This window comes from Rhinatrema bivittatum, chromosome 1 (assembly GCF_901001135.1).
Source record: "Rhinatrema bivittatum chromosome 1, aRhiBiv1.1, whole genome shotgun sequence".
Taxonomy (NCBI): domain Eukaryota; kingdom Metazoa; phylum Chordata; class Amphibia; order Gymnophiona; family Rhinatrematidae; genus Rhinatrema; species Rhinatrema bivittatum.
In genome coordinates this window covers 335,529,774-336,017,839 of record NC_042615.1, presented here as the reverse complement: position 1 = coordinate 336,017,839, position 488,066 = coordinate 335,529,774, and the positions used below count along the sequence as shown (strand labels likewise).

The window sequence follows — 488,066 nt, the reverse complement described above, 5'->3', positions numbered from 1 at the left end:
ATTCTATCATATCTCCCCTCAGCTGTCTCTACTCCAAGCTGAAGAGTCTTAACCTCTTTAGCCTTTCCTCAAAGGGAAATCATTCCAACCCCTTTATCAATTTGGTTGCTCTTCTCTGTACCTTTTCTAATTCTGCTATACTTTTTTTGAGATGCGGTGACTAGTACTGCACACAATACTCAAGATGAGGTTGCACCATGAAGTGATATAGAGCAATGGCATAGCCAAAACTGAATTTTGGGGGGGGGGGCCCAAGGTTAACATGGGTGGACACTATTTGTACTCTTATTGATAAATAATGCCTTAGCATGCACCCTACAATGAATTTATCCTTATAGTTTTTGCTACTTTATTTTTACCATATCTTGTTTATTGTTTACTTATTTATTACACCTATTAACGATGTTCAATGATTCATTTATCCCTATATAATATAATATAATAATATAAGTTCTATAGTTCTGACATCTTGTTTAATGTAACGCCTCAACCGCGACTGTTTTTGTTATATTGGAAACCGACCTGATTTGATATTGTATCAAGAATGTCGGTATATAAAAATTCTAAATAAATAAATAGTTTACAACAGCCATCATGCATGAGTGATATTTTAAAATATTTTAATTCTATTACTTCAAGGACTTACCAACCTTAAAAATGTCTTATTTGTTATGTTATGAGTAAAGTCAATAGTGGACCCTTGGGCCGGCTGAGGTGGACAGCGTCCACAAGAGTTAATAAGCCGGGAGGCGGCACTCAGCTGGAGCGGACTGATGGCGTCTTCACCCTGGAAACCCAAGACCCCCCCAGGAGGAGCCCGTAGGGGTCCGAGTCGCTGGGACTTAGGAGAATCGTGAATGAGTCCAAGGTCTGTGGCTGGCTGAGGACGAGGAGAATCGTGAGGAAGTCCGAGGATCGTGGCTGGCTGAAGACAAAGGAGAATCGTGAAGAAGACCAAGGTTCGTGGCTGGCTGAAGACAAAGGAGAATCGTGAAGAAGACCAAGGTTCGTGGCTGGCTGAAGACAAGGAGAATCAGGAACCGGAGCTGGAGTCAGGATATGTAGACAGCAAGTAGAGCCCAGAGCTGGAGCCAAGGCACAGCAGGACCAAACAGAACCTGACCTGGAAGCAAGGCACGGCTGAGACAAGCTGGAACCGGAGCTGGAAGCAAGGCACGGCTGGAACAAGCAGGAACCAGGGCTGGAAGCAAGGCACGGCTGGAACAAGCTGGAACCGGAGCTGGAAGCAAGGCACGGCTGGAACAAGCAGGAACCGGAGCTGGAAGCAAGGCACGGCTGGAACAAGCAGGAACCAAGGCTGAAAGCAACGCTGGGAAGCAACTAAGCACACAGTAGAGTGACCTCGTTGCAAAGGCAAAGCAAGGAAGTCAGACGCTGGTTTAAATAGCCGGCCAGCGTCTGACGTCAGGAACGGGGCGGTTCAGCACTTCCGGGTGCTGGACCTTTAAGAGCCCCCTGCTCGCGCGCGCGCGTTGCCTGGCAGTGGGAGGAGTCTGAGTCGTCCCTCGGCAGCGTCTCCACGTGGAGAGAGACGCTGCCATGCGGCCCTGCAGGCCCCAGGAGCAACGGAACGCGGCAAGACCGGGAGAGGCAGCAGAAAGGTAAGGACCCGGTCGCTAGCCTAGCGACCGGGACCGCAACAGTACCCCCCCTTTTACGCCCCCTCTTCAGAGGACTAGGCCTGTCAGGATGGTCCAGATGATATTGCTGTAGGAGAGTCTTGTCCAAGATGTTGCGGGCAGGCTCCCACATATTGTCTTCGTCTCCACAACCTTCCCAGGCCAGCAAATACTCCCAACGTCTGTTGGCGAAACGAGCATCCAGGACCTCTCGTACCTGGAACGTAGGATCCCCATCCGTGGTGGTGGAAGCGTCGTCAAGAGGCCTGGGGTGGAATCTGGAAAGAATTACTGGTTTTAAGAGAGAGACGTGAAAGACATCATGAATGCGTAAAGTGGTTGGGAGTCGTAGACGGTAAGAGACCAACCCTACTCTTTCTGCTACGCGGAAGGGACCACAGAACTTGGGAGAGAGTTTCTTGGAAGGTTGCCTCAAATGAATGTTCTTTGTACTAAGCCACACTCGATCGCCTGGGAGGAAGGTGAATGCAGGTTTTCGGTGTCGATCATAGTAGCGTTTAGCAGTGCGTGCGACTTTCTGAAGATGGTGTTGAGTTGAGGACCACAATTTACTCAATTGGTCCGCGGACAATTGAGCAGCGGGTGAGGAGGTTGGTACAGGTAGAGGTAACGGTGGTTTGAGCTGTTTACCGTACACAATTTGAAAAGGGGATTTCCCCGTTGCCGTATGTATCTGATTATTATAGGCGAATTCAGCCCAAGGCAAAAGCTCCACCCAATTATCTTGTTTGTGGTTAATGAACGCTCGTAGGAACAACTTTAAAGAACGATTCATGCGTTCAGTTTGCCCATTACTTTGCGGGTGAAAAGCGGAAGAGAAACTCAACTGGATCTTAAATTTTTTGCATAAGGCCTTCCAATACCTGGCTGTGAATTGAGGACCTCTGTCTGAAACAATGTCCTGAGGCAGACCATGAATACGGAATACATGGTGTGTGAACAGAGAAGCCAGTTCAGTGGCGGAAGGTAATTTGGGTAAAGGCACAAAGTGAGCCATTTTAGAGAAGCGGTCCACCGTGACCCATACAACAGTCTTGCCTTGCGAAGGCGGGAGTTCCACCATAAAGTCAGTGGCAATATGTGTCCAGGGTTCCGTGGGTATAGGTAACGGTTGTAGTAATCCTCTCGGGGGGCCATTAAGCGGTTTCTGCAGAGCGCAAGTGGGACAAGAACTCACGTAAAGGGAAACATCACGTCGAAGACCTGGCCACCAATAGAAACGATTTATAAGATCCAAAGTTCTTAGTCTACCAGCGTGCCCCCCGGTCAAGGAGTCGTGGCCCCAAGACAGGACTTCCCTCCGAAGCCTTTTAGGAACCGTAGTCTTACTTGAGGAACAAATGGAAGTAGTAGTTAGTTGAACACAGGCAGGATCCAGGATGGTTCGTGGAGAGTCGTCCTCTTCTTCCGGCTGACAGGTACGAGATAGAGCATCGGCTCGAACGTTCTTCTCAGCTGGTCGAAACTTGAGGATGAAATTGAAACGACTGAAGAAGAGTGACCATCTTGCTTGCCGCGAGTTTAGTCGTTGAGCTCGGGCCAAGTACAATAAATTTTTGTGGTCAGTGTACACTGTCACCGGATGATTAGCCCCCTCCAGCCATTGCCTCCACTCCTCGAAGGCTAACTTAATGGCTAGGAGTTCCTTGTCTCCGATGCCATAGTTACATTCAGCAGGCGAAAACTTTTTAGAGAAGTAAGAACATGGCATCAATTTGCCCGAAGTATCGTGTTGACTGAGCACTGCTCCAACAGCCAGATTCGAGGCATCGACCTCCAAGATGAAGGGTCGTTGTGGATCTGGGTGTCGTAGGCAGGAAGCGGCTAGGAATGCTTGTTTTAAGTCTTCAAAGGCAGCCGAGGCGGTAGTGGACCAATCGTGAGCGTTAACCCCTTTGCGAGTAAGCGCCGTGAGAGGAGCTACCTTCTGGGAGTAATGTGGTATAAAATGCCTGTAAAAATTGGCGAATCCAAGGAATCGCTGTAGCGCCTTCAGGCCAGACGGGCGAGGCCAATTGACAATGGCCGCCACCTTCTCTGGGTCCATCTGGAAACCGGACGAGGAAACAATATATCCTAAGAACGGAAGCGACTCGCGCTCAAACTGACATTTTTCAAATTTAGCGTATAGATGATTGTCCCTTAGAGCCTGTAAGACTTGTTTGACGTGTTGTGCGATGGGAAGAGAGATCTTGGGAATAGATCAGGACATCATCAAGGTACACTATGACGAAAGAATGAAGCATCTCCCGGAGTACCTCATTCATCAGATTCTGGAAGACAGCAGGGGCATTACATAAGCCGAAAGGCATTACTAAGTATTCGTAATGTCCATCTCGCGTGTTGAACGCTGTCTTCCACTCGTCACCGGGACGAATACGAACCAAATTGTATGCTCCACGTAAATCCAATTTTGTAAAGATCTTGGCCCCCTGAAGTCTATCGAGCAGTTCTGGGATCAGAGGCAAGGGATAGCGATCTTTCTTAGTGATGGAGTTCAGACCTCGATAGTCTATGCACGGCCGGAGGGAGCCATCTTTTTTGGACACAAAAAAGAATCCTGCTCCTGCAGGGGAGTGCGAAGGACGAATGAACCCTTTGGCAAGATTCTCCGTAATGTAGTCTGACATTGCATGGGTTTCTGGCAGAGAAAGAGGGTATACCCTACCCCGCGGGGGAGTGGAACCAGGTAGTAAATCAATGGCACAGTCGAAGGGCCGATGGCATGGAAGCAATTCAGCTTTTTGTTTGGAGAACACGTCAGCGTAATTCTGGTACGGCAAAGGAAGGTCCAGGGCAGAGTGAGAGAGTAATATCTCCGGTCTAGGAACGGGATCCAGGCAATTCTGGAAACAGGAAGGACTCCATTGCGCAATTTGGAGAGAGTCCCAATGGATCACCGGAGCATGTTGTTGCAACCAAGGGAGTCCCAGGACCACAGGGTGCACCGATTTATCAAGTAGCAAAAAGGAGATTGTCTCAGTGTGAAGCACTCCCGTCCGTAAAGTGAGAGGCATCGTAGTTTCAGAAATGGATCCAGGTAGAGGGGTTCCCTGGATAGAGGTAACCCGTAATGGAGGTATCCGGCGCTTAGTAGGTAGTCCTAATTGGTGTACCAGTTCTCTCCAGATAAAGTTCCCTCCGGCTCCGGAATCAATGAAAGCTAGAGTCTGAAAAGAGCCACCTGGATACTCCAACGTTATAGGAGTAGCATTAACATAGCCTAGGGGAACCTCCTCATCTCTCCCTAGACCTGAGCTTTTCCCGGTCTCGCAGGACACTGACCCAGGAAATGACCCTTAGTGCCGCAGTATAAGCACAGGCCTTGAGTGCGGCGACGTGTCTTCTCCTCCTCGGTTAGGGGCGCCCGACCAAGCTGCATAGGTTCCTCAGAGGGGCTGTGGGAGGCTGATGGTGTCTTGTGAGGTAAAGTCAGAGACCTGGAGAAGGAGGGTGCCAAAGAGACAGGCCGACGAGGAACTCGACCCTCCTTAGCTCGTTGCTGCAATCGCCGGTCAATCCTCCCGGCCAAGTCTATCACCCCGTTCAGAGTGAAGGGCAGGTCGCGAGCCATCAGCTCGTCCTTGATACGGCCTGCAAGGCCTTCCAGGAAAATACCCCGCAAACAGTCATCCTGCCAGCCGAGTTCCATCGCCAGAGTACGAAATTCAATAGCGTACTCCGCCAGAGAACGGGATCCTTGTCATAGCTGTAGAATTTCAGTGGTAGCGGTGGTAGCACGAGCTGGCTCGTCAAAAGTCTGTTTGAAGTGAGTCACGAAATCCTCTAAATTGTGCAGCATGGCGTCCTGTTTCTCCCACATGGGAGAGGCCCATAGCATAGCTCTCCCATCGAGCAGAGACAAAATATATGCTACCTTGACGGCATCAGACGGGAACTGCCCTGGTAGCAAAGTGAAGCGGATGAAACACTGATTCAAAAACGCCCTGCACGATCTGGCATCCCCGGAGTATCGAGTAGGCGCTGGAAGCTGAGTCTGCGCGGGAGCTAGAACCGCCGGTGGAGGCGGGGGTTGTGCCACCGGAGGAGGATTGGCGTCCAAGCGACTGGCTAGGCGATCCACCGTAGCAGCCAAGACTTCCAGACATTGCTGTTGCTGCTGGATTCTTTGGGCCATGCCAGGGATGGCCTGCATAGGAGCGGAGTCCGCCGAGTCCATGGCCTTTGCAAACTGTTATGTTATGAGTAAAGTCAATAGTGGACCCTTGGGCCGGCTGAGGTGGACAGCGTCCACAGGAGTTAATAAGCCAGGAGGCGGCACTCAGCTGGAGCGGACTGATGGCGTCTTCACCCTGGAAACCCAAGACCCCCCCAGGAGGAGCCCGTAGGGGTCCGAGTCACTGGGACTTAGGAGAATCGTGAATGAGTCCAAGGTCTGTGGCTGGCTGAGGACGAGGAGAATCGTGAGGAAGTCCGAGGATCGTGGCTGGCTGAAGACAAAGGAGAATCGTGAAGAAGACCAAGGTTCGTGGCTGGCTGAAGACAAAGGAGAATCGTGAAGAAGACCAAGGTTCGTGGCTGGCTGAAGACAAGGAGAATCAGGAACCGGAGCTGGAGTCAGGATATGTAGACAGCAAGTAGAGCCCAGAGCTGGAGCCAAGGCACAGCAGGACCAAACAGAACCTGACCTGGAAGCAAGGCACGGCTGGGACAAGCTGGAACCGGAGCTGGAAGCAAGGCACGGCTGGAACAAGCAGGAACCAGGGCTGGAAGCAAGGCACGGCTGGAACAAGCTGGAACCGGAGCTGGAAGCAAGGCACGGCTGGAACAAGCTGGAACCGGAGCTGGAAGCAAGGCACGGCTGGAACAAGCAGGAACCGGAGCTGGAAGCAAGGCACGGCTGGAACAAGCAGGAACCAAGGCTGAAAGCAACGCTGGGAAGCAACTAAGCACACAGTAGAGTGACCTCGTTGCAAAGGCAAAGCAAGGAAGTCAGACGCTGGTTTAAATAGCCGGCCAGCGTCTGACGTCAGGAACGGGGCGGTTCAGCACTTCCGGGTGCTGGACCTTTAAGAGCCCCCTGCTCGCGCGCGCGCGTTGCCTGGCAGTGGGAGGAGTCTGAGTCGTCCCTCGGCAGCGTCTCCACGTGGAGAGAGACGCTGCCATGCGGCCCTGCAGGCCCCAGGAGCAACGGAACGCGGCAAGACCGGGAGAGGCAGCAGAAAGGTAAGGACCCGGTCGCTAGCCTAGCGACCGGGACCGCAACATTATTAATCTATATTAATTTATTTTATATTCATTGCAGTTTATAAATACACAATATCATGTAAAAAGTAAACAAAGAACACTTCAGAAACATCAGATCCAATCATGTAATAAAACATATAAATATATTCTTTTATGAATCTTCTTTCCAAAAATGCATAAAACTACAATAAAACAGCAATAATCATAATAATCATCATAAAAAGATTTGTAACAGGTACAGAACAGAACTAGGACATGCAAGTGACAGCAAAAAAATTCCTGTTGCACTCGCTGCTCACGAGCCCTGACCACAAGCAGCCTCATTCACCATCCAGGCCGATGCCGCCTCGGACCACCGCCACTTGCCGCTCCCACACAGCCCGACGCCACTGTGCGTGGCAGATGGGGCTGCCGCAGTCTTTACTCTTCATGGCATGGAAGCTGCTCTGTCCACCTTTTGTCGTGGCAGGAAGCCGCCGCCGACCCTGCCTCCCCATGCAGCAGGGAAGCTGCTGCTGATCCTCTTCTTCTCACGGCAGGGCCGCCGCCAGCGCTCCTGCTGCTTCCACCTATCCTTGGGCTCCTGCATAGGTGCGCGCGTGCACGCCTCTTCTCAACATTTAAAGGACCAGCAGTGGGAAAAGCCCCATGGCCCCAACAGATGATGTCATCAGTCTGTGGCATCTCCAGCCCTGTAAAAGGGCTCTGCTTGTTCTCTTCGGGGCCTTTGCATCAGATCTTTACAGTTGCCTGTGGTCTCTCTCCGGTCAAGGTCCTCTGAGGTCTTCTCATGTCTAGCTGGCTCTTCGTTGGATGTTCTTTGGTTGTTCCTGATCTTGTTCCTCGTCTGAGCTCCTTCGTCGCCTGTCCTGTGTTCCTGATGTTCCATGTTCCTGGTGTTCGTCGGTCCTGATGTTCCAGCTTCCAGCTCTTTGTCCTGCTTCCATGTTTCCCTCTCGTTCACCTTTCCTGGCATGCCATTGTCGTGGTCCATGACCAGCCCATGGGGGGCTGTGTAGAGCGCTTCATGGCACAAGGCCTGTCTTAATGTCTGCAGTGCAAGTCTACAGAAAGCCCTTTTAATGCCGAAGTCTGTTCCTGAATCCCGAGTATTGAATCCTGAGTCTTGAATCCTGAATCTTGTTCCCGGTCTTCGGAGTTCCTTGTTCCTGCTTCCGTCCATGCCCTAGTCTCAAGCCAGAGCCTGCTCCGCTTCAGCTTGGTCCACGACCAACCACAGGCGGCTGTGTAGGGCACGCCTCGGTGCAGGACTCTCCTGAATCTTTGTCATGTTTCCAGCTTCAAGGCTTCATCTTCTCTGCTTCGCTTCCGGCGTGGTCTGCGACCAGCCAAGGGCAGCTGTGTAGGGTGTGCTGTGGTGCAGTTCTCACCCCATACTAGTGCCTGAATCCTGAATCAAGGTCTGAGTCTCCTAAGTTCCTCAGTTCCATGTCTCGTCATGTTCTTGCCCTCAACCTCTGTCTGGCCTCACGCACTCGTTCCCAAGCGGCGGTTCCAGAAAGGCTACCAAGTGGCCGGAGGGCTACTCTTGAGACCAGCTTTGCGTTGCTGGGTCTCACCTGTGCGTGCAGGTCCAGTGGAGGTCTGAGCCTGCCTCGTTCCAGTGCCTACGATGTTCCACGTCTTGTTCCAGGTCCCGCCTTGTTCCAGCTCCAGCCTGTGCTTGGACACTCTCACCTTCCCCGGTGTGTGTCTTGGGGTTCCTCCCTGAGCCGTGCCGTGGCCCAAGGGCTCACATCCCTCTAGAGCAAGCGGCCGCACCTCCGCGATCGCAACAATTCCCTTCACTGCCAAACACTTTGTGAAATAATGCAAACCCTGCAAAATAAATAAACAAGTAAATAAATAAATAAATAGAAATTTATCATACCATAACTGCAGAACTCTCAGGACTCAAACAGCAGCAATCTTATCTATAAAAAGGCAGCAAGGCAAACCTTACACCAGGCCCTAAAATACTAATACACTACCTAATGGGCAAACAGAACAAACCAGACTGCTACAAATCCCTACCGAGAAACCAGATACTAGCCAAAATACTGCATCCCTGTCACACATGCGCAACACTGACAGACACTTACCTAAGACAGAATAAGGAACTACAAATTTGAAACAAACATGCAAACAAAACTGAAAAGGAAAGGCTGAGAAACCAGACTCTGTGAACACTGGAATACTAAAGAAAAATCAAACTTCAAATATATAAGAAATATACATTCCCAAAAATGGCATATTCCAGTTGCTGAAAGGCAAAACTTTTTTTTTTTTACCTTTGTTGTCTGATCTTATTTTTCTAATCAATCAATCCAAGTCTCTTTTTCCCCCTTGTCTGTCTTTTCCTTGTTCCTTTTTAGGGTCCCTTTTATTCTGTTTTCGTTCCTTCCTCCTTCATACACATACACACAGACTCTCTCTCACATGTTCTCTCATACACTGTTAGGAATTGTGGACCCTTGCCCCGAGATGGGGTTGGCGCTACCTGCGGGGTTGAGCCCAGCGGGTCCCCACCATCAGGAGGCGAGGCTGGTCAGCGGCAGAGGCAACAGGAACTTTGCCAGTGCCAGCCCTCGTTCCCCACAAGTTGAGCCCTTGGGTGCCGGAATCGGCTGGTCTTAGGTGGGCCTCTGTAAAGCTGGTTCTGGAGGAAGCAGGTGGCTGGAAGCAAGGAGTATCAGAGAGATCAGGTATAGTCCGAAGTTGAGGTACCTCGAGGATAGAGAGAGAGAGAGAGAGAGAGAGGACCTCAAGGGATGAGATGCCACAGCATTCCGGAGAGAGTAGAGCAGGACCACGTGGAGCAGACCCCGTGGCAAGGAGATGCCGGAGTAGAGGCTTGTATAATAGTATGTTGAAGCAGAGCCTGAGCAGAGAACCCGCTGTGACAGGTCCTACTGGAGTAGAAATGTTGAGGCACTGCCAGATGAGCAGCAGCGTAGAAGCAGGGACCAGTATAGTAGATATGCTGAGAGTCACAGTCCTGTAATGTAAAGACAGGTCCTGAGCGGGAGCATAGAAACAGCGTCTCGTGACATAGAAGCTCTGACCCTGGCCTCGAGAGGCGGAAGCGCTGTGGCAGGGTCTCGTGATGTAGCAGCGCTGGGCCAGGTCCCGAGGAGCGGAACTTCAAGGCAGGGTCCCCGATGTAGAAGTGCTGAAGCAGGACCCGAGGAGCGGGAGCGCTGAGACTGGGTCCCGGATGTAGAAGCGCTGAACCAGGCCCCGAGGAGCAGGGCGCCAAGACAGGGTCCTGGAGTAGAAGCGCTGAAGCAGGCCCTGAGGAGCGGGAGCGCAGAGGCAGGTGTTGTGTTTGTGTCATCGTGGACCCTTGGTTGCAATGGAGATGACTCCGCCCATGGGGAGGAGCCCCGTGGGGAACCACTGCGATAGGCTGACACAGATAGCAGACACAGTATGGATAGAGTCTTTATTATACTGCTGTAGATAGATGGTGAAAGCAGGAAGGTAAGGCACTGATCCACGAAGTGCCAGTACGATCAACAGGCTCAGAAGTGTAGTCTCACCCAGATATTCATGATAGGCGGGAGCCAGCAGTGCGGGTTTGAGAATGCCGAGGCACTCGGCACCGGAGGCAGCCATCTTGACCAAAGAGAGTGAAAGTGGAGAAAAAGAGGTAAGGCAGATGAGTCGCAGCTGTCTGCGACCGACGGACGCAACAACAGAGTCCCAGATGTAGAGTCGCTGAGCCAGACCCCGTGGAGCGGGAGCGCAGAGGCAGGGTGCCAGATGTAGAAGCACTGAGCCAGACCCCAAGGAGCGGGAGCGCAGAGACAGGATTCCGATGAGCAAAGCAGGGATCCGTAGAACAGGAACAACAGGTCCGGAATACTGGAGCAAGCTCCAGCTAGGAACCATGGAACTCATTGTCAAGTCAGTTAGTGGTGGAAAGAGGTAGTCCTTAAGAATCCCGGGCCGGTGACGAGCCTGAAGTTCCCGCCATTGGCCCTTTAAAGGGAGAACAGATGTCGCACGGGCCTAGGGAGGCCCGGGGTCGGAACGCTGGTCAGCGGCGTCCCAGCCACCATGTGGAGCTCAGAAAGCCAGAGGGAACACAGCGGCAGTGACTGGCTGCGGCTGTGAGAGTACCAGGAGGAAAGGGCCAAGTATGACATGAGGTGAGCTGACCGCAGTTGGCCGTGGCCAGTGGACATAACACACACACATGCTTTCTCTCACACAGGATCCCCCTCCCCAAGGAAAGAGGCCACTTTCCTGCACCATTCCTCTGGGGGAGGCCATGGGACTGGCATTCAGCCCCTGGGGAGAGGAAATCCGAGTTATAGCATGATAGCAATCTCTTTGAGTAGTCTGCTGTGTACAGCCATCTACTTTAAGATTTAATGCATATAAATTACACAGATAGATAACAATTTACAATAAGATGCGGTAAAAATTCAGGCAAGTCCTACACACCTGCTATTAGAGAGCATCAGGGTTTTAATGTAAATGGAGGACATAGCTCACCAAATTAGTCTTTCACTTCTTGCACCCAAAGTTAGATTGGATGAAATTTGGGCACAATTTTATCACATGGATTAAAACATTTTATGAAGGACCGGAAGTTTGCATCAAAGTTAATGGGGGGTATTCAGGAAATGTTACGGTGAGGCAGGGTACTCGACAAGGATGCCCCCTATTCCCACTGCTATTCACCATTTTTTGGAGCTTTTTGCGATTAAGATTCACAGTAATAATGCTATATAGGGGGTACAAGTAGGAACAGGAAACTTTAAATTATCATTATTTGTTGATGATATAATGTTCACATTAGCAGTTCCGGAGCGCTCACGCTGAGAAGTAGCAGACAAAATGAATACTTTTGGCCAAGTCTCAGGCTTTAAGTTAACATTGACAAGTCTGAGATTTTTAATATTTCCATACCTAACTCCCACATTACTTATTTGAAGGGTCAGTTCCCCTTTAAGTGGGATAAGTCCAAGGTGAAATATCTGGGGATTTTATTTGGGTACATTCAGAACAGCTGTTTTCTTTGAACTGCTTCCCGCTGTTGGAAACTATCACTCAGAACTTGAGTAGGTGGGAGGGCTGTAATCTGTCATGGCTGGGTAGGATTGCAGCAGTTAAGCTTAATATTCTGCTCTGCTTTTTCTTTCTTTTCCAGACATAATCTATTCATGTCTCACGTGCTTTGCTGAAAGTATGGCAAAAAAAGGATTTTTTTTACTTTTTCTGGCATCGTAGACCATCCCACATGTCGAGGGCAGTGATGTTCCAACCTAAAATATGGGTGGGCTGGGTGTTCCTTTTTTTATAATTGAAATTTTATTGAGTTTTATCCAAATAAACACCTTATAATAAATCAAAATACAAGCTGATCGTTATACAGTGATGGAATCAGAAAAAAGTTATCTTTCTCAATATAGAAGTTAGATCCAACATCACTAACACTGAGTACCCCAGATGATAATGATAAAGTTAACATATATATTTAAAGGTACATAAAACATTAAACAAATGTTAGCCAAGTAGTATAAACAACTCAATACCCACCCCCCACCCCTTTCCATACTCGCATCCACTTGCCATTGGAAAGAATAATAAAAACCCTAATCCCAAGAGGTCCTGCTCAAAAGAGATACCCAACAAGTTGTTTAATTATAGGATAGACATTCCTAGTTTCTTCTTGTCCTTATAAATAGACCAAACTCTTTAAAAAATATACATTGTCTTATTTTTATGGGCTGAAATCTTAGTGAGAATATATATATTCTGTCTACCTTATTCTGAATGCCCTTAAGACCAGTTATCAGCAGAGGCTGCCACCGCCTAGCTATTTCGCATATGGATTCAATAAATACATATTGAGCCAGGCAACCCTCGGGAAAGGTTCCCTGTGAGAGCGGAGCATTGAGGAGCACATGTTGAGGAAGCATAGATAGCATAATGGAGGATCCTCTTGAGCCACTTAAACACTTCCTCCCATAAAGCCTTAATCAAGGGGCAATCCCACCACATGTGGAGATATGAACCAAAAATAGGATAACCCCTCCAGCACCTATCTGAACATATGGGAGACATTTTATGAAGTTTAAATGGTGTCATATATCAACAATATAGTGCTTTGTATCCATTTTCCATGAGAGCCGCTGATATTAGCCCTCTACCGATAAACTGAAAGATCTCCTCCCAATCCTCAGGAGAGAGGGCTACTTGCAGATCCAATTCCCAAGCCTTGATATGAGATGCTTTCATTGAGGGTTCGCTGTTCAAAATAGCATATAACTTAGATAATGTCCCTTTAATCTTGTCTTCATTTCTACAAATGGATTCAAAGTATGAGACACCTTGCTGTAAATTAACCCCTACCTGAGAATTAAGCACAAAATAGCGTAGTTGTAAGGGAAAATGGTATTTCCTGGAAGTTCGTACCAGGATTGTAAATCAAGAAAACTGGGGAAGCCAGAAAGCCCCCAGACGTGCTCCCAGCATAGTATCCCTTGAGACCGCTATTCTTGATATGCTGGCTTTGTAAAGCCCAGTGAGAACGAAAAATTATAGTACAAAGAGGTACTATAATGTAATCTCTTGTCCCCACAAAAAAAAATGCTTCCACTTATTCCATATTGTTAGAGAGATGGAGATGGATGGCGATAACGTGGCAGTCAATGGTCACACCTTTTTGGGTTGACATATTAATATTTCAATGGGAATAGAACTCAGTATCTCTTGGTCGAATTTTATCCAGGGTGTCAGTGAAAGTCGGCAATGCCAGTCCACAATAGCCTGGAAATGAGCTGCTGCATGAAACCATTCTAAATTGGGGACATTTAAGTCACCCCTCATTCTAGACTGGAAAGGACTCTCTTTGCTATCCTGGGGAGTTTACCTAACCAAATAAAATTCAATAACCTTCTCTGCCATGCTTTCAATAAATAATCCGGCACTATCACTGATAAAGTCTGAAAAATATATAGAAGCTTCAGAAGGATATTCATCTTAATAGCTGCTATCCACCCCACCCATGAAATGTGGTAACGACTCCATTCTTCCAGATCTTTGCAAATCTTGGACCACAAAGGGATATAGTTTAAATCAATTAAATCCTCTGAGGCACTGATATATACCCCCAGGTATTTGATTTTATGGCTCGCCCATTTAAAGGGGAATCTACTCCCAAGCGATCACTCCTCGACGGTAAGCATATTAATATTCAGAATTTCAGATTTCTCCCAGTTTATCTTGAAACCGGAGATCAGGCTGAATTGCTCCATTTCCCAAACAGTTGCGGGGAGAGAGGAACTTGGTTCTGTCAGGGTAAAAAAAACATCATCAGCGAAGAGAGAGAGCTTCGTGGAAAACTCCCCTAGGGATATACCTCTAATGAGAAGATTACATCAGATCCACGCTGCAAAGGGCTCTAAGAATAGCGCAAAAAGTAGTGAAGAGAGGGGGCATCCCTGCCTCATTCCCCTGCCCACAGAAAAGCTAGAAGAATAGCCTTAATGCAAGCTTTGGGTGAGTTATATACTTGCTTGAGCCACTGGAGGAAGAATGGACCAAATTTCATGTTTTCTAACGTCTTGAATAGGAAAGGCCAATGAACCAAATCGAACGCTTTTTCTGCATCAACAGAGAGGGCCAAAGCAGGGACATTTTGTTGTTTAACCCAGCAAAGAATGTTGATTATCTTGTGGACGTTATCTGCTGCCATATGCCCTGGGATAAAACCGGCCTGAACTGGGTGGACTATCTGAGCTATAAAACTATTCAGCCTTGTGGCTAAAATTTTAGCTAATAACTTAAAATCTATCTTAAGCAGTGATATCGGATGATAGGATCCGCATAGAGTTGGATCCTGGCCTGGTTTAGCCAGGACCATTATACCAGCTACATTCAAAGAGGGAAGTAAAGTTCCACCATTACGTAAATAGTTAAAGAATTTGCCCAATGTGGGGATTAAATATGTAGCAAAAACTTGATAGAATTGAGAAGTAAAGCCATCAAGTCCTGGTGACTTCCCTCGCTTGAGAGATTTTATTGCAGAGAGTATTTCAAGCTCTGTAATTTCCTTATCCATTTGAAGCTGATGTGAATCAGAAATAGTGGGAAGGGAAACATCAGCTAGATAATTGTCAATGTCTCCAGGAGTAATATCTGTGGCAGAACTATATAAATTTGAATAAAATTGCAAAAAACATTCACAGATTGATTTATTATCAGTCAAAATGTTCCCAGAGTGATCCTTGATCTTAACCACTGTGGCTTGTGCCCACCGTTTTTTCAATGTATTAGCCAGTATTTTCCTGGCATTATTACCCACCCTCCTCAAAAAAAGAATGTTGAGCCAGTTCAAGCTGATGTGCTATAGAGGCTGCCTCCAAAGAAGCTAATTTATTACATAGTGAACTTAGTGGACTATAAACGCTGGGGGACCCAGAAGATTCATGCTAGGTTTCTAAGTGTCCTATTTGTGTCACTCATGTTCCCTCTCTTTTTTCATACAGGTCGCCCTGGAAATCAATTTTCCCCGTATCATGGCTTTCAGGCAGTCCCACACCACAGTTGGGGTAACAGACCCATCATCATTAAAGGCTAAATATTCCTGGATAGCATCACCTATCTGGTAGACAAAAGATTTATCATCCAAAATGGAGTCGTTTAATCTCCAGAATCTCTGCCCTTTATCATAATTATGAAAGGACAGCATGAACCACACCGGGGAGTGGTCAGACCATAGCATAGGTTCAATATTAGTTTTGGATACTTGATTTACAATCCCTTTATCGACCAAAAACATATCAACACGAGAATAAGTATAATGAGAATTTGAGGAAAAGGTGAACATAAGAACATAAGAAATTGCCATGCTGGGTCAGACCAAGGGTCCATCAAGCCCAACATCCTGTTTCCAACAGAGGCCAAACCAGGCCACAAGAACCTGGTAATTGCCCAAACACTAAGAAGATCCCATGCTACTGATGCAATTAATAGCAGTGGCTTTTCCCTAAGTAATATTGATTAATAGCAGTTAATGGACTTCTTCTCCAAGAATTTATCCATGACAGGGTATCTCAGCCACCATATATCTAGTACGTTCTCCTCTGACATCAATCGTTTGAGAGCCTCCTTGGTAGATGTAGAATCTGAGTTTCGTCCCATGGAATTATCAATTACAGGGTTTATAGTCAAATTAAAGTCAACTCCAATGATTAAATTCCCTCCCACTTTACCCTGCAATATGCCCCTCAGGGAATTAAAAAAAAAAAACCCCTTCTGAGAATTCGGGGCATATAGATTAAGTAATGTGTAGGTATTCCCCCCCCCCCCCCCCCCCCCCCCACACTCTAATAACCATCATTAGATAGCAACCCTCCGGATCAGAATAGCATGATTGAAACTCATAATGAAAATCTTTTTTAAAATAGATGCCTACCCCAGCATATTTCCCTACATGTGAGCACGCTGCCCAATACTGGTGTGGGAATTGAACAGAACGCATTAGGGTCTCATATCTTCTCTTCAAGTGTGTTTCCTGTAGAAACACAATATCTGCTTGCAGTCTCTCTAATTCTTTATAAAGCAATCGTCGCTTCCTGAAGGAGTTGAGACCCTTCACATTTAAAGAAATAAACTTAAATTCGGCCATATCACAAAATTAGAGCAAAATCTCCCGAATAGCATTTGAACATAGAATTCTCCCAAACACAGTATAGCCCCATAACTTCCCCCCACCACCACATAGTAAAAAAATCTGAAAGCAATATTTACTTGGCGAGTGACCCAATTCCTAAAAATCCCCTTAATCTTTCCGCACATCAAGATAAACCTCAAAAAACATTTGCTTGGAACAATGAGAAAACCTCCACCCCCATCTCCCCTTCCCCTGAAGAATGGGAAACCAACCATATTTCCCTGGTCACCAGAGAAGGAAGTACAAAACAAGTCCATTTAGAGCTTCCCCCACAAGCGGGCTCTCCATGAGCACACGTAAATATAAATGCACAGTCAATAAATCATCATACAACTGGCATCCAGCAAACTAGTATGGCTATTTAGTATCAATAACCAAAACCATATACACAGATCTTGCATAAAAGATGAAAAGTAACAAGTATAAAGTGAAGAATGAACAATGAATAGTGAATCGCAGCCCCAGCATTACCTAGAAAAATACTCAGTTTCTCCCTCTAGTCCTTCACCTTCCTCCTCATGAGGAAACAGTCACTGTCTTCATGCAAAATGGAGAGAGCAACAAGACTGAAAAAAAAAGGGAAAAAATCAGAACTCAAGTAGTGTTCGTTGATTGTGTTGAGCCTTCAGAGTTGCGGCGTAATCTCCAGACTCTCTTCATAACCCGCTGCTATTGGGGGGCGGTTTCCTCCCAAGTGGGAATTGTGGCCTTGGATTTAGGCCTCAGCGACGGAGCAGCAAAACCGGCTTCCCTCAGGATTTCCGCTGCCTCTTCCACGGATTTTACTCGATATGATGTGCCACAAATTGAGAACCAGAGTCCAAAAGGGTAGAGCCATTTATAATGTACATTTTCAGTACGCAGCACACTGGTGACTTCCCGAAAGTCCTGTCTTTTCTGAAGTGTGGTGGCAGAAATATCTGCAAAAATGGCAACTTCAATCCCCTCCCACTTCCAAGATCTCTGTTTCCTGGCGATATTAAAAAAATTTTCCTTGAGAACGTAGGAATGGAAACATGTCACAATGTCCTGGGGTCTGTTAGTGATCTTCGTCCCCAATGATCTGTGCGCTCTCTCCAACTTAATAGTCGGCATGGGAGGTATCGTGGTATTTTCACCCTCTGATAAAAGATGTAGGCAGATCTTTTTGACTACTGACCCACAATATGAGAAATCAGAGGACTCGGGAATGCCTCGAAATCGAAAATTACACCTGCGGTTTCTATTTTCAAGGTCTTCAATTGTTTTTGCCAATAAGGTGCATTTAGACTGCACGGCAGCGTGGTCTTTCTCTAGGCATTACCAGGCCTCCGCTTGAGAATCTAACCGCACCTCTAATTCGTCAATCCTGCACCCCATTTCCAATACTTCTTCTCGGATCTCCAAGATTAATGTCATAATCTCTTGTTTATATGATTTTATGTCTTGCCGCAAATCTCCAAACCAGGTGCGCATCTCGGCTCTCGTCAGGAAGTCAGTCTCCCCGCTCTGGATTCCGGTGACAGAGTCTGTAGGGGGGTCGGAAGAATCATCTCCCATCATCTTCTCTATATCTGTCTCAGGGCTCTCATCCGATTTCGCATAAGAAAATTTGTGAAAATCCACGGGTTTCTTTTTGACCGACATTAGCTCACTGCCCAGAGTCCAAAGCAATCTTGAGGGCTGCAATTTAGGCTCAGATGCCTTAGAAAAAGCCAGATTAGCCTGCTATGTTGAGGAGCGAGATTTCAAACTGCTGCCATGAACAGTGACGTCACTTCCTCCCCGGGCTGGGTGTTCCTAACCTCCAGCTTTGTGTGGTGGGCTGGCATAGGACAACGGAGGTCAACTAGTGAGTACTGGTGGAGTAGCATTGTACTGGCCCAATGCCGTTGGGTGACATATGTTTTCCTAAGCATTATTGAGGGACCTGCTATCATATTATCGACATTTACTTTAAACACCTTTAAGGTCTGGTTTAAGTGGAAAGAATGAATAGTGAGGAAAAGAGATGATTTCTATTGCTCACCTATATTTCATAATAAGGATTTTCAGCCAGTCCTAACCTGGAGCATGGGGGGCAGGGCGGGCAATCTTTACGTTCCTTTGAATCTTTACAAGAAAAATACCATCTAACAATTAGAGACCAGTTGCTTTATGCTCATATTAAACAGTTTGTAGAACAAAACCACATCATGAATTATTTCATGAAGGGCAAATCCCTTTTTGAAGTTCTATATGAATCAGCCAATAGAGCCAGAGGATATATCTCTAGATTTTATGCTTTACTAAATCAAGATTTACAGGAAAAACATAACTACATTAAGACATGGGAGGATGATTTTGGTGGTCCCTTAAGTGAAAATGAATGGGATTTATCCTTTATGAATACTGGGAAATGCTTAGTTTCCTATATGCAGAAATGGGAACTTTAAAACGAGTGCATGGGTGCCCATATACGTGCATATGTTCACTTGTACGCACATAAGCAAGAATTTAAAATTGTACATGCAATTGTATGCGTATGATTTAAAATGCACCCATTGCACACATGTGTGTTCCTAATTTTAAGTGGTTACATAAGTGAACGTAGTTTGCGTATCTTCCTTAGGACTTTGTTGGCTTTAACGCATGCACGTAAGCGGATATTAAAACATGCGCGTGTGAAGGACAACATCCAGTTTTACCAATTAGTCCACCAGTCTGTCCAGTCTATCTCAAGGTCATCCAGAACCCTCTGATTCTTCAGCCTGCACTCCCCCCAGTTTACCCAGACCCCTCACCCAGTTATTTTAGGTCTAAAAAGAGATTTCTACAGACTTACACCTCATCAAGAACAGAAGTAAATATACATGGTCAACAGCCCGCCGTGTGCTGCAGCCACTGGATTTAAAATAGGGATTTATGTGTGTGACTAGTGGGCCAGTCCAGGTATGCCCTGACACCCCCTAACTCTGCCTCATTTTCCCATGCATTTAGTTGCTTGCGTGCATGCATATACGTACATAATTGGGCCATTTTAAAATATGAGTTGCTCGCACTTGACCCAGATATTTGCATATATGAGCCTTTTAGCATGAGCAACTCTTTTAAAATTCACCCTTAAGGGAAAAAATGGTTATAAGATACTTTTATGATGGTATCTTATCCCAGACAATGCTGTAAAATGTACACACACCTAGATGATCTGTGCTGGAGGGGGTGTGGGTAGAAAGGTACTTTTTTCCATATCTAGTGAGAATGTTAATCATATGAGGTTTATGGGCTGAGGTTATGCCTTGGATAGGCTCTATTACTGGGGCAGTGTGGGACTGCTCCCTTAAATATGTACTGTTGGGTCTACCAGTATCAGAGACCTCTATACTGTTACTATCACGATTCTGCCTGCTACGCTGCTCCCCCTGCCAGTAGAGGTCATCTGGTAGCCTCACTCACAGCTGCTCTAGCCACCTCCCTGCTGAACACATGACGCAGCAGTTCCAGGCCTATTTAGCCCAGCCTCTCCATACACTCCTTCCCTCTTCATCGACCCTCCTCGGCTCCTTGACCTGACCATCCTTGTCTTGCTTTCCTGCCATGTGGCCTTCTCAGCCTCCTGCCTTGCCTTGTGGTCTACCTTGGCCTCTTTCCTTACCTTGTGGCTTGCCTTGGCCTCCTGCTTTGCCTTGTGACCTTCCAGGCCTCCTTGCCTTGCACTGTGGCCTTCCAGTTCCTTGTTCAGTGACCTCCTGGGCCTTCCTGTTCCAACTTGTGGTGCCCTGTTTGGGCCTTCTTGTTTCTTGTTTGCTTGTTCAAGTCCTGTCCTTGTCCAAAAACATAAGAACAAAAGACTTGGGTCAGACCAAATGCCCATCAAGCCCAGTATCCTGTTTCAAACAGTGGTCAAACCAGGTCACAAGCACCTGGCAGGACCCCAAGGGGTAGATAGATCTAAGCTGCATATCCCAAGAATAAGCAGTGGATTTCTGTAACTCTGACTTAATAATGGTTAATTCATTTTTCCTCCAGGAACTTGTCCAAACAGTTTTTAAACACAGTTACACTAATAGTTTTCACCACATCTTCTGGCAACAAATTCCAGACCTTAATTATCCAATGAGTAAGGCCGTGTGGCCTTCTCAGCCTCCTGCCTTGCCTTGTGGTCTACCTTGGCCTCCTGCTTTGCCTTGTGACCTTCCCTCGCATACACCACCCCTCCCGTAGAACACCCCGCCCCACCCCTCACTACTTTCCCGCCCACCATAAGTCACTTCTCCCCATCCTCATCTCCCCACTTACTCAATTCATAAGACTCACAACCTTATCCATAATTCTCTTCAATGCCCAATCCCTCCCCCCAAAAAAACATAATCCTTAATGATCTCCTATCTGACTCTAAGCCAAACGTCTGCTCAAGGACTCAGACATTGTCCTCCTCAATCAGCTCCCCAACCATACTTATGATATCTTCAACACCCCGAGACCTAAGAAACGAGGTGGAGGTCTACTCCTAGCAGTCAAAAAGCATATAAAGCTCAAACCTGTTAACATCAACCCCCCCCCCCCCCCCCGATTAGAGATCGGGCTCTACAAATCACATGAACTACAGGTCTACCTGGTCTATGCCGCCCCCCCCCCCCCCCCCCCCCCCCGCCCGGCCTCCTAGAATACAACCCATCCCCTCTCATCGAATTCATCACCGATAACATCAACATTGAAGCCCCTGCCATCATTCTAGGAGATTTCAATCTCCACGTTGATGTATCTCCCCTCTCTTCTTCCTGCGAAGCCTTCCTCAATTCCCTAGACGCCATGGGATACAAACAAATAATCGCCTCCCCTACTCATAAAGCTGGTCACACCCTGGACCTATTATTCATCAACGCCAGCATCATCTCCCCTAACACACCCTCATGCACCCCTGTTCCCTGGTCAGACCACTCCATTATCAAAACATCTCTCTCCATCAAGACATCCTTATTTAATCATCCCACCTCCAACACCTCTATTGCATTCAGAAAACCCTGCACCACTGAAGAGCTCATAGCAGCCCTCACCAATTCCTTGTCCAACCTTAATTGCACAGATCCCGAGGCTGCGATCAAGTCTTGGAACATCATTACCCTCGACATTGCAAATAAGTTATGCCTTATCACCAGACGTGAGTTGAACCCTTCTGCCAAAAATCAAAAACCGTGGTACACGACTGATCTAAAACACATAAAAACAATCTTAGACAAAAGGAAAGAGGCTGGCGTAAAGACCCGTCTCCCCAAAAAACCTCCTCCTTCAAATCTGCACTTCACTGCTACAGAATCACTACCTTTAATGCCAAACGCGATTTCTATGCCAAGAAAATTCACGATTACATCTATAACCCAAAAGTCCTCTTATCTTACATCACTAATCTTACGAAACCAGCCCCCCCCCCAGTCATCCCCAACAATGAAGCAAGTAGTAAATGCGAAGAACTGGCACTCTACTTTCATAACAAAATAGCCAACATACTCCTCAGATTTACCCCCGACCCCATCCCCCCACCTGTGGGCCCACGTTTAACTACTGCTACCCTCAACTCCTTTGACCTCACCTCCTCCATTGAAATAGCCTCGATCCTCAAAAAGATCAAACCGGCCACCCACCCCTCTGACACTGTCCCCACCAAAGCCCTCCTTACTGAAGAACTGGACTGGATTACATTGATCTAAGTTTCCACGTCATTACGTTTATTATACGTCTGAATAATGATAGGTTGGTCTTTAAATATAAGGACATGGAGTTTAAATCCCATTAAGCCCGCGACAGCATTGAGCGTTGACAGAGAGCGTCTAACCGGTTTTACCATGGCATAAAAATGAAGCGTTTCAGCTCGCGGTAATCTTCGAATGAACATTTGCAGTGAAGGAAGGAGGTTCCTCTACAATCGTTTCACATTCTTGAGGATTGTATAGCCTTTGCAGAGGCACGAACATCTTGAAGAACACGGAGTTTCAGATAAGTAAATCCGACTATTGAATAGCATTTGTTGATTTCCCCTGAAGACAGACCCTGTTGGGTCAGAAACAAGGCCTTGTTGGGTGGACTACAAACTTTCAGACAGAGTCGGTATTACCAGTGAATGGTTAATGATTTTCCAGACACATAACGTGTTATAAACATAAAACGGGACTCTAACTGATCACTGCCATTAAGAACATTTTTGATATGTTTTTAAAGCACTTTGCAATTCACAAAAAAATTCTAAAAAACTCACAAGGTAGGAGGTGGAATGTTTATGATTAAAACCCATACAAAGCATTACAAATTAGTAGTGCATTGAAGTTCTATGAAACTATCCACTTCCTTCTTAAAAAATTTTTTTGCAATGAATGTTTAATAAAAAGAAATTAAAGTGACAGAGAATTTTCCAGTTTACATTCTGAAAAGTATTATTGAAAATTTGATATGGGACACTTTCCATTTGTGTGGTGATTTCTTGGTTCATGTAACAAGTGTACCCTTAAATCATTGATGCATAGTATTTTGGTTTGTCACGCCCAAGAAGAATGGCACACTTGGCTGGAGGGCACCCAGCACCACTTTACGATATTTAAAGATCATAAAAACCTGGAGCACCTCTGACACGCCCAGCATCTGAATTCCTGCCAGGACTGCTGAGCGTTGATCTTCATCCGGTTTAATTTGGATCTATGTACCGTCCTGCAGAAAAGAATTTACGTGCTGATGCCTTATCTTGTTCCTTTGAGCCCGAAGATTCCCAGGAAGAGCCTCAGCATATTATTGACCCGGCTTGTATCTACCTGTCTGCTGCCATGACCGTGCCTGCGGGAAAGATGGTGGTGCCCTGCAGCCTTTGTGAAAAGGTACTACAGTGGGCACACAACTCGAGTCGCTGGACACCCTGGACACACACGGACGTTGTCCCTCCTTCAACGTTACTATTGGTGGCCAACCATGTCCTTGGATGCTCCAGCCTATGTTTCTATCTTCCCGCCTGCTAAGACTAGCCCAGAGAGGTACCCTACAGGCTCAACCTATTAAAACCTCTTTAAGAAAGAGAGCTCTTTCCGCGGCCCGCCCCAAACAGTGGAATTCGCTCCCACCGGACCTCAGGCTGGAACAATGTCCAAACACGTTTAAAAAAAGATTAAAGATTTTTCTGTTCTGCCAAGCTTTCCCATAACATCACGGACCCTCCACAGACTCTCGGACTTCCCTCACCCAGGGCCTTCCCCTAACTATACTTCCCTTTTATTAATAAATCGATAGTTTCACCTTTCCCTCATCCCCCCCTTCAGCCATCCCTCCCCTACCTGCAGGCTTGATACCCCACAAGTCCAGCTACTACTACTCTTTATTTCTCTGGTTCTTCCAAGTTATTCTTCCAAGTTGTTCGATTCCCTGTTCACTGTAAGACAATTCAATTCCCTGTTCAATCCAATTCAATTCTCTGTTCAATGTAAGACAATTGTTGTCATTGTTCGCATGCTTGTTGAATGTAAACCGAACTGATAAGTAACCCTGTTACTTGAACTTCGGTGTCTAAAAGCTATAAATAAATAAATTAAAAATAAATAAATAAATATGTGCATTCCTCCCCCACGTGTGCACAACAAAAGACACCTGTTGGCCGAACCTATCCAAGATGGCTCACTTTATCCCGCTTCCTAGCTTGCCCTCTGCACCTGAACTAGCACACCTGTTCTTGCACATATTCCGTCTCCACGGATTACCTGAACACATCGCCTCAGACAGAGGACCTCAATTTGTTGCCCGTTATTGGTGTTCCTTGTGCAAGAAATTTGGGATATCGGTTGGATTGACTACAGCCTACCATCCTCAGGCCAATGGCCAAGCTAAGCGTATGAACCGCTCTCGCAAATTGTTTCTGCGCTCATACTCCAACGACCAGCAAGACAATTGGGCCCAACTGCTTCCGTGGGCTGAACTTTCCCATAACTCTCACATCGCCGCAGCTACGGGAGCCTCCCCTTTCTCCTTAGTATATGAGAGACAACCACAGCCTCCTCTGCTGATACCCCTCACAGTACCTTCTCCAGCAGCCCAAGCGACTGCAGATGTTCTTCAGGCCTTGTGGATCTGCACAAATCAAAGGCTACAACAAGTGGCTGCGCATGCCAAAATATCCTTAGATGCTCTCCGAAGGCCAGCCCCAGAGTTCCAGCCTGGTAACAAGGTATGGCTGAGTACGCGCCATATTCGTTTGAAACTTCCTTCTCAGCATTTTGCTCCCAGATATATTGGCCTATTTCCAGTCATTCGACATATCGGCCGTGTAACCTACCAGCTCCGTCTTCCGCCCACGCTGAGGATACACAACTTGTTCCATGTATTCCTGCTTAAACCCTTGGTGCTTTCATGGCCATCTCGTAGAACTCCTGAACCCTCACAACTTGTTTCTGAAACTGACACCCTATACAGGGTGCAAGAAGTCTTAGACGTCCGCAAGAGAGGCCGCCGTTGGAAGTATCTCCTCTCTTAGGAGGGGTACGGACCCGAAGAAAACTCCTTGAAACCTGCTACCAACATCCTTGATAAAGGTCTCCTCCGGCAATTCCATTTGACTCATCTGGGTAAGCCCAGACCTCCAGGAGTGGGGCGTAAGGGAGTGTACTGTTGCACTCCCCGGCCGTGACAAGCCCGCGGCCGGGCTCACTCACCCCTGATGCTGGGTCCCCGCAGCTGGCCCGACCTCCTTGGCGGCAGTGGGCAGCCGCCTGTGTGACCACGTTCTCTCCATGTTCCCGGAGTCCTCCTGTGCCACTGCGGCCTCCCCTGGGACTGACTGGGTCTCCCCACGTGTACCCCGGGGAGACACTGCCACTTCCTCCTCCCTGGCCTGTCAGCTTTAGGCATGCGCGTGCCTCTCTGGACTTTAAAAGGGCTCAGACGTTCAGAGCCTGCCTTGGCAACAGGTCTCCACGCTTCCTTGTCGTGCGCTTTGTTGCTACTCCTGTTCTTTTCCAGTATCTGCTCCAATTCCAGTTCCTGTTCCAGTACCTGTTCCAGCTCCAATTCCTGCTCCAGCTCCTGTCCTCGTTCCTGCTTACCCTCTGACGGACCTCCTTGGCTTTGACCCTTTGCTCAGACTTGTCCTCGCCTCTAGCTGCCTTCCTCATCCCTCTGCTTGGACCCTTCATCTCCACTGTCTGTACCTCTGACCACTGACCAAAGGATTGTCACGGCAATACGGGGGAGAGGAATTAAAAATGGGGTAAAAGATGCCTCGTGGTAGCTGTGAATTAAAGCGTAGGATGCCATGGACCCTGCAGCTGGGAGGCCAAAAGAGCAAGAAGAGAATGCTGTGCCAACAAAAGAAATAACAATAAACAAATAAACCTAAATACTCACAACTTTTCTGAAAATGATCCCCAGCTCTCCAGCGACCTAGCATGAGGCCTATCTATTCTAGTTGTTTCATTCTTTGACTAAACACGTGAAAGATGTGGTGGAGGGGAGATGTATGTGGAGGAGGAGGGGGTGATATACCCCAGCATTTTGTTGATTTTACAAGAAGTAGCTTAAGTGTCTCCAGGTGGCAGCCTGGGGGATGTCCCCAGTCTATTGCTGATGTCTCTTCTCTCCCTGTGCAAATGTTCTGTCTGCTGAAACACTACCAACTTCTTAGGCTACTATTTATAACATCACAGAAACAACATAATTGTCTTTTCCTGTAATTAAAATGTAACAGGCCTGCTTCATGGAATGCTGTCTCTCATGGGAGGGCCTTTGCCTTGTTGTAGGGTTTTGTTTGTTTTTTCCCTGCTGCTTCTCATTTCTGGCAGAACATTTTATATAATAATAGCATCATCCCCACCCCCCACCCCCCAAACGCTCTCTCAGAAGTGATCCCTTTTTTTGCCTGTCTTCTCAGTTACCTCCCAACTGGCAAGCTAACATGATCAACCATTTTGTCGCTGGAGCTGGACTCGAGCACATGGACCTGTTTCCTCCGGGCATGTACGGCGAGAGAGCAACATGCACTATAAATGCAGAGGCAGCGCCATGGCTTCTGGTCATGAAATCAAGGTCTGATTTAATTAAAGGAAGCAGCTAGGGAATGGGACAAAACCCCCAAACTACCTCAGCCTCTCGTTCATGACCTGACTCTAGTAGGCAGTGTGTTTCTGCTCTTCCATGTCACGTCCAAGAGCTCCAAGGACTGGGAGGCCTGCTAGTGTTGAATAACAGCTAGAAGGAGAGCTTGTTGGGAAGTGACTTAGGGCCTGATCCATCAAGGTCATCTCCCATAGACATAAAAAAAAGGAAGAAAACCCAGAGTAAATTAAGATCTAAAGAATGGCATAGCCAGAACTGAATTTTTTTTTGGGGGGGCAGACCAAGGTTAAAATGGGTGGGCAGTAGGCATACAGGTCTGAACCCTACCAGTTGTACTCTTATCAATAAATAACGCCTTAGCATGCACCCAACAATAGATTTCTAAGTAGTCTGCAACAGGGGGGAGATTCTGGAGGCTAAATGTAGGCTCTTAGATAGGAAACTGAAATCCAGAACTTCCAGGGTTGCATTCTCAGAAGTGCTCCCCGTTCCACACATAGGGACCCCAGAAACAGGCTGAACTCCAGAGTCTCAATACGTGGATGAGACGATAGTGCAGGGAAGAGGATTTTAGATTTGTTAGGAACTGGGGAACATACTGTGGAAGGGGAGTCTATTCCAGCGGGATGTGGATTCAGGCTGCTGGCACTAATCTTTAAAAAGGAGAGAAAGCAGCTTTTAAATTAGATGATGGGGGAAGCCGACAGAATGATCTATCTTTGAAGGATACTAACAAATCAAGGAAGTTAGGGCATGGATCATTCCGTATCGAGTGGACCAGGGGTCCATGCTCAACCTCTTCCAAAGCAAACAAACTTTTGCACAGATGTTCTCTAGAATCTCAAACAAAAACATACTAAATTTTTCACCTGGATCTCCATTGGTTGGACAGCTAGAGGCAGTTGAATTGAGGTCACTTCTGGGTACCATGCTCCATGCAACCTAAAATGGCCATTTTATCCAGGTGCTGCAGCCCGACAACAGCTCTCAGGAACCTGAAATTAGTACAATCACTGGTGGTAAGTCCCAGTGCAAAGTCTGGAACATAACTTGAGCTTGCCTTCCTTATTATGTGCCAGCAAAGTATGTGAAAAATTTTACAAAAGAAATATAAGGCCTAGTTTGACTCCTCATTGCTCCTGACTTATACTTTGATTCAGGCCCTGACTGGACCAGTAGTCATGGCCCATGGCATATACGTATAAGATTTGAACTAAAAGGCTTTACAGGCAACTGGAAGCAAAGATATAATTACATAAAGACACAGTCACTTTTTTATGCAAATGTTTGCCAATTTTCAGGTGCAAATATCTCTACTGTGTAGTTTTTAAATCTTCTCTTTTTTATGTCATTTGAAAGAGCATCTTTTATCTTAAAAAAATCACTGTTTCATTTTGGACAAGATCTTGCTTTGGTCAGAATTATGGCCCCCAACGATATGCATTATTTGCATGCATGGCTGCATTATGTTAAAAAGAGGTATCTTTGGCGCCCAACTGTGTAACACGCAAATGAATTAGAGATGTGAAATTCTACAGTGCGGTGAAGCTTGTTGTGCTTACAATGCTTGTAGCTTATGTCACATCTTGCTTTGACATACTTTTATAAATGACCCCTCAAAATGGACATTTTATTGTGCTGTGTTATTTACTGCATGCAAGCCTGAACATGCAGAAGTATCACCTTCACAAGGAACTATGGTAGTGTCATGTTAGCAGTGTGTTATGGCAGAGATTTTGGGAACATGCCCTGGCCTGTGACACCATTGTGCTCTTTGTGGTATCAAATTTTTCTTTGTCCCAAATTGAGAAGTTTAGCAAAGGTCATACAGTTGCTGGCACAAGTGAAAATCATCAATTCAAGCCCATTGATGCAACTAAAATTTGAATTAGCAAAATTTTGAATAACATCACCTCATTTATTTCAAGTATTCTAGAACATGAATGTGAATATTTTCCTGCCTTTCAAGGTATCCAGCTTCCAACCTGGTCAGTATTTAGCTTTCATCTATGACAATTCCTGGTGGATTGGCCATATATGCGAAATCTCAATTGAGAAACATGATGCCTTGGTCAATTTCTTCCACCCCCAAGATCCTACCAGGTCATTTTACTGGCCACCCCATAAAGAAACCTTTTGGGTTCCAGAAGAGAACATTATTGCTACCCTTGATGCACCCATAACAACTTCATCAGGCAAGCAGTCACTTATTCACAAGCCACTTTGTCACGCATTGATGGGACATTCAAAAGTATGTGCAAGGTAGGAAAAAAGACCAAGTGCATTTTTGTGAAATCTGCATTTTAAGCAAGTCTCGTATGTAGTATCTTGCCTTTTCATATCTTGTGCTTAAATAAAAGCTTCGAAACCTGTGTTTGGTACCTTGTCTGGCTGTCTGGAATGGCTCCTAGGTGATGGGATTGTCAATTTTGCTGAATTGGCAGTGGCTCAGCCACCACTGACAACTGCGAAGTAACTAATCAGCATATAAAGTTTTGCACTGACTTTGATGACTAATATATGAAAATATGTCTAAACAAATATGTGTCAAAAGCTAAAAGTGTGGTAAGCACAGCAAACTGAGCTGCATTGTAAAATTTCACAAACTTGCTGATGATACAAAATTATTCAAAGTTATTGTTAGAGATGTGGTCCTTTCTGCGGTGGTGCGGTTGATGCAGCCGGGCAAGCAAGCCAGTACGGCCCACACCAACCACTGGCAGACATATCCCGGACAGGACTGACTAGAGCTTTGCCTATACCAACCGTCGTTTCCGCAGGTTAAGCCCTTGGTTCAAATGGCCGGCTGAACTTAGGAGGGTTCCTGAGGTAAAGGCCGAAGAGAAAGTCCAAGTCTAGGCAGCAGACAGCGGAATCCAGTAGACGAACCAAGATTGGAGCTCTGGGTTTGCAGTACACTCGTACCGCAATTTCATCAGCTTCCAGTATTGTTCTGACAGTATTGCTGTCAGTGCAGTGCTGGAAGCTGCTAGCATGCCATGAGTTCGGATCCAGATTGGCCTTTGTAAAGATACTTGATGGGGATGGAGAGGAAAAAGAGGGGACATTAGAGTGATTTTGCATAAACCAGGGGTGGGGAGAGGCTGCCGAGAGGACCCTTGAAATGTTTTTTTATTTTGGAGGGGTTTTGGGAATAGGGACTCAGCCCTAGGCCCTTTTTTTTGTCAGTTTTGGTGGTGTTAGAAACGGTATTGCACCTTCTTAGAAAATGATATAGTGAACACAAAAGTTTGGTGAAACAATTATGATTTATTGTTACGAACTTGCAAGCCCGGGTGACCACTGACCGTAGGCACAAATTACATACCCTTCTTCAATCCCTGCAGTCAGCATTTTAGCTCTATCCTATTTCTTGCCAGGTGGGGCAGGCTGCTCTAATTTGCTGTTTCTGCACAAACATTTAAGCAAGCAAAGGGGGTTCACAGAGGGGTTGCTTCTTCAGCATTTTACACTTTATTCCTCAATACTCAGCAAGACTAAGAGAAGATTTCTTAATTTGACATTTTGACCTCTAATGGCTCCTGCAGAAAAGGGGAAGTGCGTCACAGGCTGGGCAGTTTTTGGTTCTACACCTCTTGTTACGGAGAGGCCTGTATTTCTTTGCTTTTGGGGGTCCAACAAGTCTAGACAATGGTTTCAAGCATCACAAAAGAGTTTATGCAGGTATTCAATACCAAGCCAAGGAAAAGGGGGAGGGGGTGGGGGGCTAATCTTGTGTCTTCCACTAGTGCTTCTGCCAGGAAGAGATCTGCCCCCCTTCCTCTTTAGCTCTAGCTGTCTGCTCTTAGCAGATGCATTCTGTGGTTTACTAAAGGAAAAAGGGAAGGGGAGGGAATGTTTCAATTTGTCAGTGTTTTATACTGTGTTTAGCAGCAGTATAATGGAATTGCAGCATGTCTAAAATCATTAAGATTATATTTTAATCTCCTGCCATATTATTGAAATAGCAAGACCTGGAGTCATTTCTCACAGTGGGGGGTGCTGTAATCCAGAATAACAGCTCCATGTGGGACTTCTCTCTCTCTCTTTTTTTTTTTAGCGTTATGTCCACGTAACTGACTGTATTCTTTTGAATATAGCTACTAATCTAAAAGTTATCCGGCCATACCAGACCCCGATCCAGTCCTTGAGTGCTCCGAATTTAAATCCCGCTGGATGACGGTGGCAGCAGTGGTCGTCAGAGCATAGCCAACCTTGGAGCGGTGAGGGGACAGTATGTTATCCTTAATGGCTATTGTGCGCCCATCCCTTAGACTTGTCTCAAACGGTGGGTATTACACGAATGAAAGCGCCAAATGGGAACCAGAGCGGTACCTGGCTCTGGATGCAGCAGGACGTCTGCGGGTTGCAACATTTATTGTGGAAAAAAACCCAGAAACCGTGCTCCTTTGGGCAGAAACTGGGGTGCCCCTGCCAGGCAGTGCGACGAGCGCAGTACCCGGCAGACGCAGGCCCCCCCCGCTTTCCTTTGACGCCGCGATTTACAAAGCCAGCGATGGAAGTCGCAGCCTCTGCCTTTCGCTGCGGTGGGAGGGGGGAGCGCGGGGTCCTCCCGGGCTCTGGGCGGCGCTATTTCACGCGCACTCCCAGCCCGGCTTCCTTCCCGCATGGCCGTCCGGGGCTGTCCGCTGCTGATCGCCGCTCTCCTGTGGCGGGGCGCCGGCGGGACTCGCTTTCCCCTCTTCTCCCTCTGCCCCCACCGAGCCCCGCCGCCGCCGCCGTCGTGGCTGCTGCCCCGACCCGTCCGGAGCTACAGCCAGGTACCGATCCGCCGCCGCTGGGGGACGGGAGGGGGGAAGGGAGAACCCCAGCAGCGCGCAGCAAGTTCCTGTAGGAGAGGATCCGGGGCTGCAACCCCGGCACCCACTGCCTTCGCCCCACCGGGTCACCCCACTCCCATGGAGAGGGTCATGCAGGTAACTTTATTGGCAAAGAGTAAGAAAAGAAATGACAAAAACATTAACTTGAAAAGGCCTGCTGAAAGCTTCCCTTACCTACCGGCTCACATGGGTGCGCTGATACCACCAGACTGCCACCTGCTTCCCGATGCTATAGACCAGGGGTACAATCTTCTGTGGAACTCTTTTCACACTTCAGAAATGTCATGGACCGTCGCATGGAGTCTCTAATTTTTACATGCTAAGTGCCATAGGGAAAACTGATTTATGCAATAACAATAATATGCACTCCAGAATTTGTAATGTGTAAAACTTAGAATCTGTTCTCTCCCTTTATGACCTTTTTCATGAGTGCTACTCCCTATCTCTGCTATGGCCCCCTTCCCTCCTAGCTTGCTTGCTTCCTTCCATCTATAGACCCTTCCTGAGTGCTCACCCTTTTCCCCTTCTCCTCCTCTCCATGCCCCCTTACCTTCTGTCCTCTCCCTCCTGAATCCCCATCCCTGGTCCTCACCCTCAAAGCCCATCCCATTCGGTTTTTAGTTTATTTGTGTTTATTACCCACCTTTTTTAATAAGAACATAAGAAATTGCCATGCTAGGTCAGACCAAGGGTCCATCAACCCCAGCATCCTGTTTCCAACAGAGGCCAAACCAGGCCACAAGAATCTCGCAAATACCCAAACACCAAGAAGCTCCCATGCTACTGATGCCAGTAATAGCAGAGGCTATTCCCTAAGGGGCAGATTTTCAAAGGGTTACGAGCATAACCCCCGAAAAGCTGCCCCAACCTGCCCCTGCACGCAACAAGCCTATCTTGCATAGGCTTGGCGGCACGCACAAGTCCCGGGAATCGTGTATATGCCGGGGCTTCAAAAAGGGGCGTGGTGGGGGCTGAGGCCTCTGGAACAGCTGCCGTGACGAGGGACTGTGTGCTGGCAGCTGGCCGGCAGGCGTAAATTCTCAAAGGTAGGGGGGGGGGGATTTAGATAGGGCTGGGGGGTGGGTTAGATAGGGGAAGGGAGGGGAAGGTGGGGGGAGGCGGTAGGAAAGTTCCCTCCGATGCCGCTCCGATTTCGGAGTGGCCTCAGAGGGAACAGAGGCTCAGTGAGCGCAAGTCGCACAATTGTGCACATCCTTGTGCGCGCCGACACTGGACTTTATAACATGTGCGTGGCAGCGCACGCATGTTATAAAATCGGGCATAGATTTGTTCGCGCCGGGTTGCGTGAACAAATCTACGCCCGCGTGTAGATTGTAAAATCTACCCCAAAGTAAACTTGATTAATAGCAGTTAATGGACTTCTGCAAGAACTTATCCAAACCTTTTTTGAACCCAGCTACACTAACTGCACTAACCACATCCTCCCACCATATGCCTTCTACCCAATCCAACTCCCCCCCACTTCACCCAAGGCTCTGAATAACTAAATTTAAATCTAGGGCAGGAAAACAGGGGTTACAAATCTTCAGTAAGGCACTGATGAGTGCTTTATACTGAACCATTGCACATAGAGATTCCCAGTAAATCCAAAGTTTGAAGTGGCTTACATAAAACATCCATAATGATATACAACAAATACATAAAAATAATAACATGGAAATAGGGATAGAATAAAAAATGACTAAAAGAATACTAATCAATACTGTGCTAAAATATAATACAAAATAAATCATACCAATATACTAAAGGCCTCTGCAAAGAGAAAAGTTTTAAGCTGTTTCCTAAAAGTTTTAATAGAAGTTTATTTTCTTAAAAACACTGGATATTATTCCAAAGAGTTGGAGCCATGGTAGAGAACATCCTTTCTTAAGATTAATGAAGTCTTGTTAATCATGGATTTAGAATGTCTAAAAGCGTCTTGCCATCGGAGCATAATGTTCTTGTGGGATGATAAACCTTTAGTTATCTTTAGTAAATAAAACTTTCTCAAAGCGAGAATGCACTAAGAAAAGAGAGCTTGCAAATGTTCTCATCCACCAAAATGCAAATTCACTATGGGCAACTATAATTATTTGTAAGCACAAAGCCTGAACAGGGGCAGCTACATTAGGCGCCAGAAAGCCTAGAAGAAAAATGTTGGGATCCTTCTGACAAGAAGCTCCACTGATCTCGGCAATCAAGCCCTGAACCTCCTCCCAAACCATAGGATTTATCATTCCACTATAAATATAGCGGAATGATGAGCCGCGGCCAGAAAAGGGGCAGGAGGGCGATAGTGTGTAGCCGGCTGCATCGCCGCAGCTGTGCTGCACATTATCACCGCCATAGCGCCACTGCAAAAGATGCTATTTCTGGTGCTACTGCTGGCAATAATGTCCAGAACTTTATCGTCCGTAGCGGTTCTGGCATAAAAGCCTTTTTTTACCCCGCCCCTTTCTCTCATTTAAATGTTGGTCATCATGCAGTTGTCATCGCATGCATTAAGGTGTTATTGCAAGCAATAATGCCCTAACGCACGCGATAACAGCCCATCGCGATTTGAAAAATGACCCTCAAAATTTGCAGATCTCGGGGCATCTCTTTCAAATAAGGAGAGAGACCCCCATTTCCCCACACCCACGCCAGCACCAGCCATCCACACATGCGTACATTTTTATGTAGATGTTCAGGGATCAGGTGCCAGTGAAAAAGCACCTTGTACCTATTCTCTAACAAAAGCAAAGAAACAAAACACCTACTTATCAATCATAAAACAGTAATCCCAGGATGTCTCATCTTTTTTTTTTTTTTTTTAAACTCTTTATAGAATAATTGTATAAACATAAACAATAGCAATGTACTGTACTGTATGTACAAAAATTGAATAAGAATGCAGAGCACACTATCAATAAACTGTTTAACTCAGATATTGTGTGTGCATTTCCATCATAGCAGCTAACTTACGATCGGACATCCGTAGTAGGATTCTCATCTTTGACCTCATCTACATCTCTTTCCCGAGTAAGAATATAATTAGGTTTAACTTTCAGCACCTCATTCAACATAGGATAGAGTTTGTAAATGGGCCTAGTGGTGTTATCCACCTTATCACAAAAGATCTCAGATAGTCTCTTACCTTTTGAAAGGTTGGATTTAACCCCCTCACAGCTTAAGAAGTGCGCAACTTGGATGTATGGGAATCTATGCTTCTAGTACCTCATAGGTATGCTTCAGTACCTCGTAGGAAATCATACCTCTCTCCTCCCAGAAATGCTCTGTTAGTGATATCCCGAACCTTCCAACGCCTGAATAATACTCAAGGGGAACTCTTTGCTGTAAGGAAATGGTGAGCGATGATGATAATCTCTACTAACTATAGCATTTATCTGCTTACCCTGCAAACCCAAAAAGAGATCGGTGTAAGGGGACTTGAAAGAAGAAGTCCATTACGCCCTCTTAGGGAGCCAGACAAAGGAGGAAAGTGGGTTCATTCCCACAAAATCCTGCTCAGTTTGTACCCATTGCTTAAAGTCCCTTGTTCTGTGCCAATCGATAATAGCTCTCAACTGCAAAGCTATATAGTACCATTGAATATTAGGAACCCCCACTCCGTCTCAGTTCTTAGGCTGATATAACTTGAACCACGCAACTTGTGGAGGTCTGTCCTTCCAAATCAAACTGAATATCTTTTTCTGCCACAGTTTTAAAACCGTATCCAAAATGAGAACTGGGAGCATTTGAAAAAAGTAACACAGTCTGGGTAGAAGATTCATCTAGATTGCAGCTGTTCTTCCTAAGGGAGACCATAGCTGTCCCATTTTTCCAAATCTTTGGAGGGCTCCTTTATTAAACCATCATAATTTAACCAGAACAAATGGTCAGGTACCGCCCCAGTTCTAACTCCCAAATATTTCGCCCACTCTTTTTAGCCCACTTAAAAGGTGATTTCCCCCCTCAGCTTTTCAGCCCGTTCTCTCGCCCTGGTAAATTTCAAGATTTCTGATCTGTCTTAATTTGCCTTGAATCCCGAGATGCTGCCAGATCTCCTTAATTCACCTAGCAAAGCATCCAAAGAGGATTCGGGCTCTGTTAAAGTGAATATCAAGTTATCTGCAAATAGAGATATCTTAGGATCAGTCACTCCCACTGTAATCCCCTTGTATCTCCTTAGAACACCCAACTCTTTCAGTGGAGGCCTTCAGTGCCAGCGCAGAGAGGAGCGGGGAGAGAGGACACTCCCTGCCTAGTCCCCTGACCCACCAAAAAATCACTAGCGTATTGACCTTAAGACAGGCGAAAGCGTCCTCATACAATTTCCTATCCCATGCAAGGAAATTGGAGCTCAGCTACACTTTCTCTAGGGTTTCAAAGAGGAACTGCCAACGAACCCTGCCAAAGGCCTTCTCTGTGTCCGTCGTAAGTAACTCAGATGGAATATTTCTTTTTCCTGCCTGCCAAATCAAATTTTAAGATCTTGCGCACATTATCAGAGTTAGTTACCCCGGGATAAAACCCGACTGATCTCTGGATCAAGATAAATCTTGAGAATTTTGATTTTTTTTTTTCTGGATGGATTTGACTCTGACCGATAACCGCTTCTTTTGAGTTCAACATTGCATATCCCCTAACCAGCAGTAAAGATCCTGCGATGAGAATGTGAGCAGAGAAGGGTTTTCTTCAATCAGGCTAGCTCAGAAGTGTCTGAGGCTCACAAAAGTATGTTTTTATAACTGTATTCATTTTTTCCAGCTAAGAAACTCTCCTGTTACTCTTTTAAAGCCTTAGACCAATGGTTCCCAAATCTGACCTGGAGGATCGTCAGCCGGTCGGGTTTTCAGGATATCTAGAATGAATATGCATGAGAGAAAATTTGCAGGCATCCTGAAGACCCGACTGGCTGAGGGTCCCCCAGCCTGAGCGCACCGTTTAGCCTCTGTTTCGCCGCGCGTTTTAGACGAGCTATTATTACCCCTTGTACTGAAAGGGGTAATAGCATGTGGAAAACGCGCAGCCAACCACCCCGAAACTAATAGCGCTCATCACATGCAAATGCATGTTGATGAGCCTATTAGTTATTACCCCGGAATACTGAAAGTAAAATGTGCAGCCAAGGGCAGGCATTAACCTTTAGAAAGCACCGGGAAAGTGTACAGAAAAGCAGAAAAAACTGCTTTTCTGGGAGTCACGTGATGTGGTGGACTCGGTGAGCTGTGCGTGCACCGAGCTCCGGCTACCACCCCTCAAAATCTGCCTCTCCTGCGCGCAAAACGTGGACAATGTGCCTCCAAACGAAGGAAAGCTGATTAACTCTGGCATGGGTAAACAAGTGAGGAGATCTCCCTTCTGATGGCGACGAAATTGCTTAAAAAAGACAAGGACAAGCTAAAGGCTGCCGAGACCAAAATGGCCGCTGCTCCTCCAGACCTCCCCGATACTGCAGGGGAGGACACGCTGGAAGGAAAGATCTTTCAAGCGGTGATTGTCTCCAATCTCTGAACAAATAGCAGAGGTAAAATCCTCGCTTAATGAATATGACTCGCGAATTGAGAGAGTGGAGGGTTGTGTAGCACTAGTGGTGGACGATGTGGGGGCCATGGAACGGCGGATTGCTCAATTGGATAAGGAAGCACAGAGCAGAGACGCAAAAATAGACGACCTGGAGAATCGCTCCGGGAGAAACAATTTAAGATTCATTGGCATCCCGGAGTCTGTGCGTGAGGTGGACCTTCTGCGTGTTTTAGAAGCCTGGCTCACCTCAGTGGTCCCCACCCTGCCATCTTCCTCAGGGGGTCTGATTGTTCGGGCCCACAGAATTGGTGCAAAGGCTGTGAACGACACGAGTCAAAGGCCATGAGTTGCAATTGCAAGGTTTTTGAACTACGCACATACAGCGCTAATTCTCCAGCAATATCGGAAGGCCAGATAACTTCACTTTGAAAATAAAAAGATGCTGATATTCCAAGATTTTTCTGTTCGTGTTTGCAGCCAAAGGAGAGAATTCTCGGCAATTTGTACAACTTTATTTACCAGGAATATATGCTTCTCCTTAATGTATCCCGCTAAACTGAAAGAATGGCATCGAGGAAACACACGTGTATTTGAAAATCCTGGCGCAGCTACAGAATTTGTGAACTTGTTGCCAGTTGAAAATAATCAAAAGGGCTGAAAATGCACAGCCCAAAGTTACATCAGGTCTTATGCTATATTAGTTGTGCCAAGCAAATTTGAGGGGCGTGACAAGAGCTTCTAAAATATTCCTCTAGTTCGTTGCTATTTTGCAGGAGGGTGTTTGTGGATCCTTGGGTGCTGTGGAGGTGATCACGCCCATGGGGAGGAGCCCCGTGAGGTGCCACAGCACTGGGCTAGACTTGTACTACACCAACACAAGAGTTCTTTTATTGCACAGCTTGAAGATCTCCAGCAGAGGTGGCAGTAGTGAGGCAGTCTCGTAATTGCAGTCTCAGGGACCTCGACAGAGGGAGCCCTACTCTCCTAGATGACGTCAGGAGGTTCCGCAGCAGGTCTCCCAGCGAGGAGATACTGTGGATGTGAGAGACTGAGAGTTAGAGTACTCACTAAGTGTTTGCTGTTGATATGCGATTCCACCAGGTCTGTTGTAGAAGGTACAGGCACCGAGGCAGGGAGAGCAGGCCCTCGAGGAGCGAGTACCTGTTCCCTGTAAGGCACCTGAAATAAAGCAGAGGGCCCCAGAGGAGCGGGTACCCAGGTTAGCATATACCCAGAAGGGCAGAGAGAGAGAGAGAGAGCTTCCTGCGGCAGCATGGAAGCGGCAGAGTAGCGTAGACAGGAAGGGATTCAAGTCCTTGCTAACTCGCAGGTAGCAAGTAGAAGGCAGCCTAAATACCCTCACCAAAGTGAGGAACTTTCGGGGCTGGGCCCGGGTTTTCCCCGCGCTGGCCCCTTTAAAAGGAAAGGCTGACGTCGCCGCGGCTTCGGCAGCGTCAGTAATCCTGCCTCAGAGGAAGGTCTCTCGGCATCTCCGCACTGCTGAGAAGGCGGGTGAGTGCGGTCGGCCACGGCCTCCATGGTCGAACATCGAAACCTGAGGGTTTGTATCCTGGTCTTTTTTTTCTGTTCTCCTGGCAACTCCCTTATACAAATGTTTTGGAGAATACTGGGCTCTTTTCTGCTGGGAGTTATTTGTATTTATCCATGCAATTTGTTATGCTTATCATAGGTATGGGGAGGTAGAGAGCACCTCTGACATCAGATGACTTCAGGTCCCCTTTGTAGGGACGATCTGATTACTCAGTCAGGGGTGGGAGGTTTGAGGGAGCGAGGGAACAAAAAATGGAGAAGACACATGTTTGTTTTAAGTATTTTTTTTGGGGGGGGAAAGAGACCGATGTGCTCGGACAAAGCGTAACATACTTACAGTTCCATGGGTCAGAAGGTTTAAGAATTTAACAATTTCCCCCCCCTTGTTTTGGGGAACAACTCAGCTACTGGGCAGAAAGGGCATAATGGGGACAATACTCCTGGCTCAGTGTACTGGGAGACGGGTTATAGGGCAATAGCCCTAACAGTTGATCCACTCAATTACATTAACAATGGTATTTGAGGAATGTCGCGGGCCTGGGGATCCCAGTGAAAAGAGAAAAAGTTCTATCTCGCCTTAATAAGCTCAAATTTAAGGTAGCATTTCTTCAGGAAACCCATTTTACTCTTGCAGAGTCTCTCAAACTACAGAAGCGGGGGGGGGGGGGGTGTCTCGCAAGTACAAACCGCAGTGAGGTCTACCAAAAGCTGCGGAGTAGCCATACTTATACTTAAGGCAGTGTCATTCCAATTAATTAAATCTGTCGCAGACCCTAAGGGACGCTACATAATTCTCTTGGGAAAAATGATGGGGTACAAAATTATTTTGGTCTCAGCATATGCCCCCAATAGTTATGATCACCTTTTTTTTTTTTTCTGGCCTACTTTCTCAGATATCCCAGCTTGGGGACTACCCTATTTTTCTGGGAGGGAACCTTAATTGTGTTATAGATCCTCAACTAGACCGTTACCCTCCTAGGAGGGGACACCCTTAAAGTGAAACAAAGGGCCCACATTTCCTGTGTAATAATCTTTGCATGTTGGATTTATGGCAAACTTTGCACCCTGGAAAGTGTGACTTTACCCATCCAGCCCAGGCTCACCCCTCTAGAATCCGGATTGATTATCTATTAATCTCTGAATCCCTGTTCCACAGATTTATCACAGTATCTATTGGGGATCTGATTATATCAGACCATTGCCCGTTGATTGGGAGTATGACTTTGGGTGAATCGCGAGGAAAGGGGCAATGGAAGATGCCTGCTAATTTGGCCACAGACCCTGAGTTTCCAGGCTATTTGCAACATAAATGGATCGACTTTTGTCTATTTCAGTGGGCAGCACCTCAATCAGCCTACTTTATTCTGGGAAACAGCAGAAATAGTGCTCCGAGGTGATATTACTAGTTATATATCCCACAAACGGAAAGTAATGCAGGCAGAGATAATACGCCTGGAATCACGCTTGAGAACTAAGAAGCGTTCCCTGGTATTGCGCTCTTCCTTTAAAGATCTGGAGGAGTTTAAGGCCACACAGAAGGCACTTAACTCTATACTTCATGAAAGGGCACAGGGATCGCTCTGTAATTTGAAATATCAATTGTTCCGATTTGGAAATAAATCTGGACGTTTAATGGCATGGCTGTTTAAAAAGCCAAGAATCCTCCAAATTTATTCCAATTATTAAGGACACAAACTGGCATCTCAAAACATCTTCTTCAGAGATAGCATAAGTGTTTTCTGATTATTATCAGAAATTGTACTCTGCGGACCAAGTTAATCTAGATGGTGTTAATAGGTTCTTACAAAATATCGCTTGTTCAACCTTGTCAGAGGGGGCATTGCAGAAATTAAACCAGGACATAACCCCAGAAGAAGTCTCTGAGGCTATAAAATCTCTGCCTGCATTAAAAGCCCCGGGTCCCGATGGCCTGGATTCTCTTTTTTACAAATCTCTATTCCTTGATATTTCCGAAAAGCTTTGTGCTTTATATGAGGATATCTCTGCGCAGGATAGTATGCCTGCAACCATGAGAGAAGCCACAATTGTGGTTTTACCAAACATTTGCATGCATTCTGAAAACCCGACTCTCTAAGGGTTCCCCAGGACAGGTTTAGGAACCTCTGCCTTAGACAATTTTACTTCCTAGCAGGCCGATACAGAACGGTGCACTCGCCTGAGCGCACTATTACCCCGGAAAGCACCGGGAAAGTGTACAGAAAAGCAGAAAAAACTGCTTTTCTGGGAGTCACGTGATGTGGTGGACTCTGTGAGCTGTGCGTGCACCGAGCTCCGGCTACCACCCTTCAAAATCTGGGGGTAGCCACCTCTCCTCTTCGTACAGACCGATCTCTCTTCTAAATATAGACATTAAAACTTATGCTACGATCTTGGCAAACAAGTTGAAATAAGTCATGCCTGTACTTATTTCACCTGACCCAAGCGGGCTTTGTCCATGGGAGGCGCTGGACCATTAACCTTCACAAGGTGCAGGCAGCCTTGGAGAGAGGTGTGACTCAACAGCTATCCCAGACCCTCTACTGGTCAGCTGTGATGCAGAAAAGGCATTTGACCGTGTGGCGTGGCCTTTTTTACGAAGTGCGCTAGATACATTTTGGTTTTGTGGGTAAGATTTATCAAAATATACAGGTACTTCATTCCAATCCCACAGCCTGTATTCTGGTCAGTGGCCCTACTATCGGAGGAATTTTCCCTCTGCAGGGGAAGTTGTCAGGGTTGCCCCCTGACCCCACTGTTATTTATTCTAACAGTGGAACCCTTAGTTATTCAATTAAGGAAACCGCCTGAGGTCTCAGGAATAGCGGTGGGGCCCCTCCAATACAAAACCTTATTATTCGCTAATGACATTTTGCTCCTCCTCTCCAATGCTAAGAGCGCTCTCCCAGTGGCCTTGCACAGTTTTTCGGAATACCAGGGCTATCTGGTTTTAAACTTAATCTAGACAAGACCGAAGCACTGGATATTTCCGGGCACCTGCAACAAGAGTGGCTGGATTTCCCGGTGAAATGGGCGGGGGACTCTTTTTTTTATTAAATATTTGGGAATTTATCTCCACAAACGTCCCACTCCATGGTATAACATCAATATTCCCCCGTTGGTAGAAAAAATGTGCCTAAAGTTAGTCAGCTGGCCGAATCTTCCTCTGTCCTTGCAGGGTCGCATTGCAGCAATAAAAATGGTTCTCGCCCCAAAACTTATAGACCTTTTTTTTGGTTCTCCTGGTAGTATTGCGGTCCAGGGAGCAACATATGTTACAGAAAAGTATGGGATCTTTTATTTGGTACTCCTGGGGAAATTCTGCGCACAAAAACTTAAATTCTGCAAAATTCTGCAAACGTTATATTGGTCAAAATAACACAATTTACGTGACAGTCTTTAATTACATTTTAAATTAATGCAGAATAAAGTTTTACTTAAAGATGCACAATTTTAAATATTTTGAGCAGTATTTCCCTAGAAATTCACTGTAAGAGTGTCCCTTCCACTTGCTCTCCCTACTCCCCTGGCCACTTTGCCCTCTCAGGCCCCATCTCCTCCACCTGCCAGTATCTCTCCCCTCCACCTCTAGGCTCAATCCCTTCCCCTCTATCGCCACTCCCAGAGTTTGACCCCGTTCTCAGTACTGCCCCTCACACAGGCTCCCTCTGACCCTCCCTCTCACACACACATGCTCCCTCTCTCTAATACACATACACAAACCCTCATACAGGCTCCCTCACTCTCACATACACACACACACACACACATTCCCTTTTTCATACACACGAGCTCCCAATCTCTCACACACATACACACTCCTTCACAATCTCCTCATATAGGCTCCCTCTCTCTAATACCCACACTCAAGCATCCCCGCCCTTACTTCCCATTCTCTCTCATACCCTCCTGCTCTCTCTCATGCTCCCCTCCCCCACTCCCCCTTACCTCCCATGCTCTCTCTCACCCTCCCCTCTCCCCCTCACACATACACACACACACACATTCTCTCTCACCGGGGTCTTCCTTCTTCGCTGTGAGTGGAGCACACTCCGCGGCACACGGGGGCCTTCCATTTTCACCGCGAACGGTGCACCGGGGCTTTCATCTTCGCTGCGAACAGAGCACGTCCTGCGGCACACGCCACATGCCACATGCCAGGGTCTTCTCTGCTATTTTCTGCGCAGAAAATGGAAATTCTGTGCGGGGGGGGGGGGGATTCTGCGCAAATTCTTCGCTCTGCAGTAGCACAGAATTCCCCCAGGACTAATTTGGAGAGGGAAGCGGGCAAGGATATCATTTCAGTCACTATCTGCTCCGCGGGCTCAAGGTGGGTTCAGTGTCCCTGATTTCAGGGCCTATTCAGGGGCTGCCAACCTCCATTTTTTAGGAGACTGGTTAAATAATACTTCTGAGTACACAGACACTGACCTGATATCAGCCATTACCGACCCTGTAAACCCTAAATTTGCCTTCCATGCTTCCGGCCATGAGCTTCAAGAGGCTGGGATTCATTCTGGGTTGGTGAGTACAATGAGGAAAGCCTGGGTTGAGACACATACACTTCTGCAGCTATCTCCCCACGTATCCCCAGAGCTCCCCGTTAAAGGAGACCCGCGCTTTACACCACATAGTCTGCCCAAGCGACAGTGTTTCTCAATTTCCCCTGCCTATTTCAGGAGCTTATGAACCCTGTTTCGTGTCAGTTTTACTCATTTGAAACCTGCCAGGAGAAATTAGGTACTAAGCCCACATAATTTCTATTATATGGCCAACTGAAAGCTTTTTTTTTTGCCCACCAGATGAGAAACAATTTGGGGTTAAAGACAAATTCAGCCTATGAATTTTAACCAAGATTATTCGTAGCAAAACAAGGCTCTTTATCGAACCTATATACCTTTTATCATGGCTCGAAATCCCGAACTATTTTTTCTGCTGCTCTTGAGAAGTGGCAACCAGCCTTCCCAGAAGAGCTGGATGATATCATGCTTCGAGACTGTTATCTTTTTATTAGTAAACTAACTGTTAATGTCAGTCTGAGGGAAATGCAAATTAGGATTTTTCACAGAGCAATATTTTCCCCCGTCCGTGCCCACAAAGCCCACCTAATTGCTTCTGGTGAATGTCTCAAATGTGGCTGTTCTTGTGCTACACTGATTCACTGTCTCTGGTCATGGGAACCAGTTCAAAAATTCTGGGAACGTGTGCGCCAGCTCGTTTCCGATTGTATTAGTGTGGACTTCCGGTGGTCTCGCTCTTTTTGTATTTTCCACAGTGACTGTGGAGAGGATTCCTTGAACATTTGATAATATAATATTTATTTCTAAAGCCTGTTTGATTGCAAAAAAATGCATTTTACTTCACTGGACTAAACCTTCACCCCCACCTGCAGAGACATGGAAATCACTAATGCTAGAGCTATTTCAACTGGAACATGGTTCACAATACTCCCGCTTCTCGCGAAAGAAGAAGTTGTTCTTCAAGGACATTTGGGGGGATTTCCATCGGACATTATCAGCAAATATTCAGTCCCTTTTTCCTCTGGACACCTCAGTTTGAGTTGGAAATTCCCCTATAACAGAGAGTATTCTCCTTTTCTTTCCTTTCCTTATTGGTTCCTTTTGTTCCAGCTCCCAGGGGGGAGGGATGGGATGGGGGGAAGGTGGGGCATGAAGGGTAAAAAATGATTAGGAACACTGCCTTATTGTACATATACAAATATATATGTAGTTAGTTCATGTTTGTTGCAGTATTCCTAATGAATAATGTTTGAAAAAAAACTGCTTTTCTGTACACCCTCCAACTTAATACCTTAGCGATATTTATTAAGTCGGAGGCACCAAAAATAAAACAAAATCTGCCTGCTGGTCGGCAGGTTCGAAAACAGACGCTCAATTTTGCTGGCATTCGTTTTCTGAACCCGTGGCTGTCAGCGGATTCGAGAACAGACACCAGTAAAATTAAGCGTCAGTTGTCGGACCTGCTGACAGCCGCCGCTTCCACTAATAAGGAGGCGCTAGGAAGGCGCTATTGTCCCTGGCACCTCCTTATTAGTGCAACACCTAATTTAAATAGAGAATCGCGTACCCAGGAGAATGGGCGCTCAACTCAGAGGGCTGGCTCTCCTGCATGTTTTACTGAATCGGCCTTTTGGTGTCTGGTTCCCATCCCATGTTCCCAGTTATTTATTTATTTATTTATTTATTTCAAATTTTTATATACTGGCATTCGAGACAGCAGTCACATCATGCTAGTTCACATAAAACAGGGGTGCAAAGTAAACATAACTATAACAATGGTGCTGAAAAGGCAGTTACATATAACAGGGTGATAAGAACTTGGCTGAGAAGGAAGAGAAAGGACAGGATTAATTCACACAGGTAAACGATGATCAAGGTGTAGTTGGAGATTAGTTGACCATGTTGGTCAACTAATCTCCAACTACACCTTTATTTATGGAGTATCATCTTATTCTTTAAATTTTAACCTAGACCTACTTCTGAAATACAATATATCCTCACAAGTTATTGATATAGAGGTTAAGGAAAAAATATAAAAATAAAATACATTATGATTAAATTGCCTATAGCTGGAATAAAAGTTGTTTTTGTCCTTTATTCTTTATTCATTATTATTTATTAGTTATATCATAGGACGTTGGCTATTAGCTTATGCCCTTGAGCCAAGTTAGGCTCAAGTGCATAAGCTTCCTCCTCCTCCGCTGCATGTCCACAAAAGGTACTTTTGGGGAAATTTTAAACATAAAAATTTTAAATTCTGCATAATTTATATTGGTCAGAATAATACAATATACATGACAGTCTTTAAGTAATTAATTTAAAATGTAATACAGAAAAAGGTTATTACTTAAAGATGCAAAGTTTTTAAAAAATATTTGAACAGAATTTCCCTAGAAGTATATTGTAAGAGTGTCTATTCCACCCTCTCTTCCTACTCCCCTGTACAGTCTTATTTCACTTTGCCCTCTCAGGCCGCAACTCCTCCACCATCCACACTCTCCCCCCTCCCCCACTAGGCTCAACCCCCCTTCCACTCTCTCTACTTCCAAAGTTTGACCCCTCTCTCAGTATTGCCCCTCACTCAGGTTCCCTTTGTCCCTCTCTCTCACAAACACACACCCTCACTTAGGCTCCCCCTCTCTCAAACCCCCCCATACATGCTCCCTCTGTCCCTTTCTCTCACACACACAGGCTTCCTCTCTCTTGTGCACATACATACTCCTTCATATAGGCTCCTTCTCTCTTGCACCCCCCTCCTCCCATACAGACTCCTCCTCTCTCTCGCACCCACACACACACCTTCACATAGGCTGCCTCCCTCTCTCTTGCACACACCACCACACAGGCTCCCTTTCTCTCATATTCCTGGCACACTGGCTCCCTCCCTCTCACACATACAACCCTTCACACAGGCTCTCTCTCTCTCACAAACAAGCATCCTCGCTTCCTCACATACAATCCATTTTTCACAGATGCCCAGCTCCCAGTCTCTTACAGATATACATACTCCCTCACAATCTCCTCACCACCAGGGTCGGCTCCATCCTCACCACGAGCAGGATGGGCTCTGCTCGCAGCCGCTGGGACCTGCACCATCTTCTCTGCAAGTGGGATGGGCTCTGCTCGTGGCTGCTGGGGCCTGCTCCAAATTCTGCACAGAGAATGGAAATTCTGTAAAGGTGGGGAATTCCGCACTCTGCAGTAGTGCAGAATTCCCCCAGGCGTAGAAAGGGCGGATTACTGCCATGGCTGCTTGCTCAGGAAGCATTTGAGACCCAGACCCTGTGAGTGAAAGTAAGGGCTGCTTAGCAGGGTTCATCTGACTTTTGCCTTCACAATCTGAACGCGTGTGTGGTGGTGGGTGGAACGGAGTATCCATGCTGGGGAAAGAAGTCCACACAGGGGATATATCCCTTCTGGTTCTTACTACAAAAATGTAATGGGCCTACCCTGTTTAATATATCACCAGTTGCCTCTATTTGACACCGTCCTGCCCCCATCAAGATTGGCATCTCAGTAGTGACTGCAGCCTGATCAGTAGGTGTTCTGTTCTGTGGTGGCTTGGATTCCATCCCTTACCCTATGGACTGTGGTTGCTGTAGCATCTCTAACCCTGGCTAACCTGGGGAACAGAATCGGACCCCGTTCTCCTGTGTAGTAGTGTGCAGCGCTACTGAGGAGCCATCAGATAAGCCCCCAAAAGATGCACTTCCTCTAAAATACAATATGCTGGAATCAGTAGATGGAAGAATAAGATTAGTAACATTTGTCAGTTATCAGATGTGCCCCCCCAGTGACAGCGCAGATGGCGAAGAAGCAGCAGATTCTGCAGCCTGCTGTGGGCGCCCACAGATTGCTGAGGCTGTAGGTGGAGGGAAATCTGTTGATGTTGGCTCTTCCTCTTTCTTTCCAAAGGAAACAAGTATTCCATACAGAGGGGAAGATTACCCTCCGCTTCCAGAGTATGACGCTGCTGCTGCCGCTACGACCACCACCACATCGTGTGCAAAGGAGATGGGCGAGCTGTTTCTCGTCCGCGTCCGAGGACTCCCATGGTCCTGCACAGTGGAAGACATCCTTGGCTTTTTCTCCGGTACGCTGTTCTCCCTGATGCAAAGTCGTGACTGTGGCACTGATGTGAGTGGGTATGGGATATGCACTAGGGTAGGCTCTGGTCCTTCGGGCTCTCAGTCAGGAGCTGTGTACGCACTTTACCTCTATGTGTATTTACAGTATTTTTAAATGTCCAGCTGTAAAGCATTCTGTGTTGGCAAATCGGACAGTATATAAAAAAATCAAATAAATACAGTTTTCCTAGCGTGTAGCCAGATGGACTCAGTGCCAGTGGGTTATATGCTCCCCTGCTAGCAGATGCAGATGGAGTCAGGTTTCAAAGCTGTCGTCACCCTAGATAGAACCCTGTAGTGACCTCTGCCCTTCAGTATCTCTCCGTCTCCTAGTAGATGCAGACATGCTTTCCCTATGGGGATCGCCTTACCCTTTAGAAGAAGAAATTCTACTTTTAAATTGGAGAAAGACTGAGCCCCACACTCCTGCGGTGATACCTAAAAGTCCTTCCCCCAGTTGAGAATTCCTGATGTGATTTCCAAGATCTCTCAGAGGTGCGCCTTGGTTCGGTAACCGGTTCTCGGCATGGACTTTGCTGCTGAAGCAGCTAAAAGGCAGTGGGTACAGAAAGCCGAGCGTGGCGGTGATGGCCAATGCCCTCTTCCCCCACAGATGGCGACCATCTCTGTACTCAGCCAGTAAGCACTAAGCCCAGGTAAGTTTAAAAAAAAAAAAAGAAAAGAGGATTCCTCCCAATTCAGAGACTGAGAGGTTTCGGTAAGACTTCCTCCAGTCTCTACTCGGCACGCCATACCGACATCGTTCCCGATCTCATTGGGATAAGGGGAAGTGGGCTTCCGAGTGGGTTGAGTGGCCTCCCTTGGGCTGGGCACTGCTTTAGGCTTGGTAGGCATACCATGTGGTAGGCCATGGCGGCGCCATCTTGCATGCGTTTTTGTTCGTCTTCTATTGCCCACCATAGAGCATCGGTACGCACAGTGTGTGCCGGCTCTGCGCACATGCTGTACGCATGACATCACATGCATATGTGCATGCACACCTTCACGCATCCGTACACGCACAACTCGCGGCACAGAAATTTGGAAAAGCCGAACGCACAGGCTGTGCGTGCACCTTGCTGCGGTTCGTGTAGGCGCCCAAATTTTTAAGTGTGAGCCGGCTGAACACGCAGTTACCGTCCTTACTCCAGCAGCAAAGAAACACAAGCGCTATTCTCTCTGTGTTGCTTGTCATATTAGGGCTACACAGTCTGACCTTGATTCTTACTTATGTCTGCACTGTGTGGAGGCCCAGGGAGATTTGGCCTCCCCAGACTTTACTAAGCCTGGCTTCTCCCAATCTGAGGATGTCATCCATAACCTTAACCATAAGTACCTCAGATCTGAGTAATCCTGGGGCTGGGTCTTCCATGGGAGAGGGAAATCCAGCGGCACCTACCTCAGTACTTCCTAGGTTAGATATGGACCCGGCTGCCTTCTCTTGGGTGGAATTTTTTCAAGGCCTTCAAGCCTTCGTACAGGCGCACTCTGCCTCCTTTGCCCCCATCTGGATGGAAACCCAGCCAGTAAGGCCTCCCTCTCCCAGCCCTGTCGGCAGGCCTCAAGACATGCCTTGCCTCACCAAGGACCCGGACAGCATGGACGAACAAGGGGACCCAAATTCCTTGGAAGATGAGGAAGTCCCACCAGGTTTAGAGCCATATTGGACCATGTTATGTTTTTTCCATAAAGATGAATTGCCAGCCCTGGTTTCCCAGACCCTGAAGAAGCTGGGAGTTCCTGGGGCGGACTCTATGACAGAACCAAAGAAGAATCCCATTCTGGTTTCTCTCGGAAAGCCTCTTCCTATTTTCCAGTGCTGGAAGCCATCCAGGAGTTGATTGACCTGGAATTGGGACGCTGCTGATGTGAGTTCTAATGCTCAACTACTTCTAAAAGCTCTATACCCTCTGGATCCGGCAGCAAGAGAACATATATGTTTCCCTAAAGTGGATGTGCTGGTCTGCGCCATTTTGAAGCAAACTACTATCCCAGTGGAGGGAGGAATGACCTTGAAGGATGTGCACAATAGGCAGATGGAATCCATCCTTAAACAAGCCTTTGACGCAATAGCAATGAGCTTCCATTTGCTTCTTCTTGTGCCCTGGTAGCTTGTTCGTGCCTGCTCCTCTCTCGGGTGGTGGATGACTCGGGGGCGAATTCCAGAGAGGTTATGGAACCCACCGCTGCCTTTTTAGCTGACACGAGCTCTGACCTAGTCTATCTCAGCCAGAGTAATGGCCTCAGTTGTAACGGCCAGAAGACAGCTATGGCTGCGAAATTGGTCAGCAGACGCAACCTCTAAGGCAAACCTCACAAAGATGCCCTTTAAGGGATCACTCCTCTTCGTTAGCAAATTGGAAAAGCTGGCCAGTAAATGGGGTGAATCTCGAGTGGCCCAGCTATCAGAAGATAAGAGAAAGCAGTTACAGTGCCCCTCGCCCATGAGGGGTCAATCCAGGGCTCCCAACGCTTTTGACCCTACAGGAACTCGACATTCCAGAGGTCTTGTTCCTTTGGGATGTCTCAGTCCTTTTGGAATCGCATCCCAAGAGAGGGGCAGGTTTGGGATCAGGTTTGTCGCGAACCCCCCCCCCCCCCCCCCCCCCAATGAAGTTTTAACCGACCCACCCTTGGAATGAGGAGAGAGGGAGTTGACTGTCCCTCTTTTACCAGCAGTGGGTCGAGATCACTTCTGATAAATGGGTACTGGATGTCATATGAGAAGGATACGGGTTGGAATTTCACAGCACTCCTCTGGACTCCGAGCACAAGAAGAGGCAGTGGAGTCCACCTTGGCAAGCTCCTCAGGTTGAGGGCTATAATTCCAGTACCTGCACCCCAAGAAAATACAGGGCGTTATTCCATCATACCCAAGAAGGAGAGTTCCTCTTGCCCTATCCTAGACCTCGAGTTATCCACGCATCACTGAAGTAAACCCGCTCCGTTTCGTATTTATTCGTATGTTTGTTTTCATCCAAAAAAACATAAATTATGGACACCAGCTTTATGAATAAGGGACATCATGTAAGTGCGGTGTTTACAGAACACCATTGGTGTCCATAATTTGTTTTTTTTGGATGAAAACAAACGTACGAATAAACACGAAACTGAGCGGGTTTACTTCAGTGATGTGTGGATATCTTATCGGCGTCGTTTTTAAGCGCACAAGCAGGATTTCAACACACTGATGCGAAGATTTTTAAATTAAACACACAGCCAAGCTCCTATTGGAAGTCCTTGTGTTGCCACAAGCTGAATCAAATTCAAGTGAAAATACATACACCACAAAACCCACCAGCAGATACCTAAATTTTAAACCATTAGACGACTACAAGTGTACACTGAACACGCATACAGCCCCTGAGGCAGCCACATTGTGGCGAAACTCGGCTGGAGTCAGGCGACTTTTATATGATTATTTATCAATAAAATTGCTAATACATTTGGACATCTGGCATCTATTATATCTTAACCTCCCTGGACCATTCCGAGACCTACCTCCATATTTCAGTCTGGCAAGAACATTGTTTCCTATGCTTTGCGGTACTGGGTCGTCGTCATCAGTTCTGGGCACTGCCCTATTGGCCTGGCCACCGCCCCAGAACATTTTCTAAGATTATGATGGTCATAGTGGCTGCACTGAGAAAAGAGGGAATCCTGGTGCACCCATACTTGGATGACTGGTTTGATTTGGGCAAAGTCCATGGAAGAGAGTCTCCAGGTGACCAGCAGGGTGACCTCCTTGCTTCAGGTACTTGGTTGGGTCTTAAACATGGACAAAAGCTGTCTCAAACCCTCCAGGTCCTTGGAATATCTGGGAGTCTGGTCCACACGGATAAGGAAGTTGATGTCCCAAATACTTCGGTTGACAAACATGATATGCCAGACGGTGTAGAGTTGTCTTCAGGTCCTCGGTTTGATGGCATCAACCCTGGTGGTAGTACCGTGGATGAGGGCACACATGCGACCACTTCAACGCTCTCTGCTGTCACGTTGGAACCTGCTGTTTCAAGGCTACTCGATTCACCTCCACCTACCGATGGAAGTATGTTCTCTGCTCCAATGGTGGCTGTGGGAAGCTCACCTGGGCAAGGGTGTAACCCTGTCCACACCGAACTGGCTGATCCTCATGACAGATGTGAGCCTCCGGGGGTGGGGAACTCACTCTTAGGAACTGACGGCCCAGGGGTGTTGGACCAAGGAAGAGGTACTCTGGAACATAAACCGCCTGGTGCACGGGCAGTCAGATTGGCATGTCTACAGTTCAGCCACATAATCCAGGATCAAGCGGTCCATATAATGTCGGACAACGCAACAGTAGTCTGCATCAACCGCAAGGGGGGGAACCAAGAGCCAGCAAGGAGATAGACCTTATGGAATGGGCAGAAACACATCTACAGATGATCTCTGCCTCGCACATCACAGGAAGAGACGTCAGAGCAAACTTTCTAAGCAGGGAGAGTCTGGATCCAGGAGAATGGGCATTATCGGCCAAAGCCTTTCAGCTGGTGGTAGATCTCTGGGGCTTCCCATCCATCGACCTACTGGCTACATTTCACAATGCAAATGTTCCCAGATTCTTCAGTCGCAGAAGAGATCAGTGGTCTCTGGGGATCGACACTGTCGTTCAGACCTGGTCGGAAGTGGACTTGCTTATACGCCTTCCCTCTGTGGCCCCTGCTGGGCAGGGTCATTCGCAGAATTGAGCACCACAGAGGAATAGTCCTACTAGTAGCTTCAGATTGGCTCAGGTGTCTGTGGTATGTGGAGACTCCTGGTGGAAACCCCCCCCCCCCCTGTGCCTCCCACAGCACAGGGGGGGTTCTCATGAAGGACTAGTCCTTCATGAGGATCCGACTCGATTCTGTCTTACGATTTGGCTCTAGAGAGGGCTCGCCTGATGAAGCGAGGATATTCGGTGGCAGTAATTGCCACCTTACTCCGTGCGTGGAAGTTCTCTACATCCTTAGCATATGTGCGGGTGTGGAGAGTATTTGAGGCCTGATGTGAGGAACGCAGTGTTTCCCATCGGACGGTCAAAATCCCACTAATTCTGAAATTTTTACAAGACAGCTTGAATGAAGGTTTGACCCTTAACTCCTAGAAGATCCAGGAAGCGGCGCTCTCCTGTTTCAGGGGTGAGGTGAACAGAACTCACCTGTCGGCTCATCTGGACATGGCCCGTTTTCTGAAAGGGGTAAAGAACCTCAGGCCACCCCTATGGTTGCTGATTCCCTTGCGGAATTTGAAGTTTCTATCAGGGCCCACCTTTCGGCCGCTGTGCAGTCTTTCCTTGTGCTTGTTAACCCTGAAAACAGTATTCCTGGTGGCTTTATGCTTGGCATGTCGCATCTCTGATGTACTGGCATTGTTGTGTCTGGAATCATTCCTCCGCATGACTCCAGGAGCATTACAGTTTCATACCATTCCATCCTTCTTGCCCAAGGTAATCTCAGAATTTCATTGGAATCAGTCCGTTTTGTTGCCATTCCTAGATAGGCACAAGGACGCGGAAGAATACCACCTCCACCATTTAAACGTCAGTAGGCTTTTGGTGTGGTATCTGGAAGTTTCAGAACCGGTCCGCAAGATGGACAGTCTATTTGTTTGTTCATGGTGGAAGGAGGTATGGTGAACCAGTGTCACGGGCTACCATAGTTCACTGGATCAAGGAGGTGGTCATGGGAGCCTATGTGGAGGCAGGAAACCCATTACCCTTCCAGGTTAAGGCTGATTCCACTAGTGGAAACTAGACTGCTATCTTCTGTTGACATCTGCCGAGCGGTGATGTGGTCCTCCTTACACACCACCTCCAGGTTCTATCACCTGGGCGTTCAGGCCCAAGAGGACGCAGCCTTTGCAAGGGCAGTGTTAACCGGACCGCAGGCCGCCTCCTGCCCCAATCGGGAGTAGCTTTTGTACATCCCATTGGTCCTGAGTCCATCTGGCTACACGCTAGAAATGGAGAAATTACTTACCTGATAATTTCGTTTTCCTTAGTGTAGACAGATGGACTCAGCATCCCACCCACAGCTGCCCAAGAATGGTGCCAAGGAATCGCCCATGAAATGAATATCTATTCAAAGAGATTTTGGATAAGCTGTCACCCAATCCCTAGATAAGGGCATTTATAATCTTGCTGGGATTCAGCATTTGTTTGGATGAGTACAGTTACAGTTATCTGGTTTTAATCAGGTTTTAATAGAGTTTTTTTCGATAGTATGTCCACAATGGCTTTTGAAGAGAATACTGAAGGGCTGAGGTCACTGCAGGGGTGTATCTAGGGTGATGTCTGCTTTGAAACCAGACTCTGTCTCCATTTGCTAGCAGGAGAGCTTATAACCCATTGGGCCTGAGTCTATCTGTCAACACTAAGGAAAACGAAATTATCAAGTAAGTAATTTCTCCATTAGACATTTTTGTGCATAATCCTGAAAATCAGGCCCAGTTGTAACTCCTGTGGACTGGGGTTTGCCCTCCCTGCTCTAGCACAGCCTGCTTTCTAACTGCTCTGGTTTCCAGGATATCCCCAATGAATATTCCTAAGGGGTATTTGCATACACTGGGAGTAGTGTAGTGCTTCTCACTCTGTCTTACTCAGAGTCTGCACTGATCCCAATCCACCCTCAAATATGAAGAAAATGACTCCATGCCTGGGCCATGCTGGGCAAGGTTTGAAAATCTGCAGTTTTTGCGGAGAGCTGAAACTGTTCTACCCAGACCTCTTCCTCCCGGGGATTTCTCTTGACTCGTGTCTTGTGATGGGCGCTCTTCTAGATTGCAGGATCCGGAACGGGGCACAGGGGGTGCATATCATCTTCAACAACGATGGCAGACCACGGGGAGATGCCGTGGTGGAGCTGGAGACCGAGCAGGATGTGCGGAAGGCCATAGAGAAGCACCGCGACTACCTGGGCGAGCGATACGTGGAAGGTACATCCAGCCCGGGGGGGGGGGGGGGGGGTTGTGTTCCCCTCTCTTGTTGATTTATTATTGATAAAGAACGTTCCCATGAAGAAAGTGGTGACCCTTATTCCCTTTATGTCTATAGTTTAAAAATAGTTCTGTATGTTTGGCTCAATGTAGCCTGGTCCCCACAGACTGCTGTTGCCACCAGCACCTGAAGGCCGATGTTAATGTCTAAGAAAGCTGCAGCCCCATCATCCAGTTGTTAAGCACCCTTCTTTTATTTGTTTGTTTATTTTTGAACAAGATAGTTTCTCCTGTTCCTTTGTACTTCCAATTCAGTCTGCGCCAGGGCTAGGATTTGGTGCCTCGAACCTTCATTCACAACTACTTGGGGATTTATTTTCCTATTGTTGTATTTCTCCCACCCATACCACCACTACCCTTCCAAAATACCTAGTCTGGTCACTGCAGTGAAGATTTTGGGCTAAGGGCTGTCTCCTGTAATCCTGGATCCTAAATCCAGCCCCTGGATGTCCCCCGGGGCCTGTGAAAGCCGTCTCTGCAGCACCCCCAGCCAACCTGGGGGATCGAATTGGGGACCTTTGGCAAGACGGAGCACGGCCCAGGCCACACGCTTCTTAATGCCGGCTGAAAGGTCGCTGCAGAGAGCACGAGTGCGGCTCGGAAAAGCAGCATCAGTTATTTCTTGTCAAATGGGGAGGTAGTGACGTGTTGAATTTTAAAGCCAAAGAGCATTTACTATTTTTTTTTAAATTCTTTTTCTTGGTTTAAAGATTTAGTTGATTAAAATTAAATGCAATGTACACCTGAAATTAGTCAGAGGCAGGCAAGTAGTGTGGCCAGTGCTTTAGCTTTTTATTTATCAATAATGCACATAAATACATTAACCTGTGTGTCAAAGCTATTTAAACATTCCCAAACAAGGCTATTAAAACAGTACATTTATGGTGCTTTATCAATGATTTCACACCCCTGCTTGATTAGTAAAGGGCAAACAACTGCCAAAGGGGGTTTACACGAAATTCTGAACACGTGTGTTCATAGCAGTGGGGAGAGGGTGCGAGCCAGCAATAGGAGCCGAATTTAAGATGATGGCGCCAACAGGCAGAGGACTTAAGGGCAAGGAGTTCCTCCTTCAGCTCGCCCCTGGAAAGCAGAGAGCATGGGGAGAGTCCCAGATTTTGGGCACCTTCAGAATTTGACGCCCAAGGCACGCGCCTATGTTGCTTTTGCCGACATCCAGCCCTGGCCAGCAGCTGCGGTGCAGACCTTTATCTGTTTGCCAGAACTCTTGGTGGAGGGGAGCTTACGTGCCCATTGAGGCCAGCGCCCTGTGTCTGGGGCCCAAATGCTGTCCGGTGACCTTTCTCTCTCTCTTTTGCAGTGTATGAGATGGATGACTGGTCTGCCCAGGCTCTGCTGAAGAGTCTGCAGCCTGGTTTGTCAGGATCGGCACCCAGCGACGGAGTGGTCCGACTCCGAGGCCTCCCTTACAGCTGCACCGAACTGGACATTGCCAAGTTTTTCACAGGTGCTTGATTTCTGCCGTGTTGAATATTCCACAAAGACTATACGCTGAGATAAGAAATGAACTTGAAAAAGGGCAGTGCGGCATATGGCTGACAGGCTGATGTTGGTATTCTGCACTGACAGGGAGGATTATAGACCAGGTTCTCACTGCTGTCTGGAAGTACTTTCTGACATCTTGGTCACTCTCACGGGGGCTACCGGTGCCATTGGTCGGCCCCTGTCACATGGTAGGAGCAATGGACGGCCGGCGCCATCTTGTGTTTCTACCATGTGACAGGGGCTGACCAATGGCACCGGTAGCCCCCGTGACATAGTAAGGGCAAAGACTATCGGCACCGTTTTCAATACTGGCAGCCGACGGCCTGAGTGCAGGAGATCGCTCCCGTACCCCCGCTGGATCACCAGGGATTTCTGGCAAGTCTTGGGGGGGTCAGGAGGATGGGGGGTTGTAGTTAATTAAATTTAAAGGTTGGAATGGGGACAAAAAAACCCCAACATTTTATGCCCTACTCTAATTTGCTCCATAAGACGCACAGACGCCCGGGAACAGAGCCGGTTTAGCACACCATTTTTTTTTTTTAATTTTCCCGCTCTGAATCCTAGGTGCGTCTTATGGAGCGAAAAATATGGTAAATAATTATAAAAAAAATAGCCGCATTCACTCCGTGTTGTTCACGCGTTAAATAGGCACTAATCCCCCTATTGCATTAGAGGGTGGATTAGTGCCTATTTAACCTGCATCCGAGTGCGGGTGATACGGTGCGCCCGGCTGAGCGCACTTTATTGCATCGGTCCCTCTGGAGGCATGCGTTATTGAGGTATCCAGAGTTCACTTATGATTTCTATAGATTGCATCACCTCTTTGTACTGTGGAGTGGTCCAAAGAAGGGGAAATAAGTCATCTAAGGCTACAGTTGTGTGGTGGCTGAAGGAAGTGGTCAACTTGACTTACATTTCTAAAGGGCGCCGCTGCCCAGGGGTTTAGGGGTGCACTTGACACCTTCTCAGGCCACTTCCTGCACTGATTCACAGCAGGTGTCTCCACATGAAATTTTCTGGACGGCTACTGGGAAGTCGTTGCCACTTTTGCTAGGCATTATCGCTTGGATGTCGGGGCTCTGGCTTCCATGTGCTTTAGTGAGAGTGTTCTACAAGCAGAACTCTCCACATGCCACCTGAGTTAAGTGGAACTTGCAATCCCATGCATCAATGACGGGGGATGGCAGGAAATTTGAATCAAACAGTTACCAACAAGGGCCCTGAACTTGCTGGTAGATGAAACAGATAAGTATGGGAAAATAAGTGTGTGGGAGCTTGCTGGGCAGACTGGAATGGCCGATTGGTCTTTTTCTCCCGTCATTTCTATGTATGTTTCTATGGGTATGTACAGCGAAAGGAAAATTTGGTTCTTAACCTGCTAATTTTCATTCCTGTAGTACCACAGATCAGTCCAGAGACCCACCCATTTACTGGGGGAGAGAGTCCGCAGCTCTTACTGTTGCTTTTTATATAGTGCGGAGTTGTTGGAAGTTTTCAATGCTGATTACTTATGTTAAATTTGGGCAACTTCACCTTCTTCTGGCTCATTGGAGAGGAAGGAGTTTGCTTAGAATTTTATGGTTGTTGCTGTCATCTTGGCTTGGGGTACAGGTCAATACTGAGGGACTGCAGGTGGCACACTGGGTTATGTACAGTGACAGTGAAACTTTGTCTCCATCTGCTGGCAGAGAGGCAAAACCCAGGAGTCTGGGCTGATCCTGTGGTACTACAGGAATGAAAATTAGCAGGTAAGAACCAGTTTTCCTTTCTGTGTCTTTTGCTGTATGAGAGAGTTGTCGTCTGCAGTTTGACTGTACACTTCATACTGCATACATTATACATTGAGAAGAACAATGGTGGGCAAAACTGGAAAGTAACTAGTAATATGGGGAAATTCTATAAAGTGTAGAAAATGTGAAACTGAGATGTGTGGTAGTAGAGAGTGCAGTCTGAGCTTGGGTGTACTGTGTGGTGGGAGAGAGGGGATTGGACAATTCAGAGAGAGAGAGAGAAAGGCATAGAGTTGGAGAATATGGGCAGAGTGCAGTTTCCCTATGTGGTAGTAGAGAGTGAAATGGACAATAAAGAGTGCGATGGAGCTCAGTTTCTGTACAGAGAGAGAGGAGTGTAACTGACGAGAATAGGGAGGGAGAGGTGTGGCACTTGGTTTGCATACCGGTGCTGCAGGTGTGAGGCAACTTTCCTGTTTAATTTAGTTAGTTTCTGAACATGCAAAGCAGGTGCACTTTTTATATCCAGCTCCCTTGCCCAAGTAAGCATGTATAGACACGCTGTGCTTTGATGCTTGGCAGCCATTGGAGCCACGCATGGTCAGAGGCTAGAAATTATGGCCTTTGAAATTTGAAGGTCAGATCGTTTTGTTGATCAGTCAGTAATCCTTGTGAACTCTGTGCTGCTGCTACTGTCCGAAACCGAGCTGATGGCTTTAGTGAAAAGTAACCTAAAAGGGGGCAAGATATGGTGGCTGTAAAACTGTGAGTGGTCTTTGGCTTGCCTGAGGACAGATTCAGTCTGACTCTGGCTATTCTTTTGCAGTTTTTATTAATTACAATCAAATTAACAAAACGCACGCCTGCTTATCTCAGCAGTACTGGAAACAGAAAATCAGCAGCGTACACACATAAATCATTTAGCAAAGTTCCTACTTTCTCCTGGTCTCCTCTGGGCCTCCTATCCTCTCTAGGACCTGCTTTCTTAACCCTCTCCCCAGGAGAAATGCCTTGCAACCAGATTACTTTGTGGGCAGTCTTAAGGTGGACAAGGCTAAATGCCTGCTTCTGGACTTTTAAGGAGGGCCTAAACATAGCCTCCTTAAACAGTGGCATTCACCTGTCATTTCAAGTGACTGCATAGGCACATAGGAACAGCAGGAAATGAGCAAAACCTTTTGAGATGGAAGTGCCAGGGACTGCCTGGAATTCAGAGCTCTTAGCCGGTGGCCTTGGTGAAGAGCGGGGGAGACCAAGGACCAACCAATCAGTTGTGTTTCTTCCTAAAACGGGGTAAGTGCTATAGAAGAGACTTCCCGAGTGGTTAATTGTCTCACTCACAGGGAAATGTCATTTTGCTGTGTGGTGGAGTTGGCTCTGTGTGGCAACGAGCGGAACCTGCAGCCACGTGGGATGAGAGTGCGTGCAGAGCATAGAAACATAGAGTGTGTGTGTGCATAGAAACAGAACTGACGGCAGAAGAAGACCAAACAGCCCATCCAGTCTGCCCAGCAAGCTTTCACACTTATTTTTCTCATACTTAACTGTTATTCTGACCGCTGAGGTCAGGGCCCTTATTGGTAACTTTTTGGTTCTAATTTCCTTTCACCCCCGCCATTGATGTAGAAGGCAGTGCTGGAGCTGCATCAAAATGAAGTATCAAGCCTAATTGGTTAGGGGTAGTAACAGCCGCAATAAGCAAGCTACTTCCATGCTTATTTGTTTACCCAGCCTGTGCAATTTAGTCCTTGTTGGTTGTTGTCTGAATATAAATCCTCTTTTCTTCATTCCCCCTGCCGTTGAAGCAGTGAGCTACGCTGTATATGTATTCAAAGTGAAGTATCAGGCTTAATTGGTTCGGGATAGTAACCGCCGCAACAAGCAAGCTACTCCCACGCTTATTTGTGAATGCAAATCCTTTTTCCCATATTTCCTCTTTCTGTTGAAGCATAGAGCAATGTTGGAGTCACATTAACCGTGTGTATGTTTATTGAATATGGGCATTAATCACCAGGTAGTAGCCGACATTCCCGCAAGCCATGCTTCTTCTCTTCATTCACATCTCAAGCTTTATGGATGCACGCCCCTTTAAAAGCAGACAAAATAGCTCACTTTCAGGTTTCAATATCAATATGGGATGCAGAGTGAAGCGAACTCGCTTTTACAGGCGGAGAGCCCTCCAGAAGCAGCCAGATAATGCCAACAATACTGTCACGCTTCTATTTCAGCAGAGTGTTCCTCTGGAAAATAAAGAACTCCAGTTTTTGAAAAGGAAACGTGAAAGGTTTTTAATATTAGGCTTTCCTTTGAACTTTAAGGGGGCAGTTTTCTGTAGCCTGCTTTGCTGCAAACATATGCAAGTACTTTGCAGCAAATTTTCCAAGGAAACCATGTGTGTAGTTTGCCTTTTGAAAACTGCTGACAGCGTATCCGCTATCTGCATTCATTGGCATCTGCTTTTTTGTGTGAATGGCAGACCAGGGGCAAAAGAATTCTCATAGATTTGCATATTCAACCTGTGTAGGCTGTCTTCCTCCCCAGGCTCTAAACACGCCCTCCTCCTCCCTCCCACCCAGCAGTGCCTCTTTTCAATCCAGCTAAATGATCGTGCATTGTGAGAGCTCATGTTCTAGCTAACTTCAGCAGGGCAATTTTCAGCCAGGCCGGTGTAGCCAGGTTAACCAGTTATTTGCCCCGATAAATGGCTTTGAATGACTAATTTACTATTCAGACTAGGTCGTTGTTAGTCTTGAATACTACAGAGCTAACCAGTCTGGGGAAGATCAGTCTGGGTTTTCCCTCATTGTCCATTATCGAGGAGAATCCATATCCAAATTTATTTGTAGTCTGCTCTTCCAAGTTACCCAAAGTGGTGATGGCATCAATTAGAAAAGAATAAGAAGAGAGATTTAGATCCCATTTATTTATTTATTATTAGAGAGACCTGATGGTGTATGATGAAGATGGCATTTGACTTGGTTCTCCTCAAAGCGGTCTGATCTGCAGAAATGGAGTCCTTCAAAAACTTGGTTTGCCGGAGCACTGAGCAGGCACTCCTGTATTGTCCAGAGTGTTGTATTTTGCTAGATGGATGCTTTACTGATCCGTAGATAATGATGGGGGGAGTTGGCATAGGACCGTCTATTGTTTGTTTTTCATTCCTAAATTATTTTGTGAATTCTCTCTCCTTCCTGAAGGGTTGGATATTACTGATAATGGGATTACGTTTCTCATGGACTACCGAGGAAGAAAAACAGGAGATGCTTTTGTGCAGTTTGCATCAATGGAGATGGCAGCCAAGGCACTTTTGAAGCACAGGGAAGAAATGGGGCGGAGGTATGTATTCTACCAGCCAGATATATCACGTACTGAGTCTGGAGTCTCTCCTGTAATGTAGCCTCATCCATAACTGCATTCCTTTATGCCTTCAGCTCTAATGCCTTCTCCAGTGTTGACTGAAAACAGTAATTAGGTGCATATATGTAATAGATGTGTGTGTAAACAGTCTTTTTGTATATATCTCTAGTGAGAGATGTATAGCCACGCACTCATAAAATCATCCTGTAATGTAGCCTCATCCATAACTGCATTCCTTTATGCCTTCAGCTCTAATGCCTTCTCCAGTGTTGACTGAAAACAGTAATTAGGTGCATATATGTAATAGATGTGTGTGTAAACAGTCTTTTTGTATATATCTCTAGTGAGAGATGTATAGCCACGCACTCATAAAATCATCCTGCGTCACAGCTGTGCTGTTTGTACTGATTGTCATTTTAAATGTTGCCCAAGGGATACAAGCCTATGAGGGTACACAGGCTGTGCATGGGAAATAGGAGAAAAAGCAGGCCCAGGGAGAAATGTCAGGAAGGAAGGAAGGATCAGACCTCCTTAACTAAGTGCAGAGCATGGACCTAGAACGCTGGGAAGCTGGGGACTGTCCGCAAGCACTGATACAGCTAAATAATCTCTGGTAGCTTGTTCCCAGACTGCTAACAGAACTGAAATGATTTGTGTCTAAAGACTGTGCTGGAAGTGAAGGCTGAGAACCTTCAGGGAGCAGAGTCAGGAAGTGGAACTGCATTCATGCTGCACCTTACAGAAGGGCAGCAGGATCCCAGTGCACTTTCTCATAAATATGTATGCTACCTGGCACATTTAAATCTACCACTGCTGCAAACATCTCATTTGTCGGTTTTCTGACTGAGCGCTATTTGCAAAACAGTGTGCTGCTCCCGGATCCTGTTAGCGCAATCTGTGATCTCAGTGCAATAAACCCCACTGGTGGGAAAATCCCTGGTTTGCCAGTTTGGGTTGGGTTTTTTTTTTTTTTTTTGTCTCATCTCTCTTTGCCATGCTTTGCCTTAAAGGGATCGCTGTGAAATAAGTGTTAAAAGGCATGGAGGCTCCCCAGAGAATGCAGGCATCTCAGCAGTGCATCTAGTTTGCTTTTTCTCTTGGAGAGATTTCTTTGAGGGTTGTGGTAAATCTGCATAAGAATGAACAGGCAGTTGGACTAAGCGCAGGAAAGTACCCCCAAAGGATCCGCAAAAGATTTACAATGCTGGCAGCCTCTTCAGGGCTGACCTTTTTCTTTTATGAGATGAAAGCATAGGTCTTTGGCATGTTGGCTTCTGAGTCCCAGGCAGCAGTGTCGTCATATGAACCAATAGCTATGACATGAATTCATTTCATAGAAGTCTTGTTAAAATAAACATATATCTCCACATATGTATTATCACAACCACAGAAGCAAACTCCTCTCCATTTTGAACAGCAAAATTATTGAACGCCGGATTGTATGAGCTAAGTATTTTGTTGTTTTTTTTAGTGTGGATATATGAGTAGTCTATGGAATAAAGTATCAATCTTTTTATAAAATGTTTCTAAAGGTAAAAAATAAAATAATATTGTATGAGTGTGACGGTATATGATTACAATTTACAGTGCCGCTAAGGCTGATACTGCCTGGGGCCCACAGTGGATTAAAACCGAGGCACTTTAGTTATGATACCGTGTCTGCTCATTTGAAGTTTTTTCTGTGAAATAAGATTGTTCTTTTTGAATAAATAACTGTTTGGGAGATTTATATTTCCCTCTCCTTTTTTGTTTTGTTTTGCATACACGTATTATAACATGACAGGTATATATATTTGCTGGAATGAGTGAGCTGAGATGAAGCAGATCTCTTGAGATATGTAAAATGAATTCTTTGTTTCTGTGTTTACTAATGAGGATTTTGGAGAGATACTGGTTCTGGAGATGGTTTTCAAGGGTGATGAGTCAAATGACCTGAATCAAATCACTATGAAACTGGAAGATGTAGTAGGCCAGATTGACAAACTAATGAGTAGCAAATCATCTGGACCAGATGGTATGCACCCCAGGGTTCTGAAGGAATTAAAAAATGAAATTTCAGATCTGTTAGTTAGAACTTGTAAGCCTATCATTAAAATCATCCATTTCCTAGCATGTAGCCAGATGGACTCGGGTCCAATGGGTTTATGCTCCCCTGCCAGCAGATGGAGCTGCCAGAGATGGATACAGAATCAGGTTTCAAAGCTGATGTCACTCTAGATAAACTCCTGCAGTGACCTCAGCCCTTCAGTATTTCTCCGTCTCTGGCAGATGCAGACATGCATTCCCAATGGGGATCACTGTACTTTTTGGAAAAAGAAATTCTACTTTTAAATTGGAGAAAGGATTGAGCTTCACTCTCCTGCAGTGATACCTAACAGTCCCTCCCCCAGTTGAGAATTCCTGAGTTGATTTCCGAGATCCATCAGAGGTGTGCCTTGGTCCGGTAGCCGGTTCCTGGTGTAGACTTTGCTGCTGAAGCAGCTGAAAGGTAGCGGGTGCAGGGAGCTGAGCACGGCAGTGACGGCTAAAGCCCTCTTTCCCTGCAGCCAGAGACCTTCTCTGTTCTCAACCAGTAAGCACTGAGCCCAGGTAAATTAAAAAAAAAAAAAAGGATTTCCTCCTGATTCAGAGACGTTGGAGGGGTTTCAATAAGACTTCCTCTGGTCTCTGCTCGGCGTGCCATACTGACGTCATTCCCAATCCTGTTGGGGTAAGGGGAAGTGGGCTTCCGAGCGGGTTGAGCTGCCCCCCGGTGGGCAAGGCCCCACTTTAGGCTCGATTGGCACACCGCGTGATAGGCCGCGGCGGCACCATCTTGCGTGCGTTTTTGTGCCTTTATTGCCCATCATAGAGCTTTGGTATGCACAGTGCATGTCTGCTCTGCACGTGCGTTGTGCGCATAACACCGCACTCATACATACGCACACAACTTACTAGGCACAGAATATAAGTAAAGCCAGGTGCACGGGCTGTGTGTGCGCCTCGCTGCGGCCCACGTAGGTGTCCAAAATCTGTGCACATAAAAATTTTAAGCACAAGCCGTCTGAACATGAAGTTACTATTGCCAATGACTCTGGCAGAAAAGAAACAAACATAAGCGCCTTTCGCTCTGCGCTGCTTGTCATATTAGGGCTGCACAGTCTGACCTGAATTCTTGCTTATGTCAGCACTATGAGGAAGCCCATGGAGAGTTTGCCTCCCTGGACTTTGCTAAGCCCGGCTCCTCCCATTCAGAGGACGGGTTAGCCACAGCCTTAACTAGAAGTACCCCGGATCTGAGTAATCCTGGGACTGGGTCATCCATGGGAAAGGGAAATTTAGCGGCAACTACCCCAGTACCTCCTGGATAGGCATGGACCCGGTCGCCTTCTCAGGGGTGGAATTCTTTCAAGGCCTTCATTACAGGCACAGTCTGCTACCTCACTTGCCCCTGTCCAGATGGAACCTCAGCCGGTGAGCCCGCCCTCTCCCAGTCCTATCGGCAGACCTTGAGGCAAGGGTATCCCTGGCAGGGACACGGATGGCACGGACAAAGAAGAGGATCCAGATTCCTTGGAAGAAGGGGAAATCCCCCCCCCCCCCCCCCCCCCCCCGATTTAGAACCATATCTGACCATATTACAGTTTTTTCATAAAGACGAATTGCCAGTCTTTGTTTCCCAGACCCTGAAGATGCTGGGAGTTCCTGAGGCAAACTCTATGATGGAACCAAAGAAGAATCCCATTCTGATTTCCCTACAGAAACCCTCTCGCTATTTTCCAGTACTGGAAGCCATCCAAGAGTTGATTGACCTGGAATTGGATGCCCCAGAAGCAAATTTTAAAGGTGGACGAGCACTATACCCACTGGATCTGGCAATGAGAGAACATTTGTGTTACCCTAAAGTGGATGCGCTGGTCTGTGCTGTCTCTAAGCGAACAGCTATCCCAGTGGAGGGAGGAGCAGCCTTAAAGGATGTGTACTATAGGCGGATGGAGACTATCAGGCCTTTGATGCAATAGCAATGCCCTTACAGATTGCTTCTTGTTGTGCCCTGGTAGCTTGTTCATGCCTGCTCCTCTCTCAGGAGGTGGATGACTTGAGGGCAAATTCCAGAGCGGTTATGGAACCGGCAGCCACCTTTTTAGCCGACGCGGGCTTGGACCTAGTCCGTACCTTGGCCAGAGGAGTGGCTTCAGTGGTGGTGGCCAGAAGACAGCTATGGCTGCGGAATTGGTCAGCAGACGCAACCTCCAAGGCAAATCTCACATAGATGCCCTTTAAAGGATCACTCCTCTTCGGAAGCGAATTGGAAAAGCTGGCCAGTAAATGGGGATAATCTCGAGTATCCCGGCTACCAGAAGATAAGAGAAAGCAGTTACAGCTTCCCTCACCCATGAGGGGTCGATCCAGGGGCTCCCAATGCTTTCACTCCTCCTACAGAAACTTGACATTTCAGAGAGAGGGTCAGGCTTGGGTTCCAGTTCATCCTGAACTCCCCAATGAAGTTTTGCAGACCCACCCTCGGAATGAGGAGATAGAGGGTCGACTGTCCCTCTTCTACCAACAGCGGGCTGAGATCACTTCGAAGAAATGGGGACTGGAGGTCACACAAGAAGGATATGCACTGGAATTTTGCAGCATTCCTCGGGGCATATTCATGATATCTCCTTGCCACTCCCAGCACAAGAAGCAGGCAATGGAGACTACCCTGTTAAAGCTCCTCAGGATGAGGGCTATAATCCCAGTAACTGCGCCCCAGGAAAATATGGGGCGTTATTCCATCTATTTCATCATACCCAAGAAGGAAGGTTTCTTTCGCCCTATCTTGGACCTCAAGAGCATCAACCGACATCTACGAGTGATTCATTTCTGCATGGAAACCCTATGCTTCGTGATAATGGCTGTACAATCAGGAGAATTTTTAACCTCACTGGATCTATCCAAGGCTTACCTACATATTCCACTCCAACAACATAGTTTCCTACGCTTTGCAGTACTGGGTCGCCATTATCAGTTCCGGGCACTGCCCTTTGGACTGGCCACTGCCCCCAGAACACTTTCCAAGATTATGGTGGTCGTAGCAGTGGCGTTGAGAAAAGAAGGCATTCTGGTGCACCCGTACTTGGATGACTGGTTGATCCGGGCAAAGTCCATGGAAGAGAATCTCCGGGTGACCTTCTTGCTTGAGGAACTTGGTTGGGTTGTAAACCAGGACAAAAGCAGTCTCAAACCCTCCCAGTCCTTGGAATATCTGGGAGTCCAGTTTGACACCAAGCAGGGCAAGGTCTTCCGACCATGCAGATAAGGAAGTTGATGTCCCAAGTGAGTCTGTTGATGAACACTTTTATGCCCGATGATGTGGAGCTATCTTCAAGTCCCCAGTTTGATGGCGGCAACCCTGAAAGTAGTGCTGTGGGTGAGGGCACACATGTGACCACATTTAAGGCTCCCTGCTGTCACATAGGAACCCACTGTCTCAAGGCTATTCGATTCACCTCCACTTACTGATGGAAATATGCTCTCGGCTCCAGTGGTGGCTCCAAGAATCTTATCTGGGAAGAGGTGTACCCCGGTCCCCTCTGAACTGGCTGGTCCTCACAACAGACACGAGCCTCCGGGGCTGGGGAGCTCACTGTCAGGAACTGATGACCATGGGGCGTTTGGACCAAGGAAGGGGCTCTCTGGATCATAAACCGCCTGGATGCCCGGGCAGTCAGATTGGCAGATCTACAATTCAGCCACATACTCCAGGGTCAAGCGGTCCGTGTATTGTTGGATAATGCAACGATAGCCTACATCAAACGCCAGGATGGAACCAAAAGCCAGCAAGTGTTACAGGAGATAGATCTCCTTAAGTAATGGGCAGAAATACATCTACAGATGATCTCAGTCTCCTACATCGCAGGAAAAGACAATGTCGGAGCAGACTTTCAAAGCAGGAAGAGTCTAGATCCAGGAGAGTGGGCGTTGTCGGCCAAAGCCTTTCAGCTGATAGTAGATTGCCGGTCTCCTGTCCATCGACCTGCTGGCCGCATCTCACAATGCGAAGGTTCTCCGATTCTTCAGTCACAGAAGAGATCAGTTAACCCTAGGGATCGACGCTCTCATTCAGATCTGGCCGGAAGAGGAGCTGCTATATGCCTTGCCTCCATGGCTCCTCCTGGGCAGTGTCATTCGCAGAATTGAACGCCACTGGGGATTAGTCCTACTAGCAGCTCCGAATTGGCCTAATTGTCCGTGGTATGCGGACATACGGAGACTCCTGGTGGAGACCCCCCTGTGCCTCCCACTGCACAGGGACCTGCTACAGCAGGAACTGGTCCTTCATGAGGATCCGACTCGATTCTGTCTTACAGTCTGGCCCTTTGGCCCTTGAGAGGGCTTGCCTGATAAAGCGAGGATATTCAGCAGAAGTAATTGCCACCTTACTCCACGCGCGGAGGTTCTTTGCGTCCCTATCGTATGTGCGGGTCTGGAGAGTATTTGAGACCTGGTGCGAGGAACATGGTGTTTCTCCGCAGACAGTCAAAATCCCACTAATTCTGGAATTTTTGCAGGATGACTTGAATAAAGGTTTAACCCTTAACTCCTTGAAGGGCCAGGTAGTGCAGGTCTTCCTGCAATTTATCACAATCTGCTTGTGATTTAACTACTCTGAACAATTTTGTATCATCTGCAAATCTGATTACCTCACTTGTCGTATTTCTTTCCAGATCATTTATAAATATATTGAAAAGTACGGGTCCCAATACAGATCCCTGAGGCACTCCACTGTCCACTCCCTTTGACTGAGAAAATTGTTCATTTAATCCTACTCTCTGTTTCCTGTCTTTTAGCCAGTTTGCAATCCACGAAAGGACATCGCCACCTATCCCATGACTTTTTACTTTTCCTAGAAGCCTCTCATTAGGAACTTTGTCAAATGCCTTCTGAAAAAGGAGGGGGGTGGGCAGTGGAGTGCCTCAAGGATCTGTACTGGAACCAGTGCTTTTCAATATATATATAAATGATCGGGAAAGGAATACGAGTGAGGTAATCATTTGCAGATGATATAAAATTATTCAGAATAGTTAAATCACAAGCAGATTGTGATAAATTGCAGGAGGACCTTGTGAGACCAGAAAATTGGGCATCCAAATGGCAGATGAAATTTAATGTGGATAAGTGCAAGGTGATGCATATAGGGAAAAATAACCCATGCTATAGTTACACAATGTTAGGTTCCATATTAGGAGCTACCACTCAAGAAAAAGAGATCTAGGCGTCATAGTGGATACCACATTGAAGTTGTCGGCTCAGTGTGCTGCGGCAGTCAAAAAAGCAAATGGAATGTTAGGAATTATTAGCAAGGGAATGGTGAATAAAACAGAAAATGTCATAATTCCTCTCTATCGCTCCATGGTGAGACTGCACCTTGAATACTGTGTATAATTCTGGTCGCCGCATCTCAAAAAAAGATATAGTTGCAATGGAGAAGCTACAGAGAAGGGCAACCAAAATAATAAAGGGAATGGAACAGCTCCCCTATGAGGAAAGACTGAAGAGGTTAGGACTTTTCAGCTTAGAGAGAGGACGACTGAGGGGGGATATAATAGAGGTTTTTAAAATCATGAGAGGTCTAAAACAGGTAAATGTGAATTGGTTATTTACTTTTTCGGATAATAGAAGGACTGTGAGGCACTCCATGAAGTTAGCATGTGGCACATTTAAAACTAATCGGAGAAAGTTTTTTTTCATTCAACGCACAATTAAACTCTAGAATTTGTTGCCAGAGGATATGGTTAGTGCAGTTAGTGTAGCTGGGTTTAAAAAAGATTTGGATTAGTTCTTGGAGGAGAAGTCCATTACCTGCTATTAATCAGTTTGACTTAGAAAATAACCACTGCTATTACTAGCATCCGTGGCATGAGAGATACTTAGTTTTTGGGTACTTGCCAGGTTCTTATGGCCTGGATTGGCCACTGTTGGAAACAGGATGCTGGGCTTGATGGACCCGTGGTCTGACCCAGTATGGCATGTTCTTATGATCTTATATTTACGGTGAAAGGAAGCAGGGCGAACCAGCTTCGCAGGCTACCATAGCTCACTGGATTAAGAGGGTGGTCACAAGAGCCTATGTGGAGGCAGGAAAGCCATTACCCCTTCAGGTTAAAGTTTATTCCACTAAGGTTCAGGCAGTCTCATGGGCGGATGCTAGACTGCTGTCTCCCGTCGACATCTGCCCAGCAGCGATATGGTCCTCCTTGCACACCTTCTCCAGGTTCCTTCGCTTAGATGTTGAGGACCGGGGGGACGCGACCTTTGCAAGGGCGGTGTTAACTGGACCGCAGGCAGGCTCCCGCCCCTATCAGGCGAAGCTTTTGTACATCCTATTGGTCCTGAGTTCATCTGCTACACGCTAGGAAATGGAGAAATTACTTGCCTGATAATTTTGTTTTCCTTAGTGTAGACAGATTGGCTCAGCATCCCACCCATGGCTGCCCAAGAATGGTGCCAAGAATTCGCCTGTGGAGTGGATATTGAATCCAAGAGATTATGGGTAAACTGACATCCGGTCCCTAGATCAGTATTTCTTTGGTTGAGTACAGTTTTACAGTTACCCATTTTTAATCAAGTTTTTTCGATAGTATGTCCACAGTAGCTTTTGAAGAGAATACTGACGGGTTGAGCTCACTGCAGGGGTTGTATCAAGGGTGATGTCAGCTTTGAAACCCGACTCTGTCTCCATCTGCTGGTTAGGGGAGCATAAATCCATTTCTCCTGAGTCCATCTGTCTACACTAAGGAAAACAAAATTATCAGATAAGTAATTTCTCCATTGTACCTGAATACGGGAAGGTGGCCAATGTAACCCCAATATTTTAAAAGGGCTCCAGGGGCGATCTGGAAAACTATAGACCAGTGAGCCTGACTTCAGTGTTGGGAAAAATAGTGGAAACTATTCTAAAGATCAAAATCACAGAGCATATAGAAAGACATGGTTTAATGCAACACAGTCAGCATTGATTTACCCAAGGGAAGTCTTGCCTCACAAATCTGCTTCATTATTTTGAAGGGGTTAATAAACATGTGGATAAAGGTGAACCGGTAGATGTATTGTATTTTGATTTTCAGAAGGCATTTGACAAAGTCCCTCATGAGAGGCTTCTAAGAAAACTAAAAGCCAAGGGATTAGAAGCCATGTCCTTTCATGGATTACAAAGTGGTTAAAAGTCAGGAAATGGAGAGTAGGGTTAAATGATCAATTTTCTCAGTGGAAAAGGGTAAACAGTGGAGTGCCTCAGGGATCTGTACTTGGACTGGTGCTTTTTAATGTATTTATAAGTGATCTGGAAGGAATATGGCTAGTGAGGTAATCAAATTTGTAGTGCATATAAAATTATTCAGAGTAGTTAAATCACAAGTGGATTGTGATACATTACAGGAGGAACCTTGTGAGACTGGAAGATTGGGCATCCAAATGGCAGATGAAATTTAATGTGGACAAGTGCAAGGTGATGCATATAAGGAAAAATAACCATTGCTGTAGTTACACGATGTTAGGTTCCATATTAGGAGCTACCTCCCAGGAAAAAGATTTAGGCGTCATAATGGATAATACATTAAAATCGTCAACTCAGAGTGCTGCGGCAGTCAAAAAAGCAAACAGAATGTTAGGAATTATTAGGAAGGGAAGGGTGAATGAAATGGAAAATGTCATAATGCCTCTGTATCGCTCCATGGTGAGATCACACCTTGAGTACTGTGCACAATTCTGGTTGCCGAATCTCAAAAAAGATATAGTTGCCCTGGAGAAGGTTCAGAGAAGGGCGACCAAAATGATAAAAGGGGTGGAACAGCTCCCCTGTGAGGAAAAGCTAAAGAAGTTAGGACTGTTGAGCCTGGAGAAGAGACGGCTGAGGGTGGATATGATAGAGATGTTTAAAATCATGAGAGGTCTAGAACAGGTAAATGTGAATCGGTTATTTACTCTTTCGGATAATAGAAGGACTAGGGGGCACTCCATGAAGTTAGCAAGTAGCACGTTTAAAACTAAACTGAGAACATTCTTTTTCACTCAACACACAATTAAGCTCTGGAATTTGTTGCCAGAGGATATGGTTAGTACAGTTATTGTAGCTGGATTTAAAAAAGGTTTGGATTAGTTTTTGGAGGAGAAGTCCATTAACAACTGCTATTAATCAAGTTGACTTAGGGAATAACCACTTTGTTTGGGTACTTACCAGATACTTGTAGCCTGGATTGGCCACTGTTGGAAACAGGATGCTGGGCTCAATGAATCCTTGATCTGACCCAGTATGGCAATGTCTTATGTTCTCATATGTTCTAAAGGGATCTCTGTCCAGTATTCTTGGTGACTATGCTTGCTGATGTGTGATCCTTTACTATTGTAAATTGCATGTGTGGGTGTGTATGTGTTTGTATATGTTATTCAGACCCACTGTTTATAGTGACGACACTAGCTGTGAGGTCCCAAGGCACCAAATCACCCTCAATGGAAAGGGACAGGAAGATTAATGAGCAGTCACAGATAAGGCATCAGAGCGCCCTGAGGGAAGCAGCAGTATTGGGAGTTAGTGTGGCGTCTTTTTTTGCTGAAACACGCTTCATATATAACCTTGACAGTTCATCTTTATATTTGTCCTTTAGCAGCTTTGTTGATCATCACAGCTCGCTCCTGGGTAAGGGGAGAGGGTTTCTGTATCTAAGCTGAGGCCCATCTTCAACAAGCAACACTTCTCCCTTCTTTCCCACTTATTTTGGATGCCTTTGACCAGATATCTGTCCAACTCAGACAGAAAAGCGCTCGATGTGATCTGCTTGGATTTCAGCAAAGCTTTTGATAAGGTCCCGCATAGGAGGCTCATGAATAAAATGAGAAGCTTGGGACTTGGTGACAAGGTTGTGGAGTGAACTATAAACTGGTAAATGGAACCTACTCTGAAGAGAAAACGATGTTAAGCGGAATGCCACAAGGATCTTTTTTGGGATTGGTTCGGTCAATATCTTTGTGAGCGACATGGCAGAAGGGATAGAAGATAAAGTTTGTCTGTTTGTGGATGATACTAAGATCTGCAACAGAGTGGACATGCCTGCAGGAGAGGAGAGAATGAAAAGTGATTTTAAGAAAGCTTGAAGAGGGGTCGAAGATTTGGCAGCTGGGATTCAATGCCAAGAAGTGCAGTCATGCATCTGGAGTGCAGTAATCCAAAAGAGCCGTATGCGATGGGGTTAAAGATTAATGTGCACTGGAGAGGAACCTTGAGGTGTTAATGTCTGGCGATCTGAAGGTGGTGAAGCAATGTGACAAGGAGTTAGCTAAAGCCTGAAGAATGCTGGGCTGCATAGAGAGAGGAATAACCAGTAAAAAAAATAAATAAATAAATGGTGGCGATTAATGTCCTTTACAGGTCTTTGGTGAGGCCTCACCTGGACTATTATGTTCAGTTCTGGAGACCTTATCCTCAAAAGGATGGAGGCAGTCCAGAAAAGGGTGACCAAAATGGTGTGGGGTCTATATTGGAAGATTTATGAGGAGAGGCTGAAGGATCTGAATATGTATTCCGTGGAAGAGAGGAGGTGCAGGAGAGATGTGATGCAGACCTTCAGATACTTGATTGGTTTTAATGAGATGTGGTGAAGACAGAAACAGTAAACAAATTCAAAAAGGCATGGGATAAACACTGTGGATCCTTAAAGGCTAGAGTTGGAAATTAAGGAAAGGGTGCATGGGGTAACCAGCATGAAGTGGCAGCTGCTACATCTATCAGAAGACCATAGGGATTACTACCCTTAACCAATTAGCTTACATGATTTTGATGGAACTACAGCATCACTCTCTGAATTAAAGGCAGGGGGGAGGGGAATTGGATTCAGATGACAACCAACTCTGTGCTCTGACTTTTACAGTCCAGGGTACTGATATGCAGACAGGGGTACAGCATGTTCAAGCAGCAGCATTGCATGAATTATCAGGAAGTCTGCTCACCCTGTAAAAATGTTGCCAGCAGTAACTTTTGGTTTGACAGTTACTTGGTTTGGATTTTTAATATTACTACCCTTAACATAAGACTTGGGGATTGCCTGCACAGAGTGACAGTTATCACCATATGAAACTTGCTGGGCAAACTGGATGGACCATTTGGTCTTTTTCTGCCATCATTACTGTGTTACTATGGACAGCCTCCCTTCACTTCTGACTTTAATCTGAAGGAGCCGCCACTTGCATGCCTTCTCTGGTCATTGTGCCGATGGTGCACACCAGGGACTCCTAAGTATAGCAGAAGATACACTGATGACGTGTGGCATAACAGTAAAATGATAACAGCACATCTGTTTTTCAAATACAGGTATATAGAGATATTTCCAAGCAGGAGAAGTGAAATTCCAATCTCGAAGAAAAAGAAGGAGCTGCATCTTGGTGTATCTGCTCAAATCACATACCCAGCAGATGGTGCAGGAGAATCTGAGAGAGATCCAGTGCCCGTCACACCTACAGAGAAAGAGAGAAAGCATGGTGAGCAGCTGGGTTCTGTCTTCCAGTAGCTTGTTTCCGGGGCCTTCCCTTCTAGTTTCCCTGCTTGTATGCTGAAACCTGTACAATGTCCATACCTGAAACATTGTTCCTTGCCTTCCTGTATCCACCTTGCTTTGTATAGTTACACAGTCATGTGCCCTCCCCAAGCCCCCCTCTCCAAATAGAAAAAATGACTTGAATGGTCATATCTGCTTAAAACTTTTTTTTTCTGTAAATTTAGAGGGATGGTGAGGAAAAAGAGAAGCAAAGAGGGTAGTAATCACAACTGGGAGAGCGGACTGGACTCCCTTCACCCTGGGACCCTTTGTGTGGCCAACTGGCTGACATAGTTACTATCCCCTGGTTGAGCCTTGGGCGAGTTGAAAGCTGTTGGGTGCTGGCTGCCGTGTAATTAGGAAGGGAGAGATGCTTGCTGGCCTTGCCTATGAGCCCCAGAAGGGAGGAGAGAAAGGAGTGAGTTCAGATAGAAAAATGTGTAATTAAAACTGAGGGCATGGAAAAAAAGGTTCTAATGCTTTACCATGTTTTTACATTTTGTGCAATTTACAGAGTTTGCTGAGGACACATCTTCCAAGCCCCTGAGTGTTCCAGCATGTGGGCATAGCTCGTCTGTGCATAGTGTCCATATGAGAGGTCTGCCTTTCCAAATCACTGGTCAAGACATTGCCAATGTACGTTCTCTCAAGAAAACCAGAGTGCAGCAAAAGGAGCTCTTACAGGGAATCTCCAGTTTCCTGTAACTTTTGTTAAGGTGCAAGGGAGGCTCTGGTATTATGCTGTGAGCTGCCGTGTGGCACAACTGGGTGGTGACTCCAGGCTTGCGGTGTATCTGGCAAAGTACAGGAGCACTGCAACAGTCCTGAACTCTGGCCCTCATGGGTTGGGAAAGTTGATTGCAGTGTGCTGCAGGAATGACCTTGCTGGCAGAAAGAGGGCTTTAAAGATGTATCTTCCCTTCTCCCACTCAGCCTAAAGGAGATGTTGGGTTGTTTGGTGTGATTGCCATAGAAGGTGACAGATGACTTCCAGTGTTGACTCTTTCCCTTAGGTTGGCCATTGCTGGCAATGTGGCTAAAATAGCATTCTCAGCTTTTGGGGGTGGGGTGGAAGGGAGAGATGAGCCAAGAGTGACATCAGTTAGATAGCCAGACAGCTGTACTGCAAATTGTTTCTGGGCGAGTGGTGTACTGTGTCCTTGGTCACAGGTTGCGCAGTGTACGGGAGGCATTGCCGCTGGGTACAGGAGATAAAAGGAAGGCACACGGAAAACCAGAAAAGTTCTGTGCTGATCCGCTTCACATCTGCCTCTTGTGAAACCAAACATGTAGCGCATACTGCATATTCAGAAATCTATTTATGGCTTTTCACCATCTTAATTTTGTTTCGAACATTTTCAGTGTCATCTTAAAAATAAAAGACTTAGACTAGCTGTGAAGATCTGGAGGGTCAGAACAGAAAGGGCTTGTCTGGAACTTTTTCAGGAGAATTGTAACCTTAATTTGTTCTTATTGGTTGCTTGTAGTTTTTCCATCCACTGACTCCTGTGAAGATCAAGATTGTGTATGGCTCTGATGGAAAGGCTATAGGGGAAGCGGAGGTGGAGTTTGCAACTCACGAGGATGCTGTCATTGCTATGTGGAAAGACAAATCCAACATCCGTAAGTACATTTGGATCTCTGTGGATAAGAACATAAGAAGTTGCCGTACTGGGTCAGACCGAGGGTTCATGAAACCCAGTTTCTTGTTTCCAACAGTGACCAATCCAGGATACAAGTACCCGGCAAGTACCCAAACATTAAATAGATCTCATGCTACTAATGCTGGTAAAAAGCAATGGCTATTAAGTCAACTTGCTAATTGTGCGTTGAGTGAGAGAGAATTTTCTTCGACTTGTTTTAAATGTGCTAGTTGCTAATTCATGGAGTGCCCCCTAGTCCTTGTATTATCTGAAAGAATAAACAGTCGATTCACATACACCCATTCTGGTCTTCTCATGATTTTGTACACCTCCATCATATCCCCCCTCAGCTGTCTCTTCTCCAAGCTGAACAGCCCTAACCTCTTAAGCCTTTCCTCACAGGGGAACTGGTCCAGCCCATTTATCATTTTGGTTGCCCTTCTCTGTACCTTCTCCAGTGCATCTATATCTTTTTTGAGATGCGGTGACCAGAATTGTACACAGTACTCAAGGTGCGGTCTCACCATGGAGTGATACAGAGGCATTATGACATTCCTGAGCATACCCAGATCAGTCCAGACAAGTGGGTTTTATTCATCCCTACCAGCAGATGGAGGCAGAGGACAAAACTTTGGGCACTGCTACATATCCGAGAGTGCCACCTGCTGTCCCTCAATATTTCTCTGCCTCCAGCAGATGGTAGAGGTGTTTACCTGCAGTCTTGACTGATCTTTGGTCTGGAAGTTGTGTTTTGTTTTTTTTTTTGCTCCCCGAGGTGTCATGTTCCTGTCAAGGGGCACCCCTTGGGTTGAGCCGGGCAAATGGGGGGTTTGGATACCCCTGTCTGGTTTTAGCCCACAACCCCGGGACCACTGAAAGCCAGGGGAACTGGTTCCCTCAGTGGGGCCTGAAGGTCTCCCCTCCGATCCTTGGGACTCGGGGAAGAATCCACTTTTGGGGGCTCTTTTACTAGCTCCTTGGGTGTTTGGCTGCTAGGGGCTCCATTTGAAAAAACAAAGAGAAGCAGCAGTGGTGGCTCAGGCCGTGTGTCTGAGCTGCCTAACAGTCAGCCTTCTCGGCGAGATCGTCAGGGGTCGGCCCAGGAGGAGAAGCAGCTCTGCCACGGTGGGAGAGTGTCTCCAGGAGGGGGAAATTGCCTCTCTGTTGCCTTCTTCAGTCCTGACCGTGCATGTTTTCCCATGGCGTCAGCACTTTTTTCTTTCGTTCCGGCGGGAACTTGTGTGGCGGTGCGCTCTTTCCTGCTTCAGGGGCTGCGTGGTGAGCCTCTCCCCCTGCCGCGATTTCAGCGCGCGGTGATCCTTTTACAGGCCCGATGACTGACAGGCCGCTGGTGGAGGCCAGTCGGGTCTGCGGCATGTGGTCTACTTATCTCAATCCCCTCTCCCTTTGCATGGAGTGTGCAGGGGGGAAGAGGGTGTTTCTGCCAGACCTGCAAAATCATGGAGTTCCTCAAGGTTGGCGGTGAAGGGGGGAGGGCCTTGGACCAGCGGCCCTTCCTTGGGGGAGGGGACCTGGGTAAGGAGGTTCAACCCCGGGGCTCCGGGGATTCCTCTCCTCCTCTGTCCCCTGCGGTACAGCAGTGTGCAGAGGCACAGTCTGAATCGGGGCCCGATAGTCCAGAATTTGTCCTCCTGCTTCATGAGGCTTTCCTGGCTAGGGAAGCTGGGAAGAGGCATTCTAAGGATAGCCTGGTCGACACTGCTAAGAGGCTGAGGGGGTCCCTGGCGAGGTCCGCAACATCGCGGGAGCAGCCTCTCAGGGCATGCCCAGCGCGCCTGTCTGCAGATGACAGGGATTCGGAGGATTCTCCATTCCGAAGAAGATCCAGAAGCTGATCAGCCGGGAAAGGGATTCCCCGGATTCTGGTGGGGAAAGCAATGGTGAAGCTGTATCAAGTGCTGCAGGATCATTTGGATGCCCTTAAAATCCCGAAGGTGAATGCCGCCATGTCCGTGGATCACCAGGAAAACCACCATTCCAGTCGCCGGAGTGGCTGCTCTGAAGGATGTTCAGGATCGTAAGCTAGAAGTACAGTTTAAGCTAGCTTTTGAGGTGTCCGCTTTGGGGCCTCCGATCTGTGGTCTGTGCTAGTTTGATGCAAAGCGCCTGTTTCTGTTGGATCCAGAAGCCCCAGGAACAGGCTTCCTCTGGGACACTCTCCACTCCAGGCAGCCCATCTTGAGGCGGGGTTGCATATGTGGCAGATGCTTTATATGATCTTGTGCGCACCATGGCACGAAGTATGGTTTCAGTGGTGGCAGCCAAACGGCTATTGTGGCTGTGCAATTGATCGGCGGACCTTTCGTCCAAGTCACAGTTGTGTAACCTTCCCTTTAAAGGCAAGCTTCTGTTCAGGGAGGACCTCAACCAGCTCATGAAGACTTTGGGGGAGACCAAAGGTAACAGACTGCCAGAGGATAAGAAGTCGGTGCGAAAACCTTTCTCCTCTCGTCCCCGGTTCTGGGAAGTGTGGCGTTTCCGTTCTGGCAGACCTGCTAGATCCTCAGCAATGCGCCAGCCCTAGAGTAGGCAGCAGTCCTTTCGAGGTTCCGGAAAATCTTCTAGAAGTGGGTTCGCCCCCTGAGCGGGTGGCATCAAATCTTCCCAATGAAATCAGGCCGGTCCACTCTTCGCCCTTGGTGATAGGGGGCAGGGTGCCTTTTTTACGAGGAGTGGACCAAGCTCACCTCCGATCAGTGGGTACTATAGGTTGTCAGGGAGGGTTACGCCTTAGAGTTTTCTCACCCTCTCAAGTCAGTCTTTCTGGAGTCACACTGTTTTTCCCAAAGCAAGTGGGGGACCATTGAGGAGATCCTTCAAAGGTTATTAAGTCTGGAAGCCGTGATCCCTGTCCCGGTTTCGAATCAGGGGGAGGGGAGGTATTCCATGTATTTCGTGGTCCTTCCTTTCAGCCTTGCCATGGCTCCTCATACTTTCACAAAGGTGACGGTCGTCTTCGCGGCAGCTCTGAGGCAGGACGGGGTTCTGGTACACCATATTTGGACAATTGGTTCATCAGGGTGAAGTCGCTGAAGGAGTGCTCGTGCACCGAACCTGGATGAGCCTCTATCCGCCTGAGCGTGACCGGGCTCTTCAGGAGTCGCTGGATTGGATCATCAATTTTCCAGAGTCACTCAATGCCTTCTCAGATCCTGGAGTACTTGGGTGCCCGATTTGACACACAACAGGAAAAGGTGTTTCTCACTGCCGACAGGATGGTCAAGCTCCAAGCTCAGGTAGCTCAGTTACTTCGCCTTCCTGTTCCCAAAGTCTGGGACTATTTGCAGGTCCTGGGGTCGATTGCCTCAACGTTGGAGCTGGTTCCTTGGGCGTTTGCTCATATGCGCCCCCTGCAAAAGGCTTTGTTATCCTGCTGGAGTCTGCTCTTGGAGCAGTATTTTCTTTCTCTCCCCTTCCAAGGGAAGCCAGGTCCAGTCTGATGTGGTGGATGACATGGAACAATCTGGAGAAGGGAATGCCCCTCGAAGTCCCGGATTGGTTGGTAGTGACCATGGATGCCAATCTCCAGGGCTGGGGCATGGTATGCTTGGGCAGGACAGCGCAGGGTCTCTGGTCGGTTTGGAGCAGTCGTGGTCCATTAACTGGTTGGAGATGTGAGCAATGCGAAGTGCCCTTCAGGAGTTTCTTCCGTTGGTCCACAGTCGAATGGTGAGAGTGTTTTCAGACAATGCAACGACTGTGGCCTACATCACCGCCAAGGGGGAACCAGGAATCCCGCCGTGGCTTGGGAGGCTCAGCTATTGTTTGTGTGGGCAGAACTCCATCTCGAGGGTATTGCTGCCTCTCACGTTGCAGGAGTGGACAACATCCAAGCGGACTATCTCAGCCAACAGCAATTGGTTCTGGGGGAGTGGGACTGACCCGGAAGCCTAGAATCACATCTGTGCCCATTGGGGGACCCCCTTATAAGAACATAGTAACATGCCATACTGGGTCAGACCAAGGGTCCATCAAGCCCAGCATTCTGTTTCTAACAGTGGCCAATCTAGGCTAAAAGAAGCTGGCAAGTACCCAAAAACTAAGTCTATTCCATGTTACCGTTGCTAGTAATAGCAGTGGCTATTTTCTAAGTCAATTTAATTAATAGCAGGTAATGGACTTCTCCTCCAAGAACTTATCCAATCCTTTTTTAAACACCTATACTAACTGCACTAACCACATCCTCTGGCAACAAATTCCAGAGTTTAATTGTGCGTTGAGTAAAAAAGAACTTTCTCCGATTAGTTTTAAATGTGCCACATGCTAACTTCATGGAGTGCCCCCTAGTTTTCTATTATCCAAAAGAGTAAATAACCGATTCACATTTACCCGTTCTAGACCTCTCATGATTTTAAATACCTCTATCATATCCCCCCTCAGCTGTCTCTTCTCCAAGCTGAAAGTCCTAACCTCTTTAGTCTTTCCTCATAGGGGAGCTGTTCCATTCCCCTTATCATTTTGGTTGCCCTTCTCTGTACCTTCTCCATCGCAATTATATCTTTTTTGAGATGCACAACCAGAATTGTACACAGTATTCAAGGTGCGGTCTCACCATGGAGCGATACAGAGGCATTATGACATTTTCCATTTTATTCACCATTCCCTTTCTAATAATTCCCAACATTCTGTTTGCTTTTTTGACTGCCGTAGCACACTGAACCGACAATTTCAATGTGTTATCCACTATGACGCCTAGATCTCTTTCTTGGGTTGTAGCACCTAACATGGAACCTAACATTGTGTAACTATAGCATGGGTTATTTTTCCCTATATGCATCACTTTGCACTTATCCACATTAAATTTCATCTGCCATTTTGATGCCCAATTTTCCAGTCTCACAAGGTCTTCCTGCAATTTATCACAATCTGCTTGTGATTTAACTACTCTGAACAATTTTGTATCATCTGCAAATTTGATTAATCTCACTCGTCGTATTTCTTTCCAGATCATTTATAAATCTATTGAAAAGTAAGGGTCCCAATACAGATCCCTGAGGCACACCACTGCCCACTCCCTTCCACTGAGAAAATTGTCCATTTAATCCTACTCTCTGTTTCCTGTCTTTTAGCCAGTTTGTAATCCACAAAAGGACATCACCACCTATCCCATGACTTTTTACTTTTCTTAGAAGCCTCTCATGAGGAACTTTGTCAAACGCCTTCTGAAGATCCAAGTTTACTACATCACTTGGACTGCTTGGTATATACCCTCGAAGTCCCGGATTGGGAAAGAAATGTGGAAGAAAATTGCCTGTTGCAACCCTTGGATGTTAAGAGACATAATGTGAGGCATCTGGAGGTTTATAAATCTCTCTTGAAGATGAATCGCCTGTTTGTCCTCCACAGTGCCGGCTTTGTGGGTTACAGTAGCTCACTGGATTAAGGAGGTAGTCACAGCCGCGTAGATGGATGCTGAACAGCCATTGCCTAGTCAGGTTAGGGTTCATTCCTCTAGGGCTCAGGCAGTGTCATGGGCAGAAATTAGATTCTCTTGTTGACATTTGCCGAGCTGCAATGTGGTCCTCCTTACACACCTTTTCCAGGTATAATCGTCTGGATGTGCAGTCCCGAGAGGACGCAGCCTTTGCATGTGTGGTTTTGACTGGACCACGTGCAGCCTCCCACCCTGTCCAGGAATAGCTTGGGTACGCCTCACTGGTTCTGGATTCATCTGACTAGACGCTAAGAAATGAGAAATCACTACTTACCTGATAATTTCCTTTTCTTTAGGATACTCAGTTGAAAACAGCTTCCCACCCTTGGCTGCCAAATGTTTGGGCTATGGTACTCCTGCGTGGCTACGTGTTCTAGAGGTTACTGATAAGTCTTAGTCCAGTCCCTAGACTAGTGTTGATGCATTCCTTGTCTGAGCTCTGTTTCCTGTTGGCTGAGTATTGAAATGGTTATCTGTTATTAATCAAGATTTTGCTAGTCTGTCCACAGTTGTGTTTTGAAGAGATTACTGGCAGGCTGATGTCACTGCAGGGGTATATATATACTGTGATGTCAGCTTTGCTTCATCTCCATCTGCTGCTAGAGGTGCATAACCCACAGGTTCTGGATTCATCTGACTGGCCTAAAGAAAAGGAAATTATCAGGTAAGTACTGATTTCTCATTATGTAGATCAGTGACACCAGAAGAAATAAGTGTCAGAGGGACAATGTGCTACTAAGATATGGAAAAAACCCTTCCATAAACTAATTTGTGACCAGTCATAATAGGAAGTTCCTGCGTTATATCACCTTCAATGCCTTATGATTAATTACTTGTCACTCGAAATAAAGCAATCACTATTTTATAGATATAAAATTCTCCTGCTTTGTCCTCAGTGTTACTCCTGGGGGAATTGTGCACAAAAAAATTTTAAAATTCTACATACGCCATGTTAAAATTCTACATACTTTATTTCTTAAAATAATCCAAGATAAATCACGAGCTATGAATAATTTAATTTAAAAATACAATGCAGAAAAGTAAGTACTCAAAGATGCAAAATTGCAAATATTTTTATACAGAATTCCCCTAGGAGTAACACAAAGCTGTCCATTCAACCCTCACTCTCCACTTCCTTGGCCCAAACCCTTTCCACGATCTCTTAACCACATTACCCCGACTTGCTGCTTCCACGCTGATCCACCCCCACTCTATTTTCTCTTTCATTACCACCCTCAGGTCTAACCTCCTCCATTCTTTCTCTCTCCCCCCTTCCACCCAGCAACCTGTGCCTGACCTCTGCTTTCTCTCCTACCTCCTAAATCTGATCCCTTCCCTTTTCTCTCTCTCCTCTTCCTTCCCCAAGGCCTGACATCACCCCCCTCTTTGTTCTCCCTCCACCCCCTTCCTCTAGCTCCCTACCTCTGTCTCTCCTGGAATAACCCTTACCAGCTTTCCTCCCACTAGCGTGGGCTGAAGTTCTTCTGCTGGTCCACCTGCCTCCTGCTCACATGGTCAGTACTGATGCCGTTTGCCTCTTTCTCAGTCGTCTGGTGGATGCCAATGCTATCTGCCTCCTTCCAGGCCCTGGTGGCAGAGGCAAAGATCACCTCCCTGTGGCGCATGGGCCAGTGGTTCCTCCTTTCACCTGTTCACTGACCTGCAGCCAAACTCCGTGCTAAATATTAAATTTATGTGCAGGAGGGGAATGCTGTGCTAGTTCTGTGCTGCGCTGCGCAGTGCAGAATTCCTTCAAGCGTACAGTGTTGGTTGGATGGCAGGACGTTAACTCCCTCGTATTGTATTTACTTATTGTACAGGTTCTCAGTCCCGATTAACAGGCCAAGAAGAGATCGTCCTCTGCGCTATAGCCTATAAGTACAGCTGGCCGATTTTTTTCCATCATTTGTCAATCTTTGAGTAAAAAATAATCCCTTCATTTGAAGGTGGTAAAATATATTACCCTGTAACCTTCGAGGATGCCCCCTTGTTTCATTTGCTGTTATTGCTCCAGTAAAGAGATCACCTGAGAGACTCCTGTAGGATCCTTTGTTATAAAAGTATAATGTAACTGGATCTCTTAGGCTTGTCCCAGTTTGCCCAGTGTTTCAGCATATTCCCCACATCTTCTTTAGGCTGTTCACTGTACAGCGGACCCAGAGCTCACCCTTTTTTACCTTATCTTGCTTGTCATTCATGTTTCCACACTCTCTCTTTTTCACCTCATGCTTTGTTTGCTTAGCAGGCCTGCTTGATTAAGGTCTCTCTCCCCTCCAGGTTCTTTAAAATTCGTCAGCCTGGTGCTCCCACCAATTGCTCCCGCTTTGTCACGCGTTTCACCTTCCTTTGCTGCTTTACACTGGCTCCCAGTAAAATATTGCTGCTGTTTTAAGATCTTTGCGCTTGTGTATAAATGTATCCATGATCTACTTCTCGCTGTACGACTGCCTTAATTTGTTCTCCATTTTACATTTATCGCCTGCCATAGAAACTTCTCTCTCCCTTGTGATGAGCCAGCATTTTCTTGATTTCATGCTATTTCTGTGGACCTAGCCCCGCTCCATATATCCAGGATTCAGCCAAGCTAACTGCACAACTGAACTTAAAACTTACTGCTTCAGTTTTATTTTCATTGAATTCAGTGGGTTTTTGGGTTTTTTTCCCCACTATTCCTATTTTCTATGTATCACTGTTTGCCAGCTTTGGAGCTTACCCTGTTCATGAGGCACCCTAGCTGAGGGTGCCAGGTAAGTACAGAAAGAAAGGGGACGCATGATAAACAGATTCCCCTCCCAGGCTGCTGAAGAGCTTCACAAAAGCTGTTCTGCTGTCGTTTGTATCCTGTGGGTCTTGGCAGCCATCTTTGAGTAGTATTTGCAGCTACAGTCAAAGAATTAACTGTATGGTATTTGAATCAATACTGCTCTCTTTGATAGTTCTGAGAATTTAAAAAGCACCTAAATTTTATGTATTTATTGTTATACTTTGTGATAAGCACAAAAGATCCTTAGTGAAGCAAAAGGCAGGGATCAGCTGGGGTCTCTGATGCTGTAACAGGACCAGATGGGCCTTACAGTCATTATCTGCTGTCATATTCTAGGTTTCTAAGAAAGCATAATTACATTTCATCCCATCTGTTAGCCTTTCTTGATGTTTTTTCTTTTGTTGCTGACACTCACTGATTCCATTACATTGTTTTATTTCAGCCTTATTCCTTCTGGGTTTTTTTTTCTCTCTGCAGAGAATAGGTATATTGAATTGTTCCTGATTTCATCTCCAAACTGAATGGGTGATGCCACTAGCGGTCACAACAATGGTAATAAGAGAAGTTACCTAACATTGGTTATATTAGATGAGTGCTAAGTTTGAAATGGTGTTTTTCTGTTATGCTAATTACATACTTGGCCTGTAAATGTACATTAGGAATGTGCTTTCATTTTTAATGACATCATTTTATTTCTAAATTGCAATGATAAAAAAATTCACGAAATACAGTATTTTTTTTTTGTTTAGTGTGCACTATGTTGATTTCGTGTGCACTATTACAACTCAAATAGTGCACATGAAATCGGCATAGTGCACACTAAAAGAAAAATGAAAAAACAAAACAAAATAACAAGGGGGAAAAATGAAATGAAACCAAACTTGAAGTTTTATTGATGCTCACCCTTCATTTACATAGAGATGTTAGGATGTACATGTGTGCAAGAGATGAGGGGAGGAAGGGGGAAGTCTCAGGGTTCCCATGGTCCTGGAGAATTTGTGAAACTCAGTGAAATTAAATCAGTTTGGTTTTGATCAGGAAACATTGGGGAAATTAAGATTATTTTAAACATGATCATGGAACACCCTGGTCATTTTACACATGGTGATGGAACATCCCTGCAGTCTCTTTGACATGTCAAGTTATTTTTTTTGCCGTAGGAGACATTAAGGCTTATGGTTCTCTTGTGTTCCATCAGAGAGATCCTTTTCCTGTCTGTAATGACTATCATTAGATGACAGCAGAGAGAGACTCCATGCACTGGTCTGGATTGCATTTGGGCTCCGTCTATTCTCCTTGTTGGTACAGAAAAAGGAGCTGCCACAGCGCTGTAGAAAAAGAGGCTTCATTTGGTTATATCAAGCCTCTTAAGCAGTGATTCGTTTTAGGTTATCCTACCTTCAAATATCTCTCTGAAAAGTTCACCAAGAGACTCTTTAGCCTTCCTGGAGTTTAAATTAACTTTTTATTGTATCATTGGCGAACCAAATGTTAACATTGAGTTTTCTTAAGAAACCAGAAGAATGAATGGAATCCAGTTCTTCTGATGGCAAAAGTTGGATTAGTTTTGAACCATGTGGATTGCATACAAGCACATGGAGCTGCAAAGATTGGCCTTCACTCTTTGAATTGGGCTCTTCCTTCAGTTCTGAGACACTCCTATTACTCATTTACAGTCTCAGTTGTTCAGAGGGTACAGCACACTCACGTCATAGGTGTTACATCAGATTTAAAGAAGTGTTAAGTGTTGGTTAGAGAAGGCAGAATGCTTGGAGAAAGTATTGAACATTCTCGATGACATGAAGAAGCATTTAAGTGTTACTCTTTCTTTAAAAGAGACCATGAATGACCCATTCCTGAAATGCAAATTGGCTTTCTTTAAATCTTTGGTTTCTTAGTGTGAACCATTTTTTAGAATATTTTGGAGTTCCTAGTCTCATGTGCCTTGTGTAAAGGTGAAGCTCTGTCATTTCCTGACTGGAATTTTGAAGAAAATTAACAAGAGGGACACATCTTGCAATACTATCAGTTTCCAAAATTGATTCCTTGGATTCATGTCCTATATGGAAAATTTCATGGAACTGAAAAACCTGATATTGAATTTGTCATTAGAAAGCATCTTCAGTTGGCCTGGTGACAAAAGAGCAAAGAATTCTGAAAGCTGTTACCAAAAAGCTACTTGGAATAGGCCCATTGGGATGTACTCATTTGTTAGTGGCCTGTGCAGTTTGGATCCTGGCATTTATTTGGGCAGCTGGATCCATCCTATAACCCCCTCTCAAATAGTGACTAGCTGTTTGGGAATAAAGACCTTTAGAGTTAATACTTTGGAAAGTAAGCGGATGCAACTTTAATAAATTACAAAAAAAATTGACCTTTTACAAAACAGGTGTGCAAGGTAGCCATACATTGGGGGACAGCATGAGATTCAAATTGTAGATAGATATGTATTACTATGACTGTGTAATGTGCAAGGGTTCGAAGATCCCCCAGTTTTTGCCTAATTCAGTATCTGTGCTGAGGGATTCCAGTGTGAGCACCTCTGGTCACTAACGTTTTGGCTTATAAGAACTGATCACACATTCATCTTCCCCCCTTTCCTCTTCTATGGTAGTACATTTCTATATGAATAACAATAATACTCAGAGTAATGACCTAGAAAGAGTAATTCTATTTCCTCTTAGCAATAATATCACAGATTACAAAAGAGCATTTATATGAATATAGATAGAAATAGCATATAAAAGCTAAGCTAAATAAACATATATGTACAAATCAGTGGCAGTGTACTTTCCTGAATTGACTGTCTGATCAGACAGGCACAGTGATCACCACCCAAGGTGGGTATCATGGGCAGCACTGGGAAGGCTTTCACGCACAAGCCTGTGTGCGGGTTAGTGGCTTGCTAGCTCTTCAATTTTCTGGTATTTGTTATGAATAGTGACTGTGTGTACTAAGTGTAGTCCATTTCTACCAGCCTTAGCAAACTTGGTTTATCTTGGACTTAGCTTATAAGAGCACTGGTGGAGAAACTAGAGTAACTCTTTGAATGACCTGCATCCTCGCCTAGCAAGGATGGAGATGCCCTCTGCTGTAAAACTTAACACTAATGTTTGCAAAGCATGTAATCCCACCCTCACTTGTCCTGAGTTCCCTCACCTTATAGCAGCCCTCTGTACCTCAAGGCAACATGCTTTTTTTGCCTCTTGCAAAGTAATATTGAAAACATCTTCCTCTATGTTGGACAAAATACTCCATCTAGGTATATAAAGCTTTTATATATTTAAGTTCAATTAACTTATGTCATAGACAGTGTGCCCTCTAAGGATCAGGTTGCTATGAACACTATGCAAAAGCCTATCAATTTTATGCTTACATTTTATGCTCATTTTATTCCTTAGAGGAAACATTGGCGTAGTATGCGCACAAACTTTCTCACACACTAACACACTTGCCTATTTACTCTCATACTCTTTCACACACATGCTCATTCTCACAAACACACACACACACTTGCTCTTATTCCTCTCATTCACTCCCCAGACTTTCATGCGCATGCACACTTGCTCAGTTCTCCTCTTCTACATCCACTCATCTCAGTAACTGCAAACCCTTCACTGCCAAACACTTTGAGAAGTAATACAAACCTCTCAGGACTCAAGCGGCAGCAATGCAAATATTATACCATGCCCTAGAACATGAATACACTACCTATTGAGGTTAACAGAACAAAATACTTCAGAAAAACTACATGCCAGTAAATATACTGCACCTCCATTACCCCTGCAAAATACAGAGAGACCCTTACCTAATACAGAATAAAGAGCTATAAATTAGAAACAGAAACATTCAGACAAAAATAAAATGGAAAACCTAAAAGAACAAAATACAAATATGTAATGCACATTCCCAAAGACAACATATGTCAATCACTAAAAATTCAAAATTATTATTATTTTTTTTTTACTTTTGTTGTCTGATCTTATTTTTTCTAATTCCTTATCCCAGGCTTTTTTTTTCTATGTTCTTGGTCTTTTCCCAATTCCTTTTACAGGATCTCTTTTTCTTTTTTCTCTCCACCTGTTTTCTTCCCTTCCTCCTCAGTCCACATGCTGGTAGTCATACTCAAACACACACCCAGGCTCTCACCCACACCCACAGGCTGTTATCCCCACCCACACACACAGGGTTGGTGGTGTCCCCAGGTAGGACATTACCAATCGGTTGCCATCTGCCCCCATGTCTGGTTATGTCTCTCATATGTCTCACCTCGAGTTACTAGATGACCCTCCTTTAGTAGAGGGAAGACCAGACTAATCGATGCTGTTTCTTCAGGGCTTAACAAGAAAAATGAAGCCTTGGCTAACACTGGCGAGAGCCATAGGACCCAAAGTAGCAGAGCTCCAAAATTCTGTTTTCCCACTTGGATCCAGTGCAGCCAGGGCTGGTGCAAGGGGTTTAGGTGTTATAGGTAAAACTTACGGCCTTGAACCCCCTCCCCCCCCCCCCCCCCCCCCCCCCCCCCCCCCCAGCCCCTCGCTTCTCACCCACAATAAAAAGTATGCATTTCTAATAGCTTTTCCATTTAAAAAAGCCATTCAAAGTATAGTCTTATAATGTAAAAGTATCACTATAGCATGTACACTATATTTACATGCAGTGCTGTAGTGCCAACCAGAAAACCCTATAAAATAAAAAATAGACACTTGGATCCCATATTGCACTAAGCCTACTGAAACACACGTTGGGTGTGGGTTCGGCTCTCAGAAAGCCTTGGGTAAATTAAATTACAATTAAAATAGAGTAAAGCTCCAATACCAAAACAGCCCCTAAAACACCAGTTTAGAAACCAGAATAAGCTAAGCTGCTATAGATCCCTACCCAGAAACTACATGCTAGCAGAATACCTTACCTCTGTGACACACGCAGAACACAGATCGACCCTCCACCAAATACAGATTAAAGAGACCATAAAGTATAAATAAAAGTGTGCAGATAAAAACTGAATTGGAAACCGCACAAGTTAGATCCTGTATGTATGCAGTGCAACAATGGGAAAAGAAACATTACCATTCCTCATAAAATATCAAAAAATTAAATCAAGAAATATGTCAGCAATAGTAAAGCCATACAAATAAAAAGGATAAATATTACAAAACAGCTGGAACATCTATGAATTAAATTAATATAAAACTTTTTAAAAATTTCCCAAAAAACAATAAAATATTTTGACACATCAGATAACACCTAGTAATTAAAAACAATAAGAATTTAAAAATCCCCCAGTTTCTATACTTTCCAGTCATGCTAAGATTGTTCTGATTACTGGGGGTGAGGGAATGCACAGACTATCCACACACACACACACACACACACACACACACACACACACACACACACACACACACACACACACACACACACACACACACACACACACACACACACACACACACACACACACACTCACTCACACTCACTCACACTCACACTCACACTCACACACTCACTCACTCACTCACTCACTCACTCACTCACTCACTCACTCACTCACTCACTCACTCACTCACTCACTCACTCACTCACTCACTCACTTTTCTTTGAAACCGCTGGCACCTACACATCTATGCATGCTCCCTCGAATGCTCCCACAATTATTTTTATAATCCCTTGCTATCGCTACTGTTTTCTGTTCATAAAGGTTCCTCCTGGTTTTGTGTTTCTGCAGGAGCTGTAGAAGTGGGTGAAGGTCTCCCTGCCCCTCTGCTCTGTCATCTGCTGGCTCCCAGGGGCATCAGTTATGCCCTTAAGACAGTGCTTCGGCTTGAGTACCAGATCTGCTCTACTTGGACTGTGACTTCATGACACTATTGACTGTCACAGCCTGAGCCGTGACCCTGGAAACTGATTCCTGTTTGGCCTGCTATTGTTTAATCTCTCTTCCAGTGTGGTTAATTCAATAACTACTGCTGCTGTTTGTTTATTTTTCTTTTCACAATTCATATCCTTTAACTTTTGGGCCTGCCACTTTTTGGCTGAGACTAGAAGGAGTGTGCCTGATGGAAGCCCCTTACAGCTCTTATGTATGAACAGTGCAATCTCTCCCCTTACCTAGAGCCTCTTGGTCCTGCTTGGGTCCTCTCCCACTGGTAAGGTAACTGCTTAGGCTTGGGGGTACTGAGAGATTATCCTTGCCCAGGGCTGCAGCAGCACATTCACTCCCCTCTTACAACCATCTATTATCACTGCTGCACTAAGGAATGGACTGAAGCTTAGGATTCTGATGTGAAGTATATTCTTTAATTCTAATATAAAGTACAGAAAAATCCATTGGTTGTGCTGTAACCAGGAGCTGATCCTATTTTTTTTTTCATTCTGTATATAGTGTGTAGTATATAATATCTATGACTTTCTCTCTGTATATAAAATATATCTGTACAAGATGTGTATATAACTCTGGGTGTATATGCTGCATTTCACTGTCCAGACAAGCTTGAGCAGCTGCTTCTTCCGTCCTTGCACTAGTGAAGCAGTCCGCTGGATTATGAAGTTTACCTGTGTCAACAGCGCTTTGAATGAAAAATTATTTCTGAAACCCTTGCAGGCTGTTTTAAAAAGCACACACTCTGTTAATGGCATGGGTAGCATGGCCAGGCAGTGTCCAGGCTTTAGTATCAGATAAGCTTGGGCTTTGGTGGCCAGCCGGACTCCCCAATCTTTCTCTGTCCTCAGAGGTGAGAGGGAGGTGTGGTTTCTGCCTCTGCTATGCAGAGGTGCCTCTCTAAGGCAAGCCCATGTAGAGGTGTCATTCAGTCTTCAAGGATATACAGGGTCAGAGGGGCTGAAGATCAGTGCTTTAAATGTGCTCTACCTGGTTCTGGGAGTTCACACTGTGATCAAGAGTTGAATTAAAATAAAAATTCTTTCATAATGTTTGGCACAGATGAAGAGGCTAGTGCTAAGGGGGGGGGGGGGTGAGGGATGTGGTAATAAAAGAGTTGAAGGAGAGAGTGTTTGCTCAGTCATATTAAACGTTGGAGGGCCAATGAGGGATAAGAGAAGCCAGTGGGCAAACAGTGGCAGTACAACTGTACCAGGCTGCGTTACAACCCTAATAGCATGGGCCTATTCCTCACGAGGCACTAGTTGCATTCCTAACACCATCAGTACGACGGCAGCAGGCTTCCAAGGAGGCTGCGGTAGCTTGCATGTAATAACCATGCTTAAAATCCAAATAGCAACCTCAGTGTTTGGTGGCTTTTACACTGTGTCCAGCAAGCTGCCAAACACTTAAAAGCTATTTATCTGTCTATCTCTACACAACAGTAAGTACTGCTGCTACACTGGCATTTGGTAGCTAAACAAGCTGTTGCATTTTCTGCTGTGTCTCAGTGCCTGCCTCTAGCGATTATAGAGAAATGCAATGTGCTGGATGGTTCTGAACAATAAATAGAGAATCTTTGACCTATTTTAAAAAATAGTTGAGCTACACCAGCAAAATAAATGCATTTCCTGACATGGCTCACAAGAGTGGTGCATCTGCTATCTTCACCTGGGAATGGTTTGTGTCCTATAAGACAGTGGTGTAGTGGGAGCTGTAACAAATCCTTGCAGTAGGGGGCTGCAGATTTAGTTCCATCTATGCATCACCCTGTCCCCCTTTTATTTTTTTTCACTTTTTTTTTTTCAATAAAGCACTGCAATGCATAATGAATTAAATGAATCGCTGGATGCAAAAAAATTTGCTTTATTCAAAAAATGTATATTAAAAAATAGACAGTATGAAATGCCTCAGTACTACCTCTAACACCCACACAGGGTAATCCTGTGGCCATTTGGAGGGTCCTGCAAGCACTGCCCAGGTCGACCTGCACATGTGTCCATGACCCTACACTGGAAATTTCCCACTCCTCAACTGGGTTTCTGCTTGCCTCTGGCAAATACCCTGCCCCCACGCTATCTGCTGGTGGTTTCTAAGGACCCCACACTATCCAAGGGTCACACAATTCCTAGACAAACACCCAAAGACCAAATATAAAGAATATTGGGATTGTTAATCAGGCCAAGATAGGCAGAACTAACAAATTAGTTTCTGTTAATAAACATATTAAGAACAGTGAATGAAAAAAATTTAATCCGCAGACAGAAACAGGTAAACAAGGATTAACAGTAAATGGTAACTAAATGCTTTTCACTACTTATTTAGTGACTGGGGAGATCAGGAACAAAGGCTTTCCATAGAAGCTGAATAGGGCCTCAGCACAGAAATGTGCTCCTTCCACACTCCCAGCAGAGTCTAGAGAGTTCCAGAACCTTCAGGGCTGGTGTTTTGGCTGCAGGGACAATCAGTGTACAAAATACTGACATCTTTCTCACCAATGTCCTTATGATTTGTAGTAGATTTTTGGCCAATGCTATTGCAGGGTGTTTAAGTTTTACATGTCCACAGGAATGCTGGGATGTGTATGCAGTTCAAGCTTCCTGCTGAATCAAGGCAGCATCAAAGCCTCTGTTTGAACTATAGTGCAGAGGTCGAACACCACCTGCAGGCCAGCACAGAGGAAATGAGCCCTCTGAGGAAAACTGTCACAGGGCAAAACAATAAATCATAAAGCATGCAAATCTTTGTTTCACCATACTGGGACACATGGGTAAGACAAAATTTATGGCCCCTACTACATGGAGTTGAGCAACAACTCCTACTATATACTGATATCTGAGTCCAGCCACAGCTAGTCCCTACACCCATACAGGCATGATACCCAGGTGGTCATGTTAGTTTGGTGAAATGGTTAGCTGGGGGCACATTTGGTACCATGACGCAGTCCTGCAAATTTGGTGTGGATTCTCTCAAAAAAAAAAAAAAAAAAGGGGTTAACCTCAAGGGCTCAAGGTGTTTAGATGGTATGATACCAAGGAGGCACTTGACATGGGTATGATGTTCCCAAATTGACGTTTTTACTAAAAGATAACTGAAGTTGATACAAGTGGCAATTTACAAAGTTTGGCATGAGAAATCCAAAACTAAGTAGGGAGATAAGGGGGTTATTGATCCTTGCTGGTGTACCCTTGTGGGATCTCTTCACTCATTTTCTCTGGGGTTTAAGGATTCTTATTCTTATGCTGGGCTTCCTGACTGCCAAGGATATTGATGAACCTGAATCTCGCTCTGCTTAAATCTGTCCTCCCAGATCACTGGAACAGATCATGGACTGGGCAGCTCACTCCTTTCACACTAATGCTTACCTCCAGAAAGGCACCAGAAACTTTTCACTGTTCCTGTGTAGATTTTTGTTCATCATGAACTTAGATTAGGATTTCCTTTCCTCATAGAAAGGCAAAGCCCATGGTGAGAGAGCGTTATTCCCTCAGATCTCCATGCCATGGATGGAAATCTGTAGCTAGGGATCACTCCAGGGAACCGTCTGTCTGGCCCTCTTTACTTACTAGAGCACTAAGGAGCAACTGTGACAAAGACAGATTTTACCCCTTCCAAATGCCACACTATCACAAGAGACAAGGGACTGGCTCTTCTCCATCTCCTGACTTCTAACCCTTCTGAACAGAAATTCTTGGGCTGCTTTAACCCAACCCAGGATTGCACCACTGCCACACCTAGAGAAGAATTCCAAAGCAAAATAGCTTACTCCTAGACGCTACTTTGGCACGCTTAATGGGGCAGATTTTATAAAAACTACACGCGAGCGTACTTTTGTTCACGCACCAGGCGCAAACAAGAGTACGCCGGATTTCACTAGATATGCGTGTAGCTGCACGTGTCTGTTAAAATTTGCGGTCGGCGCATGCAAGGCTGCCCAAAATCTGCAGCCTGTGCGCGCCGAGCCGCGCAGCCTGCCTCCGTTCCCTCAGAGGCCGCTCCGAAATCGGAGCGACCTTGGAGAGAACTTTCCTTCCACCCCCCCCGCACCTTCCCCTCCCTAACCCCCTCCTACCTTTGTTGCACAAGTTACGCCTCCCTGAGGCAAGTGTGACTTGCGTGTGCTGGGCCGGCCGCCGGCGTGCCATGGTCCGGTCCAGTCCGGGGGCTGCAGCCATGCCCCCGGAATGCCCCCAATGACACGCCAGCCGCGACACGCCCCCGATGATGCGCCGGCTGCGACACGCCCCCGCCCCCCCCCCAGGAAAGCCTTGGGACTTATGCGCGTCCCGGGACTTTGTGTGCGCCGGCAGCCTATGCAAGATAGGCTTGGCGCGCGCAGGGGGGGCTTGGAGTAGGTTTTCGGGGGCTACGCCCGTAACTCTGAAAATCTACCCCAATATGTCCACTAGGAAGAGCATAGACCTAGTAAAGAAACCATAGACCCCCCCCCTTTGCATCTCTATATATATTTATATCTATATATATATATATATATATTCTTCTCTCCTCCCAGTTCTATTACCTTGTTATTTGTAACTGCTTCCTTCTACACAAATAGGTTATTGAATTGTTTACTGTACACCCCTGTTATATGTAAACCGGCATGATGTGTTTGCAACATGAATGCCGGTATATAAAAATTTTAAATAAATAAATAAAATAAATATATATATTTTAATAAGCATTATTGGTGGCTTTCTGACCACATTAAGAGCCACCAAACGATAATGCTTATTTTAAAAATGAAAGGTATATTGGATTTGGAGGCAGGCACTCCAAGTTTTAATTATTGGGTATTATGTGATGTCTGCTGTTTTGAAATATTTTATTGATATTTGGACAATGTTTAATAATTTATTAGTTTTTAATTATTGGATGTTACGCTGTTCATCAGCTGTTTTGTAATATTTATTAGTATAGTTTTACAGTTCTTTCTGTGTGGGGATCTATAGCAGCTTGGCTTATTCTGTTTTCCTAATAGGAGGTGTATTAGTGTTTAGGGCCTGGTTTAATATTTGTAATGTTGCCTTTTCATACAGGCCGATACAGAAAAATGCGCGGGAGAGCCAGCGAGTGCCTGCTCTCCCGGTGCGCGCACAGGCCACTCTCCTGGGCACGCGATTCAGGAGGGTGGCCTATGCAAATTAGGGCCCACAGTAAAAAGAGGCACTAGGGACACTAGCACATCCCTAGTGCCTCCATTTTGACAGGAGCGGCGGCTGGCAGCAAGTTTGACAGCTGATGCTCAATTTTGCCGGGGTCGGTTATCAAACCCGCTGACAGTCACGGGTTTGGAAAACGGTCGCTAGCATAATTGAGTGTCCGTCTTCCGACCTGCGGGCCGATTTAAAATTTTTTTTTTTATTTGATTTTTTTTTATTTTTGGGGCCTCCAACTTAATATCGCTATGATATTAAGTCAGAGGGTGTACAGAAAAGCAGTTTTTTCTGCTTTTCTGTACACTTCCCTGGCGCCGGCAGGCATTAATTTTTTAAAGTAAAATGTGCAGCTTCACTGCATATTTTGCTTTCTGGATCGCACGGGAATAACTAATAGGGCCATCAACATGCATTTGCATGTTGCAGGCGCTATTAGTTTTGGGGGAGATTGGCCGCACGTTTGACGCGCTATTACCCCTTACTGAATAAGGGGTAAAGCTAGCGCGTGGCCAAACCCCGGCTAAAAGTGCTCTCCACCAGAGCACACTGTACTCGGCCTGATAGATAGGGTTGTTACTGTTTGAGTGTGTTCCATAATGCAGGTGTAACTTTGTGCAGATTAGTTTCTGTGCATTATTGCAAATCCTGAAAGTCTGTTAGGTGCTATATTTCTCTTTCCATTTCTCCAGGTTCACACTGCATGCAGAGTGGCTTTTTTTTGTTTTCCTTTCCAGTTTCTGTCTCCATATTTATAATTTGTGGTCTTTCTGTCCTTGGTGAAGGTCAGTCCTGGGTGTGTGACCGAGGTGAGGTATTTTACTAGCATGTAGGCATTTGTATCAATCTTATTTGTTGTGTTTTCTCAATAGGACATGTATTAGTGGTAAATTACTGTCTTTTCATAAGGAGGGCTATTGTGCCTGGAAGTAAAGGAAGGTTGTTTTGCTTTTACTGAGATGTCATCAGAACCAGAATATCTTTTTTGTATGGTGAGTTATATGGGGTAATGCCCTAGTTCTGCTCTGCACCCATTGTTGGGGATGCAAGGTGTATGTTTACATTTAGCCCCGTGATGGTCACATGTTCAGTGTGTCACGTATGTGAGAACCATCTGTCAGGTGAGTCCCGGCCAAAAAATAGGTTAAGAACCACTGATCTAGACCATTCCTTCTCATGTTTTCCACACCTTCCTGGCTACCCTGTTGCAGATTTTGGCATCATCCGCAAAAAGACAAACCTGTCCTTTCCCAACAACCTTTCTGCAATGTCACTTATAAAAATATTGAAGGAAAAAAACCAAAAATTGTCCAAGGACCAAATCCTACATCTCACCCCAACTAACACCCCTCTTCTCGGCGTGAACTCCATTACCACTATCCTTTGTCACCTCTCACTCAACCAGTCACTTTGGAGCCCATATCGAGGTTACTCAATTTATTGATGCTTCCTGTATGGAACCATGTCAAAGGCCTTACTGAAATCCAAATACGCTATATCTAGTGCTCTCCTCTGATCCAACTCACTGATCACCTAATCAAAGAAACTGATTAGACACATCTGACAAGATTTTTCACTGATAAAACCATGCTACCTCAGATATTAAGCCATTAGATTCCAGAAAGTGCACTATCCTCTGTTTTAGCAGCAATTCCATTAATTTACTCACTACAGAGGTCAGACTAACCAGCCTGTAGTTCCCAGCTTCCGCCTTATTTCCATTTTTGTAAAGAGGAACCACATGCACCTGTTACTAGTCCTCCAGGCCTATTCCCGACTCTAAAGAAGCATTGAAAAGGTCAACCAGCAGAGCTGCCAGCACTTCTCTAAGATCCCTTAATATCCAGGGCCGATGCTTCTATTACGCAAACTAGGCAGTCATCTAGTGTGCCAAAATCATTCCAGCAGAAGGCCTAGCTGGGTGCTGTGGCAGAGCCAGCTCTGCCAAAGAAGGGAGGGTTATGCTGGAGCCACTGCCGCTGGTAGGAGGGAGACCTGTGCTGGAGCTGCTGCCAATAAGTAAATTGAAGGACTGAGGATTTGCATAGGGCACCAGATACTCTTCACCGGCCCTGTTAATACCCTCAGATGTGTCCGATCTGGCCCATTTGCTTTATCTACTTTTTGATAGCTCCTCATGGACAGAGTTTTCTGAAATTCTGGAATAACCCTGCCTCTTTATCACCTGTTTCCTTCCTCTGATTAGGATCCCTAGTTTTTATTCTCCACAGCAGAGATAGCTGCCCTCCTCCTCAGTCTCTTCCCCCTGTTCTCTCTCCCTTACTTATTTTCTCCTCTGTCTCTCCCATGAACCTGTGTATATCACAACACTGGCACTAAGAACAGTAGCTCTGGCAGGGGCAGGCAGGAATCTATCCTATGACTTTTCTTCCTCCTGGGGCCAGCCAGTTCTGGTCACTCACTCTAAAACCAGTTAACTGTGGGACTAGTAGAGCAAAGAAATGTTTTCTGCGGCCCTGTAGCTATTTGCTTAGCGCACGAGGGACTAGACAACCATCTTTGGGTGAACAGGGTGGCACCAGCATACCCCATCCTGATGCTCTCTCTGGCCCTTTTGTTCACCTCTTTGAACATTTCTGCTCTGCCCCATTGCTTTTTGCAGATTTCATCCCACTTTTATGTTTGCCCTTTGCTAGAGTTTCATAGATTTGGTCATTTAGTGGCATGAGGCATAGAAGGGTTTTCATGTCTTAAGTCTCTCATCATATTTTTGCATGTTAAAAAACAATTGTTTATTTGCTTTTGATAGATTTTGGCCAGAACAAGAAAAGAACCTCACTGTTCCATCTTCCAGTTTTACCATGGCCTCAGTCAGAATGAGACTACAGGGGATGTGTTACATTGCTGAGCACCTGTACAACTCTTGATGCCCGCCCACGCTCCCCAGTGCAGACAGGGAAAAGGAAAATGTGTTAATTTACAGTACAAGGTAGCTGGTTGGAATATAAAACAGCTGCAGAAAATAGAAATCTTTCGACAGCTGAGATACAAAACTTTGTATGTTGCAACCTCTTAAAAAAAAAACCCAAAACCCCACAAGCTCAACCAGGAAAAAGAAGTTATTTTCTCTTTTTCCCCCCCCCCCCCCCCCTCTCCATCAGGCTTTGATAACTATGTCTCTGCAGTGTCATAAGGAACCCAGTGAACTGGTTTGAGGGGGCAGAAGATTTTATATTGGCCTTCTCTCTCTAACAAAGCACTGGTCAAATCACACTGAGCTGCACAAGCCAATATATATTGGAATTAAATTTTTTTTTTTATTTATTAAGTTTCAACATAATACTTCAAGAAGTAATCTCAAGAAGAAAATCAGTACATGCATGAAGAATAATTAAAAGAAAAATATACACACCATTCATAAATTATATGCATTGTACTGACCAAAAGTGGATCACCATCCAAGGAAAAACGAAACAATTCTATATATAAAAGCTGTGGAAACCAAATCCTAAGAGAAGCACACAAATTAGAGAGCATGAGCATGCAAACTAATCCCTATATCCTGCCCATCGTGTATTGTCTCATCCCTCCAAAGTAAAGTCGGTTGACGCCAAAATCATAGGAAACATTGTGATATCTAAATAAACATTTACATAGAAACTTTAGAGAAAAAAAAAAGAGGCACCCAGCTGAAGAACATGCAGCCTTAAAAATAAAAATTGTCTATCATGCTTTTGTGACATCAGGAAATTCCCTGATCTTAATTTTCAGAAATAAATCCTTCCTATGCTTAAAAAAAAGCATTAAGTAGCCAGTCCCTGTCCAGGTCTAATGCTAATGATACAACCAAAGTCTCTAGTACTGTTATCTTATAATCAATGCTTCCAAAAAGTTGTCAAATTTAAACTGTCATCAGATATTAATTGCAGACAAAACAGCCAGGGGTTCCTCTGTTTTCCTCTTTGTAAATGGGTGAAGATAGTAAATAAGTGAGACAAGCAGAACAATTTATTCAGACATTTTTAACATCTCAGTCAAATATCTCTTGAACATCACCAAAGGAAGTATTGTATTACTGCTAAGCTAATGCTCTTAATTCTTGCATGGTACCAAAATGAGATTCCTTCTGGAGTTCTTAAGGTGTTATACACACATGACTAGATGTGCCTGGAAGTTAATCAGGTCCGTGAAACACGATACAATTGGCTCTATTTCTGTATTTTTCTGCCACATTTTCTTGGTCTCTGATTGCAATATTTGATACTTCAAGATCTTCTCTTTCTCTACAATTCTCTCAGGGTCATGATCCATACCACCTTCAGCTTTGGCATGTACAATCTTGCCCAATGCTAATTCTTATAGATTACTTGCTGTGCATGAAGTTTTCTTCTGCTTATAGCCAACTGTTTAAGAACTTTCAGGTCGATACTGTAAGACCGCGGGAGAGCGGACGAACGCCCGCTCTCCCAGCGCGCGCACCAGCCCTTCGCCGGTGCGGGTGATTCAGTATTTAAATGAGGTGACGCGGGAAAAACGGGGAAAAGGAGGCGCTAGGGACACTAGCGCGTCCCTAGCGCCTCCTTTTTGTCAGGAGCGGCGGCTGTCAGCGGGTTTGACAGCCGACGCTCAATTTTGCCGGCGTCGGTTCTCGAGCCCGCTGACAGCCACGCTCGGAAACCGGACGCCGGCAAAATTGAGCGTCCGGTTTTCGGCCCGACAGCCGCGGGCCGAATTCAAATTTTTTTTTTTTTTTTACTTTTTTTTACTTTTGGGGACCTCCGACTTAATATTGCTATGATATTAAGTCGGAGGGTGCACAGTTTTTACTGCTTTTCTGTGCACTTTCCTGGCGCCGGAAGAAATTAGCGCCGATCTTTGGGTCGGCGCTAATTTCTTAGAGTAAAATGTGCGGCTTGGCTGCACATTTTACTTACTGGATCCCGCGCGCATACCTAATAGGGCCCTCAACATGCATTTGCATGTTGAGGGCGCTATTAGGTGCCGCGGGTGGGCCGCGTGTTTTCCTCCCCTTACTGAATAAGGGGTAAGGGAAAACACGCGTCCAGAGCAGGCTGACAGTGCGCTCCGACGGAGCACACTTTACTGTATCGACCTGTTTATCGGCCAGTCTACTATTCCAAAGTATAGAACAGTGCAGGAACTAAACACTGACCTTTGTGATGAAACAGGTTTTTCACACAGGCAAAAGCAGCCTCAAGAAACAGGACATTAAGATTGTCTACAAACAGAAGGAGCTCTAAAGGGTGTTCCAGGGGCAGCACTGCCTTAAGATGGCAAGAACAATAGTTGGCTGGGGAATGTAAAACCTGAGGAAACAGGAAACCCGGGGCTACTGGGAAATGTAGTTTGGAGATTCATAGCAGAGAATCATTAGGATGATGATAGCAGCCAAGAAGGGTCTCATAATAATTGGGAGACACAGATGAGGCTAATTATAGAGTTACTGCATGGAGTTAGCATGTCTCAAACACAAGAGAACACTGCCTTTCACGACAGATGGGTGGGGAGGTAGGAGAGAGGGCTCACCCCAACAGCTTTTGGTTAGGGATTTTGAAACTTAAGGTACAGTTGGAGAGTAGGTTCTATATGTTGATGGGGAACTGGACCACATGTGGGTGACTACCGATGTATCTTACTAGGATGGTCCTGGTGTTTCAGTACAGGAACTGAAAGCTTTAAGAGTGAACACTGAGGCATGGAATAAAATTGCTGTTTACTGCAAGTGGCTGGCTCTGAGCTGTGTTTCAGAGAAATGACAGTAAGTCATAAGGGGCATAGATACAATAACTTAACATGGGCAGTAGGTATCCATGTTCTACAAAACTGAAGTAACATTAGGGAATTTGCCCACTTCTCTCATTAGGATGTGTGGCATACTATAGGCTTGATGAGATAAGCTGAGAACTGCGTACAGCAGCCTAGCCTTCTCCAGACAGAAGTTGCTGCCAAGACTGGTACAGGAGCACGCATTAGGGATGTGCAGACAAAACGTTTATGTTCATAAGTCCATAAGTCGAAAAGGGGGGTCAATTTCGGTCAATATGGACATATGGAGAATTCCATAAGTTGAGTCTATGTCCATACGTGCACCGGTTCCCTAAATAAAAATTTAAACCCCTCACCCTCCTTAATCCCCCCCCAAGACTTACCAAAATTCTCTGGTGGTCCAGCGGGGAGTCAGGAAGCCATTCCTCTATTCCTTTGCGAGGAGCACGTGACGTCCGCGTCACGTCGGAGTGACGCGGCCGTCACGTGGTCCACCGCGGTTCCGCTCCCGGACCCCTCGTTGGACACAAATGGAACTTTTGGCCAGCTTGGGGGGGCCTCCTGACCCCCCCAAGCTGGCCTCCTGACCCCCCCAAGCTGGCCAAAAGTTCCGTTTGTGTCCAACGAGGGGTCCAGGAGCGGAACCAGCTTGGGGGGGGGGGGGGGTCAGGAGCACGTGACGGCCGCGTCACGAGTGACGCAGCCGTCACGTGGTCCACCGCAGTTGGGGAGGTCAGGAGGCCAGCTTGGGGAGGTCAGGAGGCCCCCCCAAGCTGGCCAAAAGTTCCGTTTGTGTCCAACGAGGGGTCCGGGAGCGGAACCACGGTGGACCACTTGACGGCCGCGTCACTCCGACGTGACGCGGACGTCACATGCTCCTCGCAAAGGAATAGAGGAATGGCTTCCTGACTCCCCGCTGGACCACCAGGGAGTTTTGGTAAGTCTTGGGGGGGATTAAGGAGGGTGAGGGGTTTAAATTTTTATTTAGGATCAACGATCGCGATTTCCAACGTATTCAACATAGCTATGTTGAATAAGTTGGAAATCTGATCGTTTTCGCCTCATCACTTTAAGTTAAAAAAAAAAAGTAGCGTTTTACATATAAGTTCAAAACGAATGCACACCCCTAGCACGCATTGGGAGTCACTTCTCAAGCTCATTCTAGTGTGTAGAGAATTGAGTGGAACAGTCCTCACCCAGGGAACAGATCAGTTGAGATGCTTCCCTCCTTATCCCATAATATATATCAGTTGTATTAAGTGAATAGAGCAGTTGAAGAAATTTTGAAGTGGTGGAAAATAAAGCAGAGTTGATTACTTGTAAAAGGTGTTTTCCAAGGACAGCAAGATGTTAATCCTTACATATGGGTAACATCATCAGAAGGAGCCCCATGCAAAAATTTATATCAAAGTTTCTAGAAACGTTGACTAGGCATGCCCAATACCACACATCCACACGGGGTCCCTCTTCAGTCTTGTAACATAGAATTATGATGAAAAATAATAATAGGTCTGCCCTTAGAATAGGTCTGCCCTTAGAAACCCATCTGCCACCAACTCCGCGTGGTGGCAGATGGGTTTCGTGAGGACCAACATCCTGCGGTCCTTGGAGAACACCTGTTACAGGTATGCAACTCTGCTTTCTCCAAGCAGGATGGAAGTCCTCAAACATGGGTGAATCCCTGGCTACTCCCCAACAAAAAAAGGGGACCAACAGACACCTAACCAGGTGCCAATGGGCACAACACTGCTGCTGTTGGTAATAGAGGGGGAGACAGCTTATCATGGTTACCCATTGTTTGGGTTCAAGCTGTCTCCCCCTCTATCGTTGGATGACATTGGGATCGCGGCTAGAAGAATATAAGTATTGAATGTAGCTATTGAACTCTTCTTACTGGTTATTTTGTCACAGAAAAATTATGGAAATGTTTGTCCCCTGAAGCAGGACCTTAAGAGAGGGGGTCCGAAACGCGATCGTGTTGGGTTATGCAGATAAGTACTCTTGCTGAATATAATGTTTTCTGGAATAAGCAAAAGTGACGATTTCCATACATGACTGTGTTTGAAGGTTTCATCAGCTTTTGAAAAAAAGAAAAAAAGTTTTAATATATATAAAAAATGTGGAATTGGTGAAAACATGGAAAAAATCTTAAAAAATCCAAAAAAATATAAAGTAAAATGGACCAAGTACCATAAGATAGAGTCTGGTAAAAATACCATGACCCTGTGAGGAGAGGTCCCACAAATATATAATAGCTAGTCTTCAATTAATTTAAAGAGAAGACCAGGTGTACCGATTTTTTGATATACCATCCTATATAAGGCAGAGTTGTGTTTTGAAAACTTCTCTGTCTCTATCTCAAAATCCAGGAGTCTGGACTGATCCAGGTACGTACAGGGAATTACAATTTTTTTTTTTAATTGCTACTGGATTGAGGTAGTTCTGGACAGGAGGGTTAGGATACAGGCTCTTAGAATGATCAGAATGCTATCCGGTAGTTCTTAGGAACATGAGGGAAAGATTTTGGGTTCTGATTTCCGAGCTTCCAAATCACCATAGTGGCATTCACCAATACCTTAAAAATAGTTATTCATCTGCGACACCTGTAAAATTACAGGTAAACCTAAGCTCTGTGTTATTTCGAGATTCCTTTTGAATCCCTGGTCCCATCACCGTACCCCAGGGCAGATGGGTCATGTTTTTTTTGCTTCTCCCAATTGAACCAGCTTTACCCTCACTCAGGTGGCCAAGGGCACATCACATGGCTGCTAACCGCTGTGGGTTAAGGAACATTAAGCATTACCTCTGGAGGGCTGGGAGCCAATTTTCTTTGCTTGGGCAGGTAATATTACTGGGCCTACTGGTTAGTGTAGTGATATAGCCTTTAGTTATAGTGACCTTGGTACAAGTAAATATAAAGACAGAATAACTAACCATGGCTAATGTTCTAAGGGCAGATTATTACTATGAAACTGATTAACCTTTTATGCACAGCTTCTTAATGCATCTTGCAACAATAAAAACTTCTGTGTTTGTTGATTCACAAAGACAGTTTCCCCCTCAGAAGTGTATTCGGAGGGGATTAATATATCACTACATAACCCACACTCCTGGGTGGCTACATTTGAAAAATGGAAATTTTTAGAAAAACTGAAACAAATGCTTGTCATATAACTTTTACTGTTTTCAAAGATACAATCTGAACCATGTACAACAGCATATCATTTTCTTTTTTTAAAATATAAAACTAAGGCATTTTTACTTTTAAATTTCATAAATATACTGAAGTTATTACAGATATATCCAGTGCTAAAGACTGACCTAACATGAGGTTGCTACCAGAAGATCTGTACAGGTCTGATTTGCCACTTGAAAATTAGGCAGTGGAGTTGAAAATAAGAACCATCACCACTCTAGTAAATATAAACTAACTTATCTGAAATTAGAAAGTCTTCCTGCAGTCAGCATTTCTCTAGATTAAAAAAATATATATTTTCTGAGCTCTCTCTCTTATCAGGGTAGCAATTCCCCTTTCAAACTGCCTTCAATGCTCCGAGAAAAAAATTCTGATAATCAGCCTAGCAAAAGTCACAGCACTAAGAGTAAATGTTAATATTCAATTAAACTTCCTAACATAGAACAATAGTGTCAACTTCTAACTGAAGACAATTAGTCACATAAAACATGTAAATTTACCCAATAACCTTGCTTAAAATACCAGGATCTCTAGTTTCCGTCTCAGTGTCCAAAAGACAAATAATCTCAGATTCTGAACTGTCATTTTTATTTTTGTGGATATCAATAAACTGAAGATTTGCATGAACTGAAACCAGTTTCTCTACTCCTTTGCATGTGAGTCTGTTTCTTGATGGGGTATTTGTAATTCTAAACACAGACCGTTTCCTCTCTCATGCTGCGAAAGATACAGAATCTGGAGTAGGGCGCAGAGGTGGTTGTAGGAAGAGTGTGCTTGGCAGACTCCCAGTCTGTACTCCTGGACCAAAATACCTGCCGCTGTTCTGCAGTCTGCCACACTGGAAAGTACTTTACCAACATCAAGTGCTAAGACTGCTGCTTGCTTAGTAATCCAGTCAACGGCAGGGGCAAGGCCAGACATTATCGCTTACATTTTTACCTTTGCATTTTGGATCTTCCAGAAATGCGAATTCGTTGGTGTCAGATAACACGTAACAGAGAAGTAGTAAGTGTTACCCTCAGAGCAGATGAACATTTCTGAAAGGAAGATCTCTCCCTTAACAACCTCACAATTAGGGCTCAAAGGAAATTTTGAAAATACACAACACAAAACATTTGAAATTAACATGATCGAACACACTGAAACAAAACCCAGAAGGAATTAAGAACTTTGGCTCTCACCCCCTATCAGAGTTAGACCATCTAACGTGTAACATTTTACCTTCACAGTCACTTGTGTCATCCAACCCTCCCTTTACTGAGTTGTAATGGCACATGCAGACAACCTATAGCCTAATTCTGTACTAGTTAAAGCCAACATAAGCTCACTTCATCAGGTCAGTGAAGAAATGGTTATGTCATGAAAGGTCATCACAGATGAAATGTAGCAGTCCACTAAAAAGGGATCACCTACAGCTTAAACATGACAGCCACAATACTTTGCTCCAGACTGGAATAGTAATTCTCTTAATATTTTTCATGGTCTTACATCTACAGTTATTAGCAAGCATTCTGACAAGCGTAATGGGCAGTTCCTGTTCATACGCTGGATCAGTCCAGCAGATGGAGGCAGAGAACAAAACTTTGAAGCACTGCTACATAACTGAGAGTACCACCTGCAGTTCCTCAGTATTTCTGTCTCCAGCAGATGGTAGAGGTGCAAACCTGCAGTCTGGAATTTTCAAGAAATTTCAAGGATAAGAATAGAGAAGATTTTGGCTCGCCGAGGTATTAGGATCCTTTGTGGCCTATCCCTCGGGTAGAGCAGGGTGAGCAGGGGGTTGGTGATCTCTGGGGTAGTTCTGCCCTTGTCTTCAAGAGGGGTGATAGCCAGTGGTTCCAGTACGCTCATCACCTTTGGGTCCCTGTTGCCTGTCTGTGCTCAGCCTTCTTCACGAGAAGCAGGGAAGTATTTCAGTTTTCTTTCCAGTCTGTGTCCCTTTAAGTTGTTTAAAAAAAAAAAAAAAAAGGAGAAGGTATGGAGGAGCTTTAGCTTGTGCTCCAGTGGCTGAGTTCAGCTTTCACTGCAGGGAGAAAGCTCGAGGTGAGTGGGACCAAATCGCCATGCATCAGGGCCAGTTCAGCCGCCTGCAGAGCTAGCAGGCAAGGTTTATTTTTAGGCCTGCTAGTCGGCATGGTGCCTCCAGCGCTGTGCGGGAAAGTTTGCCGTGGCTGCGGCTCAAAATGCTCTCTTTGATGCGGCCACGTTTTGCGGAGAATGTGCCACCGGAGGGGCTGGGACCTCTGCGGGTGCCCCAGTAGCCCAAATTTGTCAGGGCAAGGGATGGAGGCTCCATTGGGATCTCAGGTACCGGTGGTCATTTTATGCACACATGCTGGGAGCCAGGATGCTGTTTCAGGGCCGCGGAATTCCCCTCCCATGCTTTTTTTTTCCTGCAGAACAAGACCCTGCTGGTGGCAGGGCGGGGGAATAGATGCAGGGGGACGTGGAACCGGACCTCTCCTTCAGATCCGGAAACTGACTCTCCAGATTTTGTCCTTTTGATGCATAAGGTCTATTTGGCCAGGAAGGGAGCTGGGACCAAGAGGTTTTTGCCTAGGAAGTCCTAGGCGGCAAAGAAGCATAAGTCAACAAAGGCCGGAGGTTTCCTGAGGCTTTTGGGCTTCAAGAGGTCCGTGGTGGAGGAAGACACGACTGATGAGACAGATGATCCGGGATCAGGTACAGGGAGGTCCGGTGGATTCCTGTTGGTACGTTGCTGGATCTGGGTCAGGATCTTATCAGTGCTGTAGGGAGATCCTATGCAGGATCCAGACGAGATTCTGGCTGTGGACTGGGGGGGGGGGGGGGGGGGAGGAATCCTCAGATGGTCTGTTTGTTCCGCAGGAAGGAGTTGGGCCCGTTGATGCCCCAGGTTCTGAAAGAGCTGGGGATTAAGGTCACTCAGAAGGAGTTGGACAATGAAAGAGGATTAACCCGGTCCTGGAGGTTATTGCCGGGACCCCCTAAGGCTTTCCTGTTACCTAAACTGGTGAAGAAGTTAGTGGATCTGGAGTGGGAATCTCCTGAAGCAGGCTTGAAGGTAGCCAGGGCTCTGGCCAAATTAGATCCCTTACAGAGCAGACCCTGGAGTCATGGAAGATTCCCAAGGTGGATGCGGTGGTATCCGCAGTTACCAAGAAGACTACCATTCCAGTGGCAAGGGCAGCGGCTTTGAAGGATATTCAGGATCGGAAACTGGAAATCCTCCTTAAAAGGCAGTTTGAAGTTTCAGCTCTGAGCCTGCGTGTGGCAGGTTGCAGCAGTTTGATGCAGAGAGCCTGTTTGTGCTGGGTTCAGAAGCACAATAAGAAGTCGGGAACAACCATGGGGACAGCGCAAGTGGCCTGCTTAGAAGGGGGAGCAGCCAATGTGGCGAATGACCTCTTTGACATGATTTGGACTTCTGCCAGAAGCATCATTTTGGCGGTAGCTGTGAGGAGGCTCCTGTGGTTACAAAATTGGTCAGCAGTGGTGTGGTCTAAAGACCAGCTGTCTAACCTGCTCTTTTTTAAGGGGAATCTGCTGTTTGGAGAGGATCTGGAGCAGCTCATGAGTCGAAGGGTAACAAGTCCCTGAGGACAAGAAGAACCCCCAAGAAGTTTTTTCCTCTGCGTTCCCGATTTCAGAAGGCAAGGAGATTTCACGCTAGCAGTAGTCAGGTGCTGGCTGACAGCAGTCTTTCGAACCCAGCGCAGGCCCCTGAGGGACAGTGGGTCTCAAGGTCGGGGCAGAAACAAAATTGAGCAATGAAGATGTGCAGGTCCACTCCTCTCCAGAGTCTATTGGAGGGAGGCTAGCCCTCTTTTACGAGGAGTGGACCAAACTCAAGTCCAACCAGTGGGTCCTGCAGGTGGTAAGTGAAGGCTAAAGCTTTAGAATTTTCTTGGCCACTCAAGGACGCCTTTGTAATCTCCCACTGCGTCTCCTAGAGCAAGCAGGAGGCGATGCAGGAGCCGTTGCAGCGTCTGCAAGCTTCTGTGAGCTACTGTTTCAGTGCCTCCCCTGGAGAGGGGACAGGATCACTACTCAGTGTACTTCGTGGTGCACAAAAAGGAAGGGACTTTTTGGCCCATTCTCTATCTGCAGATGGTCAATGCTGCCCTACGAGTGCCGGGCTTTCAGATGGAGACATTGTGCACGGTGATAGCAGCGATTCACAAAAAGTAGTTCCTGGTGTCATTGGACTTGGCAGAAGCCTGTTTGCATATCCCCATTCGGAACAACCACCAGAATTTTCTTAGGTTCATGGTATTGGGGAACACTTCCAGCTTTGAGCGCTTTCCTTTGGGTTGGTGACAGCGCCGGGCACTTTTACAAAGGTGATGGTGGGTAGTGGCAGCGGCTCTCAGGAAGGAAGGTATCCTGGTGCACCCGTACCTGGACGATTGGCTGTACAAGCAACATCGGAGGTTGAGTGTGTTCACTCGGTCCAGTGGGTACTGCAGCATCTGGAATTGCTGAGCTGAGTAACGGGAGTTGCTGGATTGGGTCATCGGGAGTTGACTCAATTCCTGGAATATCTAGGAGCTCCCTTCGATACCCAGCTGGGTATGGTGTTTCTGACTACAGAGAGAGTTGTCAAGATAGAGTCAGGTTTTTTGGTTACTGAACCTGTCTGTGCCCAGAATCTGGGATTACCTACAGATACTGGGTTCCATGGTGTCTACGCTGGATTTAGTGCCGTGGGCCTTTGCTCATATGTGCCCTTTGCAGGGGGCTCTGCTATCCTGTTGGAATCCGCTGTCGGAAGAATTTCAGCTTCCTTTGCTATTACTGGAAGATGCCAGATCCAGAATCTTTTGTGGTGACTGCCTCCACAATCTGGAGAAAGGTATGGATCTAGAAATGCCCGACTGGGTGTTAGTGACCACAGATGCCAGCCTCTTGGGCTGAGGAGTGATTTTCCGGGGGAAATTAGCCCAAGGTCAGTGGTTGCCAGAAGAGGTGACTTGGTCTATCAATTGGCTGGAAACCCTGGTGGCACGCAAGGCCTTGAAGAGCTTCTTCTGCTCATCCGGGACAAATCATTGTGCATGTTCTCCGACAATGCAACGACAGTGGCATATATCAACCGGCAGGATGGCACGAGAAGTAGTCTGGTGGTGCTGGAGGCATAAGAATTGTTCGAATGGCCGGAGAAACATCTGGGCAGATACCTGCTTCTCATGTGGCTGGAATGGACAATGTGCAGATTGAATTCCTCAGCAGACAGCATCTGGATCCGGGGGAGTGGGAGTTGCTGCAGGCAAGGTGGAGCAGACCAGTGGTTGACCTCATGGCAACTCCAGCAAATGCCAAAGCGGTTTGGTTTTTCAGTCACAGAAGGGAGGTTGGATCAGAGGGCATCAATGCTCTCGTTCAACTGTGGCTGGTGCCCCTGTTGCTGTACGTGTTTCCCCCCTGGCCTCTTGTAGTTCGGGTGCTGCAGCGCATTGAACTTCATCTGGGCAGGGTGATTCTGGTATTGCCCGAGTGGCCACATTTGCCGTGGTTTGATGATCTTCTGCGTTTGGTGGTAGATGATCCCATTCGCTTGTCTCACCTCTTGGGGTTGCTGTGGCAGGAACCCATATTTTCAGACTGGGAGGATCGATTCTCTCTAGCGGCTTGGCTTTTGAGAGGCGGCAACTCTGTTTGAATGACTATTCAGAGCCATGATTGCAACTTTACTGCAGGCAAGAAGACCTTCCACTTCGATTGCTTATGTCAGAAGTGTGGAGAGTCTTCAAATCGTGGTGTTTGCAGAACAGGATGCAGCCTTTAAAGGTGGACATTCCTCAGGTTCTGGCTTTTTTGCAGAGTGGCTTAGTGAAGAGCTTGGCCTATAATTCCCTTTGGGTCCAGTTAGCAGCCTTGGATTCCCTTCTTGGCAGGGTTCAGGGTAGGCCATTAGTGTCTCATCCAGATGTGGTTCATGTTCTGAAAGAAGCAAAAAATCTGCGTCCTCTGGTGCTCAAGAGCTGTCTGGATTGGATTCTGAATTTGGTTCTTCACGTTCTGTGTGGTCCTCCCTTCGAATCAATGTGGAAGGTGTCTTTGAAGGATTTAACCCTGAAAACTGTTTTCCTGGTAGCCATCGGTTCGGCTAGGCGAATATCAGAGCTGAAAGCATTATTGCGCAGGGACCCCTTCCTCTGCTTTTTGGAGGATTGAGTTTCCTTACGTATTCCTTTTTGCTGAAGGTGGTATCCTCCTTTCACTTCAATCAGGTAGTCGAGCTTCCGGCTTTTCCGAACTTGATGGCAGATACTCCTATGACTATGGAGCTTCACTTATTGGAAGTATGTCAAATTCATTTCTGATATCTCAAGGTGACAAATGCCTTTTGGAGATCGTATCATCTGTTTGCCCTGTTCAGTGGAGCAAAGAAAGGAAATAAGGCTTCCAAGGGCACTATTGCTCACTGGTTAAGAGAGATAGCATTGGCTTACATCTGTAAGGGCTGGTCGCTGCTAGAGGGGTTGAGAGTGCTTTCCTCTAGGGTGCAGGCAACCTCATGGACGGAATGTCAGCTGCTCTTTCCGCATGGATTCAGAGGCAGAGGGAACCAGAAGCCTCTGGTTATCAGGCCCTCTGGCAGGGTATGGGCAAAACAGTCAGGGGTATCTAGCCCTCCGGATGCCCGGCTCCACTGGAGGGATGACCCACAACAGTGCCCAAACACCTCAGGGAGCAAAATCTCAGCTCAGCTAATTGAAACTTTTTTTTTCCTTAACTAAACCCCAGACTGCAGGATTGCATCTCTACCATCTGCTGGAGTCAGAGATACTGAGGGACTGCAGGTGGCACTCTCTCTTACGTAATAGTGTCCAAATGTTTTGTTCTTTGACTCCATCTGCTGATAGGGATACACAACCCACTGGTCTGGAATGATCTGAGTATGTACAGGAATGTCAGCTGCTCTTTCCACAGAAGATCTGTCATGCGGCAACATAGTCTTCTCTTCACACTTTTACTGCTTGGATGTGCAAGCCCCTGAGGAGGCAACGTTTGGGGTGAGTGTTTTGCACACAGGTCTTTCGAGTTCCCACCCAGAATAGAAGGGCTTGGGTACATTCCACTTGTCTGGATTGATCCGGGGTATGAACAGGAAAGGAAAATTGGATCTTACCTAATTTTCATTCCTGAAGTACCATGGATCAGTCCAGAGACCCATCCCCATTGGTCAAAATATTTCCTCACCTCTGGATATGGCTGAATTGGCAGAGCTGGCATGAGATACACAGATTATTAAGCAGTGTACATAGTTTGGTATATGTTTTCTGTTGAATCAAGTGTTTGGGTAATTGCCAGGTTCTTGTGGCTTGGTTTGGCCTCTCTTGGAAACAGGATGCTGGGCTTGATGGACCCTTGGTCTGACCCAGCATGGCAATTTCTTATGTTCTTAAGGGGGCTTAGTTTGCAGGGAAGTCCAACGTAAGTCTCTGTTTGCCCAAAGTCTATTGGGGTTTGTTAAGGTAGTCATCTTGGCTTGGGTACAGGTCAATACTGAGAGACTGCAGGAGGCACTCTCGGTTACCTAGCAGTGCCTCAAAGTTTTGTTCTCTGCCTCCATCTGCTGGTAGGGATGCATAAACCCAGTTGTCTGGACTGATCCATGGTACTTCAGGAATGAAAATTAGCAAGTAATAACCAATTTTCCTGTAGTGACAATATTTTAAAACCATGTCTTGAAAAACATTTCACATATCCTTCTAAGAGAAAATATTTCAAAAGAAGTTTTTCCAATTTTTCCACTTCTGGCCTTTAGGAAAAAACCTCATGTCCCCCCCCCCCCCAGGCCTTCACATCTCTCTGAGGACACTGCCATAAGCCAGTATTTGAGGATTTCCCAGTGTGGGACATAAAAGCAAGCAAGCCAGTTCTTCCAGCTTCAATGTCCTCCTCTATCACACCCACAACCTTCCAAATAAAGGTGAGACCTCTGAAAAGGTCAATTTCTAGAATACTTTTATACTGTGAGTTCTTATTCACCGAAACTGCATATGCATTCATCCGGATCATCTTCCCAAGGGCATTCCCAACCCTTTTGTTCTTATGGCACAGGCACAACACTCGCCATACCTATGTGCTCACAGAAGGTACCAAAGTTACATTTAATGTTTTAAAAATGTTACTGAATGCTTTAAAACAATAATGAAAATGCCACACCTGCACCCCCTACCCCTCTCTTCAGTACAGACATGGAATTGGCTCAGATTATGTTACTGATATTCTGACTGGTTAATGAGTTGACCGTGGGCAGCTCAAAACCAAGGGAAGCAACCAATTTCTATTCCAGACCCACGAGTGCTGCTCACCGGCTGGGAGAACGCTGTAGGGTTGGCAACTAATTCCTACTTCCAGCCGGCAGATCTGTTTTCACATGAATCGACTCATTCTGCCTTTCTGAGGATCAGATCTGTAAGTCCATATATCTAATAGGGAAGATTGCCATCTTATCCAGGTCAACCTGAAGGAGCTGATCCATTCCTGGCTTTGCATGGAGATGCAGTCCTAACTTTTCTCAGGGGAAATCAGAACTACAATTCCATGCATGGGGGAAAACCCCAGACTGGGCCAGCCTCATAAGACACACTGCTTAACCTAGCATCTCGCTAATAACTGATCAGCACACATGGATATGTTGAGAAATCCTAGTCTGATGGCATTTAGGGTTGGCGCTAGGCATTTTAGGGATCCCCAGCTGACAGCCTCCCCCCAAATCCCTTAATTTGGCCTTTGTTCTTATGCTAATGAAGCTCCCTTTCAGCCAAGACCTGATTTCCCCAAAGGGGGGAAGAGTTGTCAAGAGACAAAGGGCCGGATTCACTAAGGCCTTTCTCCTAATTTGTGTGAACAGGAAAAAAAAGTTTAGAGTGAATCTGGCCCTAAGTGTATCCAGCAATATAGTAACAGCCAGCGAGGGTGCTTCTCGTTAGCAACAGCAATCTTTGCATTTCAGGATTCATACAAATAGCTATTAGAGCATTTCCCCATAGCCAAACACCATAGTAAAATAAGGGCAAAAAGACAAATGCTTCCAGAGAAAAAGAATAAAGATGGTGACAAGGACAGAGACCTGAGATGAGGAGAAATAAAGCCCAATAAAATGTTAAGAAATTATCTTATTTTAAAACTTGCTACATGATTTTGACTTGCTGCTAGCCAAAAGGTTTTTTGTGCAGCAGTGAACATGGTGCACATTTAAAAAAAAAAAAAAAAAAATAGCCCCTTGGCACCGAATGTCCTTGGTCAAAGCCACAGCATACAGCATCCTGCGGAGCCCGATCTATGAGCACCCCGGGTCTGATCAGGTGTTCCTGTGGTGCACTGCCTGGACAGAGAAGCATTAGCCAGGCTCGGGCATCAAAGCCGGATCCTACTGCATGGCAACATGCAGCACTACAAACCCCCCCAGAAAAAAAACACAAACAAAACCTTACCTCAAAAACCCCAAGCAAATAAGTTAAAAAAATAAATTCCTACCCTTAGTATCTTCCTGTGTAAAACTGGATCAAATGTGTAGAATATTTGTCATTAATGAGTTAATTCTTTGGAATGTGTGAAAAAAAAGAAAAATTTTGAAATTCAGTTCCGAGGTACAGTTTGTGTCATCATAAGGAAAAGAACATTTTCATAAATTTAGTATCAAAAGAGGCACTGCAAATGCAAACCCATTCAGAATCTTTCTTGATAAATCTGTTTTGTACAGACAGAGGGAGAGAGAGCAAAAAGCCTGTCTAATACATTTATAGGCAGAGGAGGACTCTGGGCACAACAGAAAAAGAGTGAAAATTTGCATAGCCAGAAGTGGATGTCCAATAATAAAGACCATCTAGCCCACGCAGTCTGCCCAGTTCTTCCTATGGATATCCCTCAGCTGTCATCTATACATCCTTGACCACTTACACACTGCTCTAGCTCTGGTCATTACTTCTTGAGAGGTGATGAGGCCATTTCCCAGCTATCAGCCACAAAAGATACTCTGCCAACAGTCAAGCTATTGCCTCCTTATTCAAGACAATTTTGTTGCCTCTCCTCTTCTAGTACATGAACATGAGTTTCCATGTCTAACCAACACCACATCCCTCCATGGCTTTTATCCAAGCTCAACCTTTTTCTTACCACCTCCCTCTGTAACTGTCCCAAGCACGATTATATTCTGTCAGAACGGTGGTTTTCACCATCTTTTCTGGTAAACCATTCCAGATATCTTAACATCTTTCAGTAAAAGCAGCACTTCCTCTCAGGCTCCCTCCCTTCCAGCTTCTTATCGTGACCCCTAGTCCTTAAATTTCTTTGTCTAACCGGAAACTGCACCTTCCTCTACTTTATTGAAGCCTCCCAAATGTTTGAATGCTTCTGTTGTATCTCCCCTTTTCGTTCCTCCAGCGCGAACATCTTCTGCTCCTACAAAAGAACAAATCTGACTGGCTAGTCTGTGACTGAAATGAGCTGCATAACCTCATAGGTCAAAAGAGATTCACAAGACAAGACTAGTGGAAACTGTACAGAACAAACGTACCCATGAGCAGCCTGCTAGGAAGTTTCTATGTTTTCTGCCCCGCATAATTCAATCCAGTTGCTCAGTCTATGCGCAAACTGCCTTACAAGAAATTAAGTAAATTATATACAGTCATGTACACACAAATTATTTCTATAGCAAAGAGAGAGTGAGAGAGAGAGAGAGAGAGAGTGTGTGTGTGTAAACGTTTGTGCACATCTCTCTCTACACAAACATAAGTTCACCCTGATAAGAGTCTAGGCCAGGGCTCTTTCATACCATTTCTCTAGGAGCAGATTACCTGCGTGTTCAGCTCATGCATCAACACAGAAGTTTATCACGCCTTGCATCACAAATGAAAAACACAACGCGCTCGATGCTTCTAAGATTAACAATACATATATCAATATTTTCCTACAAATTACGATACATTCCTTGGTCTTTAAGAAATGGATATATCAGCTTATCCACATTGCAGGTCAATTAACTAGGTCTGTGCTTCACAAAAAACAAAACAAAAACAAATTTGAAATCATCCATGGAAGCAGATTATGGCATTGTACTTTGTACCACCATAATATACCCCGAAGAAGCAGAAAAGATTAATTTCAGGAATACTGTGCTCTGGGAAGCCTGCATATGCCCTGTTACTGACCACAGTCGACTTTATTCCACCGCACAGTCAAGAAAACATGGCCAGGTCCTAATGGACACAAAGGACACCACTTACATATTTTTCCTTCCTCATTCAAACTACCTGCAGCTGCCTATTAAAGATGCCCCTGCTCCCCAAATAATTCAAATTTAACTGACCGCCAAGGCGGACGCTTTCCTGGAGTAACAGAAATTGTTCACAGTGTAGCAAGGCCTTAGAAGTCAAACATTTTCCTAACAGTTTTTACAAGACTTTTCCAGGTTTGCTGTCATTTTCTTTTGCCTTGATTGTAGTACTGATCTCAGAACAGATTAAGTTAGTTGCAATAAAGTGACATCTGTCCCCAAATTTATTTAAAAAACTATCTGCTGGGTAAATCTGGCCTACGAGGCCCTCCAAATCCTCCAGCGGAGACTAGGAAGCTCGGATCTCCTGCCGTGCGAGCTCTAAGCTTCATTCTAAGCCTTGGAACTCAAGAAGGGCTCGCCGAGTACTGCTCTATCAACTGCTTGTGACACAGGTTGCACACACGCTCCGGGTTGATGGATGATGGCAGCGGTAGCTTGTTGGCTGAGCAGGCCGCACAGAAGAGCCCGCCGCAGTTCTTACACCGGTTCTAGATAGGGAAAGAGAGAGAAAAAGCATGAGAATCTGGCTGGTTACTAACCTGCGCTGCACTCAGTCACCATCTGCAGCACTCACACAAAACGGTGGAGAAAGAGCAGGCATTACAATCAGCCTTGGTTAAAGGCACTAACCCAGGGGATAGTGACCTCCGGTCCCTGAGGTACTACAAAGCGGTCTGGCTTACGGGATTTCCCCAAATACAGCATTCAAGAAATAGACTCGTGTACATGTGATCCAAGAACCAGCTTCCTTTGAACATTATGGCTATCCTGATAAAAGTACATCTGTTTGTGGCATTAGGAGGACTATATTTGCCATCTTTCTATACAAATGCAGTACATAAACACAAAGCCAGTCATGCAAGCCTGTCTTACAATCCTTTCATATGCAATCAGCGCACTGCTGAGGCAAGCTCAAGTTTCACTGAAATTTAAACTCACTTCAATACAGAACACAAAGAAAAAGGGAGTACGTTTTTTTTCCTCTGGATATTCTAAGTTCAGTAATGTCTATGTGGTATGTTATGATAAACAGAAATAAGCAGAGCTGTGGAGTATAGTAGATCCAATTTGCATTTGTAAATGTTACAATAAAAGGCATCTCTATATTGTACAAGAGTTCCAAAATACATGCAATATTTACTTTTGCAGCAGGGACAAATATTAGGGGCAAGTCATTAATACTGGGGCAATCTCTGTTTCCTTGCAACACCCCGAGGTGCAGCACAGTTGGAGAGGGGCACAAATGAGCTCACGCTCGCTGGATCTGATTGGTCTGTGCTGGCTATGTCACAAATGATATATATGCTGCATGAACCAATCAGACCCTATTCCATCTGGGGTTCAATGTAACCCTTTTCTGACAGTCTGCATACAGGAATTAAGGGGCAAACACACAGGCCGATACAGAAAAACATGCGGGAGAGCTGGTGAGCGCCCGCTCTCCCGACGCACGCACAGGTCACTCTTCTGGGCGTGCGATACAGAAAGCCCAGGTATGTAAATTAGGGCTCGCGGTAAAAGGAGGCGCTAGGGACATTAGCACGTTCTTAGCGCCTCCTTTTTGACAGAAGCGGTGGCCGTCAGCAGGTTTGACAGCTGACGCTCAATTTTACCTGCATCGGTTCTCGAACCCGCTGACAGCCACGGGTTCGGAAAATGGACGCCGGCTAAATTGAGCATCAGTCTTCCGACCCGTGGGCAGATTTTTTATTTTGGGGCCTCTGACTTAATATCGCTATGATATTTTTTTTTCTGCTTTTCTGTACACTTCCCTGGTGCTGGCCGAAATTAACGCCTGCCTTTGGCAAGCGTTAATTTCTGAGAGTAAAATGTGCAGCTTGGCTGCACATTTTACTTTCCGAATCGCATAGGAATAACTAATAGGGCCTGCAACATACATTTGTATGTTGGGGCGCCATTAGTTTCGGGGGAGGTGTGGGTGGGTGGTTGGCCTTGCGTTTTCGACATGCTATTACCCCTAAGGGGTAAAAATAGCGTGTCAAAAACGCGTGACCAAATGCGGGCTAATAGTGCGCTCCATTGGAGCGCATTTTACTGTATTGGCCTGATAGAGAGGTTGTGGAAAGAACTGAAAAAGAGGAGCATGGTAGTAAACATTCTAGTCCCTAATGTGTGAGTATCATTTGCTGTGTGAATGTCTATAGCGGGTTGAGTGATGGCGCCATACCCAACTTCTTTTTAACACTGCATTTTCTGTTTCCTGTTTCCTTTTACACATACCATGTTTGCAAAAGAAAAAAAAGTGTTACCACCCTGAACACGAATGAAAGGATCATTTTAAGACAGTTCCCTGGGAAGACCATGCAAAGAAATCTGACATTTTATACTGGATGAGAAATCTCAGACATGGACCTTGCAATAAGCACTCTCCTTTTGCATTTATTATCTGCAAATGTCATTATTCAAATAAACAAAATGCTGGAGTGTGAAACAGATGCAACGGTACAGACATAGATGGCCCCCAGGCCCCCCATGTATGCCTCCTCTTTCATCATTTCCCGAGGAGAATTAGAACAGAATGATTTCAGCTTATAACAAAGGAGTCTGCAGTCAGCACAATCAATGAAGAAAGAAGAGGAGGGACCCTCCCTCAGGGTAAACTTGCACCTGCATTTCACCGCCAGGCTCTTGCGGTACTGCAGGAAGGAAGAGGCACAAAGTTCAGAGATGCCACACTGAACAGCTTTTCCAGTTTTAAGCAGTAGTCTCCCCTGTACAGGGCACCACCATTTGATGGGTATAAAAAAAAAAAAAAAAAGAGACAGCGGAAGCCATGCTGGATGACAGCTTTTCAATGAAAAAGAATCTCTCGCTACCGCCACATTCCTCCTCCCCTCCAGCATGCTTGCTACAGAAAAGGCACTTCGTGTTTATGGGTAAAACCAACACCCCTTTAACAAATATTAGACTCCTGTTGAGGGATGCTTTATCAGCTGTAGCTCTCTACAGCAGGGCACAGAAATATAGAACAGGCGTAGGCTTCAACCAGATACTTTTACAAGAAATTACCCGAGAACTGTAAGCTACAGTCGCTACATTTTGAATGTACGGTTAACTTTTCAAAAATGTCAATTTTTTTTTATTGCCATCTACTTCACAATATTATGGGCTTGCTAAAATTCGTCCTATGAAAATTTAAATATTAATATTTTTGTCTTGCAATATATATATATATATATATATATATATATATATATATATGTGAATTTGGTGCTAGATTAAATGTTCTGTAGGATATGGTACATTGCTTATAGCATGAACTTCACAGAAATTAAGTGAAAATAAAATGATACTATAGAAGACAAAAAAAAAAAGAATGAGCACAGCCTGGTGCCGGTGAAAGATCCATCCTGTCACATCTCCTGCTCGTTTCCCTCTGGCACTTGGGACTCTTGATGCCTGAAGAAACATGCCAATGCACACCGCTCCAACTCCCAATATGTCTAGCCTTGTAAATGCAAAAGGAGTGGAGGGTATGCCGAGAGGAAGGCTCTGAAAGCACACACCATGCTCAGGGAGGCTCACGTTTATTAGAACCTCAAAACGGGCAGCAGATGGTGTTAGAAAATTGCTAAATCTATGGTGGGCCCAAAGAGATCAGTTATCTTATCGTGGATGCAGAAAAGGCCTTTGAAAGAGTTCATTGGCAGTTTTGGTTTCAAACCCTAAAGGTGGTAAAAAAAAAAAAATTGGATCCAATTTTATTAAATGGATCCATAAATCATATGAGAATCCTGTAGCTTGCATCAAGATTAATGGCGGTTATTCTAAGATTTTCCGAGTGAGCCATGGAGCTAGACAGGGGTGCTCTCTCTCCCCTCTTCTTTTTGCTCTTACAATCAAACTATTTGCAGTAAAGATTAGAGTTACTGAGAGAATTAAGGGCTTTTTTTGTAGGTAAGAATGATAATAAGATTGCTCTTTTTGACCATGTTTTAATATTCTGAAACTTCGTTGCCAGCCTTAGTTTCTGAGATAGAAAACTATGGGGGGAGTCTCAGGTTTTAAGATAAATCAGAAATACTGAGTACTGCTACATGCCTTTGGACCTTATTCTTTGCCTCAAAGTGTTGTTCCCTTTTAAATGGGCTAAGAATATGTGAAATATCTGAGAGTTCATATTAGTAGAAATTTTGACCAAGTGCTTCAAACTTAATTATAAAACTTTGACAGCAACTTTTTTAACAAATCAGGTATTTGGGAAAAATGTAATCTTCCCTGGCCTGGTAGAATAGCTGCAGTCAAAATAAATATATAACCTAGATTTTGCTATCTTTTTCGGATGTTGCCTAAAATGCTGCCAGATTCTCTTCTGAAAATTTGCCAGAGGAAAATCTTCAGCTTAATTTGGAGACGTAGACCTCCCAGAGTTTCCAATACAGTTCTGTTCCAATCCAAATCTGGCCTCTCAATTAAAAGCAATAGTGAACTAGCACAGAATTAAGGAACCGAAACAATGGATACTGATAGAACAAGCCTTGATTTAATCTACTCTCCTTAAATGTCTAGTCTGGCTACCTAGGAAGTTGAGATTTTCAGCTATAACAGGTTCTCTTTTACTCATTTAACATTGCGGTTATGGGTACAAAGACTATTATGGGGACAGACTATTTTTTTATGCACCCTGAATAGATTTAATACTCAATTTAGTCTGGGGATGATATTGGTTGATTTTAGAAGATGGAAAGAATTAGGAATCAGTAAATTATGCCAGGTGTGGGCAAAACAAGGACTGTGTTCCCTTCAATCTCTCTTTTCCTTGTCTGAAAGAGATACATTTCCCTATCTCCTACTGAAACATTTTTTTAAATGTCACTAAGGTACACACTGATTTATTAAAGGGAAAGACCTTACCCGCAGGTTTTTGTGATACAGCAGACAGAAAAAAAGGGACAATATCTAAACTTTATGTTTTTGGGTGATCTTGCCACAGTTCCTACTCATATTAGGGCATGGGAGAGAAATTTGGGAGGGCTGTTGGGCGGGAAACGTTTGGTTTCTTCAGGGCTGGTGTTGGCATGGATATAGAGGGGTGAGCACTTTTTTTCTTTTAATACATATGGTGGTGGGATTGACCTCTTATTCCTAAATTCTGGGAGGAAGTGCTAATACTGATTAAAGAGAACCAAGCTTGATATCTTGGTAAGTTATTTCTTTTAGGGATGCTGTTCCCGAAACTTCTTTTACATTTACAATCCTTGATTTCTCAGATAATTTCGGCAGCACATTGTGAAGTGGATGCTGGATGGAATACACCAGACATAGCAACTTTGAATATGTTGAACCCAAGACTTCGGTGGGTATATGCTGTGGGGAGATTGACGGCAGTTAAAAATGGGACACTATGTAAATTTGAAAAGCTCTGGAAACCTTAAGAACAATGCTTCTCTGTTTAGGCACTGCTCCTTTTCTGAGCACCTGCGTTTTTAAAAATTTCATTACAGCTGTCAAGAGGGGGTTGGTGGGATGAGGGTGAAATATTGGGTTGGGTGAGGGTGATGCACAATATTCAGTGCTGGTTCATTTGTTTACCATATTACTGTTAAGTGTGAGTTCTCCCATAATTTTTTCTTCTTTGTAGTTATTTAATTTAATAACATTTAAATAATAATAAAAAAGCAGCTCAGAATGGTTGCTTTAGTGAGTTATGTTCAGACTCTTTTTCATGGCACTTTAAAAATGAAAAACCAGAAGAGAGACATTGCAGCAACAGCGCGGTTCTACAGGGTAACATATCCTGGGAACTCACTTCTCCACCTCCAACCAATCAAAATTCTTTAAATCAAAAGAAAACGTTATAATAGACATAATTTATTGTGTAACCTAGACAGGACCAAGGACTCTGAATGGCTATGTACAGACATATTTACAACATCACAATTTGGAATCCAGTTTTAAATTCATGGCAATTTCCTCACGCCCATGCATCAGGACTGAAAAAAATCCTGTTAGTCATATGTTATTCACTACTTAAAGGGGAATCAGTTGAATAAGTGAGGGATATGGATTCTAAAGTTACTTACCTTTCTTAGCAATAAGCTGCCTTCGGCTTGGCACAGCTGGCACATTTGGGGCACTCCAATCCCTGACAGCTGATTCTGTTTCATTGAAAGAGAAACAGTTACTCTACCAGCAGATGTTCCTTCACAGAGACATCAGTAATTTACCAGGCTGTGCTCCAAGCAATAATATTACCCCTTTTCTAAATAATTCTGACCACGAAAAATCTGCCTTGTACCAGCAGACAGAGATAATAGAACGAAAATCCCCCATCCAGCAGATTTTGTGTTAACAGAAGAAGAAAGGGATAGCACTCTCGGAGAAACATTGCTCTTTCAGTTTCTGGATAAGGTTAAAGATTTAGGGGCAATCCTTAGATTCTGCTATCTAGCAGCCCCGAGGAAGCTGCTATTCCCTTCCCTAACCCTGGACAGATGTGCTATAGCACCAGGGAGGGAGGTGGCATGAGAAACCCTCAAGTGTCCCCCGTTTGTGTGCTGCATGCAGCACACAACTTCCCTTTCCCTGCCAGGCCCAGGACTTGGCAGATCTCCACTATGGCCTGAGATGAGAAGCCTTAACTTGCAGCTAAACTCCAGGCTCTCCCCCATACTGGCAGCTAAACCCCTCTCTATTGTACTGAATCCAAATCCATACACTTTGGCTCAGCAGTGGCAAGTTAGGTTGGGCTGTGAAAACATTCACTTCCAGTCCGTGACAGTGGGGCATGGCACCTACATTACATTAACGTCCCAACATTACAGATGCCTTTACTAACCTGTCCCTCTCCTGTGCATGAGGTTGCCCTGTAGGAACACAAACATATAAACATGTGGTGTTATTAGATGTCCAGAAGGTGGTCGGCAATGCTGCAGTCTTAAGAGAATTCCTACAGAACACATACATGCACACAACACCAAAACTACAAAAAATGGATATTTCTTCCATGCCTGTATCATACTCTAAGAAGACGACTGATAAGTAGAAACTATAATCACTGCTAAAAACTCTGAAATATACTGGAAAATCTCCTGTTTGCATGGAGGATTCCTGGAATTACACGTCTCACCGTGACTGTAACAGATAAGGACAGAAGGAGAGTGGTGGATACAGTGGTGATGCTCAAGGTTTTACCGATACCAGACAATTAATGGGTTTCTTTTCTGTGTCCATATTTGGAAGAACAGTTATACTCGTATTTGTTTAGAAATTTAAAAAACCCCACAAAAAACACAAAGGTAATCTGATATAAACTTCTCCTTCTCTTTAAAATATTTTTAGATGTTAACGTGACAAGGGAAAATAGCCTGAAACCCAATCTAGTACTTATGGACATGCTGACCATGCTCTGCTGTGGGATCAGTACTGCCTCAGAGTTGATTAAACAGCAGAGAATGGCCAGCATCTCCATAAGTACTGGTTTCAGGCGTCCAAGACACTCTGAGCAGAGACAACACCATCAGACGTGTTGAAACTGTCAAACCCGACTTCCCTATCACTAACCTGCCACCCCACTAATATCTCATGTCACAATCTCTGCTCTCGTCCACTACAGATGGAAAGACAAAATAGTTTTCTTTCATTTTTACATGCCCTTGACTCGTAAGAAAAAGAAAGGCTGGAGGCTAATGTTGAGAAATAAAAGATTGTACGCAATAAGGCAGGGCCTCCCACACCTGTTTGGTTAACAACCCACAGAGAGTCAGATTTTCAGGATATTCACAACAAACATGCAGGAGATACATTTGCACAATCATGCTGTCCCAATCTCCGCCTTACATAAGAACATATGTTCTTATGTAAGGCGGAGATTGGGTAGATCCTATTACCAACTATAGAGTAAAACAAAAATTTTGCACAGATTGCACTTCTACATTTGTAGTATATGTGTTAATATGCACTTGCCCAAAGATTTATGTTGGACGTACCACAAGCTCAATACATATCCGACTAAGTGAACATAAATCACGTTTAAAGAATAGGCCTCTTTCAGCCCCAATTATACAACTCTGCATACATCATGCTCATAGTTTTATGCAGTTAAAATGGACAATAATTGATCAAGTGAGCACCTCTATCAGAGGTGGAGATAATTCAGTTTGGCCAATCTATCGGGAGGCATTTTGGATTTTTACTTTAAGAACGCAAACATAGGGGGTTTAAACGAGGAATTAGACTGGTTCACCTTGGTTTAGTGAAATTGAGGACCTACGTCAGCTGCTTGTTTTGATTGGCCAGTTTGTATTCTCCCTTGCAGTATATATTGGTCAGCTTTAAAGACAATATGGCATCTGGACTAGTTAAGAAATGAAGCTCGCGGAATAGCGTAACTCTTTTAGTCATCAATTCTTGAAGAACCATGGAAGAAGGAATAGACAGATTTAAGAGGAATATTCCCTGAAGAAAGACCGTGGATGTTTGAAACGTGGCCTTGCTGGGAGAGCGGTATATTGTTTGGTTCACGTCGAATTGAACTTTTAGAATTTATAAATTGAGACACTATTGAGAGCACATTGTGCTACTAGCATGAACATATACAGCTTATGGAATTGTAAGGTTAAATGTTTAATATTTGGAATTGAGGTGCACATTCTTTAGTTTTTAAAAAAAAATTCTAAATAATTTTTGAAAAAACAGTTTTTGTATTAATACACTTTAAATTGATTGAATTATCACGCTCAGAAACATAAAAAATGGATGGAGGTTGGAGAGTTTATGATTAAAAAGTGATCACGTCATTACTGGATAGTAATATTTAAATTGTATGAAACCTTCCACTCCCCTCTTAAATCACCACTATAGAAAAAATTATGTAACTAATACAGCATAGTTGTGTTTAAAAAATTTTTTTTTTATTTAACAAGAATAGTTTTTGAGGTGTTATATATTGAGTTGATTATAGTAATTTAATTCCTCATACAGGGAAAATTTTGATGTGTTTTAATATATAAATTGCAGCAAATGCTTCCTTAATTTATCTAGCAAACATAGCCTTAGAAACTTTCTCCCTTTACTTGTGACCACTGAAGAGCATGAAGAGAAGACTGACCTGCGAAAAGCAATAGTCACCTTAAAATACCTTTAAGGAACTCTTCACACCTTTAAAGCATGAAGGGAACTACCACCCAATTTTGATCTTCTGAAAGACGGCAACAACCCTGACAACTCTAAACATTAGGATGATATCTCGTTAATCAAGAATGAATGCACAGTATGAGAAGGAACCCCTTCCGAAGGAAATCTCAAATTCCCTCCTGGACAAGGCTTGAAATCCAAGATACACTGTGCAGAAGAAATTACTACCAGAAATACCACTATATGATGAGCCTAAAGGGAGCTCCATATAATGACCTCAAAACCAAGTTGAGGTTTCAAAAAGGAAACAAGTTTCTGATTGAAGACAGAAGGTATTTAAATCTCTTAACCCATCTGGTTGTGCTGCTTAAGGATAGCCTTTGAATCTGTCTTCTGTAACAAGACAGTGCAGTCACTTGCACCTTCAGTGAATTCAGAGACAAGTCCTTCTGTCACCTCTCCTGCCCATAGGAAAGAACTTTCGGAACAGATACCTCTAACAGAGGGACTCCTGCCCCTGAAATCAAGATTCAAAAGCCTTGAAATCTACACATACGCCAAAGAGGTCAATGCTCCCTCCGGACCGCAGTAGGGTAGAGACTACGTCAGTGGATCACCCACTGCTCTGCCACCATAGCTTCTCAAATGCCAGGCTGCAAGACAGAAGCGAACCTACTGATCCAAGACTACTGTCCTCTGATGCAGCAGATCCTTTCTGTGATTCAACTACAACCGTATTTGTACTCTGTGAACCAAGGCCACTTGGACCTTTCCGGAGCCATGAGGAGTACTCTGGATTACTCAACCGAATGAAAGTCAAAGCAGGAAGTAAACAGCAGAACCCCTTGCGGCCATGCCTGCACCCAAGCATCTAGATGCATAGACCCCAGCTCTCTTCTGCTATTGAAAACACTGAAGGCTCTTGGCCATTCTGCTGGATGTCAAAGTCATCTGAAGCTCCACCCATTTATGCAGAAACATGGAGTACTCTGCGCTGGAGAACTTCAATTCTCCTGGATCAGGGCAAGCTTGCTGAAACCATCTGCCTGTACCTTCTGCACTCCTGCAATACGTGAAGCGGATATCACTTTGAGATGAACTTTGGCTCACTTGAAAAAGAAACTCACTTCCAAGGAAACTGCAGCATTCCTGGTCCTGTCCTGTTGACCTATGTGAGCCACCGCTGTTGCGTCGACCGACAACATTTTCACCTCTCTGAACCAGAGAGAGGGACACTCTTGCAAGGCTAGCCTGATTGCTCACTTCCAACCGACTTATGAACCATGCTGCTGCTGTCATAACCTAGCATCCTTGAGCTACCTGCCACTAGACAGGAATGCCCCAGCCACTGACACTCATATCTGTGGTCACCACTGTCGAAGTCTAGAGTGTCCAGTTCCATTCCTTTGAACAAGAACCTATCAGACAGCCAGCACTCCTCTCAAAGCGGCTATCTGACCTTGTAGCTCTGAGGATTCCAAAGTGAAAGCAGAGAGCTACCTATCGATTAAAACCAGCTTCCATTTCACTGAACCTCATATTTGAAGATAATCCCAGACCCTGGGACTCTGCATTTTATAGAAGGGAACCAGATTCTGGAGCTTTTACTATCCATTCCATCATAAGAAACACCTTCAAGGCATCTAATTGAGCCCACCTAGTATTCCAAAACTTGAAAGGGAAGCAGATTGCTTTTGGGAAAACTGCATACCCAGTCCAGCATTCCTCTTCCAATTCCACCCAAATCAAACAAAACTGAGATAAGGATGAACCAAGACCCCTTCTCTGTGAAATGATGCCGCAAGCACCATCATGAACTTGGTAAGGTCCTGAGCGTCAATGAAAGACCAAAACGAATAGCCTGAAATTGGTAATGATAGTACAGAAATGGTAAAACAGGAACCTTGGATGGTCTTTTCCAAACAAAATATGTAGATACCTCACCATTAGACCCAGGAAGGGTAGAACTCTCCCCTTCAAATACAGAGTCTACATCCAGGAATAAAAAATTCTTCAAGGATGCATACCTTTTTTGCAAGATTAGAATGGGCCTGAAAGAACTTTTTTGTTTTTTTGGGACCTTTGAAATAAATCAAATACCGTCCTCAGCCCCATTCATCCTTTGGCACCATGTCTACTGCCACCCATTGGAAAAAGCAAACCAGAGACTCCTGTACAGCTGCATTCTTGGTTACCAACCAACATGAGGACAGGATGAACGCATCTCCCACCAGATGAGTAAATTCTAGAATGTAGATTTTTCTTACTATGGAGAGAACCCACTGGTTTGTAAAACTGTGGGTCTGATCTCCATGAAACTGGGACAACCAACCACCTAATTGTTGAGGTTGAAAGGGAACTCTTACTGAGAATTTTCAGCACTTTCCATGTCATCAGTGACACTGTCCCTAAGAACTCTTCAACTTACATGGAAGGACTAAGCTTTGTTTCCATAACTGCTGCTTCAGCCAAAGGACAATGAATTTGAAGCCTTTCCTGGCCGATAGCACTTTGCTTCTTTAAATTTTGCACACTGAGAAACCCTTTATGAGTCCCCTTGGATCTTAACCTCAGGCAACTTATGGAATCTTGACCCCAATATTGGACTGCAGCCAAAGCAAATTTCTGGCCAGAACCAAGGTCACTATATCTCTAACCAGGATTTAAATAGACCATAGACTGCATCTGCTATAAAGGCAAAATCAGCTTCCAGCCTCTCTGCCTCCTTAGCACATTGCCAGACTTCAGCAAGACCTCCTAGAAGCTGCTGAGCCCAATGTCAGTATGCCCAGGACATGTATATACCACAGAGTGCTGTTTGAAGTGCCAAACTGGCACCTCAACACCTGCTTAAGTTAAGCCTCTTACATCCTGTCTTGACCATGTATTTATTTATTTATTAAAATCCAGCATCCCTTCTACCAGAATCTCTGCCTTCTTAGAAACTACAGACAAATTCTCTACCTTGGGAAGTCAACAGTTCAAGCCTCGTCCAAAAGTGGGTATAGCACATAGCTCTTCCCACCCTTAGCTCAGTCTCCAGAAGATCCCCTCCACCAAAAACAAGATCTTTTCTGCCCTATGAATAGGGAATGTCTTAGATGGGCTCTAGAGACCTTTCAGAATAGAAATTTGTCCACAGTTCCCTCTATGCTGCTCCTTAAAGCCTAACTCCACCAGAGCATATGAAAAATAATTACCAGATTCGCCAAATAACTTGGGGATTGTCTTTCCGCCACTAGGATTTCCTCCTCTTCTAAGGGATTCTGCTCTGGTTCACTAATCAGTCATTTGCTCATTAAAAGGCCTTCAGACTGCCTTCTGCTGAGGATACTGATGCAACATCCAATTTCAGGACTTAGATTCACTAGGGTCAAAAAGGAATTAATGGAAAGGCACCTAAGAGACCCCCCCCCGATGGTCAGTAAATTACCTGCACCAGTGCAGTTTCAACCAGACAGCACAGTGCTTCCAGACCACAAAACGGAAACAGAGGGAGAAGGATTTCGGTCAGCTTTCAACCTTGAGCCCTTTTCCCACGAGACTGAACAGAACCTTGCAGAAATCTGCCCTAGAGGCTCAGCACACATTGCCATGAACCCCAGCACTGCCAGAGGCCCATACTAAAATGACTACTGCTCCTGTTAAGCTTCGGTCTCACTCAGCCTTACTGACATATGAAGCAGACTTTTTTTTTTTCTACTTTGAAGGACCACCTGTTAGCTCTACCAGAGGTTCCCCCAATGGTCCTCTCCTCCCCTAGTGCTGACCAGGCAAGGGACCGAAGAAAGAATGCTGTCATGTCAGCCTGCATAGGCTGCACATATTCTCCCACGTCTGTAGTGGCTATCTTGTCAGCAAAGCATGTCTGTTAAAAGAAAATGCAGGCCCAATGATCTTCTCTCTCACCTCCAAGCCTCTCAACAAAACTCCTGCCATAATTTCCTGCACCATGGCAGACTGCTCTCCAGGCTGAAGCCTCTTGCCGCTGCCTTGCCTGCTTCGCTTTTTTTTTTTTTTTTTTAATAAAACAACTTTACCAAGGAAAACAGACAACACAACAAAAGTATTTTCCTGAATGCAGAAACCCTGAAGAATCTTCTTCTTCCCGCTTCACAGCCCAGCAAGCCAGGAGACAGGTGGAGGAGAGGAAATAAAAAAGCCAGTCCCACGTCAGTAACCAGGATCAAGCTAGCTAGCGGTCCCCAACCAACTCCCCTACTCATCTCTATTCAACCAGGGAGAGATCCAGTCCAGCTAAACCTCCTGGGAGTCCTTCAATCCACCAATCTTCAGACTGCATGTTTGGCCCCTCTTCCATTTGCTACAGAGAAATACTGAGAGACTGCATGTGGCAAAGTTCCTTATGTAGACTGAGTCCCAGGAAAAGCTTTCCTCTCTGCCTCCAACCTTGCATTTGGATTGGTCTGGTGGGACGATGAGGAAATATGTGTTTCAAAGGCAGCTCAAACTTCCTTTCCTGAGGATCCTTTACTAGTATCATGGTCTGCCTAGTAACGTCTGTGACAAGAGTGCCCATCTGAGGCACTGGGAATGAGCGCTGAACCGATTTCTGAGAAAGGAAATTCATCTTATTAAAATTCTTCAGTCCCTTGAGGCTGCTCTCTGGGGGACTCCCATTCAATCAACACCATGTCTTCCACCTCAGGGTAAAGAGGAAAAGCTTTAGTGGAATTGCTGACTCCTTTAATAATGGGGTCCCCAGGTAGAAGCCTCCTCAATCTTTGAATCCATTCTACGTAACAAAGAAACCATCTGATTAACAAGTACCACAATTTCGTCCTCGTGAAACAAACAAATAATGGAGTCATCTTCTCCATAAGAAGGGAGCTCACCTTCCTCCATCAAGGCATAAGTAGCAGAATTTAGCAGATCCTCTAGTTCTCCTTACACCTCCTCTGGGACGAATAAAGGCAATTCTGTTGCCCCCTGGAACTTTTACTGGGGATCTGGCCACTAGGCTGACTTAGAACTAAGCCCTAAGCCCAATGAAAGCCTCCTACAGATTTCAGGCTTCTGAACTGTTCAGAAGGCTTGATGCAGGAATCTGAAAATTTCAGGTAAAAATTCTTCTATATCCTGAGCTTGATCTAAAGTAGTCTTCTTAAGCACATCTCCCACAGGCTCTAAAACCAGGCTTCCCCAAAGTCCACTGTGGTATCTATCATAAGGCAGTCAAAGAGAAGATGAGGCATCTGCAGGGAAGGAATCTAACATGGCGGCCGCTCCTGACAAACCGCTGCATTGGCTAACTCCTCTGAAGTGCAATCCAATTGTGAGGCAGGGAATGAATTCTCTTTCACAACAAGAGAAACCACAGCTGATCTTCCTGAGGCCTTAGATGCTCCCTGGGAACTTCTCCCATCCAAACACAAGCTGTACAGAGCAGCTCTGCAGTAGAAGTGGAGTGTCTGCCGCTGCAGGCTCCACAGTGGCAGCTGTACTCAATTTTGTCCATGAGCAAGCCCAGCATTTCCCTCCAAGGCTGCACAGAATGAGAACCTCCAAGATGTCTCAAAACACATCCTCCTAAAGCACTTACCCACCAAAAAGAAGAACCTATCAGCCTCTCGACTTTCCTCTGTCCTAGATAACTCTGCACGGTAATGGAGAAATTACTTATCTGATAATTTTGTTATCCTTAGTGTAGACAGATGGACTCAGGACCAGTGGGTTTAAGCTCTCCTGCCAGCAGATGAAGACTGAGCAAGCTGACGTCACAGTATATATAACCTTGCAGTGACCCCAGCCTACCAGTATTTTCTTCAAAAGCAACTATGGACAGACTACCTAAAAACTTGATTAAAAACTTGATTAAAAACAGACAGCCAGAACTGTAATCAATCAACTATAAACACTGAACTCACAAAATATTCTAGGTACCCCAAGCTAGGGACTGGATGAACGTTTATCAGTAACCCCTTGGGACCTAGAGCCCCACAGGAGGACTACAGACATGCTCATGTGGCAGCCGAGAGCAGGAAGCAGAGTACATCTGTCTAAACTAAGGAAAACAAAATTATCAGGTAAGTAATTTCTCCATTTCCTAGCCTGTAGACAGATGGATTCAGGACCAGTGGGATGTACGAAAGCTACTCCCCAACAGGATGGGAGGCTGCCCGCAGTCCAGTCAACACCGCATATGCAAAGGTGGAATCCTCCTGGGCCTGCACATCCAGACAATAAAACCTGGAAAAAGTGTGTAAGAAGGACAACGTCGCAGCTCGGCAGATATCGATGGGAGACAACAGACTAACTTCTGCACGACACTGCCTGAGCACTAGTGGAATGAGCCCTAAACTAAGTAGGTAACTGCTTTCCAGCATCCACATATGCAGCTGTGACCACCTCCTTAAACCAGCAAGCTATAGTAGCCCACGAAGCAGGAGCGCCCCTACTTACTCCCACCATGGAGAACAAACAGGTTATCTGTCTTTCGAAAAGACTCAAGAGACCTCCAAATACCACATGACAAGATGCTTAACAGTCAAGCAGCACAAAAAGCTAAACTCCTCGCATCCCTGACATTATCCAAGGAATGCAAGGAGATAGACCGATTCAAATGAAAGTCTGAGACTACCCTGAGTAAGAAGGATGGAACAGTATACAGCCGTAACACTCCTGGAGTCACCCGAAGGAACAGCTGCTGGCAAGACAACACCTGCAGTTCAGAAATCAGACACATAGAACATATAGCCACCAGGAACACAGTCTTCAAAGTCAACAACTGTAAGGAAAGGCTTCACAGTGGTTGGAATGCAGGGCCTGCCAAAAAGTCCAGCACCAAATTAAGACTCCACAATGGAACCAATAACCTCAAAGGAGGCCTAAGGTGCTTCACTCCCTTCAAAAAACAGGCCACATCATGATAAGACAAGGAAACACCATTCACCAGGCCTCTGAAACAGGCAAGAGCTGCAACCTGCACCTTCAAGGAATTAAGGGCAAGCCTTTATTCAATCCATCCTGCAAAAAATACAGAATGAGAGGGATTTTAAATGAACAAGGAAGAACACCCCGCTCCTCACACCAGACCTCAAAAACTCTCGAAACCTGCACATAAGCCAAGGAAGTGGAGAACTTGCAAGCAGGAGTAAAGTGGCAATCAACACAGAGGAATAACCACACTTTAACAGGCAAGTTCTCTCAAGGGCCAAACCGTAAGACAGAATAGAGTTGGATCCTCGTGAAGAACCAGTCCCCACTGAAGCAGATCCATGTGCAGCGAAAGATGAAGAAGGGCCTCCACCAGGGGTCATCGCAAATCCGCATACCACGGATGCCTGGGCCAGTCTGGCACCACCATTAGTACTAGACCCTGTTGCCGTCAATCTTGTGAATTATCCTGCCGAGCAAGAGTCACGGAGGAAAGGCATAAAGCAATATGTCTTCCGGCCAGACCTGCACGAGAAAGTCTATTCCCAGGAACCACAGATCTCTCCTGCGACTGTAGAAATGAGGAACCTCCGCATTTCAAGAAGTCGCCAGCAGGTCTAGGAACAGAAGGCTCCAGTGATCAACAATCAGCTGAAAATGCCCCAGCTGACAACATCCACTCTCCTGGGTCCAGACTCTCCCTGCTGAGAAAGTCCGCTATTACGTTGTCTTTTCCTGCATTGTGAGAGGTCACGCAAACCGCTTGATTCCACAGCTTGTGGCTGAACTACAAGTATGCCAGCCATACTGCCGGGCCTACAGGCAATTGATGTTCCAGAGGAACTCTTCGGCATTCCAGCGCCCCTGGGCCATTAACTCGACAGTGAGCCCCCCCAACCATGAAGACTGTATCAGTCATGAGTACCAACCAGGCTGGAGAGGACAAGGGAACTCCTTTTATCAGATGATCCTCCTGCAACCATCACTGGAGGCGGGAGCAGATTTCCATTGGCAAGTGGAGACAAACCGCATAATCCTGAGACTGCAGAGAGCGCTGACAAGGACGCATATGTGCCCTTGCCCACAGCACTACTTCCAGGGTAGCTGCCATCAAACCGAGTACCTGTAGGCAGGACCACACCATCAACGTATGGTGTTCATCAACTGATGCACTTGAGACATCAAACTCTGGATCCGAACTTCCGGTAGGAAAACTCTGTCCTGTCCCATGTCGAACTGGACTCCCAGATACTCCAATGACTGGGATGGTTGAAGATTGCTCTTGGTCAGATTCAACATCCAACTGAGCTCTTGCAATAAGGAGATCATCTTGTGTGTCACCAGGAGGCTCTCTTCCTGAGACATGGCTCGAATCATTTGTCCAAATATGGGTGCACCAGGATTCCTTCTTTTTGCAAGGCTTCGCTACCACCACCATAATCTTGGAAAATATTCTGGGCGTGGTGGCAAGATCAAAAGGCAGCGTCCAAAACTGATAATGGCACCCCAACACCGCAAAGCATAGAAAGCATTGGTGTTCCAATCGGATGGGAATATGAAGGTAAGCCTCTGACAGATCCAAGGTAACGCATAAGTTCCTGCAAATTTTGTTTAAATGTAAACCGATGTGATATGTAAAATCGAACACCGGTATATAAAAGTAAATAAATAAAAAATAAATAAGGTGGTCAGAAATTCCCCCAACTGCACTGCCATTTTTACAGAATGTAATGTTTTCATTCGAAAATGAGTCACCTTCAAGTGACGATGGACCTTCTTGAGATCCAAGATGGGATGAAAGAAGCCCTCCTTCTTGGGCGCAACAAAATTCATCACCCCATATTTTCTTGAGACGTGGGCACCAGAACCACAGCCCTCAGTCTGAGAAGCCTTTGAAGCATGAACTCCACTGCCTGCTTCTTTCTGCAGGGAGTGGCAATGGGATAACATGAACACGTCTCGAATACTGTGAAATTCCAGTGCTGGTCCGGCATGATCTTGACCCACCTCCGATAAAAGAGAGAGATGTTCCCCTATTTCCTGTTCTGAAAGGTGGGACAGCCAACCTTCATTGGGAAGCTTGGGAAGGTTCACCACCTGAGCCCGCTCCTCTCTTGGGCTGCCGGGGATGAAAGGACTGAGACCAACCGAAAGGCAAAATCTGTTGAAAGATCATTCCTCTGTAGGGACAAAAATGCCTGGAACCCCGGAACGACCCCAAAGGGGCACTGTAACTGTTTCTTATCCTCTGGCAATTGAGGCACCAGAGACTCGCCCCACTTACTGGCCAGTTTCTCCAATTCGCTCCCAAACAAGAGTGAGCCTTTAAAGGGCATCTTGGTAAGAATGGTTTTGGAAGCTGTATTAGCTGACCAATTTCGCAACCAGAGTTGACTCCTGGCTGCTATCACCGAAGCCACTCCTTGGCCAAGGTTTGGACCAAATCACAGCCTGCATCTGCTAAATAGGTGGCAGAAGGTTCCATAACCGCTCTGGAATTCCCTCCAGACTCAACCACTTCTGAGAGAAAAGCAGACAAGATCTCACCACTAGGGCGCAACAAGAGGCAAGCTGTAAATTCATTGCCTCTGCCTCAATGGCTTGCTTAACAATAGCCTCAATCCTTCTATCATATACATCCTTCAAGGCCACTCCTCCCTCTACGGGGACAGTCATTCACTTAGACACGGCACATACCAGAGCATCCACTTTGGGAAAACGCAAACACTCTCACAGCCGGATCCAGGGGGTATAGGCCTTCCAATGTCTAACCCCCTTTAAAATTTGCCTCTGGGGCATCCCATTCCAGATCAATCAATTCTTGTATGGTATCCATAACCGGGAAAAAACAAGAAGCTTTATGTAAGGAAACCAAAATGGGATTCTTCCTCGGCTCTGACATAGCATCCGAACCAGGAACATCCAGCTGTTTCAAGGTCTGGGAAATCAGGGCCGGCAGTTCATTTCTATGAAAGAACTGCAACATTGCTCGATACAGTTACAGCCCTGGAGAAATTTCCCCATCTTCCAGGGAATCAGGATCAACCTCATCAACAGTGCCATCCGAATTCCTGTTGGGAACACCCACAGGGAGAGGTGAGCCCTGGTGCTTAAGCATAATACTTGGAAGAGGAAGGAGCCACCAGCTGAGCCACCAGAAATGGGGAAAGCTGAGGACTGTGCCTGAAGAAAGGCTTATGAGGCTTGAAAAAATTCCACCCAAGAAAAACCAGCCGGGTCCAGACCAAGTCCAGAAGGAACTGTAGCTGTTTCCACAGAACTGCCCTTGCCAGCAGAGGAACTGATCAAGGGAGAACCAAGATCTGGAGTCCCCCCAGTAAAGGCCATGACCAACCCATCATCAGAATGGGAAAAGCCAGGCTTAGCAAAATCCAAGGAAGACAACTCTCCCTGAGCGTCTGAGCAGAGCTGACATAGGTTAGAAGCCAGGTCAGGCTGAGAAGCCCTAATATGACAGGTGACACAAATAGGAAGATGCTTAGGCTTCTTTCTTACTGGCACCATTGCTGCAGTAAACATGCATCGGAATGGCTTGCACTCAAAAATGCAATGCGCCCAAAAAATAAGCGCCTAGAAGAATACATGGCAAGGCGCATGCACAACCTGTGCGCCAATTTAATTGCATAAAAATGTTTGTGCGCATAAAAAGTGCGCCCAAAAAACGAGTGCACAATGTGTGCACAGAGCCAATACACAGCACAGCAACAGCCTATAGAGGGCAGCAGAACACGAACAAGAACATGTGAAAACAGCTGCTGCTGCCTACCACACGGTGTGCAAGAAAAAAAACTTAAGGCTGGGGCATAGCCCATCGGGGGTTGCTCAACCTGCCAGGGTGCCCAACCCCATCAGGAACAAACATCGGTATGGTATGCCGAGAATGGAGACCGGAGGATGTCCTGAAACCCCTCTGTTTCTGATTCAGGTAAAACTTTCTCCTTTTTTTTTTTTTAAACCTTACCTGAGCTCAGCGCTTACCGGCTGAGTACAGAAACTGTCCCTGCTGCGAGGAGAGAGGACATCTGCCTTCACTGCCGCACTCTGCCTCTTGCACCTGCTGCCTCAGTTGAACTAGCATTTGAGTCCATACTGGGAAACCCAGCTACTGGACCAAGGCACACCTCTGAGGAACCATGGAAATCGCCTCAGGAATTCTCAACTGGGGATGGGACCTTTAGTTACCACAGCAGGAGAGCGGGGCTTTCTTTTCCTGAATTTAGAATTTCAGATTTCTCCTTTCAAAAAGCTCAAAGCAATTCCCAAAGGGAGATGCACATCCACCATCTGCTGGAGACGGAGAATATTGGCAGGCTGGAGTCACTGCAGGAGTATGTATACTGCGACATCAGCTTGCTCCGTCTCCATCTGCTGGCAGGGGAGCATAAACCCACTGCTCCTGAGTCCATCTGTCTATAGGCTACGAAAGATTGTTTTATTCATTTTTTCCCCAATCATCAGCTCTGGAGCAGAGGAGGGAGGGTGGAGTGGGGGGGGGGGCACCGCTTAGCAGAATCTCCAACACTGCATCTCTTTTTTTTTTTTTTTTTTTTTTTAAATACTGCCAAAGAAGAACAAATCCCTCCTCACCCTGGGCTCTGGGACTGAGAATCATCTCAGCAAACTCACCCTCCTGTGTGTACCAGGGCTTGGCCCTGTGACCATCAGTGCCTGAAGAAAGATTCTGCTGCACTTCCAGGGAATCCTACCATCTGCTGGAGAATATGGAGCTGTTCCTGTGCTGCACTAACTCTAAGTACTGGTGATGATGTAACCAAGGAAAACGGTGTAACCTCCCCTCATCTGCTTGTAAAGGTCATGAACAACTTGTCTCAACTGGTCTGGTGAAGCAGGATGAAATGGAATGTTTTGTTTAAAGCAGTTTCCTTTGATACCACTGTTCACAGAGAATAATTTGCATGCTCTGGAGAGAGCCATCGAGGGAAACGTATCCTATGCCTATTAACGGTGGATATCCTGAAAACCCAAGTGGTGTGGGGTCCCCCATGAGTGGCCTGGAAAGCCCTGCAGTAAGGAATATTTTTGGTTAGAATCCATACTTGGATTGTAATAAAGCATTCTGGTCTTCCACTGCTTTTTTCATGTTAGCACTTCCTTCAGTGTTTTGTGGCCTGTCCTGTCAAAACATATAACAATATGTAAATTAATATTTCAGAATTACTCAAAGTCAACAGCAGCAAGACAAATAGAATTTTCAAACCAATTTACAGCTTTTTCATATAAAAAAATATATCACAGCGATTTACACACAACATCCAGTTTTAATGCATAAATGGCTATATAGGGAGTGGAGGAGTAGCCTAGTGCAGCAGGCTACGAACCAGAGAAACTGGGATTCACATCTCACTGCTGCTCCTTGTGACCTTGGGTAAGTCACTTCACCCTCTCAGGTACAAAACAGAGATTGTGAGCCCTCTGGGAATATGGAAATACCTGCAGTACCTGAATGTAATCTGCTTTGAAGTGCAAAAAAGTGGAATAGAAATAAAATTACTAAAATAACTCATGGTTGAGTGCATGTAAAAGCACAGGCATAATCCCATTTACAGACATACTTTTATGCAAACAGAGATATTCCAGGGGGGTGGAGTCGGCACTTACATGCATATATTTTTTTTAATTTTAAAAAGCATATTTGTAAGCATACACGTGCAAGTCACACCCAATGAAGAGGTGACAATGTGCCCACATACTCTATCAATTATCTAAATATTTTCAAAATGAACATGCACACATGCATTTGCTTTCAAAATATTCATACATAAGAAATTGCCATGCTGGGTCAGACCAAGGGTCCATCAAGCCCAGCATCCTGTTTCCAACAGAGGCCAAACCAGGCCACAAGAACCTGTCAAGTACCCAAACACTAAGAAGATCCCATGCTACTGATGCTAGTAATAGCAGACTTGATCGATGTAGACACACACACACACTTTACCAAGTGGAATGTTTTAAAATGACTCTTAAAAATGAGCACTGATAAAATTGATGGAGATTCATATTCAGATGCTTGCTGGTTAGCGATGTTACCTAGATAAAACTTTTTGGATAACTTTACAGGGATATTCAGCAGTGTGGGCACACTGCTGAATACCCCTAGTTATCTCAGTTAGCTGGATACGTTTATCCAGTTAAGTTTAGGGATAGCTTTTTAGCTGTCCTAAAGTTATCCAGCTATGAGGGTCATTTATCACATCACGTTAGGGTGTTATCGCGGGCTTTAGAACCCTAACACTCGTGATAACGCCATAACACCCGTGATAAATAATGCATCGCGAGATGTGTATGCAAATTTAAAAATTTTTCCCAAATAGGAAAAGTTTGGGCGGAGTACATTAAAATAAGGGGTGGTTAGTGTTGCGTGCAATAAGTTTGACGGCGGAAATAACTACACCTTTTTCCCTGGCATTATGCTGTGCGATCTACCCGAAACAAGTTTGCGGGGAAAAAAACAAAATCGCAAATCCCGTTTCTGGGAGGAGAGGGATGCAAACATATTAGTAAACTTTTTATACCACTATAAAAGGGGCAACTAGTAACTCGGGCTGAGGTTTTGGGGGTGGGCTAGGTTTTGGGGGCAGTTTTACATGCACAGTCAGAGATACGAACAGCAAGGCACACATCAGTGAAGATTTGATGTGAATTGGAGTGATGACATGTATACACAGATGAGATTTGCACATTGTACTCTTGTCTTAGTTTGATGTACTCTCTACCTAGCTGCTATCAAGCTGGGTTGAGAGTACAATGTACAAATCTCATCTTTGTGTACCTGTTATCACTCCAAATCACATCAAATCTTTACTGATGTCTGCTGTGCTGTTTGTACCTCTGACTGTGCATATAAAACCTCACCCTGAGTTACTAGTTGCCTCTCTTACAGTGGTATAAAAAGTTTACTAATATGTTTGAGAGCCTTAGAGTCAGTCACTCTCTCTATCTAGCCAGCGGCTGCCCAAGAAAGTGGGAAAAGCCTGTCTGGGAACTTCTCGGCTTGTGATATGAAAATATCGTGGGTACGATAAATTTAACACCCGTTGCACTAAAATACCTATGCAATGCGGTAAAAAAGCACACATTGCAGTATCTTGAAAATTACCCTAACCACGCCCCCCCCCCCTTTTTTAAAATCACGGATGCTATTTTTGCTGTATTTATAGCAAAATGGTAAATCTAGGTCTATGTTAACTGCGTAACGCTGAATATAAGCATTTATCTGACTAACAAATGGATAACCACCTCCACCTCAGAACACCCCCATCTCATCCCCAGTTAGCCAGATAAAAAGTTACTTGGCTAATCTGGGGCTGGTTAGCATGGCAGGATTTTCAATTCCTACCATATGTCTGGCTAAGTTCAAACTTAACTGGACCAATGGCGTCAAATATAGGAAAACTGGATTTTACCTGCTATTTTTCATTCCTGGAATACCACAGATCAGTCCAGATTCCCGGGTTTTGTCTCCCTGCTAGTAGATGGAGACAAGAGAAGTAAAGCTTTACCAACACTGCGCCTCTTAACCTAAAGTGCCACCCGCAGTCCCTCAGTATGACTTGTACCTAAGCCAAGAATAACTATAACAATAACCGAGATCCACCATGACAAGCGGGCTTTCCTGAATGGGAGGGGGTTCTGGACAGATCTGTGGTATTCCAGGAATGAAAATTAGCAGTTAAGAGCCAATTTTCCTTTCCTATTCATACTCCAGATCAATCCAGACTTCTGGGATGTACCAAGCTCTCCTATGCTGAACGGGAATGTGATAGCCCCATTCACAGTATACGCTCTCCAAACCCTGTGGAGCCTGGTGCCAGGACATCCAACCGGTAATATCTGGGTAAAACGTGTAATGATTTTAAGGTAGCTGTCCGACAGATTTCTTGTGGAGACACCAGTAGACACTCGGCCCATGAGATTGCCTGCACCCAAGCTGAATGAACCTTTAGACTCTCTGGCATCGGTCGACCTTTGTAAATTCATGCTGAGTCAATTGCGTCCGTCAGCTACCGCGCAATAGTAGTCTTGGATGCCTTGCACACCCTTCCTTGGCACATTCCAAAGCACAAAGAGATGATCCGATCTCCAGAAACTATTAGTCACCTTGAGATACCTCAACAATGCCCATCATACATCCAACACATGAAGATTTCGCTTGTGTGGCACAGACAAATCGAAATTTGGAAAAGCGGGAAGTTCCACTGTTTGACTACGATGAAAAACAGAATCAACTTTTGACATAAAGGAGGGCACTGTCTGCAACGACACCCTAGTTTCTGTAAACTGAAAAAAGGGTTTTCTACCAGACAATGCCTGAAGCTCTGAAATTCTGGCCGAACAAAATGCCATCTAAATAAAAAGAATTTTAAAAACCCCACCTTCAAGGTTAAACCCTTACAGTCGTTCTCTTCAATGCTTCAAAGTCTCACACATCACTTCATTGGATGTCGTAAATGCTTCACCGCTGGAGGAAAACAGACAACATCTTGATACTAAGCCAGGGTTAGTCAGTGCACCTTACCTCAGAAAAAACTTCAAGGCTGCTCCCTGGACTTGTGAAAGGGACTGGCTTTCAATTTCCCTAGATCGTTCTGCAAATAAAAGCCAGAACGTGAGACATCAATGTCTGAAATGGCGCAACCCTCTCTCCAAGGCACCATATCTCAAGTACCTTCTACACCCAAACATAGGCCAGAGAAGAGAAAAGTCTCCTAGTCTTCAGTAGGGTGGTGGTAATGACTTCCTCAGACTAGCCTCTCGATAGCCAATAGTTTCTTCCAAAAACTAAGCTGTGAGACACAAGTGAGCCACCTGATCCAAAAAGATTACACCATGTTGGAGCAACTTAGAAAGATGCCCGAGCCTTAGATGATCATCTACAGACAGAATTACCAAGTCTGAAAACCACAGATGACAATTACTCTGGAGGTACCAGGATCATTCTCCCCAGATGCATTGCAATACGCCTTAGTATACATACAGCAGAATCCCACAGGGCCATGGAAGAACTAGAGCATTGAGTCCCTCTGCTCAGACCTCACAACTGTGACTGAAAACAGCAGGTTGTTTCGACTTCCCCACCTAGAGCAAATGAGCACTATCATCTCTTCTGCCAGCTCCTGTTCTTTGGGGTCCAGCCCTAGTCAGCTCAGAAATTGGCCTGAATGCTGTCCATTCCAGTGTTATGAGACGCTGCCAGCGCTACCAGATGTTGTTCCACCTAGTGGAAGAGATCCTGGGCCTTCCAAAAAAACATGAGACCCCTGGTCCTCCTCAGCAATTGATATAAGCTTTCATTGCTGCTGCTAGGACTCTCACCACATGCCCACACAACCGTGGCAGAAAAGGCAATAATGCATTTCGAACCACCCTCTACTTCCAATGATTGCTAGATTACGACACCTCCTCCACCAATAACCAGTTCTGTGCTGCTTGACGCTGGCAACTGGCTTCCCAGTTATTTCCCAATGTGAAATCTCCAATTTGACACCCAGTTCCTAATTGGCTCAAAAAAAAGCCACCTGGAGAAACTGGGCCTGGATTCCCCCCGCAGTGGTAGTTGCTGTTGGAACTCCTCTGACAGAGTTCCCCATGTGACCGAAGTCTCCTCTGAAGTGACCTCATATGCGCAAATGCCTAGGGAACTAAATCTAGAGTAGACGTCACAGATCCCAGAATCTACAAATAATCCCAGACTCTGGGTACAGAAAGCTGCAATAACCAGAGACCCTGTGACTGCAACTTCAGCTCCTGACCGCTATGAGAAACACTTTGGCTAGCCTGGTATCGAAGTGGGCTCCTAGGTACACCAGCAACTGGGCTGGAACCTTGTTGTTCATGCCAGATTCATCATGCAATCCAGGGTCTGTAGCCTCTGCATGACTAGATGAATCACCTGCTGACCTAATACCTTTGACATCACCTGAATTAGCCAATCGTCCAGATATGATGGCCTAAAAGGCCTTCCTTTTGTAGTGCTGCGGCCAGAACCCCCATCACCCTGATGAATGTTTTCGGTGCCGGAGCTAACCCAAACAGGAGCGTGTGAAAATGAACACACTCTCACAGCCACAGGAAACGAAGGAATCCCTGATGCACCTTCCTGATAGGAATAAGTATATATGCTTCTGTGAGAAACAGAATAGCCAGAACTCCCCCTAAGCAGAAATTCCATCTGGAAATGTGACAATTACAGAGCCACATGCACCCTCCTCAGACATAGAATCGGTTTTCTACCTTTGGGACCTTGAATTAGATGAAATACTATCCTCTGCCCTGCTCCTCCAGGTAGCTGAGTGAACTACCTCTGGTTTGGATGGGCAGCACATGGGGAGCTCATGTAGGCCTCACAGGCATTTTGATAAAATTCAAAGACATAGCCACCTCCGATGAGTATGAGAACCCACTGATCTGCTGCTTTCCTGATCCTCTCCTCAGAAAAAAGGGCCAAGTGCCCTCCTATGATTTCTGGAGAAGAATGGACTAGCAATGCTGCACTGAGCACTTTTACTCCATCTGGTACCAATATTGAAGCTGCCATGGGAATCCAGAAAGCACAGCAGTCGCCTGCCTCAGAGGAGAATCCTCTGTCTGGCCAGTAATTTGAAAGTTTTTTCTTGTTCCTTTTGGGCTCAACCTTGGTTAATGGACCCACCCAAGTGCTTCCCCCCAGGTGTTCACCTAACAAAGGCTTGACTGAAGGGAAGACTGCCAAATTGCAACTTGGACCCGAAGAGACTTCTGGTCGAAACAGACTTCATGTTCTTTGTAGACATATGCAGCCGATCATCCAAGGCATCCGCAGTGTATGCCACTCTAGACTGAAATCTCTCTGACTGCTTCGTACTTATAGACATTGCCGTCTGTGACCCCTGGAGCTGCTGCACCCCGCACAGATGCCCAGCCTGAATCTGCTACCAACTATAGCTTGGATGCACCGCACTGAGACCTCAAACATCTTCTGAAGATGGACTTCCCATAACTGGTCCTGGGTATTTTTCAGGAAAAGTTTCTTTCAAAGGTTGTTCTTGGCTGTAAACCCAAATTCATTATATCCCCAAACAACCTTTGAAAGAAACTTTTCCAGTTCTCTGATAAGTGGTCTTGCACCACTATAAACTGGCTTTATACTCCCACACGATTGTACTTATACCGTTCTACAAGAATTAAGCCATTTCTTGTTTAGTTTACCTTAGAATTCCTGTTTTTGGGGATTTCATGTTCAAACTACCATTTCCCTCTCTCTACTTTGAGTATTCAGCTTTCTGTAGGCTCCATCCCAATGCAGTCTTTTCAAAACATGGCCCGTGTCGGGGGACCGTGAAATTACTGATATGTATATTTTTGGCTGGATGCTGACCACCTGAATGTTTTGCTTGCTTAGAATACAAATAAAAAAAACTGAACTTTTTGGACATTAGTTGAACTATGTCCTTCCTTTCTTTATTTCTCTTTCAGATGAGAAAGGGAGCCAGACTGCTGGCTGTATCCATCTCCATCAGGCTGAATCAAGCAAGGGGTCCCCCAACCCCTTGTTCAGCCACTCTACCTGGGGAAAGGCCCCTGACAGAGCCTAAAACCCCAGGAAGCAAGAATTTTGTTTTTTTTTCCCCATTAATTCCAGACTAAAAGGTTTTACACCTCTAGCATCTGCTGGAGACAAAGAAATACTGAGGGGCTGCAGGTATCACTCTAGGTTAAGTAGCAGTGTCAGTAATGTTTTTCTTCCCCGTCTCCATCTGCTGGCAGGGAGGCAAAACTCAGAATTCTGGACTGATCTGGGGTATGAACAGACACAGCCTCATATCTAGTTATAATTCTCACTAACCACTCATCATAAAATGGTTGCACCCCAAGCATTTTCCTAGGGCCCTCAATCTCTGCAAAATGAAGCCCAAAACAGTAAAATGATGAACAAAACCTGGAAGGTGAACTTACTGAGGACAGGAGTACAGGCTTCATCCCATTCTCCTGCTTCTCTTGGTTCCCCCTGTGTGGTGCCGGCGTGCGTTTCCTCTCTGGGATACCACGATGGATCTGTGACCGCTTGTCTCTTTCCACCTTCAACTCCAGCTCAATCTGGGATCTACAGTACATCAAATGTAAATTTAAAACAAAAATGGACACATAAAAAGGTAATATGCATGAATGAGCAGAGTTTGATGTCACCCTTTGCTGTCTTATAAGGTAGTATGGCAGTGGGCTACTGCTCTGATCACAGACCTGCTAGCAGCAGTACTTGATAGACTACTCCAAATATCAACGTCCCTATTTCTTCACTGCATGGTGTCCTCTTTTGCTTTCATTCTTAATACGCCTTTCCTTTTGTCCTTACATTTTTGTTCTTTGTCATTTTGCATGGGGTCCATTCTTCTGCGTTTTATGCTGTATTTGATACTTTCCAAATTATCAGTGTGATGCCTATGGGAGGGTCTCATGAGGAGCAGCGATGCAGGGCTCCAGTTTATGTCATAATAGTAGGAATGGTTACATAAGAAGCACTTATACAACAGTCTTTCCACTAACATCTTCTCTGGAATGAAATAAAAATAGTAGCAAAAGAAGGAAAGGAAAATTGGTTCTTATTGGCTAATTTTCGTTCCTGTAGTATCAAGGATCAGTCCAGACTGCTGGGTTGGGACTCCCTTCCTGCAGATGGAGTCAGAGAAAAAAGCTGAAAGACACCCCCCTCTTACACTGGTGTGCCACCTGTGATCCTTCAGGATAATCTATACCATAGCAGAATGAAACATATCATAACCTCAACATAAGAGCCAATGGCTATATGAAACTACCTAATGAAAAAACTGCATAACTTCTGGAACTTATGTACATGGAGGGAGTACTTCCATATGCAACATGAATGCTGTCCACTTGAGAATTTTCTGCAGAATGAAAACGATACCGAACGGACTCTCCAGATTCCTTGGGTGGGCGTCTGCTTAGTGATGGCTGAAACGGATGTGTCCACTTTTGGGACCCTAAAGACGGCCAAAGACTCGTCTGACAGGGGGTAGAGCTTCTCCATGGCTCGCCCCACCCGAAGGCTGGCCTTGGGAGCCTCCCATTCTTGGATCACGAGTTGTATTAGCATAGGGTGAAAAGGAAAAGCTTTAGGAGGGGCCCAAAGCCCCAAGAAAACAGGGTTTCCCCTTGGAAGCCTCCGAGCTCGGCTGCGGCGCCTCAATTCCGAGCTTCGTCAGAACATGAGGGATTAAATGATCAAGCTCCTCCCTCCAAAATAATCTGAGGACGCGCGGATCATCCCCCCTCAACTGGGGTGGGCTCATAAACATCCCCGTCAATATCCACAAGGAGAGGATCCAGCGAAGGGGGATCAGGTGGTTCAAAGGCTGGGATCCTGGAGAGATCCAAATCCGCACGGCCCGTCCTCCCCCTGGAGTATTCGGAACCCCCAGAAAGCCTAGCCACCTTCGCAGGTGGAGGCTCCTCAGCCTGCAACTCAGCCTCGGCCTCCAAAAACACTTTATGCATTAAAAGCACAAATTTGGAAGAAAAGGGAAGCTGCCCCTTTAAGGCCCCCCCCCCCCCCACGGGGGTCAGAGCTCAGAGGGGAGGCAGGCACTGGGAGCCGCTGTCTAACAGGGCTGAAATTCGGCGGGGAGAGCAGAGGAGGGATCTCCCCTCCCCCTGCATCTAGCCCTACACTGGAGCGTGGAGTAGGCAAAATGGCTGCCGTTCCTGCGCTAGACAGGGACGGGCAGGCCGAGGTGCGAATTCCTCCCTGGGCCACGGGACTGTGCTGAAAACGACCTGCTGCTGCTCCCCGACGGTCCTTCCCCTCCCGGGAGGCACCGTGTACAGAGGCCATCGCAGGAGAGCTGCGCCACCGGCTCCCCACATGCTGATCACGCCGAACCCTGTGGCTTACCAGCGGAGAGGGAGCGAAGACGAGGCCGAAAAAATTGGCGAAAATAGACCCTCCGGAGCCCCGGGAAACCTGTGCCACTCAGGGGGGAAAACCGTGGCACAGGCAGCTCCCCTGAGGAATTATGCTGTCTCAGGGTGCAAGGGGGAAGGACCGGCCTACTGGTTAATCCCCCCTACTCACCGGTAGAAGCAGCAGCTCCGGGGAAATGGCTAATAGGGTATCCCAGCCATGCCTCAACCAAGGCTGTAGTCTCGGGAGGGCAGAGTCTGCTCACCTCCAGAAGAAAACTAACTTTTTTTTTTTTTTTTAAACAGCTTGATTTAGCCACTGGTAGAAACAAACACCCTTAGATCTTATAATTTCTAGTTTGCTTTGTTTTCTTTTTAAAGGATCAGGACCACAGGTTCTGTCACCCTCATCTGCTGGAGTCAAAGAAATACTGAAGGATCACAGGTGGCACACACCAGTGTAAGAGGGGGGTGCCTTTCAGCTTTTTTCTCTGACTCCATCTGCTGGAAGGGAGACAACCCAGCGGTTTGGACTGATCCTGGTATGTTCAGGGAACTGTAATTAATTATACCTGCCAAATCTAATATTATAATAGCTGTGCGAGAGGCAGTTAAGAACCTAACGATATACCTTACCTAGACGAGAGGTGAGAAGAGTAGGACATGGACATTCAAATACTCCATACGGTATAAATTAGGCACAAAAAAGAAACCTTTAACTAGTAGAAAGGAAGTTCTAGATTTGAACACAGTCAAGGTATGAGGCTGCAAAGTAGTAAGACTCAGAAGTAATTTAAGAAAATCTTCACTTATAGACAGGGTGACTTGTAGATGGAGCGCCCTCTCAATGGAGGTGGGTGGAGGCAGAAAACAGCAGTGGAAGTCGAGGAAGGCTGGGCTAAGCCCAGAGCATCCCCTGGTTGTTTAGAAGCAGAGGTAAAGCTTGAGATGAAGTAGGATCGGTGGTACTGCAATAGGAAGGGAATGTAGGCAGGCTAGATGCATTTAGCAGTTATATTTCTATGTCCATTTTCAGAATCTCTCAATCTGCAAATATATAGCAAAATCCTGCTGAAAACAGTGCTCTAAATTCAGAGCTGAAGAAGCCTATGGCCGATATGGCCAAAGTCATAGGCACCATCCACCAGGGAGTGCCACCGTGCTCTCTCAATGTGGCTAAAAAGCCGCTTCCCCTCCCTCCCAATACAGCTCTCTCTCTTCAACACTAGAGCTCTGTCGCCCAAGGGAAGAACTGCTACGCCGGCTCGTGGTGTCCCCTATCCCTCAGGGTCATCTGTGAAGGTGGAAGTGGGGGGAGCACTGCTGCTCAGCTCAGAGACAGCCTGTGCAAGTACTCGTCTCTCGGCAGCGACGAACAGTGCGGTTTGTGGGGGCGCACGAATTGTCAGTCTCCTTTTGTCCAGTAAGAGCAGGAAGAGCAACGCAGTGCTCAGGCCTCAAAAAGATGCATCGGCTCCCCTCCCCCCCTCCCCAGCGTGGCTCACGGTGTCGCTAGAAGTATCAATAGCCTTCCCCCACCCCCCCGTCAGGAACAAGAAGAGCAGCGTGCTGTATGGGTCCCAAAATGAAGCACTGGCCTCCCCCCAGCAGTCAGGAGCAGGAGGAGAAGCGTGGCCTGCTGCCAGAGAGAAGTATCATCGGTCTAACTTCCCTATTTTCAGAAACAGGAGCCACAGGGCTCCAGGCTAGAAGAAAAAGCAAAAACATCTGATGGGCCAAAGGAGGAAGATTCTACTGTTGCTCTTGTGCTTCCAGAGAAGGGGGAAGCAAGTGAGAAAGCGTGTGTGTGTGTGTGTGTGTATGTATATGCGTGACTGAGCATGTGACAGTAGGTATATGTGTGTGACTGAGCTTGCGAAAGGGAACACATGCCATGTATTTGTGTGCGTGTGAGAACATGGAAGCATGGGTGTGTGGCTGAGCATGTGAAAGTATGTGTGTGTGTATGACGGTATGAGAAAGGATGTGAGTGTGACTGAGCGTGAGCGTGTTTATTTGACAGCACATGACAGCATATGCATGTTGACTGAGCATGAGAGAGAGAGAGTGTGAGCGTTCGAGTGCGTGCGCAACAACCCCCTAACTCTCCCTCTAATGCACGACAATCTCAGCACATCTGTAAATACATAAATAATTCCCAGGTATGGAAAGCTGTGGATTTTTAAAAATCTATACTTGTTTTAATTATTGTGTACTATTTGATGTATCTGTTTTGAAATATTAGCATTTGAAAAGTTTTTTGAGTTTTTAACTACTAAATGTTCTATTCATCAGCTGTTCTGAAATATTTATTATTTGTACTAGTATGGTTTTACTATTATGAATGATTTCTATTTCTTGATTTTATTGTTTGATGTTTTATGAGGAATAGTGAAGTTTCTGTTTTTCCAGTTTTGCACTGCATACAGCGTCTAGCTTCTTGTTGTTTTCAGTTTTTTGTCTCCATGTTTCTTCAATTGAAACTTTATCGCCTCTTAATATTTGGGGACTGTCTGTCTTTGTTATGCCTTGTGATGGAGGTGAGGTATTATGCTGGCATGTAGGTTCTTTGTAAGTATCTATTACAACCTGTCTTGTTCTAGCTTCCTAATAGGAGGTATATTGGTGTTTAAGGGCCTGGTGCAATATTTGTAGTTCTACTTTTCTAAAGATAAGATTGTTACGTTTTAGTGCTGTTTTGATATGTTGTAATTGTAACTCAGTTTATTCATGGCTTTCTGAGAGCCAAGCCCACATCCACATAGGCCAAATACCATGCATCTACCAAGTGTCTATTTTGCATTTTTGGCACCACAAAAGTGCAAGCACATATAATATACAAGTTGTAAGAGATAGAAGACTGCAATTCTTTTTAATATAAAATCTTACAATTAAAAATTATACGACTTGTGGGGGCATGAGGCTGTAATGAGAAGACTGGAGACAGCAAGGAACATGCTTGGATTTTGTATCTGATACAAAGCAGGAGCAAAATCTGTGGGTGTGCAAGTACCCATGGTTCCAGCTGGCCCCCAGATTTTCAAAAAGAAAGTTCATGGGCAGTTTCTTAGTCTCTTACACTGTGTACATTGACTAGGTCTGATGATTCTGAATCCTCTGATCTATCCAAAAGATACAGGTACAAATATTTTCCAATCTCATTATTCCTTCGTTAGAAGCCTAATTTAAATAAGGTGAACAATATTTGTGCCATAGATGTACAAACATTTTTGTTTGTGACCCTTTTGATACGTCATTTGTACTCAACCTAGAATTGTAGATAAAGCAGGTTATAAAGTTTTAAAAATAAATTAGATAAATATGGCTCATAGTGCCAGGATCTCTGTACTGGTTCCGACTGAGTCAGAAGCCCAAAGGGGCAGGAGGAAACTGCTGAGCCAAAATAAAAAATAAAAATTAAAGCCCCCTACATGTAATAAGCGTCTTCCAACTCATGATGTGTTCAGGGTGAGGGTGCACTTTTTCATTTGGCCATAGGCGCCAAATGGCCTAGCTATGGCTCTGCTTAAATTCATCCTGGATTAAAATGAAACAGCCGCTGCCGCCCCCCACCCCCGATCTGCAGAGAAAGCAAATGTTGCTTACCTGTAACAGGTGTTCTCACAGGACAGCAGGATGTTAGTCCTCACATACGGGTGATATCATCAGGATGGAGCCCAATCACAGAAAACCTCTGTCAAAGTTTCCAGAACTTTGACTGGCCCCTACTGGGCAAGCCCAGCATGGCACTAACCCTGCAGCCAGCAGGGGTCCCCCTTCAGTCTTATTTAAAAGCTACAGGCAGTGCCGAAAAATAAAATAGAACGTTACGAACCCAACACCGCGGGGTTTTTTGTGAGGACTAACATCCTGCTGTCCTGTGAGAACACCTGTTACAGGTAAGCAACATTTGCTTTCTCACAGGACAAGCAGGATGGTAGTTCTCACATATGGGTGAGTACAGAGCTGAGGATGTCCGAACATGCACCAAATGTACCCAACAGCGTGTGACAGGCACAACAACTGGGGTGGAATTTGGTAGAGGGCATCCTGAACCCCACTAGGCAGGCGGAAGGGTGTTGGTACGTCACGTTGGAAATAGGTTACGCAGGACAGACTGGCCGAAGATAGAATCTTGTCTTCCAGCTTTGTCCAAGCAATAGTGGGCTGCGAAGGTATGGAGAGAACTCCAGGTGGCAGCCCTGCAAATGTCAGGAAGTGGCACCGATCGTAGGTGTGCTACTGAAGTCACCATGGCCCTCACAGAGTGCGCTTTAACATGGTCTTGAAAAGGAATGCCTGCTTGCTGATAGCAAAAGGATATGCAGTCCGCCAACCAGGAGGAGAGAGTCTGTTTACCCACAGGTTGCTCTAATTTGTTGGGGTGGAACGAGACGAATAACTGAGTACTCACCCTTGGACAACTGTACGGTCCAGATAAAAAGCTAGAGCCCGTTTACAGTCAAGGGTATGCAGAGCCTGTTCCCCTGGATTGGAATGGGGCCTGGGAAAAAAAGATAGGTAGTATGATGGATTGAATAATGTGAAACTCCGAAACTACCTTAGGTAAAAACTTAGGGTGATGCTGAGTACCGCCCGGTCCTGCAGGAGTTTAGTGTAAGGCAGATAGGTAACTAGGGCCTGTAACTCACTAACCCTGCGAGCTGAAGTGATAGCCAAAAGGAAAATCACTTTCCATGTAAGATATTTTAGGTCACAGGAGTGAAGAGGCTAGAATGGTGGTTTCATGAGCCGACCGAGAACCAGATTAAGGTCCCAAGAAGGGGCCGGAGGACGTAAAGGTGGCTTGATGTGGAGCAAGCCCTTCAGAAAGCATGTTACAAGGGGTTGTACTGCTATAGGGACATCCCCGACACCTTTATGGAAGGCGGCTACCGCACTGACATGCATTCTAATGGAAGATGTCTTGAGACCAGACTCTGACAGATGCCAGAGATAGTCCAAAAACTGTGGGATTGGACAGGAAAAGGGATCAAGGCACTTAGAAGAGCACCATGATGTGAACCTTTTCCATTTGTAAGAGTAAGCTTTTCTCGTGGAAGGCTTCCGTGAAGCTATCAAGACACGGGAAACTGGGTCTGACAGGTTAAGAGGTTGAAGGATTAACCTTTCAACATCCATGCCGTCAGGGACAAGGCCTGAAGATTGGGATGGTGTAGGCTCCCGTTGTTTTGAGTGATCAGAAGCGGGTTCTTTCCCAAGGGAATGTGCCTGCGGATGGAGAGATCCTGGAGTATGGGAAACCACACTTGGCGTGGCCAGTGAGGTGTTATCAGGATCATGGTTCCCTTCTCCTGATGTAGTTTCACAAGAGTCTTCGAGAGAAGAGGAAGTGGAAGGAATGCATAAAGCAGACCGGTTGCCCATGAGAGGGAGAATGCATCTCTGGGCTGAGAGCATTTGCTGCGAATGAGGGAGCAGTAATTGTCCACTTTATGGTTCTGAGGGGACGCAAAGAGGTCTGTCTGAGGCTAACCCCATTGTCAGAAGATGGAGTTCGCTACCGAGGGGTTGAGAGACCACTCGTGCGGTTGAAAGACGCGACTCAGCTTGTCTGCTAGAACATTGTCCACTCCCGGTAAGTAGGTGGCCCTGAGGTACATCGAGTGGGAGAGGGCTTCTGCCCAAATCTACGCAGCTTCCTGACACAGAAGGAAGGAGCCTGTGCCTCCCTGCTTGTTGATGTACCACATGGCCACCTGGTTGTCCGTCTGAATCAGGATGACTTGATTGGAGAGGCGATCCTGAAATACCCTGAGAGCATATCGCATTGCTCGAAGCTCCAGGAAATTTATTTGGTGTTTGGCTTCCTCTGGAGACCAAAAACCCTGTGTCTTCAGATCGGCCACATGGGCTTCCCACCCGAGGTTGGAAGCGTCGGTGGTGAGAATGACTTGAGGATCTGGCACTTGAAAGGGCAATCCCTGGAGGAGACTGTTCTGATTTTTCCACCAGGCGAGAGACAGACTGAGTGAGTCGGTGATGTGGACAATGGTCGACAGAGGCTGAATAGCTTGAATCCATTGTGACCTCAGAGTCCAATGCATGAGTCTCATGGCCAAGCAGGCCATTCGTGTGACATGGACTGAGGACACCATGTGTCCCAGGAGGACGAGGAATTGGCGAGCTGTTGCAGTATTCTGAGACTGCAACTGGTGAGCGAGAGACACGAGAGTTAGTGCTAGTTGTTGAGGTAGAAAAGATTTTGCCTGCAAGGTGTCCAAGTCTGCCCCAATGAACGACAAGGTTTGAGATGGGACTAAATAAGATTTTTCGTAATTGACGAGAAATCCTAGTGAAATTAGAGTGTGTAGATTCAAATCGAGGGACGACCGAGCAGCTTGCTGGGTTGGAGCCCTGATTAACCAGTCGTACAGATATAGACGTGAACACCTTTTCTGAGGAAAGCTGCGACAACTACGAGACATTTGGTAAAGACTCGTGGTGCAGATGCTAGGCCGAACGGAAGCACTCGGTATTGATAGTGCTTGGGGCCTACTAAAAACTTCAGGTACTTGCGAAGAGTTGGAGTTATCGCAATGTGTGTGTATGCGTCCTGGAGGTCCAGAAAGCAGAGCCAGTCTCCTCTTTGTAGAAGAGGTAGAAGCGATCCCAGGGTTACTATCTTGAACTTTTCCCGCTGGAGGACTTGTTGAGAGCATGTAGGTCCAGAATTGGACGAACACCCCCCGATTTTTTGGGGATTAGAAAGTACCGGGAATAGAACCCTAGGCCTTGCTGCGAGTGCGGAACGCGTTCTATTGCTCTTGACTGGAGAAGGAGGGAGACCTCTTGATCCAGAAGAATTGAGTGGTCGGACATCCCCCACATCTGCAGCGATGGGGATTCCAGTGGCAGGGCGAGAAAGTTCAGATGGTAACCCTGAGCAATGATTGCCAATACCCATTGGTCGGTTGTGATTGACTGCCACATGTTGTGAAAGTGGCACAATCGACCTTCCACTGGTATGTTTGAGAGAGGAATCTGGCTGCTGCTCTCCAAGCGGAAGTCAAAAACCTGAAGCAGGCCCTGGCTGGGGAGCTGCTTGTGGTTTTTGTTTTCGGGCTTGGCGAGGCTGAGGCTTTTGATAAGGTCTCGTAGTACGGGATCTTGCTGGTGGCGGATAGGCCTTCCTTGGATGGTAGAATGACTTCTTAGAGTCCTTCCTGAAGGGCTGTCTTGAGGAGAAGTCAGAAGGCATCGAAGAGAGCTGTTTGAGAGTCTCATGATGGTCTTTTAATTCAGCCACCATTCATTGGATCTGTTCTCTGAACAGATTATCTCAGATACATGGTAGGTTGGATAAATGGTCTTGCACTTCTGGTCGAAGGTCAGAAGATTTGAGCCAGGCCCACCGTCTTGCCGAAATAGCCGTTGCAGACACTCTGGTAGAGGTGTCAAAAATGTCATAAGATATTCGAATCTCTTGTTTGCCTGCCTCAAATCCTTTATTTACAAGGGTTTGTAGCTGGTCATGGAATTGTTCAGGTAGGGACTCTGAGAAGTCCTGTATCTGCTTAAAGATGACCCTATTATATTGGGTCATATAAAGCTGATAGGCAGCTATTCGGGAGATGAGCATGGCCCCTTGGAATACTCGTCGACCAATGTTGTCTAGGAACTTTTGTTCCTTAGCAGGCGGGGTAGACGAGTGAGGTTTTGACCTTTTTGCCCTTTTTTGAGCAGACTCTACCACAACTGAGTGGTGGTCGAGCTGGGATTTTTGAAAGCCTGGGGCTAACTGAACTAAATAAGTAGTGTCAGCCTTTCTGTGTACCCGAGCAATTGATCCAGGATTTTTCCAGTTCTTTTTGAGGAGATCAAGGACGACCTGACAATGAGACAGCAAAGATGGCTGAGATCTAAGGGCAAAACAAATTGAGAGAGAGAGAGAGAGAGAGCGCGCTATATTTATCTACCTGTTTCAGTCTGATCTAATAGAGTTTACAATTTATATTCAATGTGACATTTGCTTTGTCTTCAGACATGGTTATGTAATATAAGAAATGGTAACCTTATCTCTTCCTCTATTAGTGATGTTTGTTTTGACTTCTGATTTTTGGCAAAATACATTTTAAGCATTGCTAATTTCAATACATTTTTTTCCTCTGAAGAAGAAAAGATGGCTCTACCTTAAACGTGCACTCTCTGGGCTGTGCCAGGCATAACCACTAAGTCACATGACATCATACTCTCCTCCAGCAGCTTTTCTGTCAGCCCTGGCATTCTGTTGGGTGCTTGATTCTCTACCCATCGAATCTGAATTGTCAAAATATCGGCAATGCCGTTCTAGGGACTATATTGATCCTACTCTATTCCTGACAGGTTGCGTTACCTTCTACTGCACCAACATACGATTTAAGCAAAGAGGATGCATGAAGCTCTCCAGACTACAGGGGGTCAATTCTTCAGAAGTGACGTGGAGGGTATTGGTCATAGCACTAACACTCCATTATAAACAAAAGGAGTGGAGCCATGAGTGCCATTCTGAGCATCTTTTTATTTTTTTTTTTGGATACCAGTCCATTATCCTGCAGTCAAAGCTAGAATAAGGCAGGCAAGAAGCCTGTGTCACATTTTACTGATACGTATCCGACCCGGGGAACACTTAAAATGGATGGTGGCATTTCTCATTTCAGCCTATTATAAATCAAAGAAAAAAGGGACTCAAATTCCAAAACGTTCAGAAACTGGAGCTTCGCAGAAGCTAGCAATCTTATCAGTCATCAGGCCTATAATTCAACTCACCTTACTGGCTCTTGCATAAGCACTGCTGAATGAAAGACTGAGTATACAGGTTCTCTCAAGCACAGACCCCAGAAAACAAGCAACTCCACTGAACTCCCCTCCCAGAGATGTGCTGTTTCCAGATAAGGAAGGAAGGAAGGCAATTTGTTCTCAAAAGACTGTGGATGAACACCTCAGATTAAATCTTTAGAAATTTACTATGGACATTCTTCTTTTCTTTTTAATTTTCAAATGGATGTCTTAAAAAAAAAAAAAAATGGTTGCTCCAAGTTCTGTGATGGAAGTTTGATCATCCTGACTGGCAGCTGTTGTGGCCAACAGGGTTTCCCCCATTTTTGGGGGTCACAGAAAGGGCCTGTTGAGACTGTCCTGTATTCAGCCCAGCATGTAGTGTTAGTTCCAGGCACTAGGTGGCAGCAAAGCACATTCCAGCCAGGAGCTCACAGCCCTGCATCTGCTGAGCTGCAGGGGGGACCAGCACGTGCAGGCCAGGGGTGAGCTCCTGCATAATCTTGTGTTATCATAACTTTTGCTTCTCCTCACTCACTCCGAGTGATAACACAACAGCAAGGAGTCAAACTGCGCCCGACCTGCGTGGGTGGTAAAGACTTATATATGTAAAGCTGGGGGGGGGGAGGAAAGATGTTCTCAGCCAGTCGTAAAGCGGCCTCCGTGCTGCCCATGATATAAAAATTATTACGTCCTCCATCTAGCTCTCATGCACGTCCCTTAGTTTTTCCTCCTCTCCTCTAATCCCGTCCCTCCCAGTCTTATTTATTGGCCCAGCATTACAGCCTGACCCCTCCTCCCATGTCAAGGGTAGAGTGGGTATTTCCCAGCAGAAAAGCATTTCCCTCAGCACCCTGCGTCTTTAAGTTCTGCTTCCCCCATTAGCTCTAGTTCAAGTAACCTGAGACTGGGGTGATGGGACTCACTCAAACCCTTAACAGTATGAAGGCCCCCCCCCCCCTCAAAGAAAAGGCAGAGGGATAGGATTCAGGTCACGGGGAGAGGCAGGGAAAGGGGCCAAGGGAAGAAAAGGTTTCTAGCAGGGGACTTCAGTTTGGCATTACACGGTTGCTTTGAAAAGCAAGAGCAAAGGAATTAAAAAGGCAAAGCCCCCACAGAACAGCACCGCAAATAATGGATTTCTTCACCGCTGCTTCCTGAGCTGCTCCGCTTCCAGCTGCAGGCTGGCAATCTTGTCTCCAAAGTCCTGCTTGAAGAGCCGGTTGTCCTCCTGCGCAGACTGGCGGTCTCGCTCTGCCTGCTGCAATCTGGATTTGAGCCACATGAACTTGTGATAAAAAACAAAAGCCATGGTGGGGGAGGAAGACCAAGCATAAAAATACAAAATGAACATAACCCAAATGAAAAATTCCAGGGAAAGAGCAGGGGAACAAACAAAAGGCAAGAGAGAAATTTTAAAAAGTAAGTAAATAAAAGGGGGGGGGGGGGGAGTGATAAGGAGCAAAAATAAATACAAATAAATAATCAAACTAAATACACTGCAGCGAAAAGATGGAGGTGAACCAGGCAGAGGAAATTCTACTGTTCAGTAAGTTCTCTTTATTCTATTACCACAGGTTACAGTCATTAAAGGTGAACAGAAAGCATCACTTGGTTTCCATAATCAAAGCAAACCTCAAGTACACAGCATTGTAAGTCAAATCAGAATTTGTTTTCGTGTGCATCACGTTTCAGCTTTATACACGTAACTGGAACTTGCAACATAGTTTTCTCTACTAAGGTCTGGGACGGGAGCTATTTTCCTGGGCTCACATCCAACGAAGCGCACAAAAGCATTTTACACCCCGCTCCCTTTCTCGCTGGAGTAAAGAAACTACAAAACAACAAAACAAAACAGGGAGGCCTGAGCCCAGAGTGATTCTTCCCCCTCCCCCCACCCCGTTGGAAATGGTCACCGTTCCCAGTTACGAAATGAGCTCAGAAAAAAACAGGAGACTTATGGCAAATAAGAATTTGTTTGCCCAAATTTATTTAAATAAAAGAGAAAGATACCAAGCTGGTGTCGATGGGTCTTGTTCCCCTACCTTTTTGCCTGGTAACTAACTATTCCCCTACGCCGAGTAGGCCTGAACTCTGCGATGAGACAAGAAAACTCCCAATATTCTGACAGAAAAAAATAAGACCCCCCCCCCCCCCCAACTGCAGCGCACAGTCTGGGCAAACGCATCTGCTCGGGGTGGTCTGCGTGGACTCTGGTGTCGTCAGATGGGAAAGACTTCGCTTCAGGACCTTTGTTTTATAACAGAAGCATTATTCTGCTGAGAGCAGGGCCCCGCCCACTGTGAAATCCGGGGGAAAGAAACGTGGAATCAAAATGCCAAAACACAACCCTGGAAAACCTGCGCCAGGGAAGTGGATGGCAGGGAGGGAGCCTCTCTTATAACAAATCAATCTATTGGCTCTTTCAGTCTAAAGAAGATCTACGGGGCGTGCAAGAGCTACGAAAAGGGAGCATGGGACATGGAATCAGGCTAGGAAGAGGGCGCTTAACTGCATGACACACTCACAGCCAGGCTCCTCCGGCCCCAGAGGATCACTGGCACAAATTTAGGATGCCCCCCCTTTTTTTTTGTTACTAATATTTTCACTTCATCTTTCATAGCCTTAGGGAGCTTCTCTGAAAATATCCTTGGATGTACAAGAAGTGAAAAAAAAACTTTAAAAAGACTAAATATAAGCAACTAGGAATCCAAAGCAAGTGAATTTAAAATAGGTTAGTTTAATTAATTACATCAATAAATATAATTAAATTAAAGCTATGGTGTATGTATTAAAGACACACAGGTTACAGTCTCTAAATAATAAAGATGGATTGTTCATTTTACTAACATTAGTATTTGCGAAACTCTAAGATCTGGGAGGTGGAGATTTCTTCCATGCACAAAGCATGGATCACATTCGGCAAATTTGGTCAAACTATTTTATACTGCGCAAGGTTTGAAAAATGCACTTGAAAAAAAATCATCGTATCGCCTTTGTGGGAGGGCATGGGAACAAAATCCCAGCAGTTGCCAAGGGTTACAGGACATTGTACAGGGATTTGGCATGAAAGAATGACTGCTCCAAACAGGTCAACGTCCACATGAGTTTCCTAATTAGAACAAGGATCCCTCTCTCTGTAGGTTTTATTTTTGACCTGAAACATGTAGATGGGTGTATATATGTGTCTATTGAGCAAAGTCATATAAACTGACAGTTCTGTCTGTCAAAGGGAAGACGAAAAAAAACCCCAAAACAAAACAAAAAAACAAAACAAAACCAAAAAACCAAAAAAAACAAGAGATCAGTCTTGACCCAAACAGATATGGCAAGATACAGATGTTTAGAGCACAGTACTGTAAACAGCAGGGGTATCCCTCTATCAATTATCTCAATATCACCAAAGAAAATAAATCCATTTTAAAAGATGACAAAGGAATATTAAAAATCAACACCCCCTCCCCCCCAGAATGACCACGAACTCTTCTGACGGAAAATTCAAAACTAAGACGCAACCTTAATGCATGCCAGAAAAACAGAACTCCAACTTTGCAAATCGGGAAAGCATCCTTTGGGGAAATTCACCTAGAATCACACAACAGAGTAGTGGGTGGTTACTCCTCCTCCCTGTGAGTAACAGAGAACAGCAGGCAGCAGGGGCTGGGAGGTCTTCCCTGAATCCCATCCCAGGTAGCAATGCACAGCACTGGGCTCAGGGCAATTTTATAGAGGCAATGTAGGGGCGCAGATTCTTACTGCTGAACTGCCTTGGTGTTCAGGGCTGCAGATAAGTCTTACCAGGGTTTATATTTCCTGAAACGTATACATGTTGCCTATACACAGCTCTAGGTCGACGACATACATCATAAAATAAAACCAATCACAAAAAATACTTAAGCAGAGAAAACACATTCTAAGCAACAAAAGGCTTCAAAGCAGCATTAATTCATTCAATAAACACCCACTGAAATAAATGAGGCTTCGAAAACTTCTTGAAGGTTTTTGTAGTCTTGTCATGCCCATGTGATTTTGTACGAATATACGTATAGGTTTGTAGAACACACTGTTTAAGGACCTAATTCACACCCTTCTCCTGAGTGTAAATCACTCCCATCAGGGCTCTACACTCTAGGGAGACTTAACTTGGCCTAAACTCCGGTTTTTCAAGCACATAGTCTCCATTACATGAAGGAAAGGTCTAAATCTGGCCCCAGAAGACACTACAGAGTTATGTAAGGGTTTGAATGAATTTTTTTTGTACAGATGAATTTAAAGCAGCATTGCTTCCTAACCGCAGATAATTTAACGTTTCTCTCATGGAGGGGGGGAGGAGAAAAATGACCACCAGGCTGAGGTTTTTCTACAGTACTGCCATTCTGAAAACTCCAGAGTCTTATATGAACTAACGGGGAGTTGAAAAAAAAAATGACCACAGCGCCTCAAGTCTATCTTTAGGTCTCCTTTCTTTTCTATAATGCCTTGACTGTTGACAGAATGCTTGAGCCACACAGGACTGGCAAAGACAGGAAGAGGAGAGACATAGAAGATAAGCAGGAAACTGAGGCCCTGCCAGACATTTTCTCAGCTTCCAATTTATTCTCCCCTAAAATCTAGTTTCTTCCCTGTCAATCCCTATGTCAGTTCTGTTCTGCTATCTCAGACTAGTCCAAACCCCATCAAGAAACCCTTTCATTTTGATGCAAGGAGGAGGGGCTCTGTGGCTTTACATCTCCGAACTCAACCTTCTCTGCTTTAACTACAAATTGCATCAGTGGCATGGGATCTTCTTAGTGTTTGGGTACTTGCCAGGTTCTTGGGGCCTGGATTGGCCACTGTTGGAAACAGAATGCTGGGCTTGATGGACCCTTGCTCTGACCCAGTATGGCATGTTCTTATATTACTCACTTTTCCTCCTACTGAGGACCCCCAAGTGCTAATTAAGCGGTCTAACAAGGGAATGATTTTTATTAGCCATGCCTCTCTGCTGAAAGAGATCAGGTGTTTTACCTCAAGTCTGTAATATTCCAGGTGATTTGGTAATAAAAGGACAGGGAAACCCATGTAAGATGTCACTGCTCTCCACTGCTAATCCCCTTTCTCGCTGTGTCACAGTAGGATGGGAACAGAAAATAAAGGGGAAAAAAAAAACAAACAAAAACCTCCAAAGGCAGCGTGCACCTCCCTGGATCCACCTGGTCTGTACGTTATCCCAAATAGATTGCAGAGTTGCCTCAGTGCAGAGGGTCCCTGCACCACACCGAGCGCGCCCCCAGCGTGCAAAGCTCAGCACTTCCTGCTCCTGCTCTCCAATTATAGGAGAGGCACTCTCACTCTCAATTTTAGCAAAGCTGATCTGGCAAGTAGTTGAGGAATTTCTAACCAAATAACACCTAAATATATAAAGTGTAAAACTTGCAGCAAATTCCAAACCAACAGTCGGCGACATTTAACATCTAAATAGCTGCTCAGAAGGTCTCAAGAAGTTTCTGCTGCCCATTGTAACCCGGCTGTGATGTCTGGGTTGCAAGCTGACCAGTTGCAAAAAGATCCACTGCAAAAATGCCTAATGGTGCTTCTGGATGAGTTTGTTTGCTGTGCTATTTAAGGTCTTTGCCTGTTTCACCAAATCCTTTTCACTGTTTGAAATGAGTTATAATGAAGAGGTGGGAAAATGGGAATTAAAAAAAAAAACCAAAACAGATGGGAAAATAAAATTAAGAAAAAAAAAACAAAAAACACATCAAGAAGAGAGATCAGTCAATTCAGCAGCCAAAATTGCTATATTTCAATTTGTACAAAGATGAAATACGTACATAAATCTCTACTCAGCTCAATACAGATCGTATATATATGATGTATTAACTACAGATGGGGCCCCAAAAAAATCCCAAAATTTTTATTTCCAAGCCAAAATCCCACCCATCTTGGTATTTACCATCAGAAGGGATTGACTGGATCATCAAAGGTCAGATTAAAACAATTCAGAAAAATGTGGGATCCAGTCCCTAGGATAACTGGTTCTCACATAGCGAACCACTGAATTGCCCCATAATAAATACCTGGCTAATGGGCAGTGTTTGGACTGACTTTTGTTTCTGCCCATTCCTGGTATTAACCGAGTAGCAAAGAAAATACCTCTGAAAGAACACAGAATTAACATAACGCATTTTCATTTTAGTGCTGCACTTCACTGTATATTGGAATTATGAATGAATCATTTAAAAGCCTTCGTTGCTGCACCCAAAACAAGGAGAGACTGGATTTGACCTTTCTGCAGGAGAGGATTTTCTGAAAGGCACAGTGCCTAATGTCCCACGAATGCAGGGATCTCAGGCTTACCTTTGTTCCAGCTGTTTAATAGTAGCAGCCATCTGATTGGTCTTTTCTTCCAGTCGGCTATTTAGGTCACTTTTCTGTTTTCCTGATATATCTGAACTCTACAAAGAGAAAAAAAAAACTGTGCTGAGAAGTATAAGAATATATATATATGGTTTGTTTGGTATATCTATATGTATACATATCTATATATGTATACATATAGATATACACACACACACACATATATATATATATACACACACACACACACATATATATATATATATATATATATATATATATATACACACACACATATATATATATATATATATATATATATATATATATACACACACACACATATATATATATATATATATATATATATATACACACACACACATATATATATATATATATATATATATATACACACACACACATATATATATATATATATATATATACACACACACACACACACATATATATATATATATATATATATATATACACACACACACATATATATATATATATACACACACACACATATATATATATATATACATATATATACACACACACACATATATATATATATACATATATATACACACACATATATATATATATACATATATATACACACACATATATATATATATACACACACACACACACACACCAAACAAACCACCCAAATATATATAAAAACCAAACAAACCACCCAAATCTTTGAACATAAGACCATTTCTTAAAACTAAATCTAGTAACCTCAGTCTTCTTGCACAAAGATGCCTTGCATTAGCTTGGTGAAAACGGTGAGTGTGACTCAACGGGGCAGACGCATCAGTTTGTCCTGGGACTTTTCCCCCCTCTGAAAATACCAGGCAGCTTTCATTAATAAACTAGTGAAAGGGCCTATCAAAAATGATGGGCAAATAAAGGCAGGTAAGACACATACATTCACTGCTCCCAAGATCCCCACCAATCCCACCATCTGCCACAATCACATTCAATGTGCACATACTTTATTCAGAGTGTACCTACACACATAGAAAGGCTTGCTGGGCATGTCTGTCCAGAAAATGAGAGAGGCTGCAGTACGAGCAGTGGCCACAAAGTGGCAGCACCGCCTATTAACAGGACAAACATCAAAACCTTGTAATTGTCTTTTATAAACGTCAGATAACGCGCAGCTGGGCTTCTTTGCATTTATCTGCTCTGTAATTGTTCTCTCCCTTTTGTTACGGCATAATGGATCCTCTTTTCCTGCAGCCTTAACTGACAATGGCTGTTTCCATTTTACATACTTTCTATTTTCCACGTAGACCATTGGTCTTGTGCACGAATCTTCTTTTGCAAATTTCAAATAATCATAGCTGAAATAAAACTAAAAGGGAGCAATGAACAATTTTTGAAGTGTAGCAAAAAAAATCTGATTAATTTATACTAATTTCAACTGCATGGGTGGGGGCGGATTCTGGATGAAAAGGTTTGGCTACACTTGGGTTTTTGACCTCATAACCCAATCCACTGTCTTCCATTTGATACTGGTACCTCATATGTTGCACTGAATAGAAATGGGGTGCTTAAAAATAAAACAAGACAAAAGAAGCATGGCTCAAAAACCTAGGAGTTTATTAAACCTTTGTCTGGCCAGGGCCGCCATCAGGGCAGTATTCTTGGGCCTGCAGTATGGGGCCCCAGGATCTACTGCCACATATGGGGGCCCGCCGCAGCCGCCAGGCGGCAGGTGCGCTTGGGGGATGTATTAGTTCATGGCAAAGAGGCCCACTGAGGCTCTCTCCGACAGTCTGTCGCCCAGGGGCCTACTGAAACCTGGAGCCGGCCCTGGGTGCAGGCCCCAGAGAAGGGAGAGAATCAATGCTATGCGTGTCTTTTAGACACACATAGCATTGATTTACAGAGCACCGCAGACAGAGACTCGTCCGCGCGCTCTGTCCTGCCAGCGTTCACTGTCTGACGCGGCTGTGATGTCACCGCCGCGTCAGACAGTATGCGCCGGCAAAGCGCGCAGGGCCGTCGCTGTCTGCTTGCTGTATGGGGCCTCAAAATTCCTGATGGCGGCCCTGTGTCTGGCAGTGGAAGGCCTATAACGATGTCAATAAGAGTCACGACACGAGGATCACACACACACAGGCAGGCCGTATTTTTCTGTGCTCCCACCTAAGTCAACAAGAAAATCCTTTGCAATTGCCAGTTACAGCTATGTGAAATGGGCAATATGGGGAGGCGTTTCTGAGGAGAGACCTCTCGGTGGAGAGGAGTTTCGGCCAGGACTGTGAGTGGGGCTCCGATACCTTTGGGGCCAGAGTCGCTGCAGTAAGCGGACCTGCTTGTTAGTTCTGCCCCCTGTGAGGTCATCAGCGGGGGACGGACCCTTTTCCCTTTAAATTCAAGCCTGCTACGGCGCGCAGCCTAAGCCGCGCGCCCCTTCTGTAAAATTTCACCTCTATCTATATGGGTAGAAAGAGGAAAGTGAAGGTCTAAACTTCCTCTCCAGGTGTTCCTGTGAGGGGACCTATGGACTCACACGTCGCCAGAGGGGTAAGCCACTCTATTCGAAGACAAATATTAGATATATCTTTTTCTTCTGGATCCCCAGAAGCTCAAGGGCCATCGCAGTTGACTCAATCTAATATGGAAGAGCCAAATCCTACAATTCAGAGTAATATTCCTCGATTAGGTGACTCAGATAAAATAAATAATGAAGTGAATAATGTTGTTAACAAGGTAGGGAAGGCTGAGGTGCAAATGGGTACGGGACCTCAAGAAAAGGTCACCGAGCTCATAGTACCACAGAATATAACTTTAACAGATGTATGGATGGCTCAGGATAATCTTCAGAAAATTTTGTCGAACTCAATTGAACAAAATAGAATAACTGTATTTGAATTTAAAAATGCTATAGAGAAACATAATAGTCGTTTGATACAACTAGAAGAGCAAGGAAAAAATTTGTCTACTCAGATTGATGTAATTAAGGAGGTAAATAATTCCTTTATAAAGGATGGTTTAGTAATCCATAGACAGATGGAAAATCTGGAAAATGAGAATCGCGTCCGAAATTTAAGATTATTGAATTTCCCTGAAACCAGATTGATCTCTGCTATGGAATTACTAAAAAAATACCTGTCTGAGGTTTTATCTATTTCAACAATTGATGAGACATCTATTTCAAAGTTGTATTACATTTCAAAATCCAGATTAAAGTTACAAGAGGGTCAAGAAGAGATGGATCTTGTTCAGCACTCTCCAAACTTAACTTCTTTTCTAGAAGCATCTTTTGATGATATACCCCAGAGGTCAACTCTGTTGGTTACCTTTTGTAGAGAGAGAGATAAGAACCAGGTTCTACAAAAATATTTTGTAAATAAAGACTTAAATTTCTGTGGACAACGGATTCAAATATTTCCCGATGTTGCCAGAGCAACACAATTAAGGCGAAAACAATTTCTGACTTTAAAATCTAGAGTGTTGGCACTAAGTGCCACATTTTATTTAAAATTTCCATGCAAATGTTCCGTCGTCCATCAGAAAAATAAGTTTATATTCCAAGATCCATCTCACCTAGAGTCCTTCTTGGCAGACAAAGAATTAGGTTGAGGAAATAAAACTGCAATAAAATATATATATATTCTCCTATATTCTGTAAGGTAAGATTACAGTTTTCCTATAAATGTTTCTTTAGGTGAAGCCTCCCATAATGTGGACTAAATATTATTGTTTGTTTGTTGATTTATGGTAAGAATAGTCAATTGTATAATTGTCTAAACCTGTTGATTTCTCAAACAAAATATTTTCTTGAGTTTTTTTACAATGTAAAAATTGTTGAAAAAACCTAATAAAGTATTAATTAAAAAAAAGAAATGGGCAATATGAAGCACTTCAGCAGCAGCAGTTCCAAGAATGTCCCGATCGGAAGAAAAGCAAACAAAAAAAAAAAGGCAACTAAAGCTCCTGCTCCAACTGGGAAGCCGACAAAGGCCACCCATCAAAAGCCAATGGCAGGGTTTGCAGTGCAGCATGATGGTGCTGGCATGCCTTCAGCCCTAGTCATAAGAACATAAGAAATTGCCATGCTGGGTCAGACCAAGGGTCCATCAAGCCCAGCATCCTGTTTCCAACAGTGGCCAATCCAGGCCACAAGAACCTGGCAATTACCCAAACACTAAGAAGATCCCATGCTACTGATGCAATTAATCACCAACTAACCTCTTTCCCTTCTCACACAATTCTCCAACTTCTGCTGATTTCAAGGGAAAACCTTGCTTGGTGGTTTTTGTACGGTGGCTTAATGTAAGGGTAACCGATTTGCTGTTATCCTTTTTGTTCGCCCCATCTATTATTCTTTATTATTTTTCAAAATGTTTCTTTTCTTTTTTTGATTTTTCTAATTTTTACTCTTATACACGGAACATTACAAAAGTGACATCGACCCTGTGAACCTGGTTTTGGACACAGTGGTTTATTCTCCCGGAGTCCCTGAAGCAGGCACATGGTGCCGAAACATGGCCATTGTCAGGTGGGCAGATCCGAACCCATGAGAAGTAACAAGGGCGGCGGCCTTGATAAGTATATAACAACAAGAATGCACAGAGGGTCAGATAAGTAGCCGGGGAGAAGGGATTTTATGAGTAAAAATTAGAAAAATCAAAAAAAGAAAAAGAGACATTTTGAAAAATAATAAAGAATAATAGACGGGGCGAACAAAAAGGATAACTGCAAATCGGTTACCCTTACATTAAGCCACCGTACAAAAACCACCGAGCAAGGTTTCCACTGATGCAATTAATAGCAGTGGCTATTCCCTAAGTAAACTTGATTAATAGCCTTTAATGGACTTCTCCTCCAAGAACTTATCCAAACCTTTTTTGAACCCAGCTACATTAACTGCACTAACCACATCCTCTGGCAACAAATTCCAGAGCTTTATTGTGCATTGAGTGAAAAAGAATTTTCTCCGATTAGTCTTAAATGTGCTACTTGCTAACTTCATGGAATGCCCCCTAGTCCTTCTATTATTTGAAAGTGTAAATAACCGAGTCACATCTACTCGTTCAAGACCTTTCATGATCTTAAAGACCTCTATCATATCTCCCCCATAGCCGTCTCTTCTCCAAGCTGAACAGCCCTAACCTCTTCAGCCTTTCCTCATAGGGGAACTGTTCCATCTGTCTCTCTCATGGAGCTCTTCCCACAGTACTTCCCCCCCCCCCCACCCCAAACAGATGGCAATAGATTTACCAACCATTTTTGACAGCTATTAAATTAGGGACTATAGCATAGAGTGCTCAACTGCATAAAATCCAAAACAGACGTCAGGGCCTTAAGGGCAGATCCAAGAGAAGCTATGAACAGAACAGAGGCAACAGAAAACCGCATTATCTGCAACAGGGGTCAATCTGATCACACTTAAAAATGCTGAAGGAAGACACGTTTTGAAGCGACTGCAAAGCAAATGAATGACCTGCCAAACTGCACTGGGAGGAATAATCTGAGGATCGTGGAAAGCCTGGAAGGTGCCGATCCAAGAGCAACAGTATATTTTACAGAAAAGGTCATCAGAGAATTGTTTCTTGAAGAACATTAAGTAGCAGAAAACTGTGTCAGACCAAGGTCCATCGAGCCCAGCATTTTGTCTCAGACAGTGGCCAATCCGGGTCACAATAGTTGATTTATTTCTTATATCCCTCTCTCAGGGTAAGAGTTCAGGACTGCTTCTAAGGCCAAGTCCATAAGCAAAACATGTCAGCACTGTCTGAATATTCAAGAAGGTTCATCACCTAGTAAACCCTAGTAAAAATGTAGCTAGCATTACATTTTAATGGGTTACCATTGGGAATAACTGCACGGAGCGACTGTTGCTACCCTTAAGAGAGACATGGGGGTAACCTGCACGGTGTGGGATTTTCACAACTGAATTACATCGCAAAGCTACTGAGAGAAACAGCGTGTTGCACTTTACAAGTTGTCATCCTAGACATAAGAGAAAATATTCTTTTAAGCCAATTTTTTTAATTTTTTTTTTTTTTGAGTAAGGAGAATTTGTTTTGATATGGCAGTTTTTAAAAAACATGCTGGTGATCTACGAGAAAGGTTTGATGCTAGGGTTATCTGAAACGCATTGTGAAGCAGGCGTGTAAAGAGGGCGAAATATATTAATCATGATTTGTTGTTGACATCTAGGAAGAGGATTGAATCTCCTGCATTGGTATGTGTGTTACCCTTCTCAAACAGAGCGGGGGATTTAATGCAAATTATGAGACAACACTGGCATTTGGTCAGTGGTTTTTCTGGTTTGAAAGATCCCCCAATGTTTTCTTTCCATAGATCAAAAAAATCTTAGAGACATGATAGTACATTCAGATTTGGTGTCTCGTGAAATTCCTGATATATCTGCAAGTGGTCATAGTCCATGTAATAACTGTGGAGTCTGTGGGCTATCATTGACAGTTAAAGATTTTGTTTATCCGATTACGGGACGAAAAATCTTTTTGAGATCATTGACTACTTGTCAGTCTATATCAGTAGTCTATGCGATTTACTTTATGTAGGAAAAACATCAAGAAAATTTAAGACATGGATAATGGAACATTGTAGCCGGATCCGGAATAATGTTGAGACAGCCCCTTTGGTGAGCCATTGGTGGCAGTATAAACATTCGGTAGAAGATCTAAGGTTTTTTGTCATTGAAACTGTCAATAGTAGGAGAAGTGGAGATGTAAACAAGATGTTGCGGGTAGACAGAGGTTGATTTTTTCTTTGAAAACCTTAATGCCTATGGGCTTAAATGACAAAGTGGATTGGGTGGTATGTCTTTGAATTAAAGGCTCCTGATTGGTTGTAGTTTGATTTATAAGGCGCAATAGGAAGTAGTTTAAGTCATCGCATTTTGAAACAGCTGTGAGACGTGAAATGCAAAAGTTTGGAAGGTAGTGAGCGTCTTTGGGGTAGGTTCTTTCAATTTTTCTATACGCAGTTCACAGAGAAGTTTTCTTCTTAAGAAAGCATAGAATTTAAATATGTGGGTATATGTTTTTTGTTGTTTTTTTCAGAAAAAGGAAACAAATAAAAAAGACATCTTGGGAGAAACTGTTGAGAATTTTTCCCAGTGCGGATAACACAGATGAATTAAAGGTTGGGAATGAAGGTCTGTATATGTGTGCTGACAAGTGTTCAACGCACATATATTGACTGAAAATTTTTTTGTGTTTTGGAAAAAGTAGCATCTTTGGGAAATAATGAAAAAATGTTTGTTATTAGAATTTTTTTGTAGAGAGGATACACATTTTATTTTATTTTTTTATTTATTTAAGGTTTTTATATACCGGCAATCATGAGCACATATCTTGCTGGTTTACATGAAACGGGAGTGCATTAAATACATCAACTAGAACTGTGGTGATCGAAGGAGCAGTTACAAATAACAAGGGTAGCAGAACTTGGATAAGAAGGAAGAGATAGGAAAGAATAAACGGTTGAACGGTATACAAATAAATTAAATGCTATGTAAAAATGGCATGATTAATGGCTGAATATTTGAAGTCCTTGGTTTGTATCTATGACGTGATATTAGATTGTGTCTGGGAAAGCTTGCTTGAATAACCAAGTCTTAAGTCCTTTCCTGAAAGTTAAGAGGCAAGGTTCCAGTCTGAGATCTGTGGGAATGGAATTCCACAGAGAAGGGCCAGCAGTGGAGGTGGCACGATCTCTTAGAGTGATGTGTTTGGTCATTTTCGCAGGAGGAACTTTGAGGGCGCCTCGGTAGACATTTCTGGTAGGTCTTGTCGAGTTGTATACTTGGAGGGGGATTTGTAGATCGAGGGAGATACGTTGATGAATAGTTTTGAAGATGACACAAATGGCTTTGTACATGATACGGAAGTGGACGGGTAGCCAATGTAACTCTTTCAGAATGGGGGATATGTGGTCTCTCTTTCTTGCGCCTGTTAGTAATCGAGCTGCTGAATTTTGAACCATCTGTAGTGGTTTGGAGTAGGAAGAGGGCAGACCTAGCAATAGGGAATTGCAGTAGTCTAATTTTGCAAAAATGACTGCTTGGATGATCGTTCTGAAGTCTTGGGCATGGAAAAGAGGTCTTATCCTCTTCAGAACCTGGAGTTTATAGAAGCAGTCTTTGGTTGTTTTGTTGATATGGGCCTTGAAGTTTAGCCGGTTGTCTATTATCACTCCTAAGTCTCGAACTTGTGTGGTAGGTAGGTTGGTGGGAAGAGTAGTGGAGATGTTGGTTTCCGGAGAAATGAGAAGGATTTCTGTCTTAGAAGAGTTTAAGATGAGGTGTAGGTTGTTTAGTAGTTGTTTGATTTTCAGGTGGCATGATTCCCAGTAGTCAAGAGTTTCAGAATATGTATCTTTGATGGGGATGATGATTTGGATATCGTCTGCATAAAGGAAGTACTTTAGATTGAGGTTGGTGAGAAGTTGGCAGAGAGGAAGAAGATAGATGTTAAATAGGGTCGGAGATAATGAAGAACCTTGAGGGACTCCTATGACAGAATCAAATCTAGAGGATTCCTTGTTTTGGATTTTAACTTTGTAACCTCTGTTATTGAGAAAGGTTTTGAACCAGGATAGGACGGTGCCGCTGATTCCTATAGACGAGAGTTGGTTTAGGAGGATGGCGTGGTTGACCGTGTCGAACGCTGCTGAGAGGTCTAACAAGATCAATAGGAATGAGTTTCCTTTGTCAAGGCCCATTAAGATATAATCTGTCAACGAGGAGAGGAGGGATTCTGTGCCTCGATTTTTTCTGAAGCCGTGTTGTGGGGTGAAGAGAAGATTGTTGTCTTCGATGAAATCTGAGAGTTGAGAGTTCACTAGTTTTTTCCATGATCTTGGCGATGAATGGGAGGTTAGCTATGGGGCGGAAGTTGTTGGGTTCCTTCGGGTCAAGGTTAGGTTTCTTTAAGAGCGGTGAGATTGAGGCCATTTTGAGGTCATCAGGGCAGATTCCTTGGGCTAGAGAGCAGTTGATGATATTTGTCAAAGATGTAGCTATTGTGTCTGGAATAGATAGAAGTAATTTGGAGGGGATGTGGTCTGCAGGATGAGATGAAGGTTTCATTTTTCTCAGGATGGCTTGTATCTCAGTGGAGGCTACAGGTTCAAAGGTGTTTAAGCTGGCATTTTTGTGTGCAGGTTGTTGATATGTCTGGAGGGCTGCTGTGTCGGGAGGCAGTTGTGTTAGGAGATTGGAAATTTTATTTTGGAAAAACTGAGCGAGTTCTTCGGCTTTGGACTGAGCCATATTGCCGGGGATTTCTCACGGTATGGTTTGAGTGAGGCTGGAGACATAGGCGAAGAGGGCTTTAGCGTCAAAGACCAGGTTGTGAATCTTGGATGCGTAAAAATCTTTTTTTGATTTTGAGGTGAGGGATTTGTACTGGTAAAGTGTGGATTTGTATGATGAGATGGTGGTGTCGCAAGGGGTTTTACGCCAGGTCGCTTCTTTTTTTCTTAAAGTTTGTTTAAGTTTTCTGAGTTCGTTGGTGAACCAAGATTGTCTGTTGGCTGCATTGGTGTGAGATTTTTTTGTAATTGAAGGACAGAGCTTGTTGGCTATATTTTCTGTTATGTTGTTCCATGAACGAATGGCAGTGTTAGGGTCGGATAAGTCTAATAGGGGGAGCTGGGAGACTAATTGGGTGTTGAGGTCTTCTGGAGAACATCACTTTTTGTAATGGAATGAAGGTGAGGGGATGTTAGGAGTGTTGGTTTCTTCCAGTGCGAAAGAGGTGGAAATAAGAGAGTGGTCTGACCAAGGGACCTTTTTGTTCTTTAAGTTGTACGTGTTTGTAATCCCTTTGTTGAAGAAAATCAAGTCCAGGGTGTGACCCGCTTTGTGTGTGGGTTCATTGACTATTTGTTGGAATCCCATGGCAGATAGGGCTGTGAGGAGGGTTATACAGCTGTTGGATGGTGAGGGGTTGTCAATATGTAGATTGAAGTCTCCTAAGATGATTGCTGGAGAATCCAGGTTGATGAGCAAGGTGGAGATTTCAAGGATAGGGGAGACATTGGATTCTAGGAACCCTGGGGGGGCGTAGACAAGAAGGATTTGAAGATGTTGTGAGGTGAAGAAGCCGACTTCCAGTTTTGAGTTAGAGCTGAATGGATGTTGGGAGAAGTTCAGACTTTTTTTGGTAGCCAAAAGGATTCCACCTCCTCTTTTTTTCAGTCTCGGGAGTGAGAAGACGTCATAGGTATGTGTAGGTAGTTGGTTTATTAACGCTGTATCTGAGGGCTTGAGCCATGTTTCAGTTACTCCACAAATATCTGGCTTGGCGTCGTTGAGATAATCATTAAAGATTAGGGATTTTTTTGTTAGGGATTGTGCATTGAAGAGTGAGAGTGAGAAGAGGGAGAGGCCTAAAAGCTGTGTGATTGGAGTAATCGAGATGGAGGTGAGGGTTTTTAAGTTCTTGAGGAGGGCTCGTCTGGCAGATAATCTTTTAGGTGGGAGGCGGTGTTGTAATGTTGGTATTGGGAGTACTAGAGACATTGTGAATGGTTAGCTGGCTGGTGCCGTGGATAGGCGGATGACTGATGGCTGGTGCCGAGGATAGGCGGATGACTGATGGCTGGTGCCGAGGATAGGCGGATGACTGATGGCTGGTGCCGTGGATAGGCGGAAGACTGATGGGAGGAAAGGCTGGGATTAGGAAGAAATAATTAATTGGTTAGGGCTCTGGATGAGCGTAGAATGGTTGTTTGCAGTGAGGGTGTTTGCTGAATGCTTGCGGGATGGTTGATAGCTGAATGCTTGCAGGATGGTAGTTTGCTCAAGATGGTTGTTTGCTCAGGATGGTTGTTTGCTCAGGATGGTTGTTTGCTCAGGATGGTTGTTTGCTCAGGATGGTTGTTTGCTGAATGCTTGCAGGATGGTTGTTTGCTGAGCATTTGTTGGACGCTTGCAGGATGGTTGTTTGCTCAAGATGGTTGTTTGCTGAATGCTAGCAGGATGGTTGTTTGCTCAAGAAGGTTGTTTGCTCAAGATGGTTGTTTGCTGAATGCTTGCAGGATGGTTGTTTGCTGAGCATTTGTTGGACGCTTGCAGGATGGTTGTTTGCTCAAGATGGTTGTTTGCTGAATGCTAGCAGGATGGTTGTTTGCTCAAGAAGGTTGTTTGCTCAAGATGGTTGTTTGCTGAATGCTTGCAGGATGGTTGTTTGCTGAGCATTTGTTGGACGCTTGCAGGATGGTTGTTTGCTCAAGATGGTTGTTTGCTGAATGCTAGCAGGATGGTTGTTTGCTCAAGAAGGTTGTTTGCTCAAGATGGTTGTTTGCTGAATGCTTGTAGGATGGTTGTTTGCTGAGCATTTGTTGGATGCTTGCAAGATGGTTGTTTGCTCAAGATGGTTGAGGGGTTGTTTGCTCAAGATGGAGAGGCTGGATTGAATGCAGGGTGGCTGTTGGAGAGGCTGGAGTGGATGCTGGGAGGGTGCTAGGGAGGTAAGTTGAGAGGTGGCTTTGTTCCAGCCTACGGAATCCCCTAGCCTAGGACCTTTGCTGGCTGCTACCTTTATGGCTTTAGATTTATCCAAGGGTATGGCTCAGGGCTTCTCAGGGCTGTACGAAGGGGCGAAACAAAGGGGCCTGCCCCTTTGTCGCGCTCCTTTGGCGCGCGACGCTAGGCGCGCGGCGCCGGGCTGACTGCGGATTTAAAGCCCCTCAGGGCCTGCTCCTATTGGAGGAGCTGGATCGGTGGGCGGATCGTTTTCGGCGCGGTTTCCCTTTCAGGTAGGCAAAGTTTCTTACGTGGCTGCTGCCGCGTTGTCGTCGCCGAGTCCCCTCGGGTGGGGAGCGTGTAGCCCTGGCCTTCCCCCGGCGGGGCTCGGCGCCGATCGCGCAGGCCTTCCCCGATCACCGCCGGGCAGAAGAAGCAAGAAGAAATGGCGCCGGGCTGACTGCGGATTTAAAGCCCCTCAGGGCCTGCTCCTATTGGAGGAGCTGGATCGGTGGGCGGATCGTTTTCGGCGCGGTTTCCCTTTCAGGTAGGCAAAGTTTCTTACGTGGCTGCTGCCGCGTTGTCGTCGCCGAGTCCCCTCGGGTGGGGAGCGTGTAGCCCTGGCCTTCCCCCGGCGGGGCTCGGCGCCGATCGCGCAGGCCTTCCCCGATCACCGCCGGGCAGAAGAAGCAAGAAGAAATGGCGCCGGGCTGACTGCGGATTTAAAGCCCCTCAGGGCCTGCTCCTATTGGAGGAGCTGGATCGGTGGGCGGATCGTTTTCGGCGCGGTTTCCCTTTCAGGTAGGCAAAGTTTCTTACGTGGCTGCTGCCGCGTTGTCGTCGCCGAGTCCCCTCGGGTGGGGAGCGTGTAGCCCTGGCTACACGCTCCCCACCCGAGGGGACTCGGATAACACAGATGAATTAAAGGTTGGGAATGAAGGTCTGTATATGTGTGCTGACAAGTGTTCAACGCACATATATTGACTGAAAATTTTTTTGTGTTTTGGAAAAAGTAGCATCTTTGGGAAATAATGAAAAAATGTTTGTTATTAGAATTTTTTTGTAGAGAGGATACACATGGGTGAATTGATGGAAAAGGTCTTTTTTCAAGTTTTGGGGATAGTAGTGATTTGCATTATACTCCCCTGAAGAAGTCTATTGGATGGTAAAACATGTTGGGAGTGTGAACCTTTGATGGAACGCTAAAAAAAGGGAGTGTCAAGATCAGATTGAATAATGTCATAGAAAATTTTCACTACATAGAAAGAAAACTTTAACCATCAGAAAAGAAGGAAAAAGTAAAAAGGTTTTTTTTTAAGCAGTATGCATGTGTGTGTGAATGTTTATTTTAAGTGATTAATGGTGTTTACTGGAAAATTATATGTACTTTTGTGTATCTGATAAAAAGAAAAAAGTAAAAATATTGTGGTATTGTGGGAATGTTTTATTATAATCTTTATTGTATACAAAATTTCTAACTAAATTTATATGTCACTAATTTTAGTATATTGACCACATCCTCAGCAACAGACTCCATATTTTGAATGTGAAAAAAATGAGTGAAAAAAATACTTCCTATGATTACTAGTTTCATGGAGTATCCCCTAGTCCTAGTATTGTTTAAAAGAGTAAAGAACCATTCCCTGTTTATTAGTTCCACCCCACTCATGATTTTATACATTTTAATCATATACCATCTCAGTCATCTCTTTTCCAAGCTAGGAGTCCTAATCTGTTTAGCCTTTCTCCATAAGGGAACTTTTCCATCCCCTTTATCATTTTCATCTCCCTTCTCTGTATCTTTTCTATGTCTGCTGTGTCTTTTTTGATTTGGAGTAACCAGAACTACACAATACTCAAGGTGCTCGCCCCATGGATCTATACAAAGACATTATGATATTCTCAGTTTTGTTCTCTGTTCCTTTCCAAATAAATTCCTAACTTGATATTTGTCTTTTTGACTGCCACCACACACTGATTTCAAGGTATCGTCCACAAGGGCTCAGAGGTCCTTTTCCTGGGTGGTGACTCCTAACACAAAACTCAGCATCATGTACCTGTAGTTATTTATTATTTACGATTTTTATATACCGATGTTCATTTCAAAAAGAGATATCACATCGGTTTACAATAAGGTACAATAGGTAATTCACTATCCCCTAAAAGGGCTTACAATCTAAAATTTTTGTACCTGAGGCTAAGAGATTACAAAAATAAAACCATCAAAATCAAAGTTCTTAACAATTAAGCAAAAGGTATAACAAGGAGCATATTAAAGAAATAACACAAAGGGTTGCACGAAGGGGTGCTTGCTTGGTGCCTTTCAAACTGCCCGGCTCTGTTTGCGATGATGTCAGGGGAGGGGGCGGGTCTCAGAATCATGGCTTTCCCCACAAAATCTCTTCTCAGTTTCAAAGACAGTTTTTTCAATTTTTTTGTCTTTTTACCTTGGATGTTAGCTGGGATTTTTTTTTTCCCCTACATGCATTACTTTTCTCCTGCCCACATTAAGTTGCATCTGCCATTTAGAAGCCCAGTCTCCTATTCTCACAAGGTCCTTCTGCAGTTCCTTCACGATCAGCTGCTGTTTTAATGATTTTAAACAATTTTGTATCATCTGCAAATCTGGTCATCTCACTCGTCGTTCCTTTCTCCAGATCATTTATGAATATGCTGAATAGCACAGGTCCCAACACAGACCCCTGGGGTACTCCACTAACTACCTTTCTCCATTTGGTAAACTGAGCATTTAGTCCTACTCTCTGTTTCCTGTCTTTTATCCCGTTACCAATCCACAACAGGACACTGCCTCCAATCCCATGACCTCCCAATTTCCTAAGTAATCTCTCATGAGAGATTTTGTCAAACACCTTCTGAAAATCCAAATACACTGTATCAATAGGCTCACATTTGTCCTCATGTTTATTTACACCCTCAAAAATATCTAGTAAATTAAAAAAAAGGAAAGGTAGGTAATTTTTTTAGTGTCTTTCTTTCCCTTCCACCCATCTCTAAGCATGTTCTTTGATTTATAGATTCATCCCATGTAAGAGGACAAGAGACATTTTCACACCAAAAATCACAGTCCTTATCAATAGTCAACATTTATATAGCGCTAATCAAAATTTCTTAGCGCTTTACAATAAATACACATAATACCACAGCATAAGTTAAAATAACTAAAACAAAAAGTTCACTTATTACAACTGTATATCTGCAGAGCGAGAGACAGCTCTAGCAGACATATTGTGTATGTAGAGAATTGCAACTATGTTGCTCAAGAAACATTTCCGGCAGGGAGATCCAACAACCAGACAATAGGGACAAAAGACTCATGATGGAAACCACTAGTGCCTGGAAAGGCTGAAACTCAGATAGAAGGGAGATAACTTGTGGGAACAGAAAATATACTAATGTTAAAGCAATAGTGGGCTAAGTTGAAAAGAAACAGATCCAACTGTCATGATGTGCTGAAATAAGAGGAAGCTGATAAACAAAAAAATTCTCTATATAAACAGCTAATGTGTAAGCAGAAAACTGAAGGAGCTCTGACAGTGACTGTCAGGTCATTTGTCTCTCCTTCCCGATACTCTGTCTAATTTTGCATACCAATAAATGCTTCTAACCTGACTGAGTAGAGTCTGTTTATCTGTAAACACGGGAATAAGCACTGTAAGAAGCCTTCACAACAAATCACAGAACATGAACATAAACTCGTAATGTGCACTGAACAACCACTACAATTTTCATTACAATACTCCCATCATTAAAACTAACAGCTTAAGAATTTAAAATAAAATAAAAACAAACGATTACAATAAATAATAAAAAAGCATAAAACAATTCTTGGAAAAACCTACCATACAATAATTTTGCCAATTTGGAAGATATTAGGTAGGCCATTAGTTAGTCCAAACCCCAATGAAATTAGCATATCCTAATTAAAAGCTTGTTGAAAAAAGAACCCCTTTACCAGCTTTCTAAACTTGTTATAGGAAGTCTCTTTAATAGGGCAGGGAAGTGACTTCTGGAGCTCAGGTCCCTGTACATAAAATAAGTGGTCTGGGTGGGGTGGGGTGGGGGCGGGCTGGGAAAACGCCATTAGTTGCTGTCCTGGAAAAGCACGCACCAGCAGCTGACCGGTGTGCCAAGTTTACTTCTGCTCTGGAGTAGCAGTAAGTACAAAAACAAAAATACTGAGGATAGGTAGGATTGGTTTAGGGGTCGGGGAGGAGAGGGGAAGAGGGAGGAAGGATAGGGTTAGGGAACTAGGAAAAAGGTCGATCGCGTTGTCGCACATAATTGAAAAATCCCCCCCACGCGAAAGGGGCACTCGCTCGCACATATTATAAAATCTGGTGCACATATATCGTATTTTATAACATGCACACAGCGACATATACATGTTATAAAATCGGCACGGCCATATGCGCGTGCCGGGAACCGCGCATGGGTCTTAAAATCACCCCCCAAGTGTCACATGTATAGTTATTACCAGTTGGTATGTGTGCACTTGGTGCAGAGCAGTGATACCAGGATTCCGTTTTTGGATAGAATGATTGAATACTCTGACAGAAGCTTCAATACTACTATTTATCACAAAGAAACAGATCAGAATAATTTGCTGCATTATAATACTTGTCAATCATCCTCCTTAAAAAATGCTTTGCCTGTTAGTTCTTTCATCTGACATGATCATGTTCTTCCAGATAGGATTTTAAAGAGAAAGCTTATGAAATGCATTAGCGATTTTTGTCCAGCAGTTACCCTACCAAGTTAGTTCGAACTGCATACATGAGTGCACTTTATTTGGATTGCTCTCAATTACTATGTTCTTCTGATCTTTGGAGGCTAGAGTAGCTGACCTGGAGAAGCAGAGGCTAACAGAAAAATATATAGAGGAGACCTTTAAGGACATGGTATCCAAGTCCTAACTCCAATCTGGCAGCCCTTGTGCTGACTTGGGAGGAACATGGTCACCTGAAGTGATCCTGTAGCTAGGATCTGCTCTCCATTGATGCATTATCCTCTTTCACTGAGGATTGGACTCAAAGGGCACAAGCCCTTGGAAAAAAGGGTTAGGTCAGCTGTCACAGACGGTGATTCGATTATTAGGCGTACAGATAGCTGGTGGATATAAGGATTGCTTGGTAACTTGCCATCTAGATAGAATTTTAGATAGCGCTTGGGAGGAGCTGGCTATTGTCATACATGTGGGCACCCATGCTATAGGAAAGTATAGAAGGAATGTTCTAGAAGCCAAATTTAGATTTGTAGGTAGAAAGTTGAAACCCTGATTCACCAGGGTAGTAGCATTCTCTAAAATGCTCCCTGTTCCATGTGCAGGACCCCAGAGGCAGGCAGAGCTCTGGAGTCTCAATGCATGGATGAGATGATGGTACAGGGAAGAGAGCTTTAGTTTCATTAGGAACAGGGCAACAATTTGAGGAAGGGGGAGCCTATTCCGAAAAGATGGGCTCCACCTTAACCAGGGTGGAACCAAGCTGCTGGTGCTAATCTTCAGAAAGGAAACAGAGCAACTTTTAAACTAGAACAAGGGAGAAAGCAAACAAACACTCAGTAGCAGATGGTTTAGAGGAAAGTATCTTTGAAGGATACTAATGAAAGAAAGGAGTATGAGCATCCTGATAGGCTGCTTTTGCTTTTATTAAAGCCTATGTGCCTACAAGTAAAAAACAGAGGATGGGGATAATTTGGAATCTTTTAACTCTATTTTTTATCTAAATAAAAAAAATGTACCTTGAAATGTCTGTATGCTAATGCATTCAGTAAGGTGGGAGGAGTAAGAATATATAGTTCTGAATGAAGAGAGAGACATAATTAGCATATCAGAGACATAGTGAAAGGTGAATAACCAAAGGATCAGTGCTATACCAGGAAATAAGTTATATTGCAATAATAGAATGGATCAACTTGGTATGGTATGGCACTTCATATCAGAGATGGCAGAGTCCAACAGAATAAAGACCAAATGCACAGTAGGATCTTTATGGGTGGAAATTCCATGTGTGATGTGGAAAAGCATAGCGGTGGGGGTATACTACCGTCTACCTGGCCAAATTGGACAGAGAAGGAAATGTTAATGGAAATGAGAAAAGCTAACAAATTTGGCAGCACAGTAATAAAGGAAAATTAGTTTCTTACCTGATAATTTTCGTTCCTGTAGTACCAAGGATCAGTCCAGGACACCTGGGTTGTGACTCCGCACCAGTAGATGTGACTCCGCACCAGTAGATGGAGACAGACTAAAACTTGTGGGCGGAGCCATATATGCCCCTGTGCCAGTCACAGCCCCTCAGTCATACGTAATGTCAAAGTAGCAATGCAACCAATCAACAAAACTGGCTAGAAAATTCACTACTAACCCAAAACTTAGCAGCAAACTCCTAACCGGACTCCCCAACCGAGAGAGCTAAACAAGCGATCAGCAGGACTAAGAACAATTATGAGCGGACTCTCAGTTACTGTGGCGAAGCTCTGCGGGCGGGATCCTGGACTGATCCTTGGTACTACAGGAACGAAAATTATCAGGTAAGAAACTAATTTTCCTTTCCCTGTACGTACCAGGATCAGTCCAGGACACCTGGGATGTACCAGAGCAAAAGTTACCTAGGGTGGGAAGCAGAGAGGCCCGCTCGGAGTACCCTCTCTCCAAATCCCCCGGAATCGGGAGCCCGGACATCCAACCGATAATGCCTGATAAAGGTATGCATCGACTTCCAGGCAGCCACCCTGCCAATCTCTTGAGGCGATACCTCGACTTCCAGGTAGCCGCCCTGCCAATCTCTTGAGGCGATACCTGAGAAGCTTCCGCCCAGGATGCGGCCTGGAGCCAATGGCCTCCTTAAGCCAACGCACGAACGTCGGGCGGGACGCAGCGGCCCATTTCTTTGGCCCCGAGAACAAAACGAACAGATGGTCGGTTACCCGGAACGGATTAGCAACCTCTAAATGAAGAAGAGACCTCCGCACGTCCAGCTTCCGACTGGGGATCAGAGGACTCCCCGACCCGAAAACGCCGTTAACTCCACTGACCAATTCACGTGAAAAGACGACCCAACCTTAGGAAGAAGAGGATCGTCCGCCAGGACACTCCGGGATCGGAAATCCGCAAGAACGGTTCCCTACAGGACAGCGCCCGCAACTCCGCCCGTCTTCAAAGGAAGGGCCTTCGGAGTTGCGCGCTTCAATGGCGCCAACGGAGCCGAGCCTAGGGCGGAAGAACCCAGTAGAAGTTCCAAGAAGGACAAGGTGGACGCAATGGAGGACGGAGACGTTCAGCCCCCCGAAGAAAACGGGAGATATCCGGAGGAAGAGCCAAGGAGGCTCCCCGGACCTTACCCCGTAAACGTGCAAGCGCCGCCACCTGGACCCATAGCGAACTGCACGGCAAGCCTTTGACCAGACCGGCTTGAAGAAACGTTAGAATCTCTGCGACTGAAGCGTAAAATGAATCCATCGCTCGCTGCACGCACCAATCCTCAAAAACCGCCCAGACCCAGACAGAAGCCAGAGACGTAGACCGCGTCCTGTACCACAGCAATGAGGCTATCACTGCATCTGAGTAACCTTTTCTCCTCGGGCGACTCCTCTCAAAACCCATGCCGCGAGACAGACGTGATCCGCCACCTCCAGGCAGCCCGGGTCCTGAAGTAGGAGCCCCGCGAACCCATGGAGACGAATAGGAGACGTCACCGACAACTGGATGAAACCTGCGAGCCACGGACGACATGGCCACTCCGGTGCCCCCATGAGCACATGGAACAGGTGCAATCTATGCGCCGCAGAAACTTGCCGACCATCAACCACGGGGAAAACCTGTACAGGGGCAAAATCCGTCGGCCAAGGAAGGACCAGCGCGTCGACGCCTTCTGCTCCCCGTTCTCGATGCCGACTGTAGAAACGCGGAGCCTTCGCGTTGTTCCATGTGGCCATCAGGTCCATGTGGGGCAGCCCCCCACGGAAAAACATCGTCCGCCAACTCCCATTCCCCGGGGTCTAGATGGTGGTGGCTGAGGAAGTCCGGTTGGACATTGTGGACCCCGGCAATGTGGGACGCGGCGATGGAGCCGAGATGGCAATGTGGGACGCGGCGATGGAGCCGAGATGGCGCTCTGCCCAGCTCAACAGCAGGTGCGCCTCCTCCGCCACTAGTGGACTCCTTGTCCCCCTTGGCGATTGATGTACGATACCGCTGTTGCATTGTCCGACAACACGCGGACCGCCTTCCCCCGGACCACGGGGGGGGGGGGGGGGGGGGACGGACCACAGGGAGGGAGGCCTGCCGGGCCAGGCGTAACGCTCTGCTTTCCAGATGGTTGATGGACCACTGCGACTGGCCGGAGGACCACCGGCCCTGCACTGACTTGCTTAGGCAGACCGCTGCCCCACCGGAGAGGCTGGTATCCGTCGTCACCACTGTCCAGTTGGGAACCAGCCGGGATATACCGCAAGTGAGATGGTCCAAATCAAGCCACCAGTGAAGACTGGCCCTCGTCTGGGCCGTGAGCGGAAGCGGTAGGTGAAACCGTCTGGGCGTAGATGAGCAAAGCCCAAGGAACCAACGCCAGGGTGGACGCCATAGACCCCAGAACCGTCAGAGAATCGCAACCAGCGGCAGCTGAAGACTCCATAATCGACGCACTTTAGGCTGAAGCTTGCGTGCACGAAGCCTGCGCGGTCCAACCTTCAAGATGGAAATGATTCGGTCAGTGATTGCCGCGGTGCGTCCAGGCGAAATCCTAGCCTCCTTGGATCTCACAGAGGCGTACCTCCATGTCGGCATCCCACCGTTTTTCCAGCGGCTCCTCAGATTGTGCATCTTAGGCAGGCACTACCAATTCCGGGTTCTCCCCTTCAGACTCGCCACGGCTCCTTGCACGTGTACGAAGGTAATGGTAGTCGTAGCGGATACAACTTCGACTGGAAGGGTGCCTGGTACACCCCTACTTGGACGATTGGCTGATTCGGGCCAAGTCCGAGGGTCGTTGCCATTTGATTACCCCTTTGAGAACCAAAATGGGCCGGGACGTGCCGTCCTTCCTCGGGACAATGAAGTAAATGGAACAACGACCTGTGCCTCACTGATTGGGAGGTACGGGGAGGACTGCTCCTAAGGTCTCTAGGTGCTGGAGGGTGCGGTGCACCGCCCCCGTTTTCCTTGGTTCTGTGCAGAGCGACATCAGGAAATTATCCGGTGGAGTTCGTGCAAAACGTAACTCGGAACTGTGCTGCAATAAGTTGAGGACCCACAGGGCGGACGTTATTTTGGCCCAGTCCATGAAAAGCAAAGTCAACCTCGCCCCTACGTTTGGAACGAAGGGCTATGGCTGCCTTAAGGAATGGCCCAGCAGTATCTCATTGCGAGGTCTTGGGCCCCGTGCCGGACGGGGTTCCTCCCTGGCTGCTGTAACGCTTCCCCCGGAAGGACTGCGGCCACGAGGAGGCCAGTGAAGACGTCGAGCGATAAGAAGGCCCAGAGGACCTCTGGGGACGAGATCCCTTGCTACCGTGGAAACGGGACGTAGCAGAATAGGAGGACCGAGTTCCGGACCTGTCTTCTGGGAGTTTGAAAACCCGGTTCTCACCCAGGGAAAAACCTCCAGCATCCAACTCTTTACCGAACAACAGCTTTCCCCTGAAGGGCCGTGCCCCAAGGAGAGCCTTGGAGGATCCATCCGCTGCCCCGTTGCGAAGCCAAAACAATGGGTGAGCCGAAAGCAGCAACCATGGAATTAGCCGAAGTACGCAGTAGATCATAGAAATCATCCGCACTATAGGCGATGGCAGCCTCCAGACGATCCGCCGGCGTGGCCTCTTGAGCCGAAAGACCTGCAGTCGCCTGTAGAATTTGGGCCCGACGCAAACTAGCCCGCCTGGCGTAGTTACTACAGAGGGCAGCTCGGACCCCTTCACGCTGAAACCTCGAAGATTGACCTCTTTGTTACTGCCAACACTGCCGAATCTACCTTCGGAAGCCGGAAGCCGTAGAAGCTCCAGTACGTCCTCTGGCAGCGGATAAAGCTTGTCCATTGCCTTGGTCCCCTACAGACCCAGCTCTGGAGTATCCCATTCCTGAAACAATATGTCTGACGCCGAGAAACGGAATGTGAAGGTCACCGCTGGACCAGTGAGCCCCAGCAGGACTGGGTCCATGTTCGCTCCAGGGCGCGAACCTGTCGGTGGGGCTTCCACCCCTAGGTCGTTGAGGATAGCCGGGATAAGCGGGGACAGTTCATCTCTGCGTAAAAACTGAACCACCTTAGTGTCATCCCCATCACCGGTTTGTGATGGTTTGCCCGGACCAGTCAGGGCAGAACTGTCCCTGGATGCTCCATCGGCCCCCCGCAGGGGCTCTCCGGGCGGATCCACCTGATCCTGTGAGGTGGACTCAGACTCCGTATCCTGCGGGACCCTTCTCGGTGGTCGCATTCCCGTTGCTGGAGCCAGGGAGAAATCTGGGCCCTCCCGGGATTTCTTCTTCCATGGGCCGTCCCCCTTAGGGTGGCCATGCCTCTCCTTGCGTCTGCGGCCCTTGTACTTGAGCACCTTGTGCAGTCGGAGCGCGAAAGCGGCCGAAAAACGAGGACCCGGATTTCTTCTGCCGTGGGCCATCCCCCTTAGAGTGGCCATGCTTCTCCTTGCACCTGCGGGCCTTGCCCTTGAGTACCTTGCGCCATAGGAGCGCGAAAACGGCCAAAAACTAGGACCCCGAAACCGAGGAGGACCATCCTTGCTAGCCTCATCCGGGGACTCAGCCCCCCCCAGAGGACCCCCCCTCGAAGGCCTGTGCTGAGGAGACAACGCGGGAGGCATGCCGGGATTCCCTGCCGGATCGCGTACAATTTCACGGGCTGACCCCAAGATGGCCGCCGCTCCCGCGCTGAGCGGGAAGGGGTCAGCCGGCATAAGAGAAGCGGCCAAAGCGCGTGACGGCGATGGTGCCGACCGGGATTGGCCCCCCCCGTCTGTCCCGGACGGTCCCTCCCGCCCGGAACGCAGGCGGAGCGAATCCCCCCTCATGAAAACCGCGCGCGTGCCGAGCCGCAAGTGCGGCAAATCGACCCCTTCGGCATCCGCGCGGTCGCGGCGGAACGAGCGGCAAACTAACAAAATTGAAATTAAATAATTAATTTCTACCGCCGAAAACACTCCCCGCCCCTTGCCGAGCCGAGAAAACTCCCCCCCCCCGGCGAAGAAACGGAGAGCCGCACAAGAAAATAAAAGCACAATTTTTTTTTTTTTTTTTTTGTACTCAAACCTGCCGCTGTCCGGAGTCCCGAGTCTTCTGCTTCTGTTGGGGGTGAGTGAACCGGGCTCCCCGGTGTCACCCCCTACGCTGCTGCCTGTGGTAGGCCGGGTCCTCGACCCTCAGCAGCGGCCTCAACCAGGGGGGGATGGTCCCCTCAGAACCTTCCCACCCCCCTGGGAGGCAGGACGGACAGCTTCCTCTTGTGTCTTCTCACCTTTAAATTTCCTTTTTCTTTTTTTTTTTTTTAAATGAACAAAACCAATAAACCGAAACCAATAAAACCACAAAGACCCTGACTAACTATCAGTCCTCAGGCCACTCAGAGGCTGTGACTAGACCTGCACCACCTACTGGAGACAGAGTAAGACTGAGGGGCTGTGACTGGCACAGGGGCATATATGGCTCCGCCCACAAGTTTTAGTCTGTCTCCATCTACTGGTGCGGAGTCACATCTACTGGTGCGGAGTCACAACCCAGGTGTCCTGGACTGATCCTGGTACGTACAGGGAACGGGAGATTTCAATTACTCCATAACTGACTGCTAAGGAGGAGGTAACATTTCTAGATGAAATAAATGACTGCTTCATGGAGTAGCTGGTGAGGAACAGACAAGAGGGGAATTCTTAGTGAAACACAGGACTTGGTGTGAGAGATAATGGTAGAGGGGCCACTCAGCAACAGCGATCATAACGTGATTTAATTTGATTTAATGAATGGAGGAAGGATATTAAGGAAAACTACTGCTCCAGCATTTAACTTTCAAAAGACAGATTTTGATAAAATGAGAAAAACTGAAAAAACTGAAGGGTCAGCTACAAAGGATAAGCATTTACATTAGGCATGGATATTGTTTAAAAATACCATAATTGGAAGTCCAGACCAGATGTATTCCAAGTATTAAAAGAGCTGGAAGGAAGACCAAATGACTGCCAGCATGGTTAAAAGGTGAGGTAAGAGAGGCTATATTAGCCAAAGGAACTTCTTTCAAAAATTGGAAAAAAGGATCCAAATGAAGAAACTAGGAAAAAGCATAAGCAAGTTAGATATAAATACTGATAAGGCAGGCAAAAAGAGAATTTGAAAAGATGGCGGCTGTAGAGGCAAAAAATTATAATAAAAACCTTTTAAAATATAGTCAAGCAGGAAGTCTGTGAGAGAATCAGTTGGACTATTAGATTACCAAGGGGTTAAAGAAGCACTTTACATGGCCATAGCGGAAAGGCTAAATTAATTCTTTCCTTCATTGTTTACTGGAAAAGATGTTGGAGAGATACCTGTGCTGGAAACTATATTTAATGGTGAGATTTGGAAGAGCAAACAAAATATGGTGAAACTGGAAGATGAAACTGGGCATACTGACAAATTAAAGAGAAGCAAATCAGCTGGACCAGATGGTTTACACCGCAGAGTTCTGAAAAAACACAAATGAAATTGCAGTTGTATATCTATTACTAGTAATTTGCAATCTGTTATTAAAAACATCTAATGTACTTGAGGATTAGAAGGGGTCCAAAACGCCAATCTTTAAAAAGAGCTTTGGGGTGATCCAGGAAACTATAGACCAGCGAGTCTGACTTTACAATTTTTCCCAGCATTAGACTCTATTCTAAAGAACAAAATCACAAAATATATAGACAGACATGGTTTAATGGGACAGAGCCAGCATGGATTTACACAAATGTCTTGCCTAACCAATCTGCTATATCTTTATGAAGGAGTTAATAAACATATGGATAATGGTAAGCCAGTAGATAAAAGTCTATTTGGATTTTCAGAAAGCATCTGACAAAGTCTCCTATGAGAGACTGCTGGGAAAATTAAAAAGTCACAGGTTAGAAAGCAATGACCTTTTATGGACTGCAGCTGGTTAAAAGATAGGAAACTGAGAAGAAGAATAAATGGTCAGGTCTCAGAGTGGAGAAAGGTAAACAGTGGAGTGCCTCAGAGATCTGTACTGAGAACAATGCCTTTTAATATATTTATAAATGATCAGGAAAGGAACAATAAATGAGGTGATCAAATTTATAGACCACACAAAATTATTCCGAATTATTAAATCACAAGGTGATTGTAAGAAATGGGCCCTTGGAAGACTGGGCATCCAAATGGCAGATGAAATTTAATGTGGACAAATACAATAGGGAAAAGTAACCCATGCTGTAGTTACATATTAGGAGTTGCCACCCAGGGAAAAGATCTGGGCGTCATCGTAGACAATACTTTGAAATCCTCGGCTCAGTATACGGCAGCAGTCAAAAAAGCCAACAGAATATTAGGAACTATTAGGAAAGGAATGGAAAATAAAACAAATGTCATCGTATTACCAGTACTTCTGTATTGTTCCATGGTGAGACTGCATATACAGTATTTTCTGCGATTCTGGATGCCGCATCTCAAAAAAGATACAGATGAACTGGGAAAGGTAGAGAAAAGGGTGACCAAAATGAATAGGGGATGGAATGGCTCCTATAAGAGGAAAGACTAAAGAGGTTAGGGCTCTTCAGCTTGGAGAAGAGACAGCTGAAGGGGGATATGCTAGAAGTCTATAAAATGATGATTGGACGGAAACGGTAAATGTAAATAGATTATTTACTCTTTCAAAATATAAAGACTAGGGGGACACTCCATGAAATTAGTAAGTAGCAGATTTAAAACAAATCCGAGAACAATATTTTTCACTCAGTGCTAAATTAAGCTCTGGAATTCAATGCCAGAGGATGTAGTAAAGGCAGTCAGAGTAGCTGGGTTTAAGAGAGGTTTGGACACGCTTCTGGAGGAGGAGTCCATAAACGGTTATTAATCAGGTAGACTTGAGGAAAGCTACTACTTATCCTTGGGCATTCACAGCATGGGATCTTGCCAGGTGCTTGTGACCTGGGTTAGCTAATGTTGGAAACAAGATGCTGAGCTTGATGGACCCTCAGTCTGACCCAGTATGGCAATTCTTGTGTAAACTGGTAAGGCAAGACTTTCCTTTGCAAAAACTGTATTGACTCTCCACCTTTAAAACCATGTCTCTTGATATGGTCAGTATTTTTGTTTTTAAGAATAGCTTTGACCATTTTGCACTGCACAGATGTCAGGCTCATTGGTCTATGGTTTCCTGGATCACCCCCGAACCCCTTTTTAAAAACTGGCAACTAATGGCCACCCTCCAGTCTTCTGCTACCATGGTTGTTTAAAATGCTAGGTTGCAAAATCACCAAAAACAGTTCTGCAATTTCATTTTTAGAATACCATCTCATCCTGGCGATTGGAGAAATTATTTATCTGATAATTTTGTTTTCCTTAGTGTAGACAGATGGACTCAGGACAAATGGGTTTATGCTCCCCAGCCAGCAGATGGAGACTGAGTCGGGTTTCAAAGCTGACGTCACCCTAGATACACCCCTGCAGTGACCTCAGCCCTTCAGTATTCTCTTCAAAAGCTACTGTGGACATACTATCGAAAAAACTTGATTAAAAACGAATAACCGTAACTGTACTCAATCAAACAAACACTGAACCCCAGTAAGTTTATAGATGCCCTGATCTAGGGACTGGATGACGGCTTACTCATAATCTCTTGGAATAGATATCCATTCCACGGGCGAATCCTTGGCACCGTTCTTGGGCAGCCATGGGCAGGATGCTGAGTCCATCTGCCTACACTAAGGAAAAAGAAATTATCAGGTAAATAATTTCTCCATTTCCTAGTGTGTAGCCAGATGGACTCGGGACCAATGAGATGTACAAAAGCTACTCTCAATAAGGGCAGGAGGCTGCTTGAGGTCCGGTTAACACCGCCTTTGCAAAGGCTGCGTCCTCCTAGGCCTAAACATCCAGGTGATAAAACCTGGAGAAAGTGTGCAAGGCGGACCATGTCGCCGCTCGGCAGATGTCGACGGGAGACAGCAGTCTAGCTTCCGTCCATGAGACTGCCTGAGCCCTAGTGGATTAAGCTTTAACCTGAAAGTGTAATGGCTTTCCTGCCTCCACATAGGCTACTGTGAACACCTCCTTAATCCAGTGAGCTATGGTAGTCCATGAAGCTGGTTCGCCCTGCTTCCTTCCGCCATGAAGGACAAACAGACAGTGTCTTTCGGACCGGTTCTGAAACTTTCAGATATCGCACCAAAAGCCTACTGACATTCAAATGGCGGAGGATGCAGTATTCTTCCATGTCCTTGTGCTTACCTAGGGATGGCAACGAAATGAACTGATTCAAATGAAACTCCGAGACTACCTTGGGCAAGAAGGATGGAACGGTATGAAGCTGTAATGCCCCTGGAGTCATCCAGAGGAACAGATCCCAACATGACAATGCCTGTAGTTCAGAGATGCAACGTGCTGAGCATATAGCCACCAGTAACACCGTTTTCAAGGTTAATAAACACAAGAAAAGACTGCACAGCAGGCCGAAAGGAGGGCCCTGCCAAAAATTCTAATACTAGATTAAGATTCCACAAGGGAACCGGCCACCGTAGGGGTGGCTGGAGGTGCTTCACCCCTTTCAGAAAATGGGCCACGTCCGGATGAGCCAACAGGCGGGTTCCATTTACCTTGCCCCTGAAACAGAAGAGAGCCACTACCTGGACCTTCAAGGAGTTAAGGGTCAAACCTTTATTCAAGCCATCCTGCAAAAATTCCAGAATCAGTGGGATTTTGACCGCCTAAAGGGGACACCGCGTTCCCCACACCAGGCCTCAAAATACTCTCCAGACCCACACATACACTAGGAACGTAGAAAACTTCCAAGCGCGGAGTAAGGTGGCAGTTATTGCCACAGAATATCCTTGTTACATCAGGCAAGCCCTCTTAAGGGCCAGACTGTAAGACAGAACAGAGTCGGATCCTCGTGAATGACCAATCCCGTCTGTAGCAAGGTCCCTGTGCGGTGGGAGGTACAGGGGGGTTGCCACCAGGATTCTTCACTTACCACAGATGCCTGGGACAATCTGTAGCTACTAGTAGGACTAATCCCCTGTGGTGCTTGATTCTGCAATTGACCCTGCCCAGCAGGGGCCACGGAAGGAAGGCAAATAGCAACGCTTCTTCCAGCCAGGTCTGAACGAAAGCGTCAATCCCTAGGGACCACTGATTTCTTCTGCGATTGAAAAATCAGGGAACCTTCACATTGTGAGATGCGGCCAGCAGGTCGATGGACAGGAGACCTCAGCGATCTACTATCAGCTGAAAGGCTTTGGTCAACAATGCCCACAATTCTGGATCCAGACTCTCCCTGCTTAGAAAGTCTGCTCTGACGTTGTCTTTTCCTCCTGTAGATTTATTTCTGCCCATTCCATAAGGAGATCTAAATCCTGTGACCCTTGCTGGATCTTGGTTGATGTAGGCTACCGTCATTGCATTGTCCGACATTACATGGACCGCTTGACCCTGGAGTATGTGGCTGAACTGTAGACATGCCAATCTGACTGCCTGGGCTTCCAGGTGGTTTATGGTCCAGAGGACCTCTTCCTTGGTCCAACGTCCCTGGGCCATCAGTTCCTGACAGTGAGCTCCCCTGCCCCGGAGGCTTGAATCTGTTGCAAGGACCAGCCAGTTCAGAGAGGACAGGGGTACACCCCTTCTTAGATGAGCTTACTGCAGCCACCATTGGAGCCAAGAGCATACTTCCCATCAGTAAGTGGAAGCGAATTGAATAGTCTTGAGACTGTGGGTTCCAACATGACAGCAGGGAGTGCTGATCGCATTGTGCCCTCGCCCACGGCAGTACTTCCAGAGTTGCCACCATCAAATAGAGAACTTGAAGATAGCTCCACACCATCTGGCATATCTTGCTTAACAACAGACACACTTTGCACATCAACTTCCTTATCCGTGTAGTCGAAAGGAAGACTTTGCCCTGCTTGGTGATGAATTGGACTCCCAGATATTCCAAGGAATGGGAGGGGTTTGAGACTGCTTTTATCTAGGTTTACGACCCAACCAAGGTTCCTGAATCAAGGTGGTCACCCTGTTGATCACCCGGAGACTCTCTTCCACAGACTTTGCCCGGATCAACCAGTCCAAGTACGGTGCATAAAGATTCCCTCTTTATCAATGCTGCTGCTATGATTACCATAATCTTGGAAAATGCTCTAGGGTGGTGGCCAGGCCAAAAGGCAGCACCTGAAATGGATAATGGCAATCCAGTATTGGAAAGCACAGGAAACTATGTTCTTGACAGATTGGAATATGTAGGTAAGCTTCAGATAGTTCTTAACCTCCCTGGACCTGTCTCGATTGTTTGGCCATTACCACAGAGCATAGGGTTTCCATGCGGAAATTAATCACTCAGATATCGGTTGATACTCTTTGAGGTCCAGGATGGGGCCTTCTTGGGTACGATGAAATAGATAGAATAACTCCCCGTATTTTGCTGGGGCGCAAGTACTGGGATTATAGACATCCTGAGGAGCCAACAGTGTAATCTCCACTGCCCACTTCTTGTGTTGGGAGTGGCAAGGAGATATCAAGAATATGTCCCGAGGAGTGTTTTGAAATTCCAGCGCATATTCTTCTTGTATGACCTCCAGTACCTATTTGTCCGAAGTGATCTCGACTCACCATTGGTAGAAGAGGGACAGTCAACCCCTTATCTCCTCGTTCCGAAGGTGGGTCGACAATATTTCACTGGGGGCTTTGGGACGAACCTGAACCTGGGCCTGCCCTCTCTTGGGATGTTGGCTCCAAAGGACTTAGACCTCCCAAAGGAGGTCTTATCTTCTGGTAGCCGGGGAACTGGAGATTCACCCCATTTACTGGCCAGCTTTTCCAATTTGCTTCAGAAGAGAAGTGATCCTTTAAAGGGCACCTTTGTGAGATTTGCCTTGGAGGTTGCATCTGCTGACCAATTCCACAGCGATAGCTGTCTTCTGGCCACCACCACTATGGCCACTCCTCTGGCCGAGGTACAGACTAGGTCTGAGCCCACATCAGCTAAAAAGGCAGCAGCACATTCCATAACCACTCTGGAATTCGCTCCAGAGTCATCCACCTCCCGAGAGAGGAGCATGCACGAACGAGCTACCAGGGCACAACAAGAAGCAATCTGTAAGGTCATTGCTATTGCGTCACAGACCTGTTTAAGGATGGACTCCATCAGTCTAGCGTGAGCATCCTTTAAGGCTGCTCCTCTCTCCACTGGGATAGTTCGCTTAAAGAGGGCACAGTAGACACGCACTAAGTGTACCGACGTTCTATGGTGAGAATACAGCACGCACAAAAATGTGTACAAGATGGCCCCACAGCGGCCTACCACATAGTGTGCCAACCAAACCTAAAGCAGGGCCTAGCCCACCGGGAGGCTACTCAACCCGCTTGGACACCCACTTCCCCTTACCCCAACAGGATCGAGAATGACGTCGGTATGGCACACCGAGCAAGGAGACCGGAGGAAGTCTTACCAAAACGTCTCTGAATTGGGAGGAATCCTCTTTTTTTTTTTTTAAACCGGCTGAGTACAGAGAGTCTCCAGCTGCAGGGGTGAGAGGGCTTTGGCTGTCACTGCTGTGCTCGGCTTCCTGCACGCATTGCCTTTCAGCTGCTTAAGCAGCAAAGTCCACACCGGGAACCGGCTACCAGACCAAGGGATCTTGGAAATCACCTCAGGAATTCTCAACTGGGGGAGGGACCTTTAGGTATCACCGCAGGAGAGTGAGGCTCAATCTTTTCTCCAATTTAAAAGTAGAATTTCGTCTTCCAAAAAGTACAGTGATCCCCATAGGGAAAGCATGTCCACATCTGCTGGAGTTGGCGATACTGAAGGGCTGAGGTCACTGCAGGGGTGTATGTAGGGTGTCGTCAGCTTTGAAACCTGACTCAGTCTCCAACTACTGGCAGGGGAGCATAACCTATTGGTCCTGAGTCTACCTGGCTACAAACTAGGAAAAAAAGAAATTTGCAATGATTATATGGGATCTATGATTATACAAATCAAGTGATTATAAGGTAAAGTTTTTGATATCTTATGCTTGATATACGATAGTCCCTTAGCCTCAACGTAAGCTCAAAATAGAGTGAATGATGGTTATACATATTTGGTTGTTTTATTCTTTTTTTTTTTGTTTGTTTTGTGATTTTCACTAAATGCAACTTCTCCATCCCCTGTCCACAACCAAGCACCACGGTCTGCAAAATCGAAATGCTAGGTTAACTGTGGTAGAATCCCGTTGTGAATGCTTATTTGTAAGGAGCAGAATAAAAAAGTTTCTCAGCCATAAATTCTTTTTCTCCTGTAAAAAGTGAGAGAGGCGAGGTGGTGATTTGGTAAAATGGGAATTTGAAGATTTTAGAAAGGGAAGTCTTTCTACCATCTTGTGCGCTGACTTTGCATCTTTTTAAACTCTTTCCTTTTTTTTTTTTTTTTTTTAATTTTTTTGACCTATAAGTTTCCTCCTGATACTTTGGGTTTCCTGCTCAATCAGAACTGAGCCCTACAGGAATATGAGCCTTCCTTTGCAATTAGCCGGATATGGTTTCCACTTATGTCTCCTCTTAACTTTAGTCCAGCCATTGTGGCATTCCTCGGTTGGGGGAGTAGGGGGGCTGTGCACCTGGGATCCTTCCAGAATCCTGCAATCACGGCCCTGAATCTGGCCACTGGGTGTCACCATTGCACGACGACTTCCCGCCCCACCCCCCTCCATCAGGGCTGCAAGCGCTGCCTCCGCAGCATCTTCCGCCCCACCAGACAAGGGCAGCGGAAGACCTGAGCTGGTAATCAGACTCCGATCCTTCCACATGCCAGCACACAGAGCTGCCACGAAGCCCCTCCCCCCCGAAATGACAACATGAAAGCTTTTCTACCCTCGTGTGCTGTACTGTGCCAGTTGTCATTAATTTTCGGCCATGCCGCAGCAGCAAAGGCTGGGTAGCAGGGATCAATACTGCTGTGCCATGCTTACGAATATCTGCAATTTTCAGATTCCCAATTGAGCAGCCTTGACAGGGTGACTAAGGATAATAAAGCACACACAAACAGTTCTGCTGCAATTTGGCAGCCTGGTCTGAGCATCCCGCACAGCTGGTTTTAGCGGGGCTTTGCTGACACGCCTACCTGCAGTTTGAGCGCAAGCTCATGCTTCAGGGTCCTGAGATCATCCACCTGCTGCCTGAGCGCCACCAGCGCGTCCTGCTTCTCACAGACATCTTTTTCCAGCATCTTCATGGCTAGCTCCATCTCCTGCCTCATGCCAATCTGCACTTCCAGCTCCTTTTCCACATCCTGAAAATACACAGTGAGGAGGAGAGAGAGGGAGGGAGGGGGAGGTGGTGGTAGTAGTTATTGATTCACTCAAAGCTCTAGCACAATTTGCTGCACCCCGTTCGCCCCCTATGTGCCGCTTCATAGAATTAAAACAACTGTCATGGGGCAAAGGGATGCACCTCAGTTCCTGAACCACCTTCATGGCCCAAATATCTTATGCTGCAAGAAAGATATTCCACACAGCTTGGGGGGACATGTTTCCACATCCTGCTGAGATTTACTATGGTGTGCGACTTTTTTTTTTTTCTTTTTTACCCATCTCAGAACTTTGTGGAATGGACGCCTTTCACAGCAAAAGCAAAAACAAACAATCTGCTATCGAGCCACCTGAATAATCTGATCAGCAAACCTTTATCAGTGGAAAGGAAATTCTAGAAGAGAAGGACATGGTACGAGGCATGCAAGGGGGTAGGACTTGGGAATACTCTTTAGAATGCATTTCTTCATGGAAAGGGAGGTGGATGCATGGAACGGCCTCCCAGGGGAGGAAGCGCAGATAAAAAGAAGTTGCTTACCTGTAACAGCTGTTCTACCAGGACAGCAGGATGTTAGTCCTCACAGATGGGTGACATCATCAGGATGGAGCCCAATCACGAAACACTTTTGTCAAAGTTTCTAGAACTTTGACTGGCACCACGGAGCATGCCCAGCATGCCACCAACCCTGCATCCAGCAGGGGTCCCCCTTCAGTCCCATTTATAGTAAAAAGTAAGTGCAAAAAATAAAATACATCGCAAGCGAACCCAACTCCGCAGGGTGGCAGGCGGATTTTGTGAGGACTAACATCCTGCTGTCCTGTGAGAAAGCAACTCTGCTTTCTCACAGGACAAGCAGGATGGTAGTCCTCACATATGGGTGAGTATCGAGCCGAGGATGCCCGAGTAATGTACCAAAAGCACCCAAAGACATGCAACAGGCACAACAACAGGGGTGATTTTGGATAAGAGCGCAGTCTGAAATTCCCAGCGGGCTGTTGGAAGGAAGCTGGGTATTAAGTTGAGAATAAATTGCGCAGAACAGACTGGCCAAAGATAGAATCTTGTTTGCCAGCCTTGTCCAGGCAATAAATGAGCTGCAAAGGTATGGAGAGAACTCCATCTAGCAGCCCTGCAGATGTCAGCGAGAGGTACAGAACGAAGATGTGCTACAGACGTTACCATTGCTCTAATAGAGTGCGCTTTAACGCATCCCTGGAGCGGAATGCCTGCTTGCTGGTAGCAGAAAGAAATTTCCGTGGATGCTTGTTCAGGGCACGAAGATCTAAGATTGGACGAGTGCCTCCCGATCTTTTTGGTATTGGGAAATACCAGGAGTAGAAGCCCTTTCCTCTTTGTAGAGGGGGAAACTATTCTATGGCATTGGCTTGTAGGAGGGATGTTATTTCCTCCTCTAGAAGTGGAGAGTGGTCAGTGGAACTCCACCCCGGATGAGGAGGAAAGTCCGCCGGTAGTGAGAGGAAGTTTAGATGGTAACCTTGAGCTATGACAGACAGGACCCACTGATCTGTGGTGATTGTGTGCCACTTGTTGGTGAAGTGGCAGAGACAGCCAGTGGAAGTCAACAAATGCTCTCTAGTGGGGAGTCAAAATCCCGAGGAAGGACCAGGTTGTGGAGCTGGTTGAGTCTTCTGAGGCCTGGTCTGGCAAGGTTGAGCCTTCTGATAGGGTCTGGTTGGACGAGACCATGCTGGAGGAGGGTAGTATCTATGTGCTTTGAAGGTAGATCTTTTTGCCTCCCTTCTGAACGGCCATTTAGAAGAGGAGGAGAACTCTGTGAGCCCAGCAGAGAGTTGAGGCAAAGTCTCATTATGATCCTTGAGCTGTGCTACAAGTCTCCTGAATCTTCTCGCCAAAGAGATTATCTCCCATGCAGGGGACGTCCGCTAACCGCTCCTGAACTTCTGGGCGCAGATCAGAGGATTTCAGCCATGCCCACTTCCTAGCACTTATTCCAGCTGCTGAACACCTTGGACGCAGTGTCAAAGATGTCATAAGCGGCCCGCACTTCATGTTTGCCAGCATCAAGGCCCTTTTTGAGAATCGAATTGAGCTGGTCCTGGAACTGGTCCAGAAGGGAATCAGAAAACTCCTGCAACTGCTTAAATAAATTCCTGTTGTATTGCATCTTAAAGTTGGTAGGCCGCAATACAGGAAATTAGCATAGAACCATGAAAGACTCTACGACTAAAACCATCGAGGAATTTCTGCTCCTTCCCAGGAGGCACGGAAGAATGAGGCCATGGTCTTCCGGCCTTCTTCTGGGCAGATTCGACCACCACTGAATGGTGGGCTAGTTTAGTTTTCTGGAAGCCAGATGCTGATTGGACTAGATAGGTAGCATAAGATTTACGGTTGACAGGTGGTACCGTCCTTGGGTGCTCCCAGTTGCTCTGAAGAAGATCAAGGAGGACCTCATGAACAGGGATGGACATTACCTCCTTAGGTGCATCTACAAACTGAAGGACTTCCAGCATTTTGTGTCTGGAGTCTTCTTCAGTCTGGAGGGTAAATGGAATGGTCTCCGCTACCTCTTTGATAAAATTTATGAAGAAGAGGTCTTCTGGAGGGGATCTTCGCCTCTCCTCTGGAGGAGAAAGTTCAGATGAGATATCTCCGGTGTCCTTGGAGTCCGAGGAATCATCGGTCCAGAGCTGGTAGGGTTGATCCCCAGCATCCAACAGGCCTCCAGATGGTAAAAAAAGGACCTTCTCCAGTCGGAGGAAGTCAGGGCACTGAAGGCATCAGAGGAGGCACCGGCGGCATCAGTAAAGATCTATGCGGCATCAGAGGCAAAGGGGGCACAGAGGGACTCTGTGACCTCTGTGGAACTACTCTAGAAGGCCCTGGAATTGGATCCGGCATCGATGTTCCCTCCTCCTCCGAGAGATGGATGAGCGCAGATGGTTCATGATGAATCTGTATTTTTACCGGTGCCGATGGCAGAGCACAGATGAGGACATCAAGTCTGTCGAGTAATGATGTGAGCACCTGTGGCATCTGATCCGGAACCGGAATCGTCCTCTGTGTCAATGGAGTCGGAAGTCCATGGAGGGCCTGTACCACTGCCTCTTGAACCATCCGGTTCAATTCCTCACGGAAAGCTGGTGTTGTTAATACCAGTTCCGGAATGGGAGGCTGGATGGGCATCGCCGGAGGGTCCACAGGCATATGTGGAGTCTCGGCTGCCGGCCCCACCGAAGGCGGGGGAAGTCCTCAGTGTACCCGGTCTGGAGGAGGTTGGGGGCTCCTTGGCACGGGCCTTCTTCCTCTGTGGCTCGGTTGATGCCGAAGTCGAGGCCACCGGTGCGCCCGAGTCGGATGGCGAGGTTTTCCGATGCCGATGGTGTTTGTCCCGATGGTCGGCCTTGCCCGTGCTTGGTGCCGAGGATGTAGAAACTGAAGTCTTCGACATCGATCGAGAGTCATCGGTGTCCGACTAAGGACTAGACTTGGCAGGCGACGGTGTCAATGACTTGGAGGTTTTAGAAGGCAGGCGCTGTTTTGTATGGAACAGCAAAGCCATCTTTTCTAACCTGGCTCGACACCCCTTAGGGGTCAGTTGGGCACAGTTGGTACATGTGTCCACATCATGGGTAGGGCCCAAAAAGAGTACACAAAGCTGGTGAGGGTCTGTGATAGACATTGTCCGAGGACAGTCAGGGCACCTACGAAAACCCATCGCTGCTGTCGAAAAATTAGGCCGCGGTGCGGTCGGTGACCATCGGGCCTAAACACTGGAACCGTCAGTAACCGAGTAGAGGTAAAGCTTACCTTACAGTCGCTGGTATTGATGGTGGACAGGGGGACCCCGGATGGGGTGAAAAAATTTGAAAATTGAAAAAACAATCCCTGAGGAAAATTCCTGTCAGGAATCTGTGAGAGCTCCTCACTCCGTTTAGCTAAAGCTGCACGGAAAAAAAAAAAAAAAAAGAGAGACTGAAGTGGGACCCCTGCTGGTTACAGGGTTGGTGGCATGCTGGGCATGCTCAGTGGTGCCAGTCAAAGTTCTAGAAACTTTGACAAAAGTGTTCCGTGATTGGGCTCCATCCTGATGATGTCACCCATATGTGAGGACTACCATCCTGCTTGTCCTGTGAGAAACATAATTCCTCATAAAACAATAATAAAATCAAGAAATATAACATCAATCCTAAGAGTAAAACTATACTAATAGAGAGAATATTTCAAAACAGTTGATGATCATTCAATAAACTCACATTTTTGTTTTTTTAAAGTTCTCAAAAATCAATAAAATATTTCAAAGTAGACACATCAAATAACATTCAACAATTAAAATTAATAATAAAAAAGTCTCCGCTCTCCACACCTGGGATCTTTTGATTTCCAATCACCCTGAGATATCATAGACGGGGGAAGGGGCCACACACTCACTTCCTGTCTCATACACATACTCCTAGTCACACACACATACACTCACAGATGCATGCATACTGGCTCTCATATCCTCTCTCTCTCACGTGCACATACACATCCAGGATCTCTCACACACACAGGCTCTCTCACAAACTTCCTCTCTTTCTCACTCACCACCTCACATGCACACAGGCTCTCTCAAACATACTCACTCTCACACACACAGGTTCTCTTACTCTCACAAACACACAAAACACAAGCTATCAGTCTCTCTTACACACACACACACACACACACTCAGAGGGTCCTGCTCTTTTTAACGGGCTGCGGCCATGCCGCTCTTCCAGCCCCACCAGCCTCTCTTCTGGCTGTGGTGGGATGGGCTCTTCAGGACCCACCAGACCTCTTTGCCTGCTGCAGCAGGATGGGCTCTATCGAGGCCATACTGCTCTTTGGGCCACATGTATATAGGTGTCATATCTGCAGCAAGTTGAGGCGGCCATTGCAGGAGTGTTTTTGGGGGGCACTTTTTGCTGCTCCCCAAATTTTACTGCCTGAGGCAGCTGCCTCTCCCTGTCTCATAAGACAACTGCCCCTGGTCACATACATCCCCCTAATGCATGATTCAGAAATGTGTGCATTTCTCATCTCTTCCTAGGCTCCAGGCTGCAAGCCAAATCTCTGAGCTGCTCTCAGAGACAAGAGCAGCCACAAAGGGGTAAAAAAAAAAAAAAAGGAAGATAATGTAGCCTGTCAGAGAAATCTCATTTTAAGTTTCCAACAGCTTCCTCTGGTCCTCCTGCTCACATAAGAAGGTGGCGCTTTGCATTAGTCATGCCACTAAAAACATATCTGGCCAAATACATGTTTCGGCTATGTCAAAACAGAACGACTCAGGCTCACTGGATGTGAAAAACTAAAAATACCTTAGGAAGAAGTTTCTATTATGTAAAAGAAATCTTAGGATGGGACAAGGCTTCCTGTTTCCTACTTTGAGGGGTGACTGATTGGCTTTCACAGAAGCACATATATATTTTGTGAAGACAATGCAGAAAGCTCAGGGCCGCTAGTGATACTGTTAACCGCACAAAGTCCAGGGTGGAAGCTGAGAATTTCAGGAGCTAGCTAGTAAGACTCCGATTTGTTAGAGAAGTGCCAGGTCTCTCCATGATCCCTCAGTCCTTACCAGTCGCAGTTGAGTCTCCTCTTTTAGGTGTTTCCTTGCTTCACTCAGGGACTGCCCATCCGCAGTTCTGTCCTGCTTACTTCCCTGGAAGAAACACAAGCCACCAAACCTGATTAGTCAGAGGTGGAACTTTTGTAGTCCTTGCATCTATGAGCTACCTGTTCAACAATGGAAAAGGTTCCTAGCTCTTTTCTGTTCTCATTAAAAAAATAAAAATAAAAATCTTATATCAGCATCCTATTTCACTGGATGACAGAATCCTCAGCAGGTCAAAACTTGTATTGTGACTGTCAAGCTAGGGAGAATCAATTAGAGATGTGCATTCATTTATCATGAGTTAGGCAATTTCAACGAAATTGCCTAATTCGTCGTGGTTTGGGGGACGCAAACCACAAAACGGTTTTTCCCAGAACTTCGGGGAAAATTAGTTTTTCGGGTTAGTGCGGGGGGAGGGGCAACCCCCCCCCCCCAAAAAAAACAAAACAAAACCCCAATCCATCAAATTTACTGTATTACAACCCCCCACCATCCCGATCCCGCCCCAAGACTTACTAAAAGCCCTGGTGGTCCAGCGGGGTCCCGCAAGCAATCTCTCCCTCCGGGCCTGCTACGAATCAAAATGGCGCTGATGGCCCTTTGCCCTTACGATGTCACAGGCGCTGCCGGTGCCATTTATCGGCCCCTGTCACACGGTAGGAGCAATGGATGTCCGGCGCCATCTTGTGCTCCTACCATGTGACAGGGGCCGACCAATGGCACCGGTAGTCCCTGTGACATCGTAAGAGCAAAGGCCATCGGCGCCATTTTGATTCGTAGCAGGCCCGACGAGAGAGATCGCTCGCGGGACCCCGCTGGACCACCAGGGCTTTTAGTAAGTCTTGGGGAGGGATCGGGATGGTGGTGGGAGGGGGGAGGGGGTTGTAATAAAGTAAATTTGAAGGGTTGGGGTGGTTTTTTTTCCTATTCGGATTTTTTTTTTTATTCGTTTTTTCCGGTTTCGGGTTCCAGCTTCGTGTTTGCTGAAAAACGATCTGTGGGAAAACGAGTTTTCCCAAGAAGCGCCCGAACTGAAACCCGATCCTACCCAGAAAAACGAAGCTCATCTCTAGAACCAATCAGGGTGACATCTAGAGGGCTCGACCACTGGCTTTTCGAAATCCCCTCAGTGTCCAGGGATGAGTCAACACCAAGGGTCACCAACCCCCTGGCTCGTCCACCTCAACTAGAGAGAATGGCCCCATCAGGGACCTAACAAAGTTCTAGGAGGAAACTCTCGAAAGAAATCGATCCTTTTGCAGGCTTTACACCTCTACCATCTGCTAGAGTCAGAGAAATACTACGGGACTGCAGGTGGCACACTAGGTTAAGTAGCAGTGTCAGTAAAGCTTTTCTTCTGTCTCCATCTGCTGCCAGGGAGGCAAAATCTGGGAGTCTGGACTGATCAGGGGTACGAACAAGTACTGAATTCCACTTAATCCATTTGCTGGACAGACTTTAAAACAGTGGCATGACTATCACAGCAGCTCAAGAGCTGCCACAGACTTTTTTTTCCTCATAAATGCTAAATAAATACTTAATGAAGAAGCTACCAAACAAAAAAAAAAAAAAAAAGACAGAGCGATAAAATTTTGTGATCTGAAAATAAATGTGCCCCATATTCTCCAAGTCTCCTGCCCCATATGGCGCACCTGGGACAGCACCGGGAACCCTCATTAACCCTGAGAGATGTCTTTTTCCTAAATAGTGCTGCGATGCAACACTGCATGGCCAGCAGCAGCCATTTTCCCTCCCTCACTGGATGAAGCACATTGCCTCTGAGGCCACCAGCTCTGACAGTACAACAAGACACTGCTCTCCCAGGTCTGTAGCTTAGCTTCTCTTATTTCTTCACCTCGAGAGATGGCCTGGGCTAGGAATAAGTACACCCAGCAAGGATTTTCAAAGTTCTTTACAAAGAGAAGCTCCCAGAAGGCTTTGATAAAAGCAAAGAAAAGCCAGATCTGACTCACCTGTTCCTTATGACCTGGGCCCAAGGGTTCACCCAAACCAAATGCATCTGCTGACAATAAATTTCAACACCTCGCTCTGGGCCCGAGGAGGGCAGGTTTGGCTTCATGTTTCTATGCTGGTCTTTCAGAAGTTTTTGCCCGTGCTCACAGGCTTCTAGCAGCCTCTGCTTGTGGTTCCCTGTTTGCTGTGTACATTGGACCGAATGCTGGAGCTTTTCTTAAAATGAACTGTTAAGCACGCCATGTAATGTTTTCCGCCTTGCTAATCACACTGTCAGCGGTCACCAGGCACTAATCAGTGAGGGCTCCCTTGGTGCCATGTGCATGGAAAAAACTCACAGGAAGAGACTTAAACCATGTGCCTTTGACACAGAGGCACATCAGAGGGAATGGAGGGAAGGTGGTTTTTCATATGAAAAGATTCAGTCAGTGTAATTCTCCAATACGTCCTTTTCTAAGAGGGTTTTTACAGCTGGCATTTTGGAATCTGTTGTGTGCATGTGACCCCGGGTCATTTCTTGCCCAAGGCCAGGAGTGCTGTGAGGGTGGTGCAGAGACCATGTTTCCATGTCCCAAGGGAAGTGAGCTTGTGTCGTTGCTCATGGGTCTTCACACTGCCGGTTGGGAGCTGTAGGGTCTCACAAGTAAACTAACCCCTTCCATGCCTGGGTGCAGAAGTGCTGTCAATTCGCTGAGGGAAGGAGACAGTGTTGATGCATACGAGCCTCATATGTGTGTGTTTGTGTGTATGTATGAGACTCTCTCTCTCTCCCTCTGGCAGAGCTGCTCAGAGACGAAAAGATGCCATGAACTGAGCTGTAACAGATGAGGATAGGAACACCAAAACTTTGCACCAACTCATACTCTGCAATGCGATTCTGGGCACAATATCCTGTCATCTCTCTCTGTACATCTGAGGGACTGCAAGTTTTCCTTTCGTGAGCTGATTTAGCAGCCTTTATGCGCTTCTTGATTTACCATTATAAAGAAATGCAAGAAGCAGCCTGTTAATACCAACCTAGTAAATATGGTCTGTCACAGCTGCCACTTACTGACCTAGAATTCAGTTTATTTTCTTTCGTTTTAGGATATACATCTCAATGTCGTAAGGCATCATAAATTTTCAGTGCCAAATAAAAATATGTACATAAACACACACACATGCAGACACAACATAATGCAGACTGAAGTAACAACCTACGGCCTACTATTCCGCTCAGAAACACTGGTTCAGCTACAATAGTTCCGTCAATCTTTCATCTACCTCACCCACCTACAGACTCACAGACAGGACAATCACTGAATACAATCAATCCTCAACTGCAAGAGATTGTCAATGGGATATATACACACACTCACTGACCTTACGATTTGATTCCAAAATGTAGGAACTTTCTTCCTTAACTCGTTCCATCTCTTCTTGCAGGGTTATAATTCTATTGTTGGCAACAGCAAGCTGTTAAAAAAGACAAGGTAATACATACACTAATCAGAGAAAATTGTAAGACTAATCTGAGAAAATTCTTTCACTCAACGCACAATAAAGCTCTGGAATTTGTTACCAGAGGATGTGGTTAGTGCAGTTAGTGTAACTGGGTTCAAAAACGGTTTGGATAAGTTCTTGGAGGAGAAGTCCATTAACTTCTATTAATCAAGTTTACTTAGGGAAAAGCCACTGCTATTAATTGCATCAGTAGCATGGAATCTTCTTAGTGTTTGTGTAATTGCCAGGTTCTTATGGCCTGGTTTGGCCTCTGTTGGAAACAGGATGCTGGGCTTGATGGACTCTTTGTCTGATCCAGCATGGCAATTTCTTATGTTCTTATAGCCAATTATAACCACACCTGAGGAAGTTGGAACCAGGCTGGTGGGGGATGACCAGATTCTGGACTCTAGGAAGGGCCCTGATGCATGGCCCCCAGATCCATGTACACTGTTGAGAGGGAGGGGCAGGGGAGAGAAAGACATAAAAATAGGAGAATACAATCCCAGGTAGTTGAGAAAGAAGTCTCATGGCAATAGATCCCAGTGCTGATTCTGACTAAACTAGAAGTACAAAAGGGGCAGGAGGAAGCTGCCAGGTCAAAATAAAATCTGCAAGAACAGAAACCATTTAATGATAAAGATGATTTTCTGTTTGGAGGTGTGGATAGGTTGAAACTTTACTACTGCCAACAAGTTTGTTTTAAGAATGTTTTACGTTACGAGTCAGGTAGAACTGCGTATTCTCTACACTGTGCCTGGCTACATCCTCTCTCCCTCCAGACCCACAGATCTTCAGCGACTGACAGGGTAGCCCATTCACAGGTTTTCTTCAATGATCTCTCATTGGGCTCTCTCTAGACATAGTTGGGCAAATCTGAACTCAACAAGAAGGCTGAAAGCCAGGACTTGTATGGCAAGATCAACATAAAAGATCTTCGCTAAAGGCAAAGTCATTGGGAAAGATAGGATCATGCACACAGCATCCCAAACTTGCTCTCAGGAAACAGCGCATGCACTGAGCTGGCCCAATAGTACCCTAGGACTGGCAATGTCTGCTACTTCAAACTCGTCCCTTCCCTTCAACCAACTCTGTAGGGAGAATTCTGACTTCATGTATCCAAGGAGCAAAGAAATCCCAAAATTTGTCAGTAGTGGGATCCACTGACCATATGATGACCTTCTACTTCTTCTCCCACCCCTTGGCATTCTTATTTATGATTCTGGCTTCAAAATACACACTCCACTAAAGACAGGAAGACTACATTTGTTCCATTATACTGCTCTGTCACACTATTAAACATCACTGTCAAAACAGAGAAATGGAAGCACTCAAATTTACGTTTCCATATGCGCTTGACATAAGATAGCTGGGTGGCTGGTGGGCATGAGGATCGCCTGGTAACATGCCTGCCTGGTGCGAAGGTGGCGGACCTCACGCGTCACCTAGATAGGAAAATGTGGGAGATAAGTTCTAGAAGCCAAATTTAGGCTCTTAGGTAGAAAGCTGAAATCCAGAACCTCCAGAGGCAGGCAGAGCTCCGGAGTCTCAAGGAGTGGATGGTCCAGGGAAGAGGGATTCAGTTTTGTAAGGAACCGGGGAACCTTTTGGGGAAGGGGGAGACTTTTCTGAAAGGACGGGCTCCATCTTCTCCAGAGTGGAAACCACGCTGTTGGCACTAACTTTTAAAAAGGAGATAGAGTAGCTTTTAAATTAGAACAAGGGGAAAGCAGACAGTTGCTCAGCAGTGCTTGGTTCGGAGGAAGGTATTTTCATAAGATACTAAAGAAACAGGAGAGAGTTAGGGCACCCCAATAAGGAGGTTCCAATAAAAGCAAACATAGTCCATGTGCCTATAAGTAAAGAATCATCTGAGCTAAAGAATTCCAAATTATCCCTATCAACTGAAAAGAAGGTTAATACAAACAAAAAACACACTCTGAAATGTCTGTATGCCAATGCCAGAAGTCCAAGAAGTAAGATGGGAGAGTTAGAGTACATAGCAATGACTGATGAGATAGACATAACTGGCATCTCAGAGACCTGGTGGAAGGAGGATAACCAATGGGACAGTGCTATATCAGGGTACAAATTATATTGCAATGATAGGGAGGATCAACATGGTGGAGGTGTGGCACTTTATGTCTGGGAGAGTATAGAGTCCAACAGGATAAAAATCATACAAGAGACTAAAAAACTCAGTAGAATCTATATGGGTAGAAATCTTGCCTCACAAATCTGCTACATTTTTTGAAGGGGTTAACAAACATATAGATAAAGTTGAACCAGTAGATTTAGTGTATTTGGATTTTCAGAAGGTGTTTCACAAAGTTCCTCATGAGAGGCTAAGAAAACTGAAAATTCATGGGATAAGAGGTGATATACTGTCATGGATTGCAAACTGGTTAAAAGATAGGAAACAGAGAATAAGTGGTCAGTTTTCTCAGTGGAAAAAGATAAACAATAGAGTGCCTCAGGGATCTGTACTTGGACTAATGCTTTTCAATACATTTATAAATGATCTGGAACGGGGTATAACGAGTGAGGTGATCAAATTTGCAGATGACACAAAATTATTCAGAGTAGTTAAATTGCATGCGGATTGTGATAAACTGCAGGAGGACCTTGAGAGACTGAAACTGGGGTGTCCAAATGGCAGATGAAATTTAAAGTGGACAAGCGCAAGGTGATGCATATAGGGGAAAAATAACCCATGCTGTAATTACATGATGTTAGGTTCCATATTAGGAGCTATCACCCAGGATAATACATTGGTAACTTCAGCTCAGTGTATGTGGCAGTTAAAAAATCAAATAATGATAGGAATTATTAGGATGGGAATGGGGAATAAAATGGAAAATGTAATAATGCCTCTGTATCGCTCCATGGTGAGACAGCACCTTGAGTACTGTGTACAATCCTGTTCGCCACATCTCAAAAAAAAATAAAAAAAAATATATAGTTGCAATGGAGAAGGTACAGAGAAGGGCGATTAAATTGATAAATGGGATGGAGCAGCTCCCCTTTGAGGAAAGGCTGAAGAGGTTTGGGCTGTTCAGTTTAGAGAAGAGATGGCTGAGGGGGAGATATGATAGACATCTTTAAAATAATGAAATCTAGAATGGGTAGATGTGAATTGGTTATTTACTCTTTCGGATAATAGAAGGCCTGTCTCGGGACTCTGCATGCTCACTGACGTCCAACGGTCTACATACAACTATTGTGTCCTGATCCAGGTTTTCCTCATTTCACCGTTGTATTGCCAAATTACAGCATTGCTCAAAGGGAGGTTCCTCTCCTCCCAGAAGGTGCCTTAAGACACCCGATTTATAGGGTGCAATGCCCTATGCTGTGTCCCAACAATTCTCTTGCTGTGTTTTGCCTCCCGTAGTTTCACTGAGTCGCTTGAAAGCTTTCATTTTTTGAAAGATGGTACATGCCAGTGCAATGCTGCTTCGCCACTCCAAACCCCTCCACCTGTCTTCCTTGCCAAATCGGTGTGGTCTTCCCTCTCTCTTCTTCCCATGGTGATCGACCGATCACTTACTGGTGCAGGAGGCCCATACAAACAGATGGAATGACTGAGACCGGCAATTTCACCTTCAGAGTCAGCTGTGGCGGGGAGAGGCAAGGGCAACAATGCTGGGACAAAATGCACACACAAAAAAAAAAAAAAAAAAGGAGGCAGCGGCAGAACTGGAGAGAGTCCCAAAGCAAATTTTTTTACATTTCTATCACTTTATTTTTTGACCAGCAGTTTCCTCCTCCTACTTTTGTACTTCCAGTTCAGTTGGAACCAGGGCTGGCATTTTGGTGCCAGGAGCCTTCTTTCACAAATACTCTGTGATTTTTGGCCCACCCCCTATTTTTTCTTTTTTTTAATCTACTCCCAGCTTACTTCAGTCCTGTCTTTGCAGTAACAGTCCTCAGCCAGAGTGCAGCAATCCTGGACCCTAAATCCAGTCACTAAGCATCGCCACTGTGCTAGGACTCCCCCCCCCCCTCCCTCACCACCAAGGGTTATGAGCACCGACTCCGCAGACCGTCTTTTTATTTTCAAAGTTGCAAAATTGCATCGACCGGGAACCAGGTTTATACCAAAATACAGAAACCCCTCATCCAGTCACAGGCATGAAGCAAACTGGTGGTTCTAGGGAGGAAGTGAGAATGCATGAAGCCTTCCAATATACAACTCTTGTTCTGCACCCACAAAAAAACCGGGAAGCCCAGTTTGATCTGACAGGCTTTCCTGCTACAGCTCACTACACTGTGTGGCTTTTATCCCGGGTTTTGGTTTTCACATGCCAAACTTTTTTTTTTTAAATTCTAGCAAGGCAACAAATGAGCATCACAGATCCATGCCTACCTCTTCGGTCAGTTTAGTGTTGGATTTTTCTAAAGCATCTACTTTTGATTGTAGATTGTTCACAGTAGCGCTGTCAAAGGGAACAATAAAATAATCAATCACATCTGTGTGCTAAAAGAAGAAATTGTGAGTCAACAAAAGCCTCTTGGTCACTTCTAGGCAGGGCCACAGATCGACAGGTACCCGAGTGCATCACATTCATGCCTCAGGCTTTCATGTTTCAGTTCAAATTCCTTTTTGAAATAATCCACCATCCCACTTTTATAACAAAGTTAAATTAAATTATAACAAATGGAAAGCTTGTGTTTCCTCTTCTTGATCCCAAAACTTCATGTAGTGTCTGCTACAGTTCCCATTTGCTGGTTCCCACGTCATGAGTTACCAAAGAGAGTAAATCTCAGGTGGTATAAAACATGGGCTGTAAGATGAATATCCATCTTCACAGAGCCGGTGAAAATGACCCTTGTACCCGGGGACCTCTGGATCTGACCCGGAGACTCAGGGTTCAGAGACCCAACTCCGGGTCTCCGGGAAAGCACCCAGAATCTCCGGGTCTTAAAAACATCCTCCCTGCTCCGTACGGCTGTCTTTTTCTATAGCACAGACGCATGGGGAGGCAGGCAGGAACCAGCGGGGAAAGCCTCTCACCTTGCACAGCTACTTCCCCCCACCACCCTCTGATTGCCTCTGGGTAGCATAAGGAGACAATTGGCAGTGAAAGGAGGGGGAAACAAGGGCCGCTTCAGTCCTCTCAGTAAATACGCTGGCCAAGTGGGTAAAGAAGAAGAAGAGAGTGACTGTGTGAGGGCAGTGAGAGGAGAGAGGAAGAAGAGGAGGGGTGAGAAGAGAGAGAGAGAGAGTGTGTATGTGGGAGAGGAGCAATCAAGTATTGAAGGGGGGCAAAGAGTAAGGATGAAAAGAGAGAGAGGTGATTAAAGGTAAGAAGAGAGCAAAAAGGGAGAGAGATGAGAGCAAGAAGGGAGGGGAGGAGGAAGATAAAGGGGAAAAACAGAAATAAGGGTGGCAGGAGAAGGAGAGGACCCTGGATTGGTTGGGGGGAGAACCCAGGAAGATATTTTAGGAGGAATGGAAGAGCGAGCATGGGAAAAAGAGGAGCAGAAACTGTGAAAGAAGAGAAGATGGGAAGAATAAGGAGAGAAAGGGAAAAACAGAAGAAGAGGCTAGAAAAAAGAAGAGAAAGTATTAAAATATCTGCAGCTGAAGGAAAGAGGCAAAGAAGAAAGAGAAAGAACTGGAATAGAATAGGAGAGGACACCAGAGAGAAAGAGAAAACAAAAAAAAAGTGACAAGGGCAGAGAGAATAAGAAGAGGGAGGTTGAGCCAGAAACAACGAAGGCTGGAAACTATTTTATTATCTGCTAGAGAATATTATTCTAATTATTTGATTTATATTCTGCTTTTCAACACTTCAGAGTGGATTATATTCAAGAAAGGCGTTCCCCTAGGACGTGGGGGAAGGAACAAAGAAGTCTTTACTGCAAACACCATTCTTACCCCCACTGTGCTAATTTCAGGGTGAGCCTAACTCAAAAATTCCCAGGCATGACCGTAAGACAAGTAACAGCTAGAAAAGCAAAGGGCGAGCCCGATATCTTGAGTTTGCATTTCATTCACGTGTTACCTTAACTGTCTGTTAAGTTCTTCTACGTAATTCTTCTGATCTAGAATAGCAGTGATTTGCCCATCCCTGCAGAGTAAAAATACATTTTTGAATAAAATTCTTCTTCTATGTATGAGACACTAGGCAAAGAGTCCAGCCTTTTATGGCTGGATGCATCCTCCACATACGCCCCATGGTCTGCTTGTCACATAAAAGCATGCTCCAGGCTCCTTGTGGTTTAAAAACCACTATAAAGGAAAAGGTACTTCTTTTTCTTGGTTTCCTTTTAAAGAAAATGGCACAAATGTAGGACATCATTTCCATTTATTAAAGAGGATAACTGTATTTGCTGTATCACTGAAATAGTGTTTGAAAGAAATGCAACAATCAACATGACAGGAACTAGTCATTTTTTTGAATGGCAACCATTTAAACAACCCACTCCCTAAAGCTTCATATTGTAAGCCACGTGCCCTGATGTGTTCTGCATCAGCGCTCCAATCCCTCCCCCATTTACATCAGCAGTCGTTTCAAGGGGGGGGGGGGGGAAACAAATCTCATTTCACCAATTCATCAGGAAATCAGGTGCTTAGCCCTCCAATCTTTTATTCCACAAAAGGTGGAATTACAAGCATCCCTGCAGAAGATGCTAGGAGAATCCCATCAGTCAGAGCTAGGAACTAGGTGAAGCGATGTTTTGTGAGCTGTAGGCAAGAACTGCTGCTTTCAGATGAACGACAAATTAAAGTGAAACACGAAAGACAATGGTGGAGGGAGAGCAGCACCTTTTAGCACAATGTCATCGCAGTGTACGCAGAGTCGGGGCATGAACCAATCAACTGACAGTCCCAGGGCCGCAAGGCTGTACGCTGACAATTCGGCTCCAGTTTGGTAGTCAGAGGAGGACTATGAAAACGGTGCAGATTGTGCAACATAAATCCTATAAGGTAAGACTTCAGGGCTTAAATACGTACACCCCGAAGGAGAAGGACATATAACCAAGAGCACCAAAAACCTCTAGGATGTAAATAATGCACAAGAAGCAAAACGTATTTTAGTGGAAAGGAAGTTTTGGAAGCAGAGGTCATAATCAGAGGCGAGTCTGCAGGAAGGTTATTGTAAGGAAGCATTTCTGCACAGGAGGATGGTGAACACATGGAGCAATCTCTCTGTGGAAGCTGAGAGGACAAAACCGGAGGGGGGGGGGGGGGGGGGGGGGAAGTCAGAGGCAGAAACAGAGACGTCATCAGCTGAAAAGGACCACCTGGACCACCCAGTCTGCCCAGCCGTACCTGCCTACTGTGCTGACACGGATCCTAGTTGATCTCTGGTCCCATCCCACCCTCCCTGCACCCACTAAAGGTCCCTCTTTGGGGTGAACTTTCAATCACCCATGCATAAAAAACTTAGGTTTATATGTGTAAAACTGTCTGTGGTTTGTGTGTAAAAGCATGCACATAACCTGATTCTATGCATAGTTTTAGTCACACACACACAAAAAAAAAAAAAAAAAGTGTTCTGGAGAGGGGTTGGGTTCCTGAGTTTGGCCTAACGTGCATGCTTTCAATTTTGGGGAGCACAATCATCAAACAGCTTGCAGCACCTGCAGACTTGAGTCCGCTTTTTAAAGTTTTGGACTAAACACGCGTAAGTCCACTTTGAAAACTTGAGGGTCTTCCCGGTACGCACGTGCCACATACGCGCAGGAGATTTCTGCGTATATATATTTACATAAATGTTCCCCTTGCCAGCTCTGCCCCTTGAAATGCCAACAAACAGTGCGGGGGAAAAAGGCAAAAGTAATTTACTTTCACGTGAACTTCTCAAAAGCCGATTTAGATGCAGAAACCGGCACGTTATGGATGTAAATCTTTTCACGTTGATTTTACAAGGCATTTGACTGTCTAAATTCTGAGTTAGCTGGACAAACTCTAAGGTGTGAACATCTGACTCCTTTACCTGGATACAACTGAAGGCATTCTGGAGCGGAGTAAACTTGGCGGGATAACTTTCTTGGCTAACTCCGATATTCAGAGTTAGCCAAAAACATTATTTGGCTGAGTCTGGACGCGCCTCCGAATAGGGTTAAAGTTATGTGGGAATGTGTCCATGGATAACTTTAACCTTAACCAGCTATATTCAAAATAAAGCAGAGTTACATGCTGATCAAACAAAACAAAATCATCACTGCAGGCCTGTAGGGCCAAACCCCTCTACCCCACTAAAGTATTCCAACTAATGTGGGCCACAGCACCCAACCCTGCTTCCCCTCCCCCCCCCCCCAAAAGTTACAAGGCAACACTGGATGCCACTGGGAGCCGGATGCTTGTATGGGGTTGCAGAGTGGGGCAGGACAGCTTGTGCTGCGATTCAGAGGTGGAGAGGGGAGAGTAGGATTGAAGAGGGTGTCAGGATTCAAGATTTATTTTGCCAATTAGAAAGGGAGTGGGGGGTGGAAAGGCTTCTTGGATCAATATGCCCACAGCCTTTTTTTTTGGGGGGGGGGGGGGGGCTTATGGGGAGGAGGAGAGGGGTCAGGTGCTATAATCCACATCAGTTGAAATATTTTAATGGGGTGGGAGGAGGAAACTGGGTCTACAGGACCCTAGTGATGGTTTTGCTTTGGGTCAGCAATTAACAGATTATATTTTGAATACAGCCAGTTAAAGCCAAATTTATCCTATTTACCCTGATAGGTTTAAACCTAACTGGCTATATTCCAACATAGCTGCTTAGGTTTGAAAGTTATCTGGGCAGATGCATTGGATAATTTTAGATGAGTATATTCAGTGGGAACCTTATCCTGCTGAATAATCTGGACAACTTATCCAGTTAACTTTAGCCAGATAAGTAGTCTGTTTGCTGCTTTTTTGAACAGCGACCTCTTTGGAAATTACCCTCAAAACAGTACGTGTGTAAATTCACAAGCACAAGTTCTGCTTTGCCAACAGCAGGTGTAAAGGAAAATTGGCTCTTACCTGCTAATTTTCATTCCTGGAATACCACAGATCAGTCCAAATAACTGGGTTACTCATCCCTACCAGCAGATGGCGACAGAGAACTAAAAACTTTTCAGGCACAGCTACTTAACCGAGAGTGCCACCTGCAGTATTGACCTGTATCCAAGCCAATATAGAGCTGTATCGCAATTTAAATAACTTCCCCTTCTAGGGCGAACTTAGGCCCCACCCCCCCGGACTGGGAGACCGCACATCCAACAGGACACAGAAAAACCCTTCTTCGGTCCCCAAAGGTTCCAACTATATATGCAAATTTAAACTCTGCACTAAATCTAATCCAACTACATACATAGTCTTTCGGAATCAAGGGGTGGGTCTCTGTACTGATCTGTGGTATTCCAGGAATGAAAATTACCAGATAAGAACCAATTTTCCTTTCCTTTTAATTTCCTAGACCAGTCCAGACAAATGGGATGTACCCAAGCTCCCCTACCCTGTGCAGTAACCCAAAGACCTGCTCGGAGAACACTCTTACCAAAACTCACCTCCTCTGGCGCCCGTACATCCAACCAGTAATGCCTGGTGAAAGTGTGACTAGAAGACCATGTGGCCACTCTACAGATCTCCTGTGGTAACATCAACTGACACTCAGCTCAGGAAGTCGCTTGCGCTCTAGTCAAATGCATCTGCAATCCCTCCAGGACCAACAAACTCTCAGAGAAATAGGCCGAAAAAATAGTCTTCTTTAACCAACGAGCAATAGTGACCTTAGATGCTTTTGTTCCTTTCTTTGCACCCCCGAACAAAGCAAACAGATGATCTGAATGTCGGAAACTGTTAGTAATCTTAAGATAATGCAACAAGGTCTGCTGCACATCCAAAAAGTGAAATTCCTTTGCATGCTTCCCTCAGACCAATTTGGAAAAGCTGGAAGCTCCACAGTCTGGTTGAGGTGGAACAAAAAACAACTTTTGGCAAAAACGAGGGTACCGTACGCAAGGATACTCCATCCTCTGAAATCCGCAGTAACTGTTCTCTATAGGACAAAGCCTGAAGCTCTGAAATCCTTCTGGCTGAACAAATTGCCAACAGAAAAACTGCTTTCAAAATGAGATCCTTCAATGACGCTCTTTGAAACAGTTCAAACATGAACTACATAGAATTCGCAACACCAAGTTAAGGTTCCACGAAGGACACACACGCCGTACCGGGGGTCGCAAGTGCTTGGTGTCACTGAGAAATCATATGATATCCGGATGAAACGCCAACTGCCTGCCTTGCAACTTCCCTCAAAGGCATCCTAAGGCTGCCACCTGTACTTGAAGTGAATTATAGGCAAGACCTTTAATCAAGTCCTGCTGCAAAAAGGCCAGAATGTGTGGGATATCCACCTGCAATGGATCCAAGTCCTATTCTACACACCAGGCCTCAAACATCCTCCACATCCTGACATAAGCCAGCGATGTGGATGGTCTCAGTATCTGAAACAGCATAGCAGTAACTGACTCAGGAGTATCCTTTTGCTCTTAATCATCTCCTCTCAAAAGCCAATCCGTGAGACAAAAGTAATCCACCCGATCCAAGAAGATAGGTCCTTATCTGAACAGACCTTGAAGTTGAGCCAACCTGATGGGCCCATCCACAGTGAGACGAATCAGATCTGCAAACCACGGAAGCTGCTGCCACTCTGGTGCCACCAACACCACTCTGCATGGATAGCGTTCTATGCGCCGCAACACGGGACCTATGAGAGGCCATGAAGGAAACACATATAGCAGAATTCCCGTTGGCCACGGGAGAACCAGAGCGTTAATCTCTTCGGTTCCTTCCTCACTCCTGTGACTGAAGAATCTCGTCACCTTGGCACTGCTGCGTAACGCCATCAGATCCAGTTGGGGATCACCCCATCTGGCTCGGATGAAGTCAAAGGCCTCCGACAACTCCCATACCCCTGGATCAAACTGCTGCCTGCTAAGATAATCCACCTATATGTTGTCCACTCCTGCCACATGTAATGCCGCAATCCCTCACACATATCTCTCTGCCCAAACAATTTATGGACCTATAGGGTCACACCCTGTCTCTTCGTCCTGCACTGTTGATTGACATACCACCGTAGTCGCATTGTCAGAGTACACTCACCATTCATCCCTGAACCAGAGAGAGGAACTTCATCAATGTCCTGCAAACCGCTCTCATTTCCAAACGATTGATAGACCAGGAAGCTTCCGACGGAACTGGAATAAAAGTCCCTAACCTTTGAAGGTGAAGCAACATATGTCGCACCGCCTCTCACTTGCTGCGAGATGCACAATGAGACACTATGAAGGCCTCCCTGACAGGGTGAGAAAATTCTAAACCGTAGCCATCTCTTATCACCTCCAAAACCCACTGGTCCAAGGTGATCCTGGTCCACTTTTCATAAAAACTTGTCAGGCGTCCCTTGAAGCTTCGACACTGGAGTGTACCATCCTGGTTTCATTGAGACATTTAGCATTCCCAGTACCCTGACCAGAACCATCCCCGGGGGGTCTGCGGGAACCCTGAAAGGGCTGCTACCACCTCAAGCCCTGCTTCTGCTGGCCTTGTTGGGACAAAATCTCATATCCTGAAAATTGGCGCAAGCTGGGAAAGTCTCCCTCCTCCCCTTCCCCCTCCCTTCGACTCCCCCAAATGCTTCATCAACTGTTCCAGGTCTTCTCCAAAGAGAAGCTTTCCTTTGAAGGGAAGATTGCACATCTGTGATTTCAACCACATATCCGCCAACCAATTCCGTAACCACAGCACCTGGCGTGCTGACACCGCCGAGACCATACTTCTGGCTGACGTGCGGACCAAATCGTACAGAGCGTCTACCACATACGTAACCCTGGCTTCCAGATGTGCCGCCATTTAAGAAGAGGCAGCAGCGGCCAACCCCTTTCTCCTGAGCCTTCTAAACCCAGCACAAACAGGCTCTCTGTATGAGGCTCCCACATATTGCTGCTCGCAGACCTAAGGCCGAGATCTCAAAGAACCTCTTCAAGTGGATTTCCAGTGTTCGGTACTGAGCGTCCTTAAGCGCAGCCGACTCAGTCACCGGAGTAGTTGTATTCTTGGTGACTGCCGAGACAGCAGCAACAACCTTAGGCAACACCAAAAGCTGCAAAGTATCCTTGGACAAAGGATATAACTTTTCCATTGCCCTTGTCACCTTCAGACCTGCTTCTGGAGCACCCCACACTCCTGGGTTCACAAGTTTCCTAATCTTTTTAGACACAGGAAAAGCCTTTGGCAGACCTCGAAGGCCATCCAGGACCAGGTCCACCCCTTAATCTTAAAGCACACGTGGCGCTAACATGTGGTCTGCCTGCCTGCTGCACCGAGAGCCGGATTGTCTGTGGCATGAGTACCTCCCTAAGAGACTTCCTCGACCCCTGGAGCAGAAATACTCACAGCCACTTCTTCCCCAAGCAGCCTGCCTTACCAGTATCCCGGCCGACAATCATTTCAATGGCTGAGCCTCTTTGTTTACCCAGCAAAAACTCAACAGCAGACAGAATGAAAAGTATACTTCCCTGCCACTGTCTGGAGACATGGGAAAGACGACCTCAGTTGGAGAGAGGGAACCAGGACCCCTGGCTTTCTGACCCCTGGATGTTGCGGGCTAAAGCCGAACAGGGAATATCAACCCCTGCTTGCCCGGCTCAACCTGAGAAATGGCCCAAGAATGTACCTAACACCTCAGGGAGCGCCTCTTCTAAACTTCTTGATCCTTTTTTTGGTCAGACTGCAGGTTTGCATCTCTACCATCTACTGGAGACAGAGAAATACTGAGGGACTGCAGGTGGCACTCTCCATTATGTAGCAGTGCCTCAAAGCTTTTAGTTCTCTGCCTCCATCTGCTGGTAGGGATGCATAACCCACTTGTCTGGACTGATCTGAGGTATGAAGAGGAACTTTGTGCAGACTGGTTTCTGTGCGGAACTTTGTGCATAAGTTCACTTTGAAGCTTGGTGCAACTTGTGTGCATAACTGCCACATAAGTTTTCTGAGATGCTATAACATCTACCCTTTCTGAGGCTAATGGTAAAAGCCATTTCCACTAGATGCTTTACCCCTGGAAATGAGCTTTTAATAAACTGTCCACACTATATGCAGGTAAAAGTATGTGGGGGATAGGTTTACCCTCACATGAATACTTTTGCATTTTCAAGTCCATGCATGCAATTTTTCTCTAGAAAACGATCCCCACAAATTAGCAGGAGTAAAATATGCATGGGTGGTTTTCAAAGGAAAAGTGCTTGCACACTTTGCGGCCAGTCGGAAATTTACTCCCTGTGTGCCTGAATTCTGCCCTCTAACCTCCGCTGGAAGTACGTTCTAGGTGTCTAATGCCCTCTCGTTGAAGAAGTCTTTTCTCACATCCCTTCTGAGCTCAAGTTTCCCCTTCTACAGAAAATGCCACTTTTCTGGTGTTTTACTGAATTCTGTTAAATACCTGAATGTTTCAATCAAATCTACCCTCTTTGTCCTTCTCTCTAGACAGTATGGGGGCATTTTTCAAAAGGTTTCAGCATGTAAAATGGGAAGTTGAGTGTGTGAAACAGTATGTATGTGCACGAGTAATATTTTGCAAAAGCCCGCAAGCACGCGCGAACTAGACGTTTAGGGGCGCTCCAGGGAAAATGTTCAGAAGTTCGCATGCGAGTTAGTATTTTGTAAGCGGTATGCATGCACTTTTACACCTGCTGAAGTGGAACTGCACTTTGCCTTTTGTCTGCAGTTTTTGGGTTGGAACTCTGGCACAATAGCAGTAATTACCTGCCCATGTTAGAATTATTCTACATGTAAAAGGTGTGGGTGTGTTAATGAAACATACATGTATACTTTTGGGGCAGAGGTAGCTGGATAGCTGTTTACCTAGCTAGCTCAGGGGTGGGTGTGGTCCGAGGCAGAGCAGACTAACTGGCTAAATTAGCCAGATAAATGCAGACTTTCAATGTTATCTGGATAACAAAGCTGCATAAATGACATTAAGACTGCCAAAGACCAGTCCTAAAATTAGTTAGATAAACTGATCCAGGTTTATTCAGTGGTGTACCCATGCCGCTTAACATCCCTGAAAAGTTAGTCGGGTAAGTTTACCTGGCCAAATTTGCTAGCTGGCCAGTGGCTGAATATGGACCTCACTGTGCTGTGAGAAAAGAACTGGATTAATTCAGTTTTAATCTTTTAGCCCAAAGTCCCAGGAACTCCGAAAATGTATTTGTAATACAAAAAATAAAAAAATAAAAAGAGGAGGAATTTGAGCACTCCTCATTACAGTACAATACACAGAATACAAAACATACTTTAAAGACAGAGCTACTAAAGAAACAATTCTTCTCGACTAGGTGCACCAGCACAGACAGGACTTGTGCATCCCTTCCCCCCAGCTATCTTACACAAACAGGCCAAAGCTCATAAGTAAAGTCCTGGGCAGAGTACACTTGTCTGGGTATCTGTTTATACATGCAGTGTCAATATTGTGGCTAGGAAGTGACAACCACTTGAAATAAACCTAAAATTACACTCAGTGTAAGCAGCCCCTCCCATGCAGTGACTGAGGAACAAAACTGGTATATCCTGCAGCTCCCCTTGGAAGCTTGTGCTCTATCACGGCCACACACCTAGACAAGACTTCTGCTTTATACTCACCCTTCACTGCACTTACTGATGTTCCCATCCTTCAGGTACATTGAAAAATCAATTACTCCAACCTACGATCAAAAAGAGACAGAAGGCTTTGGTTGACTCTTTCAGTTGCCATCGCATGATAAATGCAGGCAAGGGCTTGGAAAATGGATTCAGGCACTTCACCTTAAAACAAAACCTTTCCCAAATATGGAGCAGTCTACTTCACAAGTACAACAGTTGGGAGGACAGGAGTTAAAAAAAAAAAAAAAAAAAAAAAAAAAAAGGAAACCAGAAAACATATTGTGCGTATCTGGTTCGTAATTCAAACCATCCTAAGGACAGGAAAACTATCATAGAATAAGTAGTGAATTTATTTCCTTCTGCTTTCTCATGTGATCTACAAAGCAAGTTTGCTAACCTGTAAACAGGGCTCTCCATAGACAACAGGATGAGTCAGCCATAATGTGGATGAAGGCTTCAACACAGACCCAGCTCTTAGAGCTCAGTAAAGGCTTCATTAAGCATACATGGGAAGTTCCTGCATATGCATAGGCTGCATTATGAGCTCTTCAGTCTCTTTCAGATCTTAAGTTTTAATGAGGTAGTCAACACGCCAAGGAGGCAGATGGGTATTAAATAAGGCTGATTTATTTATACTATTTTGTATACCAATCATAATTGTTTAGGGCATATAAATAGAATACAATTCACATAAAACAATATACAAAATACAATATCAAATTTTACATTAAAAAAGTTTTACAGTAAATAACAGTCAATAAACAAAGTTCAAACAAAACTAAAATGAAATTAGGATTAAAATTAAACTTAAAATTAGAATTAAAATAAAGTTAAAATAGACGATAGAATCAAATTTCTCCAGGATCTACTTGTCCTTTATGTAGTTAATTCATTACTAAAAGCTTGTGTAAATAATCAGGTTTTAAATCTTTTTTACATTTTTGAAAATTTGGCTCTAATCTTAACTCAGTTGGAATTGTTTTCCAGAGTTTCACACCAGCTATTGCTACATCTCTTTCCCTTACTTTGTTCTAATATGTAGTTTTCACCACTGGAATTGAAAGCAAACCTTTGTTCGCTGATCTCAGATTATGTTGAGGTGTGTAGAAGTGAAGGGAGGCATTTACCCATTCCGTTTTATCATCAAATAATGATTTATGGATCAAGCAGAGGACCTTGTATTAAATCCTAAATTTTATTGGAAGCCAATGTAGATTTATAAGTGTTGGGGTAATATCGTATTTTCTTACACCCGATAGCACTCTAGCTGTCGCATTCTGCAGGAATTGAAGTGGTTTTAGGGTATTATTAGGTAGGCCTAGGAGTAAAGCATTACAATAGTCAAGTTTTGAAAAAATTAATGCTTGCAACACAGTCTGGAAGTCACCTGGGTTTAGTAGAGGTTTTAATTTTTTTTAAATGTGTAATTTGTTAAAACCTCCTTTTATCATATTATCTGTTTTTCTTCATACTCAGTTCGCTATCTTTAATTACGCCAAGATCACGAGCAGAGTTTACTATGGAGAACCCTGTTTACAGGTAAGCAAACTTGCTTTTCTTGTCAACAAGCAGACATGAATCAGCCATAACATATGGAGAGTCCCAACCTGAGGACGGTATTGTAAAGAAACTACTAAAAAAAGGCAATCTGGATCTCACCAGTGGAGAGTTGACAACTGGGTGGAAAAGGCTATGTAGAACTGCTTGTCCAAAGATATTGTCTTCTCAGGACATAATGTCCAAACAGTAGTGGGAAGATTAAGTGTAAATGATGATCAAATAGCAGCTTTGCAGATGTCTTCAATAAAAGTGACCCTGAGATGAGCCACTGAATTTGCCATGGCTCTCACTTGATAAGTCTTGACAGTATCTGTAATCTGTAAGCTAGTCGGCATGTAACAGTGCACAATACAGTCTGCTAGCCAATACGAGTTCTTTTGGCAAATGCCTGTCCCAATTTATTGGGATCAAAGGACATGAACAGCTGAGAACTTTGATGGCAAGGTTGAGTTCTTCTTAAGTAATATGTCAGGACTCTCTTGCAGGCCAGAGAATGAAGAGCCCATTTTGCTCTGTGTGCATTCAGTCTCAGAAAGAAGGTTGGCAGCACAGTAGTTTGGTTAATGTGGAATGTAGATACCATTTCTGGAAGTCACTTAGGGTGGTTCTTTACATTCACCCTCTTGTGAAAGAACTATAGGCATGGTGAACATGAAAACTAGAGCCTATAATTCACTTACTTTCTGTGTCAAAGCATAGACAACAAACAGTACTTTCTAGATGAGAGACTTCAAGTCCATCAACTCAAAAGGTTCAAAAAGAGGTTTCATGAGTTGATCAAAGACTATACTGAGGTCCCAAGGCACTGGAGGTTTACTGTCTAAAAGGTATGGAGTGCCACAATCCTTTCATGAACTTAGATACTAAGGGATAGAGGAAAGACTGTAGTCCCTTTCACCTGTTGGTGATATATCACAATGGCACTGAGATGAACCGTAACTGAAGATGCGCTAATGTCCAAAAGCAGGATGAAGAATAAAATATTGAAACAAGTCCCTTGGGTCACAGAAGAAGGGATACAGTTGGTTGGTCCCACACAAAGTAGTGAATCTCTTCCACTTGAAACTGTAGTATCTTCAGGTAGAAAGCTTTCTAGCCAAAATCAGAGCATCTTCCACCTGCTTAGGAAGGATAAGGAGGAGATTACTGCATATTCAACATCCACATCAGAAGGCCAGCGATGGCAGGTGTGAATGGAAGAGCCTGCCATCATCCTATCCTCCTATGTGATGAGAGACTGCAAAATCCTCAATGAAATCAAAGAATGAACTGATAAACAGAAGAGATATGAATATCACAATTGGCTTGGCCAGGTCATTGATATGAGAATTAATCTAGACTTGACCTGAAGGGACTTCTGGAAAGTACTAGCAATTGGAGGAAATGACAGGTATACACAGAGTAGACCTGTGCTCAAGTCTACCGCAAAAGCATTGGGAATTGATTTATAGCTGCTCGGATGCATGGAGCAGAATCTCTGAACCTTTCTGTTGTCCTCAGAGACAACCAAGTTGATCACTCACTGAACAAATCATCTCCGACCCTTTGATCTAAGGGGCACTCTGCTGAAGCAGTCTGCCAACATATTTATTTATTTAAAGAATTTATATACCGGGGTTCCTGTATAGTATACATATCACCCCGGTTTACAAGGAACCATAACTATCGCTAAGGAACCGTAACTATCGCTTCATTTAGCGGTTTACATTGAACATTTAGTGGTTTACATTGAACATAGTTAATTTGAGAAAACATAATAAAACATAAATAAACATAAAATAGTTAATTTGAGAAAAAGTATATAATATGGTTAACCAGTTAATAACTAAAAAGCAGGTTAATAAGTAAATAAGTAAGTAAATAACATTGAACTTGATAGAATCTGGTAACAGGATAAAGTATAGTGTTGCATATGCTTAAGTACAGTTTCGTGTTAATTTCTTCAGAGAGATATAAGCTGGGGAAGATACGGAGGATATGAAATGCCTTTTTTCTTGCTCATTAACTCTATGGGAAAGCTTGTTCGAACAACCAAGTCTTAAGTTTCTTTTTAAATGTAGCGTGGCACGGTTCAAGGCGAAGGTCCGGAGGGAGCGAGTTCCAGAAAGAAGGGCCCGCTGTGGATAGAGCACGTTTCCTCAGGGAGGATTTCGCCTGTTGTGTGGTTAGTCTGTACTGATATGCGCTTCTAGTTGGTTTCACTGATGTGTGTAGCTGGATTTGAAATGTTAAATTGAGTGGAGCGATATTATGTAAGGCCTTATGTATCATCATTAAGGACTTGAATTGGATCCTGTATTTTATCGGGAGCCAGTGTAGATGTTGCAGGATTGGGGTGATATGGTCTCTTTTTTTGGCATTTGAGAGAATTCTTGCCGAGGCATTCAGGACCATCTGAAGTGGTTTTGTGGTGCAAGCTGGTAGGATTCCTGGAAGGGAGGTGGCCTGAAGATGGGCATTGTGACAACTGGCCCATGACTAGGTCCAGAAAACTTCCTTGTAGACAGCATATTAACCTTTGGCTCCCTGCTTATTTACGTAGAACATTCCACCTGGTTTTCTGTCTGGATCAATATTATCTTGCCCAAGAGAAGATGAGAGAAAACTCTTACAGTGTAACAGATGACTTGCGGCTCCAGAACGTTGATCTGCAGATGACTTTCCGCAGGGGACCACAACCCATGGCTCCATGCAACCACAGTGTACACTCCCCATTCCTTATTGAAGACATCAGTAGACAGGGTCACTTGATGCACTGGGACATGTAGTCAGAGTCCCACTTTTAGAACCTCTGGATTCATGCACCATTGAAAGGATGCTCTCATCTCAGGGAATACACAAATTTGATGGGGTAATGGCTGATAGAGCCGATCCTACTGGTTTGGAAAGCCCACTGATGGCTCCACATATACAAGTGAGTCAGAGGAACTAAATGCTTAGCTGTAGATGTGTGTCTTAGAAGAATCAGGACTGATCTCACTCATGCTCTGTCCTGCTGTAGAAACGATCTTACTAGGCCTATCAGCTATGTGACTCTTTCGAGGGGGAAGAAAAATCTTCTGAACCAAGGCTATCCAGGCTCCTATGAACTGAATTATTTGAGATATCATCAAGTTGACCAGGAAACCCCAAGACTGGAAGTCTAAATATTTGTTTCGTGGGACTCCAGCACATCTGTCAGAGATGGACCTATCAAACTTATCATCCAAGTAAGAGTATGTAGACTCTCTGCCAATAAAATTATGTAGTCACTACTGCAAGGCATTTTATGAACACACAGGGCTGCTGAGTGGCCAAAAGGAAGCACCTTGTACTAGTAGCGCACATGTTTCACCACAAACCTGAGAAATGTCTGATTAGTGTAGTGAATAGAAGTGAGCACATAAGCATCTTTCAGATCCACAGCTCACATCCAATCCCCCAGCTGAATGAAGAGAAGAATCATCTTGGGAGATATTCAAGAATCATCTTGAATATCTCCCAAGCCAAAAATATGTTCAGCTCCTGTTAAGTCCAGAATAGTTCTCAATCTTAATCTGCTGTCATGTCTCTGTCTATACACAACAGATCTCTGAGGGAATGACACATTATAAAGCTGAATTAGTTGGGTGAATGGGCAGACTACAGGCCATACGATCTTGTTTTGATGTCACATTTTTATGTTTCTATCCCTGTAATGTCTTAGGAATTAGAAAATAATCAGGAATAGAATCCCTGGACAAACTCCTGCGAAGGGACAAGCTCAATCGCCTTTTCTTGAAGGAGTGATCATCGACACTTGCAGCTGGGCAGATTGAGAGGGGTCAGAGCAGAAGACTGAATTGTGAGACCAAAGGAAGGTCAGAAGAGTGTGAGAAAAACACAACCTGTAGACATATTCCACAATTTTCAGCACCCATTAGTCCTTAGGGACACAGATCCATTCTGGAAAGAAAGACTGGACCCTTCTCCCCACCAGACGCCATGGGAAGGTGGAACCTCAAGGACATCAAAAATTAGTCCCAGACTTAGACTGCGACTGCTACTGGGCCTTTGGCTGATGCCTTTCCTTCTACCAACCTCTGGGGGCAGCTCCTGCTGGAGAGTGATAGGAGCCTGAAGACACTGAAAAGAGCAGAAGGGAAATCTTAGGAAGAACAGACATTTGTAGGAGAAGTATTCCCATCAGGCTGGGGCTGGTCTCCCACCAGCACAGACGACAACTGTAGGGTGGATTGATGCTCCTTGATCAGAACCACTATCTCCTTCACTTTGTCACCAAATTGTCCCCTGTACAGGGTACATCCACCAGATGTTTGTACACATCTTCACAAAGACTGCTTTCTTGTAACTATGTGAGCCTTTGAGCTCCTATGGAAGTGGCTGAAGTTCTTGCTATAGTGTCAAAAACTTTGTATGCGGAGCAGATCAGATGCGTCTCACATTCTCTATATCCTCACCTGCTCAATGGAAGTTCATTAGTCCTGGGTCTAAAGATTCCATCAAAGATTTCAGCTTTTGCATACATCCATGCAAATACTGCAGCATGTACAACCGATGAGCCATGATCCAAGTGCTAAGCATGCATCCCTGGACGACTTTTATTCCAAACACATCCAACACCTTTGGATCCTTCCCAGGAGGTATATTAGTGTGCGCGAGTATACTTTTCATACTTCTATGCAATTCCACCACCAGAGTGGTATGGTAGCTGAATTATGCCAAAACCTGGAGAGACCTGCACCCTATACTTCAGGTCAAATTTTCAGACCACCGGAAGGCATGAATGTCTTTGCCACATCCTTATTTGCAGGTCCTTGAGGAGTCTATTTATTTATTTAGTTTGGTTTTTTATATACCGGTCTTCTTGCATTAGATGCAAATCAAATCGGTTTACATTGAACAATTAAACTTGCTTGAAAAGCATTACATGTAACAAAGAACATCCAAACATGAAAAACCTGTAGGAACAATAATAAAACATGGAGTTTGAATTATTCATCTTAACCAGATGCCTTACAGAAAAACCAAAGAGGGATTAAAAATTAAATAACATATGGAAGTATCGAAGGAGCACCGAGAGGATAAATTATGAGAGAGGATGAGGGGATGAGAGGGAAGTTGGAAAAGAAGAACAGAGGGACCAGAAAAAGGTGGAAAAGAAAGGATTAGAGGGAGGAAATAATACAAAAGAACAAACAAATCAAATTTGTCATGGTAAGTCTACAGTAAGAAATCAGGGAAATGCTAGATTAAATAGCCAAGTTTTCAGTTTTTTCTTGAAGGACTGATGGCAGGGATCCTGTCTAAGGTCTGGTGGAAGTGAGTTCCAATGAGAAGGACCTGCCGTGGAAAGAGCTCTTTTTCTTAGTGGAGTTTTGGCTTGAGGGACAAAAAGGGAGCCTTGATAAGCTTTTCTTATTGGTCTCTTTGATTTGTTGGTGCGAAACTGGAAAGAAAGATCAATTGTAGCTAAGTTGTTTAAGGATTTATGTATGATGGTCATGGCTTTGTAGAGTATTCTGTATTTAATCGAAAGCCAGTGAAGCTTGTAGAGAATGGGTGTAACGTGGTCTCTCTTATTTGAGTTGGTCAGGATTCTGGCTGCTGAATTCAGTAACATTTGTAAAGGCTTGATGGAGTTGGCTGGCAGACCAAGTAGCAAAGCATTACAATAATCAACTTTGGAGAGTATGATTGATTGAAGGACAAGGCGGAAATTGTGTGAGTGCAAAAGGGGTTTTAGCCTTTTCAGAACTTGTAATTTGAAAAAACATTCTTTAGTTGTGTTATTTACAAAACGTTTGAGGTTCAGATGATTGTCCAAAAGCACGCCTAGATCTCTTACGTGGGAAGTGTTTTTGAGGTTGTCCAGGATAGTTGCAGGAGGATTAGGATTAGAGGAAATGTCTAGGCACTGGAATAGATGCAGAGTACACTGAAGGTTGAAGAAACTGATGAACACTATCTTCGTCAGTTTATCCAAAAAAATATGAGTAGCAGAGATCTTCGATAGAAGAGTTATGCTGAGGCATGTGTAGTAGGGGATCTGAAGGAATTATTATTAAAAATGTACATCCCACTCGCAGAACAGTTCACAAGATCCATAATTAAAAACAAAACATATAATCGTTAAAAACAAAGATCAGATCAATATCAGAGCATTCAGCATATCAAGTTAATGCAGATTTAAACCTAGCCTACCATCTCAAATGCCAGCCTAAAAAAAAAAAAAAGTTTAGTTGTTTCTTAAATAGCTTATAACTTTTTTAAAATTTATTCTTTATTGTGATTTTCAAATATTACAAGTAAGACAATTCTTACTAAAGGAAAAAATAGGATTCATCCATATCAAATCAATACAAAAGATTCAGAAACATTTATAACATAGGTCATCAAAAACTTTGATAGGCATCCTCTAAAAGGAAATATAGAGGGGAGACAGATTTCAGGAGTAAAATTTAGGCAATTCCAACATTTTCATGTCTCTTAATAAAGAAATGGCATAGCATAATTGGCAATACATACTATTCTTAGATCCCACTTAGTGCTCACTAGGGCAGTGGTTCTCAACCTTTCTAATGCCGTGACCCCGCAATACAGTTCCTCATGTTGCGGTGACCCCTCGCCCCGCCCTCGCCCCGTGAGGGTGGGGTGAGGGCGGGGCTTTGGTCATATGGGGGCGGGGTTATGGATGGGGTTGGATTTTAGTGCACACTTATCATTTAATTATGACATTTATAATGTGAATGTAACTCAACTCACCATAGGTTCTCACATGCATGGCACACTGACCCATGATCGTCACGGGGCTAGATGTAAAAGTACAGTTTGTATCCACAGGAACCCCCCTGACCCACAATAATGGATGTAAAGCAGAATTATGACATTCCCCATACAACTCACCCTACAAAAAAGATATTCTGGTTCTAGTGACATCTCAGTAACAGCAACTCAAACTCCTTCTATTTCCAGGCTCAATAGCCCTACTTATGAAAAGACAGCAGTTTACCACCAATGCATGTCCTCTGAGAAAACACAACAAATAAGACCGATACAAACGCTTACATGCTAGCAAAATATCTCATCTCGGTAACAGACACAGAACCGACCTAACATACTCCCAGGATCTGTAGTAATGCACATAAACTAATCCGCACAAGGTTACACCTGTATTATGGAATACACTCAAACAGGAGCAACCCTATCTATGAAAAGGCAACACTACAAATATTAAATCAGGCCCTAAAAACCAATACACCTCTTATTAGGAAAACAGAACTAGCAAGCAGCTATAGATCCCCACACAGAAATAATTGTAAAACTATACTAATAAGCAGAATAAATGTTTCAAAACAGCTATGAACATCCAACAATTAAAAACGCATAAAAACTATTAAACATTCTCCAAACACCAATAAAATATTTCAAAAAAGCAGACATCACACAATTAAAATGGCAGTCAAGAAAAATAAACTTAAAAAGCCACCTTTACTTACCCCCTCCAGCAGCTCTCCTACTCCCCTTCCCTGCAGGCCGTGGCACTCACCAGAAGCAGCAGTAGAAGCTAAGCTCTATACTTATGGTCCTCTTCCTTAGTGCCCATGTCTCTCACACACACACACAATACCAGTCATGCCCCCATGACCAGTTTCTGTCTCTCACACACCAATCATCTCCCAAACAGTCTTTGGCACACACACACCAGTCACCTTCCTGAACAGTTTCTCTCATGCCATACACACACACACACACACACACACACACAGGCTTCCCACTCCCGTGTTCTACTTACATATACGGGCTTCTCACTCTCATAATCACTTTCTCTGTCTCTCTCTCTCTCTCACACACACACACTCACTCACCAGTCTCTCACTCCCATGCTTGTTCTCTCCACATGCACAGGCTTCTCATTCCCATAATCACTTTCTCTCTGTTACACACACACCAGTCTCTCTCATTTCCATGCTCACTCTCCACGTGCACAGGCTTCTCATTCCCTGAATCACATTCTCTCACATTCACACACACACACCAGTCTTTTTCTCTCACACACACCATCACCTTACCAAGCAGTCTCTCTCTCTCATGCATGCACACTCACCCTGGTTTCTCACTCCCATGCTTTCTTTCACCCCCACAACACCAGGCTTCTTACGCCCATGCTTTCTCACATACCCAGACTTCTCCCTTCCATGCTTTTTCTCTCTCTCACACACACACATCAGTCACCTCCCTGACTAATGTCTCACACACACATCAGTCACCTCCCTGACTAATGTCTCACACTCTCACACACACATCAGTCATCTCCCTGAGCAATCACTTTCATTGTCTCTCACATACACACACACATCAGCTCTCTGACCAGTCAATCACACACAGGCTGGCTGGCTGCTTCTCTCTCTTTCTCTCACTCACTTCCTCTTCTCCCCCGAGCACAAATGGGAGCTGCAGCAGCCTCCACTGGCCAAGAAAGAAGAATCCCATCGGCCGCGGGAGGCTCGTGCTGCTCTCTCCTTTCTCCATTACCGGCTGCTTCAACTGCTCGGGGGCCGATGCTGCAGCCGCCGCTGCTACTTTTTCGCGCGGCTCTCTCTCCTTCCCGCGCACCACGATTCACTTCCTGTTCCGGGTCACGGGAGGGGGGGGCAGGCGCAGGAAGAAGAAAAGGCCCAGCCGCGGGTGCAGAGCTTCTTCTAGCGCCGCTGCCGTTCCCGCTGGGCTTGAACGTGCTGACAGCCCGGCGGCAACGGCAGCGGGAGAGACCGGGAGCGCGCGACCCCTGCGTTTTGGGCGTTCGACCCCCGCCGGGGTCGCGACCCATAGGTTGAGAACCGCTGCACTAGGGGATATTACAGAAATCACCCTAGCATTTACTAATGACATGAGCTGCTCTGGTTAATAAAAAACAAAACATTTATCTTTACTTTTCACAATGCATCTACTCTGATATCTCAAGACATAAAAGTATCCCAAACTTTTAACTTTTGATCTATAGGCTAAAAATTCCCTTCTCCTTTGCTGTGTGACACGAGCAAGGTCTGGGAAAAATCTCACCATAGCTCCATAGAACGGGCTTGACATTTTTAAAGAAACTTTTCATCACAATTCCCATATGTTCTGATACAAAAGTAACTAGAAGAATAGCTCTAGCACACAATTCTACAGAGGAATCTTCCAGGTACTGGGTTAAGTTCTCCATAATCTCAGCCTGATTTTCAGAATGTCGTCTAGCCGTTTGTGGAGATGAAAGAAAAAATTGCTTAACTATGCACGGCAAACCATGCTCGTTAAGCTTCAAATTTTCAAGGACATATTTAAGTCATATCGGTTCTTTGCCCCACAATTCTAGGAAAGTTTAAGAATCTAAGGTTGAGATGTTTGGAGTAGTTCTCTAAATTTTCAATTCTACGGGAGGCCAGTGTAACATCTTTAACTTGGTAGTACAATCATTATTTGTTTTCAAAGTGGCTTCCACCAAATCAATCCTGGATTCATTTTTCCCCATGTTTTCTTCTATTTTTTCCACCTTTGTATTGAGAGTTTCGACTTTTGCATTGGTCTCATGCAGAGACTTGCCCAAACCAGCCACTAAGTCCGATAGTGCGTCGAGAGTCACAATTGCTAGCTTTGTTGGCATTTGAAAGTGGCTTGACTCACCCACTTTCTCATCCAGCCTTCTTTCCACCATCATCAGCCGGTCACTTCTCTCCCTTTCTCCCTGCTCGGGTGTTGATGTTCGGACCACCTCCTCACTTTCTCCAGCTCTATTCACAGCAGGACCTTCAGGAGATTCAGACAAGCTGTTACAATCTCCTCTGAGTTCCGCTCCTGCTGGCTCCACAGCCGCCCCTTCGGCAGGCTGCTTCTCGACAAAATTGGGGGAGCCAGTGGAAGACGTCATCAACGGGCGCCGAGGATCTGGAGGGGTGAGTGTCAGTTCCCCCTGCTACACGGAGGTCCCTTCCTCCAACGCCTGAATGGGGGCATTCTCCTCCAATTTCACTGCCAATGCCGGTGAGGAGGATGTTATTAATCACTGCCTGATATCGGGGGAGGGGTAGACCCATATTTTCCCCTTTTTGCAGGCATTTCAAAGGAAATTTCAGACGAGCTCAGAGCAGCATTCTCTCAGCGGCTGTATGCGGCCATCTTGTCTCGGCTTATAACATTCTATGGATCGTAACTGGATGGAAAGTAAGTTCCACAGCATGGGAGCTGCAACTGAAAAGGCTCTCTCATGGCTTCGGCCAACTGAATCAATTTCTAAATGGCCTTGGCTACTACAGTGTAGAGTACAAGGAGGATGCAAAATCTTCAACGCAGTACTGATACAAATTGAGACCTCATCATTCAAAGCTCTATGGACATTTGTTAGTACCTTGAATTTAAGCTGCCCGTTAATAGAAAGTCAACATAATGATTTTAAAATAGGAGCAATACGATTCTGCAGGCGGGTACCAGTTAGAATTTGAGTGTTGTCTTTGAACAACCTGCAATACTCTGTGGAATCTTCCTCCTCTCCTAACCATTGGAGTATGCTGAGTCAAAACCCTGATGAAGATGAAGACGAAGACAACCAATGATGGGTTCAAGGGAAAAACATGCTGCAGAAACTCAGAATGAATTGACCTTCTCCTTCTGATCCATGAAGGAACTTCTCTGGAGGAAATGAATCTACTGCTTCAGGGAGATTTACTCCCAGCACCGGAAGCCCCTGAGCGAAGTAATAATCTCTAGGGGACTTTGGGTAGCCCTGCTATGTAGGGAGGCCACACTGAGGAGATGCTCCATGCTGATGAAGCAGACTGCATCCTAGTCTGCTTTGGATCCAGACAGAACAGATGGCTCAGCACATGGAGGTCTTCCATGCCATAAATGCTGACAGCACCTGAACCGAGAAGACAACTTACCACTTCAGGGTTGAGAGTGGCTCCATTCTGGCCAAGCCCCGCACAGACTGTGCTGGCTTCTTCAGCGCCAAGTGAGACTGTTTCAAAGGGGATCCCTCAAAGCAATTAGCCAACTTCCTCTGTGCCTCAGCCAGTGGCTTTTGCGCCGTGCTCAACTCCAGACCTGTGGCAGATCCAGGAACTGGCACTATGGAGGCGAAGAGGGTGATGCCTTCCCAGACTTGTGGGAAAGAGGGGGAGAAGAATCCCATCTCAACTTCTTGCATAGATTCCATTGATGCCTCGATCCGCGAAGAGGAATGGTTCTGCTGCTCTACCTCATGCCATGGCTTTGTGCTCTTACTCAACATTGCTTTCTGAGTGGACCTCCTACCACAGCTATAGCAGTTGGATGTATTATAATCTGGGCCCAAGCAACAATAGCAAATAGAATGTGCATCTGTAATAGACATCGGTACTTACAAACGTAAGCCTTAAAACAGCTGACCACAGTCTTCCTGACCTTGGGCGTTTCTATACTTTCTTCTTTATATTGTAGAGCTGAAAAGTTCTGTTGAGGGGTTGCCAAGGGAGTGGCAAAACAAAAAAAAAAAAGGCAACAAAGCAGAATAAGGCCAAAAAATGGCTGAAACAAAGATAGCCTGGGAACATGCCCATGCAGTAGCCTGGATGAAAAAGACCAAGGGGCTCATGAGGAGGTGAGAGTTCCAAGAACTCCGTGTTGGTGCTGTCAGGTAACGCCACCCACTCGTTATGGCTGACTCATGCCCGCTTGACAACAGAGAAATGTATGTATAGATACTATATATAAACATCTAAAACAAATATAGAATTCTACAATTCACATTTTTATCTCTTGCATTTGAGGACAGTAAGTTGAGCACAATGGTAATACTTAAAGAAAAACAAAAATGCAGAAGGGACCACAACACAGGAATTTGCTTTAGTTTCAGGTGGGTCCCACCATCACAGCCACTGAGGTCATGCATATGTTTAAGTCCCAATTTTTGACAAAATTTGTGCTTTTTAAAAAAACATTTACAACTCAATTGACTTTTGCTTTTGTTTGTTGGCTTTGATATCATAGCCACTGAAGCAACTGCATATCAGATATTATTTAATTCAGCTTGATTTGTTCTCATTTTTTCATCTTTAAGCTTGAACTTCAATTTTTTATTTTTAATCAGTAATACTTTTGTTTGGACACAAGCAACAAAAATGTTTATAAGAATAAAAATAAAAGCATTTCAAGGGGGAATAATAATTGCTCTCTTGTAAAGAGGGGGAAAAAAAAAAGGAGGGACCATATAACAAACTCTAGCAGACTTACATTGGTTACCCATCGAATACAGGATAAAATACAAGGCCTTTGCACCATACACAAACTAATATATGATAAAGAAGCAGACTGGCTAAGCACAGCCCTACGAGTCCATGTCCCACAAAGAAACCTACGCTCAGCTAACAAAGCACTACTAACAATCCCTTAAGTAAAATCAGCAAAACTAACCCAAGTAAGAGAAAGGGCCTTATCACTGGCAGGGCCCATTCTATGGAACACAATGCCCACTGAAATCAGATTACAGAGTGATCTCAAATCTTTTAAGAAAACCTTAAAGACATGGCTCTTTAAACAAGCCTTTCCTAAAGAGACGGGAGGGTAGGGAGAAAGTAAGTACAGAGAAGCACAGATGAGAATAAACAACACAACAATATTAAAAGTGCATGATACTACAGCTAAGAAGTAAACTGAAAATAAAGAGTAACTCAATAATACACCTGGACTAGACCATCACTACTCAAACATTGATTTTATTAATGAGTTTGTAACCGTACTTAATTGGCACCTGTTCGAATGTATGATAACCTACCTATACATACCTTATTTTTGTGCCTATTTGTAAACCGTTGCGATGGTACATAACTTAGCGACGGTATAGAAAAGTTTTAACATAAATAAATAAATGTGTTTTTTCAATGTCTGAATAACGCAGGGTGCTGTATTATTTTGGTTGCCCTTTCGGCTTGCTGGTTAAAAATCCTTTATTACACCTTCAGACACTTACTTGCACAGTGCAACCCACTGAAGCAGACATCAGACAGGGCCTTCCTACTGTGCAATATCATTTCCTGAAAGTATCAGCCCCACAACTACAATCTACTGCAAGTACCTCACTCACTGGAGGGGCACTTTGAAGGCCCCCTTCTGTCCTTCCTGGTCTGCCTGCTTCTCTATTTTTTACTGAAAACAGTAGACTTTACTACTGGTTTATAGATTGCATGATAAGCAGAACGAACTAATCAGCTAACACTTTTGTTCTAATCAATTCACGATTTTTGTGAATTTTAAATGCTTTGATGGTCTATCCAATTTTGTGATGTATGTCAGCAGAAGCTGCCACAAATACATACTTAATAGCTGGGGTAAAACATTCTTTAGAAATAAAAAAAAAAACCACACACAACTTAGACAAGAGCAGTTTTCTCCTTCTGTAGTCCCTCAGCCAAGTACCCCCAATACAGCACAATACCTGTGAATCTAAGTCTTCCCCTTTCATGCAGAAATTTGCATCAATGACATTGAGTCCCACTAATAAACCGGCAATTATAGCACCTTCTTCTTCCATCATAAGGGCATTGGTTTCATAAAATTCACTGCAAAAAAACAAGCAAAGGTGCAACAAATTTTATATGGGTAAAATAGGTGCAATTAAAGTACTTTAATGATTAAACACACACCCAGTGAGGGGAGGCTATGAGGAGGTCCTGATTTCAAAAGAGTTTTGCCAAAGGCCCAGAATCTGTGTGTATGGGTTGGGAGACAATGCTTTTGAAATTCAGGATTACAACTGTTTACATACAACAGGATACTGCTGAAGAGATCATTAGAACTCAATGGAAAAACAGCAGGCCCTAATAATGTAATCATGACTCCACTGTGGACCACCCATATTGTTCAGGGTTCTCAATGGTCGGTCAAGAAGCCAAAATAGGACTGCCTTCTGCACATAGCTTAGTTCCTACAGTAGTCAAAAGACTGAGAAATGAAATTAGCCAGAGACCCCTTGTGTATGCGTGTCTTATATTGCATAACCGTGGTTACACAAATATTAGTTTCCAGCTCAGGATGCTTGATGAAGGATCGGTGTTGCTCATTTTGGGATTTGTGCCCCATCCACTCTGCCATGCAATTCTTGTTTCTCCCCCCCTTTGCTGCCTTCCATGTTTCGCGCCTGCCCTCATGAAGCAGCATGCCCAGCTCATCGCTTGGCAAAAGCCACCGCAATAATAATGACAGCTGTCCTTCCTCCTTCCCTGGGGTTGCCACCCCATATCTCTGGCCCCCCGCCTTCCAGATTCACTACTCTTGGTAATAAAATTCCTCTAAAAGTTCTCTCACAGTGACCTGAAGGAAGCTTGGATTTCGGTGGCTTTGATTGTGAAGCAGTGCTACAAGGATCTGCTCCCCCGCAGAGGGAGGGGATTACCAGGTACCCCTGGGTCTAATGTGAATCTTTGATGGCACCACTCAAATTTGGAACTTGAGTGGGTATCAAGAGGGGTTTGTAAAGACATGCAACCTAAGAGCCTTGAAGTACCCCGAAACTACAGATAAACAAGGGCTGGAATCTGTGGCTTTCTTGGCCTGTCACTTTCCCTGTATAGAGATGGCAAAGGATCATATCCCCAACCTTTCTGAAACCAGAGGGGAATCCAGTTCCTTATGTGACCTTCAATATCAGAAACACAGAGTCAAGAGAGGAGTTGGCTTCTGCTGATAGAGATAGGAACATCTGAACTACTGATATTAAATGCCCTCATTAAAAACCATGAGATCAGCCGGGGAACAAGCAGTAGGGTGGGTGGGGGGAGCCAACCCAAAAATATAACAGTTACAATTAGGAGTGCTCCATCGTCTTAGCGGTAAACTAGATATAAGTAAAAGGATAGAAAGATTACTGTAATAGCTTTTTGACTTTTGTGAGCTTCCACTCGCTAGATGGCACCATAGACTAATCCTTATATGACTATACTAATTTCCAATCAATATCACATCAATGTAACGAGGTCACCAGATATGGGTATAGCTAACATGTTAGCTTGTAACTATGTATAGTAAACTTAACATAATGAGCAAATTATACATAAATCTGCTATTTAGCTCTGACATAAATGTGCAACACAGAAAAGATTTAGCTTGCTTTCTCTCTCTCTTGCTGTGCTTCTGTGATAAGAACTCTCTATCATATTTGCTGCAACCTATTTGCTACAAGTGACAAGTTCCAAGTAATAAAATATACACTAATTATTCTAGGAGGAACGCTTCCTTGTAGTATCTAGGAAGAGAAGGGGCCTGGCAGACATAGCTGTATATTCGGGGGATTTACAGTTTACAATTGTCTTGTCTGTTTAAGGAGAGAAGGAGTTCTCAGATACTGCAAAGGTGGATTGTAAATCTTTCTGAAAGGCAAGCGTTCTCTAAGTAAAAGGGGATTCAGCATCCAGAGTTTAATAGGCAAGTAATGGATGAAAAGATGCACAGACTGTAACTTTAAACGAGAGGTTTTTAATTACCTTCCACAGCCATGGTTCCGGATAATTAACTCCTTCCTTGAGGTTTCTGGTGTCTCTGTGGCTGCCTTCCTTTTCAACTCACTAATTTCTATTTTATTTACAACGGCTAATTTCAATAGTGTGACTAAATACTCTCAGAGGCTGATATTCAAATGGATTTGCCTGGCTAAGTTTAAGCCCAAGTTTTGAATTCCCCCATGCCTTTCACCAGCAAAATTTAAGCCTGTAAACAAAGACAGGGCAGGGGGTGCTCCGGGAACATAACTAAACTTTATCCGGATAAAATTTAGCCAGGTAAATCTGGTCAGAAAAAAACGCCATCATAAAGTTACCTGGGTCATACATTCTGCGGAACACTTACTCGGATATCACAGCGCGGTAAATGGTGTGAGGGAGAGCGCGAAAGAGAACTCACCTGAGGAGATCTTTCCTGTTGATCAGCGCTTTCATATATTCTGAAAGTTTCTTCTGCATCAGAGCAAGACGCAACCAGGCTCTTCCTCTGCCCACAGGCGTTCTACCAAAAACAAGGACACAAAAAATAAAATCTCAAGTACTGCACACTCTGAAACTGCACATCAGCCAAAGACAGACAGAATGCTGGATTACTGAGCAATAACATAGGAACTCTTTTCTTGCTCAAGGGACTTTTATGCTGGGAACATGTGCAGGTAGCTCACAGCACAGCAAAGGCACACAGACTTCACACACAAAGGCCATAGAGTGTTTTTTTTGGTCTACAGAGGCCTGAACTGGATTTGAACTGCTCACACAGATGTAAAAGACTAATTCAGCACCTATCCAAGAAGTCAGGGCTTCTCCAACCTGACCTCAGGACCCTACAAAAGCCAGCTGGGCTTTCCGGGTATCCACAGTATCCCCACCAGCTCACCAACCACAGAAGATGAAGAAAAACATGGAACTGCTAAGTGGACCGCTTTTGACAGAGTATCGAAAGTACAATTTACCCAAATCATTACTAAAATAAAACTTGCAAATCACCCACATACACCATTCCAGCTAGCTCTCTAAAACTAATACATAGCATTATCACTCCAACAATCACATCCTTAATCAATCAATCAATCACTCTCGGAAGGCTTAGTCCCCGATTTGGCGAAGCAAGCGGTGATAAAACCTATTCTAAAAAAATACCAGCAGTTCTGACAGTTGGGAAAACTGTAGACCAATATCAACCTGCCCTTTCTCTCAAAAATTCTCAAAAAAGCAGTTTTATCACAACTAGAAGACTATCTAGATGACCATCACATCCTACATCCAAACCAATTCGGGTTCAGGAAGAATCGCTCAACTGAGATTACTCATATCCTTAACAGACTCCTTACTACAGGGATTTAACAATGACGAATCCTACTTTCTGATTCTTCTCGACCTAATGACAGCCTGTGACACTGTTGACCATGCTCTACTATGCCAGCAGATGAAAAAAAACTGGAATTGACTGCTATGTAATCAAGTGGTTCACCTCCTTCCTATCAAAAAGAACTTTCCTAGTCAAACCGGGCAACCATATGTCTGACACCTTCCCGACTGATGCAGGTGTCCCTCAGGGCTCAGCTCTCTCAGCAACTCTATTCAACATCTACATGCTCCCCCTGTGTAAATTACTATCTGACTTAGGTATCGCCTTCTACCTAACCGCTGATGACTTTCAGTTTTATATCCCATGCCACAAATCCATTGAAAATGCAAGGCTGAATCTCGCGTCATACATGAAGACTATATAACATGAACTGTCTAAACTCAAGTTAACTCTAGACACTAAAAAAAACTGAAGTCATTCTATTAAGAAGAAATCTACCGATAGCGAGTCCTCAAACACTTGATCTGGGTAGCTTCGATATTATACCTTCAGAGCAAGTACGAGACTTAGGTATACAGAATGACAAGTTCCTAACAATGGACAAGCATGTAAAATAAATTAATCAAATCTGGCTATGCCAAACTGCGCTTCCTACATAGACAAACATTTGTTGACTCTCACAGACTTCCGCACGGTTCTGCAGACCATCATCTTCTCAAACTTAGACTACTGTAACTCTCTGCTACTCAGAGTACCCAACTGTCTACTAAAAAAGCCTACAATTATTACAAAATGCCGCTGCTAGACTCTTAACAGGATCAAAGAAATCTGATCACTTCTCACACTCTATGATAGCTCTTCACTGGCTACCTGTTCAGTCCTGTATCAACTATAAAGTCCTAACATTAATACACTCCACCATCCACTCTAACAACTCTGGCTTGGTAGGTGTAGCTCTACAATCATACAAGCCGCAGAGATCATTAAGATCTCAAAACAAAGGATTAGGAGCTGTGACATCATTACAGAACACTCACTCTAGCTAAAATAAGAGACTGTGTGTTCTCAACAGCAGGCCCAAAATTATGAAACTCTGCCTGAATCTCTACGATTGACTGCAGACACAAAGAAATTCAAACATGACCTAAAAAACATGGTTATTTCAAAATGCCTATAACCCAAGTTAAAATTATCTGAACACAGAGCATGCACCCTCAAGGACAAAGTCATTTAAAATGTATGTTTCTGACCTCTTCTAGTCAATGTACATGTTGATCTTTAATATATACATCATGTTGTAAATCGTTGTGATCTTTTATTTGGAATGACGGGATATAAAATGGCTAAATTAATTAATTAATTAATTTGCATATTGAAACGTTAAATTAGTCTCAGGGACTAATTCTGTGTTTTGGCAACCATCCTCCTTGTTAAAAAACCTTAAAACATGACCCTGCAAGACTACCTTCTTCCTCTGAATCTAGTCTTTTACACTGAGACTTCATCTCCATAGCAATTGTTGCTCTTTTGGCATTCATAATAGCATGAAATCTGTTTGTTTAACATAGCATTAGGGAAAAATAACCCTTGCTGTAGTTACACGATGTTAGGTTCCATATTAGGAGCTACCACCCAGGAAAAAGATCTAGGCATCATAGTGGATAACACTTTAAAATCGTCAGCTCAGTGTGCTGTAGCGATCAAAGAAGCAAACAGAATGTTGGGAATTATTAGGAAGGGAATGGTTAATAAAACGGAAAATGTCATAATGCCTCTGTATCACACTCCGTGGTGAGACTGCACCTTGAATGCTGTGTACAATTCTGGTTGCTGCATCTCAAAAGAGATAGTTGCGATGGAGAGGGTACAGAGAGGGGCGACCAAAATGATGGGGGGATGGAGCAGCTCCCCTATGAGGAAAGGCTGAAGAGGTTAGGGCTGTTCAGCTTGGAGAAGAGACGGCTGAGGGGGGATATGATAGGGGTCTTTAAGATCATGAGAGGTCTTGAACGAGTAGATGTGAATCTGTTATTTACACTTTCGAATAATAGAAGGACTAGGGGGCATTCTATGAAGTTAGCAAGTAGCACATTTAAGACTAATCGTAGAAAATTCTTTTTCACTCAATGCACAATTGAGCTCTGGAATTTGTTGCCAGAGGATGTGGTTAGTGCAGTTAGTGTAGCTGGGTTCAAAAAAGGTTTGGATAAGTTCTTGGAGGAGAAGTCCATTAACGGCTATTAATCAAGTTTACTTAGGGAATAGCCACTGCTATTAATTGCATCAGTAGCATGGGATCTTCTTAGTGTTTGGATAATTGCCAGATTCTTGTGGCCTGGTTTGGCCTCTGTTGGAAACAGGATACTGGGCTTGATGGACCCTTGATCTGACCCAGCATGTCAATTTCTTATGTTCTTAATATTTTTTCAACATACTTTCCATTTTACTCTTTTTACGCTGATTCCATGCCCCTTTCCCTTTGCACATGTGAATGGCATATAAAACGTTTTGTAATGCGTCTGTGTGTGTGTAAATATAGTCGTTTCACATTGTCAGCATACTAGGTTTGGGATTTTGTCAAAATGAGTATATAAAGTAAAAAAAAAGAAAACCATCAGACCCATTTTGGTATCGGGACAGCCTCAAGAATTCTGTATGTGGCAGATGTTCAGAGGATCCTATCAAAATTTCTCTCATGCTTCCCCCTCCTACCAGCCAGGCCTGGCTCTTTTCTGTCCAGTGATCAGAGACATAAACCAAGAGTCATTCACCTGTAGAGTAAAACTATCTGAGTTTCACTTACTTTAGCCCAGGCAAGTCTTTAACACTTGCTGTGATCTCTGAAGCTTCAGGTACCAGCTTCTCCACCAGTTCCAGAGGTCCCCAAAACGATTTGTTTTGTCCAAGGAAAGTCTTCTTACCTAGAATTTAAAAAAGTCCTTATTTTAAATTTAGGGACATATTTTTGGCATTGACATAGAAAGAAGAATGCAATCTGACCTTCGCCACAACATAACCCTCATTGGATATAGGAAAGATTAGTCACCTTTTATGTTGCACTGCTGCATCTATACATGCAAGTTGAGAACTGACCAGCGAGAGAGATTGCAGAAGAAACTTCAAAGCATGCGAACGCTTATTTATCTATCAAGTTTTATATACCTCATTCGGTTTCGCCATCATAACGATTTACAAAAAATATGAAGGTTTACAAGATTAAGGAGGATAACAAGGCTGTCAAAATGTTCAAAAGGTTGTTAACATAGGTTGTTAACATAGGGATAACATATACAAGCCTACCAGAGTTCTGATTGATCCAGGTTCCCTTTCAACCACATATTGTCGCCCCCAACCTTCCTCTTCCCTCATCCTAGTGTAAACCCCTCCTCACCAATAGTCTACCACTTCTTTGATTTCACTTAGCCCTCGACGTCCTCGAGACACAGATCCATTATAGCATACTATGTAAATATTAACTGTAAATGCGTTTTTACTATGTAAATATTCCTGTCCCTCTCTCTTTTTCCTCCTATCCCAGTTGTGAACTTCCCCGTTCATTGTAACTATTATTTTCCGCACCAGTTCAATACCTCTAGTTCTATGTTCAATGCACAACTTGTTAAATGTAAACCGACTTAATGCAACCTCTGGTCGTGAAAGCCGGTATAGAAAATAATAAAATAAAATAAATAAAATAAGTTAGTTGCTGTTCAGTTTTTTACATTTCAATTCTTTGTTGTAAAATATACTCGTGTTGAGTTTCATTTTTCTTCAGGTTAGATCGGAGGGGGTTGGCGTTATGTTCATTGGGTGAGTTGGTATGCTTTGGTGAACATCCATGTTTTTAGATCTTTTTTGAAAGTTTTTAGGTTTTCTTGAGTTCTGTTGGGAGGGAGTTCCAGAGATTTGGGCTTCCTAGAGAGATTGCTCTCTTTTGGGTTGAGGTGAGGAGTTTTGAGCGAGTTGGAGGTGTCTTTAGAAGTCCTTTATTTGCTGATCTGAGGTTTCTGTTTGGGGTATGTAGTTTTATAAAGGAACTTAGCCGGTTTTCTTGTTTTTCATATATAATTTTAGGTAGAATGAATAGTTTTTTTGTATTCAATCCTGAATTTTATTGGTAGCCAGTGTAGTGAGATAAGTGTTGGAGTGATATGGTCATGTTTTTTAGATCTAGTGAGGATTCTTGCGGCTGTGTTTTGTAGGATTTGGAGTTAATTTGTATGTTTCTTCTAGTGATTTTTGTATTGGGATTAATATTTGAATGTCATCAGCATAGATGAAGTGGGTCAGATTGAGATTTGATAGGAAGTGGCATACTGGAAGCAGATAGATGTTGAAGAGCATCGCTGATAGCGCGGATCCTTGGGGAACTCCAGTGTTTAGGTTAATTTTCTTTGAGAGGGTATCATTGAGCAGCACTTGGTAGGATCTTTGTGATAGGTATGAAGAGAACCATTGTAGGGTTGTTTCCTTTGCTCCAATTTCAGATAGACGGTCAATCATGATAGAGTGATTTACTGTATCAAAGGCTGCTGATAGGTCGAGTAGGACTAGAAGGTAACTGTGGCCTTTTTCTAAACCTTTGAGTATGAAGTCTCCATGTTCAGTTGCTTTCGGAAGCCAAATTGTGTGGGTAGCAGGATGTTTTCTTCCAGGTGGTCACTGAGCCGTGTGTGGACAACTTTCTTAATGGATTTTGGCAATGAATGGTAGGTTTGATATGGGTCGGTAGTTCAGTGGGTTTTCTGGATCAAGATTATTCTTTTTCATAATGGGTTTGATGATTGCCGATTTTAGGCATTCTGGGTAGTTTCCTTCCGTGAGGGAAAGGTTTACGATGTCACGTTATCGTCTTAGTTATTGATGGTTCAAGATTTTTTATCATTGTAATGGCTATGGCGTCAATAGGGTGTTTGGCTGGGTTCATTTTTTTAATGATCATTTGGACTTCCAGAGAAGATGCTGTCTCAAGTTGGGCCAGCTTTTTGTTTGAATGTTCTGTATTTTCTGGTCTTGTGAGTCATTTTTTAGGTTGTTCTTTATGAGGATTTTGATTTTTTCATTAAAGAAATCTGCACAGTCGTTACTAGTGATCTTTGGTGTTGATTGTGACTGATCATCATAAGATGATTTGGTTAGGCTTTTTACTATGTTGAACAGCATCTTAGGGTTATGTTGGTATTTGTTTATTTTGTTAGTGTAAAAGTTTTTTTGTATTCTGCTAATTGTGCTCTGTATGTGTTAAGTAGTGGGGTTGTTTTGTTGTTTCTCCGTGACTTCTCTTTTTTTTTTTTTGAGTATCCGTTTGGCTGCTCTGATGTTGTCGTTGTACCAAAGGTTCTGATTTTTTAGTTCTTTTATAGTTTTCTTTATCATGGGATTTATCTTGTCTGCTACAGTTCTAGTTATGGTAATCCAGGATGATGTTGCGTTTTCTGTGTTTGATAGGTCTGTTTGTTAGTTCAGTTTGTAGATTTACTTGAAGAGTTTCGATGCAAAAAGGTGGACGGTATGAGAAGGATTTAGTTGTGCTTTTTCTTGTTGTGAGTTTACAATTTGAATATAAGTTTACGTGGATGATATAGTGGTCTGACCATGGTATTTTCGTTATCATAGTTTGGTGGTTATGGACAGAAGATGTATTCTAAATGAACTTTACTGGTTAATAATGCAGTTCAGATTACCAACTGATTTACTGAGTGATGCAGACTACCTTGAAATTCTCTCTCTTCATATTATTTCACACTATGAGGCTGAAAGCAGCAAAACTGGGAAATATGTCTTTGCAGAAAGGGTGGTAGACGCATGGAACAATCTTCCAGTAGAGATGGTAAAAGCAGAAACAGAATTAAACAAACATAGAAAAAACAAAGGCCTGGGCTAAGCACAGAGCATCCTTAGCTGCAAAGGACAAGGAATAAATAAATAGAGATCAAACAACTACAACAGGAAGGGAAAATAGGCAGTCTGGATGGCACTTGCCATTTTTACCTGCTATTGCTTTAATTCATTACCATCTAGGAGGTAATTTTGTAATATTTAACATAAAAATGACACCAATTTTCAAAGCAGGCTTATGTGCGTAAGCCTGCTTTGAAAAGTTACCCCATCAAATGTATGCACACACACTTGTACCTGCTATATGGTGTGCATACATTCCGCAGGAAAATTTACTTACTTTTCAAATGCAGGTATGCATGCAGATGCAAACCCTGCCCCCAAATCCATGCCCTGGGATGCTTCTGCACAGTCTCGGTAAAACTTACACTCACACTGTAAACATGTATAGGTTTACTTGCCTACCGAGTGGGCAATTTTTTAAAAGATAATCTCTGCACCTAAAACAGAGAAGTCCCTTTGAAAATTATCCTCCAAACGTATAAGGTAAGTCATTACAGAGTCAATAAGAGACCTGAACAGTACAAATCTTTACAATCTTATGTAAATAACAAACCTTGGGCAAGATTTACTAAGGCTTTTCTCCTATTCCTTGTCTATGGGGAAAAATGCTTAGTAAAGCAGCCCTTGGATTGCTAATTAACAAAGCAAAAAAAGACACAGTATAGATGCAAGCAACAGTAATGTATGTGGTATATAAATATGTTAAATCAATTAATAAAATTCATAGATTATACTGGAATCCTAACCTGAGCTGGGGAGGGGGGGGGGGAAACTTTGTAGCATTGCAAAATTCTGTTATAGGCTGGAAAAAATTTCCTTTTGCATAGAGGATGTTAGTTCTCACATGTGGGCGACATCATCCAATGGAGCCCAGTACGGAAAACTATTGTCAAAGTTTCTAGAAGCTTTGACCAGCAGACCGAGCATGCCCAGCATGCTGCTATCTGTGCATCCATGTGAGGTCCTTCAGTCTCGTTACATAGAAGGAAAAATTACGAGCAAAAAAATAAAACAAACCAGAAGGAGAACCCAACTCCATGGCGAGGTGGCAGAGAATCTTGAAGACTAACATCCTGCTGTCCTAGGAGAATACCTGTTACAGGTAAGCAAACTGCGCTTTCTCCTAGGACAAGCAGGATGGTAGTCTTCACATGTGGGTGAGTACCAAGCTCCAGACTGTCCCTGAGAACAAGAGAGACCAACAGCGACCGCACAAGGTGCCCACAGGCACATCACAACTGCGGCACTCTAGGTCAGTAGGGGATTGTCTGGTTCCCACAGAAGCACGAAGAGTTGAGTTCAGGCCTGGAACAGGTTGCGCAGGACGGATTGACCAAAAGCACTGTCCTGACGCCAGTCTTAATCCAAGTAATAATGAGCTGCAAACGTGTGACGAGAACTCCAGGTTGCGGCTTGGCAGATTTCGACGTGGACTGCATAAAAATAAGCCACCGATGTCTCCATAGCCCGCACAGAATTAGCCTTTACTTTGCCGGCTAGCAAAAGGCCCGCCTGCGCATAGCAGAATGTAATGTAATCCGCAAGCCAATTCGACAAGGTTTGTTTACCCACTGCCACTCCCAGCCTGTTGGAATCAAAGGACACAAAACAGCTGAGTGGACTGCCTGTGGCCGGCAGTGCGAACTAGATAGAAAGCCAAGGCCCTTTTACAGTCCAAAGTATGAAGAACCCATTCCCTCAAGTGGGATTGAGGCCTCGGAAAAAAGGTGGGTAAAACAGACTGATTGATGTGAAAAATCAATGACAATCTTGGGCAGAAACTTAGGATGCATATGCAGGACTACTCGATCATGGAAAAACTTCATGTAAGGAGGGTATGTGACAAAGGCCTGAAGCTCACTGATCCTACGACCCAAAGTGATTGCCACCAGGAATATGACTTTCCAGGTGAGGAACATCAGGTTGCATGAGCCGCGCCAGGACAACATTAAGATCCCAGGAAGCAATTTAGGGCTGCAGAGGGGGCTTCAGCTGGAGGAGGCCCTGCATGAAACAGCCTATTAAAGGCTGCACTGAAACGGGCGCCACAGCAACAACCCGATGGTATGCACTAACAGTGCTAAGGTGCACCCTGACTGAGCTAGTCAGAAGCCCAGACTCGGGCAGATGCCACAGGTAGTCCAACAGCCGGGGAAGGGGACATGAGAAAGGATCCAAACCATGTCCTGCGAACCAGATGGAAATTCTTTTCCACTTCAAGCTGTAGGACTTCCTGGTGGAAGGCTTCCAAGAAGCCACCGATACCTGGGAGACAGTCTGAGTGCGCCAAGGGCTGGAGGACTACGCGCTCAACATCCAAGCCGTCAGAGCCAATGCCTGGAGGTTTGGATGGCGCAGGGTGCCCTGATCTGTGAAATGAGATGGGGTGACGTCCCTAGCCGGATGGGTGCCCTAGTCAACAGAATCTGCAGAAGCAGGAACCAAACTTGTCGGGGCCACGAGGATCATGGTCCTTCCGTCCTGCTGAAGCTTCAGCAGTGTCCTCAAGAGGAGCGGTAGAAGGGGGTACGCATATAGTGGACCCCTCCCCCAGTGGAGGGAGAAGGCATCGCAAGATGGACGTCTGCCCCCTGGCACTAAGGAGCAGAATCTGCTCACTTTGTGGTTGTGAGTGGAGGCAAAGAGGTCCCACATCTGGCGTACCTCACTGGCAAAATAGTTCGGTCGCTACCTCCGGGTTGAGGGACCACTCGTATGGCTTAAGTGGTCCGCCAGCACATTGAGATGACCCAGTAGGTATGTCACTCGGAGAGAGACATCCCCTGTGAAAGGGCCCAGCACCACACTTGCACCGCTTCGTGGCAGAGGAGGAATGAGTCCGCGTCACCCTGCTTGTTGATATACCACATCACTACCTGGTTGTCCGTCTGGATCAGAACTTCCTTGTGTGACATCCGGTCTCTGAACGCTCACATCGGATCGCCCGAAGCTCCAGGATGTTTAGTTGACAGCGGGCTTTGCTGGCAGTCCAGAGACCCTGCGTGTGGATCCTGTCCACAAGGGCTCCCCAGCCCTGAGGAGAGGCATCTGTGGTGAAGATCACCTGAGGTGGAGCAACATGGAAGGGAATCCCCATCTCCAAATTGGAGAGGTTTTCCCACCAAGACAGAGATGCTCGCAGAGGGTCCGTGACTGTGACGGGAGTCTCAAGGTCCTGGGAGGCCTGTCGCCACTGGGACAACAAAGTCCACTGAGCCCTCCCCGCATGCACAGGCAGGCGAGAGGGGTCACATGGACGGAAGCAGAAGGCGGATGCCTGCCAACTGTTCTGGACAAAGGCGATAGCCCAATCCCTGGGCAGAAACGCCTTTTCCTGCTCTGTGTCCAGCCTGGCCCCTATGAAGTCCAGCTGAGGAGACAGACAGAGATGAGACTTGGGGTAGTTGATAAACTCCAACGTCTGTAGCGCCTGCACCGTCAGAGCCAGCGCACTCAGGGCCCCTGCCCGGGAGTCACTCTTGATCAGCCAGTTATCGAGGTATGGAAAGACATGTACCAATCGACTTCTAAGATAGGCCGCCACCACTGCCAGGCATTTGGTGAAAACGCGGGGGGCAGAAGCCAACCCGAAGGGCAGCACCCTGTATTGGTAATGAACCTTCCCCACCACAAAGCAGAGGTATTTCCTGTGATCAGGGAGAATGGTTATGTGAGCGTATGCTTCCTTGAGGTCGAGGGAGCAAAGTCAGTCTCCTCCGCTGAGGAGGGGGATTAGCATTGTGAGAAATTTGTTCAATGCCCAGAGGATGGGGAACAAGCTGCCATTCATTTTTGGGTTGAGGAAATACTTCGAATAGAACCCTCAGCCCTGTGGGAACGAGAGACCAGCTTTACCGCACCTGCTGTGAGAATGGTGGAGAGCTCTGTTTGAAATATGACCTGTTGGACGGATGAACCCAAACGATGGACATGAGGGAGAGGTCCCTGGAGATGGCTGAAGTTGAGACAGTACCCCTGACAGATGACAAAGGACCCATCGCTCCGAAGTGATCTCTTCCCAGCAATGGGCAAAGCCGAAAAGCCTGCCCCCTACTGGGGGATCCGGTGTCAGGGATATTGTCGACTGACTTCCGCTCCCTCGCTGCCAGTCAATAGTCCGTGGCTGGGGCTTGCTGGGATGCCAGCTGGGATCTAGGAGCTCACTGTTGGCGAGGATGGCCCCTGGAACCAGTGCGTGGCGTATTAGCCTGGGAGGCCGGAGGATAATACTTCTTCTGCTGGTAAAAGGGCTTCCGGGATCCAGGCCTGGAGGACCTTCCTGGTTGAGGACAGGCCTTCAGAGGCACTAGAGGACAGTGGTTGAAGGGTGTCATGATGATCCTGAAGTTGCGCTACCGCAGCCCGGATTTTGTCCCCGAAGAGGTTTTCACCTGTGCAGGGGAGGTCGGCTAGCCATTCCTGGACCTCCGGCTGGAGGTCAGAGGCTCTAAGACATGTCATCATCCGGGCACCGATGCCCATCGCAGCTATGTGGGCCGCTGTCTCAAAGACATAATAGGTGAATCACACCTCGTGCTTGCCAGCAACTAGATCCAGATGGCAGAGAGGACTTGCTGCTGTTGTTGAGGCAGCCCCTCTGCAAAGTCCTGGAACCGCTTCCAGAGGTTCAGTTGTACTGGGTCATGTAGAGCTGTTAGGCGGTGATGCAGGACATCAGCATAGCACCCTAAAAGACCTTCCTGCCCAAGGCATCAAGCTCTTTGTGCTCTCTCCCCAAAGGGGCAGAGGCGTGGGTGCGGGATCGCCAGGCCTTCTTCAAGGTGGACTCCACAACCACCGACTTTTGGGGGAGGTGCTGTTTCTCAAACCCCATGGCCTGCTGCACCAAATAGGTGGCATCAGCCTTTCTGATGACGGGGGAGAAAGAAATGGGGTACTCCCAAATGCGGAAGAGGTGGTCCTTGAAGATATCGTGGATGGGAACCACCACGATTTCCTTCAGAGCGTCGACAAACTGGAACACTTCCAGCATTTTGTGCCGTGCATCCTCCTCCGTGAGTAACTGAAAGGGGATGGCTTCAGCTATGTGCCTTACAAACCCTGCGAAGGACAGGTCCTCAGAGGGTGACCAATACCTTTCTTCCGGCGGGGAGGGCTCCAAGAGGGGGTCGTCCGAATATTTAGAGGACATCTCCGTAGAATCATCTCTCCAAAGGTTGTAAGGCCCTTCCTCCTCACTAGGACCCAGGTGACGTGGACGAGGCCATTGAGGGGCATCAGCTCTGGGTTCCAATGGCTTCGGAGGCCGCACAGGAACAGCGGGCATTGATAGTTCCCCTGGCATCAAGGGGACTGGCTGCAGAAGACTGGATGGGCCCAGCAGAAGCTCAGAAAATCGTGGTCTCGGAACTAGAGCATCACCTGTGTCTTCCTCCTTGGAAGACCGGGATCACTCTGTGGAGGGCATTGGTGGCCGTTTAAGAATCGAGGGTCCCTCGGCCACTGGCTGCGTCGGTAGGGTGCCTAAAAGGACATCCAGATGCTCTAGCAGGGGTGCTAAAACAAACAGTGGGGGCTTGGGCACCGGTGTGGAAGCTGGTGGCACTGGCAGCTTAACGCTCTGAAGCACCTTGAGCACCTCCTCCTGAAAGTCCAGTGTAGCCAGGACTGAGGAAGGGGGACGAGGAGTCACCGGCTCTTTCTCTGATCCCCAAGGAGGCACGGTGCCCGGCACCAATATCGGTGGGGAACACCTAGGACTACCGGGGATACTGGAGGATTGGGCCTCCGATGGTCAGTGGCGCTTCAGTGGTGGCCCAGAACTGTGCGTCGACGACTGGTGGTGATGCTTATGTGATCACCCTCTGTGCTTGGACCGGCTTTCCCCAGTGCCAAGAAAGCAGAGGATCCTGAAGTGCGGAAGAGTGTTGAGATCATCAAGGTTCTCTCATCGTCCCCAAGATCCTTCAAAGGACATGGGAGAGGGATAATGAGGGGAAGCCTGTCGAGAGGCTTCCTGCGACCTCTTGGGGTCTAGGGATTTAAAGGAGGAGTAGAATTAGGCACCCCAAATAGATTTTCCATCTTATTGAGACGCGCCTGATGGCCCTTGAGGGTCTCTGTGTGACCAGATGGACACCCACGGACAATGTGCGAGGCCCTCAGGCAGAGGATACAGACCTCATGCGGATCCGTGATGGACATGGTCCGCGGGCACTGGGGACACCACCAAAAACCAGTTGATGCTGTGAAAAAACCCCGGCATGCGGTCGATGACCAGCGGCCACTGCACAGTGAATTGGGAATCAATGGCAAGGTTGGAAAAAAGGTGACAAACCTACCACACCGAGGAGGTACAGAGCACGAAGGGGGACCAGACGAGGAAAAACCCAGGAAAAGACCCAATACTTCGAGAAAACCAGAAAAAGGCAAGAGCACCATGAACTGCGAGGTAACTGCACCACGGAAAAGAAGAGACTGAAGAGGGACCTCGCGTGGATGTGCAAATAGCAGCATGCTGGGCATGCTCAATGTGCTGGTCAAAGCTTTCAGAAACTTTGACAAAAGTTTTCCATGTTGGGCTCCATCGGATGAGGTCGCCCACATGTGAGGACTACCACCCTGCTTGTCCTAGGAGAAATGACCTTATTTTACAGAATAAATAAACCTGGTCTATAAACTTAAACACTGGACATTCCACCTAAAAAATGTTCTATATTTCTCGACACCAGTCAGAGCTCTGGTGGATCATTCCACTTCCATCTGGAGGCAATCAAGAGCTTGGGCTGAACAAGGAAAGGAAATATACCAACACTACCAAACATGACCTGCACATGGATGCTGGCCCAACCTGTCATCATATTCTAAGGTTTCTATGATACCTTAGGATAGAAGGATCGTGACTATCCTTAAGCAAACATTTGATGCATGGGCAATGACCTTGCAAATCATTTCTTGTTGTTTCCTGGTGGCTCGATATTGTTTGCTTCTCTCTCAGGAGATCAATGACTCTGGAGTGAACTCCAGGGCAGTTATGGAGCCAGCTGCTGCCTTTCTGGCAGATGCCAGCTGTGATTTGGTCTGCTCTTCAGCCAGAGGAGTGGCTTCCATAGTAGCAGCCAGGCTTCAGTTGTGGCTGAGAAATTGGTCGGCTGATGTGACCTCAAAGGCTAATCTTTCCAAATTGCCTTTAAAGACACGCTTTTATTTGGGAGCAAGTTGGACTTGCATTTAAAGCTTGTATTACAAATAAGGAGTTGCCGAAATAAAAGAGAAAATTACTTCTAAAAAGTGAACCAGGAATTTATATATTTATAGCTCCACATTAGGATGAGCCACCATTCACCTGGTCCCTGAAACAGGCAAGAGCCGCTAATTGAACCTTTAAGGAATTAAGGGCCAAACCAAAAGCCGAGGTAGAGAAAGGTGCCCAACCCCCTGCTCGCTCCTCTCAACACCAGGAGGGTCAGCCCCACCAGGGCCTAACAACCTCCAGGGAGGGACACTAACAAATATCTTCAATCTCTTTTTTTTTTTTCCCCAGACTGCAGGGATTGCAACTCTACCATGTGTTGGAGAGCGAGAAATACCGAGTGGCTGCAGGTGGCACTCCGGGTTATATGCCAGTGCAACTTTCCCTGTCTCCATCTGCTGGAAGGGAGGCATAATCCCAGGAGTCTGGACTGATAGGGGTATGAACAGGAAAGACATCCTATCTGCTGTGAAACGTTCTGCAGTGTCTGTGTGTGTGCACAGATACACAAAGCCACTCTCCCCAAACAACCCATGCAAACATCATGCTGGTAAAGCCAGAACAGTCCAGAGAGGAGATTGCCACAGACTGTCCAGTGATCGACGGGGGATACAAGCTGCTGAAGATATAAAGAGGCAAGACCCACAAAAAGAGTTTTTGTCTTCTGCAAGAGAACCTGGGCGCAGATCTAAGCACTGAGAAAACTCCCCACCCTACCTGATCGACAGAAAGCGATTTGGCTTGTTGCCCACTTGTGGAAGCTAAGTCTTCGTGTGTTACAGGATATTTTAGCAAAGCCTGACTTGCTGTTGTATATTCCTCCAAGATCCCAAATGAATGCAGCTACTTGAATTTCTATTTAAATATATGCTATAAAATGAATGGTATTGTAATAATAGTAATCGTATGCATTAGTCTATTGGGTGATTTTCTGAGTTTCAAGAATACGGAGACTGGTAAGAGACCTTTTCCATACATGCCTAAATGGGAACTCCATCTAGAGATATTTGGCAACACACTAACAGTAGATAGCAGAGAAAAACATTTGGCCTACCCAGTTGCCCATATAGTCACTGCTGTAACCAGGGATATTGTCCAGCTGTCAGGTGAGCAAGATTTGACAGCCTTCAGAAAAGCACTCCTTCTCCTTAAGTTCTTAGCTTCCAAGTTAGTCTGCTGCCCTTGCTAGGAAACTCGCCACCTCCCTCCCCTGCTCCCAAGGGAATGGTACTGTCTAGGGGTAAAATTCTTCTATGCAAAAAACAAGAGTGGTACCTGGGGGTGATTGCATCTGATGATTTAAAGGTGGCCAAACAGGTGGATAAAGTGATGGCAAAAGCCAGAAAGATGCTTGGCTGCATAGGGAGAGGAATGGTCAGCAGAAAAAGGGAGGTGATACTGCCCCTGTATAGGTCTCTGGTGAGACCTCATTGGAATACTGGGTAAAGTTCTGGAGACTGCACCTTCAAAAGGATATAAACCGGATGGAGTCTGTCCAGAGGTTGGCTACTAAAATAATCAGTGGGCTTTGTTTTAAAATGTATGGGGACAGACAAAGATCTAAACATGTATACCCTAGAGGAAAGGCAAGACAGGAGAGATATGATAGAGATATTTAAATACCCCCGAAGTATCAGTACACGGGAGACTCTCTTTCAATATAAGGGAGGCGATGAAACGAGGGGACATGAGATGAGAGTATAGGGGGTAGACTCAGAAGTAATAGGGAAATATTTCTTTATAGAAACAGTGGTGGATGCATGGAATAGTGGAGGTGGTGGAGACAAGAACAGTATGTGAATTCAGAAATCATGAGCAAGGGAGATCTCTGAGGGAATGGTAGGGATTGTAGAGCCAAGAAGATGCGTGGATGGGCAGACTAGATAGGCCATAAGATCTTTTTCTGCCATCATGTTTTTGTGTAAATGCTTCCCTCTGTATCTGAGTTAAAACAGACTCTACTGGCATATAACAGTATGTGTGGAACCCGGTTTCCAGCGTACTTCTGCACATGTTGGGAACATGTGTTCCAGAGGGCGTAGTTAGGGCGAGGATATGACTCAGTCCATGCGTTCTTATTCTAGGAAATATACGTGTAGGTTACCACGCATATGTTAGGCCCTGCTGGAAGCAGGCATACCTTTAGTGTGCGGATGCTTCCGTGCGCATCTGGCAAACATTTGCAGGCGCAGGTTCACTTTAAAAATCCCCGGTAAAGTCTGTGTATACATTGTAGATGCAGACTTTATCACTATTCAGGGAGATATAAAAATGACCCTGCCTATGACAAGATAGAAACATGCTGCACACAAGGAAAAAAATATCCAAGACATCCAACAACTGAAGACAAAACTCTGCGCCAGCCAAATAAAACAAATCCCAATGCTACCCCCCCCCCCCCAAGTTTTCAGTTTAGAAATCATTAACCGTTTAAGGTTAATGAAGAGAAGCAGAGCGGCAGGAGGCGGCGATGATTAGTTGCTAGCTAGGTGTCATGCATGCCAGCTGGCAAAGCCTGAAACTCATGTAACTGCCGAACGTCTCTCTCGTGTTTTTAATTGCAAACTGGTTCTGTTTTTGACTTCCAAGAAATCCCTTACCTTTTAAGCCATGTTTAAGGCAGTGTTCCATCACTACGAAGAACTGCTGGAGAGGGGCGTAATCGGAGTCCAGCGTTCGGCCCAGGTTCAGTGCCGACTCGATCAGGCCCTTTATGCTCAGTTTCGCCATGTTCATCAAGTTCATCCTCTCGTTAGCCATGAGGTAATTGGGATCTGTAGAGAGGCAGGGGGAAAAAAAAAAAAAAGCTTACTGCTCAGTATAGGGGTATTACAATGTACCCTGTACCTCATTTTTTGCAAAGAAAAATAAATTCACATTTCTGCTCCTCCTGGAAATGTAGGCAGGCTAATTTAAGCAGAGAACACATTATTGGGGGGGGGGGGGGGCGGGGGGAGGGAGAAGGCAGCATGGAGTTAGTGCAGGAAAACAACAATCAGGACTTCTGAGAGTAATTCTGGATTTACCATTTCAGATTGACTTATGCCTCGCAATGTACCCAGTAAATGTGGAAAGGTCTCCCTATTACCAGCAGCAGGATAAGGAAGCTCACCAGGGCATGACACATCCGACCGTCAGCTCACCGGTGGCGACTGAGAATTAAAGCAGGCGAGTGACACAGGAGAGGGCTGTATAGGTGCAAGCAGGAAGTAAGCGCAGAGAGAGAGAGAGAACGCAAAGAAGAGGAGAGAAAATGAGGGTGCAGTGAACAGAGACGGACTTAGGGTTTAGCCACCCCTAGGCACTGTTGCTGCTGTCGTGTCTCCCGCCCCCCAGTACGGTTTGCAGCAGCAGCAGCAGCTCAGGGGTAGATTCTGGGGCAGAAGCTGGAAAATCCTGTAGCACATTGGCAAACATTTCCAGCTTTTAAATTACGTTAGAAAAAAAATTAGTTACAGACTTGCTCTTGTCTGTATACTTAATTTTTTTTTATTCGGTGAGGAAAAGGAATTTTAAGTATCAATAGAGAGGTGAGATTTCAGGGATGAGCAGAGGAAATGAAGAGGACTAGGAATGGGGTGAGAAGAAGGTGAAAGGACAGGGGATAGAAGGGAGGAGTATGAGAAGGAAAGAGGACTGGGGATGGAGGGGGAAAGAGGAAGGAAGTGTCCCTACTGTCCTCTGGTCTCGTTTCCCCTTGCATCCTCCTCTCTAATCTCTATGTTTGGCACACACACACACACCCCAGCACTAATCCCTTCTCTTTCACAACCTCTGCCCCTGCCCAACCAGCTGATCCACACTCATCCCCCAATGATCCTCACATTCAGTGCCTGTTAAGCTGATCAAAATGACCTCCTTTGCTCGCCAGGCTCACCCCCACCCCTCATCTTGTTCCCTGCATGCTTGTCTGGGACTGGAGGGGGTTGGATCAGGAGGCAGAGCACTGTTGGTTGCCAAGTGAGATCAGGTACAGATGGAAGACAATAAATCATCAGCCAGCCTGTGCGCCCCCCCCCCAAGGGCCTAGCGTGCCTATCGACAAACCAGGCCTGACAATCAGGCCAATTCTGTAAGGTCCCCAGGAAAACAGGCGCTCAGTGTTGAGCGCCCGCTCTCCCAACACGCATCCAGCCACCTCTCCTGGGCGGGCAAACCTGTATTTAAATGAGGGGTCATGCTAAAAGGAGGCGCTAGGGACGATTATGCGCCCCTAGCGCCTCCTTGGCACAGGAGAGGTCGCTGTCAGTGGTTTCGGAAAGCAGACGCCCAATTTTATGAGTGCTGGCTTTCTGAACCCGCTGACAGCCATGGGTTAGGAAAACGGACGCTGGTGAAATTGAGCATCCACTTTCCAACCCTGACGGGCCGGCACATTTTATTTTTATTTATTTATTTGAACATCGTTGGGTTCCTCCGACTTAAGATCGCTAGGATATTAAGTTGGAGGGTGTACAGACGAGCAGTATTTTCTGCTTTTCTGTACACTTTTTCGGGCCGCACTTTTTTTATTTTTTCAATAACCTGGGCAAATGACTAATATCCTCATCAACAAGTGCGCGTCCAACTGCGGGTAAAACAGTGCACTCAGCCCAGCGCACATTATAGTACCGGCCTGAGTGAGCAGGAAAGAGGGGGAGAAGAAAAAAAAAGCCAAAAGGGGTAAAAGGAATGAGAGCCAGTGACGAGGAAAGAAGGAAGCACAAGGGAACCTGGGGGTGGGAGGGGGCGAGGAGAAGCCAGGGGCGCTGCAGCATTGAACCTAGGGCTCAGTGAAAAGCTGTGAGGAAGAGGAGCATAAGCAGAACAGAGCTGGTAAGAGGAGCTGCAAAAGGAAAAGCATGAGGAGAGGAATAACTTAGCAGACAGAAGATGTAGGGCATTGCTAAGCGTTTTCTGGGCCTGAAACGGCTGCTGCGCAGTGGGTGCAGGTCATTTCCTGTTTCCTTCCTCCTGTTGGCAACACCAGACTACAGGAGAGGGCGCACTGGTGCCAATGTAGTGACTTAGGGCACAGTCAGGTATACCAGAAAGCCACAGGCTGAATTTTCTTCGGCCTTCCTTCTATGAGCGCTGCCCCTACACCATCTCCCAGCCAACCTGAAAACCGAAAGCTAGGAGTGCATGGCCCAATGACATAGAAACATAGTTATGAGATGTATGAAAACATTGTCCATACGAAATGGAACTGCATATGCAGAAATAAAGCCTGCGCTCTGCTCGTACACTTTTTTGCCAGGTAAATTTACCAGTGAGCGAGGTAAGTTTCATCAGGTAACAAACAAAGCCATGTCCTCTTTAGCAAGTGTCCTTCAAGTTATGCTGTGAGCCTCTCTGCACTGCCAACAATCTGCTCCTACCACCATCGGGAGATACAAACATCTCTCTTGCTCTCTTTCAATAACTAGTAATCTACAAGTCAAATACTCCTTTACTTTAGGGACAGTAAATTTCCAGACTCAAAACAGCCCTGGGCAAAGTTTGGGCTCTTCCCCCAGCCATGTAAATGGCAGTATAGCTGGAAATGTGTGGCCAGCGGCATCATTTGCTCGTGCCGCCAAAAATGTCATTAGGGCCAGCACGGGGAAAACCCCGTGCCTTCTGCAGAGCTCCACTCCTGTGCATAATTTTATGCACACCTCCCCAATTTCACCAGCAGCCTCAGAGCTTCATCATCAAGATCTCTTCAGACACTCTACAGCAATGAGGAGACAGAGTCTTCTCAAGATCTGAGCCAAGTTAAGAAACAAAGCATTTACCTGTCCTGTGATGAATGCCTCCAACTATGACCAATGTTCAAACGTTGGCAACCCTCTCAGAATACTAACTAGCGTAAAAATTGTTAGAGAGATTACTTTTCCTTAAAAAGAATATAAAGCTGCTCTCCTCTGCTAGGCGCTTCTGGCGTGCACTACCCTGTCGGTTCTCTTCTTAAAGGCGTACATCCTTCTGCATGAATTGCTAACACTATTATTAGTGCTCTCTTCAGTAAGTCGGCAGAGCAAGCCCGACCACCTCTCTATAATTTGAGACATTAATTCCCGTACCCCTCCATCTCTAATTATATAGCCGTACTAACATCGCTTCGTGGACTGGTTTTGTCAAGGAATCCTTTGTTTTCCCCTCTTTATTCAACTGAATTTCTCTAAATGGATTTTTTTTTTTTTTAAATGCTGTTATGCATCATCCATAACTGGAAGTTATCACCATAAATGTTATTTCTATGAGCAGCAAGGGTCCGGCAGGAAGTGTCTCCTCGTTGCCTCCCTTTGCTTGCTGGTCCCCATCCCCCCCCCAAGAGTATGTAAGTGAATGTATGCGTAAAAGGGAACATTCTGTTTACTATGCTCGACAATAAAAGTGAAGCAATATGAGGTGATACGTTTTATTGTACTAAAAAGGTACAATATTTATTTACTTATACTTTATTACACGCATCATTAGAAGTAGCTCTGAGCAAGGCACAAACATGATCAATAAAAAAAACATACGGAAAGGCAGAATATCATCAACATCTGCTCAGTGCACCCCTTCCAAAAAAAAATAAAAAAAAAAATCCCAGCAATCAGCCAACATAAAAACCTATAAAAAAATTCACAGACTAAGAGAGAGTCATTGTTCAGGTCCAAACAGAAAAAGGTAAAGGCAAAGAATGATGTGGCCTGAATATAAACCTAGTTTGCTTACTATAAACTGTGTTTTCCATAGATAGCAGGATGGATTAGCCATTGCATGTGGATGATGTCATCCAGTGGTACAGAGAATGTAGCTCCCAGAACTTTTGCAGGAATTCCAGCTTGGGCATTGCCCCATGAGCCCCCTTAGTTGATTTTAAAACCATACTAAATACCTGCCTGCCTCTCTAGGCAGGCGGGCAGGTATTTAATATGGCTAACATCCTACTATCTATGGAAAACATCCTTTGAAAAAGCAAGTTTGCTTACTGTAAAGCTGAGGGCTGCAGTGGAGCGTTTACTGAAAAAAGCAACCAGGATCCCACCATGGAGAGGGGATTACTGTGTGAACAAGCTATGCAAAACTGCTTGCCTGAATTTACTGTCACTCCTTGAGAGATTGTCCAAACAGTAATAGAACACAAAGGTGTATACTGACAACCATGTTGCAGCTTCGCAGATATCTTCGAGAGGCAATGCTCCGAGAATGAGCCACCCATGCAGCCATGGCTCTAAATTGATGAGCCTTGATGGTCTCTGTAATTTGTAAACCCGCTAGTGTACAGCAGTGTGTGATGCAGTCTGTTGGACAATGTATGTTTGGCCACTGCTACACTCCGTTTGTTTGGATTGTAGGAGCCAAATAATTGAGAAGCCTGATGATAAAGCAGAGTTCTTCCCTTGTAGTAAGCCCAAGGCCTTTTTACAGTCTAAGATATTAAGATATTTTCTCGCCTTTAGTGTGGGCTTGATGAATATGAAAAGCAGATATTACCCTCTGGTAGAAACTTTGGGTTATTGCAGAGCACCATCCTATTGTGAAGAATTATGTAGATGGCAGGTAATGAACTAAAGCCTGTAGCTTGTTGTCTCTTCTAGCTGAGGTTACTGCTACCTGGAATATTACTTTCCACATTAGGAACTTGAAAGCAGCAGACTAATTGCTCAGATGGTATCTTCATCAGTTGTACCAGAACCACTTTTAGATTCCAGAGAACAGGTGGTTTATGACTGAAGGTTGAGTATACCATATACCTTTCATGAACTTGGAAAATAACAGATGAGTTGAGATAGGCTTGCCCTCGATTTGAGCATAGTAAGCCACTATGGCATGAAGATGTACTCTCATTGATGAGGTGTTCAGAACTGAATCAGACAGAATGAGTAGTTTAGTAACTCCTTGGGTTCGAACGGACCCAAGGTATTGTATAGACACCATGTAGAGAACCTTCTCCATTTAAACCTGTAGGTTCTTCTATTTGATGGTTTTCTGGCAGACAATAGAATGTCCTCCACATCCTTGGATAGAGACAGTTTGACGATTATTGAGCGCTCAAAATCCAAGCCAACAAGCTGAGTGAGGAAACGTTCTGATAAAACAGACTTCCCTCTTCTGGAGATAAGGATGAATCTGATCCAAGAAGAATCAGAGAACTGCTGAACAGCTGCACTAGATATGCTAACTACACATGTCTGGGCTATGCTGGAGCTATGAGGTTCAGACAGGCCCAGTTTTTGAGCACTTTTTGCACCATTCTGGCTATCAGTGGAATTAGTGGAAAAGCGTACATGAGATCTGCATTCCATTTGAGCAAAAGAGCATCCTGAACTGATCTGAGTTCACTTGAAAGAATAGACCAAAACTTTTCCAGTTTCTTGATTTGTTCTGACGCAAACAGGTTGATTGTGGAGAGACCATATAGACTGAATAGTCTGTTGGCTGTTGACTGCTAAAGAGACTATTTTTGTAGTCAAAATACTCTGCCGAGGTGGTCTACTAATGTGTTGGAGATTCCTGGAAATAAAGTCACTTGCAAAACACCCTGATGTTTGCATGCCCATTCCCATATATTATCGCTTAATGGCAAAGAGCCCATGATTCTGTGCCTCCTTGTTTGTTCACAAAGAATATGGCTACTTGGTTGTCGTTTGAATGAGAATAATCTTTTCCTAAAGGAAGCAAGTGAAAGTTATTAGAGCATATCTGATCACTCAATTCTAGAAGGTTAATTTGAAACTGACTTTCCACAAAATGACCACGTTGCTTGAGTTTGAAAGGGTCCCTCAACATTTTGTGGAGGCATCCATTGCCAATGTGACTTGGTGAGGAAGTAGACTGAGTGGAGATCCCTCCTGAAGAATGTAGGGATCTAGCCACCAGTGTAGAGCCTATTTTATTTGCTGTGAAATTGTCACTCTGGTTGACACAGGTTGAGTGAGCTAGTCCCATTGGGAGTGAAGGCCCCACTGCAGGAGCCATACATGAAGGCGAGTTAGTGAAACTAAATGAATCACTGTTGCCATGTGGTCCAGAATGAATAGAACTTCTCTGGCCACTGACTGATCTGTAGTCAAGTTTGGACACAAGGGATCTGAAAGTATCCAGCCTGGTCTGACTGAAGGAAAGCCCTCTCTTGTAGATATTCTAACCAAGCGCCAATGAATTTGATTTTCTGGGAGGGAATCAGAGCTGATTTCTTGAAACTCACTAAGAATCCTAGGGACTGTAGCAGTTGTGCTAACTTTTGAAGGGAGTTACGCTCCTTCCCTCAGAGTTTGCCATCATAAGCCAGTCATCAAGGTAAGATAAGACTGATGCCCTAACATCGCAGATGAGCTGCAACTACTGCCAGGCACTTGGTGACGACCTTCCTTGCTGCTGAGAAGCTGAAGGGGAGCATTCTGTACTGATATTGGGAAGAGTTCAGTGAATGCCAGTGGGAGGGATGGATGGAAACATAAGCATAGGCATCCGTTAGATGCAAAGCATACATCCACTCCCCACTCTGTATGAAGGGGAGAATTGTGTGGAGGGAATTCATTTTGAATTTTTCCTGAAGTATATGCTTGTTCAAGCTTCTTATATCCAGGATGGGTCTCAGTTCCCTGAATTTTTGGGGGATAAGTAACTAGCAGGACTAGAATCCCTGGCCACAGGGATGGGGAGGAACAGGTTCTATCGCCTGTTTAAGAAACAACTCCACTTCTAAGCAAAGCTGCGTCAAGTGAGACAGATCCAGATTGAAGGCTGAGCAATAAGGAAGCATGGGAAGCCAGAAGAAATGCAAGCGGTATCCAGATACCACAATTTTGAGAACCCACCGATCTTTGGTGACCTTGTAACACTCCTCCAGCTAGTAGTGGACCCTCCCCTCTACCGGTAAGGATGGGTGCTGGGTTTGAAAGGTGGTCAAAAACTTTGTCCAGGCTTTGGTTGTACTTTCTGTGTTGTTTTTGGATGACTATGTTCATGCTGTTGAGTGCAGCCAGAAATTGCTGCCGTTAAGAAAGCAGAGGCGGCATTTGGTATCACTGAAATTATCAGAAGGGGCATCTCTGGAAATATGGTCTTTCAAAAGCATAGTAAGGATGCCTTGCGGAAGAATATTGTTCTTATCCCATACAGATAGACTGGACTGCCACATTCTATTCCTCTATTTGAGAAACTGTTTCTCTAAGCTTTTCTCTGAAAAGGTGATCACCTAGGCATGGGATGTCCAACTTTTTGTAGTAGTTTGTGCCATCATCGCACAAGCTCTCGACAAAGTCCCAAGACACGCTCTGACAGACACTGTCGGGGTGCAAGCCATGGTATCAAATGCTTCATAGATGGATCAAAGATGGTGGCATATATACTCTTCTGCATGTAAGAATGGCTGAGGATATGCAATGCCATCTTCACTGAGTGGAAAAAAAGGTTTCAGTTTTTGTATACACTCATGTAAGTATTGAACCATGTATAATTGGTGAGTGGAAATTTGTACATTAAGCATAGAGCTTTGGAAAACCTTTTTGCCAAAGTTGTCCAGCAGCCTGAGATCCTTCCCTAGTGGAGTAAGAGTATATCCATGATTTGTTTGCTCTTTTAAGAGCCAACACCACATTTGGGGGGGGGGGGGGGTAAACTTACTATTCCAAACCCTGGAAATTTTTGTATCCTATACTAAAAGGTCTAGTTTCCTTGCTACTGGGGTGCAGGAAAAGCAGAGTTGCTTACCTGCAACAGGTGTTCTCCTAGGACAGCAGGATGTTAGTCTTTACATGAGGGTGACATCAGATGGAGCCTGGTACAGAAAACTTCTGTCAAAGTTTCTAGAACTTTGGCTAAGCACACCGAGCATGCCCAGCATGCTACTATCCACATGGAGTCCCTCTTTAGTCTCATAACATAGAATGGCAGATGGATTTCCTGAGGATTAACATCCTAGGAGAACACTTGTTACAGGTAAGCAACTCTGCTTTCTCCTAGGACAAGCAGGATGGTAGTCCTCACATGTTGGTGAATACCTAGCTACAGGCTGCTCTTGTATACGCACGGGTCATTCAGCACTTAACTAGGTGCCAAAGGGCACAACAACCTAGTGCTGGAGGCAACAGAGGTAGTCCGCCTGAACCAAACAAGGGGCCTGAGGGCAGGAAGAGTTGGGTTTAATTGCTGAAAAGGTTTCGCAGGATCAACTGACCGAAATGGATGTCATGTCAACCTTTCCTATCCAAGCAGTAATGGGCAACAAAGGTGTGGAGAGAACTTCATGTCGCAGCTTTACAAATTTTGTCCACGGGGACCGCACGTAAGTGGGCCATGAAGGCTGCCATGGCTCGAATGGAATGCACCTTAACAAGGCTGCCTATCTGAAGACCTGCCTGCATAAAGCAGAAAGAGATGCAGTCCGCTAGCCAGCTGGACAAGGTCTGCTTGGATACAGCAACTTCCAATTATTCTTGTCGAAAGAAATGAAGAGTTGCATGGATTGTCTGTGGCCTGCTGTTCACTCCAGGTAGAAGGCTAAGGCGCTTTTGCAATCTAGGTTGTGCAGAGTCCGTTCACCTCAGTGAGAATGAGGCTTAGGAAAGAAAGCTGGCAAGATGATTGACTGATTAAGGTAAATGGAAGCTTCTCTAAGGATTTCATTCTAGAAAGAGGCACACGGCAAGGCTGCCTGTTATCTCTCCTATTTGTTTTGTCCTTAGATCCCCTTTTACGAGTATTGACCAATGATAACCACGTTGAAGGGGTAGAATTTGGCAAATCGGTTTTTAAAATAGCCACTTTTTGCAGATGATTTATTGCTCCATGTGGTTAACCCAGTTAAATCTCTAACGAAAGCACTAGAGGTGATTGCAGAATATGGACTTCTTGCAGGCTTTAAACTGAATTTAGATATGTCGGAAACAATGATGTTAGGCTCGAATGGCCAGGAACTGTGGGGGGATAGTTTTCTTTTGAAGTGGGCAGGGAATAAAATTAAATACTTAAGGATATGGCTCACATAGGATATTTCTAAACTATACAAAGCTAACATCTCTAAACTACAAGAGAAAACAGAACTTTTAGTCTCATCTTGGATACATCTCCCTTTATCTTTAACAGGCCATAATCATTTACTCAAAATGATGATTTTGCCTAAGTGGTTGTATGTATTAGGAGTCCTCCTGATTTTATTATCGAACGCTTCCCTAAAGAAATATCATAAAAGTATAACTCTATTCCTATGGAAGGGGGAAGGACCCCACTTAGCTTTAAAAGTTCTTCTGAACCCAATAATTAAGTGAGGTTTAGGCCTACCAGACAATAATGTAATGCTCACATTGAGTCAGTTTTTTGTTCCAAGTTGTTACCTAAGTTGATCTTAGTTGTTTCTTAATATAATATATTACACTGTATTATAGTTCTTCTGTTCATTATATTATATTTAATATGTTCCATGTAAACCGTCTACCCGGCGATAGCTATATCTGTTAAATGTGAACCGGAGTGATATGTATTGTATACAGGAACTTCCGGTATATAAAAACCAATAAATAAATAAATAAATAAATAATCATGCTATAAACTTATGGCAAATTGGGGGACTGGCTCATGCACACTTCACATCTTTTAGATACCCATCTGGAAGTACAACTGGTTTTGCCCCTATCTTTAGGATATGTGCTTCAAGCACCGTACTCATCAATAACACCCAATGTATAATTGGATATCCTTTTATATCCGCTTAGAAACACCTGGCGTTGGGTGTTATCTAAAGCTGCAGTACCTCGTGGGGTGTCTCCTTTCCTCCCACTCCGAGGAAACAGACTTCCTCCCAGGTAAGAGCTCACCCATCTTTCATAGGTGGGAGTGTAAGGGATTGTTTTATATCTCCCAATTATTCAACAATAATGGTTCTCTTATACTTTTGCAAATGCATGTAAACGCTATGACTTGCCTTGTCAGGATTTTTTTTTTGTTATTATTTTCAGGTAAGTCATTACATCAAATCTCTCACATTAACAGATCTGCAAAACCCGAGCTGGAAATTTTTTATTGGAATGGTTTGATGTTGCAGAACCTTCTTGCCACTCCATTTTTTTCTATTACCAGTTTTTTTGATCATACCTATAAGAAGTGGGCGTTGGAGGTGGTTTGGTCCAAGTGGCAGCAAGAACTTCAATGTTCTTTTTCATTTGATGCATACCCCTCCACTTAATTACACACTACAAAAATTATATGTAATACGCTACTACGGGAAACCAGATACAAAGTGTTCCATCAAATGTATTTTATACAATGCTGTACATACTTGGCCAAAGTCACGGGCACGGACAAGTGCTTAAAATGCAAGACAGAAATCTTGAATCTGGGACACTCGCTTTGGAGATGTGCGGCAATTCAATCATTTTGGAAAAAAGTATTTCAATTTGCCTGCTCAGTGCGGGGTTTTCGAATTCCATTCACTCCAATCCTGGCACTTTTTGGCCTTTCCACACATTTCCAGAGCACAAACTCTGGCTAATGAAAAATCTTCCTTCTGGCGATCAATACTATTTTAAGAGTCTGGCAGAAACCAGAAAGTCCTCTAATCTCACATTTGCAGCTTCAATCATGAACTTACTATGGGAACTTTTATTGACTCTTGCAGCCTGATTCTGAATCGAATGGACTGCTAGTGAAACATTTGTTCCTGTCGATTACAAACAGCCCAGATGATTGACTAAATTAGGTCACCACTTTTCCTATTATCTTTTTGTTTTACTCTTTCATGATATTATACACACTGTGTACCCTTTGCTTAATATAACCTGTCAACCTCTCAGCAAGGTGGTGGTGGGGGGGGAAAGAAATGTGATGTTAAACAACTTTAATTTCACAACTTTGCTTACAATTCATGTGGTATGTAACAGAACCCATTACGTATCGCATGGCAACTTATTTGGAACTTATTTGTTCATCTAAGTGAAATAAAACATGATTTAACAAATAAATTGAAAAGAAAAAAAGAAAAAAGGGGGCATGCTAGGGGAGAATTGTGCATCCATAGCGCTCAATTGTATCGGGCGCCCACAATTGCAAGAGGTGCTCAATACGAGCGTCCATTTTTTATCCTGCTTCTTCAGTCTGATTCTTTTATTTTGCTTAGGTTACTGAAGTGACTTATATTAAGTGCCCCTCACTATGGGCAACTAAATTGTGCGGCTAGAAGAAAAATATTTTTCTAAATCAAGACAAACATTTTTTTCTCCACTGCAAACAGTAAAGTATCACAATGATTCTATGTAGGAGAATACACTCAGAGGACCCTTTTTTTTTTTTCTCATGAGCCCTTGACTCACAGATTGACTTTATGCCACCTCCGGGGCTGGAGTTAAATTTTTTGCATTAAGAAGTGTGCGTTAGGTGCCCAGTGAGTTTTCTGCATCGGGGGTGGGGAGGGTAATAGCGAATAGCTTCATCTACATGGAATGTACATGTGATGGGCACTATCAGCTATGCATTTTTAGTGCGAATTTTGGACACGCTAATCACCTTATTACATTGAGTGGTAGTCTAGCACGTCCAAAACGCATATAAATCTGTGCGTTAGGCTGAGCGCACTTTACTGCATCAGCCCCTCTGTTTGGGATGTAGAGAAAGGGAGCATTAGCTCCCAAAAGCTAATCAAGTAATGCATCGTTAGCTCAGTGAACAAAGTATCACTTAATATTTTTTTTTGGGTTTGTTAACCTTTACATCCCATGCACTCAAGTGGACAAGCACAGCAGCTAGCTGCCCCGTTTAAAATGCAAAAGCGCGCCTGTGCTGAATAGGCGGGCTTTGGCGCTTTCTAGCGCGGATCACAGCATTTGTTCTCTGTCAGAGGCAGAGAGGGGCATAATTACACAACTCTGCCTTTCCTGCTTCAGCTGGAAGGAGAAACCCAAGATCTCATGGAAACGGACAGACATGGCATGCATACAAAAACACAGCAAATGGTTCAGAAGCAGCAGAAAAATTAAAGCGCTTTACTTTTTGAAACTTAAAAAGCCTTGTTTATACCAATTTAAAAAAAAAAAGAACCCACAGCCAGCTAATGAGCTACAGTGCAATAATATGCCTTGATCAGCTTCAAGTTAAAAACGCTGGCATGACTTGTCCCTTGTGGAAACAGGACAGCACATTATACTGCACAACTAGGAAAAGAAGGGAAAAAAGCGAACAAAATAGAATACAGATTACTGAAAGAGACTGTTGCAGGCGTTGCCACTGCCTGCCTCTCTGTGACAGAGAAGGAATAAGATAATATCTTGTTTTGGAAGGCGGATCATGATTTAACAAATAAAAGATTCACTCTGCTGGGAAGTCATGAAGACAAGCCCTGGGGAAAATGCTTTAAGCAGGGCTTATTATAAAGATCAAATGATGAAATGTCACTTGGATTGTGAGCAAACGCAGACCTCTAGGTCACTTAAGTGGCAGCTTTCTTCCCCAAGGAGAAAGTCCAAAACAAGATTAAACTCACCCCCCCAGTAATCTCCCATTAACACTGGGGTGGATAAAGGGACAAATGATCAGATTACCCACAGTGAGGCAAACCTCGTGGGTAATTTTTACCCACAGGGTTTGCACTGATAAGGAAAACAATATGGGAGTTTTGCTTCAATTTAAAACTTAAAAATTACCCACACAGATTTCTGCCTGCTTTCGGGGGTTAATTTTTCACCTAAGACAGTGTGCATGGCTTTGATTAGCTAAACTACACATGCTCAATCCCCACTCCCTGAACACCTCTACCTACTGTAAAGGGGGGGGGGGGGGGATATTTCCCCATCCTCGGATGGGCTTCTAATAGTCTGTAAAATGGACTGGACTTGCATAACAGACACTGACTGGAAACTGCTATGAATTAAAGAACAGGGAGGTAATTACAAGCCTGGGCCAAAATGTAGCAGCTTGCTGTTTGCCGTGGCAAAATGATGTGACCTTCTGACTTGTTAGCTGCACTTTTCATTTGTGCACACTGCAAATGTACATCATTATTGCTGAAGATAATGAATGTAGAGTACTTTCTTGATCAGCAGGTCTGTGAATATTTTTAGCTTTCTATAAACATGTTGGTTAGTTTGCTGGAAATCTCATCCCATACCTTTATAAGTCCATACGCCCCTAGATCAAGACAAGTGTTCACAGTGTTTTTTTCGTAATGCTTACAAAAATGGTACTCGACTGGCAGCCTCAGAAATGTGCAGGCCTGCCTACTCCGCCCTGCCAGCATGCCTCAGCCCTGTTGTAGAGGGAACAACTGCTAGGGCAAATGGTTTCTTCCTGTCTGTGTGCCTCAACTGAGATACATGTTATGTGGCCACACTCCTTTCCTGCTTATGTGACATGATATTAAAGCTTGTATGGGCTGGAAACGTTGACCGAGCACATGGCAGTGGCAGGAAACACTCCTCACTGCTGTGATCACTCTGCTTTCTCCTGCTTTCCTCAATTTGCAGTGGCTGCTGAAGGTTCCCACAGCCACAACTGACCTCTCTCTCTTCCCCACATCCTCCCAACATATGCAGCAGTGTGGTTTATGGATCTTGAGGGCTGCGACTGGTTCCTATCTTCCCTGCTTCTACCAAGCACGTGGCAGTGCAGTTTGAGCCTCCTAATGGCCACAACTGGCTCCTCCTACCAACCTGTAGCAGTGTGCGCTGAAGTTTCCAGGTGGCAATGGGTCCTGATCTCACTCTCCTGGCCTGCGGCAGCAGCTCAACTAATCACAGGTAGCAGCAGCTCTCTTTCTCCCCAGTTAAACTGTTTGCATCCTTTCCAGCAGAGATCCACTGTGATGGTATCATAGACCCCTGGGGAATCCATGCATCCCAGGATGGAAACTACTGGAAAGTGTGAAGTGTAGGAAGTGCGTAAAGCAGAGTTGCTTACCTGTAACAGGTGTTCTCTGAGGACAGCAGAATGTCGGTCCTCACACGTGGGTGACATCTTCCAATGGAGCCTTAACCTCAAAGATTCTAGAGCTTTCAGCACGCCCTACTGAGCATGTGCAGCTGTAGTCATCGCTCTTCCCCCTAGGCAGATTCCCTCAGTCCATGATGTAGCTAATACCTGAAGAAACCAACTCACAGGGGAGGTAGGTGGGTTTCATGAGGACTGACATCCTGCTGTCCTAGGAGAACACCTGTTACAGGTAAGCAACTGCTTTCTCCGAAGACAAAAGGATGGCAGTCCTCATACATGGGTAATTCCCAAGCAGGACAAAGTAGGGAACGGCACGGTGCTGAAAGTACCACCTTTCTCCCTTTTGCCTGGCAGGCAGCTGACCCAAAAAGGGATCCAAGTGGGGAAAAAAAAAAGAGAGAGTTGGAAATAGAAACCATAAAAGACAGACAGGCACCTAAGGAAGGGGCGTGATGTGAAGTCCAGCAAGAAGCATAATTTGCCTCACAGAAATATTATAGTCAGTGTTTCGGACCAGCGAATCTTAACAAGCAAAGTAGGTCTAAAACCACTTGTATACAAGAAAAGGCTTAGAAAAATCAACCAAGAGAAGAACTCTTGGACAAAGACTGCACAGTTTCCTTCGGTGTCACAAGACCACCGAAAAAACAACTGGAGCCAGAGAGCCCGGCAGAAAGAAACTGCAGCCCACTAGCATCTGAAGGACAGAATGCATTTGTTCCCAATGATTGGCTAATAGGCACAACGGGCAGAAAACCCAAGCAATACTTGGAAGAAAAAGTGGCAAGAGCAGCAGGGTCTGTAGCAGACCCTACCTGCCAAAGACCAGACAGATCTGACCACCCAAATCAGACATCAAGAGTGTCACACGATGAAAGGCAATCACTGAAATGGGATCGCTAGCCCAAATCCCCAAGCAGGGAATCAAGCTAGGCCTGAAGCTCACCAACACTCCACCCTTTCAAAGGTAGGCCTAACCATCCTGTCCACAAGATAGCTCAGGTGAGCAGGAAGGCACTTTGGTCAACCCAGTGAAGTATGAAAAACTAAAGGCAGCACTGACCAGAACTAGGCAAAAAAACAGGGAAGAGTTGGTATTCCCTTCCCTGCAGGTATCCACAGATATACCATGAATGGCCTAGCATTCCCCCCACGGACATTCCAACTGGAAGTCGGAAGAAGCGAAGAACACAAGGAGGCAGACCCTGGGCTACAGGAATAAGAAAAAGTCTCTAGGCTACATATCTCAACCCCAATCAAACAACTCACTTCTGAGTCCAGTGGGGGAGGGGGGGGGGGGGCATGTTAGGAACAGCAGCAACTGAAAGTGAACCTCCTGGGGAAGAAATCCAAAAACTCTCCACCAAGAGACAGAAAGCAGGGATGCCACAAGTACAAATCCCTGTAGAAACAGGATTTCTTCAACATCCTAGAAACTCAAAGGATACCAGGGTAGGGTCAAATCTGATGTATGAACAAACTGTCCATCAACCTGACCTAGGTATCAAAGCTAAGGCCACGACTACATACACCTCCTCCCCAAAGGAATCACGCAGTCCAGTAAGTGGAACAATGGTTGCGAGAACCTGGACCTCCCTACCCACAGACAGTGCTATCCCTAAAAAGAGGGATGTATGGCTCGCAAGCCATCGCAACAAAAGCATTAGCATCTCTGTTGCAGGATTCATCATCCCCTAACACATGCAGGCATGGATATGGCGAGAGGCCATGAGGAGATGGTATTCAGCTTTGCTCTCTCCTCACAGTTTTTGTTGCAATTTTCTGGAGCTGCAGCTGGTTTTTCTATTTCTTTTATCTTATGGTAGATTTATTTTTATTTATTTATTTTTCTCTTACATTCAATTCTCTGCCAGCCGCATGGCAAGCCTTAGTAGCTATGCAGTCTAGAAGAGTAATTCTATTCCTTAGTAAATAAATACTGCACCTGTGGTTTAGTTTCTGTGATCTCTCCTTGCTCTTTCTGTTTTGGGGCCTTTGTCTGGTGCTGGCAGGACTGACAGAATGCAGTCCGCGTGTGATCCGTGTAGGCCACTGAGCCTGGGGACTCGCCCAAGTTCTACCCGGGAAGGTGTCAGTCTCACCAGTCTCTGGTTTCCAGGATCACCCCAGAGCTCTTTCTAAATATTGGCCACCCTACAATCTTCAGGTACCATATGGCTGATTTGAATGAGAAGTCTGAGATATTACTAATAAGTCTTCAACTTCATTTTATAGTTCTTTGACAACTCTGCGATGTATAGCATCTGGTTCCAGTGATTTGTTACTTTTTAAATTTCTATTACCGTACATCTTTCCTGTATATCGTGATTTGATTCAGTTTCTCTGAATCATTACTCTCAAAGTTTTTCCAATGCAGGTATCTCTCCAAAACCCTCCTTAGTAAAGACCAATGCAAAGAATTAATTTTGTTTGGCCTTTTCTTCCCATGTACCCCTTTTGCCCCTCAACCATCTAGTGGACCGACTCCCTCACAAGCCTCTGGCTTCGAATATACTTGAAACTATGAGTTTTTGCCTCTCTGGCAAGCTTCTTTTCAACTTTGCTTTTGGTTTGCCTTATTAATGCTTCACATCTAACTTACAGGTTCTTAGGTTCTTTTCTATTTTTTTTTTTTTTATTGGATTCACATTCCAGCTTTTAATAGCCTCTTTAACCTCACCATTCAAACTATGCTGACATTTGTTTAGTCTTATTTCCACTTCTTTTAATGCATGAGATACATTTAGTCTGTGCTTCTAAGATTGTGATTTTAAACACCATTCATGCCACATGCAAACTTTTAACCTTTTCAACTGCTCCTTTAAGTTTCCTTTTAATTTCCTCATTTTATCTGTCTCCCTTTTTAAAGTTAAATGCTACTGCAGTAGATTTCCTTAATGTCCTCTTCAGTGATTATGTAAAATTTGATTACGTTATGAACTCTATTGCCATGCAACTCCATTGCTTATCTCTTGCACCAGGATCCTGGGTTGCAGTGAGGATGATGTCTATAGTATTCCACCCAAGACCAGCAACTCCATGAAGCAGTCATTTGTGGCATCTAGAAACTTTACCTCTAGCGGGTTCTGATGGGACATTTACCTAATCAATACGGGGGGGTAACTGAAATCTCCATTATTGTGTTTCTTAATTTGTTTGCTTTTTAAAATTTGTTAGCATTTCACTTTGTTTCTTCATCTTCGCCAGGTGGACTGTAGTATACCCCCATGGGTATACTTTTCACTATCACATATGGAATTCCTATCCATAGAAATTTCACGTTGCATTTTGTCTCCTGCAGAACCTTATCTTGTTTGACTCTATCACCCTTAACATACAGTGCCACCCCTTCACCAATTTGACATGGCCTATCATTTCGATATTATTTGGATTCTGGTGTCTGATTGGTCATCCTCTAACTAGGTCTCTGAGATGCAGATTATGTCTACATCTTCATTCAGTGCCATACAATCCCCAACTGTACAATTTTATTTTTTTTTAGACTTCTTGCAATTCAAAGTATGTTTTTAATTGCATTCACAATCTGCCTAACAGTTGAAACAGGTAGTTTGGAATTATTTATATATCCTCTCTTTATTTAAATGCTACTTCTGCCTCCATCACAACCTATCAGGATATTCTGACTTCCCTATTATGCTAGTATTCTTTGAAGATACCTCATTCCAACCCAAGCACTCCTGAGCAACAGTTTCCCCCCATGATTTATTTTAAAAGCTGCTCTAATCTCATTTTTAAAACATTACCGCCAGTTGCCAAGGTTCCTCGCTGGTTAAGGTAGAACCTATCATTTTAGTATAGGCTCTCCCTTCTCCAAAATATTAACCATTTCCTATCAACGCTAAAGCCTTCTTCCTCGTACCATCGCCTCATCATGTATTGTGACTCCAGAGTTCTATCTGCTTGGAGTCCTGTGCATAAAATGTTACCCGGGAGGTGCTGGATTTCAACTTTCTACCTAATAGCCTACATTTGGCTTCCAGAACGTCTCTCCCACACCCTCCTATGTCATTAGAACATAAGATAATGCCATACTGGGTCAGACCAAGGGTCCATCAAACCCAGCATCCGGTTTCCAACAGTGGCCAATCCAGGCCATAAGAACCTGGCAAGTACCAAAAACTAAGTCTATTCCATGTTACCATTGCTAATGGCAGTGGCTATTCTCTAAGTGAACTTAATAGCAGGTAATGGACTTCTCCTCCAAGAACATATCCTCAGGTACCCCAACAGCTGGCTGCTTCCCAGTATGCTCTAAGTTCCTATCCAGGTGACACATGAGGTCCACCACCTTCGCACCAAGCAGGCAAGTTATCTAATGATCCTCATGCTTAACTGCCACCTAGATATCTACATTCCTAATAAACAAATTGCAAACCACAGCAGCTGCCCTAATTCTTCCTTCTTGGTCACACCTCCTGAAGACGTACCCTCAGTGCAAGAGGATACTGCATCACCTGGAGGGTATGTCCTAGCTATAGGATCATTTCCTGTCACACTAGAGTGATATTCTCCTTCCTGACAACCTTGCTCCTGTTCAAGTCAACACAGGTGCTGCCAGATTGGAAACGGAAATGGGACTGCTCTACTATGTCTCTGAAGGTTTCCTCTATATCCCTCCATGTGCTTCAGCTTCTCCAGATCTGCCATTCTAGCCTCCAGAGATCAGACTCACTCTTTGAGAGCCAGGAGCTCACTTGTAATGGGAGTACATGTACAAGCTCTCACCAACTAGTAGATAATCATAGATGTGGCATTCTGTGAAACTCTGTATAGCCCCTATCTTGCTGCTGGACTGCTGTCTTCATCTTAATATTATTGCGGTGTTTTATCTAAGCATCTTTACTCACTTAGCTGCCTTAATCTAATGTAAAGTTCTTTAAATTTATTTGGTGTATTTTATGTTAGCTGTCAAGGACCAGTAAGGGGAAAGCAGTTAATCTATTTATAAGGCCAGAATTACTCCCTTGTTTTATCTAAATCCCTGACTTGTGAAAATTTCCCTCACCTTTTTAGTTGGGATGAGAGAATGGCAGGGCTCATGCTAAATGGAAGGGTTCAGTTCCAAAAATGTCAACTGTATACCACATAGTGAAGGTACTGCTTATGACCCTGCACGATGAGAATGCAGAGATAGGCATCTTATAAATCCAAGCAGCACAGAAAATCCTTTGGTGTGACTGCCCTGAATGATGGAAGATGGGGATTCCAACAAAAAGTCTTCTGTACCATGAATCTGTTCAATCTTAAGGTCCAACACTGGATAAAAACCCTGATTTCTTCAGTATCTCAAAATAATTTAACTTTATGCCTCATGGCCTCTGTTACTTGTTAAGAAATCAATGACTCACTTATACTGGGTCAGACCAAAGGTCCATCAAGCCCAATATCCTGTTTCCAAAAGTGGCCAGTCCAGGTCACACGTATCTGGCAGGATCTCAAAGAGTTAGATTCCAAGCTGCTTATCCCAGGGATAAGAAATGGATTTCTGCTACTCTACTTTAATAACTGTTTATGAACTTTTGCTCCAGGAACTTGTCCAAACCTTTTTTTAAAACACAGCTACACGAATAGCTTTTACCATATCCTCTGGCAAAGAACTCCAGATCATAATTATGCATCGAGTAAAAAAATATTTTCTCTTATTAGTTTTAAATGTAATACATACCGTGTTTCCCCGATAGTAAGACACCCCTGATAGTAAGACGTAGTGGGAATTTTAGGGGGGTCGGCTAATGTAAGACATCCCCCGAAAGTAAGACGTAGTGTTAAAAAAAAAATAAAATTTTTTAAATACCTGTCGGAGGGCCGCGTGGGTCCAGGCGGCCGGCGGCGGGAGCCCGGTGGTCGAGTGTTAAGTCTAGGCCGCGGGCGGGTGGGCGCTTGTTCCCGGGGGGGGGGGGGGGGGGGGCCGGGTGGACGCGCGTTAGTTCGAGACGGCCGGCGGGCGGCGGGTGGTCGCGTGTTAAATCTAGGCCGGGTCCCACAGGCGCGCATTCATTCACTGCCGAAGCAGCCCCCACCGGCAGTGAATGAATGCGCGCACAGGCCCACAGCGCCTGTGCGACCCCTGCGATTCGGCGCTGGGGGCTGCCGGTGGGGGCTGCTTTCGGCGCTCAAGGCAAGCGCCGAAAGCAGCCCCCACCGGCAGCCCCCAGCGCCGAATCGCAGGGGTCGCACAGGCGCTGTGGGCCTGTGCGCGCATTCATTCACTGCCGGTGGGGGCTGCCTCGGCAGTGAATGAATGCGCGCCTGTGCGACCCGGCCTAGATTTAACACGCGACCGCCCGCCGGCCGTCTCGAACTAACGCGCGTCCACCCGGCCCCCCCCCCCCCGGGAACAAGCGCCCACCCGCCCGCGGCCTAGACTTAACACGCGACCACCGGGTTCCCGCCGCCGGCCGCCTGGACCCACGCGGCCCTCCGACAGGTATTTAAAAATTTTTATTTTTTTTTGAACACTACGTCTTACTTTCGGGGGATGTCTTACAGGTTTTTTCCAATATAAGACATACCCCGAAAGTAAGACATAGTGGGACTTTTTGGGGTAAAAAGAAAGTAAGACGCTGTCTTACTTTCGGGGAAACACGGTAGTAACTTAATTGTGTGTTCCATAGTCTTTGTACTCTTTGAAAGCATAAACTGATCATTCCACGCCACTCATTTTATAGACTTCTATCATATCTCTCCTCAGCCGTCTCTTCTCCAAGCTGAAGAGTCCTAATCTCTTTAGCCTTTCCTCATAGGAGAATCATTCCATCTCCTTCATTTTGGTTGCCTTTCTCTGTACCTTTTCTTATTCTGCTATATCTTTTTTTGTGATATGGTGACGAGAACTGCACATAGTACTCAAGATGAAATCGCAAAATGGAGCGATAGAGGCAATATATTATCTGTTTTATTCTCCGCTCCTTTCCTAATAATTGCTAGCATTCTATTTCTTTTCTTGGTTACTGCTGCACCTTAAGCAGGAGATTTCAACATATTATCAATGATGATGCCTAGATCCTATTCCTGAATGGCAACTCCTAATGTGGAATCCTGCATTGTGTAGCTATAATTTGGGTTACTCTTCTGTATGTGCATCACTTTGCACTTGTCCACATTAAATTTCATTTGCTATCTGCATGCCCAGTCTCCCAGTTTTGCAAGGTCCCCCCTGCTATTTCTCACAACCCTCTTGTGATTTAACAACTTTGAATAATTTTGTGTCATCTGCAAACTTGATCACCTCATTCACTGTTCCCATTTCTAGGTTGTTGGCAAATATATTAAAAAGCAGTGGTCCCAGAACAATCCTTGGACTCCACTATTCACCTTTCTCCATTGGGAAGATTTACTATTTAGCCCTTCTCCCTGTTTTCTATCTTTTAGCCAATTTGCAATGTACAATAGGACACTGCCCTCTATCCCATGACTTTTTAATTCCCAAAGACGACTCTCATGAGGAACTTTTGTCAAATATTTTTTAGAAATCCAGATATAAATTGGATCACCATTAGCCATGTTTATTTACACCCTCAAAAAAATGTAGCAGATTGGTGATGCAAGACTTCCCTTGGCTAAATCTATGTTGGCTTTGTCCCATTAAACTATGTCTATATGTTCAGCAATTTTGTTCTTTTTGATGGTAGAAACTATTTTGCCTGGCACAGATGTCAGTCTCACTGGTTTGTAGTTTCCTGGATCACCCCGTGACCCTTTTTAAAAGGGAAACCTTATGTTCTCCCCTCAGCCTGATGCTATATTGTGCGCTGGCTGCAGTGCATGGTTAACCCATGACTGGACATGTGTTTTGGATGCATGCCCATATTCCCTAATGCAAAACAGGGGTTAGCACATCCAAAGCACACACGTAGGTAATAGCGCTCATCACATGCAAATGTTTGTTGATGAAGCTATTATCAATTCCCCCTAAACTGCTCAATACCACCGATGTTTTCTCCACAACCCCTGCCTCTGCTTAAAGACATGATTATCGGAAAAGCTCTTTGAAAGGAGCTATTCTGTCTCCTGCCTGCTTCCACTCACTTAAAATCAGAGGATGGGGAATTATCAGGCTGGGCATGAAACAGAACCTGTTCGCTGTAGCCCTTCTTAAAGAGTCGTTAAGGAAAGGGCTGCTGAAGTCTTTCCTCTGACAGAGGAGCTGTCATACAATTTGCCAGACAGTTTGCAATTTTATCCCGATATGAGCCAGAGGTTTTACCTTCCAAAAGGTAACTGGTGTGTCTGAGGAAAAGTCAAAACGCTTAGTCAGAGATCCCTTATTTAATGGAGATTCCCCCATGCCATCACCCGAGAGGAGTTTGCAATTCAAAGGTTCTATCAACTAAAAATTTGGCTGCCAGTACAATGACAGCCATGGAAAACCTCAACCCACGTCTGTTTATTTCCTGCCATTTCGTCCTCTTTTCAGCTCCCAGCTCCATTTCACATTAGCTCTGGACATATATGTAGAGAATCCCACCAGGGATCAGCTCTCGCTACTGCTCCCTGGATAAGTCACTTCACCCTCCGCTGCCTCAGGTACAACCAGACTGCAAGCCCTCCAGACCCAGGAAAATACCTTCTGTACCTGAATATAACTCATGTTGAGCTATCAATGAAAAAGGCATGAGCTAAATCAAACACACAAAATAATGAATAAAATAAACAATATAGCCCCTGTTAAGCTTATAAATCACTTTTTTCATGTCCCCTGTTCAGGATATTCTTCAGGTGGTACTACTACTATCCATATCTGGGGCTTAATCTCGCTGTTACATTCCTTCCTTTGGCAACCCAATCAGGTTGGAAAGCCACTTCCGAATGTCTCCCCTAAGGTCTTGGTGAGCCCTTTCCTCTTCTATAATCTCCTTTCCATAGGGTAAAATAGGATCTTGGAACTGAAAGATTGTCTTGGCATGGGCTTCTGCCTTCCAGTTCTTCCCTTATGATTAACCGCTCTAGCTGGAATTCTGTGAATAACTGAATCCTTCTAGTCTCTTCCCGTCCCCTACTCTCGCCACAGGATACTGGAGGATTTATTCCAAGGTTTTGGGAGAAAAGGCACGAAGACGCCTAACTCTCCTCCATTTTTTCACAAAGGAAGAAGCCTTTGGAGTTGAATCTTTATTTTATTATTTTTTTAAGATGTTCTAGCTTTGCCTGGAAATTCTTACTGAGCCAGTCTGCAGTAGAGGTGCCCAAGATCTTTCCGAGTGTCGTCCTCAAACCCCCTTACAGAGGGTTCATCTGTTTCTGCCCACTAGTATACAGGGTGTCTCTTTGTTCTCCTGGTTTGCCCATTCTCGGACCAGGCATATTTAGCAGATACTAGATTTGAGGGACACATTTGTTCTTCACAATTCCTGCAGGGATGAACCCAGCTCTCTATCTGCACTCCAATTTATTTTTCATGAATCAAGATGGAGCTCTCGATTTAAATGTTGGCTTTTGTATGTGCAACTAGTACACCATGGGCACTGGGTATATGCTCTTTCCTGACCCCAAACAGATTCTTTCCCTTAGGATTGTGACCCGACGTGACCCAGCTAGCCACACCTGCTATTCCCAACCCAGAGACTCTGCCTATGGCCCTCTGGCAGTCCCATCCCAGTTCTGAAATTGTGGGAACCAACAGATGAAAGTAAGCCATAGTCAGATTTCATGTCTAATGTAGCCCTCTCTCTCAAACCAACTTGTCATGAGATTCCGTTTTTCCGACAGATCTCAGCTGCAACATCTTGTGAGGTTCTGCTCCAGCCTGCAGATAGCTCAGTCTAAGTGAACCCTGTGAAGTAGCAAAACTTCCATCCTCACACCAGCAGGAGTCAGTGTGTTTTTCTAGGCTGGTTTGATGACTGCTACCTGCTCTATGGCTCCCACCTCCTCTTAAGGGTTATCCTGATTCTTTGTCTTGTTATATGCCTTGTCATGGGTCGCTGCCTTGGCCTTGCATATCCTGCTGACAGTTCTCTGGAACATACCACTCAGAGCCAGGCACTTGCAGTAAAGTAAAAAAATAAATAAATAAATAAAAAAAATCTTTATTCAGACATCAGTGTTCATTTCACACTGGCAAGGTTCAATATCTTTTCTGAGACAACAGTAAGGTACTTAGCACTTTTCGGTAGGCTAGCCCAGTTCCTTAGGTCTGCACATAACCTACTTTCCCAATTACAACTTATTGCAGATTCACAATCTTTACCCAGCAGGCTGTGGCATTTGCTCCCAGGTCCAGGTATGCCTTTTCTCCAGGCTGATTCTTCTCCTCTCTGTTTTCCTTCTTCCTTCCCATAGGCAGAGTTCTCTCTCTTTTAACCACCCTGACAAAAGCGAACAGCTTTGTAACTTGCCTCAGCTGTGTCTCCCAATTAACACAGCTTTTTGTGACTGCTGCTTTTACCTTAATTGGTCCTCTGCCAAACAGTCTCCAAACTATATTTCCCAGCAGCCTTGTGCTTCTCTGGTTGGCTAGAAAACTAGGTCAATGTAAACCAGCACAGATATTCAAAACAGCTTCTCTGGCTGGCTGGAAAACAAGATTAATGTGGCCCATCTTAGTCCTCACCTGTTCAGAGGTTCTTCTAGGGGAAGGAATATCTTCTTTTCAGCCCTAGGGAATATCTTCTCTTAGGGAACGTGAACTATCTCCTAGGGCTGGCACAGTCTCTTCTCCCCAGAACCCTTCCACTTGGGCTTGTCGAGCCTGCTCCATCATGCACCCTCCCATCAGATTTCCCCCAAAGGGTATTTTAAAGAAATTTCAGTACACCTTTGATTTCTCCTCTTTCCTTTGACTGTTCACTCTACCTCTTCTGGACTCTGTAGTGTATTTTCTCTTGGACTATTTAAAGGTCCACTCTTCTCTACCTTTCTTACTTGTTGACCTAAGACCTTCATTATTCCACACTGCCACTCAGAGTGCTGTTGCAGTCAAAAAAGCAAACTAGATGTTAGGAATTATTAGGAAAGGAATGGTGAATAAAACAGAAAGTGTCATAATGCCTCTGTATATGGTCACCGCATCTCAAGAAAGATATAGTTACCCTGGAGACGGTACAGAGAAGGGCGACCAAAATGATAAAGGGGATGGAACAGCTCCCTTATGAGGAAAGGCTGAAGAGGTTAGAGTTGTTCAGCTTGGAGAAAAGACTGCTGAGGGGGGATATGATAGAGGTCTTGAACGGGTAGATATGAATTGGTTATTTACTCTTTTGGATAATAGAAGGATTAGGGGGCACCATGATATTAGCAAGTAGCACATTTAAAACTAATCAGAGAAAATTCGTTTTCACTCAAAGCACAATTAAGCTCTGGAATTTGTTGCGCGTGTTTTGGCGCTTAACAAGAGGATGTGGTTAGTGCACTTAGTGTAACTGGGTTTAAAAAAGGTTTAGATAAGTTCTTGGAGAAGTCCATTAACTGCTATTAATCAAGTTGACATAAGGATTAATCACTGCTATTACTGACATCAGTAAAATGGGATCTAGTGTTTGGGTACTTACCAGGTATTTGTATCCTGGATTGGCCACTGTTGGAAACAGGATGCTGGGCTTGATGGACCCTTGGTCTGACCCAATATAGCAATTTCTTATGTTATTATGGTAGTCAGCTCCATTCTTCCAGCTACCCCAGCATATGGATCCTATCCCTTCAGGCTACTTTAACATGTGAAGCTTTCTTCATCACGGTATATGTACTGAGGCCTTGCCTGCTTTCCTTGGTCCTATACTATGCTAGTGTGTGCCCACATGATTCCAGTCTTCCTGCAGTGGACCTACTACTCTCGACCCATCATGGTGCCTCCTTTTAGCCCTGTCTCTCAAGTGAACTGAATTCATGTGCTCAGCAGGATTTGTTTTGTGGCTACCATTTCTCTGTCTGGTATCCCATCCCTCGGTACCATCCCTGCATGGCCAAGGCCTAGTAGTCATTCAGCATTCGAGGGCTCAACTCGAGGGGGAAGGGGGCTGCTACAGGTGAAGAATAAGCTTTCCTTATTCCTGAACCAGTGGTGCTTTGTGCAGCAACTTCCTTTATCCTGACCTTGGACTCCAGCCCACTCACCATCTCAGAATTGTCTCATTCCCCATGCAGAATAGAGGACTACAACCTAAGGATCCTGCTTTTTCATGCTAGAAAACCAACATGAGGGAAGTAGAGCAGACAAAGATACTGAGAGAATGAAGGCACCATGGAAACTTTCCCTAAAACAAATGGCATTGTTTTGCCAAGGCAGTAGGTAGCACTATACCCCCTACATGGTACAAATTGACAAAGATATTTTAAAAATGGTCCCCTTGCATGTTTATATTCCAGGTTTAGATGTCTAGTACACATGCCTGTTAACTTCAGCCCAGTTCTGAAAGTTTTCCCCCAAATGAAAGTCACTCCAAGGTACCCTGTGTTACAGAAAACATACCAAGCCATCTGTAGCCTTATGCTCTGAAATATGTACAACTTTAGTGCTGCAATAATGCATAGGTTAGAATTCAATAGAGACAGCAACATACCATGAAACATAAGACTATCATAATAAAGAGCTTTATATAGAAGGACGAAAATATCTTAATTCACATTTTTTATTAAACACTCATAAGATATATTTTTTAAATGTGACCTGGATACAAATAACTCCTCAACTTCCATGTCCCTTATTTTCTGCAAAAGTCAGCCACCTACCAAGCCTGATCCATGCAAGGGCTGTGGGTATAAACAGATGAGGGAGGACTGCACATATATATTCAAGACAAAAACAGGCGAGATGTTTAAAGGGGACATCACGATATTGCTTCCAATCAATGCATGAAAGATTTACGGCAGTGGTTCCCAACAATGACCTGGGGCACCCCAGTCACTCGGATTTTCAGGATATCCACAATGAATATGCATGAGATAAATTGTGTCATGCAACTGAGACTATGTATGCAAATCTCTCTCATGTATTTTCATTAGGGTTATCCTGAAATCGCGACTGGCCTGGGTCTCACCAATGACAGGTTTGGGAACCAGTGGCTCACGTATTGCCTTGTAACACTTAAAGCAGAGCCTCCTTCCTATTAGAAGGAAAAGGAGAACCTCTAGTTGTTCTGCTCTTTAGTGCGTTTGAGGGAGTGGTGAAGGATTTGGGGATTGGAAGTGGACCAAGGAATATAGATATTCCTTGGTCCACTTCCAATCCCATATATATATATATATATATATATATATATATATATATAAAAATATATAAAACAGCTTCTTTGGCTGGCTGGAAAACAAGATTAATGTGGCTGCATTCAACTGCAGCCGTGCATGCATATCTCTCTCATGCATATTTGTTAGGGATCTCCTGCAAATCCAACTGGCTGGGGGTCCCCCAGCCCAGATTTGGGAACCACTGCTGCAAACGAAATTGTGATGTCCCTTTTAAACATGTCACCCTTTTTTTTTTTGTCATAAACAAAACATGTGCAATGGAAAAGAAAGGCAAGCTCCAAGGAGGAGGAATGATTTATTTATTTTATTCTTCTTCTCCGGATGGAAGTGGCTTCTTAAAGAACAAAAGAAAGAAAAATATTTTTAAAAAATGATTTGGGGCTCTTGATGGCGAGTGTGTGACAGAGAAGCAGCCTTGGCCCTGTAATTAAGAGAAGCAATTTCTCAAAGGAGGCCTTCTTCACAGGCTGTGACCGATAATTCTTACACTGGGACAATAAATGTACGTAAGCTCAGTTACTTCACCCTTTGGCTAATTTTTATGCAAGACCGGATTGCAGCCTGCCAAGAATCCCGTTTCATTACAAGACCAATACAGCAACCAAAACCCTACACGACCCTGAAAGTGAATACCGTACTGTAAAGCTCTCCGACTGGTCCGAATCATCGGAGTTTCAACTTGCTTGTTTCTTGGCTCTATTGCTTCTCTTTTTCTCTGTCCCAATATTTTCTGTTATTTTTTTTCATTAGGATCACACCACCTGCTTTTTTTTTTTTTCTTTTTAAGTCTCCTTCCTTTAGGCTACTCTCTCTTGAGGCGTTCATGCTATACAGTTTGAATACACTGACGTGACATTTGCTTCAGTCATGAAAAGGGTCAGTGCTGGCTCCCCCGTTCACTTGCATTATTAATGGTAGCAACGGCTAATTAAGAAGAACTTCCAGAAGCTTCTAATACCTGTTTCTTTTCCATCTTTCAGAATATTACACAACACTGTGCAGGCATCAGGGCAAGGTTGATAAACCACTTATGATGTAAGCTCATTTAAGGGGTAATTTTCAAAAGGAGTTTTGCGTGTAAATCTCACGCACTTTTGTAGCAATTTTGAAAAGCCATTTGCTTGAATAAAATGCACTTACTCAAGTAAATTCTATGGGCAATTCAGTGGCATATATTGTAGCAATTTTCAAAAGCCCACTTACTGGAGAAAAGTGCATTTACATGTGTAAAGCCCAGTTTTACTCAACAAAATGCTTTTTAAAAATCAGGCCTTAAATGTTTCTTTACTTTTAAGTCTTGATCATTTTCTCTCCTTTTCAATTGCAAAATATGCAGCATGCATACATCATACAGTCAAAAGAACAGAGTAAATAAAAAAAAAAAGCAGCATCAATACTGAAGCGATACATATTTTATGATCTGCACATTAGTAGTAAGTAATGGATAATGTCTATGTCGACTAGGACAAAAACTAGGGCAAAATGGAGACTTTGCATTCAATTTCTTAACTGCAGGATGCCACTGTCCTTATACTACACAATTTCAATCTGAACATAATACACATTCGTTTTACCTGACACTAGTTTGATCTCTAGCACTTGACACGTCACTTCTCAACATTAGAGGTGAATGTATCTGAACATTAAGCCACTAGGAGGCCATGCATACGGAAAGTGCAAACACCGCTAAGGGAACCAAATCCTACAGCTGATATTCAAGCCTGCAAACTTAAAAAGCGGGTGTACATTGCAAATAAGAGTTGAAAGATGTCGGTGTGGCACGCACCTTCAGTATCATCACGTATTTGCTCCACCAACTCTGTCAAATCCTCCCAAGAGTCTTTGCAAACAGCAAAAAAGAAGAAAAAAAAAAAAAAGGGAAAAAAGGAAAAAAAAATGTCATGCCGACCAGGATCCAAAGAAAAGGAGCCACAGATAAAAACTGAAAGGGAGAGCTTTACTTGACAGAAAGTTACGATTTAAGAAAAATCTGTATTTCTATCCTTTCAGTATTAAAGGATACACTGTAAAACAAACTGGTCAGAGATAGCAGCTCCATAAAAGCCTTTACAAATAAATCTGCAATAAAAAAAAATTAAGAGAGCAAACAGGACACAAAGGTTAGTTATTTCCCAGATGAGCTTCGGAATTCATCAAAACCTCATCAGATATCAACCTTCTCGATTCAGCGCACCCTTGAGCACCCAAGCATGCAGGGGGGTGTACTTTCAATAACTTTTAATGAATGGTCAGTTAGCACCAGGATTAGCAGCTTCTTAATAACTGGGAGACAATGAACATCACTGATCTGAAGAGAGGGAATGTAGAATATTACTCTCTCAAGAAATCTTCAGATTAAAAAGTAACATGAAGACGGATTGTGAAGCCAGGGAGAGTGGGGAAGATAGGACAGGGCAAACACCTAGCTGGATTGAGGCCCACCAAAAGTGCATACGATCTGTACCAGCTTCTAATGTTCCGTGGCACTAGAACATCCCACATGTGCGGGATGTAGAAAGCTGGTAAGTCATTGCATGGCCATCCAACAAAGGTGGTTGCAGCCGAAGGCTGGGGGATACTTTGGCAGAAAAGAAAATGCCTCTGACCCAAGAGAAGTTAGTAGTACTACACTTGATTGAGAGAACATACCTTTTGCAAAAGGAGGGAAGTCAGAATTCCCAAACCTGTCCTGGGAAATCCTCCAGCCAGTCGGGCTTTCAGGATATGTGCAATAAATGTGCATGAAAAATCTGCGTGCACTGGAAGGAGTGCATGTAAAGCCTTCCTCATGCATATTTACTGCACATATCCTGAAAGCCCAAATGGCTGGGGGTCCCCCAGGCAACATTTGGTAACCACTGGCTATTTGCTTGCAAGTAGGACACTTCACTGGACCACATAGACAAAGTTATCCAAAAATGGTGACAGACATAAGCTTTCAAGACTATTGGGATCCTAACAAACTTCTACCGTTTTAAATTTCCTAACAAAATTTTTCTCCCAAGGAGCACTGCAGACGAATATGAATATATGCACCTTACATTCTGCCCTGCTGACTTAGCTCTTCAGTGTAAATGAAGCTGTACATTCGAGGTATACATGGGTCCGGCCTGGTGGCTCAGTGGTCCTTCTCTGCTCTGCAGAAGGACCTGCGTTCAATCCCCAGCACAGGTTTTTCCAGGCCAGCCGGGGATGCTATCGAGTCTGCATTCACAGTATTTGGGGGGAGGAGGTGCCAGGGTGGCTGGACTAAGACCCATGATTGTAGTGGCTTGGAAGGAGCCTGGGTGTGTGGCCTCTGGCAGAGGAATGTGGTTTTAAATACTGAGCTAACTGAGTTGGGAGACATAAAATATGGTGGAGGGAGGTGGGGGTCATGCCAGTGAAGACTCAGGTAAACTGCTAGTTCCAATTCAGCTCGAAAAGGAGGAGGAAACTGCCAAGCCCCCCCCCCCCCCCAAAAAAAGTTAAAAGTAAAGATACAAACCAGCAGGAATATTCCCTCCAAATGGACCAACCCAGTGGCAGTGCTGTGCGGGAGGACTTGGCCTCCATTTGCAGGTCAGCTCTCCTGCTCCCTGAACCAGCAGGGAATGACGTCTCAGTCACTGTTCGTTGACGGCCCCCAGTGGCCAGACAGAGGCACCACATTGGCTGGGTTCGGGAGGTATCTATGCTGCGTGGCGCTCCGGAGAGAGGGCTGGAGGGGGGGGGGGGGGGGGGGGGGGGGCAAAACTATCACTGCATTGGCTGGGCTGAGGTAGCAAGGGAATATTAAAAGAAAAGAAAAACCTTGGGTAGTGGTGAATGAAGGCTCATGGCACTTGAATTCAACAGAGACTGGTTCCGACTGAACTGAGCCTGAAATAGGAGGGGGGGGGGGGGAACACTGCTGTAAAATAAGGGGAATGTGCCCCAGATAGCAATTCAAATGTTGCTGTATCAGTTTTCACATCCTTTAAGCAGCTGCCCTACAATTACTCTGAGCCTCTGGGCGCAGCCATGTTAGCAGGAAGGAGCCAGCTGGTGCAGAGAGGCTGTGTCGTGTTAAATGAAATCAGACTCCATGAACCAATCCCATCCCAGGCCATGCGAGGTGACCTGCACAACGCTGCCTCCCAGTGAACTGCAGGGGAAGAGCTTAACAAGTAGTGAAAACATGTTGAATTAATGAAGGACAAGTATTAATACTTGATGCGTGCACATTTGAATGGGGCACAGCAGATAATGGCTTTCTTATAAAAGGTTTCCACGCATTTAAACTTGAAAGGTTGAAATATTTCTGGACATGGCTACAATTTCAGATAATCAGGCTCACACTGAACAAAAACAAACAATTTTCACATTTCTTACCTACGGTCCACCCCATTTATACCATCACTACCTGTCAAGCAGTACAGCAATTGAGAATCTACCAGATGTGATGCATTAGTCTGCTGCGGCTGACGCTCTGAGCTAAAAAGACTACATTTGTGCTGGAACTAAAAAAAAAAAAAAAAAGTTTCACTTGTTAATCTATACTTAGACTGCTAAAATGCACAGTAAATTACTGAATAAACTGCAGATCTATACGTAAATGAAAGTTACAAAGAATGAAATACCAGGCAGAATATGGTTCCAAAATTATGGAACCTAGTGATGTAATCCCATGGTCTTGGAAATACCAGGAAGTAGTATTCCCCTTAGAAAAATCAGAAAACTATTTTTTTTCTCCGTTTTCATCACTTAGTACATATGGTTCCTCTGGAAAGGTACCAGAGGAAACAAACTAGCAAGCAACGAAATAAGAATTGCACAATGATTTAAGCAGCTCAGAGCCCTGCACAAAGCTGGACTCCTTGCGAGACCTTTCAGTGGAACCGCAGGAACCCTAAACACAAAGGCGCTGCTGTACTAGAGATCTCCAGACCATGCTGATCCTTCTCCGTTTCACAACTAAACTGGAGGACTCAAGAGCGCACGTAAAACATTTTCATGTGGCCCATATTCCGTGAGAATAAAAGCAAGTTTGCTTACCGTAAACGATGTTTCCGTAGATAGCAGGATGAATTAGCCATGCTGTCATGGGATCTGTCAATCAGGCCCGGGAGGCGGAGCTTGTCAAAGCAGAGAACAGAGCTTTGCTCTCTGCGGCTGCGCGTGTGTTCCCGCGCAGGAAAGTAACGGAATCTCCTCAGTCTGTAATAAAGCTGTAGTGTAGTCGAAGACTTGGTGACTGCCAGGGAGGAGGGTGGGTCAGCATGGCTAATTCATCCTGCTATCTACGGAAACATCGTTTACGGTAAGCAAACTTGCTTTTTCCCGTCGATAGCAGGGCTGAATTAGCCATGCTGTCATGGGAGTCCAAAGCTCCCGATCACGTTATATGATATATATGGACGGACGTGATCTTTGACAGTGTGGCAGTCACCGTGGACAGGAGGATAGAGATTGCAGTATTGTTTGCCCTATCTTCGCATCCATGGCTGGTTGCTGGTCAAGGCAGTAATGAGATGTGAAGGTATGCAGTGATGACCAGATAGCTGCCTTGCAAATGTCTATGGTTTGCACATTCTTTAGGTGTGCTAAGGAGGTTGCTACTGCTCTAACTTGGTGAGCTTTAGGAGTAGACTGTAAATGCAAACTCTGTTTTTCATAGTAGAATTTGATGCACTGCGCTATCCAACGGGAGATGGTGCGTTTATCCACTGGTAGTCCAGGTGTCTTTGGGTCACAGGAGACAAAGAGTTGAGAGACACGGGAGTCCGAGTTCGTTCTCTCTTTATAGTGTGTTAACGTTCTTTGCACTCCAGTGTGTGCAGTAGTTTTTCCCCCGTCTGCATGGGGTTTAGGAAAAAAGGTTGGTAATTCCATTGTCTGATTGAGATGGAATGGGTAACTACGTTCGTTAGAACTACCTTCTGGTGATGAAATTACAAGTATGGAGGATAATGGACCAAAGCTTGTAACTCATTAACTCTTCGTGCTGATGTTACTGCAACCAGGAATACCACCTTCCAGGTGATGTATTTAACGTGTGCCGAGTTCATGGGCTCAAAGGGATAAAGCATGAGCTGTTCCAGAACTATGTTGAGGTTCCATGGAACTGGAGGTTTGGATACCAGAGGACGAATGTTAGTTAAACCCCTCATGAAACGAGTCAGTAATGGGTGATTGGATATAGGAATGTTATTGATTGGTCTATGAGAAGCGCCTATGGCGCTGAGGCGAATTCTGATGGATGAAGTTGGTAGACCAGCGACATATAGTGTATGAAGATAATCAATGAGCACTTCTGGGAAGCAGTCCAATGGTGGTACATCGTTGGAATTGCACCAGGCAAAGTAGCGTTTGCATTTATAACTATAATTTTCCCTTGTTGAGAGTGTCATTGATTGTAACAAAAAGAATTGTGCTGAAGAGGAAACTCCTTGTTTGTCAGAAGGAGTCTTTCAATCTCCACGCTGTCAAGTGTAGAGATAAATGTAGCAGGTGTAGTACTGTTCCTTGATCTTGGCTGAGAAGATCTTGACGATTCGGCAATAGAATTGGATCCTTGATGGATAGTCGAAGCAGGAACTGTACCATGGCTGCCTCGGCCAGGCCGGGCTATGAGTATCAGTTGAATTTGTCCGCTATACATTTCTGAATTGTTCTTGTTATGAGAGGTATGGGAGGAAAGGCATACAGAAGGTCTGTCGTTCCCGGAATGAGGAAGGCATCTTGGGCGATGCTGAGTTGGCTCGGTTGTATCAAGCAGAAGTTGGAAACTTGTGTATTGATATCTGTTGCAAAGAGATCTATCAAAGGTGTTCCCCACTGTAGAAATATGTCCTGGACTATTTCTGTATTGAGTGTCCATTTGTGGGGATGAAAGATGCGACTTAGTCTGTCTGCTCTTGTGTTTGCAACTCCCTGTAGGGAAGTTGCTTGGAGGTGTATGCAATTCTTGTGAGCGTGTTCGAAGATTGTCAGGGTCTCCTTGCAGAGGGACCATGAACCGGACCTTCCTTGTTTATTGATGTAAACATCGCTACTTAGTTGTCTGTGTAGATCATGACCCTGCGTCCCTTTAGGTGGTCTTGGGAGACTCGCAATGCATTGCGAATCGCTCTGAGTTCCAATAGATTTATTTGTAGATTCTGTTCTGAAAGTGTTCATAACCTTTGGGTTCCATAAACCTCAAGGTGTGCACCCCATCCCTTGCGAGACGCATCTGTGGTAGGACTGCATTGTGAGGAGGGGGGCTGAACAACGCTCCTTTGGACAGAGTGGAATCTAGGAGCCACCATGCTATATCTTTTTTCATTTCTGCGGTCAGCGGTACCTTCTGCGTCAATGGTTGTGAATGCTGTTTCCATTGGCGCTTTAGACCCCATTGTAGGCACCTCATGTGTAACCTGGTGTTGGGAACCATGAAGTTTACCGCTGTCATGTGGCCCCGAATTACCAAGACTTGTCTTGCTGACGGCTTCTGAGTATGGTTCAAGGTGTGTAGAAGTTGACGGAAATGTGATATTCTGTCAATTGGGAGGTATGCTCTGTTGCACATAGTATCTAGGCATGCGCCTATGAACTGCAACTGTTGTGTTGGTTGTAGGTGTGATTTCTGAAAAATGATCACCAATCTTAGTTCTTGCAAACAGTGTATCACCCGATGGAGGTGATCCAGTAAGACGTTGGAGTTGAGGCGATTATGAGCCAATCGTCCAGATATGGAAAGATGGTTATATCTTGTTTCCTGAGATGAGCCACCACCACTATCATGCATTTGGTGAATACCCTGGGTGCAGCAGATAGCCCAAAGGGAAGAACTTTGTACTGGTAGTGTTGATGTCTGTAGCGAAAGCACAGGTAACGCCACGAGGATGGATGGATTGGAATGAGTGTGTGAGCATCTGTCAGGTAGATTGAGCACATCCAATCGTTGGTTTGAATGAGAGAGAGAATTGACTTCAACGATACCATTTTGAATTTCTCTTTGGTGAGAAATTGTTCAACTCCCTTAGGTGTATTATGGGTCGAAGGCCCCCCGACTTCTTGGGTATGAGGAAGTACGGGGAATAAAATGCTGCTAATTTGGAGTGTGGGTGGATTTGTCGAATTGCTTGTTGTTTGCGAAGTAAGCAATTTCGTCCCCCGGTTGTGGATGGGAATTGAAAATCCTGAGTGTGGAAAGATGAGGCAATGTGGGTTTCGTTATAAATTGGAGTTGGTAGCCTTGACGTACTATCTCCAGAACCCATTGATTCGATGTTATTCTTTCCCAGGCTTTCAGGCAAGCATGAATTCTGCCTGGAGGAGCTTGATGTTGTGGTGGTGTCTGAGTAACTAAAGATGACGTCGCTTTTGTTACAGCAGTCGGCTGTTGTGCCCGTTGTCTCTGGTTACGTGGTTTACCTCTTCGTTGATGTGAAGTATTGTTTTGTGGAGCAGGACGCTGGTCGGCAGGGTATGACTGCGTACGAAGATTGATAAGATATGTAGGGTCTTCTGGCATATGGTTGCCTACTATTAGATCCCACATAACGACGTGTAGTCGAGTAATAGGATTCGATGCTAGCAATTATACTGCTAGAGCTTCGTCTTTTAATCTAGTTACTGCGTCCTGGACTTTCTCTCCGAACAGGTTATCTCCTGTACATGGGAGGTTTGTTAGTTTCTCGTGCAATTCTTCTCGAACTTGAACGTAACCATGGTAGTCTGCGGGCTGCAATAGTTGTTGCAGATGCTCTGGATGATGTTTCATGTGCTTCATAGATTGACCTCAAGAGGTGTTGAGAATACTCTTCCATGTCATGAAGAGGTTGAGGTATATGTTCCGCAACAGAGGAATGTATACCTTTCATAGCTTGCATGCACTCATAGAGCTATTGCACCCTGTAGAACTGATGTTGCATAATTCGTGCAGTTAACATCGAGTTATGGTATATTTTTCTGCCAAACTCATCTAAATATTTGTTGTCTTTCCCCGTTGGGAAAGTGGTATGCAACTTTGTTTTCTTGAACCTTTGCATCGTCGACTCTATTACACTCGAAGCGTGAGGCAATTGTGGTAGAGTGTATAGTGATTTTTTTTTTTTTTTTTTACACGAAATTTTATGTCTGTTTCCCTGGAAATGGCTGTTATTGTATAAGGAGCCTCCCAGGATTTTGTGAGACTGAATGCAGGATATCTTGTGGTGGAAGAAAATTAGTTCCACCTGAGTATCAAAATCTTTAGAAGACCAGGGGTTTTTGCCCTAAGGTCTGTTCTTTTTGGACCTCTAGATGTAGAATGGTACCCGTTTTTCCTAGGAATTTTGGGTACGTAAGGTCTTCAGGAGGGGAATACGGCTCCTGTATGTGGTCGTGCAGGTCTAAGAGACATCCCACCGATGATGGGAATGTTTGTATTGAAGGAGAATCTAAAGATGTCTCCTGAATATGAGTTGGTGAGGCTGGTTGGTTTAACCTGTGAGATGTCGGTACCAACTGCTGGTTAGTAGCAATATTGGTCATTGAAATGATGATGAAAGTGTCTCGTAAAGCCTGTTAAAGATTGAGACAGTTGGAAAAATGCGTCTCTTGTACGAGAAGGCATACCATGCGACTGTCTCGTTGTTGTGTGATACCTGCTTCAGGTGAAGTTGTAAGAACTTCTGTTTCCTTGTAGTCTATTGTCTGAAGTATTCCTTAGAACCTTTCCGAATTGAAGAAGTGTTAGAGGAAGAATTTCACTATTTTCCTTTTTGAGCAGGTATTAGCTGTACGAGATGATATAGAAGTCGAAGGACTTATCTCCCATGTTGTACTCCTCTTTGGTAATTTAGTACGGTGGGAGTGACTGGAATACTTATGATAGTCAGATGATTTACCAGTATCTGTGACTCCAGTCTCTGGAAACGAGCTGTGTGAAGGGTATCGTTTCCGCTTCAAGCTCATGTTTAATTTCCTAGTGAAATAATTATGGTTTCCACGCGCCGATTGTGGTTTATGCGCTAGGTTAGCTTTATGCGCGTATATATGCTTATGCGCGGATATGCACGTATGCGCGACTGTGAACTTATGCGCACTTATATATCTGTGCGCGGAAGTAGATTTCTGCGCAGTTGTAGTTGTATGCGCATATCTTCCTGATGTGGCGCGCACATGGGTTATCGGTGCCGATGTTCGGCGCTGTGCGCATAAGCCTTTTGTAGTCGGCGCCGTGCGCATAAGCCTTTGTAGTCGGCGCCGTGCGCATAAGCCTTTGTAGTCGGCGCCGTGCGCATAAGCCTCTGTATTCGGCGCCGTGCGCACAGGTTCTTCCGGCGCCGTACGCGCAGGTTCTTTCGGCGCCGAACGCGCAGGCTCTTCCGGCGCCATACATTTCCTCTGCGCTATGCGCGCCGGAAGCTGTAGGCTGCGCGCAGACTCCATTTTCGGCGCCGGTATGTCAGTCTGCGCAGACGTACCGTAGGCGCATAAATCATCGGCGCCGAGGATTTGACCTCCGATGAGGTATTTTGCGGCTCTTTAGGCACTGGGGATTTTCAAGAACCCACTGGCCTTTGTCTTTTGCCTTTCCCTTACCTCCTAGAATGGAGGACTTAGGATCCGACGGCAAAGTTTCCTTCTCTGGTGGAGCCGATGAAGCTAGCGGGCCCGGCGATGTCCTGAAGCCTGTCAGCCCTTTGTTTTAATGCTCTCTGTGATTAGAGGAACTTACAAATTGTCTCGATTGTGACTCGGTCCGAGACATTTGTAATCGCGGTCGTATCCGATCTTAATTTTAAAGTGACAGGGTTTGAACCCCGTTTTGATATTTAATTCTGTTTTTAAAACTGAGGAGAGATCAGCTCCGCGTGCGATCCCGCTCGCGGAAAAAACAGACTGAGGAGATTCCGTTACTTTCCTGCGCGGGAACACACGCGCAGCCGCAGAGAGCAAAGCTCTGTTCTCTGCTTTGACAAGCTCCGCCTCCTGGGCCTGATTGACAGATCCCATGACAGCATGGCTAATTCAGCCCTGCTATCGACGGGAAAAGAACTTTACAAATACACAGATCTCATTCTTCTTGGTTACTACACAGCTATATTGGATTGATTTCAGTTTTGTTTTTCGGGTCCGAAACTACTACAGCCTGCAGAGAACCAGTTTAATAAAAGAAAAAAAAAAAAAAAGGGGGGGGGCTACGAGAATGAAGTTTCTCTTTCCTTTTCTCCCTTTCCATTATGCAACTGAAGGTCATAGGGGTTCTCAACAGCAGATACACACATTGATGAAGAATGTTACATTTGACCCGCGCTTCTCAACCGGTGTGTCGCGTCTCCCGGTGTCCCACTGCCCCGTTGTACTTTGCTTCTCCCTTTTTCCAGCCCCCGCGGGCCAATTGGAAGCCTCCTTTCTTCCTACCCCCATTGCCCAATGGGAAGCCTCCTTCCTTTTGCCTGCCCCCCACACAGGCCAATTGGAAACCTCCTCCCTTCTACCTGCAATGGGAGTAGGAAGAAGGGAGGAAGCCTTTGATTGGCCGGTGAGGCAGGCATCAGAATGCCCGGGGGTGGGGTGGGAGGAATAGAAGTATTGAACTCCGATGAAGCAAGGCTGCCATGGGACCGTGGTGGTGAAGAAGAAACCCGACCATGACGAAGCAAGGCCACCACGGAAGCCCATTCCCATGGCAGTGAAGAGGAAAACCCGACCGAGGCCACCACGGGAGCCCATCCCCGTGATGACAAAGAGGAAACCTGACCCCGACCGAGGTCACCATGGGAGCCCATTCCAGTGGTGGCGCAAAAAGAAGGCCCACCGGAGTAAAGCCGCGGCTGAACTGGAGCCCATCCCTGCAGTGAAGGAAGAATAAGTTTTTGGTGAGAGCTGGTGTGTGTGGGTGTGAATGGAAGCCTGGGTAAGAGATGGTGTGAATGGATGCAACAGCATTTGTGTGTGATTGAGAGATTGTATGCAAGACAGCATGAGTGTGATTGAGAGAGAGACTGGTCAGGGAGGCAATGTGTTTCTGTGTGAGAGCGAGAGACTGGTCAGGGAGGCGATGTGTTTCTGTGTGAGAGCGAGAGACTGGTCAGGAAGATGACTGGTGTGAGAGAGACCAAGACTGGTCTTGGGGTCTAATTTGGGGGGTGTGTGTGAGTGTCTGGTTGTAGGCGCTAAGGAAGAGGACTCTGAGGAGAGAGCTTCAGCAGCCCTTGCTGCTTCTGGTGAGTGCTATTGGCCTGGAAGAGAAAGGAGTAGGAAAGTTACTGGAGAGGGTAAGTAAAGGTGGCTTTTTAAATGTATTTTTCTTGATTGACTGCCATTTTAATAATTGGGTATTATTTGATGTCTGCTGTTTTGAAATATTTTATTGATATTTGAACATGTTTTAATAATTTTTATGAGAGTTTTTAATTGTTGGATATTATTCTGTTCAGCAGCTGTTTTGTAACATTTTTAGCATAGCTTTACAATTATTTCTGTGTGGGGCTCTATAGCACCTTGGCTTATTCTGTTTTCCTAATAGGAAGTGTATTATTGTTTAGGACCTGGTTTAATAGTTGTATTTCTTAGATAGGATTGTTACTGTTTGAGTGTGTTCCATAATACAGGTGTAAATTTGTGCAGATTAGTTTGTGTGCATTATTGCAAATCCTGAGAGTCTGTTAGGTGCTATATTTCTCTTTCCATTTCTCCAGATTTGCACTGCATGCAGAGTGGCTTTTTTTGTTTTCCATTCCAGTTTCTGTCTCCATATTTATCATTTGTGGTTTTTCTGTACTTGGTGAAGGTCAGTTCTGGGTGTGTGACCGAGGTGAGGTATTTTACTAGCATGTAGGCATTTGTATCAATCTTATTTGTTGTGTTTTCTCAATAGGACATGCATTAGTGGTAAATTACTGTCTTTTCATAAGGAAGGCTATTTTGCCTGGTAGTAAAAGGAGTTTGTTTTGCTTTTACTGGGATTTCATCAGAACCAGAATATCTTTTTTGTATGGCGAGTTGTACAGGGTAATGCCCTAGATCTGCTCTGTACTCATTGCTGGGAGTTGAGGGGATTCCTGTGGATGCAGAGTGCATGTTTACATTTAGCCCCGTGATGGTCACATGTTCATTGCGTCACGCACGTGGGAACCATCTGTCAGGTGTGTCCCGGCCAAAAAAAAAAAAAAGGTTGAGAACCACTGCATTAGACAATTCAGCCAGCCCAGGTGGCAGCTGCTGTTTCTAACCCCAGGGCAAGGGCTGGCAATCTGTCTATGGCTAGCACAGCACACCTGCTACTGAATATGTCGAGCAGTTAAAGCGACTTTCCCATCACTCTGTCCCTGGGCAATCCCAGACCTTACCAGTAGCTCGCTGTGCTCTTAACCATAATCCCCCCCACCCCCAGCATGAGTACAGAATTATTCCTAACAAAACTCTTCAGTTGGTCAGTTTTCTCAAGATCATTACTTGGCCATTATTCTCAAAGTCATAAATAATATAGTTTTACAGAAAAAGGGAAGGGAAAAAAAAAAAAAAAAAAAAAGATGGTAGATGTTCTGCAATTATTACAAGTGCTCTCCATGCCACCATTTTATTTTTTGACCTGGGAGAACAACAAAATGGTGATTACTAGTACAATAGGCCCCTATAGTAATAGGACCCCAAGGATCAGATTAGAAACGCAGAAATGTACTTACACAAGAAATTACTTCCACTGCAAGAACATGTAAGGACTTAAAAAAATGTTCTGGAAAGTGTAATGTCCATACACATTCTCCAAAAACAGTAAATGGCGGCAGATAAAGACCAAAAAGATTCAGCCAAGTCTGCCCAGTTGAGATTCATCCTTAGTTGGAAATGTGCATACAGAATTTCCAAATACAAGATAACACCAGCTCTCCACTTGGATCTTTCACCTGATCTCTCAGCCCTCTCAAGTGCAGTATGGTTCAAGGCCAACACAGTGTTGGCCTCCCTGTGCTTTCTTGGAGCCCTGATACAGTCAAGCTGCTGCTGTTTAGAATTGTAACTGCTGCCCTGTGCAGTTACCGCCATGCATTTTTGAAGCCCTGACACAATCATATATTGTTTAGGGATGAAATTGCCACTCCATGTAGGTTACCGCAACTTGTTGTATTTCCATGCTCTTGCTACTATGGATCTCTGAGCTTAACCCATGCATTTTGAATTGCACTACCATTATTGTCTGCACCATCTCTTCCAGAAGGGTTTTCCAAGCATCTACCACAGTTTCTCTGGAAAAATATGTCTTGACATTGTTTCTGAATCTTCCCCCCCTCAGAGCTTCACATCATGAACCCTAGTTCTAAAAAGGGGGAACATCAGAAAATATTTTTCCACAAAAAAAGGTGGTGTGGCAAAAAATAGAGGTTTGCGTGCTTTGTGATTTGTTTTGCCCTTTAACGGTTTCTCCAGAGTGCTTATTTCTTCTGGCTGGCCTGCAAGTGGTGTTTGACCTCTGCACTGCAGTTAAGACAGAGGCTTTGGATGCTGGCTTGGCTCAGAATGAGGCTTGGACAGAATATTTATCACAGCATCCCTGAAGAAACTGCAGGACTGAAACATCCTGCAGTGCCATTGGCCCAAAAAACCTTACCAATCAGGCCACTGGTGAGAAAGCTGTTACTACTTTGTGCACTGATTGGCCCTTCAGACCAAGAAATCTCCCTGAAGGTTCTGGAACTCTCTAATCTCGGCTGGGAGCTCAGAGGGACGAGACCTCTGTGCTGAGGCCCTGTTCAGCTCATGTGAACAACCTTTTTCCTGACCAGCCTAGCACTAGATAAATAGTAGAAAATGTTCAGTTAACTTTGATAGTTTAATCCATGTTGTTTTACCTCTGTTTGCAGATTAAATCCTTTTTTGTTTGCTGTTCTTACCATCATTTTTTTTTTTTTTAATAAAAAAACGTATTAGTTTGTTAGCTCTGCCTATCTTGGACTGATTAATGATCCCAGTATTGTGTGTATTTGGTCTGTGAATGTATTTCTAGGAACTTTGACACCCTTGGGTTGTGTGGGTTCCCAGGGTCCTTAGAAACAACCAGGGGATAGCTTGCAAGTGGGGATATTGCCCAGAGGCAAGCAGGAAGCCAGTTGGCGGGTGGGAGGTTGCAAGTGTAGGAGCACATGCGCAGATGCAGCCAGGTTTGGGCAGGGCTTGGCAGAACCCTCCGAGTGGCCACAGAGTTAACCCTGACTGGGTGTCAGGGGTAGTGATGAAGCGTTACATGACAGGTGGTAAATGTTTGGCATGCGATAAAAACGGTAGTGGAATTCAAAAGTGCATGGGATAAGCAGAGAAGATCCATAAGGTCACTAAACTTTTCACAAAAAAATCATGTAACATTTCCCCTGAAAAACTGTTGCTTCCCTGGAATGGCTATTCAATGAGAAATTAAAGGATCTTTAAGAACTCACTTAACCTTAACTCAAAAATTAAATATCATTCTAAAGCCAGGTTTATATGCAGAAGTGTCAAAATTCATATCTTATTTATCTGTAACTCTACCAAATAACTTGCATGGAAAAAAAAATTAAGTTTTCTAAATATGGAGAATGTTATTCTCAAGTCTTCCAAAGCCCCATTCTGGTTTTTTGCTATGTTATTGCAGCACCTATAATTTCGCAACAGCAGTGGCCACCGAGGTAAATGAACCAGTGGAAGACAAAATAACAAGGCTTGGTTTAATGAGGAGGATAATGAGTGGCTAGATAAGCACCTAGCCATTTTAATTCAAAAAGTACTGTCATGCTAACACCGCAGATCAGTAATAACTCAAAATGGACCTGAATCACTAAGGCTTTTTACTCCATTCTGTGTAATGGAAAAAATGCTTAGTGAATCAGAAACAAGGAATCTTGAAAATCCAATTTCTGAAAAGAGAGACTATTGTATCATTCATTTGACCAAAAATGAGAGAGAGAAACTTCCAAAAACATTTTTTGTGCAGGGAAAGCATAAGAGATCATTTGAAGTCGAGGATTTACAGGTTTTCAAAATTCAAAATTTGTAGTATTCATGTCGAAGGATCCATCTTAAGAGCTTTAAAGAATGTCCATTGTATACGGGCTATAATAAATACCATGGATTCTTTGCAGGCTCTGTCTTTTAATGAGCCGACCCAAGATGCTGATGTACATAAGCAAGGTCCTCACCAGAGTACACTCTTTAGAGCTTGGCATTACTAAATATCATAGAACACAGAGCGTTAAAGATATTATAAAAATTGAAAGCCACACTTGTGAGGATTTAGATATCTCTTGTATATCACCCCAAACATTTAATGTGGAGGTTTTATTTTTTTAATTTTTTTTAATGCAAATTACAACAAAATTTAGACAGCAATCAATTTGCCACTGAAATAAGGGCATTATATCAGTAATATATTTTATAGGAAACATTCCAAGAATAGAAAAAAGAAAAATTTTATAGTATTATCAGTCCAAGGTACCAAAAAAATAAGAGGACCAAGGATCTATTAAGCATAAATATACCTCAAGCAATGTAAAAAAAGGAGATAAGGAAAGAGCAACATCAATATTATTCAATGCAATAACCAAGGTTTAGCCAGTTGGATCTAATGATGGATTATACAAATCTAGGAAAAACCTCAACTGAGATGGTTCACAGTAAACATATCTGGCATTATTCATTTTCATAATACATTTACAAGGTTAAAGTATAATAATCTGGGCTCCCAATTCCTGATGCACTGCTAGAAAGTTTTTCCTCCGTTCTTTTGTGTGTCTGGTAATATCTGGATAGATCCATAATTTTTGTCCATAATATAAGATATCCCTATTTCGGAGGAAAAGCCTTAAGATTAGGTCACAATCAGAAGGGAAAACAAAACTAACAAAATAATGCTTCATGATTTGCAACTTACTCTTCACCTGAGGTTTGCAAAAAAAAAAAAAAAAAAAAGATACATCAGTAGTTAAAGGAACTGGTTGATGACTTCCTGAAGATATGCCTTCTCTTTTCTCAGTGGAAGGTTTGTTTTTGTTTTGTTTTGTTTTACTATAGGTAGAATTGCTTCTGGAGAGATTTTCAAAATTTCTAGTATGTACTTTTTAAACTGATCTCATGGAGAAATAAGATTTACACAAGGAAAATTCAAAACTCAAATTCAAACATCTAACAGCGTTTTCCATATTCTCCAGTCTTAGAAAACACCAATTTTCTCTGAATTAGCCCAGTTTCAACAGACTGCATTATATCTCTGTGAGCCGTTGACCTAAATCTTCCAATTTAGTTGCTTGGGAAGAAATTGAAGATTCCATAGTTTGAATGCAGAGACCAAAAGAGGAGACTTGATTTTTCTAGGGACATCAGGGCCACCCAAACTGAGTCCAAAGTAGTGACCAAAGGCTTAACCAGATTAGTCTTATGAATAGAACTTACCAGTCTATCCCGGCCGGAAGCATCTAAATTTCCTTGGATTCTGGCAGGCTCCTCTCCACTGACAGGAGAAGAAGCCAAGGCAGGAATACTTCAGCAATCCACTTCCCCTACAGGTCTGTTGGTCTACTGGCAGCAGTAACAAGTCTCCAGCACTACCTGTCTCCACTCTCGCGGCACTGTGAGGGGGAGTTGCCCCAGCAGCTGCCATCGAAGCTGACTCCAAGTCCATCCGTAGTTGCAGCAGCTCAGGTCCCCGAATTGGGGCGGCTTGGAGAACAGGGAGACATCAGGGCTCAAAGATGTTTGCATGTCCAACGACGCCATTGCACGCTCCACGACAGCAGCCGCAGCTGAACCAGCACCTGAAGATACTCCCAATGCTGGGGTGAAGAAGCCCTCAATCTGTTGCTGTACCCAACCAGACAAGGAAGAAGCTGAGGTAACCTCCCTTATTCTTCCTTTCGGCTTGGAATGAGGCATAGTTATTGGTAATAAGCAAAAGCAAAACAGTGGAGCTTCACACACCAAGTCTTTCCCTCAAGACACCATCTTGGTTTTGAGATTCTGAGATCAAGAATAACTATTTATGAGTACAGGTCCTTGCCTGATCAGTAACGGTGGGTAAATTATCAACTGTGCACGGCTTCTCTAACAGGTGAAGTTTTGACTGCCTTTTGCCACAAATGCACTTTGTGTTTTGGGCCTAGGGATCTCTGAGAGACTTGTAAGCTGAAATAGTTGGTGTGGATGAGTAGATTAGATATAAATAGATGGCAGAAAAAGACCCCCTTACAATCCCTCATTCCTACCCCCTCCCTCGGAATACCTTGTTACCCCAAAAAGCCAACTCTTACCAGTTTTGACACTTTACTCCCCATGCTTAAACTGTATCCAAGTTTTTCTCTCCCCCTGTTCTACGAAAGACAACTTTGTCACTGTTTTTTATGGTTGCAATGTAAACCGGAGTGATAATTAATGCTGTTATTTGAACCTCAGTATAGAAAAGTTATAAATAAATAAACAAACAAACATATGCCCTATGTTTTTATGTTTCAAGCTATTCCTCTTCTGAAGGTTTGCTCTGCAGTGGCCAATACCTGTATTGAGATGGATTAAGTACTGCCAGGCTGCCTGTTTCTTCTGACCTTGATGGAAGACTCCCCACTACTACTAATCTCATTTTAGCAAGCAGCATCAGCAACTGCTATCATGCCTTCCACAGATGGAGTCATGTTTTCCCCAGTGATGAGCTTAGAGATTTTGGGGTAGTAGCAGGTTTGTACTGTTAAAGTGGATGCTGTAGGTCTGAGTTCTGCTATAACCATTCTGCACAACTGGCAACTGTGCTAAGCCAACCAAGATGCAAAGGATGTTGATGTGCCATGCAGTGTTGCGAAGCTGCCTTGTGTGTTACACAGCAGCACCATTCTGTCGTCTTCTACACATATTTCCCCACTCATGCAGGTGTCTGCAGTCCTAGCCACCCTTCACCATGCTACCCAATCAAGCACCATTCTTTTACTTACCATGTGGGCTTCAACATCTCCGTGAACCGTTACCATAGTTCTTAGGCCTTCCTCTGGACCATTTCTCCTCTACCTGCAATTCCAATACCTTCATCCCAATGTAACTTTCACATTCCTTAACCACCCCTCTGGACCATTTCTCCTCTACCTGCAATTCCAATACCTTCATCCCAATGTAACTTTCACATTCCTTAACCACCCCTCTGTCTCCTTTTCTCTGCAATCTCCACCACCTTCAAGCTTTTCCAAACTTCTTCATTTCTGATCTTTAGCATCCAGCACAGCATTCTCATCTCTTTCAGACCCATTGCTTAATCTCCTTTCTTTTGCACACTCCAACATCGTGCTGCATATTCTAGTACCATTTTATACCCCCTTTCTTTTTAACCTGGCTGGGATTCCCTTATCACAGGTAATACTGGTCTCCAATTTAGCTAAGTGACCACTCCTCTCACTCCTATTTTTCCTGTAAGGGATCCACTTGCAGCTTCCAAATATCTAAACACAAGGGGGGAAATTTGGGGTGTTTTCTTTTTCATTTTGTTGCATTTCATTTTTGTATGCACTATTTCAAAAACAGCACACACTAAAAAACTAAACAGCATGTACTAAAATGAAATAACACGTTATTTCATTTTAGTGTGTGATTTCAAAATAACACGCAACAAAAGAAAACAAAGAAAAGAAAAATGACCCTAATGAAAGTGCACATCCCTTCTAAATGCCTCAATCCTTTGTAATTTCTTCCCATCGTTTTTTCACATTCCATTACTAACTTTTGCCACCAGGTACTTTCATTCTACTAATCTTCAACTGTCCCCTTTCCATGTACTGTAGTCATCTTTACTCTGCATGTAGCACAATGTTATTGGCAAATGACAAGCACCACTGCGGTTATCGTGTTTGTATTTAGTACTAAGAAGAGGATGGGACTCTAGGCTGACCCTTATCCTACGCATAGAAAAACAAAAGAAGAAAATAACGGATAAGGACTGGAAGGCTCATCTAGTCTGCCCAATTTACTTCTTTGCAAAGCCAAAAGACCTCGACTGATTTTGGGCTTCCCCTTCACTTTTTTTGCAATTAAAGGATCCCTCTAGGCTCATCCCATGCCCTCTTCACTTCTGTCACTGTGAATTCTCACAGGGTCAAACAGCTATGATGCAAGTCACTCCAGAAAAATGTATTTGTTTGGATTTAACTCTACACCTTTTCATCAGTACTTCAGTGGCTTCAACACAATAAACTCTCTTTGAATGTGACCAAAACAGAGTTCTTGATTACTCGATGGGCCATTTGGTCTTCTTCTGCCGTCATTTCTATGTTTCTATGTCAGGCGTTCCAACAGTGTCATTGTACCTTCTAATATTGATCTGAATAACATCAATTTTTCCATTTCTCCTCATGTTAAAAGCCTTGGGGTTTGGATTGACTCCACTCTATCATTCCATCATCAAATTAAGACAGTGATCAAAAATGGCTTTTAAGTTGAGGGTTTTTTGCATAGCTTGAGAAACTTGCTTGAACCTAGCAATTTTAAATTGGTGGCCCAAGCATCACTGTTACCGGTCATAGACTACTGCAATACCCTGTGTATCTTGGTCTTCCTGAACTGACTTTAAAACCCGCTTCAGCTGCTCCTCAATTCTACAGCAGGATTAATTAATGGATCCAAACGTTCTGATCATATCACGCCGGCTCTATACCATCTCCAATGGCTGCCTGTCCGCCACAGAGTTCAATCAAAAATCTCTCTCTCAATGTGAGCTACCCAGCACCTCTTCATTTCCTTGGATAGTTTTTTTTCTGCGTATATATCAACCGATCAGGATCCTTAGAACACAAGAGAGGTCTCCTTGAGGTACCCACGATACGAGCAACGAGGTCATCTTCCACAAGAGACTGTGCTTTTTTTTGATTGCTGCTCCTACCCTGTGGAAGTCCATTTCCATATCGCTGAGACTTATGGAATGTACAAAAAAGTTTTAAACAGCGTTGAAGGCCTTCCTGATCAAGCAGGCGTCCAGCTAACTTTAGCCCTTTAAGTTCTGGACTATGCTGATGGTATGACTTTTTGTTTTTATTGTTTTTTGTTATTTTTGGTTTTGTTTTACAAGTATTATGTACTTTATTTTGTTAATCACTTAGAGCGTATGCATTAAGCGATCAAGAAATTTTAATAAATTAAGCTTCAAAGCGAGTTACATTCAGGTTCAGTAAGTATTTGCCTGTTCTCAGAGAGCTTACAATCTAAATTTGTACCTGAGACAATAACGAATGAGTTTTTCCCAAGGTCTCAAGAAGCATCAGCAGGATCTGAGCCCTGGCTTCACTGGTTCTGAACCTGCTACCCTAAACACTAGGCTACTCAAAAGGACTTGCAAAAGCACAAAGCCATCCCATTAAGAATTGACCCCGTTATCCCGATATCTCAGAGTGACCTGGCCACAATGTACATCTGTCTGCAAGAGATTTAATCCTCGTCCAATGACCAATTAGTTTTATATCCCCAATTGAGTCGGATGGCAGAAAGTTAATATCCAATGCTGTAGATTCTCTATCTCAGCTAAAAGGCAAAGTGGGCAGCTAAAGGGGCATGCATACAGGGTTCCAGAATGAGCCCAGGACTACAATTCCTTGGTAAAGGACTTCATGTCAGATGAGTGGATTGAGGGGGTGGAGGGGGGGAACCCAAGATAGTTGTGGGGTCATGGCACTACAGCACAATACAGTGTTTCTGATTGACCTAGAAGCCCAAAGGAATAGGATAAGTAATTGCCAAAACATATAACCTCGCCTTCTCTCAACCTGTTCAGCAAGTTACCTACCTAGATAGTTCTTCAATGTTAAAATCAAAATGTGTACTTATAATTTCAGTCAAATGTGTCCTGACATGCTGTGAATTTATATTGTATTTAATGTGCATGGTTTGAATGTTCTGGGACATAAAGTGGTACCTGGTTGATTAGATTGGACACCCCGCCCCAGTACTCAAGAGTTCTAAAGGGAAAGTCTAAATGACCACATTAAAACAGCACAATAACACAACCGTTATTGGCATATAATGATGATTTGGCCATGTAGTCTGTGCAGATGCCTTTGCCTACACTACTCTGGCTCCTTACCACCACCACCCTCTGAGCTAAGGAGATCTTCCAGCTGTCAGCTGATCAAGCTTCACCACATTATCCTTTAGGGACAGTATGTGCCCAAGCCATCCTGCTTCCCACACTGGGTGACCTATGAACTCAGCCCTAATATGCTTGAGAATGTAATAAAGCCTCATCTCTGCCTTTGCCACCTCTCCTTGGAGCTTGACAATTGCAATCACCCTCTGCAATTGTTCCAACGAATACTTTAATACCGTCAAGGTTACCAGCAAAGTTTTATTCTCTTTCAAGATGGCACCGGTGTCAGTCTACACAAAATCATCAAAATTAGTCTCTGCTGCTCTCAATGCTTATCTAGTTTTTGAGGTGATTGTGGTGTCTAACCGCTTTGAAAGATCCTTCCTATTTAGCCGTGTTCACCTTTATGAATTTAAGTCAGATTGCTGTGTCTCCCCCTCATCAGAAGCCCCTGCAGGCATCACACTGATAGCTGCCAAAATATGAAAATGGCACCAGCAGCTGAAGAAAACAGTCAGGAAAGCATAAGGTTAAAACCACAGGGGTAAGACCATGTTAGAAAGTGAGTGAAGTGTAAAAATACAAGATATAAAATACATTAGAAAAGAGCCATAGGAATAAGATTTAAAAACACTGCACCCCAATGGGGGAACCTGGGTCCTCCTAACAGGCCCTTTTATCTGCTCCATTCCTAGCTACATCAAGGCCAGACCGCATGAGGCTAAGTGCATTCAGTCGCTTTCCACCCAACTTATGGAACAATCTCTCACAGGACTCAAAGCAAGGAAACCTGCTACTCTTCCTTTCGAAAAGAAATCAAAACCTGACTCTTCAACCACATTTCCCCTGAGCTCTGCATTGCCACCAATTTTACTGCTAGTTATCATCTCTATACTATGAAAGCGGTACTCTCCTCTACTTCATATTCCGTGTTTGCTTATCTTCTTAATAGATATCCTCCCTATACTATGAAATATAAACACCATGTGTTGCTACCTACACAGTTTTGCAGTGTTCAGTTCCCAGTGTATATGTTCTTTCTGCCCCCTTCCAGCCCCTGACAAATGTATTGCAATTCTGCCTTCTGGCTTTCCTAGGAAAAGGGTGGAATATCAAATGAACGCCAATGTATATCTGCTTTGAAGTGGCTGAAATAAATAAAATCTTACTGCTGCTTTGAGGGTAATTCTTTGACAGCCTGCACAGATTTCAAGTCATTTACCTGGGGACTTAGGTGCTTACTTTTCCTTTGAAAATTATCCCACAAAAAACTACTCACGAACATTCACAGCTGCTGTGAAGAAAAAAAAAAACCAAACAAAAAACCAAAACACACAAATGCTTTTGAAAATGCAAAAATGTGTGTATGGGCAGACTTCCCCTTGCCCCTGGGAACAGCTTTGCACATCAAACTGCATACAGGATGTGCGTACATAGGTTTACCCGTATACTGGGCAGGCAATTTTATAAAAGGCCATTTCCATGGTAAAGCATGGTTATATACAAAGAATTGGCTTTAAAAATTACTCGCTGTGCACAGAAATTATTCTAAATACTTCAGTTTCTCACTGTATACAGGGTGCAAAATTCCCAAGTACTACCGGAAGAAGCCACTAAGGATTAGAGCTGCTTCCTGCCTGTGCAGAAGAGAGGGAGGGGGAAATCAAATCAGATACAGTATTAGACAAAACAAATCTAAAAATGACAAAAAAAAAAAAAAAAAAAAGATAAGGAAGAAAACAGACCAATAAAGGAAAAATGAAAATAAAATCAGAAAAATAAGACAAAAAAGTCAATAAAACTAAACATGAGCAAAGTAGTGACAAAAGAAGCATTTTTATTTGCCCTGATTATTACAATATTTTCCCTCCCTGCATACATCATGTACACCATTCACATGCTTGCAATACAAAATCAACAGACACACATGTACGTGATGTGTGAAAAGTGAAACGCTCACAGGACATTGCCAAGTGCTGAAACTAAATTTGTTTCTAAACCCAAACCCAATTTTCCAACCTTCATTTCCAGCAGGGGGCTCTAAACAGCAGTACTGCTGTGCGTCAGTATTACCCTATCCCCCTCCCTCCTACTGATAGCGAACCACAGGCCCCCTTGTGCGGACCACTCTGCCCCTCTCACCTGATCAGCCCTTCATACGCTGCAGCCGGCCTACAATCCACGCAGGCCGGCTGCAGCGTATGGAGGGTCTCTTACAATACCTGCCTGGTATCACTTTTTACTGCCCTCACAGAGGATGCAAATAGGAGAGGGAAAAAGAAATGGCAATAACTGAGCTCAGGAATTATGAAGACCCCTCTTCTGAATAGTATGCTTTACAAAAAGGGGTACTTGCCAGGTTCTTGTGGCCTGGATTGGCCACTGTTGGAAACCGGATGCTGGGCTTGATGGACCCTTGGTCTGACCCAGTATGGCATGTCCTTATGTTCTTAACTATCCAGAAGAGAAAGTATTCAGACCGTACTTCTTTCATTAAATTACAGTGAGAAAACAGTTAAGAACACTTCTAATGGTATCTTCTGTTATACACACTTTCTAGAAGCGTCATCGCCTCCCCCTCAGAGCACAGAGATGAACGGATAAAGCTGTGCTCACTACTTTCGGAGACTGCTGTTGCACACGTGCTGATCCCAGGAGGAATAAGAATTTCAGCAGCTTTGACAGACTGATGGGCAAAAAATTCAACTGTTCCTTTGTCTGGTCTACAAAAGGTCTAGAAACCCCCCCCCCCCCCCACCCCTGTTTGAGACCACTTTAAAATGTAATATGGATATGCTTGCCTTTTAATCCCAATTTAAAACCCTCCCAGTACTGCAAATAAAGTCTAATTTAAACCCCGAGTGACTTATTTTGGGCATAGCATGCTACATTTTGAGGGCTCTCCCCCTTCAAATGTGTAAACAAGGGATATCTTCCAAGCAAACAAGTTACAGCTGACAATCTCATCCAAACCTTAAATGTTGACTCCCCTAAAAACATCATCAAGAAGTGGTACAGGAAATAGTTTCTATTCCAATGGCCCCTGTGATCTGCACCCCTCCCCCGCCCCAACAAATGTGGCTGTTATTAAAGGACTGATCTATGCAGAGACAACGTTCTGCTCCCAGTCACATTGGATTATCTGAAGGAAGTCCTCTTAGCGAGGAAATCATCCTACTGTCTTCTCTGGCATCATAGTAGAGAGACTTTACTGTAGACCTGACCCCTCCAGGCCCCTCCAAATCACAGGATCCAGCTTGAAAGCGAGTGAGCTGCCTCCAGCACTTCAGGGAACAGCAAGGCTGCAATTCACAGGAGGCCCTGGCTGAGAAACACTGCACAACGTCCTCTGCTCAACAGCATACTGTGTTTCGGGCATAGCTGGGTTGTGAGGCTTTATTATTATTTTAAATTACTCTCCTTTAGCTGCTGAAAACGTCACGGGTGCATTTGCTCTAGCTAGCAAGCTGAACAATGTCTGCATTCAAGAGATGCTCTGCTCTCACTGGGCTTTCTTCCACGGCTCAGGGTCTAGCATCACTAAACAGATTTTATGTACCATATGTGTGAAGGGCTTGGCATCATGTTGTGCTTATGGAGAAAATGTATTTAAAAATAAAACTTCAGGCCCTTACTATTTTGATAGTGCTCTGTTACAAATTTCTTTTTCACTTTGGGGACGCAGAGAATGACAATCCTATTCCATCCCCTTTCTGCTGGTCTATGATTCAATGAGCCTCCACTGCAAAGAGGCCTGTTGCCCTGACAGCCACATTAATGTAAAGAAATTCAACATTCCCCCTCCCCCCCCCCTCCGAATATATACCTATCAGTCATTAAAATGTCATAATGGTAATTCAGGATACTGCCAAGAAGTGGCCTAACGATGTATTACATGCTGTTGAACATGAATGGTCAGTCAATAGATTGTGAAAATATAGCAATGCCATTATACATCTACTGAATGGAAAGACAACCAAAAAAAAAAAAATTAAACATTCAGCTGAGAGGCTCCTTCTACCATCCAGCCTTACTCACACAATGTACACACAAGTGAGGAGATTTTTGGTGCTGTTGGTTTCAGCTGCTTAACCAGAAGTCCTCATTAGCATTCAAACGCTTAATAATTTAGAAGGGAAGGGACAGAGGGAAGAACAGGGCAAAAATGAAAACAAGAAGATGGCATCTTTATCCTGGAAACAGGCTAATTTTCTATAAAATGAGGGCCTCAGGTCAGTGCTAGGAATTTACTTTAAATGCACAAGATGGACAGGTGATGTTAGACTCCATACCAGACTGGGTTTTGTATTTAATGCTAATCCGAATGCTGTCAGGCACTCAGGCTCTATGCAAGATCAGCCTGATTTAAAGGCTGATTATCCACGCGTTTGACCAGTAAGCCTGCTTCAAGAGGTCCTACTATTCTGAACATGTAAACTAAAAAAAGATATTTCAAAAACATTTTTACAAGCTTTAAAATGTGCATTTATTTTCCATCTGCCCTGAATATTTCCAGGATCAGGTGTTCTTACAATATTGCTCTCCAACAGGAAATTAACCCATTCTACTTCTGAACCTATAAGAAGATACTGGCTATGTGACCCCCTCCCCCCCCCCAAAAAAAAGGATGCACTGCTGCAGGCCATACAGCCAGGTATTTGTATATAATCAGGTGCTGCATGTGTTTTTGGTTAATTTTTTTATGCTTGTTTTTTGTTTTCTTTTAAAGCTGATCCCTCCTATCCCAACCTTTCCCTGAACTGCTGCTGGAATGACACAGCACCTGCAGGTAGCTGCACATACCCAGACAGCAGGAGGGCATGCAGGTTTATCAAAACAGGCAAAGGGTACATCACCCCCACCCCTAAAATAGAAAAGGCCAATTTCCAACACGCCCGGGGATTTTCCCCTTCTGCTCCCCCCCCCCCCCCCCCGGGATGTGAGATGCAATAGCAGGATGATCGGATAAGGGGCCGGACGGTGCGCCCATACCTTCGTGGGTGGGCTCGGGGTCAGGGGTCAGCGAGATGTCATCCAGCTCGCGCAAGCAGAGCCACTCGCCGTCCATGGACACCCGGAATTTGCAGAGGTAGATAGTCTCCATCGCCGCTTGGGTGATCTTGTCCGTGCTGGGGGTCGGCATGTCGCTCTGAGGCGTCAGGGCGGACATGATGACTCGGGCTGGTACAAAAATGTAAAAAGAACACAAAATGTCAACCCCTCCCCCCACCCACCAAAGCTAAAGCAAAGCCTTCGGAGGTATTAAAACCATATAACTACGGCTTTTCGGCTACCCGAAACTGGGGAAAAAAAAAAAGCGCCTATTTCTAATTGTTTTTTGTTCCCAGAGATCAAGATGAAAGGATGCTTGGCTGCTCCTTGCCTCTCAATCCAGGACCCGAGCTCAGATCATGCAGCAAAACCTAGCCAGCAGCCGCAGCACGGTGGATCCTATGGCTGAAGGGAAAGCTCAGCTGGGTTTTCTTCTCTCTCTCAGCGCCCGAGCCCCTAACACCAGGAAGAGGGAGTGGGGGAAACCAGAAAAACAAAATCCTAAAGCGTAAACTGCCCTCCCCCGGTGCTCCGGCAGCGATCTCAGTCTAAGCCCGGGCGGGCAGCAGGGAGGGGGGAGGATGGGCTGTGTGCGCAGGGTGGTGACCAAAATGGCTGACTAATGAGAAGCGCTGAAGATGAGCGCCCATGTGACCGGAGTCTCCGGGCGGAAGCCAGTCCCAGGATGCTGCTGATGCGGGAAGAAAAACCGGTCCCTCTCCCTGCCTTAGATCACACTATGCCAGAGCAGAGGGCAGGACCCAGCTCCTCGTCAGCTGCTCTTTTATTGTCAAATAATTAAAACGCTCGGTGCTGTTGTCATCGTGAAGGCAGGAGAACTGTGCGCATCCCTATGGGATGCTCTCGGGGTCACATCCAGTTATTCTCTTTGCAAGCTACCCTGACCCTGAGGCAGGGGTAGATATATCATGAGATAAAGTAGACAAGGGTCCATGGGTGGCCACCCTGCCCTACCCGAGTCCCTTGTTTTGCCTCATAAGCCATGGGGTTGTGCTGCCAAGACTGCTGTTCTTTCTAAACTCCACGAACCCTTTTGAACTGCAGCAGGCATTTCATTTAGCCCATATTTGTTGGTGGGGCCACCGCTGCCTACTCCTGGCAGACTAACTGGCATGCAGGAGGGACAGCAACCTGCGGTTTATATGTCTAAGGGCAGCTGGAGGTATAAATCCGCCACTGCCCAAAGGAAGTGGTCAGCTTCCCAAGTCCAAATCCTCTGTCCTTCATCATGTTTTGTCTACTGACAAGACCCCCAAACTTAGGGCTCTATTTACTAAGCATGTTTTCCACAGACAATGGTGAAAAGTCATAATAAAGCAGGCCTTTAGACCACACCCTTTGAGGACAGGGAAATACTTATTATCCTACAGTCTAGGGGGTAAAATTCTTCTATGCACAAAACAAGAGCAGAATTGGGAGGGGGGGGGGGGGGAGGTATATCTGCTGATCTCAAGCAGGCCACACAGGTGGATAGGGCAACAGCAAAAGCCAGAAAGATGCTTGGGGTGCATAGGGAGAGGAACTGTCTGCAGAAAAAGGGAGGTAATATTGCTCCTGTATAGGTCCTTGGTCAGACCTTACTTGGAATATTGTGTACAATTCTGGAGATTGCACCTACAAAAGGCTATATAATCAAGATGGAGTTAGTCTTGAGGGTTGTTACCATTTTAGTAACTGATCTTCACAGTAAAGCATATGGGGACAAACTTAAGATCTAAAGATGCATACCTGAGAGAGGAAACAAACAAAAATGACAGCAGAAAAGGACCAAATGGTCCATCCAGGCTGCCTAGCAAGCTTATTGTGGTATCTGCTGCGCTGTGCAGGTTACCCCCATACTTTTCAGTTTCCCAGACTGTAAAAGTCAGGGCCCTTATTGCTTGCTGTCTGAATTAAATTCCCCATTAGCTCCTGCTGTTGAAGCAGAGAGCAATGTTGGAGTTGCATCAAAAGTATCAGGCTTATTGGTTAAGGGTAGTAACAGCTGCATCAGCAAGTTACCCCCATGCACTCTTTTCTTCATTTCCATCCCATGCCCCTTTGAATTTTCACTGTTTTTGTCATCATCCCCTCCCTCTGGAAGGGCATCCCAGGCATCCACCACCCTTCTCTGTGAAGAAATATTTCCTGATGCTTGGTTGAGTCGTCCTCCCTCGAGTTTTATTTCGTGACTCCTAGTTCTACTGATTTCTTTCCAACGGTCGATTGTGCATCTTTAAAACTTTTCAGGTATCTGAAGGTCTGTATCGTATCTCCCCCGCACCTCCTCTCCTCCAGGGTATACATATTTAGGTGCTTCAACCTCTTCTCATAAGTCTTTTGATAGAGACTCCCCACCATTTTGGTCACCCTTCTCTGTCCCTTTTGAGATACAGTCTCCAGAACTGAACACAGTACCCCAAGCGAGTTCTCACCAAGGACCTGTACAAGGAGATTATCGCCTCCTTTTTCTTACTGGTTATTTCTCTCTATACAGCCCAGCATTCTTCTGGTTTTAACTATCGCCTTGTCACAATTCTTTGCCTTCTTCAGATCAGTAGACACTAATCACCCAAAGGTCTCTTTCTTGGTACGTGTGCAACGTGCCCTTATCACATAGTTCTTTTGGATTACTGCATCCCAGATGCATGACTCTGCACTTCTTAGCACTGAATCCCAGGTGCCACATCTGCAATCACATTTCATTCTCTCTACTCCTTACGGCACGTCCACTCTGTTTCAGATTTTAGTATAGTCTGCAACTAGACATACTTTACCTTCTACCCCTTCCGCAACGGCACTTACAAAGATATTGAACAGAACTGGTCCCTACACCGATCATTGTGGCACTGCACTTAACACTGTTCTCTCTTCAGAGTAGGTTACATTTACCATTACATGCTATCTTCTATCAGTCAACCAGTTTGTAATCCATGCCACCACCTCAGCACTCATTCCCAAGCTTCCTATGCAGGACCATATCAAAAGCTTTGCTGAAATCCAAGTAGATCACATCGAGTGCTCTTCCTCAATCCAATTCTTTAGTCACACAAAAAAAAAATTGATTTGTCTGACAGGACCTTCCCCTGGTTAATCCATGCTGCCTCAGGTCCAGCAATCCTCCTGACTGTAGATATTTCACTATCCTTTCCTTCAGCAGAGTCTCCATTAATTTTCCCACTGTCGACGTGAGGCTAACCAGCCTTTAGTATCCAGCCTCCTCTCTGCTACCACTCTTGTGAAGCGGGATCACTACTGCTGTTCTCCAATCATGCGGAACCACTCCCATTTCCAGGGATCTATTGAACAGGTCATGCAGCAGACCCACCAGCACATCTCTGAGCTCCCTCAGTATTCTGGGATGAACCTCACCTGGCCCCCATGGCATTGTCCACTTTCAGTTTTCCTAGCTCTTCCCTTGAAACTCCATTTACAGAAGAGAATGTATCTACACCATTTCCATCTACGGTCTTGTCAACCAGCAACATTCCTTCTCCCGAGTCTTCTTTAGTGAACACAGAATTGAAGTATTTGTTTAATATTTCCACTATTTCTTCCTCTCTCTCTCCACATGTTGCTCCTCATCACCTTTCAATTTCACTCTACCACATCAGGCCTCCCTTAAGAACATAAGAATTGACATACTGGGTCAGACCAATGGTCCATCAAGCCCAGTATTCTGTTTCCAACAGTGGCCAATCCAAGTCACAAGTACCTGGCAAGTATCCAAACATTCAATAAGTTTCATGCTACTATTGCTTATTAATTAATAGCAGTTCATGGATTTTTCCTCTAGGAACTTATCCAAACCTTTATTTATTTTTTTATATACCGACATTCGATCTGAGATATCACATCGATTTACATTCAGGTACTGTAGGTATTTCCCTATCCCCAGAAAGCTTACAATCTAAGTTTTGTTACACTAACTGCTGTAACCATATCCCCTAGCAATGAATTCCAGAGCTTAATTATGTGCAGAGTGAAAAATAATTTTGATTTGTTTTAAATGAGCTACTTACTAACTTCATGGAGTGCACCCTAGTCCCCACAGCACAACACCCTTCTTTCTCTGATATATCTGAAAAATGTTTTTGGCAATTCTTTCTTCAGCTTGACCTTCTCCTTTCCTGATTTCTCTCTTAGACTCCTTCAATTTTAAACAGATATTCTTCCTTGTGTTCCTTTTTTTTGGGATCCTTTATACTTTTTGAATGCTGTTCTTTTTACCTTAATTTTTTCAGCCACCTCCTTTGAGAACCAGATCAGTTTCTCAACAGGAACTACACCTGAAATAAAACCTTAAATTATCTTGCAGGCAAAATAAATCTGGAACAAAAATACAAAAACACAGGATACACAGAAAAAGGTTTTAACTAATGATTTATACAATTTCATTGAAACTATAAGACAATTCCTGCCTGTAACAACAGTTAGCCAACATGCTCTAAACCTAAAAGCTACATTAGTGCAAGAACAGCAACTCTGATCTTTGAATACTGCAACTAGGTCTGGGCAGGGCATTTGCTGGTCAAAAACAGCACCCTGGACATGGGCTGCCTTTGGTGCCGCCCCACTGTGGGCTCAGAGACTGAATCAGAAGATTGGCTTAGCACTCCAGTCGGTCACCCTTCTTGCCCCTCTCTCCCCACATCTCAGGTCAGCCCTGGGTCTTGCTTTCAGGATAGACACAGTGAATATTCAGGAAGCTTGTACAAAATATAATCAGATTCATAGCTTATTTACACATTCAAGTTGCCCGAAAACCAGGTGTGGTTGCAGCACTCAATAACTGGAGCTCGTCATCCCTGCACTACAGCTCATGAGCAGAGCCAGAACTGGAGCTACCATATGAACTGCAAGATGCCAATTCACAGCCATCATCCTCTAAAATATTGATTCGCCTATTTGTTGCCTCTATCCTTACTTCTGATTATCTTATTCCTAGATCTTCTTTCCATATTCCCCAAATGCATATGTGGTCTTGGAAAGAACGTCAATAGCGCAATGTGGAACATAGATACCATTGGGGTGCGCTTGCAGAACCATCCTATTATGAAAAAAATGAAGTTATGGTAAATATGAAACCAGAGCCTATTGTACATTTACTCTTCATGCCGTAGAGATGGCCACAAGAAATAACACTTTCCAGGTGACAAATCGAGAAGTTTGAAAGGAGGTTTCACGAGTTGAGGTAGGACTACACTGAGAACATAAGAACATAAGAAAATGCCATACTGGGTCAGACCAAGGGTCCATCAAGCCCAGCATCCTGTTTCCAACAGTGGCCAATCCAGGCCATAAGAACCTGGTAAGTACCCAAAAACTAAGTCTATTCCATGTAACCATTGCTAATGGCAGTGGCTATTCTCTAAGTGAACTTAATAGCAGGTAATGGACTTCTCCTCCAAGAACTTATCCAATCCTTTTTTAAACACAGCTATACTAACTGCACTAACCACATCCTCTGGCAACAAATTCCAGAGTTTAATTGTGCGTTGAGTAAAAAAGAACTTTCTCCGATTAGTTTTAAATGTGCCCCATGCTAACTTCATGGAGTGTCCCCTAGTCTTTCTACTATCCGAAAGAGTAAATAACCGATTCACATCTACCCGTTCTAGACCTCTCATGATTTTAAACACCTCTATCATATCCCCCCTCAGTCGTCTCTTCTCCAAGCTGAAAAGTCCTAACCTCTTTAGTCTTTCTTCATAGGGGAGTTGTTCCATTCCCCTTATCATTTTGGTAGCCCTTCTCTGTACCTTCTCCATCGCAATTATATCTTTTTTGAGATGCGGCGACCAGAATTGTACACAGTATTCAAGGTGCGGTCTCACCATGGAGCGATACAGAGGCATTATGACATTTTCCGTTTTATTCATCATTCCTTTTCTAATAATTCCCAACATTCTGTTTGCTTTTTTGACTGCCGCAGCACACTGAACCGACGATTTCAATGTGTTATCCACTATGACACCTAGATCTCTTTCTTGGGTTGTAGCACCTAATATGGAACCCAACATCGTGTAATTATAGCATGGGTTATTTTTCCCTATATGCATCACCTTGCACTTATCCACATTAAATTTCATCTGCCATTTGGATGCCCAATTTTCCAGTCTCACAAGGTCTTCCTGCAATTTATCACAATCTGCTTGTGATTTAACTACTCTGAGGTCCCAGTGCACTGAAGATTTACTAACTGGAGGCTCGGAATGCCATAGTCTTTACATGAATTTTGATACCAAAAAGGGTGGCAAGAGATTGGAGCCCCTTCCACCTTTTGGTGATACACTGCAATGGTACCAAGATGAACTTTGACTGAAGTGGTGCTACAGCCCGAGGATGAGAGGAAGAACCAGATACTGAAGCTAGTCCCTTGGGCTACAAGGCATAGGATTCAGTTGGCTGGTCCTATACCAATTTGAGAACCTCTTCCATTTGAAGCTAAGATTTTCTGGCTGATTGTTTCCCGAGGAAAAATCAACATATCCTCCTTTGAAAGGAATAAGGAGGAGTTTATAGCACGTACAAACATGCACACCATGAAGGCTAGAGAAGGTAGGTTCAGAGAGTTTTCCATCCCTCCTGTATGATAAGTATCGGAAAGGTTCCCAATACAACTGGAGAATGAACTGACAGATGGATGAGATACTGAAACTAAACTTGCCGTGGCCAGGCTGGTGCTATGAGGATCATCCTTGCCCTGTGCTGAAGGGCCTTCTGGACAGCCCTGACAATGAGAGGAATTTGTGAATATGCTCAGAGTAGACAGATATTCTAATGGGATATTCTAATGCTTGCATGCATGGAGCAGAACTTTTACCTTTTTATTTTCTTTTGAGGTAAACTGGTCATTCACCAACTTCCCCCAGCAATTGAACAAGTTATCCATGATCTGCAGACATACGTAGAATTCATATCCTTCACCAAAAGCCAGAGAAACTTCCAATGAGCAGGGTGGATGTGCACATATGCATACTTCAGATCCAGCATGCACATTGTCTGAAAGGAGTTCATCTTGAACCATTCTCAAACCAATCTGTTCAGTATTTGCAGGTCCAGGATAGGCCTCAATTCCCATGACTTCGTGGGGATTAGAAAGTACCAAGAATACAACCCATGGTCACGCTCCTGAGGAGGGACAAGCTCGATAGCCCACAGCTGAAGGAGGGACTCCATTTCCAGCTGTTAACTGGGCAGTTTGAAAAGAGTCGAAGCTGAAGATTGCAATCTGTCAGGTTGTCGGAAGGTAACAGAAGCATAAATGATAGCCACATTCCACAATTTTTAGGACCCACCAGCAGTGGCGGCTCCAGAAACTTTTGTATGGGGGGCACTGTGGGGGCACAGTGAATTTCAGGGTGGGCAAGTGCCTTTTCAGTGTGGTCTATCCAAACTGGGGGTGGGAGGCCCTCACCCCCCCTGCAGCCACCACCCCTTGGTCATCCAGTGCCATTCTGAAAGGAAGAACTGCACCCTTTCCCCCACCAGAGGTAGCAAGTCAAGGCTTAAGGATGTCAAAAACTGGTCCCGGGCTCAGGCTGCAACGGCCGATGGACTTTTGCTTGACGCCTTTCCCTCTGCCATCCCCTAGCAGGCAGCTGCGGAAAAGTGAGCAGAGCACAGAAAAGAGTGGAAGGAATATTTTAGGAAGAATGTTTATAAGAGAAGTATTTATGGAGGGTGGGAACCGGCTGGTCCTCCCGATGCGCTGTGATCAGAGCCACCATCTCCTTTACCTTAATCACCAAACAAGTTGTCCCTTGCACAGGGCACATCTGCAAGGCGGTCATTCACATTCGCAGGTCATTCATTCTCAACCATGCAAGCCTTTGAGCCCCAGGGGCAGTGGCCAAGGTCCTAGATGTGGTATCAAAGGCTTTGTACACACAGCGAATCAAATGTTTTTCACACTCCTCCATTGTACGATGGAAACCTTCTTGCTCCGAGTCTGACAGAGGCAGCAAAGGCATTAATTTCTGTATGCATTCATGTAAAACACTATAGCATGTACAGCTGATGGGCTGCAATCCGGGCGCTCAGCATGGTTCATTAGAAGACTTTCTTCCTGAAACATCCCATGTCTTCAGATCTTTTCCAGGAGGAATACTGGAGTGATCCTGAATGCACTACCACCACAGTGATGCAACTGGATTACCCAAAATCCTGGAAAGGCCTAGACCTGGTAGTTTGAATCTAACTTGTGGGTTGCAGTGAGGCACAGAGTAGGCAGGTGCCACATTTTCATCTGCATGTCCTGGAGAATTTTGTGTACTGGAAAGGCAGCAGAATCCACTTCAGAAACTGAAGGAGTCTGAAGACATGTGTTCTCGATGTCTTTGCCAGTTTATCCAGAAATCGTGAATAGCAAAGGTCTTCAAGAGGAGAAGTATGCTGAGGCAAGTCCAGAAGATGGTCTGAAGGAATCCCTGTAGAGCCTTCCTCCTCTTCCCCAACCATGGAAGAACACTGAGCTAGGACCTTGACAAGGGGCCCTCCTGCTAATCACCAATTTTCACTCTCTCTCACCCCCACCCCAAACTCCTGCCAACCACTGGTTCTCAACCCCCTCCTGTCAGTGATCCCCTTTTCTAACTCCCTTTCCCTCATCCCATCAGCAGGAAGAGAGCAATGCTTACCATGCGTCACAATCTCATCTGGCCTCTTTAACCACATGTAGCATCTCCAAGTGTTCCCTAAGTAATCTGGTGTGGGGTAGCACTCTAAACCTCAGGCATTTCCTGCCTGCAGAGAGACGGCAGGGGCAGGTCATTGCTGCCGCTATTCACAGCAAAGACTTGTCTCTTTCTGCAAGCCTCCTCCGGCTCCCTGTGCTATGGCCTCTTGGCAGGAAGAGTCAGCGGACAACGCTCCTTACCTGCTGCTGCTTTAGCTGCCCATGCCAACTTATTTCTGAAATCAGACCCATGCAAGGCCCTGTAGCCTTATGGAGACCTTATGCTGGCCCTGCACAGTTCCTGCTTCAGAGGGATGCTGGCAGAGTTGGTGGTGGCGGCAGCAGCAATAGGAAAGAAGCACTGCTCGGATTCATCTTGCTTGCTGGAGGCCATGGGGGGCAGGGAAAATTGTGCTATTGACAGGAGTGAGAAGGAGAAAAGAGAAGATAGTGATGATGCCAGGTGCCAATTATGGAAGGAATGATGCCAAGGGGATGGGGGGAAGTGAGGGTGAAGTAAGGTGATAGTGTGTGTCATGACTAAGTGAACAGGACAGTGCCATGACTGACAAAAAAAAAAAAAAAGACTGGGAATGACTCCTTTAAGCCTCTGTGTAAAATTAATTCTTGTTGGAAACCTGAAGGAAGTAGTCAGACCCCTCTAGGGAGTCTCTTTTTCTAACTTCCTGTAGGAGATTTTAGGAGGGAGCCCAAGAGTTAAAATCTCTTCTTTGGAGCTCTGGTAGCATCGTGGAAAGATTCCAGCTGCAGAGCTCTCTCTTAAAGCAGCCTTTCCTGTGGCCTCTAAGAGGAAAATGCAGAGTGTTTTCTGCCTTCATGCATTCAGTGACCGTGACTAATTCCTTTTTCCGACTCCGGGTTCTGAAGGTGGGATTTTCCTAGCCATTTTTGGAAATTATCTACTTTTAAATATAATTTAATATTTCTATTCTGCCTTTAGCAGCTGGTCAGTCACTTCAAAGTAGATTACAGTGCAGTGCATTAGGTAGGTCAGTGGTTAGGGGTTACATAACAATGAGGAGTACATTATATTACAGCATGGTAAATTATAGTAAGGTACATTACATTAAGGTAGGATATTACAGTGAGATTAGGTCAAGAGTAGGAATATTATATTAAAAAGGCATTACATAAGACAAACAGGATATATAATATTATTGGCAAATTTGCATGTGGTGCAGTATTACACAGGTCAATTTCTCGAATCTCTCAGCTTCCTAGTTTTTGAGAGTCACAGTTTCTTTGTGACTAGTCAATGCTGAACAAGGGGTACGTTACAGAGGACCTCAATCTACTGTGTAAACAGACATGTAAACAAGAACTCAGCAGACAGCTGAAATCGCTCAACTGAAGTCGCTCAGGAAGCACTTGCAAGTCTCTAACGTTTAAGACTGAAGGATCTGAAGATTCTAGAATGGAACTCAAGCAACACAACCAAGGTGGACAACCTGAAAGTAAGTGGTGAAGAGTAGGTTTAGGTCACAGGGGAACCTGTGGCATATTTCTTTTAGTGCCCCTGCTAGAGTGTGCTGGGGGGGAAAGAAAATCCCTTTTTGTTCTCTTTTCCTTTAGGGAGGTGGGACAGCCTTTGGCTGCCCCGCCCTCTTCCTGTGTCTTGAAAATAAGTCCCTCCTCCCTCCATCAGTCTCAAATGGTCTCTCCCACCAGCCAGTGAGGTCATAATGACAGCAGGAGGCTTATAAAAGGCAGAGCTGCCTGGGCTCAGTGGCATTTCACAGAAGGGCAGCAAGCAGTGAGCATCTCTGTTGGCTTTGGCTCTCAGAAGACTGAAGAACCTGAAGATTCTAGAATGGAACTCAAGCAACAGAACCAAGGTGGACAACCTGAAGGTAAGTGGTGAAGAGTGGGTTTAGGTCACAGGGGAACCTGTAGCCTCTTTCTTTTAGTGCCCCCACTAGAAAGTGTGCCAGGGGGAAAGAAAATCCCTTTTTGTTCTCTTTTCCTTTAGGCTTTGGCTGCCCCGCCCCCTTCCTGTGTCTTGAAAATAAGTCCCTCCTCTGCCTCCATCAGCCTCAAATTGTCTCTCCCACCAGCCAGTGAGGTCATAATGACAGCAGGAGGCTTATAAAAGGCAGAGCTGCCTGGGCTCAGTAGCATTTCACAGGAGGGCTGCAAGCAGTGAGCATCTCTGCTGGCTGCTGTGTTTGTGCCTGTTCTCGCCCTCGCTCCACCCTCTCTACCTTAGTGGCGATTCCCTTCGTGTCTGACGGACAGATGCTGCCGCGGCTTCCCCTCGCCGTTCTTCCTGGAATCCCCGGGCTGGCCTGACGCTGCGGATCCGCCATGTTCCTGATGACATAAGGGCGTGCGCTCCAGAGTTTGTACCAGCAAGGGCGCGATCTCGGGGGCATCCCCCTGTAGTGACGTCATCCGCTTCCAACCTAAAAGGTCTTTGCTTGCAACTACGAATCAAGTTAGCAAAGGGAATTCTTTTTCCGCTGCTCTGCCTCCACAAACTTACCAAGGGGTACCCGCTCCTCGGGGGCCCTGCTCTCTCTTCTTGAATTCAGACTGCTAAGACTGGATCTGGTACTTGCTCCTCGAGGGCCTACGTCCCTGAATGGCTCAGAAGACTCCTTACTGCCTGGAAGCGATCGCAGACGTGAACACTGAATTCTATTACAGATAAGAACCAGGCCCTCGTGGAGTGAGTACCATGTTCCTAATCTCCAAAAAGACTCCCTTCTGTCTAAGACATTATCGCAGGTACGGAAATCGTGTGTCATTATTGCAGGTAGGAACTGGTACTCGCTCCACAAGGGCCCATGTTCCTAAAACCCTTCACAGACTCTCTTCTATTCCAAAAGCCATCTCATACACAGATATTGTGAGTTCTCATTCCAGACTGCATATAGGAACCAGTACACGCCTACGGCTCCTGAATATACTGAACTCTCTGTTCCATAGAAGCCATTACAGATATCTACAACTGTGAGTGTATCATCTACTACTGGTTATGTATCCAGCATACCCTGTCTACTCACTACCTATAGTCTATCTACAGCTCAGCAACCCAGAGATCACAGTTCCAGTATCAGAGGGACTTCAGCCCTGCCGGGCACATCAGCTCACTACTGCCACCTCTGGTGGTTCTACTTCCTGTCTAATAAAGAACTATCTGTGTTTGTCTCCATACTCCAGCCTAGCCAGTGGTCCCTCTCAGGACAACCTCCTGGGGGCGCTGTCATCTGCCATCAGCCCAGGAATTCACCAGTTTACATGAAGTGTTCATTCCTTACACTACTAGAGCGGTATTATACAGACTGCCACTCTGTGGGAGGCCAACCCACCACAGATTATTAACTCCGCCTATGGAGTATTACAATTGTTAAGCTCTTCTCCTTTGGCAGAGTGGTCCATAACTGGTTGCCAACTCCCTAGCGGACGTATAACAGATTGCCAACTCCTCCCCTTGGTGGGGTGATTTATTACAGATTGCTAACTCCGCCCCCCTGGGAAGCAGATTCTACCAGAACGCTAACTTCTAGCAGATTGATAACAGATTGCTAACTCCTCCCTCTCCTGGAGGAGATTTATAACACTGGCTTTGGCTCTTAGAAGACTGAAGGACCTGAAGATTCTAGAATGGAACTCAAGGAACAGAACCAAGGTGGACAACCTGAAGGTAAGTGGTGAAGAATGGGTTTAGGTCACAGGGGAACCTGTGGCCTCTTTCTTTTAGTGCCCCCACTAGTGTGCCGGGGGAAATAAAATCCCTTTTTGTTCTCTTTTCCTTTAGGGAGGTGGGGCAGCCTTTGGCTGCCCCGCCCCCTTCCTGGGTCTTGAAAATAAGTCCTTCCTCGTTCCATTAGTCTCCTCCTCTCCCACCAGCCAGTGAGGTCATAATGACAGCAGGAGGCTTATAAAAGGCAAAGCTGCCTGGGCTCAGTGGCATTTCACAGGAGGGCAGCAAGCAGTGAGCATCTCTGTTGGCTCTGGCTCTCAGGAGACTGAAGGACCTGAAGATTCTGGAATGGAACTCAAGCAACAGAACCAAGGTGAAGTGCGAGAGCTATGAGGTCATAATGACAGCAGGAGGCTTATAAAAGGCAGAGCTGCCTGGGCTCAGTGGCATTTCACAGGAGGGCAGCAAGCAGTGAGCATCTCTGCTGGCTCTGGCTCTCAGGAGACTGAAGGACCTGAAGATTCTGGAATGGAATTCAAGCAACAGAACCAAGATGAAGTGCGAGAGCTATGAGGTCATGATGACAGCAGGAGGCTTATAAAAGGCAGAGCTGCCTGGGCTCAGTGGCATTTCACAGGAGGGCAGCAAGCAGTGAGCATCTCTGCTGGCTCTGGCTCTCAGGAGACTGAAGGACCTGAAGATTCTGGAATGGAATTCAAGCAACAGAACCAAGGTGAAGCGCGAGAGCTATGAGGTCATGATGACAGCAGGAGGCTTATAAAAGGCAGAGCTGCCTGGGCTCAGTGGCATTTCACAGGAGGGCAGCAAGCAGTGAGCATCTCTGCTGGCTCTGGCTCTCAGGAGACTGAAGGACCTGAAGATTCTGGAATGGAATTCAAGCAACAGAACCAAGATGAAGTGCGAGAGCTATGAGGTCATGATGACAGCAGGAGGCTTATAAAAGGCAGAGCTGCCTGGGCTCAGTGGCATTTCACAGGAGGGCAGCAAGCAATGAGCATCTCTGCTGGCTCTGGCTCTCAGGAGACTGAAGGACCTGAAGATTCTGGTATGGAATTCAAGCAACAGAACCAAGATGAAGTGCGAGAGCTATGAGGTAAGTGAGTGGATTTAGGCGATGGGGAGACCTGTGGCCTCATTCTTTTAAGGCCCCCCCCCCCCTTTCCCTTGCTTTATTATTATTTGGTCTTTGGTGCCCTCACTAGAGGGCGCCAGAGGACAGAATTCCCCTCTTTGTTATATTTCTCCCCTTTCTTTAAGAAGGCAGGATGGCCTTTGGCTGCCCCTGCCCCCTTCCCAAACCTTAAAATAGGCTCCTCCCCCTCCTCCCTCCATCAGTCTCAAATGGAATCCCACCTGCTAATGAGGTCATGATGACAGCAGGAGGCTTATAAAAGGCAGAGCTGCCTGGGCTCAGTAGCATTTCACAGGAGGGCAGCAAGCAGTGAGCATCTCTGCTGGCTTTGGCTCTCAGAAGACTGAAGGACCTGAAGATTCTAGAATGGAACTCAAGCAACAGAACCAAGGTGGACAATCTGAAGGTAAGTGGTTTAGTGGTGAAGAGAGGATTAGGTCACAGGGGAAACTGTCTCCTCTTTCTTTTAGTGCCCCCGCTAGAGTGTACCGGGGTGAAGAAAATCCCTTTTTGTTCTCTTTTCCTTTAGGGAGGTGGGACAGCCTTTAGCTGCCCCGCCCCCTTCCAGGGTCTTGAAAATAAAGTCCCTCCCTCTGCCTCCATCAGCCTCAAATGGTCTCTCCCACCAGCCAGTGAGGTCATGACGACAGCAGGAGGCTTATAAAAGGCAGAGCTGCCTGGGCTCAGTGGCATTTCACAGGAGGGCAGCATGCAGTGAGCATCTCTGCTGGCTTTGGCCAACCCAGAAAGAAGAGCCTTATGAGAAATATGTTTGCTACTAAATCTTACTGTTGCTGAAAAACTATCTACATTTTACCTGTGTATGGAACTGTAGTAAATAAGCTCATCGTGTAAATAAACCAATTTGATTTTTGAACCACAAGCCCTGGCACGATCTGCATTTATTATATCAGTGCCCAGCTCCCTTATGCAGTAATACAATATCATCCTAAAATAGTATCTATTTTAAAGGCATTAGAGGAGAGTTCCCTGGTCAGCCCTTCCAGCAGATTATACCATCTTGATGGTCCACTACACTGTCTGCTCAATTGTTACTAAGAACCCAAACAAGGGTTACACACCTATCCACATGGTTCGAGTATCAATTCACAGTATGAACCATACAGTGCCTTACAGATCTCTCGCTATTCTCACGGGGCCTGAAGGCACTTGAAGATATGTAGGGTCCTTCATTTTCAGTTTAAAAAGATATTCACCCTAATTTTAGACAGATAAAAAAAGCTGCTCCAGAGCTGCAGATGCAGCATTTCAAGGCCTCTATCCACTGCTGGAAGCCATAATGGGCTGTCTTTCAAGTCCCACCCTCCACCAGTGAAAACACTCACCCTCCCAGTGCTGCCCATGCCATGTTTCAAAGTCCTGCCTCTTCACCCCTCAAAACAGCCAATATGCCTGTTGACTGGTGCCATAAATGCATTTCAAGCAGGCCCTGTCCACCGGCAGCACTTTCCGGCAGGCTTCCCGGCCCTGCATAAAAGTAACGTGCAGAGTGAGGGATCCTCTGAGCGTGCTGCCAAGGGAGAGAGAAGAAGCCTGGAGCTACCACCAGTAAGGATGAATGCTGTTGTGTGTGTGTGTGGGGGGGAATTCTTGATGAGCTGGGAGGAGAGAGAGAGAGGGGGGCATGTTAGGCAGGGGATGGGGGTAGAGACGGAGATGCTGCTGAGTGGGTGGGTGGAAGAATCTGATAATGGCTTCTGTCCACCAAAATAAACTCATATTTACCAGCAAAAAAATAGTCATTTATTTTAACTGATTTTTTCCTGTTTTTGTTCTCATTATAATAATCACTGATAAATTCCCAGGAAAAATAAGGAACAACCACCACCAAAAAAAGAAGGTCCTTATAGATATGCAAGACTGGAACCATTACAGCACCAGAGAGAAGACCACTAATTTGATAAACACATAATAAATTTATAAGAAAACCCAGGCGATATTGGACTTGTTGCTTGATGAAAGTCCTGATATTTTTGGTATAACTAAACGCTGGTTAATAGGTACTGTTTTGAATCCGCTCTTTCCTCCCTCATATGTCATTTACACCAAGTCTCGTCATTGTAAGCATGGAGGTGGCTTAACTGCTTTTAAGAAATCTACTGCACCATCCTCATCATTGATGGAGCTGGACCAGGACTATATGTTTGCGTTCTTAGCAGTCTCAACACCAACATTTATCTTTTTCTGTTATTGACCCCTCCACCCCACACACACACTTATGATGCGAAATTATTCTCAGATTATAGAAGCTTTAGTGGCAGTTAAGGTAAATTTGACCAGAACTATTGTTCTGGGGTATTTTAATTGGTAGATGGAGGAACTTCTATCAAAAGTACATGAAGATCTCCCGACTTCATAATGGCATTAGGTTGGAAATAGATTACTGACCATCCTACTCATTATGGAGGACACATACTGGCCATAGTTTTTATTGATGGCCGTCTAATTACTGATAATTCTCCAAGTTGTCAGATCTCTTATATACCTTGGTCTGACCAGTCACTGATTAATGTTACATTTATGACCTTGATGAGTAAATCAAAGATTTAAAAAAAAAAGTGTTTTCTGTGGCATAACTGGAATATATATATATTTTAGGTAGAGAAAGCCTTATGAAAGTTGGCTACCTAATTTAAAAACAGCCTTTTCCAACGTGACTAATGTAGAAGACGCTGTCATATCATGATCCGTCTGGCTAAATAATGCCCTTGATGCCACTGTTCCTGTGACCTGTTATCTTATATAGGAATCATACCACTCCTTAGTTTACTGATGAATTGTGAGCTAAAAAGAAAGCTATTCATACAGAGAGGCAATGGTGTAAATTAAGAAACAATACTGATCTAAGCAACAAGTTGATAAATACACATCTCTGGCAGATATAGCTAAAAAGAATTCTCTAATTTTCTGGAAGGCTCCTCACCCAGTAAAAATATTGCTAACAGTAATTTTTTATGGGTTTGACAGTTGCTTGATTTTTGATTGTAAATATTTCTATCCTTGTCATGAGGACTGTGGGTAATTACATAGATTATCCCTTAAGAGAAACCTGCAGTGACCTACATGGTGCAGTATTTACCATGAGACACTTCTTGGACAGAGTGGATGGACCATTTGGTCCTTTTCTGCCATCATTACTATGTTACTATGGCAAGTAATATATCTAATGTACTATTTAATATAGTTAAAGGATTGGTATCGCCATAAGATAACATCGATTGCAGAACAGTATGTTCAGTTGTGATCAATTTGCAATTTTTTTTTTTTTTTTAAAGACATCATCACTAAGATATGCGCTCACTTCCCTTCTTCCACAAAGTACTGATGTGATGTTGGATGACAATCTTTGGGTGCTGGAGGGAGTTTGAGCAAGTTTCAAGAACAGAGGTAATCAGTTGTTTAAATCGGATGAATACATCATTTTGTCCTTTAGATCCCTGATTGTCAGTTGTGATGAAGTTCTTGTGGGAAGAAACTGATGAAACATTGACTAAGATTGTTCATTTTTCATGCTCAGAAGGCTATGTTCCTGTACAATTAAAACAAGTGTTCGGCCAATGCTGAAAAAGCCCACTCTAAATTTGCAATATCAAATTATTGACCAATGTCTTTCTTTATCATTTCTACTAAACGTCATAGAAGGAACAATCCTAAAACAAAGAATTGTGGTTCAGCGGGTTCTAAATTTTCAGTTTCCCCGATACATGCTCTATTTGTACTATCAGTGAATTCTAAATTTTATGAATAAATAAACAAACTACAAAAGCATCTTATAAAAACACAAAAGATTCTTGATCAACATCATCAAGGTTCCAGACAAGGACACAATATGGAAATATTGCTTCTTTCAAGCCTTAATGTTTTCGGTTGTGGTTTTGATATCTGCAAATGTTAAGTTTGCTTAATATTTCTTCAGGTTTTGATACTCTGGACCATTCAATCCTGCTGTCTCGCTTAGGTGCTCTTGAAATTAAAGATGTAGTTCTTGGACTGGTTTAGATCATAATTGTCAGATCGAATACATCAGGTCAGGATCAATCAACCAGTTTTCTCATGGTACCCCTTATAGAAAGGCATTCCACAAAGCTCTGCCTTATCGGCAATATTATTTAATATATATTTGAGAATAACTTGTAAACTGCTAGCTAGCCTGGATACTGATTACCATTTCTCTGCTGACGACATACAGTTTTCTATTGCTGTAACGTCATCAATTTGTTATGCCTTAGCTGCAGTGGCAATCTGCATTTCTGCCATTAAACAGTGGATGACGGCAAACAAGTTAATGCTGAACATCGGGAAGACCAAGCCAACTGTGTTGTCCAGAATTCCTGACATAAATCATCCTCCATCAAGTAGATCAGGAACCTTTGCATGATATACATTCTACTTTATCTTTTCAGCCACAGGTTAAAGCAGTTAAAAAAGACAAAAAAAACAAACAAAAAAACCAACAACAACCTATAAACGCCAGTTGCCGTGCAGGTTAAAGCCTTTTCTCGATTACAATGATTTTTGCACAGTCTTCAAGCTATGATTCTTACAGGATGAGCCTACTGCAATGCAGTATACTTAGATTTATCAAATTCCACACTAGTTGCACTGTAGGCAGTTCAAAATTCTGAGCTAGAGTATTAACAAGCACATGCTGTTACAACCATATCACACCTTCTCTGTTTTTGTTGAACTGGCTTTTGGTTACATGCACGTAAAATTTAAGATGTTAATGCTAATTCATAAGGTGATTTATGACAGCAGTCCAGCTTGAACAGCCTTCACATTGAAGGATTACACTCCATCCTGTGCCTTATGATCTTCAAATAAGAATATCTGTGCATATATGTCATCTGTGTGATACAAAGGACCACATCTTTACAAGAGCAGGCCCAACTTTATGGAACATGTTATCAGCTAAGCGCAGGACAGAGACATTTCTGGATTTTTTCAGAAAAAGGTTGAAGGTATTCTTTTAGGAAATATGACAAGCTACACTGATCATGCTGCATTACATAATAGCTTAACTTTGATTGCCATCTGTGCAAGCTATGTATGTTTTCAAACGTGGGATGCCTCCACCGTCACAAATGTTATTATGGATTAGGCAACTATGATTGTTGTTTTGTTTTTGCGGTTTGGGTGTAGTTATTTATAAAATATTTATGACTTATTTATAAACCAGTCTTAGCATGGACAAAAGGCTGGTAATAAGCATTTTAAATAGAAAAATAAATACATAGCTTAAAGTAACAGAGCACTCCTACCCGCCTGCTGGTCACAGGGAGGAAAAAGGGGAGCGAGGACCGCTCTGGAGATGGAGCTCAGAAGGTGGGAGAGAGAAGGACTGGGGATCAAATAGACAAATTGATTTGTCTATTTCAAACTGAACTGCCAACTCTAAGCAGTAGATCCCCCCCCGCCGCAAACACCAGACTGTTCATGCCGTAACTAGCCATCAATTTCAGAGGTGCTACTGGCCACCTGGTTTCTGCAATTTTGCTATAGTGACAGCATCTCAGCACTTGGATCATGAAAGTGCAATCCCTTTCAATAACACTATGACAATATCTCACTAAAAATGACTGGGTGGGGGGGGGGGGGGGGGGGGGGGGGGGGGGGGGGGGGGGGAGAGAATATATCTGCTTATATTTACTCCCCAGTCTGCTCCCTCCGCCTCAAGCCTCTCAGAATGGTCTTTTCCTCAGTGGCTGAACGGACACACACTGTTCCACAGCATGCATACTTTTACGCATACGCAGCCTGGACAATGATAAAAATGTTAGCAGAGCTATCACTTTGGAGAAGTCAGACACACCGCATCTTGATCTAAGAGCTGTAATTAAACTTTGCGCCCGATGTAATAACGTGTACTCCTCAGAGTGCACTTTTGTGCGCATACTTTACTCCTGGCGCCACAAGGAGTTTTACGCACAAAACATTTGCACGTAAAACTGTGTATTGGTTAGCGCCCTCGCATGGAAGTCTGATGTTCATGAAGAAGCTATTACCACCAGTGCAGAGAGGTGCATAGGCTTAACCCATGTTTTCTTAATGCTCAAAGTTTAATTCCTGGTCAGAGGTGGAGTAACGTCCCCGGGGCAAGTATTACATAGTCTATGGCAGTGGTTCTCAACCTTTTTTCTGTCGGGACACACCTGACAGATGGTTCTCACATGCGTGACACACTGACCCATGATCGTCACAGGGCTAGATGTAAATGTACAGTTTGCATCCACGGGAACCCCCCTGATCCACAATAATGGATGTAAAGCAGAATTATGACATTCCCCAATCAACTCATCTACAAAAAAGATATTCTGGTTCTGGTGTCATCTCAGTAACAGCAACTCAAACTCCTTCTACTTTCAGGCTCAATAGCCCTACTTATGAAAAGACAGCAGTTTACCACCAATGCATGTCCTCTTGAGAAAACGCAACAAATAAGACTGATAAAACACTTACATGCTAGTAAAATATCTCTGTAACAGACACAGAACCGACCTAACATACTCCCAGGATCTGTAGTAATGCACATAAACTAATCCACACACAGTTACACCTGTATTATGGAATACACTCAAACAGGAGCAACCCTATCTATGAAAAGGCAACACTATAAATATTAAAATCAGGCCCTAAAAACCAATACACCTCTTATTAGGAAAACAGAACTAACAAGCAGCTATAGATCCCCACACAGAAATAATTGTAAAACTATACTAATAAGCAGAATAAATGTTTCACAACAACTATGAACAGAATAACATCCAACAATTAAAAACTCATAAAAACTATTAAAAATTCTCCAAACACCAATAAAATATTTCAAAAAAAGCAGACACATCACATAATATTAAATAATTAAAATGGCAGTCAATCAAGAAAAATAAACTTAAAAAGCCACCTTTACTTACCCCCTCCAGCAGCTGTCCTACTCCTCTTCCATGCAGGCTGTAGCACACACCAGAAGCAGCAGTAGTGGCTAAGCTCTATACTCATGGTCCTCTTCCTTAGGGCCCATGTCTCTCACACACACACACCATACCAGTCATGCCCCCATGACCAGTTTCTGTCTCTCACACACCAATCATCTCCCAGTCTTTGACAAACACACCAGTCACCTTCCTGAACAGTTTCTCTCATGCCATACACACACACACAGGCTTCCCACTCCCGTGTTCCACTTACATATATGGGCTTCTCACTCTCATAATCACTTTCTCTTTCTCACATACACTCACCAGTCTCTCACTCCCATGCTTGTTCTCTCCACATGCACAGGCTTCTCATTCCCATAATCACTTTCTTTCTCTCACACATACACACACACCAGTCACCTGATCTCTCTCATGCATACACACACACAGGCTTCCCACTCCCATGTTCTCTTTCAGATATACAGGCTTCTCACTCCCGTGCTGTATCTCACACACTCCCATGCTCACTCTTCACATGCACAGGCTTCTTATTCCCATAATCACTTTCTTTCTCTCTCTCACATACACACAAACACACACCAGTCACTTGATCTCTCTCATGCATATACACACACACATAGGCTTCCCACTCTCATGTTCTCTTTCAGATATACAGGCTTCTCACTCCCATGCTGTGTCTCACACACACACAGGTTTCTCACTCCCATGCCCACTCTTCACCTGCACAGGCTTTTCATTCCCATAATCACTTTCTCTCTCTCACACATACACACACACCCGTCACCTGATCTCTCTCATGCATACACACACACAGGCTTCCCACTCCCATGTTCTCTTTCAGATATACAGGCTTCTCACTCCCGTGCTGTATCTCACACACTCCCATGCTCACTCTTCACATGCACAGGCTTCTTATTCCCACATACACATACACACACACCCGTCACCTGATCTCTCTCATGCATGCATACACACACATACACAGGCTTCCCACTTCCATGTTCTGTCTTACATACACAGGCTTCTCCCTCCCATGCTGTGTCTCACACACACCCAGGTTCTCACTCCCATGCTCACTCTCTTCACATGCACAGGCTTCTCATTCCATAATCACTTTCTCTGTTACACACACATACACACACACCAGTCTCTCTCTCTCATTTCCATGCTCGCTCTCCACGTGCACAGGCTTCTCATTCCCTGAATCACATTCTCTCTCTCACATTCACATACACACCAGTCACACCGTCACCTTACCAACCAGTCTCTCTCATATACATGCACACACACAGGCTTCCCACTCCCATGCTTTCTCACATACCCAGATTTCTCACTTCCATGCTTTTTCTCTCTCTCTCTCTCTCTCACACACACACAAACACACATCCCTGACTGTCTCACATACACATCAGTCATCTCCTTGAGCAGTCACTTTCATTGTCTCTCACATATACACATACATCAGCTCTCTGACCAGTTTCTCTCAATCACACACATACTCTCGATCAAATACATTCTCTCACTTACACACAGGCTCTCAATCACACACATTCTCTCACACACAGGCTGGCTGGCTGCTTCTCTCTCTTTCTGTCACTCACTTCCTCTCTCTCTCCCTCCCTCCCCCCCCCCCCCCAACGGTAGCTGCTCCTCCTCCTCCAGCCCCCGCAGGCCAATAAGGAAGAATTCCATCGATCGCGGGAGGCTCCTGCTGCTCTCTCCTCTCCCGATTACCGTCTGCTGCAATAGCTTGGGGGCCGAGGCTGCAGCGGCCGCTGCTACTTCATCACGCGGCACGGCCTTTCTTCTTCCCGCGCACCGCGTATCACTTCCTGGGCCGGGGGGGGGAATGCAGGCGCGGGAAGAAGAAAAGGCCAGCCGCGGATGCCACAGATTTTTTTTTTTTTTTGCACCGCTGCCGTTGCCGCTGGGCTTGAACGTGCTGATAGCCCGGCGGCAACGGCAGCGGTGCAAAAAAAAAAAAAATCTGTGGCATCCGCGGCTGGCCTTTTCTTCTTCCCGCGCCTGCATTCCCCCCCCCCCCCCCCCGGACCAGGAAGTGGTGCGCGGGAAGAAGAAAGGCCGTGCCGCGTGAGAAAGGCCGTGCCTGCTAGTTTATCACGCGGCACGGCCTTTCTTCTTCCCGCGCATCACTTCCTGTTCCGGGTCCGGGGGGGGGGGGGGGGAATGCAGGCGCGGGAAGAAGAAAAGGGCAGCCGCGGATGCCACAGCTTTTTTTTTTTTTTTGCACCGCTGCCGTTCCCGCTGGGCTTGAACGTGCTGATAGCCCGGCGGCAACGGCAGCAGGGAAGAACGAGCAGCGGGAGGGACCGGGAGCCACGCGACACACCTTCCGGTGCTTGGCGACACACTGGTGTGTCGCGACGCACCGGTTGAGAACCGCTGGTCTATGGAGCTAAACATGGAGTTGGTGGTATGGAGATCCTGCAGGCAGGACTTCTGCACAGGTCATGTTTTCTGTGCATTGTGCACACAAAAAATGAGTTGGGGCAGGGTTTTCCAAACCTGTCCTTGGGACACAACAACCACCTGCTTTTTTCAGGATATCCACAATGAATGAGATAAATCTGCATATATACTGAGTCTCCAAGAGATGGAAATTTACTCATACCTATTCATTGTGGATATCCTGAAAACCTGACTGATTAGGACACGTTTGGGAAGCCCTGAGTTAGGGGCACAATGATTTATGTATATAAATAATTTTTTTTATGATATATATATATTTTGTGTTAGCGTGCTTTATTTTAGCTCTCAAGGCATTTGAAGTGTCCGAAAAGCAGAATATAAAAATCAAATAAGTTAGAATACCATTAGCTTACTGCATAGGGAGTTAAAATGCATTTAGCACATGAGCAGTTTTAAAACAGTTTATTACATTGGCTTCTCTACTAAAGAGCTTAAGATAAAGGCAAGTTTGCTTACTGTAAACAGTGTTTTCCATAATTAGCAGGATGAATTAGCCATGCTGTCTTGGGTGACATCAACCGATGGCGCACAGTATGGAACCTTCTCAAAGTAGCAGAGCTTTGCTGCTCTGCTCATGTGCGGCATTTCCCATGTGATTGCCCAACTCCTCAGTTAATAACAAAGATTATGTACCAAGTCCCATTAAGAAGGTACAGGTTGTCAGGGAGGCGGGCAGGTACACATGTCTAATTCATCCTATCTATGGAAAACACCATTTACAGTAAGCAAACTTGCTTTTTTCCATCTATAGGCAGGCTGAATTAGCCATGCTGTCTTGGGGAGTCCCAAGCTAAGAGTTGCTTTGAAAGGTTTCACACTAGCGCATCTCGCTTTTTTTTTTTTTTTGCAACCTGTCCAGTCTCGTGACAATCTCTAGTGATCTCCCATGGAGCTCAACACTGCATTACTCACTGAACTGTCAGATGCTGAAAGCGTATCCAAACAATAGAGAGCTGTGAAGATATGAACAGAACCAGGTTGTGGCGTTGCAGATATCTGCAATGGGCCCATTTTTTAGGTGTGCTATTGAAGAGGCGGTGGATCGTACTTGATGGGCCTTGACAGAATCAGGTAGGTGCAAAACAGCCAAAGTGTAGCAGTACTTAATAAAACTTACTGTACAGTTTGATAGTGTCTTTTTGGTTACTGCTACCCCTAGTTTGTTGGGGTCATAGAAGACAAACAGCTGTTGGACCAGTCTATGACCTTGTGTCCTTTCTTTGTAATAAGCAAGGACTCATTTGCAATCAAGAGTGCGTAATGTTTTTTCCCTTTCATTCTGATGTGGCTTTGCAAAGAAAGTTGGTAGGGAGATTGTTTCATTCAGGTGAAATGCGATTACCACTTTTAGTAAAAATAATAAAAAAAACACAAAAAAACAGCTTTGGATGTGGGTATAGCACTTCTTTGTCATAGAAGAACTGAACTGAAGGTAAGGCAAGGTGTGGACCAACACCTGGAGTTTACTAATTTGTCTTGAATAGGTAACTGCTACCAGGAATAGGACTTTCCACATTGGGTATTTCAGAGGTGCCATTTGTAAGGGTTCAAACAGGTTCAACATTTGAGCTGTTGGGACAACATTAGTGTCCCAAGGCACTGGTTGTTTCTGTACTGCATGATATAGATGAAGTAAGCCCTTCATGAAGCATGAGAGTGAAGGATGTGTTGAGACTGGAACTGTTAAGAAGTTTTTATCCCAAGCAAAATACAAGCAAACTCAACATACAGCTTTGATATTAAAAAAGTGTTACCATTCCCTAATGGCACACCTATAACATGTTATCTATACCAATCAACTTTTAACCCTATTTTGTGCCTTTTTGTAAACAGTTGTGATGGTTAATCAACTTAACGATGATATAGAAAAATTTTTAAATAAATAAATAAGCTGCGATAGCACTTAGATGAACTCTCACTGACAAGGTACATAGACCTGATTGAGAGTAGAGGTATAAATAGTTGAGCGGGTGTTAGGTGAGCAAGTAAAGGGCTTAGCTGAATGGGCTAAACACTGTTGAGTATCACCTCCACTTGAAAAAAAAAAAAAAGTGTAGTTGCGGCGAGTGGCTGGTCTTATTAAACAGATCAGAACATCCTGTATTGGCTGCAGAGGGTGTAATGGCTCCAAGACTTCATACACAACATCCATGAGGTGGAACGAGGTCCATGTCATGAGGTGGAACGAGGGAACAAGCGAGTGGAGAAGAGTCATGTCCACCTGAGTTAGGAGATTTAGATAATTCTCCAGATGTCTCTATGGTTGGACTGAAAAGTTGCACAAGATAAGCATACCATGGCTGTCTCGGCCAGGCTGGTGCTACGAGAATCATGTCCTCGTCCTGTATGCACTCGTGTATGGTTCGTGTAATAAAACGAATTGGCAGAAAAATGTAGAGAAGACCCACTGCCCAAGATATAAGGAACGCATCCTGCAACTCGCAAAGTCACTGTACTTTCCTGTTGCATTCTGTCAAAGAAATCTATGTATGGTTCTCCCCAATGAGAAAATGATGTCTTCAGTCATGTTCTGCTCCAGTTCCCATTCATGCACATGAAATACTCTGCTTAGCTTGTCTGCTTTTTTATTTGCTATGCCAGGCAAGAAGGTTGCCTGAAATGTAATTGAATGCTGGGTTGCCTGTTCTCATATCAGAACTGCTTCCTTGCACAAGACTAAAGGAACCTGCACCTCCCTGCTTGTTTATGCAAAACTTGGCAACCTGATTGTCCATGTGAATTATTACTGGTTTCCCTTGCAAGAACTGTATGAACACCAGTAAGGCGTTGCGAATTGCTCTGAGTTCCAGTAGGTTGATCTGGTAAGTGGATTCCTGCATTGACCATGGGCCTTTTAACTTGGACACATTGATAGTCAGAGATGCTCCTTCCTACAATACCTTTAGATTTAGCCACCATATTAAATCCTATTTCATGGAGGTTGTCAAGACCACTTTGGTAGAGAGTGGTTGACAAATTTGTAACCATTGAGCTTTTAATCCCCACTGCAATCGTGACATTTGAAGTTGGGCTAGGTAAACTACGTGAATGGCTACTGCCTTGTGGCCCAGAAGGACCAATAGGTTGTGCACTGTCATCCTGGTTCAACATTTTATCTGTAGAGCTAGGAGTCTTAAGTGTTGCATTCGATTAGAGTCTCTTGTTGCTCCTATGAACTGCAGTACTTAAGTGGATTATAGTATCGATTTCTCGTAGTTTTAATCACAAACCCAACAATTCAAGGCATTCTACTGTGGTTCAAACGTCTTGTCGTAGCACTACCTTGTCCAGGGATACTATCAGTCAGTCATCTAGGTAAGGGAAAATCCATATTCCCTTCCAGTGGAGATGGGCCACATCCACCACTAAGCATTTTGTGCAAACTTTCGGGACACAGGAGAGTACCTTGTATTGGCAACGTTTGGTTTCTATCTGAAAACAGAGGTTATGCCAACAGGAGCAGTGGATTGGAATGTTTGCACACGCATCCTTTAGATCACGGGAGCACATCCAATCATTCTTTTGCATAAAGGATAACTGATTTTAGAGATATCTTAAATGTTTCCCTCTGAAGTGTTTTGTTGAGAGGATGGAGGGCTAAAATCTGTCAAAGATCTCCTGTCCTTTTGGAATGAGGAATTATTGGGAATAGAAACCCTTGACCTGAGATTTCTGGACGTGTCGAATGGCCTGAGCTAGCAGCTTTTCTGCTTCCAGATGTAACAAGGGAATCAGAGACATCCTGTGTGGGTGGGGCTAGGTGTGGAAGGCTCAGAGGAGGAATAAAATTCAGGAGATATACATGGCATATTATTCATATTACCCAGTGATCAGACATTATCTAGGACCATTCTGTCTAGCGACTGGCAATTCTGCCCCTGACCGGATGGGATGACTGCAGTATGCTTGGTATTAAAAACCCTACTGGTTTTTTGGTGTTGTATGCTGCTGCTGTTTTTATGACTTGCAGTCACACTGACGCTTTCTCTGTTGAGGTTGAGAGAGGCTGCTGGTATGTTGGAGGTCTGAAATGACTGCACTGCTTGAATGGCTCTTTGGTAATATGGCTTTTTAAGCTGTGTGAAATACCACCTGTATGTAGCCACATTTTGCTCTTTGACCTGAGACTGTTTCTTTGATTTTATCCCAGAATAGATTATCTCTCAAGCATGGCAAGTTGGAGTTTATCATGCATGTCTTCCCAAATTGCACTGGCTGGGAGCCACACCATGTGACAGGCAGCAACAGATGCTCCAGATGTACAGGAAAGCCTCATACACAGAGCATAGAGGAAGGTTTGAGACACCTGCTAAGTCCTGTAATAGCTGTGGTGTTACTTGTTCATCTGCCTCTAACCAAAGGGCTTTAGTTGTTGAAGGGACTTGTGTATATATATTGCACCATATACAAATGGTGCTGCTTAATGCGAGAAGTTAGCATGGAGCTTTGAAATATCTTCCAGCCAAAAGATCATTCAATATTTGTTATCCTTCCCTGGAAGCATGTTAGAGTGAAGTTTTGATTTCTTCGCCTTTTTCATGGCAGATTCCACCACCATGGAATTGTGAGAAAGTTGGACTATCCTGTAACATTGGGACGTCTTCATATGGAACTTAAGATCTAGCTTTCTAGACACTGGCAGTTTAGATTATGAGGACTCCATCCAACACAGCATGAAAAGTAAATGCTGTGGGTTTGGAAAGTATGTCTAATATCTTTAGTATACCAAACACTTTCTTACGTAAGGTCTGGTATCTTACAAACCTCCACTTTGAATGAACCTCCCATTTTCTCCACAAACTTAGAGTTAGGTGAGGTCTTACAGTGGAGATGAGTGCTCTGGAGGTTCTTCAGGTACATCAGAAGGCAGACCTGTAGATGATATCGGAAATACTGGACAAGAGTGGTTTGGCTGAAGGGAAGCTGACTGGTGTCACAGGAAAGCTTTCCCGCACTATGGGGGCTAACCTAAGTATGAGAGCTTTCTCCTTCAGTTGGAGTGTGGTCCTGACCTAGGCCTGGATCCAGAAAGTGGAATTCCGGTGGTTGTTCTGTGGGGTGCAGAGAAGTGAAGACTTTTTTTTTTTTTAAATGACTGAAATTTGCTCCATTGCTGGTGATGATTTGGATTCTGGAGATAAAGGTGGACCCTTCTTTTAGTGGTGGAGCATGAGGGGGAGAACGCTGAGGCCACTTATAGGCCTTGGGTGGCGGAATAGCTGCCAGTTAAATATCTGAAGCTGGAGAGAAGAAAAGTCTATGCTATAAGGGTTCTTTGTATTGTTTCTTGTCCCTTGGGAACATCACATCCTGCCAATCAGGTTCCCTCTGTCTCCTTGACGCTTTTAGAGATAAGCCTGAATACACCCATAGGCCAATTTGGGATGAGTCTGAATATATCACTGATGGCAATCTTACCAAGGGTGTCCATGGGACCTGAGAGTACGTCTGCAGTACTGGTTCTACTTCCACCAAGCAATCTGAGTCCCTTTGTTTTTTTCTTTTTTTCAGAATCTAGGGATCTGGAACTTTCCGCAGTTGTAGGCCATTTCTGAGGATTAGGTTTCACTGGTATTGGCCTTCCTTGCGCTTCCTGTGTCGTGTATTGGGAAGCTGAGGCAAACTTAAAAGCGTGGTGCGTCGGGTGCTTCATTGTAAAAACATGTCTTTGCTTCGAGTAGGTGCAAGTGCATTGTGTGCTGCAGATTTGTTCTGCATCGCTCATCCTGCATCAGTTTTCAATACACATTTTGCATGAGCGAGCGGTGGCGCCAATGATGCGTATGTTGCAGAGGCTGCCGCTATGTTTTGCTTTTGTTACGCTGGCTCTGTCTCTGAAGCACTGCCCTTACTTGTGAGGGATCTGGTGACAGGTGGTTTCCTATGCTTCGATTTCTGCAAGGGCCTAGATGAAGACGCTGGAGGGCTTATTGACGCAATGCGCCTTTTGAGTGTCATAGTGCTGAGATTTTGGACCTGGCGAAGAATCTGTGGAATGCCTTGGGGAGGGCACGTAGCTGCCTGAGACAGAGGATCCGGTGTCTTCGTTGCATAGTCCGGTCATTTTTTTTTTTTTTCGGTCCTTTGACAGGGTGCACAGGGCAACAGGCGGCTGTAATCTCTACACGAGGCCTGGTCATGGTTAGGCCCCAAGTATAAGTAACAATAATTATGGCCATCTGTCTCAGACATTATATGGCTGCACTGGCAGTATTTAAACCCCAGTGCCTTTTTTGACATTGCGAGCACTGAAAAGTGTTGTTCTGGGAATCGCAACAGTGAAAATTCTTTGAAGTAATAAACAGAGGAGAGTGAGAAGGATCCTCACATCCATGCCTTGATGCAGAATAAGAACAACTGAGGAGCTATGAAATGGACAATCACACAGGAACCTGTTATTTTGAGAAGTTCCGTACCATGCGCTATAGGATGACATCACACAAAACAGCATGGCTAATTCAGCCTGCTTATCAACGGGGAAAAAATCAAGAAAATAGAGAGGTCATTTCACAGGGGAGAAAACAAAGGAATGACTAAGCAGGAAGAGGAAGTTGCTCAGTGTACAGGTAGGTACATAAAAAGAGATTAGCATGTCCTATGTTTCTAGACAACATTGCCCCCTCCCCTCCAGGGTCTGAGAAAAAGATTATGGTTAACCTTTTGCTGTCCAAGTGGAATAAACTGCTGTCACTTTTTCCAACACAATACTACTTGTGATACATGCACAAAAATGCTGTTATATCCCATGAAAGAATAATTATTTCATTTTGTATTAAAGTTATTAAAGCCAATTTTTAGCCAATATAAAAAAAATACACTCTAAGAGACCAAAATCAAATCATTAAATATCCTGAAAAGACAGTGTAAATATGTTTTTCGGAACATGGCTGACAAAATGTAGCAAAATTATCTCATCATCATTAATTTATATCACGCTTCTCCAACCAGAGAGTTCAGAGTGTGTTACAAGATAGTATAGAGTGTTTACATGTATGGATGGATTACAACAGAGCTTCCCAAACTATAGGTCGGGATCACAAATGAGGTAACAAAACCTTCAGTTGGGGGTCACACGTGCCAAAAACGTGGCAGCCCTCTTCTGGTGCCAGCAACATTAGGGGAAGTGGGATCAGCTGGGGAGGGGGGGGGGGGCGGATGTGAGAGAAGGATTGGAAGGGAGGAGATGATGCTAAGAGGTGAGAAAGGGAATGGAGATAAAAATGAGGAGGGTATGGGGTGGGATGAATAGACTTAGGGAGAGAGAAAATCAGCTGGGCAGATGTGAAAAGGGTTGGGGACTTGAGAGGAGTGAACATTAAGAAAGGGGTTTGTTGGAGGGGAGGGGGTTAAGAGAGGATGTCCTCTGGAAGGTTTGGAGGTTAAGAGAAGAGATCAGTTGGCGTACGGGTAAGGTGTGGTGGTGTGATTTTTGGAGGGGGGACTGCACCCCTGCTAATTTGTTTTGGTCGTCCCCTGGAGTCATGTGAAATTTTAAGTGCTAATACGGGGTCACATTGGGTAAATGTTTGGGAAGCCCTGGGTTACAGTGTGTACATAGTTTATGTTAGTATTGCAAAAGGAATACAAATATTAGGGAGGGAGGGAGGGAGGTCAAACAGAATTTGAATTTGGTCTGTCACAGGAGAATATCAATTTTAAGCACAGCATCTTTGAACAATGTTAGTATAAGCAGGGGGGATAAGTGAAAGGGTCACTTGAGTCTGTACATGGAGAAGAGGATTTTGATATTAGATTTTGTGAAAACGTTCTGTCCTCAGGCTGGAAGGCTGCTTCAAAGAGCCAAGTTTTTAGTAGCTTCTTGAAGGCTAGGAGGTCAGGAGCAAGTTTGATTATGGATGGTAGAGAGTTACAGAGGGTGGGAACTGACCCCAAGATAGCTCTATTTCTGATGCTGGTGAGACAATTCCTTGGTGGTAGGTGTGACAAGGAAGGATTGTGCCAGTGAGTGTAGATGGTGACAAGGTGTGTAAGGGGTTAAACACCTGCAATATGGCACAATGGAGGGTTGGGAACCAGTGTAGGGATTTAAGGACTAGAGTGATTCTAGTCGATCTGACATTTTGCATCAATTAAATTGTTGCATTTTGGAGGAGTTGTAGACACTGGCTTGGTGTCTTAGGCATTCCAATGTAGACAAAGTTACAGTAGTACAGTTGGGAGATTGTTATAGATGTGGATAACTGTAGCAAAAGCCAGGGCGCTGAATTCTTGGTGAAGGTGGCAAAATTTGTAGAGATGGAATACGGTCAATTTTGTCACTGCTGGGATTTAGGCTTCCATGGTAAGTTTAAAGGCTAGTATGATGTCCAAATGCTTGCTTGGGCAGTTAAAGGAAGTTCTGTCCCTCTGAGGACCACTTTGGAGTATAAATTATTAGGTTCTTTTTTCCCATCCATAAGACTGGTCTTTTGTGCATTCAATTTTAGCTAATTTTGGAATAACCAGGTTGATATTTCCTCTATGCAGGTGTTAAGAATGAGGATTGCTTCATTGGGTTTGGGCCTTGGAGGATCAAAAGTTGAATGTCATCTGCATAGAACTGATAAGTAATTTAATGACTTCTGGTGAGTTTGTCTGGGGGAGCAGGGGGCGAGCATGTATATGTTGAAGCCTTGGCGATAGAATAGATCCTTGAGGCACCCGACAGAGGAGGGAGATGGGGATGTGATAAGTGCTGATCTGAGTGAGACAGTTTGGGTGTGATTTTGGAGAAAGGAAAAAGCTAGCCTGGCTCTGATCCTATTAGTCCTAAGCCTTTTAGTCAAGTGACTAGGATTCTGTAGTTCATGGGTTCAAATGCTGTGGAGAGGTTAAGGAGTATCAACAGCGCCGACTGTCCCTTATCTAGACAGAGTCATTTATTGACAACCAGGGTTAAAAGTATTGTTTCCGTACTGTGGTGGGTCCTGAAGTCAGACTGAAGTGGGTCTAGATTGTTGACGACAGGAATTCTGAAAGTTGAAGTGAAGGCAGCGGTAGCAAGCACTGAATACCAACATTTATAAGGTATCGTGGGAGCAGCGCAGCAGCTTTCCAAGCAGCATAAAGCAAGCTCACAACTCAGAATTGCAGAGCCATTACTGTCCATTAAATAAATCACCTCCCCTAAACTTAGACACAGATGGGTTCAAATTGTTAACATAACAATTCTCAACTAGTTAATTCTCCTACCTTAGTTAAGCTAATATACTGTATTCTTGTAAGATGAGCCTTTGAGCATAAACAGAATGCAGATGCTGCCCCTTAGGATACTTACAAGTATGGTCAGCTCAATTATATTATATCACCATTGCCTTTCTGCCTCTTCACCACCACCAGCAATTGGTTGTGCTTTACAGAAACCCCTCGAGGAACTCTTAACAGAAATAGCACAGCTTTCTCGGTGACCTTGCCCAGGTATCAGTTTGACACAGGGTAATAACCAGGGCCCCCCAATCTCCCACAATTATGTGGCCAATCCTGACCAAATTGCCGCAGGAGACCGGTGGCCCATTCAGAACAAAAGCATTGGTGGCAGTGAACTGAGCATGTCTCCTCTCCTTCCCACCCTCCCTCCCTTCTCGGAAAAAAAAATACTGTTGACAGAGAATAGCAAAACCTACCCCCCACCCCCACCACCAGTATCCCCCTCTCTCACTGGCGCCTATCATTTTCAAAAATAGGAGAACCATCACCTTGCAGCTCCTACTGCCCATTCTGCATCCTCCCTCCTCCCCGGGTTCGAGCATCATGCTTCAAAGCGTGACACTCGAACCGCAGCGAGGGAAGACGCAGGATGCACTGCAGGACTTGCAAGGCTGCCATCCTCCTCCTGTTTGAAAATGAAAGGACCTGGTGAGGGGGGGGGGGGGGAGGGGGAAATCGGGAGTAAACCATGGTGAGTGGAATCAAGATGATTGAGGAGCTCATGAGGAGGAAAAGCAAGGATCAAAAGGGGCTTTGATGTGGTATGACTGGGGAAGTCTGTGGCTTCGCTCCTTCATCCCAATTCCAATCTTCTCTCCTCTTTCACCCCATCCTCCAATACTCTCTTCCCACCTCCCCCATCCCTGAGCTTCCTTCCTACTCCTGATCCCTCTTCTCTCCTCCCCGAATCCCCATCCTATCTTCTGCTCCTCTACCTCTCTCCTCCTCCATCTTACTTCTCTACCCCTCCCACCCCTAAGATTCCTTCTTCATTTCCCTCCTCTGCAAACTTCTCTGTCTTCCCATTCCCAGATCCCTTCCCTTGCTTCCTCTGAAGCCCCAATCACTACAATCCTTTTTCTTCTATTAAAGAACAATATAAATTAACTGGACAGAGAAATGTCAGAAAATGATTTTAATTTGTAGAAAGTAAATTGAACCCCCCAATAACATTTTAAATTGCAAATATATGTTAAATTAGACAAACTGGAAACACAATTGCCACAGAAGTTTGAGAAATCTGCTACAGGAAACTTGGGGCTCTGGCAATAACCCTCCCATCAACCAAGCAGTGCTCAGTTTTGGACAAATCTGAGTAAGGTATACAGCAATTCCTATTTCTCTAAGTAATCTTGATCGATTTTTTCAAGCTATTTTTCAGATACAAAAATAATTTGTTGAAGACCCTATTTAAAAATACAGTCACTAGTATGTTTTTAGATTTTTTTCAATTCACTTCCATTCCCTATCCTCAGTCATTATAAAATCCCAGGCCCCTAAAATAGGTTGAGAGTAAGATCTGGGGATGCACAGGATGAGAGCCTTGCACACTACCAGGAATGACCAGGAAAACACTCCACCATTAAAAAATTAAAAAGATTCTTCTACACGTAAATCAAAACACTAACAACTTTTTTTTAGGGATGTGTCTATACGCCAGTGGTTCTCAATCCACTCTTTGGGACAATGAGGTTTTCAGGATATCTGCAATGAATATGCATGACAGGTTTGCATTAAGTGGAGACGGTACATGCAAAACAATCTAATGCAAAGTCACTGCAGATATCCTGAAAACCTGACTGGATAGGTGTGTCCCAAGGAGCGAGTTGAGAATTGCTGCTCTAGGCAGCCCTTTGGCCTTCCATCTTATTGGAAGGAAACCGTAGACACCAGAGGCATGAAAACGTTCCTCCCTTGGCTTTAAGATGACAGAGGTGATGCATCGTTCCACCACAGGGCCCCATTCTCCATCTTCAGAAAGCCTTGGGCTCTCCTGGGCATTATACACCAGGGCCAATTTCAGATGCTTCCAGACTTTACCTCTAGACCACAAAAAAAAATTAAATACATTTAAGTTTGCTGAATTGCAGGCAAATTATGATTTGCTACGTAACAGCACAGGTCCCCAAACTACAGCCTGCATCCAATCACCAGAACAATTTTTTGCTGCCTGCCAACACTTCCCTACCTGAGGCCGAATCTTCCCATGGAGTGAGGTTTACACTTTTTTTTTTTTCTGACCATGCAGAGCAGCAGGAGAAGCAGGCAGTGCTGGCGGGGGGGGGGAGGGGAGGGAGGGGATCGCCAATGCAAAGACCCACCAGCAAGAGGACAGGTTTTGCATGGTGGTGGAAAGAGGCAGGTCCTCAATTCCCTCCCCCCCCCCGCCCCCAGCAGAAGAAGTGAGGCAGGAGGGTCAAGTGTGAGTGAGAAGAGTATAAGTGAAAGGAAAGCAGGGTGAAAGAGGAGGAAAAAGGAATGCGAGAGGGAAGAGGAGGTAAAAAGGGATGGAAGAAGAGAGCAAGAGTAAATGGGGGTTGTGAGTAGGAGAGTGTGTGCCACAACCATCACCATGCCATTCACTACCCCCCTCACCCAGCACACACTATTCTAGGGGACAGATACCAATGGTGAAGAAGGTGGAAGGCAGGTGGTAAGGGTTCCAAAGGCGTGGCAGGGTTGCCATCATCTAAGAATATTTTTTTTTACCGACAGCCTGTCATCCCTCTGCAGGAATCCTGCCACCTGCCTCCCAGCAGCATTTCAAATCACTGAAAGGGCCAAACTCCAAAGGGAGAACCCCTCATTGTCACCCTTCACCCCTGGGCCCTCTTGGTAATTTGGAAATGTCACATGTGGCCCTTTGTTTAAGACGTTTAGGGTGTAGAACTCCAGGCAAGATGCAAATATTACATCAGGCCCTAAATACCAATATACCTCCTATTAGGAAAACACAACAAGCCAGCCTACTATAGATCTCTACGCAAACTGCACATTAGCAGGATACTATACCTCAGTCATACAGGCAGATCATAGACAGACCCTCATCAAATACAGAATAAAAGGGACCATAAAGTATAAACAGAAACATGTAGACATGTATACACTGAATACTGCAACAACCTAGACTGTATTCAGTGCAACAATGTAAAAATAGAAATACCAATCCTCAAAACAATAAAATCAAGGAATATAAAACAATCATAACGGTAAAACCATACTAATAAAAAGAATAAATATTTCAAAACACTTGAACAGAAAATCCAATAATTAAAATCTCATAAAAATTAGAAAAACATTTCCCAAACCCCAATAAAATATTTCAAAATAGCAGACACAAAAACTAGCATGCAATAATTAAACTTAGTTAGAATTTAAAAATTCTCGCTTTCCACTTTTGATTTCCATGGATTTCCATGGATGAGTGGGGTTGAGACAGGGAAGAGGACTCTCCTCCCTCTCACACACGCACACAAAGAGAATGTTGTCACACTTCTCACACACACAGATGCTGCTTATACTTGCTCACACACATTCTCACCTACACAAACATGCTGTCACACATGCACATACTCACTTACACACATATAGAAGCTCCTCACATATTCTTGCTCTCCCACAAACATGTACATTCTCTTACATGCCCACTCTCTCCCTTTACTTCACTCACATGCTGTCAATCGGGCTCAGTTTCCTTTTTCTGTTTTGACTGGGGGTGGAATGGAGCTCAGACAACCTAGGCCTCTTATTTTCTTCTGCTGCTCCTAGCCTTTGCTATTCTTCAGCTGCTGACAGGTTGGGCTCCTCTGGTGGTTCACCAGGACTTTGCTGTTCTTTAGCCACCAGCAGGTTGTGCTGCACCGGCAGCGATTAGACAGGTTGGGCTCCAGCAGCGACCCACAGATCCTTTGCTAATCTTTGGCCGCTGGCAGGTTGGGTTCCACTGGCAGACACTGGGTCTCTTCTTTTACGTTGGCCTGCAAGCAGGACCTCTCCTTATACTCCCACCAGTGGGTTGGGCCTCTTCTCTTCTCTCCCCCCCCCCCCCCCCCTTCACATCTTTTTATTTTTCAAAGTTAAGGCTCCACTTCTGGCCCACAGGGGTTGGGAACCCTGGGGTTCCTTAACTTTGTCTTATGGCTGGGTGAGGCAATTGCTACAGGAGGGTTGGGGTTTTTTTTGGTTTTGTTTTTTTTTTTGGGGGGGGGGGGGGCATGCACTTTTTAAGTGCTCCAAAATTTTGCTGCCTGAGGCCACCGTTGCCTCACTCTGCCTAATGAAAGGACCACCCCTGCCTAGGGTGACCGACCAACACGTCCTACCCAAAAGCAAACACTGCTCACTCACCAATCACTGTCACCCCCTTCCTCTCCCCTGAGACCAGTCTGTCTCTTGCTCTCAGTCACTGTTACCCTCTTCCCTCTCTTTCCAGTCACTGTGTGACCCCCCTGCCCCCAGACCAATCTCTCTTTCCTCTCTCTTCAGTAATTGTCACCCCCTATCCCCAGACCAGTGTCTTTTTCTCCCTGCCACTGCCTACTTGCAATGCTGCTGTGGCTCTCCTGTCCAGCTCAGGTTGCAATCCTGCACACCACACCTCCCTCCCCGAGACTACTCAAGGCAGAGAAGGAAGGTAGCGCAATTGGCTGTTGCTCCTCCTTCTCTTCAGGCCCCCTGTCGAGCCACCGCCCAGCAACGGGAACTTCACTCTTGCCTGGGAACCGAAGCTGAGTGCGATGAAATGCCGGCACATCACTCCAACTTTTTAAAAATAATAATACTCCTGTGCTGCGGCCTTTTTTTTTTGTTTTAACTTACTTATCCCACTGGGATAGGCACTCAGGCAGCAAACAGCACCACGACTTAAGCATGGCGGAACCAACAAAGGAGGTATCAGTTGCTCCATCATGCCAGCCCTGCTGCATGCTCAGTGAGGACCTACAGCACAAGGCTGGCACAAACCTGCCTGCCATGGTGACTAGGAATGCTGCCTGCCTCGCTCTGTTTTTTGGGGTTTTTTGTTTTGTTTTTTTTAAATGGGTGGGGTGTATGTGCGTGCTCAGAGTTCATGTGAGGCACTGAGGCAGATGCTACAAGGCAGTTTGAGGGGGGAGGGGGGACTTTTTTGCCGCCTCAAAATTCTGCCACCTGAAGCAACTGCCTCACCCTGCCTCATTATAGAGGCACCCACGCCCCCAGCTGTTATGCACCAAACATCTGGGACAAGGCACCACTACCCCTACAACTTGAGCCTTGCTACCTTTACTTTCAGGGAAGAAGCTAATTCATGGCTTTTCAGGCCAGTCTTCCCTGCTGAAACCCCATTTCCCCTGACCTAACTCCCTGTTTGCTTTGATCGAAGACTTGAAGTTATATTCCCTGCTGTGAAGTCCATTAACAAGGCAAGTTATTTCTAATGCAATTGTTTGTTTTGAATTGATAGTCTTGGCACAAGGTGGACTATCACATGTCTATAAATAAAAAGACAGATAATCCTTTACTTCTTGGGTGGGGGAGGGGAAGATCAGAATGACAACTTCATGCATTCAATGGGGAGAACCCGGACTGGGTCAGCCTCTTGCTTGGGCCTCGATAAGCGTGCATGAGCTGTACAGAGAGAGGGAGAGGAAGAGGAAGTACTACAAGGCTAAAGCTTAAGGGACTTGACAGACTGCTGGAGGGACTACTAAGGCCTCAGCAGGCCGAGCTATGCGCTGGAACGCAGAATAAACAGAATGTGTTTGCAACTGTGGGTATAATGTAGTACCGTTTGTGAAAAAAGTTATGGGGCAGTGAAAACAGAAATTTGGAGTGGATTAGAAGGCTTTATTTTTGCTCTGTGACAGGCTGCGAGAAAAGAACTTAGTGTTTGCAGTAAAACTTGTGGAACCTGCAAAAAGCCTGGTTTACATATCCTTGTGTCAAGGAGGAGCGTTAACTGGTTGGTTTACTTTACTTATTTCCACAGCATTTTACAAGCGAAAAGATGAACATGTTATTTGCTTCGTCTGGCACCGAACGCCAAGGAGCGTTCACTGATGCACTGTTACCGAAATAGGCGCCAGACTGCTTCCTGGCTCACGACAATGTCACTTGTCTGAGACATCTAAACACCATAAGCAAAAGTATTTCTTCTTAGCTTCTCTGCCTGCTCCTTTCCTCCTCAGACTGTCATCAGGGTACTACCACAAATAACTCTCCCCCCACCCCCCCATTCATTCTCATCTCCTAAACATAATTTAAGTAGTGGAAAGGCTGACTGTGGTTAAAAGCGCAGAACTCAAATCCTTGGGGCCCTAGTGCTAGTGCTGCCAGCGGGTATTGGCCTCAAGGCTGTGTTGCTCTCTCTCTCTCTCTGCGGCAGCTTGGAGCACTAGTGCAGCAGAGCTCCCGAACCAGGACACAGCACGCCAAACGGGCCAACAACTGCATCCTGAGAGAGCCTAAATGTTGCCTTTGGGCAAGTAATATTTGTTTAAAACACTTAACCTGCTATCACTTAAGGGTCAATGTTAACAACAACGTGTTAACACAGGTTTTTTACTCCTGTTTTAGTCTCCGCTTTTCCGCGGCAAGTTAACTCCTGTATTTAACAGGAGTGTAATTTTTTTTTAAAAATGCACACTAAATCAGGAGTAAAAATCCCATGTATAGTATTTGAAAGCCCGCACAAATTTTATGAGATACTAAATAAATATGGTGGCATTGGAATTTTGGGAAGGAGTTAGGAGCTAGAAAAAACCTTGGGATAATGGCGATTTCTCCGCAACAAGCCCCAGTCTAGTCTTCTCAAATGTGTTTCTTGTACAAAACACTACATCAGCTTGCAGGCATCCCGCCTCCTTAAAAAAAATAAGCTTTTTCTTGGAGAGTTCAGTCCCTTGGCATTAATAGATATTATTCTAAGAGTATTCATGATTAGTGTGGTCAAGCATTATTATGTCTAGCTCCATTAATGGTCCCAAATCCCCCTTATTACAGACTTCTAAACCCAAAAACCCCCCAATATTTCCCGCTTCCAAATGTATATACCTCTCTGTCCCAACTTGCAAATATCCAAAACACAATCTCTAACAGTGTGGATGTTCAAAGGCTCTCTGAAAAGCCCCCCTCTCCGTCTATCATATCTGGCTGTTCCTTGCCGGCTTAAAGCGAGTGATGGAAGCGATGCCAGCCACAAGGTCCCACCGACAATCAATTTATACAGCTCAAGTTACATAAACTCTTGAGACTGAAAACTCTCAATCTAATCAAAGTACAACAATGCCATCTAACCAAATATCCTATTTGTTAAGTGTATGCTTTGTCCGTGCTGTATAAACTCTCTCTGACAAAACCAAGTGCCACGCAAGCATAAATTGCTCACTCCTTTGTTCATATAATCTGTTTATCCTTATTCATATTAAGCATTTTCCCCCTCTAAACTGTAGCGATACCCTGCTATGACTCTGCTGATGATGACTCATACACCCATCGGCTATAGCAGATTTTCCAAATTCAGGTTTCAGATGTTTTAGAGGATGTAGAACCACCAGAGGTCCTGCGCAGCCGTGTCCTACCCGCAGTTGCTCTTTGCCATCTTGGTGTTTCTTTAAGCTGCTCCTGCATGGAGGCTTGAGATTAGGGTGGGGGAGATGTTAATATCCCAGCTGCTTTGAGGATCTGTTCTGCTTCATTGTGTGTCTTCACGCTGAAGTAGATCCCTCGAATAGTGAACGCCAAACCAAAGAGAAAGAGCCACTTATATTTTATGTTCTCCCTTCTCATAGCCCCTGAAATCGTAATGAAGTTCTCTCTTTTTTTTTTGCAAGGTCGATGGTGCTAAGTCCACATATATCGTGATTTTGTTGCCCTGCCATTGAATCATGCTTTCTTTCCTTGTTGCCTGGAGTATCCATTGCTTTAATGGATAGCTCTGGTAGCAGGCTATGTCGTCTCTTTGGAGATTATTGCGTTTCAGGCCCAATACTCTGTGAGCTCTCTCAATTTGAATATCCTACAAATTAATATCTTCTTTATCCTTCAGTAATAAAGAAAATTTGCTAATTTGCTGCTCCACTTGCACAGCATTGCGGTATTCCTCTTGTTCAGGGCTCCCCCGGAATCTCAAATTGCACCGGCAGGATCTGTTCTCCAGATCCTCTACCTTATCTTGTACAGATGCTTGCACTGATTTGACATCGGAGATTTTCTTTGACAGTTTAATACTGGAAACCAATTGTTCCTCCATCTCGTCCACTCTTGTGTCCTATTTCGCAGATGTCACGTAGTAGCTCAGCAACAAGTTGGGGCAGTTCAGCTTTAAGCTCTCCAATATTAGCATTCAGGTCTTTGAACCATTTGAAGAAGTCTGCCTTAGAAATTGATTCATAAGCATTTAAATTCAGTGCTTCAGCTCGTTTATCCCCCCACTGTTATGCACTACTTCTTCGCAGGTTGGTTGGCCATCTCGTCTCCATGCTCACCGCTGGGCTCTGTCGCTGCAGATTCGTAAGAAAAAAACTTACTGGAATCGATGTTTTTCTTCTTAGCCAACATCTAGGTGGGTATATGGTTCTCGCCAGCAAGAGGAGAGGAGTCGGGTAATTTTTAACTGTTTGTTTTCACTAGGTTTGCAGAGGGGTAGCAGGAGCTCCGCAATTAGGCTGCCATTTAGGTCGGTGACGTCACTTCCCCTTAAAAATCCCATGGCAAAAAGGCATTAGCTATTCCCCAGCAATGCAGGGAGGTCCATTAAAAAGCAGAAAACTTAAAGCACATTTTCTTAATGCTGGCAATTTAATTCCTGGTTCAGAGCAGAGGTATAACTTAACTCACATTATTAGTGCCCATGTTGTACTATTGCTGTGCCCAGTGTGGTAGTGTCTACCTGCTTCTATCAGACTGGATACAGCTTTAGAATAACTCTGGCCTCCAAAAACATCCTCTGTCACAGGAGTTTAATTTCCAGTGTTGGATTTCAGGGCGAGCACCTACAGCTGAACAGTATGCTGGCGCTGTGCATCCTGACTTTGGCACACAGTTTAACTGTATGTGCCTACTCCTGTGAGCTTACACTTTGTTCAGTCACATGTAAGTTCCAACTCCAAAGAGCAAATTCTTGCAATGCAAGGCCATTTTGGCAAGGAATGGCAAGTAAAATCAAAACATAAGCTCTTTTGCATGGGCACTATATTAGTGGTATGGGACAGTTCTGCGGAAGACATTTCGATGGAGCATGCGAAGGTTTAAATTTAGTTACTTATGAGAGAGAAATACTGTTATGTTGATTCATAGTTATGTAGGATGAAGCTTTGTGCTTCATTCAATTCACTGAAAAACGGTTTCTCAGAACCTACCTGCCTCCTAGTCTGATAAGCAGCAGCCTGAAGACTTCAAGGTCACAGACTACAGAAATACAAAATGCAAGAAGGAGGCATGACCTAGTCAGAGAATAAGAACACCACTTCGATTTGAAAGCAAACAAGCAGACAGGATATTAGCAGCTCTGTTTGCTAAGGGGGAACTGAGGGCTGGGAAACACCTGGCATCAGGCCAGATTTTAGTTTATAGACACTGTATACACTGGACACAAGATTTACAGGCCCTATGGACACAGGTGTGCTTTTGGGGAACTCACACTCTTATCTATATTGGTACTGGTGTTATAGTAGTCTTAATGCTTGCTATCAAAATTGCTATATGACTGTTTTTATTTACATGTCACTCATGATACTAATGCTGATTTTGTTATTATTCTGGGCATCCAGCAGAATGTGTTAGATTTAGAGGATGCAAAGGGCTAATCACATGTGAGAGAGAATGATGTACAAAATGGTAAAACAGGAAATATGGATAAGACACAAGAAAACCATCAATTCAGAGTAGTGCTGATACACAGTAGTTTTTATCATCAATTAGTTTGACAATTTTCAAGGAGAGCTGGGAGACAAAGAACTATTCAGAGCATGTGCCAGCCTTGGGCACAAGACCCTAACCCATGGTAAGATGGACAGATTCCTGCTAAGAGCTGACTTCTAACCAGATAAGCATCTCAACAATGCCATGGAATGTTATAGACTGCCCAAGACAATGCTTTCAGTGTCACCATCTGGAGACTCGCTAGTGGACACTCATCCAGGAAAGTGAGTGCTTCTTGCTAGGTCCTTTGTGTGTGTGTGTGTATATATATATATATATATATATATATATATATATATATATATATATCACTGTTAGCTGGTGAAGATGATTTACTCTGCTCATTGTACTTGTATAACCTGTTTTCCTCTTTTGTTCTAACAGTCTAATGACTGATTTGCTTTTATTGTAATACTTTGCAAATAAGCACATATACTCATAATTACATCAAGTAGTCAATGCTCATAATTATTCTGGAGAAGCTTGGGTTAGCTTTGTGTGTGTGTCCTATTCCCCCATTTCACAAAAATAAAAACCCCACTTAGTTCCACCTAACAGATGCACCTACAGCTAACAAACAGGCTGATGCAGTACAGTGCGCTCTGACTGAGTGCACTGTTAACCTGTCATTGGACGCGCGTTTTCCCTTACCCCTTATTCAGTAAGGGACGGAAAACGCGCGTCCAACCCGCCGAACCTAATAGCGCCCTCAACATGTAAATGCATGTTGATGGCCCTAATAGGTATTCGCACGTGATTCAGAAAATAAAAATGTGCAGCCAAGCCGCACATTTTACTTTCAGAAATTAGCGTCTACCCAAAAGGTCGGCGCTAATTTCTTCCGGCACCTGGAAAGTGCACAGAAAAGCAGTAAAAACTGCTTTTCTGTGCACCCTCCGACTTAATATCATGGCGATATTAAGTCGGAGGTCCCGAAGAGTAAAAAAAGTTAAAAAAAAAAAAAATTGAAGTCTGCCGGCGGCTGTCGGGTCGAAAACCGGACGCTCAATTTTGCCGGCGTCCGGTTTCCGAGCCCGTGGCTGTCAGCGGGCTCGAGAACAGACGCCGGCAAAATTGAGCGTCTGTCAAACCTGTTGACAGTCGCCGCTCCTGTCAAAAAGGAGGCGCTAGGGACGCGCTAGTGTCCCTAGCGCCTCCTTTTGCCCGTTTCTACCACCTGGCCTCATTTGAATATTGTTTCGCACACACAGGCGAGCGGGCGTTCGCCCACTCTCCCGCGGACTTTGCTGAATCGGCCTGAGAATCCACTCCTAGGTGAGGTACCTACAGCAAAATAGGACACCAAAGTTGGATGCACAGTGCCAAAGTGCATACTGTTCAGCTGAAGGTGCTTTCCCTGGAGAGCTCGCACTTTGATTTTCTTGCCGTGCCTTGCCAAAATGGCATTGCATACGAGATTGATGCTGTGCATCCCAACTTGTGGGTGCATTCTTTCACTCAAGGCACCTACAGTTAGATGAACAAAAGCATAGGCTGTCTGGGTGGGCACCAAAAGCTGGACAGTACACACTTAAGCACTATACGTGCGTGTGCTATCCAGCTGTCCAGGAAAACAAAGAAAACACCAGTGACTGGTGCCTTCCTAAGAGAGCTTACATTGAAAATTTAACTCCAATGTTGTCCACTGTTGTGCCCTGTGTGGTACTCCACCTCAGACAGAGGAAGGACAATGTAAGTTCTCTGGGAATGGAACCTACACTTGAAGAGTATGCCCAAGTCGGGATGTACAACACGAAAGTGCATAGTATTCAGCTGAAGGTGCCTCCTCCAAATAAGCTTATATTTTGTTCAGCTAAAGACACAAGCCCCAGAGAGCTTATGCTGCAAATATACTACCTTCTTTGGTCTGAGGTAGAGTAAATTCACATTTCTGGTGGCCAAGGTTTTTCTATTGCTGTGGCCAGTGTAGTAGAAATGGCTAGACCCTACCACATGCGCACAGCCACAGAATATCATAGGAACCAGAAAAGTTCATTAACTTTTACTCCACCTCAAGCCAAGGAGTTAACCTGAAAATCCACACTTAAGTTAAAGTGCTTTAAAATAAGAGTAAGGAGGTAAGTGCTTGAAGTTGGAAACAGCGTGACCAAAATGGCCTTGCATATAAGATTGTGTCCAGTTTGGGATGCCCAGACCCAGTCTCAGATGCAAGGCCATTTTGCCAAGAGAAATCAAAGGATGAGCTCTTTGGAATGGGCAGCTATAGCCATTAGGGATGCACCACACCAGCTTACGTATTGTTTGGCTGTAGGTGCCTTCCCTCAAGAATTTACCCTTTGATTTCACTTGGCATGCCTTGCCCAAATGGTCTTTTATGAGAGACCGTGCCAAAATCAGGATGCCCAGTGCAATCTTGCGTGCTAGCTCATTTTGGTCACGCTCCTTCCAACTTCAAAACACTTCCCCCTCCTTACTCCTGTTTTAAATCATTTTCCTGCATTAATGCAGATATTTCAAGTTCTCTCATGTTTTAGCCCATTCTTTTGATTTAGTGTGCTTTTTTTTTTTTTTTTTTAAACTCCTGCTCGATTTGCATTCCATTAGCTGAGGGATGCTCAAATTGGTCCTCCCCTCCCCCCCCCCCCCCAGCCAGTTGAGTTTTCTGGATATCTCTAATGAATATGAATGAGATTTTCATACACAAGAAGCAATGCATGCAAATAAATACCAAGGTGTTATAGGAAAACTGAAGGAAAAGGAGATGTAAAGTGTGGCTTCGCTGGACTGAATTGAGTACAGCAGGTTGAGGACACTGGACAAGATGGTTCCAATGCTGTGCAGCTGGATGACGACTGTGGTATGGAGAAAAGCTCTGGTTCATATTTATCTCTGATCTCTTGCTCCCATTCTTGGCTATTTTGTGTATACTGCTGACAGCCTGGGGGAAAAAGAAGCCCAAGCTGGGAGTCGAGCTATGGTTTTCCCACCTAAAGACCTAAACCACTGAGCTTTTAGGCAAATAAACCCTCTTCTAGGAACTTCTCATACAGAAAATGGCAGCTGAGAACAAGAGATAAACATTCTGGAAGCTCTCTGTTCTTTACTCTGGTAAACAAGCAAAGGAATATTACCAAACACATTCTCAATAATCTAGGCCAAAGGAAAAGATTAGTATCTTACTGATTTTCGTGCAAGAATTAAACCTTCCAGTTTATGAACATCCTGGACACCACAAAACCACCTGTGGGCACCTTTTCCAACTTTCCTTGGCGCGAAAAATATCCAGACATTACAAAAAAATGCAACTGCTTTAAGAATGTAAGCACTGTCAACCTGGGCTCAGTCCAAAGACTGATCTAGCCTGCCTCTTATTTCTGACAATGGTAAGAGTATAAGAAACCCAGGGGGGTAAAGAGTGCTCAATCTGTTGTCAGATTCTACTGGTTTCCAGAAATCGTGGTTTAGTGATGCATTGAACCCGAGGGGACATGTGTGACCGTAATGTTAAATCGACTATGACTAATCCATTTCCCATAAATCTTGTCTGTTTCCTTTCTGAGTCCAGTTACACTATTTGCCTCTGTCATATCCTGTGGCAATGAATTCCAAAATATAACTATGGAATGTGCTCTAAACTTGCCATCAGATAGTTCCATGGAGTAAACCCATTTTAAAAGTGGGCGGGTTGCAATAACACCAGGAGAGAAAAAAATTAAGTGGTCTCATGAGCACACACACACACCCACCCACCCCATGGCCCCTAGCCGAGGACTGTCACCGCAAGCTGGGAGAGAACATCAAGCACAGAAAATCCCCATAAAGCTGGAAATGAAGGCTCATGGCATTGGATCCCAGTTCCGATTCCAACAGAACTGGAAGCCAAAGGAGCCAGAGGAAACTGCTGGACTCTCTACCAGGGTGAGAGAACATTGTAGAAATCTCATCTTTGTGCAACTTTCCTCACTCCAAATCACGTCCAATCTTCACTGATATGTACTGTGCTGTTCGTACATCTCACTGTGCATGTAAAACTGGCCCCAAAACCGTAGACCACCACCAATACTTCACCTCGAGTTACTAGTAAGCCCTCCTATAGTGATATAAATAGCTGACTACTATGAAAGCCCTATAAAGAGCGTCTCTCTCTCCCCTCCCCCCCCAAAAAAAAGTAAGAAAATGCCCGTCTGCAGAAACTAAAGTTATCATAGTCCCGCCCCTTTGCCTTATCACGGGCATTATTCATGCAAACATTATTGCAATTTGATGAATCTAGCTATCAGTTGCCTTGATAGCCTGTGAAAATGCGTGCCAATGACAGTAGAACCCCTCTACGTCCATGGGCTGCAACAGGGTGGTACTGCGTGGCAGAAAGACCACTTTGATGTGAGGATGCATGTCATCAAGGCAGGTAGGTTGCTCTGAGCTTTGATGATTACCAGGGCTATAAAAGCAAAATTGCTTTTGATGCAATAATCTGACACTTCAAAGTGATAATTAAACCAGGTTTCTAGAAAAGGTTTTATTAACTCAAGAGCCTTAAGATTGGCATAGTTTATCACTGGGAGAAATGCCTTGGAATATCCCTTTAAAGTCATGGGGGTTTTCTGAATAGTATTTAGACATTTTATATACTATCATTCCATACATAGAGCACAGCGGTTTACAAAGTGACATTCATAGTTATAACTCAAACAAAAACAGCAGTTGGATAAAGGGATGGTGTTCATAGAAAGGCATTAAAATCCAAAAAGTGAATTATGTATTACATATAAATAGTTGACCTAGTACCTAAGGCAATGATTATGGAAAATTAAAAAGGAATTATAGTTTTACATTTTAGATAGAGGGTTGTTTTGACAATCTTCCGTTCTCTCATTTGGTTTATTCTACATGGATTTGATTATCTTTTGTCATTCTTGCCTTTGTTGCTCTGTATATTCTGATGTTTTTAAGTTAGTTTATAAGTGTTTTTGAAAAGCCAAGTTTTTAGCTCACATTTAAATCTCTGTCTGGCAAGATGCATAGTGTTTCAGGAAGAGAATTCCAGAGCTTTGAACCTGCTATAGAAAACATGCGATCTCTATTTGCATCATGAATGTGCTTTCTATTGTGGGAATAGTTAATAGTCCTTTATTTTGAGATCTTAGTGTTAGCTGCAGCTTGTATGGTTGTAAGGTCACTCCTAACATGCCGGTGTTATTGGAATAAAGGATGTTGAATAGTATTAATACTTTATAGTAGATTCTGACTTGTCCTTGTAACCACTGCAGTGACATCAGCAAGAGAGTGTGATGTGATCATACTTCCTAGATCCTAATAAGAGTCTTGCTGGTTGCTCGAGCTTCATAACAGCCAGAGGAAACAAGAGGCAGACTCTGGCTATTCCCTAAATGCACTTTATTTTCAATGAAGCAAACTCAAAAACAAATATGGCATCACACCTTCACTTCAGGAGTCACAATAAACGATATGGCTCACATTGTTTAAAGGAATGTGCAATACCTGAAGTAAAGGAGGTCCTTGCATACAGTAGTTCTCTCGCTGCTTCCCAGGATCTCTCTAACCCCTCTCAGCCCTGCCAACTTAACCTAGGCTAGAGGGACGTCTCCTGGACCAGAAACCCTTGTGGTATTGATCCTTAAAGAAGACCAGGCCAGATACCTATGGCCGGTCCTTTAAAGTGGTTTGAGGGAGTTTCTTATTGACTCCCTAATATACCCTCCATCTCAGCTCAGCCTTCTCAGGTTGAGTGTCCAGCCATCTCCAGGCTAAATCCCGGTTTCTCCTCTAGGACACCCCCATCCAGGTGGACTGCCCCAGTTATTTGTGAGCTGGTCCCACAGGGTTGAAAACTGAAGACAATCTCGTCCCAGAATTATTTGATACGGGAGTTTGGGCAAAACTCCCACTCCCATCATGGCTTGCCCTGCCTGGGTCTTTAACAGGACCTGACTGGTTGGAAATCTGTTTGTTCCTGTGTATACAGGCAAGTGTCTCTTTCCTCTTATGTTTGATGTGCTCTTCCTGCAGCAAGTCCTGATGTGCAAGAGTCTTGCAATACCCTGAATACACCAACTCTTGGGCGAGAACTCCATCCAGTTTGACTTGGATTACAAAGTTCTTGAGTTTTGAATGAGGAAAATCCACAAAGTTGCCACTTTGGAGCTTTGACAAACTGTGGTCCCATTCATGCTCCCAGCTGTCATTCTTATTCTTGGCCTCTATCCCAGCCTCTGGTTCCCTTTCATGTTGTTCTGCCAACTTGGTGGTCTGATTCCAGGTTTTTACGCCAGGGCCATTCTTCCCATTTGGTCTTCCAATATACAGAAAGAGCAGATAGACAGGGCCTTTTTGGATTGTAGAAATTACTTACCTGAATTTCGTTTTCCTTAGTGTAGACAGATGGACTCAGGACCAATGGGTATTGTGCTCTTCTGTTAGCAGATGGGAGACTAAGTCAGATTTCAAAGCTGTCGTCACTCTAGATATACCCCTGCAGTAACCTCAGCTCTTCAGTATTCTATTCGAAAATCCATTGTGGCTATATCTTTGCTTAAATAACTTGATTAAACTTGAATAAAACTTGAACTGGTTCAACTAATTTCCAAACTGGAGACCACCAGTGCACTCAACCAATTAACACCGACACCAGTCAAACTGTGGGTGTCTTGAACTAGGGGTAGGCCGCGGCTTACCCATATTTGCTTAGGTCTCGAGGTCTGTTATCAGAGGTTCTCTTTTTCCAGGGCAGCCGTGGACGGGATGCTGAGTCCATCTGTCTACACTAAGGAAAATGAAATTATCAGGTAAGTAATTTCTCCATTTCCTAGCGTATAGCCAGATGGACTCAGGACCAATGGGATGTACAAAAGCTACTCCTGGACAGGACAGGAGGCTGCCCATGGCCCAATTAATACTGCCCTTGTGAAGGCTGCGTCTTCCTGGGCCTGAACATCCAGGCGGTAGAGCCTGGAGAAGGTGTGTATGGAGGACCACGTTGCCGCCTGACAGATCTCGGCAGGCGACAGCAGTTTGGTTTCTGCCCAAGAGACTGCCTGCGCCCTTGTAGAATGAGCCTTAACCTGCAGAGGTATGGGCTTTCCTGCCTTTATGTAGGCTGCCTTGATTACTTCTTTGATCCAGCGGGCTATGGTCACCTGCGAGGCCGCTTCTTGTTTCCTCCCGCTGTGAAGAACGAACAAGCGATCTGTTTTGCTCACCAGTTCCGATCTTTCCAGGTATCGCATCAGGAGTCTTCAGAGTCCTTATGCTCATCCGTCTGCGGCTGAAGAACCAGGGGACCTGGGCACTGAGACGGGTAGCCAGTAGGTCCATAGCTGGGAGGCCCCAGCGATTTACTATCAGTTGGAAAGCTTTGGTGGACAGCGTCCATTCCCCCAGGTCCAGGCTCTCTCTGCTGAGGAAGTCTGCTGAGACGTTGTCTTTTCCTGCGATGTGGGAGGCCAAGATGGCTTGTAGGTTTTAATATTCGCCCATGCCATGAAAGGGTCTATCTCCAAAGACACCTGCGGGCTCTTGGTTCCTCCCTGGCAGTTGATGTAAGCAACTGTTGTCGCTTTGTCAGACATTACTTGAATTGCTTTGCCTCTGAGTCTGTGGCTGAATTGCAGGCATGCTAGACTGACTGCTCGAGCTTCCAGGCGGTTTATGTTCCATTCTGCATCTTCCTCGTTCCATTGTTCCTGGGCCGTCAGTTCCTAACAGTGGGCTCCCCACCCTTGCAGGCTCGCATCCGTGATGAGCAAGATCCAGTTTGGTGGGGATAGGCTTACTCCTCTGCTTAGGTGGTCTTCCTGTAGCCACCACTGGAACTGAGAATGTAGTTGGAGGTGAAATGAGTAGTCCTGGGACAGTGGGTTCCATCTTGACAGTAAGGAGCGCTTCAGCGGTCGCATATGGGCCCTTGCCCAAGGGACGCTTCCAGGGTTGATGCCATGAGACAGAGGACTTGAAGATAGTCCCATACCTTGGGGTGTGCATTGGTCATCAATCATCGTAATTGTTCCATCAGTTTCCTTCTCCTTGGGGGAGGGACGAAGACTGTGTTCTGTTTGGTGTCGAAACAGGCCCCCAGGTACTCTAGCGATTGAGAGGGCTGCAGACTGCTCTTGCCAGTGTTCACGACCCAACCAAGTTCCTGCAGTAGACTCTTGACTCTGCTGGTCACCTGCCAGCTCTCTTCCAAAAACTTTGCAATCGTCCAGGTAAGGGTGTACTAAGATCCCTTCCTTCCTCAGTGTTGCCGCCACGACCACCATGATTTTGGTGAAGGTTCTGGGGACAGTTGCTAGGCCAAAGGGTAGTGCTCTGAACTGGTAATGGTAACCCAATATCACAAAGCACAAGAAGTGCTGGTGATCCTGATGGACTGGGATGTGAAGGTAGGCTTCGGAAAGGTCCAGGGAGGTTAGAAACTCTCCCGGTTGTACTACCATTATTACAGAGCAAAGAGTTTCCATGCAGAAGTGTAGAATCTGCAGATGACTGTTGACGTTCTTGAGATCCAAGATGGGCCAGAAAGATCCTTCCTTCTTGGGAACGATAAAATAAATGGAATAGCGTCCCGTATTTTGTTGGGGCGGGAGAACCAGAGTTATTGCTTTCAGACAGAGTAGTCTTGTTAGAGTGGTTTCTACTGCCAGTCTCTTGGAATGGGAGTGGCAGGGTGACATCATAAATTTGTCTCGAGGGACGCTGCGGAACTCCAGAGAGTAACCTTCTTGAATGATGTTTAGAACCCATTTGTCAGACGTTATCTCGATCCATCTTTGGTAAAAGAGGGCAAGTCGACCCCCTATATCCACTTCCTGTGGATGGGTCGGTCTAGTCCATTCTCATTGTGGAGCATGGCTGGAGCCTGCCTCCAGGCCTGCTCCCCGCTTGGTCTGTCTGTTCCAAAAGGACTGGGACCTTCCGGAGGGATGGGGGTGCCTGGAACTGTCTAAAGTGCTGCGATCCTCTGCCCTTGATTCTTCTGGGGAGGGACGCTGAGATCTTTTACTCCTATCTTCCGGTAGCCGAGGGACTGGGGATTCGCCCCATTTGCTGGCTAACTTCTCCAATTCGCTTCCAAACAAGAAAGATCCTTTAAAAGGCATTCTTGTGAGATTTGCTTTAGATGACACGTCCGCAGACCAATTCCATAGCCATAGTTGTCTTCTGGCTGCCACTACCGAGGCAACACCCCTGGCTGAGGTGCGCACCAGGTCTGAGCTTGCGTCCAGGAGGAAGGCTGCTGCAGGTTCCATTGTCTCACCAGTATATGTTCCGGAGTTATCTGACTCTCTCAAGAGGAGCAAGCAGGAATGTGCCACCAGTGCGCAGCAGGAAGCAATCTGCAGCGTCATTGCTGTTGCGTCGAAGGCCTGCTTAAGGATGGATTCCAATCGTCTGTCCCGAGTGTCCTTCAATGCAGCCCCTCCCTCAATGGGAATTGTTGTTCGCTTGGAGACGGCACAGACCATTGCGTCCACTTTCGGGAAATGCAGGCATTCCTTGGTCGCTGGTTCTAGAGGGTATAGGGCTTCCAAGACCCGACCCCCTTTGAAGCTGGCCTCCAGGGCATCCCATTCCAGGTCAATCAGTTCCTGGATGGCTTCCATCATTGGAAAGTAGCATGAGGCCTTACAAAGGGACACCAAGATGGGGTTCTTCTTTGGTTCCGCCATAGGGTCCGTGCCAGAAATACCCAGAGTCTGGGAAACAAGGGCTAGTAATTAGTCTTTGTGGAAGAATCGAAGCATGGTTCCATTCCTGGAGGGATTTCTCCTTCTTCCAGGGAGTCTCTCTCCTCATCTGAGGTGTCTGGGTCCCTGTTAGGGAAGTTTTTGGTTAGGCAAGGCTTGTCTCGAGGCATCAGAGCACGGCCGGGAGGATCTTGTGCTTCCGGCAGGGGTTGAGCCTGGGGCGCATCCGGAGCTGATAGAGCCTGAACAAAGGCTTGCAGCCCTTGGAAAAATTCCAACCAGGAGAAGGTTCCTGGGTCCATGTTAAACCCAGGGGGAGTCAGAGTAGAAGTCCCAGAGGTGCCCTCCTGTGGGGAAGCCATCTCGGAGATGCATAGGTTCGAGGAGCTATCGTCAGTAGTTCTGGAGCCATCTCCCTACAGTAAGGGGCCAGGCTTTGGTTCCCCCTGGGCTTCTTCGCAGTGTTGACACAGGCAGGACTCCAATTCAGGCTGCTTGGCTCTTATGTGGCAGGCTGTGCAAAGAGTGCCTTCTGGCTTTCTTGGGTGCTGGTGCCATTGTCTCTGTGGGTTTGCACATGTGCAGTTGTAAATGCGACTGTGTGTATAGATTTGCGTGCGTCTCAGTTGTGCGCGCTGCTGTGTGCGCGGCTATGCGCGCATCTGTATTGGACGCGCACGAGTTAGGCGCATCGGCCATCCGGCCTGCCCCGCGCGTACCGCCGGTCGAGAAGGTAAGATAGCGCCGATGACCCCCGCACCTAAGATAGCACCCCCCCCGAGGGTCTCCATGTGTGTGGACCCTTGCACAGGATCGGGGCCTAGCCCAACCAAGGCTGTTCAACCTGATCAGTGCTCCCTTCTAACCTCACCAGGGACGGATTCAGAATGGCAATCCGAGCTCTGGAAACCGGAGACCTGAATTTAAAGATTTTGTCTTACCTGGTCTCGGCGCTTACCAATCGTGTGTCAGGCGATCTCCAACTGCGGGGGGGAAGAGGGAATTATCTTCACCGCCACGCTTGTTTCTGCACTCGCTGCCTTTCAACCACACTGGGGGGGCTAAGTCCATTCCGGGAAACGGCAACCGGACCAAGGCACACCTCTGAGGGATATCTGAGATCAACCTCAGGAATTCTCGACTGGGGGAGGGACCCTTAGGTATCACCGCAGGAGAGCGGGGCTCGATCTTCCTTAAGGTAAACTTTGTTTCTTCATCTGTAATTATTAATACTATTCTAGTGTGTGGGATAGTGTCCACATCCTCTAGGAGATGGAGAGATACTGAAGAGCTGAGGTTACTGTAAGGGTATATCTAGAGTGACGTCAGCTTTGAAACCTGACTCCATTTCCCATCTGCTAGCAGAAGAGCACAATACCCATTGGTCCTGAGTCCATCTGGCTATACGCTAGGAAATGTCTATTTCTCCTAAGCGCTCTTCATTTTCTAACTGTCAATACAGACATTGCTCTTCATCATGACCATTCCCTGCACAAAGGGCACAGACCTCACTCACATTGCTGGGTTGTTCCAACCTCTCCAAGGTTCCTTTTTTTCCTTCAACATGAGGGTCGGCCCTGTTTTGGAGATTTGCTCTTCTCCATGTGTATTTTACCCTCTAGGGTTAACTGGGTCACTAGGCTGACGTCCATAACTCCACTTCTCTCAAATCAGTAGTCCCTTGCCAAGTGACCTCTCCAACCACTGTTAAAGCATATGAAAGACTGTGGCCTGGGAAAGGAAGAGCTAACCGTCTCTGAGGGACGCTGCTGGGGATCTCCATTCTCTGTGCTTCACCAGGGGGCTTATACTGGATGCCTTTCTAGCCTCCTTACGCCATCAGGCATCAACTACACCTGGTGGAAGGCTTCCGCCACTTCTAGGGCTGTTTCCAATGTGAGGCCTGTGTGGCAGCAGACCCAGTTCCACATGGGTCAGTCAAGTCCCATCTAGGAACTGTTCCAGCAGCACTTGTTGGACTACAAGTCCAGTCTTTGCCTCTGGCTGCATCCACTTCCAGCCAGCATCCTTCAAGTGATGAAACAGATTTTGGAGACTCTCCCCAGGCTGCAGGGAAACCAGACAGAACTGCTGCCGTATGTTTCTGAGATGTACCCAGCTCTCTCCAGGATAGTGGCCTTGACTTCCACATAGGAGAGCCTCCTATCTAGGTTGGCTACTTAAAAGCTGCTAGAATTCTGCATGTGAGCAAATTAACCAAGTAAGTCATTGGCTTCGGGCCAAGCAGTCAGATGGGCAGTCCTCTCAAAGTTTTTCAGGAAGATCTCCAGGTCCTCACCAACCTTCATTTTAAACACATTTCGTGAGGAAATGAAGACGCCTGCGGTATCTTGGCCAGAGCAGTCTGTACGGCCTCTGTTAGCCGAGTCAGCACTGCTCTTTGCTGCGTTTATTGTTTCTGCAACACCTGCTACCTATCAATTTATGATTGCATAGCATTCTGCAATTGCTGCTGCCCTGCCGCCAGGATCTGTGTTCCTGGGCAACTCCAAACTGTTATCTGTATGGAGGAGAGGGAAAAAAAAACCTGCTGGCCTGTCTGGCCCTGACTCACTGCTTGACCCCCCCCCCCCCCCGACTACTCAGGTGGGGTTACCCCATTTGGCCTGTTTCAGCTTCAGCGTGCAAGTGGAATTGAGAGGTCCCTGGAGAGGGAAGAAGAAGAAAAAAAAAATATGGGTTTCCTTTTTTTTTTCCTGCTGTGACTGTGGGCCTCTGCCTGTACTTCAAACCTCTGTGCTCGCCCCTCTGGCAGCACTTTTCTTCTTTCCCAAACTTACTTCCTTAAGTAGGGTACACACAATAAGCTTTTCCACTTTCTTATCCTTCCCTGGGAGATTTGAGGGTTTTTTTTCCTGTGCCAAGCTTAGAAAAATCTCCGACTTGATATCATAAGTAGTAGCTTGAGCAGCAGGCGGCTTGATAATAGCCAGAGGAAACAGAAAGCATACTCTGGTTGTTCCTTAAGTGCACTTTTACAATGAAGCAAACTCAAAAACAAATATGGCAGCACACCTTCAACTTCAGGAGTCACAATAAACGGATATGGCTCACCTTACTTCAGGTATTGCAGAGTCCTTTAAAAACATAGGAGGTCCCTGCATATGGTAGCTCTCGCTCCTTCCCAGGGCCTCTCTAACCCCTCTCAGCCCTGCCAACTTAACCTAGGCTAGAGGGAACTCCCCTGCCCCAGAATTCCTTGCAGTATTGGTCCTTAAGGAGGACTGGGCCAGATACCCGAGGCCGGTCGTTTAAGGGAATTTCTTATAGACTCCCTCACAGGTAGACAAGCAAAAGTTTAAATTTACAACAGTCACTAGCAAAAAGAAGGGCTCGTCTGTCTTTAGCAGCTTTCTGACCTGGCGTGGATCTCTCTTCTTCGGCAATATAGGTTCTGGATGGAACTCTGTTCCAAAAGAGCCCAGAGTTTCACCAACACTAAAAACTTGTTTTGAACAGAAGCTACCTCCTGCAAAGATTTTACCAAAGGTTATAGGAAAACAAAAAAAACAAACCTCCCTCCTTCTCAGCACTGGCAGCTTCACCAGCAACCCTGATGTTATAGAACTTTGCCCTTGCTTTAAAGCATATAAACCAGACCCCCTACGTTCACTAAGAGGCCCAGTGGGAAGAATCCCTCCCTGGTTTTTCTTTGGATCGGTGTAAAGACTTCTTGCTTTCCCCCGAATCATGCCTAGACTTATTGGAGCACAGTTGTTGATTCTGATCCTCCAACCAATCGATTAACAGTTTTTCCAATCTGTGCAACAGGGCCAAGACGCTGCTTTCTTAATACTGTTGATTACATAAAAGCAGAGCACTTAACATGTTCTTGAAATTGTAGCTTGTCTTATAAAGTGATCACTACAGTTTTTCTGGGGATTTCCAATGCTCTAACGATTTCAGTTGCTGTCTCTCCTGATTCAAAGCATTTGATGATATCCAATTTGGCCTCCATTGTTCTGGTCTTATAAGAAGAGTTAATTAACCTCATGCACCATGGATTTCTTTTTTGAGGAAGCTTTTCACAGAGGAAGGCTGGCTTTACATTTTCACAGGAGACAGACTAGCTATAGGACACAGATTTTCACATGTGCTGACTTTTTACATTTTTTTTTTTTTGTTATAAACTAAAAGGCACAAGTGACATTTTACATATGGAGAAGTAAACATGCATGTACATAAACAACAGCCCTATACTACAGTGTAAAGCATTCTTCATTAGTCAAAAACAATAATGTTGACCAGGAGGATAGTCTATCCCTTACAATGACCCCAGGTAGAATTAACCAGTAGCCCTCTGCCAAGATCAACAAGGCCCCCCCAAATGTGATAATTACGTTTGTTATTCTCTTTCAAAATTTACACAATTTGTTCCATGAATGCAACCTTTGCCAATGTGTTTTCCCAATGATCCAAGCAAGGTATGGATTTCCAGTAGTAGGCTATGGCCAGGTGGGCAGCTTGCAGTGCATGAGAAACAAGAATACGCGTTCCAGCTGTAATTTTGTCCTGCCCCCATCTGTTCAGCAAACATTAAGTCCACTGAAAAATGTAAAGACTGTACTCAACATATCACTTAATCAATCATGGACCGCAGATCAGGACTCTACATACACACGGGAGCATGAAGCCTCTCTTCCGCAGCCCCTCTAACATAAAGGACTGGCTGCGCTAAATTTAATAATGTGCAAAAGGTATCTAAACGTACGATGTAATAGCTTATATAATAGGTGCTGACTTCACACAGAATTCTGGAAGGGCTTAAAAAAAAAATACTGGAAATTCACTGTAGATTTTTTCACAGCTTCTAGCATTTCATGGATATTTTTCACAGGAGATAGAGACAGGCTTTTACAGAAATGCTGGAAATTAAAAACGAGAGAGACAGAAACAAGGGCTTATACAACTTCTGGTTAAACAGTCCATTCAGAGTTTAAAAAAAAGACAAAACAAAAGAGCAAAGGCTTACCGGATGGTTTGTAGTGATACCAATTGTTTTTGCTTCATAAAATCAGCATTTAAGTAGCCCAGGTTTGAAGGGCTGACATCCGCGGGGCACCTCTTCCATGCTAAGCGTCAGGGGAAACAGTTTGAACATGTTGACATCTGCCCTGCGGATCCGGCATGCTATGTGGCAAGGGCTGGTATTGGATACTGATGTCAGTTCCGGCCTCCCTGCTTGGTGCTGGAAGGCAAATTGTGCATCGCAAGTTTGCAACAGGCTATTAATTTTTCACTGACATATATCCAGATCATCACAATTTGGTGAGGACTTGCTGTAAAGAGACTAGTGAGGAAGGCAGTCAGCCCTCTGAATGACCAAGAGGCTAAGGGGGTTATCAAAGACAAGGCCATAGAGGTTGTTTGGACGATTCCCAAACCAGAAGCTAACTGTGCAGTGATAAGAATTATAGACAGGCTAAACAGTAAGAAATCTCCAGAGCCAGATGGAATATACACCAGAATTCTAAAAGAACTTCAACTAGAAGTTGCAGACTTATACTGAGTATTAATTTGTCATTAATAGCTGCTATACCAGAGGACTGAAAGATGGTCATTGTTAAGAATAGCTCCGGGGGGGGGGGGGGCAGGGCTAGTAAATTATAGATCTGTATGCCCAACACCAATACCAGTTAAGATGGTGGAGAAAACTAACAAAATCGTTAAGCACATAGAAGGAAATGGTATAATTAGGAATAGCCAGCAAGTATTTGGGGAAGGCAAGTTATGGCTCACAAATCTCTTAAAATTGTTTGAAATTGTAACTAGGCACATGGAAGCTGATGAACTGGTTGGCATTGGACTTTAAAAGGCATCTGACAAAGTGCCACAGGAGAAATTACTCTGAAAACTGAAAGGCAATGGAATGGGGGTATTGTACATTAATGGATAAAGTAACTGGTTAATAAGGAAGGAAGCAGTGCGTGGGATTAAATAGACAATTCTCAAACTGGAAGGGGTGTCAGTACAAGGCCAATACTATTCAATTTATTTATAAATGATCTGGAAGACGGAGTAACGAATGTGGTTGCAAAATTTGCAGATGATAAGCTATGTAGGGTGGTTAAAACACAAGCTGACTGTGTAAAACTGCAGAAGGATCTAAAAGAGTCAGGAACTTGGGCATCCAAAAGGAATTTAATAAAGCAAGTGCAAAGCACTGTACACTGGGGGGGAATCCAAACTACCAGCACACGCTGCTACTATCTAAAGAGGGAGCTTGGAATTACTGTGGACCACATACGGAAATCATTGGCACAAGGTGGTAGCAGCAGCCACCAAAAAAAGCCAACCGTATGTTAGGAATAATTTGGAAAGATCTTGATGACAAATCCAAAGATATCATGGCTCTGTATAAAGCTCTGATGTGACCACATCTGAGCTCTGTTCGCTGTTCTGGTCACCCTATCTCAAAAAGGATGTGGCAGAGCTTGAGAAGAACAACCAGAATAGCAAAAGGATTGGAGCATCTCACTTAGGGCTTTTTAGTTTGGAAAAAAGAAGATTGATGGGGGAGGGACGTGATAGAGGTCTACAAGATCATGAAAGGAAAAGAACAAATCACAAGCAAGCAAATAAAAAAAACCAAAAACTAGAAGGTCCTTATTCCACACCACTTAGCCGGATAAGTTCTGACTTATCTGGCTAAGTGGCATAGATTCAATATTTGGCCGCAGTTAGCGGCAGCCACTTATCCAGCTAAGTGGTGGGAGGAGTATGGGTGTAAAGGGGAGAAGTTGAATTAGCTAGATAACTTATCTGGATAACTCTGGTCGGTCCATACACCTGTCCTAAAGATAGCTGGATAAACTTATCCGGTTACTCAGCGGTGCAGCCATACCGCTGAACGTATGGGTTAAGTTAGCCATGCCATTGCAAATCCCTTCTAAATTTGCCAGATATGTCTATCTAAAATTAGCAGAATATAACTTCTTTGAATATTAGGCCCCCTATCTTTTTTTTTTTGTATAAACGTTTTTATTGGTGATCATCAAGTTAACACTGCAAAATACATATAAAATACAATCGTGTCACCAGTTTTTCCATTATTTACCCTGAGATACCACCCCCCACCATCCCCTTATCCATCCATATACTGTTTGAGCAACCCAATTGGTGCACGATACACATGTCCAATGTAAGATTCTGAACAGTATCCCACGGCCCTTCCTGACCATAAGTCACAAGCAGCACTAAAGTATCTTGTAAGATGGAAACCGTTCTCCAATGTGATTAGTAGCAGTTCCTTAAGCGTCCCAAGAGGCACGCCAGCGTAAATAAGGATCCCAAGTTCGATGAAATGCCCGCAGATTCCAACGTTTTCTCTGCAGTCATCTTATTCGACGTGCATACTTGGTCCCATCGTCTAAGGATGACTGCAACTGTTGGACTCACATTTTGCTTCCATGCTTTCGCTATCTCTGGCCTAGCAGCTATACATGCTTGAATGCAAAAAAGATATACAGGATGTAACCCAGCCCCTTCCACACTATTCAACAATGCACCTTCATGGATAATACTTTAGCAAGAAAATTTTCCAATTGTGTCCAAAATGGTACAATACAATCCCCTGACCACCACATGTGCAGAAATGTCCCAAGGACTTTGCAGCCCCGCCAACACAACCCATCAGAACACATGGAGATTTTCCTGAGTTTTTCAGGTGTAACATACCAGCGGTATAAAAGCTTATAACTGTTTTCAATTATGGAAAAAGATACAGAAAGCTTTACCAATGTGAAGCTAAATATCAGCCCAAGCTTCAGGAGTCAATTCCTTAGAAAGGTCATTTACCCAAGCCTTAGCATACGGCTGGATCACATTAAGTCTAATGTTCAGTAATTGATATATTTCAGAAATAAGTCCCTTCGGTTGAACTGAAGGAGAACAGAACCCTTCAAACAAGGATTTCCCTGATTTTAAGTCCATCTGAATATTTTTACTCTGACAAAAAACGGGAAATCTGATAGTATGCTAGGAAGTCTGTTGCAGGTAGATTATATTCCTTACACATATATTCATGACAATATTTTATCACCTCTACAAATATGTTCTAGCTTAGTCAATGTTCATTCTTTCCATACCCAGAAAGCAGAAAGAGGGAGACCTGGGGAGAAATCAGTATTATGAAATAGGCTAGACAGGTAAAAATAATCTTTCCTACCCACCATTACGCCCCTATCTCTAACCATCTCTAGTGAATGCAATGCTGCTGTACAATCATATGATATAATCTGATTAATACTGTAATCTGTAGTCCTTTTGGGAATCATAAATTCCTCTTAAAATCACAAGTACGTAGCCTTGGCATCCTGAGTTATCCGTGATACTTCCTTTCTTCTTTTGGAAATGCAGAAATTTTTAAATGAATATTTGCTAACTACTGTAAACCGATTTGATATGCTTGCATGAAAATTCGGTATATAAGAATTATTAAAATAAGTAAATGATACCCTACACTCAAGCAATTTTCAAAAACTGCCACTGCGATCTACCACTATGCAAATTCTCACCGTACATCGGGGAGACAGTCTGACCATAGTAGTCCATGCCATAACATCTTTCCTATATTACTGCAACACACCATACAATGGCCCAACCACAAAAGGCCTTCACAGACTTCAACTAATCCAGAACGCTCCAGGGCATCTCCTAGAAGGCTGTAAACAGCACAAATGCATCAAACCCATGCTACCAAAACTCCGCTGGTTCCCAGTGCCTTACAGGACCAAATTTAAAACCTCATGCTAAAACTTCAAATCATTATAAAAGGAAATGGTCCAGATAAACTTCCTACTCTATACACCTAACAGACTGATATCATCCCAAGGAGCTTCCATAGTGACTCTTTCACCAAAGGAAATAAAGTGTTCCGACCTGCAACATACAGCCTTCCCGGGAATAGCTGCTTCCCTATGAAGACACTGTCAGAAATGCTATGCTCCCTTCAGGAAGCAGGTTAAACTAGACTTTTTAACCAAGCATTCAATAGCAATCTGGCCTGGAAATTAATTTATAAAATTTGTACCTTTTATGTTATGATGCACTTAAATCAACAAAAATTCTATTAACTCAATTCACAGCGGTTTAGTGTGTATTTATAGCAATGCTTATCTCCACCCAGCTGGCTAATTACATTAACTCCTTTACTTAATGCTTATCCTACAACTGCCTCTTTCCGGGGTATCACACTTGCAGCATTTTATGTACTGTATTCCTCAATTGTTATAATTATTGTACCTACTTACCTGTTGTACCAATCTGCCAAAATGTATTTAAATTATGTACATCACTTTAAGTAAAAGTCCACCTGTGATACCAATTCTAATACAATCCTGTTATTTTACCTTTGTAAAATACATTAAAGCATTTTACTTTCAAAAAGGCAGTTAATAAATCATAATAAAAAATATAACAAAATACTAGTTGATTTGCTTGACTCTCGTCTCCAAGAGTTATTTAGTTTAATTTGCTAGTCTGTTTGCCACCCTTATAGCCAATTCCACTCACAAAACTGCTAACAGCAGGACCCCAGCTGGACCATATGTTTCCAGTAGAGTATCTAAAATTCAGCAGCATGACTTCTTGTCATCCAATGTTGCTACAACCATGTAACCTCTCTGCTCAAGTCACTACATGGGCTCCCTAGCTACCTCTGCATACAGTTGAAGCTTCTCCTCACCTACAAGTGCATTCGCTCTGCAGCTCCTCATTACCTCTCCTCTCTTACTCTCCCCCCATACCCACTCTTGTGAACTCTTCATCAGGCAAGAGGCATTTATCTACATCGTTCTCCACTGCTAAATTCCATCTTTTTGCACTAGTAACCTGGAAGAGCATTCCTGTGTCTTGCTCCCTCTCTGGACAAATTCAGATCACAGCTAATAATCCATCTTTATCAAGTTGCTTTTAAATCTTAAATCCTGGTTCTCCCTGATCACAGGTTTGTTGATTTTAAAGGGTGTTTTCCATAATAAATGAAAATTGCTTGACTGTGTCTGGAGTAGATTGTAGGATCAGAGGGGCACTCTCTTTAAAAATAAATAAATTACTTTTTAAGCTGATTTAAAAACCTAAGTATTTCTGTAAAATAAATATACTACCCACAAACCCTTGTCTGTCGTGTATGTTTGTCCTGACTAGATTGCAACCTCTGTGGAGCAGGGGCTGTCTCTTCTGCGTATCTGTACAGGGTTGCCTGTTTTGTAGCACTTGATAAATATTACAATAATAGTAGTAGCCTTATGTATGTTTTGTACAAAATGCCATACATATTGTAGTGCTATAGAAATAAGTAGTAATAATTGCATGGGGGAGGGAGCAGAAAACTGTTTTCAACCGGTGTATAATGGGAGCCAATTCCCCTAGGTCTATTTAAAACTGGGCTTTTCAAACCTGCCCTAGAAATCCCCACAACCAGTCAGGTTTTCAGGGTATCCACAATGAATACGTGTATAAACATGGGAGATCAGCCATTCAAATTTATCTCATACATATTCATTATGGGTAGCCTAAAAACCAGACTGGCTGGCAGGACAGGTTTGGAAAGCGTTATGATAGAAATAGGTAATGCCGTCCTCCAGTGCTGCAAACAGGCCTGGTTTTCAGGATATTCATAAAGAATATGCAGGATATTCATAAAGAATATGCATGAGACAGACTGCATGCAACTTATTGAGGATAGCCAGAAAACCAGATTTGTGGCACTGGAGGGCGGAGTTGTCTATTCCTGCCCTTTGCTCTCTCCGAACTCGCTGTAAAAAAAAAAAACAAAAAAAAAAAACCCCAAACCAAAACAAAAAAAAACTATATTATAGCATACTAATCCCTCAGGCAGAGCCAAGCTATAGCTTTTCCTTTTCACTTCAAGTAATTTAGCAGCACACGTAAAAATTGTCATACCAATAAAGTTCTCTGAATCCATACCAACAGAATGAAAGTAAATAGTATCGTACTCCCAGCAGCCGCGCCCCTTGCACCTCCCCCCAGCCCGCGAGGAAGGACTGGGAGTCTCGTGACCCTTTCGGGTAGGGAGGTGCTAGGGCACCCCCAGGCGCCAATCCTTTGTGGGGGGGAGGGGGGTGGCATAAAGAGCCCCTCACCCGCGCGTTACTGACGTCACACACCCCTGGAAGACCCCCCTCCTCCTCCTCCTCCCTCTTCTCTCCCCGCACTCACGTGTCTCCGGCGCTGAACTGACGGCCCCGGGCGGCGGGTGGCTGACAAGCACCGGGTGCGGCCAGAACGGCTGAGGCGTGCCTGAGAAGCGCTCCTCCCCCAGCCGCCGCCGCCGGGCCCCGGGGAAGAGGAAGACCGGGGAGCCGCAGGCGGGGGCCTCGCCCGAGGCGGCGTTCTCCTTCTCCTCCTCCTCTTCATCCATGCCGGGAGCCGCTATGCGCTGCCCCTCCCCCCCTCAGGAGTGTCTCACTCACGACGGTGGCTCCGCCTCCTCTCTCCCGCCCGGGCAGGAGCTGCGGAAGAAGCGCCGCCCTGGCCCTGGGCGGGGTCACCAGCTAATATTCAAATAGGCTCACTTGATAAAACTGTAATGCCAAAGTAGCTAAATATGCTTGGGGGCTATCAAATATGTTTCTTACTTCGAAAGTGAGGTGTGTGTGTGGTTTTGTTTATATTTGTTATTTCAACAATATTAAATAAAAACAATCCGTATTCTTATGGGAGTGTTTCTCTTTATTCGTTGTATATCAAACTATATATATGAAAGGCAGACAATCTGAGGGCAGCTAAAAGGCGACATGACCCAGTTTCCTTACCCAAAACATTTGGTCTCATTGGTCTGCCGTGAGATATGGGGTGTCTACAAATCAAAAGCTCACATACATCCTCCATCTATTGGGCAACTATTATTTCATTTTAAAAAATCGCATTCTGGCACTTTTGGTTTGGCTGCAGCTGTTGGGGGTGGAGCTTTCTGATGTCATCGACCCTGGTGAAAGCAGCTGTTTGTGACGTCAGTCTGAGAGCAGCGGTTGTCTGAGAGCAGCAGTTCTTCGGGTTTTTTGTTGTTTTTTTTTGTAGAGCAAAGCTTAAAAGAGGTCACAATAATGCTCACTGTTGAGCTCAGGTAATCCTGAGATATGATTATGTCAAGCTTTTCTACATCATTCTAATCCCTCCTGGTAAAGTTAATGACCTGCACATTCAGGCATATTGTCATATTTATCTCTGAACCTGTGAGAAAAGCACAATCAAGTTGCCCAAAAAGTAGTTATATCATAAACCTTATTTATTCCCAAGGTTTTCAAATCTTAATTTGGAAATCCAAAACAGATGCTTTTATTTTTAGAATTGTTTTTCTGTTATCATAGGTACAGTATACATATGTTTCAGTGTGTCATTTTTTTCTTCCCTTGAGTACAGATATTAATATGTGCAAGGTCCTGCTTATTGAAAGCATCTGTACAGAACTGGGAGTGTCTACTGGTAATCACTGTAGCTGCTTCTGCCTCATATCTACTGCAACAAAGTCATCCAGCCAACATAAAATTTGGTGTGGTAGCATTCACCCAAATGCCAAAGACATACCATATTTTGGTTCCCAGTCAAAACTAGCTCATACTGATTTCTTTAACAGGGAGTTAGCTACTCCATCATCCAAAATACCAAAACCAAACGGCTCATCAAACCCAAAATACTGTAATGGCCCAAATATAAGACAAGGCACTTTCCAGAAATGAGTTTCCAAGTCTCTTCCACACCTTACATTTACAGCCATTTCTGATCCACCAGCCTACATAGGGCAGAAGGGAAGGGTGTCAGTAAATTGCTGGCTCCAAGAAGAGAGGAATCAGTAACCCACTCCAGATCAGCCACCTGATCCCCTTTCGTGGCTCCACACTCCTCCTCATTGTTCTTTTTCAGTTTTAATTTTATTTTTTTCACCAAGAATTTATCTGTTTTTTTAATAACAAACAAAAAATGGGATAACTTCAGTGGAAAAAAATTAGTTATTTTCTTCACACTAATTTTTCTCCCATTTTTGTTTGTTATCATAAATGCTGATAAATTCCAGGGAAAAAGAAAATAGAAATGGAAAACAAAGGACCCAAATCATTGTCCAGACTGACATTCAGCTCCAGCATTTCCCCCATCTTGTGTGCGCATTCTGTCCGAGTTCCGCTGTGACCTTCTAGATGATGGTGGGTGGGCTCGTGGGTAAGGCTTTACGACAACATGGGAATATTATTATGCTTCCTGGCTCACTGACATCATGTGCCTCGGCTGCAGGTGCCTGGTGGGCTGTGTCCAGAGAGGAGAGCAGGTGGCAGCAATACCGACCCTAGAGGAGTCCAAAGCAAATATGCCCAAGCAGACCCCCTCCCCACCACCAGAGTTTAAACAGCAGTGGGTGGGGGGAGTAGATTGTCCGTTCCTCCTCCCTCCCTTTAAGGAAACAGAGGAGAAGCATCCACAGGGAAATCAGTTTGCCTTTGACAGTATTAGAAGCTTGGGATGGAGGAAAGAGGACATGAGGGAAGATGAAATAGCCAGAGAGGGAGCACAAAAAAAAGCTGGGATGGGGACTAGAGGAACAAGTTGGGCGTGAGAGAGTGGCGACACTGGTTTGAGGAAGAGGGTCCATGAGTGAAATTGCTACTGTAAACCACCTTAACCCACCCACTTCCTTCTCTTACTAAAACCACAGCACAATCCTGGAAGCGGCCTACAACTGTCCGCACAGCCAGATGTGTCTTTAGACAGATTACAGGTCCCTAAAATGGAATCTAATAAGACATGTAAAGTGTTTAACACATGAAACCTTAATCTAAAGAAATCTTAAAAGAAAGAGCACAGTACTATACAAATCTGCATGTCTGTCAAAAGAAAATTAGTTACAGAATAAAATCCTCCACCTAGAGTACATCAGAGTGACTCAAGTGCTTCCAGGCCTCTGTGACTGGCTCTACATCTCAGTAGCCACTTATTAACAGTCTGTCTGCATCTGAGAACTTAAAACCAGTAAAACCTTGACTGCCTATAGTGTGTGTAAGGGGCTTAACACAGAGAAGGTGCTCACAGACCCAGGTACCCTGGATGTGGCTTCCCGGGGCAGTGAACCTCACTTGTAAGCCAAGATAAGTTGGAAATGATCTCGGTCTCACAGATTTACTGCTAATGCTCTTCTTCTTAATACTTGCCAAGTGCCAGAAAGAAGTGAGGAGGCGCTGCTGTTGGAGTAAGTGCTGAAAATGCCTGCGGCTTGGCATCTGACCTCTTGCCTCCGTGGACCAGACCGGTCTGCCTGCCAGACAGGGAGTATTCGCTCAGAGTAAGGCTTCCCCTCTCTGTCGTCTGTCCAACAAGCTGGCATATCCTCATCTTCCCAGCTAGCCCTGCCCTTCAGTGCCTCTGTCCAGAGGTAGAGCTTTCCTCCCCCTCCTTTGATTCTTTGGAGGCGGGCCGGGACAATGCTGTCTCTTTGCCCGAAGCAGGACACCCACAGAAATAAACCATGCAACAGTAAGGCGCCCCCAAATTGGGGTGGGGGAAGAGAAGAGTTACATTAGCACTTATACTGTCAAGAAATATCCCACTTCCCCCACAGACTCTCCCAGTGACCTTGGAAGGTCACTTTATCTCTTGTTGCCTCAGGTAGACACTGACTGGGGCAGGGATTTCCAGTGCCTGGATCACTAATAATGCTGTAAGCTTCCTTGAGCTTCATTTGGAAAGGCAGGCTAAAAATCCAAAGGAGAAAGGATAAACTTTAGGATGGTGCTATCTGAAAGTCAGACAGCGGGAATGACAAGGTAGGTAGATGGAAAGGTCGAAGGGAAGAGAAAGTAATCAACGTAGGGAGGAGTGACAGAGAGCTAGCCATCAAGAGGCTATTATTTCTATAACCCGAGCAGCATAGGCAGCATTATAGAATACATATCTCATGGTTACACAACCAAAGAAACTTTCAGTTAAGCAGTAAAGCACAACAGGATTAAATATTAGCAGGTACTGGCATGCCTTCTGTGCAATGGAGTCGCATGAGGCCTTATATCTGCAGATATCCCAATGCAGTGTGGAACATGAACTGAAGTTGCCGTCTCATGATCAGAAACTGAGTCTTATTTTTTATTTTTATTTTTTTTGGCTCAGGAGCTTCTTCCTGATCCCGTGAATGCCCAATTAGAATCAGCCGTTACTGGGGGAGGGGGGGGGGGGAGAGAAGGGAAGTAAAGGGCTCACCGGCCATGGCTCCTTTCAAAACCTGGCACACCTGCAGCCTGAGTCTTGCATTTAGGTGTCACCGCCGTGCAATGCGTGATACACTCTCTCCTCCCCACTTCTCCCCACCCTCCATCCCAGGTGCCATGACCACTGCCTTCACAATATCCCCAGCCCCAGTTGTCCCACAGAAGAGAAGCCGGACTTGGGCACTGAACTCAGGTCTCTGCCTGGCAGTATGCAATAGTACCACAGAGCCACTGGGCAGGGCAGCCTTTTCTCAGCTGGAGCCTTAGGGGAGATTAGGTCCTAGGTGACTGGTGGGGAGTGAGCGGTAGATGGTAGATACACTCACGCAGGCCTGGATTTGTCAGTAGGCACACCGGGCCTGTGCCTAGAGTGGCAAAAATCTGGGGGACAGCAGGCTCGCCGACGATTTGCTGGCTTTCAGCTATGCTGAATCTCACTTAGCAGAGGGGACGTGAGCCTGTAGCAAACAAGCAGAGGGGGATCATTTTGGGGAGATTAGGAGGATTTGAGAAGACATCACTGGAGGGTGGGAAGAGAAGCTGGGGGATGAGAGCGGGATCAGCTAGGCAGTGTACCTCCGACTATGTGCTTCTCAGGGCGCCAAGCCGTAGGGGGCACCGAAGAGTAACCACGTGGTGCCGCAAGCGGGGGCCTATCCTGCCCGCGGCAAAGAGAAATAGGAACAGTTGGAGCCGAAACAGGTGGGGGGGGGGGGGGCACCATATGGCTGCCCTTCAGTGCCCCCTATGATTCGGCGCCCTAGGCGACCGCCGAAGTTCGCCTAATGGACGCGCCGGCCCTGTGTGTGTGAGAGGGAAGGGATTGGTGCCAAGTGTGTGTGTGTTTATGTATATGCCATATTGGGTGGGATGTTAGAGAGGGGATGCAGGGAGAAATAGGACCAGAGCATGTTAACGCCACCTCTCTCCTCTCCTCCCCACCCACTGCAATTCAAAGTTTCCCTCCCTTGATCTTGGATTCTATTCCCCAGATTCTAGAACCTCCCTTCCTTCCTACCTCTCCCTCTTTCCTAGATCCTGGAACCTGGAACTCCCAGCCCTTCCTACCCCCTCCTCCCCTTTCTCAATCCCATAACCTCCCTCTCTCTCCCATCCCAGATTCCTAATCTTCCCCATCTGACCAACCTCCCCATGCCTGATCCTCTTTCCTTCTCACATTCAGCTCCCTTTCTCCCACCCATTCCTGATCCTCCTCCCTTCCCCTCTCCATCTCTGAGGTCTTCTCCCTCTACTGATGCTTGAGATTCTTTTGCTTCACCAGTAGAAATAAAATAAATTATACTAATTATACGAATAAATATACTGTAAAGCTAATTTATTTTTAGAATGTAAAATAAAAGACTGAAAAGTTTGCCAATTTGCTTCAGAATTTTTACATTTTTGCCACAGAAGCTACCACTGAGCTGCCACAGGAAACTAGGGGGACTGTGCCTTAGACCTTCTGCTCTCTGTTGTCAAACCTCGCGAGGGGTGGAGAGGGGGGTGACAGCACCGACAGTGCCTAGAATTTTAAATCCGTCTCTGCACACAGGTCTCCTGGTTTCACGCCACTTACTCTTCCAGACGTTGGTTTTCACCAGCTGGGGCATGTTTTCCAGAAGATGGCAGCAGAACACTGCAAACAGCTCTAGCAGTGGTCAGAGCGCTCCCATAGAGGCCGATGCAATACAGCCAAGCGCACTGTTTAACCCGCTGTCCGACAAGAGATAAATAGGCGCTAATCCACCCCCTAATACAATAGGGGATTAGCGCCTATTTAACACACGTCGGATGCGGAGTGAATGAGTTATCACTCATCACATGCAAATGCATGTGAATAGGCCTATTACTCATTCACTCCAAATGTAAAAAAATGAATGTGCTTTTCTGTACTTTTTTAAAAGTTAAAAAAAAAAAAGAAAAAAAACCCCTCTGCCGGCCGCTTTGAAGACCGACGCCGATATGCTTGGCATCGGTTTCCATAACCGGCTGGAGGCGGTAATGAAAACCGATGCCGAGTTTATCGGCATCAGTGTTCATAACTGGCAGACCGTCGGTAACCGCAGGGTCGCATTAGCAAGGAAGCCACTTGCTAACTGTTAATGCGAACATGATACAAGTGAAATGCTCTTTGCAGAAGAGTAGAATTTTTGGAAAATTACTCAAGACATTTGAACTTGTGTCATTGGTACATGTGGGTACCAATGACATAGGAAAGTGCAGGAGGGAGGATCTGGAAGCCAAATTTAGGGTTTTAGGTAGAAAACTGAAATCCAGATCCTCCAGGGTGGCATTCTCAGAAATGTGCCCTGTTCCATGTGCAGGACCCCAGAGACAGGCAGAGTTCCAGATTCTCAATGCGTGGATGAGACAATGGTGCAGGGAAGAGGGTTTTAGGTTTGTTAGGAACTGGGCATCATTTTTGGGAAGAGGAGGGGACCTATTCCAAAAAGATGGGCTCCACCTTAACCAGAGTGGAACCAGGCTGCTGGCATTAACCTTTAAAAAGGAGATAGCGCAGCTTTTAAACTAGTTGATGAGGGAAAGCCGACAGTCACTTAGAATCGCATGGTTCGGTATGATATATCTTTGAAGGATACTAACAGAAAAGGAAAATTAGTGTATCCCAGTAGAGAGGTTACAATAAACATTAAAGTTGACCAAGTGCCTTTAAATAAAGAGCAGAGAGAACAGAAAGATTCCAAATTCCCTGCGAAGGGTAGCGGGTGTGTGAGTCCCTTGTGCTGAGGCATAGTTGACTCAGCCTCAAAAGTGTACCCCTGAGGCCTGTCCTGCAGCTGGCAAACGCGCCCTGTAGCGAGACAGTCTGGAGCTTTACCTTTACTTGCTGTCTCACCTGCAGGTTGAGCTCTTGGGTTCTGGCAGCCAGCAGGACTTAGGCAAGTTCCTCCAGCTCTCTTTTGGGCCACCGTGGGAGCCTGCATTGTGTTACGCCCGTCGGTCGCAGATGGCTGCGACTTCTTATGCTCACCTCTTTTTTCCCTGCACCGTCAATCCTAGGAAGAATGGCAGCCTCCGCTAACCAACACCGACCTCTCCGGCGTCCTCGGAAAGGCGTGGGCACTGCCAACCGCCATCTTGTCTCTGGAATCACCTAAGGCGCGCGCGCACAAGGGCCTTCTTTGTACACGTCATGGCGGTAACCTCAGGGGCGTCCCCTCCCGAAGTCGTCAACTCACTGTTGTACTTAAGCTGACCTGCCCTCTGCTACTACGAGTTAGCAAGGAGGTTCCTCGTTGCTGAATATGCTCCATACTTGGACTTCCTGTTCCAGTTCTTCTCTTGGTGTGTGGACGCTCTGGGTACCTGCTCCTCAGGAGCCTTTCCGCGTTCCTGGCTATCCGCTCTTTGGAGGGCCTTCCTGCCTTGGACTACAGCCTGACCCGCTTTTCGGGTCACTCTCCTGGAACTACCACTGTGAGTACCTTTCTTCAAGATTTCAGTGTTACCAGCTTTATTGAAGCTTCCCTGCGGTGTACCCCGTGCCTCGGGCCACTACCGTTCCTCTTTAGTAGAAGTTGTTCCAGCATACTCTGTGCTGCAGGGTATTCCTATACCAACTACAAGATCCACCTCCGGGTTCCTACACCTCAGACTGAGTCATCATCTTCAGCATACTCATCCTCAGCATACCCCGCTCTGCGGGCCACTACCGGATCTTCACATCTGTGGTATCACCCTGGGCATACCCATTGCTCAGAACTGTACTTGTCTGCAGTCACCGCTCTGCGGGTCTGCTTTTCCTTCCCTCATAATAAAGTCTACTATACAGCTGTGTCCTACGTTGCTGAGACCACGCCCATCGACAGTGTGGCTCACAGGGCTCCTCCCTGTGGGTGGAGACTTCTCTCATCTCGGCCCAGGGTTCACATCTATACTAAAACATAACACATTGTTGGGACTCTGTGCCCTGCCTGCACCACCTAAGCAGCACCCCTGTGCTGCGGGCTTTCTGGTCCCCACCCCCTCCAACGTCATGAGGGAGCCAGCATAAGGGGACCAGAGTGCCGCCGAAGGCACCTCGTGCCGGTGTGTCACTCGCCGAGGGAGCATAACAAAGGGCACGCCCCTTTGTGTGTCCTCTTTGTGGTACTTCTCTCAGGACTACTCGTAAGCACTCTTTCATTTGTTTTTTGGTTAATTTCACTTTATTCTATTACCATCTTTAATTACCTAGTTTTGTTTTCCAATTCTTCAACTGCTGTGGAGATGTGTACTGTGTTTGGCAATGGTAAATATGGCAATGTTAGCCATCTTTGTCATAAACCACATTCTGTTTCAAGAAACGTCTTGATTTCCATTATGCCATCTGTTACAACTGCTGCTTTAATGTTTTCTACCATTTCACTTTTGATTATTAATGCTCAGTCTGTCAGAAAAAAGTCCCTGTCATTCGTGATCTGTTTACTATGCACAGACCTGATGCTGTATTAATTTCAGAATCTTGATTACATGACCATGATGCTGTTAAAAACATAAGAACATAAGAACATGCCATACTGGGTCAGACCAAGAGTCCATCAAGCCCAGCATCCTGTTTCCAACAGTGGCCAATTCAGGCCATAAGAACCTGGCAAGTACCCAAAAACTAAGTCTATTCCATGTTACCATTGCTAGTAATAGTGGTGGTTATTATCTAAGTCAACTTAATTAATAGCAGGTAATGGACTTCTCCTCCAGTAACTTATCCAATCCTTTTTTAAGCACAGCTATACTAACTGCGCTAACCACATCTTCTGGCAACAAATTCCAGAGTTTAATTGTGCGTTGAGTGAAAAAGAACTTTCTCCGATTAGTTTTAAATGTGCTACATGCTAACTTCATGGAGTGCCTCCTAGTCTTTCTATTATCCAAAAGAGTAAAAAAACGATTCACATTAACCCGTTCTAGACCTCTCATGATTGTAAACACCTCTATCATATCCCCCCTCAGTCGTCTCTTCTCCAAGCTGAAAAGTCCTAACCTCTTTAGTCTTTCCTCATAATGTTACTCTTAACAGTCTATGTCCCCTTGACTATATTTCATTCTCTGAACCCAGAAGAAACCGGACTTACTAAATCTCAACTCTTCTCCATTATTAAAAACTTTGGTTACTTTACCAGTAGATTTACCCCACCCATACCACCTTGACTGGTGACTTCAACATTCATGTTAACACTAATCCTCCTCCTCCCACTGCCTCCTCCTTTCTTGAGGCTATGGCTGGTTTGGGCTGGGAGCAGCTGATTTATAAACCCACACATAAACATGGTCATGCTCTTGACCTTATCTTTTGCAATTCTCAATTTGTACAGCTACCCTCTGTTAAACTTACGATTGAACCTGTACTATGGTCAAACCACTTTCTAATTAGTTTTTCAGCCAACATTAATAACAAAAACCCTCATGATTCTCATAGCAGCAAAAAATTCTTTAAGAGAAAAAAGGTCAGCCCAGAGCAATTTATTGAGGCTTTTCTCCCCAATATTCCTGCCCTTACCTGTGATGGCATTAACCACTCAGTTCAAGATTGGAATGTTTCAGTCTCTCACACTTTGGATTCTATCGCTCCTAAAAAAAACCTTTGCTCTTCAAATCCACACCCTAACACTCCTTGGTTTAACTCTCACTTAAGAAAACTAAAAACTGAGCTCAGACGTCTTGAGCGCCGTTGGCGAAAACATCCCTTACCTGAATGCAAAAATGCTTACTTTGCCTGTCTAAGCCATTATAGAAAACAGACTAACCTCGCTAAGAAATCTTTTTATGCATCAAAAATTCAAGCTGCTGATGGTAACCCTGCCATTCTCTTTAACATTGTTAAATCCTTAACTACCCAGAAACCAGATACCTTTGAACTCATCCACAACTTATTCTGCAGTAGCGTAGCACATCATTTCAGGACCAAAGTTACTGATATCTCAGCTGAATTTGCCCATCTTCCCATTTCCAGTCCAAAACTACCTCCTATTACCTGTACTTGGTCTTCTTTCACTGACTAACTCCACAACTGTGTCCCGTATATTATCCAAGATTAAAGTTTCGTCTAGCCCTTTTAATCCGTGTCCAGGCTTTCTTTTAAAAGTTGTATGAGAACATAAGAACATGCCATACTGGGTCAGACCAAGGGTCCATCAAGCCCAGCACCCTGTTTCCAACATTTTTCATCTCCATTTTCATTTCCATTAGCAAAACTAATTAATCTCTCTCTTAATTCTGGTATTTTCCCTGATACTCTCAAGCAAACTTCCATTCTCCCAATTCCAAAGAAGAAAAATTCAGACTTAATTGACCTCAGCAACTTACGTCTCATAGCTTCATTAACTTCTTTAGCAAAGGTTCTGGAATCAATCGTTTTACATCAGCTAACTGATTACATTAATGAGAATGCTATTCTTCATCCTAATCAACATGGTTTCAAGAAAGGCCATAGTACTGAAATCCTACTTCTGTCTTCATTCGATACCATCTTACAAGAGTCCATGTCACCTCTTAGCTGGATTAGGCATAGAATTCAAGATCTACGCAGACAATATTCAAATTTTCATACCTTACAGTGGCTCTTGGTCTAAGATCTTATCAATCGCTAGTCTTTACATTAACTCCATTAACACCTGGTTATCTCACAACCATTTAAAACTTAACCGTTCTAAAATTGAAATCTTACATTTACCCCTCATTCCTCATTCACAGTGTGGCCCACCAACTCACTTAACATTTGGCAATTTTTCCATTCCTGTCACAACTTATGTTCGCAGTCTTGGTATCATGTTGGTCTCAGCTCTATCCATGTCTAAAAATATTTCTTCTGTGATAAAAACCTCTTTTTACAAGATTCATCTGTTAAAGCGTTAAAACGTTTGCTATACCCCAGCAACTTTCGTACAGTTTTGCAGGCCCTGATTCTTAAAGGGTTAGATTATTGTAATGCATTATACCTAGAGCTTCCAGACTCTGCCTTAAAGCCTCTACAATTAATACAAAATACAGCTGCTCGTATTCTTGCAAATCAAAATTTTGAGATCACATCACTCCTGTCCTCTGTTCGTTACACTGGCTCCCAGTTCCATTTGGAATACAATACAAAATTCTATCTATTATTCACAACCTCATATACAAGAAATCTGCTATGGTTATGCTCTTCCCTACGACTGTTTCAACCTCACGTCATCTCCGCTCCATGAACAAAAGTCTCCTCGAGGTCCCCTCTATTAAAGTAGCCAGGTCAGACATCACTAGAAGGCGAGCCTTTTCGATCGCTGCTCCCATTCTCTGCAATTCCATCCCCAATTTCCACAGGCAATTAACTAATATTAAGGAATTTTAAAACAGTTTAAAAACGTATTTATGCTCCATTGCATTTAAACAGTTCACAAGGATCTGAGTCCTAACAGTGACCATTCAGAGGCGTATTTTGTTTTTGTTGTACTGTTTTGTTTTACTGTTTTTATGAGTTGCTTAGTTTTACCTTACTTTATGACTATTTTTATTATTAATGTATATTCTTGTAAAACCACTTCGATCTACCTTCCATTGTAGAAGAAGTCTATATAAGATTTTAAATAAGTAAATAAATAAAATGCAAAAGCGCACTGGGAACAGGGCAGGCAACAGACTAATGGAGTCAGAGAAAGGCCAAGGTTGGGGCAGGCAGCTAACAAGAATAGTCAGGTCCAGGCAAGGATCAAACTGGGCTTGGGTTTATGGGAAAATCTTTTGTGGAATTCCAATATTAGTTTGTAAGTTGTAGGATCCAGCTGCCATTCAACAGGGAATGGGCCCACGAGTCACGGAGCTAACTTCATGGAGGGCATTTTCAATTGTAGATTTCTAGTGCTGAGCCAGACTAATTTTTCTGGACAAAGTTGAGGCGCTGGATGACATTTGTTGTCTGTGTGTTTTTTTAAATGCTCCCTGCTTGCTGTTGGAGCTGATGTGTCTTCTGCCCCATCAGGTTCACTGCTGGGCAAGAGTCAGAGATTGGGACAGATCTGGGAAGGAGAGAGACCCAGTTATCTTGTCTTTGGTTCATATAGGCTCAAAGAAATGCCTTGAGATTCTGGTTTGCCCTTTTGGTTTGGCCATTGTTCTGGGGATGATAGGCTGAGGTGAAGTCCAACATGATTCCAAATTTATTGCACAAGCCCTTTCAGAACTGGGCCGTGAACTGAACCCCCTGCTCAGAGATGTTGTGAAGGTGGAGCCCATGTAGACAGAAGATATCTTGGACAAAGAGTTTAGCCAGTTCAGGTGCAGAGGGGAGGCCCGGAATGGGCATGAAATGAGCCATCTTAGAAAATCTATTTACCCATTTGGTAGTGTTGCCACCAGAGAGGGGAAGGTCAAAGACAAAGTCAGTGGAAAAATGGGTCCAGGGTTCCCTGGGGGCTGGTAATGGTGTAACAACCTCCATGGTTGTGCTTGTACGCTATTATTCATGACACACGTGGGGCAGGACTCTATGTAATGCTTCATCTTGGTCTTAATCTGGGGCCACCAATAGTGTCGCATGATTAATTCCAAGGTCCAAGTAATACTGAGATGACCAGCCAGGCGGGAGTCATGAGCACATGGAAGAACCTTATGTTGTAGACGCCAGGGAACCACACTCTTCCCAGGAGGAACTATGAATGTGGCAGCAACCACAATCTTAGCAGGGTTGATGATATGTTGTGGCGCTTCCAGAGTTCTCTCAGTATCAAAGGAGCCTGAGAGGGCATGGGCTCGATGGTTCTTTTCAGTGAGACAGAACTGCAACTCAAAGTTAAACCGATTAAAAAACAATGACCAGTGGAGTTGCCTGGGGTTTAACCTCTATGCTTGTGCCAAATGTTCAAGGTTTTTGTGATCTGTGCTTGGCCCCTTGCAGCAGGTGTCACCATTCATCCAAGGATAACTTGATGGCTAGCAGTGCGTGATCTTCTATGGTATACTTCTTCTCTGCTGGGGAGAACCTTTTTTGAAAAGTTGGAGCAAGTCATGAGTGTATCATTATGATTGTACTGTAGGAGGACAGCGCCCACCCCAAGAATTGACGCATCTATCTCCAGGATGAATGGCTTGGATATATCTGGGTGGTGTAAGCATGGATCAAGAGTGAATTCCTGTTTGAGACATTTGAAGGCTTGAATAAGGTCCTTGGTCCCATTTTTGGTGGTATGTGGGTTTTTTTTAGGGGGTGAGGGGTGAGTGAAGCGTATGTGTACAGTTTTTCCCCCCTCTATCCCCCGAAGCATTTTGCACTTCTCTCTTCTTCCCTTCTCCTTGAACAAATGCACCAAAATGCATTCAGCTATAGGTGCTCACTCCAAAGAGTTTGCACTTTGTTTAGCTGTAGATGCCTTCCCTGAGAGCTTATGCTGGAAACTTAACTATTGGGTCTGAGGTGGAATAAACTCATATTTCTGGTAGCCAAAGTTATTCTATTGCTGAGCCCAGTTTTGGAGAAGCAGCTGGACACTCCAACATGGACGCAGCCAGTAAACAACATAGCCACCAGAAATGTTAATGAACTTTTACTGTGAAAAGATAATGAACCTTAACATGTTTGCTTTTTAATGCTCAGGTTTTAACTCCCATTTTGGTGTAGATTTTTCCTCCAGAAAATACTGTTAAATATCAGGGTAAAGTTTGCACAGAAAAAAATGTGTGCTAAAACATGAGTTAAAACCCATACCAAGGTCAAGGTGCTTTATTACATCAGCCTCATGGTCAGGAAAAGGGAAATCTTTTTGCTGAGAGCTGGTGCCTCATGAGCATTCTGGGAGGTTTAGGATGACAAAGCAAAGCTGAGCTGCTATGTGTTTCAGGATCCTCAGAAGCTGGCACTCTGACAAGAGATGCCTCCCACTGTCCATATTACTTAATGCCAGACAACATTATAGTAAATGGTACAGAAACACAACATCACAATGGCAAAGTTGCATGAGCCATACCCTTTCTCCATGCAGAAAGCTGATTGGCTATCACGTTTCTATTTTTCTTTAACTTCTATAAGGGATAGGCAATTCTGATCCTTAAGGGCCACCAACTGGTCAGACTTTCAGGATATCCCTAATGAACCTGCATGAAGCATATTTACATACAATTGAGGCAGCGTGCATGAAAATCTATTTCATGCATATTAATTGGGGATATCCTGAAAACCTGACTGGTTGGTGGCCCTCGAGGGCCAGAATTGCCCTCTTCTATCCTAAATGGGGTATATTTGGCAGGAACCTCATCAAATGGTGGCAGCTGATTATGCTGGGCTAGGGTAGTAGCCCTTAAATCTCTTCTCAGGGGGGTCCCTCTAGCCAGTCTGGTTCTCAGGATATCCCTCATGAATATGCAAGAGATATAGTGGCACACATCAGCCTGGTTATTAGACCCATGCATGCAAATATATTGTATCCATAGTCATAAGAAATATCCTAAAAAAGAGTGACTGGGGCGTGGGAGCCAAGGATAAGTTTAAGAAGCACTGCCGTAGCGCAGGGTAGACTAATTCCAGTCCTGGAGGGCTGCAAACAAGTAATGTTTTCAGGGTTACCAAGCTTTGCAAATGAATCTGTTTTTTAAATCAAATATATGTCTGTGTCTCGTGAACATTCATTGTACTTATTTTGAAAACCAGACCTGAGAGCCGCCCTCCAGGACCAAAGTTGTTTTTTCTAGAGGGAACGATTCTTTTCTTATAACGTACTTGGTGTAATACTAGGTTTCTTTTTAATATACCTGTATTTTTTTTTAATTAGAAAGAGTTTTATCAAAATAGGTAATTGTGGAAAAGCAGGAGCCACGTGTTTATTTTGCATGCTCCTGGTACTGAGAATGAGCTCCTGATTATGTGGTGTGTTAGAAAGCAGTCACTTCTGCTCAGCAGTCAAGACGTGTTGGTCAGGAGAGTTACTCATCCCTGACGCTCACTGTATGCAAAGTGTGCAGGTGCACCCTGTCACGTGTGCTCGCGCACCCCCCCCCCCCCCCCCCCCCCCCATCCACAGTCCAGGTGCTGCTTTTGTGAAAATGCAACTTCAGCTTGCCACAGGCACGGTTCTCTCTTTTCATATTGTTATCTGCTCTTTACAGTTCTTCTACACAGAAATAAGCAGATAAATGATATATTTGTTGCTTTTATTTCCCAATTTCTGAACTAGGTAACCAGGGAACCTTTACTGAAGCTGAAGCACATCTCTTACAAAGAGGAGTTACACACTAGCGCCAAGGCCAAATTTGACAATTGGATTGGCAGGTCCAACTTTTGCTGGCTGTGAATGTGAATCACCGCCTGTGTGCTTTCAAGTCGTGTGATGCTGCGTGTGCAGATCATATAATACAAGCAGCAAATAGGACTTAATGTATTTATCTGTTCAGAAAATGAATCTCAGAAGCCTTATAAGTAGGTCATAAAATGGAAAACGCACTGGGGAAACTTAAGAGTAAAGGGCAGGTCAGAGAGGAAGCAAGGCATCAGCTGTATTTTCTTGTCTCTTCATAAGACCTGGTTTAACGAAGGAGTGATTTGGGAATTTATGTTCTGAAAAATCCCCTGCAAATTCAACTTTCGAAATGAGTTTGTTCAAGAATGGGGAAAGCAGAACATACCCAGCGCAACCAGTATCTATGAAGCTCATCCTACGATGCCGGTGCTGAAGGGAGACCTTCTCCGCCTCACTGACCACTGTGACTCTAATAAGGAGTTGAAGCAGAAAGTAGTGCTAGACTCCAGAGCAGACTGCAAGTCATCGTGGCATGTGGAGGCAGTTTTCAGCTGCGTGAAATAATGCTCCAGAGTCAGTGGAGGGCGATAACTTGGTTGGAGTCTGTGGTTACTACTAATACAGACTCACTGCAAGGAACAAAAGAGAAGATAAACTCTAAAGCTGCTGGGGAGGGAAAGCATAGACGTGCAATCCAAGTAAAGTGGACTGAAACTGCAAGTCTCCGAAATGCTCTCACTGCACTGGAGGAAGACACTGCTGCATTAAGTTGGAAAGTAGAAAACTGTCAGAGACATGACCAGAGACTTACTACACAAGACAGTAGTGAAAAGGGGATGTTATTTGTTTCTCTTATGTGAGGTTCTGATAGGAGCTAGTTTCTTAGACCCTATAATCAGGTGAAAACATAGATTTACCTAAACATAGTAGGACCTGCCCAAGCTGATTATAATAGGTGATACCAAAAGGAAATACCAGATAGTGGAGCTAACATCTAAATGTCCTGAAAGCACTGTACAAAATTATTAATGCTGGAAATGTTTTCATTTTGGGGTTTGCTTCAGCATACTTTTCTTTCACCCAGTCCCATGTCACTCTACTCTTCAGTTACCAATTTACTCATGCTTGCAAAATGAAATAAAGCTTCCATTATGTAGTAATATGAAAATATTGTGTGCCACCATCCCTTTCAATCCAAAATTCATATAAAACATAGACCAATGTACAACATCATCATATGCAAATGTTTCTGTTACTAACTTGACTAGAACCAGCTGGGCTTGTCAACTTTTGTATCCATTGCAAAGTGTTCAGCTAGATGTGGTCAGAAAGTAAGGTATTTTGGGGCAAGTGTAGCTTGTTAAAAAGAATCACTGTACTGTATGTGCTTGCCAAGTGGACTCTGAGATAACTGTACTTAGGTCATCAGTTCTGCAAAACATACATGAGTGATAGCAACCTTCTAGGTTTAGACTCCAGTGCAGCATAACTAAAGTGCCTACATGCGTTACATTTGTAGGTGGCTGGCAAGGAGCTAATTTTTCTTTTAAAATCTTGTAAATGTGCTCAGGGGGAAGAGTTTCTCAATGGCCCTGCCAAGGAACAGTCCAGTTGCTGTGCCACTGATTTCCACAATAATTTCTGTGGATTAAAGGTAGGGGATGTCGGTCATGTTGAAAGCGGCCTCGAAAGGCCTTGCATTCTGTTACAAAGGGGTGTTTTAGTGTGCCCTTGGGCCTCAGCCCGACCCCAGACAGATCCAGGACCAAACTGAGGGTTGACGGCGTGTTCCAGCCTCTGCCAGGCCTGCAAGCTCCCAAGGCCAACAACATGATGTTCGAAGTTGAATGGTCCTCCGACCATTCCAAGCCCTTTTGGACCTGCCGCTTAAATCGGCATGGAGCAGCAGGCCTGGCCTTGACACGAAGACATAACACCAAGGTTGCTGAAGACATGACACCAGGGCTGTTGAAGACATGACACCATGGCTGTTGAAGACATGACACCAGGGCTGATGCGAAGACATCACGGACCAGGGTCGATGCGATGGCATCCCGGACCAGGGTCGATGCGACGGCACCAGAGACATAACGAGGAACTTGATGAAGTCCAGATGAGACGAGAAGCTGGGCAGGAGGACATTGGCACTGTTTCTCAGGGTGCCCTACTCAGCCCACCTTCACGGGCGGACCCAATGGGCTGGTCGCGGACCACCCTGTCCCACTGCGCGCCCTACACAGCCCGAGGAGGCTGGTCATGGACCAGGCGGAGAACGGGACGAGTGCAGGGAAGAATCCAGTCGAGGTGGGACTCCGACGACGGAGTCAAATGTCGTCCGAAGCACCACAAAGGCTGGCAGGACATGACAGCTCAGGAGCACAGGAACAAATTCCACCTGCAGGCCACTCCAAGCTCGGGAAAGATGTCATCCGAGGGACCAAGGCCTGACAGGACCAGAAGGCTCAGGAGCACTGAAGCGAACACCAAGAAGGGCAGGATACCAGGAGGCGAAACACCAGGAGACGAAACACCAGGACACCTGGACGAGGACCTCAGGCACGAAGACTGGAGCCTCCAGAGTGAAGTAACTCCGATGCAAGGCCAAGACGTAGTACGAAGACAGCCCTTTTATAGGGCTCAAACTGGAAATCAGTCCATAGGTGGGACCAGCACACTTCCTGTGTCTGGCCCTTTAAATTCTGAAGAGAGGCGCGGCTGCGCGCCTAGGAAGAAGGAAGCAGGAACTGTGCAGGACCGTGGACAGCGGTCCTGCACCGACGTCTTCAACACAGGAGGCAGGGCTGGGCCTGCAGACAGGCCCCGATGACGGCAGCGGCTCCAGCCGCTGCAGGAGGCCCCAGGAGCGGCTCCAGCTGCTAATTGAGCCCGGGGATGCGGCCTCCTGGCCGCGAAGATCAAGATGACGGCGGCGGCTTCCAGCTGCGAAGAGGGACGGGAAAGTCCGCGGCTCTGGCCGCGGTGAAGCCAAGCCAGCAGGGCAGCCTCCAGGCCGCAAGAAGAACTTGAGTCTGCGGCTCTGGCCGTGCGGGAGGCCCGACAATGGCAGCAATGTGCCGCAAAGGGAGAAGCAGAGAAAAAGGTAAAATGCCTCCTCGCGGGGCTTAGCTCTGCAGCAGGGGTCATAACAGGTCATGCATGGTTGGCTGACTGCCCTTTGGTGCTTTATTAAGGTTTGTAACAAACAGGCAAAGTCCACCACGGATCAGACTTTTGCCAATACTATTGGCGGTCTTAACATTCCTGAATTCATATGACATTCAGTAGGGGTGTGGTGCATTCATATTTAAATAAATGAAAAATACAACAAAACACTCATGTTTTAATTTGATTAAAACTGAAATGAAACCCGCTGAAATTCTTTTTCTGTTGACTTTCTTTACAATGGGAGAAAAAAACCTTAAGAGATGCAAAATTTCCTCTCCCCACCTTCCTCTAAGATGTCACATCCCAGACCACGCTTACCTCTTCTAGGTGGGAGGGGCTCAGGCAGAAAAGGTCAGGAGTGATCCTCAGTTGCTCCTACCCCATTGGCTCTCAATTTGAAAATGGTACCGGCTGGCCCTGAGGCTGCTGCCATTTTGTTGTACGGCTGTAGGCAGCAGTGCCGTAAAACAAAATGGTGACAGCCTCTGAGCTGACCAGCCCCATTCTCAAGCTGAGAGCCCTTTGCTACACTGGAGACCCCTGCGGAAGGGGTAAACATGGTCCAGGGGGCTGGGTGGAACTGTTTTTTTTTTTTTAATTTAATGTTTATTTTGAGTCAGCAAATGAAACAAACCAAAATAAACATTAAACAAACTGAAGTCTAAATACCCTCCCCCCCTAAAAGACAAAATGTCCATACACATCCCTAGACAATTGCAATTAAGATGCCTTTATTACTACTCTACAGAATCCGGTCAGCTTGACTGAATTTGAGTTACAGCATGTGAAATGGCGAGGCATTAGCACTTCACAGCAGACACTTGCTTGTCATGTGTGTTGCGCTAAATAATTCAGACCTTCCCCCTTTATCAGATTAGGACTGAGTTTGTTATTAAGATTAGCAAATTGTCTAAGATTATGAATACAAGATAGTTTGCTAGACAATATGCTGTTTCCTGCCTTTATCATTGTAAGAAACAGAATTGCATCAATTAAACAAGTGCTGTTTGTCAGAATTATCCACTGAGAACTTGTTTTATTTTGCAAATTTAGAACACTTGCTTTACCTCCTTGTGTCGCCGTGAACTTAAAAGCATTTTAATTTAGCACTGGCGCATTACAACTGTTTTAATTCGCTTTTTTTTTATGTGTGTGATGTGTACTTCAGTGAACTGTGACAGGATGGGCAGGCTGTGGTGCCTTAGCGTTTTCTAAAGTGAAAACAAATTGTCAAGCCTGGTTGTAATACCAGCTAGAACACTGAGGAGTTCCATTCATGCCTGCTGTTTTGGGCCTTCCTTTTCGAGAAGAGCGACAGGTGCTCAGCTTTTCTCAGAATTCAACTGTCATGAAAAAAGATCTGTGTGGGAGATGTTTAGGGCTGACAAAATGTATTTGGGGTGCAGAGGAGGTGGAGCAACAATAGACAGACATAATCGCCCTTTGCTCTGCCTCAGTGGTCTAGAAGAGGTTATTCAGTCTCACCCACTTACATGCTTAACGTTCACTTTTCAGGGGCTTGACCTGAATACAGTACATTTATTCCAACTCAGATTAGAAGTAAGTCTGGCTGGGTCTCCCTTTTACCATGCAACTCCCTCCATTAGGCCTTGAGGAAGAAAATGTGTTCACGTTATCTTCTTTTCATATCATGGAAAACTGTGTGAGCCAGGCCTTGCCACCTTTTACCTTTTTCCCATGTGGAAGAAATACTAGAACAAAGATCTCAAAGATACCACTTTGGAAGCTTTTTTTTTGCCACTTTTAAATAGACAATACCATTTTCTCTGCAGGAAATTATGTGGTACTTTTGCTTTTAAAAGCATGTTGCCAGATCCTACACAAGCATCCTAGCCCTAATTTATCTTCTTTCCAAGTCGACTTCATCCTCATATCCTCTCCTGCATGCAAATGTTGCCTGTGCCCACATTGTACACATTTTTTATTTTTTTTTAATTTTATTTAGATTTATATTCCACTTTTCACACCGCTTCACATACGTCCTATGCTCATACCTATCATGCTCATGTACCATTAAATCTACACAGAAAGAGAAACAACATTATAAATTAACTAGAAGTATTATGTACATTTTCTTTTAGTTTATATTCTTTAGCTGTCTCTTCCAATGGGTATGATGGCAGGGGTAGGAAGGAGGGTTGGCTTGTTGGGTTCTGTTGCTGACCTGCCATGGCCTTTTCTGCACTCTTGTGGGGGGGGGGGGGGAAGGGAGGTGTCCTTTTACTCTGGGGCATCCACTTTCTCCTCCAGCTGGAGGAGGACTATGTCATGATGGCCTGAAAGACTAAAAATGAGAAACTGGGATGCTCCTGGGGCCAGGCTGGTGGATCAGTGGCAGTGCTGCAGCCTGCCCTGCAGAGGATACCCACTTTGATTCTGGATTGGGTCCAGGTCTGGCGCAAGGCTATTAGGCACCCTAGGCAAATCTTCAGCCTTGTGATCCCCCCCATTAACTTTCAGGCACAGAGGCATCCCATAGATGAATGGAGAAGACCTATCTTATATCACATAAAATGAGCTTTATATCCATAGTTAAAGCTTATAAAGAAGCGATTCTGGAAAGCAAACTTTTTTTTTTTTATCAGTCCAAAATTAAGAGTGTGTTGAATAATCGTGTCAACTTTTTTCAGTGGTCAAGGATTTAGTCTTTCTTTCTTCTCACTTGGAGCTCCCCACTGCACAGTTTATAAATACAGGCGTCACTTACAGTATGTGTGTGCTGAGCTATGCTTACTATTGAAAATTACCCTCCCTTTACATAAGAACATAAAAAACATAAGACTTGCCCAGTGTCCTGTTTCCAACGGTGGCCAAGCCAGGTTACAGGTACCTGGCAGGATCCCAAGGGGTCGACAGATTCCAAGCTGCTTATCCCAAGAATAAGCAGTGGATTTCTGCAACTCCACTGTCCAGGGGGACATGTGATGAGCGCTATTAGATTCATTCCGTGTTGGACGCACGTTGAATATGCGCTAATCCCCTTATTGCATTAGGGGATTGATTAGCGCCGATTCTACCCGCGTCTGACTGCAGGTTAACAGTGCACTCGTCTGAGCGCACCGTATTGCATCGGCCCCAAAGTGAGTCACATCCAGTGCTCAGTGCACGCTCTCCCTTCTCACTCAGCCTGAGGATAAGAAAGAGGCTGGACTCAAAGGGTAATGCTTAGGAGGGGGAAAATGAGGAGGTGCTGTGTGCACTGCACAAACCAGGACCCGACTATCCTTGCCCTGCATGCTGCCTGTTAATTACCACACCCTGAGGATCAGGCTGTAGTTAGGAAAAAGAGGTACGCCTGATTACACATGTTCTCAAAAAGGAGCTCCAGCCTAATTAAGAGCCATTGCTGAGGTTTCTTGCTGCTGTGAGAGGCTGTTCTGGATCTGAGCATCAGTCAGTAGTGACGTTTCTGTGGCCTACCTGATCAGGTCTGAAGGCGCACCAAAGTGTCATGGCACACCAGTTGGGAATCACAGGGTTAGAGCAATAACATGAGGGCCAGGGAAACTCCCCATTGACAATCCTGGTGATTTTGGACAAGTTACTTTACCTCCTGTTGCCTCAGCTACCACCTTAGACCCCACTATAATAAAAAAAAACGCTAGGTTGTGTGCACATGCCAGCACGTGGTTCTGTGCACATTTTTGGGAGCTGAACTTTACTCCTGAAGTAGCAAGGAGCTAAGCATATAAAAATGTGTACACAAACCTGAGTAAAAATGTATGCAGAGCGCTTAGCACTCCTCCAGGAAAATCCCTAATGCAGGGAAGTGCACTGCCTTAACTCATGTCTTCTTCATGCTGGAAATTTAATTCCTGGTCAGAGGTGGAGTAGAGGTGGGGTCCTGTATTTGGGATTTTTTGTGGATTTTGTGAGCAACACCTATGAGCACACATTTTATGCTCTTAACTCATGTTTTATGCGCACAACATTTAGGAGCATAACTTGCTTCCCTAACTCATGTTTTCAGGCCGATACTGTAAAAATCACGGGAGAGCAGGTGCTCCGTGTTGAGCGCCTGCTCTCCCGACGTGCGCGATTCTGTATTTAAATGAGGCTGTGCGCTAATAAGGAGGCGCTAGGGAAAATTGAGAGTCCGTTTTTTTAACCCGCTGACCGGCGGGCAGATTAAACAAAAAATTTTTTAATTTTTTTTTTTAATTTTTGGTGCTTCCAACTTAATATCGCTAGGATATTAAGACGGAGGGTGTACAGAAAAGCAGTATTTTCTGTTTTTCTGTACTCTTTCCTGGGTTGCTTAGATATTAATGCTTGGGCAGGAGTTAATTTTACTTTCAGTATCCCGGTGACTAACTAATAGGCTCATCAACATGCATTTGCATGTGATGAACGCTATTAGTTTTGGCGGCCAAATGGGTGCTAAACAGTGGGCTTGGCCTAGCGCACCCTATTGGCCTGTTTGTGCATACAATTTCAGGAGCACAAAAGCTGTGCTCCTATCTCATGTCTTCTGCGCACAACGTTGAGGAGCACATCTTTATGCTCATAAATCCTATTTTCTGAACAGACTGCACACAAACCAGGAGAGAAGCACCCAGCTCCCAGTGCGTCTGGCACTGCTTTGACGGCCACACCAGTCGCTTTAGGCTACTGGTGATGTTTTGACGCAACTGTCAGCTTATTGCGACTGGCGCATCTTGCCAGCTCTTGGCTGCATTTAGAGGTATTGGGGGTTCCTGGTGGGGTGGGAAGATGTGGGGATGACTTGACTGGGGTGAGGAGGGGCTGGGAAAAGAGGAGGAGATGGGTTTCACAGCTGAAATGTAATCTTTTCAGCTATTTTGGGAAGGGGGGCTTTGGGCCTATAGGCCCAATACTATGGAACTTCATTTTGGGGTCTTTGAGGGGGAAGAGGGCTCGACTGACAGGGATTTATGCATTTAACTGGGGTGGGGGGTGGGGATTGAGTCAGTATTCCAGCAATGCTGGTTCCCCCTCCCCCGCATGGGTACTTATCTGGCTATATCAGTTGAATATAGGTAGTTAAGGGCAGAATTATCTGGGTATACCTAGATGAATAACTTTGAAACCTAACCTATCCCAAGTTATCCGGCTACCTATAGGCGGATAACTTTATGCAGGAATATTCAGCAGGACATTTTCCCCACCTGAATATCCCTGGTAATGTATCCAGCTAGCTTTCGCTGGTTAAGTTATCCATTTTAGGGCATTTTGGATATTGGTCTCTTGGATTTTAATTACTTGCCTTTCCAAACCCTTTGCCCAAGGAGCGTTACAATGCTGGTATAGGTAAGGTCCTTCTCCCAGAGGACTCGCAATCTAAGTCAGTATCTGAGGCAGTGGAGGGTGAAGTGACTCGCCCAAGGTCACAAGCAGCAGCAGTGGAAGAAGCAGTACTTGAACCATGAGATGCTGTTACGGTGTTAAGAATCTAACCCACATTGGTAAATGCAAAGTTTTTAGGGAAGAAACAGCTGCAAGATTTGTGGTCATAGTCGAATAAGATCCGCTGCACCAGTTCTTAGCAAGAACTGAAATCGGCAGAATGCTACCGGACTCCTGCGTGCACGCTGCTCATTTGCATTTGCACTTTCATATGGAAACAGCAGTGCCGTCTCTTAGAAGCATCCTGCAGCCCAGCGCCGGGCTGGCGTTTGCTTCATAGCAAGCAGGTCTCCTGCTCCCTGAATGGGTCTTCCGTTCCCTGGTGGGGCTAGTTTCACTGAAAAGCGAATATTGAGGCTAAAGAGCACAAAGACCACTTTGAATGCTAAAATCCCTAATAGTGTGCTTTAAACATTCAACATCTGCCCTTTTTGGGAGGAATTTAGGTAATGATTAACTGCATGCTTTTCTCCATTTCTCAAAGGGAAAGTAGCTTCTGAAAATGATCCCACCACAATTACATTTGCTCACAATTACACCTGCTAATTTGTGCGCAGATTATTTTGGGGAAAATGTACATACATACTTTTGAAAAGGCAAACCTATGCATGTAAGTACAAACCCCTCCCCCAACCTTGTCCCCAGGAACATGTCTGCTCATGGCGGGTAAACGTCCGTGTAAACAGGACATATGGACATAAGATGGGCATCCAATATTGTAAAGGCAATTTCCGCGGGAAAATTCATTGTTTTACCTGTCGAAATGGCTTTGAGAATTACCCTCCTGGTGTGCAAAAGTTCGTTATTAGCTTCCCAGTTATCTATTTTTCATATGTAGTTTTACATGCGTCTGATTTTTTTTTTTAATTCATAAATATCAAGTGACTGAGATGCAAAATTATGCGGAGCAGTTCATTAGCTATCAACGCATAGCTACACTACATGCAAAAAAAAAAAACCTTCACCAATGAGACTTTGCAAAATTAAGTGGTTCTCAATGAGGTGTAGTTAAAAGTTTATGCAAAACTTTCCATTGGAAAACTACATGTAATATTTTGCTACCCACCTTATTTTGCATATGAGTTCCATCAGCAAAACAGCACACACTGACACAGAAATGATGTGTGAAATTCCATGCACGTTGTTACATTGACCTCGTATCCCACAGAATGTTCTCTCTGACACTCCCGGCCATAGGCAGTAGTAGAGCACAGCTCAACGATAGATTTACTTTTAAATGTACTTCTCTGTACCAGATATTGCACTCTAGCTTCTTTTATGCATTTGTCATAATAGATTGTGTAGATGGAAACAGAAAACACCTGATACCAGAGTACATTATAGAATTTTTACTTCATTGGGTCTATAGTAGGAGGTCTTCAATATTCTGCCTCTACTCACTCCCCCGTATTGGTTGGGGGAATCTCTGCTCCTCTCTTGCTTCCTTCCTCTTAAGTACGAGGAGGTCATTGTATAGGTGAGGAAGGACAAAAAAATACAATTACTACAGAAGGATGTTAAAACTTGCTGAGACAGCCTACAATGACTATGGTGGGCAGGGCTGTCCTTGGGGAGGGAGGATGAATAGGGGAAACTGCTCAGGACCTTCTGCTTCAGGGGTGAGGGGCCATACCTGTACAGTAACCCTGCGTCTTGCATTATAATTTCCTATTAGCTTAGGGGCGGAGCCATGCCCATCAGTGTTCTGGGGCCCCTGTTACAGCTGATTTGTCCCAGGTCCTGCATGCCCTAAGGTCAGCCCTGACAGAGGAGCCCTGCATAATGAGGTCAGTCAGATGAGGGTAGACTAAGAGACACAGAATGGCATATGATAACATATGAGCAATTGAAAGCATTGTAACCTATTTTTTCAGATCATCGAGGTTTCCCAGATAATGGATCTTCAGATAAAAGGCGCTCTGCAGTATTAATGTATCTAAAATAGAATAACAAGAGTTGCATAGATGAAAGATATATATTTTAAATACATAAAATGCCCATACACATGAAACTGATAGAGGATGGTAGCTGCAGTTGGTATGAGAATGACCCCATGCGCTGTACAATGGAAAAAGGGCCAATATAGCGAGGTGCAAACTTCATAGATGGATGTTGCGTGTATTCAACCAGACCTTTTCCCCGGGGTGAAATCGGGGCGCCGGTCATCTATGGCAGTCAGCTGTCTTCTTGGCCCTTAGGCCAGCTTTACAATCAATTCTTCAGTCTGTCACCAAAGATTGTGCAGATTGGCAGCTGTCAACTGAGTGGCAGGGGAGGGTACGGAGAGTGGTAAGGGAAGGGGGAGGGCAAGGGTTGTCTCCCATATACTACCTGGAAGGGAGAGGTGCCAGTAGAGGAACTGATGTGGGAATTATGAGAGAATTCCGCCCAGGGAAGAACGTCAGCCCAATTGTCCTGACAAGTATTAGTAAATGTCCTTAAGGTTTTAAAGGTACAGTTAAGTCTCTCCACTTGCACGTTGGCCTGGGGATGGTAGGCACTGGTGAGACCCAGAGGGATATTGAATTTCCGGCAAAGGGATTGCCAATATTTAGCTGTAAATTGTGCACCTCGGTCAGATGATATGACGGGGAAGGCCGTGTAGACGGAAGACGTGGGAGGTAAACAAACGTGTCAGTTCTGGTGCAGATGGGAGGCCTGGGAGGGCCACAAAATAAGCCATCTTAGAAAAATTTTATTGTGGATCTCCCTATGTCCCATGGCTGTATCGTCATCCAAACATACAATTTTTAACTTTAACCAAATAAATTTTTACACGGAGAAATGGTGTCGGGTCCGAAATAACAGTGGACCTTCAGTTTCCAGCAAGTCGCTGTAGCAATTTATGGCAATTCCAATAGAAGCACTGGTGAGGAAGAATTGTCTACCGTCCCGTGTGCAAGACGCATGGGAGTGCGGGATTGGAGAGTCAGAAAAGTGTATGTCTCTGAAGCAGCAGAGTTGCGAAACGCGCGCGTCGGACTACTGACTCCGACAGTCCACCGAAGGGAAGTTATACCTTTCATATCTTTTACATAAAAAGTTAAAAAGTTAAAAATTGTATGTTTGGATATTGGACTCACTTGGACCGATGATTAAAGATGACCCAATAAAGTGCAAAACACACAAGTTTTAACTTGTAAGCACAGTGGGTGGTATGATGGTCCCCAACTTCACATAATGGTGTATTTTTATATAAAATAAATTTCCTTGAAATATACAGCATAATATACAGTATTACAGCATTTCAGATTGAAAAACATATAGAACCACGTTGTTTGTTTTCATGGTAATTGAAATCTCCCATTATTGCACTGCCAAATTGGTTAGCTTCCCTGATTTCTCTTAGCATTTCATCATCTGTCTGACCATTTTGTCCAGGTGGATGGTAGTATACGCCTATCACTATACTCTTACCCAACACACATGGGATTTCTACCAATATAGATTCTACTGAGCATTTAGTGTCTTGTATGATCTTTATCCTGTTGGACTCTATACCCTCCCGGACATAAAGTGCCACACCACAACAAAATTGATCCTATCATTACGATATAATTTGTACCCTGATATAGCACTGTCCCATTGGGTATCCTCCTTCCACCAAGTCTCTGATGCCAATTATGTCAATCTCATCATTTGCTGCCATACACTCTAACTCTCCCATCTTACTTCTTAAATGTCTGGCATTGGCATACAGACATTTCAAAGTTTGTTTTTTGTTTGTATTAACAACCTGCTTTTCAGTTGTTAGGGATAATTCGGAAATCATTAGCTTCGGTGATTTTTTACATATAGGTACATGGACTATGTTTGCTTTTAATGGAACCTCTCTGTTGGGATGCCCTAACTCTCCTGTTTCATTAGTATCCTTCAAAGAAACATTTCTCTGAAACATGCACTGCTGAGTGACTGTCGGCTTTCCCCCTTGTTCTAGTTTAAAAGCTGCTCTCCTTTTTGAAAGAGTGCCAGCAGCTTGGTTCCACTCTGGTTAAGGTGGAGCTCATCCTTTCAGAAAAGTCTCCCATTTCCCAAAAGTTTCCCCAGTTCCTTACAAAACTGAATCCCTCTTCCCTGCACCATCATCTCGTCCACGCATTGAAACTCTGGAGCTCTGCCTGCCTCTGGGGACCTGCACGTGGAACAGGAAGCATTTCAGAGAATGCCACCCTGGAGGTTCTGGATTTCAGCTTCCTACCTAAAATCCTAAATTTGGCTTCCAGAACCTCTCTCCCACATTTTCCTATGCCGTTGGTGCCCACATATACCTCAACAGCTGGCTCCTCCCCAGCACTATCTATAATCCTATCTAGGTGATGCGTGAGGTCTGCTACCTTCGCACCAGACAGGCAAGTTACTAGGTGGTCCTCACGTCCACCAGCCACCCTGCTATCTACATTTCTAATAATCGAATCACCAACTATGATGGCCGGCCTAACCCTTCCCTCCTGGGCAGTAGCCCTGGGAGACTTGTCCTCAGTGCGAGAGGACAATACATCACCTGGAGAGCAGGTCCTTGCTACAGGATCACTTCTTGCTACACCAGGGTGATGTTCTCCTACTGGGAGACCTTTCTGATCCAAGGCAGCACTGGGGCTGCCAGACTGGATTTGGGACTTGGCTACTATGTCCCTGAAGGTCTCATCAATGTACCTCTCTGTTTGCCTCAGCTCCTTCAAGTCTGCTACTCTAGCCTCCAGAGATCGGACTCGTTCCCTGAAGGCCAGGAGCTCTTTGCACCGAGTGCACACATACAATCTCTCACCGGTGGGTAAAAAATCATACATGTGACACTCAATGCAAAACACTGGAAAGCCCCCCTTTTGCTGCTGGACTGTAGCCTTCATCTTAGTTTTATTGAGTTCCTAGTTAAGTTTAGGAGACTAAGGGATTGGAATAAGTACTTTAAATTTATAGGTGAATTTACTAATTAATCAGCTAGTGTCCTACAAGGGGATTATTAAACTTTCAATAAGGGCTGGTACAATAGTATGATTTAGATAAGACCCTGATTGATTTTTAATGAGTGTCTCATGCCTAAAAATCAAGGGTTGAGTGGGTGGGAAAGACAGACACTAGAATTAACTATCTCTGGCTTGCTTGTTACCTCACACACACAAAAACTCTAAACAACATATCCCTTAATTTCACCTTTCATCAAACTTTTATAAGCCCAAAAATTTCTGAAAGCTATACTTACAATCCTCTTTAACCACCGCTAAATTAATCTTCACTCAGTTAATGGAAGGGTTTGAGACGGTGCGCGCTTCCGGTCCTCCTCTACTGCAAAGGGTGCGGGGCCTCTGGAAGCTGGAGCTGTAGAATTCAATCCCTGGATCGCTTACGGTGACCTCTGGACTCCTCTCCCAGGGGATGCTGGGAACAGTATGCAGATGAGCCTTCCAGTCCTCCTCTACTGCCTTGCCATCCAGTAGTGAAATGATAAAGGTAGTCTTGATGGCGTCGGTGGAGAACTGGGCCAGTTGTAAGGAAAAGTGCATCAGACACTGATTCAAAAATCCCCGACAAAGTTTGGGGTCCCTAGTGTACCTGGGTGGTACCGGGAGAAGCAGAGGAGTGGAAGCTGCCAACTGAGCTGGAGGTGCTAGGGTGGGTTAGGCTGCAGCCGACATTAGATCGTCGATACATACGTTAAGGCGATCCATGGTAGCTGCCATCACCTTGAGGCATTGCTGCTGAAGCTTCTGGGCTAACTCAGTAATGGCCCGGAATCCGGAGAAGTCCGCCGGGTCCATGGCCTTGCAAACTGTTGACTGCTGTCAGCCGGAGTGTGGACCCTAGGCCGAGGTGAGGTAGACTACCAGCGAAGATGACCCACAGGTCCTCACTGTCGGCAGGCGGAACCAAAGGTGTAGGAACCGGAAAGACCCTCACCTGATCGGATGGAGTTCAGGAATGATCCAAGGTCGGAGGCAGGCGGCAGGCAGGCTAGGTCCAAAGGCAATCTAAGGTCAGTGACAGGCGGCAGGCAGGCAAAGTCCATAAGGCAATCCAAATCAGACACAACAGGGAAGGCACTGAGGCAGCTACACACTGAGGAGACCTGTTGCAAGGCAAAGCAGGCAGCCGGGACCCAGTGTTAAGAAGGAGGCTGCCTCTGACGTCATTTCCCGGCGCTGGGACACTTCCTGGTCAAGGGCCCCTTTAAGAGGCGGGGCGAGCGCCTGGAGGCCCGCCCGTGCCTGTGTCCCTCAGCGTTGGAGGCTTGATCGTGGAAGGCGTCCCGGGCGCCTGCCGAGGAATCGTGGCAGAAGAACCGGATGCACCGGTAAGTGGGGCCGGTTGCGCAGCTGCCGCGCAACACCCTGAAACTGAGATGTTAAGGCCTTTGAAACACTGGGAAGCATTGGGTGTATTGTGGAATGTGTTCAACGAGGATAAGTGGCATGTTCATGTTTAAAGTGATTGCACTTTATATTAGTAGTTTTATTTGCAAGTAAATTAAAAAAAATAATGAGACCGATCATTATAAAGGAGGAATCGTGAAGGATGAAGTTTGTTGATTGGATGTATGAAGGTCTCTACACATTTCTTTATTGTTGAAAAAGTGCTGAAACATGAATGGTCCTGGTCCTTCCTTGTCCCATCCCAACCAACTCTCCTCTGTCAGGCTTAAGTATAAACAAATCTTTGCTTTTCTTCCCCCAGTGACTTTATTAACACCAAACCGAATCAGCCAAAAAGGATTTGAAGTTTTTTGGGGGGCCTGCAACCATTTGGTCGAGTTGCCCCAAATCAAACCGAAAATTGACTCATTTGTCACATTTTTCCATTTGGATTGAAATACAGGTACATCCTTAGTCTGCAGCCTTAATGCCCAGTCATTTCTGATCCAAGCATGAGGTAAGTAAATGCAAGATATACTCTTCACTTTAGACAGAGTTTTTTAAGAAGATTGAATTTTGAATGCATATGAAAGATGCACATATGGACAATAGCTAGCCTTGATGCTTGGTACTGTTGTTTGTGTCTGGTTAACCTGCTTTGTATTATGTTAGAAATATGCAAACAGCCATTTCTAGGGTGGGAAAGCCCTGCCAGTTCTTAATCTGGATGGCAGCTTCCAAGGGGGATAAGGAGCAAGAAAGAAGCTGTTAAAATAATGTGACAAGCTTTATCGTAGTGTGTGTGTGTGTCCTACATATGCTTATATAACTTTTAAGGATGAATTTGCATGGAAGACATTAGGGGATGTAAAACTGCACTGTATCTTGAAGTCTTTGAACAGAATGCAACTCCTGTGTGAGGTGGCAGCTGGCCTGCTCCCAACTGTTTCCTGAGGTGCACCTGTTAGTCTCGCCTTGTTTAACCTGCGCAGGCTGCACCTTCGCTTCCAGTTTAAGGTCTTGTTCTCCTGCTTAAACCATGTCCCAGACCACTTCAGCTAAGGACTGTTATGCATCCTGTGCTTCCTTTAGCCTCTGTGGTTTGCTGGTTAGCAAATGATGAACAGACCCAGAAGCAGAGAGGGGCACCACTAGTTCGTCAAGGCAATATGTGCTCTGCTAATCGTATCAGTGTTCTCCATTTCTGCCTATCCTGAGCTAAATTAAAGATACCTAGTATTTGTCAAATTATTGCAGTACCTCTCACTGACAGAAAGCTTTGGTATTTTACTGGGAAGGCTGGATTGCTGACCACTTAACATGAACAGTAGCTAGTTTCTGAAATTTTTGAATGCAAAAATGCAAAAGCACAGCAGAGTATGTTTCTCAAACTGTTTGTGACCTGCTTCAGCTTTCCAGTGAAATATAGAAATGACGGCAGAAAGACCAAACGGTCCATCCAGTCTGCCCAGCAAACTCACGGCAGCAAACACCGCACCGTACAGGTCATCCCCATACGTATCAGTTTCTCAGACCGTAAAAGTCAGGGCCCTTGTTTATTTCTGTTTTGAGTCCAAGTCCCCCTTATCTCTTGCCTTTGAAGCAGAGAGCAATGTTGGAGTTGCATCAAAAGTGTCAGGCTTATTGGTTAAGGCTAGTAACAGCCGCATCAGCAGGTTACCCCCTATGCTTATTTGTCTTCCCAGAGTGTAAGACAGGGTCCTTGTTGGTTGCTGTCATTTCCATCCTCTAGCCTTTTAGGGATCCACAGTGTTTATTCCATTCCCCTGTGAATTCTTTCATCGCTTTTGTTTTCACCACCTCCTCCGGAACATGATAAAGTTTAATAAATCTGGCAGTTATTCTGCGGTTCCTCTTTCATTTGCTGGTCTAGAAAAGACAGACCTTCCAATGGCTGAGATCCCAGCATCGGTGCAAATTAAGCGCACTCTGTAGGTCATCTAAGAAAGTAAATTGAACTGCATGGCGACAGGAGTGAAGCTGAGGTGGCAACTGAATGGGCTACAGGCAAAAGACTGCATTCACTTAAAGGGCTTGGAACAGAATCAGTTCTTTTATCGCTATCAAATGAAGTTCGACAGCAATTGGATATAGGTTATGATGTCTTTTATTGCTAGATCTAACTGTGGCCTTTGACACCATGGATGAGGTGTTGCTTTTAAATCAGATGCAGGATACCACATCAGTGCTTTAATTTGGTTCTGCTAGAACCGAAACCATGCATTACCTGGCAGGGTGATTCATTATTTTCCCCGTAAACTTTGTTGCAGTGTCCCGCAATGATCTCTGTTATCACCTGTATTGTTCAATATTTATCTGGCTTCCCTGTTAGCAATTGAGGATTTTGGGATTTCCTGCCATGTGCAGTGAAGGATTTAGGATTTTGCCAACCCTAGGCACTGCTGTTATCTTCCCCTGTCTCTCCCTCCTCTCCCCAAAGGGTGATCAACAGGGAGCAGGTAGCCTAAGGCATGGGTAGGCAACTCCAGTCTTTGACTGCCACAAGCCAGTTGGGTTTTTCAAGATAACTACACTGAATATTCATGAGATGCATGTGCCTGCACTGCCTCCATTACACAGAAATTTCTGATCTATTAGTTACAATTTGTAACCTTTCATTAAAATCAATATTTAAAAAAGGCTCCAGGGGCGATCCGGGTAACTATAGACCAGTGAGCCTGGGAAAAATAGTGCCGGGAAAAATAGTGGAAACTATTCTCAAGATCAAAATCGTAGAGCATATAGAAAGACATGGTTTAATGGACCACAGTCAACATGGATTTACCCAAGGGAAGTCTTTCCTAACAAATCTGCTTCATTTTTTTTGAAGGGGTTAATAAACATGTGGATAAAGGTGAACTGGTAGATGTAGTGCATTTGGATTTTCAGAAGGCGTTTGACAAAGTCCCTCATGAGAGGCTTCTACGAAAACTAAAAAGTCATGGGATAGGAGGCGATGTCCTTTCGTGGATTACAAACTGGTTAAAGGACAGGAAACAGAGTAGGATTAAATGGTCAATTTTCTCAGTGGAAAAGGGTAAACAGTGGAGTGCCTCAGGGATCTGTACTTGGACTGGTGCTTTTCAATATATATATAAATGATTTGGAAAGTAATATGACGAGTGAGGTTATTAAATTTGCAGATACAAAATTATTCAGAGTAGTTAAATCACAAGCGGACTGTGATACATTACAGGAGGACCTTGTAAGACTGGAAGATTGGGCATCCAAATGGCAGATGAAATTTAATGTGGAAATCCAATCTTGTCTCTCCTTGTCTTCCCTTGGCTTGATTTCCTGGTACTGACTCTTGCTTAAGACCTTGATCTTCCTTGATTGCTGCCTGGACCTGACCCATGCCCCGATCTCTGGCCTGTCTCTGGTATCTCCTGTCTGCTGCCAGCCCTGACTTCGGTCTGTCATTGGACTCTCATCTGCTGACCACCCTAGAGACCCAGCTATGTCCTGCCAGCTGCCAGAATCCAAGGGCTCAACTTGTGGGGGAGGCAGCTAGTATAGGTGAAGCTCCAGTCCGTCTAGTGTGGGTGTAGCAGGCTCACCCGCTAGGCTGCACCAACCACACCACATCGCTAAGGGCCCACCAACACCAAACTCATTACACCTAGAACTCAGATGTAATTGCTATCTGTGTAGAGAGAAACTGAGAGCATAGGGTCCAACTCTCTTCCTATTTGACCCTGGGTGCAGTCTGAGGGATTTGTCCCATTCAGGGTTACACAAGGCATTAGCTATTACCCCCAATGCAGAAAGGGGCACTGGCTCAACTTGGGTTTTCATAGAGCTGGAAATTTTCCTCCTGGTCCTAGGTAGAGTAAAATGTCCAGTTCTAATGTCAGTCTATGGCTAGAAGCAGGGGTTTTGTGCCAGGACCTGCAGTTGGGATTTATGCACAAAAAAAAATGGCTTTGCACACACAAAGCATATTTTTATTGTGCCTAAAATTATTTATGTACACAAAAAAAATTTTTCTATGCCAAAATAATTTGTGTGCATCAATCATATTTTATACACATAAAGCAAGCATAAATCATATTTTGTGTGCATAAGTCTTATATAAGACACCCAAGATAAAATGTGATATCAGCCTATACTGAGTATACACTTTAACCTGGCTTTGTGTGCACGATGTTAACTCCTGCTGCATTAGCATATCATTTGCTTACTTGTTGGGAGGTAACATTTTTACAAATTTCTGATTTATATTCACCTTTTGTGACTCATCAGCCACTTCAAAACAGCTGATATTCAGGCACTTCCTGTCCCTAGGAGGCTTTACAATCCAAGTTCATATCTGAAGCAATGTAGGGTGTAGTGACTTGACAAGATCACAAGGAGCACCAGCAGGAACTGAACCCTGGCACCCCTGGTTCTAAACCACTCAGCACCCCATCTTAACGCAGGGCTTAGTACATGGGCCCCCAACTCCTCACATCCTGTAGCAGCAAAGACAACACCTCTGGCCAGTCCAGCACAGCTCTTCTACCAGTCCTGACTCCTGGATGCTGGCAGATTTGTTGATGACCTTCTCCTTCTTGTTTTCTCTCTTTGGGGGTCCAGCTTTTATTGTTTACTTTATGATGCCACATTCACTAACTTTTCTGATTGTGTAAATGTTACAGTCTGAAGTTTACTTGTGGTTATTATATTGTGTTATAAACATAAAGCGACTTATGGATCCATTTGTCAGGTACCGTGCTCCTCCCATCGGAGGACATGTTGAAGATGGCAAAGTGTAATGAGCGTTGATTGTTCCTGTTCTAATATCTGGAGGGCAGAGTTTCCCCCAAGTCAAGGGGGTAAACTCTTCGCTCCTGGATTTGTCTTCAAAGGAAGAGAACCTCTGGTCTAAGTTCTGATGTGAGCTGAAACCTCATGCAGTGAACAGGGAGTTGCTCCTGGAGAAGGAGGCCACTGTCGGCCAGGGGTGGACTGGTGGTGATCTGGGCCCCCAGGCAATACGGATCATTGGCCTTCAGGCACGGCTTTATTGTGCAAATGGTCAGTCCGCCCCTGCCATCGGGAAGCACAGCTGATACACCGAGGTGAAAGCCTAGTACCAACCCCTGGGAGAGGAGAAAGGAGCGAGCGACCCATCCGGTGTGAAGTCAGAGAAAGGAGAGAACTCAACACTAGAATCATAAGAACATAAGAACATAAGAAAGGTACAACAGGGTGTCCTTAGGGAGAGGAACCCCATTACCTAATCTCAGGTGAACCTAAATACCAGGAGGGAAGAGTGGGGCAGAGAAGGATCAGAAACTCCCCCAAAAAGTATACCAGATGCCAAGCTGAAGACGTTTCACAGTAAAAAGGTTTATTTTTGAACACTGCAACTGTGTGGAGTCTATATGAAATCAGAAGCAAAGACTAGCGCCTTGGGCCCTGAAAAATCATCCTTGTCCCCTTCAGAGAATCTTACCATGGCTGAAAGGGTGAGTTAGGATTCAGCCCAGTATCTACTAGTGGATCCCCTTACTCAGAGGAGTGCCTGGAAGGGGGTTTACATAAATATATTTTTCCTAAGCTAGTTAAAGGTGGATGCATTTTGCTAAACTAGAGACTATGCAGCTGCTTTTATACTTTATGTGGCCCTGCCCAAAGTTACTATAAGACCTCGTTATGTTTGCTCTATGGTTACAAGTACTTATAATATTAAGTTACATTACAGCTGGGCCTGTCTGATAGGAATACTTGTTAGCTGGAGCTCATTAGCTACCAGCATTCATCTTTTCCAGCTGTTGAATTTATTTTCAAAGGATACATGTCTTTCAAGTTGTCCCAGGGTCTTTTGTAAGTCTCAGAATCTTCTTCCAACCATTAGAAAGTCAGAGGTTGATATTCAAAGGCTTTGTCTGGGTAACATTTGGAGTTACCCGGACAAAAAAACAGAGATTTAAAAATCCAGCCCCTCCCCTCCCCCCCCCCACACACACTCGGCTAAATTTTGTGCGAGTGAACTCGCTGCTAGCACTCAGTTTAGCCAGATAAAATGAGACCGTGATGGAGACGTTCCAGGCCTGTGGTTAAATCGTAGCTGGCGAGCGCTGATATTCAGTGTTGCCTGCTTAAATGCTAGCAGGGCGAGCCTGGTCAGAAAAATAAGCTGCCCTAAAGTTATCCAGAGAACTTTGAGTGGCGTTAGCTGGGTATATTCAGCGGCAGACGTATCTGGATAAATTCCTGGGTAATTTTCCCGCCAACTGTCCTTTCAAGAGTTAGGGACCTTAAGTTGTGCCAATGTGTTTCTGTGCAATAAAATAGGTCAGGGCAACAAAAATGGAAATACCCCGTAGGATTTGCAAGTTCCACATGTTATTGCCCAGCCCCTTAAACCGTTGCAGCGGGGAGTATGAGAATAAGCTGCGACGCATGCAAATGTATGCACTACAGCTCATTTGCAAGCCGCATTACTTCAGGAACGCCAGCCACACCTGAGAAGGTTAACACGCTTGCTGAGATACTCTCGGGGTTGGCATTTAAATGGCCTGCAGAGGCCCAAGAAATTACCCGCCACCTTCCTCCCATGCAAAAATGCCTGCAGACGTAGTAACACTCTCCCATCTCCTTCCTCGCACCCGCACCTCAGCTGAACAAAAAAACCCAAAAGATTAGCCCCCTTAAGCCCTGCTCCCCAGGCCAGAAGCCCCACCCTTTGGTGACCAAAATGCTCCCCCTTCCAACTCTCCACTCTCTCTGGCACCCCTCGGTCTTTCTTGTTAGCTCTCTGTGGGTCTAGCAGGGGCAGGGGTGAGTGGGGATCGCCTCTACCCCCCCACTAGACCCCCAGAAAGTTATTAAGCTGGAGCGGGGAGGGGTTTAGGAGATGAGGGGTTGGGAGATGGGAAAGGGAGGGCATTTTAGTCCCCAGAGGGTGCGATTTCTGTCTTGGGTGGGTGGGGGGGAGTGCAAGGCTTAAAGGGCATATTCTTTTATTTTGGTTCAGTCAAGGTGGAGGAGAGTCAGCTTGAAAACCAAAACAAAACAATTTGGAATCCGTAACTTTAGGGAGAGCCTCAAAAGAGAACAGCGGCGGTGGTATTGGAATTAAAAGTTCATGCTAGAGAGCTCCCGAGGCACGAGGACACGTTTTGCTGACTCTAGGACGCGGTGCATCCAGTTGCAGACTATGAAGTCCAGATTGCAAAGTTAGCCGGACAAACGTATCTGGCTGGCTGTGGAGGGGGGTGCTCACACTGGGATAGCCGCACCACTGAATAAAAGGACAGCCGGATACATTTATCTGTGCTCTACAGCACGCCCAGAGTGAGATGGATATCAAAGTTAGCCAGCTAACCGAACTCTGTCCAGAAATTCCCCCAGAACACCCTTACATTATTCGGCTAAATATTAGTTGGATAAGTGCCCAAAATATTCAAATGCTGGCCTTTAGCCGGATAATTCACAAGTTAAATGTTGCTGAATATGGACCTGTATTTGATCTTTTTACTCAGGTTCTTTTTTGCATTTCTTGTTCTTGTGCATATTTTTTGGTTTTCATGCTTGGGCTAGTGCGAGTTTTCAGTTGGTTATATACAGACCAGCAGACCAAACGCTGCTGGGCCGTGTCATCCAGACTCTGGCAATGACTCAAAAGCAGCTCTTCTGTGCTGCCTGCCTGAAAAAATCCTCTTTAATGAAAAAGACGTGCATTTGGAGTACTGCAGCGTTAACTGCCCAGGAGGCCTGAAGCCTCATTGATGTGAAGTAGCTGATGTGTCATTTGCCATCAGCTTGTCCCCGCATGTATGTATATGCTTAATAGGCAATAGGAAGTGGAGATGATGAGCGGTATACACACACTAGTGGTGAATAACCATAAGATCCAAGCTCAGGGTGTGGCTCATGAGCTGAGGGCTGTCTTTTCTTGGCTGGGTCTAAGAACTTGTACAAGATGGGGTTTGGGGTGGGTGAGCATAGTGTTAATGGCCTGCCATTTGACTCACATTGGGGGCACGATTATGTTACGACCATTGCTAAAAAAGAAGCATTAAAAAAAATATATTTGCTGGCAGTACAGGAAAGCAGTGCCGATTGTTTGGCCAGGTCAAGCTAGGTTGCTGACCTGGAATTTGTTTCAACCAGGCTAATTGCTTCCTGTTCCCCACTTCCGCTGGAATGGAAGGCAGAGGCTTCTGCCGGCCACCACATGTTACTTTTTTTTTTTTTTTGTAATTATCCCTGACATTAAGACAGACAAAACTATACTCGGGATATAAAAACTTACAAACATAAACAATGTTTCGATCGATGGCTTACTTAGAATATGCTGTTCTCAGAGACCTATTATGCTTAATAGTTACATATATTTCTGAGAAGACAAAATGTATTCATGGCTTACTTTATTATTATTATTATTATTATTATTTTTTTTTAGCTTTCTTTCATGCTTACGCTGATTTATTGCATGTTGCTTATTCGAAAGAGCAGCCTGTTAAGACTGAACATAAAATGAAATATAAAGGTGTAATCAATTGTTGCAATCGTCCAATAAATTCTTCCCCCAAGATTTTGCCCCTAAAACAAGAATGTTTTTCCAACTGCTAAAATGTGAAAAGTAGTTTTGGTATCCACGTGAGGTACTTTGCATCCCCAAGTGTGCCGGTCCAGGAAAGGATTTTTCTTACGCCGCTTCCGACGAAAGGACCAATAGCTCTCAAAAGACGCTCACCAATTTTTTACTCTAGTAAAACATCATCACCTGCAACTTGTTTTTGACCTTTATTTCTATGTATTCTGGTGGAAAAGATCCTCATGCAGTATGAAGGATCATCAATCAAAGGCAGGCAAGGCATAGACACAGGCCACAGCACAATATGTTTTTAATGAAGGCTGCAGGAAGATGTTAATGCCCAGATTTTGTCGTGCGACATCTGGTTTCAGTATAAACTGTGACCACACCTGGCAGGGACTCCCCCCACCATCATCACCTCCTCTTTTTTTTTTTTTAATTCTAGGGTTGTTATTTTAGGAAACAAGAGCCTTTGCCATTTCCTCCCCTCTTATAGCGGCAGGCACAGCTTTTGCATCAAATTCTTCAAAAGAAGGAGGAAGTGAGGCAAGATGGAGCATGGCCGGGTCAGGGCACTGTTCTGGGCAGCGGTGCTGGTGTTCTTGGGGGCTGCGCTGGTGACAGGTAAGGGGAGACTTGAAAATGCATCACAAGCATGAGTACTAAACAAGTTGTTAAAAAAAAAAGTTGTGCCTATTTATTCATTTTTAGCATTTTTTTTAAAAACATTGATCAGAAAACAAGAAAATCTTGCGATATGAGACATTTAAGGTGAACTGAGTCAAAAGGAGTGCTGAAAAGCACCGACGTGGCACACGTTTCGCCTATTATTACTTTGATTTTCTGATTAAGTTTCTTGTCCCTGATTATTGTGATCTTTCATATCGGAAGCATAAAAAAAAAAGAGAGAAAACAACCTAGAATCAAAAAGAGCTCATAGTTAGATGATATGGGTTAGAAAGAAGTTAATATATGAATGTGTCTGAGACACAGAAGTAACTCTCAGCCTGCCTCACTGAGGAACGCCGGCTGTGTAAAATCGAACAGTACGAGCCTCATCATTCTACTGATGCAATGGAGCATAGTTGGGAAGTAAGAGTGTGCTCAGTCAGCGGGATATCTCTCATATTGTACCTGTGGGGAAATCTTCATGGAAGAAGGTGCGTAGACCATGGCAGAGTGAGGACCTGGGGCGGTGAAGTCCCTCTCGCTATAAAAACAATGCCCAAAGCTCCCCCTTTCCATTGGGTGGGTCAGGAAAAAAACTCAACAGCACTCTTCTCTGATCATGAGATAAAGGAAAATAAATTGGAGCTGAGCGACCCTCGGAACGGGAAGGCATCACCTCTTCCTAATGGCTGTGGGATTCTCAATCCCTTGTGGTTACGAGGGCTCACGATGTAAGTTGGTACCTATGGCAATGGAGGACGGCGTGACTTCAAGGTCACATGGCACATTCGTGGGTGAAGTGGTATTTGGCTTCTCTAGTGTGTAGCCCATTGCTCTAACCACTAGGTTTCTCCTCCATAAATTTCTTATACCAGGAACACTCAAAGTGTGGGATTTACTGAAGCACTTCATAAGTTACATTTGAATGTTAATTTCTTTTTATCCTTAATGTTTAAGAATCAGCTTTCTTTGTGCTGCTCTGTTGTTGTATGCATTGTGTGCTGTGAAAGGGTGACCTTGGAGGGCCCTGAGGGTCACAGGCTGAGTCCCCTCTGTCCTAAGTTACAGGCTGAGTCCCCTCTGTCCTAAGTTAGATGGCCACATGAACCATATCTCTCTGGCTGTGGAGAAGCACAAATGGGTCTGGTAAGCAAACATATGCAAACTGACCTGGGTCTGAGATTCAGTGCATGCAGGTCTGCCTCGTCAGCATCTGTTGTAGGTTTCCTGAAAAGTCAGGGCTGTCCACGGCCCTGAAGGAGCAGCGCTATGGCGCCCTGCTCTGAGATGCTGTGAACCGTTCAGCTGCAATGTACCGCTTGCTTCAAGCTGGCCAAGGGAGAGATGCTTTGCAAATACACCTGTAAGGAAAAATAAACTCCCCACAGCAAAGTCCCGTGAACCGGAAACCCGTAGAAAGCACACAGCAGAAGGTCTGTCAAAGCAGTACTTATAACTGTAAGGCCACACTTTTCTTGGGAATAGTCACTCCGGGTATTTCTCTAATGATGAATCTGTGGTTTATCAGTATGCAAACAGAAGACGTTTGACTAAGATTCAAGCGCAGGGTGTGGCTCATGAGCTGAGGGCTGTCTTTTCTTGGCTGGGTCTAAGAACCTGTACAAGATGGGGTTTGGGGTGGGTGAGCACAGTGTTAATGGCCTGCCATTTGACCCACATCGGGAGCACGATTATGTTACGACCATTGTCAAAAACAGAAGCATTAAAAAAAATGCTGGCAGTACAGGAAGCAGTGCTGATTGTTTGGCCAGGTCAAGCTAGGTTGCTGACCTGGAACCTTTTTCAACCAGGCTAATTGCTTCCTGTTCCCCACTGCAGCTGGAATGGAAGGCAGAGGCTTCTGCCGGCCACCACCTGTTACTTTCTTTTTTTTTAAAATTATGACTGACATTAAGACAGACAAAACTATACTCGGGATATAAAAACTTACAAACATAAGTTAGAATATGCTGTTATCAGAGACCTCTATTTATAGGATAGAAATATAGGTTCAAATTCTGAACAACAAGACAGTTATAAATAGCACAGATAACAACCCTAAACCCATTGCTGGGCAGATTGGATGGAGCTTTTTGGTATCTGTCTGCTCTCATTTACTCTGCTACTATGTGAGAGTTTGACTTTAAGGCATAATTTAATTGTGTCAGGCAGCCAATGTTACTGAATAATGTGGCAGAGCTTTTTTGCATCCCTTTCTTTCTAAGCTTGCTACCTATCCCCTTATCTGTTCTCTTATCACCTCCCGCTTAGACGGCTGCAACCTGCTCCACACAGGTCTCCCACTGGATCATCTATTCATGGGACAATCCACTCATAATTCAGCTGCATGACTTTTCTTCCTTCGATATCATTACGACCGTGTAACCCCTCTTCTCATGTCGCTACTCTGGCTCCCCATCTGCTTCCGCGTACACTTCAAGCTTCTCTTGCTCACCTATTGGTGCATTCCCTCTGCGGCTCCTCATCGCCTCTCCTCCCCTATCTTTCCCTATGGCCCTCCTCATAAACTGTTCATAGGGCAAATTTCCCTGTGCCCTTCTCCTCCACCATCAAATCCTGACTCTGCTTTCCACCTTTCTGCAGGGTCTGCCTGGAGCCTCCTTTCTGGCCAGATTTCAGCCCTACTTAAAACTCTTCTTTTTAGGCTGATATTTAAACTCTTTCTCTCCCTAATGTTAGTCTTGTTGATTTTAACCACTTTTCTATAAGGAATAAATCAATCTCCCATAGCCTCTGGTTTATTCTCTGTGTGTGTCTGGACAGAGCAGGAACTTTTATCATGCGTGTAACAGCATTCATTTTAATTTATTCATGTTATCAATTGTATTTGAATTATTTATTGGAATCCGCCATGAGCGTACATTTGGAACAGGTGGAACATTATGAGTATGAATATATTAAAAAGCATTTGGTCACATGGAAATGATAAGTAGCAGAAGTAGGAATAGTGGACTCAGCCATCTGTGCACACTTGTACAATCCATTAATGTGTACAAACCCCCCCCCCCAAATAATCTTTCAATTCAAGCTAGGCACATGAAACTGAATTGATTTTTAGCCTACTTGTCAAAGAGAAAGAAGGCTTATGAGACTGCTGTGTTTTGTGTGTGTATGTGTGTGAGTGTGTCTCTATCCCCCTGAAAACATTCATATTTGGTGCCTATCCACACTAAATTTTCAGGATATGTTAGGGGTACATGAGCACTCCGATGGGGGGGGGGGTATTTTCCATATCCGTAAATATGCACGGGCCAGAATGTGAGCATGGCCCATGTGTGTGTCCCAGAAAACAGGCTTCTTTAGTTCTGGGTGGAGCTTAGTTAAGTGTGATATTTTTGCAACAAGGAATTTCTGTAATCAAAAAACACTTCAGTCACACAAATCTAAAATTTCACAGACTGATTATCTTTTAGAGAATTGTATAATGGATAGGGGTTTTTTGGCAGTCACACAGGGACGGACAGTTTAGGCATATGTGTGTGTGTGTGTGTGTGTGTGTGTGTGTGTGTGTAGCAACAGCGACACCTTCTGGATATTTCTTGTATTTCAGGTGCTAGTTTCCAGCTCTGTAATTGTTAAAATTCAACTTGGTTGTATCATGTGTATTATCTAATGTATAAATATAGGCAAATAAATAATTACATGCTATTTTCGATTATTTTATGTACCATTTTTCTGTATTATATTTATTTTATATTTTTGCTAAAGTCCTGTCACATTTATTCTACGAGTTCCATAACTGTGTGCAAGTTAAAATACTCTTGGCTGGCCCTAGGGCTTCATGTCACACGGTAGCACTTTTCTGGGCCACGTGTGTGTTTCTGGCTGCCCTGGCAGTGAATGCGGATATCAAGCACCTGATTCCTGTAAAATGCAGAACCAGGGCTGCACAAGGAGCTTTCACTAGACGAGTATGAAATCTCTCCACTGGCACAAAGATCTTCAAAGAGAAAGTGCAACTGCATTGTAATTGTCAAACCTCTCTTGCACAAAGGTCAGGAAATAGGGGTCCCATTCGCTAGCAGCCTAATGCAGGCAGATGTGTCAGGGTCCCAATGGCTGTCTTCTTGCGCACTTAAACACTGACATGATCCAGTGGGATTGACTGATTTGAGGCTACTTTACAGGCACAGAAAACTCCCCACTGCTCTACATCACTATCAAGGATCAGGCCACAGGAGTATTTGCCCACGTCAGCCCAAGAGGAGAATAAAACCCCTTGCAGCAAGTTACCTGCTCTACAGAAGCTAGAATATGACCAGAAGCTTATTTTGACCTGCTGAATTGCCAGACTAAACTAATCTATGCTGGCAATCAGTGACTCTGCTGAGTATAGGGTCAACATGGTACCACAGCAAAGATCCCTTTGGGAGTCCAAATCCAAGCAATTGGATCCATTGCTTAGGGTAAACAGAGAACAGATACAAACTCACAATATCATAATATCCAGCTGTACCTTCAACAATTAACAAACTCATCCAGTTCATTAGCTGTCCAAACTCATAAGTAAGATCTCCATACCTGGAAACGTTTGAGTTTTGCTCACCCTAAGATTAGCAGGTGGAAGAAGGATTTCACCATTGTTTTCAGGTACACATGATAGTGCACACCATGCAGGTGCATCAGTGACGACAGCAGAGCTTTCTAAACCTGTCCTGGGGATCCCCGCAACCAGTTGGGTTTTGAGGATATCCACAATGAATATGCATGAGATACATTTGCATGCACTGGAAGCTCTGTGTATGCAAATTTATTTCATGCATATTCATTGTGGATATCCTGAAAACCTGACCAGATCTCCAGGACAGGTTTGGGAAGCTCTGGACTTCAGAGCTATTGCTGGCACTATCCTGTGTGCCAGAAAACACTAATGCCTCATTTTCTTCCTTTTCTACAGAATTTGCAGTGAAGGAGGATAAAACAGAGCACTTACAGGGCAGAAGAAGAGAAGCTATTATTCATTCACATCTATTCTGTATCAACTGACATGCCTATGAAAGAATAAGTAAAACACTAGCACAGTTGCAACAGATTACATCTTCTACTTGTTCTTATTTTATAATATGTTGTCTGTGAATATTTCTCTTTCAGGTCAGGGTAGCAGCTATGAGCATGTGCTGGTCAATAACAAATGTAAGTGTGTCACAGTTACCTCCCGATTAGTCCCTTCGAAAGACAAACCCGGCGAAGAGGTGGTGGAGAGAAATATCCGAATCATGTAAGTGCAAAGGGCAGCTCCCACTTTCTAGAAGGCCGATACAGTAAAGCTCGCGGGCGAGTGGGCGAGCGCCCGTTCTCCTGGCACACGCACAGGCCAGTGCCCTGTGCATGCGATTCAGTAAACTAAAATATTAAAATTAGGGCTGGTGGTAAAAAGAGGCGCTAGGGACACTAGCGCACCCCTAGCGCCTCTTTTTGGACAGGAGCGGCGGCCGTCAATGGGTTTGACAGCTGACGCTCAGTTTTGCCGGCGTTGGTTCTCGAGCCCGCTGACAGCCACGGGTTCGGAAACCGGACGCCGGCAAAATTGAGCATCCGGTTTTCAACCCACGGGCCGATTTCAAAATTTTTTTTAAAAACTTTTTTTAACTTTCGCCATGATATTAAGTCAGAGGGTGCACAGAAAAGCAGTTTTTACTCCTTTTCTGTACACTTTCCTGGTGCCGGCAGAAATTAGCGCCTACCTTTGGGTAGGCGCTACTTTCTGAAAGTAAAATGTGTAGCTTGGCTGCACATTTTACTTTCTGTATCGCGCGGGAATGACTAATAGGGCCATCAACATGCATTTGCATGTTGCGGGCGCTATTAGTACGCGCTATTACCCCTTACTGAATAAGGGGTAAAGCTAGTGTGTCCAAAACGCATGTCCAAATGCAGTGCAAATGTACTGTATCGGCCTGTATGTTTGAAGAGTGCTCCGGAGAGGCTGGCGCGGTCGTTTAGGGGGACAATAATTAAAGATTTCTGCAAGGGTGAACACTGATTATTGCATATGAGGGTAAAAATGCATGCATTGTTTCTCGGCACTCACATGTTTAGCCACATGACAAAGGGGCGGGGTTAGGTTGGGGTGTGAAAGTGCGCGCAGAGATTGATTTTTGAAATAGCTTGCCTGAAGGACTTTGTCTCTGGCTTGGCTGCGATACCTGCATTTTGTCTGTCAGAGCCGGGGGGGGGGGGGGTAGTTAGAACAATTGTTGCCGAAATTGGTACTTGAGCGGTTCTGAAAGAGGATTGCCCCTTCTAAGCTCCCCAGCCAGTCATTCTGAGGAGGAGGAGATGGTGCAGGCCCACGATCCAGGAACTGAACACAAGGTTTCCCGCACAGCGGGGGGTGGCCCTCAGTCCCCCCTTTGAACTGTCTGCTTCCCTGAGCTGGCTCTTCAGCTGTGCATGGGTCGGTGCAGAGTCTGGGGAGGATCATTAGATTAGGGCCTTGGGATTTCCTTAGAGCCAATGTGCTGGGATTGGATAAAATAGAGTAGTGTTCACAGATCTTGAACCCCGGTATTTTCTTCAGCATTAAATACATAGCAAAATGAAACCATGAACGGCTTGATTTTACTTTAATTCACACGTGAATGATCTTGTCTTACTAATTTGGCTGGGGAATGAAATGGGGGGGAAAAAAAAAAGTCTTTTTCATTTGCTTCAGGGTTCCTTTGAAAAGCAGAGAAAACATTTCGGACCCAACTTCCCCCCTGAGGACAAAGTTTGTCTACCGACTCTCAGAACTGTAAGTTTTGTCTCTTTCTTATGTGCGGTACCATAATGACGTTGACTTGGGTGTGGATGAGGGTTTGGGGGCACTGTGAATGTCTTCTCTGCCCTGTTCTGTATAGAAATGAGAGCCAGTATCAGACAGGCACCTCCAGGAGCCAAGCTGATTGATTCATCTTGAAGCACTGAGGTCTGTTTTCCCCTTTTAGTGGTGGAACTGGCACACAAATAGCTGAACGGTGTAGGACAGTCCCTTCTTATAGCTCTTACTCTTTAGGCCTGTGAGAGCAGGACTGTGCACATTGCCAGAATGGTTGCAGCGTGTAAGCAGGGAGTTTTGGGACCCTCAGTAAGTTTGATGCCACGGTGCAGCAGGACGGAGAGAGGAGAAGGGTTTGAAGCTGATAAAAAAGGGCATGGGGTGGAGGGGGTCTCTTTCTGTTTTCTGACCCTCCATTCTCGTTGCTGGTACAGTGGTAATCTGCCATTCCGTTGTAGGAATGCCCCCCCATTTCCCAGGGCCTCTAGTTGCTGGAAAAGGAGGGTTTGCCAGCCTTTGATCATGCAGGCAGCGAATCCTTTCTCCTCTGCTCATTGTTAAGAAGAGGAAATACAGATTCTTATTCTGGCCTGGGTACAGATTCTCAATGCTGGCGATGCTGTGTGGTGGAGAGAAAGCACAAGTCTAAATTGTCATGACTGATGGCTGCTCTAGGCTAGTTGGGGCTGGCGAACAGCTTGTAGCCTGAGCAGCAAGAGTGAATAAACAGTGTAGTGCTGGGAACGGGCTTCTACCATCAGGGTGAATTTTCAGTAGGTAAAGCAGGCAAGTGCCTATGAGCAGCTGTTCTGCCCATAAATAAGCTCCTTTATATCTCTTAAAACACTGAAAAATTCCCAAAAAAATGGGTAATCAAGTCATTGATTCTCATTACAACCATTAGCCTATCTACATGTATGGGCAGGCAAATATCAGGAGATCTACTATCTTGACAGTTATGATTATGTAATCTTTCCTTTTCTTTCTATACTTTTTATTTAAAATAATAGTTAATTACTTAAATCCTCTTTTGTTATAATTAAAAAAAAAAATAAATTTATATTGATCATGAAGTTGATTGTATTTTTATTCCAACTTTGTTTTATTATTTTTTATTTTATTTGAATTTTTATGTTACTGCTATTGTAAACCGCTTTGGTCAATCTTGTATTGGTAAAACGGTATATAAATATTTTAAATAAATAAATAAATAATCCCTTTTCACAAAAAATGTTTCACAAAAAATGTAATTAGGAGGGAAGTGGTTGTTTCATAAACTTACCAAGGAATCATCCAGGTAATCCTCGTTATTATTTTTAATCATGAACAAACCACCGTCCCTCCACACCTAATTTATTATTTATCGCAAAAAACAGTTTTTTTTATTTTTTATTATTTTTTCTTTTTGTAATTTTTGTAAAATGTCAATCCTTGTCAAAAATGGAAACAGTTCGCCAGCAAAATAATCAAAGGCTGAATATGCTTCTTATGTTTTCATTAACCAACCAAAAAGTACTTAGCTTGATTCGGACGCTGAGACCTCAATTCACAGTTGCGTCTTGGTTGTAATGAGACTCAATGAATTGATTACCCGTTTTTTTGGGAATTTTTCAATGCTTTAAGAGATATAAAGAAGAAGAAAAAAAAAAGAAATAAAGAAAAACAACATTTGATGTGGGTTGGTTGTTGTGATTTTGGGCGTGTTACCCTCAGTTGTGGATTTTTGGATTGACATAAATAAGCTCCAGCAGCATGGCCACATTGTCACAGAGAGACCCCTCCGGACTTGCTGCAACCTTGGAAGGGGAAACTCCCCTCTCCACCTGGAGGTTGTGGCTAGCTGTCGGCATGCCTAAGGGCTCCTGAGGGTATAGTCCCTCACTGCCTACAATCATTTATTGTTCTGGATGGACACTTTGGTGTCCCAGCCAGGGAGGAACTCTTTTTCCCTTGCCTTGGCCTGCTTTCGGTGGCTATGGTTAACACATGTGTACCCGTGTCTTCTAGCTGCAAGAAGTGTGACCCGGATGAAATTGAGCTGGGTGGCCAAATAGTGATGGCATCTCAGAGCAACAGCTGTAGTGACATCGACAATACGTGCTACACCTACAACAGGAACAAATGCTACACCAGCGACATCCGGTACAAGTATGGAGGGCAGACCAAGGTCATGAAGGCAGCCCTGACTCCAGAATCCTGCTACGACTACTAGATGAAGAACTTTGTCACTACTGTGTGTGATAATGTGCTGATAACAGAGCTGCCAGCTGGCTTCAGGTCATCAGGGAGGGGCTGAGCCAGTCCTGCTTTTGCCCAATAGCATCTATGAACTTGTAGCTCCAATTTGTTTTAGGAAAATCAAGACTACAAGGGGCAAAACTGGGACCAACTTAGCTTCTCGCTAACATATAGCCATTTGCTAATCCTATAAAAGAAATCCATGCAAAGAATTTGTGACTAGCAAGAGAAAACTTGTGAGGAGATCATCCCCTGCTGCTGTACCTTAATGATATATATAGATGCAAGTTTGAGTAACCCCGTTGTAGTTTTGACATGAAGTATCGCTTTCCCTTTATGTTGTGCTAATAAAGCTTATTTGTGCTCTATAACATTTTATGGCAACAGCAGAAGATATTGGGTGCAGTTCCTCAAACCTTTCCTCGAGTGATGTCTGAAATGCATTCCATTCAGCTGTTTACACAAATACATTTAAGCTCAAAGGAAAAGCATTTTCAACTCATTTCTGGGAAAGCCAAGAGTGTATTTCTGTTATACGGCTCGTCAACGTGTCATTAATGTTCCAGGCATTGGGGCGGATTTTAAAAGGGTTACCCACGTATATTATGTGTGAAACGCCGAAAACCCGCTCCTGCACGCGCCGAGCCTATTTTGCATAGGCCCGGCGAAACGCGCAAGCCCCGGGACGCGTGTAAGTCCCAGCGCTTGAAAAGAATGAGCAGGGTGGGGGTGGGACGGTCCGGGGGCAGGGCGTGGGCATGGCCAGAGGCCTCTCCACTGCCGCTGGGCCCGGAGATCGCGTGTCGGCACTCGGCCGGCGCGCGCAACCTATGCCTGCCCAGAGGCAGGAGTAAATAAAAAAAAATAAAGGTGGGGGGGATTTAGGTAGGGCTGGGGGGTGGGTTAGATAGGGGAAGGGAGGGGAAGGTGGAGGGGGACGGAAGGAAAGTTCCCTCCGAGGCCGCTCCAATTTCGGAGCGGCCTCGGAGGGAACGGGGAAAGCTGCGCGTGCATGTTATCAAATCAGGCGTAGATTTGTGCGCTCCGGGTTGCGCGCACAAATCTACGCCTGCGTGTAGGTACAAATATCTGGTCTATTCTGTTCTATAGGATGCAAGAAATGATGCAGAGGGACAGAATCTCCCTGGGGGAGAGCCAAATATCCCCTGAGCCAATCTGAACAGCATTTTTGGGGGTTTTTTTTGCAGCCTGAGAAAACAAAAGTGCAACAGATCAAATATCTCCAAATACCTAAGCGTTTTATAGCAGCTTAGAAATTTGACAGGAGTGAGGCTTTAGTCCTCCTAACTCAGGGCTTCCCAAACCTGTCCTGGGGACCCCATAGCCAGTCGGGTTTTCAGGAAACCCAAAATTCATATGCATGAGATAAATTTGCATACACTGAGTCTCCATGATGTTCACATTTATCTCTCGCATATTCATTGTGGATATCCTGAAAACCTGACTGGCTGTGGGGTCCCCAGGACAGATTTAGGAAGACCTGCCCTACCCCATTGTTAATAGACACGCTGAAGGCAGAGGATGCTCTCATGCAAAATGAACCGAGAGTTGAAATGCATGTGCAATGTACTCCTGAGCTGTTAGCTGTGGGAAAGCACTAAAATTCATATTTGGCTGTGCTACCATGGGAGACTTTGTAAATGTTCATGCTGCTTAGAATAATGGTTGTCTTAGACTTACCCTGTTTCCCCTCTACATGCCCTTCGTTGCACAGCCAAAGTGGTAAGCATTACCGTCAGTGCATGTCAATGTGCTGGTTTGCTTTAGAGTCATCTACAGTACACAGCATCATTTGTAGCATTTCAATATCATTTATTTATTTATTTAACATTTTTATATACCGGGATTCATGCAGAATTTGCATATCATCTCGGTTTTCATTGTAACTGAAAAAGACATGCAAGAAGAGTGCAAGTTACATAGAACAGGGTTCTTAAAAACTTGGAACAGAATACATGGGTAAAATAACTTATAACATAATAGATGAAGGAGAGACTGAATATTATCTTAGTTGTAATGTATCATGTTTAATGGAGATGTCCCCTCACAACTGCTGGCTACAGATTTTCCACTTGTAAGAAAAATATAGCACGCAATAAGTCAGGAAATTGGTTTCTTTGGTGGTCATGGCACATTTGATTGGACCAACAAAAAGAACCATCCCAAGATGTTGTAACAAATGAGCTTTCCAGATCCTGCAGGGCTGTTCTGTAGATCACTCAATAATGAACATTTCAGTTGCGGCATTCAGCTACCACATATTATATAAATCTGAATCATTATCAGATGTATTTCTAGGAGATTATTTATGGGGAGAAAAGTACAATCCTAAATGTCATCTATTTTTTTTTCACCTGACAGTTTCCTCCTTCTCCTTTAATGGGAACCAGGGCCGGGATCTGGCACCAGGAGCCTTCATTCACAACCACCCTAGGATTCCCACCCCCCATTTTATATCCCCTCCCAACATACTTTAGTGAGGTCATTGCAGCGACAGTCCTCGGCCAGAGTTCCTTTCAGAACCCTGCCATCATGGCTTCCAGATCCAGCCACTAGGTGTCACCATTGTGCAATGACCATGACTCCTTTCCCAGGGGCCGTGAACACTGCTTCAATGGCAACCCCAGCCCTGGTGGACCTGTGGAGTGGAAGATTGTGAGCAGGAAATTGAACCCAGGTCCTTCTGCTTGGCAATGCACTGCACTGCCACTGAGCAGGCAGGCTAGCCCCATCATCCATTTAAAAAAAAAAAAAATATATATATATATATATAATCAATGGGCAAAATTGGCAACAAGGTAGTGTATGCATTTGACTGAATTGTGTACACATCCTGGTTCAGAGAGCTTGTAATCAAACAGTGGTATAAACATCCCAAAGCAGCATGAGAGGGGCAAAGCAGCCACTCACAATGGTAAGACCCCTCCGAAGCTTGGAACAAGGAGCACAGTCCACCAATAAAAGTGGTATGAAGACCCCAAGGCACCAAAAGAGGAGCAAATGGCACCAACAACAGTGACATGAAAACTCCAAAACACCGTGAGAGGGATGTGAGGGTAATGGCAATTTTATAGCCATTTTCTAATCAAAATCAAACTGGAGTACAATAAAAATATAAATATCAATACAATAATTTTCAAACACAATGCACATTGACAATCAGAAATCTAAAAGCAAGAAAATATGTTAAAACTAATCCCCTAAAATCTGAAGAAATCCTTCACTAAAATACAGTTGAAGATAGTTCAGTTAAAATCCTATACAAACAACCAGACTTTCAGAATCTTCCTAAATTTAAGATCATTTTTTTTTGGTTCTTAAATCAAAAGGGAGGGTATTCCACATTAATGGAGTCTGATATTGGAATGTTATCTGCCTCGTATTTTCTAAGCTTATCTCACGAGGAGATGGAAGGGTAAGCTATTCTAGTTGCAATGATCAGAAAGTCCTAGATAGTCTGTAAGGAACTAATAGGTTAGATAAGTGCATAGGTAAGTCTCTATATACTGCGCTGTAAGATAAATTACTTTAAACAGAATTCTGTATTGCACAGGCAAGCAGTAGAGTTCATACAATAATGGTGTCACATGTGCAAATCTTAATACACCAAGGATAACCCTAGATGCTGTGTTCTGTAAAAATGTTGCACCCTCCTCATAAAAACTTCTGGAATACAAATATAAGGCTTTGGGGTGTAATTGCCACTGGAAGTGGCTGCTTTGCCCCTCTCATGGTACTACTTTGTGATGTTCATGCCACTGTTTTTTGCTGCTTTTATCCTTTACCAGTGCCTTGGGGGATTTTCTGCAACCTTTGGTGCTTCTCTCCCCTTCTCACAGGGGCGGATTGGCCGCTCGGGACTTCGGGCATGCCCTGGTGGGTCGGTCAGGCCAGTCACGTGGTTGCGGGGCTTAACTTGTGTAGGCTTTGTGCAGTCAGGGCATCGTTAGGACACACAGTGTTTGTTCCCCGAGTTTCAGACATAGCTCCCGCTTATCTTTTTTTTAAGTCCAATTTAGCCCCAACATTTCCTCGTTACTCTGCTCCGGATTAGGGACAGTGAGGGAGTTTTTTTGCTCCCCTGGGTCCCTCCTCCCTGTGGACTGAAGAGAAGGCTGCTATGTCTGCAGTAGCTTAATTGCCTGGATCTGTGTGGCAAAAAAGAGAAGGCCGCTGTGTGCCTGGCCATGCAGCAGAAGAGAGGAGCCCGCTATCAGCCGGTCCGCATGGCTTCCTCTCTTCAGCCGCATGGCCCAGCTGACAGGAACCTTTTCTCTTTAGCCGTGTCACTGAAATGAAGAGGTCCCTGTCAGCTGGGCCATGAGACAGTAAAGAGAAGGTTACTGTATGCGGGGCCGCATGGTGTAAAAGAGGCTGTTGCTGGTAGCTGCACTACTTAAGGGACTTTTGCACCTATAGGGCTGCATAACTGAAAAACGCTTTTTGCGCTCGCGAGCTGTGCGGAAAGGAGGCTGTTGATCAGTAGGGCCACATGGCTGAAGAAAGAAGGCTGATGCTACCTGAACCCTGTATGTTCCTTGGAGAGAGAGAGAGAATGTGTGTGAGTAAATAGAATGTAAGACAGCATGTGTATGTGTGTGTGAGAGATGTTGCACAGGCCCAAGGAGCAGGCTGCTGTAATTGGTATGTTCTGGGGGGAGAAAGATGGGAAGTGTTTTTGTGTGTGTGTGTATGAGAGAGAGAGAGCATATATATGTGAGATGGAGCATGTATGTATGTGTGAGAGAGCACACGTGTGAGCAAATAGCATGTAAGAAAGCATGTGGGTGAACATGTAGAGGAGAGTGTGTTTGTGAGAAAATAGCATGTAAGGCTGCATGTGTATGTGTGTGAAAGAGAGAAGTGTGCAGGCCCAAGGGAGAGAGAGAGAGTATGTATGCATGAAAGAGAATATGTGTGTGTGCATGTATGTGTGTGAGAGAGATTGTGAAAGAGCATATGTGTGTGTGTGAGAGAGAGAGAGAGTATGTGTATGTGAGGGAGCATATGAGAGAGAGAGAACATCTATGTGAGGATGTGTGAGTAAGCATGTGTGTGTGTGTTGGAGAATATGCATATGTGAGAGAGAGAGGAGAAAGTTGTACCACTCTATCCCTGAACTAATCTAAGACAATGTTAGGGTAAGGAGAGAAGGAGATTCTTTTAATCTTTATTAGTTTTGATGTCTTCTGTTTTTAAATATTTTATTTATTTGATTTAGATTCTGCTTTTAATGGTATTTGGGAATAATTTAAAAAAATTTAAATATTGGGTATTCTTTTCATCAGCTGTTTTGAAATAGTTATTCTTTTTATGACTATGGTTTTACTATTATGATTGAAGGTTTATATATCTTGATTTTATTGTTTGATGTTTAATGAGGAATGGTTATGTTTCTGTTTTTCCATTGTTGCACTGCATATAAATCATGTCTGGTTATGGTTTCCAGTTCAGTTTTTCTCTGCATGTTTCTAGTTATACTTCTTTGTATCTTTATTCTGTATTTGGTGAGGGTCTGTCTGTGTTCTGCATATGTGAATGAGGTGAGATATTTTGCTAGCATGCAGCTTCTGTGTAGGGACCTATAACAGCTTGGCTTGTTCTGTTTTCCTAATATCAGGTGTATTAGTGTTTTAAGGCCTGGTGTAATATTTGAAGTGTTGCCTTTTCATAGGTATGGTTGTTACTGTTTGAGTGCTGGCAGTTAGAGCTTTTTTCATGTGGGAGGTTTACTATATTGTAATTAAATTTACTTAAAGCTTTCTGAGGGCCGACATGTTTTATAATAGTCCCAATACCATATGACTGCAGGGGTCTTTTTTGCAGAGTTTTCCCGCTTGGTACCACAGCAGTACATGTAAATAATACACATTTTAAGTGATATTTTTACCTTAGAACACTGAATATTCTTTTTCATGTAAAATCTGTTACTATAAATGCATATTTTTTAAATTATTTGTGGGAAGGGTGTGCAAGGCTGTAAGGCTCGCCTATGACACCCAATACCCTTGCAACAACTCTGGCTGTATTGGCTTGAAAACAGAAAACAGGATTCCATCTGGAACTGTGCTATTTTTGGATTAGTAGCTCTCTCCAGTCTTGGCCAGGGCTTAATTTTCTCTTTTTATAAGTCCAGGGAACAGTATGGGTCATTTCTGGTCCCCTCTCCCCTGGAGTCGGTAAGCAGTGCAGAGCCTGGGAAATCATAAAAGCAGCAGACTGTTTAGCCTGCAGTCAAGGGGAATGCACTAGAGTGGTGGGAGGGTTGCAGAGAATTGGAGGCAAGCTACAGGCACAGGAAGAAAAGGGGTAAGCCAGGAGGAAGTTCCTATGCAGTGTTAGGGAAGCTTCTGTCTGAGGTGACTGTACTGAGCTCTGAGAGAAACAGTTGGCTGTGGAAACAGAGAGTCTCCTAGAGCAGTGGTTCTCAACCTTTTTCCCATCGTGACACACCTGACAGACCATGTTCACATGTGTGACACACTGCTCATTACAATTTATGGCGGAAAGAAAAAATAAAGGCCCAGTATTATTTTTATTGTTAAGAATGACACAAGGAAAAGATACATATTCTGTCTGAACAGAAATTGCATAAACTGTAAACACCCCACACCAAAACAGCACCAATTTCCAGCACTTAAACAGTAACCCCCTTACCTAAGAAAAGGCAACACTGAAATATTACACCAGGCCTTAAGACACCAATACATCTCCTATTAAGAAAATGGACCAAGTCAGGCTGCTATAGAGTCCTACACAGAAACTACACGCCAGCAGAGAACCTTGCCTAAATCACATGTGCTGACCCTCACCTAACAAAGAATAAAGAGACCAAAACGCATAACTAGAAGCATGCAGATAAAAACTGAATTGGAAACCGCAACAAGCCAGAGTTTCTTTATGCAGTGTAACACACACATGCTCTGAATCACATACTCACATGCTCCCTCACCTAAACCAGCTCTCAATCACACACAGGCACACATGCTCTCTGTCTCTTTGTCTCATTTACACACAGGTTCTAAATCACATACTCACGTGCTCCCTCACCTAAACCAGCTGTCAATCACACACAGACACACATGCTCTCTCTCTCTTTCTCTCATTTACACACAGGTTCTCAATCACATACTCACGTGCTCCCTCACCTAAACCAGCTCTCAATCACACACATACCCTCTTTCACATGTACAAGCTCCCAGTCATTCACACACATGCTATCTCACTCACACACACACAGGATCTCAAACACACATGCTTGCTCATTCACTCACTCTCCCCCAAACTAGTGGCAGCAGCAGCCTCCTCCACATCTAACCCTAAAGGCAGCACCAACCTACTTCATTTTCAGCCCTCGCAGAGCAAGGAGTCCCATGGGCCGCGGGGGCTGACGTTGTTTTTCATTTATCTGCGAGCCACACTGCTCATTCCTCAGGCCGCGGCTCTCTTCTGTTCTTCGGGCCAACTCTGCCTGCACTAGCATGGTCTCTTCTTCCCGCGAACGCACCCGCTGATCACCACTTTCTCTTCCGGGGAGCGGGGGGCGGGAAGAAGAGAGCATGCCGGTGCTGCCGACTCCAGCTCTCCTGCCATGTTCCGCCCGGGCTTTCAGCATTTTAAGCCCGGGTGGAGGACCTATCTTGCTCGGGTAGGGGGAGCAGCTGGATCAGCAGGGGACTGGGAAGTGTCACGACACACCTGCGTGTGCTTGGCGACACACTGGTGCATCACGACACACCAGTTGAGAACCACTGTCCTAGAGAATGGGTTTGGGAAAAGGAGAGGGCTGCTGCAGAATGGCAGCAAGCAAGAACTTTACACCATGATGCAGCAGTGCTGGACTGGGGGCACTTGCTCTCTGGCTATTTTAAAAGGAACGTGCGTGCGCCCATAAACATGCATATTGACACATGAGCACAGAAACGCTTAATTTTATATTGTGCGGGCAAGTACACGTGTATCATTTAAAATATTCCTGCGAGGAGCCCCGGGGGCGGCTCCAGCCGCTGGACCAGCCCGGGGATGTGGCCTTAGCGCCGCGAAGATGCCGGTGATGTCGGGGGCAGTCTCGGCCCGCGGTGAGGGACAGGAAGGCCGCGGTTACGACCGTGGGGGAGAAAAAGATCCAGGGCGGCCTCCGGGCCGCGTGGGGCAACTAGGCCCGGAGGCCCGACGGCAGCGTCCTGCCGCTTCAGGTGAAGAAGGGCAGCATGGGTGAGTGGCTCTGCTCACGGGGGGGCCCGCGGGCAGCGGGTCATAACACAACTGGCTCAAGAGCCAGACTGGGAATACAGGATATATCTCTATAAGAGATATAAGCAGATGTGTAGGGGGCCCAACCAATTTGCATGAATGGAACTGGGGCTGCAGCTCTGCTCACCCCTGGTTTAGAATGCATTCAGCTTCTTAGTTATTTAGGAAAGATGAAGCTTATTTTGGAGATATTTTGGCTCAATTCTGCCGAGATCCAGTGTTGACTTGGTGTGCTTTTGGGAGCTGTTGACATATGTGCTGCAGGGAAAGTGCATGAGGGCATCAGATACCCCATTGGTCAATTTTGAAAGAATCCCCCTGGCCAATATTTTCCTGCACTCTGCCCCTGCCCTCTCATAATACCTTGTGCTGTTCATGCCACTCTTGGTATTGCTTTGCACCTCTTTTGGTGCATTGGAATCTTCATATTAATGCTTTTTTTGTGCCCTTTCCTTTGCTTCTTGCCATTCTTGGTGCTGCTTTGTTGCTCTAACAATGCCTTGAAGTGTTGAAGCCTTTGGGCTACTTTGCCCTGTCATGGCGCCATGTCCTATGCATGTTACTCTTGGTTCCATTTTGACACAGTCTTGATGTCTTGGAGAGAGGCCTTCCCTCTGCTGCTGGAATTTGCCTGCAAGCTTCACTAAACTTAAATAGAAAATCCCCATGTTGGAGCCCAAAATAAAATGCATTACTTCTCCCATTGAGTTTAATGGGAAACTGTTATGCCCGTCAGTCCCAGCTGGCTGCGACCACTAATGCTGCATTGACACCGTTGACACTCTTTGACACCATTGACACTCTTTCTTTGCTGCATTGACACCGTTGGGGAAAGTGGTGACCTCCACCAGCTACTGCCGACCTGCCTGGCGTTCCCGGGATCATTCTTCGGGATCACTTAGGCACGCACGTGCATGGGCCAGTCTTAAGCACATCATGGCAGGAACCTTGGGGGCGTCCCCTCCAGATGACGTTTTTACTCCATGATACTTAAGCCGGTTGGCCTTGACTACTGATGACTTGGCAATGAGTTCCCTCATTGCTGAATCCACTTCGCTCACTATGGACTTCCCATTCCAGTTCCTGCATATTTGGCGTGAGACTCTTTGGGTACCTGCTCCTCGGGGGCCCTTCCTCGTCTCCGGCTATCCGCTCCTCGGAGGGCCTTCTTGCCTTGGACTGCTGCCTATCCCGTGTCCCGGGGCTTCCGCTGGAACACTTCTTACTGTAAGTACCTTGACTCTACGGACCACTTCTGTACCATCTCTAGTGTGGAATCCTCTCCGGTGTACCCTGCACTGCAGGCCACTACCGTACCATCTCTAGTAGGAGACCTTTTCGGTGTACTTCACGCTGTGGATCTCTACTGTACCATCTCAAGTGTTGCGCTCCTGCGAGCAGGCCTAGCCACGAGCAGGCGCTTACCTTCATGGCAGGAGGCCACTGAAGTTTTCTTTCTTTACCGTTGCAGGGAGCTGCGGACTTCGGCGTTCTTCAGCGCGGCATGGAGCCGCTGTTGCCGGGACCCTCTCGCAGTTGTAACCGCTGCCGACGCTATCTTTATCTTCGTGGCCTGGAGGCCGCAGACACTGGCATCTCTTGTGGCAGGAGCTACTCTTCAATCTCCGTCAGTGGCAGGGAAGCCGCCTCCCTCGTTGGGGCCTGCACAGAGGTCTGGTTTCTGCTCCTGCAGCATGGCCGCTGGCCATGGTCCTGCACAACTTCCTGCACTGTTCGCAGCGAGGATGCCACTCTCCATGGTTCTGACTTCCTGTTCTTATCTTCCTCTTCCTGTGATTTAAAGGGCCCCGAGGCCAGATATGCCCCAGGCCCCACCTGGACTCCTCCCAGGGCGTTTCCTGATCTTCAGCCCTATTTTAAGGCCCAGCTTCCAGTCTGCAGTGGCCTTCGCAAGGAGTTAGTTCCTCTCAAGGACTTCTCGTCTTCGCTCCTTCTGGTTTTCCTGTTCTTCGTGGGATCCCTCATCGTTCTTCATGTTCCTGGTCTTTCCTCTGGATATCTCTCATCTTGTCCTGATGTTTCGTGGTCTTCCTGATGTTCCTTCCTGATGCCTCATTTTCACTTCTGCTTCCTGGACCCTTGGTTCCTCATTGCTATCTCTTCTGGTGTGCCATGTCATGTTTCGTCACCTTGTGGCATGAGTCTGTTTTCTCATCTGCAGCACAAGCCTCTGGAGGGTCATATTTGCCTGAAGCCAAGTCTCGCCTTGGTCCCATGTCTCATGCCTGAAGCCAAGTCTCATCTTGGTCACCTGTTTGAAGCCAAGTCTCGTCTTGGTCCCCTATCCTGAATCTCATCTCGGCCCTCGGATGTTCTTGTGGCTGCTCCATCCATGCCTAAGACTCTGACTGAACCTGCTCCATTCCAGCATGGTCCGTGACCAGCCATGGGCGGCTGTGTAGGGCGTGTCTCGGTGCAGGATTCTACTGAATCTTCGCCATGTTTCGGCTTCATCTTCTAAGTATTCGTCTGGAGTCTGCCTTGCACTCAAGCGTGGTCTGCGACCAGTCCTGTGGGTTTGCCCTGTGGTGGGCTGTGTAGGGAGCGCTGCATCGCAGCCTCAACTCAGTACTAGACTTTGTTCCTGAACCTTGATCCTGAGTCTTTGTGCTCAAGCTTCTCGTCTGTGTCTTCACGTCTTCAAGTTCCTCATCTTGAGTCTTCATGTTCCAGAGCCTTCGTCTGCCCTCGTCTCCTGTCTGGCCTGCTGCCTTTGCCATTCCCAGCGGCAGGTCCGAAAGGGCTTGGAGTAGTTGGAGGACCACTCAGGGTCTGGCTTCCTGGTCTCAGCCCAGGCTCGGACATGTCTCACCAGCCTCGATTCTGCCTTGGAGTCCTCTGGGGTTGTGCCGAGGTCCAAGGGCACACAATCTCCTTGGAAATGGGACCGCTCTCCTAGCGCTCCCTAACATCAAGTGGGAATCCCTCACTGGTGTACCCCATGCTATGGGCCACTACCGTACCATCTCTAAGTGAGGAACCCCTTCATTGTATCCTGCGATGTATATCCCTCTGGATATACCCCACCGCACAGACTCTGTGTCTTTCTCCTGCACTCCCCGCTTCTCGGGCAGTGCTCTTCTATCTCTCTAATAAAGACTCTATTCCACAGCTGTGTCTGACATCTGCTGAGACCTTGCCTCCCGACAGTGAGGCTCATAGGGCTCCTCCCTGTGGGCGGTACCATCTCTCACCTCGGCCCAGGGCCCACATACCTACATAAGAACATAAGAAATTGCCATGCTGGGTCAGACCAAGGGTCCATCAAGCCCAGCATCCTGTTTCCAATAGAGGCCAAACCAGGCCACAAGAACCTGGCAATTACCCAAACACTAAGAAGATCCCATGCTACTGATGCAATTAATAGCAGTGGCTATTCCCTAAATAAACTTGATTAATAGCCGTTAATGGACTTCTCCTCCAAGAACTTATCCTCCACTGGGGAGGAATTGGACACCTATCTGACATCCTTGCTGCAGAATCTGCACCTCTCCCCATGCATGCTGTCCCCTGATATTAGGCATTGGGAGATCAATAAGTTGAGATTTCTAGGGCAACTGAGGACAGATGGGAGGTTAAAAACTTTCATTGAACTAATGGGAGAATTTCACATTCTTGCCGGTACTAGATATTTCATTTGCAACTGTGTAAGGTTTTGTTCCCCCTAACTACCATAGTGGATGCTTTGGAGTGAGGGAATTGAGGGGTTGCTTAGCTGCAAGGTTAGGGCACATCACCTGATATCAGTAATGTACAAAACAATCAGATCTGGTGTAATTGGGAAGGATACCCAAAATAATTTGATCCAAGAAAGGAATACAGATTTGGGGTGTGAGTATGATAAGAAAGATTGGAAATCAATATGGAAATGGACCAGAAATGTTACGATATGTAATAAAGGTCAAAAGTTACTATATAAGCTGGTGCATAGAATGAACCGTACCCTGGTTTTTTTTGCCAAGTTCACTAATCAAGGCAGCCTTTGTTGGAGAGGATGCAGGTAGATTGGGACCTATATACATATGTGGTTGGGATGCAGGGAAATCCAGGTTTTTTGGTCTGAAGTGACTGCTTGTATTTCATGGATATGTGGTCAACAGCTAGAAGAGAGTTCGAAGCTGTATCTTATGGGTCATTGGCTCAATAGAGGGTTGATGAGAGGTTGCAGGAAGCTGGTGGGTCTTCTCTTTCATGCTGCTCATTTGATGATTGTCCATTAATGGAAATATACTCCTCTTTGCAAGAATGGGAGTTTAAGGTTGCTGAGATTGCCATTATGGAGAGACTGACCCTCATGTGGACAGATACAAAAGTATTTGGGGTCTATATTGGACTTGATGGGGGGAGGATTTGGGTATTTATGAAGGAAGTGTTGTGTTGGGGTTATAGAATTTGAGGCTCATTGGGGAGATATGGAACCAATGTAACATATCGGGATGCTCGAGCTGTTGCGATCCCCCCTGCTGCTGCGCTACAGGAGGTCTCTTACCTTCCTCCAGAGGCCGCTCTGAAGCCAGGGCCTCGCCTGCGCATCATCCAGGACTTGCTCCAGGGCCTGAGAGGCCTAGCTGCTCCTGGGGCATGCCTGTGGCTTGCATGCCTCAGCGTTTGGACTTCCTGCTTCCAGCCACGCCCGTTTCTCTAGGGGCTGGCCCGCAGCTCTCTATCCTAGTTATAGGACCAGCGGTGGGCGGTCCTGGCAAGCTCCTCCCAGGGAGTTGCCTTCTACCTCCAGTACTTAAGGACTGTCTGTTCACTTGCACCGGGCCTTCGATCAGGCCTTACAGTTGGCTGTAACCGTGCTGATCCAGGTCTTCCATGGTTCCTAGTCCAGTGTCTCTGCCTAGATGTTTGTTCCTGTGCCTGCCAGCCGTAAGGACTTCGGATGTGAGTATCCCAGCATCGGAGTTCCTCTTCGCCTGGGTCTTCCCCGCACCCTCCTTCTCAGCGTGGTCCACGACCAGCCTTCCTGGGCTGTGTAGGGCGCGACTGGGACAGGGTGGTCCGCGACTCAGTCCCACGGGTGGGCTGAGTAGGGCGCCGTGATGGACAGTGCAATGTTCCCGTCCAGCCTTGTCTACAGTGTCTGCTTCAGCCCTTGCCCGGATGTCTTTCTCTGCCAGCCGAGGGGGCTTCGGATGTGAGTATCCCAGCATCGGAGTTCCCGCTCGCCTGGACCTTTCCTGTGTCTCGCTTCAGCCCTTGTCCTGATGTCTCCGTCTTGCCTCAGCCTGCTTCTGCCCCGTCTGATGTCTTCTGCTAAGGACTCTGTCTGCCCTCGCCTCTGTCCGGCCTGCTGCCCATTGCCGTTCCCTGCGGCAGGTCCGAAAGGGCCGGGAACAGTCGGAGGACCGTTCATTAGTCAACTTCCCCGTGTTGGCTACCATGGGCATGCAGGTCCGGCTGAGGGTCGGACTCCCTGCTTCTGTTCCTGCCTGCCTGGCTCACCATGCCTGCTCAGCTCACCTCCCACGGTGTGGCCTTGGGCTCCTCCTGGGGTCCTGCCGTGGCCCAAGGGCTCACCACCTGCCCGAGACGACGGTGCCCCCGCGCGCTCGTAACACGAGCTATGTATGGGTTTTTTCTTGGATGTACTGTGTCATGAGCATGATAGGTTTTTGATGTATGTTATGATGTCTTCTTGAAAAAAAAAAAAGAAAAAAGTTATTAAAAAAAAAAATCTTGATGAAATGAAAGTAAACCATATTGAATGCCCTTCCTTGATCTAATCCTCTAGTCACCCAGTCAAGAAAATCAATCAAGTTCATTTGATAGGACCCTCCTCTGGTAAGTCCATGCTTCCTCAGATCCTGCAACCCACTGGATTGTAAATAGTTCACTACTCTTTTGTTCCATTAATTTTCCCACCATTGAGAGAAGGCTAATTGGCCTATAGTTTCCAGGCTCCTCCCTGTTACCACAGCTGCTTTACTCCAATCTTGCAGCACCACTCTCATCTCCAAGGATCTATTGAACAGGTCCTCCAGCAGACCAGACAGCATCTCTCTGAACTGTCTTAGTATCCTGAGATTTATCTAATCCGGCTCCATGGCCTTGTCCACTTTAATGTTCTGCTGTAGTTTAATTTGTTAACTACTTTGAACAAGTGCTTGGTAATAAGTCGGGCTATAAATGTTTGCAAATAAATAAATAAAACAATTACACTGATCAAAACACCTAATATGACATGTGATAGGGGCAAGGTCAGGTCGTGCCATTTTGAAAAATAATGCTGACTGTGCCCAGAACTGGGGGCTCTCTGGGCCCCATCAAGAGATTGGCTTCAATTTTGAAGATTTGGGAGTGCAGGGGGGTTCAGGGGGATGCCAGGGAATTCCCACTTTTTCTGACATTAGGGGAGGGGAACAGGTTGGTAAGGGAGGCACTATATCCCCAACAATTTGGAACAACTATTGGGGTGGGAAACCAGTGTCAGGCTTGAGGACTTTGGAAAGAGGAGGTGAGGAAACTTTTTATTGAGGACAGGGTTGGGGATTGGGAGGGACGGTGACGCACGTGAACTTACATCTATTTTTTACACTTTGGGGTGTCAGGGCCCCCTCAAGTGGTGACCCCGGGTTGAGCCAGGGGTCACCACTATCCCCACTCAACTTCTCTCTTTGCCGGTCAATTTATTTTGCATGATCTGTTAAATCTAATACAGGAGCCTCAGGACCTACATTAGGGTCTTGGGGCTCCAACATTAGATTTATTGAAAGCCAGGGAGGTAGTGTTAATTTATTGCAGTTGACCACTTTCTCAGTCAGCTTCAATAAATTATTAACATAGAATTGCCCAGTAATGAGCTATTTTGTATGGATTTCATTATTCATGCATGCAAATTGCACGCAAAGCAGTGATTTATGGGAGGGAATATGGGCAGGGCCATGCAAAATATCACATATATTGCACGATATCACCGCCATAGGGCTCTTTCACAAGATAAACAGCATGCAATATATGCTGTTTAATGTGCGTTAGAGCCCTATTGTGGCTTGAAGCAGCTCCCACATATGGGCCGATACAGTAAGGTGCGGTAGAATGGGGTGCGTTAGTGCCGGGCGCATCTGCGTTTGCTGCACGCACAGTTTGAAACACATACCGCTCGATACTGTATTTAAATGGCATGCAAATGCAAGCCGCATCTAACGCGTGTCCAGGAAGCGCAATCCATTTTACTGTATAGGCGCTATATAGCACCTATACAGTATCCTGGGTGCGCTGGAAGTGGATACAGGAGAAGGGCTGACTGACCCCCTAACTGACCCCCTAACTCCCCCCAAACTTTCCACCAGCCCCCGCTGGATACAGGAGAAGGGCTGACTGACCCCCTAACTGACCCCCTAACTCCCCCCAAACTTTCCACCAGCCCCCGCTCACCTGCCCTGGCCGCGTCCATCTCCCGCGCTGACAGCTCCGGAGCAGCCCCAGCCAGCCCCGCTTCACTGCCTGACCCCCTAACTCCCCGGGACAAGACCGAAGTGAATTGGGCAAACTTTCCGCCAGCCCCCGCTCACCTGCCCTGGCCGCGTCCATCTCCCGCGCTGACAGCTCCGGAGCAGCCCCAGTCCTCTCTCCCCTCCTCCCGGGGACAGCCGGCGGTGAGAGCGGCTTCAGAAGCCCGGGGCGGATCGGGCGCTCCCCATGGCTCCCTATTCTCTAAAATGTAATGAGTGCACGCCGTGACCTCAGACGTCCAGCCGGGCGCTCAGGTCACGGCGTGCGTCGTCCGAGGTCATAGCATGCACCTGCTTTGTGGTCCTACCCTGCTCCCAATAGGGTATCCCTAAACCCCACTAGCTATAGCACTCCCCCTCTAGCTATTCTCACTTTTTTATACACCAAAAACTGGAAATTGCTTGGGATAGAAGCAATGTCCCCTCTCCCTCTCTCTGCTTTTTATCAGTTCCAAGAACAGCTGTGATGTTCTGTTTACTTTCCCATCTTGAATTGCTGACAATAACTAAAGTTCTCAGATTCTTGCCGGTTCTTAAGCATTTTTTAGCATTCCTCGGTGAAAAAACAGTAAATATGAGTTTACTCAGAGGCTGGCCTGTGGCTTTCAAACTAGCCTCAGTAAATTCCATTACACTCGTCTGGTTTGGCAATAACATCTCGCCGAGATTCGCCATGCCGTTGTTATAAAAGAGCCCTTGATAAAGGACGTGTGTAGAGTCTGAAACACAGTACCATGTCGGGCAGAGAGACCACAACCGGCTAAGAGCCTGAAAAACTTGGGCATGGAAACCACAAGTGGCTGACAGCTTCATGTGAAACGAGACACAGATAGTGTTCCTGTGGAATAATATACAGATAATCTTTCAGATAAGTTACCATTTATTCATGAATTGAAATGAAATGACAAGGAAAACTGATGATTATTTTAATCTCACGGATAAAGTACTCACGGAGCACACAAAAAAAATATTTAAAAATAGTTTTGTTTACATTTTGGGACTGACCGATGATTAAATGTAAGGCAGAGTGGAAACAAAAGCTGTATAGCAATACACAATGATGCCTATTATGATGGTCATTTTGTAAGCGTCAATATATTGTTCTGAGGATTGGGAAATTAGTGGTTGGTTTTGGAGTCTTCTGACTTAATTAGGACATGCTTGAGACTTTTTAAAAATCATGTTAAACAATTACAATTAATCACATGTGGTTATATTCTTAGAGGAAGTTAAGTATGCACTCTTTTCTTAATCTTTCAGAAAAGGAAGGACGATGCAGTCATAGTTTCAGTATATGTGAGGGGGAAAAAAGCGAAAAAGGACTTTAGACATTCCTGTTCTTGTTCTAATTCCCTCATACCCACTTCCCATGACCTCTTTCGATCTGCATTAGCAGTTTCTAGGCTCTGTGCTAACGTTGCCTTTAGCACCCTGAGGTGATGAATGAATACTAGTCTAGGGCACGGCTCATCTATCCCTTCCAGCGAGCTAGCTGGGCAGTTTTTCTCTTTCATCCCCTTTTGTAAATCTTTACCTCTTAACAACCTCTCAGTGTACTTAAAAGGGGAATTTTAGGAGAACACAAGAACCAAAAACATTTGAAATGAAGATGATCAAACACTTTGAAACAAGCACAAAAGGTCTAGTAAGGGCATTGACTTTCTCACTCACTATCAGATATTAGGCTCTTTCAGCTGTAAAGTGTCCCTGTCCCAGTCATTATTTCACCCCCTTCACTTTCACTTTACTGAACCGAAATGGCACAAGCAGGCAACTTGAGGCTGACTCTATGTAACTCTGCTGCTTCTTCACTGACCCGATGAAGAGCGGAGAACTCTCAGCAGCTTGTCACAGATATATTCAGTTAGTCCAATAAAATGATATCATCTAGAGCTTGTTTACTGACCCATATGTATTTATTTATTTAATTGTTTTTTAATACCAGTATTCGTGGGTACATCATACCAGTTCACAGAGAACATATCAAGATACAATAGAACAATTCGGTTCAAAACGAAATACAATAGAATAGTTCGGAGGAATGGGGTAGAAATGGGGAAGGAGGGGGATCAGGGTCAGGGTAAAACACTAAGTACAAATGAGGAAGGGAGGGTAGCTGGAAAGTAGGGGGGTAACATATATAAGAAATGAGGTGTGAGATTAACACAGAAGATAACTTATATATACAGAAATGAATAATTATAATTATATGAGGGGGGAAGGAAACTGGAATGGGAGGGGTAACTTGTATATGCGAAGTAAAGTATAAGATTAAAATACGGGCCGATAAATTACAGTGCGATCTGATGGAGCGCACTATTAGCCGGCATTTGGATGCGCGTTTTGGACGCGCTAGCTTTACCCCTTATTCAGTAAAGGGTAATAGCGCGTCCAAAATGCGGGTCCAATCCCCCCCGAATCTAATAGCGCCCGCAACATGCAAATGCATGTTGATGGCCCTATTAGGTATTCCCGCGCGATACAGTAAGTAAAATGTGCAGCCAAGCCGCACATTTTACTTTCAGAAATTAGCGCCTACCCAAAGGTAGGCGTTAATTTCTGCCGGCGCCAGGGAAGTGCACAGAAAAGCAGTAAAAACTGCTTTTCTGTGCACCATCCGACTTAATATCATGGCAATATTAAGTCGGAGGCCTCAAAAGTTACAAAAAGTAAAAAATTTAAAAAAAAAAATTTAAAATGGGCCCGCGGTTCGTGGGCCAAAAACCAGATGCTCAATTTTGCCGGTGTCCGGTTTCCAAACCCGTGGCTGTCAGCGGGCTCGAGAACCGACGCTGGCAAAATTGAGCATCAGCTGTCAAACCCACTGACAGCTGCCGCTCCTATCAAAAAAGAGGTGCTGTCCCTAGCGCCTTTTTTTACCGCCGGCCCTAATTAAAATAAATTATAATACTGAATCGCGTGCACAGGAGAGTGGCCTGTGCACGCGCCTGGAGAGCGGGCGTTCGCCTGCTCTCCGGCGATTTTACTGTATCGGCCCGATGGTAAGTAACTTATATATACAAAGTGTAATGTACATGATTAATACAATGAAGGGATCTTATTATGACCAGAGGATGAGAAAATGTAAGGAGGGGCTGGGGTGGGGGGTAGAGCAAATTAATGGGAATCATGAGGAGAAAATATATGCAGGGAAGGGGGAGGGGGTGTGACACAGTAAAGGGTGGGGGGTGAGGGGCGCAGGAGGGCACTAGGAACAGGGAGATGTGGTGGGGGAGGGGGGAGGAGCTCAATTCTGGGAATGCCTGTTTAAACAGCCATGTCTTAAGTTTTTTCTTGAATTTATGAGAGCATGACTCTAGGCGGAGGTCAGGGGGCAAAGTATTCCAGAGGGTGGGCCCTGCGCAAGATAGGGCACGCTGCTTCGTCTAGATGAGGCGTGTAGTCTTGGGGGAGGGTGTGTATAGGCAACCACTGTAGGCGTGTCTGGTAGGATGGTTGGATGCAAGGAAGCAGAGAGGGTTTTCAAGCCAGTGGGTTTTGTCGGCGTTTAGGGTTTTGTGGACGATGGTGAGGGTTTTGTAGCTTATGTGGGAGGAGATCGGGAGCCAATGGAGATCCTTGAGGACAGGGGTAATGTGTTCTGATTTCCTGGTGTTGGTGAGGATTCTCGCTGCTGCATTTTGCAGCATCTGGAGGGGTTTGATGGTGGTGAATAGGAGGCCAAGTAGTAGGGAGTTACAGTAGTCCAGTTTAGAGAAGATGGTTGCTTGGAGGACCGTACGGAAGTCGTGGAAGTAAAGGAGGGGTTTAAGTTTTTTGAGGATTTGTAGCTTAAAGAATCCATCTTTTATGATTGCATTGATGTGTTTTTTCAACCCACTGGCTTGAAAACCCTCTCCGCTTCCTTGCATCCAACTGTCCTACCAGACACGCCTACAAAGGTTGCCTATACACCCCCTCCCCCAAGACTATACGCCTCATCTCGACGAAACATCGTACCCTATCTTGCGCAGGGCCCACCCTCTGGAATGTTTAAGTGTTGGTCGAAGGTGACACCGAGATCCCGTACACTTCCAACTCCATTGGACTCTTTCTGCTAACGGGATACCCGCTCCTCGGGGGCCTCTCTCCTTCTTTCAGGGTGCTATCAGGTAACCGGTACTCGCTCCTCGAGGGCCCATGTTCCCTACCCGCTGCCTGCATCTATATCCTCCTTCTACTTGGAAGAATTCGCTACAGACACCATCAGTGAGTACTATCATCCACTCCTCAGAGCTGTCTCCCTGGAACCAAGTACTCACTCCTCGAGGGCCTGCCTCCGTTCCAGCACCAGGGCCATCACTTATGTGGAACCGCTGTGTGAGTACTTTGCCAACAAGTCTCTCTGCTTCCAGGGATCTGGTACTCGCTCCTCGAGGGACAGCTCTCCCTATCTCGGGGCTCCTCCATATTTGGGACTATGTGAATGTTCTATTGTACTCACTATCTCAGTTCTCTCCACTACAGCACTGCTACCGGAGGAATCGCTGTTCCAGTGCCCTGGGGAATACTAGCCCAGCTGGGCTACATCTTCTACTCACTACTGCCACCTCTGGTGGCTTCTCAAACTGTCTAAATAAAGATATAATCTGTGTTTGTGTGTCCAAGAGCTGAGCCTGACCTGTGGCCCCTCACGGGACTTTTCCCCGTGGGTGTGGTCAGCTGCCACAGTGTCCAAGGGCCCACCCAAACCTCACTAACTATAACAGATTCCCATTCCATGTGCAGGATCCCAGAAGCAGGCTGAGCTCCAGAGTATCAATGCATGGATGAGAAGATGGTGCAGGGAAGAGGGCTCTAGATTTGTTAGGAACTGGGGAACATTCTGGGGAAGGGGAAGCCTATTCCAATGTGCTAACATTTAAAGAGGAGATAGAGCAGCTTTTAAAATAGAATATGGGGAAAGCTAAGTTGTTCAGAAATGCATGGCTCAGGGGAAGTATCTTCTAAGGCCAGTAGAGAGGCTGTGGTTAAGGCTAAAGTATTGTAATAAAGAATTTAGTTGATTTAACAAGAAAATACGGGTATATGATGTATAATTGTATGATATAGGATACCTGTAGTGAACCCATTGTTTAGAAATATATATCTGACCATTAAGGCTAAAGTAGGCCAGATGCTTGTAGATAAAGAGCATACAGATGTGAATGACTACACTGCCTGTATTTTGTTTTAATAAGCAGGTTGTGACTACAAATAGAAATAAAAATGCAAACAAAAGACAAACTTTGAAATGTCTGTGTATGAATGCCAGAAGTCTGAATAGTAAAACTGGAGAGTTAGAATGTATGGTATCATATGAGGATATAGTCATTATATTCATCTCAGAGATGTGGTGGAAGGAGGATAACCAATGGGCCACTGATATAAATTATATCAATATGGTAGGGCAGATTGAACTGGTATAAGGGTGGCACTATGTGTAAAGAATGTCATAGAATAGGGATTTTCTGAAATGAAGAGAGCCCCATGAAGGATCAGGATATGGTGTGATGGTTGTCATTTGTGGGTTGACCCAGAAATGAGTGGCCTTGTGTCAGAATAGTCAAATCCAAGCCGCTCACGGTAGAAGATCTTCTGCCTATGCCAGCCACCTTCGAATTGAGCCCTCAAATACTAGTGGCTGGTGAGGCATGAGAAATATGGATAGTCCCCCATTACAAACAAGGAGCGAAAGGCCTGGAAATGAGTGAGAATCTGGAATAAACCAGAATCCAGGAGCCCAAGAAGGATAATAGGCAGGAGAGCTGACTGTATAATCTGCATATTAAGTCTTCTGGATACAGGATACAGGAACAGAGCCAGAGTATGAGGATTGGAAGATAGGACTAAGCTCTGGCAACTGACTGATGAAACTATCTCAGTATAAATACAAATCTATACAGGAAACTAGGGGCACTGGGTTGGGAGGACTGGATAGATAATCCAAGCAGTTCACAGTGCCACCTGCAGGCCAGAGGAGAATTAAGCAATGGATTCCTACAGTACTCCTCTCTTCAGGGATGGCCTCTGGACTACCCCAAGAAATTTCTTCAAAAGACGAGATGCATGGAGGTCAGATGAATCAACCCATGATCTTTCTTAGAAGCCATACCTCTTCTAATGGAGCAACTACTGTACTCTATTACAAGACACTCTAGAGTGCAGAATCTCCTCAACCTGGAATTCAGGCTGGTCATCAATCTGGACCAGTTCTGTATGTGTTCCTTGCCTGTTGAAAGGATCTGGTATGGCTGGCTTCAACAAGGAGAAGTAAAATGAAGATGATATCTTAAATGTGAAGTCACATGGTTACTGGGTTGATTTTCCCAATATTGGTATATGGCTCTATGTACTTGAGTTTGAGCTTAGCTCATGGGAACTTCAGATGTAGATTCTTTGTAGATAGCCAGACCTTATTACTACCCTGAAACTGGGTTTGCATCTACAATGCTGGTCAGCAGATTTCTTCTGCTGGGACATGGTTTTCTTCAAATTATTGCATACCTGTATCTAGGTTTTCTGTAAGTGTCACACCAAGCCATTGGCTGCAGGAATTTCAGTAGCTGGAGCAGAAGCAGGTAAACTATCATCTCTAAACTGTAAAGAATGGAGAAACCCTTGTAGATTTGCTAACATGATAGTTGTGAGCAAACTCAGCCCAAGGGAGCAATCTGGCCCAATCATACTGATGAGCAGAGATGAAACATCTAAAGAACTGCTCAAGATTTTGGTTGGTCTTCTCCATAAGGCCATTTGTCTGGGGATGGTATCCTGATGAAAACTGCAAATTGATGCCCACATTTTTATAAAAGGCCCTCCAGAATCTGGCAATGCAAATGGAATGCTCCATTCAGGAAAAGTGGTCCACTACCAGCATGATGGCAGTACAAGCAATGGAAATCGGAAGGCTCATAATAAACTCTGTGAGAGGTGAGTCCACAGTACAGAAGAAATCGGGAGCAGGTGAAATTCATCTGAAGATTTAGAATGAGGGGCATTCATTTTAGGACATGCTGGACAGGCCAAGATATAAGTCTTGCAATTCTTTCACAGAAAAAGCCACCAAAAAACCCTGGAAATCAGTTAAAAAGTTTTCTCTGAAGGTCTGAAAAGTGTGGAATCATGCTTCCATTTGAAAACATCTGGTGACAAGTGTCTGGACCAAAGTATGCCCAATAGGAACCACTACAGGAGGTTCCTAGACCAAAAATTTCAGATGAATTTTCTCTATTTGACTGTGTTTTTGACAATCCTGGAGATTAGTATAATGGAGTCTTTATCGCCAGGTACAGGAGTCTACTCAGAAGAAACCTGTCGTGACAACACAATAGCCTTAACATTCTTCAAACCAGGATGGCAGGAGATAATGAACTGGAAAATGGTGAAGGACTTGGCCCACCAAACGTCAAGGGTTTAAGCATGTCACAGCTTCCATATAAAGTAAATTTTTGTGATCTGTAAGGATTGTAATCTGAAAGTGGGCTCCTTCCAGCAGATGACTCCACTCTTCCAAGGCCCACTTAATGGCAACGAGTTCTCAGTTTCCTTCATCATAGTTGCATTCCACAGGAGAGAACTTTCGGGGAAAGGTAATCACATGGGTGGAGCCGATAATCTGTATCAGGTCTTTGAGACAAGACTGCACCTTCACCAACCTCGGAGACATCTACTTCTAAAAAGATGCAAATATCATAGCACAATGCATGAGTTCTGTTCAGCTGCATAACTAACAATTTTCAAGTAAAAAATTATCTGTTAAAAAAAACATGGTGCTTATAGTGGCTCACTATTTATAAAAAGCTGATGCCTCAAACCAGTGGGTGAAAGGCAGAAGGTGCAGTTTTTATGTGATCCAGCAGATGGTAAACTTATCCCAAACACAGAATTCAGAACACAGAAGAGGCAGAAGACTTGGGAATGGGAAAATGCAGACGAAGCTGTTACAAAGAAGGAAAGCAGTCGATAGTAATACTGCTACTGTTTGATAGTTATACAAGTACCATCCTCATACACAGCACTGTACAAGGTAATTCCATCAGCTGCAACGTGCAGGGCTCAGGTAGATTAGATGACTTCCTTATAACCATATGGTCTTAAGGTCATGGGTCAAACTGGGGTGTCATGTTTGCAACCCTTGGTCTCATCACTCTTTACACTGCCATCCCCATTTGTCACACTGGCAATCCCTCATAGTCAGGTAAACTGAAAAATATCAAACAAAAAAACACAATGCCCAATAGTCCACAGGCTGGAACAAATTATTAGACAGCCCAAACGTTTTTCAAAACTATTTTTCTATTGAGAAATATTGTAATAAAAAATGTTAGCAAATTTCCCATAGGAAAACGGCCAAGTTCATTAAGACGGTAATTTTGAAACCAGCCCCGCGGGCGCACATTCGTCAGTCCGCGCCCAGGAACGTGGCTGTTTTATAACTTGTGCGCATATATGCATGAAAGTTATTCAATAGGCTGGCTGCATGCACATGTGCACCAAATTTTAAGTGGGCGTGCGCATGTGCGCTCAAATGGCGGTTCTACCACGTAAATCGGGGGATTTTAAAATGAGCATGCGCTGACGCCATTTCCAGTTTTACCAGTTCGTCCCCAGTTCACCAAGTTAAAAGACAGTTTAATAGCCTTCCCTAGTTATCCCCCACCCTTAAAACCCCACAGATCTGCCTATTCATCTTTATTTTACAACTTTACACAGCATCCATAGCAGAAGTAAAAGGTTACGCAGCAGGGGGCCTCGGCGTGCTCGGATTATATAAGTATTTACGTGCCCATCTCAGCTTCACTCCTCGAAATGCTGATGACCTGCCCCTACCACGTTCACACCCCACCCCTTTTTGTAAACCTCCGAGATTTGAAAACATCTGGATTCGTCTGCATTTTTGCGGATGACACTAAGATCTGCAACAGAGTGGACACGCCGGAAGGAGTGGAGAGAATGAGACGGGATCTAAGGAAACTGGAAGAGTGGTCGAAGATATGGCAGCTGAGATTCAATGCCAAGAAGTGCAAAGTCATGCATATGGGGAGCGGAAATCCGAATGAACTGTATTCGATGGGGGGGGAAAGGCTGACGTGCACGGAGCAGGAGAGGGACCTTGGGGTGATAGTGTCTAATGATATGAAGTCTGCGAAACAATGCGACAAGGCGATAGCAAAAGCCAGAAGAATGCTGGGCTGCATAGAGAGAGGAATATCGAGTAAGAAAAGGGAAGTGATTATTCCCTTGTACAGGTCCTTGGTGAGGCCTCACCTGGAGTACTGTGTTCAGTTCTGGAGACCGTATCTACAAAAAGACAAAGACAAGATGGAAGCGGTACAGAGAAGGGCGACCAGGAAGGTGGAGGATCTTCATCGCATGACGTACGAGGAGAGATTGAAGAATCTAAATATGTACACCCTGGAGGAAAGGAGGAGCAGAGGTGATATGATACAGACTTTCAGATACTTGAAAGGTTTTAATGATCCAAAGGCAACGACAAACCTTTACCATAAGAAAAAAATCAGCAGAACCAGGGGTCACGATTTGAAGCTCCAGGGAGGAAGATTCAGAACCAATGTCAGGAAGTATTTCTTCACGGAGAGGGTGGTGGATGCCTGGAATGCCCTTCCGGAGGAAGTGGTGAAGACCAGAACTGTGAAGGACTTCAAAGGGGCGTGGGATAAACACTGTGGATCCATAAAGTCAAGAGGCCGCCAATGAAGAGTGGGTGACTCGCCAGAATGATGGCTACTGCCTGGAGACAATACCCTTAGTCAATAAACATACACATGGTTACTGTGACTCCAACATCACTCTAAGATTCAACAGCAAGAGGAAATGTGGAAAAAAGGATTTGCACTCACAAAGACGGGAGTAGCTGGCTTGTTACGGCGGTTACTACCCCAAACCAAATATCCAAATTACTACCTCCACCTTCCTCTATTCCTGATGCCTTTCAACTAGCTTGATCACTCCATTCTTATACTTCACTTTCAATGCATATCCAGCATAGTTCTTCTTCTCCCCTGCTTCAACAGCAGGGGAGAAGAAAAACTGTTACTTCACACATCCAGCAGAGCTCTCTGCTTAAACGGCAGGGGAGAAGAAAAAAGGGTTCGCACTCACAAAGCGGGGAGTAGCTGGCTTGTTACGGCGGTTACTACCCCAAACCAAATGTACCTGATTCTTCACTCTCGACGCATATCCAGCATAGCTCTCTGCTTCAACGGCAGGGGAAAAGAAAAACTGATACTTCACGCATATCCAGCATAACTTCAACGGCAGGGGAGAAGAAAAAAGGATTCACACTCACAAAGCGGGGAGTAGCTGGCTTGTCACGGCGGTTACTACCCCAAACCAAATGTGCCTGATACTTCACTTTCGATGCATATCCAGCATAGCTCTCTGCTTCAACGGCAGGGGAGAAGATAAACAACCAATAAGGGCTGTATAACATAATCTGGGTAAAAACAAATAAGCATGGGTGTAGCTTGCTTATTGCGGCGGTTACTACCCCTACTACCTCTAACTAATCAAGCTAGATATTTCACTTGGATGCAGCTCCTCCACCGCTCTCTACATTAATGGCGGGGGTGGAAGGGAATTAGAACCAAGAGCTAAGAGAAACAGATAAGTATGGGAGAAGAAATGAGGGAAGCTTGCTGGGCAGACTGGATGGGCCATTTGGTCTTCTTCTGCCGTCATTTCTATGTTTCTATGTTTCTATGTTTCTATGAGATGTGCAAGCTGCAGCATCTACCCGCGATTCCGGGTGGCTTTTTAAATCCGTTCTGCACATGCGAGCCTGACATTCGCACATCTAATGAATGCATGCATCGGGCTTTTAAAATTCGCCTTTTCGTCTGACATACAATAGTGTTATATAATCATCAACTTGGCAAATTTTGACTGCCGCAGCACACTGAACTGACGATTTCAATGTGTTATCCACTATGACACCTAGATCTCTTTCTTGGGTTGTAGCACCTAATATGGAACCTAACATTGTGTAACTACAGCATGGGTTATTTTTCCCTATATGCATCACCTTGCACTTATCCACATTAAATTTCATCTGCCATTTGGATGCCCAATTTTCCAGTCTCACAAGGTCTTCCTGCAATTTATCACAATCTGCTTGTGATTTAACTACTCTGAACAATTTTGTGTCATCTGCAAATTTGATTATCTCAGTCATCGTATTTCTTTCCAGATCAATTATAAATATATTGAAAAGTAAGGGTCCCAATACAGATCCCTGAGGCACTCCACTGTCCACTCCCTTTCACTGAGAAAATTGTCCATTTTCCTTTGAGTCCCTGGGCCAAAGTTGGATGACAACTAATGGAAGAGAGGACAGGCTGATAACAGGGACAACATTTTTTCTCCTGGGTAGGTTCAATGGTAGATGTTGAGAGTGGAAGTTTCCCTCGGCCCAAACAAAAACTAATACAAGGGCAGTGCCTGTGAGCATTTGCTTATTCAAAAGCCCCATACTGACTTCCACTATTAATGCTGCTGGCACCTGAGCAAACCTGCTGTTTGAGGCACTTGTAACCCCAGCTGAAGGTTCTGTGACCCCATTTGGGGTCCTGACCCACAGTTTGGGAAGCCCTCTCTCGTGCTGCCTTTGGGGGATTCATGCTGCTAATACTAGGGCCCTCTTTTGAAGCCTTGGGGTGTTCTTGTCACTCTTGCTGCTGCTTTGCTCCTCTGACAATGCCCTGGAGAACTCCTGCCACTGCTGGTACCCATTTGCCTCTTTACAGCACCTTAAGCTATTCATGCCACTTTTGGTTCCACTTTGCCACAGACTTGGTACCTTGGAGTTCTCATCCCTCTTCTGATAATGTCAACCCAAAGGTTTCATTAGAATTGATTAGAAAACCCCAATTTTGAAGCTCAAAATAGGCTGCATTACTTCCACCATTGACTTTAATGGGAAATGAAAAACAAAATAATTAAATGAACATATTTTTTTTTGTTTGAAGTGAACAAAACAAATGGAGTTGTGTATTCTGCCTCAGGGAAAGGTGGCTTATAAATATGAAAATAAATCAATCTGTGGGCCAGGCTATTAGAAGAGTACAATGGCAGCAGATTGTCCATGAGCATACAGTTGCATTTCATTAGTGCACCAGCCTGAAGATGAGACTGGAGACACAACATGAATGTCCCCCCACCATTGTACAGGTTTTCAATCTCAGCCAACCCGTCAGGAAGGAACTGTCCTCAGTTATAGCTCAGATTCTACATTTGGAACTTGGCCAGATTCCTGAGAGTCAAATTCCTACAGTCAAAACAATAGAGAACACATAGGGGCAGATTTTCAAAGGGGTACGCGCGTAAGTCCCGGGGCTTTCCTGGGAGGGAGGGGGGGCGCGTGTCGGGGGCGTTTTGGGAGCGTGGCTGAGGCCTCCGAAACCGCTCCTGGGCCGGGTAATCGAGCAGGTGTAACTTTTCAAACAAAGGTAGGGGAGGGTTAGATAGGGCTGGGGGGAGTGGGTTAGGTAGGGGAAGGGAGGGGAAGGTGCGGGGGGTGGAAGGAAAGTTCCCTCCAAGACCGCTCCGTTTTCGGAGCGGCCTTGGAGGGAACGGAGGCAGGCTGCGCGGCTCGGCGCGTGCAGGCTGCCGATTTTGTACAGCCTTGCGCACGCCAACCCCAGATTTTAAAGGCAGCACGTGGCTACGCACGTATCTATTAAAATCCAGCGTACTCTTGTTTGCGCCTGGTGCACGAACAAATGTACGTGCGGGCATACTTTTTAAAAAATCTGCTTCATAGAGTATGAAAATGAAAACAAGAGCAAGACAAGGACGCATACTCTCCCCACTTGTATTCAATTTATATTGTGTAATCTCTGAGGCTCTGGAAGACTTGAAAGGCATAAACATCACTTGTATCAACTTAATAAACTTTTGATATCTGGATGATGCAGTATTAATGGCTTCTAAAAAAAGAGATCCACAAGAGATAGACTATATGTGATTTGAAAGACCTGTAGAATTTATTTTTGTATTTATTTTACACTTTACAATGTCATGCCAAAATTTAATTTTTCCAAAGCAGAAAACAACAACAAAACATCAAATTATACATACCCAAAAACCTAAGAGACAATGCAGTCTTTGAAATGCATTATTAAAATAGCCTTTATGACTAATGTACCCTTTTTAAAACCAAAGTAACCTATGCATGGGATTACTACCCTTAACCAATAAGCCTTGATGCTTTTGATGCAACTGCAACATTGCTCTCTGCTTCGAAGGAGGGGGTTGGGGAGGTGGAGGGAAAGAGGAATTTGGATTCAGAGACAACCAACATGAGCCATAACTTTTACAGTCTGGGGTACTGATGCACAGACATTAAGGAAAAAACACAGGACTGCTTCTACAGCCAAGTCCATAAGCAAAGCACGTCAAGCAGCACTGACTGATACATGGGGGTAACCTGCACAGCGTGGCAGATACTACCATGGGAAGCTTGCTGGGCAGACTGGATGGACTATTGGTCCTTTTCTGCCATCATTTCTGTTTCTATGTTTATATAATCGCCCCAAGGTTCCAGATGTCCAATTTAAATGACAGTAATGTGCCGTCAATCTGTGGTGCCAGGCTTGGATCAGGAGCAAGTCTCCTACTCAGAGAGCTTCAGATTCTTTGCGACTGAGACACTGTTTATTCTGCCCCAACCAAGCACCATGAGCTTGAAATGAATACCAATAAGACAAAAATCATGACAATCAGCAAAAAACCTTTTTATTTTACAGAAATATCTACTGAAGGAATGAAAGGGAAACAAAGTAAAATGGAGAGCTGAGAAAATTAAAAAATATGACTTTTGGAACTGTCCGGAGTTTTTTTTTGAAGGAACTTAGACCTAAAACCAAAGAAAAGATTATTGACTTCCTAGACCTCTGTGGTAGGACCCAGAAGTGAAACATGGACTTACAGTAAAAAGATCATGAGTAAAATACAGGAATTTGAAAAGTGGTGTTATGGTACAATCCTTACTCTGATATCCATGTCAGTCAGCAGTCAGTCCTTCTGTGGTTCATAATGCTGGGCTGTGCACATGTGCAGCCAGGGCTATGATAAAGTGCACACGTGCACGGCCCAGGGCTAGAGGACAATCGGGCCGAAGAAGGGAAAGAGAGCCAGAGGATGTCAACGGCACAATGCTAGAGGGGTTCCCAGCCTCTTCCTAGCAGGAGCAAAAAGCACTGAGAGGGGCCTGAGTGACTGAGAGAAAAGGGAAAGAGGAATGAGAAAGGGAGAGCATAGAAGGCAGTGAGTGAGAGAGAGGAGATGGGGATAAGTAAGAAGGGGAGGGAAGGGAAAGGGATGAGTGAGAGGAAAGGGGAAATGAAAGAGTGAGAGACAAGAAGGAAAGCACTGAAAAAAAGGGGGGTGAGAGTGAGAGGGGAGGGAAAGGGAGAGTGGCAAGCAGAGTTTGGAAGAGCAAGAGGCGGGAAAGGGAGGAAGGAAAGAACATGGCAGAGTGCAAGGAGGAAAGCACAACACAGTCTTCCCACCCCAGGCACATACACACACACAAACATACACACACACACACACACACACAGTCTTCCCATCCCGGGCACACACACACACACAAACACACACACACACACACACAGTCTTCCCATCCCGGGCACACACACACACACACAAACACACACACACAGTCTTCCCATCCCGGGCACACACACACACACACACACACACACACACACACACAGAGTCTTCCCATCCCGGGCACACACACACACAGTCTTCCCACCCCGGGCACATACACACACACAAACACACACACACACACACAGTCTTCCCATCCCAGGCACACACACACACACAAACACACACACACACACAGTCTTCACATCCCGGGCACACACACACACAGTCTTCCCATCCCGGGCACACCCACACACTCACACACACACAGTCTTCCCATCCCGGGCACACACACACACACACACAAACACACACACACACAGTCTTCCCATCCCGGGCACACACACACACACAAACACACACACACACACACACACAGTCTTCCCATCCCGGGCACACACACACACACAAAACACACACACACACAGTCTTCCCATCCCGGGCACACACACACACACACACACACACACACACACAGTCTTCCCACCCCGGGCACATACACACACACACACACACACACACACACACACAGTCTTCCCATCCCAGGCACACACACACACACAAACACACACACACACACACACACACAGTCTTCCCATCCCGGGCACACACACACACACACACACACACACACAGTCTTCCCATCCCGGGCACATACACACACACACACACACACACACACACACACAGTCTTCCCACCCCGGGTAAATACATACACACACACACACACACACACACACACACACACACTGTTGTGGAGTGCTAGGAGAGCAGTCCCACTTTCCAAGAGGTGTGTGTCCTTGGGCCACGGCTCGACCCCAGAGGAACTCTGAAGAGGTGCCGCGGCAGGCGTGGCATGCCCGAGCATGGGCTGGACAGTAGCGGGACTGGAGTGACGACTGAGAAGACTGACCCTCCTCCGGACCTGCACGCTTCGGAAGACCAACAACGTAATGATGGTCTTATGAACAGTCCTCCGACCGTTCCAAGCCCTTTCGGACCTGCCGCAGGGTATGGCAAGAAGCGGCAGGCTGGATGGAGGCCAGGGCAGTGAAGACCGGAACATGGAGATACAGACGAGACTTCAGGGACGACGTAGACTCAGGCAAAGATGTGGATTCAGGAACGAGGTACTGGATGCACAGACATAGCTTCAGGCATAGACATAGACTCAGGAACGAGGTACTGAATGCACAGATATGGACAGATATGGACTCTATCATGCATCTGGACTCTATCATGCATATGGACTCTATCATGCATACCACTTAGTTAATTATTTATTGCATATTCTACTCTGTTAATTGTATGTTTTTAATGATCCTTGTATATTCTACTCTGTTAATTGTATGTTTTTTAATGTTCCTTATATAATTATGATATTTGTAAAGCCTGTTGCTCAGTTCTGTTCTCTGTAAACCGACGAGATGTTCCCAACGTTCGTCGGTATATAAAAGCTATTAAATAATAATAATAATAAGGTACAGACGTAGACTCAGGAATGAGGTACTAGACTTTCAAGAACCAGGTACAAGACTTTCAGAAGATTCAAGAACAAGGTACAAGGCTTGCATCATGAAGCGCCCTACTCAGCCCACCCGTGGGCTGGTCGCGGACCACGACATGGCTTGCCGCGAGGTACCAAGTGTGCAGACAACTCAAGAACAAGGTACTTAGCTTTCAGGAGATTCAGGAATGAGGTACTTAGCTTTCAGGAGATTCAGGAACGAGGTGCAAGATTTTCAAGAACAAGGTACAAGGCTTTCAGAAGATTCAAGAACAAGGTACAAGGCGTGCATCATGAAGCACCCTACTCAGCCCACCCGTGGGGCTGGTCGTGGACCACGACATGGCTTGCCGCGAGGATAGGAGAGGCAACATCTGGACTGGAACACAGATACTGGATCGGAAGACAGACCTTAGGGCTGGAACATGGACAGCAGGCGGATATCAGGACGAGACGAGGAGCTCCAACGAAGAACAAGAAACACAGGACCTTGCAGAAGTGCTGGAACAAGGACGACTCCTGGAGCGAAGGACAGCAGGATCCCAGGAGTGACCAACTCCTTGCGAAGGCAAAGCTGGAATGAACGCGGAGCCCTTTTGTAGGGCTGAAGAGGACAACGCCCAGGGAGGGGTCAGCAGAGGGCCACACCTGGCTGGACCTTGAAGAGGAGGAGAGAGGCGCGCGCCCGCGCCCTAGGAAGCTGGAGAGAAGAGAGCTGGAAGCTGGTGGCGTCCTCAGTCACGTGGAGGGCCAAAGGAAACCAGGCAGGCAGCGGAGCAGCCCTGCCCTGAAGCTGGAGAGGTGGCAGGCTGCTGGAGCGGCTCCCAGCCGTGAAGACTGAAGCAGGAAGGCAGGAAGAGAAGAAGGGTTGGCTGCAGGAGGAGCAGAGAGCTGCAGGCACCGGCAGGAACGGCCTCCCTGCCGGGCGAGGACCCGGACTGAAGCAGGCACCGGCAGGGATGGCCTCCCTGCCGGCTGAAGACCCCGGGATCGAGTGCAGCATGTCGGAAGGCACAGGAGCAGATGCAGCTGTCCCAGCCACATGGAAAAGCCCCGGGGGACCAGACCCTGCTGCGCAGGGCTGGAGGCAGCCAAAGAGGAGCCTGGAGATGGCAGCATGCTTGCCGCGGAGGCAGCAGCATCAGCGGCCCGACTGGCCGCGAGAAGGTATCGCGGGCAGGATCGCAACACACACACAGTCTTCCCACCCCGGGCAAATACACACACACAGTCTTCCCACCCCGGGCAAATACACACACAGTCTTCCCACCCCTGGGCACATACACACACACAGTCTTCCCACCCTAGGCACATACACACACACAGTCTTCCCACCCCTGGGCACATACACACACACAGTCTTCCCACCCCTGGGCACATACACACACAGTCTTCCCACCCCTGGGCACATACACACACACAGTCTTCCCACCCTAGGCACATACACACACACAGTCTTCCCACCCCTGGGCACATACACACACACAGTCTTCCCACCCTAGGCACATACACACACACAGTCTTCCCACCCCTGGGCACATACACACACACAGTCTTCCCACCCCTGGGCACATACACACACAGTCTTCCCACCCCTGGGCACATACACACACACACAGTCTTCCCACCCTAGGCACATACACACACACAGTCTTCCCACCCCAGGCACATACACACCACACACACACACACACACACAGTCTTCCCACCCCAGGCACATACACACCACACACACACACACACACACACACACACAGTCTTCTCACTCCGGGCAAATAAACACACAGTCTTCCCACCCCTGGGCACATACACACACACAGTCTTCCCACCCTAGGCACATACACACACACAGTCTTCCCACCCCAGGCACATACACACCACACACACACACACACACACAGTCTTCCCACCCCAGGCACATACACACCACACACACACACACACACACACAGTCTTCCCACCCTAGGCACACACACACAGTCTTCCCACCCCAGGCACATACACACACACACACACACACACACACACACACACACACACCCCATTCATACCCCCATCCCCAGGCACACACTGTCCACAACTCACCCCCGCCTGCTGGGCCTTTCCTTCTTTCAGCTGCTGGCAGGATAGGCTCCATCGATGGCTCCAGTTCTCTTTCTCTCCTCTTTGACTGCAATAGGGTCATTTCAGGGTGTTCTTGCTGCTGTGATAATAAAATTTATGGTAGGCATCTGTTTAGTGAAACTCCAGGAGGCACTGCTTGGATTTTGAAGCTCTCTTTCAAACTGTCTTTCATGCTTAGATAACAGAAGAAATAATGTCTCTTTGTAGTCTTAGGCCCACAATGAAGAATCATAAAAAATGCATGTCTTCAGGGTTAGTTAGTTTCCCAGGACTCTTTGGAATGTCAGATGTAAGCAAATGTTTCTTTTCACCTTATGACCTTAAATCAAAGGAGTGTTGTTTTAATTACTAGGACAAAACTGTATTTAAGGCTAACCAACTGAATGTCTAAGCAAGTCAGTCTCTCAAACTTAGGAGCTGACTTCCTTATGCGCATAAGAAATAAAAGCTTTTGATTATGAGAAATACATTGTCTCTGTTGTCCTGTCCTTTGATAAACTTTTTTCATTAGACTGCGACCCCAAAATTTTGTCACTTTAGGTGACTGCCTCACTCTGCCTAATGATGGAATTGCCCCTGGTTATGGGTTTCTGATATACAGGGGGCCTATGGGAAAAAGCAGCCATGAACATAGCTGTGCTTTTATTTTGTCAAAATGCTACAGTCCAGGAGAACCTTGGAACTCTCTTGGAGATCTGGATTATGGGTGCAAACCCCAGAAAGGCCAATATTCAGTGGTCTTTAGCTAAATAACTTATAAGCTAATCATTATCTGGCTAAACATTAGCTGAATAAGTAGTGGGTGTTATGGACGCTCCAAACCATGGAGTTATTTCTTTCTTTCTTTCTTTATGTTTTTTAGATTATGCATGCAGTTCTCTAAAATTCAGTGTGGCTTACAATTCACAAACAAAGTAAAATACATACAATTAATTAGAGTAAAAAACACTCACTTACTCACATTAACATAAAACCAAAAATTAAGTTACGTACTTAAAAATGAACAAACTACAATTAAATAAAACTTTCTTGTTCTATTATCTAGAACAGAATGTCTCAAAAGAATCAACAAAAACCTGATTAAAAAGAAAGGTGATAACCGTTTTCCTAAAGTTAAAATAATCTAATTCACCCTGCACTTCTACAGGAATAAGGTTCCACAACAGAGGACCTATTTCAGAAAAGACCTAATTCTGATTTTCTGTAAACAAAAAGCAGAAACAGAATGTACAGAAAGCTGCAAATATGAGGATGAACGCAGAGTGTGTGAAGGCACATATTTCAAACAATGGCTCTTTACAAAAAGAACTTTATAGACAATGAAGTTGTTTCAAGTAAAGCATTATCCTAACCCCCATGACAGTTTAAAAATCATCATAGCCAATGCATTCTGCACCAGTTGTATCAAATGGAGCAGATAATTAGGCAATCCTACATATAAGGAGTTACATAATTTACGTGGGAATGAATCAAAGCCTGGACAACCGTATGAAATTCTTGCAAAGGAATTAGTTCTTGTAAAGGCATAGCTACCCGTAACTTAAAAAAAATCCAATACGAGCCACTTTTTTCACTTGTGTATGAAAAGAAAGCTCCACATCCAAGATCACATCTAAATTCATTGCTTTCATGCAAGGATTTATAAAACAGTCACCAACCTTCACAGTCAAATCATTTCCAGAATTCCTTCCCAACCATAAAAGAAAAGTTTTATTGCAGTTAAGCATTAATCCATTCCCACTTAACCACTTAATTTTAGCCAGATAAGTTAGCTGTTATATGTTTTTAAAATATTAGTTTCGGAGTTCCCAGGTATGGAAAGGATGATGTGATTAGAATTTATATCTTTGGGTTGGAATTATCTGATATTTTCTCTCATTCTGTGTCTAGAAGAGGGGAAAAATCTTTTGATGAATGAGGTGGCTACTTTGCAGAAAAATATACATAATGGAAATAAACTTGACAGTATGAACAGATGAATCCAGAGCCCCACTAATTGGGAAATGAAACCAACTCATTCCTTTTCCTGTGTTATTTTTTTTTTTTTATTACAGAGCTTAGTTTGGATCTATTTTTATGGTGTCTGAAATTATGTGTCTTCTCAGCAGTTTCATTATGTGCCGCTTCCTCAAATACCATTAAATCTAGATCTATTTGTGTGCTTTGCAGTCAGTGAAAATAGTTAAACAGGGGCTGTGATCTTTGCTTTAGGAATTTTGGACATTGCTAATGCAACTCTTCTTGATTGGATGTCGCCTTATTGTGGTTTTTAGAAAGTACACTAGACCTTGCTACCTGATCTAAGGAAGCCTCAAAGCTAATGCACATCTGTCCAGTGCTGGTTGAAATTCCCTGTATACTGTGTACCAATGGTTTTTGACTTTTTGTTATTACTCCTTTCAAGAGTTTGGGATATCATAAGAACATGCCATACTGGGTCAGACCAAGGGTCCATCAAGCCCAGTACCCTGTTTCCAACAGTGGCCAATCCAGGCCATAAGAACCTGGCAAGTACCCAAAAACTAAGTCTATTCCATGCTACTGTTGCTAGTAATAGCAGTGGCTATTTTCTAAGTCAACTTAATTAATAGCAGGTAATGGACTTATCTTCCAAGAACTTATCCAATCCTTTTTTAAACACAGCTACACTAACTACACTAACCACATCCTCTGGCAGCAAATTCCAGAGTTTAATTGTGCGTTGAGTGAAAAAGAACTTTCTCCGATTAGTTTTAAATGTGCCACATGCTAACTTCATGGAGTGCCCCCTAGTCTTTCTATTATCTGAAAGAGTAAATAGTTGATTCACATTAAACCGTTCTAGATCTCTCATGATTTTAAACACCTCTATCATATCCCTATTCAGCCGTCTCTTCTCCAAGCTGAAAAGTCCTAACCTCTTTAGTCTTTCCTCATAGGGGAGCTGTTCTATTCCCCTTATCATTTTGGTAGCCCTTCTCTGTACCTTCTCCATCGCAATTATATCTCTTTTGAAATGCGGCGACCAGAATTGTACACAGTATTCAAGGTGCGGTCTCACCATTGAGCGCATTATGACATTTTGGCATTTTATTCACCATTCCCTTTCTAATAATTCCCAACATTCTGTTTGCTTTTTTGACTGCCGCAGTACACTGAACCGACGATTTCAATGTGTTATCCACTATGACGCCTAGATCTCTTTCTTGGGTTGTAGCACCTAATATGGAACCTAACATGTGTAACTATAGCATGGGTTATTTTTCCCTATATGCATCACCTTGCACTTATCCACATTAAATTTCATCTGCCATTTTGATGCCCAATTTTCCAGTCTCACAAGGTCTTCCTGCAATTTATCACAATCTTCTTGTGATTTAACTACTCTGAACAATTTTGTATCATCTGCAAATTTGATTATCTCACTCGTCGTATTTCTTTCCAGATCTTGTCTTGTGCCTGCTGCCAACATCTTTCTCCGGCCTACCCTGCGCTGCGGACCACTATTGGAGAATCCATCTCAGGTCTTCCTATTCAAGGACTCAGTTTACAAACTCGCTCCTCGGGTTTCTCTTTGCTGTATAATAAATATATCTCTGACTCCTGTGTCCATCACTGCTGAGACCCCACCTGTCGTGGAGAGTTCCCCACAGGGCTTCTCCCTGTGGGTGGAGTCAGCTCTCTCCACAACCCAAGGGCCCACAAACTGAGTTCAAGTATAACAATAATATTCTTGGACCATCCACAGGACAATTTACTTTGAGGAGCATGAAAGATGTATTTTAGGTCGAGGATTCAGCACTACCTTTTCCTTGGCTAAATTCACATAAAGATTTATCATATAACCAGTCTCGTACAATACGCAACAAACAAGCCAAGTTTTATGATTCCAAGTCAGGAACTCCCATTCCCCCTTCTGCCTAGTCTTTCTTTAAACATCTCAATGGGACCCATGCCAAAACAAATCAATATGGTGTCTAGAATGTGTAGATCTTTTGCAATAAATCATTAGGAAGATTTTATAAAACATAAAGCCATTTTGAGAAAATTGCCATTTTAAAAAGGTTTATTCTTTCCTCCCCAATGACAAAGGTAAATTAACCCAGGAATGCAATTTCTGTTTGGTATGATCTAGAAGGAGAGAGATATTAATTCTATATATTGCATGCAACTCCAGAGATATCAAATATCTAATAGGGCCTAATGCTCACTTTAGTGGTAACCTACCAGGCCAATGCTCACGGAGAGAGATGAAAGAGGCCAATGCCTCGGATTTATCTACGTTCTGTTTCAACCCAGAAAATTCTCCAAATCTCTGAAAAGATTTCATCAGGACTGGTAAGGAGGACTCCGGTTCAGTCAAAAAACACTAGAATATTATCAGCAAATGCCACATATTTAAAATCCTGAGAGCTTATCTTCAGAACCTACAATTTCTTTCATCAGCTGAATGAAACATAGAAACAGTTCCAATGACAGTAAAAATAAAGCCAGAGAGAGGGGAGCAGCCCTGGTAAGTGCCTCTCTTAATCAGAAATGTTTTTGAGTGAACCCCATTTGCAACTACTGTTGCCTTATACAATAATCCTAACAGCTTTACTGCTTGATGAAACCTTTCTGTTAAACTCATATTAGTCAGGAATTCAAACAGATATTCCCACTCCACCCAGTCGAAGGCCTTTTCAGCATTAAAACTGAATAGGAAAAGGAACAAGGCGATGCACTACCAAAGTCATAGCAGAGCGCAATAAATGTATATTAGTCAGCACATAATGCTTCCTCAGAAAACCAACTTGCCCCAAGCCAATAATCTTAGGCAATATTAAGGCCTATCTGTCTGCCATTATTTTTGCCAGAAGCTTTTGATCAAAATTTAATAAAGAGAAAGGGCAATAAGATGCTGGTGAAGATGGGTCCTTTCCAGATTTGGGTATTTCCATAATCTGCGCCAAATTGACATTCTTTGGGTATTCTGCTTGTTCTAGTAAAGACTGATAGACCACTCTTAAGGGTTCTGCAATATGATCTAGTACTATCTTACAGAATTTAGCATTGTATCCATCTGGGCCTAGTGTTTCAGGCACTTCGCTTTACGAATAGCTCCTTGAATGTCCATTAAACTAAACGGTCTGTTCAGCCAATCTAGTTGTTCAGCAGTGAATTTAGGAATAGTCACTTGCTATAAAAATTGTATTTCCCTTCTTGGAAATATTTCCCTTCTTGGAAATATACAAATCCTTATAAAACTCCTCTATGATTTTTACAATCTCCTGATTAGTGTTCACCATAACCCCTGACCTTGTTTTGAGGGTTGAGATATATTTGGGATGTGAACTGAGTTTAATGAGATTAGACATTAGTATCCCTGTTTTATTGCTATATTGATAAAGTTTAAATTTATAATAAGTGACTGATTTCTTAGTATGCTGATGTATCAAAGAATTCAATGTTGTACGGACTGCTAGATATGCTTCTTTATTATCTTTTGAATTGTGGACATCAACTTCTTTTTAGCCTTATTTAGTTCTTCTCCAATTGTATGAGTTGCCTATCAATGTTTTTCCTTCTATGCGCTACAAAAGAATTGATGTCCCATATAAGAACTGCTTTAGCAGTATACCAAAATAATACCGGATCATTTCTATGACACTGATTGTGGCTCCACTCCCCCAATTTAAATGTAACCATATCAGAGCATGATCAGATACCACAATGTCATCTATGCTCGTATCTATGACATGGGGAAAAATATGTTGGGAAATCAAGATGTAATCTATCCTAGAATCTGAAGAGTGAGCTTTGGATAGATGCGTAAAGTCCCCCTTTCAAGGGTGAAGGAGTCGCCATTCTTCTACCACCCCTAAACACTCCTCCAATAAGCAAATTCCTTTACCTCTTTTCACCTACATGGGAATGAGATTTATCTAAAGTAGGATTCCAAACCAGATTAAAGTCACCACCCACCACAATCCATCCTCAACATAAGGGAGCAAATGCTTATGCAGTTTGGCAAAGAAGCTTTGGTCAGAGCTGTTGGGTGCATAAACATTAGAGACGATCAAAGGCCTATACAGTACAGTTCAGCAACCAAAATTTCGTACTGGCCTTGTGGATCTTTAGATTCCTGCTGTAGAGTCAGTGGCAAATTTTTATGAATTAAAATAGCTATCCTTGCAGATCTAGAATCTGCAGAGGCATATCTGAAACCCCCTACCCACCAGCTTTTGATGCTCAGCATCATTTAGATGGGTTTCTTGTAAGAAGACCATATCAGCCTTTTTCTTTTTAAGAGTCATGAGAATTTTGGTACATTTAATCACTGAACCAATACCACAAACATTCCAGGATATTAACTTCAAATCATTGGAAGACAAATCTTATCTCACCAGTCCAAAAATTGCATACAGATGCGAAAAGAAAAGAAAACTTATCCTGACATATGAGCTCTCCCAGCATAGACCCACAGTCTGAATATACCTTCCCAACATTCCTATCTGAATGGTTATGCTACATCCATGAAGCCCCCTCTTCCATACTCCTATACCTTTTAATGAACCCTTGCCAACCCCTCTCCACTCTTCCCCAACTCTTCCACCTAATATCTTCCCTTAATCCTCTCCTCTGTTATGGAAAGAGAAAAGTCATTTTGATGAGTGATGGTCACTAAACTCGCTAAGCAGCTGAAGGAAGCTCCAACAAAAAATAGCAGATTTCCACAGACAATGTACAGTAAAAAAAAAAAAAAAAATGGCGGACTGAACATAGCCGTACCTTCTCGCATGAATCAGACAACTTTCAATTTGCTTTGCTTCCACCTTTTCCACAAATTTCTTCGCATCCACTACAGACATGAACCAGTAAACCCTGCCAGAATGTTGCACTCTCAGCTTAGCTGGGTAGAGTAAGACCGAGCAAACTCCCATCTCAAAGAGTTTGGAGCAGAGATGGGCAAATTCACCACATGCAGCAGAGAGTTTAGCAGAATAGGCCTGGAATGCCAGTATCATTTTCCCTTTATAAGTCAATTGCTTACCTCCTCTCAATGCTTGCATTACAGCGACCTTGTGTGTAAAATCAAGTAGTCATGCTATAACCGTATGTGGCCTGAGTTCTCTTGACGAGAACCTAACCGGTGTGCTCGTTCCATGTGCAGAATTCCCTGCACATTCGAAAGGCCCAACTCCTGCAGTAACCACATCTCCAGAAAACCTTATAGTTCTCTTTCCACCAAAGTCTCCAGTAAGCCCAGAAAGTGAATATTGTTTCGTTGGGACCTGTTTTCCAAACTTTCCAGCTGCTCCTCTTACTTAGTAACAGTTGCCTGGATAGCTGACATCTCAGACATGGTAACACGCAGCTCATCTTGCATGTCAGAGATTCTCTGTTCTATCTCTGTGAAGCTTCACTCGAATCCTGCCACTGTAATGGAAACTTCCTCCAGTTTATCCATGATTTTCCTCAACTTCGGCTCTAGTGCTTCCACCACTGCTGTTTTTTATTTCAGAAATTGCCCCAGTTTAGCCAGTTCAATCTCAGAGTCTACCATTTTGGATTCTGGCGCTGTGAGTCATTCTTTATCTTCCTCCTTTTAACTCCACACGGGTCAACATTACTAATGTAAAACGAATGCAAATGTAACCCTTCACGCTCCTTGTCACTGTGAGCCAGAATTAGCAAGAAAATTCACTCGATGGGGGCAGATTAGGAACAGCAGGATCTGAGAGAGAGAGAGAGATTACATCCTTCTCCTCCCATAGGATGAGAACTTGTGCTTTACCCGGTGTTGCTTGAACATTGTGGACTGTTATTCCCAAGACTCTGTGCTTAGAGAGGGATTCTTTCAGATTCTGGAAGATGTTGAGTCATATTTTTAGCCAGCCTTTTACTTAATTTAATTGATTTAATTAGGCCCTCATACATTAAGGATATGCATTTGTTTAAAAGAAATTTGTAATCTTAACTGAAAATGGTAATTTTCAATTTGGTTTATTTCAAATGAATGAATCCCTACCTTGTCCAAACCACCTGAAAATGTTCAAGTTTTTTGATCTGGCAAATAGTGAGCACTATTGGCTGAGAAATTGAAAAAAAAAAAAAAGGCAGTCCCCACCACTCCCTTATCCCTTTCACAGTGGTGCTTCAAGACTGAAAGGAGCAGGAGCTCCTGAATCCTCTTTAAAAATGGTGCCAGTCGGTGCCATATTGTTTTATAGCATTAAAGCATCATGGTCATAAAATATGCCTTATTGCTGTAATACTTTATGACCATAAAACAATATGGCGCCAATCATCACCATTTTAAAAAGTACCCAGTGCAGCAGGAGTCACTTGGAATCACTCCTGCCCCTTTCGGTCTTGATACACCACCATGCAGAGGCAAGAGCGTGGTAGGGAGTGGGGAACATTTCTGGTTTGTTTGTTTTTTTGTTTTAAAGGTTTGGGTTTTTTTTAAATTTAATGTTTACTTTGGTTCAGCAAATCAAACTGAAATAAACATTAAACAATGCAAATCCTGGAAAAAAAAACCTGAAATAATTAAAAGATCCCAACCAAAATGAAATTTTTGCCTCTGCACATCCCTATATGGGAGTTTAATGACATGTTCATTTTAATTACACTGGAAAGGGCGCAGTGCAATATTTTAATATGTAAATATTATGTATGTATGATATGTTTTATTTATTGTAATTTTGCACATTATTTGTTGCATTTATTATATAGTATTGCCTTTGTATTTATGTCTAGTGATTTGGGACCTTGTTGGGTAAGATAATTAACACATAGCTGAATAAAATAATTTTCCATCCACCATGATTTATTATCCACCGTGCTCATGGATGGAAGTCATCTGACTGACAGAAAGAGCCAAAACTGGTAGGTTTCACTTTTCAGTTGAAAGTGAGAAGAGTCACATCTCTTCCCAATGCTCAAGGACAGGGAAATGGAAGGCACAGGAATGCATTTATCAGTGGCCAGTAAAAACAAACCTTTTGTCATTTTGGTAACTATCAGGGGATTTCTTCTGAGGGGGTGGGGATTTATACCAGGGAGCTACACTAAAGGGAAATTCCTCCCCTGCGTCGTATGAAATTCCTTCCCATTTGGCAGAATCTGAAGCCACTGCGTTGCTGTCATGAGTGGACAAGAAAGCTATTGTTAACACAGTAAAGAGAAGCAGAGGCAATCATAGAGCTCTCTGTACATACACAAGAAGCTGTTCATTGGAGAAGTCCTTCTTCTTCACCAGAGATCCCATCAGGAAGGCAACACAGCGCCATGGGCAAGGCTGCTACCCTGCTCCTTGCGATTTCTCTCTGTGCCACTCTCACTGAAGGTAGGACTCGGCTTCCATGGACTTTCTATTTCTTGCAAACTTCTCAAGTTGGTTTTCTGCCCTGTTTCTCGCTTTTTTGCTCTTTTTTTCTTACTGTTGAGCGCCATGGTCCTGGCTAATGACATCTTTAGACAAGGAATTTATTGGCTTCATTGTGACAGGTCTGAAGGGGTAAATGAATGTCACTTTGCTCATTTGTTTGGCACTGTACTTGCTCTAACTTTGCACTGAATCCTGAACTTGCTTGGGGTTCTTTGAGTCAGGAGAAGGAGATATTTCACATGAAAGGCATTTTATCAGGAAGGGAAGTTACCTATGCGCCCCATCTCTTTTTCACCACTTTTGCAGCTCAAGTTACAAAAGAATTAGAAATTCTTTTTTTCATGCTGTTATTGACCAGACCTTGCACCTACCTGAGAATCTTCTGCTTTTATTTCTTCCTTCAGCTGCCGGGGCTTGAATTTTTCCCTGGCAGACTGTTGAACAACATGGGGTCAACCATTCCTACATTCGGTTTACAACTTTCACCCTCATCTCCTTCCTAACACTGATCTTTCTTCATTTACCGGTATCTAACTTGAGCTCCAAATGTGGTACGTTTGCTAAACACCAGGGTCTTTTCTTCTTGTTTTAGAAATAGAGAGGGTAATTTGCAGTAGTGTGCAGAATTCAGCACATACTGTACATGCAGAAGCCAGTGTGCCTAAACTTACGCCTGCATTATATTAATTGTACCGTGGGGGTCACACAATTTATAAAATACCGCATAATCACAGCCTTAAAAGGACACGTGTTAAGTTTTAGTACATGCATTTTTAAAATGCAGGGATCCGCATAGTTTATGCACTTGTTTTCTAGAAGTTTGCACATATATATTTTACATGCACATAATAACCCTCAGTTTATCCACGGAGGCTTTTATAAAGTTGGCTGATCTATGCACACATCTCGCTTTTGAAAATAATTGTGCTCCTGCTTCCAAGCACCAGTGTGCTGAGACCTCCACCAGGTCACCCACATCCTCTACGGTTCACCTACACCTTCCACTGTTTGTTCCATGCTCCGCCAACCCAAAAACTGCAGACAAAACAGAAATGAAGTTTAAATTTCCCTGACTTGATTAGCAGATGAAAAAGCATGCAAGCATGACTGATTACAGATGTGTGCATGCTTTTACACTTACTACTTCCAAACTCCTCCATGGAAGGCCCTTGAAATGCCTTCTTTTGTATGCACAAAATTTTATGCATGGCACCAACAGTACATGCCTATTCCTACCCATCTGAAAATGTGTTTACCATACAAAGAGGCTATTTATGCTGATTTTCTGTGCACAACCCCTGCATAAGTCTGAAAATTACCCTCAAAGTGCATTGTCTGGTCACCATCTTTTAGTAATAATAAAGGACATTTTGGGCACATTTTCTGAAGAAAAGAAAGTTGGCTTATGCGATCATCATGTGTGTGTGTCCATGTGACTTTCCCTCTCCCCCCCCCCCCCCCCCCCCCCCCCCACCAAACATGTATCCTATTCTCATCAAATTGTCAGAACATGTCAAAGAATCAAAGAGAATTCTGATTGGGATACTTTTATTGAGATTCCTGTATACGTTCACTTTATATTCAAAGCCATGTAGACAGATAAGTCTCAAGTTATCCATTTAAATGACAAATTTCTGAATATTGAGCCCCTTATCTGGCTAGCCAGATAAGTCATTCCAAAGGCATTTCTGGGAGGGGTTTAGCTATCTGCTAACTACCAAATTTCAGTTATATCTGGTTAAATTAGCTGGATAAATTTAGCCCTGCTTCAAAAGATATTCAGTTAAGTAGTGATGGCAAATATAAAAACAAAAATAGTGGTAATGGGGCCTGCAGCCTGATTTCCTCCTTTCCCATCCCAAATTTTAGAGATGGCTCCATTGGGCTGTGCACCGCCCCCTCCCCCCCCCCCCCCCCCCCCCCACCTCCTCCCCTCCTAAATATTAAAAATGTTCTGGGGTCTGCTGCTGGCACGCCCCACCCCTGGTTCTATAAATGTATGATCTGGTGATGCCGCTTGACCATTCCCTGCCCCCCTCCCCCGCCCTTGAAGTTTTAAGATACCACACTACACTGCCCACCCTCTCACGAGTGGGATATGGATTTACCTGTTCTTGGCGCTCCAGCGCAGCTCCTGTCACAAGCTGTGTTGGAAGGTGCCTCACTCTTCTCACCTACGGTACTTCGTTATTTAAGCTCTGGTGGTGTTGCTGACCAGACAGTAGAAAGCAGCAAATTCTGAAGAATGTTTATTCTTCTTATTTAGGCAGGGGCTAAACTTTTGGTTTTTTGTCAACGTGCCAGGTTTACACATTAAAGGTATGAAGATTAAAGAACAAAATGAATACATTTTAAAAAAAATGTGCTATGTCCTACAAGCTATAAATCACAGTAGGAACTGCCAATCCCAAAAAACAATATACAAGCTATGGCATACACTAGCCCCTGAAAATCTTACAGGGTAAACCATGGGCCCCATATTGCTCTTACTAATGCCAAGCAAAAATAATAACACCAAATATTTAATATTTATATGGCTCTACATATGCTGAACAACTTGCATTGTACAACATGGTAGATCAGCATTTCCACAAATGATATTCACTGATGTAAATGCTCCACACTAATCAAATCAGTTTGCAAATTACAAGACCCTTTCATATAAATCTGTTATTTCGATAAGCAATCTAGGCTGAAACCATACAAGACTTCATTTTATAGTAATATAGAATGCATTCATTTGCTACTACTAATTAGCTTATATAGAACATAGAGGAAAAAATGACAACCTTTTTATTGTTAGACCTCCAGTTCGGCAACAGAAGACCCTCTCTGAGACATGCAAGTGTTTAACCTGGCATGATTACTGGCCCTTGGCTCTATCCTCAGATCCAGAGGCAGCCTGAAAAATTCATATTGCTCTAAAGAGGCACCCAGTATAGTTTCACGTCTAGAAGATTAGAATAGGGCTGAGATTTCTTGCTCATTTTATATTTTGACTTCACTAATAATTTTATTACATTTAAATACATTAACATAGCAGTGGAATCCTATAGAATGTGGTGTGTTTGTCTTAAATTGTTACTGTTTTACTGAAGTTAGGATATACTGTAAGCATAGGTCCATTGAGCCCAGCATCCTGTCTCTGACAGTGACCAGTCTGGGTCACAAGTACCGAACAGATCCCCAATAGTTGATCTATTTCTTGTATTTTGTTTTCAGGGATAAGCGCAGGTTTTCCCAGGTTTACCTGACTAGTATATATTTATGGACTTTTCCTTCAGAAACTTGACCAATCCTCTTTTGAACCCCTCTATGTAAGTTGCCATAACCATCTCTGGCAACAGATTTCATAGCTTGATTGTACATGGACTGAACAAATATTTCCTACGATTTGTTTAAATTTGCCTATACAGAAGTAATATTACCCCCCTTTTTCTGTTAATACAACATCTCTTTATGTATAATTTCCAGTTTTGGGGGGATTAAAACATAGTTGTTAAACCTTTGACCACTCTTTCAATTTTTTAAAGTCTTTTTAAATTTATCCTCCCTGGCATATCTATTTTGCTATAGATTTGTATATCATCTGTAAAACTGAGCCTACCATTGATCCCTATGGCACTCTACTGGTCACTTTCTCTTCACCAGAATGGATCCCATTGACCACCACTCTCTGAACTCTGCTGCTCAAACAATTCTCACCTAGTGAATACATTTTCTTCCGGAATGGTTAGATGCTGACCAGTCTTTTACGTGGAACAGTGTCAAAAGCTGTGATATCCAAATAGGCCACATCTATTACATTCCTTGATCTATTACTCAGGCTTCTTGGTCATTGATTTTTGTTGGACTACAGCATTTGCATTCATGGCTTTCCAAGTTATTTTTCTACCTCCTTTTCTATTTGTTCCATCCCGTTACCATGACTTTATTCTACTTACTATACCTCCTTATCTATGGGGTTTTTGTCACTATTCCCCAATAAAGTTTAAAACCCTCTTCTCTAGGTTTGCAAACTTATGGAGAGATACTTTTATCACTTTCTGTTATTTCTGCTTGAAATGACACCATGATGACAAGGTTTTGGATTCTTGGATCAACACCATTCACACATCTGTATGTTCATCTCTAGGATGTTTCTATCCCATAGCATTCCTTTGTCCTTGAATAGAAGGATAGATGAGACCACCACCTTTCCCCTGCCTCTTTCATTCATACTCCCAGCCCTCTTTGATCTGCTTAGGATCATGCCTTGCTGTATCATTGGTGCTCACGTGGATAAGTAGCATGGAATAGTGGTCAGAGAGCCTGATGAGTTTCAACAATTTTTGGCCATGCTTCCAATTCAGATTCCTGGTAGGCACCTCACCTCCCAGGGCAGAAGGTAAGGGTCTCTCTATTTTGATCCGCACTTGCTTTGGCCACATTTTATGGCACCAGATTCCATAGCTTGACTGTGCACCAAGTGAAAAAATACCTCCTACGATTTGTTCTAAATCTGCCAGTTGCTAGTTTCATGGATTGTCCCCTATTCCTAAATTCAGGGCCAGCACGAGTATTAGGGGGGACTTGGTGTCTGCCTAGAGCTCTGGAAGTGGGCAGGGCACCATAGGAAGATGCAAGGGTGCCATTTTTAAAATGTGTGTAGGAGTAGTGAGAGAGGGAGCAGTATGTGATAAGAGGTTTATGGACTCAGAGAGATCAGATGGCGATCTTGGAGACATGCGGTATGTGATTTTTTTGCGATTCAAGAAGTCAATAGAGAGACAAGACATCATATCATGCAATGCATGATGCCATTGCCTAGGGTGGCTAGATCCCCTTGCACTGGCCTTGCCTAAATTTCAATCATATCCCCTCTCAACCATCTCTTTTCCAAGCTAAAGAGTCCTAATCTATTTAACCTCTCTGTAAGGGAGCTTTTTCAATCCCCTTTATCATTTTTATCACCCTTTTCTATACATTTTCTATGTCTGCTATGTCTTTTATGAGATGGGGCAATCAAAACTGCACACAAACTCAAGATATGATCATACCATGGATCTATACAAAAGCAATATGATTCTCAGTTTTGTTCTCAGTTCCTAACATTCTATTTGCTTTTTTTACCCCCAGTGCACACTGAGCCGAAGATTTCAAGATATTTTCCATAAGAACTCAGAGGTTCTTTTCAAGGGTGGTGACTCCTAAAACAGAACTCAGCCTTGTGTACTTGTATCTTTTATCTAGGAAACAGAGGGCAGGACACTGCCTCCGCTCCCCTGACGTTGCAATTTCCTGAGTATCTCAAGAGGGACTTTATCCAATGCCTTCTGAAAATCCATACACACCATATCAACCATCTCACCTTTAACTGCATGTTTATTTGCGCCTTCAAAAAAAATGTAGCAAAGGCAAAACTTCCCTTTGCAAAAGGCATGTTGACTCTCCCCCATTAAACCATGTCTCTGTGGTCAGTCATTTTGTTTTTAAGAATAGCTTCAACCTAAAGGGAAATCATTATTTGAGGGCTTATACTCCGCCGCTCAGAACTCGGCCTTATTTGTTGCGGCCCCGACCGCCTCTCCCACGATCGGGGCGGTGGCCACTTACCTCCGCTCCGGACCGCGGAAGAAAACGCCGGGTTCCGGGCCTGTTAGGCCGCATGGCTGCGGCGTCTCCACGTGGGAGATGCCGCCGAGCCCATCTCTGACTCCGCCCCCCCCCTGCGTTGCTACGCGCGCGCGAGAATGAGGCATTTAAAGGTCCAGCACCCGGAAGTGCTGGACAGCCCCTTGGATGACGTCAGACGCCGGCAGAGTATATAAGGCCGGTGTCTGACTCAGGAACTTCGCCTTGCAACGAGGTCCCTCCTTGGAGAGTCTAGTTGCCATCCTGTTCCTGGTTCCTGCTGGTCTTGTCGTCCTGGCTCCTGGTTCCTGGTGTTCCTGTGCCTGTTCCAGCTCCAGCTCCAGCTCCAGCTGTTCCTTAGTCTGCTGATCTCCTGGTTCCTGACTCCGGTTTGCTCCTGACGTTCCCTGTTCGCTGCCTGCCTTGACCTTTGGATCTGCTTCTCAACTCGTCTGCTCCCGCCTCGTAAGTCCCAACTGTCCAGATCCCTACGGGCTCCTCCTGGGGGGATCTAGGATTCTCTGGGTGAAGCCCTCTCCGATTCCCCTGCCTGAGATCGCCTAAGTCCCAGCGGTCCAGATCCCTACGGGGTCCTCCTGGGGGGATCTAGGATCTCCAGGGTGAAGCCGCCGCCAGCTCTTCAGCTTGATTCCGCCTCCCGGCCTGTCCTAAAGAACTTCCTTTTCACTAGGCCGGCCCAAGGGTCCACCTCATCCCGCAACCGTAACATTATTTCTACGCTTTATTCTATACTTAAAAAAAAGACTTAAGGATTAAACCAAAACATATATTGGCTTGGGAAGAGGATTTGGGGATAGAAATTGATGAAGGGAGCGAGAGAGAGAGGGGCACAGGAAACAAGGTGTCTGTGCTTATTTGGATATTTATTTATTTTTATTTAAAAACCTTTCTATACCATCGCTAAGTTATATACCATCGCAACGGTTTACAAATAGGCACATAGACTAAGGTAAGTAAATGTAGGATATCTTACATTCTAACAGGTGCCAATAAAGTTCGGTTGCAATGTCATAAATAAAATCATTATTTGAGTAATGTTGGTCAAGTCCAGGTATATTATTGAGTTACTATCTCTTTGAGATATTACTTCTTAAATGTAGGATTGAGTAAATTCATTCTCATCTGCATTCTCATAGAACAAACAGTAATGAGGATAATAATGAGTTGCACCTGATTGACACAGCATTTACTGGCACGCTGCAGCTAAAGTTTATCACTTCAAGGACGAGGTAAAATGATCACTTAGCAGGTGTACTTGTCTAGAAATTACTAGTGTCCACCAGTACTAGGGATGAGGGCTTTCTGACTCTGGGACCCTGTCTGGTCCTAGTGCTTCACTTTCCCTCATACTTAGAAAGTGCCGTTAGCAATCCTTTGGTGGAGCTGAAGCATTGAGAACTATCCTGGCTGCATGACAGCCACAGTTTGATGCAGAGTGCGCTGCTGAAGAGAGCTGTGCCCTGGAATCCCGAGTGAAGGACAAGCTGTGTATAAAGGCAGATTTTCATCCCTTTTTTTTTTTTTTTTTTTTTTAAATCATGGGTTATAACAGCGAAGAATCAGCATTCAAACGAAAAAAAAGTTATTTAAATGTATTATGCAAAATATGCATTGTTTTAATGAAACACAAGCCTTTTTGTATTTAAATGGTTTCTCTTTCCATTATTTCTCACACTGAGTAGTCGAAGACAAATATTCACTAAGACTTTCGTTCTTTTCATTTTTCAGGATTTTCAATTGTAGGTCACTCACAGAGGTGCCTTTGTGTTGGAAAACTATACAACTTCATCCCAAGCAGAAATATTCAGAAGTTTGAAATGTTTCCCCGGTCCCCCCGATGCGACTATGTGGAAATTGTGTAAGTAATTTCCCAACAACCATTACAAAGACGAGTTTTTGATTTTGAAGCGACTGTGAGCCAATGTTTGAGAAATTCCTTTCCAAAGAGACCAGCAAACATCTGTTATTTGTGATTAATTAAACGCAATTAATGTTGCTGTTCAGAAATATATCTTGACATGTAGAGGGTGACTTTTACACACAGACTTTAACCCAAATTTTCAATAATTTATGTACATAAGTTCATCTTGAAAAATCATATGTAATTGGCTTGGCACGCTGTGATGGGGGAATAGTCTTAGGGCATCTGTGGGGCTTATTTCTACAGTTACAGTTACAGTATGGATTTTAATGAGGTGACGTGCCTTCTGTACATCAGTGGGTTTTCTATTGCCAGAAGTTTCCTTAAAACTCTCACCATAAGGTCAAGGGAGTATCCAAGCTTCCACTTGTCCCCTCAGATAAGCATTCAGAGGTACAAGTTCTCCTGTCTCCCTAAACAGAGAGGACACCTAGGGTTCTTATCTCTAACATGTGACTAATTCCTAGTGGCATGAGTTTAGCATGGGTCTCCAGTCAATAAATAAGACTCTGTGCAAAAGAATGAATTCTAATATTTCCAGTTTAACTATGTCTTTGATAACAGTGTAAGGATCTCCCCCTTTTAACCAAAACAAACAAAAAAAAACAGGAACTGGTCTCTTGATCCTTTGTAGCAATGCTTGTAATATCCTACTGCAGTTTCCCAAAACCCTTGCATCATTCCAGCTCTCAATGACTCAAAATAAAACCACAATTCAATTCATAAATTCCTTTTTAAAAATTATATCATTTATAATCAATGAAATGAAATACAAGTAATAATGTTACGGGACCGGGCCGTGCCCCGGTCCCTCCCCTACCTTGTGGCCGGCCCGGCCCACGCGGACTCTTCCCAGGCCGTCTAGGCCCGTATCACAGCCTGCCGCGGCGTCCCCTCTGCGAGGGAGATGCCGCCGATTCCCCATCGCTGTCCCCACCCCCTAGGCACGCAGGGGCTCCAGATTTAAAGGGGCCAGCGCAGGAACTCAGGAACAGACCCTGGGATGACGTCAGACGCTGCAGGGTATATTACCCTGCAGCTGGGGCCAAACCCTCGCCTTGCAACGAGGTTTACTCAGGTTCCCTGAGTCTCGAGTTGCTGCATTGATCCTAGGATCGTCTCTGCTGTCTTCTGACCTCTGGCTTCTGACCCGGCTTCATCTTCTGACTACGTCTCCAGCTTCCACTCCTGATTTGGATTTGACGTCTGATCTCTGTCTTCCGACCCGGCTCCGGCCCACGACTCCGTCTTCAGCTTTCACCCCTGGCTTCAGTTTGGACCTCCGACTCCTGGCTTCTGACTCGGCTTCGTTCCTGGAGCTCGACCTCGGCTCTTCCTTCACCTCAGGTATCTGGTATTCGCTGGCCCAGAGGATTCTCTTAAATCCCAGCGGCTTCCAAGGGTGAAGTCTCTCCAGCTTCCTGGGTCCAGCAGTCCTCATCTTCCACCTCTTCGGCCGCGGCCTGGATCCTTGGTCGCATAGGGTCCCGCCTAAGTCCAAGAGGCCCGGGTCCCTACAGGCTCCTCCTGGGGGGGACCTCGGGCTTCCAGTGGTGAAGCCTCTGCCAGAGTCTCTTCAGTGCCGCCTCCCAGCTGCGACGCTTCCTGTGGGTCTCCACAGCATAACATCCACCGTCTCAGCCGGTCCAAGGGGCCACAACCCTAACAAATAATGAAATTCCAGAAGAAAGAACATAAAACATACAAATTTATAAATTATTAGCCCACATAGGAAATGAGGAGAAGCATACCTTAAAAAAAAATAAATTCTGAGAGATTGAGGATACCAACTATTCTTTTATACCAGCATTGATAATGATATTAAACCCTACAATAAGTTGCTGAGTTATCTGATGAATCTCCACTGTTTTATCTATCAGGAAACACTCTTAAGTGTAATGGATCAGAAAAAAATAAAATTATTTTGATAAGTAACCAAACATTTGCATGGAAACTTAAAATAGAAACTTGCTCCAATATCTAACACTCTTTGCTTAAAAGAAAGAAAATGTTTCCTCTGAACCTGAGTATCTCACGAGATTTCTGGAAAGATCTGGATCTTTTGACCACAAAAAGAGAAATTCCTATATTAGAAATATTTATAGAAAACCAGATGTTATGCTCAGGCTTGTGAACCCTTGGGCCGACGGGAGGATGGTGTACCTTAGGAGGAAGATCCGTAGGTTCTCCCGTCGGGTGGCGAGGCAGACAGAAGATGCAACCAGCTGACCCTCGGCACTGGAGACTGAGGTGACTGTGGAAGCAGATGAAGAGTCGTGACGTCAAGGAGAAGAACGGAGTCTTCGCCACTGGAAGTCCGCAGACCCCCCAGGAGGAGCCTGTAAAGACCCGGACCGCTGGGACTTAGGTGGACCTTTGAGAGGTCAAGGAGTCCAGAGTTCGGTGCAAGGGCTAACTGGAGCTTCACCCCTGGAAGCCTGCGGTCCCCCCGGGAGGAGCCCTTAGGGACCTGGGCCGCTGGGACTTAGGTGGGCCCTTGAAGATGGTGGTCCAGAAGAAGTCTGAGGTCACGTGCCAGAGGGTCGTCGCTTACCAGTCCGAGGTCATATACCAAGGGATCGCCACTTGCCAGTCCGAAGTCACACACCAGGAATCGCCGCTTGCCAGTCCAAAGTCAAACACCAGGAATCACCGCTAGCCAATCCAAAGTCACACACCAGGAATCACCGCTAGCCGATCCGAAGTCAGGAACCAAGAACACCAAGACAAGACAGGAACAAGGATCCGAAGTACAAGAACTCACCGAGGCAAGCAGACCTGACTACATAGGACATTGCCAAGTCGAGGAATGAGTGTAGTTAAAGGGATCAGGTCCCTTTAAATCTGAGGAGGAGGCATGGCCACGCGTTTAAAGATGGTGGCGGCCATCTTGGATTCTCTCCGCGGAGAGAAACGCTGCTGGATGCTGCGAGGGAGGAGCAGGGACGGCTCCCCCTCCGGCGAGCATCACAGGGGCCCGTGCCAAAGTGACGGGCAAGGATCAGAGGTCTCCCCCGGAGCTCCCGCAGTGGGTCGCTGTCGCGGGCATGGTAGGGGACTGCAGTTGTGGCCTTCCACGGCCGCAGAACACAACATCAGATCCTTTTCTTGTTGTAAAGGCAAGATTACTAACAAGGTGGCTCTAGTTGAAATATCATCAATGGACGCCTCTAAAAAGGTGGCGACTCCTTGGCTCTCTTAGACATCTGTTCCCCCTTCCCTAACATTAAGTATTTTCCTCTTTGGGAAATAATCAATCTTAGAAAGAACTGGCACTTTGTCTTCATCAAAGATAACACTTCATACACATACTTTTTAAATAATTCCCTAGGTGATAATCTAGAAATGGGAAAATTTAAAAAATGCAAATTACAAGATCTCAACTTGTTTTTTTAACAATTCTAACTGATTATCAAAAATGAGATTATCCTTGATGAAAGATAAGGAGGAAGCTTGAACAGTAGACATCTGAATTAATTGCCACCACAGTTTTTTCCATTCCACAAATCTTTCTCTTGATCTTCCATCTTGGCTCTTACCTCAGAGAAAAAAACATGCCTGGGAGACTGGCCAATTGCCACACATCCAAGAGAGTCACATTAAGAAGCTTCCCCAATTCCTACTGTTGCCCCACTCATAGGGGGATGATCAAGTGAAGAGGTAGCCTTAAGGAATAAATCTTCTGATCTTCCAATCCAGGAGAGATGGCTATCAAGTTGGACTCAACACCAGTACTCTCCACAGCCCACTAAGGATGTGTGGACACCAGGACTGCATTTAAGATATCACTCGGGGGAATTATTCCTTCATTTAAAAACACAGCTGGAGGTTGAGAGGGTGGCTGGTTTACCCCAGGATTGAGATCCCAGATACGAAACCCTCACCATTTAAGTCCCTAACGGACAACTCACCCATTGAAAGTACATAGTCATCCATGGGCCACGAATTACTGCAGGAGCTGGAGAGGAAGTCCAAAGCAAATACGACTCAAGTACCAGAGAGGCGCGAACCTCAGGGGCGTCCCCCTGAGGTGATGTCATCTCCACCGGATATTTAAGGTCTCTGAATTCGCTAACTAATCGAGTTAGCAAAAGCTTACCTTGCTACTCTGCCTCCTCGGACTTACCAGGGGTACCCGCTCCTCGGAGGCCCTTGCTTTCTCTTTGCTTTTCAGATCGCAGTCTGGAACCGGTATTCGCTCCTCGAGGGCCCTCGTTCCTGGACTTGCTACTGAATACCACTTCTGCCAGGAAGTCATCGCTGCCTACTACACCAGTGAGTTACCATCTCTCTCTTAGAGTGTTCCCTGGAACCAGGTACTCGCTCCTTGAGGGCCTAATCCTTTCCAGCTCCTGGGCTGCTTCTAAGAGACTATTGTGTGAGTGTTACCATCAAGGATCTGCTCCTGAACTCTGCATACTCTGCCTACTCACTATACAGCTCAGTTATCCAGGATCGCTGTTCCAGAATCTGAGGGACTACAGCCCAGCCGGGCGTTCCAGCTCACTACTGCCACCTCTGGTGATTCAGTATACTATCTAATAAAAGAACTAGTGTGTGTCTGTCTCCATACTCTGAGCCTGACCGGTGGTCCCTCTCAGGATCTTCCCCCAGAGGCGTGGTCATCTGCCACCGGTACAAGGATCCACCCACAACTACCTCGTACACTAACAGCTTCAAAGTACCAAGCATCTTTGTCTCGTCTGAGCTTCCAAGTACCAAGTGTCTTCGTCTCATCTGAATCTCAAGTGTCCTCGTCTTGTCTGAGTCCCAAGCTCCACATGTCTTCGACTCATCTGAGCCTCCGAGCTTCTTTGTGTTGTTCAAGTCTTCGGCCTAGTCCAAGACCAAGGTCCCGTCTTGTTCCAAGTTCCATTACCATCACCTGTCCTCGACCTCTGTCCATCCTGCCGCATCTGCCACTACTCAGTGGCAGGTCCGAAAGAGCTATCGAGTGGCTGGAGGGCTACCCCAGAGACCAGCATTGCGTTGCTAGGTCTCTACTGGTGCGTGCATGTTCGGAAGAGGCTAGGGCGGTGGTCAGCCTGCTCCTCCCTTGCTTGGATACGTCTTGCCTGCCGCAGTGCTTCCATGGAGCTCCTCTCTGCAGTCACGTTGTGGTCCAAGGGCACATATCTCCCCGGAATCGGGAGTGCTCCCTAGCGCTCCCTCCCACAGATTCCAACACTCAGGAAGAGATGGTAGTTGCAAGCTCAGCCTAGATCCTTTTGTGAAATGGAGATTTCTCTTCCAGAGGAAAACAACATCCCCATGGTGGCCATGGGATCTCTCAGGATGACCAGTTGGGAAAAAGATTACACCCTGATTCAGGGCAAGGAAAGCAGGGAGCACCCAATGGTTGGAGGAGGAGGGAGCCCCCATAATGCAACACTAATGTTCTGTTGGATCAAATGTTACAGGCCCTTACAGTGTAACCGAGTTGACCTATATGACCACAGGTCATAGGGTGGCGGAATAACAAAAAAGATAAGTTATATATAGCATAACAAAGCACTGCCTGAACTGGAGCTGAGCAGGATTTGGTAGACAGTTTTAACACAGACCAAGATACAAAGGTGAGATGTGTGAAATATCAGGCAAAATTACTTTTCCTTTCCATGCCTGCTGTGTTTTGTCAAGGATAATGTAGGATTCTCATCTCTGTCTTCCAGGGGCCATTCTAAAGAAACACTTTAGGGCTATGAAAAACCGCTCTAGTGTGTGGAATATCCTTACAGTAGGGCTTTTCATAGTTGGAATTGGAATCTCCTGAGCACTTACACGTGTTTTTCAGTGAACAGTTTCTACTGTCCCATTTCACATTCAATTATTATGGGGGCAGCAATCAGATTGTCAGCTGCAGGGTAGATTTTATCTGCAGGACTTGCACCAAACCAAAGCAAAACTGCTGTACATCTGTAATTTTGCTTTATTGCTCCCTCAAAGTACCCGGACAAATGTGCGCCTGCTTTTTTCACATAAAACAACATGTGTAGGTATAAATATCCAAAACTGTGCATGCTGTTGCCTCTATTTGCCTAATCCCGCTCACCGGACTGCCTACAAAGTACACAGGTAGATTGTATATGCATTGCTCAATTGTGTGCAATCTTACCAACATAGAGGATGGGCAATAATCAAACTGCCCATTTCCACATTTTTCAACTTATTCATGGTTGTTTAGTGTTCCGTATATTTGTTTTAAATTAGGGAGGTAGCATATGTAGAATAATAATCATATGAACTATGTGTTTTTCTGTTTACCAGCATTACATTAAAAACAGGGAAGAAATGGTGTTTAAATCCTCAAGCTCAAAGGATCCGTGCTGTGCTGGGAAAATTAAAATTCTTAAAGCAAAGGTACGTCTTTTCCCCTTCAGAACCAGAGATCTAAAGGAAGGCTCAGCAAACAATAACGTATCACGTAGAGCAAGGATGGGCAATTCCAGTCCTGAAGGGGTTTCAGGATGACCCTAATGAATATGCATGAGATACATTTCCATGCACACTGCCTCAATTGTAAGCAAATCTGTCTCATGCATATTCATTAGGGGTATCCTGAAAACCCAAGCAATTGGTGTCCCTCGAGGTCCAGAATTGCCCACCCCTGACATAGAGAGTCAGGAACTCTACAGAGACAGGAACTCAAGCAGTCTGGGAAGAGAATGTATTTTTCACTTGTTTGTGCTATAAGATTCTTACATGGAATTACATAAGCATTCTAGAAAGAGGAAGGCTTTCATACACAGAAAAAGAAACTTAAGTCTTCATTCAGTCTGTCCATTTGCCCTTTGTATCATAATACAGCAAACCATAATTCATCTCTGACTTTACCCTCACTTCCCAGTACTGAGGAGCTGCTGTGTCTGGCCCACACATTCTTGAATTCTCTAAAGTGTAAGGGTCCTGTAGCAAACCTTTGTATGGAATTTCTGTTATCTATTCATTTGTTCCTGTTTCCTCTTCTCCCCCATGGCCTCTCCTCTTCAAGCTGGAAGAGAAGTCTCTAAGACAGAGTACTTTATTGCTGCTCAGTGCTAGCTGGGTTTCAGCTTTGCATAGAACGTTACATACAGTTTTAACATGAATGTGATCAATTCATCACTTAAGTCCATGCATTGTTCATATAGTAAGAATCTCCTTCAAATCATTTTGCCTTGTCAGAGCATAGACCAAAAGATGGAAATGCTTAGACCATATGTGCTTTCATGTAAAGCAGTTGCTTCCTGGCAGGTAGAACTAAATATTGGTGATAAGCTGATAACAAGCTGTTGCTGTGTGCAAACGTTAAGCAACAGTTCTCCATTTGCATTACAGTTGCTCTTGCCGAAATTTGCGGAAGGATTATTCCTTATGTTCTTTCTGCAGGTTTTTAGGCCAGCCCCCTCCCAGAACTGCACCATACTGTAGCAGCTTCATTGCAACACGCATGGCCTTTCTTACCTCTTTCACGACACAGCAGTCACTTTCCTGATGTTAACCACATTTCGAACTGGGAGGAAGAAGTGCATTGAGGACACTATCTGAGTAGTGGGCGCTAGGCACTGGCTCCGTGGGTGCTGAAGGAGCTTGTGCAGCAGCCCCACTATCAGTTTTGCCTTCAAAATTGCTTCATCAGGCTCTCCTCTCCTCTCAGCTGTCACAGGTCCGGGAGGCTGAGGAGACGACGCAATTCAGATCTGATAATGGGTGCTCAGGCACCCATAGCACCCACAGCACCCACAGAACCAATGCCTCTGATCTGAGCCTGAGGTTCAGAAGTTAAAAACTCTTGCTCACGCTTCATTTAAATATGCTCCAAATCACTCACAGACCCCCAACTCCATATGAATCAATGGGAAAACAATGATAAATGAAAACTAAAACAATTTTTTTTTTATTTTACGGAAAAGCATGTTCTATTTATAAAGAAATGTATGTTATACAGGAATTAGGAAAATGACTTGTGTGTGTTGAAGTCATAACAAAAGAAAAAAGGTCTCCTGGAACCTTTACACTTTAGCAGGAATGAGTGGAAGACGAAAGACTGCAGTGTGATCCTCACAGTGAAAGGGACTTCTCAGGATGCAGTGTGTGTGTGTTCAATAAGTGAGCTATGGACCAACAGGCACTATTGCAGCATTCTTCTCAGCTAGCAGAGGAGCGTTCGGATGGAACAGTAGGGGCAAGAGGATATACTTATTATCCCTACAAACACAGGAATTTCACCTGCAATATTTACTTCATGCTTCCTTCACAACCTTGCACACTCCCAGCAGAGCTCTGTCCCAGAGATCACAGCCACACGTACTCATGCAAGGTATTCTGCCCTAATGTATGGGCATTATGTGGCAGGACCCAGGAAACTGGAGCAACACATCTGTCACCCCCGTGTTCTGTGTATAGTGTAAAGGAGAGGTGGTCAGTTATATATATGTACATTATTATTATTATTTTAGCATTTATATAGCACCCTAAACCAAGGCACTTTACTACAAATTACAAACAAGTTCCTTCCCCAAAAAGCTTACAGGGTAAGTGGTTACCTAAGACAAAATGTGATTATGTGACTGAAAAAATGACTGTATGTCACATTTGGCCATGTGGAACAGTGCACCCTCACCCTGTACTCAAGATAGTTACAGTATATAGCATGATTAATAAATAAAAATGAGAAACTAGAGGCCAGCATGGTGGTCGTGTGCAGGCAAGTGTGGGAGGAGGAGGACACTCCACCAGGCATCCTCTACAAACAAAATCTTCACCCTGGGGTGGGGAAGATTGGCCTTACTCAAGGGCATAGACCAGGGATAGAATTGCCAATTGTCCAGATTTCTTCCAGACCATATAGATTTTTTGTTTCATATCCGGAAGCCAAAGGGAGGGCTAAAATGTCTGAAAATAGTCAGGATTTTAGTACTCTGAGGTTTGTGAATGTTCTTATCTGCTGTGGGGGGTTTTTCCCCCAGGTGGTGAAAGCTCTGTCTGGTCTTCCCTTGGCTGTAGAGGGAGCTTTATATCAGGCTGGATGGGGGGGAGCGGGTGGCAGGGCAGTTCATTCCCTCCCTCTCACCCTCTGCTTGCTGTTCCCAGGGCTTCTCTTTGCTCTGATTGGTGGTACATTCAGTTGCCCACCATCAGACAAAGAAAAAGGAGAAGACCCCTCTGAGCCATCGGTGTGAAGAAAAAAAGAGGCCTAGCACTGACAAGGCTGTTGACCCAAAGTAAAGAAGAAGCTGCACATGTCCGTCGGCAGATCCCAACCTGCCGGTGGCCCAAAGAAGAAAAGAGGCCTGGCACCAGCAGTGTCTGAAGCAAAGGAGAGGACCCACAAGCCCATCAGCCCGAAACAAAGGAGAGACCTGTCGGATTGCAGCAAAGGAGAGGTCCTGCAGGCCCATTGGTGCTCCCCATCCTTCTGGTGGCACTAAGAAGAAAAGATGACTGGTACCAGCAGAGCTGTTGGCCAGAAGAAAGAGAGAGGCCCGCAGAGTCATTGGTGGACCCCATCCCACCATTGACCCAAAGAATAGTAGAAGCATGGCCTGAGTGGCGAGAGAAAGAGAGTGCATGGGTGTGGGTGTGAGCTAGAGAGAGAGAGAGAGAAAGTGCATGTGAGTGTATGTGTCTGTGTGTGTGAGAAAGGGAGTGAGTGCATGGGTGTGTGTGTGTGAACCAGAGAGAGAGAGTGCATGGGTGTGTGAATGAGAGAGATTAAACATAAGAACATAAGATATGCCATACTGGGTCAGACCAAGGGTGTGTGTGTGAGCCAAAGAAAGATTGAGTGCATGTGTGTATGTGTGTGTATGTGAGAAAGAGAGAGTGTGTGTGAGCCAGACAGAGAGAGAATGTGTGTGTGTGTGTGTGTGAGAGAGAGAGAGAGAGAGAGAGAGAGTTAGTGCATGGGTGTGTATGAGAGAGTGAGTGCATGGGTGTATGTGTATGTGAGAAAGATAGTTAATGCATGGGTGTGTGTGAGCCAGAAAGAGAGAGAATGCATGTGTGTGTGTGAGAAAGAGAGTGAGTGAGTGCATGGATGTGTAGGAGAGAGAGAGAGAGTGCATTGGTGTGTGTGTGTGTATGAGAAAGAGAATGAGTGCATGGGTGTGTGTATGTGATTGAGAAAGAGAGTGAGTGCATGGGTGTGTATGTTTGAGAAAGAGAGTGAGTGCATGGGTGTGTATGTTTGAGAAAGAGAGTGAGTGCATGGGTGCGTGGATGTAGGTTAGTGACCATGTGTTTATATGACAAAAGAAGACAGTTTATGTGCCCTTCTACTCAACTAATCTATGACAATCTCAGGTGTTGCGGTCCCGGTCGCTAGGCTAGCGACCGGGTCCTTACCTTTCTGCTGCCTCCCCCGGGCTCGCCGCGATCCGCTGTTCCTGGGGCCTGTAGGGCCGCATGGCAGCGTCTCTCTCCACGTGGAGACGCTGCCGAAGGCCGACTCTGACTCCTCCCACTGCCCGGCAATGCGCGCGCGCGAGGAGGGGGCTCTTAAAGGTCCAGCACCCGGAAGTGCTGAACCGCCCCGTTCCTGACGTCAGACGCCGGCTGGCTATTTAAACCAGCGTCTGACTTCCTTGCTTTGCCTTTGCAACGTGGTCACTCCCTTGAGTGGTTAGTTGCCTTGCTTCCAGCTCCGGTTCCAGCTTGTTCCAGCCGTGCCTTGCTTCCAGTTCAGGTTCTGCTTGGTCCTGCTGTGCCTTGGTTCCAGCTCTGGTTCCTGCTTGCTTTATACGTATCCTGACTCCAGCTCCGGTTCCCGATTCTCCTTGACTTCAGCCAGCCACGAACCTCGGTCTTCCTCACGATTCTCCTTGTCTTCAGCCAGCCACGATCCTCGGACTTCCTCACGATTCTCCTTGTCTTCAGCCAGCCACGACCCTCGGACTTCCTCACGATTCTCCTTGTCTTCAGCCAGCCATGACCCTCGGACTTCCTCACGATTCTCCTTGTCTTCAGCCAGCCACAGACTTCGGACTCATTCGCGATTCTCCTAAGTCCCAGCGACTCGGACCCCTACGGGCTCCTCCTGGGGGGGTCTCGGGTTTCCAGGGTGAAGACGTCATCAGTCCGCTCCAACTGAGCTCCGCCTCCCGGCTTATTAAACACCTGTGGACGTTGTCCACCTCAGCCGGCCCAAGGGTCCACTATTGACTTTCGTCACAACATAACATCAGGGTCAGGGGAAATCAAAAGCTACCAGATATGGAGCGTGAAGGATTTTAAAAATCCTTACTAGTTTTATTATTGGGTGTTATTTGATGTGTCTTCTTCTTTGAAATATTTTATTGGTGCTTCGTTAATTTAAAAAATGTTTATATGAGTTCTTAATTATTGCATGTTATTCTGTTTGTCAGATGTACTGAAATATTTATTCTTTTGATTCATATGGTTTTATAACTATTATTTTTTTTCTTTTGTTGTTTGATGTTTTATGAGGAATAGTGATTGTTTTTTCTCTGTTTACGCTGCATCCAGGATTTGGCTTATGATTTTCAGGTCAATTTTTGTCTGCACATTTCTATTTATACTTTATGTTCTCTTTATTTTGTATTTAGTGAGGGTCTTTCTGTGCTCTGCATGTATGACCGAGGTGAAGTGTTGGGTAGGGATCTATAGCAGCCTGGTTTGTTTTCTTTTCTTGACAGAAGAAATACTGGTGTTTTAAGTACTGCTGTCATATTTGCAGTGTTGCCTTTTCATAGGTAGGGTTTGAGTTTGAGTGCTGGCAGTTAATGCTGTTTTGATATAGGAGATTAACTATTTTGTAATTGAAATTGTTTACTCATAGCTTTCTGAGGGCTAAGCCAACACCCAACACATGTTACAATAGGCTACTTAATGCCTTATGGATTCCAAGTGTATTTTTTTGAAGGTTTTCTGGTTGGCACCACAGTAGTGTATGTAAATGCAATATATATATGCTATTTTAAGTGATATTTCTACCTCAGAAGAGTGTACTTTGAACATCCTTTTGCATGTAAAATCTGTTATCAATGGATAATTTTAATTGTGTGTAGAGAGCATCATGGCGGTACAGGGGGGATCAAGGTTATAAGTTTCACCTAATACCTTGCACCAGTCCTGATTGGGAGCCACATAAAGAAAAGTGCATATGGAGAGAAAGAGGAAGACCATAGCAGCAACTGGAGCCACACAGAGGCAGAGAGAGGACACTGAGACAACAGGAGACTGGGAGCTGGGAGAATAAAATTCCCCAAATTGTTGAGCATAGCAGAGTCTGACTCTGTTTACTATCATGTGACAAGGGAGCAACTCATAGAGGGTCCAGGAGAGTCCAGATTTATATCCTAGACACACCACCTGAAAAATCTCACTCTTTGGCCTTCAATCTCACTCACTGGGATGGACCACCTTTGGCATCTCTGGGGATAGGTTTAGTGGGTGGGCTGGGATCAGTCTTTTCTGTGCTCAAAACTCTCCCTAATGGGTTTTTTTTTTTGTTTTGTTCTCCCACCACTGAGAAGGGACCATGGGAATGAGGAAGAGCCTTCACCACCTTGGAGAGCATAGCCCTGGCCCTTGTAAATGATTAATCAATAATAAAAACATCTCATGAAGGCTGCTTGAACACCGATACGCAAGCAAACAGTAGATTAAGCTATTTTAAAAATATTTTATTAGTGTGTTTTTACAGTTATGATGGATGTTTTCTATTTCTTTATTTTATTGTTTAATGTTTTATGAAGAATAGAGAGATTTCTGTTTTTCTGTTGTTGAATTGCATAACAAGAGTCTGTCTTGTTGCACTTTCTAGTTCAGTTTTTGTTTGCACATTTTTATTTATAATTATGGTCTCTTTATTCTGAATTTTATGAGTTTCTGTGTTCTGCATGTGTGTGGGGTGACCAACCAGCATCTTGTAAGCTGCATATGCTGGCTATATAAACAGTGAGTCTCCTGGAGAGTAGGGGTGCTGAGAAGGGGTGGGAATGAGAAAGAGAGGGGGCTGCTGTAGGCTGCGGAAAGGGCTGACAGCAAGCAAGAACTTTACATAATGATATAGAGGTTCTAGGGCAGAGGGGCACTCACTGAGGGAGCACATGAGCAGCAGTACAACAGCAAAATGTATATGTGTGAGTCTTTGTGTCTGAGAGGATGAGTGTGTGTGTGTGAGTCTTTGTGTCTGAGAGGATGAGTGTGTGTGTGTGAGTCTTTGTGTCCTGAGAGGGTGAGTGTGTGTGTGTATCTGTGAGTCTTTGGGTCTGGTGGGGGGAAGAGAGAAGCATGGCCTTTTCTTTCAGGTGTGGAGTTATTCCCCCCTCACTCCCCCCCCCCCCCAATAAGGGTGGCTCCCTATCTTAATGAATTCAGATTTTGTGGCTCTCGATGTGCGAAAGGTTGGCCACCTGCTATACTGCCTGACCTAGAATCTAGGCCCACTCCTTAGCAGGAATCCCAGTGGGGCTCTATACAATAATAGTTGTATGTGGAAGTGGACTGACAGTGACACCATCGGTGAAAATTTTACTTAGTGCATCCAGTAGAAAGTTGGCAACCCTAACCAGGGGTGAGCAAACCTTTTGAGCCCAGCCCAGCCCCTTTCATTCATGTAATTAGTTGGGGTCCCCCATGATGGATACAGATATATACATGCATATATGCTGTATATAAGGAAAACACAAGAATAGATGCCTTTAATCTTTTCCAAAGTTTATTAAAACAGAGACGTATTCATAAGTTGCCCGACTCAGGCCAAGTTTCGCGGCTCAAAAGCCACTGCCTCAGGGGCTTAAACACTCCACAGTAGAAATTAAAGCTCAGTAGTGAGGTTTCAATCCAGTATACAACCATTGATTGTCAGCAATACATAAGACAACTTTGTGCAATAGCGTGCAGCTTCAAGTCTCTGTTCCTAGAAACTTTAATTTCTACTGTGAAGTGTTTAAGCCCCTGAGGCAGTGGCTTTTGAGCCGCGAAACTCGGCCTGAGTCGGGCAACTTATGAATACGTCTCTGTTTTAATAAACTTTGGAAAAGATTAAAGGCATCTATTCTTGTGTTTTCCTTGACGGCTATCATAGATCGCCTACCTCTTTGCTTTATATGCTGTATATATACAGTATATGAAGGGTATCCACTAGGCAGCCTGCCAGTGGCTCAAAACCAGCATTTTGTTTCTCTTTAAGTTGCTGAATGGAGAAAGCTCACATATAGACACACACACAGGCACAGAGAGGCAGACTCCCCACACCCAGACAGACAGACACAGAAAAACATACCTAATACCCAGACAAATACCTACACCCAGACTGATAGACACAGGGAAAAACAGACACTCAGAAAGACATAAGATACAGAGACACCCCCCCCACACACACACAGATACAGAAATCCAGACACAGAGAGACATAGACACAGATATCCCACACCCAGACAGACACAAAGAGACACAGACACCCCACAGAGAGACAGAAATCCACTTAACTTTATGTGTTTGCTCCTATATATATGCACAAGTACTCTGATAGTCAACAAACCACAAGTGGAAGTGAGCACGCAAGATTAAAGATCAAACACACACAGCATTTAAATCATCCCCTTGAGCAAAAACAGGATCTTGAAACATAGCCTGTGTTTTTTTGTGTTTGCTGAATATGGAGAGATGTATTCCTGTTTTGTTTTTAATTGCATTACAACAAAAATGTTAAAATGAAACAGTGGGACTTATGATTATATCTTGGCGATGCTGGACAACATATATCTGTGGCCAACCTTTCTGAGTGTCCCTTTCTATTTACAGCTATTGCTGTACATTTCTTCCGTCTCTCATCACCTCACTTGCTCAAACTCCTTCCCTGTTACTCATCTTCTGCTCTGTCTCTATTCCCTTTCTTCTGTCTCTTTCCCCCTACCCAACTTCCCATTCCTCCTCTCTTTTACCCACTCCTAGGCCCCCATTTCCACTCTCTCATATCCCAACCCTTTTCACTGTCTCTCATCCCCTCACCAGTCCTCTAGGTCTATCACAACATTTCTTGCCCACTCCTCACTGTTCAACCCCCATCCCACACCCTACCGCTAACACCCGCCCTAGCTGCATATCATATCTCCTATTCACACTACCTGTTCATAATCCCCGCCCCTAGTCTCACACCTTCCCGATTTACTCCCCATTCCACCAATTCCAGCTCATCCAGTTCCCAGTCACCCTATCCCCCAGTCACCACTGACCTCCTCATGTCTGCCCTTCCTACACACCCACCTTCCAGTCCCCATAAATCCCCTCCCACCCAATCTCCCAGTATCCATCTTCTCGCCCAACCCAAATCCCTAGATGCTTCTCTTCCCCCTCCTAACCACTAGGCCTTGCTCTGCCCCCTACTACCTCAGGTGCTGCACTTCCTCCTCCCTACCCACAATCTTTGTTCTCCCCCAGTGCCCTAGGTACTGAGCTCCCTCCCTACAGCCCAGCCCAAACTGGAAGAATGGAGCTGGTGTCTTTTCCTCCCTCCCATAAGGTTCATAAGCCGTCTAAGAAGCAGTTTGAACAATGAGGTTCAAGTAATTTGAACCTTACCTTTCTAGGGAGCCTCATATAGTTCAAATGGTATCTTAGACTCTGAACTGTGGGGAGGGAGAAAGGTACCCATTCCACTCTTCTGGCTTATACTGGGCTATGGGGAGGAAAGAGTACCAGCAGCTGATTCACATTGTTTGCTTCAGTGGCAGCTGCAGATTCACAGCCCCACATAAGCAAGATCAAGAGGCTGGGGCATCAGTTGGGGTCAGGTAGGAGTCTTATGATACCTATAGAGGCACAATGCCTGGGAGAGGTGCTCCTCTCTTCTCCTCTGCCTTCCCCTAATTCTGGCAATTTTTGAGCCCATAAAATAGCACAGTTACGGTGCCCTTAGGGCAGTGGCACCTATGGCCACGGTCACATTGGCCTTTGTCTAGCTATATCTCTGCTGTATGTAGTAGTATTAGCTAGTGCTATATATAGTCTATGTCTTCGCAACTCCCGTTCTCAGGGGTAGACAGTAATTCTTTTTTCAGAGTAACCAAGCCATACAAATTAGCCTTGCTCTTAGATCATATGTATATCTGAGCAATGACCATTGTGGAAACCTGAGGACCATCCTGAAGACCATATCTAATTGTGGCCCTTGCTGAGAAGCCCTGATGAAGTCCGTATGATTAAATCCTGCTTGCTAATGCTGTACAGCAGTGCTGTGTGTCTTTTGGTAGTTCCTAGGGTTTCCTAGTCCCATGGATGCTTGCTTTGTTTATGTTTCAGAATGAGACTGTCTAATCCAAATTTTGTGATTTACCATCAAAATCATAGTACGATATGATACAGTATAGGAAACAGGACAATGCTTTAAGTCATAAGGAGAGCTCCCAAGCATTCTGGCATGAATACTGTTGTGTTTGGAGGTGGACCCTTGTTCTGGAGCCGTGGAGAACGGCTCCCTGGTAGGGTCCAGGAAGCACCTGCCCCCAGTGGGTGGAGCAGAGGAGGAGACAGAGGCTAGGATGAGCTTCATCACTGGAAGCCCGCGGTCCCCCCCCGAGTGGAGCCCGTAGGGACCCCGGCCGCTTGGACTTAGGTGGGCCTCGCAGGGTCTCCCGGAGAGGTAGTCGAGAAGCGTGCCCACGAGCAACAAGGGAGCGCGGTTGGTCACCAGGCTGTAGGCCTGGAGGATCAGGGAAGGCCAGTACAGCTTAGGCAATGACAAGGCAAGGGACAAAGCCAGAATCAGGAGACGTGGTCAATGGCAGCCGGGGTCAGGTTCTGAGGTTCAGTCCGAGGAGTAGTCAACGAAGCAGGGATCAGGTTCCAGAGCTCAGACGAGGTCACAAGGCAGGCAGAGGTCAAGATCCAGGCAGCGAGCAGTATGGTCAAGGAGCAGGCAGAGGTCAGTACTAGAGAGTCAGTCCAAACCTGAGGAGACAGGACAGACAGACGCTGGAATAGAAGGATGCTGGAACAGGAGGACGTTGGACAAGGCTGGAACAGTAGGATGCTGGAATAAGACTGGAACAAGACAGTGAACGCGGAGGCAAACTATTACACTTACAGTGCCGACCCGATTGCCAAGGCAAGGAAGTGCAGGCAGGAACTTCTTTATGTAGTACGTTCAATCAGGACGCGCCACGGAGCTAGGACCTGCCCCTGGCCCTACAAGAGGCCGGGCAGTCTGAGTGCGCGTAGGGGCATGGCCAACGCCACTAAGGACGCCAAGCTCTGGCATGAGGCCTGGTGCGCAGTGGAAGGCCTGGCGGCCGCTGCTGCAGGGCACTGAGGCCTGGAGGAGCTCGCGGCTGCCGCTGGGGAGGCCGATCCTTGACTTGCAGAGGAGCTAGCAAGGTGAGCAGGCCCGTGCGCGGGCCGAGCACAGACGGGGCGCGCAACAAATACAGCATGTAATTATGCCTAGATCTGTAACTCTTATGTCTTCTCATCATGATTTAAAGGACTGTCCAATTTTAGAGTTACATATACAGACCAAGATACATTAGGCTAACAAGATCAGTTAGTAAGGGTAAGTTGTGGTATAATGGCCTCTTGCTTTGACCACAAATTCCTCAGTTTCACCTCATACATACCTGTTCTACAAGGGGGCAATTTTCAACTGGATTCTCCATGGGCAAATGGGTATCTACAGGGTTGGTGCAAGGATATTTGGCACCCTAGGCAAACCTGACAGCTTTGCGCCCACCTCTCACCACACACACAATTACAATTTATGTATTTTTAGCAACAATAGATGTTCTTGCAACATGCGGCATATCAAATTCATTAAATAATAATTCTAAAATTTTCCAAACGCCAATAAAATATGGCCAAGCAGCAAACACTATTAGAACTAATAAAGATTTAAAAAATGTCCCCTGCTCTCAGTACCTGAGAACTTTTGGTTTCCAGCTGCCCTGAGAATGTGGATTAGCAAGCGATGGGGATGATTGTTGTGGGCACACTCACTCGCACACACTCTCAATCACGCACACATGCTCCCTTTTTCTCACAAGCAAACTCACATATATACACATGCTCTCATACAAACGCATGCTCACAATCACAAACACATGTTCTCACACTCACACAAGCCATCATGTTCAGAAACACACTCTCACACGTATACTTACACATATTTATTATCCCACACAATGCTCTCTCTCTCTATCTCACACACATACACACACACACCCACATGCTCTCACTTACTCACTCTCTCTCTGGCAGTACAAGCTGCAGCAGCAGTCTTCCTCTTTTTTTGTTTGGGCTGCTCCTGGCCTACACATGAAGTCTGCCACTGCTTGGCTTCCTACTCAAACCTTTTTCTTTGGGCCTGCTTACCACTGCCTGGGACCTGCTCCTCCTTGTTTCTTGCCTTCACGGGCCACTGCTGTAGAAGCTCCTGCTCTGCCTCCATTCATCAACCCCAGGGGCCCGCCACTGCTGGAGCTTCTGCTCCTTCACCTTTCTTAGTCCAGTGCTCCCGCTGCTGCAGGAGCTTCTGCTCCTTCACCCCATGGACCCGCCCTCCTACTCCTCCTTATTTCTTAGTCCCTGCAGGCCTGAAGCTGCTCCTAATGCAACAATGGCATCTCTTTCCCGTCGGCAGAAGCCCCCGCTACACCGCTTCCTCTTCTGGCCCGAGCCAGAAAGAAGGACATGCCATCGCTCTGCTGCCCCCTAGATGATGGCGCTCTAGGTGGCCACCTGGTCCGCCTAGTGCTTCCGCTGCCCCTGGATGTTTATGCCCCTATGAAAATTGTACACTCACCCTGTGGGGAAAAGGGCTTCGTGCTAGGGGCAGAGCCAGAGCAGGACCAGGGCCAGCTCGGCAAGGTACAGAGAGTTTATTTCAAACTTTGAACTCTCTATGTGCACTTCCTGCCAGGGTATTTGCACTTGTAAACTCTGCGGCTACGTAGGCACCTTTTGAGCCTGCCAGGCCACCACATTTCAAAGGGGAATGTCACAGGAAGTTCCCATTTGAAAACTGGCTTGCAGGCTCGATGGTACAAAGTATTTGTGGGCCTGCAAGCTCTGTGGGGAGACTGAAAATTAATCTGTAAAGGCATTGCCTTGGTTTCAATATTCCAACTCAGTTTTCCTTTCTAATCATTCTATCACAACTTCTTTTGAAATAGTCCCTTAGAAACCAATTTTCAAACTCCCCATGGTGCTTGCAGGCCTGTGGGTACAACGGCTACTTTGTAACCATGCACCTACAACCCAGCTTTCAGAAGGAAGTCCCCCATGGCATTTGATTTTGAAAATACGCTGGTGGGCCGGTGCTGCAAGGAGTCTTGTGCATACTTCATTGACCCTGCCCTGACCTTTCCTGTGGCACCCCATCTTTTCTCTGCACGGGGTGGGGGTGAGGTAATGTTCAAGGGAATGGGGGGGTTCTGCCATGCAAACACCCATTGACTTGCGGAAATCCCTTTGAAAATTGCCCCCTTTTTTTTTTATAAACAATATAGAACAGTCTAAGCATGTTGCTTTATTTACTTTCTAGGAATTTCAAGTACAATGTTTGAAGAGAGGGACTGCAAAGCTGCACCAGAGACCTGCCATAAGAAGCATTTTTGGACTACTTGCCTTTGTCTGACTCTTTGATCATTTTGTATGGAATGTGACTCTCTAAACTACCATGTAAAAAATATAAAGCTTATTGAGCCTATTACCGCTAAACTAATTGCCTACTCCAGTGACCACCAAGCTCAAATGCAGGAAATTCAAAATGTAAACTGAAATATTGCATTTGTTATGGTACTTCTCAACCATTTAACTTCCTTGTGATGCTTTGAGAGAAAGGGTGGCAAAACGTATTTCCAATGCCCATACAATTGCTTAAAATTAAATGTGCACAACATGGCAGCTGGATTTCACCTTTCAATTAAATAAAGACATACATACATTTAAAAAAAGGGTATGATTTTCAGAACTAAAATGGCTGTGCCACTGGGTTTGCAAGGTATGCATATGCCTTTCCTGAGCGACATAGATATTAATTTGTGTAACACTAGGGCCACCTTTGGTTGTTGCAGAGGTTTTGCGCTGCCCTGCTGCAGCCCCCAGAACAGACTCAGACCTCTAGGGATCGCCAGTTGGGGACCAGAGAATTCTCAGGGAGGCCCATGGGGAGACTTACCAGATTCCAACAAAGTCCAAGGTCCACACCTGAGTTTGGTTCCAAAATAGAATTTTATTGTAGGTCCCCAATCAGTTCAAAATCTTGAGGCATAACTCTTAAAATGAACAACTGGATACAATCCAAAAAAAATAAACACAATGTCATGGAGTGCCTGGCTGGGGTTAGGATACACCCCCACAGGTGTGGTACAGGACTGCAGGGCTGACCAAGGGCTGGTCGTCTGCCTATCTAGCCCCCTGCCCCCCAGGTTGAGCAATTTGGTTCTGGGAATCAGTAAAGATTACTTGGACAAGGTGAGACAGACTGGACAGGCACAACCTGGAACTGAGGTCTGGCACAGGCTGGACGTTATGAGCAGAGACAGATTGGAAGCAGAGGTCTGAGTATGGAACAGGCAGGGAACTGAGGTCTGGATACTGGAACAGGCTGGACAAGACTGGACAGGATAGTAAGCAGGGACTAGGACTGGATACAGACACAGGATTGGGCAGGATTTTGAGCAGAGACTGGGACTAGATACAGACTGGGGCAAGGCAAGGCAATAGCAAGGTAGGGAATGGATACTAGGAACTGGACTGGGCAGAACAGAACAAGACCAGACAAGGGCAGGATTAGACAAGACAGACCATGACAGGACCGGACAAGGACTAGTCAAGACAACACAGAGCAAAGAACACTGAGGCCTGAAGGTAGCAATACAGAAGGCCCGTAGGCCACTAAGCATAAGGACTGAAGACCTCTAAATGAGGAGAGGCCTGAGTAAGCCACAGAGCAAGGTCTAAGGTAAGAGTAGGCCCAGAGGTGACAAGGTAAGGTCTGAGTAGGCCACAAAGGAAGGTACAAGCAGACAGGAGACCCAGAGGTCACAAGGCAAGGTGAGGCCTAGATAGGCTGCAAGACAAGGAACAAGATACAAGAAGGCCAGGAGGCCACAAGACATGGAAAAAGTTAAGAGCAGTCAGTGAACCAAGGGTGACTTCATGAAGAGACATTTGGGTTCTGGCAAGGCAAGATTAAATGGGGCTGAAGCTTGGGTGTGGTGCAAGCAGTGAGGTGGAGCTTGACAAGGCTGGAGGTGAAGCTCACTGAGGACCCCTGGTGGAGAGAAGGCTGCACCACAGACTGAGTCTGGTGGCCATTGAGGAGATAGCTTGGGTAGCTAGGATTAGAGCTCACTGGTGGCCTCTGCTGGTGGGGAGGTGTCATAGCGGACATAATCAGGGCACGGTGAGGCTGCATGGCAGGCGAAACTGTGACACACATGCAAAAATCTCACTCTTCAAATTAGCTTATTTGAGAATGAGAGGTCCAACAAGTCAGCATCAGACCCAAGGCCTTTGGGGCAGTATTCTTCAAGTTAATATTTTATTCTCTGGATCTTCCCCAGCAGAGATTTACTCTACTTGTCTTCAGGATTTCTTCCCTCTGGTTGGGTTTTAGGAATCTTTATCAATTTCTGGATTCAGTCAACTTCTTTAGCTCTAACTTCTCAGATGCTTCAGGAGTCCTCAAATCTCTCTAAGACTCCTAAGATGCCTGTGTAAGCATCTTATATACACCTGTCAGGTCCGGTGGAAGCACTAGGCAAGTTAGGCCTGGGCCTAGGACGCCGACCATGGGGGAGGCGCCACCACGGCTCGCAAGCCAATGAGGCAGGGTGAGGTGGTCGCTTCAGGTGGCAGAATTTTGAAGCAGCAAAAATTCTGCCCAGCCCCCACCTCACCCTGCCTTCCTCCCATTGCGCCACCCTCCTGACCCTCTCAAGATTCACGAAAACACCTGGTGGTCCAGCAGGGGCCTGGGAGTGACCTGCTGCTCCCAGGCCATCGGCTGCCACTAACTAAAATGGCACGGCACCGGTGGTCTCTAGCGCCTACCATGTGACAGGGACTACTGGTGCTATTAGCCGGCCCTTGAGACTTGGTGGAACTGGCGCAGGGGGTGGGGAGCGCCAGCAAGTGGTCCCGGCACC

At 45.0% G+C, this 488,066-nt stretch overlaps 4 protein-coding genes across 14 annotated transcripts; 3 read left to right on the top strand and 1 right to left on the bottom strand.

Moving 5' to 3' along the window:
* Positions 1 to 31,169: 31,169 nt before the first annotated feature.
* Positions 31,170 to 90,870, top strand: GRSF1 (G-rich RNA sequence binding factor 1). 2 transcript variants are annotated; one of them, XM_029598658.1, is made up of 10 exons: positions 31,170 to 31,379; positions 46,931 to 47,108; positions 53,923 to 54,078; positions 55,460 to 55,606; positions 60,572 to 60,710; positions 73,063 to 73,229; positions 73,800 to 73,921; positions 74,773 to 74,908; positions 83,625 to 83,699; positions 88,876 to 90,870. In XM_029598658.1, exons 1-9 carry the CDS (start codon positions 31,227 to 31,229, stop codon positions 83,666 to 83,668), a joined length of 1,242 nt encoding a protein of 413 aa, XP_029454518.1. In that variant the 5' UTR covers positions 31,170 to 31,226; the 3' UTR covers positions 83,669 to 83,699; positions 88,876 to 90,870. The 2 variants fall into 2 exon arrangements, with proteins under 2 accessions (XP_029454518.1, XP_029454528.1); XM_029598668.1 differs by lacking the exon at positions 31,170 to 31,379 and adding an exon at positions 31,403 to 31,535.
* A 12,224-nt stretch (positions 90,871 to 103,094) lies between these two features.
* On the bottom strand, positions 103,095 to 366,915 carry RUFY3 (RUN and FYVE domain containing 3). 10 transcript variants are annotated; one of them, XM_029598570.1, is made up of 19 exons: positions 303,671 to 304,358; positions 278,459 to 278,512; positions 249,195 to 249,368; positions 236,284 to 236,401; positions 232,572 to 232,673; positions 230,113 to 230,236; positions 215,124 to 215,185; positions 206,506 to 206,571; positions 204,864 to 204,933; positions 200,378 to 200,470; positions 197,006 to 197,089; positions 191,237 to 191,404; positions 159,446 to 159,543; positions 154,233 to 154,394; positions 142,367 to 142,514; positions 135,472 to 135,548; positions 121,200 to 121,227; positions 120,445 to 120,519; positions 103,095 to 114,888 (listed from the first exon to the last, which is right to left on the bottom strand). In XM_029598570.1, exons 1-19 carry the CDS (start codon positions 303,846 to 303,848, stop codon positions 114,745 to 114,747), a joined length of 2,025 nt encoding a protein of 674 aa, XP_029454430.1. In that variant the 5' UTR covers positions 303,849 to 304,358; the 3' UTR covers positions 103,095 to 114,744. The 10 variants fall into 10 exon arrangements, with proteins under 10 accessions (XP_029454430.1, XP_029454445.1, XP_029454482.1 ...); XM_029598585.1 differs by having other exon boundaries at positions 154,255 to 154,374; positions 303,671 to 304,351; XM_029598622.1 differs by lacking the exon at positions 303,671 to 304,358 and adding an exon at positions 281,026 to 281,056.
* Positions 366,916 to 405,824: 38,909 nt separating this feature from the next.
* LOC115090008 (immunoglobulin J chain-like) lies at positions 405,825 to 415,408 on the top strand. The gene is made up of 4 exons (XM_029598555.1): positions 405,825 to 405,960; positions 411,118 to 411,244; positions 412,682 to 412,762; positions 414,794 to 415,408. Exons 1-4 carry the CDS (start codon positions 405,888 to 405,890, stop codon positions 414,996 to 414,998), a joined length of 486 nt encoding a protein of 161 aa, XP_029454415.1. The 5' UTR covers positions 405,825 to 405,887; the 3' UTR covers positions 414,999 to 415,408.
* A 42,781-nt stretch (positions 415,409 to 458,189) lies between these two features.
* On the top strand, positions 458,190 to 485,857 carry LOC115080730 (C-X-C motif chemokine 11-1-like). Its single transcript, XM_029585114.1, has 4 exons — positions 458,190 to 458,375; positions 465,780 to 465,909; positions 472,240 to 472,332; positions 485,456 to 485,857. Exons 1-4 carry the CDS (start codon positions 458,318 to 458,320, stop codon positions 485,475 to 485,477), a joined length of 303 nt encoding a protein of 100 aa, XP_029440974.1. The 5' UTR covers positions 458,190 to 458,317; the 3' UTR covers positions 485,478 to 485,857.
* Positions 485,858 to 488,066: the final 2,209 nt, after the last annotated feature.

Bases quoted from the DNA above. Each gene is read 5' to 3' on its own strand.
- GRSF1 (XM_029598658.1), top strand. From the start codon at position 31,227: ATGGCCGTCCGGGGCTGTCCGCTGCTGATCGCCGCTCTCCTGTGGCGG. The intron at 55,607-60,571 runs GTGCTTGATTTC...TCCTTCCTGAAG, and splicing joins CATTGCCAAGTTTTTCACAG to GGTTGGATATTACTGATAAT. The intron at 73,230-73,799 runs GTGAGCAGCTGG...TGCAATTTACAG, and splicing joins AGAGAAAGAGAGAAAGCATG to AGTTTGCTGAGGACACATCT.
- RUFY3 (XM_029598570.1), bottom strand. From the start codon at position 303,848: ATGTCCGCCCTGACGCCTCAGAGCGACATGCCGACCCCCAGCACGGAC. The intron at 278,513-303,670 runs GTATGGGCGCAC...CTGTTTGCAAAG, and splicing joins CCCCGAGCCCACCCACGAAG to ACTCTTGGGAGGATTTGACA. The intron at 114,889-120,444 runs GTAAGTAACTTT...TTCCCTATCTAG, and splicing joins GCAGCTTATTGCTAAGAAAG to AACCGGTGTAAGAACTGCGG.
- LOC115090008 (XM_029598555.1), top strand. From the start codon at position 405,888: ATGGAGCATGGCCGGGTCAGGGCACTGTTCTGGGCAGCGGTGCTGGTG. The intron at 405,961-411,117 runs GTAAGGGGAGAC...TTTCTCTTTCAG, and splicing joins GGGGGCTGCGCTGGTGACAG to GTCAGGGTAGCAGCTATGAG. The intron at 412,763-414,793 runs GTAAGTTTTGTC...CGTGTCTTCTAG, and splicing joins GTCTACCGACTCTCAGAACT to CTGCAAGAAGTGTGACCCGG.
- LOC115080730 (XM_029585114.1), top strand. From the start codon at position 458,318: ATGGGCAAGGCTGCTACCCTGCTCCTTGCGATTTCTCTCTGTGCCACT. The intron at 458,376-465,779 runs GTAGGACTCGGC...TTCATTTTTCAG, and splicing joins CTGTGCCACTCTCACTGAAG to GATTTTCAATTGTAGGTCAC. The intron at 465,910-472,239 runs GTAAGTAATTTC...TCTGTTTACCAG, and splicing joins TGCGACTATGTGGAAATTGT to CATTACATTAAAAACAGGGA.